Genomic DNA, 535,122 nt, shown 5'->3' on the forward strand with positions numbered 1-535,122 from the left:
AGTATAATCTATTGATAATATTTTTGTAGCTCAATGTCATTATCACCTACCAATACTTTTAACAACTATTCTTATTGTTCATTAATAATGTTATGCAAGACAATTAATCACTTGCTATTTTGCCATTTGGCTTTGAGCATTTGCTTCCCTGGTTAGTTCACCAAATAAAGAAATCACCAAGTCACCTCAATGCTCAAAGATTATTCATGTCTATAAGAGTTACAACTGAGTCATCACCCACAATTCTTGAAACAGTTTCTTCCAGCCACAGTTTGGCCAATTCTAAGATCAATTCAAGGCAGCCCTAATTAATTTTTGGCTAATTGAAGATGTTTGAGTCTAGCATGGTTAATTGAACGTGCAAGAAATTACTAATGTTGTGAATGTGATAAGCACAGATGTAATATGTTTGAGTATTCATGAACATGTCAGATTAGACTTTGTCAACTGAGACTACATAATATGTTGACTGGGGATAAAGTTAGAAACCTTAAATGAAGCATAAGTTTTTGTCTCATTAGCACTTCTTAGATCATGCTAATTATAAGGAATGAATTGAGTTCAACAGACAAAACTTTGCCGGCTATTTGCAGCAACTCCAGATATAAATCAATTATCTCACTCAAATAATGAATAAAAAAAAAGAAAAAGTTTAAGGTATGAAGAAGACAATGCAAAACTGTTTATGATCAGTTCATATTTGATGGTATGTGATGCACTTCCTAAATATCTATAAACTTATTTACGTAGGAAACATTCATTTGCTACCAAATTCAAAATTTTTTATAAATGTTTGTACTTTCAAAGAAGTGGCAAATAAGTTATGACTTTTTCATAATGTGGAGAATTATACCCCAACTGCAGGTTATCAACTATGAACTTGTTTCTAGCATTTCTTTCCACAAAGGCAACACAGAATCAATCAACGCATCAAACTTCAATCCAAAAAGAAAAATATAGGAAAGATACATAGAAGTCTTAAGTGAATTAAGACCTGTTCCCCGACAATATTAAAATAATGTAAGCCATGGATGAGGAAAACGGGGACTAGAAAATAGAAAATAGAAAATAACTAGTTGTAAGGGCACATGCCAGTAGTCACCAACTTCATTGAGAGGAAACAAGGACCAGTCAATTTGTTTTCCATCTATAAATAGACCTTTCTGCCATGCACGATTTCTCACCCCGCTCCCAAGTAGTAGCATACAGCTCCACAACGTAGGATAGATTTCCTTCCAGCGGAATTGTAATGAAAGGAGTTGAACTTTTCCTTGTAGCTTCTGCCTTCTTGGCCTTCGCTTGGTCATTAGCCTCAGCTTCTGACCCTGACCCTCTCCAAGACTTCTGTGTAGCCATCAATGACACCAAGGACGGCGGTATGTTATAGTATTACGTTTTGTCTCTCAGGACTTTCATGTTAATTATTATTTTATGTCAATGACTATAATTTCCATCCCCAGCAATATTTTTCTTCATAATTAACGAACATTACTTTCATTGATGCAGTGTTCGTAAATGGGAAGTTCTGCCAGGACCCAAAGCTTGCCAAGGCAGAAGACTTCTTCTATTCAGGGCTCAATATCCCCAGAAACACATCAAATCCAGTGGGATCAACTGTGACTCAGGTCAATGTTGCACAAATACTAGGACTTAACACTCTTGGCATATCTCTGGCTCGAATTGACTATGCGCCGTACGGAGGCCTAAACCCCCCTCACACTCATCCTCGTGCCTCTGAGATCCTAGTGGTTTTAGAGGGCACACTTTACGTTGGCTTTGTTACATCCAACCCGGAGAATCGTCTCATCACCAAAGTCTTGTACCCTGGAGATGTGTTTGTTTTCCCCGTTGGTCTCATCCACTTCCAGCTCAATATAGGGAAAACTAATGCAGTTGCCTTTGCTGGTCTCAGCAGCCAAAATCCAGGAGTAATCACTATTGCAAAGGCAGTCTTTGGCTCAAACCCTCCCATCAATCCTGATGTTCTCACCAAGGCCTTCCAGCTGGACAAGAATATTGTTACCTCTCTTCAGTCCCGGTTCTGGTGGGACAACAATTAATTTGAATAATGTGTCATGAATCCATAAGATATGGTAGTTTTTTATTTTGAATAATGTGTCATCCATCTTCCTTGCTGTTGTCATAAACCTAATAATAATGGATCAAGTGATTACATTTGTACCTCTCCTCTGCTGTGTTCAGCATTCTATATATTAAAATTTTTTAGGCCATAACACTGCATTCTATGTATTCTGTGCGCCTTTGAACATGTGGAGTGAAATTTATAATTAGTGGTTAACAGTGCAATGCTGTCAAGAGGGAGAAATGTACAATTGGTGAAGTTGATATTTGCAGACCTGATTAGAAAATTAACGGGGCAAGTTAATCAGTACAGTTAGGAAAAAAGACTATAAATTTGGCAAATAAAGAATGCAGGGCAGGTTAAATAAAATGTGTACAATTAACATCACACAACCTCTCCTCCTCTTTCCTCCCAAGGAAACCCTAAAGGAATAATAATTCTGATCCTTTCAGATGCATGCATGATAAGCAGGTTTCCTAAGTTTGCAGGTCAATTCTCCAAACAATAAGACCTTAAACGCATCCTAAGGAAAAAACATGATCTGGCGAGATGACAGCAATTATTGATATAAGTGATCACAGTGAAATGAGACCTATTAGTTACTAAGGCTTTTAATTGAGTGTGTGACCTGCAACATCGATCCTTGAATTTGGGCAAATGATGCCTGACCTCACACTCATCCTCGTGCCTCTGAGATCCTAGTGGTTTTAGAGGGCACACTTTACGTTGGCTTTGTTACATCCAACCCGGAGAATCGTCTCATCACCAAAGTCTTGTACCCTGGAGATGTGTTTGTTTTCCCCGTTGGTCTCATCCACTTCCAGCTCAATATAGGGAAAACTAATGCAGTTGCCTTTGCTGGTCTCAGCAGCCAAAATCCAGGAGTAATCACTATTGCAAAGGCAGTCTTTGGCTCAAACCCTCCCATCAATCCTGATGTTCTCACCAAGGCCTTCCAGCTGGACAAGAATATTGTTACCTCTCTTCAGTCCCGGTTCTGGTGGGACAACAATTAATTTGAATAATGTGTCATGAATCCATAAGATATGGTAGTTTTTTATTTTGAATAATGTGTCATCCATCTTCCTTGCTGTTGTCATAAACCTAATAATAATGGATCAAGTGATTACATTTGTACCTCTCCTCTGCTGTGTTCAGCATTCTATATATTAAAATTTTTTAGGCCATAACACTGCATTCTATGTATTCTGTGCGCCTTTGAACATGTGGAGTGAAATTTATAATTAGTGGTTAACAGTGCAATGCTGTCAAGAGGGAGAAATGTACAATTGGTGAAGTTGATATTTGCAGACCTGATTAGAAAATTAACGGGGCAAGTTAATCAGTACAGTTAGGAAAAAAGACTATAAATTTGGCAAATAAAGAATGCAGGGCAGGTTAAATAAAATGTGTACAATTAACATCACACAACCTCTCCTCCTCTTTCCTCCCAAGGAAACCCTAAAGGAATAATAATTCTGATCCTTTCAGATGCATGCATGATAAGCAGGTTTCCTAAGTTTGCAGGTCAATTCTCCAAACAATAAGACCTTAAACGCATCCTAAGGAAAAAACATGATCTGGCGAGATGACAGCAATTATTGATATAAGTGATCACAGTGAAATGAGACCTATTAGTTACTAAGGCTTTTAATTGAGTGTGTGACCTGCAACATCGATCCTTGAATTTGGGCAAATGATGCCTGACCTTACAAGAATTTAAGTGTAACTTATGTGTGCATGCCAAACTTTTATCAGACAATAATGTGAATAATGATTTAATAATAGGCCTAAGTCTCACCCAGCAAGGACAAAGTGTATTAAAGTAATAGCAATTTTCCAATACTTTCTCATCTAGATGTCTGAATGTTGCGAACACTGATGTTTGGATGTTGAAATCAGCTCAACTTAGTTTGCTTTTTATAGTTATCAGATATTATATAAGAAGATAAAAGGAACAAATACATTTACTTATTCTTCTTTCTAAAGCCATATGTTTATACTTAGTAAAACAAAGTTTAGAAGATTTTCCTGACAATTTATAACCTTTGTTTATGTTCAGGATTTCTGTGATCTTTTGCTAATTATATCTGTTCATCTTTGTAGTATTTAGCAAGTTAACTGACTAGTTTACCATTCTGCTTTTCTGCTTAAACAACAGTTCAAAAAAGAAAAGAAAAAATAATAAAGAGAAAAACATAGCCTAATTGGTTCACTTTAGCCTATTCAGGCCTGGGCTTAGTATGCACTTCAGAAGGGCCTATATCTTGATTGTAGCTCACATCTATACTTCTCGAACTGTTGCTTCAGTGATTAGTTCAAAGTACTGCATTCTTCAAGAAGTGGTCAAATTTTGCAATTTGCCAATTCAAGCAAGGTTAATCTTGCAAGAATCCTTGCTTTTTTAGTCAAAGGGGCCATATGTTTTATTGTCCACGAACATGTCACATTAGACTTTGTCAACTGAGACAAAAACTTTACAGAGTCTCTCTGCCTTACAGGTTTGTTACGTCCTTTTTGCTACATTCAATTTTTGGCAATAGTACTACTTCAGTCACACTATTGGTTTGAGTACCTTTTTCTTTCTGAATACAGAACATTATTTTTTATCTGAGCTGCTCTCCAAATATGATTTATTGAATCATAAATTTGTAGCCCGAATTTCCGTTGAAGTGCAATGGACTACTTACATGTGTCATCTGCCACAGCTGCAAATGCAAGCATGTCTAATTTAAATATTATGAAAAGGAAGAAGTACCTGTAAGGGAAACTGTCAACTTTTGAATTGCAAGATCAATTAGCTGAAGTGCCGGCATCCTGCAGCAATTATCAATTTGTGCTAAAGTCAAGGAACTAGGTCAGTTTAAATTGAGTACCAATGTTCACAAACAAGGAAAGGAAGGAAACTTTTGATATGTACAACAAGACCACTTCCATGTCTAAATGCTGTGATGTAAGCATTGGAAGTGGGCATTCGAAGAGGATATAGATGCATGGTTGCTGAGGAATTATTCGTCCACAAATTTAAAGGAAAAAAAAAAAAAAACCAAGTCACTGCTGACTTGGTAAGTCCTTGATGAGAAAGATCAAATACTTGTTCAAAGACTCCAACCTATAAATAGGCATGCTTTCAAAAGGTTTACTCACCCAAAGCAAGAAAACTTGGAAGACTTGAATCTAGTAACCTGCCAAGCTACAATGAAAGGTGTTTATTTCCTGGCATCTTTTCTCTTTTTGGCTCTGGCTTCCTCATTTGCCTCTGCCTCTGACCCTAGCCCTCTTCAAGACTTTTGTGTAGCCCTCAATGACACTAAAAATGCAGGTATGTTTTCCCTTAATTTCTCTGTTTTCATTTGAATTTACCGGGGTATGCATAAACTAAAGACATTCAGCAAGGATGCAATAATGCTTCTATTCTCCAGAACAATAATAACTAAAATGAATCTTTTCTTTCTTGCGTGCTTGGTATCAACAAACACTTTTCTCTTTCATGCAGTATTTGTGAATGGGAAGTTCTGCAAGGACCCAATGCTTGCCAAAGCAGAAGACTTCTTCTTTTCAGGGCTCAACGTGCCAGGAAACACATCAAATCAACTGGGGTCAAAAGTCACTCCTGTTAATGTGGAACAAATTCCAGGACTTAACACTCTTGGCGTATCTCTGGCAAGAGTTGACTTTGCACCTTATGGTGGGCTAAACCCCCCTCACACTCACCCTCGTGCCACAGAGATCCTAGTTGTCCTAGAAGGCACACTCTATGTCGGCTTTGTCACATCCAACCCGGATAACCGTCTCATCACCAAAGTCCTCTACCCTGGCGATGTTTTTGTCTTTCCGGTTGGTCTCATCCACTTCCAGCTCAATATAGGGAAAACTAATGCAGTTGCCTTTGCTGCTTTCGGCAGCCAAAATCCAGGAGTTATCACTATTGCAAAGGCAGTCTTTGGCTCAAACCCTCCCATCAATCCTGATGTTCTCACCAAGGCCTTCCAGCTGGACAAGAACGTAGTGAAATATCTTCAGTCACAATTCTGGTGGGATAACAATTAGACCAATATTCAACATCCATGAAGCAGTAGATAGTTTGGAGCAATATCTTACATGTTTCCATCATTATTTAAGTAATTCTTGTTGAAGTCAAATAAAGAGGTTGCTTATGTATCTCCACTGATGTAATTCTCCCTGTATGTTGGTTTTGGATTTATTATGTTATTACGGTTTACTCCAAATTAGTACCAAATCTCAACTTTTATCTAGATCTCATTGGAAGCACCCTTTCTGAGAATACTTTAATTAAGGTCTTGGAATCTGACATGGGAAGATTTATGCAAAACATCAGAGGATTTCCAGAATTGGGCTAACTTTATGTTTCTTGCGGACGAACTATTTAGGAAAGTTGCAATCTTTTTTTTGAAGATTAAAGAGGGTCATTTCATTATATGGAAATATTACTTACAAAAACAGACAATTATCAACTGGTGTTCCTCCAGTTAAACTGTCCTAGGATGGCTTACAAAAAAACAGCCATGACAGCAACCTGTTAAACTATACAGAGAACAAGAGTCCACCACCCTGCTATCAGACTCCCAACAATCAACAAGACAATAATCAACAGGTAACCTTCTCAGAACAGCAACATAAATCACAGCAAGGCAAACAATAAACTCAAAACAGTAAACCACAAACACCACCGCAAAAGAACAAGTAAGGCTAAGAAACATGTCTTGAGTCCTGTTTCTTGTTCTTACTTCTCCTGGGACCGTTCAAGGGGCAGAATTCCTCTTGACCTCTCATTTCTTGTCACCATGGTGCCAAGAAGTTAAGGAAAGTTGCAATCTTATTTGCCAGAATCCAGAACACTCTAAATTTTGTTAAGAAGAAGTCAAAGAACTAGTGCTACTGAGAAGGTTCTACAAAGAATGCATGTTAGGACTAGTTGTCAATCAATTTGTCTTCATAGGACCTGAAAATATTGTGGACCTTAACCCTTCATGAGAATGTCTTGGCATCGCGCAAGCAAATATTTTCCCATTGGTAACCATCTAGTCTAAGCTTCAAGTTCAGGGCCTTCCTTCAAGTCAATGGATTAGTTTTAACAATTGCGACTGGATTGTCACCATATAAATTGCAAACGATATGCAACTATTTCGATGAGAAAGAGCAATCTTTAAGAAAGGACTATTTTTTTAACAAGCTTTTCTAAATATATCGGTTTCACTAGATTTCTATCAGACAACTGATAAGATCTTTTTCAAATTTTTATAATGCATTCTGCTCTAAACAATAATCTGATCAAATTCTATCCATCTTGATAATCTCTAACAAGAAATATTGTTACATGAAGACACGAGCGTTATGTGTGTTAACCTTCCTTGAATTTGACTTCTTAATTTCGATTTTGGTGAATACTTCTGTTAATTATGATTACCAATTATAATTTGTGAATCTAAATATGAAAAGTTTTCTAATTGGATGTAAACTTTGACATATTATCATCGAAGATCGTTTCAAGATTTAATTTTTAAATTTAAGTTAATATCTACCATACCATCTCGAATTTGACGATATATTAACATAATTATAATAATTGTAGAAATTATAAGTTAAATTAAGATGATTGTGTTAAATTACAATATCATTTTCATACTGTTAACTTATTCTTTTTTGAATTATTAAAAATTTCTTACAAATGTATACCTTTAAATCATTAAAAATCCCTTACAAATGTATGCATTATTAAACGTTTTGTGAAGGCACAATCAAGAATACAATATTTCTCTTTGAATTATAGATATAGAAAATGCCAATTTTTTTACTCAAAATTAGGACCTTCATTTTAAATTCTATTTTACTTGTAAAATAGAACTACAAAATATAACCAATAAGAACCTTATGAAATAGAAACTGCCATAACTAATTGAAAATTTATTTCATACGATACCTAATACATATCAAAAACCAATTCTTTTGCAAAACAATAACCAGTGATCATGTCTTGAAACAAAAACTATCATAATTGTAAGAATAACCAAGGACTACTCAGAATGATTTGGGTTTATTTTAATGAGAAGTTTGGAATATTCAGTCGACTATGGACATTAGTATTGGATGTTGCAATCTGTTCAACATTATGCTCTATTATATGTTTCCTGAGTGGCTTATGGTTAGATATGTCATCATCACCTACCAATTTTTTAACTACTCTTCTTTATTTTCTCTTCAACAAGTTAGCCGGTGTTGCGATTTTAAGAACTTTAGGAATGAACAAGTAAGAAATAGGAAGAGCAAAAAGCTCTGAGATAGGATTTTATCTTCATAGACCAGAAAATATAATTCTCCCTTATAAAGATCGGTGGAACTGAAGTATCAAATCCTGAAGTAGCCATTGAGTATAAACGAAAATCAAAGGATGATTTGAAAGCAAAGGAAACGTTGAGGAATTAATGAAAACGGTCCCTTAATATCAAGCAAAATGCTCTGATATCATGTTAAAAAAATAGCAATTTTCTAAAATAAATATATGAACAAATATAGAAGAAAGAAATCGAGAGAGATGTGAGAGAACAAAAAAAAACTATTAGACACTAAATGACAAAAAGCTCCAACTCACTATTAAATCATATGCCTTTTGTTTATATACATAGAGGAGAGAGAGAGTAAATGACAGCTCACAAGAAAACAAACACCTGGCTATACCAAGACTACCAAAACAATTTTGCGTTGGAGACTGCAAAATATTTCTTTTTGACAGCTCACAAAAACAGAGGAACAAAAAACAAAATGGTAGGACAATTTTGCTACTTTGAAGAAACATCTAGAAATATAAAAAATGACACTAGTAATAAACTAAATGACATAGCATTTAATCAAGGCATATGTAAATCACGTGCTTTTCTTCTTCTTTCGTGAACCTCAACCACAAAACCAGTTGTCACGCCCCTGACCAGATACATGACAGACGCCGCATACCTATAAGGTATAATCCTACAGACATGCAAGGCTCCAAAATATATATCTTAAACCATTACTAAAAGAGATTGATATACCTGAAGAATTTAGTGATTTATAAACTATATCTGTCGATAGAATTTTCAAAGATCATAATTCGACAATATTCAAAATTAAATCTCCAAAATCATAAATCTACTAAGTCAAGATAAAAGTCTGAATACTAATTAAGATAGCTCGATGTTCATAATATTTAAATAAATCCTAAATAATTTAAGTGCTACTAGATTAAACATCACTCCCCGAAATTCTCGCGTGGTTGATCAAATCACAACCTGAAAAAAATTTGAAGGAAGGAGTGAGTCCAACTACTCAGTAAGTAACTAACATCACTTCAGCCGGATTAAGCATGCTTAAAACATTTAGGCCAAAATATATCATTTACAAATGCCGAGACAAAATATTGGGTAATCTTATTCATAATCATATACTTCAAAATTTGCACATTCAAATAACAAAACAATTATATTCATAATATTTAACTTTTAATGGTCTCCCGTAACATGCTACGACCACACTTAACCCCTGTGGCATAGGTTAGAAATAAAACCACAATTAACCTCGGTGGTGCGGGTCAGAAGAAGCAACCATTTGCTGCATTGAACAGATATCACAGATACCACTATTCTGTAACCAGTGGTGCGGTTGGGAGATCGCTCTCTAATCACAGAATACATGTCGACATGGCCAACATTTAACCCCCATTGGCAGGGTCAGAGCATAGCCATACTATGAGACAAAACATAAATATATATTTTTAAATTACCCAAAGTTCATAAAACAATATATCAAATTTCTCAAGCATATCTCATACACCTCAAAACCATATTCGTTTCAGACTAAATATTTATGTTTATATTCATGAAAACATATATGCAAACATTATACAAAGTCATATATAAATTTCGAAATCAGATATCATGCTTTGCATAAGCAACATTCTAAATCCAACATACAAACTCATATACATATACATTTTGCATGTTGAACCCGATTTTAATAAATCATAGGACAAAATATTATATCTCATGTACAAATTCAAATTGAGGCTAATTTTTAAGGTGTGAAAACACCGAAGGGATATCAGTCACTTACCTGATCTCGTTAATTTCACTTTCAAGTAGCAAATCTGAAAATCCTCTTAGTAGCCTAACATTTCGAGAAACACATACATACAAAAATCATAACTGAGTTTGCAAACAAATCCTACAAGGTGACTTTCCGTGGACCATCCTAAGCGCTTAGGGTGTGTAGCGACTTCTATTACAATTTAGAAATATTTTTGCTTAATAAGATAATATTTTATATTTTATATATTTTTGAATTAAACAAAATTTCCAATAAGGTTGAGAATTAAACTTAAATTATAAAATCAATAAGGATTTTAAATTCAAAGAGAGAAATAAAACTAATTTCACTTGTAAAAATCATATTTATAATTTTTCATAAATTTTTGATATTTTAATAAAATTTACTAACTTAAGAAATAAATTTATAAAATGTAAATATATATACTTTTAGATATAAAAATATAATAGAAATCACATATCCAGTATTTTTGAAGTTTACAACAGAATTTATCATATATTAATTAAAATTGAATTTAAAAAAATTAAAAAGATTAAAAGAATTTTTTTTCTGGAATTTTCAGAATCGAGATGGCCATTTGGGCTACTTTATGAACTTGTAACTTTTAACTCGAAACTTTTCCAGTGATGAAATCAATACCAATATGAAGTATTCATATCATACTACAACACCAAAATTTTTTTCGATTAAAAAGAACACAAAATTCTCAAGTTTCGAAAGCCAAATTTTTCAAAATCGTCATAAAAATACCCAACTTTCTGGGTTTCCAGTATCAACGAGCCTACTTTGAGGCTTCAATTCTCTTAATACAGGAAGCTTCTAACTGAGACATTGACTCCAAATTAAACATCTAATTTCATACTACAAAATCCCTCAAAGAAACGACCAAAAACGTTGCCGAAATATGGAGTTCCGGTGCCCAAAGTCGGGCTGTCAAAACTGTTGAAAATCAGATTTCTAATTAACTTCAAAAATTCATATCTTCCTAACCATAAGGCCAAATAAGATGCTACAAAAACCTTTGGAAAGATCTTTTCAAGACCTTTCCATTGGTACCTATCATGCCACCGGAAAGTCATCGGAAAGTGTTGGACTTGAATAAAAGGTAAGGGAATACAAATAATTCAGGGCCTTTTGTGCCCAAACTATGAAAATATAATCCCAAACACCTTAATCAGTAATCTCTTTCCCTTTTCTCTGTCTTTCTTCTTCCCTGATATCAAGCTCTTCTGACTACCTGTTGTTTGAGTCTGATGAACAAACAGACGTGTGTTTCTGTCTATTCTTAAACTAACTTATCCACTAACTTAAACGTGAAATAAACTGACCATTAATCCCACTAACTTAAACGTGAGAAATAAACTGACTTTAATTAAACTTCTTTATTTACTAAAAAACCCTTTCTTTTATTTCCTAATTATTAAAGCACCAAAGGTCATAACTGTAAATAAATAAAATACTAAAATAATATCTACTTATTATTTTTATAAAACTATAGCTTAATAAATTTAAATGTTTTATATTAAATACTTTGTGAGGGGTATTACATCCTCCCCTCCTTAAAAGGAGTTTAGTCCCTTAAACTCTTACCTTGGTCCTCAAAAAGGTGGGGATACTTCTCTTTGATATTTTCTTCCAACTCCCAAGTCGCTTCTTGTTCTGTATGATTACTCCATTGGACCTTAACATAGGGAATAGTCCACCTTCTTAGAATTTGCTCCTTTCTATCCACAATATGTATAGGACGCTCATCATACGACAAATCTTCTCTGAGTCTCAAATGAGCTAACTCTACAACATGACCGGGATCCGAAATATACTTTCTCAACAAAGAAACATGAAACACGTTATGCACTCCTGATAAAACAGGTGGAAGTGCCAACCTATAAGCCACATCAGCAACCTTATCCAAAATCTCAAACGGACCCACATAACGAGGACTAAGTTTTCCTCGAATTCCAAATCACATTACTCCTCTAGTAGGTGAAACTCGCAAGAAGACATGATCTCCAACCTCAAATTCTAACCTCCTTCTTCTATTGTTCGCATAACTTTTTTGTCTACTTTGAGCCGCACGAAGATGTTCTCTGATTAATTGAACATTCTCAACTGCTTGTTGAATAAGATCTGGACCCAATAACTATCTTTCACCCACATCATCCCAACAAAGAGGTGATCTACACTTCCTACCATACAAAGCTTCAAATGGAGCCATTTGGATACTAGATTGATAGCTATTATTATAAGCAAATTTCGCCCACAACAAGTGTCGATCCCAAGAACCCCCAAAATCCATGACACAAGCTCTCAACATGTCCTCAAGAATTTGATTAATTTTCTCAGACTGACCATCTGTTTGGAGATGATAAGCAGTACTAAAATTAAGTCTGGTACCCAAAGCTTTATGCAGACTCTCCCAAAATTTTACCACAAATCGAGAATCTCGATCAGATACAATGGACACTAGTACCCCATGTAGTTTCACAATCTGCTCCACATACAACTCTGCTAACTTTTCCAACGACATTCTCGTATGAATAGCCAAGAAGTGAGCAGACTTTGTTAATCTATCCACAATCACCCAGATGCCATCATTACCTTTTGGGGTTCTTGGTAAACCAGATATAAAGTCCATAATAATTCGTTCCCATTTCCATTCTGGAATAGGGAGGGGTTGCAACAATCCTGCTGGCCTCTGATGTTCAGCCTTGACTTGTTGACATGTCAAATATTTGGCTACAAACTGTGCAATCTCCTTCTTCATATTGCTCCACCAAAAATTGTTCTTCAAATATTTATACATCTTGGTACCTCTAAGATGGATTGTATAATTACTATAATGAGCTTCCTCCAAAATTTCTCTCTTCAATTCTGCATCAACAGGGACACAAATCCTATCACCAACCTCAAAGAGCCATCATCATGAATTTTAAAGTCTGGTTTCAAACCAGATTCAACCCCAAGTTTAATGTGCTGAAGTCGAGGATCATTTACTTGGGTTGTCTTAATTCGGTGGATTAAAGTTGGTTGTACTCGTATGTTAGCCAATAATGCACCAGAACCATGCATACGTACACCAATATCCATCCTCCGCAAGTCCTCCAAAATCTATTTTTGGGAAGTAATCATTGCAGCCATATTCCCAGAAGTCTTCCTACTTAAAGCATCAACAACTTTATTCGCCTTACCTGAATGGTAATTGATGGTCAAGTCATAATCCTTCAACAATTCTAATCATCTTCTCTGTCGCATATTCATTTCCTTCTACTTGAAAAGATACTTCAAACTTTTATGATCTGTAAAGACCTCACAAGAATCACCATACAGATAATGTCGTCAAATCTTTTAGGCGAAAACCATTGCAGCCAACTCCAAATCATGAGTAGGATAATTTTTCTCATAAGGTTTCAACTACCTAGAAGCATAAGTAATCACCTTATCATCTTGCATAAGAACACACCCAAGTTCCTTTTTGGAAGCGTCACTGTAAACAACAAATCCCTTACCACTAGTAGGTATGGTAAGTATAAGAGCGGATACTAATCTTTTCTTTAACTCCCCAAAGCTCCTTTCACAGTCATTTGTCCACTCGAAGCGAACCCCTTTCCGTACCAATGGGTCAAAGGCAAAGCCCAGAAAACTGTGAATCTTTGAAACATTATTTGGTCGCTTCCAAGTCACCACTACTTCAACTTTCTTTAAATCCACCGAAATCCCATCCTTTGACACCACATGCCCAAGGAAAGCAACACTAGAAAGCCAGAAATCACATTTCTTCAATTTAGTAAACAATTGCTTCTGCCTCAAAGTCTCCAAAACAACCCTTAAATGCTTTTCATGATCTGTTGAGCTAGGGGAATACACTAGAATATCATCAATAAAAACAACCACAAACTTATCAAAATAAGGTTTGAAAACCTTATTCATCAAGTCCATAAAAGCAGTTGGAGCATTTGTCAACCCAAAAGGCATAACAAGGAACTCATAATGCCCATATCGGGTACGAAAAGCAGTTTTAGGGACATCTTCAATTCTCACCTTCAACTGATGGTAACCAGACCGAAAATCAATTTTGGAGAACACCTGAGCGCCTTTTAATTGATCAAACAAATCATCTATCCGAGGTAAATGATACCTATTCTTCACAGTTGCCTTGTTTAATTCTCGATAATCAATGCACAACCTCATACTCCCATCCTTTTTCTTTACAAATAACACTGGAACTCCTCAAGGAGATACACTAGGTCTAATAAAGCCATTATCAAGAAGTTCTTGTAACTACTCTTTCAACTCCTTCAATTCTGCAGGAGCCATTCTATAAGGAGCTTTAGAAATAGGACCAGTTCCTGGAACCAAATCAATAGAGAAATCAATCTCCCTATCAAGAGGTAAATTAGGTGGATCTTCAAGAAAAACATCAGGAAATTCCCTCACAATAGGAATCTCTTCAATCCTCAACTCCTTCATTCTAGTGTCTGTAACAGTTGCCAAAAATCCTTTGCAACCACAAGCAAGCAATCGCCTAGCTTTCAAAGCAGATATGATTCACAAATGAGTGTAAGTACCACTACCATAAAAACAAAAAGGTGTTTCCCCAAGGATCTTAAAGTCCACCATTTTCCCTCGACAGTCAACTTTGGTAAAGTTTGCAACTAACCAATCCATCCCCAAAATTACATCAAAATCGTGCATATTTAAAACATGAAGATCCGCAAGCAATTCTCTATCATCAATCCTTACCACACACATCTTACAAATCTAATCTAACATAATTTCACCTCTAACTAGAGTGTCTACGCATAATTCATAATCCAGAAGCATACAAGGCAAAGCACACTTTCGAACAAATGCAACAGATACAAAAGAATGAGATGCACCGGTATCAAACAACACATGAGCAAAAGCTGAGGCAACTAGCAGTGTACTTGAGACAACGGTGTTGGATGCCTCTACATCTGACTGAGTGATAGCATAACCACGCCCTTGAGTGCGAGGTCTTCCCACTTTTTGATGTCTAGAAGAAGGTGTTTGCGTAGTCTGAACAACATGAGTGGGCTGAGTCCTTTGCGCTGTAGTTTCAAAGGTTCGAGAGTTTTGTGGCTTCTGCACAGATTGACATTCTGGGAGGACTAAAGGACAATAAGCAATACGATGGCTCAATTGGCCACATCTAAAACAAGCACTAGTAACATGCCTATATTCAGTAGCTTGATGTCCTCCACCACACACTGAACACCTAAGCCCTTGTTGAGATGTCTTGCCATGGTACGATTGAGTTCCCTAAGGAGGAAGTCTATCCTTAAAAGTAGCAAAAGCTCGAGACTTTTCAGTAGTTTGAAATTTGGAAGGACTACTAAAAGCTCTCTTACCTCGAAAGTCTGAATCTTTGCCCTTTTTTTTCTGAAAATCTTTCCTTGCCTCCTAAGTCTCTCTCCATACAGCATCTAAGGATTTTGCCCTACTAACCACTTCATTGTAGCTGATCAAGTGCAATGGAGCTAAGCCTCTGCAGATGTGAGCATTCAAACCATTTTTGAACCTCCTGGCCCTACTCTCATCGTCAGAAACTAGAGCAGTAATAAACTTGGACAACCGATCAAACTCAACCTCATAGTCATCCACTGTCATACTGCCCTTAACCAGATTAAGGAACTCTCTCTCCAACTGTAACAGCTTGCTTCGAGGGAAATACTTGGCATAAAAAGTAGTGCGAAAATTCTCCCAATTGAAGAACTCAGTGTCATTGTCATGAGTGCGCGTTACTCCTTTCCACCAATTATGTGCACTTCCTTGTAATAGATAGACTGCGAATCTAACTTTGTCTTGATCACTGGAACGCATGGCAACAAAAGCTTTCTCCATCTCCTCAATCCATAATTCTGCATCATCCGGGTTTATGGAACCCTTAAAAGGAGGAGGGGCTATCTTTAAACTCACCTAAGGCCTTCCAGTCAGAAGAAATGTCAACCTGTTGGACCGGTTGTAGGCATTGTCGTTCTCCCTAACCAAACCAGCTACCTCTTGTATCAAGTTCAACACTCTATCATCATGTCCAGCCACAACACCTTGTGTCCCCTCAATCGGGTTTGTAAGAGGTCCGTCAATTTCAACGGCCATCTGAGCATATGATGTTTCAACATCATCTTGATTTTGGCTTAGAGGATTTAGAATTCTCTCATAACGAGACCTCCTAGCACCAACTACTCTAGCACTAGCCACAAGTTCAGCGAGATTAGGCTCGCGGTCTCGATGATGAGGCATACTGATTTTTTATAACAAGGAAAATTAACATTAACATTTTTTTTTACACTAACACAAAGCAACCATAAAAGTATAACAAACATGAATTGAGGGAAAACGTCCCAATCCTTTTTTTTTTTTACCCATCTCTCGAACCTCGCACAAGTGTTACGTAACTACATAATTATGCCTAACCTGGCTCTGATATCACAAAATCTATCACGCCCCTGATCCGAGACATGACAGATGCCACATACCTGCAAGGTATAATCCTACAAACATGCAAGGCTCTAAAATATATAACTTAAACCATTACTAAAAGAGACTGATATACTTGAAGAATTTAGTGATTTATAAACTATATCTGTCGATAGAATTTTCAAAGATCATAATTCGACAATATTCAAAATTAAATCTCCAAAACCATAAAGCTACTAAGCCAAGATAAAAGTCTGAATACTAATAAAGATAGTTCGATGTTCATAATATTTAAATAAATCCTAAACAATTTAAGTGCTACTAGATTAAACATCACTTCTCGAAATTCTCGCGTGGTTGATCAAATCACAACCTGAAAAAAATTTAAAGGAAGGAATGAGTCCAATTACTCAGCAAATAACTAACATCACTTCAGCCAGATTAAGCATGCTTAAAACATTTAAGCCAAAATATATCATTTACAAATGTCGAGACAAAATATTGGATAATCTTATTCAAAATCATATACTTCAAAATTTACGCATTCAAATAACAGAACAATTATATTCACAATATTTAACTTTTAATGGTCTCCCGTAACATGCTACGACCACACATAACCCCTGTGGCATAGGTCAGAAATAAAACCACAATTAACCCCGGTGATACAGGTCAGAAGAAGCAACCATTGGCTACACTGAACAGATATCACAGATACCACTATTCTCTAACCGGTGGTGCGGTTGGGAGATCACTCTCTAATCACAGAATACATGTCGACATGGCCAACATTTAACCCCCATTGGCAGGGTCAGAGCATAGCCATACTAGGAGACAAAACATAAATATATATTTTTAGATTACCCAAAGTTCATAAAACAATATATCCAATTTCTCAAGCATATCTCATACACCTCAAAACCATATTCGTTTCAGACTAAATATTTATGTTTATATTCATGAAAACATATATGCAAACATTATACAAAGTCATATATAAATTTCGAAATCAGATATCATGCTTTGCATAAGCAACATTCTAAATCCAACATACAAACTCATATACATATACATTTTGCATGCTGAACCCGATTTTAATAAATCATAGGACAAAATATTATATCTCATGTACAAATTCAAATTGAGGCTAATTTTTAAGGTGTGAAAACACCGAAGGGATATCAGTCACTTACCTGATCTCGTTAATTTCACTTTCAAGTAGCAAATCTGAAAATTCTCTTAGTAGCCTAACATTTCGAGAAACACATACATACAAAAATCATAACTGAGTGTGCAAACAGATCCTACAAGGTGACTTTCCGTGGACCATCCTAAGCGCTTAGGGTGTGTAGCGACTTCTATTACAATTTAGAAATATTTTTGCTTAATAAGATAATATTTTATAATATATATATTTTTGAATTAAACAAAATTTCCAATAAGGTTGAGAATTAAACTTAAATTATAAAATCAATAAGGATTTTAATTTCAGAGAGAGAAATAACACTAATTTCACTTGTAAAAATCATATTTATAATTTTTCATAAATTTTTGATATTTTAATAAAATTTACTAATTTAAGAAATAAATTTATAAAATGTAAATATATATACTTTTAGATATAAAAATATAATAGAAATCACATATCCAGTATTTTTGAAGTTTACAACAGAATTTATCATATATTAATTAAAATCGAATTTTAAAAAAATTAAAAAAATTAAAAGAATTTTTTTTTCTGAAATTTTCAGAATCCAAATGGCCATTTGGGCTATTTTATGAACTTGTAACTTTTAACTCGAAAATTTTTCAGTGATGAAATCAATACCAATATGAAGTATTCATATCATACCACAACACCAAAATTTTTTTCGATTAAAAAGAACACAAAATTCTCAAGTTTCGAAAGCCAAATTTCTCAAAATCGTCACAAAAATACCCAGCTTTCTGGATTTTCAGTATCAATGAGCCTATTTTGAGGCTTCAATTCTCTTAACACAGGAAGCTTCTAACTGAGCCATTGACTCCAAATTAAACATCTAATTTCATACTACAAAAGCCCTCAAAGAAACGACCAAAAACGTTGCCGAAATATGGAGTTCCGGTGACCCAAAGTCAGGCTGTCAAAACTGTTGAAAACTAGATTTCTAATTAACTTCAAAAATTCATATCTTCCTAATCACAAGGCCAAACAAAATGCTACAAAAACCATTGGAAAGATCTTTTAAAGACCTTTCCATTGGTACCCATCATACCACCGGAAAGTCATCGAAAAAGTGCCGGACTTGAATAAAAGTTAGGGGATACAAATAATTCAAGGTCTTTTGTGCCCAAACTATGAAAATATAATCCCAAACATACCTTAATCAGTAATCTCTTTCCCTTTTCTCTGTCTTTCTTCTTCCATGATATCAAGCTCTTCTGACTGCTTGTTGTTTGAGTCTAATGAACAAACAGATGTGAGTTTCTGTCTATTCTTAAACTAGCCTATCCACTAACTTAAACGTGAAATAAATTGACCCTTAATCCCACTAACTTAAATGTGAGAAACAAACTGACTTTAATTAAACTTTTTTATTTACTAAAAGACCCCTTCTTTCATTTCCTAATTATTAAAGCACCAAAGGTCATAACTGTAAATAAATAAAATACTAAAATAATATCTACTTATTATTTTTATAAAACTATAGCTTAATAAATTTAAATGTTTTATAATAAATACTTTGTGAGGGGTATTACACCAGTGAAGTACTTTCCTTCCAGAAAAAAAAGCCAATATTTCAACAAATCCACTTCCAGTTCAATATAGGGAAAACTAAGGTTGTCGCCTTTGCTGGTCTCAACAGCCAAAATGCAAGGGTTATAACTAGAAAAAATTGTGAGAAATAACCTTCTTCATAAGACAAATTCAAAAATATCATTTTTTATAATTTTAACTATTTTGGTCAATTTTTGGCATAACTTGACAATAATACCCCTTAAACAATTTCAGACAAATTAAAATAATTTCAGTTTTCTCTCTCCTGCCATCTGGATAAAAATTTCAAAATTAAATCTCGATTTCTCTCTTTACTCAAATATGTCTATCTCACCATCCAATTTGTAGAGATGACATCAAGCTCTTTCTTATTTTATTTTATTTTTTTAGATAGTGGATCTTGGGTTTCTTAAGGGCAATGAACAACGATTTTGCTCTTTGCAGATAGCGATTTTGCTTAGGGAGAAAAAACAGCTAAAGTATGTTTGATGGGTTTTATAGTGGTTCACGGTTTTGTTCTGTTTGGGATTGAGATGATTGTTAAGCATGTTTGCTAGAGATTTTAATTTTTTTTATGAGATTTTGAGTTGAAACTATTCAGGGAATATTTTGTAAATAGGGTATATTTTGTTTTTGTATAAAGGAAGTGAGCAAGGCCTCCAAATAGGGATATATTTTCTCTTGCTTTGGAGAGTTATGGAGTTTTGTAACCTATCCTTTATGAAATACACAATTTCATAGCTTAGTAAAAAAAAAGTATGTGTTTTAGATTTTTGAGTTTATTGGTTTATTCATAGAACCCTAAAATTGAGAAGTTGAAATTGATTAGATTGGTTTTTAAGTATTGTGAGATTAGTTTTTAGGTATTGCGTGACTTAATCACTGTGTGACTAGTTTTTAGGCATTACGTGATTGGTTTTAAGTATTACGTGATCGGATTTTAAACATTGCGTGAATGATTTTTAAACAATGCCTAAGTTACACAATGTCTTACTAACTAGTCACGCAATGCCTTACTAACAAGTCACGCAATACCTATCAACTAGTCATGCAATGCCTTATCAGAAGCTAGTCATGCAATGCCTTATCAAAAACTAGTCACGCAATACCCAAAGTTAGTCATGCAATGCCTATCAACTAGTCACGCAATGCCTATCAACTAGTCATGCAATGCCTTATCAGAAACTAGTCACGCAATGCTTTATCAAAAACTAGTCACAAAATGCCCAAAGTCAGTCACGTAATGCCCAAAGTCAGTCACGTAATGCCCAAAGTCAGTCACATAATGCCTATCAACTAGTCACGCAATGCCTTATCAGAAACTGGTTACGCAATGCCTTATCAAAAACTAGTCACGCAATGCCCAAAATCAGTCACACAATATCTAAAGTTAGTCACGCAATGCCTAAAAAACTAGTCACGTAATTCTCAAAAATTACCAAAACTACTAAATTCCATTAACAAGATCAACAACTTCAAACGATCCACTATATTCCATTTAACAATATAATTAATGAATATGAATGCTCAAAATGTTCAAAAGTTTTTTTTCATATATCAAAAATCACTCTAAAATGCTTAAAAATGCTCAAAACGATCACAGGTTTTCTTCGTGTATCAAAAACTACTTCAAAATGCTCAAAATGCTTAGATATTTTTCTTTCTGATAAGGAATACTCCAGAGATAAATAGTCTGATGAAGAAAGCTCAAAAAATATGAATCAGTTTAAGGCGCAAACCTAAACATACTCGACTCGTTAATAGGTTTTGTGTTGAGACGCGAAGTCAAATAAACGGATCGATTTCATTAAGGGTAATTTTGTCTGAATTTTAATTCTCTTGTTTAAAAATAGTTAAAATTATAAAGAGATCTATTGTTAAAAACACATTATGCATAGGGCCCATTTAAAAAAAGAACCCTTTGCTAAGGCCGTCTTTGGCTCACACCCACCAATCAATCCGGATGTTCTCACAAAGGCCTTCAAGTTGGACAAGAGTGTGGTTACATATCTTCAGTCCCGGTTCTAGTCAGATTAAAAACTAATTTAAGAGCCAAATCAAAACCCAGAAGTTTGTTACTTGTTTTGAATAATGTTGCCATTAATTTTCTACATGAAAGTCATATGGTTCTACTTACTGTAATACAATAAACAGGCTAGTTGATGACGTACCTCTCTAGTCTCCTCTATCCTTGTGATCATTCTGGGTATAAAAATCAGAATATATAGGCCAATTTGCAATCTCTCTCTCATGCTCACATGTGTATGCAAGGTAAAAAGTTGATAGGATTTTACAAAAACAAATCAAGTAACTTTGAAGCAATAAACTTTGTATTCTTTTGCAAGTGTCAAAATATAGTGCAAAAATAAGAGGTTGATTACCCAATGGTCTAAGTTGTGCATAAGTAATGGTAAACATTGTCTGATGAAGAGGCTGAGATATGAACGACTTCAATATAACATTATAATCAGAGAAATCAGATTAGGGTGAAAATTAAACAGCAGATTAATTTGCTGACTCTTGGGGTTGAATCAATTACATATTCAACACCCCAAACCCTGCCTTCCCTTGCAAGGTACACTACATATAAAATAATTCGGAAGGTGGAATTTTACAAAACCAAATGCCTTACCTGTTAGATAAGTTGGTACGTTCAACTTCGATCCAATTAATTGTGTCCAAAATATCACTAAGAAGACAAGACATGTCCCTCACTTTGTAGAGTACCTTGGTAGATATTAGGTGGAAAAAAAAAAACAGAGTTGTTGAGGTGCACATTGTTCTCTCATCATGCTGGTGAGACTAACTAAGGTTTTTTATTTTTATTTTCTTTAATGGCTAGACTAGTTGATGAGTTGTTAGACAATCTAGAATTCGAATATATCCATGAGGATACTAAAGAGTTAAATCTGTAATGAATTGATTTTATGACTCGGTGAAGTCAGTTGCTAATTGCTGTAATTAGATCTTGAACAATGTTGTATAAGCCTAAAACGAAGCTGTCAGTTTGTCTAATATATTAAAGTGCAAATGCCTTGTCCTTGCTGCTACATCTTGCCATAGCTATCTACTTCATCTGTTAACTTAGGGCCTTGCACACAATCAACATGTTGGTTACTTGCTCCTTTACTCCTTTTTCAGTAATTCAGTTGTTTTAACAATTGAATGATCTTACAAGAACTCATGAGTCATGACAAATATGAAAGACAAGTCCCTATAAATGTCAAGAGAAATGCTTCTGTTCTTAATTTCTTGTGGCTTCTAATTAACTGCGTATGCTTCTCTGCCTAATATTAATCTGATGACAGGTAAAAGCTGCCATGAAAATATCAAACTCTTCTCAGAACACATCATAAGATAATATGCCATTTCCAAATGAAGATTAATTACAAAGGATACATATATAATGTCAGCAACAAATTTGTATTAAATAATAACGTGTGATCACTCATATAAATATGATTCAAAGTCTTTGAAGTTATAGAAGTATTCAAGTTTACTTTTTTTCTTTTTTTTTTTTTTCACATCTGGAAGACTGACTAGGCAAATTTGAGTCAATACACGTTACACAGTCACAATTGGAAGTTGCGATCCATTGAACAGGATCTGCATAGTATAATCTATTGATAATTTTTTTGTAGCTCAATGTCATTATCACCTACCAATACTTTTAACAACTATTCTTATTGTTCATTAATAATGTTATGCAAGATAATTAATCACTTGCTATTTTGCCATTTGGCTTTGAGCATTTGCTTCCCTGGTTAGTCCACCAAATAAAGAAATCACCAAGTCACCTCAATGCTCAAAGATTATTCATGTCTATAAGAGTTACAACTGAGTCATCACCCACAATTCTTGAAACAGTTTCTTCCAGCCACAGTTTGGCCAATTCTAAGATCAATTCAAGGCAGCCCTAATTAATTTTTGGCTAATTGAAGATGTTTGAGTCTAGCATGGTTAATTGAACGTGCAAGAAATTACTAATGTTGTGAATGCGATAAGCACAGATGTAATATGTTTGAGTATTCATGAACATGTCAGATTAGACTTTGTCAACTGAGACTACATAATATGTTGATTGGGGATAAAGTTAGAAACCTTAAATGTAGCATAAGTTTTTGTCTCATTAGCACTTCTTAGATCATGCTAATTACAAGGAATGAATTGAGTTCAACAGACAAAACTTTGCCGGCTATTTGCAGCAACTCTAGATATAAATGAAATTATCTCACTCAAATAATGAATAAAAAAAAGAAAAAGTTTAAGGTATGAAGAAGACTATGCAAAACTGTTTATGATCAGTTCATATTTGATGGTATGTGATGCACTTCCTAAATATCTATAAACTTATTTACGTAGGAAACATTCATTTGCTACCTAATTCAAAATTTTTTATAAATGTTTGTACTTTCAAAGAAGTGGCAAATAAGTTATGACTTTTTCATAATGTGGAGAATTATACCCCAACTGCAGGTTATCAAATATGAACTTGTTTCTAGCATTTCTTTCCACAAAGGCAACACAGAATCAATCAACGCATCAAACTTCAATCCAAAAAGAAAAATATAGGAAAGATACATAGAAGTCTTAAGTGAATTATGACCTGTTCCCCGACAATATTAAAATGATGGAAGCCATGGATGAGGAAAACGGGGACTAGAAAATAGAAAATAGAAAATAACTAGTTGTAAAGGCACATGCCAGTAGTCACCAACTTCATTGAGAGGAAACAAGGACCAGTTCATTTGTTTTCCATCTATAAATAGACCTTTCTGCCATGCACGATTTCTCACCCCGCTCCCAAGTAGTAGCATACAGCTCCACAACGTAGGATAGATTTCCTTCCAGCGGAATTGTAATGAAAGGAGTTCAACTTTTCCTTGTAGCTTCTGCCTTCTTGGCCTTCGCTTGGTCATTAGCCTCAGCTTCTGACCCTGACCCTCTCCAAGACTTCTGTGTAGCCATCAATGACACCAAGGACGGTGGTATGTTATAGTATTACGTTTTGTCTCTCAGGACTTTCATGTTAATTATTATTTTATGTCAATGACTATAATTTCCATTCCCAGCAATAGTTTTCTTCATAATTAACGAACATTACTTTCATTGATGCAGTGTTCGTAAATGGGAAGTTCTGCAAGGACCCAAAGCTTGCCAAGGCAGAAGACTTCTTCTATTCAGGGCTCAATATCCCCAGAAACACATCAAATCCAGTGGGATCAACTGTGACTCAGGTCAATGTTGCACAAATACTAGGACTTAACACTCTTGGCATATCTCTGGCTCGAATTGACTATGCTCCGTACGGAGGCCTAAACCCCCCTCACACTCATCCTCGTGCCTCTGAGATCCTAGTGGTTTTAGAGGGCACACTTTACGTTGGCTTTGTTACATCCAACCCGGAGAATCGTCTCATCACAAAAGTCTTGTACCCTGGAGATGTGTTTGTTTTCCCAGTTGGTCTCATCCACTTCCAGCTCAATATAGGGAAAACTAATGCAGTTGCCTTTGCTGGTCTCAGCAGCCAAAATCCAGGAGTAATCACTATTGCAAAGGCAGTCTTTGGCTCAAACCCTCCCATCAATCCTGATGTTCTCACCAAGGCCTTCCAGCTGGACAAGAATATTGTTACCTCTCTTCAGTCCCGGTTCTGGTGGGACAACAATTAATTTGAATAATGTGTCATGAATCCATAAGATATGGTAGTTTTTTATTTTGAATAATGTGTCATCCATCTTCCTTGCTGTTGTCACAAACCTAATAATAATGGATCAAGTGATTACATTTGTACCTCTCCTTTGCTGTGTTCAGCATTCTATATATTAAAATATTTTAGGCCATAACACTGCATTCTATGTATTCTGTGCGCCTTTGAACATGTGGAGTGAAATTTATAATTAGTGGTTAATAGTGCAATGCTGTCAAGAGGGAGAAATGTACAATTGGTGAAGTTGATATCTGCAGACCTCATTAGAAAATTAACGGGGCAAGTTAATCAGTATAGTTTTAACAAAAAAGACTATAAATTTGGCAAATAAAGAATGCAGGGCAGGTTATATAAAATGTGTACAATTAACATCACACAACCTCTCCTCCTCTTTCCTCCCAAGGAAACCCTAAAGGAATAATAATTCTGATCCTTTCAGATGCATGCATGATAATCAGGTTTCCTAAGTTTGCAGGTCAATTCTCCAAACAATAAGACCTTAAATGCATCCTAAGGAAAAACCATGATCTGGTGAGATGACAGCAATTATTGATATAAGTGATCACAGTGAAATGAGACCTATTAGTTACTAAGGCTTTTAATTGAGTGTGTGACCTGCAACATCGATCCTTGAATTTGGGCAAATGATGCCTGACCTTACAAGAATTTAAGTGTAACTTATGTGTGCATGCCAAACTTTTATCAGACAATAATGTGAATAATGATTTAATAATAGGCCTAAGTCTCACCCAGCAAGGACAAAGTGTATTAAAGTAATAGCAATTTTCCAATACTTTCTCATCTAGATGTCTGAATGTTGCGAACACTGATGTTTGGATGTTGAAATCAGCTCAACTTAGTTTGCTTTTTATAGTTATCAGATATTATAAAAGAAGATAAAAGGAACAAATATATTTACTTATTCTTCTTTCTAAAACCATATGTTTATACTTAGTAAAACAAAGTTTAGAAGATTTTCCTGACAACTTATAATTTTTGTTTATGTTCAGGATTTCTGTGATCTTTCGATAATTATTATTATATGTTTATCTTTGTAGTATTTAGCAAGTTAACTGACTGATTCACCATTTTGCCTTTCTGCTTAAACAACAGTTCAAAAAAGAAACGAAAAAATAATAAAAGGAAAAACATAGCCTAATCGATCCACTTTAGCCTACTCAGGCCAGGGTTTAATATGCACTTCAGAAGTTAACTAACTGATTTACCATTTTGCTTTTCTGCTTTTCTTCATTGTTGCTCACATCTAAAGTTCTCAAACTGTTGCGTTAGTGATTAGTTCAAATTTCTCCGCTCTTCAAGAAGTGGTCAAATTTTGCAATTTGCCAATTCAAGCTAGGTTAATCTTGCAAGAAACCTTGCTTTTTTAGTCAAGTGGCCATATGTTTTATTGTCCAGGAACATGTCACATTAGACTTTGTCAACTGAGACAAAAACTTTACAGAGTCTCTCTGCCTTACAGGTTTGGTACGTCCTTTTTGCTACATTCAATTTTTGGCAATAGTACTACTTCAGTCACACTATTGGTTTGAGTACCTTTTTCTTTCTGAATACAGAACATTATTTTTTTATCTGAGCTGCTCTCCAAATATGATTTATTGAATCATAAATTTGTAGCCCGAATTTCCGTTGAAGTGCAATGGACTACTTACATGTGTCATCTGCCACAGCTGCAAATGCAAGCATGTCTAATTTAAATATTATGAAAAGGAAGAAGTACCTGTAAGGGAAACTGTCAACTTTTGAATTGCAAGATCAATTAGCTGAAGTGCCGGCATCCTGCAGCAATTATCAATTTGTGCTAAAGTCAAGGAACTAGGTCAGTTTAAATTCAGTACCAATGTTCACAAACAAGGAAAGGAAGGAAACTTTTGATATGTACAACAAGACCACTTCCATGTCTAAATGCTGTGATGTAAGCATTGGAAGTGGGCATTCGAAGAGGATATAGATGCATGGTTGCTGAGGAATTATTCGTCCACAAATTTAAAGGAAAAAAAAAAAAAAACCAAGTCACTGCTGACTTGGTAAGTCCTTGATGAGAAAGATCAAATACTTGTTCAAAGACTCCAACCTATAAACAGGCATGCTTTCAAAAGGTTTACTCACCCAAAGCAAGAAAACTTGGAAGACTTGAATCTAGTAACCTGCCAAGCTACAATGAAAGGTGTTTATTTCCTGGCATCTTTTCTCTTTTTGGCTCTGGCTTCCTCATTTGCCTCTGCCTCTGACCCTAGCCCTCTTCAAGACTTTTGTGTAGCCCTCAATGACACTAAAAATGCAGGTATGTTTTCCCTTAATTTCTCTGTTTTCATTTGAATTTACCGGGGTATGCATAAACTAAAGACATTCAGCAAGGATGCAATAATGCTTCTATTCTCCAGAACAATAATAACTAAAATGAATCTTTTCTTTCTTGCGTGCTTGGTATCAACAAACACTTTTCTCTTTCATGCAGTATTTGTGAATGGGAAGTTCTGCAAGGACCCAATGCTTGCCAAAGCAGAAGACTTCTTCTTTTCAGGGCTCAACGTGCCAGGAAACACATCAAATCAACTGGGGTCAAAAGTCACTCCTGTTAATGTGGAACAAATTCCAGGACTTAACACTCTTGGCGTATCTCTGGCAAGAGTTGACTTTGCACCTTATGGTGGGCTAAACCCCCCTCACACTCACCCTCGTGCCACAGAGATCCTAGTTGTCCTAGAAGGCACACTCTATGTCGGCTTTGTCACATCCAACCCGGATAACCGTCTCATCACCAAAGTCCTCTACCCTGGCGATGTTTTTGTCTTTCCGGTTGGTCTCATCCACTTCCAGCTCAATATAGGGAAAACTAATGCAGTTGCCTTTGCTGCTTTCGGCAGCCAAAATCCAGGAGTTATCACTATTGCAAAGGCAGTCTTTGGCTCAAACCCTCCCATCAATCCTGATGTTCTCACCAAGGCCTTCCAGCTGGACAAGAACGTAGTGAAATATCTTCAGTCACAATTCTGGTGGGATAACAATTAGACCAATATTCAACATCCATGAAGCAGTAGATAGTTTGGAGCAATATCTTACATGTTTCCATCATTATTTAAGTAATTCTTGTTGAAGTCAAATAAAGAGGTTGCTTATGTATCTCCACTGATGTAATTCTCCCTGTATGTTGGTTTTGGATTTATTATGTTATTACGGTTTGCTCCAAATTAGTACCAAATCTCAACTTTTATCTAGATCTCATTAGAAGCACTCTTTCTGAGAATTCTTTAATTAAGGTCTTGGAATCTGATATGTGAAGATTTATGCAAAACATCAGAGGATTTCCAGAATTGGGCTAACTCAATGTTTCTTGCGGACGAACTATTTAGGAATGTTGCAACTTTATTTGCCAGAATCTAGAACACACTAAATTTTGTTAAGAAGAAGTCGAAGACCTAGTGCTAGTACATTCTACAAAGAATGCATGGGAAACATATATAGTTAGGAGTCAATCAACTTGTCTTCGCAAGACCTGAAAACATGGTGGACCTTATGTCAAAGACACGATATATTACTATAACACAAAGCAGAGAGAAGTTTGAGGGAACTAGACAGCTAATGAGCAGAAACAGGGTATTCATATTCAGTGCAGGATGATCACACTGTGAGCATATATATTACAAGATAATTGAGATTACAACAGCTGTAACAACAGCTTAACAGGTGTACAAGAAAGGTAAAGACAACACAACGTGTATAGTAAATGCTGTCTTAATATCAAAAGTCTTAATCAGCGAGTAAGCTTACTAAGCACTAAGCATATTGGCAAAATACTTGACGTGTCCATGCAAGTGTTATTCTCTAATAGACCCTTCATGGGAATGTCTTGGCATTGCAGAAGCAAGTATTTTGTCATTGCTAACCATCTAGTCTAGCTTCGAGTTTAGGGCCCTCCTTGAAGTCAATGGATTAGTTATAACAATTGCTACAGGTATTGTCACCTTATAAATTGCAAATGATAGGCAACCATTTTAAAGAGAAACAACAATCTTGAAGAAATAACTTTTTTTAATACAAGTTTTCCTAAATATATCGGTTCCACTAGATTTCTATCATACAACTAATAGGACCTTTTTCAAATCTTTATGGTACATTTTACTCTAAACAATCATCTGATCAAAGTTCTATCCATCATAATAATCTCTAGCAAAAAATATTGCTATGATGAAAAAGCGAGCATCACATCTATTAATATATTTATAGTAATTTTGAATTCATGATTTTGATTTGTTGATTCTGATTTTAGTTTTTTTTCTGTTAATTCTTATTATAGAATTAAAATTTTCGATGTTTTTAGGTTAATTGCAATTAATTTAACTAGAAACAATTACAATTTGTAGATTCAAGTACAAAAAGATTTTTGATTGGACTCAAATATTGACATACTGTCATTATTGAGGATGGTGTTTAACTACAAGTTGGTTCAAATTCAAATCATATCTGTCATATGATCTTGGGATGTTAATATAATTATAAAATTGTATAGATTATAAATTAAATCAATGTGATTTATTAAATTACCATACAATCATTGTACTGTTACCTTGATTTTTTCTTAAATCATTGAAAATCCTTTATCTATGTATATCTTATTACATATGTCATCTGCCATTTTTTTTTTGAAAGTTATGTCATCTGCTACTCGGAAATAAATATCAGCAATCTTGAATCTTCTTAAAATTTTCAGTGTACTTCTTAAGCCATGTTATTTATTTCCAAGTGAAGTTTACCGGCCTGTTGCTAGAACTCTGGATATCAATTGTTTGCCGCCCTGTTTCACCATTAAAAGATTGAATCGGAAAAAAAAAAAAAGAAACCAAAAAAAACTTGTTCCATGAAAAGCAGCTAACATATTTTTCAATCCTGTAGTGTTTGTTAATGGGAAGTTCTGCAAGGACCCTAAGCTTGCCAAGCAGAAGATTTCTTCTTTTCAGGCCTCAACATGCCAGGAAACACATCAAATCGAGTTGGATCAAATGTCATCACTGTCAATGTTGGCAAAATGCCAGGACTGAACACTCTTGGCGTATCTCTGGTTCAAATTGACTATGCACCTTATGGTGGCCTGAACCCCCCTCACACTCACCCTCGTGCCACAGAAATCCTAGTCGTCATGGAGGGCACACTCTATGTTGGTTTTGTTACATCCAACCCGGAGAACCGTCTCATCAGCAAAGTCCTCAACCCCGGAGATGGTTTTGTTTTCCCAGTTGGTCTCATTCACTTCCAATTCAATGTGGGGAAAACCAATGCTGTTGCCTTTGCTGCTTTGAGTAGCTAAAACCCCGGTGTCATTACAACAGCAAACGCAGTCTTTGGATCAAATCCAGCAACTAACCCTGATGTTCTTGTCAAGGCCTTCCAGCTGGACATCAATGTGGTCAAACATCTTCAGTAACAATTCTAATGGGATAGCAATTAGAGCATTATTTTAATACACATTAAGTTGTTGCTTAATGAGGATATTGTTTGACATGTTTCCCTAATTATTTAACAATTCTTGTTGAAATTTACAAATAAATGGAATATTGCTTATGTAAGCCTCTCTGTATGTTTATGCTTCATTATAATAATATTGAATTTGGTTTCAAAACTTGGACCAACATGTCAAGGTGTGTCTCAATCTCAGTGACCAGTGCAACAATGAAAGCAGCTATTATAAAATACTTTATTTGAGATCTGAAATGTGTTAATATTTGGACAAATGCAAAATTAGCTAAACAAAGTTATAGCAGCATCAAAGAATTTACATAAGAGATGCTTCTTTCATATGAACAATACAGTAGACACTCCAATCTCGTTTTCCAAGACAGAGTAAGTAATGAAATTGCTAAAATATTATCACTGTTTCAATGGTCTGGAGAAGACATAACGAGAGGACTTGTTCCGGTTGAGATTCGAAATCTGCCAATGAAAACGAGTAACACCGGCAGAGGTAGTGTTCAAAACATACATAGCGAGTAAACCCAGCAAAGATAGTACTCATAACATACATGAGAATGTGATTTTCAGAGTCAATTAACTGACTGCATAGAAACCTGAAAACAGACCATTCTTTTTCGTGTTCCAATTGTGAGCTACACAAATGACTAACCAACAAGTCATAAACCCTCGCATTTACTCATGAAGATGGAGTTCTGCAATCCCATATGCTATAATTGGCAGCTATGTTTCATGGACTCTACACTTTATCCTAATATGATCATGCCCAGTCCTTTTTGGACAGTTTCAATCATCATGGACACAATACTTAGATACTCAAACCTAACGAAAAAAATTGCCAAAAATATGACATAAGTATGTCAGATCAGTACCCATGTTTGACCCAGGAGCCTCAAACCATGTTAAATAAGTTGGTATCTGTAGTATTGGCCCAATTCAATTTTGCATCATTGCATGTATATCACCAGGAACTATTAGTCCTTTTATGCCTTAGCTTTAAATCCGTTCAACACTATCTGTTGATATTGGGATTAACTGTTGGGGTTTAGCCTAGTGGAAAAGGGGATCATCAAGTAGATTCGGTAAATTTGCAAACTATTTGGGGATTGGGATCGATTTCCTATCCTAGTGGCTAGAACTTACGTTGTATCTGTGTTTGGTGGTGTGCTGCAAGTCAGTTGAGGTTTACCAATAAGGTTGTTGCTCATCAGCATCTAAAAAAAATTAGAAGAAAAAGGAGATTTTGTTAAGCAGCTGAACGTTCTCTGCTAACTTACAGATTTGTTAGACAATCTGGATTGAAATATTTGCAAGGATTTTCCGGAAGTGTGAATTTTCTGCAATGACTGGATATGAATTGGTAAAGTCAATTTCTTCTTATATAAGGACCTAAAAATTTGGAGTTTGGACAATGTTGCATTAACCTACTGCGAACACTAATTCTTTTACATGAAAGATGCCTTGCTGTTGCTGCAGCAGGTATTATATCAAATAATTTACTCAAAGCAGTTAGTTCGAGACCTTCCTCGCGGTCAAAGTTATAGCTACTTGAACCTTTTCTTTTTTTAATTTACAGTTGAATTGGCTTACCAGAACTCATTTGTCATAACTCATGACAAATACAACCTTTGAAACCATTTTTTTCATTTTTTTTTATCTAAGAAAACAATTTCTTTGTCAAGAAAAATGCTTCTGTTCTCACTTCTTTTGGCATATAATAATTAAACCAGATTCCTTTCCCCCTACCTGTTCACAGCTCTATCCAAAGAATTGAGCCTGAAAAATATGAAACTCTTCTTTGAAAAGCCAAAAAAGAAACTGTGTAAAGTAGAAACTGCCACATTGGAATGAAGATTGATTTGATACCAGAAACTTAATGTCAGTACAAACCTTGTCTTAAACAATTACTGGTGAACATTTAAACAAAGAGGGGAACGAGTCTCAGAAGTAGTTTACTTTCTTGCCAGACTAGCTACGCAACAATTGGGTCATTGGACACAAAAGTTTCTGAAAATTAAGTAGGCTGTGAACATCAGTCTTAGATGTTGCAGTCCCTTTGACATGAGATTGGTTGTGCTTTACCTATCAATATTTTACCAACTCTTCTTTATTCTTCCTTGATCAAGTTGCGCCAAGAAATCTGGCTATATTCATTGCCCCTCTTTGAGCAATGTGCTTTTGTGATTAGCTCAATAAACATATATAGAAACCACCAAAGCCTCTTCAACGTTCATAGAGCAAGGATCTGTGTATAATATTCAATACCCAAGTTATTTTCAATTCATATGAGTTCCGACTGATTCATCCACAATTCTCATACCAACTAAGTGGCCAAAATGATAAAACAAAGATGTATCGGTAAAGCAAGGTTAATTAATCTTGCAAGAAATTGATGTTTTCCATGCAATAAGCGTAGGTGTCATAGGTTAAGTATCTATGAACATGTCAGAATAGACTTTTCAACCTGAGATATCTTCAGCCAAAAAGACCAGAAGCTCTAAGTCTTAACGTAAATTTATTGCAATTGTGCTCCATGAATCATGCTATTAATTTCTATATCAATTTATTGAGTTCTATTTAAAATCTGTTGGCCTGTTGCACCAACATAATAAATAATAAATTCACATTTAGTACCTTAATTGAATTAAGGAGAAAAAATAGGCCACCAAGAAAAAGAAATAGTCTTGCTATCATTAATTAGTACTGTTTTAGGAAATTAGCATGAGAAGAAAATCATATGCAATTTCTAGATCTTGTACTGGTAAATAAGTAACATTCAACATGGATGGTGAAATGTCAGGAAAGTGATAGATAGTATAGAGGCATACCATTGGATAAGAGCCCATACAGTTTAAGAGTAGATATAGAATTCTAAAGTCAAACGAGAGATTGGTTGCCTGACTTTCAGATGCAACCTACACTCTGAAAACATCATAGACAGAAATATGACAACTTCCAAGACCAATTTTTCAATAATGTAAGCATAAGGATGAGTAAAATAAACCCGCATAATGAATAAATGATTGAAACTTTTTTGGAGATTAATTAATGATTCTTCTTGAAAAGTCTTTACCTGCTAGTTAATGGAAATATTGACCTGGTCATTGGCTGGCATCTATTTTCTTTTCTTTTGAAAACCCATTGGCTTCTATCTTAGGGATGTCGATGGGTACCAATTGGGTTCGGGTAGGTTTCGAGTATCACTCTTTGAGTACCCGTGACCCGAACCCGATTATTTGTTGCTTTATTGCTGATGTGATTCAAATCCAAATAAGGAAGGAAAACACCTAAAGCTTGTACCATCTTGACAAATAATTTTTTTTTAAATGTTGACAAATATATTAAAAATATAGTTAGCTAAATTATTAATGTGATGACATTAATATATATAAATAAAAAATTATTAGATTATTAATTATGTTTAAATAATATGAATATCATATAATATTACAAAAGAATATAATTACTATTATATACATTTTTAATATAAATGTATTTACTTTTTATTTTGTGTTAAGATTAAAAAAATTATAACTTATAAGATATATACTTAAAGAGAGTCTTTGAGTTTAGAATAGTTTTGGAATCTAACTTTTTTTTTAATTTCATGTAATTAAAGACAAACTCATATAGTTAATTAAATTAATTCATTAAACTATGATTATTAATTAACTTGGAATGTTTTTAAATATATATACATTATATATATTGAGTTCAGTTTTAAGAAATATAATTACTATATTATATATATATACTAATACTTTTATATATATATATACTTTAAATATAATATATTTATTTTTTATTTTATGTTAACATTATAAAAATTATAACTTATAAAATTACTAATTGTAATATATATATATATATATACATTTATAGTATATAACTTGTATTGTCTTTTAACACATACACTTTATATTATATATTATGTTCATTTATAAAGAATATAATTACTATTATATAAATTAATTACTAAATAATATATATACCTTTGTTTATATAAATCTATAACATATAAACTTAATTATCTAAAAAAAAGTTGTGAGATTAGAATAGTTTTGAAACTTAGCTATTTTTTTAAATTCCATGTAACTAAGGACAAATTCATATAATTAATTAAATTATTTAATGAAATTATGATTATTAATTAAATTGTAATATCTTTTAATAGCTATACTGTATATACATTGAGTTCATTTATAAAGAATATGATTACTATTTTGTCTATATACTATAATACTTTTAGTACATATACTTTAAATATAAGTATATTTATTTTTTATTTTGTGTTAACATTATAAAAATTATAACTAATAAAAATTATAATTTTTGTTATTTAAGTTTATGTTTTTTGTTTGGATCTTTGTGTTTAGTTATTTAAGTTTATATTGTTATTTGGATATTTATGTATAGTTATTTAAGTTTATATCGTTGTATGGATATTTATTTTTAGTTATTTAAGTTTATGTTTAAGATCTTTGTTTTTGATTATTTAAATTTAAATTCTTTTATTTTTTTTATTAATTTAATTAGTAGTTAATTTTATAAAATACATAGAGAAATATTACTATATATGTAAACGGGTTTAGGTAATTGGAAACCTATGAAAAAGATTCTAATAATTTTTTAATCTAATTGGGTTTTTAAACGGGTTACAATAATTATAGGGTAGTAAAAATGTAATAGGGTTAGGGTTAGGGTAGTAATTTTTAAAATTATTCGGATAGTTAATAGGGTTAAGGTAGTTATTTTTTATAGGGTTAGGGTTCGGGTATCTCAAAATTAACAAGTACCCTACTCGTTGACATCTTTATCCATTTATAAATAGCACTATTTGCCATACAAAAATTCTCACTCTTCTCCAAAGCCAATAGCATACAACTAGCTAACGCAAAGTAAGTAAAGCTTAGCTAGTATATCATAATGAAAGGAATGCACTGCTTCCTTGTTGCTTTTACCCTCTTGGCTTTCGCTAACTCATTAGCATCAGCCTTTGACCCTAGTCCTCTCTAGGACTTTTGTGTGGCTATCAACGACACCAAGAATGGCGATAGGCATTTAGTTTAATTATGTTTTTAGGACTTTATGTTATATTCATGATGCCAATGCCTAAGCTGAAGGACTTTTCGCTTATGAGCAATTTTTTTAATAATATAATAACATTGCTAAAAGGTACTATACTTTTGCATGGGATGATATACATATATCAACTAACTTGCCTTTCCTGCAGTGTTTGTAAATGGGAAGTTTTGCAACAACACAAAGCTCGCAGTAGCAGATGACTTCTTCTCTTCAAGCCTTAACATGCCAAGAAACACATTAAATCCAGTTGGATCAAAAGTCACTATTGTCAATGTTGACCAAATACCAGGACTTAACATCTTTGGCATATCTCTAGTTCGAATTGACTATGCACTTTATGGTGGTCTAAACCCCCCTCACACCCACCCTCGTGGCATTAAAATCTTAGTGGTCATGGAGGGCACACTCTATGTTGGTTTTGTTACATCTAACCCGGAGAACCGTTTCGTCACTAAAGTCCTAAATCCTGGAGATGTTTTTGTTTTCCCAATTGGTTTGATCCACTTCCAGTTCAATAAAGGGAAACTAAGGCTGTCACCTTTGCTATTCTCAACAGCCAAAATGTTAGGGTTATAACTATTGCTAAGGCAGTATTTGGCTCAAACCCACCAATCAATCCAGATGTTCTCACAAAGGCCTTCTGTTGTGTTTTGTCAAAATTATGAATAGTGTGAAAGCAGAGGAAGTGAAAAAGAGTTTATTGGAATAACAGAAGCTAGATTTTCTGATATTCATTGACTTAGTTTTTAATACATAGTAAACTTAACTAGTAAACTTAGATTAGTACAAGGCACAAGAATACATACCAATCATTACATAAGTCATTCACTAGATGCATAGCTATCATAATATGATAGAAATCTAGTTGTCTTAATACAAAATGGTCACATATGACCCTAAGGTTAATAGCATGCACTGATATGGTTTTCAATGCAAGTTCTATTTCAACAAGCCTCCTTATAACTTGCTTTGCAAACCCCTACCATAAATCTAAGGTCTTCAAACGTCTTCTTTGGTAGTGTCTTGGTGAAGATGTTTGTTACTTGCTTATTTGAGTTGCAGTAGTTGAACTACACTTCATTTAAATTTTTAGCTTCTCGAATGGCGTGAAACTTCACATTGATGTGCTTGGTTTTGCCATGGTTTACAAGGTTCTTGGCAATGGTGATTGCTGATTTACTGTCCAAGAATAGTTTTGTAACTTCCTTTTGTTCAAATTTCAAGTCCAAACACAACTTTCTAAGCCACATAGCTTAGTTCACAGCAGCTGCAGCAACGATATATTCTACTTCAGCTGTTGATTGAGCCACTACCTCTTATTTTTTTGAGTTCCAACTAAAGGCTGCTCCTCCCAAATAAAACACATACCCTGATGTGCTTTTGAAATCTGTTGGATCTCCAGCAAAATCACTATCACTGTATCCAATCAGTTTGACTTCATTTAAGTATTTGAAGTGCAAGCCAAGATCAAGAGTGCCCTGTAGATACCTAAAAATCCTTTTAGCAGCTGAGAGATGCTGAATAAAAGGACTTTGCATAAATCTTGAGAGATAACTCACTGAAAACATGATGTCAAGCCTTGATCCACATGCATAAAGTAGACTGCCAATTGAGCTTCTGTAGATAAAACAATCAATGAGTTTGGGAGAGTTAGCATCATCGAATTTATCATTTACAACCATTGAAGTTGCAATTGATTTGCATTTCTCCATGTTAAACTTTTCCAAGACTGCAACAATATAAGTTTTCTAACATAGGAAAATACCCTAGTCAAACTGATCAATCTGAAATACCAAGTAGTACCTCATTTTTTCTAGATCAGTCATGTCAAACTCAGTCTTCATCGTTGCCTTGAACCGAGTTATCAGTTTGCTACTAGAACTTGTGATAAATAGATCATCAACATATAAAGAAACCATCAACATTACTTGATCTTGGACCTTTAAACCACAAAGTGTAGGTTCATTTACACTCTTGCAGAACCCTTTTGACTCAGATAGTTGTCCATCCTACTGTACCAAGACCTAGGGGCTTGTTTGAGACCATACAAGGCTTTATGCAACTTGTAAACCTTGTTGACTCCGTCATTGACTTTCAACCCTTCAGGTATTTTAACATAGATATCTTCCTGTAGGACTCCATTCAAGAATGCTGATTTGATATCAAGGTGATGAACCTCCTAACCAAGACCACTAGCTATAGCAAGTAAAAGTTTAACTGTTTCAAATATAGCCATTGGTGCAAATGTATCAGTGAAATCAATTCCTGGTCGTTGAACATAACCTTTTACAACCAGCCTAGCTTTATGCTTGTTGATTGAGCCATTAGCATTAAACTTGGTTCTAAAAATCCATTTAGTGCCAATGATGTTCATAGAATCTGTTCCGTTAACTAAGGACCAAGTTTTGTTTTTGTCAATCACCCTTAGCTCTTCTTTCATGACAGCCTGTTAGTGAGCTAATTCTTTAGCTTCTGAGTAACTTGTAGGACTTGTAATGGCCATATTGCATATATCATATATGCTTTCTAAAGTCCTAGTGCTCCTGACAGCAAATTCCTCATCATTAGGATCTTCAAGAGGTTCTTAAACCAATTCTAGTAATGTCCCTAGACCAGGTAACCTGTCATTTGAATCCTCAATCACTTCTGACTTTCAGTTCTAGTAGGCTTGCTCATCAAATCTAATATCCTTTGCTACTTGAACCTTTTTGGAGCTTAAATTGAACACCTTATAACCTTTGGATTACAAACTGTAGCCAAGAAAGACTCATAGCTTAGCTCTTGGTTCCAGCTTGGTTCTTTTGGCCTTTAGAACATGCACATAACAAATGCATCCAAAGACTTTGAGATGGTCAATAACGGGTTTCACATTATACCATGCTTCATAGGGTGTTAACTTCTCCAAGGCTTTTGTTGGTAGAATATTTGTAAATAAACAGTATTAATTGCTGCCTCTGCTCAGAATTCCTTAAGTAATGATTTTTCAAACAGCAAGCACCTAGCCATATTCAATATAGTTCTATTCTTTCATTCACAGACCCTATTGTGTTGAAGTGAGTATGGAACAGTGAATTGATGCTTAATATTAGCAGCAGATAAAAGGGCTTCAAATTCATCTGAAGTGAACTCCCTTCCATTGTCAGTTCTCAAACATTTCACCTTGCACCCTAATTCAAGCTCAACAGAAGCTTTGCACTTCTTAAATATAGAAAACACATCAGATTTATACTTAATGAAATAAATCCAAGTCATATTGGCATAGTCATCAATGAATAACATAAAATACTTGCTACCATTGAGTCATTCAACACTCATTGGACCACAAACATTAGAATGGATCAGTTCATGCTTCTCATAGGCTCTCTTAGTTCTCTTCAAAGGAAATGGTAGCCTTGTTTGCTTTCCTAGTTGGCAGACTTCACAAATATCAATGTGTTCATGTATAAAAGGTAATTCTGTCACTAAATCGTTAGATTTCAGCAACTTCATTGTAGAATAGTTGCAATGCCCAAATCTCCTATGCCATAACTCAGACGCATCATAACCATCCTTCTCAACAGCTTTTAGACTCATGTGATGCCAATCTAGAGGGAAACATCTATTTCTCATCTTAACAGACATTAAAACATTGCCTGAAAGTTCAATAATAGTGCACTCTTTGTTTTTAAACATCAAGGTATAGTCATTGTTGTTGGCCCCAAGTAAATGTGCTAGAGGGGGGGTGAATAGCACTTTTTGGCTCTTATAAGAATTAACTTCTAATTGAGGACAAAAGCAAGATAAAAGAATATTTAAAAATGAATGAAAAATAAAACCAGAGTAGACAATCACACCAGAATTTATAGTGGTTCAATCCAAGACCTACATCCACTACCTTAATTATTCAACCAAGGATTTTCGAAATCAAATCACTAAAAAAGGTGAAATTCCTAAACTCCCACCAAACTTTATAATGGCTTTTAGCAGGCTTAGCCACAACCTTTTACAATAGTTTTTCCCGAGATCAACCAAAACCCAAACTAACTTTTCTGGGCTAAGTTAGAACCTATACACCTAATCAAGCAATCCAAGCTGGAATAAATTCCCTTAAAGTGTCTCGCACACTCTTAAGTATATAAAGAGAAGAGAAATAAAGGTGTACCTATGATCACTGACTTGATCTAAGTGGTATAAAGTGAAGCGCTTGAATCTTTTACAATAATAGGAGTGGAGTGCAGAAAATATGCCGAAGGTTTTTACAATTTTTTAGCTCTCTTTGGATTTGGAAGCCTTAATTACATTTCTAGCCGTTGGAAGTCCTTTTTATACTTGGAAAATCAGCTCTGAAGTGTGTTAAACAATTTTTGACCATTGGAAACAGTTTTGTTACAATTCTAGCCATTAATCTGTCTTCTAGTGCACAATTCAAATTTTTTTGACAGAATGCTCTTAGTCGACTTAGTTGTCTATGTTTTCTGTTTTCAATTTCTAGCATTGAGCACTTAGTCAACTAACTTATTTCTTGGTCGACTAAGTTGGTTTTGTCTTGAAGTTCATATTTTTGACAGTAGCTTCTTAGTCGACTAACCCGTTCCTTGGTCGACTAATTCTTTTTTATCTCTCAATACTCTTCAGCCCGCCAACTTCTGGTTTGAATTTTAGCTGATTAACTCTTCATTAATCGACTAAGGTGCTTCTGTCTTGTTGATCAATTATGACTTTCTTATTCCTATGCTCTTTGATATGTGCATTTGAATTATTGATTAATTATTTGCATACAATTTTTATCCTGCACACTCAAGTAGAGATATTAGACACAAAATTAATAAGAATCTTTTATTATCATCAAAAACTAATGGAGCCAACAATCTCTCCCTTTTTGATGATGACAAAACATTCCTTGGTTAACAGCACAATGTCCTTTTATTCTTTTTAGTTCTGCACAAAATGGAGGTTTTCCTCCCCCTAAGTGTGTGCTCCCCCTTAGTGTGTGCATAGTTTTATTGTTCATCTCAGCATGTTTCTATTCTTGTCATATAGAAAATGACAAGTAAGAGTTCAAATTTTTGACAGAATAATTTATACAGGCTTATGGAATAATGAGCAGTATGTGACGAGATGACAGCACATTATTACTGTTTCAGCTTGTTGTCTGTCATATTGTTTCTAGACTTAATTCATTTCAAAGCTAAATGCCATAAATCATCCAGTCAAAAAAATCAGCATTCACATTTATTTTCATCCAAATTTTGCTCATAGTATTATATTAGTAATTAATTGTCAGTATAACAGCTCAATATCAACACCAAAGCAGAAGTAAAAACTCAATAGCAAATACTTCAATAACAGATTTAAATATTCAATCATCAACTTGTAAACATAAACAGCAATAAACCACAATGTCTTTCAGCATTCAAAAACATCTAACAGCAATGTTAAATTTAATTGTTCAACTGTCAAGGCAAAAACAACAGGAAAATAAAAAATAAAAGTCAATATTCCTAAATTACCCCTAGTTCTCCCTTAAACTCTATACCCCAATTTTCCCAACTTTCTATCTCTTAATTCTCCCTCTTTTTGTCATCATCAAATCTGAAGGGGGTTTCAATCCTCTGAAGAAGCTGAAGAAGTAGATTCATCAGTGCCACAAAAACATTTAGAGGTTCGGGAGAAGGTTTTAGTGGTGATTGTTTAGGGGATAATTTGTTAGAAATTTCCAAGGAGTGTTGAGGAGAGGAAATGGTTGTTGGTCTAGCCTTTTCAGCAATTTTGAAGGATTTTCTTCTTGTGAGGAATTTGTTCTTGGTGGCCATTGTTTTTATGCCTTTGCCATATGGTTTTAATTTGGCTTGTGGAGCTGCAGCAGCTTTTTTTTTCCCCTTAGCAGCTTTTTCTTTCTCCTTACCCGATTATTCTTCTGTTGTGTGAGCTGGTTCAGTGGATGCAGACTTCTGAACTTGTGCTTTGGCTACTTCTTTTTCTACTAGTTTTTCCTTAACCATCTAATGGAAGACATCCATAATCAACACTTCCTCTGAATTGGGAGGAGAAGGTTGCTCTTTCTCAAGCTCTGGATAAGATAGGGGATTTCCATCAAGTGAGCCAATCACCTCAATCCCTTGTTTTGACTCAGCTTCCTTTTGAGGCTCAAATGAGGGTGTTTTCTTTGGTTGATCTCCATCAAGTTCATGACCCTCGGCTTGGAAAGTAGAACCTTCAGCACCTTGTCCTTTTGTAAGACTTGGAGTTGCAGAGGTATCTGCAACTACAGGTTTAGAAGGCATTTTTCCTTTTTCTTTCACCATATTTTCAAGCTCTGCCAATTTCTCTTCAATTTTTAGCATCTTTACTCCTTGGTCAGTCAACTTTTTCATCAATCCTCATGAGTAGGTTAAAAAGCATCTCATTAGAGAACTAAGATGAGGATGTTTCAAGATATGTGGGTAGAGAAGTTTCTTTTTCGGTAGCAACCTTGGGGGTTTTAACAAAGGTTTCTCAATCTAGCTTATACCCCATTTAGGCAATCTAGCTTGGTCTCTGCTTTTTACTTTATTTGCTTCATACCTAGAGGTCCAAATACCTTTTTTTTGCACCAAAGATGTGATGATATTTCCATAAGGCAAATTTATTTTCTCTAGTCTAGTGCTCCTCTCATTCTCTCAATCAAAAATCTGTCCAAGTTCAGTGAAACACCACTAAATGCATGCTCTATTAGCCATAGATCTTGGAGTCTAATATAGCCAAAACTTCCACTCCTGCCATGAATGTTCGTAGCAAGAAAGCAATGCAAAATTCTAATTTGAGGACTTGTAATAAGGTCGATATTACTTTTAGAGGGGTACTTTTCTTTCTTCTCGGTGATAATTTCCCACAGGGATGAGGGGTCATAATTTTCTGGGAACTCAAACTCACCTTCCTCACATTCGATTTTGAGTGGGTTCCCTAAATTTGCAGTAGTAATAGTAAATTCCTTTCCATTCAAAAAGACATTCAGACTATCCTCAATATAATCATCAAGCTCCTCTAGTTCATCCTTGTCTAGTACTGTAATTGTATAAAATTCTTTAACTAAACTAGCACTGTAGGATCAATTCTTAAATGTACTGAACTCCTTCAACTTTAATTCCTCAAAATAATCTGATAAGCTTGTTTGAATTTCTGTAATTTCATTAAAACTATCCCAGTCAATGAATTTACCACAAGTGGTAAGGGCATTCTCTAATTTTTTTGTATCTATCTTCATGGGCTTTATTCCTAAACTTGGAAAATGAGATGTTACCTTTCTTAGATGATTTTCCCTTCTCTTTCTTCTTCTCTACTTTCTATTCCTTTTCTTTCTGCGATTTTTTAAATTTTCACTCATAAATGTAGACACAATTTTCATTTTCTTTTTTTGCATTTTCGCTTGCATGCCTTCTTCTAGTGGTCGTTTACCTTTCTTCTTCTCAACAATATCTTTCGTTAGAGAGGATTTTCCCATTTTCTTTTGAGAGATTTCTGGCCGAGGGTTTCGAGAATTTGAATGGGAAGGGCTTTAGTTTCAGGTGGGTTGGTTTCAAAGGAGAGAAAATGTAGAGGAAATGAGTTAATGGCAGTTTAATCTCTCCAAAAACCGTTTGTCTCCCCTTTAAATATTGTCACTTTTTCTCCTATTCAAAATTTGAAAATTGTTTCTCATTTTTATTTTTCAGTTGGGCGGTATTTTGTGCCAATTTCCTTCACCAGGTATATTATTTCTTTTTACTATTTTATTCATTCTCTTCTAACTGACTGAGTCTTATTATTTAAAGTGACAAAATGCTCTTAGTTGACTAAGTGCTTCTTTTAGTCGACTAAGTGCGTACTGTCTTTTGAGAAAATTTCAAAATTTTTTCTAAAGCTCCTGCATACTAACAATTCTTAAATATCTTCTAATTTCACAGAATTTATCCTTATTTAAGGGTTTTGTGAAGATGTTAGCTAATTGATGTAAAGTATTTACAAACTCAATTTTAATGTCACCTTTCACTGTGATCTCTAACAAAATGGTGTTTAATCTCAATATGCTTAGTCTTAGAATGCTGCACAGGATTTTTTGAAATGTTGATTACACTTGTATTGTCACAATATATTGGTATGTTATGCATTGAAATTCCATAATCTTTTAGTTGTTGTTTAATCCACAATATTTGGCACAACAACTACTTAGAGATACATATTCGGCTTCAACTGTAAAGAGAGAAACTAAATTTTGCTTTTTGCTTGACCATGACACAAGCATACTTCCTAGAAACTGGCAGGTTCCACTAGTGCTCTTTCTATCTATTTTGCTGCCATCAATATCTGCATCAGAATATCCAACTAAACTAAAGGATGATTCCCTAGGATACCATATTCCTAAAGTCTGTGTATCTAAGAGGTATCTAAAAATTCTTTTAATAGTAGTCAAATGTGATTCCTTGGGTTGAGATTGAAAACGAGCACACAAACACATAGAAAATTGAATATTAGGCCTTTTGGCTGTTAAATAGAGTAGTGATATGATCATACCTCTATAAAGCTTTTGATTAACATCCTTTTGTTTTTCATTTACATCAAGTCTGGTGGATGACTCATTGGTGTGCAAATTGAATTCAGCTTCAACATATCAAATCTTTTGAGGATGTCTTGAATGTATCTTTCTTGGTTGATGAAGATTCTTTTTTCACTTTATTTGATTTGGAGGCCAAGAAAATACTTCAGCTCACCCATCATGCTCATCTCAAATTCCCCCTACATCTCTTTAGCAAAATTCTTGCATAAGCCTCATTAGTTGCACCAAACACAATGTCACCCATATAAATTTGAACAACAATTAAATCATTTAAGTATCTTTTGATAAATAATATTGTATCAATGCTACCTCTAACATAACTCTTTTCAACCAGAAATTTTGAAAGCCTCTCATACCAAGCTCTAAGAGCTTGTTTCAATCCATACAAGGCTTTATATGAAAACATGATATGGTTTTTCAAAGTTCTCAAAACCGAGGGGTTGCTCAACATAAACTTCTTCGTGGATGAAACCATTTAAGAATGCACTCTTTACATCCATTTGAAATAACTTAAAGTTCATAAAGCAAGCAAATACAAGTAGTAATCTTATAGCTTCTATCCTAGCAAACGGTGCAAAGGTTTCATAATAATCTATTCCTTCCTCTTGGTTATATCCTTGGGCTACCAATCTAGCTTTATTTCTAACTACATTCCCTTACTCATCTACCTTATTTCTAAACACCCATTTTGTTCCAACAATAGGGTGGTTTATAGGCCTCAAGACTAATGACCATACATGATTTTTTTTGAATTGATCAAGTTCCTCTTGCATGGCCAATATCCAGCTTTCCTTTTTTTTGCTTCCTCAAATGTCTTAGGCTCAATTTGAGATATGAAAGCTGAAAACTCATGAGTCTCTCTTATTGCTCTCCTAATTTTAACACCTTGTGAAATATCACATATGATTAGTTCTTGTCGGTGGTCTTTTGCATATCTCTAACTCCTTGAAAGATCATTATGCTGATTTTCAGTTCTTTGCAAGGTTTCTATGGGTGGAGGTTCTATTTCTCTACCTAGGGTATTTTTTTCACTATTTTTCTTATTATCTAAACTCATCTTTTCCATTTGTTTTTCAAGATCATCCGAATCATGTTCATCATCAGCAATTTCCTTTTGCAAGGTATTGGATTCAGCAAAAACTACATGATGGATTCTTCAACCATTAAAGATTTTTTGTTGAAGACTTTATAGGTGTTTGAGTTTAATGCATACCCTAAAAATATAGCTTCATCACTCTTTGCATCAAACTTTCCTAAAGGTTGTTTACCATTGTTCAATACAAAACACTTACAACCAAAGCTCCTAAGGTGAGAGATATTTGGCTTTCTACCCTTGTAAAGTTCATATGGAGTTTTTGATATCATGGTTCTAATTGAGACTCTATTGAGGATATAAGCTACTACGTTAACAACTTCAGCCTAAAAGTATTTAAGTAGTTTATTCTCACATAGCATAGTTTGATCCATTTCTTTCAAGGTTTGATTTTTTCTCTCTACAACTCCATTTTGCTGGGGTGTTCTAAGTGCAAGAAAATTATGATCCAACTTCTTTTCATTACAAAAATTCTCAAATTCATCTATTTCAAACTCTCCTTCATGATCACTCCTAAAACTAACTATAACTAGTCCTTTTTCATTTTCAACCTTCCTACAATGACTTATGTGTGCTAGTAGAGCATCATTTTTATGAGCAAGGAAATATACCCAAGTATACCTAGAGTAGTCATCAACTATTACAAAGCCATAAGATTTTCCTTCTAGACTAGTTGTACTTATTGGACCAAATAGATCAATGTGCAGCAATTCAAGAGGTCTAGATGTGAAGACAACTTTCTCGGTCTTAAAGGATGTTCTAACTTATTTTTCTAATTGGCAAGCATTACATATCTTATCATTCTCAAACTTAAGATCTGGCAGTCCAACAACTAAATTTTTTCTAATCAATTTTGACATGGGATGCATGCTCACATGTCTTAATCTCCTATGCCATAACCAACTATCATTTTCAGCATTTGCTACAAGACATATTTCACAATCCATTTCAAGATCTCAAAGAAATACAATATACATATTCTTTAATCTTTTTCCTATAAATGAGACTTTATTAGTGCTTATGTCTATCACTTCACATTTGGTTGAGTTAAAACATACCTTAAATCCTTTATCACACAGTTGACTAATACTCAATAAATTATGTTTCAAACCTTTAACCAACAACACATGACTAATTTGAGTTTGAGAGTTCTTATCAATCATTCTTATGCCATGAATTCTACCTTTTGAATCATCACCAAAGGATACAAATCCTCCCTTTTTCTTATCTAACTGTGAAAATAGCATTTCATTACCTGCATGTACCTTGAGCAGTCACTGTCCATATACCAAGGCTTCTTCTTTTTAAGTTGAGCTCTTGAACATGTATCTTTTAAGTGTAGCTAAACCTACAAACCAAATATTTAGTTTTTCTTTATAGGTACCTATACCTTGATGGGTCCTTGATTGTTGCAGCAACATAGGATCCTTTTGGAACCCATATTTTTCTTATTTTTTGCACATTTCTTTTTCTACTACAATCATAGGATAAATGGCCAATTTTATCATAATTATAACATCTAGATGATGCATTAGCAGAATTTTTCTTATGGTAAGCTTTTATTTTTGAAGTTTCATTTTTCATACTTTTGAGTGCAGCATTTTCTTCACTTACCTTTTGTAAAGCTTTTATTTTTCTTTCCAATTCTAATTTTAGAGTTTCAAAATCTATTTTTGAATGTTCCAATTCAATTAGCAGATAATTTCTATGTTCAAAAATAGAGTCAAAGTCAAGTTTAATCCTTTCCAAATCTAATTCTAAAGATGCAGATTTTTTTTGAAATCTTTTATTTCAAACAAGTTTATCAAATTCATCATATAAACATTCATATTCTTCCTGAAGTTCATCAACAGAAATATTACAAAGGGATGAAAATACCTCAGATTCATTATCCTGTGCCATCAAACACAGATTTGCTCTTTTTTCAGCTTTTTCTTCCTCAGCTTTAGAACTTGAAGTATCACTATCTGACTAAGTAGCTACCACCATTGCCTTCTTTGATTTCTTGTTTCTCTTTCAAGTTTCTTCTTTTAGCAAAGGGCATTTGGACTTGAAATGTCCAGCCTTCTTGCATTCGAAGCATGTAAGCTCTTCATTTTTGTTGGAGTAGTTTTTGTTTTTGGTTCTCCATGAAAAACCTTGGTCTTTACCAAAACCTTTTCTAGCTAGTCTTCAGTTTCTTTTGCCCATCAGTTTTTTGAATCTCCTGGCAATCAGTGCTAGTTCTTCATCATCATCACAAGATAGCTCGTCCAGTTCTTTTTCAAGAATGTTGGCTTTGAGGGCGATGCTTTTCTTTTTTTTTTTGGCTTTCCTCCTATCTTCTTCTTCCTCTTCCTTGAGTGCTAGCTCATAAGCAATGAGAGAATCATAAATTTCATCCAAAGTTATAACATTTAAGTCCTTGGCTTCTAGGATGCATGTCACCTTAAGCTTTCAATTTTTGGGTAGGCTTCTAAGAAGTTTTTTAACAATTTCATGCTCTGGGATTGGTTTGCCTAGCTTACTAAGTTTGTTTGTGATGTTTGTGAATCTATTTAACATGCTAGTGATATCCTTACCAGGCTCCATCTTAAACATTTTATAATAATGAGTCAAGAGGGCTATCTTAGACTCTTTGACTTGAGAAGTCCTTTCATGGATAATCCTAAGTTTATCTCACACTTGTTTTGCTATGGTACAACTTGATACTTGATTGCATTCGGTGGGAGTTAGAGCACAATGCAATGTATTGGTTGCTTTGAAATTGGTTTGGACCTTTTAGTTTCAACCTCGGTCCATTCAGACCTTGGCTTAGGTATCGTCTCATTGGTCACTAGATTTAAGGTTGGGGGAATGAATGGTCCATCAGTTATGACATCCCACATCTCATAATCAATTGCTCTAATATATATTAACATCATAGTACTCCAATAAGGATAGTTAGAGCCATCAAATAGAGGTTGTCTATTTATTGATTGTCCCTCAGCAACTACCAACTTTTGTAGAGCCATTTGGATCTTTTCAAGGGTGTTAGACCTTAATAACAAGAGTTAGGCTCTGATATCATTTGTTGGTCCTAAGTAAATGTGCTAGAGGGGGGTGAATAGCACTTTTTGGCTTTTACAAGAATTAACTTCTAATTGGGGACAAATGCAAGATAAAAAAAAAATTTAAAGATGAATAAAAAACTAAAAACAGAGTAGACAATCACACTAGAATTTATACTAGTTCAGTCCAAAACCTACATCCACGACCTTGATTGTTCAACCAAATATTTTCGATATCAAATCACTAAAAATGGTGGAATTTCCAAGTTCCCACCAAGCTTTACAATGGATTTTAGTAGGCTCAGCCACAATCTTTTACAATGGTTTTTTCCAGGATCAACCAAAGCCCAAATTAACTTTTATAGGCTAAGTTAGAACCTATACACCCAATCAAGCAATCCAAGCTTGAATAAATTCCCTTAGAGTGTCTCGCACACTCTTAAGTATACAATCAAAAGAGAAATAAAAGTATACTTATGATCACTAACTTGATCTAAGTGGTACAAAGTGAAGTGCTTGAATCTTTTACAAGAATAAGATTAGAGTGTAGAAAATATGTTGAAAGGTTTTTGCAATTTTTGAGCTCTTTTTAGACTTGGAAGCCTTAATTACATTTCTAGCCGTTGGAAGTCCTTTTTATACTTGGAAAATCAGCTCTGAAGTGTGTTAGACAATTTCTGATTGTTGGAAATAGTTTTGTTGCAGTTATGGCTGTTAATCTGTCTTCTAGTGCATAATTCAAATTTTTTTGCAAAATGCTCTTAGTCGACTAACTTATGTCTTAGTTGACTAAGTTGTCTCTGTTTTCTGTTTCCAGTTTCTGGCAGTTTGCACTTAGTCAACTAACTTATTTCTTGGTCGACTAAGTTGGTTTTGTCTTGAAGTCCAGATTTCTGACAGTAGCTTCTTAATCGACTAACCTATTCCTTGGTCGACTAAGTCTTTTTTATCTCTCAATACTCTTCAGCTCGCCAACTTATAGTTTGAATTTTAGCTGACTAACTCTTCATTAATTGACTAGGGGGCTTCTGTCTGATTGATCAATTGTGACTTTCTTATTCCTATGCTCTTTGATATGTTCATTTGAATGATTGATTAATTGTTTGCATACAATTTTTGTCCTGCACACTCAAGTAGAGATATTAGACACAATTGAATGAGAATGTTTTATTATTATTAAAAACTAATAGAGCCAACAATTGTCTACCATTTGACCAACACTCAATAAGTTTTGTCATGCTTGAGGCACTAAAAGAACATTTGAGACATACCTAGTTCCATTTGATGTTGGTACAACAACTGTTCCTCTGCCAATGGCATCCAAAAACTCTCTATTCCTAATTTCTATCTTTGCACATTGATTCTAATCAATTCTAGTGAACAAGGATGCATTTGGTGATATGTGACTTGAACAAGCACTATTAATTAGCCAGGTTTGATCTGTTTTTCCCTTTTTACCCTTTGTTGCGATAAATAATAACTCTTTTGTTGTCTCGGCTTCCTTTGGATACTTTAGCTAGCTGGTTTTGTTGAGCAGTTTTGTTTTTGCATACCATTTCCACATGACCAAGTTGATTACACTTCCTAAACTTAATGTTTGACCTAAACCAACAATACTTTTCAGCATGGTTAGTCTTTTTGTAGTAAGAGCACACTGCATTTCTAGTTTCTTACTCTGTTGCCTCTGATTTGAAATTGCTGCCTTCTTTTTGTTCCTCGTATCATTTTGGAACTTTTTGTTGCCATCATGACAGACATTCTTGTCCTTAAACTTTGTTTGCAAAGCTGTTTCAATATGCTCATCAAGCCTGATTTGTCTTTTTGTTTCAGCAACTTGAAGGGCATTTACCAACCCGTACACTATCATTAAGGTGAGGTCCTTGGATTCCTCAAGAGCTGCTATCTTTGACTCAAATCTCTCAAGAATACTCACCAGCACCTTCTCCACTATTCTTGCATCCGAAAGCTCAGCTCCCAAGAGCCTAACTTGGTTGACTATCTTCATAAGCTTATCCACATAATCTTTCACAAACTCATTCTCTTTCATCTTCAGCACTTCAAATTGCCTCATCAGATTCAGAACCTACATCTTCTTGGTTCTGTTTGACCTTTGAAACTCCTCCTTAAGCTTATCCCATGCTTCCTTGGCTGTTTCACAAGCCATAATTCTTGCAAATATAGGTTCTGTTACAACAGCATGAATATGGGACAGTGCCTTGTACTTTAGGCTATTTCTTCACTATGCTGTCTTATTTGGTTTATAGTGTAATTGGCTTTGAGCTCAAGGGTTTCTCCTCCATGTTCAACAACTTCCCAGAAGTCAAATGCTCTGAGAAAAGCCTTCATTTTGATAGTCCATGATGCATAACCCTCACCATTGAAGATTGGTGCAGAAAGACTTGTTGTACTGCCACTGGATGCCATACCTTTTGAAAGGAGGTTGTTTTTGTGCTATGAAGGTTTTTTAAGCTTACTAACAGGCCTCTAAGATCATTAGAGCTCTAATACCATGTTGTGTTTTGTCAAAATTATGAAGAGTATGAAAGCAGAGCAAGTAAAAAAGAGTTTATTGTAATAACAGAAGTTGGATTTTCTAATATTCATTGACTTAGTTTTTAATACATAGTAAACTTAACTAATAAGTATAGATCAGTACAAGGCACAAGAATACATACTAATCATTACATAACTTAACTAATAAGCATAGATCAGTACAAGGCACAAGAATACATACTAATCATTACATAAGTCATTCACTAGATGCATAGCTATCATAATATGATAGGAATCTAGTCGTCTTAATACAAAATGGTCACATATGACCCTAAGGTTAATAGCATGCACTGATGTGGTTTTTAATGCAAGTTCCATTTCAACACCTTCCAGTTGGACAAGAGTGTGGTTACCTATCTTCAGTCCCGGTTCTGGTCAGATTAAAAACTAATTTAAGAGCCAAATCAAAACCCAGAAGTTTGTTTCCTGCTTTGAATAATGTTGCCATTAATTTTCTACATGAAAGTTGTATTATTCTTCTTACTGTAATACAATAAACCGGCCGGTTGATGTACCTCTCTAGTCTCCTCTGTCCTTGTGATCATTCTGGGTATAAAAATCATAATATATACGTCACTTTGTGATCTCTCTCTCATGCCCATATGTGTCTACAAGGTAAAAAGCAGACAGAATTTTACAGAAACAAGTTAAGTAACGTTGAAGCAATATACTTTGTATTCTTTTGCAAGTGCCAAAAATAGTGCAGAAATAAGAGGTTGATTACCCAATGGTCTGAGGTGTGCACAAGTAGATTAGGGTGTACAAAAATAAACATTGTCTGATGAAGAGGTTGAGACATGAACAACTTCAACATAACATTATAATAAGAGAAATTAGATTAGGGTGAAAATTAAACAGCAGATTAATTTGGTGACTCTTCGGGTTGAATCAATTACATATTCAACACCCCAAACCCTGCCTTCCCCTGCAAGGACACTGCATATAAAATAATTCTGAAGGTGGAATTCTACAAAACCAAATGCCTTACTTGTTAGATAAGTTGGTACGTTCAACTTCGATCCGATTAATTGTGTCCAAAATATCACTAAGAAGACAAGACATGTCCCTCACTTTGTAGAGGACCTTGGTAAATATCAAGTGGGAAAAAAAAAAAAAGAACAGAGTTGTTGAGGTGCACAATGTTCTCTCATCATGCTGGTGAGACTAACGAAGGTTTTTTATTTTTATTTTCTTTAATGGCTAGACTAGTTGATGAGTTGTTAGACTATCTAGAATTGGAATATATCCATAAGGATACTAAAGAGTTAAATCTGTAATGAATTGATTTTATGACTTGGTGAAGTCAGTTGCTTATTGATGTAATTAGATCTTGAACAATGTTGTATAAGCCTAAAACGAAGCTGTCAGTTTGTCTAATATATTAAAGTGCAAATGCCTTATCCTTGCTGCTACATCTTGCCAAAGCTATCCACTTCATCTGTTAGCTCAGGGCCTTGCACACAATCAACACGTTGGTTACTTGCTTTTTTACTCCTTTTTCAGTAATTCAGTTGTTTTAACAATTGAATGATCTTACAAGAACTCATGAGTCATGACAAATATGAAAGACAAGTCCCTATAAATGTCAAGAGAAATGCTTTTGTTCTTAATTTCTTGTGGCATCTAATTAACTGCGTATGCTTCTCTGCCTAATATTAATATGATGACAGGTAAAAGCTGCCATGAAAATATGCAACTCTTCTCATCATAAGATAATATGCCATTTCCAAATGAAGATTAATTACAAAGGATACATAGATAATGTCAGCAACAAATTTGTATTAAATAATAACGTTATTTAACAGGATCTGCATAGTATAATCTGTTGATAATTTTTTTGTAACTCAATGCAATTATCACCTACCAATACGTTTAACAACTACTCTTATTGTTCATTAATAATGTTATGCAAGATAATTAATCACTTGCTGTTTTGCCATTTGGCTTTGAGCATTTGCTTCCCTAGTTAGTTCACCAAATAAAGAAATCACCAAGTCACCTCAATGCTCAAAGATTATTCATGACTATAAGAGTTACAACTAAATCATCACACACAATTCTTGAAACAGTTTCTTCCAGCCACAGTTTGGCCAATTCTAATATCAATTCAAAGCAGCACTAATTAATTTTTGGCTAATTGAAGATGTTTGAGTCTAGCATGGTTAATTGAACGTGCAAGAAATTCCTAATGTTGTGAATGTGATAAGCACAGATGTAATATGTTTGAGTATTCATGAACATGTCAGATTAGACTTTGTCAACTGAGACTATATAATATGTTGATTGGGGATAAAGTTAAAAACCTTAAATGTAGCATAAGTTTTTGTCTCATTAGCACTTCTTAGATCATGCTAATTACAAGGAATGAATTGAGTTCAACAGAAAAACTTTACCGGCTGTTTGCAGCAACTCCAGATATAAATGAAATTATCTCACACAAATAATGAATAAAAAAAAGACAAAGTTTAAGGTATGAAGAAGAGTATGTAAAACTGTTTATGATCAGTTCATATTTGATGGTATGTGATGCACTTCCTAAATTTCTATAAACTTATTTACTTAGGAAACATTCATTTGCTACCTAATCCAAAATCTTTTATAAATGTTTGTAATTTCAAAGAAGTCACATATAAGTTATGACTTTTTCATAATGTGGAGAATTATACCCCAACTGCAGGTTATGAAATTTGAACTTATTAATTTCTAACATTTCTTTCCACAAAGGCAACACAGAATCAATCAACGCATAAAACTTCAATCCAAAACGAAAAATATAGGAAAGATACATAAAAGTCTTGAGTGAATTAAGACCTGCTCCACGACAATATTAGAATGATGTAACACATGGATGAGGAAAACGAGACTAGAAAGTGTAGTTGTTGAAGAATGATTCATCTTCCAAATAGAAAATAACTTGTTATAAAGGCACATGGCCAGTAGTCACCAACTTCATTGAGAGGAAACAAGGACCAATTCATTTGTTTTCCATCTATAAATAGAACTTTTTGCCATGCACGATTTCTCACCCCTCTCCCAAGTAGTAGCATACAGTTCCACAACGTAGGATAGATTTCCTGCCAGCGGAATTCTAATGATTGTATTAAATTACAATATCATTTTCATACTGTTAACTTATTCTTTTTTGAATCATTAAAAATTTCTTACAAATGTATACCTTTAAATCATTAAAAATCCCTTACAAATGTATGCATTATTAAACGTTTTGTGAAGGCACAATCAAGAATACAATATTTCTCTTTGAATCATAGATACAGAAAATGCCAATTTTTTTACTCAAAATATAGAACCTTCATTTTAAATTATATTTTACTTGTAAAATAGAACTACAAAATATAACCAATAAGAACCTTATGAAATAGAAACTGCCATAACTGATTGAAAATTTATTTCATAGGATACCTAATACATATCAAAAACCAATTCTTTTGCAAAACAATAACCAATGATCATGTCCTGAAACAAAAACTATCATAATTGTAAGAATAACCAAACACTACTCAGAATAATTTGGGTTTATTTTAATGAGAAGTTTGGAATATTCAGTCGGCTATGGACTTTAGTATTGGATGTTGCAATCTGTTCAACATTATGCTCTATTATATATTTCCTGAGTGGTTTATGGCTAGATATGTCATCATCACCTACCAATTTTTTAACTGCTCTTCTTTATTTTCTCTTCAACAAGTTAGCCGTTGTTGCGATTTTAAGAACTTTAGGAATGAACAAGTAAGAAATAGGAAGAGCAAAAAGCTCTAAGATAGGATTTCATCTTCATAGACCAGAAAATATAATTCTCCCTTATAAAGATCGGTGGAGCTGAAGTATTAAATCCTAAAGTAGCCATTGAGTATAAACGAAAATCAAAGGATGATTTGAAAGCAAAGGAAACGTTGAGGAATCAATGAAAACGGTCCCTTAATATCAAGCAAAATGTTCTAATATCATATCAAAAAAATAGCAATTTTCTAAAAAAAATAGATGAACAAATACAGAAGAAAGAAATCGAGAGAGATGTGAGAGAACAAAAAAAAACTATTAGACACTAAATGACAAAAAGCTCCAACTCACTATTAAATCATATGCCTTTTGTTTATATACATAGAGGAGAGAGAGAGTAAATGACAGCTCACAAGAAAATAAACACCTGGCTATACCAAGACCACCAAAAAAATTTTGCGTTGGAGACTGCAAAATATTTCTTTCTGACAGCTCACGAAAACAGAGGAACAAAAAACAAAATGATAGGACAATTTTGCTACTTTGAAGAAACATCTAGAAATATAAAAAACGACACTAGTAATAAACTAAACGACATAGCATTGAATCAAGACATATGTAAATCACGTGCTTTTCTTCTTCTTCCGTGAACCTCGACCACAAAACCAGTGAAGTACTTTCCTTCCAGAAACAAAAGCCAATTATTCAATAGATCCACTTCCAGTTCAATATAGGGAAAACTAAGGTTGTCGCCTTTGCTGGTCTCAGCAACCAAAATGCAAGGGTTATGACTAGAAAAAATTGTGAGAAATAACCTTCTTCATAAGATCAATTCAAAAATATGATTTTTTATAATTTTAACTATTTTGGTCAATTTTTGGCATAACTTGACAATAATACCCCTTAAATAATTTCAAACAAATTAAAATAGTTTTAGTTTTCTCTCTCCCGCCATTTGGATAAAAATTTCAAAATTAAATCTCGATTTCTCTCTTTACTCAAATATATCTATCTCGCCATCCGATTCGTAGAGATGACATCAAGCTCTTTCTTATTTTGTTTTATTTTTTAGATAGTGGATCTTGGGGTTCTTAAGGATGATGAACAGCGACTTTGCTCTTTACAGACAGCGATTTTGCTTAGGGAGAAAACAGCTAAAGCATGTTTGATGGGTTTTATGGTGGTTCACGGTTTTGTTCTGTCTGGGATTGAGATGATTGTTAAGCATGTTTGCTTGGGATTTTGATTTTTTTATGGGATTTTGAGTTGAAACTATTTAGGGAATATTTTGTAAATAGGGTATATTTTGTTTTTGTATAAGGGAAGTGAGCAAGGCCTCCAAATAAGGATATATTTTCTCTTGCTTTGGAGAGTTATGGAGTTTTGTAACCTATCTTTTATGAAATGCACAATTTCATGGCTTAGCAAAAAAAAAAAGTATGTGTTTTAGGTTCTTGAGTTTATTGGTTTATTCATAGAACCCTAAAATTGAGAAGTTGAAATTGATTAGATTGGTTTTTAAGTATTGTGAGATTAGTTTTCAGGTATTGCGTGACTTAATCACTGTGTGACTAGTTTTTAGGCATTACGTGATTGGTTTTAGGTATTACATGATCGGATTTTAAACATTGCGTGAATGATTTTTAAACAATGCCTAAGTTACACAATGCCTTACTAACTAGTCACACAATGTCTTACTAACAAATCACGCAATACCTATCAACTAGTCATGTAATGCCTTATCAAAAACTAGTCACGCAATACCCAAAGTTAGTCATGCAATGCATATCAACTAGTCACACAATATCTATCAATTAGTCACGCAATGCCTTATCAGAAACTAGTCACGCAATACTTTATCAAAAACTAGTCACGAAATAACCAAAGTCAGTCACGTAATGCCTATCAATTAGTCACGCAATCCCTAAAAACTAGTCAAGTAATTCTCAAAAATCACCAAAACTACTGAATTCCATTAACAAGATCAACAACTTCAAACGATCCATTCTATTCCATTTAACAACATAATTAACGAATATAAATGCTCAAAACGTTCAAAAGTTTTTCTTCATATATCAAAAATCACTCTAAAATGCTTAAAAATGCTCAAAACGCTCACAGGTTTTCTTCGTGTATCAAAAACTACTCCAAAATGCTCAAAATGCTTAACTGTTTTTCTTTCTGATAAGGAATACTCCAGAGATGAATAGTCTGATGAAGAAAGCTTAAAAAATATGAGTCAGTTTAAGGCGCAAACCTAAACATACATGACTCATTAATAGGTTTCGTGTTGAGATGCGAAGTCAAATAAACGAGTCGATTTCATTAAGGGTAATTTTGTCTGAATTTTAATTCTTTTGGTTAAAAATAGTTAAAATTATTAAAAGGTCTATTGTTAAAAAACACATTATGCATAGGGCCCATTTAAAAAAAAAACCCTTTGCTAAGGTCGTCTTTGGCTCACACCCACCAATCAATCCGGATGTTCTCATAAAGGCCTTCCAGTTGGACAAGAGTGTGGTTACCTATCTTCAGTCCCGGTTCTAGTCAGATTAAAAACTAATTTAAGAGCCAAATCAAAACCCAGAAGTTTGTTACTTGTTTTGAATAATGTTGCCATTAATTTTCTACATGAAAGTCATATCGTTCTACTTACTGTAATACAATAAACAGGCTGGTTGATGATGTACCTTTCTAGTCTCCTCTGTCATTGTGATCATTCTGGGTATAAAAATCAGAATATAGTGACAAAATATACTTTGAAGCAATAAACTTTGTATTCTTTTGCAAGTGTCAAAATATAGTGCAAAAATAAGAGGTTGATTACCCAATGGTCTAAGTTGTGCATAAGTAATGGTAAACATTGTCTGATGAAGAGGCTGAGATATGAACGACTTCAATATAACATTATAATCAGAGAAATCAGATTAGGGTGAAAATTAAACAGCAGATTAATTTGCTGACTCTTGGGGTTGAATCAATTACATATTCAACACCCCAAACCCTGCCTTCCCTTGCAAGGTACACTGCATATAAAATAATTCTGAAGGTGGAATTTTACAAAACCAAATGCCTTACCTGTTAGATAAGTTGGTACGTTCAACTTCGATCCAATTAATTGTGTCCAAAATATCACTAAGAAGACAAGACATGTCCCTCACTTTGTAGAGTACCTTGGTCGATATTAGGTGGAAAAAAAAAAAAAACAGAGTTGTTGAGGTGCACAATGTTCTCTCATCATGCTGGTGAGACTAACTAAGGTTTTTTATTTTTATTTTCTTTAATGGCTAGACTAGTTGATGAGTTGTTAGACAATCTAGAATTGGAATATATCCATAAGGATACTAAAGAGTTAAATCTGTAATGAATTGATTTTATGACCCAGTGAAGTCATTTGCTTATTGATGTAATTGGATCTTGAACAATGTTGTATAAGCCTAAAACGAAGCTGTCAGTTTGTCTAATATATTAAAGTGCGAATGCCTTGTCCTTGCTGCTACATCTTGCCATAGCTATCTACTTCATCTGTTAGCTCAGGGCTTTGCACACAATCAACATGTTGGTTACTTGCTCCTTTACTCCTTTTTCAGTAATTCAGTTGTTTTAACAATTGAATGATCTTACAAGAACTCATGAGTCATGACAAATATGAATGACAAGTCCCTATAAATGTCAAGAGAAATGCTTCTGTTCTTAATTTCTTGTGGCATCTAATTAACTGCGTATGCTTCTCTGCCTAACATTAATCTGATGACAGGTAAAAGCTGCCATGAAAATATCAAACTCTTCTCAGAACACATCATAAGATAATATGCCATTTCAAAATGAAGATTAATTACAAAGGATACATATATAATGTCAGCAACAAATTTGTATTAAATAATAACGTGTGATCGCTCATATAAATATGATTCAAAGTCTTTGAAGTTATAGAAGTATTCAAGTTTACTTTTTTTCCTTTTTTTTTTCACATCTGGAAGACTGACTAGGCAAATTTGAGTCAATACACGTTACACAGTCACAATTGGAAGTTGCGATCCATTGAACAGGATCTGCATAGTATAATCTATTGATAATTTTTTTGTAGCTCAATGTCATTATCACCTACCAATACTTTTAACAACTATTCTTATTGTTCATTAATAATGTTATGCAAGATAATTAATCACTTGCTATTTTGCCATTTGGCTTTGAGCATTTGCTTCCCTGGTTAGTTCACCAAATAAAGAAATCACCAAGTCACCTCAATGCTCAAAGATTATTCATGTCTATAAGAGTTACAACTGAGTCATCACCCACAATTCTTGAAACAGTTTCTTCCAGCCACAGTTTGGCCAATTCTAAGATCAATTCAAGGCAGCCCTAATTAATTTTTGGCTAATTGAAGATGTTTGAGTCTAGCATGGTTAATTGAACGTGCAAGAAATTACTAATGTTGTGAATGTGATAAGCACAGATGTAATATGTTTGAGTATTCATGAACATGTCAGATTAGACTTTGCCAACTGAGACTACATAATATGTTGACTGGGGATAAAGTTAGAAACCTTAAATGAAGCATAAGTTTTTGTCTCATTAGCACTTCTTAGATCATGCTAATTATAAGGAATGAATTGAGTTCAACAGACAAAACTTTGCCGGCTATTTGCAGCAACTCCAGATATAAATCAATTATCTCACTCAAATAATGAATAAAAAAAAAGAAAAAGTTTAAGGTATGAAGAAGACAATGCAAAACTGTTTATGATCAGTTCATATTTGATGGTATGTGATGCACTTCCTAAATATCTATAAACTTATCATTAAGATGATTGTGTTAAATTACAATATCATTTTCATACTGTTAACTTATTCTTTTTTGAATTATTAAAAATTTCTGTTAACTTATTAAATATCTCATTAAGATGATTGTGTTAAATTACAATATCATTTTCATACTGTTAACTTATTCTTTTTTGAATTATTAAAAATTTCTTACAAATGTATACCTTTAAATCATTAAAAATCCCTTACAAATGTATGCATTATTAAACGTTTTGTGAAGGCACAATCAAGAATACAATATTTCTCTTTGAATTATAGATATAGAAAATGCCAATTTTTTTACTCAAAATTAGGACCTTCATTTTAAATTCTATTTTACTTGTAAAATAGAACTACAAAATATAACCAATAAGAACCTTATGAAATAGAAACTGCCATAACTAATTGAAAATTTATTTCATACGATACCTAATACATATCAAAAACCAATTCTTTTGCAAAACAATAACCAGTGATCATGTCTTGAAACAAAAACTATCATAATTGTAAGAATAACCAAGGACTACTCAGAATGATTTGGGTTTATTTTAATGAGAAGTTTGGAATATTCAGTCGACTATGGACATTAGTATTGGATGTTGCAATCTGTTCAACATTATGCTCTATTATATGTTTCCTGAGTGGCTTATGGTTAGATATGTCATCATCACCTACCAATTTTTTAACTACTCTTCTTTATTTTCTCTTCAACAAGTTAGCCGGTGTTGCGATTTTAAGAACTTTAGGAATGAACAAGTAAGAAATAGGAAGAGCAAAAAGCTCTGAGATAGGATTTTATCTTCATAGACCAGAAAATATAATTCTCCCTTATAAAGATCGGTGGAACTGAAGTATCAAATCCTGAAGTAGCCATTGAGTATAAACGAAAATCAAAGGATGATTTGAAAGCAAAGGAAACGTTGAGGAATTAATGAAAACGGTCCCTTAATATCAAGCAAAATGCTCTGATATCATGTTAAAAAAATAGCAATTTTCTAAAATAAATATATGAACAAATATAGAAGAAAGAAATCGAGAGAGATGTGAGAGAACAAAAAAAAACTATTAGACACTAAATGACAAAAAGCTCCAACTCACTATTAAATCATATGCCTTTTGTTTATATACATAGAGGAGAGAGAGAGTAAATGACAGCTCACAAGAAAACAAACACCTGGCTATACCAAGACTACCAAAACAATTTTGCGTTGGAGACTGCAAAATATTTCTTTTTGACAGCTCACAAAAACAGAGGAACAAAAAACAAAATGGTAGGACAATTTTGCTACTTTGAAGAAACATCTAGAAATATAAAAAATGACACTAGTAATAAACTAAATGACATAGCATTTAATCAAGGCATATGTAAATCACGTGCTTTTCTTCTTCTTTCGTGAACCTCAACCACAAAACCAGTTGTCACGCCCCTGACCAGATACATGACAGACGCCGCATACCTATAAGGTATAATCCTACAGACATGCAAGGCTCCAAAATATATATCTTAAACCATTACTAAAAGAGATTGATATACCTGAAGAATTTAGTGATTTATAAACTATATCTGTCGATAGAATTTTCAAAGATCATAATTCGACAATATTCAAAATTAAATCTCCAAAATCATAAATCTACTAAGTCAAGATAAAAGTCTGAATACTAATTAAGATAGCTCGATGTTCATAATATTTAAATAAATCCTAAATAATTTAAGTGCTACTAGATTAAACATCACTCCCCGAAATTCTCGCGTGGTTGATCAAATCACAACCTGAAAAAAATTTGAAGGAAGGAGTGAGTCCAACTACTCAGTAAGTAACTAACATCACTTCAGCCGGATTAAGCATGCTTAAAACATTTAGGCCAAAATATATCATTTACAAATGCCGAGACAAAATATTGGGTAATCTTATTCATAATCATATACTTCAAAATTTGCACATTCAAATAACAAAACAATTATATTCATAATATTTAACTTTTAATGGTCTCCCGTAACATGCTACGACCACACTTAACCCCTGTGGCATAGGTCAGAAATAAAACCACAATTAACCTCGGTGGTGCGGGTCAGAAGAAGCAACCATTTGCTGCATTGAACAGATATCACAGATACCACTATTCTGTAACCAGTGGTGCGGTTGGGAGATCGCTCTCTAATCACAGAATACATGTCGACATGGCCAACATTTAACCCCCATTGGCAGGGTCAGAGCATAGCCATACTATGAGACAAAACATAAATATATATTTTTAAATTACCCAAAGTTCATAAAACAATATATCAAATTTCTCAAGCATATCTCATACACCTCAAAACCATATTCGTTTCAGACTAAATATTTATGTTTATATTCATGAAAACATATATGCAAACATTATACAAAGTCATATATAAATTTCGAAATCAGATATCATGCTTTGCATAAGCAACATTCTAAATCCAACATACAAACTCATATACATATACATTTTGCATGTTGAACTCGATTTTAATAAATCATAGGACAAAATATTATATCTCATGTACAAATTCAAATTGAGGCTAATTTTTAAGGTGTGAAAACACCGAAGGGATATCAGTCACTTACCTGATCTCGTTAATTTCACTTTCAAGTAGCAAATCTGAAAATCCTCTTAGTAGCCTAACATTTCGAGAAACACATACATACAAAAATCATAACTGAGTTTGCAAACAAATCCTACAAGGTGACTTTCCGTGGACCATCCTAAGCGCTTAGGGTGTGTAGCGACTTCTATTACAATTTAGAAATATTTTTGCTTAATAAGATAATATTTTATATTTTATATATTTTTGAATTAAACAAAATTTCCAATAAGGTTGAGAATTAAACTTAAATTATAAAATCAATAAGGATTTTAAATTCAAAGAGAGAAATAAAACTAATTTCACTTGTAAAAATCATATTTATAATTTTTCATAAATTTTTGATATTTTAATAAAATTTACTAACTTAAGAAATAAATTTATAAAATGTAAATATATATACTTTTAGATATAAAAATATAATAGAAATCACATATCCAGTATTTTTGAAGTTTACAACAGAATTTATCATATATTAATTAAAATTGAATTTAAAAAAAATTAAAAAGATTAAAAGAATTTTTTTTCTGGAATTTTCACAATCGAGATGGCCATTTGGGCTACTTTATGAACTTGTAACTTTTAACTCGAAACTTTTCCAGTGATGAAATCAATACCAATATGAAGTATTCATATCATACTACAACACCAAAATTTTTTTCGATTAAAAAGAACACAAAATTCTCAAGTTTCGAAAGCCAAATTTCTCAAAATCGTCATAAAAATACCCAACTTTCTGGGTTTCCAGTATCAACGAGCCTACTTTGAGGCTTCAATTCTCTTAATACAGGAAGCTTCTAACTGAGACATTGACTCCAAATTAAACATCTAATTTCATACTACAAAAGCCCTCAAAGAAACGACCAAAAACGTTGCCGAAATATGGAGTTCCGGTGACCCAAAGTCGGGCTGTCAAAACTGTTGAAAATCAGATTTCTAATTAACTTCAAAAATTCATATCTTCCTAACCATAAGGCCAAATAAGATGCTACAAAAACCTTTGGAAAGATCTTTTCAAGACCTTTCCATTGGTACCTATCATGCCACCGGAAAGTCATCGGAAAGTGTTGGACTTGAATAAAAGGTAAGGGAATACAAATAATTCAGGGCCTTTTGTGCTCAAACTATGAAAATATAATCCCAAACATGCCTTAATCAGTAATCTCTTTCCTTTTTCTCTGTCTTTCTTCTTCCCTGATATCAAGCTCTTCTGACTACCTGTTGTTTGAGTCTGATGAACAAACAGACGTGTGTTTCTGTCTATTCTTAAACTAACTTATCCACTAACTTAAACGTGAAATAAACTGACCCTTAATCCCACTAACTTAAACGTGAGAAATAAACTGACTTTAATTAAACTTCTTTATTTACTAAAAAACCCTTTCTTTTATTTCCTAATTATTAAAGCACCAAAGGTCATAACTGTAAATAAATAAAATACTAAAATAATATCTACTTATTATTTTTATAAAACTATAGCTTAATAAATTTAAATGTTTTATATTAAATACTTTGTGAGGGGTATTACATCCTCCCCTCCTTAAAAGGAGTTTAGTCCCTTAAACTCTTACCTTGGTCCTCAAAAAGGTGGGGATACTTCTATTTGATATTTTCTTCCAACTCCCAAGTCGCTTCTCGTTCTGTATGATTACTCCATTGGACCTTAACATAGGGAATAGTCCACCTTCTTAGAATTTGCTCATTTCTATCCACAATATGTATAGGACGCTCATCATACGACAAATCTTCTCTAAGTCTCAAATGAGCTAACTCTACAACATGACCGGGATCCGAAATATACTTTCTCAACAAAGAAACATGAAACACGTTATGCACTCCTGATAAAACAGGTGGAAGTGCCAACCTATAAGCCACATCAGCAACCTTATCCAAAATCTCAAACGGACCCACATAACGAGGACTAAGTTTTCCTCGAATTCCAAATCGCATTACTCCTCTAGTAGGTGAAACTCGCAAGAAGACATGATCTCCAACCTCAAATTCTAACCTCCTTCTTCTATTGTTCGCATAACTTTTTTGTCTACTTTGAGCCGCACGAAGATGTTCTCTGATTAATTGAACATTCTCAACTGCTTGTTGAATAAGATCTGGACCCAATAACTATCTTTCACCCACATCATCCCAACAAAGAGGTGATCTACACTTCCTACCATACAAAGCTTCAAATGGAGCCATTTGGATACTAGATTGATAGCTATTATTATAAGCAAATTTCGCCCACAACAAGTGTCGATCCCAAGAACCCCCAAAATCCATGACACAAGCTCTCAACATGTCCTCAAGAATTTGATTAATTTTCTCAGACTGACCATCTGTTTGGAGATGATAAGCAGTACTAAAATTAAGTCTGGTACCCAAAGCTTTATGCAGACTCTCCCAAAATTTTACCACAAATCGAGAATCTCGATCAGATACAATGGACACTAGTACCCCATGTAGTCTCACAATCTGCTCCACATACAACTCTGCTAACTTTTCCAACGACATTCTCGTATGAATAGCCAAGAAGTGAGCAGACTTTGTTAATCTATCCACAATCACCCAGATGCCATCATTACCTTTTAGGGTTCTTGGTAAACCAGATATAAAGTCCATAATAATTCGTTCCCATTTCCATTCTGGAATAGGGAGGGGTTGCAACAATCCTGCTGGCCTCTGATGTTCAGCCTTGACTTGTTGACATGTCAAATATTTGGCTACAAACTGTGCAATCTCCTTCTTCATATTGCTCCACCAAAAAATGTTCTTCAAATATTTATACATCTTGGTACCTCTAAGATGGATTGTATAATTACTATAATGAGCTTCCTCCAAAATTTCTCTCTTCAATTCTGCATCAACAGGGACACAAATCCTATCACCAACCTCAAAGAGCCATCATCATGAATTTTAAAGTCTGGTTTCAAACCAGATTCAACCCCAAGTTTAATGTGCTGAAGTCGAGGATCATTTACTTGGGCTGTCTTAATTCGGTGGATTAAAGTTGGCTGTACTCGTATGTTAGCCAATAATGCACTAGAACCATGCATACGTACACCAATATCCATCCTCCGCAAGTCCTCCAAAATCTATTTTTGGGAAGTAATCATTGCAGCCATATTCCCAGAAGTATTCCTACTTAAAGCATCAACAACTTTATTCGCCTTACCTGAATGGTAATTGATGGTCAAGTCATAATCCTTCAACAATTCTAATCATCTTCTCTGTCGCATATTCATTTCCTTCTACTTGAAAAGATACTTCAAACTTTTATGATCTGTAAAGACCTCACAAGAATCACCATACAGATAATGTCGTCAAATCTTTTAGGCGAAAACCATTGCAGCCAACTCCAAATCATGAGTAGGATAATTTTTCTCATAAGGTTTCAACTACCTAGAAGCATAAGTAATCACCTTATCATCTTGCATAAGAACACACCCAAGTTCCTTTTTGGAAGCATCACTGTAAACAACAAATCCCTTACCACTAGTAGGTATGGTAAGTATAAGAGCGGATACTAATCTTTTCTTTAACTCCCCAAAGCTCCTTTCACAGTCATTTGTCCACTCGAAGCGAACCCCTTTCCGTACCAATGGGTCAAAGGCAAAGCCCAGAAAACTGTGAATCTTTGAAACATTATTTGGTCGCTTCCAAGTCACCACTACTTCAACTTTCTTTAAATCCACCGAAATCCCATCCTTTGACACCACATGCCCAAGGAAAGCAACACTAGAAAGCCAGAAATCACATTTCTTCAATTTAGTAAACAATTGCTTCTGCCTCAAAGTCTCCAAAACAACCCTTAAATGCTTTTTATGATCTGTTGAGCTAGAGGAATACACTAGAATATCATCAATAAAAACAACCACAAACTTATCAAAATAAGGTTTGAAAACCTTATTCATCAAGTCCATAAAAGCAGTTGGAGCATTTGTCAACCCAAAAGGCATAACAAGGAACTCATAATGCCCATATCGGGTACGAAAAGCAGTTTTAGGGACATCTTCAATTCTCACCTTCAACTGATGGTAACCAGACCGAAAATCAATTTTGGAGAACACCTGAGCGCCTTTTAATTGATCAAACAAATCATCTATCCGAGGTAAATGATACCTATTCTTCACAGTTGCCTTGTTTAACTCTCGATAATCAATGCACAACCTCATACTCCCATCCTTTTTCTTTACAAATAACACTGGAGCTCCCCAAGGAGATACACTAGGTCTAATAAAGCCATTATCAAGAAGTTCTTGTAACTACTCTTTCAACTCCTTCAATTCTGCAGGAGCCATTCTATAAGGAGCTTTAGAAATAGGACCAGTTCCTGGAACCAAATCAATAGAGAAATCAATCTCCCTATCAAGAGGTAAATTAGGTGGATCTTCAAGAAAAACATCAGGAAATTCCCTCACAATAGGAATCTCTTCAATCCTCAACTCCTTCATTCTAGTGTCTGTAACAGTTGCCAAAAATCCTTTGCAACCACAAGCAAGCAATCGCCTAGCTTTCAAAGCAGAGATGATTCGCAAATGAGTGTAAGTACCACTACCATAAAAACAAAAAGGTGTTTCCCCAAGGATCTTAAAGTCCACCATTTTCCCTCGACAGTCAACTTTGGTAAAGTTTGCAACTAACCAATCCATCCCCAAAATTACATCAAAATCTTGCATATTTAAAACATGAAGATCCGCAAGCAATTCTCTATCATCAATCCTTACCACACACATCTTACAAATCTAATCTAACATAATTTCACCTCTAACTAGAGTGTCTACGCATAATTCATAATCCAGAAGCAGACAAGGCAAAGCACACTTTCGAACAAATGCAACAGATACAAAAGAATGAGATGCACCGGTATCAAACAACACATGAGCAAAAGCTGAGGCAACTAGCAGTGTACTTGAGACAACGGTGTTGGATGCCTCTACATCTGACTGAGTGATAGCATAACCACGCCCTTGAGTGCGAGGTCTTCCCACTTTTTGATGTCTAGAAGAAGGTGCTTGCGTAGTCTGAACAACATGAGTGGGCTGAGTCCTTTGCGCTATAGTTTCAAAGGTTCGAGAGTTTTGTGGCTTCTGCACAGATTGACATTCTGGGAGGACTAAAGGACAATAAGCAATACGATGGCTCAATTGGCCACATCTAAAACAAGCACTAGTAACATGCCTATATTCAGTAGCTTGATGTCCTCCACCACACACTGAACACCTAAGCCCTTGTTGAGATGTCTTGCCATGGTACGATTGAGTTCCCCAAGGAGGAAGTCTATCCTTAAAAGTAGCAAAAGCTCGAGACTTTTCAGTAGTTTGAAATTTGGAAGGACTACTAAAAGCTCTCTTACCTCGAAAGTCTGAATCTTTGCCCTTTTTTTTCTGAAAATCTTTCCTTGCCTCCTAAGTCTCTCTTCATACAGCATCTAAGGATTTTGCCCTACTAACCACTTCATTGTAGCTGATCAAGTGCAATGGAGCTAAGCCTCTGCAGATGTGAGCATTCAAACCATTTTTGAACCTCCTGGCCCTACTCTCATCGTCAGAAACTAGAGCAGTGATAAACTTGGACAACCGATCAAACTCAACCTCATAGTCATCCACTGTCATACTGCCCTTAACCAGATTAAGGAACTCTCTCTCCAACTGTAACAGCTTGCTTCGAGGGAAATACTTGGCATAAAAAGTAGTGCGAAAATTCTCCCAATTGAAGAACTCAGGGTCATTGTCATGAGTGCGCGTTACTCCTTTCCACCAATTATGTGCACTTCCTTGTAATAGATAGACTGCGAATCTAACTTTGTCTTGATCACTAGAACGCATGGCAACAAAAGCTTTCTCCATCTCCTCAATCCATAATTCTGCATCATCCGGGTTTATGGAACCCTTGAAAGGAGGAGGGGCTATCTTTAAACTCACCTAAGGCCTTCCAGTCAGAAGAAATGTCAACCTGTTGGACCGGTTGTAGGCATTGTCGTTTTCCCTAACCAAACCAGCTACCTCTTGTATCAAGTTCAACACTCTATCATCATGTCCAGCCACAACACCTTGTGTCCCCTCAATCGGGTTTGTAAGAGGTCCGTCAATTTCAACGGCCATCTGAGCATATGATGTTTCAACATCATCTTGATTTTGGCTTAGAGGATTTAGAATTCTCTCATAACAAGACCTCCTAGCACCAACTACTCTAGCACTAGCCACAAGTTCAGCGAGATTAGGCTCGCGGTCTCGATGATGAGGCATACTGATTTTTTATAACAAGGAAAATTAACATTAACATTTTTTTTTACACTAACACAAAGCAACCATAAAAGTATAACAAACATGAATTGAGGGAAAACGTCCCAATCCTTTTTTTTTTTTACCCATCTCTCGAACCTCGCACAAGTGTTACGTAACTACATAATTATGCCTAACCTGGCTCTGATATCACTAAATCTATCACGCCCCTGATCCGAGACATGACAGATGCCACATACCTGCAAGGTATAATCCTACAAACATGCAAGGCTCTAAAATATATAACTTAAACCATTACTAAAAGGGACTGATATACTTGAAGAATTTAGTGATTTATAAACTATATCTGTCGATAGAATTTTCAAAGATCATAATTCGACAATATTCAAAATTAAATCTCCAAAACCATAAAGCTACTAAGCCAAGATAAAAGTCTGAATACTAATAAAGATAGTTCGATGTTCATAATATTTAAATAAATCCTAAACAATTTAAGTGCTACTAGATTAAACATCACTTCTCGAAATTCTCGCGTGGTTGATCAAATCACAACCTGAAAAAAATTTGAAGGAAGGAATGAGTCCAATTACTCAGCAAATAACTAACATCTCTTCAGCCAGATTAAGCATGCTTAAAACATTTAAGCCAAAATATATCATTTACAAATGTCGAGACAAAATATTGGATAATCTTATTCAAAATCATATACTTCAAAATTTACGCATTCAAATAACAGAACAATTATATTCACAATATTTAACTTTTAATGGTCTCCCGTAACATGCTACGACCACACATAACCCCTGTGGCATAGGTCAGAAATAAAACCACAATTAACCCCGCTGATACAGGTCAGAAGAAGCAACCATTGGCTATACTGAATAGATATCACAGATACCACTATTCTCTAACCGGTGGTGCGGTTGGGAGATCACTCTCTAATCACAGAATACATGTCGACATGGCCAACATTTAACCCCCATTGGCAGGGTCAGAGCATAGCCATACTAGGAGACAAAACATAAATATATATTTTTAGATTACCCAAAGTTCATAAAACAATATATCAAATTTCTCAAGCATATCTCATACACCTCAAAACCATATTCGTTTCAGACTAAATATTTATGTTTATATTCATGAAAACAATATGCAAACATTATACAAAGTCATATATAAATTTCGAAATCAGATATCATGCTTTGCATAAGCAACATTCTAAATCCAACATACAAACTCATATACATATACATTTTGCATGCTGAACCCGATTTTAATAAATCATAGGACAAAATATTATATCTCATGTACAAATTCAAATTGAGGCTAATTTTTAAGGTGTGAAAACACCGAAGGGATATCAGTCACTTACCTGATCTCGTTAATTTCACTTTCAAGTAGCAAATCTGAAAATCCTCTTAGTAGCCTAACATTTCGAGAAACACATACATACAAAAATCATAACTGAGTTTGCAAACAGATCCTACAAGGTGACTTTCCGCTGACCATCCTAAGCGCTTAGGATGTGTAGCGACTTCTATTACAATTTAGAAATATTTTTGCTTAATAAGATAATATTTTATAATATATATATTTTTGAATTAAACAAAATTTCCAATAAGGTTGAGAATTAAACTTAAATTATAAAATCAATAAGGATTTTAATTTCAGAGAGAGAAATAACACTAATTTCACTTGTAAAAATCATATTTATAATTTTTCATAAATTTTTGATATTTTAATAAAATTTACTAATTTAAGAAATAAATTTATAAAATGTAAATATATACACTTTTAGATATAAAAATATAATAGAAATCACATATCCAGTATTTTTGAAGTTTACAACAGAATTTATCATATATTAATTAAAATCAAATTTAAAAAAAATTAAAAAAATTAAAAGAATTTTTTTTTCTGAAATTTTCAGATTCCAAATGGCCATTTGGGCTATTTTATGAACTTTTAACTTTTAACTCGAAAATTTTCCAGTGATGAAATCAATACCAATATGAAGTATTCATATCATACTACAACACCAAAATTTTTTTCGATTAAAAAGAACACAAAATTCTCAAGTTTCGAAAGCCAAATTTCTCAAAATCGTCACAAAAATACCCAGCTTTCTGGATTTTCAGTATCAATGAGCCTATTTTGAGGCTTCAATTCTCTTAACACAAGAAGCTTCTAACTGAGCCATTGACTCCAAATTAAACATCTAATTTCATACTACAAAAGCCCTCAAAGAAACGACCAAAAACGTTACCGAAATATGGAGTTCCGGTGACCCAAAGTCAGGCTGTCAAAACTGTTGAAAACTAGATTTCTAATTAACTTCAAAAATTCATATCTTCCTAACCACAAGGCCAAACAAAATGCTACAAAAACCATTGGAAAGATCTTTTAAAGACCTTTCCATTGGTACCCATCATACCACCGGAAAGTCATCGAAAAAGTGCCGGACTTGAATAAAAGTTAAGGGGATACAAATAATTCAAGGTCTTTTGTGCCCAAACTATGAAAATATAATCCCAAACATACCTTAATCAGTAATCTCTTTCCCTTTTCTCTGTCTTTCTTCTTCCATGATATCAAGCTCTTCTGACTGCTTGTTGTTTGAGTCTAATGAACAAACAGACGTGAGTTTCTGTCTATTCTTAAACTAGCCTATCCACTAACTTAAACGTGAAATAAATTGACCCTTAATCCCACTAACTTAAATGTGAGAAACAAACTGACTTTAATTAAACTTTTTTATTTACTAAAAGACCCCTTCTTTCATTTCCTAATTATTAAAGCACCAAAGGTCATAACTGTAAATAAATAAAATACTAAAATAATATCTACTTATTATTTTTATAAAACTATAGCTTAATAAATTTAAATGTTTTATAATAAATACTTTGTGAGGGGTATTACACCAGTGAAGTACTTTCCTTCCAGAAAAAAAAGCCAATATTTCAACAAATCCACTTCCAGTTCAATATAGGGAAAACTAAGGTTGTCACCTTTGCTGGTCTCAACAGCCAAAATGCAAGGGTTATAACTAGAAAAAATTGTGAGAAATAACCTTCTTCATAAGACAAATTCAAAAATATCATTTTTTATAATTTTAACTATTTTGGTCAATTTTTGGCATAACTTGACAATAATACCCCTTAAACAATTTCAGACAAATTAAAATAATTTCAGTTTTCTCTCTCCTGCCATCTGGATAAAAATTTCAAAATTAAATCTCGATTTCTCTCTTTACTCAAATATGTCTATCTCACCATCCAATTTGTAGAGATGACATCAAGCTCTTTCTTATTTTATTTTATTTTTTTAGATAGTGGATCTTGGGTTTCTTAAGGGCAATGAACAGCGATTTTGCTCTTTGCAGATAGCGATTTTGCTTAGGGAGAAAAAACAGCTAAAGTATGTTTGATGGGTTTTATAGTGGTTCACGGTTTTGTTCTGTTTGGGATTGAGATGATTGTTAAGCATGTTTGCTAGAGATTTTAATTTTTTTTATGAGATTTTGAGTTGAAACTATTCAGGGAATATTTTGTAAATAGGGTATATTTTGTTTTTGTATAAAGGAAGTGAGCAAGGCCTCCAAATAGGGATATATTTTCTCTTGCTTTGGAGAGTTATGGAGTTTTGTAACCTATCCTTTATGAAATACACAATTTCATAGCTTAGTAAAAAAAAAGTATGTGTTTTAGATTTTTGAGTTTATTGGTTTATTCATAGAACCCTAAAATTGAGAAGTTGAAATTGATTAGATTGGTTTTTAAGTATTGTGAGATTAGTTTTTAGGTATTGCGTGACTTAATCACTGTGTGACTAGTTTTTAGGCATTACGTAATTGGTTTTAAGTATTACGTGATCGGATTTTAAACATTGCGTGAATGATTTTTAAACAATGCCTAAGTTACACAATGTCTTACTAACTAGTCACGCAATGCCTTACTAACAAGTCACGCAATACCTATCAACTAGTCACGCAATGCCTTATCAGAAGCTAGTCATGCAATGCCTGATCAAAAACTAGTCACGCAATACCCAAAGTTAGTCATGCAATGCCTATCAACTAGTCACGCAATGCCTATCAACTAGTCATGCAATGCCTTATCAGAAACTAGTCACGCAATGCTTTATCAAAAACTACTCACAAAATGCCCAAAGTCAGTCACGTAATGCCCAAAGTCAGTCACGTAATGCCCAAAGTCTAGTCACGCAATGCCTTATCAGAAACTGGTTACGCAATGCCTTATCAAAAACTAGTCACGCAATGCCCAAAATCAGTCACACAATATCTAAAGTTAGTCACGCAATGCCTAAAAAACTAGTCACGTAATTCTCAAAAATTACCAAAACTACTGAATTCCATTAACAAGATCAACAACTTCAAACGATCCACTATATTCCATTTAACAATATAATTAATGAATATGAATGCTCAAAATGTTCAAAAGTTTTTTTTCATATATCAAAAATCACTCTAAAATGCTTAAAAATGCTCAAAACGCTCACAGGTTTTCTTCGTGTATCAAAAACTACTCCAAAATGCTCAAAATGCTTAGATATTTTTCTTTCTGATAAGGAATACTCCAGAGATAAATAGTCTGATGAAGAAAGCTCAAAAAATATGAATCAGTTTAAGGCGCAAACCTAAACATACTCGACTCGTTAATAGGTTTTGTGTTGAGACGCGAAGTCAAATAAACGGATCGATTTCATTAAGGGTAATTTTGTCTGAATTTTAATTCTCTTGTTTAAAAATAGTTAAAATTATAAAGAGATCTATTGTTAAAAACACATTATGCATAGGGCCCATTTAATAAAAGAACCCTTTGCTAAGGCCGTCTTTGGCTCACACCCACCAATCAATCCGGATGTTCTCACAAAGGCCTTCAAGTTGGACAAGAGTGTGGTTACATATCTTCAGTCCCGGTTCTAGTCAGATTAAAAACTAATTTAAGAGCCAAATCAAAACCCAGAAGTTTGTTACTTGTTTTGAATAATGTTGCCATTAATTTTCTACATGAAAGTCATATCGTTCTACTTACTGCAATACAATAAACAGGCTAGTTGATGACGTACCTCTCTAGTCTCCTCTATCCTTGTGATCATTCTGGGTATAAAAATCAGAATATATAGGCCAATTTGCAATCTCTCTCTCATGCTCACATGTGTATGCAAGGTAAAAAGTTGATAGGATTTTACAAAAACAAATCAAGTAACTTTGAAGCAATAAACTTTGTATTCTTTTGCAAGTGTCAAAATATAGTGCAAAAATAAGAGGTTGATTACCCAATGGTCTAAGTTGTGCATAAGTAATGGTAAACATTGTCTGATGAAGAGGCTGAGATATGAACGACTTCAATATAACATTATAATCAGAGAAATCAGATTAGGGTGAAAATTAAACAGCAGATTAATTTGCTGACTCTTGGGGTTGAATCAATTACATATTCAACACCCCAAACCCTGCCTTCCCTTGCAAGGTACACTGCATATAAAATAATTCGGAAGGTGGAATTTTACAAAACCAAATGCCTTACCTGTTAGATAAGTTGGTACGTTCAACTTCGATCCAATTAATTGTGTCCAAAATATCACTAAGAAGACAAGACATGTCCCTCACTTTGTAGAGTACCTTGGTAGATATTAGGTGGAAAAAAAAAACAGAGTTGTTGAGGTGCACATTGTTCTCTCATCATGCTGGTGAGACTAACTAAGGTTTTTTATTTTTATTTTCTTTAATGGCTAGACTAGTTGATGAGTTGTTAGACAATCTAGAATTCGAATATATCCATGAGGATACTAAAGAGTTAAATCTGTAATGAATTGATTTTATGACTCGGTGAAGTCAGTTGCTAATTGCTGTAATTAGATCTTGAACAATGTTGTATAAGCCTAAAACGAAGCTGTCAGTTTGTCTAATATATTAAAGTGCAAATGCCTTGTCCTTGCTGCTACATCTTGCCATAGCTATCTACTTCATCTGTTAACTTAGGGCCTTGCACACAATCAACATGTTGGTTACTTGCTCCTTTACTCCTTTTTCAGTAATTCAGTTGTTTTAACAATTGAATGATCTTACAAGAACTCATGAGTCATGACAAATATGAAAGACAAGTCCCTATAAATGTCAAGAGAAATGCTTCTGTTCTTAATTTCTTGTGGCTTCTAATTAACTGCGTATGCTTCTCTGCCTAATATTAATCTGATGACAGGTAAAAGCTGCCATGAAAATATCAAACTCTTCTCAGAACACATCATAAGATAATATGCCATTTCCAAATGAAGATTAATTACAAAGGATACATATATAATGTCAGCAACAAATTTGTATTAAATAATAACGTGTGATCACTCATATAAATATGATTCAAAGTCTTTGAAGTTATAGAAGTATTCAAGTTTACTTTTTTTCTTCTTTTTTTTTTTCACATCTGGAAGACTGACTAGGCAAATTTGAGTCAATACACGTTACACAGTCACAATTGGAAGTTGCGATCCATTGAACAGGATCTGCATAGTATAATCTATTGATAATTTTTTTGTAGCTCAATGTCATTATCACCTACCAATACTTTTAACAACTATTCTTATTGTTCATTAATAATGTTATGCAAGATAATTAATCACTTGCTATTTTGCCATTTGGCTTTGAGCATTTGCTTCCCTGGTTAGTCCACCAAATAAAGAAATCACCAAGTCACCTCAATGCTCAAAGATTATTCATGTCTATAAGAGTTACAACTGAGTCATCACCCACAATTCTTGAAACAGTTTCTTCCAGCCACAGTTTGGCCAATTCTAAGATCAATTCAAGGCAGCCCTAATTAATTTTTGGCTAATTGAAGATGTTTGAGTCTAGCATGGTTAATTGAACGTGCAAGAAATTACTAATGTTGTGAATGCGATAAGCACAGATGTAATATGTTTGAGTATTCATGAACATGTCAGATTAGACTTTGTCAACTGAGACTACATAATATGTTGATTGGGGATAAAGTTAGAAACCTTAAATGTAGCATAAGTTTTTGTCTCATTAGCACTTCTTAGATCATGCTAATTACAAGGAATGAATTGAGTTCAACAGACAAAACTTTGCCGGCTATTTGCAGCAACTCTAGATATAAATGAAATTATCTCACTCAAATAATGAATAAAAAAAAGAAAAAGTTTAAGGTATGAAGAAGACTATGCAAAACTGTTTATGATCAGTTCATATTTGATGGTATGTGATGCACTTCCTAAATATCTATAAACTTATTTACGTAGGAAACATTCATTTGCTACCTAATTCAAAATTTTTTATAAATGTTTGTACTTTCAAAGAAGTGGCAAATAAGTTATGACTTTTTCATAATGTGGAGAATTATACCCCAACTGCAGGTTATCAAATATGAACTTGTTTCTAGCATTTCTTTCCACAAAGGCAACACAGAATCAATCAACGCATCAAACTTCAATCCAAAAAGAAAAATATAGGAAAGATACATAGAAGTCTTAAGTGAATTATGACCTGTTCCCCGACAATATTAAAATGATGGAAGCCATGGATGAGGAAAACGGGGACTAGAAAATAGAAAATAGAAAATAACTAGTTGTAAAGGCACATGCCAGTAGTCACCAACTTCATTGAGAGGAAACAAGGACCAGTTCATTTGTTTTCCATCTATAAATAGACCTTTCTGCCATGCACGATTTCTCACCCCGCTCCCAAGTAGTAGCATACAGCTCCACAACGTAGGATAGATTTCCTTCCAGCGGAATTGTAATGAAAGGAGTTCAACTTTTCCTTGTAGCTTCTGCCTTCTTGGCCTTCGCTTGGTCATTAGCCTCAGCTTCTGACCCTGACCCTCTCCAAGACTTCTGTGTAGCCATCAATGACACCAAGGACGGTGGTATGTTATAGTATTACGTTTTGTCTCTCAGGACTTTCATGTTAATTATTATTTTATGTCAATGACTATAATTTCCATTCCCAGCAATAGTTTTCTTCATAATTAACGAACATTACTTTCATTGATGCAGTGTTCGTAAATGGGAAGTTCTGCAAGGACCCAAAGCTTGCCAAGGCAGAAGACTTCTTCTATTCAGGGCTCAATATCCCCAGAAACACATCAAATCCAGTGGGATCAACTGTGACTCAGGTCAATGTTGCACAAATACTAGGACTTAACACTCTTGGCATATCTCTGGCTCGAATTGACTATGCTCCGTACGGAGGCCTAAACCCCCCTCACACTCATCCTCGTGCCTCTGAGATCCTAGTGGTTTTAGAGGGCACACTTTACGTTGGCTTTGTTACATCCAACCCGGAGAATCGTCTCATCACAAAAGTCTTGTACCCTGGAGATGTGTTTGTTTTCCCAGTTGGTCTCATCCACTTCCAGCTCAATATAGGGAAAACTAATGCAGTTGCCTTTGCTGGTCTCAGCAGCCAAAATCCAGGAGTAATCACTATTGCAAAGGCAGTCTTTGGCTCAAACCCTCCCATCAATCCTGATGTTCTCACCAAGGCCTTCCAGCTGGACAAGAATATTGTTACCTCTCTTCAGTCCCGGTTCTGGTGGGACAACAATTAATTTGAATAATATGTCATGAATCCATAAGATATGGTAGTTTTTTATTTTGAATAATGTGTCATCCATCTTCCTTGCTGTTGTCACAAACCTAATAATAATGGATCAAGTGATTACATTTGTACCTCTCCTTTGCTGTGTTCAGCATTCTATATATTAAAATATTTTAGGCCATAACACTGCATTCTATGTATTCTGTGCGCCTTTGAACATGTGGAGTGAAATTTATAATTAGTGGTTAATAGTGCAATGCTGTCAAGAGGGAGAAATGTACAATTGGTGAAGTTGATATCTGCAGACCTCATTAGAAAATTAACGGGGCAAGTTAATCAGTATAGTTTTAACAAAAAAGACTATAAATTTGGCAAATAAAGAATGCAGGGCAGGTTATATAAAATGTGTACAATTAACATCACACAACCTCTCCTCCTCTTTCCTCCCAAGGAAACCCTAAAGGAATAATAATTCTGATCCTTTCAGATGCATGCATGATAATCAGGTTTCCTAAGTTTGCAGGTCAATTCTCCAAACAATAAGACCTTAAATGCATCCTAAGGAAAAACCATGATCTGGTGAGATGACAGCAATTATTGATATAAGTGATCACAGTGAAATGAGACCTATTAGTTACTAAGGCTTTTAATTGAGTGTGTGACCTGCAACATCGATCCTTGAATTTGGGCAAATGATGCCTAACCTTACAAGAATTTAAGTGTAACTTATGTGTGCATGCCAAACTTTTATCAGACAATAATGTGAATAATGATTTAATAATAGGCCTAAGTCTCACCCAGCAAGGACAAAGTGTATTAAAGTAATAGCAATTTTCCAATACTTTCTCATCTAGATGTCTGAATGTTGCGAACACTGATTATTTTTATATTAGTTGTATTAAACAAGGAAGAGGTAATGATGATTTCAAGGACCTGAAATTCAAAAGGAACAAGAAGATGTCAGATTCAATTTACTTGTTTGTTCTTTATTGTTTATTTTATATTAGTTGAAAAGTCAAAATTTAGCTACTTGAATTAATTGGTAGTGTATGAGTCATTGTGCCAAGGAATCTTTCAATCTAGCACCCTCGGTTTTTGTAATGCCAGATGGCTTCATCTGGTTTGCTATTTCTTTTTACATGTTCTCTCTCTTTGAATAGCATATATATTTGTTGTTAAAATGAAACGCGGTGGAGAAGCCATTTTTAAGGAAATAGCATTTTTCTCTCCCTTCTCTCTCGACTATTCTCTCCCCAGTTCATCATCTTCATCCTATGAATATTGAAAGGTTTTAACAATCATTTAATAATAAGAGTAAGTCTCACCCAGCAAGGACAAAGTGAATTAAAGTAATAGCAATTTTCCAATACTTTCTCATCTAAATGTTTGAATGTTGTGAACACTCATGTTTGGATGTTGAATCAGCTCAACTTAGTTTGCCTTTTATAGTTATCAGATATTATAAAAGAAGATAAAAGGAACAAATATATTTACTTATTCTTCTTTCTAAAACCATATGTTTATACTTAGTAAAACAAAGTTTAGAAGATTTTCCTGACAACTTATAATTTTTGTTTATGTTCAGGATTTCTGTGATCTTTCGATAATTATTATTATATGTTTATCTTTGTAGTATTTAGCAAGTTAACTGACTGATTCACCATTTTGCCTTTCTGCTTAAACAACAGTTCAAAAAAGAAACGAAAAAATAATAAAAGGAAAAACATAGCCTAATCGATCCACTTTAGCCTACTCAGGCCAGGGTTTAATATGCACTTCAGAAGTTAACTAACTGATTTACCATTTTGCTTTTCTGCTTTTCTTCATTGTTGCTCACATCTAAAGTTCTCAAACTGTTGCGTTAGTGATTAGTTCAAATTTCTCCGCTCTTCAAGAAGTGGTCAAATTTTGCAATTTGCCAATTCAAGCTAGGTTAATCTTGCAAGAAACCTTGCTTTTTTAGTCAAGTGGCCATATGTTTTATTGTCCAGGAACATGTCACATTAGACTTTGTCAACTGAGACAAAAACTTTACAGAGTCTCTCTGCCTTACAGGTTTGGTACGTCCTTTTTGCTACATTCAATTTTTGGCAATAGTACTACTTCAGTCACACTATTGGTTTGAGTACCTTTTTCTTTCTGAATACAGAACATTATTTTTTTATCTGAGCTGCTCTCCAAATATGATTTATTGAATCATAAATTTGTAGCCCGAATTTCCGTTGAAGTGCAATGGACTACTTACATGTGTCATCTGCCACAGCTGCAAATGCAAGCATGTCTAATTTAAATATTATGAAAAGGAAGAAGTACCTGTAAGGGAAACTGTCAACTTTTGAATTGCAAGATCAATTAGCTGAAGTGCCGGCATCCTGCAGCAATTATCAATTTGTGCTAAAGTCAAGGAACTAGGTCAGTTTAAATTCAGTACCAATGTTCACAAACAAGGAAAGGAAGGAAACTTTTGATATGTACAACAAGACCACTTCCATGTCTAAATGCTGTGATGTAAGCATTGGAAGTGGGCATTCGAAGAGGATATAGATGCATGGTTGCTGAGGAATTATTCGTCCACAAATTTAAAGGAAAAAAAAAAAAAAACCAAGTCACTGCTGACTTGGTAAGTCCTTGATGAGAAAGATCAAATACTTGTTCAAAGACTCCAACCTATAAACAGGCATGCTTTCAAAAGGTTTACTCACCCAAAGCAAGAAAACTTGGAAGACTTGAATCTAGTAACCTGCCAAGCTACAATGAAAGGTGTTTATTTCCTGGCATCTTTTCTCTTTTTGGCTCTGGCTTCCTCATTTGCCTCTGCCTCTGACCCTAGCCCTCTTCAAGACTTTTGTGTAGCCCTCAATGACACTAAAAATGCAGGTATGTTTTCCCTTAATTTCTCTGTTTTCATTTGAATTTACCGGGGTATGCATAAACTAAAGACATTCAGCAAGGATGCAATAATGCTTCTATTCTCCAGAACAATAATAACTACAATGAATCTTTTCTTTCTTGCGTGCTTGGTATCAACAAACACTTTTCTCTTTCATGCAGTATTTGTGAATGGGAAGTTCTGCAAGGACCCAATGCTTGCCAAAGCAGAAGACTTCTTCTTTTCAGGGCTCAACGTGCCAGGAAACACATCAAATCAACTGGGGTCAAAAGTCACTCCTGTTAATGTGGAACAAATTCCAGGACTTAACACTCTTGGCGTGTCTCTGGCAAGAGTTGACTTTGCACCTTATGGTGGGCTAAACCCCCCTCACACTCACCCTCGTGCCACAGAGATCCTAGTTGTCCTAGAAGGCACACTCTATGTCGGCTTTGTCACATCCAACCCGGATAACCGTCTCATCACCAAAGTCCTCTACCCTGGCGATGTTTTTGTCTTTCCGGTTGGTCTCATCCACTTCCAGCTCAATATAGGGAAAACTAATGCAGTTGCCTTCGCTGCTTTCGGCAGCCAAAATCCAGGAGTTATCACTATTGCAAAGGCAGTCTTTGGCTCAAACCCTCCCATCAATCCTGATGTTCTCACCAAGGCCTTCCAGCTGGACAAGAACGTAGTGAAATATCTTCAGTCACAATTCTGGTGGGATAACAATTAGACCAATATTCAACATCCATGAAGCAGTAGACAGTTTGGAGCAATATCTTACATGTTTCCATCATTATTTAAGTAATTCTTGTTGAAGTCAAATAAAGAGGTTGCTTATGTATCTCCACTGATGTAATTCTCCCTGTATGTTGGTTTTGGATTTATTATGTTATTACAGTTTGCTCCAAATTAGCACCAAATCTCAACTTTTATCTAGATTTCATTGGAAGCCCCACTTTTGAGAATACTTTAATTAAGGTCTTGGAATCTGGCACGTGAAGATTACACAAAACATCAAAGGATTTTCAGAATTGGGCTAACTTTATGTTTCATGCCGATGAACTATTTAGGAAAGTTGGGATCTTATTTGCCAGAATCCAGAACACACTAAATTTTGTTAAGAAGTTAGAGATCTAGTGCTACTGCATTCTATAAAGAATGCATGGGAAATATATATAGTTAGGAGTCAATCAACTAGTCTTCGTTTGACCTGAAAACATTGTGGACCTTAACCCTTCATGAGAATGTCTTGGCATTGCAGAAGCAAGTGTTTTGTCATTGCTAACCATCTAGTCTAGCTTCGAGTTTAGGGCCTTCCTTGAAGTCAATGGATTAGTTATAACAATTGCTACAGGGATTGTCACCTTATAAATTGCAAATGATAGGCAACCATTTCAACGAGAAACGGCAGTCTTTTAAGAAATAACTGTTTTTTATACAAGTTTTTCTAAGTATATCGGTTTCACTAGATTTCTATCATATAACTGATAAGACCTTTTTCAAACCTTTATTGTACATTTTACTCTAAACAATCATTTGATCAAAGTTCTATCCATCATGATAATCTTTGACAAGAAATATTGCTATGATGAAAAAGTGAGCATCACACTTGTTAACATATTTATAGTAATTTTGAATTTATGATTTTGACTTGCTGATACTAATTTTAGTTTTTTTATTAGTTCTTATTATAAAATTAAAATTTTCGGCATTTTTAGGTTAATTGCAATTAATTTAACAAGAAACAATTACAATTTGTAGATTCAAGTACAAAAAGATTTTTTATTGGACTTAAATTTTGACATCTTGTCATTATTGTGGATGGTGTTCAACTACAAGTCGGTTTTAAGAATTAGTTTTTAAATTCAAATTACATCTATCATATCATCTTGTGAAGTTAATACAATTATAAAACTATATAGATTATAAATTAAATCAACGTGATTTATTAGATTGCCATACAATTATTGTATTGTTACCTTGATTCTTTCATAAATAATTGAAAATCCTTTATATATGTATATCTTATTACATATGTCATCTGTTATTTTTTTTTTTTTAAAGTTATGTCATCTGCTACTCGGAGATAAAATATGTCATGCCCCAATACCTAGTCATGACAGGGCCATATTATCGTGAGATTAGGTCCCAAAGTAATACAAAACCTTTCCTTTCATCATACTTATAATAGTCCAAAATTGAAGTCATAATAATAGTTCTGTTCCAACATATTCGCATAATTAATTATTAAGATCCGACTAACGTCTTCAAGAAAAATAAATAAATATTTAGAAACTTTAAATATCCATTACACATAGTATGCGTTCCAAAGTAGTTAACAATGTCTTGACACTAGGACAAACTTCTCAATTTATTCTCTTAGCTCACATGATCTTAAGGTTCATATCTTTAGTCATCTGCAAAATATAATAAAGAAATAAGCAAACCACGGCTCAGCAAGTATAGCCACACACACACACCCTACCGAATCAAGCATTGTTTTCAATATAACATGTTGATCATTCAAAAGCATTTCAATAAATCATGCTTCCAAATAGTTAAAGAATCATTATATACAAAAAGGGATAACATAGTGAGTTCTTAAATCATTGATCGTCATATATCATTTTTAAAATATCATTCTAGCAAATCATAGATTCAATCTTTTAAACTCATAAAATTTCATCATCTTAGCTACTGTCACTATTATATCCCGTGACAAGGGCCGTATCGACTAATCATTTTCATGATCATTACTCACTATTATATCCCCTTAGCACGGCCGTTTGCTAACTATTTTATCCTGTTAGCATGGCTGCAGAACTAGTTCTAGTGTCGATTATCCCACTTCCCAAGGATTATTTCGTAGCTCTTAAAACATTCTTTAAAGATGATCAAGGTTTCCTTTCATTCATAAATTGATATTCATCACATAAATCAATCAAAGCATTCATAGAATAATGTTCGTCATATGTATAACTCAAATAATTTGAAAATCCAATTTGTCATTACATGAGTAATATTCATCATATTACTAAGCTCAAAAAAGAAAATAATCATATGCTTGACCCTATTTTCAATAAACTAAAATAATGAAATAAGACATTTAATTCATTTAAGAAATATGCATATACGATAATTTCGAAACAAGTAAAGCGTGTGAAGATATATTTACTGCCCTTTGTTCTAACAAACTCGCTTCCTCCCAAAGTAATCAAAAGCTTAATAATAATCATTTAAACATACTAGCAACCATCTAACTCTCTAAAATTTATTTATCATCTAAAACTATACAAAATAATCCAAACTCTCCTAAATCAAAAATCTGGACAGCTTGCACATCATTCACTAAAATAACCATATCTTAAGCTATGAAACTCAAAAACAAGATTCGTTTAGTGTGTTGGAAACTAGACTTGATAAGCTTTCTATCCATATAAATCTCAAAACTTATTTCACTGTAGGAAAAGTGCAGAAAATTTTTGAAATTGCCCCTGGAGTTGCTGCCAGGCAGTTTGCACTGTTTTTACAAAAAAAAATTCATATCTTTGCATAGGAAATTTGGAATCCGCTTCCATTTGATTCCTTAGAAAATAGACTCATGTAGCTTTCCAACCGTTTATAACTCAACTAGTGAAACTCCATAAATCATTTCATAATCAGACTCAAATTGACTGGACAGTACATGATACTTGATGCTACAAATAGATTTTCCTTTTCAATTTCAATCCAAATTCTTGTAAATCAATCACATGTTTTCTTTTTATTTAAAATAGGGTTTTACTCACCTTGTAATGATCAATCCAGAAATAGCCTTCAAATGCTTATTCTTTAAGTTGTTCTTGAAAATCCCCAAATCCTACACCAAAATATATAGTTTTAGGGTTTTTCATTAAGATGACTGTCTATATTTAAATAATATATTTATATTAACCCTAATGGTATTTTAATAACTTCAATATAAAAAAGTAATTTAGGCCCAATTAATTGTAAAGGCTTATCTATTACTTTTTTTTTTTTTGTAAATACTTCAGTCCAAATATTATTTAGGTTGGGGTATTAAAAAAACCAGCAGTCTTGAATCTTCTCAAAATTTTTGTTTGCATCAGTATACTTCTTAAGCCATGCTATTTATTTCCCAGTGAAGTTTGCCGGCCTGTTGCTAGAACTCTGGGTATCAATTGTTTGCCGCCCTGTTTCACCATTAAAAGATTGAATCAGAAAAAAAATAAGAAACCAAAAAAACTTTTTCCATGAAAAGGAATGCATTGTTGATTAATAGTTCCTGTTCTGTACATGAGCAGTTTCACAGGCCATGAAATGAATACTGTTCTTACTGGGTGGCAGTGACAGATATAGTACAAAATGCCAGCAATAACCGGCAAACTTTTACCTGAGCAGATTACATAGCCCAGGAAATCCATTATTTCTAACAAGTAAAGCCACGCAAACATGGTAATACATTAACCAAAGAATGTGCAAGACCGTCTTATGTGAATCGATAGCGGCATGAGCTACCTGCCGCTCCTCAATGGCAGTATTTGTGAACAAGGACCATTCTTAACTTCATTTAATTACAAGTTAAATTTTATGGAGCGTCGGCAGCCCCACCAACATTAGAAATATGCTGAAGTCAATGAATTTGTCTCAATTTAAATTCAGTAAAAATATTTAAGAAATACATGATATGTCAGGAATGAGGTAATGACAAAGAGGGAATTAATTTATTGAAGATGTATATACATGACATGAATGGCTGCCAAAGAAGGATTCATTAAGAATTTTTTTTATTAACAAAAAAACACTGTAGACGTGGTAAGCCATTTTCCTGGAAAAATAAAATGAAAAGGCATTGAGTTGTTCAAAGACTCCATAAATCTATAAATAGGCAAGTTCTCAGGAAAGATTCATCATCATCCCTCCAAAGCAATTAAACTTGCAAGAATTTAAGCTAGAAAGCCGCCTTACCAAGATGAAAGGTGTTCATTTCCTATTAGTAGCATTTTCTCTCTTGGCTCTGGCTTCCTCATTTGCCTCTACCTCTGACCCTAGCCCTCTTCAGGACTTCTATGTAGCAATCAATGGCCCCAAGGATGGAGGTATGTCCACTCTTTCTTTGAACTTGTATTGAATATATTTATGTCAATGACTAAACTAAAGGAACTCAGCTCAGAAAAGAGGCAACAGTTCTGCACAAAAATACTACTACAAATTAGAAAGAATTTCTTTCTCTTTTTTTTCTTTTTTGTATAGCATGGTAGCAGCTAACATATTTTTCAATCCTGTAGGGTTTGTTAATGGGAAGTTCTGCAAGGACCCTAAGCTTACCAAAGCAGAAGATTTCTTATTGTCAGGCCCCAACATGCCAAGAAACACATCAAATCGAGTTGGATCAAATGTCATCACTGTCAATGTTGACAAAATACCAGGACTGAACACTCTTGGCGGATCTCTGGTTTGAATTGACTATGCACCTTATGGTGGCCTAAACCCCCCTCACACTCACCCCCGTGCCACAGAAATCCTAGTCGTCATGGAGGGCACACTCTATGTTGGTTTTGTTACATCCAACCCGGAGAACCATCTCATCACCAAGTCCTCAACTCCGGAGATGTTTTTGTTTTCCCAGTTGGTCTCATTCACTTCCAATTCAATGTGGGGAAAACCAATGCTATTGCCTTTGCTGCTTTGAGTAGCCAAAACCCGGTGTCATTACAATAGCAAATGCAGTCTTTGGATCAAATCCAGCAATTAACTCTGATGTTCTTGTTAAGGCCTTCCAGCTGGACATCAATGTGGTCAAATATCTTCAGTCACAATTCTAATGGGATAGCAATTAGAGCATTATTTTAATACACATTAAGTTGTTGCTTAATGAGGATATTGTTTGACATGTTTCCCTGATTATTTAACAATTCTTGTTGAAATTTACAAATAAATGGAATATTGCTTATGTAACCTCTCTGTATGTTTAAACTTCATTATAATAATATTGAATTTGGTTTCAAAACTTGGACCAACATGTCAAGGTGTGTGTCAATCTCAAAGGCCAGTGCAACAATGAAAGCAGCTATTATAAAATACTGTAGAAGATTTTAAGCTAAATTAATTCTGGAGAAATTTGAAGAAAGCTTGAAGAATAAAGAGGAAAACAAAAACAGGGATGAAGATATCAAATCGGAGAATCACAAGCCACACACAAAACAGTTACTTTATAAGTATTTATGAACACCTAAAACCGTTCAATCCTTTGATTCAACCTTAGAAGACTTAATCTGAGAGGATGTTTCTAGATACAAACGTGTCTTTGTTTTCAGTGTTGTGGTAACTGTAACTAAACCACCCACTACACTACCCAGTAAAACGTGGCTGTTAAGCCTACAACAAAAGACTCAAATGACACATACATCCTATTTTACTATATTAATTACAAGAGTTTAAAAATGACAAGACTCGTTTTTGTTTAGTAAATCAGTAGCAAACTAAAAACGACCCCGTGCTGAGAATCTTCTACAATCTTCAATTTCCAACTAGACTTAGCCACATATTTAACCAGATTGGGAATCAATACTTCAACACAGCCCGATGATTCATAATCTGGTGAACTCCAAGACACGATCTGAGATGCTCAAACCTTTCTCTTCCCAAGCTCTTGGAAAAAATGTCAGCCAACTGGTTCTCTGTCTTGCAATGTTTCAACTCAAGTTCATTCTCTTTTACAGCTTCTCTCAAGGCATGATAGTTAACCTTGATATGTTTAGTTCTCCCATATTGAACTGGATTTTTAGCAATTGAAACAGCAGATAAATTGTCAACACATATCAGAGTGCCTTGACTTTGCTCAAATCCTAAATCCAGCAACACTTTGCTCAGCCATAATGCATGATTTGTAGCTGCAGCACAAGCAATGTATTCTGCTTTAGCCGTGGACTGAACTACAACCTGTTGCTTCTTAGAATTCTAGGCAAAAATAGCACTCCCAAAAGAAAAACAAATTCTTCTTGTACTTTTAGAATCATCTAATGACCCCACCCAATCACTATCACAATAGCCTATAAGATTACCACTGTCTTGTTTAACATAAGTCAAGCCAAAGTTTAGAGTTCCTTTGACATACCTTAGAGTCCGTTTGGCAATTGTGAAGTGTATTAGTGAAGGTTCTTGCATAAACCTTGACAACAAACAGGTTGCAAACATTATGTCTGGCCTGGTAGCAGACAAGTATAGGAGAGATCCAATTATGCTTCTATAAATCTATCCATTGGCCTTGGTAGAACCATTTTCTTTGCTAAACTTAGCTCCAGTACTGAGAAAAGTGCTTACCTCCTTACACAAGCTCATATTGAACCTTTTCAGTAGGTCTTTAGCATACTTAGCTTGATGCAAGAAAATCTGTCCTGTAGATTGTTGTACTTCCATCCCCAAAAAATTGCTCATCTCCCCCAAGTCAATCATTTCAAATTCCTTCATCAATTAAATTTTAAAATCAGTTAGGCAACTGCTTTCAGGACCAGTAAATAGTAAGTCACCTACGTAAAGAGCCACAACAAATAAGACTTTCCCATCTGATTTCTTCACATATAAAGTGGACTCATTGATACTTTTTTGAAGTCCTTGGGCTTTGAAATACTTGTCCACCCTGTCATACTAGGCTTTAGGAGCCTGTTTTAGGCCATATAGGGCTTTTATCAATTTACAAACCTTACATTCAGAGTTCTACTGTTCATATCCCTCGGGTTGATCTACATAAATGTCTTTAGTCAAATAGCCATTTAGAAAAGCTGATTTAACATCTAGATGAAATAGCTTCCATTCTTCTCTGGCTGACAGTGCCACCAACATTCTTATTATGTCGTGTCTGGCCACAAGAGAATAAGTTTCCAAGTAATCAGCGCCATACACTTGAACATACCCTTTAACCATTAGTCTGGCTTTATACTTTTTTATAGAACCATCAGGATTTAATTTGATCTTATAAATTTACTTAACTCTAATCACATTTTTGTCAGCTTGTTTATCAACTAATGTCCAAGTACCATTCTTGATGATCATTGACATTTTAGCATCCACAACAGCCTTCCACTTACTATCTGAAATAGCTTCTTAGAAACTTATTGGTTCTAAAATAGCTACATTGCATCTGTTGTAGATATCTTCAAGACTCCTAACTCCTCTTACTGCTTTTGATTCATCTTCAATGTCTGACTCATCACCAAAACTAACTTATGTTGATTCTTCATCTGGAGTGATCATTTTCTTTAGGCTGTCAGATGTTCCTTTTTCCTCATTTCAATACTGTCTTTCATCAACTCTAACATTTTTACTGATCTCAATCTTTTTAGCTTCAATATTGTAGATTCTATACCCCTTTGAAACTTCACTATAGCCAACTAATATAGCCACATTAGCCTTGGAGTCAAACTTGGATCTTTTCTCATCAAGTATCTTTAAGTAACACAAGCAACCAAATGTCTTCATGTGTGAAACAAATGGCTTGTATCCAAACCACATTTCAAATGGGGTTTTATGCTCCAATACCCTTGTGTATGACCTGTTCAAGATGTAATTGGACGTATTTACTACCTTAGCCCAAAACTTTTTAGGTAAATGCACTTGGTAGAGTAAGCATCTGCCCATTTCTGCAAGTGTTCTCTTCTTTCTTTCAACTTTCCCACATTTGAAGCCATAACTGTCAGTGAATTATAATTGACATGACCCAATCTGTTGTGCCGTATTTCAAACAAATCATATTCATTATACAAGGCTATGTAGGAGTATTTAGCCAAGTTCACAAGATAACAGTTATTTTTATCTCAACAGTGAACATTTCATCTCCACAAGGATCAAGCACTGTACAGTGGTTATTTTTTAACAATAAAGCATACTTATCTCTTGCTAACTGTCCAACACTAAGCAAGTTGTGATTTGCTTCAGGAACATAATGCACATTGTGAATGAGTTTTAAACTAGATTTAGTCTCTACAGTTATTGTCCCTACTCCAAGTATTTTCATAAATTCACCATTTTCTATTTTCACTTTAGAATTGTAACTGGTATCTAACTGGGAGAATAAATTTTTGTTACCTATCAAGCGATGAGAGCAAGCACTATTCAATAACAAGATGCTTGATTTGGTAGAATCTTCACCCATTTTAGCCATGAACAAAACCTCTTCAGTCTCCTCGATCTACTCAGCTACATCAGTTTGATCTTCTGTTATTGACTTCTTGGCCTTGCACACTTTTTCTACATGAGCCATTTGTTGACAGGCCCTGCACTTGACATTTGGCATATACCAACCGTATTTTGTTGTGTAATTTCTCTTTTTACGATTAGGACAAGGAAGGTACTTGTTAGTTGCTTTACCCTTCTTTCCCTCTTCAGCTTTGCTACCTTTTCCATCATTTTTTTTTTAAGTTGTTTCCCTTGACTTTCAAGCCCTTTATTCTTGCCACTAAGGCACTCTCAACAAAGTTTTCACCACTAAGAGCTCTTCTCTACTCCTGCGCTAATAAAGCATTGATGAGCTCATTAACAGAAATCCTAGTCAAGTCCTTTAAGTCTTCAAGGGAGGAGATTTTTGCTTCAAATCTCTCAAGAATGCTGATCAGGATTTTGTTAACAATTCTTTTGTCACTGACTTCCTCTCCCAACCGTCTGAGTTGATTCACAAGCTTTAAAGGCTTGTCAGTATAGTCTTGAATGCTTTCATCTTCCTTCATTTTCAGCAGCTCAAACTGTCTTGAGATATTCAACACCTGCATAGATCTTGTTCTATCACCCCCTTGATACTCTTCCTTCAAATCCTCATAGTTCATTATTTTTGCAAAAATTACTTTTGAAACAGCTGATTGAAGGCAGATAAGGGCTTTATACCTCTTACCCACTTTTTCACTGCATTGCTTGATTTGGGCTAAAGTAGGATTGGCATGCCTTTGTACTGGTATTTAACCAGACTCTACCACATCCCATAAGTCAAAAGCCTTAAGATAGGAGCGCATTTTGATCACCTAAAAAGGATAATTATCACTAGAGAAGATCGGAGGAGCAGCTGCACTGAAACCAATTGTAGCCATGGGGTTGAATCAAGAAAATCAATTGAAAACTTTGTAGAAAATTTTGATCACAAGTCCTTTGAGAAATGTTGCTCTAATACCATGTAGAAGATTTTAAGCTAAACTAATTCTGGACAAATTATAGGGTTAAATAGGCTTCAACAAACAGGCTTTCCAATGGAATTTTCCGTTGGAAATTTGAAATTTTGCCCATTTTTTTTAGAAATCCGTTGGAAAAGGCAATTCCAATGGAAAATTCTGTTGGAAAGCCTATTTTCAACAAAAAAAAATGGTTGGAACAATTCCCGTTAGAAAGCTTATTTCCAACGAAAAAATCTGTTGGCATTTCCAACAGAATTTTTCATTGGAAATATTTTGACCTATTATTTTTATAATAAATTTTCAGTAAAACTTACTAGTTTTCATTCCGATACTAAATTTAATTCCACATTCGAACTGTAAAATATATAAAAGAAAAACACATTACAAAATTTCCATTCAAGTCCTAATATCTAATTAGAAATTATCCTTAACAAACAATATATAAAATAGTTTGATACATATGAATATTAAACATAACTAAATTAAAACGTTTAGGCTTGTAACCCTAAATCAAATAGTTAAAACACAATAACATCATTAAAAATACCTAGGTCGCATCAATTGATAAACAAGTATTGATAAAATCAAATAAACAAGATATACAAAATTAACCCCTAGGGCTAGGGATGTCAACGGGTCGGGTACCCTATAATTTCGAGGTACCCTAACCCTAACCCTATAAAAAATCAACTACTCTAACTCTATTAACTATCCGTATAATTTTAAAATTACTACCCTAACCCTAACCCTATTACATTTTTACTACCCTATAATTACCCTAAGCCGTTTAAAAACCCGATTCTATTAAAAAATTATTAAAATCTTCTTCATAAAATTTCTCAACGTATACCGAAATCCGTATACATATACAATAATATTTCTCTACGTATTTCATAAAATTAATAAAAATAAAAATAATAAAATTTAAATTTAAATAATCAAAAACAAAAATCTTAAACATAAACTTAAATAACTAAAAACAAATATCTGGGGAACCAGAAAACAGCATTCTCACCAAAAGTCAAGTTTGAAAGTACTAATTGCAATCTGGGGTAATGGAAAACTCTCGAGTAAACTAATGACAACATCGACATTGGCATGTTCCATTAATTCCTAGGGTATCATTTTTCAATAACAGACAGTACTAATATCATTAAGATATTAATAGACAACAATAGCAACACATCAACTCTAAAAACTGTTTGAAACAGTCAATAAACTAGTATCAATTTTCAATTACAGACAGCACTAATTGAAGCAGAAAATCTTGTTTGCATAACAATTATTAAGAATGAACCTAGTTTAACAAAATCCTATGCCAAAATCTCAGCTGGGGAAGAACAAAGGCATGGGGCTTGAGGCGACACCGAGGCAGCCGACAGGGCGTGGTTGTGGCTGGACGGCTTGGGAGAAAACAAAGATGAACCGATGAAAGAACCGAGCGTGGCGTGGTAGGCCGACAGCTAGGGAAGAACAAGGGCGTGGGGCTTGAGGCAACATCGAGGCAGCCGGCAAGGCGTGGCTGTGGCTGGGCGGTTGGAGAGAAAAGAAAAATGAATCGATGAAGGAGTCGAGCTTGGCGTGGTAGGTCGGTAGCTGACGAGCGTTGCGTGGTAGGCCGGCAGATGGGGTTGAGGAAGAACAACAGAAGAAGGACTCGACTAAGGGAGGCAAGGAGCGACTACCGATTAGAAGAGAAGAAAGAAAGAAAAAAGAAGGGTAAGGGGTGGCTAGGGTTTTTATTTTTTATTCATTTTCTCTTTTTTTTAACATCAATTACTATTACATAAACATTTCACATTTGGATTAATGTGCAAAAAACACATTTTGTTATATAAATTTTATAAGTTTATAAATTATCATTTTTATAATATTAATATAAAATAAAAAAATAAATATATATTAAAAGTATTATAGTGTATATACAAAATAGTAATTATATTTTTTAAAATAAATCAAATTTATATAAAACATAGTTATTAAAAGACCTTATAATTTAATTAATAATCATAATTTTATTGATTATATGAATTTGTCCTTAGTTACATGAAATTTAAAAAAATAGCTAAGTTTCAAAACTATTCTAATCTCACAACTTCTTTTTAAATAATTAAGTTTATATATTATAAATTTATATAAACAAAAGTATATATATTATTTAGTAATTAATTTATACAATAGTAATTATATTTTTTATAAATAAACATAATATATAATATAAAGTGTATGTGTTAAAAGACATTACAAGTTTTATATTATAAAGTATATATATTAAAAGTATTATAGTGTATATACAAAATAGTAATTATATTCTTTTTAAATTAACCCAATGTATATAAAGTATAGATATTAAAAGATATTACAATTTAATTAATAGTTATAATTTTATTAATTATATGAATTTGCCCTTAGTTACATGAAATTTAAAAAAAATAGTTAAGTTTCAAAACTATTCTAATCTCACAACTTATTTTTAGACAATTAACTTAATATATTATTTAGTAATTAATTTATACAATAGTAATTATATTCTTTATAAATAAACATAATATATAATATAAAGTACGTGTTAAAAGACATTACAAGTTATATACTATAAAAGTGTATATATATATATATTGCAATTAATAATTTTGTAAGTTAGAATATTTATAATATTAACACAAAATAAAATATAAATATATTTATATTTAAAGTATGTATATTAAAAGTATTATAGTGTATATACAAAATAGTAATTTTATTCTTTATAAATGAACCCAATGTATATAAAGACAGTATGGATATTAAAAGACATTACAATTTAATTAATAATCATAATTTTATTAATTAATTTAATTAATTATAATTATTTGCCCTTAGTTACATGAAATTTAAAAAAAAATAATTAAATTTCAAAACTATTCTAATCTCACAACTTCTTTTTAGATAATTAACTTCATATATTGTAAATTTATATAAACAAATGTATATATATTATTTAATAATTCATTTATATAATAGTAATTATATTCTTTATAAATAAACATAATATATAATAGAAAGTGTATGTGTTAAAAGACATTACAAGTTATAGTAACTATAAAGTGTGTGTATATATATATATGTATGATTTGGATCCTATTACATTAATAATTATAATCATCTAAATGAAATTTATTATAATCTTACATAAATTATATATTAATATATATATGTAGACCCTTATTTAATATATCTCATATATATATATATATATATATATATATATATATATATATATTCAGTTATAAAGTTATATCAATTAAAAAATATAACTTGTACTTTAATTTTAATACAATTATATATTGATTTTTTTCTTAAACCATACTTGTTTATATATATATATATATAAAAATTTATATATATTTTCTATAGCTCTAGGTCAGATTTGCATGAATACATAGATATAATAAAATGATATTTTTTAAGCAAAAATATTAATAAGTTTAATATAAAACTTCAATCTTAATTTATATATATTAGCTAATTACAATTAAAACGTAAATAAAGTAATACATATTTTTATATGATTTTTATATCTTATCATGGTTTTTTATAAAATATAAAATTTTACATAGTTATTTTTTTCAATTTTGGAATAATATAACATTACCCTAATATGGTATTATTAATCAATATTGTATGATTCATTAAAGTTAAAAAAATTATACAAAATTACTCAAAAGAAAACATATTTAAACTTTAAAAAAATTTTACTTCAATAACTATGTATTTGCTTTTAGTAATATCTAATTTTTAAAAAATAATTAATAAAATTTATAAAAATTTTAAATTTTATAATTGGAAAAATTATGACTATTCCTAACGGAAAATTTCATTAGAAAGTTTAAAAAGTCATAAACGCTTTGATGCATTAAAAAGTTACTTTCCAATGAAAAATTTCGTTGGAAATTTCATTGGAAAGTTACTTTTTTCAATGCATCATTGACTCTTTAACTTTTCCAACGAAATTTTCTGTTGGAAAAGTTAAAGATTACATAGGAAATGTTTAGGAAAAATTTTCGTTGGAACTCCGTTGAAAATAATTAACAGTAAAACGTGTGTTCTGAAAATGAAATTTTCAACGGATTTTCAATGAAAAATTTCATTGGAAACTATCAAGATTACACCCGTTTTTTTTTTTTTTTAAGTTTAAAGCTCCAACGGATTTTCAACGGAATTTTCCGTTGAAAATATTAAACAGTAATATGTGTGTGTTGTACAAGTCAAATTTCCAACGAAAATTTTCGTTGAAAAATTTTCAACAGAAATTCGTTAGAAATCCGTCGGACAAGTATTTAAAAATTTTAATTAAATTCCGTTATAAATCCGTTATAAATCCGTTGAAAATTTTGAACGGAATTTTTTTCGTTGGAAATACAATGATTTTTTGTAGTGTGCATAGAAACCTGAAAACAAACCATTATTTTTCTTGTTCCAATTGTGAGCTACACAAATGACTAACCAACAAGTCATAAGCCGTCCCATTTACTCATGAAGATGGAGTTCTGCAATCCCATATGTTATAGTTGGCAGCTATGTTTCATGGACTTTACACTTTACCCTAATATGATCATGCCCAGTACTTTTTGGACAACTTCAATCAACATAGACACAATACTTAGATACTCAAACCTAATGAAAAAAATTGCCAAAAACATGACATAATCATGTCAGATTAGTACCCATGTTTGAACCAGGAACCTCAAACCATGTTAAATAAGTTGGTATCTGTAGTATTGGCCCAATTCAATTTTGCATCATTGCATGTATATCACCAAGAACTATTAGTCCTTTTATGCCTTAGCTTTAAACCCGTTCAACACTCTCTGTTGATATTGGGATTAACTGTTGGGGTTTAGCCTAGTGGAAAAGGGGCTCATCAAGTACATTCTGTAAATTTGCAAACTATTTGGGGATTGGGATCAATTTCCTATCCTAGTGGCTAGAACTTAAGTTGTATCTGTGTTTGGAGGTGTGCTGCAAGTCAGTTGAGGTTTAACAATAAGGTTGTTGCTCATCAGCATATAAAAAAATTTAGAAAAAAAAAAAAAAAAGAGATTTTGTTAAGCAGCTGAACCTTCTCTGCTAACTTACAGAGTTGTTAGACAATCTAGATTGAAATGTTTGCATGGATTTTCCAGAAGTGTGAATTTTCTGCAATGATTGGATATGACTTGGTAAAGTCAATTTCTTCTTATATAAGGACCTCAAAATTTGGAGTTTGGACAATGTTGCATTAACCTACTGCGAACACTAAGTCTTTTACATGAAAGATGCCTTGCTGTTGCTGCAGCAGGTATTATATCAAATAATTTACTCAAAGCAGTTAGTTCGAGACCTTCCTCGCGGTCAAAGTTATAGCTACTTGAACCTTTTCTTTTTTTAATTTACAGTTGAATTGGCTTACCAGAACTCATTTGTCATAACTCATGACAAAGACAACCTTTCAATCCATTTTTTTCATGTTTTTTTATCTAAGAAAACAATTTCTGTGTCAAGAAAAATGCTTCTGTTCTCACTTCTTTTGGCATATAATAATTAAACCAGATTCTTTTGCCCCTACTTGTCCACAGCTCTATCCAAAGAATTGAGCCTGAAAATATGAAACTCTTCTTTGAAAAGCAAAAAAAAAAAAAGAAACTGTGTAAAGTAGAAACTGCCACATTGGAATGAAGATTGATTTGATACCAGAAACCTAATGTCAGTACCAACCTTGTCTTGAACAATTACTGGTGAACATTTAAACAAAGAGGGGAACGAGTCCCAGAAGTAGTTTACTTTCTTGCCAGACTAGCTACGCAACAATTGGGTCATTAGACACAAAATTTTCTGAAAATTAAGTAGGCTGTGAACATCAGTCTTAGATGTTGCAGTCCCCTTGACATGAGATTGGTTGTGCTTTACCTACCAATATATTCGTCGCCCCTCTTTGAGCAATGTGCTTTGCTGATTAGTTAATAAACATATATAGAAACCACCAAAGCCTCCTCAACGTTCATAGAGCAAGTATCTGTGTATAATATTCAATACTCAAGTTATGTTCAATTCATATCAGTTTCGACTGATTCATCGACAATTCTCATACTATTTCTTGCAGCATCAGTTCTACACCAGTCCAGTCATGCTAACTAAGTGGTCAAAATGATAAAACAAAGACAGTAGCGGTAAAGCAAGGTTAATTAATCTTACAAGAAATTGATGTTTTCAATGTAATTGTAACACCCCGTACCCTCGTATAATAGTTAACATAACAGTCTCGGTAAGACGAAGGAATAATTGATGCGAGTTTATATGCTAAAGAGTGATAAAGGAGTAAAGGAATGCTCCAAAATAAAATATTTCGTACACGTGAAAATAATAATTAAATAATAATATCTTCGTCGAAAATAAATTAATGCGTTAAAAGGTGATTTGAAAGTGAAACGGGACATAATAATATGTTTCGAGACGAGAGGAAAAAATTTTTTTTAATAAAATAATATTTTATTTAATAAAATAATATTAAAATATTATTAATAATAATAACAATAAATGAATAAATAAATAAAATGAAATGAATAAAGAAAAGATGAATAATGAAATGGTAGGACGGGTGGAAAATGAAGCATGGCTTTTTTACTTTACTTTGACCACATGGGAGAAAAAAAATGGAACAAAGGTGGAGTGGGCAGCCGCCCATGTGGCAAATAAATAAGTTAAAAATATATATATTTTTTTTAAGTGATGAATTGAGTTAGTAGGGGCCGGAAGAAATGATGGTGCGAGGTCAGCCAAGTAAAACTAAATAAACAAATAAATAAATAAGTAAATATAGTTGACAAGCACAAAACGAATAAGGATGGTTGGGAAGAATAACAAGAAAAAGGGAGAAAGGCTGAACTCTGAGGAGACAAAACGGGAAAGAGAGAGAGAGAGAGCTGGTGAGAAAGAAAAATTTATTTTCTCATGTTGCTGCCGACAGCCACTTATGGAGCAAAAAAAAAAAAAAAGGGGAAAGGAGCTGATTTTGAGAGAGGAAAGGGGGCTGATTTGCTGCCGGTTTAAGGAGGAAAAAGGAGGCTGTGTGCTGTCGATTTTTGAGAGGAAAAAGGGGCTTTGTGCTACTGGATTTTGAGGAAGGAAAAGAGAGAAAGCTGGGTTTTTGGGGTGCTGTCGACCGTGAGAGAGAAAGGACGAAACTGTGGCTGGCGTTGAGAGTGAAGGAGGTATGATGGTGGCTGCAAATATGGTAAAAAAAAAAAAAAGAGCAGAAGAGAGAGAGAAAGAAACGGGAAAAGAAAGAAAGAAAAAAAATTGTAAGTTAATATTATATTAAGGTTTATAGGTGGTTTAATATTGTGTATATTTTGGATGAAAAATATGCAATTTGGTTAAGGAATTTTTATTAAGCTGCTTTTCAACAAGTGTGTGATTAAGTATATTGAGTTTAAATTATTATTAAGAAAGTTTATCGTGGAAGCATGTCGGATGAAGTACGTGACTGACAAATAGGAATAATTATACACGCGTACGAATCAATACCGACGTAGTAATTTCGTTATTGTGAGGTGAGTAGAAGGTGTTAATTTTAAAATTTTCGTAAATATATATCTATGCGTATAATTTATTTTAAACGTGAAAATTGTAGATAGCATGTGCTGGTAGCAATCTTAGGAAATTGTAGTTGCAAATTATGTTTAGAAATCATTTTGAATATATATATATATATATATATATATATATGTATAAATTATATGTAAAGTGTTTTGAAAATGAAGAAACAAGTCCTTTCACACTGTTTTACATCAAAATCTGTGTCTTATATTTATGCAGTGTGCATTTATGATTATATTGGTTATTCATCATGCGAATTATTGTTTTGAAATTCATGCATAAATATATTTTGAGAAAATGATAGATTTTATCATATGTTATGTTGAATGCTTTGGAAATAATTTTGAAACGAGATTTCGAGGATATAACAAAATTTTTAAAATGGATTTATAAACAAGAGACTCGAGAGTAGGTCGGCTGTCACTTCAGTTAAGTGTGACCCTCGTGCACGAGTGAGCTCTAGTTAGAGAACCTTCGAGTCGTCGACGAGCGGTTAGGCATGGCGGGGCTATGGCCTGTGATATATGTATACGTGGCTAGGCCATCAGTGATACGCGGTTGCGACCGCTTGATTCTCCGATGTCGGCCAACATCGTTGAGATTGCCATGGCACATGGGAATCCGGTGGAAGCGATGCTCCCGGATGTTATTACGTGGTAGCGGGACCACGGGTTTATTTTCATTCCCTACTCGAGAGTGGCATCTCTGGATTTCAAACTCATATCTCTTTGCATGGTGAAAACGAAATTTAACAGTTTTTCCGCAGCTCCTCTTTTTTTTACGATGAAATGAATTTTAACTCCTCGCATACAAGGTGATTTGTGATTTATGTATAAGTTTAAATAACATTCGATTTCATGGGAGCTTGCCCGAATTTATTAAATTGATTTGAGTAAAATGTCAATTGATTTCGACGGTAAAAATCCTTTTATGTACAATTGTTTTAAAATAATATTTCAAATGATTGTCTTGAAAAAGGTTATTGATTTGTTTCTGAGGGGAAACTTTTATCTACTTGGTTGATTTACCACTTGAAATTATTGCAATACATAAGAAATTCTTTGTTTTTCATATAAGGCACAAACGTCCATTTGAAATAAATTGTTTTTATAATCCTGCATTTTTAATATCAACTGATCTGCTGTTTGTTTGTTTCTCATCTACGCCCTACTCACGGAGTCAATGATCACTAAGTCTGTGAGACTCACACCCCTCTTTTTCCCCTTTTGCATACAAAGATCAGCCTAGCGTATAATCATCAGCACGTTCGGTTCACCACAAATAGGTAAAGTTATCTCATAGCATTTTATCCTGAGTCGCTCTGCTGTTAGAGGTTGAGTTATAGTACTTTGGTTTTACTATGTAAACGAATATTAGTTTTGATATAAACGAAAATTTGGGATTTTTGAACCCAATGTATTTAATTGTGATGTCACGACTTAAAAGTCAAAATTCAATAGCTATGCTTGTTGTTGAATTTATGTTATAAATATATATGGTTCAAACATTAATACGGTTTAGTAAAAGTGTACAGTGAGTTATTGAGAAATTTTTTTCAGACTTGTTCGGGACTTGACGGAATCTCCGGAGTTCTCGTACGCCGGTAGCGACCGAGGAGGGGTCGTTACAGTAATAAGCATACATGTCATAGGTTAAGTATCTATGAACATGTCAGAATAGACTTTTCAACCTGAGATATCTTCAGCCAAAAAACCAGAAGCTCTAAGTCTTATCGTAAATTTATCGCAATTGTGCTCCATGAATCATGCTATTAATTTGTATATCAATTTATTGAGCTCTACGTAAAATCTGTTGGCCTGTTGCACCAGCATAATAAATAATAAATTCACATTTAGTACCTTAATTGAATTAAGGAGAAAAAATAAGCCACCAAAAGGAAGAAATAGTCTTGCTATCATTAATTAGTACTGTTTTAGGAAATTAGCATGAGAAGATGGAAAATCATATGCAATTTCTAGATCTTGTACTGGTAAATAAGTAACATTCAACATGGATGGTGAAATGTCAGGAAAGTGATAGATAGTATAGAGGCATACCATTGGATAAGAGCCCATACAGTTTAAGAATAGATATAGAATTCTAAAGTCAAACGAGAGATTGGTTGCCTGACTTTCGGATCCAACCTACACTCTGAAAACATCATAGACAGAAACATGACAACTTCCAAGGCCAATTTTTCAATAATGTAAGCATAAGGTTGAGTAAAAAAAACCAGCATAATGAATAAATGAGTGAAACTTTTTTGGAGATTAATTAATGATTCTTCTTGAAAAGTCTTTACCTGCTAGTTAATGAAAATATTGACCTGGTCATTGGCTTCCATCTATTTTTTTTTCTTTTGAAAAGCCATTGGTATCCATCTATAAATAGCACTGCCTGCCATACAAAGTTTCTCACTCTTCTCCAAAACCAATAGCATACAACTAGCTAACTCAAAGTAAGCAAAGCTTAGCTGGTATATCATAACGAAAGGAATTCACTGCTTCCTTGTTGCTTTTACCCTCTTGGCTTTTGCTAACTCATTAGCATCAGCCTTCGACCCTAGTCCTCTCCAGGACTTTTGTGTGGCTATCAACGACACCAAGAATGGCGGTAGGCATTTAGTCTAATTATGTTTTCAGGACTTTATGTTATATTCATGATGCCAATGCCTGAGCTGAAGGACTTTTAGCTTAGGAGGAATATTTTTTTAATAATATAATAGCATTGCTAAAAGGTACTATGCTTTTGCATGGGATGATATACGTATATCAACTAACCTGTCTTTCCTGCAGTGTTTGTAAATGGGAAGTTCTGCAAGGACCCCAAGCTCGCAGTAGCAGATGACTTCTTCTATTCAGGCCTCAACATGCCAGGAAACACATCAAATCCAGTTGGATCAAATGTCACTACTGTCAATGTTGACCAAATACCAGGACTTTAACACCCTTGGCATATCTCTGGTTCGAATTGACTATGCACCTTATGGTGGCCTAAACCCCCCTCACACTCACCCCCGTGGCACTGAAATCCTAGTGGTCGTGGAGGGCACACTCTATGTTGGTTTTGTTACATCCAACCTGGAGAACCGTCTCTTCACTAAAGTCCTAAATCCTGGAGATGTTTTTGTTTTCCCAATTGGTTTGATCCACTTCCAGTTCAATATAGGGAAAACTAAGGCTGTCGCCTTTGCTGGTCTCAGCAGCCAAAATGCAGTGGTTATAACTATTGCTAAGGCAGTCTTTGGCTCAAACCCACCAATCAATCCAGATGTTCTCACAAAGGCCTTCCAGTTGGACAAGACTGTGGTTAGCTATCTTCAGTCCCGGTTCTGGTCAGATTAAAAACTAATTTAAGAGCCAAATCAAAACCCAGAAGTTTGTTGCTTGTTTTGAATAATGTTGCCATTAATTTTCTACATGAAAATCATATTATTCTACTTACTGTAATACAAAAAACAGGCTGGTTGATGATGTACCTCTCTAGTCTCCTCTGTCCTTGTGATCATTCTGGGTATAAAAATCATAATATATACGTCAATTTGCAATCTCTCTCTCATGCTCGTATGTGTATACAAGGTAAAAAGCAGATAGAATTTTACAGAAACAAGTCAAGTAACTTTGAAGCAATATACTTTGTATTCTTTTGCAAGTGTCAAAATATAGTGCAAAAATAAGAGGTTGATTACCCAATGGTCTGAGGTGTGCACTAGTAATGATAAACATTGTCTGATGAAGAGGTTGAGATATGAACAACTTCAACATAACATTATAATCAGAGAAATCAGATTAGGGTGAAAATTAAACAGGATATTAATTTGCTGACTCTTGGGGTTGAATCAATTACATATTCAACACCCCAAACCCTGCCTTCCCCTGCGAGGTACACTGCATATAAAATAATTCTGAAGGTGGAATTCTACAGAACCAAATGCTTTACCTGTTAGATAAGTTGGTACGTTCAACTTCGATCCAATTAATTGTGTCCAAAATATCACTAAGAAGACAAGGCATGTCCCTCACTTTGTAGAGTAACCTGGTAGATATTAGGTGGAAAAAATAAAAAAAGAACAGAGTTGTTGAGGTGCAGAACGTTCTCTTAGTATGCTTGTGAGACTAACTAAGGTTTTTTATTTTTATTTTCTTTAATGGCCAGACGAGTTGATGAGTTGTTAGACAATCTAGAATTGGAATATATCCATAAGGATACTAAAGAGTTAAATCTGTAATGAATTGATTTTATGACTCGGTGAAGTCAGTTGCTTATTGATGTAATTAGATCTTGAATACTGGTGTATAAGCCTAAACCGAAGCTGTCAGTTTGTCGATATATTAAAGTACAAATGCCTTGCCCTTGCTGCTACATCTTGCCATAGCTATCTACTTCATCTGCTAGCTCAGGGCCTTGCACAATCAACATGTTCGTTACTTGCTCCTTTACTCCCTTTTCTGTTTCTGCCTTTTTCAGTAATTCAGTTGTTTTAAAAATTGAGTGATCTTACAAGAACTCATGAGTCATGACAAATTTGAAAGACAAGTCCCTATAAATGTCAAGAGAAATGCTTCTGTTCTTCATTTCTTGTGGCATCTAATTAACTGCGTATGCTTCTTTGCCTAATATTAATCTGATGACAGGTAGAAGCTGCCATGAAAATATGAAACTCTTCTCAGAACACATCATAAGATAAACTGATTAATTACAAAGGATACATATATAATGTCAGCAACAAATTTGTATTAAATAATAACATGTGATCTCTCACATAAATATGATTCAAAGTCTTTGAAGTTACAGAAGTCTTCAAGCTTACCTTTTTTTTTTCACGTCTGGAAGACTGACTAGGCAAATTTGAGTCATTACACGTTACACGGTCACAATTGCAAGTTGCAATCCATTGAACAGGATCTGCATAGTATAATCTGTTGATAATTTTTTTGTACCTCAATGTCATTATCACCTACCAATACTTTTAACAACTATTCTTATTGTTCATTAATAATGTTATGCAAGATAATTAATCACTTGCTATTTTGCCATTTGGCTTTGAGCAGTTGCTTCCCTGGTTAGTTCACCAAATAAAGAAATCACCAAGTGACCTCAATGCTCAATGATTATTCATGTCTGTGAGAGTCACAACTGAGTCATCACCCACAATTCTTGAAACAGTTTCTTCCAGCCACAGTTTTGCCAATTCTAAGATCAATTCAAAGCCGCCCTAATTAATTTTTGGCTAATTGAAGATGTTTGAGTCTAGCATGATTAATTGAACTTGCAAGAAATTACTAATGTTGTGAATGTGATAAGCACAGATGTAATATGTTTGAGTATTCATGAACATGTCAGATTAGACTTTGTCAATTGAGACTACATAATATGTTGATTAGTTAGAAACCTTGAATGTAGCATAAGTTTTTGTCTCATTAGCACTTCTTAGATCATGCTAATTATAAGGAAGGAATTGAGTTCAACAGACAAAACTTTGCCGGCTATTTGCAGCAACTCCAGATATAAATGAAATTATCTCACTCAAATAATGAATAAAAAAAGGGACAAAGTTTAAGGTATGAAGAAGACTATGTAAAACTGTTTATGATCAGTTCATATTTGATGGTATGTGATGCACTTCCTAAATATCTATAAACTTATTTACTTAGGAAACATTCATTTGCTACCTAATCCAAATTTTTTATAAATGTTTGTAATTTCAAAGAAGTCGCAAATAAGTTATGACTGTTTCATAATGTGGAGAATTATAGCCCAACTGCAGGTGATCAAATATGAACTTGTTTCTAGCATTCCTTTCCACAAAGGCAACACAGAATAAATCAACGTATAAAACTTCAATCCAAAAAGAAAAATATAGGAAAGATACATAGAAGTCTTAAGTGAATTAAGACCTGTTCCACGACAATATCCATGCCATGGATGAGGAAAACGGGACTAGAAAGTGTAGTTGTTGAAGAATGATTCATCCCCGAAATAGAAAATAACTAGTTGCAAAGGCACATGGCCAGTAGTCACCAACTTCATTGAGAGGAAACAAGGACCCGTTCATTTGTTTTCCATCTATAAATAGACCTTTCTGCCATGCAGGATTTTCATCCCTCTCCCAAGTAGTAGCATACAGCTCCACAAGGTAGGATAGATTTCCTGCAATCGGAATTGTAATGAAAGGAGTTCAACTTTTCCTTGTAGCTTCTGCCTTCTTGGCCTTCGCTTGGTCATTAGCCTCAGCTTCTGACCCTAGCCCTCTCCAAGACTTCTGTGTAGCCATCAATGACACCAAGGATGGCGGTATGTTATAGTATTACGTTTTGTCTTTCAGCATTTTCATGTTAATTATTATTTTATGTCAATGACTATAATTTCCATTCCGAGCCATATTTTTCTTCATAATTAACGAACATTACTTTCATTGATGCAGTGTTCGTAAATGGGAAGTTCTGCCAGGACCCAAAGCTTGCCAAGGCCGAAGACTTCTTCTATTCAGGGCTCAATATCCCCAGAAACACATCAAATCCATTGGGATCAACTGTGACTCAGGTCAATGTTGCACAAATACTAGGACTTAACACTCTTGGCATATCTCTGGCTCGAATTGACTATGCTCCGTACGGAGGCCTAAACCCCCCTCACACTCATCCTCGTGCCTCTGAGATCCTAGTAGTTTTAGAGGGCACACTTTATGTTGGCTTTGTTACATCCAACCCGGAGAATCGTCTCATCACCAAAGTCTTGTACCCTGGAGATGTGTTTGTTTTCCCAGTTGGTCTCATCCACTTCCAGCTCAATATAGGGAAAACTAATGCAGTTGCCTTTGCTGGTCTCAGCAGCCAAAATCCAGGAGTTATCACTATTGCAAAGGCAGTCTTTGGCTCAAACCCTCCCATCAATCCTGATGTTCTCACCAAGGCCTTCCAGCTGGACAAGAATATTGTTACCTCTCTTCAGTCCCGGTTCTGGTGGGACAACAATTAATTTGAATAATGTGTCATGAATCCATAAGATATGGTAGCTTTTTATTTTGAATAATGTGTCATCCATCTTCCTTGCTGTTGTCCATCTTCCTTGCTGTTGTCATAAACCTAATAATAATGGATCAAGTGATTACATTTGTACCTCTCCTTTGCTGTGTTCAGCATTCTATATATTAAAATATTTTAGGCCATAACACTGCATTCTATGTATTCTGTGCGCCTTTGAACATGTGCAGTGAAATTTATAATTAGTGGTTAATAGTGCAATGCTGTCAAGAAGGAGAAATGTACAATTGGTGAAGTTGATATTTGCAGACCTCATTAGAAAATTAACGGGGCAAGTTAATCAGTATAGTTAGCAAAAAAGACTATAAATTTGGCAAATAAAGAATGCAGGGCAGGTTAAATAAAATGTGTACAATTAACATCACACAACCTCTCCTCCTCTTTCCTCCCAAGGAAACCCTAAAGGAATAATAATTTTGATCCTTTCAGATGCATGTTGATAAGCAGGTTTCCTAAGTTTGCAGGTCAATTCTCCAAACAATAAGACCTTAAATGCATCCTAAGGAAAAAACATGATCTGGTGAGATGACAGCAATTATTGATATAAGTGATCACAGTGAAATGAGACCTATTAGTTACTAAAGCTTTTAATTGAGTGTGTGACCTGCAACATCGATCCTTGAATTTGGGCAAATGATGCCTGACCTTACAAGAATTTAAGTGTAACTTATGTGTGCATGCCAAACTTTTATCAGACAATAATGTGAATAATGATTTAATAATAGGACTAAGTCTCACCCGGCAAGGACAAAGGAAATCTTATATTCCAATACTTTCTCATCTAGATGTTTGAATGTTGCGAACACTGATGTTTGGATGTTGAAATCAGCTCAACTTAGTTTGCTTTTTATAGTTATCAGATATTATATAAGAAGATAAAAGGAACAAATATATTTATTTATTCTTCTTTCTAAAGACATATGTTTATACTTTTTTTTTTTTTAAGATTAAAAGTATTTCCATTAAATCAGGGTGAAATCCCCTATGTGCATAAAAAGGAAGGGACTAGGAGAGACTTGGTCCAGGTGCCCTTCCTGAAGCTTGGCATACAAAAAGGCCAGCTGAAAACAAAATACTATACAACTACAAAATATGATATTAGCAAGACTCAAAGAAGTTACAGCCACCCTTAACAGCCAGAAAGGGCGAAGGGAGAGCAAGAGTGAGAAACATGGCCATTTTGGATGTTTCTCCCTCTTGCAAATCCATACTCAAGCAAAACAACCCAAAAAGCTTTTGGCCTTATCATGCAAAAAGCGATCTTCACCAGCAACATAGCAGTAAACACAGTCAAAAGCATGCCCAATCACTCAAGCAGTTATAGAAACACACATAGCAGATCATGGGCTCTATCAATCCCAGACTTGGCAAGGTTACCAGCTACCGTATTACCTGACCTTGGAGTGTGTTTTATCTTCCAGCCAGCAACTTTGTCTTTAAGGGAAACAGTCTGAAGGATGAGTTGCCGTAGCTTCCATGGGGTTTTCTCAGGGTGTGTCATCCACAAGACCACATTCTTGGAGTCAGATTCAATGATAATACCAGTAGAGTTCGCCCATGAGGAGGCAGAAAACAAAATCATAGCCTCTCTCACTGCAAGGATTTCGGCAAGGTTAGCATCTCCTCAACCTGCTTTCTTCAAAAAGGTCATCTTGACAGCCCCTTTGTTATCGCGTAAAACTCCTCCAATTCCAAGATGGCCTGGACATCCTCTAGCAGCCCCATCAGTATTAAATTTGAGCCAACCTGCAGGTGGACATTCCCAAGAGACCATGCTCTTAACCTTTCTCTTTGAGGTTGGAGCAGAAGCCAAGAAAGGAGTGGTAGCAATATCAAAAATGGCGTTGTCACCAGGCCATTGGGACTTGACCTACCACGCCACTCTCAATTTGACAATATCCAACACTTTCAACAAATCCCACATTTTCCCATCAAAAATCATTTCATTTCTATAAAGCCAGATGGACCAAATAATGGTGAAGAAGGACATCCTCCACACTTTTCTCTTGACCAATTCCACATAATGAGAATTCCAAGCCTTAAAAAACGAAATAGAAACCATTGGCATACAAGTAGTGATTTTCCATTCATGACACCACAAGCACCACAGCCTCCAAGATTCAATGCAAGAGAAGAAAAGATGGCTGACTGATTCCATTTCGTTGTTACATAACACACAATTAGCCGCCTCAGAGTGAAGGAGATTTCTCTTAACAAGTTCTTCTTTAATGGCTACTCTGCCCCTTAGCACTTGCCATACGAGGATTTCGACCTTTGGTGGAGCCAAACCAGCCCACACATTCTTCCAAAGGTCCATGTCAGTGTCACCGTTATTAAGAACTGACTTATAAAAAGAATTGGAAGAGTTCTTCTCGCTTGGCGTATGCTTCTAGATAAGTTTGTCTTTGGACTCAAGGTCAAGATGGACATCCCTCAAAAGGCCCATGAATTGTTCCCAAGTCTTTGCCTCCCAATCAAAGACACTTCTACGAAGTTGAACATGCCACTGCCACTTTCTATTATCCCAAGACCCGAACTCATGCACTTTGCCAGTTTTGTTAACAGCAAGGGCAAAGATACGTGGAAAGGCCACTTTAAGGATAAAGCCCTCGATCCATTCATCTTCCCAGAAGTAGATATTAACACCATTCCCAATTGACTAACCGAAACCTACACGTAAGAAAAAAGAGAAACTCCTCGAAGGGGTGAGAGGGTTAGTAATACTTTTCCAGATGTTAGACAAGTGTCTACCACCTGGGTCGAAAGGTAAAAGACTCATATTATCCCCCCCGTACTTCCCAATGATGGTCTTACACCACAAACTCTCTCTATTACCATTATATTTCCAAATCCATTTATTTAAGAGTGCTCGATTCTTAAGCCGAAGATCGATGATTCCAAGACCCCCTTGGTCTCTCAAGGTGCATACCGAATCCCAACTCACCCAATGGATACGTTTCCTCTCCTCATAACCTCCCCACAAAAACCTTCACTATATTCTGTCGAGTTCCTGTTTAACCCCAATTGGAAGCTCAAAAAGAGACATGTAGTAGATAGGAAGGCTAGCAAGAACAGATTTAATTAAGGTTAACCTTCCTTCAATCGAAAGCATATTGGATTTCCATCCAACAAGTCTGGCCTCAAATTTGTCGATCATCGGTAGCCAAATACTTACAGAGTGGTGTCTTGTACCCAACGAGAGGCCTAAATAAATGGAAGGCAATGATCCAACTAAGCAGGGGATTCTACTTGCCCAAGACTCTAACCTGTTCCTCAGATTGATCCCATAAAGGCTACTTTTTTGGAAGTTAATCTTGAGGCCTGAGATAACTTGAAAGCACCTTAAAACTGTTCAACACACTTTCAAGCTCCGATTTACTCCAAATCATGGTATCATCAGCGTATTGAAGGTGAGAAATAAGGAGGCCACTACTACCAACTTCCACACCTTTACATAGCTAATAGCAATAGCTTTATGCATGAGGGCACTGAAGGCTTCCACCACAATATTAAAGAGGAATGGTGAGAGCGGGCCACCTTGACGTAAACCTCGTTTCATTTTGACATTCCTAGAAAGAGATCCATTAACAAGCGCTGAAACAGTAGCCGAAGTAATACAAGACATAATAAATTTCCTCCACCGATCACCAAACCCCATTTGCCCCATGACAAACTCAAGGAAGGACCAATCCACACTATCAAAAGCTTTCTCAATGTCCACTTTGAAGAAAATCCACCCTCTCTACTTTTTTGGAGGCAGTCGACAAGCTTATTAGCAATGAGAGAGCAATCTGTGATTTGCCTACCTTTGATAAAGGCAAATTGGTTAGGACCAATAATCTCCTCAATGACCACTTTGAGTCTATTAGCCAAGACCTTTGCCACAACTTTATAAACATTTCCTATCAAGCTGCTAGGCTTGTATTCTGTAAGTGCCGTAAAGTTATTGCATTTAGGAACAAGAGTAACAAATGATGTGTTCATTCGTTCATCTAACTTACTAGTGTTGTAGAAGTTTTCCATGAAAGCCATAACCTCTTCTTTGAATATTGCCCATTGTGACTTCAAGAAACCAAAATTAAAACCATCTGGGTCTGGTGCTTTGCTCCCATCACAACTAAAGATAGCATCTCTAACTTCTTCCTCGGAGAATTGGTTCTCTAGCAGATGAGATGATTGAAGAGTGAGTTTCCCTATATCCACATTCCAACCACTGAGTTTTGTAACTGATTTAAGCTCATAAAGATTCTCAAAGTGTCGTGCCACCTCTTCTTTAATGCTTGGGGGGTCCACAATCTCAACGTCATTTACTCTTAGCCTATCAATGTGATTCCTTATCTTTCTTGCGAAAGCCACAGCATGAAAGTATCTAGTGTTTTTGTCCCCCTCAAGGAACCATTTCACCCTTGACTTTTAATGCCAAGATCTTTTTTCGACTCTATAAGCGGACTAGAGGACAGTTTTAAGTTTTATAATTTCCACCCTATTCGCCCTTTCAGAAGTGTCGGCTTGCCATTCCTGCATTTTCTTTTGGATCTCATTTTCTAAGGCTTTAATTTTAATATGACAATTGTTCCATTTTGAAGCTTGCCATTCCTTTATTTCAGATTTGGTAAAGCGCAATCTCAGCCACAGGTCTCCTTTTGTTTTATACTTTCCTCTGCTTTCTTCCCAAGCCTTGGCAAAAGTCTCCTTAAAACCCTCTTCATTGAGCTAGTGATTAAAAAAATGAAAAGGCTTTGGTCCCCAATCAACATTAATCTCACTTAGTGTAACCGGATTATGATCAGAAAGTGAAGAGGGCAAGCAAACCTGTCTCAAGTTTTAAAGTCTCTCGAGGGCATCCACATTAATTAGAATTCTGTCTAACCTGCTAAAAATCACCTCCTCCCTATTGTTGCACCAAGTAAATTTACTACCACTTAAAGGGACGTCAATAAAGTTTGCCTCATTAACAAATTGTCTAAATGCCTTCATTTCTCTTACATTGGTTGTTGCCCCTAACCTTTCTTCCTCTCATAAAACAACATTGAAGCCTCCTCCAATGAACCATGGCATTGTCATCTCACTTAATTTACCCACTATCTCTGCCCATAACTCTTCCTTCAACCTGTCATTGGCCAAAGCATAGATATTTCCGAAGCCACATTCCCAGTCCCCTTTTTTTATTCTGCCTCTAAGAAGAATAAAGTTTCTGCCAACATAGTTATTCTCAATGTCAATAAAGTTATCTTGCCACAAGGAGATGAGCTCCCTCCGAATCAACCGCAAGGCCTTTATACATTCCTCTTCTGCTTAAAGTGTTGAAGGTTCTATTATTGGCCTTTATAAATTTGGTTTCCTGGAGCATCACCACATTTGGTTTCTCACTATTAATTAATCTTTTGACAACTCTACATTTCTTATTCCTGTTAAGACCCCTGACATTCCATGCGAGCAGCTTCATAAAAGGAGAGGGAAACCCAAAGAAAACTTACCAGGTCATTTGCCTCAATTGGCGTTTGCCCTTTACATCTCTTTCTCTAATTTTGCAAACTCTGTCACCAAAGTCTCTTTGCTGTCAACGAAGAGCAATCCCAGTTTCTCAGCAACCTTCTGCGTGGCCTCTGCCTCTCTTTGAATTGAGAGTTTCCTGTTACTAATATTACTATCAATGACTGAAGTATCAGGCATCTCATCATATTCCTTGTCAATCTGTACTGCTCTGGTCAGTTTTCTTAATTTGGTTTTTGCTGTAGTTGCTTCCCTTGACTTGACAATGTTGTCTGTAACCCTCAGTTTATTTTTCACCATCTCACAATTTCGAGAACCTCAATCGGAATAGTGACTAGCTGCTTTAAGTTTAACCCACTTCTGTTCAGTCCAATAGTGGCATTTCCTAAGCTAATTAGGTCGCCACTAGTTGAGTGACAATCCTCTTGATACTGCTTCAATCCTATTGCAAACCTTGAGAGCAAGCTAGTAGAGTACATGCAAGTCCCAGACCCGAGACATGACAAACACCGCATACCTGTAAAGTATAATCCTACAGACATTCAAGGCTCTAAAATATATATCTTAAACCATTACTAAAAGAGACTGATATACCTGAAGAATTTAGTGATTTAGAAACTATATATGTTGACAGAATTTCCAAATATCATAATTCGACAATATTCAAAATTAAATCTCCAAAACCATAAAGCTACTAAGTCAAGATAAAAGTCTGAATACTAATTAAGATAATTCGATGTTCATAATATTTAAATAAATCCTAGATAATTTAAGTGTTACTAAATTAAACATCACTCCCCAAAATTCTCGCGTGGTTGACCAAATCACAACTTGAAAAAAAATTTGAAGGAAGGGGTGAGTCCAACTACTCAGCAAGTAACTAACATCCCTTCAGCCGGATTAAGCATGCTTAAAACATTTAGGGCAAAATATCATTTACAAATAACAGAATCACAAAATATTGGGTAATCTTCTTTGGAATCACATACTTCAAAATTTACGCATTCAAATAACAGAACAAATATATTCACAATATTTAACTTTTAATGGTCTCCTGTAACATGCTACGACCACACTTAACCCCTGTGGCATAGGTCAAAAATAGAACCACAATTAACCCCGGTGGCACGGGTCAGAAGCATATCAAAGCAACCATTGGCTGCACTGAACAGATATCACAAATACTACTATTCTGTAACCGGTAGTGCGGTTGGGAGATCGATCTCTAATCACATAATACATGTCGACATAGCCAACATTTAACCCCCATTGGCAGGGTCAGAGCATAGCCATACTAGGAGACAAAACAGAAATATATATTTTTAAATTACCCAAAATCCAGAAAACAGTATATCAAATTTCTCAAGCGTATCTCATACACCACAAAAGTATATTTGTTTCAAACTAAATATTTGTGTTTATATTTGCGAAATCATATATGCATACATTATACATAGTCATGAACAAATTTCAAAATCAGAAATCACATTTTGCATAAACCACATTCTAAATCCAACATATACTCTCATATACATATACATTTTGCATGCTTAACTCGATTTTAATAAATCATAGGACAAAATATTATATCTCATGCACAAATTCAGATTGAAGCTAATTTTTAAGGTGTGAAAACACCGAAGGGATATCAGTCACTTACATGATCTCGTTAATTTTACTTTCAAGTAGCAAATCCGAAAATCCTCTTAGTAGCCTAGTATTTCGAGAAACACAAAAATCAGAACTAAATTTGCAAACAGATCCTACAATGTGACTTTTCGTTGACCATCCTAAGCACTTAGGGTGTGTAGCGACTTCTATTACAATTTATGAACTTTTTTTTTTGTTAATAAGGTAATATATTATTATTATTATTTATATTTTTGAATTAAACAAAATTTCAATAAGGTTGAGAATTAAACTTAAATCATAAAATCAGTAAGGATTTTAAATTTCAGATAGAGAAATAATATTAATTTCACTTGTAAAAATCATATTTGTAATTAATTTCATAAATTTTGATATTTTAATAAAATCTACTAATTTAAGAAATAAATTTATAAAATATAAAGATACATACTTCTTGACATAAAAAGACAGTAGAAATCACATATCCAATATTTATGAAATTTACAATAGAATTTATCACATAATAATTAAAATCAAATTTTAAAACAAATTTTAAAAAAAGAAATTCTGTTTTCTGGAATTTCCAGAATCTGGATGGCCATTTGGCTTACTTCAAGCTCTCATAACTTTTAACCCGAATTATTTCCAGTGATGAAATCAACACCAATTTAAAGTATACATATCATACTACAAGACCAAAATTTGTTTCGATTAAAAAGACCACAAGATTCCTAAGTTTCGAAAGCCAAAATTCAAGAAATCATCACAGAAATACCCAGATTTCTGGGTTTTCAGTATCAATGAGCCTACTTTGAGGCTTTAATTCTCTTAACACAGGAAGCTTCTAACCAAGACATTGACGCCAAATTAAACATCTAATTTCATACTTCAAAAGCCCTCAAAGAACGACCAAAAACGTCACCGAAATATGGAGTTCTGGTGACCCAAATTCGGGCTGTCAAAACTGTTGAAAATCAGATTTCTAATTAACTTCAAAAATTCATATATTCCTAACCATAAGGCCAAACAAGATGCTACAAAAACCATTGGAAAGATCTTTTCAAGACCTTTCCATTGGTACCAATCATGCTACCGGAAAGTCATCAGAAAAGTGCCAGATTTAAATAAAAGATAAGAAAATATATCTAATTTAGGGTTTTTGTACCCAAATTATGAAAATATAATCCCAAACATACCTTAATCAGCAATCTCTTTCCCTCTCCTCTGTCTTTCTTCTTCCCTAATATTAAGATTTTCTAACTGTCTGTTGTTTGAATCTGATGAATGAACTAACGTAAGTTATTGTCTGTTCTTTTAAAACTTATAAACTACCTAACCCCACTAACTTAAATGAGATAAATAAACTGACCCTTAATCTCACTAACTTAAACGTGATAATAAAACTGACTTAATTAAACTTTTTCTTTTACTTAAAGACCCTTTCTTTTATTTTCTAATTATTAAGACACTCAATGTCATAATTGTAAATAAATAAAATACTAAAATAATATCTACTTATTATCTTTATAAAATTATAGCTTAATAATTTTAATTTAATTTTTTTTTTATAATAAATACTTTGTGAGGGGTATTACAGTACATGAGGTCGGGTCTGGATGCAGTCAAGTACAGTAGACTGCCAATAAGACTCCTATAATATGTAGCATCAACAGAGTCAGAATCATCATACCTGGACAATTTCAAGTTAGCTTGCAATGATGTAGCAGTAGCTTTGCAATGCTCCATTTTAAATTTCTTGAGCAACCCAGCAGCATATTTTCTTTGATGAATAAGGATTTTATCATCCTTTTGAATAATCTCCAAACCAAGAAAATAAGACATCAAACCCAAGTCAGTCATTTCAAATTCCTTCATAATTTCTAGCTTGAATTCATTTAACAAGGACTTACTTGGACCAATAAGTAATAAATCATCAACATAAATGGAGATGACAATTTGGGACTCGGTTCCAGGATTTTTAACATAAAGGGTTGCTTCATTTTCACTTTGAACAAACCCTTTACCACACAAGTAAGCATCAATCCTTCCATACCATGCACAGGGGGCTTGTTTAAGCCCATATGGTGCCTTCTTTAATTTGCACACTTTGTCCTCCATACCAGGCACTATGAATCCCCCAAGTTGCTCCACAAAAATATCCTCCTCCAGTAAGCCATTAAGGAAGGCAGATTTAACATCCAAATACCACAATTGCCATCCTTCTCTAGCTGCCAATGCTGCTAACATCCTCACAATATCATGTCTTGCCACGAGAGTGAAAGTCTCGGTATAGTCAATACCGTAGATTTGAGCAAACCCTTTTACCACTAATCGTGCCTTCAATTTATTGACAGAACCATCAGGATTTAATTTGGTTCTGTATACCCATTTGACTCCTATTACTCTTTGCTTTGCAGGCCTTGGTACAAGCTCCCATGTATTATTTTTCCTGATCATTTCTACTTCTTCTAACATAGCTTGCTTCCAGCTCTTAGAGTTAACAGCTTCATCAAACGTTGCTGGCTCTGTCACAGCAATAATGCATCTATTATAAACATCTTGCAAGCTCCTAGTTCTTCTTATTGGAGCATCATCAACATCATCAACTTCAATTTCAACAGGTTCTTTGTCAAAACATATTTGAGTATTTTCAAAGGCTTCAACTACCTTTTTTGTCCAATTCTATCTTTTATTTTCTTCAAACTCCACATCTCTACTAACAAAGACTTTGTTACTCAACACATCAAGTAGTTTGTAGCCTTTGCTCACATCACTGCATCCCAAGTAAAATGGTTACTCTTGACTTCTCATCTAGCTTGGTTCTTTTTGCTTCTGAATATTAGCAAAAGCAATACAACCAAAAACTTTTAAATGTGAAACTGAAGGTTTAGAACCGTACCAGACTTCATAAGGAGTTTTACTTTCAAGATTTTTGGTTGGAGCAATATTCAGCAAGTTGTTGGCTGTATTGACAGCCTCAGCCCAAAAACCTTTGGGTAATTTCTTTTTGAACAGCAGACAACGAGCCATTTCCATCAACGTTCTATTTTTCCTTTCCGAAACACCGTTCTGTTATGGGCAATAAGACACAGTGAGTTGGTGCTTAATGCCCAATTCAGCCAGGTATCTCTCAAACTCGAGAGCAGTATATTCGGTACCATTATCACTCCTAAGCATCTTGATTGACAAGCTTGCTTGATTTTCTACCATGGCTCTAAATTTGACAAAGCTGCTAAAGGCCTCAGATTTTTGCTTAAGAAAGTAAACCCAACTATACCTGGACAAATCATCAATAAACAAGAGATAAAATCTGCTTTCATTGAGTGAAGGTGTTCTCATAGGTCCTCCAATATCTGTATGCACAAGCTCCAGCTTTTGTGTGGCTCTCCACTTTGCTTGTTTAGGGAATGGCTTCCTTCTTTGCTTTCCAAATTGGTAGGTGTCACACAATTCATCAGGTTGAGTTAAGTTTGGGAGACCTTCAACTAAATTAGATGCTACCATATGTTTTAAAGAGCCATAATTGATATGCCCAAGTCTCTTGTGCCACAGTTTAGTTTCACCAGATAGACAATGATAAGCTTGATTTTTCAAATTCTTCCAATTTAATGGAAAACATTTATTTTTCATAGCAACACTAAGCAATTTCTTTCCTGATGAATCATGAATTGAGCACTGCCTATCTTTAAACAAAAGAGTATAGTCTTGTTCTAGCAGTTGACCCACACTCAACAAATTATAAACTAACTTCAGGTGAAAAATGAACATCAGATAAAGTTTTAATACCTGAATGAGTTTTAATGCCAACTGTCCCAATGCCAACAATCTTTAAGAAAACTCCATTACCAATCTCCACCTGTGATCTGAAGTCTCTATTTAACTCCAGGAAAAGATTGTCGTCTCCCGTGATGTGGTTCGAACAACCACTATCTATATACCAAGTGTCCTTCTTATTGAAATATCTAGATTTTTGGCCATGAACAAGACTTCATTTTCATCCTCCTTACGCTCCATAATTCTAGCTTTCTCATCAATTGGATTTATCTTGGCCTTACATACTTTTTCAACGTGGCCAAGTTGGTTACAAGACCGGCATTTCACGATTGGTCTAAACTAGCAGAACCGTTCAGAGTGGTTCCTTTTTTTGCAATGTGGATAAGGAGGAAACTGTTAAGGAGTAATACTTGCATTTTGGCTTCACGTGGATGCTGTTTTGATAACATATTTTCCTTACTTTGTTCAGTTTGTTTCATTGTGCTGATGGTTAGCATTAATGTAGTGTTTGAGCTGTCCTTTGATGTGTTAGTGTGCATGTACACTAACACTGACACTTGTTAATCATATTTACAGGTGTCTTTTATGTAGATAAGGCATATAAGTCTTGTTTTTGTATTAATGAAACAAAAATCCTGATCATTATCTTCTTCATATACTCTGTTTTTTTCTCTTCATTACATTAACATGGTATCAGAGCTCTTTTAGGATCTTGTTGGACCTACGGTTATCAAGAATCCTTTCTTTTCTTTGTTGATTCATCTCTTGACATTTCCAGCATGTCTTCAACTTCAGCTTCTCACATATCTCCACCTATATTTGATGGCAAAAACTATCAAGTTTGGGCTGTCAAGATGGAGACATTTCTCAGAGCTTATGACCTCTGGACAGCCATTGAAACTGAGGAAGAACCTGCTGCTTTGAGAGACAATGCAACCATAAATCAGATCAAGCAACACTCTGAAAAAGTAGCAAAGCGATACAGAGCTTTGTCCTTCATTCAAGCTGCTGTGTCAGAGAAGATCTTTAGCAGGATCATGAGTTGCAAGACAGCAAAGAAAACATGGACCAAACTTGAGGAAGATTATCTTGGTACAGCAAAAACCAAGCAAATGCAAGCTCATAACCTTAGAAGAGAATTTGAGCTGATTAGGATGAAAGAGTCACAGATTGTAGAAGATTATATAGATCATCTCAGTCATTTGTTCAAAAGATTCTCATCAGCTTACCTGATAGATTTGAAGCAACAGTTACATCCATAGAGCAAGTTAAAGACCTGTCACAACTCACAATGTCAGAGCTGGTCAGTGCACTTCTAGCCACTGAGCAAAGAAAAACATCTCGACTAGAAGCCAATGTGGAAAATGCTCTGTTTGCTTCAAGTAAAGGGAAAGCTACTGCAGAAACTCAAGGTAAGAAGGTGACAAAAGACAAGCTGTAGAAGAAATCTTCTCATGCAGGTCAATCTTCAACTAAAAAAAGTAAGTTTAAAGTGTGTACTTACTGCAAGAAAAGGAAGCATTCAGAAGATCGTTGCTGGTTCAGATCAGATGCAAAGTGTCAAGCTTGTAATGAAATGGGCCATGTTGAGAAAGTATGCAAAAAGAAGACCTCTGCTTCTGATAAAGTTCTTCAGTCTGTTGAAGCTACTGCTAGTACAGAAGAAAATCTGTTCATGGCCTTGGAAATGTCAGAAAATGAAATTGATAATCAAGAATGGTTACTGGATAGTGGGAGTTCAAATCATGTCACTCCAACTGAAGCTGTTTTCATCAGCTTAGACAAAAGTTACCATTCAAGGGTCAAAATAGGAAATGGAATTTATCTTCCTGCTATTGGGAAAGGTACTGTTCGAGTTCATACTTCCACAGGTCCCAGGTATATTTCTGAAGTCCTATTAGTTCCTACACTTACTTCTAATTTATTAAGTGTTGGACAGTTAGTTGAAAACAACTATGCCCTGCTATTCAAAAATAATGCCTGTGTTATATTTGATGCCTCTGGTTCTTATTTGATGACCATACCTATGCATAAGAGGTGTTTCACTGTAACTACTAATCAACTATGTCTGCAAGCAAGAAATTCATATTCAAATCTGACCAATATGTGGCACAAACGACTTGGACATTTCAACTTCAAAGGACTCAAACATGTCAGTGTTTCTGGTTCATTGAGAAACTTACCTAAATTGACTGATGAAGGCTCAGTTTGCAATGCATGTCAATATGGCAAGATGTCAATGAAGCCTTTTCCATCTGCCAGCAGCAGTAGAGCCAAATTCAAACTTGATTTGATTCATTCTGATGTAGCAGGACCAATGAAAGTAGAGTCATTGAATGCTAGCAGATATTACTTGATTTTCATAGATGACAGAACTAGATGGTGCTGGATATACTTCATGAAAGCCAAATCTGAAGTATTTGAGTTATTCCAAAAATTTAAAGCCTCGGTGGAAGTGGATACTGGCTTCAAAATTAAAACTCTAAGAACTGACAATGGAGGAGAATATGTTTCTAAACAATTTACTGATTTCCTTGCAGCAGCAGGTATTTGTCATCAGTTTTCAGCGCCTTATTCTCCTCAACAAAATGGTGTCAGTGAAAGGAAGAATAGGACTATACTTGATATGGCAAGAACTCTATTGTTTGAGAAGAATCTCCCCACCAAACTTTGGGCTGAAGCTTGCAACACTGCAATATATTTACAGAATATACTTCCTACTCAAGCACTTGGTGGCAAATCACCATATGAAGTCTGGTTTGATCAAAGACCTTCAATAGAGCATTTAAGAGTCTTTGGTTGCATTTGTTATGTTCATATACCAGAAGCTATGAGGGATAAGTTGCAGCACAGAGCTCAAAAAGCCATTTTTATTGGCTATAGTTCTAAGTCCAAGGCTTACAGAGCCTACTTGCCTAATTCTGGTAGAGTTGTTATCAGCAGAAATTTGTCTTTTGATGAAGCAGCAAGTTGGAATTGGGATATGCCAAATCTTGTGGAGTCTCAAAATCCAAGTTCAATACAATCTCTTCCAGAGATTGATGCTGATGTTGATCAGAATATTGATGATGAGCCTGTGAGGGGTACTAGATCACTCAGTGATGTCTATCACAGAAGCTATGCAGCAATTGAAGAACCTACTTCTTATGCAGATGCTGCTAAACAACCAGAATGGTTAAATGCTATGAAGGAAGAACTCTATATGATCAACAAGAATGGCACATGGTCATTAGTTGATCGACCTCCAAACAAAAATATAATTGGAGTCAAATGGATTTATAAGAAGAAGCTAAATCCAGATGGATCTCTCAACAGATACAAAGCTCGACTGGTAGTCAAAGGATATAGTCAACAGCCTGGTGTTGATTACTGGGAAACATTTGCCCCAGTGGCAAGGTTTGATACAATTCGACTATTGTTAGCTTTGTCAGCTGCCTTTGGATGGAATGTGCATCATCTTGATGTGAAATCTGCCTTCCTTAATGGAATTCTTGAAGAAGAAATTTATGTCCAGCAGCTAGAGGGATTTGAAGTTGCTGATGAACTAAACAAAGTCTATAAGCTTCATAAAGCTTTGTATGGTTTGAAGCAAGCCCCACGGTCTTGGTATAGCAGAATTGATGCTTATTTGATCTCCAAAGGTTTTACAAAGAGCAGCAATGAAGCTACATTGTATGTGTTCAAGTGTGAAAATCAATCTCCATTGATTGTCTCACTATATGTGGATGACTTAATGATTGCTGGAGGAAATGAGACTACTTTGCAATTGTTCAAGAAGCAAATGCAAAATGAATTTGAGATGTCTGACTTGGGACTAATGACTTTCTTCCTTGGTCTGGAGATTAAACAATTTGCTGCAGGGGTATTTCTGTCTCAACAAAAATATGTCACTGAGGTTCTAAGAAGGTTTCATATGCTCCAGTGCAAACCTACAGCTACACCATTAGCTGTAAATGAGAAATTCTCAATGCATAATGGTAGCAAGCTAAAGGATCCATCTCAATTCAGAAGCTTGATTGGTAGTCTTCTGTTCATATGCTCTTCGAGACCAGATATTATGTTTTCTGTGAGCTTGCTGTCAAGATTTATGAAGGAGCCTACACATCTCCATTTTGCTGCTGGAAAACGTGTGTTAAAGTATTTGAAGGGCACTTTAGACTTTGGAATCTGTTATACCAGAAATCCAAACTTATTGCTTACTGCTTACTCTGACAGTGATTGGGCAGGAAATAGAGATGATTCCAAGAGCACTTCAGGCTATGTTTTTACTCTTGGAAATGGAGCCTTCTGCTGGAGCTCACATAAACAGCCCATTGTAGCTCAATCTACAGCTGAAGCAGAGTATATATCAGCTGCTGCAACTTCCAACCAAGCTATTTGGTTGAGAAAAATGCTTACTGATATGCAGTTTCCTCAAAAATTTCCTACTGCATTATTGATGGATAACAAATCAGCTATTGCTATCACCAAGAACCTTGTTTTTCATGGCAAGACTAAGCATATTCAAGTCAAGTTTCATGCCATTAGAGATGCTGAGAGGTTAGGTGAAATAAATGTTCAGTATTGTTGTTCAGAACTGCAGATAGCTGATATCATGACTAAGGCTTTAGGAAAACAAAGATTCGAGTACTTGAGAAGCAAAATGAATGTGCAAGCTGCAAGTATTATGGAGGAGTGTTAAGGAGTAATACTTGCATTTTGGCTTCACGTGGATGCTGTTTTGATAACATATTTTCCTTACTTTGTTCAGTTTGTTTCATTGTGCTGATGGTTAGCATTAATGTAGTGTTTGAGCTGTCCTTTGATGTGTTAGTGTGCATGTACACTAACACTGACACTTGTTAATCATATTTACAGGTGTCTTTTATGTAGATAAGGCATATAAGTCTTGTTTTTGTATTAATGAAACAAAAATCCTGATCATTATCTTCTTCATATACTCTGTTTTTTTCTCTTCATTACATTAACAGAAACTTGGCTTTTTGTCGTTTGCCATCACCAGATTTTTTGTCTCTTTCCTTTTTCTCCACTTCTGTTTTCTTTGTTCCTGAGCCAGCACCTCCTTTATGCCTCGCCACTAGAGCACTATCACTCCTCATATCACTGCTTACCTCACTTCTAATGGCTCTTCTTTGCTCTAAGGCCTGGAGAGCATTAACAAGCTCTTGTAAAGACATAGCAGTGAGGTCTTTTGATTCCTCGAGAGCTAAGATTTTTGATTCAAATCTCTCAGGAATACTTACCAACACCTTTTCCACAATCCTTGCATCAGAGAGCTCAGCTCCTAGAAGTCTAACTTGATTGACTATCTTCATTAGCTTGTCAACATAGTCTTTCATAACTTCATCTTCTTTCATTTTCAACACTTCAAACTCTCTCATTAAGTTCAAAACTTGCATCTTCCTAGTTCTGTCTGACCCTTAGAACTCCTCTTTAAGCTTGTCCCAAGCTTCCTTAGCTGTTTCACAAGGCATGATTCTTATGAATATTATATCTGTCACAGCATTGTGAATGTATGACAAAGCCTTGTATCTTTTGGCCACTTCTTCACTATGCTATCTCATTTGATTTATGGTGGGGTTGGCTCTCAACTCAGGAGGCTCTCCTCCTTGTTCCACCACCTCCCAAAGGTCAAATGCTCTAAGGAAGGCTTTCATTTTAGTAGCCCAAATAGCATAATTTTCACCATTGAAGATTGGTGGTGAGAGAGATGAAATGCTGCCACTTCAAGCCATTTTTGTGGTGAGGGAAGGTTATTTTGTTTTTTTTTTTTTTGTGACTTAGGAGTAGGGAGAGAAGGCGTAGCTGATCCCTTAAGAACTTAGAGAAGCTTTGATACCATGTAGAGTTTTTATAAAACTTGAGAGTTATACAGAGAGTGTTTTTAGGCAAGGGAAAGGAACGAAACAGGGGTAACACCCAGGTTTTCATTCTCATTTTTCATATATATTAAAACTTGGTTCTTACATACATAGAACAAAAGATGTACCAACGCATGTTTTCAGTCAATCACAGCTCACAAGGCTAGGTCGGCTTGATAAGTCAATACAAAAACAGAAGAAAGGACAGTCTAGTACTGTCAAAAAGCATGACTGCTCCTTGAGCCTTGTTCTTCAAGTGCTGTCATTCACAACAAAATGATGGCAAAAGTTTCTTCAATTTGATCTCAAAATCCTAACATTCCTGACTGGTTTATGGTTAGATATGTCATCATCACCTACCAATTTTTTAACTGCTCTTCTTTATTTTCTCTTCTACAAGTTAGCCGGCTAGTTTTGCCACATCTTTAGCGATTTGCTTTTCTACTTTAGTTCATTAAATATTGGATGCACCGACTGAGACTGACCCCAATTTGTATGCGGATTGAGTGCTCATCTAGTTATGAGAGAGGATCCATTCCAAAATACGAGAAAAAATCTGTTGCTTCTAGCACAAGTTCATACATGAATCAAGTGACCAATTTTAAAGGCAAACCATTCCTTTTAGTTTGAAAGCAAGAGGGTCTGATGTTCTAAATACTTCTGCAAAGCTTAAATTTGATTGGAAGGAAACACTAGTTGCACCCCAGCATTTAACTGATTAGTTTATACATAATCAATAACAGGGTTTGAATCTCTTTCCTCCAATTCCAAAAAAAAAAAAGTTACGGCACTAGTTCAACAGGACTTTGATGTATACAATTTTATTATCAAAGAACAGAGTAACTATTAAACCTTTCACAGTTTCATTCCTGCTTTTCTAATGAGATTGAGGTATATTTGGGAACTACCATTGCAAATAATAACCATTATTGTCTAAGCGAAGGAAAGAATCCCAAGTTGAGAACTAAATTCTAAAGCAAGTTGTGATTATCATTAAAGAAAAAGAAATCTTCATTGATAAACAAAGTTCAAAACTGGCTCAAGTGTCTCTGGAGACAGTGAACTAGTAATTTTGTGTTTCCAAGCCAACTTATGAAGTTGCAAGAGAAAGCATTAGGTTCCACATTGTGGTAAACAATGTTGTACTTGTACCTACACATCACATCCCATTGCCCTAAGAAAATGATTAAGAAAAATAATTTTGCATTTTATAATTTGTACTTGAGTAACATTATATTGAAAATGAAGTTTTTCCAATACAATAGCTAATTATAACTTGAACAAAAAAAAAAGATTCCAGCATGATGTCCCATTCATCATAATAATCCATGGAAAACCAATTTTGGACATTATATATATGAAACGTCCACACCTTACAAGCTAGAACTATAGAGAAGTTTAGAGAACTTAAATGTGATATGAATAATGAACTGCATCAATTTAAAGGATAATCAGTTAAACTATATGAATAGAATAAAACTAGGGGCCTTTGTCTTACTTTCTATTGAACAGATGGAGAGTGCCTGCAATCTCTGACAAATTTTTAGAAAAAAAACAAAAAAGAAGTATTCTATTGCTATTTTAGTTAAGCTGTCAACATTCTTGTTAATGGTAAACAATTACTTTTGATTTGTTAATTGGATATAAAGATTATGTTTATTAGTCAGATAACAACAGGGATGGCATAAAAGGATCATCCTCTTTTGTACTTGTGATTACAGGAGATGATAAAACAATTCTAGATTACCCTTGCAATCTTAAACTCAAGGGTGACAGAATTATAAGTCACCTAGCCATTCATCAATTAATCACTCTTCTTCATCATGACAACTTATTGGGCATTTTGTAATGACTTCAATCGAAATTTAACTCAATGACTCCAAAAGCAATTTCAATTAACTTTTTTACATCATTCTCTTTAAATAGTATCAGAATTGACTTTGATCCATTACCATAAAATGATGAATGAAATGTTCTGTTCTTCGTTCTTTTATCAGCTTAATCCTAACAAGCTGAAATGGTTATTCTAGTGATCAATCATCCCAAAAACATTGAACTAGTTTTGCTTAAAGTTAAAACGTTACTTGGCAGGAAAATTTTATCTGGTATTATCCAGGGACTTGCTTGGTTGTATAAATTTATCACACCTTGGAAGAAATAAATCAAACAAGTCAGGTTAGGTGCTCCCAAGATGAAGCTTTTCTGTTCCACTGCCTTCCTGCTGAAATCAGAGCCAAGTTCATTTACGAATCAAGATTCAAAAGTTGTTGATAAGCCTCTAATTAATTCAGGTTCTTTGTCAGAACCTGAGCCTAAGTTGTGGCATGTTCTGTCATTAATTCTCTTGCTTTTTTTCTGTAGCCATGGTTTGTCCATTTTGATGGTCTTTTCTTTTGCTGGTTGGGGTTTTGTCTTTTGGGATTACTTGTTGTTGTTTGTCTTCTGCTGACCTACTGCTTTCTATTGATACAAATTTTCATGCTTTTCCTGTTTTGTTTTGGATAAATGAAATTTTATTTATCCAATTCAAGAACGACCATGCACCTACCTTGAAATATTCTAGTGATATGCTAGGATTAAGAAAATAAAGAGGCAGAAAAAAAAAAAGCGGTTGTTGAGGAATATATTCATCCTGAAAATATAAAATCAATAGCCAATGAGGCATAGCAAGTCTTCACCTGCTTTAAGTAGATAAATGAGGACCACTTCACTGGTTTTCCATCTATAAATAGACCTGCTTGCCATGCAAAGTTTCTCACCCCTCTCTCAATCATTGGCAAAGAAGAAATAGAAGTAGATACAACCAGAGTGATCCTTATGAAGGGAGTTCAAAATTTCCTTGTAGTTTTTGCCCTATTGACATTGGCTTTCTCATTAGCCTCAGCCTCAGATCCTAGCTCTCTGCAGGACTTCTGTGTAGCCCTCAATGATACCAAGCACGCCAGTATGCATTTAGTTCTTTTTTTTTTTAGGACTTTATGTTATTTTCTTATAACGCCAATGCTTGCACCTTAGCTTAGGAGTAATATTTCAAGATAATAAGGACATCATTTTTTGCATGGATTGATATCAACTAACACCAATTTCTTTCATGCAGTATTTGTAAATGGGAAGTTCTGCAAGGATCCAAAACTTGCCACTGCAGATGACTTCTTCTTTTCAGGGCTTGACAAAGCAGGAAACACATCAAATGCAGTGGGATCAAGAGTTACTCCAGTCAATGTTGACCAAATTCCAGGACTTAACACTCTTGGCATATCATTGGCTCGAATTGACTATGCACCTTATGGTGGCCTCAACCCTCCTCACACTCACCCCCGTGCCACGGAAATCCTAGCTGTAAAAAAGGGTACACTCTACGTTGGCTTTGTTACATCAAACCCGGATAATAAATTCTTCACCAAAATCCTGAAGACAGGAGATGTGTTTGTTTTCCCTGTTGGTCTCATTCACTTCCAGTTCAATATTGGGAAAACTAATGCCATTGCCTTTGCCGGTCTCAGCAGCCAAAATCCAGGAGTTATCACTATTGCCAATGCTGTCTTTGGTTCCAACCCACCTATCAATCCTGATGTACTTGCTAAGGCCTTCAAACTTGATAAGAAAGTGGTGGAATTTCTTCAAACTCAGTTCTGATAGGGAAAACAACTGATCGACAACACCAATATGGATTCACTCTTTTGCTGCTTTGCTTTGAATATTTTCCCGTGCATCCTCCTTATTTCAATCTTGTACCTCTCACCTTTTCTTTGTATGTTTGGTAGTTCAATGCACAATTCCATAATGTAGTGTGCCATTCTGTCTATGTTTATCATTCTCCAATGCACACGTAGAGTTCAGAAATCTAGGCCGCAAACTCTCCAAGGATTTTTACATTGAAAAAGAAGTTTCCAGGGTATTGACCAGGAAACGTAACTATAATCATAATTATTTCAAGTCCATACAGGGTCAAAGATAACTCCCCAAAGTTCAAATTCTGAAGCCATATTTTCTTTTTCTTTTGCAATCAAAACAGATTCTAGCCGCGGCTGTCTGATGTCCCATTCTTCGTAGTAACATATCATTACAAAGGGAAGTATTCAGTTGTTATTTTGTTAGGCTGTCAAAATTCTTGTCAATGGTTCAAACTATTATTTTATTGTTGCAATGGATGGTTGGATATAGTGGCCTTGTTTATAAGTTAAATAACAACAGAAATGTAATTGAAGAATCATACTCTTTGGCTTTATACTGTTATTGATGGTACTGATTAAGCCATTTTACTAATACTCTTAGCATATTGCAATTCAGGGATTTACAGAATTTGAAGTCACTTTCACCCAATAATTCTTTAATTTAACCACTATTCTATGCTTCTTTCTTGCACGATTCGATTCCCTTGTGTCTCCCAGCTTCATTTTGGGTTCTTCTTCTTGTTAATGGCTTTTTATTTGACATTTTATTAATGTCATTATGTGATATTTGTTGAATGATGAATTTGTCTCGCCTTGCAAAAAATGATACTATGATCGATCTAAATTTATTAGCATATGGTAATATATGAATTTATCAATAATCTCCAAAAGCATGAATTACTGTTTTCCCTCTTAAATACTTAAAATTGTTTTTATTACACAAATTCTTCCGTTCACTCGTAAAGAGATTTATTTTGATCTGAATCTATCTCAATTTTAATATCATTCATGAGAGTGATATATCAGTAAAAAATTAGATAAGTTTGATATCATTTGTTATGATTCATATTATTAATCCAAAAAAACATGTATATCAAGTAAAAATAACCATTATTTATAAATTGAAGACTCATTCCAATTTTTATTAATATAAGATATATGACATAAAGAATCAGATTGGAATTTTCCATTCTGATCAGCTCATTAAAGTTAGACCCATTTCTCAAATGGGTTTGGCTCAGTTCAAGGCCCAATGATCCAAAGTGCATATTTTTTCTCTGCTTTTGCGAAAAAACTAGCCGGCTTCTCACTCTCTCTGGCTCTGCAATCTCCATCTCCGGCAGCAAAAAGGTGTGACTTTTCTTCCATTCTCTGTTACCATTTCCTTCTTTACTCTTTTATCTTCCAATTTCCAAGCTTGTAACTTAAATGGGTTGTTCAAAGTCCCTCCCTTGAAATCTCTCTTCTATGTTCGTTAAGATTTTCAACCTCTTCTTTGTTTTCCGAAGTTACAAATATGGGCTAAAGCGATGAATTTATTAATGGGTATTAGCTTTTGATGAATGAAATAAGTGCTTTACCTGGAAAATGTCATTTCATGTATTGAAATTTGAAGCTTTGCTTTTTCCGAACTGGGTTCTGTTATTTTAAACTGTATCCAATGCTTAAACTATGTTTGCGATGTGATGACATTCTGTGTTGTATGTTATTTGGTTTCTTTTCTTCTTTTTCAATCCCTTTACCTATTGTGCCTTGTTGTTGAAAACTTGGAAATATGCTCAATTTCAATGAACATTAGAGTGGAATAAGAAATGTACACATTGGAGTCACCATACAATATTGGAGGTAAAATATGTTGTTAATATAGGATGTTTTTTCAGGAATGCCATTTTCTGAAGCTGAGTGCACATTTATATGTTTTTCTGTTTGGTGTGGGGGAATTAGATGCTGGGAACAATGGTTCTCAATCTTATCTTTGTTTAGACTCCTGATTCTATGATAGACCAAGCTAATCTGCACCCGTAGCTTGAATTCCTTCTTAAAATTCTCTTCTCCTAGAGGGCTAGGTTTTAAGCAGCTAAAATTGCAAAACCATGGATCCATACAAGTGAACTTAAAATGGTCATGTTTTTCTCTGCTCTTATATGTTATTGAGCTATGACAGTAATCTGCTTCACCATTGATTTGGATCACCTTAACTTGCATCCTCTTTTTTCCTACATATGTTGGGTATTTGTTTATTCCTTCTTTCTTATATTAACAAATTATTTCAAATTGCAGATTTTTTGTTTTTGCTTTGATCAATTGCTGGCATCAAGGGCAAAATGGATGTTCCTCTATTGTAATTTCTATCCCAAATGCTCCATTCTGTGAAGCTCCTCCTCAGATATGGAAAACAATCGCAGAATATTCTCTGTTCCCTCACAACCCTAACCTCTGCAAATTCCCTTCAAATTGCTTCTGTTTCCACAACTGCTGTCTCAAAAGATGACTATTTTGCAGCTATCCACCACATTTCCAACACCGTTCGTCGTGAAGTGCATCCAGAGCGCACTCTCAACCGCATGAACATTTCAGTAAATTCTGAACTTGTCTTCCGTGTGCTTCGTTCCTGCTCCAACTCGCCTACAGAATCTCTTCGCTTCTTCTCCTGGGCCCGTTCCCACTACGTCCCCACCTCTGTTGAATTTGAGGAGCTAGTCAAGATCCTCATTCGCCATAGAAAGTATGAATCCATGTGGAAAACCATTCAACAAATGCAAAAGCAGAACCTTAGCCTTTCTTGTGATACTCTTTCTTTTATTATTGAAGAGTATGGGAAGAACGGCCTCGTGGATCAGGCTGTGGAGGTTTTCAACAAAAGCACTAGTTTGGGCTGCAAACAAACTGTTAGTGTGTACAATTCATTGCTCTTTGCACTTTGTGAGGTGAAGATGTTCCATGGGGCATATGCACTAATTAGGAGGATGATCAGGAAAGGTGAGGTACCGGATAAGAGGACATATGCAATTCTGGTGAACGGATGGTGTTCTGGTGGGAAGATGAGGGAGGCACAAGAGTTCTTGGAGGAGATGAGTAAGATGGGGTTCAATCCTCCCGTTCGAGGTCGAGATTTGTTAGTTGAAGGTTTGTTGAATGCAGGGTATCTTGAATCAGCCAAGGAAATGGTAAGGAGAATGACTAAGGAGGGTTTTGTGCCTGACATTGGAACATTTAATTCTTTGGTGGAAACAATTTGTAGCTCTGGGGAGGTTGATTTTTGTATTAATATGTATCATAGTGTCTGTAAATTGGGGCTTTGTCCAGATATAAATACTTACAAAATTTTGATACCTGCAGCTTCAAAGGTGGGTAGGATTGATGAGGCCTTTAGACTTTTAAATAATTCAGTTGAGGATGGCTATAGGCCATTTCCTAGTCTGTATGCACCTATAATCAAAGCAATGTGTAGGAAAGGGCAGTTTGATGATGCATTTAGCTTTTTTGGGGAGATGAAGGTCAAGGGTCATTCTCCAAATAGGCCAGTCTATACAATGTTGATAACAATGTGTGGCCGTGGAGGCAGGTTTGTGGAGGCAGCAAATTATTTGGTGGAGATGACTGAGTTGGGGCTGGCACCAATTTCAAGATGCTTTGATATGGTTACTGATGGTTTAAAGAATTGTGGGAAGCATGATTTGGCTAAGCGGATAGAGCAGTTGGAGGTTTCCCTTCGAGGTGTTTGAGGCTGCCATTGAAAATGAAGATTATACCATATTATGTTGTCACAATGCTGGACAGCTCAATGTTGCCACTAACCTCTGAAAGGTGGGTTCCTGCTTCAGAATTCATTTTCGCCTACTTTAGTTTAAGTAATTCTTAATTCAGAATTATTAGGTATTCACATTCTAGTTATACATTTTCAGTTTTACCACACAGCTCTCACTCAGAATTAGTTCCCTTTAATTGAATTTCTCATATTCCACTCTTTTAAGCTTCAGTCAGTTATATAAGTTTATATCCTTGCTTAACGAGGTCTGTTCCTTAGAAGAAAATTTTTGTCAATTCATTGTTGCATGATAATTCATAGGAGTTTAGAGCAATTTCTAGCTCAATTATCGCCATCATTAATGTGGGATTACCAGTTTGGTGAATGATAATCAGTGAGTATTTTCATGCAATATGTGCTAGTGGAATTAAGAGTTTGTTATTTTGATTTTTACCAGTAGTGATGCTCAAGAAACTAAACCGCTAGACCTGCAGATGCTTAATAATAATTTATATTGTTGTTACTGTTCTCAAACTATGCTCACCACTGCCGGGCTGAGGAAATTGTGTAACAGTGTGTTTTAATAAAACTTCAGTTTTTAAAGGCAAATTGTTTTGCAAGGATTAAACAATATCACAGTAGTGCTCCAAAGCTCCCTTGCATTCTTGCCTTCCTCAATGTGTGGTTCATGTCCTATCATTCTTCTACTGCTCTACTTAATAATATGACATAGTTACTAAAACACTCCAACCTTCCATGGTATCCAGCTTGTTCTTGATCTCGACTTTGGTAGTGATGTTTGCATGCATATCCTTGCTGTCTTTCAGCTGTATACTTCCTGATTTCAAGTTGCTTATAACTCACTGTTGTGCTTGTATATTGCACTTTCTTGTGAAGTTTGTTGAGATCTATGCTTGTGCAGATTTTACCAAAGGAATAGTGAAGAATTTGATGAGCGAATCGGAATTATGCATCCCTTTGCAAAGAGGAGTAAAGTTTTGAAACCACTTTGTTCTGTACATTATAATAGAGCTCACATCCCATTGACATTCGGAAGTAATATCTTCTCTTTTTTCTCTTCGTCCCCTTTTTACCTATCGCTTTTTCCCCTAGAACTTTGCTTCCTCAAGAGGCAAGAAGATGGGCAACAAGAGTGACTATATCTCTTATAAACATGGGAGATTTTCCAAGAATCAAAGACAAGGAGTTTCATATCACTAATAACCAGTTCAACCATACAATCTGAGATGTTCGCTATAAATCCTACGGATTGGTCTAAGACAGATCAAATGGGCAGACAGAAAGTAACAGAAGTAGGTCTTCACGACGCATAAATTTGGGTAAATACACCTTGTGCCCTGCCTAAGCTTGGTATTTATCTCAATCCATCAATACTTGATTTCCATTGCTTCAGGTTCTGGTTTTCTGTTTCTCCAAAATGCTTTAACTCCTCGTACTCACCCTTACGAAGTCTCGCTTGTCGCTCCTTGAATCGGATAAGGCGGGAAAAAGACATTTGCTGCAGTCATGGATAGATATTGATTGCGGGGAACCTTGGAAGCCAGCAAGAATGGCCATTCCAGCTGATCAAATGCCTTTCTCCATGACTAGCATAAGCGCCATCATTGCATGGATGATTTCTTTAACCACAATTTTATTGCTTTAGATTACTCTGCCCGAGACAAATGTTGATTGCAGCCCAGATAGAGCTCCAAGGGTTCGCGGGAAACTATGAAATCACTTTAACTATGGAGGAAGCACTAAGTTACCGTCGATTCAATTTTCTGGGACTGGATTGATGCTGTCCACAAGCCTTAGGTTGGTTCATTCTTGGTTCAGGACAATATCTATCCGATTGTTTTCCACTATTTTTGATTAAGCGACTCATCAAATTAGATTTGGCCACTAGACTGTTTTCTTGACTTATCCAGAACATTATAGGCCTGCAATTTTTATGAGATTTAGACTTCTAGGGGACATCCGCTTTACCATTTACTGGAAGACAACTGGATCCACCCAAAGTTTGATTCCATTCAACAGAGAGAGAGAGAGAGAGAGAGAGAGAGAGACCTTCATTATTGTATTGGTTCGGTGCGGTGAGATGTCAAAGCCTATCCCATCCAAAAGCTTGGTCAATGTCTTTATGAATTTTAGCCTGGTGCCATCATGCCTCGATTCATTGAATTGAACCCACGTCCCGGGTAAAGCAACTTATTCTGGGCTGAAGAAAAATCGGGAAAAGACACAAAATCATACGCAAAAATATTTGTTGGCCGCCATTTCTGACCTGTCTCCATCAGCAACCACAACTTTAAATCTCTATTCAAGAAACATTAAAAGATTAGGTGGATAAGAACTTGTAGTAATTTCATTTCTTCTACCAGCAAGTCTTTGCCGCTTGGTCTGAATAAAGGGCAATACAAGAGATTTTGATGCATCTGGCATAAAAAATATCAGAAACACATCTCAACTCCATTTTGAATAAACTCTAAAACAATCTTTTTCCTAAATAGGTTTTTTCTTCTTCTTTTTTTCTACTATATCCTCTTGCTTCTTATTTACAATCCCGTTTGTTCCTCTATCTATCTATCATAAGGGAAATCATAGTCATTCTCAGTGACCTTGAAGTGCTGGGGCTGCTGCCCTGAGCAATAGAGATTCCACATTTTGAAGTATGACCTTTCCAGATTCCGCACCTGCCATGGTTTACATGTAAATGTTTTAAGCACTTATCATACCCCGTAATGCAATATATATATATATATATATGAACATAGACTTTTAACTAAAGCTTACCCAGCGTGCTGTGTCAAACAGAGGGCAAGTTAAACGAGCTGCCTTGAGTTTATTGGTAAGAGCCTGGAGCTTTGGTCTATTTAATGCCAAAGACACGGCCCTTTCTTCATATTCCTTCATACTGTAAAGCAGGAAGAAATGAAAATAACATAAATGTTACTTAATGGCATATCATATCGCGAATTATATATGCCCAACCTGACTGCTAAAGCTAACGACCATCAAACTTAATATGTCCACGTACAAATCCATATGCTCCAAACACGTACCTGCTCACAATCATCTCCTCCCCAAAACCAGTAGCTAGACAAAGTGATCCAGCAACCCTTGTGGCCATCTTCTCAAGGGGCAGAGTCACCATAGGTAAACCAGCCCATAATATATCCGTGCCAGTTGTATGTGCATTGCATAAAGGTCTACAAAGAAGAATAATGCAAGCATCATTACTGAAATGCAGATCGAAATAATGCTGTCAATGAAAGAGAGAAGGGAAGAAAATAGTTACGTGTCAAGAAATAGATCCGCTAAAGCACTACGCCTGATATGTTCATGTTTCATGGCAACATCTGTGAAAATAATTTGCTCTGGCTGTAATCCTTGTGCCACAGCATCTGAAACAAAAGCCACATCACCAATAAAGACGCCCACATTATGACTGTTACATTTTTATAAGAAAATAAGATATGGTAGAACCTACATGCTCGCAGTCTCATTTCTCCAGCAGCAGGGAATCTGAGAAGCCAAAGTGCACTATTGGGTACACGCTTAAGAATGTTACACCTGAATGATCAAAGAAGAATATAAGTGAAATGACAAAATGTGGATATTAGATGTGTTAACTTGGGATCATCCTCATATTACCAAGTATTAAAGATTTCAGGATCCATTTTATACAATTGGTTGAAGCACGCAAAAATAAATTTATCTTCTGGAAGACCATAGTCTGATCGCTTGTGCGGACAAGCTGGTTCCAACACATCACGATTTTTCTGCAAACATTGATAGTCATAGAATTAGGTCTTTGTTGTCTAAATGAAGATCAAAGCACATCATAAGAGTTCAGTAACTCACCTGCTTATAATCATTCACAAAATAGCAATGCGGGAGATGAACAAGCTTCTCAGAATAAATATGTGAATAGCGCAAAGGTGAAACAAACTGAAAGCAAACAAATAGCAAGTTAAACAAAGAACATATGAATCATTGAAGGTTTATGTGAAGCACTGATTCCTACCTCATCAGTCACCAAGTAATCAATGTAATTTGCCCCAGTAGTCCCCGGAAATCCCATATATGAAACCTGTATAGGTGCAGGCTGCATGGCAAAAATTTCATTCCTCGCCCCCTGTATTATTGAGCAGGGAAATCATTCCATATTAAAATTTCATATTCATAAAGTTGAAAATTCGGAAATGTAAATAGAGCAGACTTCTCGGCACCATATATTACATAAAATAGGCACCACAAAAAACAAAATATGAAGAGAAAGGAACTTAGATTGATTTTTTCATTATAATAATATCACTTTAGCAAAGCTCTGAGAATAAGATTAGATTCCTCAAAGGATGAAAAAATTTAAATATAATATACCTTTGTATAACCATTCAGGTTGATAAGGATCTGTATTCCATCCTTGTTAATCAATTTGGCAATAACATCTGATGACATGGCAGAGACATCTATAAAATGCTCAGCTTCAGACTGGACGCGCTGTCTCCATTCAGTGCCATCATTTTGACTCAAGGCATAGCAAAATACCTGCAAACACCATGTTTGTGTCTATGTTTAACCATGAAAGAAAGGATGCAGAAAAGCCAGAGAGTTCTAATACAATGAGATTAAACACCCCCCCCCCCCCCCCCGGCCCCCAAAACAAAAAAACACCAACCTCAACATTTTCTCTGTTGTGCATGCCAAATACCGATCCCATGAGGTGTGACAAGGGGTGATTGCCGAAGTCACTGCTCACGTAACCCACCTTAAGCCTCTCATTTCCACCATTACTCTTAATAGGAATTGGAGCAGGATGGTTGAAAGGAGGAAGAGCAAAACGAGATGCAATCAAGGAGCAATGAGCAGCATATTTACGGCTGCAAGAGAAGGGAAGAAATATTAATGTAAAACTCTAGTTCACTGCAGTAAAATTACAGATGGTGCCATGAAAAGTAATTTATACCTTATATCAAGTGCAAGCATTGGATCAATGGGATATGCTATAGCATGGAAGGGTTGCACACTAGGAAGAACTGACATCTGAGATAAAGAAATTATAGCGGTTAAGTGCATTAAAAACAGGAAATACTATTGAAGTAGTTGCCAGTCTTAAAAATAGATAACATAACATAAATCACAAGGAAGAAGAAAAAAATGAATGCATATCAATACTCACATTAATCTGTCTTCGAATAATGCTTTCAACTTCAGCAAACAATTTATCACGATCCTCCCAGCTGCAAACACACTGCAAATACAAATTAAATTACATGAGTTGATCCCAATTCGATATGTTTCTCTACATAAAGCCAGTTCATCCACAGAGTTACTTTGAAGTACGGTCAGTTCCAAGGAAGTAATCCCAAAAGATAACCAATGAAGCAAACTACATAAATCTTAGCCTTAGTTCAATCAATCAATCATTACTCTTAGAATTACTAGGAGTATACACTCGGAACATGATCACCTAGAAAAGGTTGAATGCCTTGAAAGAAAGCGACATGTACAACGAGTGCTTTCTGCTACTACATAAAGTGACATCTAATGCATGTAAATGTAGGTTTTACCTAGAGATAGCAATGTTACTTTTTGAGCTAGCTTAAACCAATTCCATAGTGCATTGAAACTCAGGCCATGATCAATACCTGTAACGTATGTAGGAGGTTACATGTAGCTTCAGGGAAATCAGGTCGTAGAAGCAATGCCTGCTTATAGCTTTTGACGGCAGCCTCCGCATGTCCACTGAATTACAAGTAAAGCCAACTCAAATCACCAAATGTTAAATGTAAAAAAGCACTTTCCTCACCCCAATAGAACAAATCTTACAAGATTTTATAAATAGCATTTAAGTTGAATGCATTGAATTTGTTTTTCCTCATTTTGGATGAAAAATCAACCACAATGGTTTTTTTTTTTTTTTTTTTTTGAGCTACAAAGGTTACTTAGAAAAACAAGATGGGAAACAAAGAAAAATACCTATCCTTATAAGCAGAAGCCAGATTTGCATGGGCTTCAGCCATGTTTGGCCGGATATTAATAGCACGAATGTAATCTTGAATTGCTTCACTCACTCTACCAATCTCTTTGTAAGTGTTACCCCTATTTACGAGCCCATCAGCTGCCAAGGGATCAATCCGCAAAACCTCATTGTAACAAGATATAGCTTCTGCGTAATTTCCCTACAGTAGAAATAGGATACTCATTAAATACTAGAGGCAAAGAAAGAAGGGGACTCTCTAACATCCATTTTGCATCAACGCAAAAACAGAAAATCAAACACCTAAGAACAACCTGTTGCTTATAGATTACAGCAAGGTTGTTGAATGGAGCAGACAACCCAGTTGTGACGACCAATGTAGCCTTATAGTAAGAAGCAGCAGCAGCAACCATGTTCCTGCAAATTCCAAGACATCTATCCCATTCAATAAAAACTCATCAAGCACTGAACAATTTGATCATTTAGACATCAAGAAATTGATGATAGCGTACCATTCCATATATATGTTCCCAAGGTTGGTAAGTGCTTGAGGGTGATTAGGTTGCAACGTGAGACATTGCTTCACCCAATAATGAAAAAAGTTAAGTTAAAAGATCAATAACAGTAAATGAGAGACAATAAAACTTATATGTCCAAGTAAAGAACCTACATTATAGCATTGAATCGCCTCATCAACACGACCCACATCTTTCAATGCATTTCCCTTCAAGTCATTGATTAAAAGCAAATTCAGTTAGCAACTACTTTAAAAGCAAGGCATAGAAACTACCAATAATATTTAAATCTGATGATACAAATAAAGAAAACCAACCAAATTATTGTAAGCCTCCAAAAATCTTTGATCACAGGCAATAGCTTGCTTATAATTAAGGATTGCCATATCCAGTTGACCTCGCTCATAGTACATACTAGCCAGATTCCCTGCACCATATGGTCATATAACTTCTTACTTCAATAACATAATTAACATGACTATCCTTACAATATTATAAAAATCCATATAGCTCTAAGAATAAAAATATTCAGCCAAGTAACAGATCATAACAAGGTCTATAAATCACACTTTATCATGTCAGCAAGAACCCAACCTTCCATACGTGTAAACGACAAATTTAGTGACTTTGGGGTTAACATATAAGAAAGAAAATAAGCTATTAAAAGAGAGAAGGAAAGCTACTGCACCAAAAAAAAAAAAATAGTGTCGAAGAAAATACCTAACAGGCCTTGCTGCCTTTGCCTAAACACAACAATGGAAATTAAAAAAAAAAAAATCCATAGAACATCTCATACTTTCAAATTTTCATCAAGGACAAGATTAAGCATATATAATGGGGTCCATGAGATGTAGTAGCACTAACCCAAAGCTATTGGATTGTTTGGCCGGGTCTGAACAGCACGTTGATAACAAACAATAGCCTCCTGAGGCATTCCCAAAGCCTGGAAAAAAGTAGAAGAGATATCTTGTTTTTCTCCAATACAAGTAGACAGGTCCAGGCACTTGCAGCAAGCCAACATTATGAGCATAAGGCAAGATGGCTTACCTTATAAATATTCCCAAGATTTAAATAGGCATCCGGAAATGTGGGTTTGAGTTTAACAGCTTCCTGAAATTTGAAATTTACAAATGTAAATCAGTATAACCGCATGACAAGAGTTCTCAAAACTAAAACTGGGGGGAAGGGGGAGAAAATGGTAGTTTATATCTCACAGAAAATGATTAAAAACAACTAGCACACGAAAAATTTGTCATATCATATCTTTTGCAAATAGGACAATGGAAAATTACAGCATGTTTTAAAAACAACAAAAGAAACAATGATGGAAACATGATTATGCATACCTTGTAATACTGAAGGGCTCGATTTAAGTCACCCGAATCCATGAAAAGACCCGCAAGATTTGACCATGCAATGGCAAAAGTTGGCTGTATCCGTAGAGCCTCAAGGTAGCAACTGTATGCCTGCACAAAACGTTAGATTCTGACAATTTCGAGTCTTTGCAGATGGAAGTTACAACAAGAGCAACCATCAACTGAGCCCTGGCCGTAGATAACAACTTGATATCTGTATTGAACTGTGATATCGAGACACAGTTCCACACATGAATTACTTCCATCAGTACTTACCGGATAAAGAGAGACACTACGAAAATCTAAATATGGGAAGGGTGTTTTCCTCTCACATTTTGTTTGGGCAGTATGGTAAGAGTCTAGGCCAGGTTAACCCAGTAATGAGCATACACACTCACAGTGGGCAAAAGATTAGACCACTTCCTCCACAACATGAATAGAATGAGGTCTAACCAAATCCTAATTGCATATGTTCAACATGGTAGTTGCCAAGGGCAAGAATTATATCATTTACCAGAATTCCATAGCCCAAGAATTGACATTCCAGGCTACTACTTAGATGGGCTATCAAACACTATAAACATGTCATTTCTTGACACTTACCTCTTGCACCAACCCTTGTGCCTTCATCAGATTTCCAAGGTTACTGTGAGCATCAACCTGTTGAGCAATTAATAAGCATAGGTCAGAAAATCTTACGGAAACCTTAAAAGCTGAATTTCACTTAGTTGTTAAAGAACCAAGGAACAAAAATCAATAGAAACTCCAGTTTGATTAGAAGTTTAGAATATTTAACCGGATTATAATAATATACAACCAGATAAAAATAATACCAAAAGTGGATTCAATTGAAGCGCCTGACGGCAACACTGTGCAGCCTCATTAAATCTCCCTTTTCGCATGTAAGCACTAGCTAAATTCGACCATGCATCAGCAAAGTTAGGTCGGAGCTGCAGCAATGGAAGTTCAAACAAAGATCAATAAACTAACAAAAGATTTCGTTAGCTAAGGAGGAAGATAAAACTTAACTAACAAAAGAGAAGTTGTATAAACAAATACAAACCTCAATAGCAATCATATAGTACCGAATAGCTACATCAATATCGCCTTTTTCCTACATATAATGGAAAACATTCGCCTCCATCAGTACTTCAAAGACCCATTTTTTTTAAGATTCATTGCTGATTTAGCTTCAAAAGATTGATATAAAGATTAACAAGTACCTTCCACGCATTTGCCATGTTTCCATAACACTCAGCAAAACGAGGCTCAATTCGAAGCGCTTCTTCATTTTTAGCAATGCACATATCATAATCATGCAACTGCAAACATACACAAAAAGATTATAAAACTACACAACTAGATGATCCCATATAAAAGAAGACAAAAAAAAAATCTCTTTAACCTGATAATAAATAGCACCCAAAAGAAGCAGATTATCAGTACGAAGCGGGTTCTGCTCATAAACAGAATTGCTATGATCCAATGCCTGTTTATAGTTTCCAGATTTATACATTTGATGAGCTAGAGCCAAGTGCATATCTTCATCAACTGCATCAAAGTCAAAGCACCCGCCATGTCAGCAATTGGAAGAAAAACCATTACATTGTCAATTTTGAATTTAACAATGGAAATTATAGTAAAAATATATAAATTCTCCAAAAAGGCTTAAATTTTTGAATTTATCAATTTTCAAAATTAATAAAAATAATGATAATACATTAGTTCATTAAAAGAAAGGATTAAAAGTCTAAATTTATGTATCAAAAAAATAATATTAAAAAAAAGCAGATCTAACTGAAAATATATTTTTAAAAATCAAAAAAGAAGTTTTTATAATCAAACTTCCTTTAAAAAAGTTAAAGAAAAAAGAGGGAAATCAATTAATCTAATATTTTCACGCTTCAAAATCTTTTTTTTTTTTGGGAAAAATTGAAAATTGACGCTCCAAAAAACTAAGAAATAACAATAATTTAGAAAGAATATTGATATCTGAAAACAATGAAGAATCTAACCTTCATGTGAATCATGTCCTTTATGAGGCACAATACCAAACGAAGAGGCCGGCTCCGGCTTCACAGCATAAGCGGAGGCCTTTCCGGCAGCCGCCGCCGCCGCCGCAGAGGCGGTGGTTTCATCAGCTCGATCGATGACTCCAAAGCCGTACGGAGCTGCTCTAGAGATCCCTACTCCGTTTTGCAACGACAACATCTCCAATCTCCCTCAACAAAATCCAATCATCAAACAGCAAAAAGAAATGGGAAAAATGTTTCGAAAATGTATCAGATCAATCAATCAGATCAAACGGCTGAGTATGAACCGCGACCCAAGAAGAAGTGCACTCGATTAAACGCCCCCGTCTTGTAATCAAGCTTTCTTCTTTTTTTCTTTTCTTTTCCTTTTTTTTCTTTTATTTTGTTCAGCTAGTTTTCCTCCATTTTCTGCGAACTGCTGTCGGAGAGTTTATATAGAGAAGGGAGATGAAATCTGAGCCGTTAATATGTACGTGTACGGAGGAGAATTAGAAGCTAGGTGGTACGGGGAAAACAAAAAAAAAGAAGATTCGGTTTGTTACTGACACGTATGTTGTTTGAAGATCAGTTCCGTAGATTTTCTACTTATACTTTTGCTCTCTTAAATAGGTAAAATTTTTAGGTAAATTTAGAAGTAAAAGAAACTTTCAAATTTTAATAATTAATTTTTTCTATTTATTGTCATGGATAAAAATAGGAAAAATTCGAGAAACTTCTATGTGATTTCTAAGATACATTGAGCATAATATGGGCCTAAATTTTTGGATTTAATACAAATCATTCTCAAAAAAATATGACATTCACATGTGCTTTAAGAAAATTTTCAAAATTATTTTAATAAAATTTAAGTGGATATGAAATTCTAAATAATATGTTATATTGTAATTTATTAAACTTATGATTAATTTGGTTAAAAGAGTTTATATAATAATTTCTCTAATTTTTTTATAAAGAATTTTTATAGATTAAAGAATTAGAAAATAATATTTTATGTTAATTAGCTTTGCACATAAATTTTGAAGTATATAAATAAATATAACTATTTTGATCGAGAATCTCATACATTCCATCTTGTCTATCTCAAAATTTAAATATAAAACTTTCAAGTTAAATTTCTAGATTGCTAAAATTTTTTTTAAAAAAATAAATGACATAATAATTGAAAAGACCTCTAACCTATTTAAAAAATTTTAAATAAATTTTTATTTTCTATTGCATTTTATAAAGCTTTTATATTTTATTTTAAATCAAATAAACTCTTATGATTAATAATAAATTAATTATATAAATCAAAACATTAATCACGTGAATTGAGAGATATTATATCCCGTCATCATCATTATAATATATCAATATATTACGTCAGTGTCACATGTCATATAATGACAAAAAGTATTTTAACTAACAACAATTAGTCCACCATGAGTCAAAAGAATTTTTTTAACTCAGAATAAAAATAAAAAAATTCAATTAAACATAATAAAAAAATAAAAACTTGAATTCTTTTAAATAATTCAGAGACGTTTTTGGATAATATGACAAAAAAATGAGATTATCGTGTTTTATCTCGGAGATTAATCATTAGTTGTGCATAAAAATGGCAAGTATTTTTGTTTTGAATCCATGTATAATCAAGTTCAAATAATTTAATTGGAAATTTGGAATCAAATGATTGAGGGACTTAAAGCTTATCTTTGGCCCCAAAATAATACTAAACCTTTGATAATGCTACTTATTCACTTATTTTTGGATTTCCATCTTAATTAAAAAGCCAAAGAAAAAATAGAGCTCTCACATCTCATGGAATATGACATATTGGAATAAAAACAAATATATTAATAGTAATTCAAATTAATAATTTTTGGTTTGGGTATTTTTTTTCATTAACTAATGTGGCCTAATTTATACTATGATTTCTAATCAAAATTTTGGCAATTCCCCATAACAAATTGGAAGTTTAATATCTTTCATTATTTCCTTTTTTGGGCCGAGCTAAGTGACACTTTAGGCCCTCTCCTTTTCAACCCAAATCTTTAATATTATTTTTCTTTTAAATATTATTGGCAAAATTTGTTGAAGGAAAAAAAAAACTATTCATGCACATGAATTCTGTGTTTTTTTTTCTCAATTAAATATTATATAGATTTTTTTTTCTCAATAAACACTCTATAAATAATTTTTCTTCTCATAAGGATTAGATTGTTAATTTTATTTAAAAAATTATGAAAATACTGTAAGTGTAAACAAATAAATTAACTTTGAATTGAGTGTATTTTGATAAATTTATTAAATAAAATAAATTATATAAACAATAGTAATTGAAAAAAAAACCCACGGAATATTATATGAAATTTACCTTCTCCATATTTGTACTTGCAGACGTGAGAAGATTATGATTCTAAACCCGAAAGGGTGAGATGTTATATGATGCATGAGTGTTACAATTAGTTTGGAAGGTATGAAAGTCCGTAGCAGACAGTGCTACACTATATTTGGAGTTTGAAAGAGAAAACAGAGGAGAGAGTGTGGATGTGATCTTGGTGGCATATGCCTGCCATGTGGTGATCCAACTATTTGTGGCTATAAAGAGTAAAGGTGCTGATTTGCTTACATAAAAGTATGATTTGAAGCCTGCCATAGGTTGCTTTCTTTTGCTGCTCAGTGCTTATCAACTCCCAAATTGGATGGTACGTGGTGGGTTGGTGAAGGTGGCATTTGGCCTTATCAGATGGTCAGTTCACCTCCTTAAGTATCCATTTTCTTCGTTCCTTTCTGTTAACTTTATATACAGTCTAATTGGAGGATAGATCAACTTCATAATTTGAGGTTCTGACATATGAGTAAACAGGGAGAAAGGGATAGGTCACATGGAGAATGTTACTTCTTAATCCCTGGTAGGCAAGGTGATCACATTCCCATGCATACGATAGGCAAAGAGCAAGACTGTAATAAGAGTGAGCATGATGTTCTATGTATGAGGGAATATACGAAGAGAGTCTGCTATTTTCTACAAGTACAACTGTAAACAAAAAATAAAAATCATCCTGGTTAATCAAAATTATTATACCTACAATATATCAGGGTTCATCCAAGTCAATCAGTGTCATGACTAGGTGAGGTATCGAAGTGGCTTTCGCGCCTGTTGGACTCGATGAGCATCAAAACAACTTCCCGCATTGTTGGTCTTTCAAAAGGAGACATACTTGTGCATATCAAAGCAATTTTCAGGACAATTATCATATGAGAGATGGTACTCTCATCTTGTTGATTCAACCGAGCATCAAGTATTGCTGGTGACAATGAATGATCTCTGATGTAATTTCTCACCCATGTTACCAGATCACCGCCTTGGTCTAGAGGTTGAACCGGTGTTCTGCCCGTCAGCAACTCCAATAGGACAACTCCATAGCTATAGATGTCACATTTCTCTGTGACTTTCATGGTGTATGCATATTCTGCATTTAAAGAACCATGCTTAACAGTTAAAATCTCTTAAATGATTGCAACGTTCTGATGGAGTACAATGTGATGGCAGAGTATGGAAGCTATAAATGCCAATATTTCGAACAAGAATTTCATATATTCACTATCCTTTTGTAACAGATTTGAAGCATCTAAACATGGAACTCATCAACTTGGATATGTACAACAGTAACAATAGCACCGCTGATGGATATATTCACTAGTTTAAGCATGATGTTACTTCTGAAATGTATATTGACAGCATGATATGGCCAAAAAGAAACAGAATTCCCTCTTTAAACAGAATTTTTAAACTTCAAACGAATAAATTGCAAATGAAAGCGTTACAAGAGATTGCTTACCTGGAGCAATGTAGCCATAAGAACCTGCAATTGCAGACATTGACTTGGATTGAGGCATGTCAATCACTTTTGCCAATCCAAAGTCGCCAACATGAGCTTCAAACTTGTCATCAAGCAAAATGTTATTGGACTTTATATCACGGTGAAAAATTCTAGGCTTGCAATCATGATGCAAATAAGCGAGACCTTGAGCAGCCCCCAAGGCAATCAGGAATCTGGTCCTCCAATCAAGATTGCAAGATGCCCCATGAAGCAGCTCTCCCAAACTGCCCCGTGACATGTATTCATAAAGAAGCAGATTGGAACCTTGGTGGTAGCAGAAACCATAAAGCTTCACAATATTTCGGTGCCTGATATTCCCCAAGGTTAGAATTTCAGCGCGGAAGCTGTTGTCCACGTTATTGTTGCCCTCCCTGTTGGATGCAAGCTTCTTAACAGCAATCACATGACCCCTCGGTAAGACGGCTTTATATACAGTTCCACAAGCTCCCCTACCAACAACAAAGCGCTCATCAAAATTGTCAGTGGCTGCAAGCAAGTCCTGGAAAGTGAATCCTTCCTTTGGGGAAAAGTAAATGTCTGAAACTCGAGCAGCAGAAGGTTTTTCTTGCAAAGGAGCAACTATTTCAACAGGGCGTCTCATGAAATATATAATAACTACTATTAAAATAAGAGAAACTCCACCAACAGCTGCTGCAACTATAGCCACAACTTTACCTAAACGGGTACCTTTATTTTTTGTATCTGGAAGAAGAGAGAATGAAGATTGTGGTGGATTACAACCACAAAGAGGTCCACCGCAGAGACCTTTGTTCTCAAAAAAGCTGCTGATAGACATGTTTTGGAGGCGCGGTAGAGAAGGTATGGGCCCTGTTAAGTCATTATAGGAAAAGTTGGATCCGAGTAAGCTTGATAGATTCCCAAAAGAACCTGGGATTTCACCAGTCAAATGGTTGTTATTGAGCAGAAGGTTTTCCAGTAAAACAAGATTCCCAAGCTCAGGAGGGATTACTCCAGAGAGATTGTTATAGCTGAGATTCAGTGCAATTTGCAAGCTGGAGAGGGCACCTAATTCAGCTGGTATATTACCAGAAAATGAGTTGCCCCCCATTTGTAACTCAGTTAAACGAATGAGATTTCCTAGTGCTGGAGTTATTGTCCCTGACAGATTATTGTCTGAAAGCTTGAGAAGCTCCAACTGTGATAGTGTTCCCACCTCCCCAGGTAAACTGCCCGTAAATCTATTCCGGCTGAGATCAAGTCGTTGAAGCATTTTGCAATTAAAAGTTTCTGGTGGTATGGTTCCAGTGAGAGAGTTGGATGAGACGTTAAAGGTCACCAACTGGGACAGATTACCAATCTCTCTTGGCAACTTTGATGTAAAGTAGTTATATGAAAGGTGTAGCCTTTGCAAGGTTTTGCAGTTTCCAATCTCCGAAGGAATTGGTCCACTGAACTTGTTCTGGCCCAGTTCAACCGCAGACAGGTTTACCAATTTGCACAGACTGGATGGAAAACTTCCTGTGAGGCTGTTTCCAACTAAAAGAAGTTGAACTAGTTTTTTGCAGTTGGTAACACCAGATGGGATGTTTCCAGTAAGCTTGTTTGACCCCAGGTTCAGAAAGATCAGGTTAGAGTTTCTGCAAAGATGAGGAGGAATCCTTCCTTCTAGTTGATTGTCTGATAAATCAACTACCCAAAGTGAGCTAGAAACCCCAAGTTTTTGAGGAATGCTACCACTCAATGAATTGTCAAAGAGCTGCAACATGATCAATTCTGTCAGATATTGGAATCCCATAGGAATAGGACCAGAGAGAGAATTTATGGAGAGATCAAGCCTTGTCAAATTCTTCAAAGTGGTAAGCTCAACAGGAATAAGACCTGTAATCTGGTTCTCAAAAAGATAAAGTAAACGCAACCCCTTTATCTTGCTGAACTCAACTGGTATCTCTCCAGTTAACATATTCTCCGAGAAATCAATTTCTTCTGCAAAAGAAAGATTCCCAATCTCCCTTGGAATTGTTCCATTCAATTGGTTTCTGTAGAGGTATAACCACTTGAGATTCATAAGGTTCCCAAGCTCCTTGGGTACCATTCCAAAAAGCTTGTTGTCATAGAGAGCAAGAATGCTCAAATTTGTACAATTTCCAAGCTCCTGTGGAATGGACCCTGAGAGCTGATTATCCCAAAGGATTAACTCTTTCAAGTTCTTAAGCATTCCAATTTCTTTTGGTATTTCGCCGGTCAATGCGTTTTGTGCAAGACCAAGATACTGCAAGCTCTCACATGAACCTATTTCTGAAGGTAAACTACCCGTCAACAAATTCTCCCCTGCTCGAAAACTTTTCAGTCTCTTAAGGTTCCCAAGAGAACTCGGCAATGATCCACTAAAGTTGTTGCTGTATGCAACCAACTGTGTCAAAGAAGAAAGATTTCCAATCTCGTCAGGTAAAGGCCCTGATAATCTATTGTTGAATATATTTAGAGTCGTCAAACTAGAAAGGCTGCCTAGTTCTTTGGGAATATGAGCTTCAAATTTGTTGTTATTTAGATTGAGAACCTCCAAACTTGAACAATTTCCAATCTCTTCAGGAATGTTACGAGACAACCCATTGGAAGAAAGATCAAGGGAAGTCAACTGAACCAATCCACCAATGCTTGGGGACAAAAAACCAGAAAGGTTCATTGAACTCAAATTAAGAGACTGGACTACTGGATTGTAATAATCAATGGTGGTGCAATTCACACCTTCCCATCCACAAGGAGTTGGATCATTGGGGTTCCAATTACCCAGATAATTGAACTTGTCAACAAGCTTACTCTTAATATCAAGAAGATATTGACCCTCAGAGTTGAGCCCTATGGATTGATGAACCAAAAGGACATGAATAAGAATAAAAACAGTGAACAGTCTACATGATAATGATCTCTCCATATCCAAAGGTGCATTCACATGAAGAATAGAAATATTAAGGCTGAAAGGACTCAAACCAAATCCCAGAAACATGAACTATCCAGATACATATAAATCTACTCCCATGACATGATCATCAGGTTCCCACAAACCCAGCCTGAAGTTAAAAGGAGAGTTTCAAACCATCAATATACATACATAAGTTATAAGATGAATGGAATTAAAGCATGGGATAAACAGTAAACAACACTATACAACTTAAACAATAGAACAACAAAAAGAAAGTCTTTGACATACCTCTATAGAGTTCATGAAGAACCCTTCCAAGGAAAACAACTACTGCAGGAAAAGTTTTCTGAGTTTCCCAGAAAATATTTATACAAGGAAACCTCAGAGTCTCAAACTTTGATTGCAAATATGAACTGGGGTTGCATTAAATATGAACTGTTTTTTCTATGCAGTTTCTCATTGGTCTTTTGTGATATGGACTCAAAGTTCAATAAACTAACAGCTTTCTTTTTCTAGGATTAAGTTAAAAGCAACTTAGAAAGGCCAAGTGTTTTCAATTTGTCTATGTACAGAATGATTTGAAGAAAATCTTTCTTTTGCTTGGTGGAGATGTGAAGGATATGTAGGAAAGAGATGGCCGACAAAGCATGACCGTGCTCTTTTTTCTCTTCGCTCTCACTCCATCTCTTTGCATTTTATTTTAGTGCTTCAAAAAAGTTATCTGGAACTCTGTATTTTTTTTAAACTCTTTCTTTCAGGGTTTTATACCTTTATTCCTCTTTTTCTCAGTCTTTTCCACAACTGAAAAGGCTTCTGTTATGGATTTCAGTGCACTCCCATGGCTTACAGCCAACCAATTTTAATCTAGGTTAGGTGCATAGGCTGGTTTAAAGTCCAGAAATTGATGAATTTTTAAGCCATCAACTTGCTTACAATAGAAACAAGGTTACCATGTACTAAACCAATGACTTAAGTTGTTAGTACTCTTCCTTATTTTAATACATGAGTAGGTTTCTACACTATCACATCTAGTGGAATTGAAGTTAAAATATAAATCCAACTTTTGTTTAATTTGAGGTAACTCTGCAAAATTTACATGCCAATTTAAACTCTTCCACTCCTTATACATGAACCTAAACTCTAAAGAGGTTCTTGGCCAAAAAAAGAAGTGTAAAATGATTAAAATAATCAATTATATAATTCAAGTTGTGAGTTGCTAGACTCTATAGATTCTTTCAATATTAATAAACTATGACTTGAAAACTTCTTGGAATAAAAGCAACATGATTTTGTTCTCCTAGCTAGAGAAGCTGCTAGGGATGGTTCATGGGTTGCCTTAGCTCTCTCCCTCCTCCCCTGCACATTGGGAAGCTGGCTATCTCTTTGTTCCCTCCCCACTCATGTAAAAAAATTAATGATATTTCTCCATCTTGTCTCCCCCCTATATTATCATTATATGTATAAAATCAATGCTCAAGTCAACTTCTAATTCTGAATTACTTAGAATTTGGTTATGGAAATGAATGGGTTTTCTTCTATATCTAGATTTACCCAAGTACTCTTCTTGTAGACAACATAACTTTTTACCACCATAAATTATTGTTTCATCCCATCCAGGTCAAATTTTTCATCTTAGTTAGGATCTGGATAATAGATCCAAAGAAGTAAAACAGATGGCCAATCAGATGTGTTATGCTAAGGGAAAGTCCAAACAAGTGTGTTGCACAAAATTTTATTTTCTTCATCCATAATCATTATATAGTAAACTTTAGGAGCTGGTCAAATTTGCATTTTCACCTAGCTAGGCAAGTCCTTTTCCATTTTCATTCATTCCTTACCGTCCTTAATGCAAATGGGCAAAACCCCATTGGTCTTTCTCAAAATGATAACTTTGAATAAACCTTCATTCCCCTTCCAACCCCTAGTCAATGATGAAATGATGATGCCATTTCTGATATAGTAAAAGTTATCCCCATTTTACACCTATGATTTCCACTTCTATAACACCATAAATTTTTAATTTTTTTTTTCTTTAGTTTTTCCACATTACATATGCTTTGTCATTGCTGACGGTTTCCCTCAAACATCACATAGTTTTGTTTTAAAATAACATTAAAATTGTCCTAGTAATCACATATGTATAGTACTATCTACTCTTTTTATATGTGTGAGGATGTTACAATACAGAGATGGTGGGCAAAAGCCAAATGAAAAGAATGTTTAAATTATTTCTTTTAACATATTTTGCATATAGGCTACTGGGGTCCTCTCCATCTCCCAGGTGTGGTTGTCAAGATTTCCAGCCTCCACCTTGCAAAGTTTCTTATCAAATTAGATACTTCTTTTGCTGTTGTGCATATCATTATATTTTGGGATATCTCTTCTATTGTTGGTGGACCTTTTTTTTTATATAAAAAATATTTAACCTGATTTAATCACATTAGGATAGATTTGGGTATTGGGTTTTAGGGTTACTTATATTTGTCCATGAAATTTTCTCTTCAAAATAGTTGATTAATTAGTTGTTGTTATGTATGTAACAAGCTCCTATATGATAAGTCTATCTCTATTTAAATAATTATATGGATTTAGGCAAATATTAATACATTTATAAGATAAACCATGACTCAAACTTTTATTCTCTCCAAAACAGTTGAGATAGCTAGCTAAGATATTGATGATAGTTGTTGTTAATTTATTTAACAAGTTACTATTTGATCAAGTCCATATCCCCCATTTGAGAGGCTGGTATGGCTATTATACTGCTAATATTATTTTCTCCCCCAACCCAAAAAAGAAAAAATGATAAATAAAATAAGAATATTCCTGCCATGTTTAATGAGTCGATTGGAACAGTTGATTGAATGGGGTGAATTATGAGACTTTTGACATTACAATGGATGAGTCAAAGCAAGCAAACCACCAAGTTTGCTCTTATGGGGCCACTGTCTCTTTTTTTTTTTTCTTCTTCTTCTGTGTGATACATTTAACCCAAAGTGGCTTTATATGCTTTGATGTTGAAACATTGGACTTTCTCTGGCCTTAGTTAGGTTTGCACCGGCCTCATTTTGTAGCCTTTGAATAAGCTTTTTGCATTTTCCCCCTATTATTGTCCTTTGCAAAATTCTAAGGTTTTTGCTTGCAAGCTACTTTTAGCTCAATAGTTTGGCATCAATTATTGTGGCTTTTTGAAATTATTATTTTTGTTGTTCTCCCTAATCCAATCTAAAGTTGCCAAGAAGAAATAATGGGAAGATTATTGCATTTTGTATAGCTGGCTATTAACCTATCTAAACACAATTCTTTTGGTATTTTATATTGTTCTTGTTCACCAGAGTGGCAAGAAATCAAGAACAAATAATAGCGATATGATATATCCATTGTTGAATGCTAACAATCTTTTTCCTTTAAAAAAAAGAAAGAAAGAGAATTGTTTAATTATTATTATTTTTTTTTGTCTAAAGATGCCAAATTAGCACCGCCCATGAAGGCATGAAGGACAGGTACTTTTGATCATATAATCAACATGGCAAGATATGGCAATTGAAGCACATAACAACCAATCATGTCTACTTATTATAAATTAATTAAATTATCTAAATTTATGTTATCTCCATCTATGAAAGAATTCTATAATACACTTTGTGAGCTTGAAATTTTCCTTCCTGAGTTGGTCAGTCTAATTTTGTTCCCAAAAGAAATTGTTGTTGGTGGGCAGATTTTATAATCCCCTTTCACCTCTTTTCTTTAGTACACTTTTTCATTTGTTTTGTTTTTTTGTATGGTGCATTGACCCTTTTCTTTAGGTACACTCTGCATTTTCTTTTTATGGTACACTGAATCCTTCTGCTCCCCTCTTTCTTGGGTTCAAATACCTCTCTCTCATCTTCCATGTTATCAGAGGTTCCCTGGACAGCTTGATTGACATGGCAAGAACAAGTAATTCAATGTTTATCAGTAGACCTATGAACCATTTGACAAATTTCAGACATGGAGACAGAATGCGGGGAAAGTCATGGAAATTGTGAAAGCTATTAAGCACTTTGGCTGTTTGCTTAGAGCTTCTTTATACTAAACAACATAGCAATGGCCTAACCACTGCAATGGCAGAAGAAGAATGAATTTTGCTTGCATGCTACGCATCCACTTACAAAATTTAATTAGAATTAATTAATCATTCCATATGTTGATGACGAGTGTTTATACATGAGCTCATTGATTTTTTTTTTTCACATCGACCATCTGCGTGGGATATATATACATTTTGTTCCACCCAAGTATATAACAACTTCAGAAAACTTTAAATAGCTACATATTATATGACGAGAAGGCAGATAAACTCATTCAGGTACCCTTCTGGGGTAGGGTTTCAAATGCAGAAACGGTATTCTCGAACTTAATCCGATGCAGAGGCGCACCACTTTGCTTGATAGCGCAAGCTGTTTTGTCTTCGAGAGGGCAACGTGCTTTCAGCATTGAAAATACATGATTGTTCAACCTTCTTGCTTTCTTCATTGCTTCTAACAGGGTATCCCATCCCTTTTCAAAATATTAATGCAGTCAGGAATAGACCATATACAAAGTGACAAGCAAACTGGAGGAAAATCACTATGATTTCTAATTCAATTTTATAACTTCATGAACTTTTTGGTGGCAAAAATCTAGTCTATGTCGACATTGGCAACAGCTCATATGAAGAACTGAGACACATGCAAGAAAGCAATTTCTGGTTATTTCGGCAACACAAGCCTCATAATATTATGCAACTCAAAACTACACCACCATAATAATAGTGATAGGTAATAGACGCATTCTGAGTTAGCTCGGTCTTAGAGCCCCAAAACCTCAAATCAAACTTCATTCTAGGAAGAATGGGTAATGAGCAGAAGGGGAGAAAATAATGAAGCCGGTTTTCCATATACATTGACAGATAACCATTTTTTCAAAAAAAATGCAGATTTAAATGTTGAACTTTGTACCTGGCCAAAATGAGGACTCCTATGTGTTTGTGTGATTGATACAGCTTCAACTTCTGCAACATTTAGGATTTGATATGAAAAATCAAATAGCTCAAAATGCAGCTGTTGCCCCAGCAAGTATATTATGGTACAACCACCCCAAGCAACTGAGTCACCCAGCATATCGTGATTGTTTGGCTGTAATTGAATAGACTGTTCCAGATATCCCTATGGCTCAAGAAGCAAAAAAAGATCAGTGGTAGCAAAGGATATTAGAAATAATACATTTCAGGGTGAACAAGATGTAAAGTTAAAGAGTTCATGCAACTCTGTGAGGATAGGTGAACCATTCTGATATAGCACTTCACAAGTTTTAGTCAAGCTGTTATATGGCTACTTAAATAGAAATAAGACAGCTTCCAAACTAGAAGTTGAAGCTCACAGCTTAAACTGCTGGAATAAATAGCAAAGTTGTATAATCATAAACATACTCTTATCCAAACATGGAAGCATTGATAATGTGATCCATCATTACAGAATTATATCGGACGAAAAGATGTGTCATAAAATCTAGAATTGGGAGCCAATCCAGCCAGAAGATATACTAAAGCAGTATGTTTATGCTTAGAGATCAAATCACTGCTATCGGAACAACATTTTGCTATTAAAGAAATATATTAAAGAGGTTGTGTTCAATGATCCTTTTGGAAAAATCAATTTAATAAAAAAGTGACAAGATGCATGTAATTTATATATGCTCTACAGTTTCAGGCAAAATTCAACAACTTCTGGAGTTATAATTGTTACTAGTTCATGAAAGGGTAACATCAGATGCATCTTATTATAACAAATATTATGAGATTTTTTGCTGCCTATTTTTCTCTAACAGGTTGAGCTACAGCAAGATAAAGCAGCAAACTTTCCTCTTTTCTTCCAACTAAATGTAACTCAAGCGGGGAAAAAAATAATTACCAACCAACATACATCCCTCTTAAAAAGTTTCAGACATTGCAAGATTATGAAATTTATATGTCAAGATCCATCATCATGAAAGATATGGATATTTTCATGTTAAGGGTAATTAAAGATTGTTCCTTACAATTTGGAGGCCACTATATATACGATAGAAATCCTTTGAAGTTGTGATGTCAATGAACCCAGTCTTGGGAGCAGCACTCCATTTACTGCAATATTTATCTAATGCTGCACTTGTAAATGCAAGGGCGTATTCCAACACACTTCCAGTATTCAAGTTAGCCTTGTACAAAAGATCTGCAGCACAAGGAAGACACAGCAACCGTTAGAACAGAGAAGCACAAAGAAAAGTACACAAACCTGGAATATGGCATAAACTTCTACAGGCAACATAGAGATAGTGACTGCTTATTCAAGAGTGGGATATTAATGATTACCTAAACACTTATTGCATCATGCTAATGTAACCATTTGACCACCCATTCCACCATGGTTGCTCTCAACAGTTAACCATTTTCCTTGAAAAGTTTAAGGTCTGTATTGGTTTAAAAACATTTTTCTTGATTTACATTAACCTAAATGTCAAAGATTTTGCATGCTTTCCTATTTCTAAGAGACAAGGGCAGAAAGTGTTCCTTAGATTCAAAGTGACATTTGTGGATTGTTCAACTTGATAATTGACAAATTTCTGCTGTTTAGGGAATGGTAAGTAGCCTTGATGAATCATACAGAATCAGCGATACTAAAGTACATGCAATTACAGACCTGCAGCTTCTGCCTGCTTTGACATTGTGTAAAACGAGGTTGGATTTGGGCACCTAGGATTTGACACAATTGTAGCAGTAGCAGATTTGAAGAGGTTGACAACAGGGCTATCTCCACCATTTTGTGATTGCAATGTTTGCCCATCTGCACCAGGAAGCAAGCCCAACCAAGGTGCTGTTTGCATGAAATGTGTGGTATCTAACTCTCTCTGTAAAGCAATCTTGCAACAATTAGAAGCAGAAACAACACGGATACAATCAACTCAGAAACTGATGCAATGAGTTAATGATTAGAATTGTCATGCAACATCATATAAGGTTACACATAATAAGGTATAAAATATCAATGTGTCCATCAGGTTTGTGATGGGATGCAAGGGATAAGAGAGGGAAAAGGACATCACAACCCCCTTAAGTATACTCAAACATCCATGATTGTACTCATTTATTAATTTGCTTTCTTATCGATTCTAGGAAGGGCAGGAACTGTTGATTATTTTGTGCCACCTATATTTTCTCAAATAAATGTTTCATACTTGACATACACAATAGGAAATGAAGACAGGATTATCATGAAGCAAGAAAACTGCAAGTACATTTACAAATAACTTGCACAGATATATAATCATGTGCTTTGTTGTAATATTATATTAATTTAAGTTTAAAAGATTGCGGCCTTATATTCAGATTGCTCTTTTGCACCTATTGCCAATATATTTTAAGCTAGATGCATAACCGTATTATTTTTAGTAGCAGCCTCACATGCCAAAGAGTTAGCTATATCTTTCAGACATTTCCAAATCATATGTGTTCCCCTGCAAGTAGTTGAAGTAGCACTCACAACATGGAGAATTTTTTATACTAACCAAAACAATATCAAGGAGCCCCATCCAATACAATACGCTTCCAATCTCCTTTATTCCACAAAGAACTTCTGCTTTTAGCTCTGATTTTGTTCCCCAACTGAGTTGCTCTTTAACGAGCCTCATACATCCTGTATATAGAGAATTCAGTATACAAGTGAAAAGATAAGATGCAGATACTGCCTACACCCTTCTTTCCACCCAAGAACAGAAAGGATGAAAGAAAAAAATCCTGAGGATAATGATTATTCATATATGAATGTAGTACCAAAGAAAGGATATGATTAGATTTCAACCCTCAAATTTTCATTTGCAACCTATCTGGTCCAAGAGTAGCTAGCAGTGCAAAGTATGCCATTCACAGTGATCATATGTCATTGGGTTGTGAACCTAGTTGAAAGTCAACAACTTTTATAAAGCAAATTCACTTCTAACATGCATTGAGTTTGTTCCATTAAGAATTTTACACACCAAAAATTTCCCACTTGTATTCTGGCTTAGCACTGAAGTCCAGAAAAATAAATAAAGGAAAGTCTGCTAAATCATTCTGTGGAACTCAGTCAAGGCCACCACAATAACTTTGTTTATCTTCTCTGTAAATGATAAAAACTCCTAGAATTTGCACTTTAAAAATTAATGGCGATGCACCTTCTTGGAAAGTTCTGTGCTTGGCATCAACAACCGTTTCGGAAAATCACATTCATAAATTGCTTTGACTTCCTAAAAATGTTCTATAGAAATGTCACATGTCTCTATGTTTGTAATTGAATGAACATATACAATATAGCATTTCTTAAATTCCAAACACAGCACTCTTACACCCATAACTTCACTGCAATCAGATGAAAGACTATAATATTTATATCAACTGATGTTTTGCATTTTGATACTACATAAAAGGAGGATCCTATGCTATTGCAAGGGGAAAAAGGCAATAAAAATGAGTATTACATCTTTCAATACTATTTGTGTACAACCAATGTATTTAGGAAGGAACAGTAAGTAAACTCAAAGTAAAAATCACATATGCCAGCTTTTACCTGTCACACCCCCATCGAAAGGAAGAAGTCCAATAGATTTCGGTAGTGCTTCTTGCAAGCCTGTAATCATAGGCTCGAGTGCAGCAATCTGTAACATACAATGACCCATAGGTTAGATTGAACTTCCACTAACTGAGCAGCGTGGATATGATCTTACTTCTTAGGTTGAATATTTGGCAACTAAAGCTCAAGATTATCGTGATGCAAGGACTGTGGTAATTATCATGACAGCATCTTGAGAATCAATAATGCTTTGAATTTGAAGAACAAAAATTCAGATTAAAGAATGGGTATGCACCTGTCATGCAAGTCAAGTAAATTGTCTAAACATTAATTGTTTAGCAAATTTGCATCCTAATTGGAATAACAGAGGAATAACTTGAGTCAATAATGCATGCATACCTTGTTTGATATATGATCCAGTAGTGCTCGGATAAGCCATGGCAATGACCTAGATCCTAGAAGTTTAACAACGGAAATCATGTGTGGGATCCCAAAAAATCCACTATGCAAACGGGCATAACTTTGATGTGCAGAATTTAAATCCTGCAATGACAGTAAAAGGAAATGGTACATGTAAGCAAAAATTTTTAGCACCCTATTTGTTGATATCAGTTGACAAGCCCACCTAAAGAAAAAAGAATCACCAAAGAGTAATTGCTTTTGCAACAATCATCACAAAGATTGCAATTGTAGAACCAAAAAACCAATGAACAACCATAGCTTCTTACTTGAGTACCACAATAGAAGTTTGGCTTGGCATGTGGAACTGATGGCTTTTGGACAGGAGCAAGAGGAACCTTTGAAGATCGGATGAAACGCTGAGTAGTATTGCAAAGGATAAAGTTTGGCAAGAAATCACTTTGCATCTCAGACCAAATCTAACAAACAAAAGTGAAAACCAAGCATTCAGTTATCAATGTACCAGAAGCTGTAAGCTATAGTTACATAAAAAGGTGACTAAATTTGTTGAACCTGAGACGCCAGTCGGCTAGAAAATGACACAAGAGAAATGTTCTCCTGCATCTCATTCAACATGAGACTGAATGAGTCTATTGAAAGATCTTTTGAAAGCAATTCATGGGAATGCTTTAATATGTCTAGCAGCTTTTCTAATTCCTGCAACAAGAGATCATATTTGTCATTGAATTTTGAAATACAAATAAAAAACCAAGGGAAAAAAATGTAACTACTTACCACTATGGCACATAGATCCTGAGACTCAAAACGGTCAAAAAGAAACTCAAGATTCTCTCTGAAGACTTTGTTCATCCTTTCAGCAATCAAACTTCTTAAATCAATGGTCCTCCCAAGAAACTATACATCACAAAAATTGACATCAATGGAGAGTATTAATCTAACATACAAACCACACAAGCATATCTTTCCATAGAAACAAGAAAAAGAAGCAAAATACATGCAACCTACAATAAAACCCAAAATAATAACACAAGGAACCAGCAAAATTTAGGGTGCAATATATGCTTAAGATATCATACAATGAATATCTTCCAAGTTACAATGATCATAAAAGATGAGGAACAGAAAGAAATGCTCAGAGACATTCAAGAAAGTAGGATGGAAGGATGATCTCCAAAATGATGGGAGAAGTTCAAAGCATATAAATCCAATCAATCTTGGTGGTACTAATGGTGAATTAGTGAGGAAATGCCATCATAAACCTAGATTACATAACATATTATGACAATGTTATGTTGATGATAAAAAAGAACAAACGATCCAGTCCCGCAATATACGAATGCATAAGATGCTAACCAAAGACATTAAATATACTGGTCATTAGAATAACACTTGATCCATAAAAGTAGAATTTCACACCCACAATATGACCCTAGACTAATCAACAGGAATATAGTTTGAATATGGAGTATAAATATGAAATCTGAAAGAAGATACTAAAAGACCTGAGAAATAAGTTTGCATATGAATGAATACACATCATTCCCAGCAACTACTAAGTAGTTGGGAGATGTCAAGATAAAAACATACAAGCCACTGCAATTAGGCAAACTACAAGTTTTTGATGGTATGGCATCTATTACTAATCAATGTAAATTACAGTCACCTTCACTCTAGTCATCTTTAGAAGTGAAGTGAACCGCATAGGCTGGATAGAATACTTTTCTCCATTGTCTAAGGCAAAGAGGAATGATGGATCAAGCAGCTCACTACAGCATGCGGAAACAACACCAGGTTAGCTTTAGTTCCAAACTTCATTATCATGGGCATATGTATCACAGACAAAGAACATACCTAGCAGACCAGCTCTTGTAATATGTGAAAATAGCTTCACAGAGTTTTGCAACAAGTATATCAAAACAATGGTCCACCTATAAGAATAAGAAAAGATCCCAAAGGATTGTTGAGTTGACCTTTATTTATTTCGATAGATAAAGTTGAAATCTGCAGAAAGATGTAAACATTCATGTTTGCAAAGGATAGCCCAGAAGTTGTTTTTACCTCAGCCTCAATTTCATCATAGAGGAAGCGCTGTTTCAGATAAACCAGTGCATGCTGTGCCGAATCATTATAAATGTCAAATGGCATCAGCACACTTTCAAGAAGGCCAGCACTTTGGGACTCGAGCACATGATCCACCAGCATCCAGGGAAGGGAGCATTCTATTGGAAACTGAAAATTGATAACAAGTTGCCATTAAAAAGAACAATCATAGAAATAACAACTATAAAGTATAGGAAAAACATGAAGTTAAGACTCTATAATAAAGACATAATTCATGTGAATCTCTCACAAGCCTTAAAAATCCTAATAGGCAAACAACAAGTGTGCATACCTAAAGGGTGTTAATAACACAGTAGAGATGGCGGCAGTAAATTGTCACTCTCACAATTTTTTAAGAAAATTTTAAATTTCCCATTAATAAATACAGCAACATTCCAGCCAATACAAAAAAGGCACCATGGTAGGGCACTAATGCTGTGTGATCACAGCAGCTGTGGAATAGAAAACTTGAAATGGAATATTGTACTCAGTAATCAATACATTTGCCAAATGCTTTATAGCCTCCCCACAGCAGAAATTAAAGTCATGTTTATCCAAGGTCTCATATCATTTGATTTTTTTCTAAATGTCGAATGCTCGGGGCCCCATAAGAATAACTAGAACCAATTATTAGTCATCTTTATGCCATGTTTAACCCTTAATTACCAAAGGGTTTCAAAACTAAATGTAGGGATAACCAACGCACCAACCCCCCCAATCCAAAGCAATAAAGCTGATCCCAGTAGAAAGAGGAAATATATTGCATTGGGTTTTTAATTTAGTCTCAAATTGAAAATATATATACTCATCCTTCTAGGAAAATGTTAGTATGAGCCCTACAAACCAATCTGTGAGATATTTGCAACTAGCATGTAGGTGCTTGCCATGAGAAAGTGATTTCACTTAACATCACCTACTATGAGAAGTGCATTTGGTACCTCATTCAAGTGTCTGTGTAATACTTCTAATGTGTCAGTTGTCTAACTACTCCCTAAACTTAAGACACCAGGCTATCTTGTATGTGGAGTACTATGCTTTGATTTCATCCTTACGGGTACCTAACCAAGGATGCCAAAACAGAATGTTTTTGGATACAGTATGAAACATATGAAAACAAATGAGTAATCAAGATAAAAATCATCACCTCAAGTGATTCAAGGGAAAATATATTATTAGTTCTTGGTTGACATTAGATTAATCAAATTCTTGGTCAAGGTGATTAGGAGATTATGAAATGAGTTTCATAAGTCTCCTTAAAGCTAATTATCTAACTACAGGAACAAATATGAAGGTCAATAAAAGTAGGCACTGCATCAAGCTCTTATCATCTCCGAGAAATGTGATAGGGGAATGAATTACACTGATAAACTATACACTGAATGGTTATCAAAGAATTCTTTGACTCTTCTAACAATTGGGTGGCTATGATGCATTGCTAGATGCCAATCTTGGTCTATGGAATTGAATTAGTTAATTTAAAATTGAATATGATTCATTTAAATTAACTACTTAATAAAATTATAATTCAATTCCATTGGCAACATGGTGTAAACTTAATGGGTCACAAACAAAAATTGAAATTTGGATTAAATTAAGAATATGATAATTTAAGTTAGACGTAAATCAAATTCTACGTTTTAACTATTACGGACCTAATTAAAAGAGTTTAATTAAGCATTAGTTAAATATTATAATTGATACATATATATAATATTAAGGATTTATTTTGTAAATTTATTTTGTTTCAATTTTTGTTAATCCGCTGCATTCATACTCTAATCATGCCATTCCTAACAGTGGTATCAGAGCCTCCCTTCATTTTAATGCAAAGGTATATTTTGTTATTATTTAATTTCAATTCTAATTGGACGTGAAGCATTTGGAAAAGATCAAAAAAGCTTTAAATTTTGATTTTATTTTAAATTAGTTTATCGCAGATTCGATTTTTTATTTTTAATACTTATTTGTTTTAACAACTAATCTTGTTAAAGTGTCTCAATTTTGTAGAACAATATATTCATGAGATGCACAGAAGAGTTTGATAAGAAAAGATTTGAATTCATGGGAAACAAGATGCGGTTTGGTGACAAAATTCGATTCTGTCTAGATTTGCATATAGTTCGATTTTTAGTTTTTAATAGAGGTCTAAAAGCCTCTAAAAACTTCTGAAAAAATTTAAAAGTAATCTACATTGAAAGCGTTTCAATATGATTGCTTACCAGCCACAAATGGTGAAGGACAGGCCACGAAATCGTAGCTGAAACCACTACCGCCAGCAGTAGTTTCAAGTCATGGTTTTGGCTGAGAAAGGCATCTGCAAAGAGTCCTAAAATTGTGCAATTATTGCAACCTTTTTGGATAAATTTTAAAGTTTGAATATGTTCAAAACATGCCCGAAAAGATTATTAAAATTAAGAGATTTAATCCCTTGATTTATGCCACTGTAATGCCACATATGCAACTCAAAAACTACACCTATGTACAGAATACATAGGTTACAGCTTTTTGGGGTTTTGGCCAGTTAAATCAAGTTTAAAAATTATAAAATTTTAATATGAAAAGGTTCCATATGTTAGCTGACCATGGTTAAAATTTAGGAATTAAATTTCCTGATTTGGTGCCGCATGAAGCCAAACCGTTCACGGTTTTGGGATAAATTGGTGCCTATATTTTATAGTTTTTGAGATTTTAATGTCAAACCTCATGAAGCCGTGCATATATTGTTCTACAATGCTACCAGAATTTTGAAAAGTCATAGTTTTTGAGATTTTAATATCTATATTTGCAGCCTAAATTGGTGCAATTAAAAATACTAATTTGCTAAACAATATCTTATAGAAAAGTTCCAAAAAGCTAAATTTTGATATATTTAAATTAGAGAATTTGATTCCTTAAAATAAAGATATTAGAATTCAATTAATCACATTCATAAATTTAGGAATTTGATTCCTACAAATATAAAAGTGTGATAAATATGCACAAGATAAATATCATGAATTAATTTTCTTTTTTTAAGAAAGAAAATTCGAATAGGACGCTTAAATATAATTAAAGATAATGTTGATTTAAATATTGCATTTTAAATTATCTAATGAGATTAGATAATTGAAGTCATAATTTTTAATTTAAAAAAAATTAGTAAAAGTTACTTAAAACGTGTAAGGATTACGAATTAAAAATTTTTTAATTTGTAATAATATTTTAATTCTAATCCTGATAAGATAATGAATGGATAATATTCCTAATATTGATTAGTAAAGACTTTAAATATATGGATACATATAATTAAAAATGAACTCGAAATTAGTTGTGTACTAATTTCGGATACTTCATATGATTAACAATTGGAACAAGACATGATTTAATTTTATGTTCATGTGGATGGATGAATGTGGATGATTATGGATTAGATCCAATATGATTGTGGATGTATGATTAAATTTTATCCTGGTATTTATTTATTAAATAGGGTCAACGCACCCTGCCTTTCTCGTAATTTTTAGGGATTGTAAAATTCTCTTCTCACCTAATTCCCCTTGATGTACCACAAGGTTTCTTTACTAAAATGTAGTTAGTTACATATAAGTGTAGAATTAAGATTAGTTTAGGAGTTGCTTTACAATTCGAAGATAAAGACTTAAAGACGCCACGAAGATACAAGGAGGAAGATTACAATATGTTGTATGTAAATCCCCTAAGTTTGACCAAGTTAATTTCCTTTGATGGCTCAAGGAAATTAGTATAGATAAAGTCAATAATCATATGAAGTAGAATGCATGAGATAGATTTATTTTATGCGATTAATTAATATTATGCATGCAAAGATAAGACCTTAACTAAATAAAAAATAAGAAAAGTTTTTCGATAAATATTGAGTCACATGCCACACATGATTCAGTTACCTTCCACTATATAGTAAGATAACTTGATTGCTCTTTTAATCAGAGACTTGTTGAGCACACTCAAGGTCACACTTTTAGACGAGTATGTTTGAGCTATTGGTGGGTCTTACTCAACTAGTTTCATAAAATCTTGATGCTTGGAAACTTTATTATTATAAAAACTGGAGGCAATGGCTAGGCGAAACATATATGATATGTTTAGGTAATGTGTTGTCACCTAGCTTATCTAGGAGTTGTATAGAAATACAATTGGTAAGCTCAATTACCAACTTAATCCACCTATCATGGTTTGTTGAGCACACTCAAAGTTATGATTAAAATGGATAAAAATCCTAACCCACTAAAAGAATCCTTGTAGAGATCTCTAAAGGTTATATGGAAGGTTATCATCTTGAAGAAAATAGTGAGAGCAATCAATTTAAAATTTACTATCTCATTTTAATTTATTATAATAAATGATTACTCATAAACGTTCTTTAAATGTTTAGGTTGTTAGAATGTGAATACACATTACTTGGCACAGCATACTTGATGTCATCATGAAATCTGGACCGAAATGCTTGGACTAGTATATCAAGTTGAAAAATGCACTCAAATATCTATTAAGAATAGATGTCATTATGGAAGATATCCTTGCCTTCTTGACAAGGTCAAACAATGAGAAACTTGTAGAAGTTTCACCTTTGACCATATATATGATTGAAGTAAATTTGTTTACTATTGATCCGTCATCATAGGTATTAGATATTGGATGTGGGTCACACTTATGTAATGACATGAAGATGTTGGAAATGAGTAAAAATTAACGAAGGAAGAGGTAGTCCTAAGAGTAAGAAATGAAGCAAAGGTTGCTGCATCGGTTGTAGGGACAATTACCACACCTTTATCTTATGGGTTAATCTTGGAATTAAGGGATTGCTACTATGTTCCTTTCATATCTTGAAATATCATATCTGTCATACTTGGTATTATATGATGATTTTGAATTTTGCATTAAGGGCAATTGTTGTTCTTTCTCAAAGGGAGAGATGCATTATGGTGCAAGGGCAAATTCAAACGGTCTCTGTATTCTTGATCCTAAAAAACCTATACTCAATACAAAGGTGAAGAAAGCAAAGAAAGATGATCCAAAACTATCCTACATCTAGCACTGTAGGCTTAGACACATCAATGAGACTCACTTAACCAAGTTACACAAACAAGGTTATATTGATCCATTTAATTATGAATCTTATGGAACGTGTGAGTGTTGTCTCATTGGTAAGATGACCAAGTCGCCTTTTACCAAGAAAGGTGAACGTGCTAGGGTGTTACCAGGACTTGTACATCTGGATGTATGTGGTCCTATGAATACTAGTGCTAGAGGAGGATACTCCTACTTCATCACCTTTACAGATAACCATTCTCGTTATGGTTATGTATATTTGGTGAAATATAAATCTAAATCCTTTGACAAGTTCAAAGAATACAGAGCAGAGGCTGAGAAACAAATTGGGAAGAGTATTCTCACTCTTAGATCTGATCGAGGAAGAGAATATCTTAACCAAGAGTTTCAGGATTATTTGAAAGAGAATAGGATTCTCACACAATGGACACCTCTAGGGACTCCATAGCACACTAAGGCTTCTAAAAGAAGAAATCAAACGTTATTGGACATGGTTCAATCCATGATGAGTCGTGCAGATCTTCCTATATCTTTTTAAGGATATCCCTCAGAAACTGCTACTCGCATATTGAGCCAAGTTCTTACCAAATCAATTGATAAGACATCATATGAGATATGGAGTGGGAAAAAGCCCAACTTGTCTTATGCCAAGATTTGAGGATGTACTGCTTATGTGAAGCGTACAATATTTGATAAGCTAGAAGAGAGATCAAACAAATGTAAATTTGTGAGATATCCTAAAGAAACACATGAATATTATTTCTATAATCACACTAAGCAAATGGTGTTTGTCTCAAGGCATGCCACTTGCCTTCAGAAAAGAATTCTTAATTGAAAGGTTTAGTCGAAGCAAAGTTGTACTTGAAGAAGTTCGAGACCCACAAATTGACATTCCATTGGAACTTGAGCTTAAGATTGTGGCATCTGATGTACAACCATAATCTCAAGAGGCACAACCACTCAAAAGGTCTAGTAGGATACGTCAAGCTCCAAAGAGACATGGATTTCTCTTGGAAAAGGATGCATTGCCCTTAAATGATGAGCCTACAACTTATGAGGAGTCGGTGTTGGACATCGATTATGAGAAATGGCTAGAAGCCATGAAATCTGAAATGGATGTCATGGATACCAAGTATGGCCTTTAGTGGATCCACCTAAAGGGATAAAACCCATCGGATGCAAGTAGGTTTTTAAGAGAAAGACCGATGTAGAAGGCCAAGTCCAAACCTTTAAAGCTAGACTGGTAGCAAAAGGTTACAAAGAAAGACAAGGAATTGACTCTGAAGAAACCTTTCACCAGTTATTATGCTTAAATCCATTAGGATTTTGCTTGCAATTGCTACATACGACGACTTTGAAATATGGCAAATGGATGTGATGATGGCGTTTCTTAATGGAAATTTGCGAGAGGAAGTGTACATGACACAACCTGAAGGTTTTATATCCAATGCCAATGCTAATAAGATGTGCAAGCTTCAAAAGTCTATTTATGGACTTAAGCAAGGTTCTCGAAGTAGGAACATCCGTTTTGATGAAGCTGTAAAAAGATTTGACTTCATCTTAAATGAGGATGAATTGTCTTTAAAAAGCCTAATGGAAGTGCCATAATTTTCCTAGTGCTTTATGTTGATGACATATTGTTCATAGGAAATGATATACCATTGCTATTATCTACGAAGATTTGGCTGTCCAAACAATTCTCCATGAAGGATTTGAGAGAAACAACCTACATTCTGAGAATAATGATCTATAGAGATAGATTTAAAAAGTTGCTAGGTCTCTCCCAATCTATATACATAAACAAGGTGCTAAAGAGATTTAGCATGATGGAGTCCAAGAGGGGACCCTTGCCTATGTCGCAAAACATCTATCTCTCCAAGAACGTGTCCAAAGAATCAAAAGGAGAGAGATCGCATGGATAAGATCCCATATACTTTAGCAATAAGATCTATCATGTATGCGATGCTTTACACTAGATCAGATGTATCTTATGCTCTAAGTGTCACGAGCAGATACCCAACTAATCCTTGTGAAGGTCACTGTAGCTATAAAAAACATCCTAAAGTACTTAAAAAGAACTAAGGATGAACTTCTTATGTATAGAGGAGGCTAACTCCAAGTTAGGGGTCATGCAGATGCAAGCTTTCAAACTGACAAAGATGATAGCAAGTCGCAAAGTGGATATATGTTTACACTCAATGGAGGTGCAGTGAGTTGGAAGATTTCCAAACAAGAAACAATTGCGGATTCTACAACCGATACTGAATACATCTGTGCATTTAAGCCAGCAAAAGAGGCAGTTTGGATTAAGTTCATTACTGAAATAAATATGGTTTCTAGCATTGTTGTTCCAATACCTTTGTTTTGTGATAACAATGAAGCCATTGCACAAGCAAAGGAACCAAAGTCTTATAAAAAATCCAAACGTGTATTATGACGTTACCATGTGATCAGAGTAATCATTGGAAAAGGAGACATTTGCATAGTGTATACCTACCGAACATAATATTGCTGATTCTCTCACTAAAGCATTGTTCTAACAGAAGCATAATCGTCATGTTGAGAACATTGGTATTAGATACATAGGTGATTGGCTTTAGTGCTAGTGGGAGCTTGTCAGTATGAACCCTACACGCCAATCTGTAGTTGTATGGGAATTGCATTTTGAGATAATAATGTATAACATTTTGTTACTCATAATAACATTGAAGTAGTTCTTTATCCATAAGTTTGTGATTTTATCACTTTTTATACTTATATAGATAAAGCCCATGGAACTATATATGCCTCACAAAGAAATTGTATTGGGATACAATTATGAGATCCTTATGCATCAAAACATTGTTTTTAAAAGTTTCTGATCATTGTATTATTGAGACAGGCATCAATAATGCCCAAAGATCGGCACATGCTATGTTCCTTACTTGTGAAGTAAATAACCGCTCTCATAGGTTGAAGTATAAAGATACTTGCAACCATAATGTGAATACTTGTCATGGGAGAGCAAGTTCACTGAATATGACCCGTCATGAGAAATGTGTTTAGTACCTCACTCAAGTGTCTATGCAATACTTCACATGTCAGATGTATAACTACTCCCTAGATTTGAGACACCAAGTTGTCTTGTATGTGAAGTACTATGCTTTAATTTCATCCCTAAGGGTGTCTACCCAAAGATACCAAAACAAGATTTTTTTGTATAGTATGAAGCATATGAAAGCAAATGAGTAGTCAAAATAAGAATCATCACCCCAAGTGATTCAAGAGAGAATATCTAATTAGTTCTTAATAGACATTAGTTTAATCAAATCCTTGATCAAGGTGATTAAGAAATTATGAAATTAGTTTCATAAATCTCCATAAAGCTAATAATTAATTGCAAAAACAAATATAGAGGTAAATAAAAGTAAGCACTGCACCAAGTTTTTATCATCTTTGGAATATATAATAAAATAATGAATTACACTAATAAACTGTACACTAAAAGATTGTCAAAAAATCCTTTGATTCTCCTAACCATTGGGTTGCAATGATGCATTAGATGCTAATATTTGTCTATGAAATTAAATTAGTCAATTTAAAATTGAATATGATTGATTTAAATTAATTAATTAATTAAATTATAATTCAATTCCATTATCAACATATTAGGAACCTCATGGGTCACACACAAAGATTGCAATTTGGATCAAATTGAGAATGATATGATTTATGTTAAACTTAAATCAAATTCTAAGTTTTAACTATTAAAGACCTATTTAAAAGAATTTAATTAGATATTAGTTAACTAATATAATTATTATAATATTAAGAATTTATTTTGTAAATTTTAATAAGTCTAATAATAAAATTAAACCTAGATATAAATATCACATTATAGCCACTCTTTTTGAGGCAACAAAACAAAATAATAGTTTTTCTTTTGAGCGCCGCCACTCTTGAGAGAAAACTTATGTATTGAATTGTTGGAAATCAAAGAAAAAATGACCAATCGTTGTCCACTTGCTAACACAAGCTCATGGCATAAAGCTCTCTCCTTGAGAAGGATCCGTTGCAATTGTGTGTGCAACATTAGAGCCAAGCGATTGAGTGCTTGAGATTCTTTTACACTAGAAAGTGTTCACATTTTTCAACACCAAAAAGAATCCATTTGATTACAATATCATTTAGAAGGTAAAAACCTTTTTTCTAATTTTCTATAGTGTTTAACTTTGCATTAAACAACCAAGGCAATCCAAAGGTAGGAGGTATGGTTTTTATTTTGTTTCAATTTTTTGTTAATCCACTGTGTTGATGCTCTAATCATGTCGTTCTTAGCAGAAAAGACTTCAGATGACAAAATAATTAGCAGAAGAGCATCTTGACAAGATAGACTGCTCCTCTCTGCTTAAGCAAGAGCTTCATATAATAGAATAAATTCAGGAAGAAATTGGACAGATTAATAATAAGAATTGGGTTATTATCTTTCTTACCTGAATAACACGAGAAGACTCCAAATAAAATTCTCTAAACCATAAGAAACCAAGATCTGTCAAAGTTGCAATAGTCGCTGCAGAAAAACCATTACACCAGGATTAAAATTAACCATTTCATGCTTTGTAAGATCTTTTATACAAACACCATTTTCCTTTTTGGTTAGAGTTATGGAATACAACAAGAGTAGCACAAGATTTTATAAGGATCTATAAGAAATAGCAACATCAGCTATATATACATGGCTATCAAATGTGTCAAGATAAAAGTTCCAACTTGATATGGTGCGATGCTATCAAAAGAATTCATTCACATGACTTCAAGGAAACAAGGTTAAATACCAACTTAATTGGGGTTTGCTACATGAATCCATTTCCTCCATTTTACAAACCATACTTAATCTAGTGTAAGATAATATTTCAATCCAGGTGCACAATTAACTTCTCTAGGTTAATGCTATGGATTTATCTTTCCATAAGGACAAGGACAGCTGACCACAGTTTTTTCTCTGATGATGCCATCCATATTTATGGACGTAGGCAAGAGATCACAGCGGAAAGGAATGTCCAGAAACTTGTATCAAGGAAAGTGCAACATAGCTGAGTTTAGAATTAAAATGGATGTTATACCAATGCTCAACTACGCCAAACATCACCAAATTTCTGTCCCTGAAATTCTCTGGCATCAAATGAACCTGGACACAAACTACCTTCAAAGTAGTTGCTGGTGGATTGGTTATTAACCTACTATTCTTCCCTCAACTAAACCAGTTTCCAAAACTGTAAAATGCATGCTAGAATGATATATACAAATATGTCTGCATGCCTATATGTGCATATGCGAGTGTCACTTCAAGAGAAGTCTACAACTAAGACGTGAGTATGAATGCAGTTAAAAATCCTCCCCCCTAACCACTTACAATCATCCATAGTCCAGTTTGCACTTAAAAGTGAAGCAATTATCACCAAACTGATAAAAGCCAGTTATCCAATTTTCTTTTTTTTTTTTTTTGAAAGGCCAGTTATCTAATACTTGAAAGTATTCGCTTTTTCTACTACTAGAAATAAAGATAGAAAGGAGACACTCCTAGGTAAAATAATGAATGGAGATAAGGTAAGAAGATAACCTGAATAATCCAATATGTGCAGGAAGAAGCTTAGCTTGTAAAAGAAGGTTTCCAACTGCTTTAAGTCATTAACAGGAATCTCAGACCCACTGTTACCAAATAGTCCCCCAGGCTTCCTAAGATTACCACCAGAGACCACTTCATATATTAGAAACTGCAAGCAATGAACCTGAAATGGGGAAAAAGATAGTCACTTACTAGGAGTGGTTTGTGAGTTATGACAGTATATGCATTTGCTATGTTATATTGCCAAAATGACAGAATTCGAATCATACGTTAAAACTTTTACAAAGTTGAAACCAAACCATTTATATAACATGCTGCAAGATATATCCTTAATTTATTTCCAAAAGCCACTTCCATAGAAGAAAAATGAATGTATGATTGACTAGAAGAAAAATGAATGTATGATTGACTTGAACCAAGAAAAAAGAGCAATATAAAAGCTTTGGATACTGAAGTACGTATTCACACAGAGCCATTCACTTTCTATAGCATTACTGCTACTGTTATGTCATTAGGTGGAAACTTGTCAAGAGGAAGAAGATTACCCCACAAAGGACTAAAGAAAATGAAAAGAGGATGCAAATATGAATTGACGATACATACGACTCTTCTGGTTACTCTAACATACCCATGCTGACACTTGTTGGCACTCTGAATTTTGATGGGCATGAGATACCTTTGTTATTTATACAAGGAAATTAAGTGTGTTTCCCTCCATTGGCATGGTGCAAATATATACACTAAGAAGTATAAATGCTTTCAAACAGTCAGAAGCAGAGAACTCGCAAAGCAAAAAATCACGGCATGCATGAAATAGCTTGTACAGGGGAGAAACCTGGGTTGCTGTCGGTGCCACTGGTCTAGGATAAAAGAAGTTTCCTCTACTTTCGTCACCTCCATGTTGTAAAGACTGATATTCAGATTCAGGCTTGCTTGAGTTTGCCATCCAGTCTGCTGAAAGGGTCCGCATATCAGAAAGAATCCTGGAAAATTAGCAATTGAATAAATTACATAAGCAATTGCGAAGATCTTATTGGAAAATATACACTAGTTGATACGCAGATTTATCTTAATGAACAAATTCACCGTTTCCACATGAATGCTCTGACAGAACACACTTCTGAAAAACATTGATAGATCTTGCTCTTGTCGAGATTATTGTTCCCATAGCAGTGTAACATAGTACTCTTCCTCAATTTGAGAAGGCAAATAGTTTAAATTTAATATTACAAACATGATGTAAACATATGTTAGTCGAGAGCAAACAAAAAATAGTTTTGTTCCATATGAAATTTACAAATGTAGTACATTTTCTCCAGTGATAAAGATGACATAAGAATATGAATGGTACAGTGATAAAAGTAAGGATACATTTGGGCCAGCATATTTTTTTTAAAAAAAAATCACATAAAGGTGTTGAGATTCAAACCATGAATTCATTTATCATGATACTAATTTAAATACACACCTTGACAGATCTTTTTTCTTTCTAAATGTAGTCCGCAACATGGTAGCTAATGTATTTTGAACAAAATCTTGCACCTCTGCGTGTATTGTTTCCCATAAAGCATCAGCTACCAACGTATCAGACCGCTGCATCATTGATCCAACACTCTTTATGTAGCTAACAACTTCAACAAGTGCTTTCCTTTCCTCTGCACTATAATTATATCGTACAACCTACAAGATAATTAAAGTTTTATAAAAACCCTATCAAGCAAAATATTGACAGTACAGGAACTAGCAGGCAACTCAGCCATAGAACCTATTCAATTTAGTTCCAGTTCAAAAGGCTTCTCCTTCAAATCAACTTCAAAGATACAATCTCAAGAGAGCACAGCTGCACTGAGCTCCAGTATGTCAAAACACATTGCCAGACAAGCATAGATGTTACTATTAAAGCAACAATTTTAAAGAGTTTGTGACTCAAACAGAATAACTGAGAGGCAATGGATGAAAACAAAACTTTATTAAAAGGTTAGGGACTAGTGGTGCATGCCAAGTAGCATTTTACCCAAATAAAATACCTTTTCATAGTCAGAATAGGATGCCAATAACTCTTGTGACTCTGAAGGACCAGCATCCTTGCATGGGCGAGAAAATTTCCAGGCACATTGTTCCCAAACACGTGCAGTCCATCTACTCAATAGCTGGAAACCTTCAACAACCATATCATACATGTTTCCTTTAACTTCTTTGCACCACTCAACATCTGCACCATCAGTAGATTTCAACAGCAAAAGCTGTACAAACAATTTTGAAAAAAGAGTAACAATGGTTTAGAAATTTATATAGCAGCGATAGAAATGTGTCTGCATATGATGAAATGAAACTGTGGAACTCAGATTGGAGAAGCACCTGATTTATTGATGAAGCAAATCGGATAGCAAAATCATCATGCTCAGCACGGATGGCTCCAATATGATTGACAATTAGATAATGCCTCTGATAAGTAATTATGTCAAGGTTGTACTAAGGCAAGAGCTAAAATTTTTGCACTGAACAAGTTGATGGATATGCCACAAGACATATCAAAAAGGTTTTAAATAATAGACATGGAAGAAAAATTAAGTGATAATTTTAGGACCACATTAATAACAAAAATTCAAAGTTTAGGTTTAACATCATTATCTTATTCTTGGACCTAAGCCACGAATGCTGCATGCTGTCAGCTATAATAATTACTTGATATGCATCTTAAAGCAGAGATCATCACAAGCATATTTTATTAGTTCCATATATGGTACAAAGACCCAAAAAAAGGTTCACTAGATCAAAAGACAACAAATATTAATTGCAATGAGTTTTACGCAAAACATAACTTAATAATATTTCACACAGGATATTCTTGTGCTTCCCGGGGTGGAAGTTCATGAGGTGATGGAAGAGTGAGAAGACGAGTTTGGCTGGAGAATTTTTGGAAGTACATTGACAATTCTTTCAAAATTGCAGCAGGAGAAAGATGAAGATCAGGGAATGCAGGAATTACTGGATCATTCTACACCAAGAAAAAGAAAGCTATTAATTCAATTATGCCAACTTGTTATCAAAAAATGCAAGGGAGAAAATATGTAATGAACAATTTTGATTCCTATATGGAATTGTAGATCAGCACTGTTGCACAATACCTTAAATATACTGATCAGTCTATTGATTTTCACCCTCTTGTACAGTGACTCGCTATCTTTCTCTGATGATGTTGCCATGACAACAAGAACAGGCAACACTCGGAGAAGCATGTGCCGCTCAGGAAACAGAAGGGCAAAATCCAATTCCAAGGACTCAACAGCAAAGACTATAAGAACTTGAAGGATGTCTTCTACACTATATTCAGTCAAGGTCCTCAATAATCATTAAAAAGAATCGTCCAAAAAATAAATTAAAAAGAATGTAGCATGGACTCCACATGAGGGTTTGATAGAAAAGGCATACTATTTTCCTCATAACCTGGCAACACAACAAACATTCATCAAACAAGGTTTAACCTAAATACCAAATAGTATAATTGTTCTTTTAAGGTATCATGCAGGGGATGCAAGCACTGCATTCACCACAAACACATATGAGACAGGATACTTGTTTACACGGAACATCTCCACATGCAAGTTCAATAAGATAGCCCACCTTGAGCTCAAGAAAATCTGTAACAGAAAACAGTAAAACAATATTAGTTATCACGAATTCAAGTGAAAGGAAACCAATGTTTAATGTTTCTAAACCATTATCCTAAAGAACCACAAAGGCACACCTGTAAATCATCCAATTCCTCCCTCATAGAGTCAGTATCTGGCCACTGAACACTGACCTGTGTGAATGTCCTGTCAAAGAGGGAATAGGTCAAAAAGAGAATGACATTAAACTTCACTAAGCATCTATGCGGAGGAGATTGCCCAAGTTTAAACTCAATTCTACTGATTTCTAGAACACCAACAATAAAACATAAATTTTAAAACCATAAAATAGTGAATTGAACTTTGATGATCAACTAGTAAGTTTAAACTTTCAAAATTCTCAGACCTCATAAATAAACATACCCTAGAGAATTATATCCAATAAGCTAGATGAGTTTTCTTGAAAGCAAATGTAGCAAATGTTTGAGTGAATGGTATTTCCGACTCAACCAGGCAAGGCTCCTATCATGGCTTAATTACTGGTTTTCAGCTTGTTTTCTAGCTTTTTGTTTCTCCAGCTTTTGATTCAACGCTTATTGTTTTTCACTCATGTATACATCTGAAGCACATTGATTACCATTTGGGATTTTTTGTTTTCATATATCTTTAGCTGCATTCCTGCAACAGTCTCTCTATATCTAAGTATTTCTTTGTTTGCAACAGATATCAATCAGCTGAAACCAATTTAATCTGCAACAGAGAGTGAGTGAGACAATTTAAGCAACCTAAGTCCTCATCTCTAGATCTTCTCTGTTTATTGTCATCATCCACTTTTTGGTACCTTTAAAGACAAATTTAATCTGCCGTTTAAACCAAACCACTCCCCAAAATCCGATTGATGATAAACATTCAGCACCAATCCTGATACTATATTGCTGCATTTATAAAGATTCTACGCAAATTATACAGCCTACAACCAAATCCAAGTCTATTTTGCAATCTAAGAGAGAAACAAGCAATATGCAATAACTAAAAATCATTCTTACCGCTTGTACCAGGAGAAGTCATTAGGTATGCTTGCTTTAGCATTTTTGAGATGATCAAGTTGCACTAAAACATCGAGTAACTTCAACATGGACCTAGATATGAGAAAAAAATAATAAAGTAAGCATAAGTAAGGTATCTTACGAGAAGAGCTTATTCTAACATCAACATTTAAATGTTAATTAGAAGGTTGCATATTTACATATTCAGCAGTCCAATAGGTAATTACAGCAAAAGAAAACAAGATGAGATTCTCAAAAATAAAATAAAAAACATATCAAGTCAAATAAAACAAGGGAATTGTCACAACATACCAGAGGTGAGTTATTGTAGGGCCATTAATGCATCGCTCAGGCCTAGAAAAGCGTTGCATGTCAGCTGCTAGCTGTGTTACAAAATTAACAGTTATCAGTAAATGACAACACGCAACCTTAAGAAAAAACAGAATATTAAAAAGGAGTAACCAGATAGGTACTTTAGATGCAGCTGATGCTTGCCATCGCTGTATTTCACGCAACCGACTCATCTCCAAGTCCAGAACTTGATATGTTTCTAGATATAAGTCAGCTTGACTATGCTTCATAGAATCAGGAAGCTGCCACATCATGCACAATAAGTAACGCACTTGCACAAGAGAACCAAAATTGCAAATGTGATGAGGTTTCTTATTAAAGGGAAATGATCAAAGGAACATTTCTCCATATGATGCTAATTGGTATCATGATGGTCATGATGATATACTCAAAGCAATTTTTTTTTTCCTTTTGAGTCCTTAACTATGCCAAGGTACCTGAGGAAGTGCTTTGACACAACTGCGGTATGTGTAAAGCACTGATGCCATCTCCTTCCCTTCCAGGATGAGTGTGTTCTGCCATGCCATCAAAATATTAAATCAGAGACAAAAAGAAAACATAGAAATGATCAAAATTTTGCAATAACTCTTGACTCTGGAAAGTTCAAGTGAAAATGGAGTATTTATGCAGAGAAGCAAAAAGTAGTGAACAATATCAACATACAAGCTGATTGAGCGCTTTGGTGTCCTCAGAAAGAGACAAACGGTAGGCAGAAACATCGCTATACTCTGAAAAACAGAAAATTTGTTCATTAGCTATATATAAACAAGAGGCCATTAATACAATGGATCTATTCCCAGGTTCTGCAGTCATCCTCCTCTTCACTACTCCCAAAAGAGACTCACAAATGCATATTTCGTACAAATTAAATTTCCAAAACTTTAAGATTCAAGCTCTGCAATGATTCAAATGAACATGAAGTTTCATTCTTCAAACTTAAATCTACTCGTTAAAAAAAAGAAAAAACTGAAATATAAAGAGAGAGAGAGAGAGAGAGAGAGAGGGAAGTACCAATGGGACTATTAGTTGCTCCTCTTTCAGTTGACACCAAAACTGCTGGTCCTTGTACTTCCGGTTGCTCATCCTAACAAAAATAAATTTAAACCAAAAAAATCGAAAGAAAATTTTTAAAAAAAATTAAATGCATTTTTTTCATTAATTTGATGGCAAAGAAGTTAAATTCGATTTCTACAAATTTGCTTCCTTTTTGTTTTCAAAAAGCTATAATGTAAAGCATACAATGCAATGCATTGTAATTTTGCGAAAAATAAAACAACTCATTTAGGAAACAAATCTACAGAAATTAAATTGTAACTTCTTTGGAAGCAAATTAATGAAAGCAAAGCTAAAATAGGAAAACATAAAAGTTACTTTCTAAGTAATTAATTACCTCTAGGGAGAATGTGGATAAAGCTGCAATGGCTTCTTCAACTGGAACTGCTGCCATTTTTGAAAGAAATTGCTTGAAATTTTTTTTTCAAAAATCAATTTAAGTATTTAAGCTCTTTTTTTCCTTTTCAAAATTATAACATTCTTTGAGGTAAACTTTTGCTTTTTTACTTTTATTTTCTTTTTTGGGTAACAAAAATAGAATCGTTCGTTTTTCGATCCTGAGCGACTCGGAACGGGAAAAGGCTGTCGGAAAGTGAGTTGATGGCTCGAGTCTTCAACATTTAGTAGAGCTGGAACTGTAGGTTGTTTTTACTAGATTGGACATGATGTGCTTGTTAAATTACGTCAATGCCATCGAGAATTTAGAAATTACATGTAAGAAATTTTTTTATATATTTTAAAATTTTTCTCCATATGATTAATAAAATTAATCTAAAATTTTATTTTTTTATAACATTCAATTAATTTTTTCTATATTTATTTTTAAATTAAGAGTATTATTTTTATATTATATAATACTGATATAATATAATAATAATGATGTGACATGTTATCATAATCTCATCTTTTAATATAATTAGATAACAAATCACATAATGTGACATAAAATCTATAAATATTATTTTAATTAATGTTAATTAATCAATTGTTAATAAAAATTTTATTTAAATTAAAATAAAAAATATTAATTTAATTAAACATGATAAAAAATAAAAATTTATTATATTTATTTAAATTGTTTAAAACAAATTAAGAGAATTATAGCTTAGAAAAAAAAACCTAGTAGAGGTGAAGAGGACAAAAAAGACATGCTATTGTAGGAGTGAGGGCCCAAAGTGGTTAAGATTTGTTAGGATTCGTTGAAATGTATAAGAATAATGCTTCACACTTTCTTTCCTACCTTTTTGGGTTATACTTTCGAAACAATTTTATATGATCTTAGCTAGCTTTGAGGTCAAGCATGGATCAGATTTCGTTTCCATTAAGGAAAAATTGGGCTGCCACTAATTGAGTAGATGTGTGATTCAAGCAAAAAACAAGGAAACAGAATAATTAGAGCATGCTTGTATTCTTTTTATTGGATTAAGTCTAACAAACAGCCTGGTTGACTTCAGAGTTAGCTGAGGCCACGATTTAAATGTAAGAGTTTACAAAGAAATGGTGGCAATATGCACAGGGTATTCACCTTCAACATGGCTGCACGTATATTTGCTTAGATTGGCAGGTGAAATTAGTGGGAAGAATACAGTTATGAACAAAATATTGAAATAATTTACAGTTACAATATGCTCTGAATTTTGCAGCAATGGAAATGTTAGCTGGCTGCAAATCCAAATAAGGAATGCTTGATTATGATGCTAGTTAGAACTATACAACATGAGAATTGGATTATACACCTGCTGCTATGATGATGATGATGTTGTTGAGGATGATGATGATGATGTTGTTGAGGATGACGATGATGATGACACATCACCACCAGCAGTGTCAACTGTCTGTCTGGCAGAAATAACCCGGTCAAGGGTTTGGTCAGGGACTGCAATTCCAGCAGTCTCCAGGTCTGCAACAATTGCAATGGCTGCGTCTAGTTCTCCAAGGTCAACGCATATCGAGATTACTTCATCATAGAGGGGACTGCATACAAGAAACAAAATTAGATGGAAAGCTAATCTAAATGAAACCAACCATGTAATACAGTCTCATGAAAGTGATTTGAAAAATCTGGTAGAGCTCTGAGTCAGACTTTTGTGCACAGCCTAAGTAGTACCATCCAGTTTCATTTCTAGATTCTTCAATTATACAAGTTTGAAAGACAATTAAAGAACTCAATAGCTTATTCCCAGCACTTGTGCCGATCACCCTCAGCCCCCCTTTAGAAGAGGGAAAAAAAATGAAGCCTAATATGTAAGCCGTCACCTTAATTAATCAGATATTGGACCATGACATACCTCCCAAAGACAAAACCAAGACTGTGTGCCGTCTGCAAGATCTTCAAGAAGGCTGAAGGCATAGGAGCCTTTATAGCTGCACGCAGTATCATAGCACAATCCCCAACAGTGGGTGTTCCACCCAATTCTATAACCTGAAAAATTATATATATATTAAATTTCATCAGTTAATGTGAGCACATACAGATGCCAACACTTGGGGGCATGATAATTATCCAGCATGGGAAAAAAATTGCAACATGTCAATGCAATTTCATGTGCTGCCTGATCTAAAAGAAGCAGGAAATTTTAACCAATGCAGAAGTGAATATATTATTAGGCTGCCATGAAACAGGAGAAAAACTTTATGATGTGATAGAACATGTCCATCAAAGCAGAATTTTTGTTTACAAAATTGAGATAGATGTAGATGAACAGAGAAATGAGTACAAACAAGGAGAAGAAACTACAAGATACGACTATTGAGGACCTAACTAAGCAGGAAATAAGAACAAACCTTCTGCATTACTTGAATAGCCAACTCAACTTCCCATTCCTGTGACCATTTTCGAGGAGGTTTATTTTTCAGTTCTTTCTCCCACGTCCAACCCCAAGCATCGGCTATTGTGTACATGTCTTCTACATCAAACACCTTCCTCTCTCTGAGCTCCTGAAATGCTTCAAAAATATCCTCAGGAAACCAATCGTCATCATCATCATCCTGCATCCACAAGCAAAAAGAGATGCATCTCTAGCAGCAAGCATAAATATATATAGGAGATGAATGTCTCAAGAATTCTTTGATAAAAAAAGGCAAATTTTGACTGTCACCACACATCAGTTTATGCAGTAGGCAACAGATGGATTTTCTTGAAATATATTGCATTTGCAACATCCTGGGCACTAAGACAAGTCATAAGAAATCATAGCAACATTATATTTCCCACCTCTACTGAAACTCGAGAAGACCTTCTTCGTGATTTTTTGGATCTAGTGGTTGTTTGGTCAGAGTCTTTCAACAATTGAACCCCAATCATCTGAAGAGGCTTCTTAGCTTCAACTTCCTTATCCTTAATCCTGTCTCCTTCTTGGCTTTCAGCTTGTTCTCCTTCCTCCTCTTCATCAGCTTCATCATCTTCAATATCCTTTGCAGCGTCTTCTACAACATCGCCATCATCCAGCTCATCATCTGCAGGTTCTGATTCACCCTCATCGATAGGCTTCACATGATCAACATTCAAGTGTTCTCCAAGAAAGCGGCGTTTCCAGAACTCTGTATTTCCTTCTTCCAACTTGATCCGTGAAATTAGCTCATCTACCTCCTCATCAACCTGCAAGAGATATGCAATTGAAAAAAAAATATTGAATGCATAAATTAAAATGCTAGAATGAAAAATTCAATATGCAAACGATATGGTTTTGTGGATACAAAATATATTAATAAATTACAACCTCTTCCTCTTCCTCCTCCACAGGAGGAACCCAAAGAGGCCGACCACGTGAGCGGTTTATTCTCCTCGCTTTTTGCACACGCTGGTAAAGAACATTTCTTGTTCCGTCAATTGGTAGACCTTGTGCCTCAAGCTCTTCCTTTAGCTCAGATACTATCATCTTACTAGCGGCCTTGGGTTTTAAAACATTCTGGTCAGGACCTTTTATTATTTTCTTTAACCTCTCCGAGACTCTCACATAGTCCGATTCAGATGCACCACCAAGAGCTGCAAGTCCTTCATTCTGCAAGGTTTTCAAAAGCTTCCGGTGGTGCAACTTCCAGTCCTCAAGACATCTTTGCTTGAAGGAGGTTTCCATAGGGTTTGAATATATAAATCCAGCAGCATCAGGATCTAGAGGAGTTTTTCCCCTCCGAGGCACCCATCGCTTGCGCTCACCAGTAAGCCCACCCTCTTCAATGTACCTGGTTTCAAAGACAGTAAGTATTAAGAAAATCACCAAATCATCAATCATCGATTTATTGACAGTCTGAATTGTAAAGCATTATAGAAAATTTTCAGGCAATTAAGGTATGCCACAATGTATTAAGTGAATGATACATAGGAGTCGATTAATTTTGAAATTGAACAGAAGCAAAACGGTTCAATAAAACCATGCTTGAAAATTTGACTATTCTGAGGATGATGAAGGTAGCATTCTATGCATTATCCAGCATGAAGTGAGATTTAAACTTCATTATGTAACTATTACAGTAAAAGCTACATTTCAGTTAAACAATCAATATAAACCAAGCACATAATGTCAAATTCTCTTCATAGCCATTTACGAATAAAGATGGTCAAGCATTAAAGACAACTTCAAATTTAACGTTTAGAAATCTTCCAGTAAGGCACATAAGGCATGAATGGGAAACTATAAATAGATTGTTAAGTTATTGCAGCTGACTTGACTGTTGATAAAAAGGCACACCTAGCAATGTAATCAATCTCATATCCAAGTTCAGCTTCTTCTTGTAGAGGTTCAATCCATGAGCTAACTAGTGTACGGTATTTTCTGCTTAGAATCATAGCTCTTGGAGGAATAGGTTGGTTATCTTTGGCCATAGCTTGCAAAGCCTCTAGCAATTCAACAATTCTTCCTGATCCAAGCATGAGTACAAGGTAATAAACATTAAATCTACAGCCAAGAAAGATTAACTTTATTTGACCATATAGATAACAAAAATACCTAGATACCTTCTCGACATAATGCTCGAAGATACAAAGAAAGTGGATCATCAAAGTTTCCTTCATTTTGCAACACTCTTGTCCCCCCTTCAAACTTCTTTAGAGCACGAAAGTGCCGAATAGCTTCCTTTACAACACAGTACTTCGTAAAGCACTCCACTAACAGCCTGAACATGTGAGCATGACATCATCTATCATGGACAAAAATGAAAATAGTAGAAAAAAAGAAAAGGGAGGCAGTACACTATGAAAGTTGCAATTGATCAAGACTGTAAAAAGTGAATGTAAAAGCATCTAGTTGAAGCACATTGCATTAATGAAATTTACTAGAGAAGACAAATAAAGGCTGCTTTCACCTAGAAAAGTATTTTCTAAATTAATCAAGTAAATCAATATTTGAATCTCAGAAGCAACCAAGGAATCACTTTCAAGTAAGGCAGATAATGCATTGTTTCCATGTAAGAACAACAGACCAGTCGTATATCAATCTATATGAAGGGTAATCATGTGTGAACCCCATAATTTAAAGCAAACTTATGTGTAGGAATTTTTCTGGCAGCAAGGGTATCCTTCCTAAGTTGAAATCAAAAGAAACAACACAACTTATTAACAAAATGCAACAAGAGATAACTTTTGACAATCAATGCATTCAACACTACAGCAAACAGGATCAAGAACAAAAACAACAGAAAGGAAATCTTCAGACAAGTTTGGTCCATCAACCTTCTGCAGCTTACATAATAAGGCTGTGCAACACCTAGAGCAACTCCATAATATTTTTGGGGCAAATTTTATCTGGAGTTGAAAAAAAGAGGTGACAAATGCGTAGCTAAATCACTTAAAAATGGGTTGACAAATCAATTAAATCAAAAGGGAAAGCAGAAAAAGCTAAACAGGCAAAATCTCACAAATGAAACTTATGAGAAGTGTTTAAACAAGCAGCATAAACAATTTTATGCAGTTTCATGGTCATGATCACCTACTTCTTAGGAGCATCCTGAGTTAGCTGAATACTAAGTAATTGGAATTTATGGATAAAATATGACTGATGGTTTGTTCCAAAGTATCTCACACTTTCCACCATGGCAAGGAAAAGGGGGTGAGAAGGGGAAGGGGGAATGCCTCTAATAGGACCAAATCTCACCTTGCTTGAGTGATCAAAGGGTTGTAAGAAATAGAGAGAAATTATTCATGCCACCAAGAAGCAAGGGTTTTTCCATTCTAAACAGCTTAAAATTTGATCAATGACTACACCAAGTTTTCCTGCATGTGAGGAACAAGTTGGGTTGCCATCTACAAACCAAAGATTTAGAGGAATGGCAACAGCAGAAGCTTACACTATGGCTAAATAAACCAGGTTAACAGATGACAAGAGTAAACAAGTAAAACAATCCAATTCCTTTGGACTATTACTCACAATAATTTGCAAGATAAAATGGCACCAAAGGTTACTTTTCTAACTTTTACACAGAAAATAAAGACAATAAGGCATATGCGCCAAGAAAAATGCTTCAAATATTTACCAATAATAGGAAAAAAAGACTTTTGCTTACGCATAGGTTTTCACATTAGGCTGCACACGCTTGTGGTCTTCAACCATCATCCCAAGTAACTCAGCCACATCTTGCACCCTGCAATTCATATCAAAATTCAAAATATTTAGTGATGTAAGGGACTCTATAGCATATACCATTAAGTTATAAGCAACTTAAGAACCACTCAGCATCCCACCAGAAATGGAACTAAAAAGCCATAACTGGATAATTTGGTAAATTTGATTTATGGACTCAACTTAGTAAAGGTTCCTTAATTATGAGTTTAATAACCAATTTCTATGCTATTCAAATTTCCATATGAAAATTATCATTAAATTCTTATACTAAACAAGATGACTGTCAAATAAATAGACTGAAAGCTTTCATGTCTACCAGCAGAAACATTGCCCCAAATAAAGAAAGTGGCATCGCAAGTGATTTGCTAGATAAATTACCTGTCATAAGATTCAGCTCTAGTATATGCTTGAATCACCCAATTATATGTCTCTGTGTCAGGTTTCATATATTCTGTTATCCAAAGACAATAATGTATGTTAGACAAACCTTGAACAATTGAAGCATTTCATGTCCTCAAATGTTGTCAAAGCAACAAAAAGAAGTAACTAAAATAAATGAGAACCTTCTCCATATTCCATGTTCTCAAATGTTGCAAAAGCTATTTCAGGTATCCCACAAGTGGCCTAAATAAAGGAAACAGATGGAAATCAGTATAAACTAGCAGATATCTAACAAAGAGTGGGGAAAGGATTCCAACAAACAGCGACTAATGGAAACCATCAAATACTTAAAGATGCTTTCTTATTGCGCTATCACAATTCCATTCTTTGAAGGATAAAAGTCACTATATGAAAAAGCCATCATCACATTTCCATATAGTTAGCTGGCTCCAAACAAACATTGTAAATTACATACATCAACCAAAACACACACAGTCCCAAAAGTTTGAATGAACGTAAACTACAAAAAAAATCAAATGCAAATAGCTTTTACTCATTATTAGAGCACTGAATTGCAAAACTCAAACTCCATTTGAAGGGTTAACAAAGAAGGTCAAAACACCAAACACACAATCAGAAAACTCACTTGCACACTAAGAAGGCAATTGAAATGAAAAGTTGTTGCCATCCGTCCAGCAGCCTCCATTTCATAGGCAATTTCTAATGCATTAGAATGATCCCCGACTTTACAATCCTCCTCAATCATTAAATCGTACAGCTCATTTGTAGCTCTCAGCCCACCTTTGGCACCCTTCAAAAACACATTGTTGGCATCTTCCATATATTTGTTCCTAACAAGCTCCTCTGTGGAGGGAAACTTCAACAACTAAGAATAAAATTATCGAATATCCAGATAATAACACACATAAAAACACAGTTCATGGTGTTTGTTAAACATTGTACCAACAAGAATAATCCAAGCTTGACGAATATCGTAGTTTAACTTTTCCATTGCTGCAAGGACTTCCAAGCCTTTGGTTGCAAGGCCTTTAGACCCAAATAGACGAATCATTGAAACAAGCGTTTCATGGAGAGGACGAACACCCACACCCAATTCCCTCCTCAATGCTTGCATCTACATTCCAAATTACCAAAAGTTTGTTCAAAATATTAACCAAAACAAAAACCTGTTTGAGTTAACATTTGCATTCAAATAAATAATTGATTTTTTTATCAAAGAAGAAAATTTTATCAATTCCCACTAAAAAACAAATTTTTTTTAAATCAAAGAATCCAAATTCATGCATTTCTGCCCAAAAAAAGAAAAAAAAAAAGCCATTTGAGTTTTCAATGCAAAAAGCCAAAAGTCATTCATTTCCACTCAACAAAAAAAAGCATATTTATTGCCGAATTATACCATACCGCGCCTTCAACATCACCATTTAGTACGTGAGCAACGACAAGCCCATGGAACGACCTGGGGCCGGGAGTGAGGCCGGCGGCGATCATGTCGTAAATGACATCGGAGACGCCGGCGACGTCTCGGGACCTGGCTTTCTGCATAAGCTCTTCCATGAAGGTGAGACGGAGCGATTTCTCGAGGGCCGAAACGGCAGCGTTTGAGGAAGAGAGAGTGGCATTGTCGTCGTCTTTCTTCTGTTGGGATTGGCGCTTCTTCCTTCTGGGTGATGGCTTTCGCTTTGGGGCGGATACAGCAGCGTAAACGACGGCGTTTCGGTGGCGGGAGAGAGGGGGAGTCGAAGGGAGGACAGTGTGAGAGAGAAAGAGGGACATTTCTTTTGGGAGGGAATGGATAAGACAGAGAGGGGGAGAGGTTTAAGGAAAAAAATGGGGGGTTTTTCGATTCGAACGTTGGACAGAGAAAGCAGCACTATTGGTTTTTTTTTTTTTTTCCCATCGCACTATTTCTTTTTCTATTTTAGATTTTAAACAAGTTTTTTCATAAATTTCGTTTTATATTTTTCTTAGATTAAAATTATTTATTTATTTATTTGGATAATTTTTTTATTATGAAGAAAAATTATTTACGAGTTGAATTTATGAAATTTATGTAAATACCCTTACCTTGCCTTTTTTTATAGTTAAAGAATTCGTCTCTGTTTATATAATAACAAAATCGAAAAATCAAGTGTAATTTTTGAATTAGGTGAAGTTTAATTTTAAGAAAATGATGGTTAAAGGCTGATGAGTGATGATAATTCAAGTAGATATCTTGAAAAAAAAAAATTAAAGAGGATTGCAAGGGGATCGTTTGCTATTATTGCTTTTAGTTTATTATTTTTATCTCATTCTTGTTTGAATAATATATGACAAATAATCATGAAATTTTGTTTAATAGTTAGTATAATTTACAGATTTCAAGCTATTATTATATCAATTAAAATGATGAATTTTTCTTACTAAAATAAAAGGTAAAGAAAAAAAATGCATAAAGACAGATAAATTGCAACTTAGCATTTTGAATCATTTGAGAAACGATATTGAAATTAACTATTAAAATAAAAGACATAAATGTATCCGTTAATTTATTTAAGAAAAATAAAAATTCTTCATAAACTAGTAACCAAAGGCCAAAAGCAAATTTACACATATTTAATATTATCTATAACTATATATTAAAGAAAGCTCCTGCAAAGTTCCTAAAGGTCGACAAGTGGTTGCCTACTTGTTTGACACGTGGGTTTCTCAGAAGGTTTCCCTACCTCGGGTTTGGTGATGGGTTTTAGGTTAGGGCCAGCTTGGGCGGAGTGTGTGCTTGCATGATTTTTAGTTAAAGGCCACGTGACCATTTCATTGATTCTCCTCGCCTTTTTCCACTTTCTTCTCTTTCTTCCTTCTTTTCCAATTCTTCCTTCACACGTGTGGTGCATGTGTTTCTTCATCAAATTTTGTGCCCAACTTTTATCCGGAATAGACGCATGTGTGGCCTTAATAAGATGGCATGCTCAGCTTGCTTTTCATGCTTTCATTTCATGTCTGCTGACTTACTTTTCAAATTTGGCAGAGGAGTTTTTCGTTTTTTTTTTTTTTGTTTGGCTACTCCAAAACTTTCCTTTCTTCTCTTTGGGTCTGCATTCTTCATTCTTCGGTTTCTATATTCCTTGTCATTAATTCCTATAATATATCATATATATTAGAACTATTAATAAAGAGTAGGATATTATATATCAAGTAGTGTAAAATAAATCATTATATGATTTATATTTGAAGTGGAAGCATTTTTAAGTTTCTTTTCTTTAATGGATTTAAGAAAATCCTTGCAGTTACACTTCTAATGTCCCAATTTGCCACAATAATGGCATGTTCCTTTGTCATTGTCATTATCCTTGTTTACTCCACCACTAAGTTTCATACTTATCAAAATTGATGCCTTATCATTCTTATTTTTCTTAAAAAATTTCCTTTTCTTGTTTTTACTTTTCTTATAAAAGATAAGATGTACAAAGGGTTTTTCCTTTGCAATGATTTTCTTAACTTGTGTGAGCATATTCAATAAACCTGAAAGAGTCACTTTAATCTTGTTCATATTAAAATTCAACACAAATTGTGAATAGCTCTTTGACAATAAAAAAAGTACAAGGTCTATGCTCAAATTATAATCTATGGTTCAACCCAACTGCTCAAATCGAGTGATATATCCTATCATCTTTAGCACATAAGGTCTTACTAGACTTCCTCCAGACATTTTACATCTGAATAATTCCTTTGAGATGTCAAATCTCTCTGTGCAATATTCCTTGGTGAGCAATTCTCTAAAATTTAGGATAATATTCAGGGCATTTATAGCTTCATGTTACTTTTGAAGATCTGGAGCCATACTAGCCAACATCAAACATGTGGCTTGTTCGAGATCATCCATATGAATTCTATAAACCTCATTTTCCTCATATGTAACATCATCGCTAGGGTTTTCAAGAATAGAATCATGTAAAACATATGCCTTTTCTCTTGTTTCAAAATAATCTTAAGGTTGCAAAACCAAACAATGGAATTCAAGCTTGTCAACTTGTTTGCATCAAATATGTTTTTGAGTGACAAATTATTCGCCATAATTGATTTATATCCTCTATAAACCAACATATAAAAGTCATTAACGCAAATGATGTAATCACAAAGATAAGTTTGTACAATTTTATGATTATTCTCACTATTTTATCAAAATAATAACATTCCACTAATATTTTGAAAAATTCCACTTTTAAACTTCTTAGTGAGCTAGGATCCCTTTCATCTCACCATGATCTTGAGTGACTAAACAAGTCATAATGAAACTAATTAAGTAGGTAACTTCACTTACCAATAATATCTCATACAAATAATATCTCATACAACTCATAGGTTAGTTAGATGACAATTCTTTATCTAAATGTATCATGTACATTTTGCCTAACTTTGCCTCCAATATGATGTGATCAAGTGTGACACATCTGAACAACATAGTACTAATTGTGTAAGATCCACTAATAATTCAAAAGTACTCATGTAAAGGTTTGGCCTTAAATGGCTCAACAAGCCTCCGATTAAAAGAGCAACCCAATTATTTTGTTATATGATAGAAGGCAACTTTATCATACTTAGCACGTGACTCAATATATAAATGAAGGATTTAGTTTATCAATTGATTAATTAAGGTCTCATTGAATTTCCATGACGCCTTTGGATCTCTATCTTTAAGTTACCAAATTTTTTTTTTATCTAACCATAGTTTTACATCTTGATTTAACTAATTATATTTACTTTTGTAATCAAGAAATCTTAAGTTACATTCGATGGGAGTATGATGACAAAAGAATTTTACAACCCAAAAAATAGAAATAAGGGTTCATAAACCTTATTTTAAAAATAAATACTATGAGAAATAAATTTAACCATCCATGGCCTAATCATCTGAGGTCTAAATCTATAACCACCCTCATGCTTTATAATCACAATTAAAAGCACAAAAATAAATGCAAGCTCAATATCACTTTACTATCATGTGTATTATTTGAGAAAAAATCAATTAACTTACTTAAAATGCTTGACTCAAATTATTTGGTATAGTTTTATTTCAATTTAATATTTAAGAAATTCTTATTTTCAAAACACTTAAAAGTAAACATTTTACTCCTATTCCTTAAATAGATATCCATTGAAACAAATTTTCTATTTTAAAACTTTCCATTTCAATTCCTTCCATAGTTAAAACTTATTTTAATTTTGAAAACCTCTTTATTTTAGGTAAGCTTCCTAAAATGTATTTAAGACAATATCTTAATTTCTAACATTTAGAACATGGATTAGTTTTCTAAATTGTATTTTGTTTAAGTTACCTAAATGGTGACTTATCAAATTTTGAAAATTTTTAATAAAATCAAAATTTTTAAGAAAAGTTCAATGATATCACATAATTTTAGCAATCCACTTTAACAATATTGGAAACAATTTCCTTTTCTTTATAAATCACCTAAAATTAAAATAGATGGCATCTAATGCCACTAAATTAGCTACCTGCCCTAGGGAAATTTTAGGCAACAATTGCCACTCCATTAATAGGTTTAAGTGCACTTAAAACTCCATAAATAATTAGTTAAACTCATGAACAAGGATGTTGAAAACTTTCAGCAACTGTGTTTAACAATTAAATATAAAATTCATGAAAAATTAAGCCACCAAAAACCGATCATAGTTGCCCAAAATTTTGCATTGAAACTTTATTGTTTTGGAACCCAAAAACATAATTTTTTTTTATGAACCTTTTCATAACAAATTAAGGGTGGCCGAAATATGCAATAATTTAATTTGATAAAAATAATTTTTAACAATTAAAAAATGCTCATAACATTTACCCACTATTAGCAAAAATAATCGACATACTAGTCTTCAAAACATCTCAAAAATATTCTGTTTTAACCTAACTTCATAAGCCTTTTAGTCCTTTCATTAATGCTTCAATTAAATATGATTTGAAACCTTTTAAAACATGTTTTAATAAATTAATTACATGTTGTCCAAACTTAAATTAAAACTGAAAAACAAAATTTTAAAGAAACTCTTCAAAACCAATACATACCAAATCAATGCACAAATCAATTCTATTAATTATCACCAAGAATCATGCATGCAAATTACATGAAAAACATCAAACAAAGGCTTTGATACCACTATTGGGATTCAGCCCCATACTCAAATAGAAAATTGCTTAAAAAATTAAAAGCATAACGCAGCGAAAATAAAAACATATACTTAATATAAAGAAATGGCCAAATGCCTTAGGATTAATTGTTTGTGTCTTTCATGCAATATTTTAAGATTAATTATGAACACTCATAATTTCAAGTATCATATACCTAAGAGTCAATTAATTCTAAGATTGCTTGTGATGAAGCAAGAAACCAAAAGCGCTAAATGGGCTTGTCGCAAAAGACAGTTTGAAACCGTTTAGTCGAAATCTTTGTTTATTAACTTTTGAGATTTGTCAAATTTTCAATTATTCAAGTGTTTAGCTTTTAACAGTAATCTACATAATGATAAAATAAGACCTTCTCAAGGTAGATTTTTTTTTTTTTTACTTGTGCTAGTAAGTTATATTTTTAACAAAAGACCAAAACAAAGTCTAGTTGAACACTAAATTTTTGTCAGACCAAGAAAACTATTTTTTTTTCTTTCTCTTATGTTTCAGCTAAGAAATGTGGCTTTAGACTTAGTATTTTTATTGGCTAATATAACATATTTATACAGTCAAACTTAGTTGTAATTTTATACACAGCATTTATATTTTTATTCAATTAAGTCCCTATGAACTTAATTAATTTTTCACTTTTTTTGGTTTATTTTAATTAAGTTCAACTTAATTGATTATTCTTATTTAATCTCAATCATATCACTTAATCTATGTCACCTATTTGGCTTCTAACATATTGGTAATAAATATAAATCATAATCATATATCAATTCAATAATTGATTTATATTTATAAATTATGAGTAGTATCTAACAACTCATCATGACCACCAAAATGTTAAAAAGTCAATTAAAGAATTTGATAAAATCCTTCAGTGATAAATCTCTCAATGCAACATGGTCTTTTCATCATATATCCCAGATATGTCATTAAGCATGGTTTAGTGTCTACTTATGACATTCCGTATTAGTTCTTATAATTTATTATTAACCTTATGAATTTAGGAAACCAACTTTCCTCAAACTTATATGCTTTGACCAAATAGTTTATATAAGTTAATCTTAAATTAAGAACAAATGAAATATATCCCCTTTTATCATTTAAGGTAATGAATCCTCTAGTTGACCACTCATTCAATTTCGCACACTTCTTGCCATATTCAAAAGCACACTGGTTAGACATCCGGTCTCCTTCAAACCCATAAAGGTAAAATTAAAGTATGTCACTCCTCATACAAGATGACTTGGTGTCTCAAGTTTGAGAACTAGTTGCACGATTATCACACGAGAACATATGTCATTGACACTTGAGTGGAATACCAAATGAAATCCTCACAGCGGGTCATGTTCAGTGAACTTATTCTTTAAGAAACACCTACTCACTTAACTCATTTTCTCATGGGAATTGCGTGACTGAGTTTCTACTGAACTAGCTATTTGAATGTCTAAATAGTTTAAAAACCTTTTGCTCTACACTTTTGAGCTCAAAAAGAAAAAAAAAATGCTCTAAGGTTGATTAAAAAACATCTCTTCTGCATTTGTCTTTATCACCTCAGCTCCCATTAATCATGTTATTATTTCAATTTGTTATAACTCAAGCCTTTATTTACTAAATTTGTTTCTCACGTAATGATATCTTACTATCACTGTGGCAAATTTTATCAATCGTACTTTTGATAATGATCATAATTTCTCACATGTAAAGTACAATCATATATGTTTCCCCTTATAACTATTTTCTAATCAATTAAAACACAAGCCATTTTAAGACCTTAAATAACCACATGCACATGGCTATCTAATATATGAATTTTCTTTATTTTTGCATTGCAGTTTGCTTTCTCTTTTAGTATTTTTTACCTAATCTTATTATCTATCTCAACTTCAATCCTTTGATGATAAACTCTTTACTGAGCCTAGGTTTTTATTTCCTTTTTCCTCATGTAGAGGATCTTCTAGAACAACCCAGTGATGAAAGAACGGCTTCACTGAAGACTTTTTGCCCACTTGCTGGTACCAACGAATTGTGGAATTTCAATAACAATTTTCCTCCGCACTACCTTGTATTTTTTGTCTACAGACAATATGATCAATTGAACATTGTAATCTTAATTTTTGTATAGGACCACAACCTATGCCATTGAAAAGATCTGCAAAAACAAGCATCATATATATCAAAATGCACCAACAGATCACTTCTGCAACTCTACCACAAAATGATACTAATTTTGTTCATAAGCATTAATGAATGTATGGGATTATAAACAACTATGAAACGGTCTTCCCCTTTGTAGTCAAAACTATAACAACTTTTGTGCATAGATACTTCTATAAACACTTCCTTCGGTACCAACAACTCTTAAGTCATTATGCAGTCTTTTATTTGACCCGAACGTAACACATGGGGACACTTCTAGTGTATATGGTCAAATATCTTCAACCAAACTCATCAATTCTTCTTGTTAAGCTCTTGGAGAATAAAACTGATCTTATCAGCAGTCAATGGTTTCTCAAAGCAAAAGTCCAAACCTGCCTCCATGAATGCTTGCGTCTCATACTGCGAGTCACGAGAAGTAACCCCCACGATCAAGCTATTCACCCCCATAGCTCTCAACTCTTTGGTTGCCTGTAACATGTAAAACATATACAAATTAACACATCCATAAATAAGTTTTAAGTTTCAAATCTTCATTCCTCTTATTATAATTTTTCGATATATTTAAGTCTTTCATATCTTTTAATTTGATTGACCAATGTTACAATTAGAAGAGTTTATTACATGTTTTTACAATTAGTATATACCTCAACACCATCCATGATAGGCATTTCCTTGTCCATTAGAATGAGATTGAAAGTAGCTCCAAAATGGCAAAGATCAACAGCCCTTTTTCCATTTTCAACCACCTGAGCACTTAGTCCAAACTTTTTAAGATGCATATCATGGAGTTTCCTAATGACAGGATCATCATCAACAACTAGCACAGTGAAATCGTTGCAATTACTAACCATGTCTTCAGCTCCATCAACCATTTTTCTGCTCAGTGAACTTGATGCACCTTTCCCAAGTACCATTGTGTTACAACCTTGAGCTTCTTCAAACACATTGAAACTGTTAGCAACAAGTCATGACAACTTTACACAACTACAAAGTATCAGGTCAAAAATTGATATACATGGCGTTGATTACCTTACTAGCTACTTGATAAATGAATTCTTCAATTGCTAATGCATGTGTCTTTAAGTAGCTAGATTTATATAGGCAATGGAAAGTGATACTTTTTGTCTTGTGTTCAAGACACATGATATACATGAAGGGTTAGAGGGCTTGCAGCCAGATATGCAGTTTGTCACTTAGCCTTAAACCAGTGGTATTTTCTTTTTAAAAAGTTGAAAGGGAAAAAGATTGTAAGCACTTAAGATGTAATCTAGTAGCTCGGATTCTTCTTCCCTTTCAAAATATATTTTGAGATGTGAAAAATCCAAAAATCTTATTTTTCTTTTTAGTATTCTGACACAATTATCTTCTTTATAAGATCTATGCAATTAAGAATGAAAGATATTTTTTACATAAATACGATTTTATTACAAATTGGGTCATTTCTCTTAAGAGTTTCCTTTACGAATACCATGGGTATTTGTTTGCACTCGCCCACCATTTTAAAAATCAAGGATCAGGGATCGAACACATGCTTGTGCCTGTGTTTATTTTTTGACCTGATCCCCTCACTCATATATATGTGTATGAATACATGCATATAAAATATATGAAATTGAATTATAAAAAAAAAAACACTTAATAGTTAACAAAAATGATAAATTTCAAGATTTGAAAATTGGACATATCTATAATTATACAAAAATGGAAGCCTCAAAGGTCTCCCACGCTTAGGTCATGACTTTTTGGTTTTTTCCTTGTGCCATTCTTCTAGATTTTTCTTTTCCCTTTGGGTTCCTCTTCCCTCTCTCCTTTTACTTTCTCCATTGTTTAGCTTCTAGATTTTTCCATTCTCCCTAAATTTCTCCATGTTTCTCTTTTTTACTTTCTCCATTTTTTCATCTTAATGTCTTCTTTTTTCATTGCTCTTTTCGGTTTTTATTTTTTTCTTAACTTTGTTTAGTCTTTTGATTTGTTTACCCATTGTTCTTTTTGGTTTCTTTAGTTATTTTTATTTTGATTTGCAATTTTGTATTTTTTCTCTTTTCTACATTTCGGTTTCATTACTGTATGAATCTATCTATCTTTGTATTCTTCATTTCTTTCTTCTTTCTTGCCTTTAAGTTCTTAACTTTTGTGATTCATTTTGTGACTTTCAGATTTCGACCACTAACTCAGAGGCTTTATTATATACTTGCCAGAAGAAATCAGGTTGTCCATGGGGAAACATCAATGACTGGGTTTGTTTGTTGAGGGTAACTTTCAAAGGATTTATCAAATAAAAAACTCTTTTTTGCAGTCTACTATGCAAGTTTAGTTCTGTCTCCCCTGCTCTGTTAGACTTTTTTTTAACCCTTTCTGTTATTACTTTTATTTTTCCCAAACTTTGGTGGGATTTTGACGCATTCCTTAACCTATTTCTTAAGTATACTTTCTCTTTGGGGTTGTCTATATACTTTATATTTTTTGTTTCAATAAGTTGTTGAAATTTATTTTCTGTCATTGCTTGACATGGATGTGAGATACTAAGTCTCTGCTTCTCATGGATTTTTCTTTGATCAGTTTCTGGAATTTGAATTTTTGTAATCTGTTGTAAGGCTCTCATGTGATGAAAACACATATGCTCCTATGTGTGTCTGTTTTTGCTGGCAATAAAAAATTCTAATTGGCATAATTCTGGAGTGCTTAAAATTTCCCTATGATGATATTATTATTTTTTCCTTGGACATTGTTAATTGGGATAATTAGGGATTTCATATGAAAATTTTGTATATTCATGTTATTTGAGTTTTTCTTTTTTTACTAATTAGTGATTTTGAATGTAAAAGTTTTGTTTGATTGGTTTAGAATTAAAATGATAAACCCATTTTGGTTCTTAATGGAGAAGAATGAGAAAAAATTACTAATTTCAATAAAATGTATATTTATATAAGTGTGTTATTTATTATGTTAATATTATTTAATAGTAGTTGAATAGTTTGATTGTTTAAAGAACTTTTATTTTTTCATAAATTGATTTCAAAGAAACGTAAATATATGTATAAATAATATTTTTATTTTTTTTATAAAAAATATTAAATTATTCGACAATCAAATGGTTTTGGTATTTGTAAAAAATAATTTTTCTTGATTTCATTATTTATTATTCACATACCATTTTTCAATGTTAAATATAACTAATGCAAAATGGTGCAAATCAATTGACCAAAGATAAGGTTTTGAAGGAGATTGAACTAATACATATCCTACCATAAGCTTAGAGATTTTATTTAAGGTTTTGTTCTATCGCGAGGCTATTTATAATTGTGTTTTTGTGTTGTGGTGGCAGTCTTATCTCTTAGTTGCTGTGGAGAATGAGCCTTCGTTTTGTAAGAGGCTAAGGTATTTTACTATGTTTTAGCATAACAACATCAAGCTAAACTCTGCAATGGGGATTCCCCTTGCATGCTATTGAAGTAATTTTTTTTTTTTAAAAAAAAAACCAAGCTAAGGCAACATGAGGAATCTCTCTTGAATTTTTTTTTCAAGCATTTTTATTAGATGTGATTATCAGTAAAATGTCAAATTCCATATTAAAGATTAAGATTACTTCCATTTGAGTTTCATGTCTTGGGTAAAATTTCAATTTCATAATTTACAGATTTTCAGCTTAGTTGAGAAAACAAGTGATATTAAATGGTGTATTACTCATTTACTTTTATCAAATTATTTCTTGCAACCAGTGAGCCATATCTTCGCGTATATTTATTAATTGGAGTTCATTGAAACAGGTAGATTTAAAGTACTCTGGCATAATTAATGCTATGATATGCATAACAAATTCCTCTCAATTTGTGAATTTATATTGGAGTGATTTTTACTATTTTTAATCTTTTTTTCACTATTTTAGGTGTACCATGGATTTTATACTACTTGCCACAATACAATTATATGCCCAAGAATTCTGAATGCTATTAAAAAAGCAAAAGAATTTTAGGGAGACCTTATCATCGCAGGCCATTCAATTGGAGGTGCTATGGTTTCTTTTTGTGCACTTGATCTAACAGTGATGTATTTTTGTAAGAAAATGCTCTGTACAGTTGAAACATTCACCAACAACTCTATATGATGATGTATTTAACATTCCAGATCTATTCTACCAACTTCTCAACAATCAAATAAAGACAAATATGGACTGCCCCGAGTGCAGTGCCTGGGCAACGCTCTAGTGAAAAGATAAAATTAACATTGGATGGAATGATTAAACATTCAAGGGTCCTACATAGATGGATGACAGCTACATCTGTATATGTTAATTAAAATCAATTTTCATAAATGGGTTGGGCCTTAGCAAGCTCTAGTTAGGCCCATTTGATATTGGGCCTTGAAGAGGTGGCCTTAGGCTTGATCATTATGGCCCACGCTGGATCAAACTTGCCTGCTTAAGTCCAATCACCATGTTAGTAACTGATATTTCCTTGGTAAACTCTTGAATCAAGAACTTGGAATTCAGTCTGGCTTTTACCAGTCTTGTTCCTGTTGGATGAATGAGGATTAAAGGGAAAGAAGCTGTTTTCCCATCAAACCAAGCAAAAAGTAGATAAAGACTAAAGGCATTAATTGCCTAATTACTCATCATTTCATTAAAAATGGAAGCCCAACATTACAATCCAATATTGAACTCCATTACAAATATTCAAGACAAAGCAAACAAGCTGGATATAACATTTATGACAGTGAAGGAACAGATTATTGCAGACAGAACAGCGAAAAGGGTGAAAAAAGGTAGATGTCAGATCCTGGAATCCAAGGCCATTATGGTGGTGAGATTCATGGGGTTCATGTACTCAGTAGAGCCGGTCATTATCTGTTGCACAATCAATCTGTTAGCCTTCTCTGATGGATGGAATGGATCCCAGAATGCATAGAGAGCTCTATTTGGACATAAATTTGACAGTCGAGTGCACAGACCGAGTCCATTGTAAGGTCCTTGCCCACAACAGGCTATCTGTGATGTTGTAAATCCTGTTCCAACCATGACAAAGGTTCAAGTTAGAAAAGACAAGTTCTAATCACATGTTTGAAACAGGATTTTGTTAATAATTAAGTAGCGTCGAAATTGGGAAGCTAGGGAAGTACCAAAGGCTCGAGGGTCACTGACAAAATCATTGTGCATTTTTTGAGTATTTGCACTAACGAATACATCTCTGCCAATATTCTTGTTGAGTCCATTTAACATCTGAGCCAGTTGTGGGTTGTACAAAGATGCAGCTCGTTGTAGTTCTTCTGAGCATCCCCCATTGGTGCCCCTCATAGCCAGTTCTGCTGGAACACAACCCATTGGCCCAGTGCCTGTCACTAGAACCCTGCGTGCTCCTAGCTTGTATAGCCTCTGCAGTAACAATGATGAAGAAAATGGGGTTGATAAACTCATTGGTACTTGTTTGTATCTTGAGTTCTTGCATCGTCTTGCAAAATAACTGATATAGCTTAAGTCCAAACTGTGTTTTGATAGAGAACTATTAAACCGAGTAAAGAACCAAAACGGGCTAATAACAAATTTGAAGCAGAAACTGAGTGCTGTTTGCTTGCTTGAAAAAGCCAAGCATGAAACATGTGCTTGGTTGCATGCTAGATTTTGTTCCTCCTTCACATGTTTACGAACTAATGTCCACTAACTTTCCAGTGTTGCCAACTTTCTTGTGACTGCCAGTGCATCGCATACATGCAGTCATGCAGATCAAGGGAAGAAAAATTGTCAAATAAAATAATTAAAGGAAATTACCATCAAGAGTCTTCGATATTCGGAAATGAGAAACTTGACATAATCTGGCAATTTATATTGGCGAGATCTTGCAGAGTAGGGCACCAAGTAGTAGTTATTCACAAAATCATTGCCACCAACAGTGATGAGGACAAGTGCTTGGCTTACAAGTTGATGAGCTTGCTTTGATCCAACGAGAGCAGTCAGTCTTCGCTTGTATTCCTTAAAGTACTCCAGCTGTCCAGACATTCTTATTATATTTACCTGTAATTGCAACATTGGCTTCTATCAGCTTTTCTTGTTCAAAGATGATATCTATTCAAACAAGCATTAGCAACTAGTTTACAAGTTGGCATGGCAATGATGGCACAAAATTCTTTTTCTTGTAATACAAACTTCTATCCAGGAGAGAAGATCAGCTGCTAACTTACAAATTGGACTCCAGTGTCATTAAGGATTCCCACCCCAGCTGAAGCAAAGTTAGCACCAACAAGCATCTTTTGCCCATTAAACTCCGGGCTCAAGTATGGCAATGGGGATTCTGATAAGCCAATTTGCTCACCTGGAAAGCATTGAATTGACATTAAACATATTTATGCTGTCTGTAGACAAGATAACAACATTAAAAAGAATAAGGACAAAAACATGACAGTAACTATTATTAGAAACTTAACCAATCAAGTCTGGGATGTTAAGGCCATTAGAGAAACGCCCGGTGGGTCTTCGACTTGGGTAATCAATTCCATAAGGGGGTGCATCTGCACGGGCAGTTGTTGCAAGGTAGTTGTTGTTGCCACTATCGACAAGTGAATCACCAAAAACAAAGAATGCTCGAGCCTCAGCTAAGGGAGCAATACTCTCCAAGGCCAATAGGAAAACCAAAACCATCGACAAACCAAAAAATGTTGATGAAGAAGCCATTAGCATTATCACAAGAGACCAAAGGCGACTTCTTCTTCTGAGGGTATAGGAAAATAAAGGGGTTGCTTTATAGAGCTGGGATTTCAGCCATCATTGAATTAAAGAGAAGCTACAAAGCATAAAGCAAGCTGTTTTGGTAGTTGTATACTTGTACCAACTTTTGCTATTCCTTTTTAATCACCGTCAAGAGATGTGAAGATGGAATTGCACCTTTTCAGGAAAATTTATTGCTAGTGTTGTATTTTTCATGATATCATCTGTCTGTCATGGCAACTGGTTCCCAGTCACAGTGGGCTAGGGAAGATAAGAATTTATATGATACTTCAGTCTTTTTGTTTAGATCAATTATAGAAGTTAAGCATGGCATTGGTGTGTTAAGCACACCATTGAAAGTCATCATTTTAACCAGTGGTACATACACATATACAAATTTGGCAAATTTTCTGGATGAAAGAATTTGGGAGAATCATGGCTTGAAACAAGCCATATTCTTTCATCCAACTTGACTCTACTTTTCTTGTTTTTTACTTTTAAATCTTTTTGGTAGCATTTAGAAATGAAGCTTTCTCTAAAAACCACCGAGATAACTTTCAAAATTTTTTTCCCTTCTCAAATGAAGGCTAGAATGCCTGAGTGGCTCTGCTGGCAGTAGTTTTATCAGAATATTTATCTCCTGTATTCTTAGGACTATCAGTACGAGATGGATGATGGAAGTAGATTGCAACGTTATTTTCTACTCAGAATTAGGGTTTTGTCATATTGTCAAGGCATGCACTTTAGCTCTTTATTTGATCTTGTGCAGGAAGAGCATCAATGTAATTGAGGAAATGGTTGGCTTGACATTGTTCTGTAATGATTGGAAACAAAAGGAAACACTTAGAAGGAAACATAGTTGTTTGAAGTACATAAATGATCTTCTCAAGAGATCATTTCTTGACCAGACATAGCCTTGACAACATTGTCTTTAATTAAGGAAAGGAAACATGGTTGTGTTTAAGTACATGAAAGATCTTCTCAAGATTTAATTTCTGAATTTGGAAGTAATTCTCTGATTATTATCCTCTTAATTTTGTGGATACTTGGCTCTTGTCCTAATCCTGTACATTAGCTTTCCTGCTCTAGCCTCTTAGTTGAAGTCTTAGAAATTTGGAGTGAAATGCCTCTCAATTTCAGTTATTTGTTTTATGAAATGTCTGTCTTGACACTGCTTACTCTTCAAAAAAAAAAAAAATACAGATAAATTTTAACTTTCCATTGAAATTTCAAGACCAAATAGAAATTGACAAACAAACTAAATAAAATTCATTGCAATAGAGATTGGAAAGTTGTCAAGGAAACGTGTCTATCAGGACATGGAATCTAAGGCTATAATGGTGCTGAGGTTCATTGGATGCATGCACTTGGTAGAGCCTGTCATGATGCGTTGCATAATCTACTTGCTTGCCTTCTCTGAGGGATGGAATGGATACCAGAATGCATAAATCTCTCTGTTTGGACACAAATTGAAGAACGTTGTGCATAGACCGATCCCATTGTAAGGTCCTTGCCCACAACATGCTATCTGTGATGTAGTAAATCCTGGCAGACCATAACATATGCAAAGTCAAATTCCAGAATGCACATATTGTTATAATTCAAAATCATTCCTGTAAAGTTTTAACCATTTTATGACATAAAGCTATATGTGCCTGTTTGTATAGTGGCCTGGAATGGTAGGAATGAGGGCGCACCATATGCTTGAGGGTCACTAACAAAATCACTGTGCATTTGTTGTGTATTTGAAGCAATGAAAACATCTCTGCCAATTTTTCTGTTCAGTCCATTTACCATCCGATCTAGTTGTGGGATATACAAAGAAGCAGCTCGTTGAAGTTCAGCTGTACATCCTCCATTTGTTCCCCAAATGGCTAATTCTGCTGGAACATAACCTAATCATCCAATGCCTGACACAAGAACTCGGCGTGCTCCCAGTCGATAGAGCATCTGCGGTGAGTTAAATGTAGAAACAAGAGTAATTACGCTAAGCTCACTTGATGCTATGCTGAGTCAAGTACTTTACTATCTCAATTATATTGTTGTGCTCTGTCATGCCTTTTGGAGACCGGTTAAGTTCTCTGCGTAAATGTATGACATTGGGAACTTAATTTACATGTAAATAGGACAGAAGTAGTTAAAATTATCAAAAATATATATATATATGGACCTCCCACCCCCAAATCAAAGTTTTTTCGTATGTCTTGTGAAAGCTCATTTGCCGCCTTCACATTCACATGGACTCATTTCCATCCTTAAAAATGGTGCTAACTTTAATGTGACATTGCACTGTTTGCATATCAGGACAAAAACTGTTGGAAAGTAAAGATAGGGAATGGATTTACTACCAAAAGTTTCTGGTACTCTGAGATGAGAAACTTCACGTAATCTGGCAAGTTATATTGAAGAGACCTTGCCGAGTAGGGAATTAAGTAGTAATTATTCACAAAATCATTGCCACCAACTGTGATGAGGACAAGCGCTTGGTTTACAAGTCTGCGTGTCTGCTCAGCTCCAATGAGGGCGCTCAATCTGTGCTGGTATTGTTCAAAGTAATCAAATCGTCTGAACATTCTTATTATACTTGCCTACAAAATGGAAAATTGTATGTTATAGTTAAAGTTTCAATTTAGAATATAAGTTTCTATTATACAGTAGTTCATATAGTTAAAGTTGTATCCAGCATCACAGGGAAATGCATATAAGTAAAGGAACAGTCAAAGTGAGTCAGAAAGGTGATAAGCCAAAGGCAATTTGAATAGGAATTGGATATATGCTGATGAATCTTATTGCTTCTTATAGGAATATGCATGCAGAGGTTGGAGAAAAAGTACCAAAGATTCGTCCTGTATATAGGCTGTGGCAAATAGAGAATTCAGTAACAAGGGTGGCAAACTTACAAATTGAATTCCAGTGTCATTGAGAATTACAACCCCTGCTGAAGCAAAGTTGGCACCATTAAACAGCTTCTGTCCTCTGAGCTCTGGACTCAAGGATGGCAATGGGGGTTCTGATAAACCAATTTGCTGACCTGACAAGCACAGAAATGACTTAAATGTGTCTACATGTTGAGCAACAACCAAACACCATTAGAAAGTTAAAAACTCAATGTGGAACCTAACTGATGAGGTCTGGGATGATAAGGCCATTAGAGAAACGGCCTGTTCGTCTGCCAGTTGGGTAATCAACTCCATAAGGGGGAAGAATCTGCACGAGCAGTTGTCACAAGGTAGTTGTTGTTTCCACTATCAACAAGTGAATCACCAAATACAAAGAATGCTCGAGCTTCAGCATGGATAAAAACAGCTTCTAAAGCCAATAGAAGGCCTAAAACTATCCAAGAACTGACCACAAACGAAATAGCCATTAAAAGGATTCTGCCTAACCCTCTGACAGGCTCTTAAACTCTTAGCTTCGATTGGAAGAGATTTTCTTGGATGCAGACTGGAATAAATGGAAGCTCTTAAATAGCTTTGAGGCTTCTGCAATCACCATGAAAAGGAACCCCAAAACAAAGGCAAGAAAATTTCTACTTCGTTAAGCTATGATGAAATACCATCGAAAAGTTAAAATTTTCATGACAGATTATTGTGTGGTAAGATTGTTCCTAGAAGAGATATTGATATCTTACAACCATACCAAAATATGGTGATCAAAACTTGCCACCATGCTAGATCAATCTGGGATGCGCAATTCAATATTAATGTTATTGAATAGCAAAGAAAAACTTGTGCAACTGATGAGATCAGTATGTGTATTATCATATTAAGAAAGTTATCTTACAGCTGATAGAATTTTTTTTTTCTTTTCTTTTCTATCACCTTTTTGTGATTGCTTTTGCAGGTGGAAATTGCCTGTTCCACCATCAAGCATTCTGGTGACAGTAAATTTCCCCTGTAAATCATTTATGACTCCAAATAATATAGCATAACATCAAAGAATTGAAGAATACATTTCTGTCTGTTGACATCATGCAATCATCAAAACCAGAAAACTTTTGTTTTCAAACTTTTCTTTGAAGAATCAAATGGTTCTATTTAAACCAGTTTAGCCTAGCGAAAGAGGTTGACTGGAGATGTAAGTTAACCAATACATTGGAGTAGGTAACCAAGGTGCATGCACTAATGTTTAGAGATTCCTCGTCATAAGAAACGAAATCATACTGTTCTAATCCGTAAATTACATCTTCTGCTTGAAGGTTGCTTCAAATGCATCAACTTACTTGTTTGTATCAGAGCTCACACATGTTTATCTAGAAAAGGAGAGTGTTTGTTAATAGCCACCACTGACTCTCCTAGTAAGTGTAAAGTCTCTGCGGCACAATGAAATTCCAGCAACAGATTACTTAAAAAGTCCGTGCTCTGTTTTTGCTTGTGATACTTTTAGTCAAACAATGTTGTCCTGGTGCATAATTAGGAAGTCTTGCTCGTGCTTGAAATGGAAAGTAGACCAATAAACACACTTCATGACATTTTTTGGTTGTTCAAAGTATTCCAACATCACTTTTATAGTTAGGATCATGACAAAAGGAAATGAATCTTCATTTGGTTCCATTAATTTAGCTTCCTCGTATGGACAATCCTCATTCAATACACAAGGTAAAGGTAAGCCGCTTTTTAGCTAGCTTCCATGTGATCAGTGTAAACAACTTTGCGAGGTGGACATTGAACGTTAGACCCCAAACCCCCAAAAGAATTACTTCCATGCACCGCCCATAGTCACTGCAAGGATTCATAATGCAATAAATTACATCCAACCAATCAATATTCAGTAGACATCTTGTATTTTACCAGGCAATTAACTAATTGCACATGTTTAGAACTAAGAGCAGGTGATAGCTGATGTTCTTAAACCATGGACAAATCCATTTAATAAAATTGCATGTTAAACCTCAACCTGTGGCATTATCTTCTGTGGACATCTGATAGTATTTCCAAGCCTATGCACCGAAGGATGAGGTGGGAAGTACTTCCTACTATAGGCTAAGTAAATAAAGGTTCATTTAGTGTTAAAGATTAAGAACTCATTATTGAGCCTGCACCTAAAATAATAATTGAAGTGGCTCTTCAAGAAGGATTTAAGAATATAAGTGAAGTGGTGATTTAAGAGGTAATTCATTTAGTGTCAACTTTTAGTTTTCCAAGATATTTTCTGCGGAAGGATTGGACTCTAAGGCCTAGTCCTAAGTCATGAGCTGGATTTGGGTGAGTTAAAATGGGGGGTCTCCCCCCTCTCCATTTTTTTTTTCTTTGCTAATAAATGAAAAAGGGTCTTCTTGTGGGAATCATTAATTCCCTGAAGTTTTCAGTCTGTTGCTCCTACATCCAAAGCATCAATGGTGCTTGCCATGACTAGACCCTCAATTTCAAACCCCACAGCGTTAAACTTAAGGGTGCAAGGTGTTCCTACCATCATCCCATCCCTCCATGGGGGAGCTATCTCCTCACATCCATTTCACACACACAAAACCCAAAAGCTTAATGGTCTGATGTTTGCAGTTTTTGCCTTTCTGGTGAGCTAGTAAATTCTCACAAGATACTTGCACTAAACAAATGGTACCTTCAAATTCCAAATTTAATGCAAAAATTTGATGCATTGACAACATCACTCTTTCATTTCACTTGGTATCTTATATCTACCAACCACCAAAGTCCTTACCAGAAATAAGTAAAAAACCAACAACCAACTTCACTAGCCTTTAAAGTTCTTTTCCCCGCTTCAGTAGTATTCAATCAAATCATCCAAGTTTGTACTGTACTTCTACAGCTTCTCTCGGATCATTTAATGCGACAAGTTCCATTGGATGGACGGTCTTGATTTATGAGGTAAATATTTCATGCATGCATATATATTAGCATCCTAGATATCATATTCTTTTGCATTTTTGACTTTTCTTTTTCTAAATTGTACTTTGATTCTTTTCTTCCTTTTTGTTGTATATAGAAAGTACAAAGAGAGTTCAATGGAAGGGAACAACAACTCAACTTGATATGAACACATACCACATACTTGAATTTTATCTTACATAACGAAGAAGATGGCAAGTAATTTTAATAGTTTTTCCAATTGTAAGAATCCAAATTTTACATTTGTTAATATTTAGGTCTAAAAAGTCATCCATTTGAATGACAGATTACTCATCCATTAGTCTTAAACTTGATAATCGATCCATTAGTCTTATAAAGGGTTATGCAAAATTTGATGAACCCTTTATCGTTTTATATATAATAAAGTACATGAAATTATCAAAGTTTGACCCCATTAACAGACCTGTTAGTAGGAAAGTAGAGGAGAAACTAAAGAGAACAAAAAGCAGAGATGGAGGTAGATGGCAAGAATTTAATTACAAGGAGCCAAGATCCCTCGATTAGGCCCCTTGTGGCTTCACTGAGACAGCATATATAAGAAAGGCAGTCCCCCCCCATTCCTTTATTTATCATGTGTTTTGAGACATTTAAGGGAATTGATCTTGAAAAGTCATTCACGACACCAAAAAGATTAAATATGAAATGCTATTCACATCATACGGACTAAGTCTATGTTCATCCTTGATGCGGTAACCAAAGTAATGTGGCGCCGAATTGGTCGATAAGGTTGTTCTTGTTTTGTTTTTCCTTGTAATAAGTTGAAGTTATTGAATTAATGTTGATTGTTTTGTTAACTTCATCTAACTCTCTCTCTCTCTCTCTCTTCCCCATGGATATTGCCATTGTGTTTATCGTTGCCTTTCTGGCCACAGGAAGATCACTCCATGACATTTAATACTATGCTATCTCTCTCCAGCTAGGCTAGGCTCTTCTTAATGCCCATCCCTACCAAGCAAACTCATCTACCTACCATTTGAAATGCAGTTCCATGATCAATCCATCTCCTCTTTTTGGTCCATTCAACAATCTTAAGTTTGTTTTCCAGCTTGCAATAATGATTGGTGGATGAACATAAAGGGCCATATAAGTTTTGATTCATTCATTCTTGACAACATTTATCTACTTATGTAGTGTGCTTAGTTAGCATCCACGTGATCTTTTACGTCCACCACACTTCGTATATAGAAATTTGTAAATAACATATATAATTTATATCTTATATACAATACTAATATGCATCATCATAAGTCCATAATTATAAAATACGTAAAAATTTTACTTACAATTATGTCATTGGAAGCAACTAAAAGAATTATGGCAAGAGATTTGTGTTTTATTACATCTCAATGTGCTCATGCCATATACAAGTTTATGAGCCGAGATGAGATGAGCACCGTTAACATCTTTAGATTCAAATTCAACTAATTAAATTAAATTACGTTATTAAAAATATTTTAAAATTAAAATTAAATAAAAAATCAATAAAATCAATAAACGAAGTAATGGAAAAGTTTCTCTTTCATCCATGTTCCTCAACTAAATTATTAATGCCTAGTCCATTCAATAGAACGTGCTTAGTTTGAAATTATGGGTGTGATGATAAGGACATAAATACTATAGTACCAAATGTAATATCTAAATTAATTAATGTTGATAGGCATATATATATATCCAATCATGAAACAAAGTTTTCAGAGCAAATCTAGACTTGGGAAAATCGAAAAATTAAATCAAATAAAACTTGAAAATGATAAGCTAGATTGGTACCTAAAATAATTTGGATATTGACTCCTTAAGCTTAGCTTATAATTGTTAAGACAATTGACAAGTCATTTGCGACCATTTTTTATGTAATAAATGCTAAATAGCAAGTTATTATATATATATATATATATATATATATATATATATATATATATATATATCCTATCTTATCCTATTTTATTCCCAATGAGGTTGTTGCGTGTAAGTGACATTCAAAGTGTTAAAAAAAATCATTTATATATATATTCTTTGTTAAATTATTATAAGGCAGTAAACTCTTTTAAATATTAATTATTATTTCGAACGAAAATCATAAATAAGATATTTGTGTTCGATAGAAATAACAGCAGTAAATAAACAAAATGAGAATCAACATTGCTCAAAAAAGACAGGAAGATGATGGAAAATAAATCAGCAACTATTTATTTACTCATAAAATAGTTTTGAAACATTACATTACAGTTCATCAAGAAATTAATTCCACCCATAGGGAGCAACGTACATAATCAAATGCACGCATGCCAAGCAAACAACAATGCTATAACACAAGGTTGTTTTTATCCTTATTAAAATGCAACTACCTAAGTCCTGGTCTTGTAGTCCAAAGCCAAGAGGGTGCTGAGGTTCATGGGGCTTACGTGATCTGTAGAACCCCTCAAGATCGTGTCAACGATGATCCTATTAGCCCTTTCTGATGGATGGAAAGGATCCCAGAAAACATACTGGTTCCTGTTGGGACACAAGTTTGATAACAAAGTGCATAGTCCCAGACCATTGAAGGGTCCTTGGCCACAGCATGCTACCTTTGATGTAGCAAATCCTGCAAACAAAGTATAGTCTTCATGAATATTTGTTGAGAGTTAAATTCCGACCTAAGATGGGTATCAAAGATAAAAGGATTCAGAAAGGGTCTGTGTAAAGAGAAATAGGTGTCAAGTCATGGCCTGCTCCAACCTCATTGATGGCATTAAAAGAAAAGGGCAGTGATGGGTACAATGAATTACTATTGAGATGAAATTTTTCATCTACCAGTTGCCCTTTTCGAGGGGGGAAATTTTGGGGGCGCAAAATCCAAAATCTCTGGTAGCTTTCACCATAATCTCTGAGGAGATTCTACGTGGGGGTTTGGTTGCTCTCATAAATAAAATTTGGGTACTTTTTTTAATAGGTCAACAAAATGTCACACCTTTTGTTGTTCCCCTTGGCCCCCATTTTGCAGCATCTCTCTCTCTCTGCCTTTTATCAATTGTCTCCAATCTTGGCTAATCAATGCCTCTTTCATTACTCTTAATGTTGGCGTTCTTTTTGATGTGACAAAATATATCGATTTGTTCAAATAAGAAAAAGTGGTCAAATACTGAATTATGGAGATACTTACCATAGGCTCTAGGGTTACTAATGAAATCATTGGTTTGTTGCTGTGTGTTAGCAGCAATGAAAACCTTTGCACCGATCTCGCTATTGAGTCCATTGATCATTTGAACTAGTTGTGGATTATACAAGGCTGCAGCTCGTTGCAGATCAGGGGCACACTGCCCACTTAAGCTCCTCATGGCCAATTCCGCCGGAACACAGCCCAAAGGTCCCGTCCCGGTCACCAGAACCCTACGAGCTCCAAGATCATATAGTTTCTGCAATATGATATGTCAGTCAAATGAAGACAATGTAAGCTACAAGTTTAACGAGTGACAGTTTTGAAGAACATGTTTTTATGTTACCAAAGGGAAGAAAATTTACCCTTAAAAGTTTTCTGTACTCTGAGATGAGATATCTAACATAGTCTGGAAGACTGAATTGGCGAGATCTTGCAGAGAAGGGCACCAAGTAGTAGTTGTTCACAAAATCATTGCCACCGACAGTGATGAGGACTAGAGAATCGCTTACAATCCTCTGTGCTTCATTATATCCGACCAGGTCAGCCAACCGGCTCTGGTACTCTTGAAAGTATAGTAATTGCCTGAACATTCTTATGATGTTTATCTGTCAATGTATCATTTGAGAAAAGAACACTGTCACATTGCCATGTTAATTACTATAACTGATAAGGAAAAGAAAGGGACTGAATTTTCTTTCTTCTTCTCTCCATCTCAAGCAGAAGATTGAGAAAGAAACTTCTGAACTTACAAATTGGATGCCGGTGTCATTGAGGATTCCAATACCAGCAGAAGCAAAGTTGGCGCCAACAAGTAGCTTATCTCCCCTGAGTTCTGGACTCAAGTATGGCAACACTGGCTCCGAGCCAAGTGCATCACCTGATAAATATGAACACATTAAGTCAATTCAATTAACATGACACAAGACAAAATTTGAAAATACAAGGAGGAAAAAACAACAGAGAAATCCCAACTGATAAAATCAGGAATGTTTTTGCCATTTGAGAAGCGGCCTGTGGGGCGACGACTAGGAGTGTCAATGCCATAAGGAGGTGAATCTGCTCGAGCAGTTGTTGCTAGGTAATTGTTGTTGCCATTGTCGACCAGGGAATCACCAAATACAAAAAATGCCCTGGCGGCCTCAACTTTAGTAGTTGAAGTTGCCATGACAAGACCTAAAACAATCCATGAAGCAACAACCACTAAGCTTGCCATTGGAAGCAGGAGGAGTATACACTAAGAAGAGAAGACTTTGTCTTTGCATGCTGAATCAAAGAACAGGCACTGCTTATATATAGGTAGGGGTTCTTGTCAAAGGAGGAAAAACATGGCCTACACAAGCAAAAGCAATGTGGTACAGGTAGTTGTGTCTGGCAATGTAATGAGGTCATCCCAGACCACCTCTCCCCGATCCCCATTTCCAATTGAATCATCTACTTTTCATGCTCTGAAATTAATGAATTTATATAAATAATTCAATGTTTCAAGCCTTGCAAATGCTCTTCGGTTAGCTTTGCCATAAATTTTTCAATGTGGTAGCTTTTTCTGCTGAAATCTCTATCATTCACAATAGCTGATACACATGAAAATGCTGTACAAGATTACAGAATAGTAAACGCAGTAGGTATACTATTTTGGGTTTCATGTGCTTATCTTTTACAATCCCTGAAACTTTGCTTTCCCAAAAAACTTGATCTGTCACTTTCAATTACCTCATATTTGTTCATCTATTGACATGGAATAATCGAAATGGTTTTTAATGAGGCAGTCATTCCCTAGCTGCTGCAATGGCACCAACTGAGCAATTCCCTACCCGTTCATGTTCCCTTCTCTTAGCACATTTGAGAAAGTTAAAAGGGTATTCAAACAAACTGCTACTTGGAACTTTCACCTGCAGCCATTTTCTTTTCTGGTTATTTCTTTACAGGTTTCACCTAGCAATAAACAAGTTTCCATCTAAAATGAGATTAAAAGAAGAGGAACAGTTCTGAATTTGTAGGAATTTTTTTTATCCAAAATCTAGGTCCCTACCTGGATCAGCTAAGTTCATAGTGACAAAGACATTTTGACCAAGACTGGAGAATTTCTTTGAGGGATAGATCTTCATCGATATTCACCCACAAGTACATCGAACTAAAAATCAAAACAGGACCGCCAGTGTCGGTTTTTATTGTAGTGGACCTCTTTTTTCTTTTGTTGGGGTCTTTACAATGGTGAGGCTCCTCTAACAAATATAATACAATGCATAACAATTATTGGCATATATCTAGCTAGATTTAATTCAACTTTTGTTTCATTTGGTAGTCAAAGAGGGCCAAGGAGATTATTTTTGTATAAAGGGTCAAATTTAACATTGTATTACATTGGGAGCGTACTTCTTTTTTTGTGTGCTAATTTTACCACTCTACTACATTTATTTTGGTGCAATTTCATGCTAACATGGAAAATATTTGTATTTTTAATTTATAAAAAATGCCACCTGAGATAGTATAAATATGGAAAAACAATAAATAGGATAAATTGATTTTTGATAAAAAAATTGTTTGAACTTATAATTTTTTTTTTTAAAAAAATAAATAGAATATTCTATTTCCATCTATAGGTGACTAGAATTGCAAAAAAAAAAATTGTAATGTGGTGAAATTACACACACAAAAAAAAAAAGTAAAGTGGTAAATATGAAATTCTCAATTTAGTAGAATGATAAATTTGACCATTTTCTCATTATTTTTCTTTATGCTCTTCTTTGATTTAAAGGTTATTCATGTGAGCAATATAATTTGAAACACACTAGAAATAGGAATGTCAACGGGTACCCTATTATAGGGTACTCGTGGATACCTGACCTGGTTATGCCGGGTTAAGGTATTTCATAAACGGGTTTGGGGCAGGTTTGGGTAGTGATTTCACTACCCGAATCGAATTCGGGTAGGGTTCGAGTACTACCCCTTGGGTACCCGTTACCAAAACCCGATTACTATTTATAAATATTTTTTATTATTTTAATAATTAAATTAAATATTTGCAATTTTTACCAACTTTACAACTAATTTTTTTTGTTAAAAACTAACAAATATATGAAAAGTATGGTTACTCTAATTATTAATATGATGACATTAATATATTTAAATTGAAAAATTATTAGATTGTTAATTATGTTTAAATAATTTGAATATTATATCATATTATAAAGGAATATAATTACTATTATATATATATATATTTTTAATATAAATATATTTACTTTCTATTTTGTGTTAACATTATAAAAATTATGACTTATAAAATTATTAATTATAATATATATACCATTATTTATATAATCTTATAATATATATATATATACTTAAAGAAAGCTTTTAAGATTAGAATAGTTTTGGAACCTAAATGTTTTTTTTTTAATTTCATGAAATTAAGAACAAATCCTTATAATTAATTAAATTAATTCATAAAACTATTATTATTAATTAACTTGTAATGTCTTTTAATATATATATATATAGTTTATATATTGTGTTAATTTGTAAGAAATATAATTACTATTTTATATATAAAAATTTTTTTTATGTATGCGTGTGTGTATATATAAATATAAATATATATTAACATTACAAATATACATACCTTTTATAACCTATAACTTTAAATATAAATATATATACCTTTTATTTTGTATTAACATTACAAAAGTTATAACTCATAAAATTATTAATTATAGTATATATATATATATATATATATATATATTTGTTTATATAAACTTATAACATATAAATCTAAAAAGAAGTTATGAGATTAGTAAAGTTAATTGGGTAATTGGGTACCCATGAAGAAGATTTTAATAATTTTTTTATTTAATCGAGTATTTAAACGGGCTGAGGTAATTATAGAGTAGCGAGAATGTATTAGGGTTAGGGTTAGGGTAGTAATTTTTAAATTATTCGAGTAGTTAATAGGATTAGAGTATTTGATTTTTAATAAGGTTAGGATTCGGGTACCTTGAAATTAACAGATACTCTACCCATTGACATCCTTAATTGAAAATTTAAAGAGTTTGTGGGTTAATTACAACAAGTTTTCAATTATTATTTCTAAATTGAACATAAAAAATTAATAAAATATTTTAGGAGAAAATTATTAAAAAAATGGAATCGAGATCAATTGTCTTAATCAAACAAATCATGATACAAAGAATGTCTAGAAGAAGACAAGGCTTCTTAATTTTTTAAAAAATTAATTATCATTAATTTTAGGTTGTGACTTATGGTGTACAATAATCATATTCATTGAAAATTATAAAGTATTAAATACAATATCATAAAATTTCATATTTTTTTTATCTTTTTATAAGATACAATTGAGAATTTATATTTTATACATCATCGGTAAATCATAACGTCAATCTTTTCGGAATCAAATATCTATAAAAAAGAATAAAGCATGAATATGATTTATCAATTCTTTCATCAACAAACAGATTCGAAGATAGCATCAAAGGCTTATCAACTCAAAAGCATTGATTAATTAAAATTACATTTGATAGATCTTCTATATCCCAATATAGCATAAAGGGACATTAGGTTAAAAAAAAAGGGTATTTGGACCACTAAAATGAAATGTGCCTAACAAAATATAAAAATTGATAGGTTTATTATTTAAAAAAATCTTAAGATAATGTGCTTACATTAATGCTTGAAAGGGAACATCAAAAAAATATAATTCTAATAAAGATTATTAGATGTAAAATGAAATGTACTAAAAGCGGCATATATATAGATAAATTATAAAGCTTTAAACATACCAACTACTCACTCAAATTAAGAGCCAAAAAAAAAAAAAAACCCAACTACTTCATAGAAACAGCGTCCCTTCATGTATGTATATGTATATGCAAAAGCTTACTTAGCTGGAAAAATAGGTCAACTAACCACTTTCACCAAAGTTTTCATACTAATTTAACAACAATTACTCCTCAACCTGCTTTTCAGGCTCTTAAATTCCTAGATAAGCATGGGTATGCAAATCTTGTCCCTACTCTTCGATTGAACCATTTTGACACTCCTACAACCACAATTATTATTTCTTTCTCTGCATATCATGCAAAAGCTTTTCCATCAGGTATAAGTTCTAGCCCAATTCACTTTCAATGCCTTTGTTTTTCTATTTATCAATGCATATATACACACATACACACGTATACTCGTTCATGTACACAAAAAATAATTTCATTTTTTGTTGCATACAACTTTGGGGGGGAAAGCATCTCCTTAAGCTTAGGTTTCAAGACCCAAAAATGCTATAGCTCTTAGGATGATCCCCTGTTTGTAGAGGGAGAAAAATATATATGTAAATTGTTGTGTTAGAATATAGTAAGGAATTAATTTGCTTGTATGTACGATTGCATAACTTGTTATATGATTGAAATTTTAATTCTTACATCAATTAATTAATAGACTCAAAGTTATTACACAAAATACAATTTAAGATCTGTACGAAAACTTTTTTTAGTATATTCGAAGAATGAATAGTCAGAAGAATATAAATAATTAATAGCATTTCCTGAGGTGAAATGTCAATTTAATTAGTTCTGTTTGATTTGTATAGAGAGTGATTAAGTAGAGTTGGTAATTTTAATTTCTTATTTTTATTGTTAACTTATATATAATTAGAGGTGAACTAAAAGTGACAATGATGTCATCTCTCAATTTTTAATTTTTGTTTTGAATTGAATCATTAATCCGATCCATGATTTTATATGATTACTCTTTAATCGCTTTTCATATAAAATCTTGAATCCATTACTAATATAGTTGCAAAGGATTTGGTTTTCGAAGTTGTTAAAATTTGTTGACATCCTTTGAAAAAAAAAACCCTAAATGAAAACTAAATAAAATGAAAAAGTGTTTTAAGAGAAAGCTAAGTAGGAAAGAAACAATAATAATTTATATGCATTTAAGGAATTCTGATTGGCCTTTAAAACCTTGACTTAAGATCAATGTTAGAGGTTATCTCAAGCAGGAGAAGGCTGCTTTTTTCTCTAAGTGGGGTATTTCTTTAATTGTTTTTAGTGCATGTCCTACCTGTTGCCTGCTTGCAGCCTCTTTTCTAGTTCAATTTTGCAGCCTCTCCTTTTTTATTTAGTTTAATAAAAATTAAAAAAATTACTAAAGTCTCATCATATATGAATTTAATTCAATTTTATGTTGATTTAATTAAAAATTATTATTTATAATTGAAAATTTTACTTCATAACCTCGTAAAAAAATTTTACCTGATTTATGGTAAAAAAAAAAAAAAAGTGGTGCTTTACAATGATTAAATTGAAGACATACAAGGTCAACATGCACTTCATTAATTAATTAGCTACAAATAATGATACAACAAAATTGGGGGCTACATTACTTATATTTGATGAGGTGGACTTGCATCACTTCATAATTAAATTTGTCAACAATATATTCAACTGCAGAATGCCCATTCTACCAATGAAATGTTATAGGCTTTCAATTTTTACTATTGTGTGGACACTTTTTCTTTTTAATTTCTTTGGAAATCAATAGTCCTAATGTTATAACCTCTCTTTTTCTTATTCCAACAGGTGAACTAACCATATCTTCCCTTCGAAAATTACAATCAGTGTATGATTTTAATTGGGTAGCAAATCAAAGATTTTATGAATTGGTGAGTAAATTGTGTTATTAGTTTATGATGTATCCGTGACATGTTTCAGCCTCATTCACCATTCCAAAAACTCGACTTTTTCATATACGACTTCTTTGAATCTATCTCAAATCTATCAATTAATTTGTTGTGAAAACACGGATGCAATTTGTAATATTTATATCTACTTAAACATCACACATCATATTTCAAAAATTTATAAATTAAAAAAATTGAGTTTTCTAAAATTACAATAAAAAGTTACGGATTAATTACATAATTTACACGTGAATTGGCATATAAAGTTTTGACTTAATGTGACATGTGGTGGACATGATTGTGAGTTGGAATGGACTATGCTATTATTAAGTATAACGTATAAAGGACTTATCTGGAGCCTAGAGGTGTCAATATAGGCTGGCTGGGCCCAACCCAAGCCCTTGTGAGTTGAAGAAATATAAGATGAGCTTAATTAGTCTATTTTTTACATAGATCATCAAAACTTCAACTTAGTCCTCTTGCTAATCCATGGATTAGGTTGGATTAGCCCATTTCTCTTTTCTTAAAAAAAATCATTTTTATAATTCTACTTAAAAAATTTTTTATCAATAAAATTGTTTAGAATTTAATTCATAAATTGAATAATAAAAATATGATACAAACAAATAAATTACACCAAATATAAATAAACAAATAAATTACATAAATAAAGTTTAAATATTTAACACAAACTACCATCCCATAAACATAAGTATATAACCAAATAATAAAACTTCAAGATTCATTTATATCCTCCTCAATCCTCATCCTCATCCTCAAATAAAACATTTAAATATTGTTTAGACAACAATAATGTCTTAAGGTCTGAATCATTATCAATTTATCATATAATATTTATTGTCATAAAAGAAAAAGAGATAATAAGTTTTAATCTAAATTAAATTATTAATTTGATAAATAAAGATTAAAGACATTGAAATATATAAAATAAACAATATCATTGATAACTAAATTATTAATTTTATATAATTAAATATATAAATTTATTAATTTTTTTTAGCTCACAGGGCTAACTCATCCTAGCCAACCCATCTCACTGATTTGATGGGTTAGCTCATTTAGATTCAGTTCTAATATGGGCTTAAATTTTCAAACCTAACACATCCTATATTCAATAAAAATAGACCGACCTAATGAGCCAAGTCCATTTTGACAGATCTAGACTTATTAATTAAAAAGCGTTGAGTCAATTAAAGTTTGGTTTTGAAGATCATCTAAGTCAAATTTTATGCATTGAAACCTTCTCCATACGGGCTATGTGAAATATGACCATCCAACTTTCTCAAATTGATTAGAAGTTAATCTCTTTTTATATTTTTAATATGAAGAATTAAATTCTTCTTTAAATTCCAAAAAAATAAGTATTCTATAATGTAGGCCCATCTAACATTTTACGTTTTTGAGCCATCAAATTAAACTATTAATCTGTGATTAATCTAAAATTCACATCAAATTTACATTTTATAAAAATTGAACTGTTATATATTATAAAAATAGAGCAATTCAATTTTTATAAGACGTAAGCAGCTCAATATCTATAAAACATAAACTTGGTGTGAGTTTTAGATTATCACATAGTTTTTGAAATGGGTAGAAACTAAAAAAAGCAGCTCAAGGTAAATTTTTTCCAAATTTTAGTGTGTGTGTGTGTATATATATATATATATGAATGATAGGTTCATGAAAATGGAGGGTTGAAAATATGGGCTGGTCCCATGGAAAATGGGCTCATCTCACTCTAACAAATGAGGGCTCTGGGCCCCCAAAACAATCAATGGCTAAAGGGTGGGAGGGCTCCCCCTCTATACAGACAGCATTCAGCAACACAGCATGAAATTGTCACTCAGTACCAATTCAATGTTTTAGTCTATGAAAAAGTCATTAGCAATCAGATTAATTTAACTTTGGAGATTTGAATTTATAATCAGATACTAAATTAGTGGATGTCTCTATATTTTACCGACGAGGGGTAGGAGAAGGTAGAGACTGACAGGGAGGCTGGGGATAACTGTTTTGTGAGGGAATGAAAAATGTCTTATGCTGGTGATTAATGAGTGTTTTACTTGTTGACTCTAAAACATTTTACTTATAGAATATATTTTCTGTCTTTCAAACAAGTTTAACGACTGAAAATCCTTTTTGAAAAAATTCTTACTCCGATCCAAATGGATCCTAGATGTATGCAAGAGTCGGATGTTTTGCCTATGCCTATTACTTTGTTTTAGCAGCCATAAATTCAATGTTGAAATCATTTATCACCCTTTCACTTGCCCTTTCTATCCAATACAGAAGATGGGTTAAGAAATCTAAGACAAATACACATCTATGCACAGGAAAGATCTTCTTTATGTAGCAATTCTTTTTCCTTTTCAAGGGTTGAATATCCATGCAAATTGGGGTTAATTACCTAAGTTGTCCCAATAATGAAATGCCATTCAAGTTCAGATTCCTTCAGATATGACCTTTAACTTGAGAGAAATTCAGCTTGTATGTTTTGAATATGATAACACTTCATTATCAGCACAATGCCCACATTTTAGCCCCGTCTTGGCACCATTTTATTGGATAAATTCATTTTACCTAGCATTTTATTCACTCCCCCAATCATCATCTTCCATAAATATCAGAACCATAATTTGTTTCAGTAAGGCCAAATGACATTTCCTTAAAGTTTGTTGAATGCTGCTTTTCTCTTCCAAAAGATTCCAGTCAGGTTAACAGTGGGCAATCACCCCATTGTCTCCTTTGGGGCAAAACTGAGTTGACAAGTTATCTAATCCCATGTGTTAGAGAGAGGCTTTCCTGTTCGGCTTGTTCCCCTTGGCCACAACACACTTCTTCCAAGGCACTCCCACATTAATTACTAGGGTGGCTCCTTTTCATTTTGGTACTACTTGTGACAAGAAATTATTACACTAGTTGTGAACAACTGGATATTTCCAAGCTATCATTCAAGAAGAATCTGACCTTTTACCAATGCTTGCCCGTTACATAATGCATACTATTTGAAGCATATCACAAATAACAATTTCCTCTTGTGACATGACACTTAAATAATTAAGTAAAGACAATCTCTCAACCACGCATATAACTAAACTAAAACTTGACTTGTAGGAAAAATAAATAGGAGTATAAGATAGCTAGACCCTGGAATCTAACTCCATGATGGTGCTAAGGTTCATTGGGTTCATGTACTTGGTGGAACCAGTCGCGATCTGTCGCACAATCAGCCTGTTAGCCCTCTCTGATGGATGGAATGGATCCCAGAACGCGTAGATGTCTCGGTTAGGGCACAGGTTTGACGCCATTGTGCAGAGTCCGATTCCATTGTAAGGTCCTTGCCCGCAGCAGGCTACCTTTGATGTAACAAAACCTATCAAAACAGATCATTAGTACGCGGCAGTAACAAGGTTGACTTCATTTCATGTCCAAATCATTATATTCAAATTTACATAAAAGATTTTATATGAAATTTAATGTGACTAAAACATGATTAAGGATAATCACATCTTACACCGAAATAAAAAATTTCAAACTTAAATCTCTTTTCCATTATTTCAAACATTTGCTGTTTGAAATATTGAGAATCAAACAAATGTTTTAAAGCATTGAAAATGTTTGTATAATTAGTGTGGAAATCTGTACTTAACAGCAAGGTTTATGACCTAGAAGAACAATTAAACATGGACAGATAGAGAGAATCCCCTGGCTTCTCAAGTTGCATATGGCCATTGCCGTTCATAGCTTTACTAATAAATTTTATCCACGGTCTGCGGGGACCAAACCACAGCCTTAACTCTCAATTCTATTATGGCATTTACTTCAAATCGGACCCATCGTTTTCTCTGTCATTCAACAACTTTTCTCCCTTGTTTATCACTTCTCAACAAACATGCTACACATCTTTGTATCCACCACATTTTGAATCAATGCTCTCCATTACTGAATAACACTTTTAGGGTTTTGCAGTTTGATAAAATAATTATTGAGATTTTTGCAATGTTAGCATTAAATGTTGTGTACTAAGGCGAAGGGGAGTACCATATGCTTGAGGGTTACTGATCCAATCCATGTGCATGTCATATGCATTTGCAGCAATGAAAATATCTGATCCAAGCTCACGGTTGAGTCCGTTTAGCATTTGAACAAGCTGCGGGTTGAACAAGGCTGCCGCTCGTTGCAGCTCAACCGCGCATTCACCTGCTCTGCTGTGCTGAGCTAGTTCCGCCGGTACGCAACCCAATGGTCCAGTTCCTGTCACCAAAACCCTCCTTGCCCCCAGCCCATGTAGCCTCTGCAAAATTCAAGTAGTAATCCATAATCACATTGGGAACATGATTATTGCTATTCTAGTTCCCTGAATTAGGGACAAGACAACTATTTGGAATTTATGTGGACAAGTGGGTGTTTCACCTGCCTTCATTAGTGAAAACATTAATTGGAAAGTTAATGTATCATATATACAAACATCAAAATGCAATGTGGCTTTAAATAGCAACTGAAAGAAACATCACATTGCAAGTTGGCCTCACCAACCAAACCAAACTTGATGTATAACAATAAATCAGCCTCTTTTCCATAAAAACTGGAGCAAGGATACACTTATCCCCAAATAGTATAACTAAGTCTACGTTCCCGCTCCTTTAATTGGAGATCATATTGTGGCCTTTTCACTAGCTGGACCAATGTCCAATGCCCTGTTAGATATGGTAGTTGTGCGCAATAAATTCTGCAATAAAGATGGACGGTGTGCATGTATGTTAAGGGTAATGGCGATTTTACCACTAGAATTTTCCGGTACTCGGAAATTATATAGACAACGTAATCTGGTAGGGAGAATTGGCGAGATCTTGCAGAGAAGGGCACCAGGTAGTAGTTGTTAACAAAGTCATTGCCACCAAGGGTCATGAGAATGAGTGCTTGATTCACTAGGCGTTGAGTTTGTTCAGGTCCAATAAGTGCACTCACACGCTGCTGATATTGCTGGAAGTACTCTAGTTGCTTGGAAATTCGGATTATATTGACCTACAGATGTAGCAGTTTTAAGACATTTTGATAACTAATAGAGAGGCATAGCTTAATTAAGAAAGGAATTGCACTTGGAAATTGGACTTACAAATTGAAATCCAGTGTCATTGAGGATTCCAATTCCTGCAGAAGCAAAGTTGGCACCAACAAGAAGCTTCTGTCCTGTGAGCTCCGGGCTCAGATATGGCAATGTTGGTTCGGAACCAATTTGCTCGCCTGTATAACACATTTAAACATTGACATAATCCATAAAAAAACGTGTAGCAAAGCAAATTGAACAAACTTCACTTCAGAAAAAACAAAAGAAAGAACTTACTGATAAGATCTGGGATGTTAAGGCCATTAGAGAACCTGCCGGTGGCTCTATGAGTCGGATAGTCAATGCCATAGGGGTATGCATCCGCTCTGGCTGTAGTAGCTAGATAGTTGTTGTTACCATTATCGACTAGTGAATCTCCAAACACGAAAAAAGCCCTTGCAGCCTCAGCTTGAGGAGCTACATTTCCTAATGTAAGTAGCAGACCAAGAATCATCCATGAAATGAAGATGGATGAATTATCCATTGAAATGGCTCTAAGATACCCTACCAAATACAGTTTCTTCTAAGTTTACCAACCTCCCCTTGACTGTGAAATGTAGATAGCTCCCTGGCTATATATAAGGTCTTTCTTCTTCCTTTTTTTTTTTTTAATGCTGAATCCATTGGATCAAATATTAATGCATTGTGCTACCACCTGTGGAGTTAGCTAGATAAGGGCTGCCATAACACAATTGCTGGTACGAGTAGTTCCAGTATGTAAATGAAGGGTTATTTTTAACAAAGATCTTTATTATCCTAGGTGACAATCAAAGTATAGCTGGCAATAGATAGAGCCTGGACACTATCATATGAATTAAACTTAGGTAATTTCAAAAGATTTAGACCACTAATTAATAAAGCTATGAGGAGATAATGGTCAAGTAGCTACATATATTAACCATGAAATTTGTCAGGTTAGAGTTAAGTTCTGTGAAATGATTATTTCTTTTTCAAAAAATGTAGGCTAGGCATATTCTAGGTTATAGCAACACATCTCTTTTGATCAAATTTCCCTCTCAAATTGATTACTACTTCTAAGATAATCACAATCTAACTGGCACATAAATGCACCGATTCATTGTGGTTATTCAGCAAACTGTAACACACACCAATGCAGTGCTGAAAGCAATTTTGACCATACACCTGGCACACACTTTACAAGAAATTTTGTTATTATCAAATGGTTAATCCCAGGCTTCTAAGGTGAAAATTCGTCCCTCTCATGACAAGACCTCTATGCATAAAGGGGAGTATCCAATGCTCTCATGCATCGACTATAGATCAATCAAGCCCATTCAAGATAGCAAATATTCAATTTATGCCTTAAAGAGATGCTATAGTTTTATCATTTAAGAGGGAAACAAAAACAAAAACAATTAAGTGACCATGTGATCAACATTATAAACTAAGTGAGTGAGGGTCTAGATCGGGTGCCTAGTTGAGTAACTATTTTTAAGCTCTCCCAGCTCCTTCACATTTGCTTACAACTGCATTTACATTTTGCTCATCTCCATATCAGCAGCCTTAAAGTGAACATAATAGTGGTACAAAAGTATAGTGACACACTTCAAATATAAAGAATAACATCAGAAAAAACAGACATAGATATATCCAAGTTGAATGTGTACCCCTGTCTTAAACCTGTTCTGATAAATATGGGTGTATGTTTTTCTCAAATGACAATTGCTTTAAGCTAACTGCTGCAATTATATCTTTGCTACATTTGGTAAAGCATTTTTTGTATATCTTTTTGCTTTTCAGTATTACTATTAATCAGAAACATTGAACCAAAATAATCTTAAATTTGAAGCATATCCTAAGTTCCTCTTTGTAGACTAATCAAGCCTGTCTAAGAAGTAGTCTTTATTAAAACTTACTAGTAATAACTGGTGGGATTTTGTCTTGCTTTATCATTATCTCACACCTTTGCTTCTGCACTTGCATTAAGCTCGCAGATAAAAGCTGTTACCTGTAGCTTTCAACCCTATCACTTCAATATATATAGTCAAGCAGAAAATGATGTCTCTGGGTTCAGCATCGAATGGATGCTCAATACAGGATGGCAAACAGATGGATGAGTGGTTAAGGAGCCATGTGATCAAAATAAATATGGTGTGAGGGGTGTGGGCTTTTAACTATGTCCAAATATTTATATACTGGTCCACTCTATACTGTCTTTCATATCAAATGTTTAATAATCTTGCATATAGTGCTTATAATTTAAAATCAAGGAAGTGTACAAAATCTTTTGTTGTTAGGAGTAGTTAAAGCAGGAAGGAGGAAAAAAAAAAGACAAAAGATAAGGAAGAAAGATCAGATTATTCTGGCTTAATTGGCTACTTTTTCAATGCAAATGAATTGATTATTTGTAAGCTTTTTCTTTATATTTGGAGAGTTGCATTATGAGGAATATTTATAATGTCCATTTCAAGGTATACAATATTTGATTTCACACTAGTATTCTAGCAAGTAAAGTCTACACATTTCAATTCCTTTACATGGCAGTAAATTTCCAGCAGAAGTTTCAAGCTAGCCAACCCACAAATTGGGTGATGCCAATGAAAATTTTTAAAGCAAATGTATTCTTAATAACTATCAACAGGAAAAAAAAGAAAATGAACCCACAATTTTTTTGTGGAAAGTGAGGTTGGCATTGCATGTCAACTCAGCTGTAGTTTTCCTCAATGAATGCACTACCACGTACAGTCCCCCACCCCCCCCTCTCTCTCTCTCTCTCTCTCTCTCTCTCAGAAGAAAAACAGTAAAAAGAAAAAGAGAAAAAGGAACTGTAAAATCTTGTGGATGAAATTGATGAATACCATGAAAGACAGAAGAACCATACATTTAAATTTTGGCAAGTTAATCTCAAGATTTAAAACACCTTCTGCAATGCTGCACATTAATTCAAATCAAGCCACATATTTCCAACAAGATTGACATAGCTAGAGAAATTAATTGAAGGTAATATTGCATGCAGGATGCAGCTGAGTATGATTAGTCAAGAAATGAACCAGGAAAAAAATGCTGCAGAAGATCTAAACCTTAGTTTGCTAATAGTTCATTGTAGCCTGGACCACATTGCTAACCAAATTGAAGCTGCTTGCAATTCTGAACTGAAAATCTACCATGACTGCAACTAAATCCCCATATCTCAAATTGCTTGAAAATTAACTATAACCCAAATGGAAAAGTGCCAATCTCCAGATTATATTGTATCCAAAAGGTAATCAAATTAAATTTTGCATTCACCAGGGTTTATAATTAAGGAGAGAATACATGCTTCTCGTTTATAGTATTTTAATTTTGGATACTTGATTTTTTTTCTTGTAAGGTTAAAAAAAATAAAAAGAAAAAAGAAGATAAAATGTTTTCAAGGCAAAACCACCCTCTTTCCTTCTCCTTATTAGTGTTACTTCCTTGGTTTTTTAAGAGCTACACATAACAGACAAAGCTTTAAATAAAAGATTATTCACTGGATTCATTCATGGGTGGAGGTAGCTGGATTCATTCATTCATTTTTTTACTTTTGCTACTTTAAGCACACAGTCAATAACCTCTACATTGCCACAATCCCAAAAATCAAAATCCCAATCTGTGGCTACAAAGTCTAGAACTATAGGAATGAGGGGACTGAAATGGGATCCTAAATAAAGCAGTAGTAACCCAAATTCCATAGTTTCCTTTGCTTTTAGGGGAAATGAAATCCCACCATAGAACAAACAATTTACATGCAAAAGTCAAAAAACCTGGTTGAGTTGTATTGTGAATTATTTAATTAGGCCAACAACTCCCAACAACAAAACTTTAATGGTTGAATTAAAGTCAACCGTCCAACAAACAGGATCATTTCCCCCCAGCTGATACGTTTAACTGTTTATTAGAAGGCATATTTTCTTGATGAGGGGCCAAGATTTTCAGGCTCTTTATTTCTCACTTTCCTCAGTAGTTAATGGGAATGTACTGATTTGATTTGCTACATGTTCAGGCTCTTTATTTCTCACTTTCCTCAGTAGTAAATGGGAATGTACTGACTTGATTTGCTTGCTTCCAAGTAAAAGTTTCAGACCAGGACTTGTTCAGTCAGTCATTTTTTCCTAACTATATATCTGTTGCACAGGCAAAGGTACATATACGAGTTCGTTTTGCATTAAGTGAAAGTAAATTGATTGACAGAAAAGGTTTTTCTTTGAGGATTTTCAAGTGCTAAATCCTTAAAAGATTTGATGAATGACGAGTATAGATGTTTGACACAGCCAATTTGGATGAAGGGTATATGAAAAATCAATGAAACCTTAGCAGAAATATCAGGCACATACTAAATCATGTACTAAAATATAATTGAAGAATATTGGTTTTTAGAAGAAATTAATGAATTTTCTCGAGATTTACGAGTGAAATTTCTACATTATAAAAATTATGTATTTTAATATTATGAATAATTTATTTTTTGAAAACTCACTTTAATTATTAAAATTTAAAATTTTAATTCAAAAGTTTACAAATTTGAATTTTAGAATTTGTTTAGCCTAACTTTTTTTAACTTAAAAAATTATTATGATGAAGTTTTTATGAAAAATAATAACTTTTAAAATTAAATTAAAACTGTTTGACAAAATAAATTATATAAGCTCTAATTTTAGTTAAAATTATCATAAAATGTATTTATGCAATCTTTAATAACCTAATAAACCAAAGCGAAACAAATCTGCTTCGAGTTTATATATGATTTTTAGATGTTAAAATCAAAAAAATTTATAAAGAAATAGAATAACTTTATTGTATAGTAGTAATAGTATTAAATTTTTTGGTGAAGAAGAAATAAAACATTTAAATAGTACCTAAATGTAATTTTGAATTTTGGATCTTCTCTTAATTTTTATAAGAACAAAAAAACCTTAAATTTTGCTATTCTATTATTGGATCTTCTATGGTAAAGGAGAGGGAGATTGCATATTTTACGTTGCAAAAGGAGATTTACAAAGAAAAAAAGAGAAGAGGGAGATTAATTAAGAGAGAGGTAAAAAAGAGAAGGGAAATAACAGAGCATGTGATAATCACATGACTGTCACTTTACCAGAGGCTTTTAAAGTTTCGCGCCAAGTTGCAAATCAGCTTCCATCTTCAACACATCTATGGAAAGTTGATTTTGCAAATCTCCAGTTTCATTCTCAGTGTCTTAAACTTGTCTTTACTAAAGCTCCTGGTAAAGATGTTTGCTAATAGGTCATTGGTGTTGCAATACCTTACTTGACCTTTTGAATTCTTCACTGCACCTCTGATGGCATGGAATTTAACACGAATGTGCTTGGTTCTACCATGTTCAACAGGATTTTTTGCCGTAGCAATAGATGATTGATTATCAATCCATATAGTATTTGGAGCAGTTTCTTCGAACTTTAAATCAGTAAGTACCTTCCTTATCCGTAGAGCTTGATTGTTTTGCAGAAGTAGTTGAAGCATACTCTTGTCTTTGTTTGAAGGCTGAGCTATTATATTCTACTTCCTTGAGTTCCAGCTGAACACAACAGTATCAAATGAGAAACTGAATCCACTAGTGATTTTTGAGTCCTTTAAACGTTCTACCCAGTAACTATCAGAATATTCTTCCAGTCCTTTGCTTTTCAATTTTGTTGAACTTAAGATCAAAGCTTAATATCTTCTCTCTAGAGCTTTTCTTTAAGTTTTTTTTTTTTTTAATTATTTTTTAAATAAATTATTTTTTTAAGAGTTTCTCAAAAATCTTGTTTGGCCTTATTTTTGTTTTTAAAAGATAGATAAATTGAAAAAAAAATGAGACCAAACAAAGACTTAAAATATATATATATAAAAAAAGGTTTTAAACCTTATGACATAAAAAAAAAAAAACTATACTTTCTATTGCATGGCTGAAAATTAAATTTTACCTAAATAAATTATTTGTGAATTGATGATGGATTAATTTTTGCATATAACATAAAAGAAAAGGGTTTTAAAGTTTAACAACCCCCCAAATTAAGCTTCATAAAATTTTTGAAAGTGCTCTATACCAGATATCAACCTGTCACATATAGTGTCATTTTCTCTTAGATTTCAACTTTAAGTTTCTTGATTTTGGCTACCCAATGAAGAGCATAAATGAGATAATGAGAGCAAGTAGGTTCCCACAAAGATTAAAGACCTTGGTGATGTTAACTCCAAATAATACTTGCATTTTATTAGAAATGAAAAGAACCCTTTCAAAAATGTTTACATTAAAGCAGTTACAATTATGGTTCACATAAAGATTAAGATCCCTGTTGATGTTAACTACAAATAATGCTTAAAGGTTTATCAGAAATGAAAAGAGCCCTTTCTTTTAGTGAGGTATTATTGTGCTTTCAAGTGGTCAGATTTGCTTGTTTTGAACGTCATAGGGACAGCTACGTTGACATCAGATAAAGCTAGATGATCCACGTTCTGTTTGTATCAACCAGCATTTGCTTCCTTAACATGAAACTATAAACAAATGCATGTCAAAGCTGTTTTATTCATTGCCATTGCCCAAAGTTGCAGTTCTAGGTGTCACTATGATTTGCCCACACCCCTGATAGATCTATTTACTTAAAATTATAATTATTATTCCAATAAGAAAAATATGGACATTAAGCCTAGCAAATTGTTAGAACATTTGCATGATTGGAGTTATTACCAAAATATTGGGCTCTGGTCCAAAGATATATTGGGTTTGTAATAGGTGGACAAATGGCCTAATGGATGATTCTCTTTTCTCTTCTCTTTGAACCACAATCTTTAGTCTGACAGGGAAGGAGCCCAAAGAGACCCAGCCTGAGAATCTACTGATTTTGGGCCCCAATTCTTTGATCCATGACAGACTCACTCACCCAATCTGAATTATATTCTTCCATTGATCTGGAGGTTAGGGGTTTGGCATTACTGGCTGATTACCTTGCTCTATCCACAAGATAGAGATATTGTGCTCCCGTGGCATTATCTCATTGGCAGGATTACAATTTCCATTATTGATTGGTCCAAATAATTTTTCCTCAGAAAGAAAAACAGCAATCTCATTTCTTTCCAAGTTCCATGCCACTGGATACTTTTTTTATGACTGAGTTGATATCATTTACAGATTCATAGTCAGCAGGAACAAAAGCTAGTATTTGGTAATAATGGCTACATGTAACATTGCATGTGCAGCATCTGGGTTTGTGCTAAAATCCAGTTTGGCACCAAAACCAAGCTCAACTCCAAGGAATACTGTTGCCTTTTCTTCCAAGCATGGAAATAATATTTCAAGAAGGCTAGTGGTACGAGCAGCAGAGGAGGGACCGCCACCTCCACCACCACCACCACCAACACCGCCAGAGGCTTCTACTACCACCACCACCACTGCCCCCGCAGAAGGTGAAGCAAAGCCAGCTCCAAAGGCTGCCAAGCCACCTCCAATTGGACCCAAGAGGGGTGCTAAGGTATATATTGTTTTAGAACTACGATGCTCTTTCATTTTCTTTGGTTTGGTAGTGACTTGTGCTGTATAGTTTGTTAGCTAAAGCTTGCTAAAAAATATTTTTAAAAATTAAGAAACAGATAATCAATTCCGTTACGGGTTTGATTGATTGGTACTACTTTTTTGCCTTGAATTAGCAGACAACAAGAAAGAAAAAAAAAAAAAAACCTTTAATCATGCACTCCTAGGGAAAGCAGAGACAGAGGAAGCTTTTGTCCAATAAGTTCTTAGTGTTCTATATGATTATGTCCCATGTTATTAATGTCTGCAGACAGTGATGAATGCCAAAAAATTGATGCTAATATGTTGAAATCTTTGCTGTTGGCCTAAAGGTCAGCAATCCTTTTACCTTCCTTCCTATCCAGGAAATATGTCTATACATTCCTGAACCTGGAACATGGAGTCAGGTAGACCCAAAGCAATTTTTGATGACTATGATATGAAGGCCCTGGCAGTGAGGATGCAGAGCCAATCTCTATGAACGGATTAGCTAATTTTATGGCCCCAAGCCACCTCCCCTTTAAAACAGTACAAGTAGTGTCATAATTGCTGAAGTATCTGATTCTTTGGTTGAAGGTCGATTCTTCTTTCAAAAGTATTTTCACAATTGCTTCTTCTGCAATCGACAGCTTTTAGAAAAGGAAAAGATACACTACTCAAAGATTAGCAGTCTAACAAGAATCAGAACAAGTTCTTTACTGATATGGTAGAACAGCATAGATGAGTTATTGACTTAGATATAACATGTGCTATCATTTTCCATAAAGAAACATCAAAATATACATGAGGAAGACCACAGACAGTGTCTCATGTGACTATCTAGTTAATATTTGCTTGTTTTATCTTTCTGCCTTCCACAGGTGAAAATCCTAAGAAGAGAGTCTTACTGGTACAACACTGTTGGTTCAGTCGTGACAGTTGATCAGGTCTTTTTTTCCTCACTCTCATTAATTTCTCACTAACACGAAAATCACAAGAACATATGCAGATTAGCATAAAGGAATTTAATTTATGTATCCTCTTTGCAATGAACTAAACAATCTCAATGGAACAGGACCCAAAGACAAGGTATCCAGTTGTGGTTAGATTTAACAAAGTGAACTATGCCAATGTGTCAACCAACAACTATGCATTGGATGAGATTCAAGAGGTTGATTGAAAGAAAAATGAAGAACTTTCTACTGTACTATACATAACCTTTGTAATATCCTTTGCTCATGTTTATAGATGTTTTGTTCTGGTTCTTATAATTATGTTCACAACCAATTATGATAATAGTCATCACTGATGTTTGATCATTTCGACATGGGCACTCACTATGTAAAGTGATTTTTAATCTTCATTTCTGGGTTGTCTTCTTTTCTCTCTCTTTTTTTTTTGGTCAAACATGGTAAGCTCAATACCTTTCCATGGATCTTGAAACAAGGTCCAGATCATTATGTAGTACCCAATATATCTCAAAATATCATTCTCATCTGTCAATAGAAATCAAAATGAAAGAAACTGCTTGAACATGAATAGGCCTAATGCTAATGCCAGAACAGGGTTCACCAAAACTGTACCATCTTAACCAACTTTCCATTTGGGAAGAAAAAGGGTGCAATAACTTAAAAGTTTCAGTGCCATTGCAGAACCCAATAAAAAATTTACAGATGCTGCTACTATGACAAAAAGAAGAAATTGAAAAAAGAAACAAACCCTCAAAAACTTTTGCTACACAACATAAACATTCAACCTCTTTAGAAAAAGAAAATTATTAATTCCACCACTCTATGGATCTCTGAAGCCCTTAAACTGTGTAAGGAAACCTGAAAAATTTACACCTAAAAAATGCTTAAAAGAACCATTGACTCTGTATTCCAGCAATTTCATTTCCATTCCAATTACCCTTGAACTCTTGGCCCATCAAAACCTCAATGTCATTCATTTTCAAGAAATCATTCTCTAACGAAAACTCAGGCCAATAAAAGTCTTCCTCTCCATCGTTACCTAAAAAAACTGATCCCTTAAACCCTTCTGTACTTATTTTTCTTCTCACCAACCTCTCTTCACTTTGGATTGAACTCCCACTAGAACCTGAAGACTCCCCAACAGCAGGACTTCCCAGCATGCCAGTTTCTTTACATGAGTTAACAAGATTTCCAGGGAAAGAGGTGATAGATGGGAAGTCACGAGGCTGAGGCAGGTTGAGTTTAGCAGATGGACCATAGAGTTTTCTAGCTACTTCATCATAAGCAAGAACAGCATCAAGGGAAGTATTGAAAGTTCCAATCCAAAGCCTGTTGCCACGGTTTGGTTCACGTATCTCAGCGACCCATTTGCCCCATGTCCTTTGCCTTACACCTCGATACGTGCACATAGCATTTTCTGGACCACCTTTCCCTCTCTTGCACCCTTTCCTTGATTTACCCAAGGAAGAAGGTCTCTTACTTATTACTACTTTCTATGTACAATTTGCTTTGGCTTCAGCCTCCATTTTTGTACTACCAAAGAGCAAAAAAACTACAGCAGTATTATTTCTATCTTTGGACAAGAAACCTATGGCGCAATAGGGTTTTGAAAGGCAACTGAATGAGACTGATGGTCGCAGTTTCAGTTAAGTCTAGGGGAAGGGGGTTGTTGACACGTGTAAAGCAACTGCTTGGCTGTTGGCTTTGGATGAGATCTAATTATCCAGATAAGACTAGTGTCAAACTGTCAAACTGACAAATACACTTGTCTCGAATGTTGTAAACTCCTTCACCCTTAAGGAGCTAAATTAATTAGTTTTCCTTTTTTTTTTCTTTTTCTATAAAAGAAAAAGCAAATTTCCATGGATTTATATTCTGCATATGGATTGAGCTTTTAAGAGCAGTAAGCAGTGGGCTTCCATGCATGATTCAGGCACACGTCAGGGGACTGATGATGGAGGAAAAGCCACCTGTTAACTTTATGGAGAGTAGTGGGGTTTGCTTTGTTTCTTGGATGAAGAGAGAAGAGGGAGCATTAGGTCCGGTATCGAGGAAACATTGGTGATCTCTAGGCTCTAGCTTCGATTTCCAGACTTGATCTTCTTTTTCTTATTATTTATTACACATAATATTCATTGATATGGTTGAAAGCAGTTGCTTACCTCTTCGGTGACAGTGGGGGCATTGGTATCAGATGTCATGCCTTTATCCTTGCCACCACCCCCTCTCCTGCATGCTGTCCCAAATTAAACAGAAAAGCAGAAAACTCTTACTTCAGTACTTCGCTGTCAGCTAAATCAGTATGCATATTTTTCAATAATTAAAGTATAAACTTACATTATTTAATTTATTTTAAATTTTTTTATCAAAATTAGGTTAAGTTAATTTGATATATTAATAAAAAATCAATATTATAGTCTATAATATATAATATAATAAAACAGGTTAAAGTTCAACAATATTATATGTAATTTTAATGTCAGTCCGTGTAATCGAATCCCAGTGGTTAATTTGACCATAGCTGTTTTTGTTTTTTTATGTCTAAATTACCATTATGATAAATCATGGATTAAAATTAAATTAATTATACATAAAGTTTAATAAAATTAAGTATCAAAAAAATGCAGTAATAATGAAAAAAATTGAGAGACCTTGGTAACGAAATCTCCGCATGTAACAATACGTAATCATGATAATAATTAAATACAAATAATTAATTTTTGATTAGGTATTTCAAATATTTATTTCAAGATTTTTAGATAATCATACCTCAAAAATCTAAATGATAATTGTTGTTTCTTTTTTTTTCCTAAATATTTTTTTGGAAAAAACCTTGAAATTTGAATAATCAACAGATTGAATCAGATTGATTTATGAATTGAAATTCAGTTTATTTAAATTTCAATCCCAGAAAGAAAATATAAATCATGGGCCGGGTAACATATTTGGGCCAAAACCCATAAATAAGATCCAGAACCAGCAGTACAGAAAAGCAGCCCTTTTCCACCAATCAGAATTCAGAAAGACAATTCTACCGTTGCGGGCCCATTCGATATTTTCTTTCTCTTACTCTCTCTGTGCGCTCTGCCTAAAACCCTAACCAAAAACTCCACACTGAAAAAAAAAAATATCATCATTTCAATAGCCTGAAAGAACAAAAGGAAGCTTAAAAATCGTAAATTTTGGATCGGGAATCCGAATCCGGATCCATTCCAATAAGAAATGGCGGGTTCTTCTTCTCCGGTGGAATCTCTGGTCTCAATCGCCGGGTCGGTTTCTACTCCGTCAACTAAAGAACGGGTCCGGATCTTTCGTGATGAACTCCCTCCCATTATTACCAATTCAGGTCTGGTTCTCTTTCTACTTTAATAGTAATCATTATTAGTTAAATTTGTTTGTATGATTGATTCATTTGACTGTTGCAACTGTTTAAGTAAAATTTACACTGTGGAAATTCAATGCGGATTTATGAATGAGGTGAATATAGTTTATGTTTTGCTTGTGAATTGTAGCAAATGTGAGTGATTACATTTCAGCTCACTCGGTTTATTTATGAGTTCTAAGTTGTATTTCTTGAGTAATTACTGGATGAAGGGTTGCTGAAGTATGATCGATTAAAGTTTGTGAACAGTGTGGTGAAAGGAGTGTGAAAAAAGGCGCCTGTACTTGTTGAAGAGATAGTTCCTGTACTTCGTTGTCTGTCAATGTGAACTGGATTTAGAGTTATAATTAGAGGTTTTTCACTTATGATGCATGATTTCTAAGGTTTGCTGGTATCTGCACCACCTTTGGTTGTCTTATTGAAATTGGCTGCAAACTATGTAGGAAACTAGTAATATTCATGATTTATTAAGGCATCGAAGAATTTCTAATTTGCATCCAGAAAAGTAGGCATCCGCTTTCCTGTTGCATGAAGCAGTATATCATAAGCTTTCTGTAATTTGAAAATTAGTTGGCATTACTAATAAAAAAGGTGGAAAGATGTTTCTCTAAATTTGAAGGTTTTCTCAGAAATGAAGGAAAGATTTTGCTTTTGCCTTTTAAAGCACTACAATCTCAAGAAATTATGCATGTGTTGCGATGCATTCATATTATGAATAGACTGAAAATATGCCAGGTACCCAGTATGATCTATGATAGCTTACCTCTCATTCTTCTACCCACTAAATTGAATATACACATATGTTGGATATGTTTTTCATTTTAACCTTCACTTTTATGCAACACATCGCCCCCCTTCCCACTCCTTCTCTTACTCCCTCTCTCTCTGTCTGTCTCTCAATAATTGAATATTTGTGCACCCAGTGATAAGATGAGCTTATTTTGTACTTACATCAGTTCTTGAATCATTATTTATCTCGAACAGAGATGTCTCCTGAATTTACGTCACTTTTGGTGGATATAATATTTAAAACATTCCCAATATTTGATGATGGAGGGTCGAGAAAAGCTGTTAATGGTGTGATTGTGAAGGCTTTAGGCGAGGTTATATTTATGAAAAGTTTTGCAGCGGCACTTGTTCAGGCAATGGAGAAGCAATCAAAGTTCCAAACCCATGTAGGGTGCTATACTCTACTCAAGTGGTCGTGTCTCCTCTTAAGCAGAAGTCAGTTTGCCACAGTTTCGAGAAATGCATTGCGTAGAGTAGCTGCAGCTCAGGCATCTTTGCTTCATATTGTTATGAAAAGATCTTTTCGTGAGCGAAGGGCATGCATAAAATCATTTTTCCATTTATTTTCTCAGGTTTGCTATGACTAACCTTTTCTGGTTTTGAGGAAATTATCCTGCTGGTTATTGCAATATAAATTTCTTTGGTTTTATTGCTTTTGTTTTTACAGTCACCTGATGTCTACAATACATACATAGAAGAAATTAAGGATGCACGGATTCCATACAAAGATGCTCCTGAATTGCTATGTTTATTACTGGAATTTTCATCTGTAGTACCATCTAAGTTTGAACAAAGCAAGGTAGGAATTATTTGATTTCACCTTTGTTACTTATGGTGGAATTCCTTCTGACATTTGGAGTCTTCAAGGTTTTTTGGTTTAACATTTTCTTATATTCAGTAAGCTATACTGAAGATTTAACATGATTTTTTGCTTTGTACAGCCAATATTTCTTGACATCTATGTTAAAGCTGTTTTAAATGCCAGAGAAAAGCCAACCAAGGGGCTTAGTGAATCTTTTCATCCACTATTTGCACGTATGTCACATGAAGATCTCCAAAGTACTGTGATCCCATCGTTAGTGAAAATGTTAAAACGCAACCCTGAGATTGTGTTGGAGTCGGTTGGAATACTATTAAGTTTAGTCAATCTTGATTTAAGTAAGTATGCGATGGAAATTCTTTCTGTCGTATTACCACAGGCTCGACATGCAGAAGATGGAAGAAGGATTGGGGCATTGACTGTAGTACGCTGTTTAAGCCAAAAGTCTAGTAATCCTGATGCTTTTGAATCGATGTTCAATGCCATTAAAGCTGTCCTTGGAGGTTTGATCTTCTCCTCTTGGTCTGGCTTTTATAGGTTTTCTTATACTGTGCATGACACTTCAAGAATTAAGATCCTTAGTTTAGTTAAAAAAGAATTAAGATCTTTAGTCACTAATCTTTTCATGAGCTTTTACTTGACTTTTTCATTGCAAACAGGCTCAGAAGGAAGGCTAGCATTTCCTTACCAAAGAATTGGCATGATGAATGCACTGCAGGAATTGTCTAATGCTCCTGAAGGAAAATATCTCAACAACCTCTCTCGTACCGTCTGTGGCTTTCTTTTAACTTGTTACAAAGATGAAGGTAATTTGATTTGATGACTTATTTCTGCTGTTTATTTATAAAGATTTAACTTGTGCATTTTAGATGTTGAAAATCCTTTACAGATGATCTTTATGAATTATAATCTGTCCTTGCAGGAAATGAAGAGGTAAAGCTAGCAATACTATCAGCCATTGCTTCTTGGGCAGCCCGTTTTGTTGATGCACTTCAACCAGATTTAGTTTCTTTTTTTGCCTCTGGCCTCAAGGAGAAGGAGGCTTTAAGAAGGGGTCATCTTCGTTCTCTGCTAGCTATCTGCAAAAACTCTGATGCCCTTTTGCAGGTGAACAATCTTTAATATGTTTTTTTAATGTATGTTAAGTAATTAATTATTTTGTGGTCAACTATTTTGTTCCATTGATGTGAAGCTTTTTAAACATGAATTTTCAGATATCATCATTACTGGGGCCTCTTCTTCAACTTGTAAAAACTGGTTTCACTAAAGCTGTGCAGCGTCTAGATGGCATATATGCATTAAGTATTGTTGGGAAGATTGCCGCTGCTGATATCAAAGCAGGTGTTTGTCTTGTAGTAGTTGCAAATGATCGCAGTTTGGAATGCCTACCATCTGTTTCCATTCCATATTATATGCTAGTTTTAGAATTTCTTGTTGATTCTTTTCCTCTTTGCCTTTTCCCAGAGGAGACTGTGGCAAAGGAGAAAATTTGGTCTTTGATATCTCAAAATGAGCCCTCACTTGTTGCAATTTCAATGGTAGCTATTGCTAAATCTTTGGTTTTAGAATTTCTTTTAATTGCATTATTTTTATTTTTTTATAAAAATATATGTTTTTATTTAGGCCTCAAAATTGTCAATTGAAGATTGCATATCATGTGTAGATCTTCTTGAGGTGCTATTGGTGGAACACTCTCGCAGGTTTAAGTCGATTATAATGTGCAATATCCCCCAACATTTATTTGTTTATGTTTTGTTTATGATTAAACTTGGTTGAGTTGCCTTCCTTTATGCAGAGTGTTGGAAACTTTCTCAGCCAAATTACTATTACAGGTAGACCAGTGTGCATTGATCCCTTTATATTGTCTCACTGTTACTTGTTAAAAGAGAAACTTTGATCTTCTCTCTGTGTAAGGATTGATTCAATTTGTGATGATCGACTTTGATGCAGTTATTACTCTTTTTAATGTGCCATTCAAGTTGGGATGTTCGTAAAACAACTTATGATGCTACAAAGAAGATAGTTGCTGCTGCTCCGCAGTTATCAGAAATTCTTTTGGTTGAGTTCTCAGACTCTCTCTCTCTTGTTGGGGAGAAAATAAATGCTTTGAAGACAAGGTACAAATTGACGCAGTTCTTTAACTTAAGTGTTTTTAATACCTTGCAGTTATTGTTTATGTTGATTGTGTTGTTTTGGATTTTGATTTGTGGAGAAATTACTTTGGTAACATACATTTTATGTTATAGTTCTACAGCGTGGGTTTTTGTCATTGTTATTTCACTTTTTTATTGAGGCTTTACTTCTATATTCCATATTTATGTTTAGCCTTTTATCTAATCTAATGAGAGAAATCTAAATTTGTGCATAAGTAGTGATGCAGATAATTCTCCAGACACTCAGGTTCCTATCCTTCCATCTGTTGAGGTTTTAGTGAAGGCTTTAGCTGTTATATCGTCCACAGCTCTTGCTACAACTCCAAGTGCATCTACACGTGTTATAGTCTGCTCTCATCATCCATGCATAATTGGAACTGCTAAAAGAGATGCAGTTTGGCGGGTAGACTATTTTTTTTATTGTTCTAGTTTCTTGAAATTTTTCAATTTCAATAGCTTGTTTTGTTGTTGTTTTACATTCATCTTTCCATCCTCAGAGGCTCCATAAATGTTTGCGAGCACTTGGCTTTGATGTGATTGGCATTATTTCTGCTAATATTGCCAATATTTGCAAGGTAAAATCTATTTTGTTGGAAAGATGTCTTTTGTCAGTTTTTGTTGGTTGGAAATTAACCTTATTAGCATTGCCATACAATAACATGCTTCTATTATGGTCTGTATCTAATCTTTCGGTGGCTGTGTTTTGTAGGGTCTAGTGGGACCATTGGGGTTGATGAGCGCCAATCCACTTGAACAAAACGCAGCAATATACTCTCTATGCACTTTGATGTCAATAGCACCTGAAGATACTTATTCAGAGTTTGAGAAGGTGATGCTTGTACTTAGTCAAGGTCAGTCATCTCAATATTTCCTTGTTGCTGATTATTGATGTGAACTCCCTCCACTTTGCAGCACCTTATAAACCTTCCGGACCGTCATTCACATGATATGCTTTCGGAAAATGATATTCAGGTGCTGTTTTTATCCTTATCTACATCATTTCTGCTGGTTTTCTTATGTGTAATCATTTGCCATGGTACTGACTTTGGCAGGATTAAACCTAGATAATGATTATTGGGGCAGGGTTTGAATGAACCCTGGATAACAAACCTCAGGTGTTTATGTTTCTTTCAAATATGTATAGAATTTCTAGCAAGAATTTATATTAGCTATGAGAACTAAACTTTTGCCTCTTTAGGTGGGTGAAAACTTTTGTTGGAGAAACCCTTATGTATAGCAACCATGCAGACTGTTAATTGCCTTATTTCATGACAAGGATTTAACAACCTGCTTTCTGTCTTCCCTAGAGACTTGGTATAAGGCATTTAAATTGCTAGTACGAACAAATTTTAGTTGTTATTTTGATAATTTGTTTTATTAGATTTTTAGATTACATATATAGTGTTTCTTCTTGCTGCCCTTTTGTCAAAAAAATGTTTTTCTGGTACACAAGATTCTGTCAAAACTAGATTTCTAAGAGGGACTTGATGCACAACATTACGATTGTTGAGTTGGTGAACCTTTTTTTTTTTTGTGCACTTCCTTCTGTGTTGGCTGTTTTTGGGCCTTGAAGTGTCATTATGTGCTCTACAACTTTTAACCCCTGTTTTTTCTGCTGTTGCAATCTTGTTCTCTCAAGGTTTTTGGCTTCAATATGTTTTTATTCTATATTTCCCAATCAACAAATATATTTCTCCCATTATCTCCTAGCACACGTTCACTACAAAGATGGTACAAATTATTACGGATTTAATTCTTGTGAATAAGAATTATGGGAAAGTCTGATGGCTGAAGCTGCTTTTTTAACTTGTATGACATTGATGATGTGAAACTCAAAAACAGAAAACATGGATTATGATTTTTGGGTGTGAGGAGTACTATAAGATCATCTTTTTTTTTGCCTATTATGTTCTTATTTTATTTATTTATTCTATTTGTTTTCCTGTAAGACTTGATTCTATCTGTCATATGTTGTTTCAGATATTTCGGACTCCTGAAGGAATTCTTTCCAATGAGCAAGGTGTTTATGTTGCAGAATCTGTTACTTCTAAGAACACAAAACAACAGGTGTTTGTATTCCTCTTTAATCTGCTGTTTTGTTTTTCTTTTTCCATAGCTTTTCTTGATCAGCACTTTTCAGTCATTTATAGTTTATGTTATATTCGCAGGACCGTATCAATTCTAACCATTCTGGAAAGAGGGAGACCTCTAGTAGAGCAGCTGGTGGTGGTGGGAAAAAGGATATTGGAAAGTCAATGAAGAAGGCTGGCATGTCAACTTTGCAATCTGTCTACTGCTTCATAATTCCAATTGCTTAATTCATGTCATAAAGTTGTCTATATTATTTAATCTTTATAGATAAAGGAAAGACTGCAAAAGAGGAGGCTCGAGAGCAGCTTCTTAGAGAGGAGGCATCAATACGTGAGAAGGTTCGGGAAATACAGAAGAATCTGTCTTTGATGCTGAATGCTCTTGGGGACATGGCTGTTGCTAATCCTGTTTTTGCACATAGTCAATTACCTTCACTGGTTCGTGCCTTGCAAACTGCTCTGTTTTCTTTCTTTCTATATTTTCTGTAGGTGTATTTTATCAGCCCTTGATGAGTGTGTTGCATGGCAGTTTGTAATTTTCTAGCTGCAACCTCCTTGATGGGGTGAGGTAGGGCTACCATCAGGCTGCTATTTTAACCACCACTAGCACATATTGTGGGTACAATTTAGGTAAGGTTTCTTACATGCTTTTCCTCAGGTTCTCCAATAAAAATTAGCTAATTCAGTGGTGGGCCCCAAACCAAACTTCATTGCTGAGTTAGCAATTTAAAACATGTTATTTTCATTGGGGAACTTTAGGAACAGGAGATAAGGAACCTTACCTGTGGTTTTGCTGAATAGTATTATTTCATAATTATCGAGTATAAGAGTATAAGTTCTGATGTTGTCTCCATCTATAGCCAATTGGTTTTAGGTTGGATTCTTAATACGGTATTGACATTCAGGGTATTTGTTGCCTCCATTATGCTATATCTTTTTGTTGCCCCTTACTTGTTGTTCATGTGGTGGGCCCTTTTTGTCAATTCTTTTTCTTTGGGCCTACATGTGATGGGCAGTAGTAAGTAGTGTTGTCTCACATTGTTTAAGTTTAGAGTTTGTGGCCTTATATTCAAGTGGGCTTTCCACATTGTCAATTGTTTTATGTGGATGCGTAACAAGTTTGTCCACATATCATACCTTTTTCAGTTTTATAATGTGCAAAAAATGGGATTTTGAGTGATTTTAGTGATGTTTGCTATTGGATGCGATGCTCTGGAATCCTCATTGTGAGCTTAGTGAAAGACTGAGAGTTCTTTTTTCCTCTGACAAACTAGTCCAGTCTAGGCTTCATCTAATCATCCTAATTTTTTCTTGTCATTTTCTCCTTGTTTGCATCAGCAACTAAATTACCTTTGGTCTTAATTTCAATTGCCTTGGCAATTTGCTTTGACTCAATTTGCAGAGGAACATGGTTTTTGTTTTGTTACCTCCGATTGGCATTAGATGCTTGTAATAAACTAAGCTTTCCTTTACTGTTAATTTCATCTTGTTTACCACATTTATTGGGAATGAATTTTTCTTTTACATTTCTTCAGGTTAAGTTTGTCGATCCTCTATTTTTCAGGTTAAGTTTGTTGATCCTTTATTGCGGTCACCAATTGTTGGTGATGTAGCCTATGATACATCAGTGAAGCTCTCCAGATGTTTAGTGCATCCTCTATGTAATTGGGCCCTTGATATTGCTACTGCTTTACGTTTAATTGTGACTGATGAAGTTTGTCTGTGGGAACTGATTCCTCTTGTGGATGAAGAAGCTGATGAAAGACCATCTTTAGGTCTTTTTGAGAGAATAGTAAATGGATTGTCTGTGTCTTGTAAATCTGGACCTCTTCCAGTAGATTCCTTCACTTTTGTCTTTCCTGTAAGATATCCTACTTTGACATGTGACTGGATGCATTTAATGATGCTTCTGTTATTTATTTATCTGTTCTATATTTTTCATCAGATAATGGAGCAGATTTTATTATCATCCAAGAGAACAGGACTTCACGATGATGTTCTTCGGATTCTTTATTTGCACTTGGATCCCCTTCTGCCTCTTCCTAGGCTTCGCATGCTATCAGTTACACATTCATACTCTCAGTCTAACTGATGAATTTATGATTTTTAGTTTTTTTTTTTAATTTTTTAAATGGCTTGTTCTTGCTATGTCATCTGTTCTATGTGTTGCAGGCTCTCTATCATGTTCTAGGTGTTGTTCCAGCTTATCAAGCATCAATTGGGCCTGCATTGAATGAGTTGTGTCTTGGCCTGCAGCCTGAGGAAGTGGCATCTGTATGTCCTTAACATTATTCCTTATTTTCTGCTATATGCTCACACAAATATATGTTGTGCAATCTATTAATGTTCATTCTTACAGGCTTTGTATGGAGTGTATGCTAAAGATGTTCATGTAAGAATGACTTGCTTAAATGCTGTAAAATGCATTCCAGCTGTTTCCGGTCGGGCTCTTCCCCAAAATGTTGAAGTTGCAACAAACATTTGGATTGCTCTACATGATCCAGAAAAGGTTTGGCGTAGATCTGCTTTCTTAAATATTCAAAATTTTGATTGTTTTTGGCTACAATTTGATCAGTCATTCACTTCATTATCTCTATGCTTTCAGTCCATTGCAGAAGCTGCAGAAGATGTATGGGATCGCTATGGATATGACTTTGGTACTGACTACTCGGGGATTTTCAAGGCACTTTCTCATGTAAATTATAATGTGCGCGTGGCTGCGGCAGAGGCATTAGCTGCTGCTATGGACGAAATCCCAGATTCTATACAGGTTGGTTGGTGTTTACCTTCAATATTGCTCTCACATTGTTGTTTTCTAATTTTTTTTGGGTGACATTTTCAGGAATCTCTTTCTACTTTATTTTCTTTATATATCCGGGACTCTGCTTTTGGTGAGGAAAATCTTGATGCTGGTTGGCTAGGCCGACAAGGAATCGCGTTGGCATTGCATTCTGCAGCTGATGTATTAAGAACAAAAGACCTTCCTGTTGTTATGACATTCCTGATATCACGAGCACTGGTGTGTATTCTTTTCTGGTTTTGGTAATAATTATTGAAGTATGCTGTCTTTGCTACATAAAACTGTTGTCATAGACATTGTTGTAGTAGAAACATTGGCTGTTGCTTCTGTTAACCAGTCCATAATCTTCTAGGCAGTTAACTGAATTAGTCTAATCAGGAAACTGTTAGTATTGTGTTTTTTATGTAACCAAAGAAATATGGTATCTTTGAACTAGTCTAATGATGATTAATAAACTCATTACTTTTTTTTTTTTTGTGTGTAACCAAAGGGATTGGTAGAAGATACCTTTTTCCTGAGTATTGTACTTTACCTTTTTTTTTGCTGTTATTTGCTGTCAATTGTGGAGTAACATACATTTCTGCTGTGTTGTTGTGCACATTCCTAAACGAAAAGGCAGTTACATACAAACATATTCTTAAACCATTTTAACAACATTTTTTATACCTGATAAACAGTTGTGAATTGTTATAGCATTTTTGGTTTGTTCTGATATCATAGCTCACAGTAGAGGCTTGTAGAAAGGGCTTCTTTAATTGACAATTTCTAGTAAATTAACTTTTGAATGTTCTTCATATTTTTCTTCGTTTTTGAAATTAAAGTAGCTTCTTTTGCGTTAACATGCTTTTATGAATATTGAAAGAAAAGAAGAAGTGTTACTCGTGTTAACAATTTTGAAAATTATAATGTGTTTGATTCAGATCCTATAAGCTTGGAATGGTTCCTCTTGTGTACTAGTGTGTAGGACTGCACACTTTTTTTTAACGTTTAGTTATTTTTCCAATTGCAAAATAAGAATGCTTTACTAATTGGTTAATATTTGTAATTGCAGGCTGATCCTAATGCAGATGTTCGTGGGAGGATGATTAATGCTGGTATAATGATTATTGATAGGCATGGAAGAGAAAATGTTTCTTTGTTATTCCCAATTTTTGAAAATTACTTGAACAAGAAGGTTAGCCTTTCTTCCAAATTAGAAAATCCTTTGCTTCTATACATTTTCATTTTATTCCATCTTGCATAATGAAATTCTGGACTGCATTGTTTTTTTCTTCTTCGTGTAGTTGTCAGAACCCACTGCATGTTCGTGCATAATATTTCTCTTTGTGTAGGCATCGGATGAAGAAAAATATGATCTGGTTCGTGAAGGTGTCGTTATTTTTACGGGAGCTCTAGCAAAACATTTGGCAAAGGTGTTGGTTTTACAGCTTCCTCCTTTTTAATCATAAGGGGAACATGGCACCTTCCTAATTTTGCTCTAAGATCCATATTTTGTTAACAGGATGATCCTAAAGTTCATGCTGTTGTTGAGAAGCTGTTGGATGTGTTAAATACTCCTTCTGAAGCTGTTCAGCAAGCAGTCTCGACATGTCTATCTCCGTTGATGCAGTCAAAACAAGTATGTTTGCAACTGATGCTAAAAATGGGTTTTTAGGTTCAGACACTAAGAATTTGTGTGGTTTTTATTTTGTGCAATGATGCATGATAATTTTTTCTTGAATATGTATGATACTTCTGCACATTTGTCTCCTTCTAATCAGGGTGAGGGTTCAATTTAATGTTACTATTGCTTGCATAGGATGACGCAGCAGCACTTGTTTCTAGGCTGTTGGATCAGCTGATGAAGAATGACAAATATGGTGAACGTCGTGGAGCAGCTTTTGGTCTTGCAGGAGTGGTCAAGGGGTTTGGGTTATCATCTTTGAAGAAGTATGGGATTGTGGCTGTCTTACGAGAAGGTTTTGCTGATAGGTATGACCTTTCACGTGTCAGCTATTATCTCATGTATAGTGGAGGCTATTAAGTTTAGTTCAGATTGTGCTTGAATAAACTATTTCAAATTTTAATTGCTTTATCTTCTACATTGATTATATCTCACCCCCCATTTGATCTCTCTTTATCCATATGAATCAAGCATAGGTGATACTTGTTATGAACATTCGCAAGTCAAATTTTTAGTTACTCATCTAGTTTTGGCTCATTCTGTTTTTTTTTTTTCTTTATTTCTTTTCATTTTGAACTGCAGAAATTCTGCAAAATCTCGTGAAGGAGCTCTGCTGGCATTTGAGTGCCTTTGCGAATATTTGGGAAGATTGTTTGAGCCGTATGTCAACAATCATTAGGGCCTACTTTGTGTTCAATTTTCATTTCATATAGATCCATTCTTTTACAACATTTTATATTGGCTACATGTGATTTTGATCCAGGTATGTTATTCAAATGTTACCGTTGCTCTTGGTTTCTTTCTCTGATCAAGTAATTGCGGTTCGTGAGGCTGCTGAATGTGCAGCACGTGCTATGATGTCTCAACTGAGTGCACAAGGAGTAAAGCTTGTGCTTCCATCTCTATTGAAGGTGATATTTGTGTTTGTTTACCTCTTTTTCCCGTTTCTCTTCTAGTACAGATGTAATTTGCTTTATAGTAAATCTTATAGTTTCTATTCGTGGTTTTATTTTATTTAAATTATGCAAGAGGTGGTGGGCTGATTTTTCTTCATGTGTTATTTTTGTGCCTTAGTAGTTGTTCAGTTAACTTTGTCTCCCTATTTTTCAGTGACAGAGTGCTGTACAGTAATTGCATTATGCCCTGCTTACAGCCTTTGTTTAATATGATATCTCAAAACCTGGTTTTCTGATAGGATTTAAAAAATAGCATGATATTAGGGGCACTACTTTGCAAAGTACATGGGTTTGTTTGGTTGCTTCATCTGGTGTCATGAAAGACAACTTTGCAATGCTGTTGAAAATGCAAATACTTAAATTTCTTGTGCAAGTAGAAATGTAATTATTCAACTTTTGCAATTAAAGAAAATTCAAAACAGTAGATGGAAAAGATAAAAAAAAAGGGTACTGAATGCAAAATGATTGAAGTATTTGTTTAAAGGTGAATGCCAGTTAATAATGTTGAAAAAGTTTATATATAGACTGAAATAGTTGGAACTTGGAAGATATTCTGTTTAGATTGGTGCACTAGTAATTCATATATTCCTTCTTTAGGATCTAGTATATCAGTTGTGTTTGCAGGACATAAACTCTTAGGTATTATTATAAAAGCATGTTTGATGAGCCACAAGCAAGTTGTTTATACCTTTCCTGTTTTAGCTTCTGCTGGTCTTTATGGTGTCTAGCAGGAAATTCACATGTTGCTAAATTCTTTTTTGTGCATATCTAGGGTCTTGAAGATAAGGCCTGGAGAACGAAGCAAAGTAGTGTACAACTTCTTGGTGCCATGGCATACTGTGCTCCTCAGCAACTTTCTCAGTGTCTTCCTAGAATTGTGCCTAAATTAACAGAGGTCATTTCAATATAAACTTGAATTTTGTTATTTCAGGTTCTGACTGATTAAGTAGCCTTGTTTTGATACCTTTTTTTTTTCTTATACTTCTCTGTGAACTGCAGGTGTTAACAGATACACATCCCAAGGTGCAGTCAGCAGGACAACTGGCCCTTCAGCAGGTTATAGTTTGTCCTCTTTTCTTAGCTCTGACTTCTTTTTATATGACCAATGTTGGTTTAATATATATTATTCTTTTAGGTTGGGAGTGTAATAAAGAATCCAGAAATATCTTCACTTGTCCCTACGCTTCTTATGGGTCTTACAGATCCTAATGACTATACAAAATATTCCCTTGATATTCTCCTCCAAGTAAGATTTTTGAAACTGAAAATATCAATTTGATTGTTTTATCTTTTGTCTTTATAAACTTCTTCTGGTTTTTGCAGACTACTTTCATTAATTCAATTGATGCTCCTTCACTTGCGTTGTTAGTACCAATAGTACATAGAGGGTTAAGGGAGAGGAGTGCTGATACAAAAAAGAAAGCTGCTCAAATAGTTGGAAATATGTGTTCTTTAGTCACAGAGCCTAAGGATATGATTCCTTACATTGGGTTGCTCCTTCCTGAAGTGAAAAAGGTGCCGTTTTGACTGAAATTTTAGAATTTGCTGCTTTTTCTGTAATTCTTATTCATAGATGTTGAAAATATGAACAGGTCCTTGTTGATCCCATTCCAGAAGTTCGATCAGTTGCAGCTAGGGCCATTGGATCTCTTATAAGAGGAATGGGAGAAGAAAACTTCCCAGATCTTGTCCCATGGTTGTTCGATACACTTAAGTCAGACAATAGTAATGTTGAGCGCTCTGGTGCTGCTCAAGGCTTGAGTGAGGTTAGAATTTATTAGTTATTTAATTCTGACATATAAAAGTATGTTTCTGACAGAATCACTGAAAATTGCATCAAGTTAATTCTTTGCTTATTCTTCCAAGTTGCAAGAATATTTGAACCAATTTTTAGGTGTTTCCTATCTCTCTGTATTTTCCTCTTCCTGCCATGTTTGGTTATTCTTCATCATTTTTAGTGTTATTTAACATGGTAGAAACTAGAAAAGATTTACAGATAGGAATAAGGGGTATTACTTGGAGGCTGGTCCTGGTATGAAGCTTGAGGGATTTAGGGATGTGAGGGAGAGGAATGCTTAAGATAAAGCCAGGGATTTTGAGTAATTTATTTATTCTTATGACTTTTGTTCTCAATTCTCTAATTTCTTTTATCCCCTGTATTTTTGTGAAGTTTCATTGTAGTATAAGATGTTAGCCAATTGTTTGTTAAACTTGTTTTGGTGTGCTTGTCTACTGTTGTGTGTCAGGTTTGTGCCTAACTTGCTCTTTGTAAATTGTTTTATTACTTTTCAACAATCAAAAAAAAAAAAAAAAAGAAGTCATAGTTGAGTAAGCATGGGATATCTGCATCTATCTTCAGGTTTTAGCTGCGCTAGGTACCGAGTATTTTGAGGATATACTTCCTGATATTATTCGGAACTGTTCACATCAAAAGGCAGCTGTACGTGATGGATATTTGACACTTTTCAAGGTAATCTCGTTATACCTTCTGATATCTGATTTTCAGTTGCAGGGTTTCCTTTTTGTTGGATTTTTTTAACAGCTTCCTTTGAAATGTGTTTGTAGTATTTCCCAAGGTCATTAGGTGTTCAATTCCAGAACTACTTGCAGCTGGTTTTGCCTGCTATCTTAGATGGTAAATACTCTTACTTGTGATCTTTTGTATGCTTTAAATCCTTATTTAATCCTTCTCTGATCAAAATTATTGGTGCGATGCAAATTTTTTTTAATAAATCAAACTTTATGGCTGTTTATAATATTATAGGTCTTGCGGATGAGAACGAATCTGTGCGGGATGCAGCTCTATGTGCTGGGCATGTCCTAGTGGAGCATTATGCAACAACGTAAGGGCTCTTCTGGTTCTCTTTTGAAATTAATTATGTACTTTTTCTAATATATCATTAGGATTTGTTCTGGCATTCTCTGATTACTCTTGGGCATTTGCAATTTAAAGCGTTAAGACCATTTTTGAATAATAAAACTTTGATGGATGGAGACAGATAAATTGTATGTCTAGCTTCAATGCCTTCACCTATGGATGTAATGATGATCTTTTCTGTTTTCTTCTTTCATATTAGGTCGTTACCTCTTCTCCTTCCAGCCGTAGAAGATGGCATCTTTAATGATAATTGGCGAATCAGACAAAGCTCTGTGGAGCTATTAGGAGATCTCTTGTTTAAGGTATGCATCTTCATCTTTCAGTTCTCCTTCATGAAATTTTCTGGCAAATCAACAATTCTGATTTCCTTGATCCTTTGGAGATCCAAATCAAGTGATTGTTTCTTGCTGTCGTTGGACTCAGTTATTCCTTTGTCTGTTTCATATTTAGGTTGCTGGAACTTCTGGGAAAGCTTTACTCGAGGGTGGTAGTGATGATGAAGGTGCTAGTACTGAAGCACACGGACGTGCTATTATTGAGGTTCTAGGAAGGGATAAGCGCAATGAAGTTCTTGCTGCATTATATATGGTTAGAACTGATGTCAGCATAACTGTACGCCAGGTAATGTTCTTCATGTTTTAGTTAGTTGTGCAAGATTATGATTAAATGAACCAATGTTGTGAACATTTTAATCACAGTTTATTGTAAATAAACTTAAAATTTCCTTCTCCATTTGTCAGGCTGCATTACATGTTTGGAAAACTATTGTGGCTAATACTCCAAAGACTCTCAAGGAAATAATGCCAGTTTTAATGAATACTCTAATTACTTCTCTTGCTTCAGCATCCTCTGAAAGGCGGCAGGTTTGTACTAGAGTTGTTCTCCATTCTCGGTTACAATATTAAGGTTCAGAGATCACAAATGTCTGTTGGTTATATAGGTTGCTGGTAGAGCACTGGGAGAACTTGTGAGGAAGCTTGGGGAGAGAGTACTTCCTCTGATCATCCCAATTTTATCCCAGGGATTAAAGAACCCTGATGCTAGTAGAAGACAGGTAAATTTCTCTTCTTCTCATGATACTATCTTTTTCCTTGTATTCCCATGCCATTGAGTCAGATCACCCTTAGGTCTAAATACAGAAAGATGTGCTGATCTATATATTTTTACAACAATTCTGGATGAATTATGATGTAATTGTTTGGAATCTAGAGAATGCCACAGTTCTTTCTGTTATATTAAAAATTGTAGTTCTTACTGTTATATTAAAATTTGTAGAAAGCTTGAAATATTCGTGTATTACTTTGTTCTGATACCTTTATCTTATCTTTTCTTTTTCTGTGTCCCTAATGGATAACATATACTTTTAAGATCATTTTGTGAAACTTTTTGGTGTGGGAAGTCCGTTGAAAGGTATTGTTGTCTTCATCTAATTCCATTTCTGAAAATTATCATTTTGGTGTCTGTATAAAGACTAGTGGAATTTCTCTAAGGATTCCATATGAATTATACGATACAATTCAGGTCTCTGATGGTTTTGGTAAGCTTATTTTCTTCTAGCTGCACATGAAGTTTCTATAGAGGGTATGAAGTCGTAAAGGGTGGGTTGGATTGGGCTGGCTAGGTTTCTCTAATGAAGGTTTCTCAAAATTTTATTTTGTGACTTCGGTGCTTTGCCACTGGGTAATTGTTTTTGTTAGGAAGCTGCAATTTTAATTTCTCTCTCTCTGTCTGTCTGTCTGTCTGTCTTTCTCTCTCTCTCTCTCTCTCTATATATATATATATATATATATATGTCTTCCTCTTTGTGTGTGTATGAGTATATATATATATATATATATATATATATATATATGTCTTTCTCTTTGTGTGTGTATGAGTGTGTTGATCTATGATACTTTTAGTTTTTAATGACTCTAAAATTTCACATGGTTGACAGGGTGTATGTATTGGTTTGAGTGAAGTGATGGCAAGTGCTGGTAAGAGTCAGTTATTGAGTTTCATGGATGAGCTTATCCCTACCATTCGTACAGCCCTTTGTGATAGGTTTGTTGGGATCTTTTGTCTGCTAGTGCTTGTTCTGTATCTTCATTTGTATAAGAAATTATCATGTCTTACGATTTTTGCTAACAGTGCTCCTGAGGTTCGTGAGTCAGCAGGCTTAGCATTCAGTACTCTCTACAAGGTACTTTTTCGGTCTTTGGTTTTATTGAGGCTTGCTTATATAGGTATGTTCAGATAGAATGAACCGTAAAATGTCATGATTTAGAGTGCCGGTATGCAAGCAATCGACGAAATTGTTCCAACACTGCTGCATGCTTTGGAGGATGATGAAACTTCTGATACTGCCCTAGATGGTCTCAAACAAATCTTAAGGTTATATTTCTGATCTCTGTAGTCTATGATTTGCTATTGTTGGGCGTAGTTACATATACTTGCCTGTCCTAAATTGCTATCTCTCATCAATTTTAGTGTCAGAACTACTGCCGTTTTGCCTCATATTTTGCCTAAGCTGGTTCATTGCCCCCTTTCGTAAGTGCTCACTCTTTTTATCTTGTTGATATTTTTCTTTAAAGAAAAAAGTTTGCTTGAATGACACTGCTTGGTTACTGATTCTTTTGGAATTCTATCCAGCGCCTTCAATGCGCATGCTCTTGGAGCTTTGGCTGAGGTTGCAGGCCCTGGCCTTAACTATCACCTTGGTACCATCTTGCCTGCTTTACTTTCTGCAATGGGTGGTGATGATGTGGTATACATATCTTTTTCCTTCCTCTTTTGTAGTACAATTTATGCGAACTGAATTTTTTTTTTTCCACATTCAATTGGTATTAAGCATATAAGCCATGTAGTTCAATTTCATCTTAGTGCTTGCTCAATTGCGGATGTTATAGGATGTGCAACCTCTAGCTAAGGAAGCTGCAGAAACAGTAGTCTTGGTCATTGATGAGGAAGGCATTGAATCATTAATATCAGAGCTTCTTAGAGGAGTTGGTGATAGTGAGGTTTGTCTGATATTGTTCTCTAACGCTTTCTTTTGACTGACACACACTCGCTTCTTACTTTTTGCATCTTTCTTTGGTTTCAGGCATCAATCAGAAGAAGTTCATCATATTTAATAGGATACTTCTTCAAAAACAGCAAACTCTATCTAGTTGATGAAACTCTAAACATGATATCTACCTTGATTGTTTTGCTTAGCGATTCAGATTCTGCTACTGTTGTGGTATGATATGAGTTATTTATTGTCTATTGTTGTTTGTCTATATAGTATTTTGCATCTTATGTTGGGTTTGACAGGTTGCTTGGGAAGCTTTATCAAGGGTTGTCAGCTCAGTACCAAAAGAGGTACTTCCTTCATGTATAAAGTTAGTACGTGATGCTGTATCTACTGCAAGAGATAAGGAGCGTAGAAAGAAGAAGGTGAGTGATTGCTATTCTCTACTATGGGTGACAATTATTAGTTGTGAATGGTCTGAGGAAAACTAAGAAATCTGAACATCTTTTGTTTTGTTTAATTCACATGCAGGGAGGCCCTGTTGTAATTCCTGGATTCTGTCTTCCAAAAGCTCTTCAGCCACTGCTTCCAATATTTCTTCAGGTATTTCTTCTTTTCTTTTCTCTCCTAAGTGTCTTCCATTACCACACCTTTCCCCCATGTTGATATCCCAAAATATCAGAGTTTCCTTAAACATAATTTGTTAATTTAGTGCAGCTGAAAATAGAATACTTGATCATCTCTACGCTGCTGCTTTAAGCTCATTTCTTTCTTTGTTCATGTATAATATAGAAAAACAAAAGCAATATTGACATAATGATTTCTATACCAGTTACCATCATAAATGCCACTTTCAATGGATATGGAAAAATTTTCTATTGCCATTTCTATTTTGCAATCAGACTACAATTTTTAGTTGAAATGTTATTCTTGCATGTCGAGAATCTTTATTTGTTGGGGTGCTGCTGGGAATGCAATGCAATTGCCAGTTTGTGTACTCTTTTCTGTTAAGCTCACATTTGTTTATGTATTGAATACAAGTGATGGAATTCAGTTGTCTGTTTGTAACTTTTTTATTCATCAAATATATGTTTGTTATTCTAGCCTTTTACTTGATTTCTGTATCACTCTGACCAGTTAATATGGTATTAATTTTTTATTTCTGATTGCATTTGCAGGGTCTGATTAGTGGGTCAGCTGAATTAAGAGAACAGGCAGCCTTAGGTCTTGGGGAACTTATTGAAGTGACTAGCGAACAATCACTGAAGGAGTTTGTCATCCCAATAACTGGGTATGTGCTCTAGGAAATTTGCTGGTGTAGATTGCAATAAGACACAGGTCACCTAGAAAGGCTTGAATAAATTAACTATAAAAACCACAATGCTTAAAGCACTGTCCTTAGCTGACTGTTCAGCCTGGCTTGGTTTCCCTATGATGCCCAAGCCTTGTTTTGATGTTGTCTCAAAACTTGGAGGTGGTCCCCAGGGAGTCCATTTAATTTTCTTTTGTGTGACTATACTTCTTCCACTGGACTAGGTGCTTTATTTCTCTATTGGCTAGAAAAAGGGATTAATATGATTTATATTTGATCCATTGTTGGATATAATTTATACCTTGGTGATGATCAAAACGCAGCTTCTAATTTTGATAAGTTACACATTAGGGCTCATTTTGATGCACTTCAGAAGTGGAAACTATAAATGAAATCCAGAACAGAGGCTAAACTGGTGTAAATCTGAAGTTAAGAGCAGCAGGGTTTAGGGTTCTAGAACCATTAACAAGTAATTTCCAAGTATATTATGGCTGCTTAAAATGTCTAGAAGACTATTATACTAGTGTTACAGCAGCTTTTATCCTAGCCCTTGGATGCAAAGAGGCCCTTCTAATCCTGGCCATCCAAACTCTTTAAAAGGTCACATGCTAGTTAGATGACCACTTAATAATATAAAAACATAATTACTGCCATAAACTAAAGTAAAATATCAAGCACAAAAGAATATGTCAAGGCTAAATGCTCATTTTAGTAGAGTTTAGGATGTTCCTGCATCACATTCCATATAAACTCTCACAAATATCATACACACTCAATATTCATGCCTATTATTTTTGCATCTTGTGGTGAAATCCTAGGTTTGTTTCTGAACTTTTTCTTTCGTGGTTGTGTTGAGTTTTTATTGTCTTCGTCAGGCTGTCAATAACATCTATGCTTTATGTTTGTATTTTGTTTACATTATCATGTTCATTCATGGTTACGTTGTTTGGAAATTGAGTGTTAAATGGATTTTTGTAGTAACATAGCTTAATGAGTTTGTTGCAATGTCCTGTGAAAGAAAAAACAATTTCTAGCTTCAACCACTAAATCTCGATGCATGTTACATAAGTGTAGGTGAATATTTTGCATAATTATAGGTTATTTGTTATCAACGATCTGTGAAGTTCTTAAATTGTTATACCCTTTCTTTCCCCTAAGATAAATTTATTACTATATTCAGTGTTTTTTGAAGCCTGATTTCTTTTTTCCATTTTTTCTTTCTTAACTGCAGGCCTCTTATTCGAATCATAGGTGATCGTTTTCCCTGGCAGGTCAAGAGTGCGATTTTATCTACATTGAGCATCATGATCCGAAAGGGTGGGATTGCACTGAAACCTTTTCTTCCTCAGCTGCAAACAACATTTATCAAGTGCCTACAAGATAATACAAGGTCCTTTTAAATCTGGAGTTGCTGTCTCAACTTAAAAGCTGTACTGTTTACCTTATAGGCTATGTTTACTCTGTTCAGCCATTTCTGTCTTGAATGTCATAATTTCAGTTCCTTTCCTTCTATGTGCTTTATGCATTTTGTGTGACATTACTTACATATGAGTGCCATATATATTGTTTTGTTTTGCGTACTTGCTTCTTACATTTTGGATTTATAAGTGTTTGAATGCAGGACTGTCCGCTCAAGTGCTGCCCTTGCACTGGGTAAGCTTAGTGCACTAAGTACCAGGGTTGATCCATTAGTCAGTGACCTCCTATCTAGTTTGCAGGTGATTCTTAATATTTTTCCTCCATGTGGGTCATTTATCTTAAAATTGGATGACAGGTTACTAATATTTGACTGTTCAGGCATCGGATTCTGGAGTAAGGGAGGCCATATTGACTGCTTTAAAAGGTGTGGTAAAGCATGCTGGTAAGAGTGTGAGCCCAGCTACGAGAACTCGTGTCTACGCTCTCCTCAAGGATTTAATTCATCATGATGATGACCAAGTTCGAATGTTTGCTTCGAGCATATTGGGTGTTATATCACAGGTACCTTATAAATATTCTTAAGACGCTTTATTCAAGTACCAGCCTTTTGCTTTTGCTAATGTTTATTATGAGGAACCACCCTGGACCATGGTATTATTTGCATATTTTGGCTTGCTCTTGGCCAATCTTTGGTGATGAATTCGTGACTGGTATTGGGGTGACTACTGTCACCAGTGAATTGATGGGTACAATATGTGCCCTTCTAAGTCTGCTTCTGAATCCATTTTAATTTGTTATGATTTTGTCTTTTGACTTTTCTGCCAATGGTACTGCAGTATATGGATGAATCTCAGCTGTCCGACCTACTTCAGGAACTTCTAGATCTGTCCTCTTCTTCAAACTGGGCTGATCGCCATGGCTCAGTTCTTACATTCTCCTCCTTGCTCAGGCATAATCCTTCCACAGTTTTTATGTCTCCAGAGTCCGCATCTATTTTAATCTGTCTCAAAAGCTCCTTGAAAGATGAGAAGGTATTGCAATTCTAACTGATTTACTCCATTTTCATTTTGTTTTTCCCAATTTCTGACCCTTTCTTGTGAATAGTTCCCACTTCGTGAAACATCAACCAAGGCATTGGGGAGGCTTTTACTCTGTCAAGTACAAAGCGATCCCTCTAACTCCACTTCACTTGTGGATATCCTTTCATCCGTACTGTCAGCAATGCAAGATGACTCTAGTGAAGTAAGAAGAAGGGCATTATCTGCTATAAAAGCTGCTGCCAAAGTAAGTACATGAGCTTTAGCTCTTTATGTTTAAAGTATAACTGGTATGTTGTGTGTTGTTTCCATGAAGATATTTGGCACCTGTTGATGCAAATTTTATTGTAGGCAAATCCTTCAGTTATCACAACTCATCTTTCATTACTCGGCCCTGCGCTTGCTGAATGTTTGAAGGACAGCAGCACCCCAGTTAGACTTGCTGCAGAAAGATGTGCTCTTCACACCTTCCAGTTGACAAAGGGTACTTTTACCTATATAATTCCATGGTTTTGAACTGATTGCTTAAATTAAATGCTAAACTTTCGTCTTTCCTGTTCTTCCCCTCCATTAGCGAGTTGGTAGAAGCAAGAATACTTTGTTGTACTAACTGGTTTGTATTTTCTAGGTACTGAGAATGTTCAAGCTTCTCAAAAATATATTACAGGCTTGGATGCTAGGCGCATATCAAAATTTCCTGAACACAGGTTAGTCCAAACTTCTTTAGCAATGTCATTTTTAACTCTAATTTCTTGAGCATAATAATAACATGTACATCCTTCATTCTTGCTGATGCAAAGGTGTCCATGTTTGCTTTTACATTGTTAAGTATTGTTTCAAACAATCGGTATCTTAAGCTGTTTGCTGAATATGAAAACGCAGCGATGATAGTGAAGAAAGTGAAGATGACTCAGCAAGCAGCTGAAAGTCTGTTCCATTGATCTAAATATTGTATTCTTCATCAAGATTCAAGGTTCAAGAGTGGAAGTAACTGGAACTTCGAATTATTGGACGGTCTCCAGCCAAATTTTTTCCACGCCAGCGTTTGTTCATAGGAAACACAGATACATACAGAGAAAGAGCCCAATTTTTTTTTCACATATGGGTATTTATAATATCAACGTAATTGGCAATCTTCTAGTTATGATATAGAAAAACCACAGGCCTCTCATGGCTGCCTTCAAGTTTTTGCACTGGCTTTTCTTGTCCATAACCGAGTGAGAAACCAAGTCCTGCTTAAGAGCTCTCTCATGTATCACTTGTCAAATTGTCACATTCAAAATAAGGTTTTTCTTCTAATCCGAATTTTCTGTATTCACTTGCAAGATCATAAGCCCTAAAGGGTTTCCTTTTGATGTGATCACAATTGTATTTACTTTGATAATCATTGATATATATATAGTAGTATAAATCACTTTTGCTGGTTGAATTATGAAATCAGGATTTATACTTGATACGTTGTCAGGAAATTATATGTTTGTCATATCGCCAATGAATAAATTTATTAAATATGTAACTCAGAAATTATAAATATTTTTTAATTATAAAAATGTAATTCTATATTTTTATTCAACCTCTCTACCTAAACCTAGTTGTAGCTGTATCCTCCTTGAATTCTTGCAACTTCACAAACAACCAGATGCCAAATCGTTTCGAGCTTCCACCCCACCAAAATTTCCTTTATGCTTTCATCCCACAATTTAATAGGATATTTAGTGTTGGATAAGTTAGTATATTTCTTGAAAAATGTTTTTTTCCATTCAAAATGAAAGATTTTCGGGGGTTGAATTGATTTGTTGTCTCAATTTTTTTGTTTCTTTTGTATGAAAGACCTGAGATCTCTCAATGTGGAAGAGAGAAGTTGGAGAAAAATTTCTAATAATTATGTTGTAAATGGCTAGAGAGAGAAACATGGAAAGAAAATAAAAAGATTTTGATTTTTTAGTCCATTAAATATTAAAAATTTTGCATATCTATTTCTAAGCTGAAGATGATCTTTGATGACTTAACAGTATATAGAAGATATACACAGTCAACTTATCAAATGTAATCCCTAACTTTTATTAGGATCATTATCATAACAAATTGACATTTTTATTTGACCCTAATAAAAACAAAATCTATTTTTTTTTGGTTGGAGATGCAAATCCTTAGTATTTTTTTTTATATATATTATGGAATTATATGAACCCATTTCTCTGCTTCATTTATCAGCAGCAAATTGATACAATTATGATTTGATGATTCAATTTGCTACCCTTGATTTCTTTAAACATGCCTGTGTGCAAGAAATTCATGGTATTTTGCTTTTGTACTGCTATATATAGATTTGCATATCTCTTGGAGTTATACAAACCAATCTCTTTTAGCTAATCAGAAAAACAATCAAACAAACAAATTGGTTTCTTTCTTTCTTCTATGACATATCAACAACAATTAACACTTTTAAATCCTTTCTGACATTTTAATTCTTCAAATATGTCTATTTATAAGAAAATCATTCTCTTTGGCTTATGTGTGCAAGGAGCTGGGTGTGCTTAAATCCTGCCATCGGAAGGAGCTTTCCTCCTTCATGCTCAGGAGAACCACCTCTATGGTAATCCACCACCAGCCATCGAGTTGCTCAGGCCTGGAATACTACTTTTGCTCAAATGTTCTTTAACAGGATTTCCTTTGCTAATAGATATACAATCTTAATCTTGACCAAGGATATATATAAAATAATTGAATGTTTAAGTTCATTAAGTCTCTCTCGCTTTGTCTTTAATTTAGAAAAAGGAGATGGGGAATTTCAAAAAGAAAATTACCAAGGGAAATACCTAAACTAAATAACTAAAAGGAAAAAAATTAAGAAATATCTATTTTGTGATTGCATATGAAATTTATATATATATATATATGAAAATTTAAAATATATATATGTGTGTGTGCACGCGCGTTAAAAGATTAATACTCTTCAAAAATTAGCTTATATAGAGGGAGCATGGTTAACATATTAAGATGGGAAACAGTAAAGAAAGAGGGGAAGGAGATTAAAAGGTGGAAAGTGAAAGATAATGGGGGAAGAATTAATGACTACTTTTTGGAACTGTCATTTTTGTTGGCACTTAATAAAAGTGAAAAGAAAGCATATTTAAATAACTCAATTGATCTAAGCTTCAAGTTTTTATTAAATTGATACACGAGCATTTGGTTCAGTATCTAGTGCATAATCTACTTCTTGGAATCATCCTTTTCCTATATTAAAAAAAAAAAGTAATTTGGTCAATTAACTTTTATTAACTTTCTGTTTAAGTTAACTAATTTTAAAAAATCATGTTCTGATTATAAATGATTTATAAAATTTAATGTTTTGATTATTTAACCGTCATAAATTGATCGTTAACGTGGCTATTTTATATCAAACGACCTTAGTCACGTGCCATTATTCATAAACTGATATTGAGATTTCACTTCGTCAAAATCATTTGACATGAGAAAACCACTCCAAATGATTATTAGAAATTAATGACCAAATGATCAAAATATATATTAATTTTTGTAAACAATGATAACCAAAATGTCAATTTTCAAAATTAAGTAATTAAATAATTTTTTTTGAAAAGTTAAGTAACCAAATGGGTAATTAATCACCCAAAAATATGCTAATTAAGTATAACACAAATTTAATGCCATGAATGCGTAATTAATTACTTCAAATCAGCAATAATTTTCTATTTCAACATGATAATTGTCCCTACATTTTCAACATAGTTAGCACTCAGAAATCATCAGATAAGTCCTTTATTTAGGATCCAACCATCTACAGAATTAATTTCTCTTGTCTAATTCAGTCAATGAACACAAAGTTAATTAAATTAAAGTGGCATGAAATTATAACATTTTATTTCTTATTCAATGTGCAAAGTTGTAGTAATTTTAATGCAACAAAATAACCAAAAATATATAATATTAAATTGCATTAAAGGGATCACTTCACACATGCACCCATAAAAGATGAGTACCAAAACTTTATTTAATAGAGTAATTAAAAGGCTGACTTTTCTTGGGTAATTGTTGAAATTCATGAAAGGATTTTCTTTTTCCTCGTTATTAATTGATGAAGATTGAATTGGCCATGTATTATAGAGAACTAACTTAATAAATATTCTCTATGGTAAGCCATCCCTTTCACACAGGCTTTAATTACCTACGAAGCATGGCTATCAATGCATGGATGGCCGCACCAAAGTTGTAATATCATAATATCCAACGACAAAGCAATAATGCTAAAAAAAATGAAAAATATCAACAAAAGAAAATACCGGTTATAATCGATTCTACTGCTTGATTATTGAGATAACAGACTTAAATCGATATTTATGTAACCATTATCGATTTATAAGTACAAACTATACTTTTCAATAAAATTCAAATTCTAAACTATTAAAAATAAAATCTTTGAGTTATAAATAAAGGTGACAATCTTATCTAAATTGAGACGAAGGTCAATTAGTATTATATATATATTTCAACATGGTTAGCAAGTAGAGGGAAAAATGTTATTATATAAACCTGGGGCAAATAGGTATATTCATCATAATCTTATTTTGCAGTCAAAACCAGAGTTCCAGGTTGGTAGAGTAAAGGAGGCTGACAAAACAAAATTTTCTCTTCAGAGAAGAATTCAATCTTAGTCCCATTTAATTTAATCAACCTCCCACTATTAAATAGATTAGTGTTCTTCATTAAATAGATTAAATATCATTGTTTTCCTTCATAGATTTAATGTTTTCTATGATGCATTCCCACATGGAGATGAGTGCTTTGTACCACACTTCAAGGGGATGGATTGCTTCCATTTCACAATACCAAAATAGGAAAAGAAAGAAAATTACAAGCGTAAGCGTAGGAGCCTCCCCAATATGTTGAAATTTCAACAAACAAGAAGACTCTCTTTTGTCTTCCTTGGGGTTTCCATCACCACACCTCAAATTCCAAACTCGAGATACTTTCTCAAATTATTATATTAATAAAATTTAAACAAATTAATTAATTAAGAAGCTGTTCATCATTTGAAACTTCTATTTTATCTTATTTGTATGCATCTCTTCCCCAACATATTGTCCTATATGCACTGCCCGAGTTGAAAATAAGCATGAAAAAGTGCAAACTTGTGCTGAAAATGGTAACATATATGGTCCATTTTGTCTTATAAAGTATACTTGATATCCAAAACCAAGACCCCAAACTTGCTAAGTTAATTGTTTATCAGTATCAGAATACGTATATATGAAAGTAACCAAGGAAGGTTTATGTTGTTATGTGAGGGAATGCCGAAAAAGAGAGAAATTTGTACTAGATAATTAAATTTTGAGAGTAGGGTGAAGAGGGTAATATTTCATATTCAAAATTCGGATGCAGATGCCTAAAACAGTTAGGTGTGAGAGGCACTGCCATGTGGCGGCTACGAAGGATGGAAAGGAGATATATACCAATTGAGTGCTACTTGGAGTTCAAAAAAAGGTAAAAACAAAGGAAATGGAAGAGACTGAGAAGTAAAGAAAAGCCAAAGAACAACCACAAGAAAGAACAACCACAAGGTTGGATGTGTGTATGTATGAATTTAAGTAAGAAAAGTTTCAAAGCAAAGTAGAAAACAGAACCCATAAAAATAAATAAATGAAAACTGAAAAGAAAGTATTAATGGCAAAGTATATAGTGGCAGATGCAAACATTGAAGGAGTACTGCAATAAAAGAAGGGGACCTGTTTAGTTGGGTAGGTCTGGGTTTTATTAGTGCCTTCAAGTCTCTTGCTCTCTCCTGTTTCTTTGCTTGTGGTGCAAATTATAAACAACACACAAAAGTATATATAAATATATATAAAAAATAAAAAATAAAAAATGGGTTCTATTTAAAATATGAAAATTTTTGCTCATTATATGAATCCAATGCAGGCAATCATGATTTTGATGGTGAAAGAGTAAGGTGGGCTGGCCTGTGTTCACTGTTGCAGGGTTAATTAACCTTCACCCACCTCCCTTCTCTCCCCATTAAAGATAAGAGAGAAGGAGCAGAAGAAAAAGAGTCCTTTTCTTCCTTTCTTTTCTTGTTTTTGTAGTTGTTTGGTCCTAGCAGAGATCAAGCAATAAAGTCGTATTTGTTTTTAGCCATTGTTTTTTCTAGTAATGGTTTGCTAGCTTCCCTTCACGTTTTTTTTCCTTGGCACTGAATGTGATAATGGCTTGTGACATCGTTGCCAAGAAGAGAGGAGTTTCATCTCTCCTTCCTCATCACCATCTTCCTCTTCCTCTTCTTCTTCTTCTTCTTCTTTCTTTCCTTTTCGTCGCGAAATTTACCCTCGTTTCGGGCCTAAATTACACAAAGTATAGGCAAGTAAGTAGCTTGAGGCTTGAAAGAATTCAAAAACACTTGGCAAAGATTAACAAGCCTGCTGTCATGACCATCGAGGTATGTCCTTCTTTCTCACTAGTAACAAACAAAAACAAATGCATGCCACAACCCCTTGTTTTCTCTCACATCTCTCATGGAGTTTCTTGCTTTTGGTGTTCCTCTTTTGACGCTTTCAGAGCCCAGATGGAGATATCATAGATTGTGTCCATAAAAGAAAACAACCAGCTTTAGATCATCCTCTTTTAAAGAACCACAAGATTCAGGTACAAAAAAAAAAAAAAGCAAAATCTAAAAGGACATCTCATTCTTCCTCTCCTTTTTGTTCTTGCTAAACATGGCTTAAACTTATGCCTTATTTCAATGGAAATCAACATGGGTTAACTTTATGTTGGATGCAACAGAGAGTTCCATCGGAGATGCCTAAAGTGAAAACGTTGAAGCAAGATGAGGCAAGAGAGTCAATGGGTAATGTGGGAGCCGTAAAGGGTGCATGGCAAATGTGGCACGGGAATGGGACAAGATGTCCCAAAGGAACAGTTCCCATACGGCGGAGCAGTCTGCATGATGTCTTGAGAGCCAAGTCTTTGTTTGACTTTGGCAAGAAACAACGTCGTTTCACCCCTACTCGCCGCACCGATGCCCCTGATGTCGTTAGCGGCAACGGACACGAAGTACGTACTCCTCTCTTCCTCCTTGCCCTAAAAATTAATGTACTTTGTCAATAAAAAAGTCAAAAAGTAATCAGAATGGACGGTGATTTCATGGATATTGCACATTTTCTCAGCATGCGATTGCGTATACCGGAACATCCCAAGAGGTTTTCGGAGCAAAAGCAACTATAAACGTGTGGGACCCTTCAATCCAAGTAGTCAACGAGTTCAGCCTATCACAGATTTGGGTTCTTTCCGGATCATTCGACGGCTCTGATCTCAACAGCATCGAAGCTGGATGGCAGGTACTCCTTCCATTTCCTGTCCCTGCATACCTATTATCCCACACTCCACCCCACTTTTTCTTCTTTAATTGTTCTCTTCTTCCAATTTTATAAATAAATAAAATAATAATTATTGTTTATTCACTTCAAGATTCTGCTTTGAATGTGGATATTGTTATTTAATTAAATTTAAAAATTTTAAATATTCGGATCGAGAGCAAGGCAGGTGTGTAGAATAATAATTAATATTTTATGTTATTTGGAATTAGAGGTTTTTGAAGTTTTGATTATTCTACTAGTCAGGTCAGTCCGGAGCTTTATGGTGACAGCAGGCCAAGATTGTTCACTTACTGGACGGTGAGTTTTCTATAATTATAGCTTACTTGATTAAAGCTTATGACCCTAATCATATTTTTTATTTTATGGCTCCATTGGTCACATAGTTAATAATTACTATATCATACCAATGACTGTATATGAGAACGATATGGATTTTATTCATGCGGATGCAGCCATGTGCATGTTCATAATACTAAAGTCAACTTGATTTAGGGTTTTTATTTTGTTATTAATACAAATCTTAAAGTAAAGAATTCTCTGAATTTGTGCTCGAAATTTTATATGATTTATAAATAATTGTTTTGATGCATTTTATAATACGTATTACTTTTCTTGGTCTTTTTGAAGAAAAAAAAAAAGAAAAAGATTGAAGATTGAAGATGCAAATCAGAAATGTGTTTGAATCATTAACATCTTGCATTTGTCTTGGATTTAGGGTTTTTACTTTGATTTGAAATTTAAACTTGAAATTTTTTATGATTTATAATGAATTACTTTTAGTTAAATTTCAAGATTTTTGGATTGAAATCTCTATGTGAATAGTTACACAGTCATGAATTTTTTTAATTAATGTTACGTGAGCATATTATATAGGCGTTATTTTCTTCGGCTTTTCCAAGAGAAAGAAAAAAGAAGGAGATGAAAAGAAATGTGTTTGAATCATTAGCATCTTGCATTAATTGATTTGGGTTGTTTGCAGCTCAACCAATTTGCTTAGAATGTGAATGAAAAAGTGCTTTGGAATGGAAAAAGTTGATCTTCTAACACACCAATTACTTAATTGTAAAGTAGTTAACCATTCTTTCAAGCTAATATTCAATAAAAACCAAATCAAAAGAAGCCATGCAATAATTAAATGAAACCCCAACCAACAAAAGCCTCCATTATTGTTGCGGAATCTTTAAATTAACTTTTGTTGTGGCCTGGACATTCATTCTGCCCATACATTTTTTTACTTTAAATCTTTGTACAAGAATGTAAAAAGGTTGTTGGGGTTTAAAGGTAGATGGAAAAAGAACATTTATCAAAGGCAAAACGAACTGTTTACCTTTGACTACTGTTCGTGGCTAGCTTGAGAGTAAATGTTGATTGCTTGATTTATGCTTCTCAACAAACCTTTTAACATGTCTACGACTTAAAGGCAACTCATTCATTTGAGTGGAATTTAGCATTTATTTGCTGTGGAGATTAAGTGGAAATTAATGTCATGGAATGAAGTGAACATTAATTATTTAATTAGTTAATATTTTTGTTTGTTTTCTTAAGCATTTATATATGGTAAGAAGATAGGAATTTCATAAAATGAAATGAATATTAATTAATGTTGTTATTGATTATGATGGGTGCTTTTTTATACAGGCTGATTCCTATCAAGCAACTGGATGCTACAACCTTCTATGTGCAGGCTTTGTCCAAACAAATAGTAGAATTGCCATTGGGGCTGCCATTTCTCCTATCTCTCTGTATGCTGCAAATCAATATGACATTACCATCCTCATTTGGAAGGTAAAATAATTACATAGCTTTATTGCATTAATGAAATTTATATGTTTCTATATAATTAATTAATTACTTGAAAATTGTTTCTCTCTTTCCAATTTTATTAGGATCCTAAGCTAGGGAATTGGTGGATGGGTTTTGGTGACAATACCCTAGTAGGTTATTGGCCAGCAGAGCTATTTACTCACCTAGCAGACCATGCCACCATGGTGGAATGGGGTGGAGAAGTGGTGAACTCAAGGGCCAACGGCCAGCACACGTCAACGCAGATGGGTTCCGGCCACTTCGCCGAGGAAGGGTTTGGAAAATCAAGCTATTTCCGGAACCTCGAGATTGTTGACGCTGATAACAGCTTGAGTTCTGTCCATGACATATCAACCCTAGCTGAGAATACAAATTGTTACAACATCAAGAGCTCCTACAACAATGAATGGGGCACATATTTCTACTATGGAGGGCCAGGGAACAATCCACGGTGCCCTTGATCAACTATCCCAGGAAGATATAATTAATTCTAAGATCCCACGTAAAAAAAAAAAATTCCTAGTGTCGAAAATTCTTTAAATCTGTAATTATTGAATTATGCTATTTCCACTCTTGTTTTTGCTGATTTTTACATTTTTGTTTGTCTTAATTTGTGGCGACAAGGAATGTGTATCATTACTTAAAATAAGACAAAAGGCAATTTGCATAAACAGGCATGGAAATAGCAATATTTTGGAGTAGGTACGGCTTAATGGGAAATTTTTCCTTGATTATAACTTGTGTAATACTACCTCATAAAGCTAAAGTTCATGTTCTGTTTTAGTGAAACTACTTCTCAAATGTTTTTTTTTTTACTAGAAACAAAAATGGTCTACCCTCTCTTTGTTCTCCTTTTTCGGCCTCATATAAAATTTTATCATATGTCTACTTGATGTTTGTAGTGTAAATAAATATTATATTATCTTTATATCTAAATAAAAAATAAAATTAAATATTCGAATATTTGATTTATTATTTAATATATGATTTTTCTTCTAAATAGAAGGCAGATGATTTTGGTACAGCATCCTCATTGTATTTAAGATTTTGAAGTTAAAGTTTTGACAGAACATTAGAGTTAGGCCACCATTGAAAACCCAATTAAAGAAAAAAAGCAAAAAAATTATAAAGCCAATTTGCAGGAAGGACCATTAGCTCCTAACAAAATAAAAAAAGCAGGCAGCATATTAATTGGTGTAGCTAGAAACAGAAGAACCTTATGGGCCAGTCAAAAAGAAGGAAATAAAGGCAGTTGAGTGAAGCATCCTATTCAATGTCATTCAATGTAGATGTTGGAAATGGAGCCTTTTCCCTCCCTCCCCCCTACTTGGTTTTCTTCTTTCTTTTTTTCTTAAAAAAAAAAAACAGAAAATTTGTTTATTGTTCCATGGCTAGATGAAACTTGTAGATGGTACAAGATCTTTTGGGCTGCAGGCAATTTATTGTACAATTTGACTAAATTATTTCAATATCATTTATGTTTCATTGTACAATTTGACCACATTATTTCAATATCATTTATGTAAAAACAAAAACACATGTGAAAATACGATCATCTTGTTGTAGAGGAAAAACTCTTGACCTTGTGTGACTCAATTGTAAACCATAAAAGAAAAATATATTGAACCATGTGATCTTAAGTTTAGATGGGGATGCAGCAAAATTGATTCAATTGGAATGAAAATTTGATCTTTTATTCCTACTTGAGGAGCTTAGAGGATGTGTTATGGGCCTTATGAGGGCTTACATTATTGAAATTTAGTCAGGGCTTGGCTTGGAGCTCACTAAATTTTTGGGTCCTAAAGGCTTAATCCTTAGCTTCTTTCCCAGGGGAAAGGGGAAGATCCCCATTTTCTTTTACCAGTCTCCCTGCAAAATTGGCAGTGTCACTACCCAGGAAACTTCAAGCCCATCTCAGTCTTGTTGTTATTACTATCACGAACCTTTTCTTGACCTCTCACAGCCTTCACTTTCCGGACTGTGTTCAATGCATTGGATTTCTTGTCTCCTTTTTCTTTCCTTGGATAGTATCACTGCAAGCCTCCTCTCGCCTGTTGCGGTGGTGGTGGTGCTTGCAGTTGCAGTAAAGTTTTAGTTTTAGGGCAGGGGGCAGATTTTTGGGTTTTAGTTTTAAGGCGTTAAAAATCAAGCCGCGGGAGCGAGTGTCACTTCCCAATTGAGATCCGAAATATTCAGCCTTTGGCAGTAATTCTTCTGAAGTTGAAGCTGGGAGTGCCCGCATTCCCTCTGCCTTTGTTTAGTCTTCATCTGAAGTTTTGCAGTGAAGAATAAGGGCGATGATGAGGGGCTGGAAAAGCACGTCCCTTCAACTTGGTAACTCCAAATCCCTCACTTCCCTTACTTACTTGTACCTTTCTCTTTCTCCTCCTGTTTTCTTTTATTCTTTCCAAACCCAGTTTTTCTCTACCTCTTTTTCCCGTTCCAAGAAATCCAAGTACTTGTTTGGCAAAATAGATGATGCCTTGGCTTTCTTCAATCACATGCTTCGTACCCGTCCCCGCCCTTCTATTGTTGAATTTAATCAATTTGTAGGTGCGGTTGTTAGAATGCAGCATTATGAAACTGCTATTTCTCTGTTGAGACAAATGGAATTAAGGGGAATCAGACATGATGTTTATACTCTCAACATCTTGCTTAATTGTTATTGCCGCTTGCATCGTTCGGATATTGGGTTTTCGTTTTTGGGAAAAATGTTGAAGCTGGGTAATAAACCTGATACTACTACATTTAACACCCTCGTCAATGGGTTGTGTGTTGAATCTAATATAGGCGAAGCAGTGATCTTGTTTGATGAGATTGTCAGGAATGGTTACCAACCTGATTTGATTACTTATAATACCATAATAAATGGTCTTTGTAAAATAGGCAATACCAGTGGGGCTATTAGATTGTTTAGGAACATGGAACAAAGTGGCTATCTACCTGACACTGTTACATACAACACAATTATTGATAGTCTTTGCAAGGACCAGCTTGTAACTGAGGCTTTAAACCTCTTCTCTGAAATGACAGCTAAAGACATTCTGCCAAATGTTGTGACTTATAGCTCTTTAATTCATGCCATGTGTGATTCAGGCCAGTGGAAGGAAGTTATGAGATTACTGACTGAAATGGTTGTTAAAAATTGCAAACTAGATGTTGTCTCCTATGGTATATTGGTTGATGCATTTTGTAAAGAAGGGAGGGTTTCAGAAGCTCATGACATTGTTGAAATAATGATTCGACAAGGTGTTGATCCCAATACCATTACCTATACTACTTTGATGGATGGATATTGCTTGCAAGGCAAAATGGATGAGGCTAGAAAAGTTCTTAATTTGATGATTATTAAGGGTTGTGTACCTAATATTTATGGTTGCAACATCTTGGTCAATGGATATTGTAAATTGCAAAAGATAGATGAGGCCATGGAAGTCTTTCACGAAATGTCTCGAAATGGATTATTCCCTAACACTGTTACTTACACTACTCTTATGAATGGCATGTGCCAAGTAGGGAGGCTTTCGGCAGCACGAGAACTTTTCAAGGAAATGAGTGCTCGCGGCCTTGTTCCAAACACAATCACTTACTCTACTTTGTTACATGGCTTATGCAAACATGGTCATGTTCACGAGGCAGTGGAACTTTTTCATTTTATGCAGAACAGTGGGATAGAAGCTAACATCGTCCACTATAGTATCTTAATTGATGGCTTATGTCAAGTTGGGCAACTTCATGTTGCAAGGAAATTATTTTATGCACTACCAGTCAAAGGGTTACGCCCTAATGTTTACACTTGTAATATCATGATCAAACGACTTTGTGAAGAAAGGTTACCAAATGAAGCATTTGAATTGTTTAGGAAAATGGGAGTGCATGGCTTCTTGGAAGATAGCTGTTCTTACAATACAATGATCAAGGGATTTTTGCTAAACGATGATGTGTCAAGGGCAATGCCAATTTTACATGAGATGGTTGATAAAGGATTTTCTGCAGACTCTTCAACAGCAACAATGCTAGTGGATCTATTGTGTAGAAATGGAGGAGATCGATCTATTTTTGAGCTACATCGTAAAAACTGTGAAGATGATCAAAATGTCAGCATGTAATGACTTGTTATCCATCAATCTTTGTTTATTAAATTCTATTCTAAAAGTTCTTGTATGCTGCAAAGAAAAGCATACGAGGAAGAAGGCAATGTTTTTCATTTTTGTCAGCTTTATTTTCAAGATATATTTATAAAATTTTCTAATTTAAAATAATTTGTATATTTTTTATTTTTATTATCATTTTAATATGGTATGAATTTTTAAAATTGAAATTTTGAAATTAAATAAAAAGTTACAAATAAATAATTAATTTGAAGCCTGTTTTAGCACTAAATATTTTACATGGTTTGATTTGGCTAAAACGTTAATTGAAGCTCAGGAAAACAAATATTGGACTCGGAAACAAAGAATATATGCTTGTGATGAACTGACCCTTCAAGGATTAGAGTAATTTTGTTCCAGAAAAGAAGAGAGATATATCGATCCGTGAAAGGCTGAAGGAGGTTGATGAATTGATGGCTCTTTTGATGAACTAGTAAAAAAGATTGAACAGCGAACAGAGGATAGAGCTGAGAGAGAAATGCTGCTGACAGACACTGTCTTGCTCAATTTCATAAGGAGACGTAGTCTAATTGCCATGAAAGACAGGGAAACCTGAAGGCATCACCGTTTGAAGAATTATATAGAAACCATGAAGGCTTCTAAGCCGGTGTATGTTATACAAAAGAGATTGACTGGTTCTGATTTGGATGAGGCTCAGTGCCGTTTGTCAATACCAGAAGGTCAAATCAATGCTGATCAGTTCCTTACCAAACAAGAAAGGAAAAGGGTCGGTTAAGGTAAAGCCCTGCCGTTTAAATTGGTAGTGATCCTGTCGTGGAAACCAGTCTGAGGTTGAAAATGTGGAATGAAGTTGAGCGAAGGTATGAAGAGACATTCAATGGTGCTCATGGGGTTCATGCTGTCATTCAGTTATGGTCATTCCGACATGACTCAAGGCTATATTTTGCACTCAATGTAGTGAAAGAAGAAGCTAAAAGTGGGGTTGCTACTACTGATGGAAGCAATGGACATGGTGCAAGTAGCAACCTCGGATGAAATCGAAGAGGTAGGATAGAATATATGTCCGCCTCAAGGATTTTAAGCTTGCCTTGGCACCAGAATTGATGATAGTTCATCTTTTGATCCGTTTTTGTGCTGTTAATGGAGACGTAGAGTTGACTGAATTTAGCTTGTCCCATATGAATAACACTGCAACTCAGCTGACTCCTACGAATAACATCGTTTCTTCTCAAGGCCCGTGAATTTCATTGAATCTGTTAGTGAACTTCTCCAATTTAAGATCGGACATAACTGAGCATCGAGACATAGCAAACATTATAGCCTGACCATGATTCATGACCTGGAACTGGTCTTTCACCTACTTTCCGCTAGATCCGAATGGCAATTCAGGATACAAAGTATCCTGCTTCTCTCTCGGTAGTGTTCTGAGGTATTCGGACAGTGTTGGAATATCCCAAACTCAAGGTGCTCAATTCCAAAATCAAGGCCAACTTAACGAAAAAAGATACAATATTTGTACTAGAGTTGAATCCATTGTGTCATTTACTCCATGGAAACCCTCAACAATTGCATAGGCGTTAGACCAATCAATTCTATCTGTGAGCCCCTCAACTTCTTACGGGAATAGGTTACTTTCTCTAAAACGCTTACATTGGAAAATTTGGAAGGATAATGTTGACAAATGGGCAAACTTGCCTTCCTTGCTCCTCACTTGTACTCCTCATATGCAAAAAGGACTTTGAACTTGTAGAAATTGAATTTAAACCTGATTGCCCCTGGTCCTGATTACCAGTAATAGAGCAAATTTAACAACATAGGTCTAAGTACAACAGTTTCCATTCTAGATTTAACATTCCGTGACCATTTGAACCTTTATTCTTCGACTATTCTAGAAGCCAAAGTGCAGGAAAGGGGGTAGGTTCGAATCATATCTATCAAGTCTCAGTCCTCCATTTGGATAATTCCGACGTCAAAATCATTCCAGAATCTGAAATGTATACATGACTCTATCTGGTTTACCAGTTATAGTTCAACTCCCTTGTCCCCTTCCCCCAACCCCCCCCCCCTCCCCCCCCCCCCCCCCCACCACTTTCCTTCACCTTGCCAAGACAAAGGGCCAGTTCATTAAAATACAAATTTAGAGTTGGTACAAGACAATATTTGAACTAAAGACGTTTGATGATGTTCAAAGTACACAAGGGAGCAAAGGAACCAAAGTATTATTTCCTTTCGGAAGTGACAGCTACAATCAATGCAATGTCTTTTAAAACTATCACACGTGCATGTCCAGCTTTTTCTGTCTTTTAAATATGCTAATTTCTAGTGCTCACATTCATTTCTATTCCTTTAAAAAACTCCAATCATCCAAACACACTGAATCAAATCCATAATTTACAAGCAGCAAAATCATGTGCTTCAATGTATTTCTTCTGTTTGTTTTTCTTTGTTTATTTTTCTCCACCGCAGGGGGATATTAAACCAACTCTCTCTCTTTCATGCTGCAGTGCTTGCAGCCAAAAAGTAAGCCATCAAATTGGACTGCATCAAAGGTCATAAGTCTTAGTAAACTGGGGTTAAAAAATGGTGTATGGGGAAAAAGGCAAAAGCCAATTAGCTGAGGACAACTGTCTCAAATGACCAGGTCATCTGGTCAACCCTTTTTCACTAGATAATTTAGATATCTAACCAAAAAAGAAAAGAAAACAAAAGAGCTTATAGCACATGCCTGTGTTTTGTATGTGCTGATAATTTTCTGCAGTAAATAACGAGTTCCTTTTCACTTAAAGATTCCTTTCCTCCCCCTGGCAGCTAAGCCAATACGTTAGTTTTTTTATATAAAGGCAGGCCAGCTACCAGATGTTAATCCTGTACTAACCAGCTCTTACCTCTTTCTTCATCCTCCTCCTTTAGTTTCTTTTCTGCTTTGGTTTCATGGCAACAACGTCATCAACACCAGGTTCATCTTCAGATTTAAGTATTACAGTCGAAAGCAAACCTTCCGAATCGCGATTATCTGAATTGGGTATTAAATCATGGCCTAAGTAAGTATTCAAAAATGTATGCTAAACCATGTCTCTACCTGTTCTAAATTGTTTTCCTGTTCATGATTTTGTTTTTCCCCTCCTTGTGTTTTGGTAGATGGGGTTGTCCTCCAGGGAAGTATTTGCTGAAATTTGATGCTGAAGAGATGTGCTATTTGCTTAAAGGCAAGGTGAAGGTGTATCCAAAAGGGTCATCTGAATTTGTAGAATTTGGTGCAGGTGATCTTGTGACAATCCCCCAAGGACTTAGTTGCACTTGGGATGTATCAGCTCCAATTGATAAACACTACAAATTTGCCTCCTCATCATCTTCATAATTCTACCATCTTTTTAGCCATCTTTCTCTCTTCTTTTTTCTTCTTCTTCTCTTTTTCTCCCATTAATAGCAAGTTATTCTGTTATTCAACAAGTTCTTATACCAAAAGTATAACTTTCGATTTTGGAAATTAATCGAACTCTTTTAATTGAAAAAAATATTCAGTTATCATCAAACGAAAACATTTAACGACAAAAGATAAATATCTTATTGAACCGACAGTTTAATAATCATATCTAGTAATTTTTAATATCTTTAATTTAAAATGATCTAAAACTTTACTTAATTTAGATAGAATCAAATATCTAAAAGTTTTAATGTATGACAACTGATGCAACCTTGTGCAAGCAACAAGTTAAATCTTATCTCTTGTTCTACCTTCCGACCAAATCCAACAACAAACCCACGTTTCTAAAGGGTGACATTAGCCATGATGGTGACTAATGTGCTAAACGTGGATGTATGGCTTGGATTGATGAAGTGATCAAATATCTTGCTCTGGCATGTATATGGATTGGAAAGAATATACCCAAACCCACTGTGATTGCAGTGAAGTCCTTCTCGGTTACGCTACTTTTCAGATAAAAAAGTGATTCCATCCTGTACTTGTCTTCTTTTATTGAGTTTGGTTGGGTTCAGAGGGGGCCTGGGATTTTCACTTGTAGCAGCTGCAGGATTGGGGAGAATACCCTTCAATTGGATATGTATTGAGATTGCCAATGGGGAAATTGGAATACCTTCCAACATTATTTTTGAATTGAACCCTGTTGTGGAACTAAAGAACGGAATGACTTGCTGAGTCAAGTTGTTCCAAATCTACTTTTATATTTATATTGGTTTGATGGTCATAGGTAAATTTAATGGATATTCTTGAATTCGAACTTTGAATTTTAGAGTAATTATTATTAAATCGTGTCTGAATTATTATTTAATTTATAATTATTTTATAAAATTTTAAATATATTTAAGATTTATATCAAATACAATATTTTATAAAAATGTTTGAATTCGATTACTTTATATTTTTAAGATAATTTTCACATATGTTCTCGAGAATATGTCAAGAAATATTGTTTGATATATCAAATCGTGCAATTTTTTTTCTCAAAATGAGTAAATTAAAAAATTTAACTTAAATTCTAAATAATCAAGATAAAAAATAATCAATTTGAAACCATCCAAGTACCTAAACTCAAACTTGTATGTCACACCCTATCCAATTACCTTTTCAATGCATAAGACATACTTTATTTTAAATTTACAGCTTATAAACAAGGTTTACATATAGTTTTAACCTTAACATTGTTATTATTAGCTATTTAGGTCATATATCTGTATCTATATATAATAAAATAAAATAAAACTTTATATTATATATTTCAATAAAGAAAAATTGTTGAGAAATAATGACTTAATTAAGTAATGATTAATGGCCTTTTTCAACAAAAAAAGAGAAAATCTAATTAGTTATTAGGGGAATTAGACAAAAGGCAAATAAGAAGTAAAGGAGCGGCCTTCGCTGGAGCTGGACCAAGAAAGAACCAGCAAAACCAGAGCTTCCGCTGCTCATTGCCTCCAAAGGGTAGAAAAAGAGCACAAAGAAAAAATGGAAGAAGCAGAGATGGTAACGCCAGGAGAGATGCTGGGAAGAGCCACAGAGCTCAAAGCAGGGAAAGGAGCTTACGTGGTACAGCATAACAAGAACATCTACGCTTCCCTCACTGGTTTCCGCCGCATCCAATCCCCGCCTCCGGATTCTCCTGACCAGGTTTTCTTTGCTTTTTCCATCTGGGTTTTTTTGTTTTTTTTACCTTACATGAATTTAACGCACAAAGTTCTTTTCTTTTTTTTTTTAATATTTTTATTCATTCATCATTATAAACTCTGGGGTTTTAGCTTCAGGGGAGGGGGTTAAGCTTAGATTAATTTTTCAAAATTTTTTTTTCTTGTTTGGTTCTGTGTTAATTCTCAACATAAATTGTGGGTTTTTGGCTTAGATAAATTTGAACCTATTTTTTATTTCTATGTTATGTTTACAAATAAAGTCTTGGTTTTTAGCGTAGATAAATCTTTTTATTTGGGTGGATTGCGTTGTATGTTTAGGTTGGTATAAACTATTGTATATAATGATTTTCTTTTTGAATCATAGTTTTTGTTGAATTACTGCTTGGATAATTAAAATTCATTTTGTAAAAATGTGTTCCTATTTTGGCATTGTAATTGATGATGGTGATCATAATCATATATAGAGACCAACTGTGGAAGTAACTGGTCACAAAGCTCATGGTCCTGTGCCGGAGCCCGGTTCTGTTGTCATTGCCCGGGTAAGTTTGCATTTATCTTTTTCTTTTAAAAAAGTTGTGGAAGCCGATATATTTGTCATCAACTATTAATTATCTTAAGCAATATTTAGTTTCTGATATCAAAATCTGATGTTTATTTGAATAATAGGTTACAAAGGTGATGGCTAGGATAGCATCAGCCGATATTATGTGTGTTGGTCCAAAGTCTGTGAGAGAAAAATTCAGTGGTATAATTAGGTACCTAATCTTCTTTTTCTTTCTATCAGAAGTGGGGGTGCATCTACCATGTGCATGTTGAGTTTTCTTATTTAAAAATGATATTTTCCGTCTGCTTTGAGTTATCTGTCAGTTACTTGGTATTGGTTTCCTGAAAGCATTGTTGGAAGGTAACTATCCTTCATGTGTGTGTGGCCCCAAAACTATATATACCTTCTTGCCTTGCATTCTAACATAGAATTGTGTTTTTCCTTTCTGAGCTGCATGCTTTACTTTTTGTTGATAGAGTTCTATAATCTGGAGGCTGTATACCCATTGTTCAGAAGATGTTTGTCATTTCCTTGTAGCCCATGATTCATGTAATAAATGCCATGGTTTACAGCTAGCTATTCCGTACAACAAAGTATGCAGACTAAAATTGGTTGATTAAATTATCCTCTCTCAGTGTTTAGGATATTTTCTCTCCATCTTTCTTTGATATGATTATATTGGGCAGTTTATAGTGCATACAGTCTATTATACGCTTAAACATGCCATTTGTCCATCACTTATAAGTTGCATAGAGGCCATGAGAATTTCTAATGTTTGATGACGTTATGTATTTCTGGCTAGATTTTGCAAGAGGTATGTATTAACTCAAAGACGGTTTATTTTAACAGGCAACAGGATGTTAGAGCAACTGAAATTGACAAAGTGGATATGCACTTGTCATTTCGTCCTGGTGACATTGTCAGAGCTGTAGTTGTATCCTTTATGATGTAGTGTTGTCTTATTTTTAAAATCTTAACCTTTTATCCACGTTGGTTGGAAATTAGATAACTGTGTTGACATTTATATTGTTCTGTTATGCAAGTAGTTTTCCTTAACAAAGTGCATTATTTAAGCTGTCTCTTGGAGATGCACGGGCTTATTATCTATCAACTGCTAAGAATGAGCTGGGTGTAGTCTCTGCAGAGAGCTCAGCAGGTAAAGATTGATTTCAGTACTTTGGCAGTTCTTATAAATTGGTCTGAAACACAGACCTCTAATGTTTCTTGGCGGTCCTATCAACTAGTGTATTCATCCACTATTATGTGTTTGACAACGCCTCAGCTTCTCTGATTTTTGTTGTCTATTATCCACCATTATGTGTTTGACAACGCCTCAGCTTCTCAAATTTTTGTTGTCTATTATAGGTGCAGCAATGGTTCCAATAAGTTGGACGGAAATGCAGTGCCCGTTGACTGGCCAAATTGAGCAAAGGAAGGTTGCCAAGGTTGAAAGTTAAATAATTGGTACCAAGCGAAGCTAGGAGCAGTCTCATATGTGCCAGTTTCCTGAGTTTTGCCTTTGAGAAATTGTATTAAGGAAACATGATCATAGGCAATTATGTATCACAGGCCCTCACGACTTTTCTCAAATTCTGACAGTTTTAGGAAGAAAAGGGGCAATTTCACAGGCTTCTTTAGTTGAATCATTCTTTGAAAGCTTTAACTTTCTTATTCCATGATGTAAACTACATACAGGTGGAGAATTTGAAATATGAATTGTTTTATGTTTCACTTATTTATTCAACCAAAATCTGGGCATCTTTGATTAGAATTCACCATTTCAATGAGATTTTTGAGAGGAAATTTTACAAGAACAGCAAGACTTGTCACATTCACTAATGCTTTTTTTTAATCTAAGTGTTAAGTAGGAAATAAGATTCAAGAAAAGAAGATTATACATTATGTATTTCAAATTAGTGAATTATTAAAAGAAGAAAAAATTAGAGAAAAGCAATATATGGATAATCTTTGAACTGCAGATTATCCAAAAATATCAGTTGTGGGTCCTCAATCGTCCTTAAGGCCCAGCCTATATCCACACGAAAACTTAAAAAAAGAAATGAACAAAAACAAAAACTATAAATTAAAGTCCAAGAAGCTTAACTTCCAAAACTACCGAAAATCCCAACAGCATCTGGCACTGAACACTTTGAAACATGCCTTCTTCTTCTTCTCCTCTGCTTCACCTTCAACCTCTCACCTTTCCCTCAACTCCATCCCACTCTCCTACCCTTCTGTTTCACCAAAATCTCAACTATTTCCCTTCCAAAACTTCTCTAAGAAAACCCTTTAACTCCAAAAAGCTCCAACTCTCAAAGCCTCAAACTATCCCATTTGCTCTCACGGAATCAGACTCTCCCAAGTCCCTTGAACCTAACCCTCAAACTCTTCTCCAAGAAGTTGCTGTAAGCACTAAATTCATAGTTTTTTTCATCAAATTTGGTTCCTTGCATTTTTTTTAATGTTAACTGTTAACTTACTTTTTGTTTTTGTGGTTCGCAGGACAGTTTTGATCTTCCATCAGATTACTTTTCCCAGTTACCGGGAGACCTTCGTTTAGATGTAAGATGAATTTGGTGACTCTTTCGGATATAATTAACTATCATTTTAAAGGATTCCAATGATTGGTTTTTTGGGGTGTTATAAATGTGTGCGCAGTTAAATGATGCAGCTTTTGATCTTTCAAATGGACCTGTGATTGATGAGGTTAGTTATCTGTATTTATTGCTTGATTGCTTAATTTCTTGAATCGTTAGCCTGGTCTTTGAAATTTTGTGAGGTAATATGAAAAGAATGAATTGTAAAGTTAAGTCATATATCTTTTGCTAGGAAGAATTCTGGAACTCTGATCCTAGAAATGGGTGATGCTTGGTTTCCTTGTTCAGTCTCACTTTTTATGACTTCACTCCTAAATTGTATGAGCCAGTTCATGTACCTGTATTCTCTAACTATAATATGATTTTAATCTCTCCATCTCTAGGATCTGCAATCGATTAATTTAAAGGTCCTACTAATTTACACAATGTCTGAATTGATTGAGATATGTAAATACACCATTGAGCATTAGAAGTGAATGTGCCGAAGAGGGATCGACTCTGAGGTCAGGGGACAGTTGTAAGTTATTGGGCTTACTCAGTCAGCTTCTGCTCAGTCTGGCACTGCAATAATTCTACTGCTCATTAATGCCTTTCTAAAATGTTAGAACTGAAATAGGGTATGAAAATTTAAGGATAAAACAGAATGCAAAAGCAGAGATATATAAATATTAATTGGTGGCAGATTGAAAATTAATGACATGCTAAAATTGAAATTCAACAATTACAGTCCATGTTCTAGAGCAAAGCAGCTTGCTGATGGAAGCTATAGAATTCAATTATTCAAATATCTTGTATTAAATTATCCGTGAATGCAAATAATAAGATCCTAGCTTCTGTTTTTGTTCATGATTCTCTTCATGTACAGATATCTACTGAAAACTAAATGTAAAATTCAGATAATTGGATGCTTGACTTATTTGGGAATGCCCCTTATTGTCTACCATGCTTTTGGAATTGAACCAACCATATGATACAATTGACAATAGGCATGTTATGTAACAATTGGCTATAGTTTTGATATCCTTTTGGATTATTCTATGTTGTTGATAACCATTGTGTTACTGACAAGAATAAATTACTGATTATAAACTTAGCTCTCTGAACTATATTTTTCAGTGTGGTCTAGAGTTGGGAGAAACATTATTAAATATCTCTAGAGCTTGGGAGCTAGCTGATACGTCAACTTCCAGCACATTAGCAAGCAAGCTCCCTTTGTTGGGGAGCTCTTTGACTGACAATGCAAAATCAGGCAAGAAAAAAGCTTATGCAAATGATACTTAGATACATTCTAAAGAATTTTTGTTCTGAAGCTTGTTTCCATCCATTTGCTGCTTTAGCATTTGGAAGGCGTTTAGTAACTGCTGGAAGGAGGTTCCAGGCAATGGGACAGTATGGTCAAGGGGAACTACAAAAGGTAACTCAAGTGACCTAGAAATGAATGCTTTTGCTTAATGTAGTCTGTTATATGAACATTCAAACTTTTTCCTAGAGATTGGAGAAGTACTGAAATGTATTGTAGTTCCTGACCAAGAAGCAAAGAAATAGTGCAAAGACCTCATCCTCATCTCGGATTACTGCCATGTCAAAAAGTATTGTTGAGATTTTTTTCCCCAAGGAAACATTTATATTATATCATAAAATATGAAAAACTTCACATTGAACCATTGTAGATTGCGAAAGCAATGACTGCAGCTGGAAAACTTCTGTCTGCAATTTCAGTATCTGCAACAAGTGATGAACAACCAAAAATGGAAACTAGGATGCTGAAGGTAGATAGCATCCCTCCACCTGTTCTAGGATGTATCTTCAATCAAATGCACCTGAAATAATTACCAAACGCAAGTTTTTTCCAATTGCAGTTTGGAGACCTTCAGGTTGAGGTAACATCTGAGAAAGCCAACATTGGAGCTGCAATAGGTTTTGTTTTCGGGTAAATATCTCATTTACACTGAGTTCTCTTTTCTGCTTTTATTTATGACAACAAATCCTATAATAATGTATATAACAGCTCTTAATCTTTAAAATTTAGGATTCTTTCATGGCAAATAGCTCAGGGAATCCAAAGTATTCCAGAGAGTTCATTGGAATATGCAAATGACAATGCCCTGCTTCTAGCTAAGGTGCTTAAAAATGGTGTCTCTGATTCCATTGGAACTTGTTCTCTTGCAAAACCTGTGCCCATTGCTGGATACTAAAACTTGAAACTTTTTGATGCAGTCTTTAAGGGGAGCACTGCTTGCACTTTTCTATTCATCCACATTCTTGTCCGGTTTCACCACAATAGGCCTTGTCTTGCTTGGAAGACAATTAAAGGCTGAGGAAAAGTGACCTTCTTGGAGCTATCTTCCCTCAATTTGCTTGAAAAATGGCAAGATTAAATTCTATTTAGACATCTATAACCTGCAGCTTTGATAATCAAAAATCAAGAATAGTATGGAAGTAAGGCTGCTATTTGTCTGTGACTTCAGAAAATACAAAAATTTTGTAATTATGAAGATGTAGTTATGTCATTTAGTTAGCAGATCCCAACTTTGTTCGGATTAAGGCTTAGCTGAGTTGAGCTCAGTTGTCATCTGGTTCTCTCTTTTGGTTATTTGGAACAAGAGAAGATTGATAATTCATCTAAATGGAAGATTATTTCTTATGTTTCCTTCCCTTTTTTTTTTCCATGGAGAAACCAATCAGCTGACTTGTTGTAAATGAACAAGACAAATTGACACTGATGATGTACAATTTATACACTTCCAAGTTTGGAGAAGAGGTGTGAATGGTGCCAGAGTTGATTTTGAGATGGTGGATTTTCTGCATATTTAAAGAAAACCTTCTCTCCTTTAAAGTCTCACGCTTACATTTCTATAAAGGACTTTCAAGTGGAGTTTTGCTGCCTATCTTTATATGCTGGTTCGTGTGGGTTGAAAGCACAGGCAACCAGGAGCCTATCTGCAACGAATCATATGGCGTATCATGAAACTGCTACTTCAACTACAAAAAAGAGGTTTAATTCATAAAATCTCAATGGAAAGGTGATACACAAACTGCACAACAATGGGGAATATCCTTTCCGAGCCAACAACTTAAGTCACCACAAATCATTAGGTGGCTTAAGACATGTTTGGATGAAATAAACTTGACGTTGATGGAAGCTTCAAGAATAATTTCAATATGTTATGTTGCAGGTGGAGGAGTAGTGCGAGACCACACATGTAAACTCATCTTCGGTTTTACAGGGAATTTTGATCCCAACAATTCTCTTGAAGCTAAACTTCTTGCTCTTAAAAGAAGATTATTGCTATGCCGAGAATATAACTTTTCCAAAATCTGGATTCAAATGAATGCCTTGGTGGTAGTGAACATGATACAGCAAAGCAGTCCAGGTTCTTATAATATCAGGTATACTCTTAGCTTCTACACGGATTTATTTAAAATATTTTTTCTATAAAATCTCTCACATTCATCATGAAGAAAGGTTATTGGTGTGAAGGAATCAGGGTATTTCAAAATATTGATGGTGAATTAAGAGAAATTTTAAAATTAGATAGGATTAATTTACCTTATGTTGGATTTAAATAAATATAAAAGAGTAGGACTCCTTATTTATTATTTGTGTTAAGTTCTGTGTAAAAGAATAGTATTACTTTTATGCATAAAATATATGAAAGGAAAGTAGTATCTCTATTAGGACTTCTTTATCAACTCTTATATATAATTATGGATGGAAGGTTTATGTCCCTCCCTATTGTTCCTATATTTCTTATTTTTTAATAAAACTTTAATAGAGAGCTGGTCTTGAGATTTCTTGTAGCTTAAAAAAGATCTAATTAAATATTTATTTAAAATTAATCGATAATTATACAAAATTAAAGTATAAAACCATTATTAGATCTCCAAATCCAGCATTATTCCTATAGGCATAAAGAAACTAGTTAGGTATACATATATAACAACGAAATGCTAATTTTTTTTTTTATAATTAAGGAAGGGGAGATTTTAATCTTATTCTTTAGACAAGGAGATCATGCACCAATCAATGAGTCAAATATTCGAGTGTAACAACGAAATACTAATTTTATAGTTGTAAATTTATTGGACACGTTGCGGCTGTCTACGGTTAATTGAAATCAGGATAGGTACTGCCCTGGAATTTAAAAATGAATCCCAGAGTCCTCGTATATAGGTGTTGCTGTTCTGTTTTAAGTTATTTTATTTATCCTCCACGCTAAAATTAAGCTGCCAAAAGGAGGGGGGAGGGGGGGGTTGTGAGTAGCGTGTCTTGTGCTGCTGGTAGATTTACACGCGTTCGGGTGAATGGGTTGCGCAAAATGCTAGTGGCCGCTTTGCATCTTTTAGTTCGGACAGCAGCTGTAATTTTACGTTTGCTCTTCTCAGCTTATGTAATGTAATTAGGATGGGTCACGAATACGCTTAGTGTTTCCAGCAAGTTTGAACTTTGGTTTTCTTAGGTTTATGTCTTGCAACTCCCACATTTTTTGTTCAACACTTTTAGTTTTTTTCTTAAGGAGTCTTGAGGGTTCTTTTATTTTAGCTATTCAAAAAATTCGATTGTGAAAATTTAAAAAAAAAAAAGAAAAAAATTGTAATCATTTATTATCACATTTCAATATTATCAAATACAAATTAACAAGTGATAGTAATAATTAATCAATTATTAATTATAAAATTAAAAAATCTATAATAGAAAATTTTTAAAAATATTTTTAAATAATTTATAATTTTTTTTAAAGTAATTTACCTTGTATTTGTTAAATTTTTAAATAATTCATAAAAAGTCTATAATACGGAGATTTTAGAGTAAAGAAATCTCATTTTCCAAGCTTGCTACAAAAAGGAATAACACAATTTGTCCACTGTCTATATAATCACCCCTTAGCGGCCCACTTTCTTTCCATCCCCTCGTACTGTTTTATTTTTCCACCATGGCTTCCCTCACTTGTACAGCCTCCGACCTCGTCCCCCTCCTTTCCTCCTCCTCCTCCGCCAATGCAACCGCCCTTGCCTCCTTCCTCTGCACGCGTTTTTCCACCATCTCCGACCAGCTCTCAGATGCCACTCACGCCATTGACAACACTTACCTCCTCTTCTCTGCCTACCTAGTCTTCGCCATGCAACTCGGCTTTGCCATGCTCTGCGCCGGCTCAGTCAGAGCTAAGAACATCATGAACATCATGTTGACGAACGTCCTTGACGCAGCTGCTGGTGCACTGTCTTATTACCTCTTTGGTTTTGCCTTTGCCTTTGGTTCACCTTCTAATGGTTTCATAGGACGCCACTTCTTTGGACTTAAAGCTTACCCTTCTCCTTCGGGTGATTATAGTTTCTTTCTTTATCAATGGGCTTTTGCTATAGCCGCTGCCGGGATTACCAGCGGGTCCATAGCTGAAAGAACCCAATTCGTAGCTTATCTTATGTACTCTTCCTTTTTAACCGGCTTCGTTTACCCCATAGTTTCACATTGGTTTTGGTCGGGTGACGGGTGGGCCAGTGCGACCCGATCAGAAAACCTTTTGTTCGGTTCGGGTGTGATTGACTTTGCGGGTTCGGGTGTGGTTCACATGGTTGGTGGCATTGCTGGCTTATGGGGTGCGTTGATTGAGGGTCCGAGGCTTGGCAGGTTCGATCGGGCTGGTCGCTCCGTGGCGTTACGCGGGCATAGTGCCTCGCTAGTAGTTCTGGGGACGTTCCTTTTGTGGTTCGGGTGGTACGGGTTTAACCCGGGTTCGTTTTTGACCATCGCGAAAGGGTATGGTGGGGGTGGGGGTTATTATGGGCAAAGGAGTGCTATAGGGAGGACAGCTGTCACGACGACAATGGCTGGGTGCACAGCTGGCCTTACAACCTTGTTTAGTAAAAGGTTATTAGTTGGTAATTGGAGTGTAATCGATGTTTGCAATGGTTTGCTAGGGGGCTTTGCTGCAATTACCTCAGGGTGTTCAGTAGTAGAACCATGGGCTGCAATCATATGTGGCTTTGTGGCCGCATGGGTTCTAATTGGATTCAACATTCTTGCATACAAATGGAAGTATGACGACCCACTAGAGGCAGCCCAATTACATGGGGGGTGTGGCGCGTGGGGTTTACTCTTCACCGGATTGTTTGCAACAGAGGCATACGTCAACGAGGTGTATCCGGGCCGGCCGGGCCGCCCGTACGGATTGTTCATGGGTGGTGGAGGGAAGCTGCTAGGGGCACAAATCATTCAAATTTTGGTCATAGCAGGGTGGGTCACGGCCACAATGGGGCCACTCTTTTATGTGCTACACAAAATGAAGTTGTTAAGGATTTCCGAGAATGATGAAACTGCTGGGATGGACTTGACTAGGCATGGGGGATTTGCTTATGCATACCATGATGCGGAGGATCTTTCCCTGACGCCAGGGTTCATGATGACCAAAATTGAACCTACTAATAGAAGTCCTTCAGGGTCAAACAACACCCTCCAATGTATGAATCAAATTTAGCGGTTCGTCCCTTGAAATTGTATACCTTAATTAATGTCTGTTATATACAAATTACATAAGATAATGGATAGAATACATAACTTTTTAAATTTTTGATTATAATAATATGCGAGTCTATTAATTTTTTCAAAATAAATATTATTTTTTAAATATGTAAATAGTATTAATATTTCAATATAAAATATTTAAAATATTTTTTTTTATTTTTTTTATTCTTTCTTTTTCTCTCAAGCCGGTTGGTGGCACTCCCTTATACCAGTATTCCATGGTTAGATCCGATCGGATCTCTTTGGGCTTTCTTCAACAGTATTGTGTAGTTGGATGGGATGGAAAGAATATTTTTTTTGAAAAAGAAAAGAGCTTAAAATAAAAAATTATAATATATATAATGATAATTTTTAAAATTAATGAGAGGTAAAATTATCATAAAAATATTATCATTTCGTCAAATTAATAAAAATATTAACGATTAACTAATGGTAAGATTTATGTGGATTAAAAATTAATGAACTCGTTTGTAATTATGATAAAAAAAGAAAAGGGTAGACGCATCCTTCTTCTTTGAAAAGGAAATTATCATAATCTTTGATTAACTTGTTTTCTAGAAACCAGATCAGTTAGGTTCCACCAACATGTGTTAAAGTTGGAATATGGTTTTGTCTAGACACATTTGCACAATTATAAACTGGAGACGAATTTACCTCTGGGAAAGAGACTGGTTTCATGCTTTCCTTTTTGAGTTCCAGAGAAAATACTACTGGGAACTTGGACAAGGAAAGGAACCAAAAATGACCATACAAAAAGAAAGCAAAGAACATCACAAGACAGTCAATATTATAGATTTGGATTATGAAGTTCCTTACACAGCAATGGCAAAAATTTTAAGAAAAAAAAGAAGTTTCTTAGACAGCCTGTCTAACTGAAAAGGAAAGATAAATGGAAGGCCATCAGTCCATTCTGTTCATCAGAAGGAACTGTTCATCCGGTAGATGGCATCCCTCCACCTGTTCTAGGATGTATCTTCAATCAAATGCACCTGAAGTGATTACCAAACACAAGTTTTTTCCAATTGCAGTTTGGAGACCTTCAGCTTGGGGTAACATCTGAGAAAGCCAACATATGAGCTGCAATAGGTTTAGTTTTCGGGTAAATATCTCATTTACACTGTGATTTCTCTTTTCTACTTTTATTTATGACAACAAATCATATAATAATGTATATAACAGCTCTTAATCTTTAAAATATAGAATTCTTAGACAACTACAACCTGCAGCTTTGATAATCAAGAACAGTATGGAAGTAAGGCTGCTGTCCGTCTGTGACTTCAGAAAGTACAAAAATTTTGTGATTATGAAAATGTAGTTATGTCTTTTACTTAGCAGATCCCAACTTGTTTCAGATTAAGGCTTAGCTGAGTTGAGCTCAGCTGTCATCTGGTTCTCTCTTTTGGTTCTTTGGAACAAGAGAAGATTGATAATTCATCTGACTGCAAGCTTATTCTTATGTTTCCTTCCTTCTTTTCTTTTTTTTTTTTTGTTTTTCCATGGAGAAACCAATCAGCTGACTTCTTGTAAATAAATAAGACAAATTGACACTGCTGATGTACAATTTATACACTTCCAAGTTTGGGGAAAAGCTCCACCTTGAATGACATAAAGAGATGAAGTGAACTGCTGGAATCTACATATGAATAGGTATTGGTATCTAAGCTGTCTATGGTTTTCAGAGTTGATATTGAGATGTTAGAAGTTCTGCAAATTTAAAGAAAACCGTGTCTCTTTTTAAGTCTCACTCTCACATTTCTATGAAGGACTTTCAAGTAGAAAACATGCTTGTCTCAGTTGAGGATTTCACAATTATCAAATGTTCTGAAAGAAATTAGGAGATTTAAAATATCTCAACTCTCAATTTGCCATGGCTTTCTCATAACTTATGATGGTTGGTATGTGCTTTGAAAGATTTCATTTTAGATATATATAAGGTGATTAGAGGAACTATCATGTTGTGCATAGAAGCCTAGTGCTTTAGGAGTCAATCTATGTTTTCCACTCTCTTGCACTTAAGGTTGTTGCATTCACTGGTTAAATGGTTTAAATCAGCCAAAACAAGGTTTGCACAAAGGGAGGCAAATGGATCTTTCTTGCAGGTGCCTTCAAGCTATAGTTGACCTCTTCTCTAGTCACAGGTACACCATCTGCTTCCAAAAGGCAAAGACGAGTGCATCAGAGATTCTAAAGCAGACTTTTCCCTGGCACAAGCAAGCAGTATTGATAGTTGACTCTGCATAGCATAATTGAATGATTAATTCTGCTTCCTGTTACTCAAAACATATTTTGCTTACTGTGTCAATGTTGACAGGAAAATGACATGCCGCGGCGACTTGGTTATAAAGCAATGTTTTTGACATTACCTTCATCTCAATTATTCAGAAAGTTAAGATTCTTCAACTCATGAATTGTGATGAAGTCATTCATATCAAGGTAATTGCCAATAATGCTCTTATCACTCTTGGTTTTAGGTAACTTATATTGAATAATTGAAGCTTTGGTTGTCAGTTTCCTATTGCTGGTGCAAATCTGTTGCATAGTCACACTCTGTGGCAACTTGTCGATGCATGGAAATCTGTGGCGTGATGCAATCTGTTTTGAGTTATAAAATTTTAGATTCTTCAGCTTGTGAAGAGGCCATCCGACTCTAACAGTGAAGCCAAAGGACCAAAAATGCTGTCACGATCTGGTGAGGCATAACCATGGTTTTATGCACACCTTCTTGCTTAATTAATTGAGGTTATGACATCAATGATCACATAATTATGGTTAAGAAAACACTAATCACAACATTAACTTATTGGTTTGAGACTTTTGAGGCATGGAGTGACTGCAAGTTCACCGAGAAGCCATGCCCTTCGCTTGCTTCTGGTGCTCACCGGGATTAAATTAATCACTAAAGGTTGCATCTAACATATCACTTTCACTGTTTGTGTTTTTTATAAATGAATCTTTCTTCAATTATGGTGGCTCCCTATGAAGAACCTTTGATTGAAAACTTTTGTTTTCTTGAAATGTATGGTGAAGTGTTGCCAAATAAAATATAGAGTTTTAATTGCCACATGCAACCTCAATGATTTGCTGCCTCACAAATTGAATAATGATATTAGAGGGTCAATTACTGACAAACAAATAGATTAAACATATATTCATCCAATACAATTTTCATACTTAAGTCAGCAGCTTAAAAAACTAATTGAAGTACATCTGAAAAGGGAGCAGGGATCTTCAAATCCAATCAATTTTGATGCAATACCCTAAGATTAAATAATCATGGGATCCATTTTGCACTTTTGATTAAAAGCTAGTGACTGTGGTTGGTAATGGATTCCTCCAATGGCACGTGTGCTGATGGTACAATTGAAGGGTTTTTTTTATTCAGATTTGGAATCAAAACCACAGATTCTTTGTATCTTGGACAGAACTAAATCATGGATGAACAACTTTGCTTTGTATTATAATTGCAGTTAGGGTGCAAAATCACTTTCACAAGCTACATGATCTAAATAATATAATTTAGAAAAGAAAAACCATAATAAAAAATTGCCCTTTTCCACTCAAATCTCAATTTTTATTAAAATTTTTGAATCTGCTCTGTATTGATTCTGCCATATGAAAAAAGTCCATACTAGTATTAATGCATCAGATTGGACGAGAATAAGGTAATCTTTTGAGTTAAAATAAAATTTTAATATGTTTATATTTATTTATATAGAATATTGGAAATATAACAAGGATGTCAACGATGTTACCTTGGCTTTGACAAATAAACCAAGAGTTGAATTCTACTGCCATTAATTGCTTTTTTGGCCTCAGACCTATGGTTATCTAATTCTACTATACAATATTAAATCAACAGGGATGGATTTTTGCTTTTTCTCTATTAACAAATAGACTCTTAATAATTAATAAGGAAATACACAAGCATTTCATGTTTATTACGAGGTATTCTTATGGAGATTTAGATTTCTAATTACTCTAATTAGGTAAGGGTTTTCTTTTTTCTTCGAGAAAAATTAAAGGCAAGACCTAGCTTTTAATTTTTGTTAGCCTAATTAACTGGCTTTTAAAATGCTTTAATAATAATAATTGGACTTTTCCAGATATTTTGCCTAGTTGAATAATATATTGTTTTCCTTGGTTGGACTTTTAGATTAATGGCCCTGAAATTAAAAAATGTTCACAAAACCTTTACATTGTACGATATGAATCTTAAACCAATCAAAATAAATAAATTAAGCTAACAACATTGACTTACTAATTTTGCATATATATAAAAAAGAAAGTTTTGACCCAAATGGTTACAGATATAGCCATCCATCTCCATCATATGCGTCATATAAAGTTACTTGTAAACAATTGTTTCCATTGTTTAATTAAATAAAAGATTAATTAATTTCTTAATTATTGGTGACAGAAACAAAGCACGCCATTTACCCCAAAACTGATTACTCTGGGTTAATTAACTCCGAGTTCGGGAATCGAGATTAATTAATTCGAGTGGACCAAATTTGCTTTTAATCTGGAGTTCCTTTACATGTAATGGTAATTAGGTACAAAATTTAAACTTGATTTTTCTCATAATAGTTATATATGGTCTTAAATCAAAATTTTTGAACACTTGTGGTTCTGATATGAATCTTTAAGAACATTATAACTTAATTATGGATAAAAAGAATTGCTGTCACGAGAGGGTGAGGGGATAGCAGCTCCTCCCACTTGGGGGCGGTCTCTGTTTTCTTTACCTCTTTATTATTCTCTTAAAAACTGGTTGCTGTACAAATTGGCACCACTTGATTCTCATTTTATCTCTTTCACACATACACCTGTTCATTCTTTTAACTTCCTTTCACTGTCTATATAATCCCCCCTTGGCGGCCCTCTCTCTTTCCATCCCCTCTTCCTCTTTCATTTTTCCACCATGGCTTCCCTCACTTGTACAGCCTCTGACCTCGTCCCCCTCCTCTCCTCTTCCTCCTCCACCAATGCAACCGCCCTCGCCTCCTTCCTTTGCACCCGTTTTTCCACCATCTCCGACCAGCTCTCAGACGCCACTCACGCCATTGACAACACTTACCTCCTCTTCTCCGCCTACCTAGTCTTCGCCATGCAACTCGGCTTTGCCATGCTCTGCGCTGGCTCAGTCAGAGCTAAGAACACCATGAACATCATGTTGACGAACGTCCTTGACGCAGCTGCTGGTGCACTGTCTTATTACCTCTTTGGTTTTGCCTTTGCCTTCGGTTCACCTTCTAATGGTTTCATAGGACGCCACTTCTTTGGACTTAAATCTTACCCTTCTCCTTCGGGTGATTATAGTTTCTTTCTTTATCAATGGGCTTTTGCTATAGCTGCTGCCGGGATTACCAGCGGGTCCATAGCTGAAAGAACCCAATTCGTAGCTTACCTTATTTACTCTTCCTTTTTAACCGGCTTCGTTTACCCCATAGTTTCACATTGGTTTTGGTCGGGTGATGGGTGGGCCAGTGCGACCCGATCAGAAAACCTTTTGTTCGGTTCGGGTGTGATTGACTTTGCGGGTTCGGGTGTGGTTCACATGGTTGGTGGCATTGCTGGCTTATGGGGTGCGTTAATTGAGGGTCCGAGGCTTGGCAGGTTCGATCGGGCTAGTCGCTCCGTGGCGTTACGCGGGCATAGTGCCTCATTAGTAGTGCTGGGGACGTTCCTTTTGTGGTTCGGGTGGTACGGGTTTAACCCGGGTTCGTTTTTGACCATCGCGAAAGGGTATGGTGGGGGTGGGGGCTATTATGGGCAATGGAGTGCTATAGGGAGGACAGCTGTCACGACGACAATGGCTGGGTGCACAGCTGCCCTTACAACCTTGTTTAGTAAAAGGCTATTAGTTGGTCATTGGAATGTAATCGATGTTTGCAATGGTTTGCTAGGGGGCTTTGCTGCAATTACCTCAGGGTGTTCAGTAGTAGAACCATGGGCTGCAATCATATGTGGCTTTGTGGCAGCATGGGTTCTAATTGGATTCAACATTCTTGCATCCAAATTGAAATATGACGACCCACTAGAGGCAGCCCAATTACATGGGGGGTGCGGCGCGTGGGGTTTACTCTTCACCGGATTGTTTGCAACGGAGGCATATGTTAACGAGGTGTATCCGGGGCGGCCGGGCCGCCCATACGGGTTGTTCATGGGTGGTGGAGGGAAGCTGCTAGGGGCACAACTGATTCAAATTTTGGTCATAGCAGGGTGGGTCACGGCCACAATGGGGCCACTCTTTTATGTGCTTCACAAAATGAAGCTGTTAAGGATTTCGGAGAATGATGAAACTGCTGGGATGGACTTGACTAGGCATGGGGGATTTGCTTATGCGTATCATGATGAAGAGGATCTTTCCCTGACGCCAGGGTTCATGATGACCAAAATTGAACCTACTAATGGAAGTCCATCAGAGGGTCAAACATCACCCTCCAATGTATGAATCAAATTTAGTGGTTTGCCCCTTGTAATTGTAACCCTTAATTAATGTGTGTTATATACAAAGTATATAAAATAATCACTCAACTTTAGACACATCGCTTTTTCTTGGAAAGGAAATGATCATAATCTTTGATATTTAACTTGTTTTCTAGATAACCAGATCAGTTAGGTTCCGCCAACATGTGTTAAAAGTTGGAATATGGTTTTGTCAAAGACCTAAATTACTGAACTTTAGACACATTTGCACAATTATAAACTGGACATGAATATACCTCTGGGAAAGAGAATAGTTTCATGCTCTTCTTTTTGAGTTCCAGAGAAAATATTACTGGGAACTTGGACAAGGAAAGGAACCAAAAATGACCATACAAACAGAAAGCAAAGAACATCACAAGACAGCCAATATTATAGATTTGGATCATGAAGTTCCTTAAGCAGCAATGGCAAAAATTTTAAGAAAAAAAAGTTTCATAGACAGCCTGTCTAACAGAAAAGGTAAGATAAATGTAAGCCCATCAGTCCATTCTGTTCATCAGAAGGAACTGATTCCACAAATATAGACCGTAGGGAGAATCAATGCTTGATTTGGGCAACTTGTATGTTTATGAGACCTAGTGACCAAAAGGTTTAAATAGCCATATAAGCAAGTTGGAGGGAGGTGATTTGAATGTATCCATTGAAAGTACTGATATACAAACTTTCCAAGAAGGAAGGAAATAAATGGCTAAAGTCTTTGAACTATGTATACATACATTAACTTTGATCCATGAAATCCAAGTTGTACTAATAATTAACCCCTACTTCAAATCTTTTTTGCCAGTTTCCTTTGATCTTTATAGTCAAAAGTCCAATGGTATATAGTTGATTTAATGCGCCTATTCTCTGCTCTCAATCACTAGCTTTCTCCATCCAACATTTTCTTTTCGGCTCACAGGATTCTGCTAGCCTCCCCCAAATAAAGAGGCCCATCTGTGGCATTCAAGTTACTAACCTATGCCCATGATGCCAACTATATATCCATTGTGTTCCCCTAAGAGATCATTGCTTGTCAAAGAATTTATTCCCATGCCAATAAAATTGATGGTGCCAAATTTCTTGCTTTATATTATCTCAGTAAAAACATTTTTCTCCAAGTTTCTCCCCCTTGATATTTTTAAGATAGTTAATGCCTTCATTTCATTGTTGTTTCCTTTTGTTTTGCATATTTTCTTGGTCTGCTAAGCCATGTTGATGGAAAGTGGTCGGAAGGTTTCCTCTTAGTTAGAAAAAGAAATAGAGCACTTCATACTTAAAACCAATGGAAACAGACAGATACCTAGTAACCAAATTGGGGTTTCAGAGAATGATTGCTTTAAAACTATGTTATTTTAAGTAGGATTGCCAACTCCATGTTACTTTAATTAGCTTGCCAAGAAGAATTTTGCCCCTTCTTATACTGGAGTCCTAACTGACCGTATAGACAACATGACATATCCTGCCAAAGAACTAGTTGTGTCCCCAAATGTAAATGCCCTAAACCCCCTTCCAACCCTATTGGAAAATCCTTTTTTAATCTTGAAAATGGACCAAAGAAGACCCATAGTTTGTCACTGTTAACTGGTCAGAAGCTAGAGCATGACTGTATTGATCATCAGCTAGCTCCTCAGTGATAGGATTTATGAGGTTATAAATAGTTTCACTAAGATCCTCGTATTTGAGTTTGTCCCCACAAAAAAATTGTCCTCACAAAATGCTTCCATTGACTGAAGCATAGGAGAATTATTTGTGTCTCCATGTTTGTTTGTTTGTTTTTTTCCATTGTCCAGCCGAGATTAGCAGGCCTTTTACAACTCCCAGAGTTGAGTGGCCCAAAGTGCTTGAAAATGCAATTTGTGACCCTATCTTTCTTTTCTTTGTTCTGGTTTTTTTTTTTTTTTTTTTTTTTTTTTTTTTTTTTTGTGGCAGAAGAAAGCTTTGTGTGATTATTAGCCTTTGTCTCTATGGTCATTGCAGAATTTGTTATGAACCAGCAATCAATGTTGTCACATCTAGCTTGTGCCAATTGCAAGAACAATTTTTCTTTATGTTTGAGATTTTTTATCTTTACTACATTGTCAGTTTGCCCTGTTGTGAGAACATTAATGGTCAAAGCTTTGATCTATCAATCAACCTGTCACTGAAACATCCAATATGTTGTTATTTGGAATTTGAAGCCACCTATCATGATCTTAACTTAAATGGTAAAAGATGACCATATATAACTTCAAAGGCACACTATTGTCTGTGAAATAACTTTTTTATTAATGGAAAGCTTTTTGTACAATAAGATAACAATGAGTTATTTACCCGTCTTACATAGGAGAGAAATTATCATGTATAAATATTATCGCGTAACATAAAAATCATAATAATTCATATTTTACATAATGTATTAAATTCTGTTAATTTATCGATTAAATAATGTCTTCTTTTAAAATGTACACTAGTGATAAATTTCGATAATCACTTTTACATATATTAATATGATTTATTATGTGAATCATGTTACGAAAAGCAAGAGAGTATTTATAAAATAAATATAAGAATATAATTTCCATTTAAGATTCATGTTTCTACAACACCAAATTAAGGCTTGAGACGTGAAACAGTTTATCAGACGAGCTAGGTGGCAAGAAATCCTTTGTATTAGTTTGTATGAAATCGACACATGTTCTATGATTGTTCCCTTACTCTCCCAATTTCTTTGGCACATAAACCGTTCCTCTTTTACTTTTACCACAATTATCAACCATCCAAGTTCCAACATTGTTTCAATGGAAATTCTCACAGAAATCTTCTAATTTGTTTACCATTTGTCAGTGTTTTCTCCTCTGGAAAGATCAGTTGCCATATTGATCACACATGATGGAACATTTCAATTTCTATACAACTTTTCTCCATCACCCTCTACTCCAACTCTTATATGCATTATTATTCATTTTGTCAAGCATCCCAGTCTCCTTGTCTGAGATCAAGAACACTTGGGTTTTCGATGATTACCGATCTATGATCTTATTTGAGAGCTTCGGATTTAGCAAAAATGGCCATGTAGAAATCTCAGTAAGGAATGTTTCATGGACATCGAGGCATCAAAAAACCCAACCCAACCCTTCCTCCATGGGATTTTTCATTGCTAACATCCATTCATTGCGAAGCATTTGGAATGAATCAGAGTCCAGTGAAGGCTTTTGTGTATTATCGAGAAGGTATGGCAAAGTCATATTCAAGTTCGAAAACCTTACTGCTGATTCAACTTATAGCGGTTCTATAGATATCGATGATCCTGATAAATATAGTTTGGTATTCGGAAACTGTCAGCCAGAATTCAGAGTGTCAATGCATGTCCATACTGAAATGTATAACCTGAAAGAAGGTGAAAAGGATTTCCTGCCTGCAGGCCAAACCCCATTGCCAAAACTCTTTTTTTTCTTCTTTTTGATATACGCAGCATTTCTCCTTATTTGGGTTTTTGCCTGTATCAATCAGAAGCCTAGAGTTGAGAAGATTCATTTAATAATGGCCGCATTGCTTCTATTCAAGTGCCTTAAAATGATTTGTGCCTCTGAGGACAAAATGTATGTCAGGAAAACGGGCACTCCCCACGGATGGGATGTGGCATTTTACATTTTCGGATTCTTCAAAGGAATCATGTTATTCACTGTGATAATCCTGATAGGAACAGGCTGGTCATTCCTGAAACCTTACCTTCAGGAACGCGAAAAACAGGTTTTGATGGCAGTAATCCCTTTACAGGTTCTTGAAAACATAACTTATGTGGTTATCAGTGAAACCGGGCCTGCAACAAGGGATTGGATGACTTGGAACCAACTCTTCTTGTTGATCGACATTGCTTGTTGCTGTGTAGTGTTTTTTCCAATCATTTGGTCAATAAAAAGCTTGAGGGAAGCATCCAAGACAGATGGAAAAGCCGGTAAAAACCTGGAAAAGTTAACACTTTTCAAGCAGTTTTACATAGTTGTGATGGGATATTTGTACTTCACAAGAATCATGGTTTCAGCAGTCGGGGCATTCCTGAATTACAGATTGGAGTGGATGATGACTGTTTTGGAAGAGGGTGCAAGCTTGGCTTTCTATGTGTTTATTTTCTATAATTTTCAGCCGATGGAAAACAACCCATATTTAGTGATTAATGATGAGGAAGAGAATGCAGCAGCTCAAATGTTGGAAGAAGATGACTCATTTGAACTATAGGGCTTCTTTTCACCTTTGAGAATCCACAGTTCAGCATGGGTTTGTAATGTTATGTACAATTTTTCTTCTTCCTCAAAAGAAAATCTTAAACTTTATATATGATTTCATTATTCCTCTTTTGAAATTTAAAAATAAATTTATTATATAACTTGAACAAAAATTTAAGTTTTCATATACTTTAAAAGTATTATCATAAGAAAATAATTTATATAATTTTACTATTATGTTACAGAAAATGACAAATGACAAGTAATGATTTAATTAATGATAATTATAATTAAAAATTAATTATAAAAATTTATTTGATTTAAAATAAAATAAATATATTTAATAAAAAAATTTAGACAATAACATATAAAAAGAAATTAAGAAATGAATTATCCAAACCAATGGGGACTCAGCTTATCCCCTTCCTTAAACTTGCAGCTCCACCTTTCACTTCACTCCCTCTTCTCAACCTTAACAAAACCTTAAACACCACCAGGTCTGCGAACACCAACATCGTACGCTGCAGTTCCACTGGGTCCAGCCAGACAGGTGGACAGTTCAGATTCGATTCTCAGAACTCCGATGACGTTGATGATGAGTTCGAGTTCAGCAGCAGCCGGAAGCAGAGGATCTGGTGGTCTGATTTCGATGATTACGATGATGTCTGGGACCTTGATGAGGATGATGAGTTCTGGGTTTTTAAGGTAGCTAAAAGTTATGTGTAAAATGAAGTTCTTTTATTTATTTTTTTAGTGATTGAACTTTGTTGGGTCATTGAGAAAATTGATTGAATTTTAGTTGAGGATTGAAATTAGTAGTAAACGTAAGTAAAGGGGTAAGTTTTTATGATTGGGTTAATTCTTTTGGTGTTGAGAAATGATGTGAATTTGGGGGGGAGAAGGCCTAAGGTGTTAAACATCTGATTGAGAGATAAAAAATGAAGGTTTAGCCTTGAAAGCTACTTGTGGTAGTAATGAGGAAAGTAGCTATCATGAAGGAGGAAAGGGTATCCTCCTTTAAACTCTTTTTCTCTCTGTTTCTCATTTTATTGATTTTCTGTTGGACATGTTGAGTTTTCTGTAACTTTTGATTCAAGAATAATTGAAAGTTGTTTCACAATAAGGCTGCAAAGAAAGGGGATCTGGGGATATTCTAGCAGAGTGCAATCTTTCTCTGGCTGTTACAAATACATACAGAAAAAGATTGCTATATGTAAAGTTGATAGGAAGGAGCAAGCTTACTGGCTGAAGTCTTTCTTAGCATCATCAGCAGTATCATAACGGGGTCATCTAATGAGTAGTAGTAAATTTTAAATGCCTCAACTAATATAAAGACGTATTCAAATTTGCTACTATAATTTCCATCTTTCTTTGCAAATGTGTAAATTGTTTTTTCAGGGAAAAAGGTAATATTCTTGTCGTTTATACATTTTTGGTAGGACATCATAGCTTATCTGGTTGTATGAATGATTTATCTTTCAGTTACTTTTCTAATTTCTGACATATTTGGAGTAGTTAAAATCTTAAAATTAGTTGTAATATGTATATTCTTTAATTCATCATAAACTAGCAGGCTTCATATGTTTACATATCACAACTTCTTCATGATACTTATAATGTTGACTTCATGCTTCTTGATGATGGCAATTACTTACCTTAAAGATGTTACATGCAGGTATTTAGAGCTTTTGGTTGGATGCTACCAGCCATTGCCATATCGTTGTTGCTGGGATCAGGCCCGAATGCTTTTATCATGGCATTAGCAGTTCCACTAGGGCAGTCAGCGCTTTCCCTTGTGTTTGATAAGGTTTCAAGAAGGACGAGTAAGAGATGGAAATCCACATCCAGCCCCAAGGCCAAGAAGAAACATTCTACAAGGGCTCCTAAAAGTGTGAGAACAAACAAGAGAAAACAAGAAGCAAATAGGAATGGTGGAGAGAAGGCAACTTATAGCTCCTGGTTGAATATGGATGGTGATTTACATGATAAGGGTGCCAAGAGAGGCCCCAAGTTTGGTGGATGGGATCAACTGGATGATCAAGTGGAGACCCAAAAGAGGGCACCAAGTCAAAAGGGAAATGGACTACCAAAGCAACAAAAGAAGGGTAAATTTGGTAGGATAGGGAGAGTCAGAGATACACCCTTGCTGCTGAGGGTGTTGATTGCCGTTTTTCCATTCTTGGGCTCTTGGACTAGGTTCCTATTTTGATTTTCTGCCCACTAGAAATTACACGGTCCCGTTAGATGGAAAGAAGAAGCATGAACTTTTCATGTCTATGTTGCTGCTGCTTAGACGCATTAAGTGCTGATTTGATGCTGCAAGTAACTTTGGAAAGCAAAGTAAGATAAGTCAGTAATGTCTTCCAGTAACATTTTCATGCACATATCTTGCTTCGTATCCTTTTATGGGCCATGTCCAAACTTGTTCTCCATCTCCTAGCTAGAAGATGAAACCTTATAACCATATATCGGCAGTATAATACACTTTCATTTGTCTTCCTCCCCTCCCTTCGTTTTGGTGAGAAGAGTGGGGAACCCTGGGCGGGGATAGGAGGTCTTCAAACGTAATCATTGGCTTCAATAGCCATTGACCCATTCCTGCCTGAATGTACAAGAGCAGGAGCTTCTTGTACATGTATTGACACTGAGTGGGCTCCTTCAAATTTTCATATTGAAGTGCATCTTCCTCTTCTAAACAGAGTCCTCTCTCCAGTCCACTGATCTTTGGGCGCAGAATCCATATAAACTTGTTTAAAATCAGGTTGAGCAAACAACACTGCAAAAGGATTATGTTCTTGGGCTTCTTTACATCTATGGGTTCTGTCCTAGCTGATGATTCATGAATCATGATTGTATATATGGGTTTGAGAAAATAGAAAGAAGTGATGAAAATGAAGTCCAAAGTCCAAACAAGAGCCCACAAATAAAAACTTCAATTCAACTTGCTTTATGTTTTTTCCCTCAAAAAGAGGTTTTTATTTGTTTCAAAGGCATAATAACATTGGATGTGTAAGTAAATCAAATTAACATTAATACTCTAATTTAGTTGCTTGCAAGATTAATAGGGCTTTCCAATAATTCTTAAATGCAAAAAACAAAACAAAAAAGAGTAAGAAAATGTTACATTTTTTGTCCATCATTTTATTTTTGAATAGATATAGAAAAATAATTATTTTCGATATCGAAGTTTTATTACTCTATACATTAAAATAAGTGTCGGACAATAAATATCATCAAATTTAATTGTACTAAAAGAAAAAGAAAAGAAAATAATAAAACTAACCCAAAAATGTAAAGCCAAATAAAAAGTAAATAAGTGTGTAAATAAGGAATAAAAGAAATGTAGTACTAAAAAACAAAAAGAAAGAAACAATGTTCAGAAATTAGGGAGTAGAATTCACTGAATATATAACTATATAAATACCTTCCCTCCCTTTTCACAACCTCTCCTCCCTCCTCATTACCAACAAAAGCAACTGCCAACGCACTCTGTCGCTCTCTCGCTCGCTCGCTCTCTCTCTCTCTCTATCTGTCTTTTTCTGTCTTTGATGCGCTTACTCTTCTCTTCCTCTCCAAACCCAATCAAAACCCTCTTCCACCTCGCCCGATCCCACCACCGAGTGTACTCATCGCCACCTCCGCCACCTCGGAGATCGTCAAATCCAATGGCGATCCCTTCAAAGTCCGCCGTAGCCACCGGTTTCCCCAGCGAAGAAGGTCTAGCGAGAAAGTTCTGGTTGGAGTTTCGAAGAGAGTCCTTGCTCTCTCTTTACTCTCCTTTTGCTCTGTGTTTAGCTTCTGGGACTCTCAAGATCGACACTTTTCGTCATTATATTGCCCAAGATGTTCATTTTCTCAAAGCCTTTGCTCAAGCGTGAGTCCTTTTTCTTTCTTCTTATTTCTTTTGTTCCTTTTCATGGAATTTTCAGTCTGGGTTTTGGTCTCTTTCTAATACTTCTTTCTATTTGTTCATTTCTTTTGGAGAAATAGAATCTTGGGGTTTCTTTATTATTATTCTAGTTGCTAAAGTAGTGTACTTTAGGGGTGGAGGGTTGTTTAGGTGCATTTTACTTTTTTGTTTGATTTGTTTGCTTATTTGGTATTACTGGATAGTTTCTTTGAGGGTGTGGAGAAGAGGAAAGGGAATTGAAATCTCAATCTTGGATTTTGCCCTTGGAGGCTGATATTTCCTTTCAATGGTTAATTGCTTGAGTATCTTTAGGTTGCATACACAGTTTAGTTAGAAGAAAATGAAAATGGATCTTTTGAATCATGAAGATCTTTTATTTTTTATTTTGTAAAAAAAGAAACATCTAAAATATTTATGAATTGGTTAATTTGCTATATTGATACGAATTAACTTGCTTTTGAAATGTTTAGAATTCTGATTTTGACTTTTTACTCTTATCTTTCTGAAGGTTTATGTAGGAAAGGTTTGATAAATTTGCCCATTGAGGATCTGTTTAGTTGTATTTAATTCAAGATTGAATGAAAATTGAAGATTTTGCATATAGTTTTCAACTCATTGGTAATGTAGAATTGGTGCATTTGTCTGCATTCTTGCTGATATTCTTGTTAAGGGATAGCATCATGAATTTTTCACCATTTTGTTTGGTTGTGCAAAGTGAGCATTTGGGATTGTAGACAGGGATCTTCTTTTCTGTGCAACGCTGCTGATGTTTGAGCATTGAATTTCTGTTTTAGGATTGATATAGCTATTTTTCAACCCCTTCTAGTTATTGGTTGCTGAGAAAGTGTAGGAAAAGAAGATGAATGAAGTTTTAATTTCTAAGCGCCATGTGGTTGCTTAAGTAATTATTCAGATGTTTCTTTTCTTTTCTTTTTGTCAGCTTTCTCAGTAACCAATTGGAGGGTTATATTGTTATTATTTGGGGAAAAAGTAATTACGTTACTTGAGGTGAGTTTCAGTTTCCAGAATTTAAATTGACATGTAGTGGTAGATTAAAAAGGCATATCTATATTCCTTAGCTAGTTTTAATTTGAATTGGCTTGTGCTGTTTATATGTAGGTCCTTAATGGTTTTGTGTTTCTTTCAATCTGGATTTCAGTTATGAATTGGCGGAAGACTGTGCAGATGATGATGATGCAAAGTTAGCAATCTCGAAGTTAAGGAAGAGTGTCTTGGATGAGCTAAAAATGCATGATTCTTTTGTAAAGGTATGATAAAAGGATTCTTCTTTTTTGTTGCTTAGTACATGCTCAATTGTTAGAAAAGCTAGATCAAAAAATAAAATTGAATTTTTCTTTGGTATTGCTATTGCTTGTAGATTTATAAAATACTGTGTAGCCAAATAGTTAAAACAGGACTTATTAGGAAAATATTGGTGTCTAGAAGATGTTAGCTTGGGTCAACTGGCATATGATATCATCATCTAAAATAGAGATTTAGTCGAGACATTTTTACCAAGCAGTTTAGGTCATGTCAGGCACTGAACATCTATTTTCTTATTCAATTTATTAATGACATGAAAAGTCCATTGCTTTGATTTCAGTTTCATTTACTGATGATATAGAAGGCTAGCAATGAAATATTTGGGCCTTTAGGTAGGTAGCAAGTTGCAAGTGAAGCAGGTTGGACGTTGATATGATTAGGCCCATAAATCATCACTCAGAGAAGTCTTGTAAAGAGATTTGAGGAAATAATCAGACTTGTTTGAATAGTTACTATCTGCCTTGTTATCCCTTTTACAATACTATGAAGCCTTATACTCTCTAAAATAGTTACTTAATAATTCATATTTTATCTATTTCTCCTTAGTTCTTGTCTTGTAAGGGTGTCCTCATGGTTTGAATGCTGGAGTTCTACAGGAGTGGAGTTCCGACATTGTTAAAGAAAGCACTGTCAATTCTGCGACTGTAAAGTACACAGAATTCTTGCTGGCAACAGCTTCTGGGAAGGTTGAAGGGCTAAAAGCTGCGGGAAAACTCGCCACCCCATTTGAGAAAACAAAAATTGCAGCTTACACTCTAGGGGCCATGACACCTTGCATGGCGCTGTATGCCTATCTGGGTAAGGAGTTTAAGGCACTTCTAGGACCCAATGAGCGAGATCACCCATACAAAAAGTGGATTGAGAATTATTCTTCTGAAGGTTTTCAGGTATAGCATTGATTGCATTAATTGTTTCCAGGGGTCAACTTGATTTTACTATACTTATTACAGTCTTGGAGGAAAAAATCACTACATAAAAAGGCCTTTTAACTCCCTCGGCTTAACTGTTGCACTCTTTGAATTTAGGCATCATCTCTGCAAACCGAAGACTTGCTGGATAAACTTAGTGTCTCATTGACAGGCGAGGAACTAGACATCATTGAGAAGCTTTATCACCAAGCCATGAAACTTGAAATAGAGTTCTTCTATGCTCAACCGCTTACTCAGCCCACTGTTGCTCCTCTGACTAGGGAGCATGACCCTGCACAAGATCGTCTTATGATATTTTCTGACTTCGATCTTACTTGCACAGTTGTTGATTCATCTGCCATTTTGGCGGAGATAGCAATACTAAGAGCCCCAAAATCTGATCAGAACCAACCGGAAAGTCAAATTGCTAGGATGTCGTCGCCTGAGCTGAGGAGCACATGGAGTCTACTTTCTGGTCAATACACAGAAGAGTATGAACAATGCATAGAAAGCATTTTACCGTCTGAGAAAGGTAGAGCAATATACAAGAATGACATTTTAAAGTTTTAACATTATATGTTTAATCTTCGAAAAGATGTCATTAACATATCAACTAGTTCCTTTGACATTGTTTTTTACTTCCTGTGGTTTTACAGTGGAGTTCAACTATGAAGCTCTGCATAAAGCTCTTGAGCAACTCTCAGACTTTGAGAAAAAGGCGAATTCTAGGGTGATTGAGTCAGGTGTACTTAAGGGTCTAAATCTTGAAGACATTAAACGAGCTGGTGAACTTCTGATTCTTCAAAGTGGTTGCATTGATTTCTTTCAGAAAATCATAAAGAATGAAAATCTTAATGCCAATATCCATGTGCTTTCTTATTGTTGGTGTGCTGATCTCATCAGGGCTGCATTTGCTTCAGGTATGGTCTTTCCCTCCTAGCATTACATAATAAGTATGTGAATAGCTTTCCTTCCATCATCTTCTACTTCTAACTTATCAGTTGCTTTGAGTGCACTCTTGAGTGTTGTGTGATTTAATGATTTCATGTCTGTGGAGAAACTGAATGTCTGAATACATCCCCATTCCTCAACCCCCCACCCTCTTTTTTTTTTTTTTTGTTTCTGCAATCTTTTCTGTAGCTTTTTCTCTATGTTCAAGTACTGACTGCTAATACTGATAGAAAGTCTATTAATAAGTGAAATGATTTTCTTTACTTATTCATTTTAAGCAGGGGGTGTAGATGATCTAACCATACATGCAAATGAGTTCAGTTTTGAAGAATCAGTATCCACGGGTGAAATTGTTAGGAAGGTGGAGTCTCCTATCGACAAGATTCAAGCTTTCAATGATATCTTACAAGACTGTGGCAATGACAGAAAGAACTTGACTGTTTACATTGGAGATTCAGTAGGTGATTTGCTTTGTCTGCTGAAAGCAGATATAGGTATTGTGATTGGGGGGTCTAGTACAAGCCTAAGGAGAGTGGCGAGACGGTATGGTATTTCTTTTGTCCCATTGTACCCTGCCTTGGTTAAGAAACAGAAGGAATATGCTGAAGGAAGCCCTTGTATTTGGAAGGGGCAATCAGGAATTCTTTACACTGCCTCTAGCTGGGATGACATTCATGCCTTCGTTTTGGGGTGGTAGAATCTTGTATTTTTTTTTTCCCCTTTTTTTGGGTTGGCACCTATCAGCCATCATCATCTTCTTGTTAGTTTAGGACAGATGAAGGAACCGTTTATACAGAGAATTTTACAATGGGGCCAGTGGTGGCAGCAATCCCCAAAAAAACTTTTTGATAGTATTGGGCAGCTGCCTCCACTGAATTCCTAAAAGAACTTTTTTGACAATGTCATGTAACTACCACAAGTTTTAAGTAAAGTTTTCATTTTGCCCCCACACCATTTCTAGTACTATGTCACTTTAAATTTTCAAGCATTTGACATATGTGAATATGTGACTAATCAAAGATTTAGGACTTGGGAGCCACTGGTAAGAGATTTAGGACTTAATGCAATAATGAAAACCTGATTTTGTGGATCAGATAGACTTTGTAATGTTTTGATCAAAATGGTACTTGGCATCCATCGATTGGGCTTGACAGAATCATGGGTCTATTAGAAAGTTCTTGTTGGGGGTTTTGGTTTTAATTAAAGTGTAACATCAATGTTCAAAACTCTAATGATGATAACATCTCATTGAAATCCCTTTCCTAATTTTGGGTCATCATAGTTTTGCTCATATGGTACATGCACTTCAACTGCATTTCCATAATGAAAGCAGTAAGCACATCAAAGTTAGTATGTTGACCATCACTCCCTTTCTGTCATTTTGTGTTTTTTATGTGAGCCCACGTAAAATGCATTTTCATGAAATATTATTTTTCTAAATAGTGGGTTTTGTTAACTTTATATATCATTGCTTAGCTGTGCCAAATGGGAAAAAAATAATTCAAAAAAAATAAAAATAAAAAGTTAGGTGTCAAGAAAAATCTTGTTTGGTGGAAACCATGATCTGGTGGGCACCAATGTCTACTTGTACGAGAATCATGGTTTTTAATTAATAAAAGAGTTAATTGAGTGGGATTAACTATTATCACTAATCCTTTTGATGTGATTACTATTGAGTTTTCAATCATTATTTGCACTAACCTTCCTTTTCATGGAGTTTGATTTTAACAAAGCTTGGTTACTTGTCCATCAATGATTGGTTCACATTACAATTTTTTTAAATTTTTTTTGTTAATGACAAAATATAATATATATATATATATATAATACATGTATATGAAAAATTAGAAATTAAAAATTAAGAAGCACAAAAGCATGAATTTATATAGAATTAAGTATTCTTTAAGATTACTTAATCTAAATTGTTTATACATGGTATTTGTTAACATAATTATGATAAATATACAAGTTATAAATTAATAACATTATAATCGCATCGTAATCTAACAAAAAACTAGTAAGGAAAAAGAAATCTTATACTGAAATTATTTTTCTTAAATGAAAATAATCTAATGTTGCTGATCAAGCAATTGAAGGTTGATTTTCTTGAAATAAAATTATGGGTTGGGACATCGTGGATGACCCTAAGCAACTAATGGACAGTATAGACTAAAGGCTTAATAGTTGGATAAGCACTTGGAATCGGACCCAAATTAAAAAAAGTTCCACAATTAAATAGTTAATCCAATCAGCTTAATTGACTTTTAAACTTGGATTTGAGACTATCCTATATGAACCATTAGACCTTCTCCACTGTCTATTCTAATGAAGAATTTTTAATGTTGGATCATCACCATTTTTGTACCTCAAAATATTTTTTTCTTTTTTTCTTTTTTTAAATTTGTTAAAGGACAAAGTGTTTTGCCATAAAAAAAAAAAAAATTGGGGTTTGTCTGATAACTGTTACTATAATATATGAGACCCACCATCTTCTCTTTTCCTTCTTGCTTTTCTCTTCCCTTTTATTATTTTTTGTTTGATGATTGACTCAATTCTTTATGTTTTTTCTTGTCATGAAACAACAAAATATGAATATATATATATATATATATATATATATATAATGGTTGCCTTTTCAGGAAATTAACCTTTTTTCTGGAGAATCATAAATTAAAAAAAAATCAATGTTTTTTCAACTAAAAAAAAAACATTATCTACATGCAGGAAGTGTGAATATGCTGCAAAAAATTATAGGATATATAGTTGGAGATGATAAAAATTTAAATACATTAACATAATGATACATGAGTTTGTATCTCATAACAAATTAAAAATTCTATTGCCCACAAAAAGAGAAAATGTAAGATTTAAAGCAATATATATTAAAGTTAGTGACCAACTAAACAAGTATGCCTATAAAGTATATATAGGCCATTAAGTTTTTACATTACAAAAGCACACAAATAATCATTACAACAACTATTGCCTTGAAAAGCAATATATAGGAGCCCTACCCTCTAAAACACTATAACAATACATGAATCTTGCATTTCATATATTATACAATGAACAAATTATATAGATATGTAACAAAAAAAAAAAACATTTTTAATTAATTAAATTAAAGAAAACAACCAAAACCCATCCACCTATTATGAATCTAAATCTCATGCAAGTTCTTGGAAGCATGTAACATCCTCTCAAATATGTAAACTAGCCCTTTTGTGTTAGACTAGTTCCCTTTTTTTTTATTAAATTTATTGCAAAATTTTCAGCCACTTGACCAATATAAAACAAGAATAATGGAAAAGAAAAAAAAACCCAAAATTTTATAATGTAAAGTGTACGCAAATTTTAATTTTTATATTGGTCTTAGTTGCAACATCCCTCCACATGTCTAATTATTGAGTTCACTTTTCTTCTTCCTTCTTCTCTGCTTTTCTTGCTTTTCCTTTCCTTTATTTTTTTTTATTTCCCAAATTTTATTTTAATTATTTAATTTGGAATTAATGGACCCTACAATTAGATGGTTCACCTTAGATCCCCACTCTAAAATTATAAAGGGAACTTCTTTAACTTAATTTTTATTTATTTTTTGCTTATTATAATTTTTTATTTTAATATAACAGATAAAAACATGTGAAGTAGGCCCTCACTTGTACGTGGACCTTTGTGTTTATATTTTATTGCATTAGTTTATTGTTTGGCTCTTGTTTCATCCGTCCAACATACCAAGAAAGAAGTAGGCAGAATAATCATCCCCCAATTATATATTAATCATCTTTCACTCTTGAATATTCTCACCCTCTCTTCTCTCTACCTAGCCTCTCTCTTCTTCTTCTTACTCTTTTTCCTCTTTTCTTTTCTTTTTTTTGTGGGGTTTTAATTGTTACATGTTGGATCAAGGATGATGACCATGGAATTACTTGCAGAGTTGAAAGGAAGATATCAAGGCCAAGTTTTGTTCATGTTCATTGGTATTCTTATACTGTTCAAAAATGGCTGTACATTTGAGCCATGGCCTAAATAATTGGAGCAAACAAGATTTGCTAGTGATGACTTCGAGGAAAATATTAACCTCTAGGCAAGTCTAATGCTTGGCTTATCCTCCTTTTTAATTTTGTTCTTCCTTTGTTTCCCTTTCTTTTTAACTTCCCTTTCTGTTTATCATGTTTGGTTGCTGAGAAAATGGAGGATATTATATGAATAAGATTTGGAATCTTGGCTTCATGTAAGATTCCAAGGCTTCTCTTCTTTGAGGATCACTGTGTCTTTTAGGCAACCAAACAAGTTTTCTCTCCCCTTTTTCTTAACTTCGAGTTGTTGTCTGCTCAAACTCTGTACGAGAAAACACATCTTTGTGAATTCAGAAAGACAGTTTTTTGTTTCATGTCCATCCAATTTACATTCATCAAACAATATGCATAGCAGAATTGCATCAAACCTGTCTAGATAATATTATCATCCAATCACTATACTTTTTCCTGAATATCTTAGAAACTCCAAGTCTTGAGTTAGTTTTAGTTTGAAAAACCTGGCAGCATCATAATTCATGGGCATTTGAAAAGTTTTAAGGAAGTTTGGTTGGTGAATGACTATTCCAGGGCATATAATAGTATCCTGGATTCATTCCAGGGAAAAACCTGACAAATTTGATTAGCTGGTTTTGAGTGTTGACCTTTAATATTTGACAGATATATATGGAAGCTTTTAGCATTACTCAAATGATTCAAGAAGAACAACCACTGGTATGGAATTCCATAGTGAACCAGTGCAGGAAAAATGCTGGTTAGGTATATGGGTTCCAGGAGTTCTGTTAATCTATCAGGTTATGGAACATGTTTGGAAACATGAAAGCTGACCTTCTTTCACTTCAAGGGATCTCCATATTTCTTACATGCAAAGTAACTGCTGTTTGACATCACATTTGTAGATAAAAATTTCTTGTTGTAATCCAAAGCATTATGGCCTGTAATCCTGCTGAGTAGGCACCTGTATATTTTACATACATCAACCCTAAAGTAAAGAGATTTTTGAAATCTTGCTCTTGAAGTAAAGGTAGGGTTTATATTGCTGTGAATTGAGATGACTCTTCAGATAGTGAACATTCTAAGGCTATCCCAAATGGCCTGAGACGTAAAAAACAAAAAACCCAAACCAGATAACCTTTGATGAGGTTCAAGGGGCCTCCAGCCTTTTGGGATTTTAGAGGACACTGAGAACCTGTCCTCAATTATAACATCATTTGGGACCCCAATATAGAAGCTGCAATTTTTTTATAAGAAAAAGGTGTAAATTTCTCTCAACACATGTGCCATGTGTCTGTTAATTTTATATTTTCCTATATGATAATACACATTAATCTTCAACCCCAACTCCCTAAAATCTTATAATTAGGTTGGTCAAATATACTAATATGTTAATTTAGAACATAAGATGCCCATGTCCCTCCCTCAGGACTATGGAATCTTTCTTTCCTTAATTCTTTTTTTCCTTCCAACTTTCTCTTGCTAGAGAAAAAGGCAGAATGCAATGAGCAAGGATTTTGTAGCTTTGTGCTACCTTTTATGCAAAACTAACAAAAATAGTTGTCATCAACATCAACTTTTACTTTAGGATAAGGATGATGATTCATCTAAAGTCCACTTTTTCATCATTAGCCGCCACTTGTCTTGATTAATGGACATGACACACAACTAAAAAGGGCATAAGGAAAATTAATTAATCCCATTAATTAAGAATTTTCTATTGGTTAATGACTCATCAGAGACTCAGAGACAAAGTTATAACAATGGTGGATTAGTTCAAATGACAGCTCATTAAAACTTAAAACAAGATTCACATCTCTCATACAAGCTAAATTACCCTCTTTTTTTATAATATTAATTATTCCCACTTTATGGAGTTAACTTTTTTTTTTTTTTTTTACTTAGGAATTGCTTGTTTTCTTTGGTGGGTTTTGTCCTGTTGTCATGTTCTTGCCATCAAAAAAGTTATTAGCATTTACTTGAAAAGATTTTTGTACCCTTTGAATAAATTGGGATTTTGTGAAAAGATTTTAGAATGGCCAAAAAGTAGGACTCATTCATGAACCTTTTTGTTATCTTATATTTATATTTGCATGAACGTTCGCAATTCGGATTTAGGGTTTATAATAGTCTTAGTTGGTTGGACTAACATGGAAAAAATGTACAAATATGAAACAAGGAAAGGGTTGTGATTTTCAGACAATAATTATTGACAATCAAATTAGTTAGTTGAATGTGTTTGATATTATGTTAAGATAGAATTATTCAATTTAAAATAATTGACAAAGAGACAAATTACGAAGCAGGAAGGAGAGAGCATGAAAGATCCTGATCCATAGACAAGTTGTGTCCCATCCAACACCCTATCCACCAGCTAAGATAGGTAAATTTTTTTTAAAAATATATATATAATGCAAATTAATTAACTTAAATAGAATAATTTTTTTTTTGTTTTTACGTAGGGATAATACATTATAGATAAATTGTTTTCTACAAACTTTTATACTTAGAAAGCATTTTCGTTAGCGATATTGTTGAAGTTTTTTATGAGGTAACAGAAAAGAAGATAAAATGAAGCAAACACAATAACAGAGTGAAGGCTCAAAACAAGGAAACTTCATTCTACATAAGCACATGATACATAAAAGACTTATAACCAGGAATATCATATGAGGATTTTTTTAATTTTTCACAAGCCAATCTTAAATAAACTAGTACTGAAGCTGCAAGACTATTACACAAAAGAAGCAATATATCATAATACTAGGTTTGCTATAGGTATAGCTACAAGTTTTTCATGTCTGTCACTTGCTTTTCACTTTACAAAAAATAAGCCAAAAGGATAAAAGATCCCAAAAGGAAAATCTTCAACTTGATCTTCAAGTTTCAACACTCCTCCTAAAGATTAATTTTGAAGATACCTAATTCTAATCGCATTGCCAAGAACTTGTCTGTTGGAAGACCTTTGGTCATGATATCTGCTAGTGGTTCATGTGAACTGTAGTGCTTAACATTGACTTCTCCATTTTTGACAACCTCTCAAATCATATGAAACTTGACTCTGATATGTTTTGTTCTCCAATGCTGCACAGGATTCTTGGCCATGGCTACTGCTGATTGGTTGTCAACCTATACATCAGTAGGTCTTTCTTGAACAAAACCAAAATCAAGTAACATTTTTCTTAACCAAATTGCATGATTAATTGCCATTGCAGTTGATATGTATTCAGCTTCTGCTGATGACTAAGCAACAACTTTCTGTTTTTTGGAGTTTCATGAAAAAACTCCACTACCAAAAGAGAAAAAAAAACCAGAGGTGCTTTTGGAGTCATCAAAACTCCCAGCCTAATCACTATCTACATATCTACAGAGATGATAACTGCAAGTGTTGCTATATTTGATTCCATAGTTTGCATTTCCTTTCACATATCTTAGGACTTTCTTTGTTGCTGTCAGGTGAGCCATTGATGGATTCTGCATGAATCTTGACAGTAGGCTAGTGCTAAACATGATGTCTGGCCTTAAAGATGATAGATACAACGAACTTCCTATGATACTTCTAAAGAATGATGGATCTGCAGGGTCTTCATTAGCTGATGAAGACAATTTCAAGTTTGCAGCTATTGGATTATTAACAAACTTGCAGTTTTCCATTTTAAATCTCCTTAGTAGCTCAAGAATAAGCTTCCTTTGGTGGAGCATAATATAATCATTAGTTTGGATAAATTTCAAACCAAGAAAATATGTCATCAACTCGAGATTTGTCATCTCAAACTCCCTCATCATATTTTCCTTAAATTCTACCATTAAGTTGTTCATTGGACCAGTGACTAGAATGTCATCAACATAAATCGAAACTCTGAGTTCTTCATCATCAACTTTGGTTTTTGTATAGAAAGTTGGTTCACTCTCACTCTTATGAAATCTATGGCTACACAAATATGCATCAATCCTTCCATATCATGCTTGAGGAGCTTACTTAAGCCCATATAGTGCCTTTTTAAGTTTGCACACCTTATTTTCCATACCTCACTTCACAAAACCTTTAAGTTGTTCGATAAATATCTCATCTTTCAACAAACCATTGAGAAAGGCTGATTTTACATCGAGATGCCAAAGCTTCCAATTTTTCTTAGCTACAATTGGTACAAAAAATCTGATTGTATCAAGCCTAGCAACAGGTGCAAAAGTTTTTAAGTAGTCAACACCATATGTTTGCACATATACTTTGACTACCAAATGAGCCTTGAGCTTATTAATGCTGCCATCACTATTAGGTTTCCAAGTTGTAGCTTTCGTGCGACTCTCCACTTAGCTTGCTTGGGAAATGGCCTTTTTTCTTGCTTTCCAAATTTGTAGGTGTGTACACACATAGTTTACAATGGCAATTTTAGGTATGTCTTCAACTAAATTAGCATCATGCATATGCTTAAAGGATGCAAAGTTCGAATGCCCCATTCTTTTATGCCATGTAATGATGTCATGTGAAACACAAGAGTAAGCATGGTGATTAAACTTTTTCCAGCTAAGAGGAAAACATTTATTCTTCATCTCAACCGTCATGAGTTCTTTACCAAAGGGTTCAAACACTTTGCAAGATTTTTCTTTGAACAACAAGGCATAACCATGTGCAACTAATTGACCAACACTCAAAAGATTTTGATTGATGGAAGAAACATAAAAGACATCACAAATTTGTCTTGTACTAGATGCGGTTTCCACTTCTACAATGCCTTTTCCATCAACCCTTAGAAAATCTCCATTTCCAATTTCTACGCTTAACTTGTATCTCTGATCTAGATTAACAAAGAGTGTTTTGTCACATGTCATATGGTTAGAATGTGCGCTGTCTAGGAGCCAAATATCTCTTTTTCACTTCTTTGGTTTGCAAATGGTCATAAAAATCACTTCATCATTATGCTCAACTTCCTCTGCTACTGTAGCCTTTTGATCACTGGAGTTAGCTTTATTTTTGCACATTTTCTCGATGTGCCCAAACTGGTTGCAAGCTCGACATTTAGCGTTAGGTTAAAACCAACAAAACTTCTCCAAGGGATTTTTTTTTTTCAAAATTGACATGGAGGAAATTTAGTTCTTTGTTTCCTACCATCACCTGGTCTTTTTTCTTTCTCTTTCTCTTTTATTTTATTTTATTCTGTTTTCTTTTGGTTATAAAAGGTTCCTCCTTTCTACCTTGCTACTAGAGCACTTTCACTGCGATCCTCTACGGATTGCTCTCTTTTATTCTGATGCTTGCAAGGCATTTACCAACTCCACAATTATATAGCTTGAAAGGTCTTTAGAGTCTTCTAAGGATTAGATCTTGGCTTCAAATTATTCTAGTAAATAAACTAGAATTTTGTTGACTACGCTCTTCTCTGGCACGTCTTCTTCCAAGAGCCTAAGCTGATTAACCACTTTCATGACTTTATCAGTATAATCTTTCAAGCTTGCTTCTTCTTTCATCCTTAGTGTCTCAAATTCTCTCCAGAGATTTAGAGCTTGGATTTTCTTGGCTCGAACACTACCCTGTACATCATCCTTTAATTTGTCCCAAGCTTTTTTGGTTGATTTACACATCATGATATGTGTAAAAATAATATCAGATACTACCTAATGGATGTAAGAGAGGGAATTAAACCACCTTGCAACTTCCTCACTATGCTGCTTCAATTGCTCTATGGTAAGATTTTATCTTTGTTCAGGTGGATTTCCACCAACTTTCATCACTTCTCACAAGTCAAATGCTCGCAAGTAAGCTTCCATTTTCACTGACCATATTGCATAGTTTTCTCCTAAGAAAACAAGAAGTGCTGGTACATTGTAATTAGTTGAGGTTATTCAGTTTTGATTTCTGAGAGTTTTTGTGAGGTAAGTTGAAGATTCTTTTTTTTATAATCTTCAATCACTAGAAGAAAGTTTGTAGGTCCCTTAAGAACTCTTAAAGTGCTTTGATACCATGTTGGAGTTTTTTGTGAGATAACAGAAGAGAAGATAGAATGAAGCAAACACAATAACAGAGTGAAGGCACAAAACAAGGAAACCTCATTCTATATAAGCACATAACACATAAAAAACTTATAACCAGGAATATCACATGAAAATTTTTTTAGTTTTTCACAAGCCAATCATCTTAAATAAACTAGTACTAAAGCTGCAAGGTTATTATACAAAAGAAGTAATATATCACAATACTAAGTCTATTATAGGTACAGCTACAAGTCTTTCATGTCTGTCACTTGCTTTTCACTTTACAAAAAAAAAGTGAAAAGGACAAAAGGTGCCAGAAGGAAAATCTCCAATTTGATCTTCAAGTTTCAACAGATATAAGAAATTATATATTTCTTAATAAATCTAATCAAGTAATCATCTAATCTAAACTATAATGATTCTAATATATAAGGTATTAAAGTCATTTTCCATATTCTAATAATATGAGTTTTTTTTCGTATTTTGCTATCTAGAGTATCTTATATAAAGCATATTTGAGATCTTTTAAGTTTTAAAAAAATGAGAAATTTGACAAAATGAACATTGATGAAATTTTTTAAACTTATAATTTGTAACGAAAATCCATTTAAACAAAATAAAAAAAAACTCTCTAAGAAGTCAAAACAACAACAAAAAAAAATCAATTAGCATTATTAATCCAAATAGAAGTTACAAATCACCAATAACATAAATCAATTAAAAAAACCCCAAAAAAAAGCAAACACAAAAGTAAATGAAAATAAAAAACAAAAAGCAATTTTAAGGTTTAGGGTCCAAAAGCAATGGCTTGGACAAGATAAGACATGAAATTGATACTATTATTATTATTTTAATCTATCCTCAAAACAAGGGTAATGGAGATAATTAATTAACCATTTACACCTACCAACTACACCAAAATCTTGAAACCCATGAAATTGATTCTAAAGGGGAAAAACAAAACCACTCAAGCAACCGTTTTCTTTCTTTAATTAAGAATCATTAATAAATACATCTAGGCTACTACTATTCTAACCCTCATTGACTTGATATGATGCTATTAGCTATTAGACTTTCTTTAAAGAAGAAGAAGAAGAAGAATAAGAGAAAAAAATTAAAATAAATAATCTTATATAACTATTTATTATATAAGATTTATACACTTTCTTGAAAAAAACGGACACTTTAATTATAATCACAATTCTTACATTAATTTGAATAATGTAAGATAAGAGAAATATATTATAATTCTTAATTAATTCTTGAATGGTATTAATCAATTGAATTAATATTTTGTCTGTAAAATTTAATTTTTTTTCCTGCTCCATCCGTAAATATATGTACTAAGTACAATGTACAACCAAACACATCAAATAAATATGAAACCTAAATTAAGGATAGTTTTAAGTATTCCACTGCACATGAACTGAAGGAAAAAAAAAAGAGAAAGAGTTGTAGCATTAAAATTAAAACCAAATCAACCAGAAAATAACTTTTAAAAGAATTTGATCATTTTCCAAAAAATATTCAAGAAAATAACTTTTAAAGTAGTAAATTTAAAAAATTATCTTGTAGTTGTAGGATTCGGGTATCTCATTTATTAATAAGGTTCAAGTAGGTCAAATACTTCAAAAGTAACAGATACCCTATCCGTTGACATCCTTAGTTATCTCTCCCCTTCATTAGGCACAATCTTGTTTGTCCAAGTATGCGGGGAATTGTGATTTACATGTTTTATATATAGCTTTTACATGTTTTATTTATAGTTTTGTCTCTTCAAGAAAATTTTTATATAGTCGGTTAAAGAAAATAAAATAACTACATCATTCTAAGTCATAAAACCCCTTATCTTTTGAAACTTTAATGATACATTTATCAATAAATTAATTAATTATAAAACCCTATTTTATTTACGTTTACATATTAAAACCCTAATAATTTGTATAAGTCACTTTTTATTTTAATTATATCTCTATTCTTCCTGATATTTATAATAATATTTTTTTGGTCAATTTCAATGGGGATAAAGTAATAAAGAGTTAAAAATATTGACTATTTTTTATCCTATAATAAAATGAAAATTGGAATTTCAATGAGAGCAATCGCCCCCACGATGGTCTGTGGATCCTTCTTGAACCCGGCACAACAGGTTCTAGAGGCAAACTGTCATGAGAGAATATCACTTAATAGATATATAAACAAAAAGTAATGTACCCAACTACGAGCCACAAACCCCTATTTCCTCCTCCGTTAGCAGCCATCTACAGATATGGGATTGATCATGTCATGCATCAACACGCACTGGAGGGGCTGCCTTCTTTCACCATCAATGAGAGAGTGATGAAATAAGACAGTGACTCAGCCGACGAATCAGTTTCCCTGTTTTCTTTCAATTCGTCCCATGCCACTCAAACAACTCCCCCTGCCCTCTGCCCCCTCACACCTTGAACCCCACCAGAAAAAGCAGTGATTTTTTGTCCTTTCTCTTTTCTACTTTGTTGACTTTTGGGTACGTATTTCAGTTGTTGTATTTGGAATATTGATAATCCTGGCTTGTCAGTTGAGCTTTACAGAAACATATCTAATCCCAGATAATGAGAGATTAAGGCTGCAAAGTCTGTCTTTTGCTAACCAAATTCACCCTTTATGCCATCACAAATTTTCTACAAATGATTGGCACCTGGTTTGAATATGATCACATGGATGGCCTACATGGGAAAATTAATTTTTGTGGTTTCAAATGAATGTAATCTTCCATGCATTTTGTCAAAGATAAAAGAGATAAACTTTGCTTTCTTTTCATGAGATATATTTTACAGTTTTTTCCATGAGATGGTATTCTTTCCTAAAACTAAAAGAACAATGTTACAAAGAAAACAACAAATAAACATCTAATAGAGAAAATTGCATTTCTAATTTGACAAAATTTTCTGCAATATTTTACAAATAATGTTGGATCGAATACAAAATCAATTGGGGAAAAATTCAGTGCTGGTAGGTAACATGAGAATTAAGACTTCTATCAACATAAGAATCATGCACTCATTGATCGTGTGGTGTCCCGGTCTTCAAGACCTTTCAAGAACGACCTAATTGCGAGATGCTCTGAAGCATATGTCATGAAAGATGCCAATATAAGCCCTCCAACAACCATCAGACCCAACCTGGTGAGCAAATGTCATGGACCATGAAAATGATATAAGACCAGTTCAAGAACATCATCAAGGGTTTTTTTCAAACATTAGATTTAAGGTTTTAATTCGTCCAAAAGAAAAAAGATTTAAGGTTTTAATTCCTAAATCAATGATGACAAAAATGTATGAAGAAACAGAGCTAGCAATCTGCAACAACATAGTCTTTCTTTGCCTTTTTCTACCAATGGTTTTGCAAAAGCTGTTATCTTTCAAAATCACAGAGGAGAAAACAAGAATATCCCAATAGAAATGCTTGCTGAAAGGAAATTACCTCACAAACAGAGCGGTGATCCCAAAAATACATGGTAAGGATGGGGCAGCAATGGCCAAAAAGGCCATCCCCAACCCATAATACCAAGTAACAATATCACAAGATGATGCTTGCCGTTGATGACCTGAGATGAGCATACAAGAATTGTTAACCACTATAAAATTAATACAGAAAGGGAACTAACACCATATTTATCATGACCATGCACAATAACAGATGTCTATGTTCCAAGTGAGTAAACCTTTTGTAGAATCAAAATCAAAAGAATCCGTACGAGAGGAAAAGGATCCCAATTGAGTTGCTGTTCTCCTTCCCCACTGATGAGTCAAATGAAGAAAAGCTCCGAACAAAAGAAAGAAGATTGTAAATGTCCACTCATACATCAAGAGTAAACCAGTCCATGGCATCACTTGCCGAGGTACAATTGAAAGAGCAATTCCAAGGGACACGACAGCAGCCACAAAACATACAAAAACTGAAATTCCACCCAGGTAGGCAGGCACAGGGAACTATGTAATACCAAATAATAGAAGTGAGAAATTAATAAGTTTACATCAACTTTTAGTAGACAAAGAGGACAATAGGTTTTATGAAGCCAGAAAGAATCCAGCGTAAAAGATGAAGATAGGAAACTAACTTGATGGTTAGAATTAATGGTAGGAGATGAAGAAACTCCTGTGTAAGCAACTGTTCCACTTGACCTAATTATGTAGTAAAAGTGTCTGATCTGATTGACTAATGAAGTTCTACAAAGCAAACCCCCTCCCTGCACCAAAAAATAATGTGGTTTGAGAACCGGACAACAATGACCAAGACATTAATTTCAGAAAAGCAAAATAATATATAGCCACTAACCTGAAGGAAAGAACGATAGTAATAGAAAAGTAGTGCACAAAAAGGTATCAGGAAAAGGAATTTGACCAGAAGCTCTTCATTAGGATTTTTGCCCCCTCCAGTTCCAGGAAGGGATTCTTCAAGCTGTTCCCTAACATTCTGCAGCCTCAGCAAACAAATTATATTTGACATTTGTCCTATTGACAGAGCAGATGGAAATATATCACAGCTTTGCATATAATTGCAAATGAGTCAGCTTTTACCTGCCAGACATCAACAGGTTTTAAGAGCCAAGATGTCCACCAATCCCAAGGTTTAAGGGGGCCAAGTGTATAGTGAATAACACGAAGTTCACTCTCATCTACCATCCACTGCACAAACAATGCATAGAGAAATGAGGATACCTAACCAGAAAATAAAAATAGCTTAAGCAAAAGCAGAATTTTGTTTCCTTTTTGAATTTTGAACATAAATACTATATTATTCGAATAAATAAATATTATAGTGAAAATTCAAAATTTACTAAATTCACTTTTTGGTTTGCATAGGTTTCATAGTTGAATATTTTAAAAAAGAAAGTCCTGACACCCAAAGCAAGGAACTGAAACAAATCATCATGATCTAAAAACAAAAGAAAGTCTACAAGAGTCTGTCATCAGAATGCATAAAGTGAGAATTCAAGTAAATGAAAAGCAAATTGTCCAAAGGAATTTAAAATCATTCTTAATCAACATATTGTAAATCTCAACTGCTTGATTACAAGACAAAGATAGACAGACAGGGAAGAGCAACCTACTTGATCATGCTCATCATCGTGGTTAAAAGTACATTTTCTTATCTTCAATTAAAATAATAGGCTGATTGAATCTTGTGATTGGTCTCAAAACCAACTCAAGCTTCTCTACAAACTCTGATTACATAAAGACTGAATATATACTATTTTTTTTACTCGTTCCTTTAAATCTTTTTAGAGTATTTATCCTAACCTTTTCACTAATGAAACTATATTCTTTTTTAATTTTAGTAACATAACCATGTAGCATGTGAAACAAGACTAATAATGATAAAGCAGCATGACGTAAAACATGTTAATGTCAATATATGTACTACCTTGTTGGCAAGCATGTAAAGACCAACATCTGCATTGTATAGAGTAGAGAGTCGCTCCATCTTAGGAACAGGTCGGGATTTCAACCCCTCCAGTGGTATATTAGGGTCAAAAACATGGGCATTTGGGAAATCAGAGTAATAAGAATTCAGAAAACCCTGATCTCCTCCGGTATAAGAAGGCAACGTATTCACTTTGCCCATCATGTCATTGAAAACAGCTTCAGATGGCTCAACTACCATGACTCCTGAATTCAGCCTCTCAGAATGCTTTAGATTGGCACAAAATTTCTCACATTTAAAGAGATCTTCAATGCTTTTCACTACTATAGTATCGGCATCCAGGTACACAACTACACAAGCAAATTTTCAATCATGAAACAATGCAACTCAGCAGAACAAGCATTGAGATTATAATAATAAATTAAGACGAATATTGTACTAAATACACTACAAGAACTAGAGGTAGGAGAAGTGTTAACAAAACTTAAGTACAAAATATTCAACCTCTTGGGTGTTCTAGCCAACTTATAAAAGATGCAAGAAAAATCAATTACTTTTACTAAATTGAGCTTTGATTCTTGGGAAACTGATAGAAAACATATTTACCAGTTCTAGTTTTTACTCTGGAACATTTTAATATAGGAAATGAGGTATCCATTATACAATATATAGGTATGTAAATTACAGGCTTCCACCTTTAAATTTGCTCTCACATGTAAGAACTTATGCACTAAGAATACATCATACATAAGCTACAACCTCTACTATATTCATCCTTAATTTTACCTATACATTTTCTTTAAACAATAAAAATGAAACATAAAGAAACCATGAAAAAAGACTTTACCTTTCTTGTAGTTAGTCATATTAAAAATTTTCAATTTCGTGTAGACACCCCAAAACCTCTTTGGCCGAACTTGATTCGGATTTGCCAATAAACTTATCTTCTCCACTATCCATCCATCAGCCTGGCGAATCCCCCAGCAAAAAGAAAAAAAAGTAAAAAATGCAAAAATTAAAACTTCAAATTCTGATGAAAAAATTTTCCCAAATTTTCTAAGCAGACTAACAGACCAATAATTACAAAGCTCATAACTTTCCACAAATAGAATGGAAAGAACAAAGTAATTTTCAGTTGTTCTTTCAGAAAAGCACAAAGTAATTTTCTGGGTAAACAAACAGAAGAGTAAATAGGTCGCCAAATTTTACCTTAAGAAGCCTCTTCGCATAATCAGAGACGCCATCGGAGACCAAAACAACCATGTCTTTAGTTGATCCAGTGTCCCGTATCGATTTCCCCAAAACCCTAACTCCCAAAAGAAACTCATCTCCATAAAGCAGCGTCACGTAAGCATTTGTCGATGAAGACTGAACTTTAGTCCCCAACACCGCCTTGGATTGGATCGTAATCAAAACAACCAAAATCAGGATCGAGGGTTTTGGGAATTTCATTTTATTCGATTTTCTCGAAAAAAAAGTTTTAATTTTTTTTCTATTCTCAATGGGAATAGCGAGAATTTAAAAGTTGAAGGACGTGGGCGTTTGGCAGTAGAAGAAGAAGCTTTTTCGTTGTGTTCATGTTTGTGGTGTGCTTTTGACTTTGTACTTGTTTTTTTTGTTTCGTTTTAGTTGCCAACTTTGGTTTGAAAATAGAGGAATATTCTACCCTTAAAAGAAAAATATTAAACTTCTATTTTATTCAAAATTATTTTATTTATTTTTCTATTTTTTAAGTTCTACAACTTTGTTAATTCGAATTTAATTTCCTCTAATAATTTAAATAATTTTAAAATAATTTTATAATATTCTATATACATTTATATATTCTTAGCAACAATATAAATCAATTTAATAATTTTACCAAGTAACGTGTTCCACTGTTTTTGAATATATAGTATTTCACAACTCACAAGCTGTCCGTGTTATGTATGAAATGCAAATGTCATGTAAAAGCATATAAATGAAATTTTCATGTAAAAGTAGAAAATACAATAATTGCTTACTAATTTTCTTATTTGACCAAATAAAAAAAAAAAGCAAAGAAAAATATTTGCTCTCAAAGCCCAATGACTTGGCCTAATATTTTCCCAAATAGGCCTTACACAAAGGCTGGTGCAAGGCGAGGTTGGCCACACAACCCAATCCCTCCCTCAAGTTCAGCTTCACATCACCTCAGGGACCATATCCACCAAGCTTAGCTCTGTCCAAAACACACCCAGGCCGAGCCTCCTTAATAAACTATATCCTTTGCAGTATCTTCCCTCTGATGGTGAAATGATTGGGGAAAGTGGTGATGTGGGGGCATAAACCAAGAAACTCTAAATTTCATGTAGGCATTGATCTTGCAATTTTCTGTGAACAACAAATAGACTGCAAAACAAGAATTGTGGAATATATAGGGAAAAAGATAAGGAGTATCCATGGGAATTCCTTTATCCCAAGACCTAGCAGCTTGTACTTCATAAAAGGCCTCAAAAGTAGAGTAGCTAGAGAGGAAAAAGGATTTAGTAAGAACATTCAACCAAACATTAATATTTTTAAAATACCATAATATTTAACACACCATAGGCAATGGCATCAATCTTCCTTCATCTCAAATATTAATGGGTACAAACAATAAAATTTAATAATTTTTAAATCACATCATGAAAATAAATGAATACATTTCGAAATTTATATAAACCGTCCATAAGTAAATTCAAACAAAAATTAAACATCTTATACATAAATTTTCTTATATATACATACAGAATTCAATATCTTTTTTCTTCTTGCCATCAGGAACAGTTCCTTAATTTCTTTCACCACTAAGGTCGCCTCTGTGTTGACATCCCTACAAAAGATTTGGGCTAACTATCATGAAATGGAGTTATACAATACCAGCAAACTTAACTTCATGGAGGACACCATAAAAGCAAGACCTTTAAATGTACCTGTTTTCTTGCTTCTTTCAACAAGCAGTCTCCTCACTACTTCCTGCAAAGTTTGGCACGTCCCCAGCATATCAATACAAATAAACATAAAAATTTTTTTTTTGGTGCTTTGAAGAAAGTGTTAAGTAAGGACATATTTGAGAGATTTTGCTGAAAATGTTAGTTCTGGAGCTCATCATATTGGAAAATCCTAGCTACAAACTTGTATACTAGTGCCGAGCAAAATCTTTATTTTTTTCTCAAATTTTTGATAATCTATATTTTATATAAATGCTTTCCTCACCCGAGATTACAGTTTTTAAACGCCCGAGCTGCCCTGACTGCAACGGCACTATAATGGTCCTGAATATCCAATCCTCCTGGTTGTCAACGATTTCTACAGACAAGTTGGATGGTGGGTTTAAGGCTTGAACTACCTTGTCTTCCTTTATACCCGGAGAGATGCTTATATACATTTGCTTGAGATGTATCTTGTTGTGAAGCTTGGCTCTCTTAGCCTCATCCCCATCTATTGCATCTCCTTCCATTTCAACATAAATTTTTCCAGCAAGGAGGTCCAAGTGTTGTAGATCTCCAATGCTGAGTTCTTCAGCATCATTACGATCTGCTCTCACTATGATTCTATTTAATCTCATGAGAGAAGTTAATTTACCGATCCCTTTTGGGTAGTAAGTCACACTACGACAACGCTCAATAGAAAGATACCTCAAGTTAATCAAATTCCCGATTCCAACGGGAAGTTTCTTAAGAAGAGGGCAAAACCGAATAATCAAGGATCGTAAGTTACGCAATTCACACAATGCTTCAGGTAAATATTTTATATCAGTGCAATCAATCAAGCAAAGGTACCTCAAGTGAATCAACTTTCCTATTTCACAGCAAATTCCTTCCGCGCCTTGCAAAAGCAAGCGAAGCTCCAATAATCTCAGACGCTTGGATTGACTAAACAAGTTCTGTAAGGCTTCATTAGTTATACCATTATCTGGTAGAGAAACTACCACTAGGCTTCGCAATTTTTCAGTGCTGTTAATGGACATGGGAAAACCTTTCGGGCCTGCAACCAACCTCAAATGACGAGGTTTTTTGTATGATAAGTCCAAAGTTAAATGTACATCCTTCTCTGTGACAAACTCGTATTTTGTCAAAAATTGGACAAACTCATGTACCATGTCATGCATCTTACAAGAACGAATGTTGCCATCAGCATCGTTGTCAAAATCTTGGAAAAATGAACGAGCTGCTAAAAATTTAAAGTAACCTTCACCTTCTAATTCTCTCCCAAAATTGTCAGCAGAAGTCAAATAGCCTTGCGCCATCCAACGTTGGATCAATTCATCTTTACGAATCCGGTAGTCCTTCTGAAAGATCGCACAATACAATAAGCATCGTCTTATTGTTGAGGGCAAATCATAATAACTCAACAATAAAGGTTGAAAAATATCTTGTGCAAAATCTGATTTCCATATCTCACTACTCAAAACATTTTGCCACTCTTCTCTTCTTTGTTTATCTCGCAGGAGATCTCCTAAAGTTTTTGCGGCAAGCGGCAAACCTTTACACTTCTTTGCAATTTCCCTTCCAATGTCCTCTAAATTTCCACGCCTGTCACTGTTTTCTCCAGTAAATGCTATTTGAGCAATTATCGACCAACACATCTCATCAGGTAATTGTTTTAGAGGAAAGACATGAGACAAGTCCATTTGCCTTGCAACAGATTCCTTTCGAGTAGTTACTAAAATCCAACTTCCTGGCATGCCATACTGAAAAGCAGCTTTTAAGGGTTCCCAATCTTGATCACGATCTGACCACACATCATCCAAAACAAAAAAGAATTTTTTTCCTTCAATCTTTTCACGAATTTCATTTAGAAGACTCTCTAATGAAATTGGATTTTGAAGGTTGGTTGAACCAGAGTTGAGACCTCCAAGAATTTCTCTAGCAATTTGTCTTTGATCAAAGGGGTCTGAGACACACACCCAAATTTTGTTCTCAAAATGAGTCTGAATTCTATGATCATTATAAATCAATTGGGAAAGAGCTGTTTTTCCCATTCCTCCCATGCCTACAACAGTGATGGTAGGAATATTATTGCAACCCCCTTCTTCACTAGGTCCAGACAGCAATTTACTTATTATTTTTTCTTTGATCTCATCTCGACCAAGTATCTGTGACACATGCACAAAAGAAGTGCTTTCTGACCGCTTAGGTTGCTTAATTTCACTTTTTACCAAGTCAGTCCTAACTCTGTCTTTAGCAATCTTGTCTAGCTCTTCATTGATATCTTTTGTTCTGGTAGCAATGTCATGACGCCTAGCAACTTGTGAGCCAAAGGAAAAGCAGGAAACGAAGGGACATACCTTCCTCTTTGGAACAGAAGAGGTTTCAGCTCCATCTGTTTGCAACTTGTCGAGTGCAGTCTTCCAGTCGTCCAATACGTCTTCCATGTCATAAGCAACTTGTTTGAACCTATCTAACCAATGTTGGACACGTTTGTTGATAAATTGTTTTTCCTCCGCATCTTCAAGCTCGCACTGGATTGCCTCGAGATTGCTTTTAAGCCTTTCGACTTCTTTATCGACGCCCGTCACCAGTCTCCACTCTTCCCGTGCATTTTCAATTGCTATGGCGGCCAGCTCCAGTAAGATCGCGGAAACAATAGCTTCGGCCATAGGATACTTGAAAGTAGAGAAACCAGAAGCGATGAAGTCAACTCTAAAAACTCAGTGGGTAATTTGGAAAGGAGAGGAACAAGTAGTGGAGAGAAGAGATCCACTGCTTCTATACCCAATTATTATGATATCTTTTTTTTTTCTTTTTCTATAGAACACAATGAAAATAGTGTACCAGAGCCATCAACAATATTTAAAGATGGAAGATTTTCAATTGTTTTTTTCTACCACCTCGGTCATCCGTGGTGGCTCAACATTGTGGTTAGGTGAAGAAAATGTCAAGGAAATCTTCTTTATGGCCTTTCCTGAGAGACATCCTACTTAACCAAGGATTTTACGGTGCCACATGATCTAAAAAAATACATAAGGAACAAACTGAAAAGGGGAAAAACAAGCCTTAAACTTTGAAATGAGGCTAGATTTTGAAGGTTCCTTGAACCAGGGTCATGGCCTCCAATAATTGCTCTAGCATTTTGAATTTGATCAAATAGGGGTGAGACACGCGCCCAGACTGTGTGGTTGAAATGAGTCTGAATTCTAGGATCATTATATTATAAATCAACTGAGCAACAGATGGTTTTGCTATTCCTACCATTCCTACTGTGGTGATGGTAGGAATAGTACTGCAACTCTTTTTTTCACTAGTTACAGACAGCAATGTACTTATTATTTTTTCTTTGACCCCATCTCGACCAATGAACTGTGACACATTCACAAACGAAGTGCTTTCTGACCGATTACTTTGGTTACTTTTACTTTTGACCAATTCAAACGTAAGTCTGTCTCCAGCAATCTTGTCTAGCCTGTCATCGATTTCTCTTATTCTGGTAACAATTTCTTTACCACTAGCAAACGCAAAGAACCAAGGGAAGAGACGTACCATCCACTTTGAAAAATCTGGTTCCAAATGGAGTGCAGTTTTCCAGTCGTCTAATACGTCTTCCATGTCATAAGAAACTTCTTTGAACCTATGTAACCAATGTTTGACAGGTAGGTCCATGAATTGTTTTTCCTCTGCATAATCAAGCTTGCACTGGATTGCCTTCAGATTACCTTCAAGCCTTTCGACTTCTTTCCCAACACCCATAACCGTTCCCCACTCGTTCCGTGCAACTTCAATTATTCCTGAGTTCATCAGCAGCTTCAAGATCACGGTAACAAAAGCTTCGGCCATAGGTAACTTGAAAGTAGAGAAAAAATAATTGATGAAGTCAACTCTGAAAAGCTACAGTGTAATTTGAACAAGAGAGCAACAAGTCTTATGTGAACAACTCTGAAAAGAAATGATCCATTCTTCACTACTTATGTGGAGTTAATTAGTAACCCTTGGGATTCTTTCTAGGAAAAAGATATCATCATTCTCTTCTTGGAACTCTGGAATGTAAAACACCTGCTGCAATTAATTTAGCAGCTCTTCATTTTAATGTTGAAGCTGCACATTGCTGGGGTCCCCAATTTTGCCTTTGAAACTGGAAGGTCTTTCTGGAGAAACGTCTTAATTAATAAATGATCATTTTAGTACCTAAGTACCACAAAGAGAAATAAACAAGCCTTAAACAGAGAGTTAACTCATTCATTCTATTTTCTCCAAATCACCCTGAATTTTTTTTTCAACATTTTTATTGGATTTATGAAGGGAAAGCCGGTTTGAAGGGAAAACTGAAAATGATGACAACCATGCATCAATAACGCCATGACATCTAGAATTCTACACAATCTCAAACTTAAACTCCTAGTACCTTCTTCCCAATCTTGCATGCAGCATAAGCATCCGTTGTTACACATCCAATCTGGTCTTTATCTGAGATCTTTTGCCATCCTATCAACTGGAACCCTGCTAGAAGACCTGGTCTTAAACTGCACTAAGAGATTACTGTCCCATCTAATACAAGGATTTACCAGGACATAACGACTAAAAAATTACAACAATTGTACGTTAGACTGCTAAAGAAATTAAAAATCTCACAAAACTATTATAGATGAGACTAATTTTTATTAGTCAATCTACCTTATTGTTATCGCATTCTATTTAAATTTAATTGACCTTAACAAGTGTTTATAGGCACCTTAACTGAATTTTATATATAAAACTCCATTTTTAATTGAATGAGCTAAAACAACAAGACTTAAATAATTATATTTACACATCCGATGATTCGACATAATGATTAGTATATACTTCCTCTTACTTGAAATATTAAGTTAGAATATTTTTTTCTTCAATATCAAAATAATTAATTATACATAAATCGAAATTGGTTATGTTTCTAGACTGTTAATTATGTCACGTTTGAGTATTTAGAGAGCAAAATGATACAATTGACTTGGGAATTGGGATTATTATTATTATTATTAACTTATTATTAGCTAGAAAATGGAGGTTGACATCAGAGTACTGCCTAATCCCCAAAAAGGAAACTTATATTTCTGTTTCATACGAGTAATTGTATACAATCTTAGAACTTGTAGTTTTCAACCCTGGAAAGTTTCAGGAACAAAGAAATTCTTTGCATTAATGTAAACAGTTGCTTCAGCAGTTAATTTAACTGAGAAATTTTCAATTCTAAATTCCAGACAAGAAATGAAAATGAGCATATTACATAACTTCGTATGTAAACAGATGAATCATCTATCAGGTTTGGACAAATTATCCATCAGCCATGAATTGATGTTTAAGAGACTAATGGGTAGTGACATATGTATGATCTAACCATATCTCAGACTCAATCTCCCAAGCTTCTTCCCAATCTTGTATGCAGCATGGGCTTCAGTTGATGCACATTCAATCAGCTTTTGGGGGACATCTCCTGTCTTGGAATTATCAATCCGTATCATGCTGGGGGGCCTTGCCTTAAATGGCACCAAAAGAAGTTGATGTGCCAAGCTTCTCACACCAAATGCACGAAGGCGAGGCTGATGGAGTACATCAGCTGCTAATTCACTTAGATCAACTACATTTCTAATTTCGAGCCTGTGTTTCTCCCACAGCTTTTTGACATCTCCCTGTAAATGTACACCAGCAACAATTATGTCCTTGTGAGAGAGGAACTGCCCGGGTTTTGAAATAAAGTTGGGGCGGCCAGTGCCTAGCGTTATCAGAAGACAGCCAAACTGATTGCACAATGTGAGTAAACTATCATTGCTATGTTGAGAAAGCCATTCTATGTCAAACCCAAGAACCATGTTCCCATTTTCACACATTTTCTGTAGTAAGATGTCAAGGCAATGGCCTCTCCTCTCTCTTTCAGTAATCAATTCAGTCACTGCAAAGGTACCATCCAACATCAGAACCTCAGATCCCCTTAACGTTCTTATAATAAAATGCGAACTGATAGAGGAAGAGAATTTTGGATTTGCACTGAGGCAGGACTATTTAATTTTCCAGAGAAACTGAAGAAATGATCCATTTCTTTCACTATTTATATGGGGTTAGTAACCTTTGGGATTCTTTCTAGGAACAAAATAGCAGCATCCTCTTCTTGGAACTCTGGAATTTAAAACACCCGCAGCAATTAATTAAGCAGCTCTTCAGTTTAATGTTGGAGGTGTACATTGCTTTGGGACCCCAATTTTTTCTCTGGAACTGGAAGGTCTTTCTTGAGAAACGTCCTAATTAATGAATGATTTTTTGGTGCTGCATAATCTAAAAAACACAAAAAAAAAAAAAAAACCCAAACAGAAAAGGGGAAAAACAAAAGCCTTAAACAGAGAAGCCTGGTCAAATTAGATCTGTAACACTATCAACCAAAACGCAACAGAATTAATGCATTCATTCAATTTTCTCTAAATCACCTTGAATTTTTTTTTCAACATTTTTATTGGCTTTTTAAAAGAAACTGGGTTGATGGGAAAGCTGGTTTGAAGGGAAATTTGAAAATGATGACTAGCTCAATTAATAAGCATTGGGCACAGAAGCCATATCTATCAGACAACCATGCATCCTTAGTGCCATTAACTCTAGAATTCTATACAAATCTCAAACTTAAAACTCCTAGTAACTTCTTCCCAATCTTGCATGCAGTATAAGCATCAGTTGTAGTTTTGCTCAAAGAACAAGTGACTCGAAAATCATAATCAAAATGTAGTTTAAGGAAAAAGAAAATGCAAATTAAATATGCTTATAAAAAGAAATTTTGCCCTTGACAAAATGACTAAATATCTTTACCTCTGACAAAATTAATAACAAGATTTTCTGCTTTTGTTTTATGAATGCAACATTGTGCTAAAATAAGATTGAGTTATAACAGTAGGGAGCATGATTTTATTGAGTTGGGTATATATTCTCAACATGAAAGGGCCAATAATAGTACTCAAAATTCATGTTAGTAACTCCAGAGTAATCATTATGTAAGAGATTTTGGGATCATCTTCCAATATACAAATTGCAAATGTTAATGTACCTTTTGCATTAACTAGAAATCTCAAATCTGATTCCAAACAGAAAGTGGAAATGAAGTTTATGATGAAAAAGAAGGACCAAAATTCTCTCAGATAATCACCCTTTAACCCCAAATTTTCACAATAGAAAAGGTTATTTAAAATCTATATTCTCTTAATTACATGGTACTTTTTCTAACTTCTTCACAATCTTGTGTGCAGCATAAGCATTACAGGATCAATATATCTGCTCCTCCAATGAGACCCTGTTGCCAACAAAATTAGACCATGACATGCCAGGGGACCTCAGCTTAAATGGCCCCTCAGACCTTCATATACCAAGCCTCTGCCCTTGCATGCGCCAAGGTGAGCTTGATGTCACCCTAAGCCTTTCATGCTCTTTATTTATTTTCCAACTAAATAAAGTAAAGAAAAGAAAGAAGGAGCGAGAGGTCGAAGGATGCGGTTTTCACAAATAAAGCAAGGAAGAGGATCAAGTAAATTAAGAAAACAAGGGCTACCCCACCAATTTCTTTTGCAGAGAAAGCAGGCAAGCATCAACTCCACTGCCCAATAGCCTTATCCCAACTTTGTAAGTAGCATAAGCATCAGTAGCTGCAGGCTCAACCAGCTCAAGACTAGGAAAACTGTCAGACCTAATCGTCCAAATGTCAATCATAAAAGCATATAAATGAAACTTTCATGTAAAAGAAGAAAATACAAGAATTGCTTTCTAATTTTCTTATTTGACCAAATAAAAAAAAAGTAAAGAAAAATATTTCCTCCCAAAGCCCAATTACTCGTCCTAATATTTTTAAAATATTAGGATTTAGTAAGAACATTCAACCAAACATTAATATTTTTAAAATACCATAATATTTAACACACCACAGGCAATGGCATCAGTCTTCCTTCATCTCAAATATTAATGAGTCCAAACAATAAAATTTAATAATTTTTAAATCACATCATGAAGATAAATGAACACATTTTGAAATTTATATAAACCGTTCGCAAGTAAATTTAAACAGAAATTAAATATCTTACACGGAAAATTTTTTATATATAAATACAGAATTCAATATCTTTTTTCTTCTTGCCAACAGGAACAGTTCCTTAATTTCTTTCACCACTAAGGTCGCCTCTGTGTTGACATCCCTACAAAAGATTTGGGCTAACTATCATGAAATGGAGTTATGCAATACTAGTAAACTTAAATTCATGGAGGACACCATAAAAGCAAGACCTTTAAATGTACCTGTTTTCTTACTTCCTTCAACAAGTAGTCTCCTCACTACTTCCTGCAAAACTTGGCAAGTCAACAGCATATCAATACAAATAAACGTAAAATATTTTTGGTGCTTTGAAGAAACTGTTAAGTAAGGACATATTTGAGAGATTTTGCTGAAAGTGTTTGTTCTGGAGCTCATCATATTGGAAAATCCTAGCTAGAAACTTTCATACTAGTGCCGAGCAAAATCTTTATTTTTTTTCTCAAATTTTTGATAATCTATATTATATATAAATGCTTTCCTCACCCGAGATTACAGTTTTTAAACAGCAGAGCTGCCCTGAGTGCTTGGGCATGAGCTAAAATGGTCCTTTTTATCCGATCCTGCTCGTAGTCAACGATTTCTACAGACAAGTTGGATGGTGGGTTTAAGGCTTGAACTACCTCCTCTTTCTTTACATCCGGAGAGATCCTTACATGCATTTGCTTGAGATGTATCTTGTTGTGAAGCTTGGCTCTCTTAGCCTCATCCCCATCTATTGCATCTCCTACCAGGTCAACATTAATATTTCCAGCAAGGAGGTCCAAGTGTTGTAGATCTCCAATGCTGAGTTCTTCAGCATCATTACGATCTGCTCTCACTATGATTCTATCTAATCTCATGAGAGAAGTTAATTTACCGATCCCTTTTGGGTAGTAAGTCAGACCATCACAGAACCGATCGATAGAAAGATACCTCAAGTTAATCAAATTCCCGATTCCAACGGGAAGTTTCTTAAGACGAGGGCAGCACCGAATAATCAAGGATTGTAAGTTACGCAATTCACACACTGCTTCAGGTAAATATTCTATATCATAGCAATCAATCAAGCTAAGGTACCTCAAGTGAATCAACTTACCTATTTCACAGCAAATTCCTTTCGCGCCTAGATAAAGCAAGTCAAGCTCCAATAATCTCAGACGCCTGGATTCACTGAACAAGTTCTGCAAGGCTTCATTAGTTACACCATTAATGTCTCGAGAAACTGCTACTAGGCTTCGCAATTTTTCAGTGCCGTTAACGGACATAGGAAAACCTTTCCCGCCTTCAACCAACCTCAAATGACGAGGTTTTTTGGATGATAAGTCCAACGTCAAATCTACATCCTCCTCTACAGCAAACTCGTATTTTGTCAAAAATTGGACAAAGTCGTGTATCATGTCATGCATCTTACAGGATCGAATGCTGCCGTCAACATCTTCTTCAAACTCTTGGTAAAAAGAACGAGCTGCTAAACATGTAAAGTAATCGTCACCTTGTAATTCTCTCCCAAAATTGTCATCAGAGTTCAAATAACCTTGTGCCATCCAATGCTGGATCAGTTCATCTTTACGAAATTCATAGTCCTTGGGAAAGAATGCACAGTACAATAAGCATCGTCTTATCGTTGAGGGCAAATCATAATAACTCAATAGTAAAGGTGAAAAGATATCTTGTGCAAACTTTGATTTCCATATCTCACTATTCAAAATATTTTGCCACTCTTCTCTTCGTACTTTATCTCGCAGGAGACATCCTAAAGTTTTTGCAGCAAGCGGCAAACCTTTACACTTTTTTGCAATTTTCCTTCCAATATCCTCAAAATATTTACGCCTATCCCTGCTTCCTTCGGTAAATGCTATTTGAGCAATTATCGACCAACAAATCTCCTCAGATAATTGTTCTAGACGAAAGACATGAGACATGTCCATTTGCCTTGCAACTGATTCCTTTCGAGTAGTTGCTAAAATCCAACTTCCCGACATGCCATACTGAAAAGTAGCTTTAAACGGCTCCCAATCTTGATCACGATCCGTCCACACATCATCTAAAACAAGAAAGAATTTCTTTTCTTTAATCCTTTCACGAATGTCATTTAAAAGAATTTCCAGTGAAACTGGATTTTGAAGGTTCGTTGAACCAGGGTGGAGGCCTCCAAGAATTGCTCTAGCAATTTGTGTTTGATCAAAGGGGTCTGAGACACACACCCAAATTTTGTTTTCAAAATGAGTCTTAATTCTATGATCATTATAAATTAACTGGGCAAGAGCTGTTTTTCCCATTCCTCCCATCCCTACTATGGTGATGGTAGGAATATTCTTGCAACTCCCTTCTTCACTAGTTCCAAAGAGCAAAGTACTTATTATGTCTTCTTTGACCCCATCTCGACCAACTATCTGTGACACATCTACAAAAGAAGTGCTTTCTGACCGCTTAGGTTGCTTAATTTCACTTTTTACCAATTCAGTCCTAACTCTGTCTTTAGCAATCTCGTCTACCTCTTCATTGATTTCTTTTATTCTGGTAGCGATGTCATGACGCCTAGCAATTTGTGAGCCAAAGGAAAAGCAGGAAACGAAGGGACATACCTTCCTCTTTGGAACAGAAGAGGTTTCAACTCCATCTGTTTGCAACTTGTCGAGTGCAATCTTCCAGTCGTCCAATACGTCTTCCATGTCATAAGAAACTTGTTTGAACCTATCTAACCAATGTTGGACACGTTTGTTGATGAATTGTTTTTCCTCCGCATCTTCAAGCTCCAACTGGATTGCCTTGAGATTGTTTTCGAGCCTTTCGACTTCTTTCTCGACACCCGTCACCAGACTCCACTCTTCCCGTGCATTCTCAGTTGCTATTGCGGCCAGCTGTGGCAAGATCGCGGAAACAATAGCTTCGGCCATAGGATGCTTGAAGGTAGAGAAACCAGAATTGATGAAGTTTTAACTCTAAAAAGTCTCAGCAACTTTTTAGTAGTGGAGGTCTACTGTTTATTTTATCCAATTATTATGATACATATAATTTATTATTCTTTTTTAAAAAACACACACTGAAAAAATATACTCATCATTTACCTTTTATCCATATTCACTCTAAGTTTTTAATTTCTCTATTTTTTCTTAACTAATTTTCTTTTTATTTCATGAGCCATCAACAATAAACTTGCATTGAAATTAATGAAAAGATTCACTATTTTGTAATAAGCGATAAGGTTAAAATTGGGTTGAGACTTTGGAAGACTGAAAAGAGCAAAAGTGAGTGAGAAGAAATTTATTTAATTAAGACGCAGATCTAGAGACATGGCGTAAATATTTGTTTTCCACCAGCCACATCACCAGTTTCCATGTCATGTTGTAGATATTATTATATAAATGAGTTGTGTGAATTGTGAATGCTAACCAGCTACCACCTCGGTCACTGTTGTGGTCCAACTCCAAACGACCACATTGTTATTTAAAATAACCAACCACCATGTTTGGGCACCATAAGGATGGCCAAGAAACGCCATTCTTATTCCCTTAACGCATATTGTACCCTGCATGTAGCCTTTACACACAGCATACCCCTTCTACCCATGACACCTACAGAACTAAACCAAGGAAACTAAAACAACCAGCATCTTGCCAGGCCTCAAAAAGACATACATCTAGCCCAGACATGCTGTACCAATAACTTGCATCATATGGCTCCCAGTCAGACATACATATAGGCAGGGACTAAAACCATCAGCCACTAACCTTGGATATTAACTCCAGCATCAGAACACCAGGAGCATATCCTGCTCTCTTGGAATCCCAGCTTTTGCAGTGGAGTCTGTCAGTCCATTTGCTTCTATGGGAGAGTGGGTAATGCTCCAATCTGATATGCAGTATAACGTTCTCTTTTCTTTTTCAGTTTGAGTATCCTATTAAAACACAAGTACTATATATATATATTAATGAAAATTAAAATTCTTAAGTTACATGTTGTGAGAATTGAATGTCGGACTATTTTTAAAATTTTAGAAAACTTTAACCTCGATTTATTTTGTAATATGTGATGGTAACTTTAAATCACTTCATATTTAAACCATTCACTTTCTCATAACTTCAAGCTGATTTAGGTTAGATTTTGGACAAGTTGAAAAGTTTTCTTGTCGACGTCCATTTCGAAATTTACTAAATTCAAAATTAATCTATTTATTTATATTTAAAACTAGGTTTATATTTTTACTAGAAAAAAAGTAATAACCTAAATACTATAATATTCACAAGATGTTAATTAAAAGAAAATCACAGGGTGTCACAAAAAGTGTAATTATTATCTAGAGAATGGAAGTTGGCATGAGACTTAAAATCAAACCTTTTATTTCTGTTTCATGCGAGTAATATATGATCTTAAAACTTGTCATTTTGAACCCCTGGATTCCAAGTAGAGTTTCAGAAACAGAGAAATTCTTTGCATCGAAAACTAAAACCAACACAAGTCATTACTATGTAAAACTTAAGAACGCAGCATCTTGAATCTGAGTATAAACGAAACGTTGTTAAACAATCCGTCTCATCCATTCCTACAAACTGTACTGCAGCAGTTAATTTAACTTGAAATGAAGATGCATCTATATATCAGGTTTGGACGAATCGTTCATCAGCCATGAATTAATGCTTAAGAAACTAATGAGTAATGGCATATGATCTAACCATATCTCAGACTCAATCTCCCAATTGCTTCTTCCCAATCTTGTATGCAGCATGGGCATCAGCTGATGCACATTCAATCAGCTTTTGTGGGACATCTGCCCTGGAATAATGACCTGATATCATACTGGAGGGCCTTGCCTTAAATGGCACTCAAAGACGTTGTTGTGCTAAGCTTCTCACACCAAATGCACGAAGGCGAGGCTGATGGAGTACATCAGCTGCTAATTCACTCACATCAACTACATTTCTAATTTCAAGCCTGTACTTCTCCCACAGCTTTTTCACATCTCCCTGTAAATTTACACCAGCAAAAATTATGTCCTTGTGAGTGAGGACAAAATATCAGCATTCTCTTCTTGGAACTCTGGAATTTAAAACACCTGCTGCAGTTGATTTAGCAGCACTGCATTTTAATGTTGGTGAACAGAGCTTGGGACCCCAATTTCATCTTTGGAACTGGAAGGTCTTTCTTGAGAAAATTCCTAATTTATGAATGATTTTTTGGTGCTACATGATCTTAAACACAGAAAAGAACAAACAGAAAAGGGGAAAAAACACGAGCCTTAAAGAGAGAAGTCTGGTCAAATTAGATTTATCTTCTTTTTTTTTTTTTTTTTTGTTGAAGGTTAAGTTGGATTCATCATATCGAAGAAGGAAAATCCTTACATTTACAAAAGAGAGGTAGAACTCAGCTGGAAAGAAAGCAGCCGAGTTACTAACCTTAGAGTGGCCTACAAAAAACAGCCATCAGCAGAACCTGTGAAAGAAAACCGGATTCGCAAAATCTAACCTATTACCTCAAAATCTCACCATATCTACAAAGGTATAAAAGAATTATCTGTTGAAAAGCAGTTTTATTAGCACTAAGCCACTATGTCAGTGAAAGTCTCTAAGCTATTTGCCAAAGACTTCTAATGGCATTAAAGTGCATGGGTGAAGCTGTGCAATTTCACTAGGAAACCAGCAATCAAAAATTGTCTTAATCAGTTTCCTGTTTCCTTCCCTATATTGAGCTGGACTTTAAGATACAAAGCAAGCTCTCTACCCTTTTCCTAATTCCTGAGCAGTACAAAAACAAAATCTCAAAAAGATAATCAACACTACCCACTAACCCACAATCCCAGGCTCTGCATGACTAACTTACCTCCTACAATTCAGTCAAATTTTCTCTTGAAACACTTTGAATTTGGAAGAGTAAAATCAATTCATTAAACTTCTCCATTGTTTGCTTGTACTAACCAAACCAAGAAACTTCAAATTTCATGTAGGCATTGATCTTGCAATTTTCCGTGAACAACAAATAGACTGCAAAACAAGAATTGTGGAATATATGGGGGAAAAGATAAGGAGTATCCATAAGAATTCCTTTTATCCCAAAACCGAGCAGCTTGTATATAAAGTACTTCATAAAAGGCCTCAAAAGTAGAGTAGCTATAGGGAAAAAGGATTTAGTAAGAAGATTCAAGCAAACATTAATATTTTTAAAATGCCATAATATTTAACACACCACAGGCAATAGCATCAATCACCCTTCATCTCTAACATTAATAGGTCCAAACAATTAAAGTTAATAATTTTTAAATCACACCATAAGGATAAATGAACACACTTCAAAATTTATATAAACAATTCATTAGCAAATCCAAACAGAAATTAAAAACGTAACACATACACACAGTCTTGTAGATTTTGAATAATTACACAGAATTTTTTATATCCATATACATACAGAATTCAATATCTTTTTTCTTCTTGCCATCAAGAACAGTTCCTTTCTTTCACCACTAAGGTCGCCTCTGTGTTGACATCCCTACAAAAGATTTGGGCTAACTATCATGAAATGGAGTTATGCAATACTAGTAAACTTAAATTCATGGAGGACACCATAAAAGCAAGACCTTTAAATGTACCTGTTTTCTTACTTCCTTCAACAACTAGTCTCCTCACTACTTCCTGCAAAACTTGGCAAGTCAACAGCATATCAATACAAATAAACGTAAAATATTTTTGGTGCTTGGAAGAAAGTGTTAAGTGAGGCCTTATGTTTGAGTGTGGAGAAATACAAAGTTCAAAGAGTAGATTTTGCTGAAATCTTTGTTCTGGAGCACATCAAACTGAATTCTAGCTAGAAAAACTTTTACACTAGTGCAAAACAAAATCTTTTGTTTTTTTTTTCCTCAAATTTGTTAATCTATATTATAAGAGAAGAAATTAAGTGTTTTCCTCACCAGAGCTGCTTTTTCCTTAGGCCAAGTTGCTTCGAGGCAACTGAGAAATTCAGTTGCCTACTATCTCGTAATTACTAGAAGCAAGTTGGATGGTGGGTTTAAGGCTTGAACTACCTTCTCTTTCTTTATACCCCGAGAGCGGATGATTACATACATTCCCTTGAGATGTATCTTGTTGCGAAGCTTGGCTCTCTTAGCCTCATCCCTATCTATTGCATTTCCTACCAGTTCAACACGAAGATATCCAGCAAGGAGGTCCAAGTGTTGTAGATCTCTGATGCTGAACTCTTCAGCATCATTACCATCTGTTCTCACTATGATGTTATGTAATGTCATGAGAGAAGTTAATTTATCGATCCCTTTTGGGTAGTAAGTCAGACCATGACAACCCACAATAGAAAGATACCTCAAGTTAATCAAATTCCCGATTCGAACTGGCAGTTTCTTAAGAAAAGAGCAGCCCCGAATAATCAAAGACTGTAAATTACGCAGTTCACACACTGCTTCAGGTAAATATTCCATTTCATTGCAGTCAATCAAACTAAGGTACCTCAAGTGAATCAAATGTCCTATTTCAGGGGAAATTCGGTTTGCGTCTTGAGAAAACGAGTCAAACTCCAATAATCTTAGACGCTTGGATTGACTAAACAAGTTCTGTAAGGCTTCACTAGTTGTATGAAAATAAAATCCACGAGAAACTGCCAAAAGGCTTCGCAATTTTTCACTGCCGTTAATGGCGATAGGATCGAAAACCGCTCGACTTGGGAATTACCAACCTCAAATGGCGGGGATTTTTGGAAGATAAGTCCAGCCTCAAATCTTTGACATCCTCCTCTATGACAAATTCGTATTTTGTCAAAAATGGGACAAAGTCATGTACCATGTCTTGCATCTTACAGGAACGAATGTTGCCATCACCATCTCTTTTAAAATCTTTTAAAAAAGAACGAGCTTCTAAGCACTTAAAGTAATCTTCACCTTGTAATTCTCTCCCAAAATTGTCATCAGACTTCAAATAAGCTAGCGCCGTCCAATGCTGGATCAAATCATCTTTAAGAAAGTCATAGTCCTTTGGAAACATTGCACAGTACAATAAGCATGGTCTTACTGTTGAGGGCAAATCATAATAACTCAACAATAAAGTTGAAAAGATATCTTCTTCAAAATCCAATTTCCATATCTCACTATTCAAAACATTTTGCCACTCTTCTCTTCCTACTTTATCTCGTAGGAGACATCCCAAGGTTTTTGCAGCAAGCAGCAAACCTTTACACTTGTTTGCAATTTTCCTTCCAATGTCCTTTACATTTTTGCACCTATCCCCATTTCCTCTAGAAAATGCTTTTTGAGCAAGTATCCACCAACACCCCTCCTCAGATAATTGTTCTAGATGAAAGACATGAGACAAGTCCATTTGCCTTGCAACTGATTCATTTCGAGTGGTTACTAAAATCCAACTGCCCGATCTGCCATACTGAAAGGTAATCTTTAGCGGTTCCCAATCTTGATCACGATACGTCCACACATCATCTAAAACAAAAAAGAATTTCTTTCCTTTGATCTTTGCACGAATTTCATTTAAAAGAGTTTCTAGTGAAATTTGATTTTGAAAGTTCACTGAACCAGGGTCAAGGCCTCCAAGAATTGATCTAGCAATTTGTCTTTGATCAAAGGGGTCTGAGACACACACCCAAATTTTGTTTTCAAAATGAGTCTGGATTCTCTGATCATTATAAATCAATTGGGCAAGAGCTGTTTTTCCCATTCCTCCCATCCCTACTACAGTGATGGTAGGAACATTATTCCAACTCCCTTCTTCACTAGTTCCAGACAGCAATGTTCCTATTATGTCTTCTTTGACCCTGTCTCGACCAAGTATCTGTGACACATCCACAAAAGAAGTGCTTTCTGATCGTTTAGGTTGCTGAGTTTCACTTTTTATTAATTCAGTCCTAATTACTCTGTCTTTAGCAATCTCATCGAACTCTTCACTGATTTCTTTTATTCTGGTTGCGATGCCATGACGCCTAGCAACTTGTGAGCCAAAGGAAAAGCAGGAACCGAAGGGACATACCTTCCTCTTTGGAACAGAAGAGGTTTCAACTCCATCTGTTTGCAACTTGTCAAGTCCAGCCTTGCAGTCGTCTAATACGTCTTCCAGGTCATAAGAAACTTGTTTGAACCTATATAACCAATGTTGGACACGTTTGTTCATGAACTGTTTTTCCTCCGCATCTTCAAGCTCGCACTGGATCGCCTTGAGATTGCTTTCAAGCCTTTCCACTTCTTTCTCGAAACCCATCACCAGACTCCACTCTTCTCGTGCATTTTCATACGCTACTTTGGACAGCGGCTCCAAGATGTTGGAAACAATAGCTTGGGCCATAGGATACTTGAAAGTAGAGAAACCAGCACTGATAAAGTTAAGCGGGTAATTTGAACGGGACATTAAGGATCCTCTCCGTAACTTTATAGTGAGTGGAGAGAAAAGTAGAGACGACATCTACGTTTTCTTTATCCAATGATAATCACGATACATGCAACGTATCATGGAATTTGTTCTTCTTTATCTTCGGAATTCAGCAAGAGAATACAGTGATGTCTCCTTAACTCTATAGTAAGTGGAGAGAAAAGTAGAGACGACATCTACCTCCTATTTATCCAATTATAATTAAGATATATGCAATGTATCATGGAATTTGTCTTCTTGACCTTTCGCTTTTAGCAAGAGAATACAGTGATGTGCTCAAACTGTAATTTCAAATTGAAAATAAAGGAGATATCTATTATATTTGAAGTAACGCAGAAGTTTCTCTCCCAACATGAACACCTGTTAGAAGGCCAAAAGCGAGTCCACTAGGCAGCGAAAAGAGAAGATATTTTTTTACTTAAGATGCTCGTCTAGATTTTCTATGCTTTTCGCACCGTCCATATCGCCAGTTTCCATGATATATATACTAAAGTTTATTATAAATAAAAAATTTAGAATATTGATTATAAACCAAACAAAATTAAAAAGGGACGTCTAAGCAAAGAGAACTATCCATCATTTCATGTCCAAACCTTGGCAATTAGGCAGTTTTATATGATTCTCAATTTTGACCTTTAATTTGGATCCTTTTTGGTTTGGATTACTACGAATGTAGATTAATTTACATTTGAAGCTTAAGGTTTTGATGTCCATTTGGATTTAATATCAGAATAATTAATTTTGTGTACTTTAGAAAACTTTAATCTCTATTTGTTTTTGTACCGTGATAGTAACTAGATTCATATATATTTTGGTTCAAATCACTTAAAATTTAAACTATTCACCTTTTTATAACGGATCAGCGAGTCAAGTCTTTTGCCTTATTTTTATTTCAATGTTAACCAATTTATTCATATCTAAGAGTATTTTTATAATTTTACTAGATAAAATTAATAGTTTAATTTTTGTAGGAACAAAAATTATCTAAAGTATGTTAATTGGAAAAAAAACGATATCCACAAAGTACTAATTAAACAAAATCACAAGATGTCATATGAAAAAAAAGCTAAAGTTACAAGAAATATATGTGAAATTTGCCTAAAAATTAATTATATATATACAGATGTAGATCAATTCTGTTTCTCAACCATTGATTATGGCCCGTTGGATTAATTAAGGGCCAATCTGTGACCATTTTTACCAGAGCCCTTTTCTTCTTTTTCTTATTGAAAGTTGGACTGGTAACAATCTAGAGAGTAAAAAGGATTAGCGCCAATCTGCCTTAAATTAATGTTTAACAGAAATATAAGGATTTCAGTTTCGATGAGAAAAGAAAAACAACCAAAATTGATAATTAAATAATTATTGTAAAAAAAAAACTAGTTTTAGTAGTTTTAGGTATTATTACAAAAATAATAATTAATTTTGATAGCTTTCCAAGTATTATTACAATAATAATTATTTATAATACTATCAACCAAAACTCAACAGAATTAATTCATTCATTCATTCTATTTGCTTTAAATGACCTCGATTTTTTTTGTCAACATTTTTATTGGCTTTTGAAAGATGCTGGTATTCTTAACTCAACCAATAAGGAAATTTATTTCTTAAGTTGGCTCAGTTAATTCTTAAAATAACCTGGTGTGGTCGTGGCTTTTGAGTTAGTGGCTTTCATCATTGAGCCATGTCATTCCACTTTAGAAGCGAGGATAAAAAAGAATAAAAGGGTTTGGAAAAATAATGCTTACCAAGCATGCTAACCGAGGCGTAAACCAATTCACATACCCAAAAGAACATGTCAGTCACGAAACAGAGGAGCTTGAGGTTCGAGGAACTTACTGTCACTTGTTCCTGCCCACAAGGCGTCATGGAAGTCTCATATCAGGTTAAATTTCAAGATCCTAATTTAAAGCTACCAACACTTGTTTCAATCCAATTCTGTCTTTTCTTAGACAAGGTTGGTATAATATAAAAAGGATGAATCTTTGGGATAATTTTAGTGAATATATTAGCAATGTAAGGAATCTCAAATTGATTGATCAGTTCAATTGATTTTCGATAGCTTGATTAAGTCAGTTGGATTGGCCATTCCTATACATTCGCAGAATCCCAGTTGTTCCAATGCATATTACTAATTGTTAATGTAATTTTCTTTAACTTTAAGAAAACAAATCAAACTCCGAACTGAAAATGATGACAAGCTTTTTGGATAAGCATTGGATCACATGGGATAGAAACAGAAGCCATCTCTATCAGATAACCATGCATCCTTAATGCCACGAACTCTAGAATTCTATGTAAATCTCTAACTTAAAACTCCTATAGCATGCTTGGTTCACTGAAAAGAATAGAATAATAATAGAATAACATTTTGAATAATAATTATTATATAGATTGGTTCATGGAAATGAAATAAGATAGAAATTGTTATTATTACTTATTTCATTATTTGGTGGGTAGGAATAATTTTAAGAATAGTTAAGGAATAATAGATAAATGATAAAAATACCTTTTTATTAAAATTTAAAGATCTTGTTACTAAAAAACAAAAATACTATGATGAGAAAAAAAAATTCTCTATTAAAATTAAAAAATTTATTTTGTTAAAAGATAAAAATATTCTAAGCAATAAAATCAAAATAGCTTTTACTATAATTAAATAATATTTTCACCAAAATACAAATATATTTTTATTATAATTTAATAATTTTTTTATTAAAAGATAATTAAACCTTTTGTTATAGTTAAATAATATTTAATATTAAAAAATAAAATATATTCTTCATTAAATTTAAATAATAATAAATAATATTTTTTATTACATTTATTATATTCGAATAATAATATTAAATAACATTTCCTATTTAAAAATGAGAATGGGGAAAGAATGGTTATTCCATTCCCCCAACCAAGCATGCCGCTAGTAACTTCTTCCCAATCTTGTATGCAACATGAGATCATTTGTTACACATACAAGCTGGTCTTCCATGAGATCTTTTGCCATCCTATCAACCCCAACCATGCTTGAAGACCTTGTCTTATATTGCACCAAGAGAAACTCAGATGCCAGTATTCTCACACCAACTGCACGTAGACGTGGTTGGTGAAATACATCAGCTGCCAATTCACTAAGATCCACAGCATTTCTAATTTCTAGCCCGAATCTTGTATACAACATGAACTTGCAGATTCAATCTGCTCATGCTGTGAGAACATGTACTTCATAAAAGGCCTCAAGAGTAGAGTAGCTAGAGAGGAAAAAGAAATGGTAAGATGATTCAAGCAAAGCATATCTAATGGAATTAATATTTGCCAAATATCATAACATCTAGAACCCTCCCAGGCAATAGCATCAGTCACCCTTCATCTCAAACATAGATGGGTCCGAACAATAAAATATAGTAGCCTTTAAATCACACAATAAACAAAAGTGAACACCTTCGAAATATATAAACCATTCACAAAGAAATCTAAACAGAAGCTAACAATAGCAGCAGACACACAAAGTCCTACAATTTTTTTTTTTTACATATTTTAAGTACAAAATACCTAGAATTCAACATTTTGTTTTCTTGCTGCCATCAAGAACAGTTGCTTAATTTCTTTTATCACGAAGCTAGTCCCTTGAGAACCCTGCAAAAGATTCGGACTAACTATCATGGAATGGAGTTATAAAATACTAGTAAACTTAAATTCATGGAGGACATGATAAAAGCAAGACCCTTAAATGTACCTCTCTAATTCTTCGGATAACATGTCGTGAAATTTAATCTGCAAAATCGGGCATGTTTAAGTGTTAAAAATAAAATAAAATTTTTAGTACTTTGAAGAAAGTGTTAAGTGAGGACATGTTTGAGTGTGGAGAAATATAACGTTTAAAGTGTCCATTCTGCTGAAATTCTTTGTTCTGGAGCTCATCATATTGGATTCGAGCTAGAAAAACTTTTTATACTATCGCAAAGCAAAATCTTTATTTTTTTTTCCTCAAATTTGTTAATCTATATTATAAGAGAAGAAAATGCTTTTCTCACCAACTTGCTACCAAGAACTTACCATATATGCATTTTGCATAATGTGATTAGCAAAACGTACAATAAGTATTGGATGAGATTCTACAAAATTGAAAATGATGACGAGCTCTTTTAATAAGCATTGATACAGAAGCCATATCTATCAGACAACCATGCATCCTTAATGCCATTAACTCTAGAATTCTATACAAATCTCAAATGTTAATGCACCTTTTGCATTAACTAGAAATCTCAAATCTGATTCCAAACAGAAAGAGGAAATGAAGTTTATGATGAAAAAGAAGGACCAAAATTCTCTCAGATAATCACCCTTTAACCCCAAATTTTCACAATAGAAAAGATTATTTAAAATCTATATTCTCTTAATTACATGGTACTTTTTCTAACTTCTTCACAATCTTGTGTGCAGCATAAGCATTACAGGATCAATATATCCGCTCCTCCAGTGAGACCCCGTTGCCAACAAAATTAGACCATGACATGCCAGGGGACCTCAGCTTAAGTGGCCCCTCAGACCTTCATATGCCAAGCCTCTGCCCTTACATGCGCCAAGGCGAGCTTGATGTCACACTAAGCCTTGCATGCTCTTTATTTATTTTCCAACTAAATAAAGTAAAGAAAAGAAAGAACGAGCGAGAGGTAGGAGGTTGCGGTTTTCACAAATAAAGCAAGGAAGAGATCAAGTAAATCAAGAAAACAAGGGCTACCCCACCAATACCTTTTGCAGAGAAAGCAGGCAAGCATCAACTCCACTGCCCAATAGCCTTCTCCCAACTTTGTATGTAGCATAAGCATCAGTAGCTGCAGGCTCAACCAGCTCAAGACTAGGAAAACTGTCAGACCTAATCGTCCAAATGTCAATCATAAAAGCATATAAATGAAATTTTCATGTAAAAGAAGAAAATACAAGATTTGCTTACTAATTTTCTTATTTGACCAAATAAAAAAAAGTAAAGAAAAATATTTGCTCTCAAAGCCCAATTACTTGGCCTAATATTTTCCCAAATAGGCCTTACACAAAGGCTGGTGCAAGGGGAGGTTGGCCACACAACCCAATCCCTCCCTCAAGTTCAGCTTCACATTACCTCAGGGACCATATCCACAAAGCTTAGCTTAGTCCAAAACTCATCCAGGCCGAGCCTACTTAATAAACTATATCCTTCACGGTATCTTCCCCCTCATGATGAAATGATTGGGAGAAGTGGCGATGTGGGGGCATAAACCAAGAAACTCTAAATTTCATATAGGCAATGATCTTGCAATTTCTGTGAACAACAAATAGACTGCAAAACAAGAATTGTGGAATATATAGGGAAAAAGATGAGGAGTATCCATGGGAATTCTCTGATCCCAAGACCCAGCAGCTTGTACTTCATAAAAGGCCTCAAAAGTAGAGTAGCTAGAGAGGAAAAAGGATTTAGTAAGAACATTCAACCAAACATTAATATTTTTAAAATACCATAATATTTAACACACCACAAGCAATGGCATCAGTCTTCCTTCATCTCAAATATTAATGAGTCCAAACAATAAAATTTAATAATTTTAAAATCACATCATGAAGAAAAATGAATACACTTCGAAATTTATATAAAACGTTCATAAGTAAATTCAAATAGAAATTAAACATCTTACACAGAAATTTTTTTATATATACATACAGAATTCAATATCTTTTTTCTTCTTGCCATCAGGAACAGTTCCTTAATTTCTTTCACCACTAAGGTCATCTCTGTGTTGACATCCCTACAAAAGATTTGGGCTTACTATCATGAAATGGAGTTATGAAATACTAGTAAACTTAAATTCATGGAGGACACCATAAAAGCAAGACCTTTAAATGTACCTGTTTTCTTACTTCCTTCAACAACTAGTCTCCTCACTACTTCCTGCAAAAGTTGGCAAGTCAACAGCATATAAATACAAATAAACATAATTTTTTTTTTTTGTGCTTTGAAGAAAGTGTTAAGTAAGGACATATTTGAGAGATTTTGCTCAAAGTGTTCGTTCTGGAGCTCATCATATTGTAGACACTAAAATTATAAACACAAAAATGAATCAAAAATATATATATACATATAATAAAAATAATTTTAAAAAAAAATAAAAAATGAAAAAAGAAGGGAGAGAGGTACGACTGGCAGGGTGCGGTGCCTCCCTCACCCTGCCAGACGTGAAAAATTCGCGTCTGGCAGGGTAGTGGAGCGTGCCCCCTCCAGAGCCCAGGAATCGGGTATAAAGGGGAGGGGGCACTGTAGCATCCGGGAGGAGGATCTTGGCAACAAATGAAAACCAAAAAAACAAACAACAAAAAAACCTTAGACTCTAGCAGCCAAAAACCACAATCCACCATCAAAAGAAATATACTAGAAAGAATCAGAAAAATAAAAAAAGGATAGAAAAATCACAATGAGATAAAGCAGGCGGCTGTGTCTCTTTTTGGGAATTTTTTTTTTTTTTTGGTTTGTTTTTTTAGAGAGATTTAGGGGAATTTCATGCTACTGTTTGGAGAAATCTTGGGCTTTTGGGTGAGAGAGGAGAAGGAGGAAGCCAGCGCCGGTAGGAGATAGAGAGATAGAGGCATCGACGGTAGAGAGAGAGTGAGAGTTAAGGTTCTTTTTTGGGTCCGATTTTATTGCCGCCGGTCAAAGTAAGATAGCTTTGGGCTTTTACACCGCCGGTAGGCCGAAGTTTGGTTGGAGCTGACGGAAAAGGGGGAGAGCTCGATCTGGGTAGTCGACGAGAAGAAAAAGGAGATAGAGAGAGAGAGAGAGAGAGAGAGAGAGAGAGAGAGGCGGAGCCGCGACACCAGATCTGGTAACGGTGCAATGCTAGCGACAGTGAAGATCGGGTGAGAGGGCGGAAAGAAGAGGAATGGTAAGTGAAGAGAGGGAGATCTTGGGTAAGAGAGAGCAAAAAAAAAATAGAAGTTTAGAGAGATTGAGTAGCCGGCCATTAGAGAGAGAAAATAGAGGAAAAGTGAAGAAGAAAGGAGGTTCCAAAGGTTAAAAATGGCACCGTTTTGACTTACCCAAAACCCCCTTTCGACTACAAAGCGACATCGTCTCGGTGCTGGAGGGAGTGGCTGTTCCTAGCAAGGTAAATTCTTCATTTTTTATTATTATTATAGATATATTGTCCTGATTTTGTGGTGCTAAGTTTGACTTAAAATTTATATAAAAAAAAAAGCTAATTAGTTTCATTAGAGCATTAATTTAGTTAAAATACATACGATATTTAGCAGATTGTTTGTTTAAAAAATATATATAAATGTGGGAAAAGATGAAATGTGGAACATAGTTACGAGATACATAGTCATGAAAATTTATGTAGAGATAATAAGAGTGAAAATAAATTAGGAAGAACTAGAATTAAAATACGATGAAACAAAATATGGAAAAATCAAATTAGGTGAAAAAGGTAGTTCTATATAAATGGAGAGAGAATAAAAATAGAATAAGATAAAGAACTATTTAATATAGATAAGATAACTGCTCAATTTGATGCCGATGATAGGATGATCGGTCGGGACGCGAAAAGTCACAATCTCGGGCTTATATTCCTTAGGTTCGGAATCCGAATCAAGGCTCCACCAGTACGATGGGAGGGCCTCGATTTCAAGATTCCGAAATTCTTAATAAATAAAGAGTTTGATTATACAAAAAAAAATTACTTGATAAAAATAATAAATAAATAATAAAAAATGATAAAATAATAACAATTCAGACATATAATAAATAATTAATTTGTGAAAATACAATATACATGACATTAAATAAATAAAAATTAAATAAATCATAGTAAAAAAATAATAATAAATTTAAAATTAAGCATTGAGTATTGAGTGGCATAAACTATAAAAAAAAATATAAAGATAAAGATAAAAAAAATAATAAATATATATGTATGAAATAAGATCTTAGGCATTAGGTTTGAATAAAGGATTGCTTATGAAAAATATAATAATAATAAAAAGTAAAAATATATAAAAATAAAAAATAGTATATAAAAAATAATATAAAAGTTTTGTTCACTAAAATAATATAGAATTATAAACAATTTGTCTAACTATAAGTGAAAAACATAAAAACTTAGAACAAAAAATGTAAAGATAAAGATAAAAAAAAATAATAATAAGAAATAAGAATAGAAAATATGATAATAAAATATATAATAAAATAAAAATAATTAATAATAACAAAAATATAGATAATTGCATTAGCATAGCATATATGTATTGCATCATACATATCATTGCATATAAATATTTCTGTTTTCGAGTTTAAGCCCCGATGACGGAATCTTCCGAGGATCCTGCGAAGGCGGGTATTTCTCGAAAAGTTTCTTAGGTGAAAGATGTCCTCGGGTCCCACCAGTATGATGGGAGGGCTCGAGAACCATCTTTAATAAAAGGCTTTTACCCGAATTAGGTTCATTATGCACAAAAATATTATTTTAAAAAGAAAACGGACGATGACCCCGATGACGAAAATTATTCGTCGAATTTGCGAAGGTGAGTTTCTCGGATAATTTCCTAGGTGAGAGAATATCCCGAGTCCCACCAGTATGATGGGCGGATTCGGGAAAATATCCTCGATAGAAGGTTATATGTCCGGCATTTTTATCTCACGCCATGCATTTCATCTCGCCACCCATTTACATTCCATTTTATGTTAAATAGGAGATAAAAATAAAAGAATAATAATTAAAGAAATGTAATGAAATTAAAAATTAAAGCCCAAAAGGATAATCTAAAAATGGTACCGTTCATGGAACGGGCGTCCGAGGGGTGCTAATCCTTCCCCGGGCGTAATCGTACTCCCAAACCTAGATCTAGAAAATCGTAGACCGATTTAGGATTCTTTTCGGTGGGTTTAAAATTAATTTAAGTCTTCATCGATTAGAATCGAGTCAATAGGTGACCAATCGCACCTAGTAAAAAAAAAAAATTGGTAGCGACTCCTAATTTAAATTTTTTTTTAGTGAGTTTTTCATGTTTGCGTCTGGCGGTCGGGTTCCCGGACCTGCACGTTACGACACATATTGGAAAATCCTAGCTAGAAACTTGTATACTAGTGCCGAGCAAAATCTTTATTTTTTTCTCAAATTTTTCATAGTCTATATTATATATAAATGCTTTCCTCACCCGAGATTAGAGTTTAAAGCCCCGAGCTTCCGCGAGAGAAGCGGCAAAAACTGCCATGGCCATTTCTTCCAGATCCAGCTTGCTGTCAACGATTACTATAGACAAGTTGGATGGTGGGTTTAAGGCTTGGACTACCTCGTCTTCCTTTATACCCGGAGAGATCCTTACATACATTTGCTTGAGATGTATCTTGTTGTGAAGCTTGGCTCTCTTAGCCTCATCCCCATCTATTGCATCTCCTTCCAGTTCAACTTTAATATTTCCAGCAAGGAGGTCCAAGTGTTGTAGATCTCCAATGCTGAGTTCTTCAGCATCATTACGATCTGCTCTCACTATGATTCTATTTAAGCTCATGAGAGAAGTTAATTTACCTATCCCTTTTGGGTAGTAAGTCAGACCATAACAGGACTCAATAGAAAGATACCTCAAGTTAATCAAATTCCCGATTCCAATTGGCAATTTCTTAAGACGAAAGCAGTGCCGAATAATCAAGGATTGTAAGTTACGCAATTCACACACTGCTTCAGGTAAATATTCTATATTATAGCAACCATTCAACCTAAGGTACCTCAAGTGAATCAACTTCCCCATTTCACAGCAAATTCCTTTCGCGCCTAGATAAAGCAAGTCAAGCTCCAATAATCTCAGACGGTTGGATTCACTAAACAAGTTCTGCAAGGCTTCATTAGTTGCACCATTACTGTCTCGAGAAACTGCTACTAGGCTTCGCAATTTTTCAGCGCCGTTAATGGACATGGGAAAACCTTTCCGGCCTGCAACCAACCTCAAATGACGAGGTTTTTTGGATGATAAGTCCAATGTCAAATCTACATCCTCCTCTATGGCAAACTCGTATTTTGTCAAAAATCGGACAAAGTCATGTATCATGTCATGCATCTTACAGGATAGAATGCTGCCATCAACTTCTTTTTTAAAATCTTGGTAAAAAGAACGAGCTGCTAAGCATGTAAAGTAATCTTCACCTTGTAATTCTCTCCCAAAATTGACATCAGAGTTCAAATAACCTTGCGCCGTCCAATGCTGGATCAATTCATCTTTACGAATTACATAGTCCTTGGGAAAGAATGCACAGTACAATAAGCATCGTCTTATCGTTGGGGGCAAATCATAATAACTCAATAGTAAAGGTGAAAAGATATCTTGTGCGAAATTTGATTTCCATATCTCACTATTCAAAATATTTTGCCACTCTTCTCTTCGTACTTTATCTCGCAGGAGACATCCTAAAGTTTTTGCAGCAAGCGGCAAACCTTTACACTTTTTTGCAATTTTCCTTCCAATATCCTCAAAATATTTACGCCTATCCCTGTTTCCTTCGGTAAATGCTATTTGAGCAATCATCGACCAACAAACCTCCTCAGATAATTGTTCCAGACGAAAGACATGAGACAAGTCCATTTGCTTTGCAACTGATTCCTTTCGAGTAGTTGCTAAAATCCAACTTCCCGACATGCCATACTGAAAAGTAGCTTTAAACGGCTCCCAATCTTGATCACGATCCGTCCACACATCATCTAAAACAAGAAAGAATTTCTTTCCTTTAATCCTTTCACGAATGTCTTTTAAAAGAATTTCCAGTGAAACTGGATTTTGAAGGTTCGTTGAACCAGGGTGGAGGCCTCCAAGAATTGCTCTAGCAATTTGTGTTTGATCAAAGGGGTCTGAGACACACACCCAAATTTTGTTTTCAAAATGAGACTGAATTCTATGATCATTATAAATTAATTGGGCAAGAGCTGTTTTTCCCATTCCTCCCATCCCTACTATAGTGATGGTACGAATATTCTTGCAACTCCCTTCTTCACTAGTTCCAAAGAGCAATGTACTTATTATGTCTTCTTTGACTCTATCTCGACCAACTATCTGTGACACATCCACAAAAGAAGTGCTTTCGGACCGATTAGGTTGCTTAATTTCACTTTTTATCAATTCAATCCTAACTCTGTCTTTAGCAATCTCGTCTAACTCTTCATTGATTTCTTTTATTCTTGTAGCGATGTCATGACGCCTAGCAACTTGTGTGCCAAAGGAAAAGTACGAAGATAAGGGCCATACCTTCCTCCTTTTAACAGAAGAGGTTTCAACTCCATCTGTTTGCAACTTGTGGAGTGCAGTCTTCCAGTCGTCCAATACGTCTTCAATGTCGTAAGAAACTTTTTTGAACCTATCTAACCAATATTGGACACGTTTGTTGACGAATTGTTTTTCCTCCGCATCTTCAAGCTCGCACTGGATCGCCTTGAGATTGCTTTTAAGCCTTTCGACTTCTTTATCGACGCCCGTCACCAGTCTCCACTCTTCCCGTGCATTTTGAATTGCTATTGCGGCCAGCTCCGGTAAGATCACGGAAACAATAGCTTCGGCCATAGGATACTTGAAAGTAGAGAAACCAGAAGCGATGAAGTCAACTCTAAAAACTCAGTGGGTAATTTGGAAGGGAGAGGAAAAAGTAGTGGAGAGAAGAGATCCACTGCTTCTATACCCAATTATTACAATACATATATCGTTAAGAATAATACTTGCATGACTCGGTGTTCGTGTATGTGCAGTTACTGATTATTTAAATAAAGACATGCAGTTATTTGTAATAAATTATTTTTAATTTTTTTTTAACACTTGTAATTCATGCCTTAATACTTAAATTCATGTCTTGACAAGTGTTATGCATGTAATTATTTTTTTTGTGTATAAATAAGGATGTTTAATTTGAATAAAGTGTGCCTTTATCAGAATAATTTTTGTTCTTCTTTAAAATTTCTTCTCTAATTTATTGCTTCAGACAACAACTTTAGTTCCGTCCATACTTTATCTTCATATATAATCTTTTTCTTTTCTTTTTCTATAGAACACAATGGAAATAGTATACCGGAGCCATCAACAATATTTAAAGATGGAAGATTTTCAAGTAATTGGGATTGTTTTTTTCCACAATGTTTTGCTTTTAAAAAGAGCAGAAAACAATGTTGTAAAATCATGACGTTAGATTGGAACTCATAGAGATAGATATCCACCAACGGATGGGATCTTCTCAAGGTCTGAACACTGATTAAACTTTCCAAAAGTGGGTGCGCTAGGCGGCGGGGGAAGAATAAATTTTCTATGTAACACCTCGCTCATCCGTGGTGGGTCAACATTGTCGTTAGGTGAAAGAAATGTCAAGGAAACTTCTCTATAGGGACATCATACATTCATACTTGACCAATGATTTTACGGTGCCACATGATCTTAAAAAAATTCAAAAACAAGCCTTAAACAGAGAACACGGTTCAAATTTGGTTTGAAACATTATCAACCAAAACTCAGCAATCTCCCTGGTATTCTTAACTCAACCGGCAAGGAAATTTATGTGGCAAAAGTGTCAAGTTGATTCAGCTAAAAAACCTGCTGTAGCCTGGCTTTTGAGTTATTGAAAAGAATAAAGTGAGGAAAAGTGGTTGATTTGTAACGCTATCAACCAAGACCCAACAGAATTAATTCATTCATTCAAATTTCTCTAAATCACCTTGAATTTTTTTTTTCAACATTTTTATTGGCTTTTAAAAGAAACTGGGTTGAAGGGAAAGCTGGTTTGAAGGGAAAATAGAAAATGATGACTAGCCCTTTTAATAAGCTTTGGATACAGAAGCCATATCTATCAGACAACCGTGCATCCTTAATGCCATTAACTCTAGAATTCTATACAAATCTCAAACCTATACTCCTAGTAACTTCTTCCCAATCTTGCATGCAGTATAAGCATCAGTTGTAGTTTCGCTCAAAGAACAACTGACAATCAAAATGTAGTTTAAGGAAAAAGAAAATGCAAAATTATACATGCTTATAAAAAGAAATTTTGCCTTTGACAAAGTGACTAAAATTCTTAACCTCTGACAAAATTAATAACAAGATTTTCTGCATTTGTTTCATGAATGCAACATTGTGCTAAAATAAGATTGAGTTATGACAGTAGGGGGCATGATTTTATTGAGTTGGGTATATATTCTCAACATGAAAGGGCTAATAATAGTACGCAAAATTCAGGTTAGTCACTCAAGAATAATCATTATGTAAGAGATTTTGGGATCATCTTCCAATATACAAATTGCAAATGTTAAAAGCACCTTCTGCTTTAACTAGAAATCTCAAATCTGATTCCAAACAGAAAGAGGAAATAAAGTTTATGATGAAAAAAGAGGACCAAAATTCTCTCAGATAATCACCCTTTAACCCCAAATTTTTACAATAGAAAAGGTTATTTAAAATCTTTATTCTCTTAATTACATGGTACTTTTTCTAAGTTCTTCCCAATCTTGTGCGCAGCAAAGCATCACAGGATCAGCATATCTGCTCCTCCAGTGAGAACCTGTTGCCAACAGAATTAGACCGTGACATGCCAAGGTACCTCAGCTTAAATGGCACCCTCAGACCTTCATCTGCCAAGCCTCTGCCCTAGCATGCGCCAAGGTGAGCCTGATATCACCCTAAGCCTAGCGTGTTCTTCATTTATTTTCCTACTAAATAAAGTAAAGAAAAGAAAAGGAGCGAGAGGTAGAAGGATGCGGTTTTCACAAATAAAACAAGGAGGAGATCAAGTAAATCAAGAAAACAAGGGCTACCCCATCTATTCCTTTTGCAGAGGAAGCAGGAAAGCATCAACTCCACTGCCCGATAGCCTTCTCCCAACTTTGTATGTAGCATAAGCATTAGTAGCTGCAGACTCAACCTGCTCAAGACTAGGAAAACTATCAGACCTAATCGTCCACATCGACAGTAAAGACCTTGGCAAAATGTCAATGGACAGAACTTTACTAGCCAATTCCCTTCCGCCGTAGGCACTAAGCTCAGGCTGACCAAGAACTTTAGCAGACACTTCACTGAGATCCACCGCGTTCCGAATTATTATCCCATATTCCTCTCTCAGGTTCTGAAGGTCTTCTTTCATTCGAACCCCAACAAACATGATATCTTTAACAGCAAAAAATCGTTTTAGAGAGTCAGAAGCAGAAGCAGAGTTTTCAAGCCTAATAAGCACGCAACCAAATGCTGAGCGCAGCTTCAGTAGGCCAACGCAGGGTCTGTATTCAGTTCTGAAAACTCCAAGTTTGATCTCTTTCATGCACCATTCTGTGTCAAGCCCGATAACCATATCCCCACTTTCAACCGCATACTCCAATAGTTGATAAATATAAAGGTGTGAATCCTCACCAGGTACCAGCTCAGTCACCAATGGGGTGCCATCGCTCATTGGTAAAACCAGTGACATTTTTGGTGGGCACGACATAGTTGAGAAAGAGATATTACCAAGGAAGCGGATAAAGAAATGATCAAGAGGGATTAGCTAAAAGCAATACTAAATAAATTAAAAAGCTTGCCACGTTGATTCTAATTAAATGGTTTCTTATGCAACAATGAATGTCCACAGTTGCACCAGGCCGTGAGCGGTGGGAACTAATAACTCCGTTCTGCTTTGTGTTTCAAGGCTTAATCTGATGGAAGAATATACGAGATTTGGCTGCAATTCCACGCAAGGCTTTCCTTTGTGATAGTGAAGTCAGGGAAAGAGGTTCAGATTGGAATCAGTGGTTCTTATTGTCTGCCATTATATTAACTAGTAACACAGTTAATTTTGTATCTCTTAAACTTTTGTGATCAAGAAGAAACAAATGCAAAGATTATATTCCTTAAACACACCACATTTGTTGGAACCTGCAGACAGTTTTGAGGGTTGAAGGTTTATTGGAGTTTCTCGACCTTGGAAGCGTAAGGGTTGGTCTTCCATCTTCTCTTGGTCTGACAAAGTTTTAGACTCAAATCGCCTTCTACCTCTTAATCATGTTCACCTCTTCTTCAGAAAATCTGATAGCAACTAGGGACGTAGTAATTACATCTGTATAAAAAATATTGGAAGAAACATCCTCAGAAATTTTGACACTATTAAAGAATCAAATTTCAAACCAGCATCAGGCAATGTTGTTTACAAGCACATCCTTCAGATGCTTTCTGGTAGCCTTGCGACCTAATTTCGTAACCCTGTGACTAACGCAGATATTACCTTTAAACTTCAAAAAAAAATTCTAAACAAACTTTTTTTTGGAAACGCTTTTATTCCTTATTCATCAACAGAGGTTTTCAACATATCACAAAAATAATACATGAATAAACAAAAGAAGCATGCATTGAACAAGCTACTGAACCATCTTAGTTTTTTAGTGTTAGTTATCCCACCTACGTTTAGGGCCACAAGAACCCACTAAAGAGAAAAGAAAATTGTCCCTTTACCAGCTATCTTCAAGTACAAACCATTTCCAATCTTGATTTGAGCTGTAAAACTCTTGTCAATATCAAGAAACAACTTTTCATATGCTATGAGATGATTATAACAACCACTATCCAGCAACCATACACTGTCTTTACCAGAGTCATTCCTCAATTTGGCCATGAGCAACACCTCATCAGCTTCTTTTGTCTGCTCAGCCACTACAGCCTTGTTCTCCTCACTTTTCTTTTTATTCTTGCAGACCTTTTCAACATGACCAATCTCATCACAGGGTCTACATCTTGCATTAGTCCTGTACCAGCAATATTTAGGAGTATGATTACACTTTTTACAGTGTGGACATGGAGGATACTTATCCTTTGATTTTCCTGACTTATCATCACTACTTTTACTCCCTTTATACTTTTTAAAGCTCTCACCCTTAGCCCTCAAGCCTTTGGTTTTGGCAACCAAAGCATTTCCTACAAGACTATCACTTTTAAAGGCTCTTCTCTGCTTCTAATTAGCTTATTTGCAGAGATCTTGGTCAGATCTTTTCAATCTTCCATAGAGGAGAATTTAGCCTCAAACCTCTCTGGAATACTGACTAGTATTTTATTGACTATTTTCTTCTCAGACACCTTCTCTTCCAACATTCTAACGTAAGTCACAAGCCTCAACAACTTATCAGTGTAATCCTGTATGTTTTCTTCCTCTCTCATTCTTAACAATTCAAATTGTCTAGAGAGATTTAGTACCTGCATTACTTTGGTGCGATCACTTCCTTGATACTCTTCCTTTAGGCTATCCCAAACCTGCTTTGGATCTTCAAAGTTCATGATCTTGGCAAATATAGCCCTAGATACTACTAACTACAAGCATATAAGTGCTTTGTAATGCTTTGCTACTTCTTCAGAATGTTGTTTGGTTTTGAGCCAACGTAGATCCCAAAGGTCAAATGCCTTCAAGTATGATTTCATCTTTACAACCCAAATTTGATAGTTAACTCTATTAAAACCAGGTGGAGTTGAAGCACTAAAGCCTACAGTTGCCATGATTGAACTGTAAAGAATTCACAGGTCCTTCAAAACTAACTGCTCTGATACCATGCTAGTTTTCTCAAATAATAAAAAAAAAAAACAGAGTTATTTGAAATTTGGAGAAAATAGTAAATGAAAGAGTCTACTCATTCTCATTTCATTTCAGCTTTTTATACAACAATTTGAAAATTCAGATTACAAGTCTAGATCTGACCTCGTGAACCAAAAACTAACAAAGAAATCGGATCACATGAACTCAATCACTACATTGACTTCTATGCAAGCATAACAACTAACAACAGAATTTGCTAAGCTTGGAGAAGAACAGAAACGACATCCTTACAAGGCGTATAGTCACAACACTATTAAAAGACTTGATAAACGACACTAGCTTAGGCGTTTAAGTAATAATAACAAATTTACTAAACAAAAACGACATGAAATAAAACATTTTATAGCCCTAAAATTTGGGAAAAGAAGAACGACTGTGTTTTGCTTCATCAGCTACCTTCTTCAATTTTAAATTGACTGTTGTTTCCCTCCAGTCTGACTCTTCCTTCTTTAGCCGCACTCAGCCGCTTCCACTTTAACTTCACACCATAGTACTGATTATTTCAACAAAGATGCTAAACATAAAAGAAAATTGGAAGAAGAAAGAAAGTAAACAAACTTAAATAGTAAAATCTGCCCTTTCTTATTTTGCACTCATAATGCAAGCAAAACTCAAGTAACTCTTTAGCCATTATAACGATCAAACTTATCATAGTACAAGTTTGTTAGCTTGAATTTAATTTCCTCCAATAATTCAAAAATATATAATTTCAAAAAAAATTATAATATTTTATATATTTTTATTTATTCCTATCAACTATATAAACCATTTTAATAATTTTATCAAGTATTCCACTTATTTTGAATATATAGTATAAGTTTATAGCATATTTCACAACTCATAAGTTGTCCATGTTCTAAATGAAAATGTCATGTAAAAGCATTAAATGAAATTTTCATGAAAAAGTAGAAAATACAATTATTGCTTACTAATTTTCTTATTTGACCAAATAAATAAAAGTAAAGAAAAATATCCGCTCTCAAAGCCCAATTACTTGGCCTAATATTTTCCCAAATAGGCCAAGTACAATGGCTGGTACAAGGCGAGGTTGGCCAGACAACCCAATCCCTCCCTCAACGTCAGCTTCAGTGCTTCCCATTCCCTAGGGCCATTTCCACTAAGCTTAGCTTAGTCCAAAACTCATTCAGGCCAAGCCTACTTAATAAACTATAGCCTTCACGGTATCTTCCCTCTGATGATGAAATGATTGAGGAAAGTAATGGCGTCGGCATGAAGCCATGTGGGGGGCGCCTAATCTTTGAACCCCAAATTGGTTTATCAAAATGTAAACAAATATTCGTCAAAAAGATGTACAAAAAAACATCTAAGCACTTTCCATGCATGCCAATGTGAGAATGTCGCTACAAAATAATGGGGATTTTGAGTACATTTTTTTTTCTAAGGAAACTGCCCTTTGCATTATTACCTTTTCATATATTAAAGAAAAGGAAAAAAAGAGAGAAAGGTAGAAGGATGCGGTGTTCCACAAATAAAGCTAAGTCAAAAACTATGCCGAGGCCTTAGGATGAGATCAAGTAAATCAAGAAAACAAGGGCTACCCCATCTATTCCTTTTTCAGGAAAGCATCAACTCTCAGTGCCTAACAGCCTTCTCCCAACTTTGTATGTAGCATAAGCATCAGTAGCTGCAGATTCAACCTGCTCAATACTAGGAAAACTATCAGACCCAATCGCCCATATTGACAGTAAAGACCTTGGTGGCAGAATGTCAATGGACAGAACCTTACTAGCCAATTCCCTTACACCGTAGGCACTAAGCTGAGGCTGACCAAGAACTTTAGCAGACAATTCACTGAGATCGACCGCGTTCCGAATTATTATCCCATATTCCTCTCTCAGGTTTTGTAGGTCTTCTTTCATTCGAATCCCAACAAACATAACATCCTTAACAGCAAAAAATCGTTTTAGAGAGTCAGACGCAGAAGCAGAGTTTTCAAGCCTAATGAGCACGCAGCCGAATGCTGAGCACAGCTTCAGTAGGCCAACGCGGGGTCTGTATTCAGATCTGAAAACTCCAAGTTTGATCTCTTTCATGCACCATTCTGTGTCAAGCCCGATAACCATATCCCCATTTTCAACCGCATGCTCCAATAGTTGATAAACATAAGGGAGTGAATCCTCACCAGGTACCAGCTCAGTCACCACTGGGGTGCCATCGCTCATTGGGAAAACCAGTGACATTTTTGGTGGGCACGGGCACGACATAGTTGAGGAAGAGATATCGCCAAGAAAGAGGATAAAGAAATGATCGAGAGGGATTAGCTAAAAGCAATACTAAATAAATTAAAAAGCTTTCCAAATTGATCCTAGCTAAATGGTTTGTTGTGCAACAATGAATGTACACAACTGCACTAGGCCGTGAGGGGTCGGAACTAATAACCTCGTCCTGCTAAGTGTTCAAGTCTTAATCTGATGTCAGAATATACGAGATTTGGCTGCAATCCCACGCAAGGCTTTCTTTTTTGATAGTGAAGTTAGGGGCCCCGTCCTGCTTAGTGTTCAAGTCTTAGTCCGATGTGAGAATATACGAGATTTGGCTGCAATCCTACGCAAGGCTTTCCTTCTTGATGGTAAAGCTAGGGGAACGAGGTTCAAATTATAAATTTTATCCCGTTTTATTTTTATATGATTTATTATTAATTATAAATTTTATATCATATAAAAATATTTCTTATATTTTTAAAAATTTACTTTTAATAAATAAAAAAATAAAATTAATTTTTTTTTCATTGTGAATGAAAGAATTTGTAATTAACAAAAAGTTATTTATTAAATATCTATGATAAATTTAATAAAAATTAGAACTTATATAAATTGTTTTGCTAAATAGTTCACCTATAAAAAAGAGCTTATAAAAATAAATTTATCAAACAAATTTAACTTAATTTTAAAAATTATTATTTTTTATAAAAATTTTATAATAATTTTTAAATTAAAAAAAATTAAATCAAACAGGCTTTTATTAATATGTATCAAAAGTTTAAAGGTTTGATGGTGCAGCATGCAGTGGGTTTCGTTTAGTATTTTTGGGGCTTTAGCTCTGCTTGTGTTTTTTATTTTGATTTTCTAGTTCAACACTGCTTGTTGTATAGCTATTGGAAAAGGGTTTTTGGGTTCTTGTTTCCACCATGCTAGCTCTTTGTATTTTTTTCAGCTTTCCAAAAAAAAAAAGTTTTAAATTTTTTTATCAAATATTGAATTTTATTAAGTATCAAATTAAGATAAAATACTATATTCACAAATCTCATTTTAAAATTTTATTAGATTTGAAGTTTTTTTGCTTTTTTGTTAAATATTAAATTTTATTAAGTTTAGAAGGAAATATGAATTGATTTTTTTAAGTAAGTATTTATATCATAAAATATTTATATAGTATTGGATATAATTTTTTTTAAATGTTTTAAAACAAGAGGGATCAAAACATTTTTAGAAATGTTTTGAAGAGTTTTTTGGATTTTACTCATAATTTGACGAAATCGATCTATCTATGTATTATTAAATAAAATACTTAAAATATATATTAATAATTTTAAATATATTTTATAATATAATAATATCACAAATCTAATTGGAAAAATCTTATCTAAAACTCGATTTGAGTAGGTTAAGCCCATGAGCTACCCAATCATTCACAAGTAATTGATCAAATTCAAATTTATAAATATTAGACAGATTTCTTAGTGTCCTTTGGCCTAACTTATTTTTAATTTATCTACTACTTAAAAGTGAAAGTTGGGCCAAATAGGATTTCGTGAAAAGCTCTTAAAAAAAATAACTTTTTTTCTAAAGAATAAAATCTACAAAAAAAAGAGTTTAAAAAAAATTCCAATTAGGAGTTTTATCTTTTCTTATTATGAAAGTTATTTTTTTCCAAAAAAATCCTCTCTCAAAAAATACTCCCTCCCGCTCTCTCTATCGATCTCTGTCTTCTCTCTCCTTTTTGTAAATTATCATTCTTGGGTTTTTTTTTGTTCTTACAAAAATTAAGAAAAAAGAAGATCCAAAATTCAAAACTGCATTCAGGTATTATTTTTTTTTCTTTCTATTTTGTTTTTCATTTTATTTTCAATCGTTTTTTTTAGACTTTGAAAACTCTTTTTATTAGTTGATATTTCTCAGTTTATTATTTGATATGATAATGATATGATGTTATTTATTCTTAACTTCTTTATGATGTATATAATATTTGATAATTATGATTGAAATAATTAATCAAATAGATCAATAATTGTTGAGATAAATTATATGAAAATTGAGATAATATTTGTTGATTATGGTTGTTGAGATAATATTGTTTATGAAGGTGAACTTTATTAGTAAGGACATCAATAGCTAATTATAAACTTTATGATATATAAAAATCTTTTTTTATATTTTCAAATTTTATTTTAAATAGATAAAAAAATAAAGTTAATATTTTTTATTTTAAATAAAGAAATTCTTGATTAATAAAAAGTTATTTATTAAATACATTTTATGATAATTTTAACTAAAATTAGAGTTTATATGAATTATTTTGCCAAACAGTTTATTTATTAAAAAAAGCTTATAAAAAATAAATTTATCAAACAATTTTAACTTAATTTTAAAAGTTATTATAAAAAGCTATTATGTTTCTTAAGAGTTTTATAATAGCTTTTAAGGTAAAAAAAAAAAATCAAGCCAAACATGCTCTTATTTTAAATTTAAATTTTTTTTCTTAAAAATGTTAAATTGCAGTTTACAAGAAAATAATGATAAATTCTAACACTAATCAAATCATGCTCATACAAATAAAAGAAAATCTTTAGACTAAATTTGTGTGATATCAAGTCAAAGTAATATATATATAAATTAAAACATAAATAAATGTTAAATATATTACAATATTCTTCTTGAACAAGAATAATATAACTCATATTTTGAGATAATAATCCAATTTTTAATTTATTCGTACAATCATCTTAATAATATTTTATTAATTATCTTAATTTTTATATATTTTTAATATAATTAATTATATTATAATTATTATAAAATTATATGACGTTCTCAATTTGGAGCCTAAAGCCCTTATACTTTACCCAAAGACTAGCCCTGATTTTGCAATCCTCTGCAAAACATAAGTATGTATAAAACTTATCACATTATTCTCAACTCCTACAAGTTTTTAAACTCTAATTTAATTACCTCCAATAATTCAAAAAATATATATAATTTCAAGAGGATTTTATAATATTATGTTTACAGTTATATATTCTTATCAATGATATTAATGGTATAAACCAATTTAATACTGTTACCAAGTAATGTGTTTCACTCCTTTTAAATATATAGCATAAGTTCATGGCATATTTCAGGACTCACAAGTTGTGCATGTCACGTAAGAAATGAAAAATGTCATGTAAAAGCATATAAATGAAATTTTCATGTAAAAGTAGAAAATACAATTATAGCATACTAATTTTCTTATTTGACCAAATAAAAAATAAAGAAAATCTTTGCTCTCAAAGCCCAATTACTTGGCCTAATGTTTTCCCAAATAGGCCTACTACAAAGGATGCTGCAAGGGGAGGTTGGCGAAACAACCCAATCCCTCCCTCAAGAGCCACATCCACCAAGCTTATAATAGTCCAAAACTCATCCAGGCCAAGTCTACTTAATAAACTATACCCTGCACAGTTTCTTCCCTCTAATGATGAAATGATTGAGGAAAGTGGTGGCTGAGGCATAAAGCCATGTGGGAGCACATAAAGCCATGTGGGAGCACCTAATCTTTGAAGCCCAAATTGGTTTATCAAAATGTAAACAAATATTCATCAAAAAGATATATATAAAAAAAAAAAAACATGTAAGCACTTTCCATGCATGCCAATGTGAGAATGTCCCTACAAAATAATGGGGATTTTGAGTACATTTTTTTTTATTAAGGAAACTGCCCTTTGCACATGGCCTCCAGCCCTCTCCACCTTCACTTATGGCTTGCATTATTACCCTTTCATATATTAACTCAAATTATTAATAATTTTCCCTTTCATATTGGATTCTTATCTTCTTTGTTTTAAAAAAATTATAATGATTGCTAGAAGCCAGATGGGTGCATGTGCATATCAAAAAATGGGCTATAAATTTTTTTTTTTTCTTTGAGAAAGGAATGGTGTTTGGTGAACAAAGACAATGGTTGTTTAGGTCATCAATGGGAGAACATTTCACTATTGGGACCCACCACCTTCCTCTTTCTCTCTCTGTCTCTCATAGAAAGTTCCAAGTTGTCTATTGTTTTCTTCATTTTTTTTTTCTTTTTTAGAAAATTATCAACTCTATAACATGAAGAGATGCTTTTCTGCTAAATCAGCCATGTTTTGATGCAAGAACAAAAACTCTAAATTTTCTTTTTAAATTTGATTTTGCACATATACAGATGTCTGTTCGTGCACAAGAAGACGACAACAATGTCAATCAGACAACTCCTCATAACAGTTCACCTTATACACCAAAAGAGACTCAATGTGCTTAATATTTGTCAAGTTTTGGCAACATGTATCTCAAAAAGAAATCAGTTATAAGGTTGATAGCTTTTCAGGAGCCCATTGGCAAATGGGACACCTCAGTTAAAAAATATTCCCTAGCCTGTAAGGGAAAAAGAATTTGTTATGTCCTTTGGATTGATTATTATACTGTTATAATTATGGTATAATGATGATAATGATTGTTGGATTTGCCTAGAGCATTTTTTTTATAGCATTGGTATGAGGCCAAGCAGCTAAAAGAGAGAAACTCAACCAGGTAAATATACCATGCAGCAAACAGTATATAGTTAATTACAATAATTTCTTCAATATTCAATCAGTTCTATGCTTTTAATTTCCCTGCCAGAAGATTAAGATGTCATAGAATTTGTCAGAAAAAGAAAAAGTAAGTTGGGTTGCTGGTTTAAATGACTATTTGTATGAATCTTTTTGTCTGGTATATGACAGTAAAGTGAGTAATTTTATAAGGTATATAACAAGAAGAGTGAGGTGATCAAACTTGTTCCTTGCATTCAAACACAAAAATTACTTGGTGTTGCAGTTTGAGGAGTTTTAGATTTCCATCTTGAAATAAGAAAGAATTTCAGAGGAAAGAAAGACAGAATTACTAGTTTATCACCCACTTGGGTTGACTATGATAAATAATTTAAGAAGAAATCATAATCAACAATCACTGGAAACACATTCCCACCATGTTTTAGTGTCTAGGAGATTTGTAATAAGTCCAAAGCTTTACAGTCATTAACTGCAGATAATTAGCTGGTGTCAATCCCAAGAACCCACGAACTGATATTAAATTAATCAAACCCTCACTAATTGATTATTACTAGCTAACAAGCTTTAATTATTCTCTTTATGATCTCTTATATATTAACCTTCTTGGTCACCCTCTAGCTCCTTTGTTCCACCATAGCCAAAAATGTTTTACTTTTAGGAGGAACAAACTCTTAGAAGAGAAGCAAAATGAAATCCCACTTGCTGTTCTTCTACTGTTACATTGGTCTCTCCCTTGTTTTTGCTAAGGGAGCTAAGATAATGCCAGTGCCAAATGATGAAGCATCTACCTTACTGTTGATGAAAGGTAGTTTTGTTGATGCATCGGATATGCTCAAAGATTGGAAAATGCCAAGCAATGTGGTTGAAACCAGATCAGCTCATTGTAACTGGACAGGAATTTGGTGCAACTCCAGAGGCTTTGTAGAGAAACTTGATCTTTCCAATATGAATCTCAGCGGCATTGTATCAGACCATGTTCAAGGTTTGCGCAGCCTCTCTGTCCTCAATCTCTGCAATAACGGGTTCGATACATCATTGCCAAAATCGCTTGCCAATCTCACTTCATTGAAGAGCATTGATGTAAGCCAAAACAACTTCATCGGCAGCTTCCGAAAAGGTCTTGGAATGGCCTCGGGATTGACTTATGTCAATGCATCAAGCAACAATTTGTCAGGCTATCTCCCAGAGGATCTTGGCTATGCAACTTCACTTGAAAGCTTAGATCTCAGAGGGAGTTTCTTCGAGGGTACGATTCCTACCTCTTTCAAGAATCTGCAGAAACTGAAGTATCTTGGCCTTTCAGGCAACAATCTGACAGGAAAACTTCCAAGAGAGCTCGGACAGCTTTCTTCTTTAGAAACCATCATTCTTGGTTACAATGAGTTCGAAGGAGAAATACCAGAGGAATTTGGCAATCTCACCAATCTTCAGTACCTTGATTTGGCAGTTGGCACTCTCAGTGGTCAGATTCCACCTTCACTGGGTAGGCTAAAACAACTAACTACAGTTTATTTATATAAAAATAATTTCACAGGAAGGATTCCAGCGGAGCTTGGCAACATTACTTCACTAGTGTTCTTGGATCTTTCTGACAACCAGATTTCAGGAGAGATACCAGCAGAGCTAGCAGAGTTGAAGAATTTGCAGCTGTTGAATTTGATGCGCAATCAGTTGAATGGTCCAGTTCCGATTAAGCTTGGAGAATTGACCAAACTAGAGGTACTTGAGCTATGGAAAAATTCTTTGACAGGTTCTCTGCCAATGAATCTTGGACGAAACTCACCCTTACAGTGGTTAGATGTGTCATCAAATTCATTATCTGGTGAGATTCCACCAGGTTTATGTGATTCAGGGAATCTCACTAAGCTACTCCTCTTCAACAACTCCTTTTCTGGTCCAATCCCAGCAGGTCTCTCAACATGTAAGTCACTGGTTCGTGCTCGAGTCCAAAACAATCTGATTTCTGGGACTATTCCTATTGGTTTCGGAAGTCTCCCCATACTTCAACGTCTGGAATTGGCAAAAAACAATCTCACAGGCCAAATTCCAGACGATATAGCTTTGTCAACATCTCTTTCTTTCATCGATGTTTCTTGGAACCACCTTGAATCAACCCTCCCTTCCAGCATCATTTCCCTTCCTAATCTCCAAACATTCATCGTCTCCCACAACAACTTGGCAGGGAAATTTCCCGATCAGTTTCTAGACTGTCCATCATTATCTGTGCTTGATCTCTCAAGCAACCATTTCTCTGGAGAAATTCCAGAGAGTATAGCTTCTTGTGAAAAGCTGGTCAATCTAAACCTTAGAAACAACCAGTTCACCGAAAAAATCCCAAAAGCACTTGCAACAATGCCCACATTAGCCATGCTTGACTTGTCAAATAATTCTCTGGTTGGCTTGATACCAGAGAATTTTGGAACCTCACCGGCCCTGGAAATGCTTAACTTGTCATACAATAAGCTTGAAGGTCCAGTCCCATCTAATGGTTTGTTAATGACCATTAATCCTAATGACCTGGCTGGCAATGCTGGTCTTTGTGGTGGCGTACTACCTCCATGCTCTCAGAGTCCCATACAAACACCACGGCGGCCAAGCAACATGCACGTCAAACACGTCGCTACTGGATTTATCATCGGAGCTTTGGTAATATTATCTGTTGCCATAGCATTTTTTACTGGAAGATGGCTATATCAAAAATGGTACTTATATAACAGCTTCTTCGGTGATAAGTTCAAAGAGAGTAACAAAGAATGGCCCTGGAGACTGGTTGCATTTCAAAGGCTCAGTTTTACAAGTAGTGACATACTCTCCTGCATAAAGGAATCAAACATCATTGGCATGGGAGGAACTGGTATAGTTTACAAGGCTGAAGTCAATCGTCCACGAGCAGTTGTGGCAGTTAAGAAGCTGTGGAGATCAGAGACCGACATTGAGAGCAGTGATGATCTATTTGGAGAAGTGAATCTCCTGGGAAGACTTAGGCACAGAAACATTGTAAGGTTATTGGGATATGTTCACAATGAAACCGATGTGTTGATGGTATATGAGTACATGCCGAATGGGAATCTTGGGACAGCTGTGCACGGTAAACAAGCAGGGAAGCTGTTGGTTGACTGGGTTTCGAGGTATAACATAGCAGTTGGTGTTGCACAAGGGCTGAATTATCTCCACCACGACTGCTATCCCCCAGTCATCCACCGGGATATTAAGTCTAACAACATTCTGCTTGATGCAAATCTTGAGGCCAGAATTGCAGATTTTGGGCTGGCAAGAATGATGATTCATAAGAATGAAACCGTTTCAATGGTAGCTGGATCATATGGATATATTGCACCTGGTCTGTTTGATATCTATGATTTTTTTGATCAAAGGTTTTTCTTTCCATTTTTTGCCATAGCAAGAAACTATTTTCTAATATGTTAGTCAACTGTTTCCTCTGACAGAATACGGGTACACTCTGAAGGTTGATGAGAAGACTGACATCTATAGCTTTGGTGTAGTTCTTCTAGAGCTTCTAACTGGGAAAATGCCATTAGATCCTTCTTTTGGAGAATCCATCGATATAGTTGAGTGGACTCGAATGAAGGTTAAGAAAAGCAGAGGATTAGAAGAAGTACTAGATACGACCATAGCCGGCCAGTGCAAGCATGTCCAAGAAGAGATGCAACTTGTCCTCAGGATTGCACTTCTTTGTACTGCAAAACTCCCCAAGGACAGACCATCCATGAGAGACATCATTACAATGCTTGGAGAGGCAAAGCCACGAAGGAAAAGTGTTTGTCACGACAATTCTAGCAAAGAGAGGCCTATCTTTTGCACCTCACCAGTTATAGGTCTTCTATAGTTTTTTTTTTCCCTTTCAGGCTAATGTTTTCTCTAATTTCTTGTTTATGTAAATTTTCTTGAGTAGCCTGCTGTTTCGCAGGTTCGGTTGCAACCATGCAGGTAACAAGGAGATAAATGTTCATATAAAATCACATATCCCAAAGAATAAAAGCATCTTTAATCTTTCACACACTACATATGAACTTAATACCAGATAATATTTCAATCCCTCTGCCTCCCAAGACCGCAAACAGATTGCATCACGTTTATAAGTAATCGTATATAAAGGTAAACTGTAGTCGATGAGATCTAATAATAAGACTTCCAATTGATACTTACATGATATATAAGTACTAAAGCTGCAGGTGTCACATTTGATATCTATCTTCGAGTATCTTGGGTCCTGCCATTAGTTAATAAACCAACAGCAACGAGTGAAAATTTTGGGAAACAAAGAAAAGAATGAGGAACAGGAGGTTAACACAGCATTCTAGTGCTTGTCCCAGACACAATAAACATACATCTGCAATCATCAGACCTTCAGCCATAAAAACTGAAAAACACTATCTTTCAGAGATTTGAAGTTCCTTGAGTGATTCCCTTGTGAACAAAGGATTGAAGATTTACTCCTTTGCTATCATATCCAAGAAGATGACCTTTGAGAGTTGAAAACTGCATAATTAGTGTAGACACAACTATATGTGAAGCACAACATATTCCTTAAATATGTTTCATCTTATTGACAAGAGTGTTTTGGAAACAAATAACTGAATGATTACCAACCTTAAATAACAGTAAAACAGAAAAACAGTTGAGAAGGAAAAATATGGCACCTCTTCTCAACCCAACGAAAAATTACCCCCTGTACAACTACTTGCATATCCTATGCTCAAAAGGATGAATATTTGCACTTTTCACCTTTCAAGGTATGAATCCAAGAGCTGTAAATTCTTTTAATCCTATGCGGCAACATCTAAAAATGTAGTTTCTGATGCACTCCCTTCATCAAGAAAGCTGCTAGACAATGGCTGGAAAATATAACAGAGAAAGAGTCAGTCCTTAACCAATATAACCCACTTAATCAAGAAAAACTATTTGTATTTGGCATCAATAGCATTCCAATCAGAAAGCTGCAGAAAGTTTCAATCGCAAATTCTACTAAACAAAAACATTATACCAACATAATACTACATGAAATTTTCAAAAAAAAAAACATAATACTACATGAAAAAATGTTTAGTTATACCTCTCTATAATCAACTTGTGATAAGAAAAAAGGCTCTTTCTCTCGAAGCCCCCCATTTCCATGAAGGATTCTCTCCAAATCCTACAAAAACAATGGAGAGTTGATCATGACACTAACAGCAGTAGACTTCATTTGCATTTTCTGGAAAATGTAATGACACAATAAAAGTCAATCACAATGGTTGGTGCAACTCTTTAAGATATTCTAGACTTTCACTAGAGTGAGTTGAAGAAACCCACCAAGCAAAAAGTTTGCATCATGGTATTCAGTGCAGGGGTACCATATTGTTTATTTCAAAACATTTGCAAGCCAACATAGAAGAGGGGTAACAGAAAACCCCACAATTTCAATTGTCAACTGCTTGGCTATTCTAAATTCTCAAACTCTGACATGGCAACATATTTGACCGGGTGGCACTTCAACAGAGCACGTAATCTAATCGTTGTAACATTCCCTTACATTTCAAAGTTCATTATAAGTTTATAAATGTGTAATTATAAGTGGAGACCAACCAAATTCAGAAGAATTCTAGGATAATTAACTCATTTTAAATAATTTAAACTAACAAGCTTTACCTTTCCAGTCAAGATTTCGAACTCAAGCAACTCTTCCACAATCTTTTCAAGAACTCGTCGATTTTTCTTAAGCATTTCCTTTGCCTTTTGATACGCTAAATCATAAATCTACAAAAATAACAAGCAACTGTTATAGAGATTCAGTAGCCAATGTCATAGTAACTATAGTAATTTGACCTCTGAAAGTTCTATCAAGAATCATACACTCAAATGAATTAAATATATACTGTATCAACTTTGTGACATACCTTTTCGACTTTAGTTGCCATCTCAAACTCATGATTGTTCCCCATGCTCAAAGCTGTGACCTATAGCAATGAAGGAAAATTCCAACATGAACAATCTATTCTGGCCAAAAAAAGAATATATATTACTAAAGCAACCAGAACAGCAAGCTCATAATCAGTTGATACTAATAAAGTGGAACTCTTTAAGCTTTAAATGAGTTAACATGCAGTAAGAATTAACAATATGGACAAAAATTCAAATGCTATCAGAAAGCAACACAGCCACTGTACATATGTACATTGATGATCTCTGAGGTATTTTAGCATGTATCAACATAAAATATTAGTCCAGAATTTCAATATGATCCAGGTGAGATTGTTTCAATATTTTGATTAATAAAGAAAAGAAAGTACCGCATTACTACTATAGTAAATCGCAGGACTGTCGTCAGGCCCCCATCCATACTGAATCACCATCCTTGTAGCTATCTGTTGCAAGTTTCACATAAGTAACCCAGCAACAAAGAGTTAAATGAAAATGATTTCAAGTTCTCCTAAGCCTTAACAAAGTTTATACACTAGTATATGAAACAGTAAGAATATATCAACCTCCTGAGCCTGCTTTAGTTCTGATGCAGAAAGAAAATTTTCTTCTCCAAAAGGAAGTAGCAGTTGGGCCGCAATATGTGACCCAAAGCAGAATACAAGCTTCTTTTCAAGGTAAGACCTTGATTCTGCATTGGCATACATGGACCCTTCATTGCTTGCCTTAGTAATCTTTGTACATCCAATTCCCTGAAGAATGGGAAACAGTGAATTAGGTCTCCTATATTCATCCTTCTCTAAAACAGGTTGACTACTGACTTTTGCTGGCGTTAAAATATGGAAGAGTTATAAATTCACATATTTTGCATACTAAAAGCACTACAACTGCAATAAATACTAAAGAGTTCAAAGGAAAAGATAAGCTGACAAATCATTGCAACCAACAACAAACAATATAAAGTAACTAGCCATGCCTCATACAGCCTTCTTGTGATTCACTGATTCCTAACCCATCTTTATTGCACTGAATCATCTTACACATGCAGAATAAATAACCATTATAAAAATGGCCTTAACAATAGCATTTCAATCATCTGATGGCGTCACCGTCTTACTTTCGAGGAAGAATGATGCTTTGTTTATCATGTGTGATTCAATTTGGCCACGTCACATACAGCTTATAAACAAATTAGCACTTGGATTCTCCCTGTGACCATTTTCTGTCATCGACCTATATAATGAAAACCCATACAACAGATGCAAAACTAAAACAACACAGAGGCAGGGAATATGGTTTGACACCAATATTACACATTTAGCAAACTACATTAGGATGTATAGTCATTGTTATAACATAATGCTGATATAGATTTTACAAAAATGACAGGGAAGAACATTTTTCATCGCAGCTAGATAACAAGAATTAACAAACTAAAAAACAAGCAAAAACCAACGTGATAAAAGTACCAGCATCATTAGCTTACTCCTAATACCAAAATAAAGCAGTTACAGCCCACCTGCAGGTTTCAGGTTTGGATTAAGCATCAAAGCGCAAAAGTAACACCATAGCCCCAGACTCCTTAAAGATAAATAACACTAAATATACTTCAGGAATGTAATCCAAAGATATGAAAATTGCTAACCTCCCATGAGCAAGGCTCAAGCCACAGATTATCCACAACATCAAAATTTGGTAGAAGTAGTGCAATGAGACCACGACCAGCAGCCCAAACAGCATGGGGGAACTTAGTCTCCCTTGTCCACTGCAAATCATCAGACTGACAATTATCAAACTTTTTTTTTGGGTACAAGCGTTGATCAAACTTTTCTCATGGTTAGAAGCAAGCCAATAATTTCTACATCATTCTGAGCAGAGCAATACAAAAGATTAATAGAAGATTCATCACTTAAAACTATCAATCATACCATTCATATAAGGCATCAATATATGATTACAAGCTATGTCATACACATTTGTCAGCACATAGAAAATTAACAGTAACTAAAGCCTTGCACTTCAATTAATCATCACGTTTCATTCATTAAGCACTTTATTAGGATTTATAATTTGAGATCCTCAGAATAGCACCTACAAATATCTTTCAAGACAAAAAAGAAACTAACAGCAAACTATTAAGAAGACATGATATATAGCGATGGAGTTGAATGTTTAAAATGACAAGCAAGATAGTTACTGACATCAAGGGGAGGATTTAGGAATTCTATTCCATTGCTTATCTGACCATATGGCTCCATCAGATCAACCACATTCTGCAGATCCTCTTGGGTCAATGTTAGTCCAAGATGATTCACCAGCATTTTACTAACTTGCTTGACAATTTTGGTACTCCGCACCCATTTTGGGACCATGCCACTGAAAGTCTGCAAAAGCAGTAAGATTTAAACCTATATCATTTGGTTCAAATCATTTAAAAAAAAAAAAAAGCAGTATTTACCACCATTTAATATAGATTAGTTATAAAATTCAAATGGGAAACTGGTAAACTATCAAGGAAGAAAAAATGATACTTCGAATTTCAGGAAGAATAATACAGGTCCATTTATGAGATTATAATGGATCTGGCAAAGCCCTAACATCCATGTCTAATGCCCAACATAAATGGCTGTGGTCCTTGTAAGAGAATTATTGTAGAGGCTGAATTTCTAAATGATACCCAGTGACCATAAAATCATTATTTGAGTCATTTCTTACCGCAAACCAACTACAGTAGCTCATAAGTTCATCCGTATCAAGAAACTTGCTCCTAAATGCACTACCTTCCAAGGCCACAGGAACAAGTTTAAGTTCTATAGGCCGCAAAAGAGCGGTCTTCTCAGCAACCTAATGAAATAGAAGGATCATGAATTAAAAGTATAATGGTAGATAGTCAAAACTTAAATGCAAAATAAAAACCTATTAACAAGAACAAAAATTCAGCAAGCAAACAAATGCAGACACGAGAGAAAGATAGGAGATCAGTAAGCAATGAAGGTTAAAAAATTCATCTTAAAAAAGATAGTAGCGATTGGCCAATTGAGTAGCAATAGGTACCATGCAGTATTATAAGAATATAAGATAAAACATGTGCATCTGCTCGCAAATAGATCTTAAGAGAAGAAGGTTAAAATGACCTTTTTCCAGTCTACCAGATCTATAAGCTCCTCATCCATGGTTTCTTTTGCAGCAATCCGTAGTATCTTCTCCCTTTCTGCTTGAGTTGGCCTTTGAAGATGAAATACTCTATCCATACGACCAGGCCGTCGTAAGGCCTCATCAATTTGCTTGATATTTCTAGTGGTAGCCATCAAAACAACCCCATCTTGTTTCTCAAACCTGCAAAAAGGTCAAAGGTCATTAGCAAAATAAAAAGATAACAACCTTTTCACTGGTGTTAATAATGGTCAATGACTCTACATGATAGTAAAATTACATAAACAAGAAAAACTTAAAAAAAAATAAAAAAATCAGTTCCAAAAGGCAAGGACACATGATTATAAAAGCAGGCAGCTGGGCCAATTATTTCAAAGCTTCCAACAGAAGTAAAGAACTTTAGTAAACGCAGGCAACCAGGCCCTTTAAGTTATGCATTGTTGTCTATCTTTTGGAAGGCACTGGTAGGCTACTGGAATCCCCAGTCAGTTATCGTGAGCAAGTCATATACCTCATGAAGAAATCTTAATCAATGCATATAGAGGAATTTCAGAGCCTTTGAACCACATGAATAAAAGCGAAACTTAGAATTACCCATCAAGTTCCACAAGAAGTTGATTGATGAAGGCCTCATGGTCCTGCTTTTTTGTGTGAATAAACTTCCCACGAACACCAGCAAAGAGGTCAAAATCCTCTACAAATATAATTACGGGTGCCTAGAGAAGGCCTTCCACAAATCAGCAAATATTGGACAATATACAATTAAAAAATTTGTGAAGTCCTTTAAAGGATAATAAATTATAAACACTACAACTAAAAAGTTAGTCTAAAAGAAAAAAAATGTTTTGTCAAGAACCAACAGTCTATTAGTAAGACAACTACTATGGTGATAGATTAAGGATGCAAAAGAATGTTTCTTTACATCTTTAAGACATTAATTAAAATGGTATAAAACTAGAAAGCTAAAAAATTTATAGAAAACAAAATTATATCGATTTCAAATACATAAGTAAATGGTTTGGTCATGACCAACAAGGCCCGATGAATAACAAGGTGCAAAAAAATTGCATAACTAAAGTAGCAGGGAAAATTTTGAATGTAAAAGCATGAGCTCAAATTAAGTGGAATAAAGCACAACATAGCGTTGAGCAAGTTCATCCAACTTTAGCAAAGAAACAGATGCAGACCCAAGGAAGAAAGGAACAAAACAAACTATGAAAAGCGGAGCATCCTATCATATTTATAACTTACAAGTTCTCAATAGAGAAAAAATATAGAAGAATGTAGAACAGCATAATTATATGACTTTTGTATATTACACCCACATTTCAACCTGGATGGTTGGAACTAGAACCTGAGCTGTATTGTACTTTCCAATACAAAATTATTTAATTTCAAGCAATTAAAAGAGCAAAATCTGAAATCAACAGTGAGGCTCAAAGAGGACTACCAAATCCCTCGCTGTCTGAAAAAGTTCCCTAACATTTGATGCACTTTGGCCAACCCACAGCCCGGCCTCCAATTGTTGCGCTTCAACATTGACAACTGGCACCCTAGCCTCGGCAGCTATGGCTAGTGCTAGAGATGTCTTTCCTGTTCCTCTCTCTCCAACTATAAGAACTCCCTGCAATATAACAACAAATTAGCCCTCATCTTGGCTATGCCACATGAGATGTAGATATCAATTTCCTATACTTAAAGATCTGTTAAAGTGCACAGCTTAATTTTACTTTCTAACCTTAACAAGCATTACCGTTCAAATGCAACCTTTTGACAGTTGAATAATACAAACTGTTTCAAATCTCATTATCAGCCTCAGCAAAACTATATAGTATAGGACAGATATCAGCTTCATGCCATGCATCACAGGGAATTCTTGCTGTCTAATTGATACTCTTTCATAAAATGCAAGAGAATGCTGAAACCATTAACTACAAACAGACACAGCAAATGACAGTGCGATCAGCACTGCTGCACAAAAGCCCACCATTACAAAACTTTACAACACGAGAATAAAGCGATATTACACAGTTTATTGGTTGTAACAATCTCATGAAACCCAAAGAACCCTGCAAAGCAGGACTGAACCACAATAACATCATCATCATCCTCCCCTTCCTGTGGAGAGGAGATAGGATGATGCCACTGGGCAACAAGCCCAGTGGAAATCAAGATCATGGTTCTCATTGCAATATTCATCATTCCTCTCCTATTTGCTCTTCCATATATTAAAAGCATAATTTCATTTTTAAGCATCAAACACAAGAGTAAAAAAGGTAAACATATGTCCAAACTCCAAAATGATACATAAAATTCAGAGGTAATAAGATTAAATATAGCATCATATGTATCTTTTTCAGAATAACATACCCTAGGTGCACGGGCACCCATTTCTTGGAATGCACCAGGATTCTGTAAAAAGGCAACTACTTCATTGATTTCCTCTCTCATGGACTCAATGCTAGCAAAATCCTTCAAGGGGATTGGAGGATTTTTTACCCTCTGCATGCCAACGCCAAATCTTTAAAATAATATCATAGAAAACTTCAATTGTTAAATACAAAAAACCTTTTCAGTGTCAGGTACAAACCTTCATTCCATCAAAAGCAGTTCTTATGGGATCAATGCCAGCCTTTTTCTTACGTTTGATCTTCCTCAACCTATAATTAAAATAGCCTTTCTGCAAGGTAGAATACAAGACAATTTTGTACCCAGTCAGCTGCACCTCAAAATTGAAATGTAGAGAAGGTCTATGCCTAAACAAAGCCACAAGAAAACCTATTGCAAAACCATTATATGTAACTTACACTCTTAAGAAGCTACAGATATAACAATAAAAAATACGGAAGTCTAGAAAACCAAAATTTAAAAAATTAAAGAGGGAAGAAAATAATACCACTCTTCGCAATTTTCTTATGTTTGGATCTTTTCGTATGGGTCCATAACCAAGAACTCTTGGCACTTTTCTTCTGAGGAAGCGGAACACATGAAATAAAATAAATCCGTATATAGTGCTTCTAATGAGAAACCAAAGAAACCATTTTAAGTCATCTGTCTTTCTGGACTTGAAATTCATTTCTGCTTCAGACTGCCATTTTAGGTACCATGTGGAGGCAACAGTTTGACCTATTTCCTCTGGCCATGCCATCCCCAACTGCATTCTCACCTGTGACCATGGCAACCATAAAACTTGTTTAGAAACAGAAGCAATAAACAAATAACTGGCATCTGGAACAGCACGAATGCACGAACAGAATTCATACCGGGTAAGGAATGATAGATTCAATGAGTGGAAACACAATCACCATCATTATGTCATCATTTATATTTCTAATTTTCTGATAAACCCAATCTTTTCCATATGATACAAATTTTGTCTTCCATAACCCAGTTAAGCATTGATGAGCCATCCTTATTGTCAAGAGAAACTGCTGACGAAAATCCAACTCTGAGAAAGGGATATACATCAATTGAACAGCAGTTGGGATACCACAAGCAAGCATTTTCATGTATAGCCCATCAAACCCTCCAAAATTCTCATATAGCATGTCAAATTCCTGGAGTCAAAAGAAGAGGAAAAAAGAAACCCTTAAATAAGAAGCATACCAACGCAGCTCATGTAGTCAATAGAAAGGATTTTATACTCATGTAACCTTGATGTCAACAAAATATTCCTTGTCATCCCCTTTCAATGCAATATACATCATAGCCCAGTCATGCCTAATTCGAGCATGCTCTACTAACTTCTTAGACACCGCATAAGGAACAGCCATGGAATCCATTTCCCACCTGCTTCTCTCTTCATTGTACCAAGTCTTTGCAACCACTCTATCTCGATCCAAGAGAATGCGATCCTGCAATAAACTTTTTCTATATTAGTAACAATATAAACCACCAGATAGAAGCTTTATGAATAGAGCCATGTAAATATCTTGTGGTTAACCATATTAACCAACTAATAGCTGTTCTTAATCAATAAGAAAATGGTCTCATGAAAATAGGTCTTTTTCTTTTGGATAAGTGAAATATAAGTCTAATGATATCTGAAGATTAATTATACACCTTCCACATCAATGGCCTTTAGGATCTGAAGGAAGGATGAAATAATAAAATGCTATAATAGTAAGAGATGCATCCTCCCCATATGAGTTTCTGTAATGTGTAAAATTAAAAAATATCTCCATAAAAAGAGCTTCCTGTCAAGGAAAATGCTACCTGTCTTTGAGCTACATAATGTTTGCCAAAATCGGCATCTTCCAACAAGTGTCTTCTTAGGTCTACTTTAGCTTCTTCACGCCACTTCTTCCATCCATGGTACAAATGGAGACTAATAGCTTTAGGAACAACAACCTCCTTATCTCCAAACATCCACTTCAATTCAGCTTCTGGAAATCCTTTCACAACTTCATCCTCAGGAGTTTTTACAACAAAACGCTTTTCGCTGCCAAATTTTTTCATCCTTCTTCTTATCCGAGATTCCAGGTTCCTCTGCATCTCCCAAGAATCTTTAAGACATTGTCTTATACGTAAAGCAAAGTCCACAGAATCTTCATTAAAGAATGGTCCAAGATCTTCAACCTCCACAACACTAGGCAAAATCATGTGTTCAAAGTGTTTTCTTTGTGCTGCTTCCAGTTCATCTTGAATTTCAGACCTCGAAAGATTTGTAATAGAGCCTCTCAGGGTGCTGCACCCACAAACCCCAATGCTTCAACAAGGAGATGAAGTTTCATCGAACAAAAACATTTTCAAAAATGAAAATTACATTTCAAAAATAAGGGGGAAAATCTCTAGGGGAAACTCATATACTCATGTAAGATTATGCAACCGGCTAGGAAGACTAAACCTTCCAACCAGTCCATCTATTTAAGTCAGCATCAAGACCAAGAATGTCAAAAATGTTGAAAGTTAAAATTAGAAATTTTCTACATCATCAAAGTCAAAATTGTTTGCCGCTATCAATATCGCATCTCAGATATTAGAAGTGAATTTACACATTTAAGAAAAACAAATGAAAGCAAGGCAGAAAGTAACTTCTTTAACAAGCAAGTCAAACTAAAAAATAAATAGAATAACAACAACGCAATTTGCTCTTTGCCAGAGAAAGAAAAGACACAGTTAGAGAACCAAATATTGCACATAGACTAGGTAATGGGATAATTTGAAGAATGCAAAGTCTAGTCCACAAAAAGAAGAATGAAGAAGGGGAGAATAAAAGAAACAAGGTGATAAACCATAGAAACAGATAATGTCATAGCATGCCATAAATATGGATTACTGGACACCAAATTTCTAAAAAATTTACTCAAGCAAATTCAATTCAAATCAAACTCCAATAAACCAAAATCCAAACATATAAAGATAAACTAACATCATATAAAGTTTTACCTCTGAAAATGCTCCTTCCGCCTCATTTCGCTATTAAATCTTTGCACCAACTCCTCACACTCCCTCTCAATAAAACAAAGCTCCCTCACACCAATGCTCAATGCGGTGGTCTCTCTCCTCAAAATCTCATCCTCAATCTCTCCAATTCTCTCCCATATCCCACTATACTCCTCCTCCATTCTCTCCATCCCCTCTTCCAACTTCTCCACTACATCCTTCCCCTTTCCTTTCCCCCCTCTCCCACCGACCACCTTCCCCTTCTCTCTCCCCACTTTCACCGCTTTATCCACAATCTCCTCAGCCCTTTTCTCTAACTCCTCTTTCTCCCTCTTCAGCTCCCTTAATTCCACATACAAGCCCCTCATTATCTCCCCTTGCAACTCCTCCTTCTTCACTCTCACAGCTTTTAACACTTCTCCAACTTCGTTAACATCACCATTTCCATTTCTAACCTCCTCTACCTTCCTCAACAACCCAGAAACTGCCTCCAATAACTTTCTCGTATAATCCGAAAACTCATGCTCATCTTTCCTGAAAGTCCCTTCCTTTTCTTCTTCTTTCCCCTTCACTGCCACTTTTTCTACTATTGCAGCCATTGCCACACCTTTAAACTCCCCATTTGGACTCAAATTTGATAACCCAATTGCAAAACAAAGCAAAGTAAAAGCTAAATTCTTAACTAAGGATTGAAATGAAAAATAACCAGACGAGATTTTGGCTTCTTTTTCCAGATTCTCCCTTCTGGGTAGTATCAAATTCTGATGTTTTACAGGTTTGGAGCTTTGGGGAGTTCCTCGGAAGGCAAACGCATTAAACTTGAGCTTAATGGGGAGGGTTTTGAGGGGTTTTTTGGTAAATTTATGGGTTCTGATAAGGTGCCTTGTTCTGAAATTGGGTGGAGAGATTTGAGAGAGGCATGGTGAAGTGAATATGGAGTCCATTGGGAGGGTGAAGATTGATGAAGCTACGGAGAGGGTGTAATTGATAAGATGGTGGAAATATTGGGGTTCATTTTGAAATGTTGGGAAAAGCTTGAGATTAGTTTTCTAAAACAATAAAAAGTAGAAGCCTGCAGCAATGAGGGAGAAGAAGAGAATTTCAGAGACAGAGGTTTATGGAGGGATTGAAGAGGGAGATGGAAGGAGAACCGGATAAACCATTCTGGTTTTCTTATTTGTTCGGTTTGGACTGAACCGGGTTTGTGATTAGCCCTATTTGACGTGGTTTTTTAAATGTGGGCTTTGGGCCATGGCCCAGATCCAGCTACATTAAAAAATAATAAAAATTTTCGTTTAGATTACGAATATAACAAATTGATAATTTGTTTGTTATTTTATATTATTTATAATATAATATATCAATTTATGTCTATCTATAAGTTCGGATGCATTTATAATTTTTAATAAGTGAAAAAAGGTATTTTTTCATCATATTTACAATTTAAATTATCATTATTGATTATATTTTCAATTATAATTATAAATTAATAAAAATTATTAAATCACTTTTTCATTAAAAAATAATTTATTTAGTTCATAAGATTTTATTTATCGTATTATTTTGAGTTGTAGCCATTAAAAAATAACTAGAGGTGAATACAAATATTATTGCATGTAGGTAGGTAGTAGGCACATGCATATTTTTTCATGACATAAATATTGTGTTACAGTACACACAAACTTATAAAATATTTTCGTTATGGTCTAATTAATTCTCATAATTTTGTCTTATGAAATTTTACTTTAAGATTAAAATATTCTCCCTTACTTTGATACAGGTTTATTATCTTTAGTGGCACATTATTAATATTATTATAACTGATTTTAATATCAACTATTACGATCTATTGATTTATAAAGTATCGTCAACATAAACTCTATTAAGATTCATAATTTTATTTCACAAAAGTAATATCACAAGTTAAATATGATATGAATACTTAAATATTCAATTTCATTTTAATATATAGCTAATGTGAGATTCATGATTTCCTTCTAACATTGTGACACATTACATGTGGTTTTATTTTTTTACATTTTGATTATAAGATTGACAAAATTTTGTTAGATCCTTAATATATAGTAGTGACAATAAATATAAACAAATAATTTAATAATTTATTTTCAAATAAAAGCAATTCAATAGAAGCTAAATTTTTTTATCTATATATCAAAAATTTTATCGATTAATTTATAATTATAGTTTAAAATTATAATCAACAAATATTATTTAAATTAATTATTTAAAAATAAAATAAATAAATATTTCCTTTTTCTCCATCAATTAAAACTTTTACTTATATTCATGTTTTTAAATGTATTAGAGCTATAGATTTATTGTCACTGTTATGTAACCAGCATCAAATAATTTTTTTTTCTATATTATAATTAAAATTAAAAAACTAAAAAAAAGTCATTAACGTGCTAGTTTAATTCAAATTAAATTAAATGCTTCCTTAAATGAGAAGGCTTGGTGGGTCGAGATAAAAGCTTACCTTTTATAGGTTTCAACCGGCCAGCCGGGGCATGGTCCATTGACATCTCTACACGTAATAAAAAATTTTATTTTCCATAATTATATAACTTAATTTATTATATCAAAATATAAAAAATATATATTATGACAAATAACAAAAAAATGTATAATACTTAAGAAAAAGTTGTAACAAATAACAAAAAAATTGTAAAATGCAACAAAAACTGGTAACAAAATAAATAATTTGTAAATATAACATATAAAATTTTTTTAATATTTTTTTAAAAATTTGTTCACATTGAATTTAACTTGATCATATGATAGGTCATAAATTTAATACGAAATTAATTAAAGTGTCAAGTTAAGTAAATATATGAATTTATTAGTGGCAGTTCTTACTTATTTTTACAATTGAAAGTAAATTTATTTGTAATTGGGATTTTTAATTAAAATCTTATATTTTGTTTGGTATTTTACTTTTAATGAAGTAAGTAAATATGTGAATATTGTTTGTTTACTTTTATGATTATTTTATTAAATTTTCCTTTTTAAGTTTACAAAATTCTCCTTCCCAAATTCCAGAATCACCAAATTGCCACCCTTAACAAAAAATTTAACAAATATTTAAAAGCCCAGCTCAAGTTAAGTGTTTTCTAATTTTTCTTTACGTCTAAAAAAAACCACAAATATCAAACGTTTCCCTCCTCCTCTAGAAATCTGAGTCTGATTTCCGCTTCCACCGTGCGTCCTCTTGTCCTATGGTGAGTCAACTCGTTCTCTGTAATCTGCGATTTCTTATTCACTAGCCCTTCAGGCACCGAGTCGAAGTTAAATAGTGCTTGAACTTCGAATCGCATGGCCGTTTTTTCGATGATTTCTAGCCATAGTTTTTTCATTTCTATCAGTTTTTAAGTGATTAGGCATGTTAATGGCGTTGTTGTGTTGGAGGTTTAAGGGAGTTTTTAGATAAAAATGAGAAAATTTTGGAAATGTGAGTTTTTTAAGAGTTTATTTTATTGCTTACAGAGACGGAAATTGTGTTATAATTATGTTACTTGACTTTTTCTTTGTTTTATTAAGAAATTGCTTAGTTCAACATGCTAAATGAATGAGTATTAGTTAGTTGCGGCCACACATTGGTGTTAGTGTTTATCTAGTCATTGATATTTTGCTTTGTTTATTTTGTAATTTTCTTTTACTTTGGTTTTTCAAGAATTAATGAGGTTGATGCAGTCATTATTAGAGGGTTTATGAGTGTGTTATAGTTAGTAATGAGTCAATTTTGAAAAACATGGGTGTTTTCAAAGTGCTTACGTTGATTTTGAACTTGAAATTTTGATTAGAAAGTATAGTTTTAGTTAAAAAATTGCTAAAGTTAGACTTAGTTGTGGAGCTGTTTTGTGTGCATTGGTGCCATTAATGTCCAAAGGGGCAATTAGTTATGATTTTGATTTCTGTGTTGAATGGTTGTTCCTAGGACTTATGCAGTTATATTTGTTACACTGTGTTAAGAAGAATTTTATTTTGGAAGTTGTTGATTTCCATGAATACATTCACCAAAAACTACTGCTCAACCTCATATTACAGTTGCTTTTCTTTTTCCCTCCTTTCTAGTGGCCTTTTGTGGGAATATGATAAAAGTAGATTCATATTTGAGTTTTATAATGGATTTGAGATGTGCTTGTCCATCAACTTAAGATGGTTTCACTTCTTCCTAATATAACAGTACTAATACTTGAATGTTTACCAACTTGGTTACATATATCATGGAGTACTTTAAGTTCAATGTCTGGTTTTGCGAACAACTTTAATGTAACATCAAGAATAAAAAAGCTAGCATACTTTTTGTGAATTATTTATTTGCGATATGTATGTTGATAGCTATTTGTATTGCATATTCAATTAAGTGTTTTCCAAATTTACTTTTGAAGTTATTGAGTTGAATGTGTAATTGTATGAATCTTTTCACTTAAATGAGATATTTATCTAGTAATTTTTTGTGTTGGGTAGGGTTCTTTAACAGGAACTGCCTTAATGATTTGTCATACTAGTTAGATGAGCTACAAAGATGGAGCATGCTAAAAGTTTTGCTATGTGTAAAAACATTATCTTATTAAGCTGAAAATGAGAGTAGATCAAATGATTATGTTGAGGTGGATGCCTGGTAAACCAGGACAGGAAAATATAAATGCTAAAGCTCTTTGCAAAAGGATAGAGGTGGCACCAATTAGGGCTGAGGTGAGATAAGGGCGACTTAGATGGTTTGGTCTTGGGGCAGTGAATGCCTAAGGATGCTCTGGTGCCAAGGGCATTTGAGCCAAGTAGGAGGGAAGAAAAGTCATTAAAAAGGATTTGGAATGGTCCCATTATATGTTTCAGAGGATATAGCTCGACTAAGTGGAATGAGGCAAATGGATTCACGTAGCTGACCTCAACTAGCTTGTGATCAAGGGTTAGTTGAGTTGAGAATATCAATGTATTTACCCTTGATTTCCGTTAAATTGTTACTGTCATTCATAGGACAACCTTCAAGTGGAAGAACCAAAGGCAAAGGCAAATGTTCTAAGACAAATTAGCACAATACAATTGGTGGAAAACACAGAAGAATGCTTTTTTATTTACTGTAGTCGTAATTAATTAAATTATCATCGAATTAAAGAATGTTTCTGGTCCATTAAATGCTTACTTCTGCTGCAATAGGGTTGAGCAAAATGGATCCGACCTGAACAAACTGATCGAACCAAATTGAGTTTGGTCAATTCAGTCAACGTTTAATTCTGTTATTAAAGGTTGGTTAGTTTGGTTTGATTGGTCGGTTCTTGGTGTCTAGATTTTCCAATTGAACTGACTGAAGAATCAAACTTAAATAATATATTATTAAATTATTATATAAATATATTATTTTTAATAATAATTATTTATTCCTCATAATCAATCATATATATTGTTCATTCCTCGAGAATGTTTATTGAATGTTTGCTGAAATTTATTTTCTTTATGTTGGTTTTTATTATATGTTTTATTCAGATGTTAGAATTTATTTGTATATATTGTGTTAGATGCTATTTATATGTTGTTAGATGTTATTTATATTGTGTTCGATGTTATTTATATGTTAGATGTTAGATGTTATTTATAATTTCAATGTTTCAATTTTATAAATTATAAAATGATATTAAAATTTTTATTTTGAGGGGTAACTGACCGAACTTGTTCGATTTTTGGTTTGTACAGATATCCCTAAATTTCAGTCAGTTTTTGGGTGCAATTCAGTTTGTTCGGTTTTTGGCCTTTTCAGGTTGAACAGATCATTTGCACAGTGCTAGCTACAACAAGACAAAGATTGATTTTATTTAGGTTTGCACTACTCCTCTTGATGTCACCAAAATGAGAAGAAAGTTAAGTAGAGAATTTGATTGAGGATCCCTTAAAACATGAATTTTGGTTCCATAGTTCTGTCTCTTTGCGCTAGAGAAGTCTTCTCTTCTTATGTTCAAAACTACCCATGAAAACCAGCTAGGTAGCTTTTCAGGTGAGACATTGCCTTTTAACCTTACACCAACCTTTGGTGCCTCTATCACACAGTGAAGTATCATCTAGTGAACAGCATCTGAGCTTTTGCTGTCATAGGAAAGCACAATGAATGTAAGTGGTTGACCAATTTCACAACTATTTGGCTCTTTCTATTTTCTTTTTGTATATGATCTCAATTTGGAAGAGATGGCATATTGATTGATATCACTGAAGGAAACCCACCTTCAATAGATGGGATAAAAAACATAGTTTATGTGCTTGATGGCAATGCCTGAAATGATTGAGTAAGAATACTATGGTATACAGAAGTCCTATTTGCATGTAGAGCTGATTCTCAGGCTTTCGCTTTGGTTCTAGAAGGGGGTCTAAGATTGGAGTCAGCCATTAATAATATGGATAACTAAGACCTGTTCTGTACATTCCAATTAGGTATTTACAAAAGCCTATTGCGTTATGCCTTAATTTTTTATTCTTCGAATTAAACATGATACATAAGCAATGCCATTAAAGTGGCTACATGTGTAAGGCTTGATTTGTTATAACCCCCTGCCGGTAAAAGAAAAAAAATAATAACAGGATGTTTTTCAAAGTAATTTGTTATTCATATTAATTGCTGTATCTTGTATGAGAGATTTGTTTCTTAAAGGATAAGTACTATTTCTTGCTAATATGGCTAGACAGAGTTGGTTTGAAATGGCTGGTTCCCCTTCACTAGGAAGGACACTAATCGAGAGTGAGAAGTCAAAAAAGGACAAAACCCACAATAAAATTGCAACATGGCTCTGCCTCATATTGGTTGTGATTGGTATCGCCTTTTTCTATGATAAAACCCTTCTATTTTTACTGCTTCTGCATTGCCAATTTCTGTCACTGCCTACTTTCCAGATCCTGTTTTTAGCTGGTGAGTTTCTGAATGACATTTCTAAATGAACACAGCACTTCTTTCCTTTGTTAAATAGTGATTCAATTTCCCATAAAGATACTTGGATCTGTTTTTTTTGCCTTCTTGTGAATTCTTTGTGCACATGCTTTTCCTTTCATTCAATCTCATATTTGAGATCTCATAGAACCAATGGTTTTAATCAACTTACTTTTGTGCTTTATTTTCTGCAATGTGATGAAGTTGAAAGCGATAAAATGTGTTCCGTTTGTTGATTGTGCATGCATGTTTCTGCAGCTTCATCATTTGGAAGGCAATTTATCTTTATATTAGAGCCGTTCATACTATATTTAATTTTCTCATTTCCATTCGGCTTGAAACAGCTGCTATATAAAGTTAAATTTACTTTTTCTTTTTGGAATCCTATGCCCTTGCAAAGTTAACTCTTGAAGACCTCATAGTACCCATCTGATAGCTTATTCAAAGTAGACGACTTGAATTAGTTGTGATTATCTGATTCTGTTGGCCAGCAATTTTTATTGAGCTCTCTGACCGCTATAACTTAGTGCTGAACTAGGTAGTTTAGATGGATTTTACTAGTCAAGGATGATAAATATTAGTTTGTCCTTGTGGCGATGCTTTAAATGTCCCACCATTTAATGCTAGGGATTTTGTGTAGCTTACCTCTCTTTAGATGTTGTAATTTTTGAGTTAGAATCTTAGGAATTGATTCCAAAAATCCAAACATAAAGGTAGAAGTTTTAGTTTTGGTTTCTTGTGACAACCTTTGTTCTCACAAAAGGTAGTATTTTTTTTTAGGCATTTTTTAACATAACAGGGATGCCATAGGTGGAAATCACTTACATGTAATTTTGTGGCTAGGTTTTGAAAATTAAGGTTTAGAGCTGCAGTGGCTTAATGGACCCCCAATTATTGGACCAAAAATACTAATAACGAGCCCTGCTTTTGTAATTTTGGTACACTTGAGAAGTCTTTCCCTATGTATTTCTTTTGTGTGAGGCTGCTTTCCTGATTGTATTTTTCATAGCATCAAAGATATTTCCTAGAAAACTAAAGGTTATGGTGCAACTGATGGTGCCGTCCTTTGAACATTTGAAAGATTTTCTCCTTGATTATCATTTCGAATACACCAAATGAGGTACATATTTAGGGATGTCAACTAGGGTACCCGCGGGTACCCTACCCATTTACACCGGGTTAGGGTACTCCATAAAAGGATTTGGGTAGGGTTCGGGTACCACCCTTTGGGTACCCGTTACCCTAACTCGATTAATATTTATAAATATTTTATTATTATTTTAATAATTAAATTAAAAATTTACAATTTCTATCAACTTTACAAGTAATTTTTTTTGTTAAAAACTAACAAATATATGAAAAGTATGGTTACTCTAATTATTAATATGATGACATTAATATATTTAAATTAAAAAATTATTGGATTGTTAATTATGTATAAATAATTTGAATATTATATCATATTATAAAGGAATATAATTACTATTATATATGTACTTTTAATATACATATATTTACTTTTTATTTTGTGTTAACATTACAAAAATTATGACTTATAAAATTATTAATTATAATATATATACCATTATTTATATAATCTTATAATATATATACTTAAAGAAAGCTTTTGAGATTAGAATAGTTTTAGAACTTAAATGTTTTTTTTTTTAATTTCATGGAATTAAGAACAAATCCTTGTAATTAATTAAATTAATTTATGAAACTATTATTATTAATTAACTTGTAATGTCTTTTAATATATATATACTATATATTGTGTTAATTTATAAGAAATATAATTACTATTTTATATATTAAAATATTTTTTATGTATGAGTGTGTGTATATATATATATATATATATATATATATATATATATATATATATATGTACTTTAAATAAAAATATATTTACTTTTTATTTTGTATTAACAATGCAAAAGTTATAACTCATAAAATTATTAATTACAGTATATATACCTTTGTTTATATAAACTTATAACATATAAATCTAAAGAGAAGTTATGAGATTAGAAAAGTTAATGAGGTAATTGGGTACCCATGAAGAAGATTTTAATAATTTTTTTGTTTAATCGGCTATTTAAACAGGTTAGGGTAATTATAGGGTAGTAGGAATGCATTAGGGTTAGGGTTAGGGTAGTAATTTTTAAATTATTCGGGTAGTTAATTTTTAATAAAGTTAGGGTTCGGGTACCTCGAAATTGTAGGGTACCCGACCGTTGGCATCCCTATACATATTTTCCTTTTTCTGTTTAAACCAAATTCTGAGTAAGTGATGATATCTTTTACGTGTTGCAGGAGTGGCTTGGAATGAGTTGTATTATATGGTTGTGAACAGTTTTTTGTGCAAAATTATATGTTATCGATATTTTATATGATCATTTAAGCCTCTTTCTAGGACCATTTACATATGGAGAATTAAAGCTCAATTGCACTAGCTGTTTTTAACTTAGCTGGTTGTTTTTGATTTTGACTCATTTTTGGGTGCTTTCTATTGTTCTTGTTGCTAATGTGATAAATGTTATTCTATTATATGTGACGGCTCTCATGCAACTGGCTTAGGGTAATGGTAAAGTTGAGAGGAAGTTTGTGTTAAGACTTGGGTAATTTGGAAATGAGAATGATGTCTGTAACTTGGTGCATTTACACTGGTATTTTTCCTTTTGTTCCTATCATTTAATGATGAATTCTTGCTTTCTCTGCTTCCTTTTTGTTGCATACTGAGAAACAATGCATCTTTAGGTTGCTTCATTTGCTGATATGTTTAATTGTCATCTTCTTAGGTTTTGCTTTGGAAGGTTATTGTCTTTCTTAATGCAACTTGAATAAAAGATGAAGGAAAAACATGAGGAAGTTGAAGATGTTGCGAGTGCCTCTAGTGATTCTTTTATACTTGATTCAGATGGTGATGAACCGTCAACATCTGGACAAGATGATGGATTGCATTTGGAGGCAAGTTAATTTTGATGTTTCCTTTCATTATGATTAGTGTTATCTTTTTGATAGATTGTAAGACCTTCACCCCCATCCTTACTATTGCTTATTTTAGTGTCTTCTCCGTGTTTCTATGCTTGAAACTTTTATGCACTTTTTTACACTTTCCATTTTCCGTTTATTTCTGCAGGAGTCTTTGACTGAGCAGGAAATAGAAGAGTTGATTTCTGAGTTTTTGGAGGTTGAGAGCAAGGTATCATGTTTCTTCACTAAACTTTGATGTTTTCGTTGTCTTTGGGTAAACTCCACCTATACCCATGGTGGTTTCAACTTTTCCCACATAGCATCTAATGATTTTTTTTGTCAATTAACATCCTGTAGATAAGTTCTGTTTCCATAGGGGGTTACGTTGTGAATGTTACCTAGAAAAATTATGAAAGTACCCTTAAGTGTGAACAAAAGGAAAACTTTTGAATTGAGGATATTTTTGTAATTTTACTGGATGAAATTTATAGGGTAATTCCCTATGAGAACAGAATTTAATCACAGGGTGTTAATTGGGAAAAAACAAATCACATGGTGCTATGTGGAAAAAGGTGGATCAGGGGATGTTGGTCATATTTATCCTTCTCTTTATCATGTTGGAATGTTTTCTCATACTCATTTCAGGCTGCAGAGGCTCAAGAAACACTTGAAAAGGAGTCTCTTGCTAAAGTGGAGACTGAAGTGAGAGAGGAGCTGGCACAAACTCTTCAGGGGGATGATGTTAGTTAACGATCTTTTTTCCCTCTCATCGATATTTTGTTGCCCTTTCCTATCTCTGATGCTTTTTACTTTGTTCATAGTTGGATACAGCTGTTGCAGATGAAATGGCTACTTTTATAGAGCAATGGGAAGGTGTGCTAGATGAGCTTGAGACTGAGAGTGCGCAATTGTTGGTCTGCTTCTTTCTTCTGTCTTGATAAGAAGCGTTGATTCTTAATACATATATTTTTGTGTGTATAAGTATTTTTATATATAAAATTAATTTCTGTAGCAAGACAACATTTGAATGTCAGCTCACATTTTCTTCTCTAAATTGTACTTTATGGACCAGCCTTGACTTTCTTTTGCTTCTTTGGGAGATGAAAATTAAACTGGTATATGATGTCTCAGCTCACCTTTTCTTCTTTACATGCAACCTAGAGACCAATCTTGACTTTCTTTTCCTCTGTTTGAAATAAAAAATAAATTGTTGAATGATGTTTGGGGCATGAATGGATTTGTTTGCTCCTACCCCTTCTCGTTCCTGCTTTCTGGCTGCCCTAAAAAGGGAATAAAATGTTATCCTAAGAAGCCTTGAGTTTGCTTGGCTGCAATTTTCTCTTTGCACCTATTTCTTTCTTTCTACATTTTCCTCTCGATTACTTGCATTGTGGTATATCATTATTCATTTTTTTTTTTTAGCTTTTGTAGTTATGTGATTGTTCTATCGAGGTTTCTAGTTCCTGACCTGTTGCTTGTTGAGTGTCAATTGCAGTTTCTTATGCTTTCTGTTTTTTCTGTCTAGAAATCACGTTTATTCATTCTTGACGTTGCTCTTTTGAACAGGAACAACTCGATGGGGCTGGTATTGAATTACCCAGCCTTTATAAGTGGATTGAGAGTCAAGTTCCCAATGGTTGCTCTACTGAAGCTTGGAAAAGAAGAGCTCACTGGGTAGGATCTCAGGTGACTAGTGAAATTGTCGAGTCTGTAGCTGATGCAGAGAAGCATCTTCAAACCCAGAGGCCTGTAAGGAGGTATGATTCTGCCCTGTGGATTCTGATTTATTCAGTGAGTAGTAATATGCTAGTTGAATTTGGCAAGCACCTTTGAGAGAGCACTGCTAAAAGGTACATATAATCTAGATAAATATTATCTGTTTGTGACATTATGATGTAGCCTGAAGGTTTAGGGCAATTAGAACTCAACAATTAGGGTTTGAATAGGGTTGATTGTGTTTGGAACAATAGAAAGATAATTGGGTTTTAAAGAAACTTTTTGAATAAAAATTCAAAATAAACAAAAGAATAATAATAATAAGTCCCTTATCTAGGATCACCTATTTATACTAGCTAGGACAAGTCCTAATCAAATAGAAAGATTAGAATCCGCTTGCATCATGCCCCTTGGGTCAGAAAAAGACTCAGCTCTGATGAGTAGGCCTTGGCATACTCGTCGTAGATGTCTGGATCCACTTGTTTTAATTCCACTTTAGCAACCCAAGTGCTTTCATTATCAGGTTTACCAAGCCATTTCACCAAAAATTGTCTATATAGGTTCCCTCGTCTAGATTGAACCTTTTTCACATCTAGCACTTATTCAATAACTTCAGCCTCAGCAATTGGAAGTTGCTGAACTTGAGTGTCTATAGTAGATGCAGTCCCATCAAATTCATCAAATGGATACAAGTCCAAAACATTGAAAATAGGACTTATTTGTTACTTAGGTGGCGGCTTAATTATGTAGGCATTTGAACTGATTTTCTTTAGCACCTTACAAGGTCCAAATTTTCTAGACTTGAGCTTGTGATAAGTAGCCTTGGGAAATCTTTTTTGCCTTAAGTGCACAAGTACTTGATCACCTTCTTCAAATTCCTGCTTACAACGTTGTTGATTGGCAGCCAAAGATTATGCTGAATTGCTGGCTTTTAAGGCAGCTTTTACCTCTTCATAATCTTCCGAAAGTGATCAGCAAATAACATCACCAACCATTCGAATAATCCATCCGATGTTTTGAAGGCTGTTGCCATTCATCTCTACTCATTCTAATTTGATGATATATGCTCTCTAAATTGATCTTGGAAAGCACCCTGGAACCAACTAGTTGATCAAGCATCTCATCCAATTGAGAAATAGGAAAACGATACTTGACTATAATCTTGTTTATGGCACTGCTGTCCACATATATCCTGCATGAACCATCTTTGTAAGGGGCTAACAAAGCTGGGTAAGTACAAGGATTTTTACTTTCATGCACTAGACCTTTATCCAACAGCTTCACGACTTGTCTTCGTGCCTCGGCTCGCGGTGTAGGGGGCAGTCTATATGTTGGCAAGTTTAGTAATGATGCTCCTGGTACCAAATCAATTGCATGTTGGATGCTCTTTATAGGTGGTAGATTTTTTGGCAAATCCTCATTAACCAACTCTCTAAATTCCTTCAATAGCTGCTGAATTTCAGTTGGATATTGAGGCGTTTTACCCATCTGATCCCTCTTCGAAAACTTAGTTACCAAAGCATACATAATTCCCATCTCACTACTTTCAACTTCAAAATTTTCAGCGGATAAATACCTAGTGATTTTACTGATTTTGCTGTTTGTAGGGCTTGAAGTTACTGATTTCTTAGCTTTCTTCTTTAAGAGGATATAAAGTATACCTCTTGTTGTCCTTGTAGAAGGAATAGGTATTTGGCTTCATCTTATGATCCATATCATGATCATACAACCAAGGTCCACTAGTAAGAATATGACCAACAACCATTGGCACAACATCACATAAAAGCCTCATTCAAGTTACTTCTCATAGTGAATTTCACCAAACATTGAGTAGTTATTAGTACCTCGAGTCCTTTCTTTAGCCACCCAATCTTGTAAGGATGAGGATGTTTGCTTGTAGGAAGCTTCAATTTGTCTACTATCTATTTTGAAATAATATTTTCCATGCTTCCTCCATCAATGACAATATAACACACTTTTTCTTCACAAACAACTGGTGTGTGAAAAATACTTCGCCTCCTCCAATCTTCTGCTTCCTCATTGATAGTTGTTGTCATAACTCTTTGTACCACCAAGGACTCATCTAATGCAAGATAAACATTGATTTCCTTTATCTCCTCATCATATTCATCATAAACTGGTTCTAACTCTTCTCCTAATTTCGCTAAGTTCGCCGTTCGTTGTGGGCAAGCAAAAGAAGTGTGTTCCTTCTCCCCACAAGTAAAATATCGAATTTGGGAATTACTGCCTCCTTTATTTGTAGAAAAACTAGAACTGTTTTGTCTACCATATGACATTATACTCTTGCCTTTATCGTTCTTTTCGACATTGGTTGCACCTTTATTAGTTTTATTGGTTGTGGTAGCTCCTTGATAATTTTGATGGGGATGTTTGATAACCTCGTCTTGCTTTAGAATTGCTTTGCCAATTGGTGCCTTATAAGGGCTTTCTAGCACCATAGCATAAAACTCGTTTCTCTGCTGCTAAAGCATATTGATGAGCATCTTCAATGTTGTATAAACGAACTACTCTCATTTTGTCTCTAATGGAATGATTCAAACTAGCTGATAACAAGAAGTAATTTGTTCGTCACCCGAATTGCTAGGTTATTGAATTTCGATGTATACTCCTCAACGATCATGTTATTTTGCTTCAAGCAATGAAACTTTTCATATAATTTCATAGTATAATCAGCAGGTAAAATTTGCTTTCGTAACTTTCTTTTCATGAGCTCCAAGTGTTGACTTTAAGTTTCCCTTGTCGTGCATGTTGCTCTTCAACTCTCTTCGATCATTGAAGTGCAGTATCCTTCAATTTCAGCTTTACAAATAACACGTTTCAATTTTTGCCGTGGGCTTCCATCAAAGTAGTTTTCCAAATTGGCTTCCCAATCCAAATAATCCTTCGCATGAAACTTCCCAAGAAATTTAGCTCCTTCAATCTTGATTCCTCCACCATTTAAATTAAGGGCGCGTTGTAACTGGCCTTTCAATTCAACTCTTGCTGCTTGATATGCGAGTCCATCTTTATGAAAGGGTTTCTCAATCTCAAATTCATCATCATCCTCAAGTCATCACCATTCGGGCTCCGAGTGGTTCCTAATGCTGCATTGGGTCAAGTCATCAATCATTCTCCGCATCTTAACCAACTCAGTTTGTTGAGGCTGGGTTGCATCCAACTCGACCTCGACCTTGGCCAACCATAATCTCCTAGCTAAAAATCCTTGTAGGATAGTAGGATTGTTTGCTCTGATACCACTTAATGTAGCCGGAAGGTTTAGGGCAATTAGGACTTGAATAGGGTTGATTATGTTTAGAACAATAGAAAGATAATTGGGTTTTAAAAAAACCTCTTGAATAAAAATTTGGAATAAACAAAAGAATAATAATAAGTCCTCTATCTAGGATCATATATTTATGCTAGCTAGGATAAGTCCTAATCAAATAGAAAGTTGAGAATCCTACTCTAATGAATAAAAACTTAATTTACTAAAATCCTAATAAAAATAAAAAAAATCCCAAACTAAATAAACTAACAAAAATAAAATCCTAAACCAACTAAAATACTAAATAAAATAGAATTCTAGATGCTCCTGCATCACATTGTTATCTTTGATCCTTAATTTATATGTTGTGTTCTTCTTGATTGTTGAATTATTGAGAAATATCTGTTAGTGCTAGTTAATTAGCCACCTGCAACTTTACTGCCATGAGCAGGTCTTTAATGAAACACATTATGTTTGGCTGAGCTAAAAAAAAATTAGCCACCTAGTGTGCAACGTTGCCTATGTAGTTTATGGTTAGTTTTGGGTGCTAGAGGTGCAAAGGGCAGCACTACTGCTCTACCTTAAGGCATTTACCCAAACACAGGGTCCTAGGTTTCAGATTGTGTACTTTCCATGACATGTCTAATTCTAGGACTAAAACAAAGTATTTGTGCTGTGAAATTTCATCCACTGCATCCGGGTTTTGTCGGTAGATGGGGTACCCTAGTTCTACTCTGTAAAGCTTAAAGTTGATTTTTATGGATCTATATTTTTGATTCAGGAAACATGGTAGATTATTGGAGGAGGGTGCTAGTGGATTTCTTCAAAAGAAGCTTTCCAGTGATGCTAGCCAGGAGGCAGTAACAGAAAACTCAGACATAGACTGGAGCTCGTTCATGAAAATATGTTCTGATGGTTTAACTAAGGATGGCACCTGTTTTGGCAGCAAGAATTGGGCTTCTGTTTACTTGGCCAGCACGCCGCAGCAAGCTGCATTAATGGGACTTAAATTTCCTGGAGTCAATGAGGTGATAAAATATGGTTTTTACTTAATTTGTTAATATCTATGTATTTGACGCTTTAATCTAGCATCTAAATTCTTATCCTTTTTATTTTTATGAAACTTGCTGGAACCTAGTCTGCATGGATTCAGTTGTTCTTTGGATAAAGTTTCTGGAAATTTTTTTTGGCCAGGTGGAGGAGATTGAAGATATTGATGGGAGTACAGCTAATCCACTGGTTGCAGATGCCATAGAAAATGAAGGAGATCTGATTCTTTCTGACGAGCAAAGGAAAAATTTTAGGAAGGTTAGTTAGTGTTGTTTGATATAATTATTCTTCGTTTCCAGAATTTTTACAAAGGGAAATGTATGTTTAGTTTCTTACTACAGCTATCTATTGATATTCAATGTTTTTTAATTAATTTTACCAAGTAATTCCTCTCTTCAATAGGTGAGTGATATTTTAGCACCTGGCACCTGGGCCTAATGTAAATAGCAGCTCTCTGCATGGATCGCCTTGAGATGGATCAATGTTTCCAGGGATTCTTTGTCTAGTTTCTAAATGTTACTTTTTTCTTGAATCTCTTTCTCTCCAGTTGATTATCTGGTCGTGTGGGATATATCTCGGATATTATTCACTTGTGTAGTGACTACTGATAGAATTTGTTAAGATACATGAGCATTCCGTATTGTGATATTTAATGATTTGTTGTCTTCTATAATAACTAATGGTTATTTTGCTTGTAAATACCTGTTTGGATAATTTTTTAATTCCTACAGCTCATACATTCATGCATTAACAACTAGGTTATTGACAGGTGAATGAGGAAGATGATGCAAATATTGACCGGAAGTTTCATTTGCATTTGAAACGGAGGAGACATCAAAGGAGATCTAAACAGGTTCTCTGTTTAATTACGTTTTATTCTTTTTTTGTTTGCATTTGCCCTAGATCAGTTGAAGAATATTACTTCAGATATTTTTTGTATATCTGGTCCATATTTTCATTGACTTGAAAGTAATGAAACTCTCATGTAATAGGGCTGAAAATTGATGAAAATTTTAAGTTTCCTTTCATATGGTTACCTTACAAGTGTGAGAGCAAAGAATATAGAGCTTATTGTTGTAGCAACAAACAAGGTTGTTCAATGAATTGAGTTGCCCTAATATAGGACAGATCTGATAAACCATCTGGCTTTTGTGGGTTTGGGCTCAAGAAATTTCAGGTTTTGATGTTCACAGAACAGTAGGAAGGATTTAAAGGTCAATTGGGGTTTGATCTAATTATTCTTGAAGGAAAAATTAGTGGCTTGAAAGAGATTATAGTGCTACTGTTTCCTGTTAGCACGAAAAGATGGATTTATTGTGAGAAGATCAATTGCTAAGAATTGGTGGGAAACTTTGCAGAAGGTTTAGGAGTTTGATAGTACAAGCAGAAGACTTGAGTGCATTAGGGAGGAAGAAATTAGGTTAAGGGGTGCTCCTATTGTGCTGTGAATAGTTATTTCTGTAGAAAACCAAACTCTTAGTTTCATTGTTAGAAATGTATTAGAATATGAAGAATGTACAGGTACTTGCCAGAGACTTTTTGACTAGTCCTTATATTCCAAAGACTAGGGCTCTTGAACAGGAGACTATCTAAAAGCCCTTTCTCTAGGAAACTGCTTAACAGTAAAATCCAATTATACAAAACAAGAAAGCTTCTAAATATAATTTATCACCTAAGCTAGTTGATCAAATGGCAACCATATGACATGTCGAAGGACACAGTTGAATCCTTGTTATCAGATGTTTAGCAGTTTTCCCCTTTCTTATGATTTATTTTTTAATTTGAAATTCTGTGGAATGCAACAGATTATTCTAACTGGGTTCCATTGATTCAGTAGACTGAATGTATTGGAGTTTATGTAGTTACTATTATTATTCTTCCCGAACCCTTTTCATAATGGGACTCAATACTTTTTTGAGTTGAGTCCATAGAATTTAATATAATGCTCAAAAATTATACCTTTTAAGTAATAATATTGTTGGGTCATCTTAGTATTCTTTTCATGCTACTTAGGCAGTTAAAAGTAGATAGTGCAATAGATTTGGAGATCCAAATATTTAAGGGACAGGGCTGTGCAATGTGCGTTAGGAGCATGTGTCTGTCTTTAAGTTGAAGGCTGACCAGTTTTCTTGGTGACTTTAAGAATTTTGTCAGTGTATGCAATTTCTTCTGATTTCTATGCTAGCATATATCTATCTTTCCCAAAAAAAAAAAAGCTAGCATATATCTATGGCCCATTATGTAACATGCTCCTTATGCTGTACAATATTTTAGACTATTGTGCAAGATGCTTTAGGGCCTTTGATGAAACTAATAAGATATGCCTATGCATGCAAGGACTTAACATTCTTTCTCTTTTTATATTATAAAACCTGGTCTCCCTCAGAAAATTTTGCTCTTTGGTTCAGGTGATGGAAAGCAACTTAGATCGATCCAAGCCTTTAGAAGATGATTCTAACTCAATTTCAAACAAGGAAAATCAAAAAGATAGGGAGGGTGTGCCTAATAGTGAGAATGGGGTAACTTGTCAGAATTTGAAGACTGATGTGCCTGAAAGTTTTGAATCTTGTAAGTTGGACAGGACATGGTCTATTTCTGATGGCATGTCCTTAGGGCATGTTGAGTCAGACATGTCTGATTCTGGTAAACCCAGAGGGTCCAAGCGTTCAAATGAAGATAAGGAGGGTAATGGTGACAATAAGAAGGCTCGAACTTTTATCATAGCTAGTGATGATGAAGCTGATACTACAATGAAGGATGAATTGGTTTCCTCCAAATTGGAGGATCGGTCTACTTTGCTAGAAAAAAGTGATGATGCTGTTGGGGTTGAATCTAATTCTTCAGAGCGTCTGACTGAGAAGTTTAGTTGCACTGCTTGTCATAAACTGGCTACTGAAGTGCTGCAACATCCCCTTCTTAAAGTAATTATTTGCATGGATTGCAAATGCTTGCTGGAAGAGAAGATGCATACGAAGGTATTGATTGTGCAAATTAATTGCATTTTCCACAATAATTTGGTGAAAAATGATTAAACACTATCATTACCCACCCCAATACATAATTTGTTACAGCAGGTGCTTCTGTTAAAATTAATTAGGACTTTCTCCATTGTGGCAGGACGCTGATTGCTCAGAGGGTTATTGTGGATGGTGTGGACAAGGCAATGACTTAATAAGTTGCAAGTCATGCAAAACATTATTTTGTACCAAGTGTATAAGGAGGAATATTGGTGAAGAATGTTTGCTTGAGGCCCAGGCCTCTGGTTGGCAATGTTGTTTCTGCTTGCCAAGTCTTCTGCAAAAATTAACATCAGAATTAGAAAGGGCCATGGGATGTCGAGACACAATGGTTTCTAGCTCTGATAGTGAGTCAGAGAATTCAGATGCTGACATTAATACTGCCATCAGGTAATGTTTTCCTCTGAGGTCTGAAAATTTTAGACAATCTGCAGTCTCTTCTTTTTTTTATTTTACATCTTTCCCTTTGTTCCTCTTATGTGATTTAAAGAGTTTATATATGCTTGCCTTCACCCAGTTTGTATTAATAGTCTTGTGGTGCATCTAATTGGAGTAAAGAATGCTCTTTAATGAGTGTTACTTGTAGGACAATTAGCATTTAACAGTGCCAAATATGTGAAGGCTTGTTTCTCTGAGTTGATATCCAATTTGTTTCTATGATAGCTCTAAGAGAAAGCGAAAAAAGAAAATTCGAAGGATTCTTGATGATGCAGAATTAGGAGAAGAGACAAAGAGGAAAATTGCAATAGAAAAGGTATCTTATGTTGAGTTGCTTCTTTTTCAATTGAACTGGTTTCTGATATTGAATTTTGCATTGTGCTCCAAAATATTGTAGGAACGTCAAGAGCGCTTAAAGTCAATGCAGTTTTCAGCCAAATATAACATGATAAACTCTCCAAGCTGCAATAGGAACTTATCAGATGAAGCTAGTGTAGAGGTGCTTGGTGATGCCATTACCGGTTATATAGTGAATGTTAGGAGGGAGGATGGTGAAGAAGCTGTAAGGATTCCTCAGAGTATATCAGCCAAATTGAAAGTCCATCAGGTTTCTCTTTGATAATTTCAGAAGTTATTGATATCAACTTGCAGTTGGTCTTTGTTGTTTACCTGGATTATTTATCATTTGCTTTCAGTATTCTATTATTGAAGTTAATTTAATATGCTTGATTTGCAATATCCTAGTATGCTGAAAATTGTCTTCCAGTTGCAGTTACTTCTTCTTATTCTTTTTTTTTTCTTGTAATACTATGATCAAGCTTTCTATGAGAAATCAAGTTTGCTTCTGACACAGTAATCTGGATTTTGTGAGCATTCTTATAGAAAATATCAGGACTCAGGATTGGGTCTTGGAATTTGGTTGAATTTCTTTATTGATGCTGATGCTTGTAAGCTCGAACTTTGGTGAATGTCTTTTGGTTGATTTGTTATTGCAGATAGCAGGGATCCGATTTTTGTGGGAAAATATCATACAGTCAATCACAAAAGTGAGGTCTGGGGATAGAGGTCTTGGTTGTATTCTAGCTCACACAATGGGCCTTGGTAAAACTTTTCAGGTATTCTTCTTTGTATCTCTCTATCTCCCTCATTCTGCCCCTTCTTTTCTTTTGGTGCGTCTATACAGGCATGCTTGCAAGTGTGTGTTCTGATGTCATAGTTCTGACCTTGTATTGCTTTCATTGCTAATGATCTCTTTGTGTTCCTGGCAGTCCAAGTCTTTGGGTTGTTACAGCTTGCCTGACATGTCTAGTTGTACTTGCAGGTTATAGCTTTTCTGTACACTGCAATGAGAGGTGTTGATCTTGGATTGAAAACTGCACTCATCGTAACTCCTGTAAATGTGCTGCATAACTGGCGGCAGGAGTTCATGAAGTGGAGACCTTCAGAAGTAAAGCCCCTCCGTGTCTTCATGTTAGAAGATGTGCCAAGGTTAAGTTAATTTTTTTTTTGGAAAATATCTAATTAAAAGTGTATCCAATTTTGCTGTGTTTTGCTAGAGTTATAAACTTATTGATGGGTGTTATCATGTGCATAAATCGTGGCATACCCAAATTTTATGCCTCCATAAGTGTCGGTGTAAAAGAAAGATTTGTTCTTCTTTGGCTAGAGTACAGTTGATCAGTGAAGCAGGTGCTCTTGGAAAACTGAAACTTGTTAGCATAAAATAGGTCTTGCCTTTTTGGAGTGGTAGAAGCCAAGTTCATTAAAACATGTGTTGCTACAGGAAGCAACTATGCGGAACAAGATTAGGTTTATCAGCTTCAAAATAGGATAAGGAGGAAGGTTTTGCATGTTCATGAGGAATGAATACTAGATAAAACTCTTGGAAGGGTATGAGCTGTTATGGGAAGCATAAGCATGGGGGTAATACACATTATCTTATAAATGATTGTAAATTTCTGCAATCAAGTCTGAGTGAAAAAGGAAAATAATGAAATCATCTTGTGCTGCCTATTAAGAGGCCAATTGACTTTTATGACTCCCCTTTCCTATTCTCTTCTATTTTGTGGAAATTGCTAGTATTTAGGTGAAAGGAAAAAGAAAAGTTAATTATCAATTGTCTGAAATGCCTGTTGCAATCATTACTTTTTGTCAGGGAGAGACGAGCAGAATTGTTTGCCAGGTGGAAAGCTAAAGGTGGAGTTTTTTTGATTGGCTATAGTGCTTTTCGGAACTTGTCTCTTGGAAAGCATGTGAAGGATCGCCACATGGCTAGAGAAATATGTCTTGCCTTGCAGGTGATTGCCATTATCTTCAGCAACAGGCCATGGCATTTTTAATGACTATATTTTGTACCGTAAATTTGACTTGTGGGGAATAGTGAGTTAAATAAATGCTTAGCAATAACTGAGTGGTTTAGAAATTGCTACTTTACAGCAAAATGGATTGATTCTAATTAATCACTAGTTGCATTCTGTCGAAACCATGTGCCATGAGCATTCTTGCAAATAAAGTAGTTCATATTTGCGTATGCATTGGTACTTAATTTTGACGTGAACTGCATTGCTTTTCCTGTGTGGTTATTGAAGCACTGACTTTGTTTTTAATTGAAAAATGGACATGGTCATTGTAAGGTTTGAGGTGATTTGACTGTAGCATAGGTCAGTAATTGATGATTTGATATATGTTTATCTTTATTTTGTATCACTTCTGGACAAACCTTCTTTTTGTCACATCTTTTTTTATGGTTTTGCTGCCGTTGAATTGAACTTTATTTCCAACTCTAGGATGGACCTGATATACTAGTTTGTGATGAAGCTCATACTATTAAGAATACCAAGGCTGATACAACCCAGGCCTTGAAACAAGTGAAGTGCCAGAGGAGAATTGCATTAACTGGATCACCACTTCAGAACAATCTCATGGAGTACTACTGTGTGAGCTATCGTTTTTAGCAAATTATATATTTTCTTTTCCTATTTACTATACAGTTCTTATCAGGTTTCCTTTGGAACAGATGGTTGATTTCGTACGAGAAGGTTTTCTTGGCAGCAGCCATGAATTTCGGAACCGGCAAGGCTCTGACACTTTTATTATCTTCATTGTTCCCTTCTCTTTTTTTGTCATTTTGATGTAATCTTGGTTTTCTGTATATGCAGCTTCCAGAATCCAATAGAAAATGGTCAGCACACAAATTCAACACATGAAGATGTGAAAATAATGAATCAAAGGTCTCATATCCTTTATGAACAATTAAAAGGATTTGTTCAGAGAATGGATATGAGTGTGGTGAAAAAAGACTTGCCTCCTAAAACTGTCTTTGTTATTGCTGTAAAGCTTTCTCCACTACAGCGGAAGCTTTACAAGAGATTCCTTGATGTACATGGTTTTACAAACGACAGCTCTTCTAATGAAAAAATTAGGAAAAGTTTCTTCGCTGGGTATCAAGCCTTGGCTCAGGTATAATCTTATACAACTTGTTCTTTAAGTTTATAAAGCTGCTTTATCACATGGATGCATGCATCCATGTCCATACAACCTCTGCAGGTGTTAAGGGAATGAGCCTTAAATTATGGATGGAAACAACTCCCTGATGACTTGGGATCAGCATTGCCAAAATTTTGGTTTGGTTTGTTTGTCTATTTATGAATAAAGGAAAAAAACATTGAGGCACATTCAGTTAACCAAGTCCAATATGTGGAGATGTATGGAAAGCTTCAAACTTAGCTCAAACCACTGAGGTTCCACCTTGTCCTGCTATTCTCACAAAGAGTTGTCCAAGATTCTTCACAGGCAACATCCTTGAGCATTAATGGGTGTAATTATAAGCCATACGCTCATCCCCTTTGTTCAAGGATCTTCAAGCCTAATGTGATGAAAGCTAATATTGTCTAAAAATTTTTATGAAATGCTTTGATAAATTACAAGATGTGTGCACCTGAGATTTACCAGATTGCCAAAGTAGATCCATGATATTATAAAGAGCTGGACAAACCTTTCTTTCTTAATTTAATGGAGATGCACTTCAACTTGTTTAGAAAATAATATGCTCCACTTTTTTGGGTATTTTATATGCACCCTAGTTTGAGTGATGCGGATTTCTTCCATTCTTTTTTTTTTTTCAAATATTTTAGTGCATTATTCCTTAGGTGACATTGGTAGGGCATCATTTGAAGAAGTGAAGGAAAAGAGACACATTATGTGGAAGTGATTGGTTTCAGCAAATTCTCGGCTTATAGATATTTGCAGCTTGAGAAATGAGAATCATGAATAAACCTAGATACTTTCCTAAATGCTATGTTCCAAGATGTTTTTAGGCTTTTTTTAACTTGAAATAAAATATTTGAGCTTAAGTGGAGTTGTTATTCTCGAATCTGTGTTGTAATGGTAGAAAGATTCATGTGCATTTTGTTCTTCTATTTATCTCTCTACTGTTTTTCTGTAAACAAAAAAATTATTTTGAATCCATGTTGTTTTGACGGAACTATTTCTTTTCCTGAGTAGATATGGAACCATCCTGGGATCTTGCAATTCAAAGAAGATAGAGGCTATATTACTCGTGAAGATGCGGCTGAAGCAGATGACAGCTCTAGTGATGAAAATATAGATTATAATGTGACTGTTGGAGGTATTCCCTGTTTTTCTTTGTTGTTTCCTGTCCTTGTCGTTTTTGGTGTGTTGACATGTCATATGTGCATGCTGAATATGTTGGCTTTAAATATGGCTCCACTAGACTAGGTTGGTCTTTTTTCTGAATGCAGTGAACTGATGTTCCTTGTTCTTAGACTTGTATGCTTGCTTGTTCTATGGAATATGGAGGGTACTAGTTTTGTATTGAAATCCTAGTGCTTGCTTTAAAGATATCTTTTGAAGTTTGGATAGAATAATATAGCTTATTATTAATTCTATAAATTTGGAGTAAGTCTCAAGTCTACTGATAGGATGACTGTTACATGCATGTTGATTTTAAGTATCAGTTTTTTTTTTTTCCACATGAAAAGAGGGAGGAGAAGGGGGAAGATCAGACTATTATTTTGTCTTGACATACTCTGTGCCTTCTTAGGGTGTGAAATTGCAGATCTAATATTAGCCATAGTGGGCGAGCTGGTGGGTTTCCAGGTCTGGTCTGCTTTGGTCTTACTGCTTTGCATGTTTGATTTCTGCTTCATGTTGGGAAGGATAGGATGAATGACTTGTTACTTGTTGCCTCTTTTGATTTTTTCAAGAAGGAGAAAAGAAAGAAAACATCACTAGCCAGGCCAGGATTGCTTCCTGATCATGTCAGTAAATTAGGCAGTATATTTATGAAGACAAACTTTGACTAATTTGTAATTAATGAGCATTAAAATTTTGCAGTTTCTTCTTCCATTTCAAGTCATTGAGACATGTTGATAGTTTATAGAATCATTGCATAACTTTCTCGAGTCAATTTTTAGGTTTTTATGTGTTTAAATGGTTTTGCATTATGTGTTACAGAGAAAACAAGGAATTTGAATGATTCGCTGCATGAGAAAAGTGATTATGGGTTTATTCAAAAGGTATGCGATTGAATATCTATTTGGTTTTATCTGTTGTTTTTATGTGCCTTGGGTGGAACTTAATTAGACAATAGCATTTTTGTCTATATTAATTTTACTTTCTTATCTTGCTGATGTTAGAATATTTCTCCTTACTAGGGTTGGTGGAAAGATCTTCTTCATGAAAATAATTATAAAGAGCTTGATTACAGTGGCAAAATGGTTTTGCTGCTCGACATCATAACCATGTGTTCAGATGTGGGTGACAAGGCACTGGTTTTTAGTCAGAGCATTCCAACTTTAGATCTGATAGAACTATATCTTTCAAGATTAACTAGACGCGGAAAAAATGGGAAGTGCTGGAAAAAGGGAAAAGACTGGTATAGGTGCGTGTATATCAGTGGAAATTGTTTAGAATTTGATAAATTTGTTTAATGTCATCCCCTTTTGACACATTAGCTTTCTGTTAATCCACTTGTTTGTGGCGAATGTGCGTTTGAATATGACTGCTTTTTCATAAAATAGTTAGTGCATAAGCATTTCTGAATTTTTTGTAAACTTCTCCAAAAGTGTATCTGATTTTGCTGAGAAGCTGGTTTATGTTTAATATCTAGCACATTGCATTCTAAGTTCATTTAAGTATAGATGCCATTAGAACTTCTGAAAATAAAGATGTCTCAAGCTCTCTTTTCTTTGCAATGTGCCATACAGGCTGGATGGAAGGACAGAAAGTTCTGAACGGCAAAAGTTGGTTGAGAAGTTTAATGCACCAATGAATAAAAGAGTCAAGTGTACTTTGATCTCTACCAGAGCTGGATCTCTTGGGATTAATCTCTATGCTGCAAACCGTGTAATTATTGTTGACGGTTCTTGGAACCCTACATATGATCTTCAAGCTATATATCGGGCTTGGAGGTGGGTTTAACCCATTTATTTCTGTTAATTACAAGTCAATTTTGATTTCCACATATTTTAATTGCATACTATGTTTTCCATTATTATAGGTATGGCCAGACAAAGCCGGTGTTTGCTTATCGATTGATGGCACATGGGACTATGGAAGAAAAGATTTATAAGCGTCAAGTAAGGGAAACTTTTTGTCCTTTATTGGTGTTTGTTTCTTGAATAACATTTTGACTAGAAAAATGGTACAAATAGGTGACGAAAGAAGGGCTTGCAGCAAGGGTGGTAGATAGACAACAAGTACATAGGACTATCTCAAAGGAAGAGATGTTACATCTGTTTGAATTTGGTGACGATGAGAACTTTGATACTTTGATGGAACTTAGTGAAGAGAATGGAAACCAAAATTTGACTTGTGAAGTTGGAAAGTCACTGAAGCAGAAGATGCCTCTCTCTCATGGAAGCTGTTCCTCTGATAAGTTAATGGAAAGTTTACTTGGCAAGCATCATCCAAGGTATTCTCAGTCTCTTTCCATTTGTTTGTGTCTTGGTTTCAGCTTTCATTAGCAAGGAATAAGTATACTCCATTCTTTAGGTTTTCATGTGCTTTTTCCCTTTCTTTAAAAAATAAAAAATAAAATTATGCTTCTTTATCTGATTCTGCTGTTTGAGTGCTACGTAATCGGACTTAAAAGTAAATTCCTTTTGTTATAATCAAATAAGTTTGACATGAGTCCCTTTCTATAATCTGAGTAACTTGTTTAATATTGATGTTTTTAGGTGGATTGCTAATTATCATGAACATGAGACCCTATTGCAAGAGAATGAAGATGAAAAGCTCTCGAAGGAGGAGCAAGATATGGCTTGGGAAGTCTATCGGAAAACCATAGAATGGGAGGAAGTGCAGCGAGTATCCGTTGATGAATCGGCAGCAGAGCGCAAACCTGCTGTTTCAGATGTGTCCCCTCCTAAACCCGAGCCAGAACCCATTCACCTTACGCAACCCAGGGGTATTTTCAGGAGTCGGATTGTCCAACGGAAATGCACCAATCTTGCACACCTGCTCACTCTTAGAAGCCAGGGCACAAAAATGGGTTGTAGCACTGTATGCGGGGAGTGTGGCCAGGAGATAAGCTGGGAGGACTTAAACAGGGACGGCAAGACAGCAAGGTAACAAGGAGAGGTGAAAATATTTTGTTCATATATGGTCTATCAAATGGTAATTTGTTGTGATTGTAAATGCCTGCTGATACGATGTCAGTTCAATCTCCTTTTGAACACAACACATTCTTTTGTGGGCCCCTTTATTGTTGCCCATTCACATAGGGATCTTTTTGTTTCTATTGCCTTGGGGGTTTGGGATGGTTTGCTAGTCTGTTTTGTAGAACTAGATAAAGGTTAGCTATCTTCAATTTAAGAAGGGGTACAGGTGGGAGGCAGTGTAAATTGGAACTGGCAGGAATTTGCCCTCTGTAAATCTGAATTTTACGGTCCAATTTAATGAAATGAGTCATGAAAATTTATCTGCTTCTGCAGCAAATAAAGCTCTGCCTTGCTTGAGTCTTGGTCCATCCTTAAGGGTTATACTGTACATGGTATCAATATGTCAGATTTTAGAGCTTATAACCATTTGTGATTATATTATGTAATTTTAAAAGGTAACTAAACAGCACAGCCATCTTATGCATTACCTTTATTGGTGAATAAGACATGGAAAATAACAGGGACAATCACAAGAATTGACCAAACACGACAGATTTCTTGAGAGCTTTAGCTTTTCTTTTTGCCCTTTTTTCAAATTCAAATTTGCACATCAAATTCATAGATTTCCATGGCATATCTGCAAGTCACTTACAAGCAAAAGCACTATCACAGAAGCTACAAGCATAACACCATATTTAAGAATCACTAGAATGAATGGCAAATGCAGAATTTTTATGTGACTTATGACTTCTTTATCATCGTGATGCGAGCGCTCCAGTTGCATCAGAAGCTACATTCTATGCACCTCGACGAATTTGTATGTAGTAAGAGAAGCATGCTGCATTGACGCATAGAACCTCTGAAATTGACACATGAATGTGATGTTCTGAAATTGACACATGAATGTCAATGGTGTTGTCCCCAAACCAAATTATGACAGGAGCATGAGTGCATCCTTTGTTTTCAAAGAAGAAATATAATCACCGTTTCTGCCAACTTTACACGGTAAAGCAATCTGCTTAATCCGGCTTTTGCAGGTCCATGAATACACCAAAACCATGCCAGTATGACTGTTCACTCGAAAGCAGGGACGGTCGTGAAAAGGTATATAAGCTGAAACTTCAGCTACCATCTTTCATCTCCTACCCAGTTATCCTTCTCCTTTGGTCCAGTTGGCCCTTCCTCCCCATAAAGCTCAGTCGGAAACAGGTCAAAGATGTTCTCCACTGAAAATCGAACAAACAATGGCAGCAGATTAATTATCTTATCTAGTTCAGATCTTGAATCATATACTATGGTAGGACCCCACTCTCTCATGTAATCCAACCAACATGGTTCTGTAACTACTCCATCCCCGAGATACTCAGCTGCAATAATCTGATACCTAGTGCTTGAATCCACATAGTATTTGCTTCGGGCAGCATCATTCCTAATTCCTATTCCAAGTTTAACTGACCCTTGCAGGTAAGTCCCGGGATGTGGAAAACTAGCATGCCCATGTTTGGATGAGTAAACAATTGGCTTATTACCTTCAATAAATTCCAAGTTGAAAGCGTCAACCCACTCACCACCGCTATGCTGTGAGAAGTATCCTTGCCACAGTTCTCCAGTGAAGTTGCTTATCCGGAGAGTGAAGTGTTCCCAGTCACTCACATGTTCCCCAATTTTGTTCATTTGTATGCTCATTAACCCAATCTTAAGGTTGGCTGGTCCATTGAAGGGGCAAAATATCCACATCACAATGTCAGTAAATGTTCCTCCTAACGCTGGTTTTACGTGAACATAGAGCTCTGCACTCTCTAAATTTCCTTTCTTTACATAATTTCTTGCATAATCATCTGCAGGCAAATCTATCCAAAATGTGCCATCATTTGTCCCTCCACTGGGCAAGTTAGAACCCCAACAATCAATAGGTTCACCTTTAGGGTTACCATATTCATATAGAAGTGCTCCATTTTTGAAAAACCATTGAACTGATGACGGCATACAATCTTCATCAGAATGAAAGAAAACTGTTGCACCATAGTGTTTGATGAGTGCATGAATCTGGTTTAGATTTGGCATCGCGTGTAGTGTGGGGTCTAGATTCTTCAAGCATGAGATCTCTAACTCTTCTTCTTCAGAAACAAAGTAGGTGCTGCAGAAGAATGTCCCAACAGAAACACCTTTGCAAAACATTCCTCTTCTGCATGGTCTCGTGTTCCAAACCTGAAATGGGTTTGAAGCACTGGCAAGTATGGTATCACTAATTTCACAAGTCTCCGTAAGGTCATCTCGAACACATCTAACTTCTTCCACATTAGGCTCCTCTGGCGTGTCGGTAACCAAAATTCCCATGGCTTTATAACCCACTGGTGGGTTTGGCAGCCAGAAGAAACCACAACCATTACCATGTGCATCTGTGCTCCAAATCAATGAATAGTTAACAGGCTTTGTGAGCGCTGGAAGGTCTGAATCTGAGTCATAGTCACAATAAACTTCTGTACTGGAAGCTACCCTTTCACAAGCGACAAGAACATACCCTCTCAGTGGCTGGTCATTTGGTTGACAGTAATGACCAAGACAGAAAAATCCATCCGGAATCCCCACAGGTTTATAAAATGTGACACCTTTCGATTTACCACGCAACAAATTGCAGCTCCAAACACTCTCAAACTTAGTAATTTGAACCACTTCTAATTCTCCTAGGTTTATTTTTCCCGTAGCAAATCCTTGACCTGAGAACATGGTAGTACATCATTATCAAAAGTGAGTCAACATACAGAGTCATGATGTTTGAAAGCAGAACTACCATAAAATGATTAAATGAAGTAGGTAAGCTTATCAATTGCTTGAATAAAAAAGTTATAGGAATATTACTTTGCTTGTTTTTAGCTATCAATTATCAACAAATTGGCAGCTAAACAACCAAGCTTAGCCTAGCAAGTATTACCCTTTCTAAGGGGAAATATGGTGATTTTAAAAGCAAGCATCAAGCTTTTACTTTCTTTAAAGCAAAGGGAAAAGGACACCTACACCTCCAAGCTTAGACAAATTAACAACCAAAAAATTCAATATATAAATATATGTAAAAGGTAGAATTATATGCTAATCTCTTTCAGAAAAGAGAATTCTGTCAAGCATAACAAACTTATAGCTTTCAAAATTTTGAACTGCCAAATCCTGTGCAAACTTCCACCTTTCAAGCTGTCTCGAATATTTTTGACAATAAAAATGTTGACCAACTTCATGTACAAGTCGCTTAAGATATTGCTTTAATAATTCACCAAAATATAACATATTATAATAACAACAACAACAACACTATTGTGGACTTGACCTATTAAATTTCATGCTCTCTAGAAACAAGAAATAACCCTTTTTTAAAAAGAAAAAAAAAGGAAGAAAAATAGTGCCAGCAATATTGGGAGTAAAAATATGCATCGAAAAACACCAAAAACATTCATGTGGCTTCTCTTTTAATTAATATTGGGGTATCACAATAATAGAAGAAAATGGAATTAAATAATTCCCTCAACAATGGAAAAAAAGTTGGAAAATAAGAAAATTTCAAGGCATTAGAATTGATCAAAAGTTTAAAGGAGGTTTAGAGGGGAAAAAATCTATCCAAAGTTCCAATGCATGAATGGCCCATTAATTTTAACAATCCAAAGCAGATATTGGGACCCCCTCAATAAAATACATTTATGCAATGTAAGAGAGAGAAACCCAAAGCCCAGAGGCATATGAGGTAGCGTATTCTGGTAGTGTTTACATTTTTATATTTATTTATAATATGATGTATACTATAGGATAAATATATTATAAAATTCTTTTCTTTTTCCATTTTTTAGATAACTGAAATTCCTTTTTTTTTTCCCCTTTAAAACTGCCCGCAATTATCCCAATAAATAGCTAAAAATTTTCACATTCCATAGTACCTAATTAAAAGAGGAACCAACAAAAAGGAGGGAAAAGGGAAAAAAACCCATATCTCCAGTGATCATAATATTTTCAAAGGAAGCCAAGAAGAAGATAAAAGCAAGGAAATTAACCCACAAAAAAAGAATTAAAGATTTTTTGTTTTGTTTCTTTTGGCTTCCATAGAAAAAGCAAAGGATACCTGGAGGCCATTCTGGAATTGGAGAAGGCAAAGAGAAAGGCTGAGGCCGAGGCAAAGGTAACTCTTCACCACCTCCTCTGTGCCAACAAAAACATTCACACCCCAGCATCTTAACCATGCAAAACTTTAACAATCTCAAAAACCCACCAAAACCCCACAAATTATCTTCACTAAGATCACCCTTTTCGACCCTCTTCAACTTTCTTTTCATACATAAGGAAGAACAACTCCGAGAGAAACAGAGAAGAGGGAAGGAAGAAGAGACAGTTTCTAACAATCCCTCTCTCTTTCTCTCTCTCTCTCTCTCTCTCTCTCTCTTGAAGGAATAAATTAAGACAGGTCTTTCCCGGAGGACAAAAATGATTGGAGGACGGGTTCAACTTGTGTTTTAAAGAGAGGAGAGAAGTTCTAGTTTTGATGATGATGATGATGATGATGGATGTATGTAAGGTTATGTATGTTTTGATATTACTTTTGGCTTTGGAGGTGGTGGGGGTTTGCTTGACTTGTTGGGTTAGTTTGGTTTGCTTCATCCATTCATTCTAGGAAACCTCCCACCTTTATTTTCCAACTTGTAATATTTGAGATCAAAACAATCCTACTCTCAGTTTTGAAAAGTGTGTACTCCACTCTCTCTCTCTCTCTCTCTCTCTCTCCTTTTTTAAATCATTATGATATTGTCTTTTGCCTTGTTACTTACTTTTCCCCTATGGTCCACATTTTATCTAGTGTTGTCCTCTTCATGTTGAACCCTTTTATCTTATAATTGTTCTCTTATTACCATTAATCTATCTTTTCAAGATATGACTTAAGTAATAGTTGATTGAGTTGATAAAAACTACTAATTGATGAAAATTTATCAAAAGTGTATTATCAAAATTAATGAATTTAGAATATAAGTTTCCTTAATGTTTTAAGATACATTCATTTTAAATGTACCATGAAAATTATTAAGAGATTAAAGATGAAAAAAATAAAATGGATTAGTTGAAAATATTGTCTTCCATGATTGATTTTTTTACTTTAACACTTTTGTCCTTGAAATTAAGTTGGATAGTTTTAAATTTGATCTTTTTCAAACTTTATATATATATATATATATATATATAATCAAACTGGCACATGCATGAATTTAAAGGTTACAATTATTTAAAAATTTACCTTTTCCTGTTGTCTTCAATCCTTTTCTTTTATTTTATTTTAGCATGTCATAGTCAAAAAATGTGAAACATGTGGAAGTTTTGAAGTTAACTGAACAATTTGACATATTTTAACATTGGCAATTTTGGGGTTTTTTTTTCTTTTTCTTTTTTTTTTCCATCCTTTGTTTGGTTTTCTTGAATTTCATTAGAAGAAGAAAATTATGAGATCAGTTTTGGTAATTTTTTCAGTTGAAAAAATAAGATTAAAATAGATAATAAAATTGTGTTTCACGCGCCTCGAGACGCGTAGAGGGTAGTGTTAACTCTTTTTCAAAGCCTAGAGTGCCGTTAGCTAAAGCTCTCCTTAAAAAGATAAAAGAAAAATATCTGTGTTTTCAACCATATGGTACACCAATTCTATGCACTTCTATTTTTTATCCTAAACTTAAATTCTCTGTATTTTCAATCATTTTCGTTTTTCACGTTAATATTACGTAACATAAAAAATAAATAAATAATTTAATAAATAATAATTAATTAATTATTAATAATAAAATTTTATTTAATTTGTAATAAAATATAAAAATTTAATTAAATATAATAAAAATAATATTTTATTTATTTTTTTAATAATTTAAGATTTTTTTTTTTAAATAGTATGCTTATTCATTCAAAAAAAAAATAGTATGCTTATTATTTTTTTAACTTGAATTGAGTTGCTTATTTGTTTTTTCTTCTTCTTTTATAGAATCATTCAGTTACTTATTTTAGAGCAATTAATCATTTTTAATTTTTCCTTTCTAACTTCATCCATAATTCATAGGTTTAGTGGATGGTCTATTTCTTATATTGAGTGCTTGTCACCGTCTCATTAAAAGATTATTATTAAATTTCAAAGTAGAGTATGATTTATAATTACATATTCATAATGTAGCAGGACCACTAAATTAATAAAAGTATTTATGCATAACATGCCTAGCATATGCACATAAAAGACCATATAGACTTATAACTTTTTTTTTTGGGTTACATTTTGAAATAGAAATTATATTCACAATACCTTATTATATATGCAAAAATTAAGAAATTTCTTTTGCTTTAACAAGTATCTCCAAAAATTCTGAATTCGATTAGAATTAGAATTTTTATTTTATTTAAATACAAACCTATAAAATTTACGATATAAAAAGAAATTACGTTATTTCGTGAAATATAATTTAAAATTTTTGCTTAGTAAAAAATGAACAAAGGGTAGAAGAGAGAAAATATTCTAAAAATTTAGACTCTTTTTCCTTTTTTTTGGCAATTTTCTGACTCTTCATTTAATATGTAAACAAATTAGGTTGCTTTCTTGTTCACACAATTGAAGAACATTTTACTATTTTTATGACTTCTAAGCAACAAATACGACATGAATTAATATTAAGCAACTGTTTTACGTATCACAAATGAGCTTCACTTAGCTAAACCTAATTAAATTAGGGCTTCTTTTTTTATGGAAAGAATAAAATATGGCTTTGGATAAGTTTTTTTTTTTTTTGTTTTGGGATGAATTGATGTTATCATAAATAATGTCTTTATAACTAGAAAAATTTGAACTGCCTCCTCCAAAAAAAAAAAAAAGAAAGAAAATTATGAATTCCACTCAAAGGAACAACCATCCTTGCAAAGCAAAAGGTGGAGTAAAAGCAAAGAATGATATATAGTACACAAAGCAAATCATAACAATATTATATAAATCAGCACTCACCATATCATCAGATTATCCTCAATTTTTATCTTATTTTAATTTACTTTAATTAATTGTATCAAATTACATACACTTATTCTCTGATATTCTTTTAGTATTACGGTGGACTTACATGAAGATAATGCTAGAATTTTATATAATTAATAATACTGATGAATTCACTATTTTCTTTTGTAATTTTGTAAGAAGTGGAGTCAAAGGCTCTAAGTTAAAATAAATTTATTAAAAAGTAATTCATTTGTTAATATTTAAATAAAAAAATTTCTTTCTATAATTTTAAATTTTATTAAAAAAATCAAAACCTAAACTGCTCTTTCTAAAAATTTAAGTCTTATTCTTGATATCCATAGTGATGCTTCCTCTTCTTGATCCTTGGTTGCATTTTTTACTTTCTCAAGATAATTTATTTAGATTTCAATTGTAAGTAATTTTCAATTCAAATCAAGGTTTTAAATATTTCAAATCTAAATATTTTTTGAATAATTATAATACTATTCAAAAAAATTTCTAAATCCGTCCCTGACTTAATATGTCTTTATTTTTTTCTTCAATTGTATATATAGCTAAAGTGGCAACATGCACATTTTCATATCTAGATACATATATATACTAGTTGTAATTAAATAATCAAGCAATGTGCATTACAAATATTTCTTAATAAAAAATTAAAAGAAAAAAAAATACCCAAGATGCTTAATTGAATAAGAAAGATGCTTTGGATTTTTGCTTTTATGCTCTTTATCCTTGTCATGTTCCAATCAAATTGGATCCCAATCCCATAAATTTCTCACACGCCAGATTGGGTTGCAATCACTCACTATTGGATGCATGAATTTGATTTTTTTTGTCCTAATCTTTTTAATTGCAATGAGTCACCCAAAATGTCCTTCTCAATATGACTTTTTGTTTGCGGGGTTGGCTCAGAAAAATAAATTCCTTTTAGCCGCCCAATTAGAATTCAAAGTTCAACCCCCCTCTTTTAAATAAAAAAAAAAAAAAAACTCATGTCAAGACAATTATGTTCCACAAGCTGCACAGATGATTTGTAGACAAGCAGCCGGCTTAATTGGAGTTATGTAATAATTGGGAAGAACTGAAAGTTTGGGTCGGTCTCAAGATGTTAAGCATAAGAAAATGAAGGGAAATATACAAAGGAAACAAGTGTCCGAAGCACCAAGAAACAAACAACCACATGGATACATCTAGGGAGGATGAGTATTGAGTAGTAGTAATCAATTGTTGACTTACTTTTGTTTAATTTCTTTGATTTATTGGAGTTGTTTCTATTTGGTTGATGAGGTTAATGAAGTTGGGTTAATATGGTTTTCGTCAATTTTTTAATTTTTGTATTAAGTTTATGTTTGTTGTATACAAAAATTAATGTAGAAAGGCTTTAAGAATTTTTTTTTAATTTTTATTAGGTTAAATTATATAATTAGTCTTTAGATTTTATTAAAAAAAGAGTAAATTTAACTAATTTTTATGTAATAATTTTTATAAATTGAGTTCTTTTATTTTTCTAATCTATAATTTTCATCTAAATTTTAACATTGTAAAATTTTCACTATTAAATATGTCGATTTAAATAAAAAAAGATATGTTGACTTAACCCTATAATCTATTGATTGAGATATGTAATATTTTTTTACTAATATGATTTTAATTATGTGATGACATGACGTTAACTAGATTGATAACAAGTTTATGTTGACGTGGCATTTGTTGACTTAACGAGAAATGAGCAAATGACAATTGCTAACATGACTATCAATGGACAAAACACTCCAAATTTTAACTTAGCAAAATCAATAAAGAAATTCATACACAGTATGATTGTCTTATTAATTCAGAATTTTTGTGTGAAAATCGTGTGTATAAGTAATATATATTTATCTTTGATAAATGTTTCAAAAGTGTGAAACATATCTTCAACTTTTTCTTCTCGTTCCACTTAAAAAGAGAACAAATACGTAACCAAACGTGGAGTTTTTTTGACCTCCATTTCATATATAGGTAATAGATTATGAAGGCTTAAACTTTAGATTTTTGGACCACTTTGGTGAGTTATGTTTCCAAAAATACATAGGCCCTGTGATGCACAAGTTGGGCCTAAAGTTTCAATTGGACTGGCATTTGAATTTCAGTTTTTGTGGACGGATGATCCAGTTTGGCTTTGCTAAAGTGGGCTTACAGTTACAATCTGTGTTTTTTGTTTAAAATATTTTTAAAAAATATTCTATCTATGACAAAATTGATAAAATATGACTAAAATATAAGAATAATTTAAATGAAAGGAAGATGGGAGTTGATTGAAAAAGAAGGAAAGAGAATGATTAGACATGTGAAAGCCCATTGAAACTAAAAATTTTAATTAAAAGTCTCTTAAATTCCTATTTGTTAAAGCATTTTAGGTAACATTTTTAAATGTTTTTAGTTGAAAATATAATTCAATTACTAAAAATTATAACATTTTCTTTTAATTAAAGTTCAAATCTCTTCCTCTCATAGTATATATGCACTGCTTTAATTTTATTTTACTAATTATATCTTAAATGATTGCACCTATGTTTTATGTAAAGACAACCAAAGATTACAAACAAATTACACATGGAGAAGTAAACAAGCAAACCAAACACTAGAAATTTATTGACTTTAACACAAACCATGAGAAAAACTACATTAAAGTAAAAAAGGTTAAAAAAGAAAAAAAGGCATTCCATAACTCTTTTAACTAGCCAAAACCTAGAACAACCAACCATGGCCAACACACAAGGAGACCTTATTTCTCATTACCATTTGCATTTATACATATTGACTAATTTTTAGGTTTCTTAATCCTCTCGTTCATCTCTTCATTTTCGGTCTGTTTTTGCTCGTTGTTCATTTCAAAAGGTCGCGGATGAAAACGAAACCAATTGACTTGTTCGTTTTCGATAAACGTAAGGCTAATCTTTTTTGTTGCCTCTTTGCGATGAAAATTCCTATGACAACCACAAGCTTCGCAATCAAGATTGCCATTTCTCGTCTCCGATGTCCTCCCTTTGGGAGTAAATTCACCGCAACCATCGACAACGTTGACGCCGAGTTGAGGTGCATGGTTACGCATGCAGTCTTTGTATTTGATGTTGATTGTTTTGGTTTTCCTCTCTATGATCTCAAAGGGAGGCTTAAAGGGCTTTCGTTCTAAGAAATTGTTAGCCATGAAAAGGGAAAAGGTGGTGGAAAAAGAGAAAGTATAGAGAGAAACAAAGGCTAAGTTTTGGTTGCCTTTGTCTAAATGTTTAGGCAAGCGTTTTGCTTTATAGTTGTAAGCTTCTACCTGCCTCATTGTCTCTATTCGTTGCATGGCTGACACAGAAGACAAGTGTGATGATTAAGCGTTAAGGTGAGAGTAAGCGTTAGAAAATACATGTCTCAAAAGTTTAAAGATTCCTTTTCCTTCCATGGAGTAATTTTTTTTCCAAAAATTTTGAGAATTTATTTCTTTTACTATTTTATAAGCATTCAATGTTTTTCATATGATCTTTCCGTTTTTTGTTTAAGAGAAGAAAGGCAAAAAATTATTTTATGTGATTTGTCAATTTATATTTGTGTGTCGATTTAATTATATCGTGTAAATATAATTTATTAAAAATTATGAATAAATATAAATACAACACGATTAATTAAATATGTCAATAAAAATGATTATGGATACGTTATTTTTATTTGAAGCAATTAAATCATCAACCTATCATTCGATGAAGCAAGATCTGGAAATTAAAAAAAGAGAAAATCGGTTGGCGAGCGTTAGAGAAATTAAGAAAGGGTGAAGGTTTTGGTTGGAAGTGGAGCAAAAAAAGAGAATAAATAAAAAGAAAAGGAAATGAGAGAGAAAAATATTGCCGACGAAGAAGCTAAGCAAAGAGTCACCATCGAGAAAGAAGATTTTTGGGTTTAATTTTTATTTTTTAGCGTAAATAGTTAAATAAAGGTTAATTATTTTTTTCATAAGTAAGTGCAATATATCTTTCATTTCTTTATCTAATGCCACATCATCAAAATTTTCCACATAATCGTATTTGCCACGTCATTAAATTTCGCTTCCATGAAAAATGCCACGCGGATAAGTTAACTGAGAATCTTTACCTAAAACCCATTCCTTTAAACTAGTTATAACAAATTAATATTTCAGAACCAATAGAAAATTTTCAAAATAATAATAATAATAATAGAAAAGAAATACCATGTCAAAGGTTTTGCAGATATATAAGGTTTTAGGTGACATAATATATTTATTATGCCTTTTTTTTTCCTAAAATTTTCATTTTTCCCCATTTTCTCTCTCAAACCTTTTTTTCCATTACCTCCTTCTAAAAAATAACAATTGTGTAAAATCATGCAACCTTATAGAAAAATCTCATATATATATATATATATATAGTGACGGAATCAAAATAGTAACAACTTTAATTTTTTTTATTATTATATGTATAAATTTTGAAATATATAAATTCATCATTTTTTTATATTACTTTTTAATTATTTTTCATATAAAATTCTGAATCTCCGATATAAATATATATATCAAAATAAAAAACTTTATGCAAAATGGTGGATTGCCACTGTATGTATCAAAATCGAAATGAAAGATTTAACATGAGTACAAGAGGTGCAAATACAAATTCTGTTATCCCTTGCAACTAACTCCATGTTTTATATTTGCAAGAAAAAGAAAGAGAAAAGGGAAAAAAGAAGCTCTCTCTTGTTCCATACCTGAATTAAATCTTTCAAAAAGATTCAAACGAAAGATTGGCTATAATTATCATCCACAGAGCTTAAATGACAAATTTTATTGTTGCCATTGCCATGCTTCTTCTTACTTCCACCACAAGTAATCGAAATTTCACATCCAAAAGCATTCCCAAAACATGAGAACAACTTTGCGTCGTCACCCCTATTCCCCCTCGACCTCCTTCCTTTGCTCGATTTCGCTTTCTGCTTTCTGGCGGAGGCCGGTTGCGACATCTCCGACCGCCACTTCTCTAGCTTCTTGTCTAGGCTTTCTTCTCTCTTCCTGGTCCATTCCCTTATTAGTCCTGTTTCTTTTGTTTGAGCCTGATGTTGAATCGGTGGTTTGTACAAACCTTTAGCGATAGCTGCAGCTACAATCGAAGCTGAAGGCCCCACGTCCGAGCTACAAATAGAGCCACCGTTCACCATGCTACCATAGCCTTTAGCCTCGGAACCTGAACCATCATTGACAATCGAACCCATTTGAGGCCTTTTCTCCAAGTTATCTTCCATTGTAGAATCGGTTACGTCGCTCTGTGAACGGCTTATCTTAGCGTTTGGGCTTGACTTGTGACTTTCTAGCTCATTATTATTCTCGAAACTCTCCTCGTTTTTGCTGGTTGTTTTTGGTTTAGGGTCTCCTAGCTCAGGCACGCTAGGCGTGGTACTATCAAGAAGAATAACCTCCATGTTGAGGATCCCTTGGGGGCGGCCGGAGGGACGGCGGATTTGAAGCGTGACGGTTCTCGTGGCGGAGTAGTTAATCTTGGCGTCGGCTATGGACCGCAAGTGGAAAATATCCTTGATGAGGACGTTAACATATCCAATGAGGACATCTTTTACCCATGCAGCCGCGTAAATCTCCACAACAATTGCGGCATCCTCCGAGTTAAGAAACTTGTCATCGAGTCGGAACATGAACTTTTCATTCCAGGATGGATCGGTTCTGCCTGTTTGGTCTATCCCGGTGGCGAGCTTGTGGTCCGGCTGGACCCAAGCAACCGCGTAGGTCTTCATGTTTTTAGAGACAGGGGCTAGGTCTTCAGCGGAAATGAGGTTGATCTCTAGAATCCTGGAATGAGTAGGAGGAGGGGCCATATCGTAATTGGTGGAGACTCGGCGGATGATTAGGGTGGAGACACCTCTATCCGGCCAAGAGACTTGCCGACGACAATCCACGGAAGATGCATGTGCAAAGCAAAAACTCAAGGGAAGGGAAATAAATATGGGGAGGAGGCTTTGGGGCGAGATGGTAGGAAAGGTTGTTAGGTGCCATGGTTTTTAGACCATGACTTTTTTCTAACAGGTTTGTTAAGGTTTGTTTTCCTATGACTCTGACTCTAAAATTTCTATTTAAATCCTATAATTCTTATTACTTTATTCGAGCTTAAATCACTTAACAGCTCACAGTTCTTTGAATTCTGCAATTCTAAGTAAAACAATCTATAACGAGGACTAAGGAGGGTTTTTGATTAGTGCTCAAAATTCAATCATTTCATCAACTTGTCAAGGTTTTTGTAACTTGTAACTGTAAATAATTCAAACAACTATATATAGTCATGGATGAGTATGGAAGAACTTAAGTCTGGGCTGTGTTTCAGTCAGACAAATATATACTTGAGTGATCAGTCGCACGCATGTGTCACTATATAAAAAACCCACAATCACTTTGTAACTCAGGGCTGCCCCAGATTTTGAAGGAAATAATAATGAGATATAGAATGCAAAACTCTCATCAATCATTTGTCAGGTTGAAAGGTTTTGCTCAACAAATATCAGATGGTTAGAAACCAGAACTAGCCAATATTCCCAATGATTAGCATTTTATGTGTTGCTCTGATTAAACTGATTTTTGTACTAGAACTTCAATCTTTCCTTTGTTTTTTCTTGTATGTAATATTAGTGTAGGTCATCCTCTTGGTGCAGAAGCAAGCCAGGTTGTGGCTTGAGCCAGAGTCGAATGCAGTTGACAGGGCTGAAAGTTTGGAAGTCCTGCCTATTAAAATTGGATAAGACTTTTCCTTTTCACTGTACTTCCCCTGGTTGGTTATGTGATGGAAAGTACCTTTTTCTTATTTCTCTGTCTATTCTACCTTTTAATATTTCAGCACAAACAATGATTTTACCCTTCCTTGACAAAGGAGTTATCACTATCCTAAATTACTGGTTTTCTTCATAGATATGATTATTTAACTAGCAATTTGAGGTTCATCGAAACAAGAAAAGGCACAATGAGAAAATTATGTAATAGTAATCAACAAGTTTCCCACAGTTAGATAAAGGTAGGCAGGAAAAATCAAACCAAAATCCCAACTCCCTAAGTCACTTTCCAAAGCCATATCCAATCAGATGTTTTTCAAACAGTTGATTCGTTCTACTGTTGCTTTTAATCTCAAAACAGCAATTTAATGTTGTCTCAAACCCAACCAAAAAAAAAAGTACAAAACCAACTTGAACAACCAAATCTCCATCTGGAATTATGGGTTCAACGTTGAAACCAATGTCTCTTCTTCCACAAACACTCATCCTTGTAACCTTTTCCAAGATTATAATCCTCCTAAATGCAGAAACCATTTCAGATTATAGTACCTTAATATACAAAAACTGCACAAGCCAAACATTTGCAGATTCAACCAATTCTCACTCTGAATCTCTTTCCTCCTTTTTCCAAGAACTCATAACGAAATCCTCCCAAGAAAAGTTCCACAAGACTACCACAGGTGATGACAACACTGGAATTTCAGGCCTCTTTCAATGCAGAGGGGACCTAAGCAACAATGAATGCTACAAATGCATAACCTCACTTCCTGAAATGTGTAATACTTTGTGTAGCGAAGCTGTTTCTGCCCGGATTCAGCTACATGGCTGCTATGTTCACTATGAAGCTGATGTGTTCATGGAGGAAAGTTCCCAATACGAGCTGCTTCACAAGATTTGTGGCGCGAAAAAGGCTGAGGCTCTCGGGTTTGAAGAGGTGAGGGATGCAGCATTTGCAGCTGTGGAAAGTGGTGTGACAGATGGAGATGGATATTGTAAAGAAAATTACGAGTTACTGCAGGTCATTGCACAGTGTGAAGGGGATCTGAGACCTTGTGATTGCGGCAAATGTGTGAGTATTGCAACTCAGATTGCTCAAGAAGAGTGTGGCAGCTCACTTTCAGGCCATATTTATTTGGACAACTGCTTTGTTAGCTATGCTTACTACCCAGATGGAATACCAGACAACTTAAACCAAGGTAAACTCACTTCTTGTAAATAGTTGATTCAATAAGCCATTTCTGTATTTAACAAATACTGATAGCGATTTTGACAGGAAGAGAAGGTCGAAACAATACAGGCAAATTGTTAGCAATTGTGTTGGGAGGGGCAGCAGCATTGTTCATTGGCTACATATTCTTGTTGTCTCTCAAGAAATTAGGAAAGAAGGATGATGGTATGTATAAATCTTGACAAACTATCGTTAGGATTGCAAGCTTAATTACTTTCACCTTTCTCTTGTTCTCTAATAATTAATTGAGAAGATTAACTGTCATAATGTGGGATTAATTTGCTTGCAGATCACTGAAGAAGGGAAATTAATATGCCTTAAATTTTCCTTGTAGATGGTTGCTCCTTAGCATATCCTTCTTTTAGAATCTTTACTTTGAAAATAGATTAAGTTTTTGTGCTGGTGGTTACATTTGGTGGAGGTAGATTGGAGTTTTGTTGCAAAAAAAAATTCTGTATTAACTATACATATATATATATATATATATATATATATATATATATATACCTGAATTTTAATTCTGTAAATCTTATTCATTATTTTAATGTATATTTCTAAAGTGAAAGCAAATTATAATCTGATTGACTCTTCTTAATATATAGCCCTTGGATTTTGAACAAGCTCGTTTTCATGCATTTGTTTGAATTTATTTGGTTATATATATATAAAGAATTAACCCATGGGAGAAACCTAGCTATTGGTCCTCAAATCCATTTCAATGATTAAAGTGCATTAGCATTATATAAAAATGATAAAATTAAATTATCAATAAAAAAGGTTTTTTCATAGGAATAGACCAATATGAATGGATGCTGGATATAGAATTTTTTTATATTGGATGATTGCTTATTTTCCTTTTTTAGAAATTATACATTGGATCATTTAAATACCTTATTACTAGTATTTAAAATAAATCTTATAAGTATAAAATTTTACAGTTCAAAAAAAAAAATATTCATGAGTTTCTTGATGAGATTCCATCGAGTTTAAATAATACACATGAGCTTCTTTATAGGTACTTTAATAATTTTCTCTAATTTGAGATAAGAAAAACATAATAAAACATTATTTTAAAATTAAATATTTTACAAAAGAAAATTTTGAATATATAGCTTTGAGGATAATTTTTCAAAATTCCAATAAGACACAAGTTGGAACCAAAAGTTAAAGAGTAAACATTTTGATGATTTGGATTGAGTGTCCAAATTAGATACGGATAACAGATATTTCGTAGTTAAATTTTGTTATAACTTATGATTTAAAGCATGAAACGATATTGGAGCTTTGTGAGTTTTTAAGAGTCAATTATTTTAATATCTTTTATACTTAAAATATATTATAAAATAGTTAAAAGTTTTTTATATATAAGTCTTAACAAGTCAAAGCTAGTCAACTAATTCCTAATTAACAAAGAGGGACAATCTTTATCAAAAAAAAAAAAATCTCTAAAATTGCTACAATATTCATTTCAGTTACCGTAAACATTGAGATAATTACTGTTAAGATTGAGATAATACTAGATAATGGTGTTTGACGGGGTAAAGGCAAAAAGATTTTAACATTTGAGTATTTAGTTTATTAATTAATACATGATCTCCTATCTAATGAATATGGTTCGAATCTCTCAGTTTATTGATTAATTGATACATAATCTCTTACTTTAAGAGTAAAATTCGAATCCTCTTTATCATTTTATTTCAATCTTGTGTAATTTACTGTTGTATATATATATATATATATTTTCTATCTTTCCCATTTTTTCCATCTATTAACCTCTTTGTAAGGTTTTTTTTTATATTTTTTTTCTCAAATTCAACGATTCAAGCAAAAATTAGTATCAAGCAGACATTCACGACACCAAACAGCCGAAGGAGTGATCAAATCAATTAGTAGGACTCACAAAAAATCCAAAATCAAACATACACAACAGTCCTCAAAATCAGCAAGACCCAATCACAGAGCAGGAAACTCAGATCGAAAGAAGTCTGACCACCCGAGAGCCAGTAGAGCCCAGAAAGAAGCCAGGCATTCAAATAGGGATAACAAAAAAAATCCAAAAACCATTCTTCCAGCTCAGAATGGAATCTAGACAGAGTGAAATAACAAAACATCATGTTCCCTCCCCACCTCGCCTTAGCAAGCAAATCTGCCATGTTGTTTCCAGATCTATCAGTACGTTGAATTTGCCACTGTTGAAGTTTATTGGTCAGGGCAACAACACCACATGATTTCTCAACCTCCACAGAGCCATATCAGGACTGTAGGTCTACTTTATAACAGTGACAAAGAAGCAAGTTGAAAAAATTATTGTGCTATTTCAAAAGTTTAAACCAAAATATTAAAATGAAGTTTTTTTATTAAAATTAAGAAAAAAATTTTATTTTTATATTTGAAATATAAAATTTTTAATTAAATTTTTATAATCAAGTTTTTCTACTATTTCTTTTTCAATGAATAATATAGTCAATCTATTTTACTTTTCTTTAGATATTGTTGATTTCAAATAAGATTTTATTAATTTTAGTGTTAAAAAACTTCCTTATTCTGAAATAACACTTACTGAAATTGTTAAAATAATTTTAAAAGCAATATATGTGTCTTGAAAAGAATTGAGTTTCTTATGATTAAATCAAGTTTCTTATAATTTTAAAAGCAATATATTTGTTTTGAAATTTTTAATTTTGAAAATAAATCTAAACCATCAATATCATAATAGTTGTTATAAGTTAATGATTTTAACTTTTTACCGCTTGGTAGAAAAATAAAAAATACTTTTATATAACTTAAAATTTTCAAATATACTTTAGACTGAAAAAATTGCTTGATCTAATATATATAAGAAGTTGTAATCAATTCTAAATTATTTTTCAAGAGATCTTGTTATTTCTTTATCAACATGCTCATCAAATTGTTTTTTTTTTAAGAATAATACATATATCACGAAATTTAGATTCTATTAGCAAGTGATAAAAAATTGAGATTCATTAGGCACATAATTAAGGAAATGAGAGAATATGTTATTTTATTAATTATCTTTGAATTTATATATTTTTAATGAGAAATGAGATAAATAGTTGAGAATTAATAAAGATGTGAAAATGAGAGAAAATAGATATTTATTAGATAGAAGAGAATAGGTAAATATTTTATTAATTATTTTAATTTTTATATATGTTTAATATAATTAATTATATTATAATTTATTATAAAATTATAAGTCTTTTCCAAATTTGAGACCTAAAGTTCTTGGGTGACTTTACTGAAGGGCCGACCTTGATATAACCCAAAAAGTTTTAGTAAACGAATCTTCTCTTCCCGCTCGGATACATGATGACTTCACTTGTCACATGACTTAAACACGTAGATTCCTATTCTTTCAACAACAAAAAAAATCTCTTAATTCTCTAAAATTTCAATTTTAATTTCTTTTGTTGGATTTCTTGTTTTCTCTTTCTTCTTTGAGTGTAAGTCAGTCAGGCTTTTCTTCGATTGTTTTTGTTTTTCAATTAATAAATCCTTCAAATGTGGTTAGTTAACATGTTTAGTCTAGTTAAAAATTACAAGACATACAAGGTACATGGCATGATTACATTAACAGGATAGTGAAGCACAGGATAAGGAGGAGATTTCTGTTCCGCATAAATGTAACAAATATTATTTTTAATAAAAATTATTACTTATTGTATAAGTGAAATACGACGTGATATGTTAATTAGATATAATAAGAGTTGATGATATGAAATTTCTAGTAATGTGACATGCTACGTTAGTAGCCATAACAAGAATTAGAGACAGTTTGGTGTGTCATGTCTGTAATATTCATTGTATCTAACACATTATGTTAGATATTATCTATATATATATAAAAGGTGATAATTGTCAATAAAAATAATGTTCATTATATTTCATTACAAAATAAGATTTAATTGATTAGGATAAAAGAAAATGGACAAATTCAGTACAAATTAAATGTCAAGCCCGACTTTATAAAATATTAGCCATGTCATTCATGTGATTGACAAAATGTTTGCGTACTTGGAATGTCAAACCCTGTTCTGTAAAATAATTACGACGTCATTTACATGCTCAATAGAATGTTTGCATGTTTAGAAAATTCGAGGAATCGTTAAAAGACGATATTGCCCCTAATGGTACCATTAAGTCGATTAAGCCTCGAACTAGTTCAAATAGGAATTTTGAGGTGAAATTAAGAGTTTCACAATTCAGGGATGACTCAAAATGGTAATTCGGAGTTTGAGGATCAATTTGGAGTCAAACCAAAATTTTCACTATCTATGGGCAAAATGGTCATTTGCCACCTGAGGACAAAATGAGAATTTTGAGAAAAGATTTTTTTGGCCCCATTTAACTTATTGGAGTATGATTTGAGTATTGGAGTATAATTTGAGGGTTTGGCAGTGAAAAAGTTTAATTCCGGTGATTTCTGGAGTGTAGGGGTAAAATCGTAATTTTTCCACCCATGGATAAAATTTGAGATTTTGAGAGAATTTATATCACAGTTGAAAAATTGGAGAATGGTATGAGTACAAGGGATGAAAAATATGTCTATGGGTAATTTTTCAGTTTTTGAGACAAAAATGTAATTTTGCCACCCCGGGGGCAAAACGGTAATTTTGCACTCCTAGAGCATTTTTCCAGCACAAGGTCTTCACCCATCATCATTTTTGACCCTTGAATAATGTGTGGTGGAGAGAGAAAGCTTAATAGTTAAGAAATGACACGTGGACTAATAATAAGGTGACATGTGTCAAGTTTATATTCATTAATTATTTAACTTTAAAATAAACATAAAATCAGCCAATTCTCTTTCATATGGCCGGCCAAACAAAGAAAAAGGAAGAACAAAAGGAGGAAAGGAAAAAACAAGAAACCTATGTGGGAAAATTAAAGAAAAATTGGTGGATTTCAAAGAATCAAGCAATCAAAGGTAAATTTTTTTTATTTTGACTTGTGATCTACCTTTCCCATGCTTTTCTCCTTATTTTCCATGGTTAGATTTCATGTTTTCATGGTGAATTCATGGCTGCCCAAATGGGTATGGAGAGAGAATGAAGTTAGATTAATTTGATTTTAAGTTATGTTAATGTTTTAAGTTAGTTTGACATATTTAGAAACAAAACAACAAGAAAAGAATTCATTTTCCTCAATTACCATTATTGGCCAAATTTTCTAGGGGAATATTGGCTGGTAATCTTGATGTTTATTTGAGGAATTATGATGAATTATGAGCCTAAAAAAATAATGGGAATTTTCGGAGTAAAAATAAGAATTTTTACCCACTAAGGGTATTTTCGTAATTTGTTATCAAGACTGATAATTTGCACCACACTGAGTAACATTAAGTCAATTTGGGTGCAATTGAGGTATAGAAACTGAAAAAAATTAATTTGGAGTTTAAACGGACGCGTATATCGATTTATCGGGTAAAAGATCGAAATAGGCTAACACCGCGTTTAGGCAAAATTTAGACATTTTGCACTTCATATCATGTATTAGTAGTATAAATTAGTTTATTTTGTTTTAGTACCAAAGTAGTAAACCTCTTAATTGTGCAATTTGTCAAGGTGGCGAATCCTCTAGCAAGGGCAAAGAAATCGCACTCGAGGAGTAATAGTTGGAGTACCCGAATTTAGTTTTCAGAAACTGTGAGTAAACTTATTATCGTCTTAATTATCTATAGTAGTTTTATACAATTGTGTGATTTTATGAAAAATGGGTTTAAATGGTAAATTACTATGTTTTAAGAGAAATTGTGATTTTATAAAATGATTTTATAAATTTTCTAGAAAATCGAATACTGGTTTTGAAAATAGAGTAATTGGAAATTACCTGCTTGTGTTGTAAATTTATGGTTTTAAATTGAATGGCTTATGACAATATATGAGCATGAATGATGTAGACACCTCAAAAAATAAAAATATAAAAATATAAAATATAAAATAAAATAATTTAAAAAAAGAGAATAATTAAAAAAAAAAGAAAGCCCAGCCATCCCTTCCCCAACCACCATGAGTAATGGGGCTCTGGCTACCAACTCTTTAGTGCCAGAACCCCATTACCGGGTTGTCCAAATTTTTGGACAACCCCATTTTTAAAGAAGAGGAGAGAGCAAAGCAGAGGGAACCCGATTGATCTCCTACAAAAAAAGCCATAAAAAAAAACGAAAACAAAAAAAAAACACAACAATTAACCCCAAAAAAAAGCAAAAAACAAAGAAGAAGAGGAAGAGAAGAGAGGTGAGAGGTCGGCGTAGGGAAAGAAAGAGAGGCGCCGGCGGTGGAAGTGTTACGGGTGAGAAAGAGAGGAAGAAGGAGAAAAAAAGAAGAAGAAAAGCTTAAGGAGAAGATAGAGAGAGTGGCGGCAAGAGAGAGAAAGAGAGAGAGGAAGAAGGAGGAAGAAAAAAAAAAAAAGAAAAGCTTAAGGAGAAGATAGAGAGAGTGGCGGCAAGAGAGAGAAAGTGAGAGAGGAAAGTGAAGAGAGAGAAAAGAAAAGAAACTTTTATAGCTAGGTATAAAAGACCAAAACGACGTTGTTTTGAAGCATTTTTTGAAGCCAAAAACGGTGCACATTGAAAAGGATTAAGTGGGCTGTTGCAGCAGGCTTGATTTCCTCCTTGGGCTAAGGCATTATTGGATTATTCAAGCCCAAACCAAAAAACAAGTGTAGTAGGCCCTTTAGGCCCAGACCGAATTGGAGGAGACCTTTGAAGCCCAGTGGAGCTTGAACCCATTTGGAGCTGTGGGTTAGTTACAACCCAATAGGTATTGGACTTATTCATTAAATAATGGTTTGGGCTTGAGTTATTGAAAGTGATTATTTAATTTCTTGTTTAAGTGTTATAATAGTTTTTTTTTTTTTTTTTTGTGTTGTTTGAAATTTATGCATATGAAAAATAAAATATATGAAAGCTAAAAATGAAAATTTTTAATACAATAGATAGTAGATGTAGTAAATTAATAGATATGCATGTATAAATATATATATATATATATATATATATATATATATATATATATATAAACATATAACAAAAAATAGGAGTATGAACAAGGCAAAAAAAATGATTAATTAATTAAATGGAAGATTAGAAAGTACTTAGTTTTTTTTAATATGTATAAAATAAATAATAAATAATAGAAATGGGTCTAAAAAAATGAAAAGAAATAAAAAATGAGAATAAAGTATAATTAGTTGTAAAGGCAAGAAAAATAAAATGTTCTAGGTATTTATAAATATATATAATGTACAATATAATATTAAATTACAAGTATTAAAAAAATCAAGTGGTTAATTTGAGTTAATCCAATAATAGAATTCTGCTTAAAAAATGGGCAAAGAGTTGCCTTTTTCAGGTGAATGTTTTTCGGGTGCGAAGTTCAAGACGGATTTTCACCGAAGCGTCGGGATAAATCTGAACTCTAAACTTCAAAACCTGTTAAGCCAAATAATCGTTGTTAAAAAATGATATATATTAAAAAATAATAAACTTACATAATATTGTATTTGAACTTAAATTAGTTAATAAATATTACTAAATAAAGTTAATTTAATCGTTTAAAAATTAATTAATTATTTATTTGATAAGCTTTGTAATCAAGTAAAAAATTAACCAACAACGTTAAATAAAGGATATGGATTTAAATAGAAAACCAAAAAAAATAAAAATATATATAAAAAATAATAAATAATCTAAAAATATTTATTAAACATATAATTGGGTGAATTATAAATCACCTAAATCAATAAACGCGTGCATGTAGATATCATCATTTTATCCTGTCATAGCATGCCACATTTATCTTGCAAATGGTGCGGAAGTCCCGATGATGGGATTTCCCCGAGGAGCTTGTAGAGACGAGTTCTTCCGGGCATATCTCTAGGTGAGGAGAATTTCGAGACTTCACCAAAGCGTTGGGATGGTCTTCGAATAATTTTTCAATAAAAGATTACCGACTCCATCATTTAAAATAAACAAGTCATGACATCATTTTACGCTTGCATCATGTGCATACGTAAAACTAAAAAAGGAACTTAGTCGGAAAATTTAATAAAAATTTAATTAATAAGTAAGGATTAAATTAAAAGTAGGCTATATTAAGATAACTTAAGATTAAATGGTATCGTTCGTGGAACGGGCGTCACGGAGGTGCTAACACTTCTCCGTGCGTAATCGCACTCCCGAACCCATCTCTAAAAACGTGGACCAGTTCTCGTTCTTTCGACGGACCTAAAGTTAATTTAGAACTTCGTCGATTAGAATCAGGTTAATAGGTGACCAATCACACCTAGATAAAAAAGATTGGTGGCGACTCCTAAACAGATTTATTTTCGCCCGCGTCTGGCGGACGGGTTCCCGAACCCTCACGTTACGACAAATGGCTAAACTAATTTTTGTGTTAAAATTATTTGTACTGTGTATTTAGCCTTGAGAGGCTTGGTTGAGATAAATTGCCATGTCATGCAGAAAAAAGATTTTATAAATCAGGTGGTAGATAAAAGATTAGCTACTGCACTGGTGGGGGGTTCCGTGGGCCAGCCTATTAGAGGGGCACGGTAAACTCCTTTATATTCTCACCTTGGTCGTAGAGGCGCGTAGGGTATCTCTTAAGGTGGGCTTTTTGAGTGCACTTCACGTGGACCACCGCGTGAGAGTGAGATTCAGCCAACGCCAAGGAACGACTATGTTTCAAAATAAAAATATAATTTATGCGAAATATGAATTTTTAATAGCCTTGACCGACTCGGTTGGATACCCCTGGTCCATTTACTCGCCTTTAGATAGTTTAGATGGTGTCTGTTTACTCATTGGGATTTTATAATCTCACCACCCTCAATTCCCCACATTTCAGGTTCAAGATAGCCTGTAGATAGCTGATTGCATCAAGGACTTCAGTTAGCCTTGCATTATCAAAATTATAAGTTCACAGTCTCGCATCTTATTGGTTAGTTTAGTTCCCACGTGTCATTGTAAAAGTAATTTTATACTTTAGTTATCTGATTTAAAATATGTATGAACATATTTAGCTTTTACACCATGTTTTTGGCGAGTTTCGGTATTATCGAAAAAAATGACGAAAATACCCCCGTGAGCTAAAAAATAATATTTTATTATTTTGATTTGAAAACGACTTATGATTTCTTGAAATGCAAGATTTAATAACTATCGCTCACTGGGGAGATGCGGAAGCTGATGCTAAGCCTTGCGAGGTTCCAATCGGCATTCGGGGTAATGAGTACTTATCGGGACGTCGCGGCGGTTGTCACGGGCCCGATGGGAGTTTCGGGTCGTGACATGGAAAGCCTCAAAAAATCGTTAAAGGACGACAATATACCAAATGGTACAATTAAGTTGAATTAAATCTCGAACTAGTCCACATAGAGATTTTAAGATGAAATTGAGAATTTTAAATTCTCATAATGACTTAAAATGGTGATTCGGAGTTCGAAAACTGATTTGGAGTCAAATTGAAATTTTTATGACCTAGGGGCAAAATAATCATTTTGCCACCCGAGGTTAAAATTGGAATGTTGGAAGAAGTTTTTGATCAAGATTGACTATTTAGAATATAATTTGAGTTTGAGAGGTGAAAAATTTTAATTCCGACATTTTTTTGAAACATTGGGGTAAAATAGTCATTTTACCGTTCAGGGGTAAAATTGTAATTTTACACCACCCAACACTTATCTAGCCCATGGATTTTACCCAATATTATCATGGATAATTGAGAAAATTTAAGTGATGGAGAGAGATTGCATAATGGGTAAGTATGACACATGGATCAATGGAATGGTGACATGTGTCAAATTCTCATCCATTTATTATTTTCCTTATAAATTAGCACAAAATCAGCCCATTTCTCTTCATATGGCAGGCCAAAGAAAGACCAAAGGAAGAACAAATGAAGAAAAGGAGAACAAGAACCCTAGGGTGAAAATTCAAGAGAAAAATTGGTGGATTTTAAGTAATCAAGCAATCAAAGGTAAAATTTCTTGATTTTGACTTGTGATTTACCTTTCCCATGCATTCTTTTTCATTTTTCATGGTTGAGAATCAAGTTTTCATGATGAATCCCTTGCTGGCCAAACACCTAGGAGAGAGAATTTGATGATGATTTGGTTAGATTTTAATGTATTTTGGTGTTTTTAGTTAGTTAGTAATGTGTAGCATGAGAAGCTAACAAGAAAAATTCATTTTCTCCCAGTACCTATCATTGGCCGAATTTTCCTTGTAGAATGTGGATGGTGGATTTGATTTTATTTCAAGTAAATTGATTAGGAAATGATGAATTATGGTGAGAAAATCAAGTAGGAAAAATCATGGTGTTGATGCACCCACCATGGCCGAAATTCTCAAGAAAAAACGTGGAGATGATTTTGCTAAATTTTATGCTATTTAACTTGTGTTTGAGGATTTGGAGAATTGGAAGAAAAATAAGTTAATTGGTGTTGAATTGGACATATTGGCCAATTAATCGAATGATAGATAGAATTAGGCCAATACCGTATTATTTTGGTACACAATTGAAATTATGTAAAACACTGTGTTTAGACGATAATCTAAACAATTTGCATTCCATTTCATACATTAGTAAAGAGCTTGAAATAGATTTAAAATGGTATGACACAATATATTGAATTGTGTGTCGTGTATTGTATATAGGTGGTGAGCTCTCTAACAAGGGTAAAGACATTGTGTCAGAGGATTGAGAATAAGAGTATTTCAAACTCTTGATATAGTGAGTAACCTTACTATCGTCTTAATTATCTAAAGTGAATTTTTATCCGATTTTGTGATTTTATGGAAAATGAGGTTAAATGATAAATTTTTGGTTTTATAAACAAAATGTGATTAAATGAAATGATTTTGTAAATTGTTTTGAAATTTAATGATGGCTTTGAAAATAGAATAATTGGAGACCACTTGATGTGTTGTAAATTTATGGTTCTAATTGAATGGCTTATGATAATATTGGCATGAATGGTTGAATTAGCAAATGTGTTGAAAATGTATGAATTGTTGATTTACCTTGAGAGGCTGTAAAATAAAATAATTGTCATGTCATGCTATTGCAAATTTTATTGAATTGGTAGATTATATATTAATTAGTCACTGCAGTAGAGGGTTTCTGTAGATCAGCCTTTTAGAGGGGTACGGTAAACCCCATCATATTCTTACCTCAATTGGAGAGGCGCGTAGGATATCTCCTGGGGTAAAGTTTAGGGTTCACTTCACGTTAAACCACCACGTGAGGGAAAACTCAACCAACGCCAAGGAACGACTATGTTTTCTAAATAAAAACATGATTATGCGTACATAACTTTTTAACAGCCTTGGTGGACTCAATTGGATGCTTGGCGCAAGGTATCACCGAGTATGAGTTTTAGCACGAGTCAAAGTTTTAAGAAATTCATAAGTCATGTTGATTACTCGATTTATATGAATTGATTTTATTTGGTTGAAACAAGTTGAAAGGTGATGAATTACAATATGTTAAACTATTTTATCTGTCTCTATTTATTCGGCTTTAGATATTTTAGATGGTATTTGTTTACTCACTGAGATTATATAATCTCACCACCCTCATTTTCACCCATTTTAGGCTGAGGATAGTCGGTAGATAGCTCATTTCATCGAGAACTACCATTGGACTTGCATCTTCAAAAACTGTAGGTTTACCGCTTTTAATACTCTTGGTCGTTCGTGGGCCCACATGACACTGTAAATTAAATCTTATGCTTTGGCTATCTGTATTACAGTATGTATGAATTTATTTAGCTTTTACGCTACAAAAATTATTTACCGGTAACTATATAAATATTATTTTATAAAAAAATAGAATATTTTATTGAATATTTTTATTATATTCAAATAGGTATAGTTTCACTTTAAATGAATGTTTTAAACATCTAAACTTATTTTTGATTATGAATTATATGTTTTGTACTCGCCTATTACATTTTTAGTTGGTTTCGAGATTTTTGAGAAAAAATGATCAAAATGCCCATGTGAGAAAAAAATTATTTTTCTATTGTTTTGATTTGAAAATAATTCATAATCTTTCAAAATATGATACTTAACAACTATTGCTCACAAGAGAGGTGCGAAAACTGATATTAAAGTCTTGTGAGGTTTCAGTTGACATTTCGGACAGTAAATGTTATCGGGACGTCGCGACGGTTGTCACGGGCTCGAGGGGAGTACCGGGTCGTGACATAAATAAAACTTAAAATATAATTTAAGAGTTTTTTTTTGTTAATTTAATATAGAAGTTCTTGAAATTTGTTCTTATTATAAAAAGAAAAAAAAAAAGTAAGGGTACAAAAAAAACAAATGGTCTCCTTCACACATGATAATTCCCCAAGGAAAAAAACAAAACGTCCTTTTCTATGTTGATTCTGCTTTGAACACCCTATAGCATCTAAATGTTCCCTTCACTGTGTTTGAAAAAAAAAGCCCGATTTTGGAAGGAGGCTCTTTCTCTGCTTTGAGCCACGCTTCTTCTTCTTCTTTCCCTTCCTACTCTTTATCCGTACGTCCAATGCCTTCTTCTAATTCTTTTAACAATCTGTCATCCTTATTACTATCAAAAGTTTTACTAAAGGTTTTGTTTTGTTTTAAAGGGTTTATAGAAAAACATGGACTGTAAAGTCTAAAGCTGCAATATTTTTTTTTCTGCATTTTCTCGGAAACCAAGCAGAAAATTTCTGCTCATTTGAGCGTTATTTATGTTATTCCTGTTTTGGGTTTTTGCTTGTTATGTGAATGTTGTTGTTAGCAAAGTTATTTAGCCAAAAAATAAAAACCAAGAACAAGAAGATTGTTTATTTCCTTCTCTTGATGTTTTATTCAGGTTGACATACTTGTTTGCTTAGAAACAGAGGCCAAGAAAAGACTTTTTTTCTCTTTGTTTTTTTGTTAGAATTTTTGGGGGTATTATGCTATTTTTTTTGTAAATTGACAGGAACTTGAGCAAACTTTACTTGAGTGAGGGTTCTGGTTTCTTATTTACTAAGTAACGAACCATCAAAGACCTGGAAATATTTTGTTTGCAAGGTTTTGCTCGATAGCAAGAAAAGTGGGAATTAAAGATGAAAATTTTCAATCTAATGATTGAGTTTATAACTAATTTATAGCATAATTGTTTGATTAAAAACTTTTTCATATTCCTTTTCATGCAAAGTTGAGTGAGTGAACACAGGAAAGACCTGTGTTGGCTCATATGGAAGCTGAAACGAAACTGGTTGTTTTTTTCTCTTATTTGGATCTTTTGAAATTATTGAAACATTTGGGAATTTGGTGAGGTTTCCATTTGTGTCTCTGTTCTTTACAATTTCACAGTTTGATTGAAATGATTTTCTTATGAAACAGATGACAGTAGTGCTTCTTACTGCTTGGAAAGGTTTAATAGATATTGTGCTTTTGGTTTTTGACTGACAATCATTAGGATCCCTTTTCTTTTTATTCTAGGATTTTCCAAGTGCACTATCTTAAACTGCACATTATCACTCTATGATTGCATGTTACTTTAGCTCATGTTTGGAAGTGCATATATAGGACCTTTGAACTGCTATATATAGGTACCAAAGTGAAATTAGGGGATATAGGTGTGTGCCAGAGTTCTACAGGATGTGATGTTCAGTATGGTTCATTGCCAAGCAATGAGAGTAATAGGGAGAAAAATTCAGTTTGTTTACTTATTGCACAGTTCTTTGTTCCCAAAATAGGGTGTTCAACCTCATTTAAGCCAAATGGTTCTGCTAGATTTAAGTGCAGTAGGTCGTTGTTTTTCAGTTTGCAAATTATCAGCCACTTATGGATTCCAAATGGTCTAAGTTTGGTTGATATAAGGGTTCTTTTGCGTTCACCTCTTGATGTGTGTTAATACAGTATACAGCTGTGTCTACTGATACTATTCTGAGTAACATGGTTCTGTATTAACAAAATAAGTAGATGTCCGTGTGGATATTAATTTCCTTTTCTGGAATTTCTATTGATTGTATGTATCTTTTTGTCCACATTGATAATATTCATGTATCTTTACAGGGTTGGTTTTGCTTTGTTTTCTTTACCTTTTGTATTGCTGTGCCATCTAGATTTTGGAGATAATTCGTTTCCATATCATCTCCTCAAATATCTACTTATTTATTAATATTCATCAGTGAAAGGGCGCTTGTGCAAATTGCGTGTATGTCGTGATCCTTATCTGTTGTGACCATATATTTATTGGATATCCTTTTGCAATTCTATCACTATTGGATTTTATAACTGCAATAACTAATCTGAAAACCTCAACTGCTGCAGGCTACAATATATAAGAGTACAAAGGAGAAGGACGTGGGTGGTTGCTGAGTAGAAAATTAGATTTCCATTAAGTTTAGTCTTTGCTGATGGCTACAAATGAAAGAGTTCGCAGGGCCATCAATGCAACAGGAGCTTTAGGTATTCCTGAGCAAGAGGTGAAACCAGTGCTGGAGCACCTCCTGAGACTGTTTGATGAGAACTGGGAACTAATAGAGTCAGAAGACTACCGGGCACTGATAGATGCATATTTTGAGCTCAAGGAAGATAAAGTAATTTGTTGTGTTATTCTTTTTTTAATGCACCGTTGTATTTCATTCCTTAGCTCTTTATCCTTGGACCAATATTTTCCTTTTCCTGTGTCATGTTTATCTTATTCTCTTTGTAGCTTTCATTGCTTTAATCATTGTTATTATCCCTATTTGTCAGTCAGGCAATGACATGACTGTCGATGATGGTCGCTTTTACTGATCTGTTACTTGTGATGGCTGTTGTTCCAAATTATTTGTAAGAACCTTCGTTTTTCTTTGAACTTAAATGGATAGTTAATTTTTCTTTACAGGGAGTACAAGATAAGGAAAATGTTGTTGTGGAGCATGGTGGGTCTAGCAGATTGTCTAAACGATTGCGCTCGCAAGAGCCGGAAGATCAGGCTTCATCTACAAAGGGCAACTCAAGCCAAATATTATCTCCTGAAGAGAATCAAAAGCCTATGGTAAACCTTCGAGAGGGAGTTACATTTTTGAAGAAGAAGGATTCAATTTCTTCTGGGTGTTCAAATTCATGTAACAAAGTTCAGCAGCAATCTGTTACTTGTGAAAGGAAAAGGCCCTTCCGTATCATCAGTGACATAACGAAAGGCACAGAAAATGTGAAAATTTCATTGGTAGATGAAATTGGCCACCAGGACCTCCCAAAGTTTACTTACATGCCTGGTAATGTAATATATCAAGATGCTTATGTGCATATCTCGTTGGCTAGGATTGCAGATGAGCATTGCTGTTCAGGCTGTTCAGGAGACTGTCTTTCATTGCCAATACCATGTGCTTGTGCTCATGAAACTGGTGGAGAGTTTGCTTACACACCAGAAGGTAAACTAAGAGAAGAATTTCTGCAAGCCTGTATGTCTATGAAGCAGGAGCCTCAGGAGCACCACTTTGTTTATTGTCAGGATTGTCCTTTAGAGAGGTCTAAAAATGAGCATAAGCCTGATAAATGCAATGGCCATTTGGTCAGGAAATTCATTAAAGAATGTTGGAGAAAATGTGGATGTCACATCCGGTGTGGAAATCGAGTGGTACAGAGAGGTATTGCATGCAAATTGCAGGTAAAATTCTCCAGGCTCCAGTTACAGTTTGTCAAGGAGCTATCTGCTTCTCCACCAATGGAGATGATTTGTATATTCATTTATCTTTTCTATTGCAACTGTTCAAGTGTGACTTTGCAAACTGGCTTCAATTTAATTCTCAGCACACATTCCCACTCTTGTCCTTTAGCTGAGGGAAGTTACCTGCTTTTTAGAGTTGATAACTTCCTTTTTTAGATTTCAATAGGCACAATTGAATGGTAGGGGTTGCTACTATGGACAGTTCTCTAGCAGCTTAGTTTGTTGAAGCTGCCCTTTATATACAATTTAAGGTCATACATCAGCATTAAATTATGGCACATTTTTTTTTTTTGAAACGCAAAGTCTTATTGCTGCATTTGTCTCAAAAAGAGACTTACAGAAGCAGAGTCGATTAAAAATGTCCCCTTGAGGTGGACAGGCAAACATCAGATAAAAGGAACCTGATGTGCCACAGGCAATAGAGAAAAGACAAACATTTCAATTCAAGCCTACAGCTAAAAGCTATTCTTGTAAATTATGGCTCATTAAGGTTGCCAGAGAATGTATTGCCTGATTTCCCTTTTATTGCTAGAATATATGTGATTTTAAATGAGATTGTGCAAATATGGTACTAGAGGTTTTCTGCTAAATCTGCTTATCGTACCATTATTAACTTGGAGTTGCTTCATCTTTTACAAAATGTATGCATGGTCTACTTTTTTTTTTGGGTGATAAGATAGGATTCTGTATTATTGCTTAATGTTTTATTGGCATTGAGTGTGCTTTTATTCTTTAGGTATTCTTGACTGGTGAAGGAAAAGGTTGGGGTGTTAAGACTCTCCAGGACTTGCCTAAAGGAACCTTTGTTTGTGAATATATTGGGGAGATCTTGACCAACACTGAGTTAGATGAGCGGAATATGAAGAGCAGTGGCAGAGAGAGACATACTTATCCAGTTACACTGGATGCAGACTGGGGCTCAGAGAGAATTCTAAAGGATGAAGAGGCACTTTGTTTGGATGCAACCTTTTGTGGAAATGTTGCTAGGTTTATTAATCATAGGTGATTTTCTTGAGCCCAAATAAATATACGTTGTTAAGCATTCAATGGCGATCATGGCCTGGTTTTGTTCCTTCTGGTCTGTCAGGTGCCTTGTAACAGGCAAAACCTCTGGTAATACAATCTTGTAATATCATAAATGTTAATGACCAGTAAGAGCACCTAAATATATTAGTATCTGTCATTACAAACAATAGAAGAAAAGGGAAGGAGAATAATCATTGGAGAAGTATTAAATGCCTAAGAAAGCTTCTTTTGTATTGAATAACTGATGAAAAGAACATGTTTATTACTTTGTGTTAGTATGATCATGGAATTAATCATTTGGAAGGGTTAAATTGTTACTTGAGTTGCAAACATTTAAAAGAAATAGAATTTTGCTCACTTGTATGTTCTGTAGCAATAGCCTCAGAAGTTGCTAAGTGAGAAACATTGCCAAGGACCTTCAAAAGTTTTCTTTATTAGATAGCTAGGACAGTTTAAATAAATATTGACCTGAAGAACTTAATTATTTACCCTTGACAGTAATTTACACTATATCGGTTCTGTTGAAACATTTATGGAACATATTTTTATCATGAACACCAATGCTTAATGTCATTGTTTCTTGTACTTAAATTTTCTATTTTTTGCAGAATAATCCGTTGATTTTTTTAACCATCTTTCATGATTTATAATAGCCTCTTAATGCCTAGTGCACTAAATCTACCCCTTCCCCTCTACTGTTTATTTTTGAAATTATTTTTTACTTCTCTGGCATTTTGGTTTATCGATATGATTTTTATTTTTAACGTTTCAGATGCTTTGATGCAAACTTGATTGACATTCCAGTTGAAGTAGAGACCCCTGATCGCCATTATTATCATGTATGAATCTGAGTGGCTTTATTGTTAATATTCTCATAAATAACTAACTTTTGTGTTTGGTGGGGGCTGGGAGTGGGGAGTAGCAGCAAAACAGAATGATTGGGGTTTACCTGCATTGGACTGCATTTGAAGAGCTAATTTATTTATTTATTTGTTTTCATATGCAGCTTGCTCTTTTTACTACTAGAGATGTGAGAGCATCAGAAGAGCTAACATGGGTAAGTAGGCGCTAGCAAACAAATTATTTATTTATTTTACTTATTTTTAACTGTTTATTATGTTGCTATTTGCTGCACTCAAAGTTATCATCTGTTGTTGTGTGATGTTTAATTACTCATAAGCATGCAACGCTGAGAGACATTTGCCTGCTTGACATTGAGAGCTCAATATCTCCAGCATTTGATTAGAAGTTATAAACTACATTTATAAATAGAAGAGTTTAATGCACTAAGCTGGCTAGATTGTTATATCCATTAGCCATTTTCCAAAGAAACACATTTTTTTTTTTTAATTTGTGCTTGTTATAAGTTTAGAACATTGGTAAAGATATGTTATTTCTTTACTATTATAATAAAGCCATGCTCGACATTGTACTGCAGGACTACGGGATTGACTTTGATGACCATGAGCACCCAATAAAGGCATTCCAATGCCATTGTGGAAGTGCATTTTGCCGAGATGTTAAGCAAAAACGTCAGTGTATATTCTCCTATTACTTCTTGATTGTACCCTTATTTCATTTGTAAGCTCTGTTTATTCAAATGGCAAATGAACTCTTACAAGCTAATGGCTTAGTATATTACATGAAGAGATGTCATGCCTGGAAAATCCAGACCAGCTCTGATAAAACCCCTTCATGTTTCCTCCTAGCTGAAACATTTTACCATTCCTATGTGAAATAGAGATATGTGAAGGCAAAAACTATTTCAAAGAACAGATGTAGGCATGAAGCTAGGGATGTTTCCTTTTGCTCATACCACTATCTTCAGATCACATAGTTATCTTTGACAGTGAACTGTAGAGGGATGAGAGGAATATGAAAAAGTTTTTGCTGGCCTTCAGTAAAAAGTATCATATACATTTATGTGTCAAATGCCAAGGCTACAATGTTAATAGCCAAGAAGAATTCTGCATATAATCTTCAGTTTTTGTAAAATAACATACTCTGCTTTGCATTTAATTTGCTTCTGTATTCAACTTGGTCACTTTATTTCATCATCTATCTTCTGAAGCCTAACTACCAATATTCTCATGCAGGAACGAGATTGGCAATGCATCGATGAACTGTTGATCAATGGATGAATGAAACAGTACAGTTCTTTTCTTTTATTCTTTTTGCTCTGAGAGAGATTAAAAGTTCAGACTTCATGATTTCAGTGATTAAAGGCATGGAATTCATTCAAAGAGCTCGACAGTCGACAAAGTATCATACTGTTGCATGGACTTGCTGCCTTCACCTTTGCAATAAGTAACAGCTATCATTTTCCAAAAACTGTACAGCTAAATAAGAACTACAGCATAGCAAATAACTAAAATGTTTTTAAGGATGTTTAATGCCAGGGCATTTTTATGGAAGCTTGTTGTAAAGCAGGGTTATCCTTGCCTTAATTGGAGATACTAGTTAGTATTTACTTGTGTTGTTTCAGACGCTTTTGTAGATTTTAACTTCGATAATCCATTTATACAAGGTTTCCTTTTAATATTTAGTAATATATATCAAATACTCTTAAAAGCTCATTTGTTTTTATTTTTACTTTTTCTAATCCTAAGATTAAGAATTAATATTGGTATATAAACAAGAAAAATTCATAATACACAAATCTTGAACCAAGATATTTAATCAGTTAACATCCCAAAGAGTAAGTCTCTTTGTCTAGAAGATCAAACTATCATAGGCTTGCTTAAATTGTAAAGGACTCAAGAAAATGCTTGGGGCCTTGAATTGCAGGAGGAAGGCAATCAAGTAGTCCTATGTATGAACTCCCAAAGTTTAGCAGTTGAGCTGTGCTTAAAAAAAAAAAAAAATCTCCTTGTTGGATAAGATTCATGCACTTTGTAACAGCTCTACAGAACTTAGAAGCATCTTATTTGAGTGAGGCAGTAATTTAGGGATAATTAGGTCCTCGAATAGAATATAATGCTTTTCCCTTCATTGAAGTGATCAGCAATCTATAGATTAACATCCATCCACACCAGACGGATTCACCTTTATGCGAAGCATTTGTCAAGAAAGGACTCTGTGCCTCACTTGATGGAAAAGCAATGCTGTTTCTTGATGACTAAGCTAATAATCTAAAGTTAGCTTTAAATAACAATCTAAAAGCAAGTCCTGTGCATTTCTTTTCTATCACTCACTTTTTAAATAGGATTTTCAAATGAATTTACGTTCTCTAGAGTTCAAGTTTCTGTTCTCAGTATAATTAGAATGTATTTGGTTTATTTTATTTTTAAGCTTTTTTTTTTAAATTATTTCTCTTATACCCCTTAATTATGTTATTATCAAGTTCTAACTGGGTTTACTAAGGATTCAACAATTTTACAAATTAGAAATTACTACATTAGACAGTTAGCCCTTTATCTTGTTGATGTAAGGAATGACAATTGTCAATATATATAATTAAAATTTAGTTAATATTATAGTATATTTTCATTTCTTGTGCATTATATTGGTCTAAAACATTTATTATGTTTTTTTTGTTCTCTTATCGTAAATTAGTATATATGTAAAGTAAAATTAGATATGCAATGTTGGGTGAGAAGTATGTGTCATGGGACAGAGCTTAAGCCCAAGTCCGTGTGATTTTAAATATGTAATGCTGGGTGAGAAGTGTATGTTACGAGCTAGAACTTAAGCTAAGTTTGTATAATTTTAAATTTTAAAAATAAAATTTAAGTAAATTTATAAATAACATGCCACCATTCTCACTCTAAAAAAAAAAAACATGATTGCTGATGGAAGACTCATATTTATATATTTGAGATTCATCTCGTATTTTACTGATGTAGGATCCGTAACTGTGTATATATTATCTGATCAAAAACAAAAGGGTGTGAGTTCAATTAATTTAATGGCCGTATGCTAAATTCTAAAGTTGGAAAAGTGGTTAATTCTATATTTTTTAAATAGAGATGACGATAAGAAAATATTGAAGATTCAAATATATATACGGGTATTTTCCCATCTCAAAATTGAAAGACTTGCTCATGTGATCATCAATCTCACAAAACCAAAGTAGCATCCAGTAACTGATAATTAAATTTTGTTTTCTTCCTTTCCTTTTCCGAGATGATGTCCAATTGTTCCAGTCGAGCACATAACTTTTGCTATCATGGTTTTTGCTTTCCAGATGATGATAAATGGTGTGATGGTTGCAAAGCGCAAATTGATGGCCCGGCTTATATTTGTGAAAGGTGCGGGTTTTGGCTGGACGAGTCATGCCTGGCAAAGGAGTTGCCTCCATGATCATACATCCTCGTCACACGCAGCAAGATCTAAGATTCTTCAAAGTCGTCGACGATGGTTTTTCTGATTTCATTTGTGATATCTGTTTTCATATATCTCGAGGCCCTAGATACAATTGCAGAATTGTTAAGTTCAACGTTGATTTGGCATGTGCTTCTTCTGTTAGTCATCATCAACCACTTGAAGAGCACGAGCCTCCGCAGAAGAAAAGAATTACGCATTTCAGCCACTCTCATCCCCTGGACTCCTTCAAATATAGGAGGATAAGAAAATGACTATAGATGCTATTGGTGTAATAAGCCTCTATCACCATCAGGAACATCATACGGCTGTTTAGCTTGCCACTTCTTCCTTCATGAATTTTGTAGTGTTGATTATATGCCCAGAAGATTGGAACATCCTTTCCATCCCTCTCATCCCCTTTACTTGCGCTATACTTACTATTTGAACTTGTGCAATGCCTGTAATAAATTTGCATTCCCCTCAAGTGGCCCATACTATTGTTGTGGTGTTTGTGACTTTGTTCTTCATTGTCACTCTGCTCATCTCTTACCCACCCTAAAGCATGAGTGCCACGGTCACTATCTTACTTATTTTGAGAAGAAAATATGTAGACGCATGTGTTTCACATGCAATGCTTGTGGTTTTGAATGTGTTACTGAAAGCAAGGATGGCGCGTTCTACCGCTGTGTGCAATGTGATTTCAACATCCATCTCGAATGCATTCCAATTCCACCTATAGCCAGATATAGATATCACGGGCATCCTCTTGTTCTCAAGGATTTGGTTGTTGAAGACGATACTGGGGAGTATTACCGTGATATTTGTGAAGAGAAAAGAAACCCAGAACATCATGTTTATTATTGTGAGCAGTGCACATACATTGCCCATATCAAATGTGTCCTAATTATCGAGGTAAGCTTGGCCTCACAGAGTTCTTCTCTGAATCCCTTGCAAAATAAAATTCAGTGATCATTCTGGGTTTGAATAACGGTAACTACTACTTTTATCAGGAAGAAACTTCATCAGCAGAAGACATTTCACACTTGGTTTGTAAGTCTGGAGAGTCCTGCGGAAACATGGATAGCAAAGCCTTGCTAGAAAACATAACAGAGCAAAAGGCAGAGCAACAGAGTGAATTTCCTGCCCCTCAGGTACAACCATACGAAATTCCTCAAAATTTTTTCTGTAATCAAATTCTATCATAAAGTCAAAACTAGTAACTGCCTTCGTTGAGCTGCAGATTCGACATTTCAGCCGTCAGCATCCCTTGAGCTTCAACTTTCAAAAAAAAAGAAGACATCCCTTGAGCTTCTATGGGGTAAACAAGAATCCTGAAAGCCTTTACTGTAATGCTTGCCATCTGGAACTTTCAAGCCCAGCCTATATCTGTAAAATTTGCAATTATTACCTACACAAAGCTTGTGCTGAATTACCCCCAGATATGGAACATCCTCTTCATCTAAAGCATCCTCTCACCCTCTTTCCTAAGTTTCAACGTAGAAGTGAGCTTTTTTTGTGTGATGAATGCGGAGACTTTTCCTCTGCCTTTGTTTTCCTTTGCCTTGTTTGCAACTTCAAGCTTGACATGAAATGTGCTACTGCTCTAATTGCTCCAAGAAATGAAGACCAAAGAGTAGTAGAAGACATGTAGAAAAAATCCAAATTACTCTATTTCCACGATAACCACAAGATGGTCCTTGGCAATTGTGGGAATATTTTTAAGAAATTTAGATGCAATGGTTGCGGCCTATCAATCGTAGGTCCGGCCTATAGTTGCGTTGATTGTGATTTTATTCTCCATGAATCTTGTTTTGGATTACCAAAAGAGATACAATGTCCATTTCATCCGTTACACTAATTGGAGGCTTCACAAAGCAGAGATTTCCCTGTTCAATGCCATCTTTGTCGTTGTGTTTTTCGCCCAAGTGACGTTGGCTATAGTTGTAAGTTTCATTCTGACTTCTACTTCCATCATCAATGCGCTATATCCCCAAGAAGGCCCTTCAAATCGAGTTCCCACAAGCATGATCTTTACTATTGTGGGAAAGATGGCAGCCGTATGATGTCTAGGGAATGGTTTTATTGCAGACGTTGTATGGAAAGTCTTTCATCATTTCCAGGACCCTTCTTCGGTTGTTTGCAGTGTGATACTAAGTTTCACTTGAAATGTGTTCCAGTACCACAAATTTTTAAATCTAAACATCATATTCATCATTTATTTCTTAAAGATTCATTTGTAGAAGATGATTAAGGAGAATATTATTGTGACATATGTGAAAAAGAAAGAAATGGTAAAGATCACGTCAACCGCTGCGAGAAATGCTGTGGCCTATTTGTTGCTCATATTGAATGTGTGCTTTAGAAGGTGAGTCCAAAATACATCCATAAGCTTCTAAAATTAATCTTCTTGTTCAGTGATTTTGTCCTGCTTTACAACGTGTAGTCTCTTGCTCTCTAGTCTATCTATCATTGCATTTTGTGGCGCTTTACTCTGTTGGTGTACTTTTCTAGGTAACGTCTTCACTTTGCTGTTTAATTATATGCATTTTACAGAATGTTTGGAAGCTATTCATAGAAAAATGAATTAATCTAACCATTAGTACATATGGTTTATTTAGCTATAGAAGTCGGTATATAGCAGTGATAGGGTAACTTTAATCTCAGATGTCCTATGCTTAACCATCATAAACTGACCATCTTTTATTTTTTTTTTTGAAAGGCAGGAATTTTATTGCTTTGGGAGTCTCTGTAAGGAAGACAAACTTACGGGGTGCAGACTCAGTGAAGGCTTGCGTGAGGACAAAAGTTACAAAGTGGCAGAAGCATAGAGGGACCAGACCATAAGTCCTCTCACGAAACAAAAGAACAACATTCCTTAGCCTTATTATTACAAGATGTCTTATATGTAATCAAAAGATTAGATTAGCACACTGGAGGGGCGAGAAATAACAGAATAACGAGGGAGAAGTTCAGTGAAGTTCTTCCCTGTTGTGGTTTTAGAAGTAGCTTTGAAGTTGGAGACCCTCTACACTCCAGCCTTATAGCTAGTCCATCTGCTGTTGTGTTGGCTTCCCACATAATGTTGATTGGAAGAAATCCTTGCATGGTTGCGCATGCAAACCTCAATGGCATTAGACAGGTTCGTCATTGGTTTGAAAGATTCTATTTTTGTGCAAGTGATACAATTAATCTAATGTGATAAAAATTTTAGATCATATGTAGTGAAAATTAAAAAAAAAAAATAACGATATGCACCAATCTCTAATTTTCTAGAACATCTTTATTTTAAGTTACATATTTGTTATAAAATTCAAATGTTGTCATTTACAGTAAAATCTTTGAGAAGTTTATAAGAATCAATGCATATTTTCTTGGAACACAAGATTGAAAATACAAAAAAAAAAAAAAGAAGAGAGAGAATGGCTTCAACACGTGTGTCAGTGCCATTGTATTTGAGGTTTTATTCATCCTCATTGTTGGTGTGCAAAAAAGTTATAGACCATAAACTCTTAGATAATAAAACTCAATGTTATTCAAAAAAAAAAAAAACTTAGTTATTAATTGCGTTATAGATTGATACAAATCAATTCACCGAGTACTTATCGACCTATGACAAAATTATCAAACTGCTATATGAGTTTTCTACAACAAAACAGTATGAAAGTAATTTAAGAAGTATTTGGAGAAGGATGAGTGGTTGATTAAAAATTATTTCTATATATTTTCAAAAAACTAAAATCTTGTTTAGACAAAAATTTATCTAAATGTATAAATATAACTTTTTGAATAAATATAATTATTTAATGAACATAACTATTTGAATAAACATACGTGATCAAATTTCAAAAGGGTTTTTTTAAATCTCAAGTGGATTACCTTTACCTATTTGGGCTTGGATTTACATTGCTTTGATAAGTGGATTCAATTTTTTTTTTAATTTTATTTGTTTGCAATTGAGATGAAATACATTCAAATATAAAATTTTATTCAAACTGTAATTCCTTAACCCAAATGACAATTGCACCAGTGTATTTATAAGATTTCAAAGTGTGACAAATAGAATCTTTTTGAATTACTTTATAAATAATTAGATCTATATTAAAAAATATTTCTTTATGTTAAGGGTTTAGAGAATAAATTAGGGGTAGTTTAGATAGTTTACTTAACACTTAGCAACCATTTTTATTTTTGATGGGAAAACCCTACAGACAGGGTGAAAATTAAGAAAAATTTCCTTCAATTGAAAGATTAAGGTAAGATACTTTAATTTTGTGAAATTTTTGTATTTTGCATAGTTTCACATAAAAACTCTATGAAATTCAATTGGGCTCTGGTAAAGGGGTGGTCCAACCTATTGCCTGTAATAAATATTGTTGAAGGGATCCTACAGGGGAGATTGGGCAAAGGGGTTCTCTATTTTCAATGATATGAATTTTTTTAATTGATAAAACGGTTATATTTGTTTATTTTATTTTTAATTATTTTTATTATAAATATTATTAAGATTTACCTAATTTGTAAATATATAATAATTTTGATTATATTAAATAATTTCTATTATAAATATTAATAATAAGATTTGTCCAATTTGTAATTAAATAAAAATTTTATTGAATGAATTTTATTAAAATTATGTATATTTTTAATTCCAATATTATTGAATAAATTATAGATTAATATTATAAAAATTTCATTATATGTAATTGAAACATTAATTCTCTTTTATATAGTTATATTTCCATTATAATTTTCTTTTATTTATAAAAAAATAACTTTACATTTTGAAAACATTTATACTGTTTATATAACTCTGATTTAAAAGTGAATAAAAAAACAAATATTTGAATGCAATGCAGATAATCAGAAACACTAACGCATCCTAAAAGAAGTAAAAAGCTAAGATTAAGCTGTCTAACTTTCTTTTACAATAAAGGAGAAGATAATTGCAACTGATATTGACAGTGGGTCCCTCACGAAACCTTTTATTATTTGGGACCAAGACAATGGCCAAACTTGCAACAGAACCAAGGATTTTATCAATTTTTTTATGCAAGTCCTTCTGTCATATAAAATCTTGCTGAAATCAGCTTTGAACTGTGTAATTAATGGTAGAATCCTGGGTAAAAGTTTGTAAACGAGGAATTTAGATAGAAGTTTTTGACTCCATCTGTTTGATATCAAGGGGTGAACATTCATTTGCTCAATTGTATAGCTACTGGGGACAATCATTTTTGGCTTTATGGTCATCCCCTGACCTCTTTATCTTTCTCTCCAAGAACTTCTCTCTCATTCTTTCCAATGGAGACCGAACCTTTCCTTCATAAACACTTCCTCTGCTATGATCTTTACAAAAAACAAGAGGCATGTTGTTATAAATGCAGTCAGCAAATTGATGGTCGCGCCTATTCTTGTGAAAACTGCAAGTTTTGGTTGCACAAATCATGTGCAGAACAAGAGCTGCCTCCTCAGCTTTCACACCCTCTCCACCCCCAACACCATCTTTCTCTATTCTGTGATGATTCTGAGAAATTCGTTTGTGATCAATGTTTCTACATTTCTGGAGGCTATAGGTACAGTTGTAAAGGTTGCTCCTTCAACCTTGATTTGAACTGTGCTTCTTCAACTAAGGGTCAGCTCCACCAGGAAGATTATGGCCAGGGGTCTAAAATTAGGCAGAGAAAAAGAATTCACCATTTCAGCCATGAGCATCCTCTAGACCTTTTCAACTATAGGAAGATTGGGAAAACTGAGATCCGTTGCTCTTGGTGTGAAAAGACTCTATCTGCAGGTTCAGGTATGTCATGGGGTTGTCTTGAACTGTGCAAGAATGCTACCTTTTTCCACCAATCTTGTTTTAGTAAGATACCCAAAAGAGTGCAACACCCTTTCCATCCATCACACTCACTTGGCTTGCAATATAAGAATTATTCTTCCACTTGCAATGCTTGTAAAGGTGAACTCGAGGATTATCGTTGTCAAAACTATTATTGCAACAAGTGCAACTTCTGGCTTCATGTTTTTTGCATTAGACTCCTACCTACTCTGAAACATAACTGCCATGAGCATGACCTTACATATTTTATAGTGAAAGATAAGGAAGATTTCAAGTGTAATCTCTGTGATGGGAATTGCAATGCCGCAGCCGAATGGAGTATTCTGAACCCCTTTAGTTGGTTTTATGGGAAAAGTGATTGTGCTTTCTACCGCTGTGTGCAATGTGATTTGAACTTCCATCTCAATTGTATTCCAATACCAAGAACCACTAAACATCGATATCATACACATTCTCTTATCCTTAAGGATTCATTTAAAGAAGATGATTCTGGAGAGTCTTACTGTGATATCTGCGAAGAAGAAAGAAATTCAGAAAATCATGTATATTATTGTGAAAATTGCGCATATATTGCTCATATTGAATGTGCTATAAATGAGGTAAGGCCAAGTTCTTTATTCTCTTTCAACATATGTTTTGCTATTAGGGGAGAGTCGTGTAACCAGCCCTTTATTAAATGTTTGCCTCAGGAAAATTCAAAAGAACTGTTGCCCCCAAGGCATCAGTTTATAGATATGAAACTTGATCTTGGGAAGACCTCTGGCATGGCTGTGGAACAGGAAGAGATGGAACAAGTTGAAACTAGGCAAAGCCATGTTGAATATCCTGCCCTTTCTGAGCCAACTGAAACAAATGGTAGCATCCATAATGGCCAATTTAAGGTGCAATCATCATGGGCATGGGCAATTTTTTATAGCTATTGAAGCAATTTGATTCTCAACATATATCTCATGATAAGTTTGTTCATTCGCTCTTTCTTTTTGTTCCTTTCAGAGGCAAATTCAACATTTCACCCACCATCATCCTCTAAGCTTTCTTGAGATAATTGAAAAGCATGCTTGTTGTGATGCTTGCAAGATGGGAATTCTAGGTCCAGCCTATGTCTGTGAGTCTGACGAATATTACCTGCACCAAACATGTGCTGAATTGTTCCAGGACGTGCAACACCCTCTTCACTCCCAGCATCCTCTCAAGCTTCTTACTACATGTCCTACTGATCAGGGAAGATTTATATGTGATGAATGTGGAGACATTTCAAAAGGCTTTGTTTACTTCTGTTGGGAGTGTGAATTCAAGCTTGACCTAAAATGTGCTGCTCCGACTACCTCTCAAAACGAGGGCCAAAGGCTAAAACAGACAAAAAGAGACTCCAAGAAGTCTCATTTCAGCCATGAGCATATGCTGGTCTTTACAAATTGCAGGCCGTACTTTAAAAAGTTCCAATGCAATGGCTGCAACCTACCTATCGTAGGTGCAGCCTTTTGCTGCCTTGCTTGTTCTTATATTCTTCATGAATCTTGTCTTGCATTACCAAAGCAGATGAAATTTCAATTTCATCCGGAACACCCTTTGGTTGCCAAATTAACCCAGTTCTTTGAGATTTTTAATCGTTGTCATGCCTGCGGAACAGGATTCAGGTGGACTAACATCAGGTATAGTTGCTCTGAATGTTCCCTAGACCTCCATTTTTCATGTGCTAATTCCTTGAAGCGGCCCCTAAAACACAAGTCCCACATACATAATCTTTACTATTTTGGGACAGAAAGTCAGAAGCTCTTTGAAAATGAGAACATTAGCTTTTCATGTAATACATGCAGCAAAACCTGTGTAGGGCCTTCCTACCGTTGTTTGGAGTGTGCTATCAATTTTCATTTGGAATGTATACCAATACCTCAACGTGTTAAATCTGATTGTCATATCCATCCCTTCACTCTTGTGGATTCATTTGTAGAAGATGACTTAGGAGAATATTATTGTGACGTTTGTGAAGAAGAAAGGCATTCGAAGGATCATATATATTTCTGTGAAGAATGTAATGGATTATTTGTTGCTCACATTGAATGCGCGCTTGCTAAGGTAAATGTACATCTATAATCTCCTACCTAGAATTTGACTATGCTCTTTGTTTAAGGAAAATAGATATGTAGATGGTTTTTGTTGCCTGTTTAAGCTAATTCTGAAATTTGTGTTGAGGGTTTTTGGATCAATTACTAATTTATTTCCCTCTAGAAATAGTTCAATAAATGAGAAAATAAGTTGAGAAAATTTGATTTTAAATTACTAAACTTCGCAATTCCTTTCATTATTTTAGAAAACCTAACAACATTTTTTGCTTTGTAAGGTGGAGGAACCCGCACCAGAAATAGAGGTCTGTTCAACTATGGAACCAGACCTGAAGAAGACCTCTATCCAGGTAGAGAGCAAGACATCCCTAGGGAGAGAAACAGAGGAAATGGAATCTAGAGAAGAACAAAGGTAGACAGGGCTGCTGGATAAATTTTACGTCTATCTTCCATGGAGGAACTATCAACACTGAAGAAAAAAGATTGCATAATTTCAAGCTAACATAAATGGTCATTTTCCATCTGATTTTAGTTCATATCTTAATCAAACAACATAGTTACCCTTTCCTTCTCTCTGTTTAAGAAATCCAAAGGGATCCTTATCCTCTCCTCCCACCTCTTTTTCTCTCTTTCAATTTCTTTTTCTTCCTTTCCTCCATACATACATAGTTAACAAACATAGGGTAAGGGAATAGTCAAATTTTCTCTTTATCTCTTTATCTCGGCAAGCTGGACGTGCTGTGATCATCAAGGCCTCCCAACACAGATCACTGAATTGTTTAACGTTTCTAAAAGATTGGCAAAATCATTAAAGCAGTATTAATGATTGAATAACTTTATGCTTTCTTAGGCAAAACCAACGATGTTTCTTGATTACTCAACGAATTAAGGACAATATATGATACTCTAAAGTCTAAACATTTCCTTCCTTTATCCTTCTTCTTTTCCTTTCTTTAATTAATTAACATACTTTCTTGAGGAGCCAGGTATTTAGTTACCTTCATTTTCTCACAATGGTTAATGTAACATGCTTTAATTATGGAAAAAGCAAAGCAGCACCGATATATTAATCTAACATTGTTGCCTTTGCATATGTTTTATCTATAACGTATGGCAATGGGAAGCAAATGTATACCTGTCGTGTTTCTAACGTTAAAGAAATTGTGTTGTTCCTTTTTAATACATAATAATATGAGAAGTAAGAGAGCCAAGATTCGAATTTTGGATCTCAATCTTTTCAGAAAGAGCCTATCCTAAGTTGTTAAGAATTTGTTTTATATGTAATATTACTTTATTTTGAGTGCAAGTTTACTTTTGTTAATACTTATACAATAATATTTGCATACCTGCCTTGCCCTCCATGCACCCCTTAATATTTATCGAAAATATGGTCAATTTTTAAAAAATTAGTATGTATTTACATGTTTTTTTTTCAACCAATTGCACTGAATTAGTTTTATATTCTATTTCCTTCAATAAAAATGCTCTTATTGCTAATTCGGGAGGGAAGATTCGAACCTACTCTTTAAGCAGGGATCATGCACTAACCAATGAGTCAAATACTCAAATACATTTATATCTCTTAATTAAACTACAATTAACTATCAATCTCTTTGTATATTATATCTTTGTTCTATCTTTCTATCAATTTCCTTGTTTATCCGTTTGCATTAATTGTCCATTTTCTATCTACTTTGAGATTGATATTAGACTTTCCTGCAGTCATGAACCTTCCTCTTAATGAATGTCAGAAAAGCTGTAGAGGAGCACCCCTTTATCGTTATCCACAATGTGCCATCAATTTTCATTTGGAATGTATTCTCATATCTCAAGTTGTTAAATCCAAATGTTATATTCATCTTTTAATTATGAAGGATTCATTTGTTGAAGATAATTCATGACAATATTACTGTAATATCTATGAAAAATGCATATTATTGTAAAAAATGTACCGATCTTTTTTATCGTATATATAGAATGCATAGTTGTTAAGGTAAGTTTATATCTATAATTTTTTAAATTAAAAGATGTAATACTTTTTTACTCCAAGAGACATCTAAACTGATTTGGGGACCTTGGAATCAAATGACCAATTTCTATGCATATGAAGGTTTCAATTAGCAACAAATACAACAAAAATTATACATATAATAAAGAAAAAATGACACAAGTTTCTGGTAGATTGGCGGCCGAGAAATCAAACGAAAATAAGAAGGCATTCCACCTGCGACCGAACACAGTGTAGAGATATTAAAAGATTTGAGTAGGGACGTACCTTGGATTAATCTAGCAAGAAATGGTGGTGTGCTATGGCTCTCCTCCAGTTTCTTTTACTTGACTGTCTGTTTCCGGATCCGTAACCAGATCCGGGAGTCCGAAACCATTGTGTCCATCTCTTTAGGGAGCGTTAATCTTTATTTGCACTGGCCTGAGTTTTCTTGATGGGCCAGCTTGTTGGATTTCCAGTTTTTCTGGGCATAGGTTCTTCTTGTCCTCCAATTGGAGTCGGGCCTAACTTACTGGATCCAAATACGATGGATCTGGAATTCCAATGGGCCTGATTCCAATTTTTAAAATTAGAAAATTCTTAATTTCAAAATTTTCAAAAATATAAATTTAAAAAATTTTTAATTTTTTATAATAAAAATAAAGATAAAGATATTATACTTGGCAGCCTTCCAAGTTCAAGACCACATGTTTAGCAGTTAGATTGTCTTCACTTAGATTCAGTGTGTGTATATAATTAATTTATTAATTCATAACGTCATGAATTAATTACAACCGTTGCAATTGAATCCTCAAGAGAGAACGTGGGATTTGAAAAAAATACATAAAAAATCTTCAAAAGAGGATCAACTTCCTCTGAATTGGAGGAATTACACAGAAGACCTTCCAAAAAGCCATAAGCTTGAGGAGCTCAAATGATAAATAAGTGAGAGGCTCATGCTTAGAGAAAAAAAAAAGGAGACACAATGTATGTGAGAATTGTTAAATTTTTAGCACGAAAATTCAACCTAATACCAATTGATAATAATGAATGAGACCCTTATTATATTTATATGCTTAGAATATCTATGATTTGACTAATGAGAAATTGTTTATGTCATAATTTCAATACTCCCTCTCATGTATAGAGACAAAAGATTTACCATGTGACATGAACTTTACGTGTAAAAATGATGTGCCTATCATGCAACATGCACTTCCCAATAGATATTTATTGTGATATAATAAATGGATGATGTTACTTTTTTAGTTCTAAAGTTGATGAGATGCATACTAATTCTAGGATTTATTTGGGGGGAGATGGAAGTAATTATTTTTTTTATTTTATTTAGAGAAAAGAAATTTAAATCCAAATGAAACTAACCTCCTGTCTCCATACATGTTGCCTTAATCATGAATGTGGACCTAAATTTACTACCATATATAATGTATTATTGATGATTAAATGCAAGTAAAAGTTTGGACATCCATATTGTAATTTGCCATCTAACGAAACGAAGAACTTGTTTCCTCTTATGCAGTTCTAATCTTTCCAATATATATGTATTTTTCTTTATATTTATTTATTTTTAATATTTTTATACATATTGTTATTTCCATTATAAATAACTTGACATTAAAATGTGTTCTATGATTGATATGATAATTGTACGAGTATTAACATTTACTTAAATAGAAGTTCAAAAATTCAATTTTGAGAGTTATATATATATATATATATATATATATATATTTATTTATTTATATATGTATATATATGTACACTTTTAAAGTAAATCGTAAATTTTAAATTGTTGATAATTTATGAATTGGGTCAAAATTATAGTCTTTAAAGAGCTAATGATTGTTTCAAAATCATAGAATTAAGATTTAATATCAATTATTTTTTATATCAGCATTTAGCTCATTGATTAATGCATGACTTCTATTTAAAAAAAAATAAAAAATCAAATCCTCCTTCTCTAAAAATAAAAAAAATTAAAACCAATAACATGAATACAAAAAGAAAAAGAACTGAAGTCGATAATATTTATTAACTAGCTTCAAAATTTTAATATTTCAAAAACTAAATAAGAATCTGAATAATTTATTTTTAAAAATAAATTATAAAAATATAAATATTCATTTTTACTTGTTGACTCATCCAATTAACTAACCAAATATACTTAACGTGTTTGCCTCACACAAGAAAGTAATATTATTTTATTTTGGTTACCTTTTGGGAAGTATGCATATATTCCCTGGCTGCTTCATACACACATGAATGATGAAACTTCTTTATTTATGTATACACTGCTAGGTTGTATAATTAATTAATAGTTAATTACCTCCCCTTTTGCACATTGCCCCATAAAAGCAATGAATGATATTGCTTTCTTAGTTCTAGAGTTGATGAGTTGATGGGATGAATACTAATTCTAGGATTTGTTTGGGGAGATGGAAGTAATTATTTTTTTTATTTTATTTGAGAAGGAGAAATTTAAATCCAACTTAAACTAACCTCCTGTCTCCCATACATGTTGCCTTAATTAATCATGAATGTGGACCTAAATGTACTACCATATATACTGTGTTATTGATGATTAAATGCAAGTAATAGTTTGGACAACCATATTGTAATTTGCCATCTAATAAAACAAAGAATTTGTTTCCATCCTTTTATGTTGTTCTAATCCTTCCAATACTTTTCTTTATATGTATTTATTTTTAATATTTTTATACATATTATTATTTTCTATTATAAGTAACTTGACATTAAAATGTGTTCTATCATTGATATGATAATTGTATGAGTATTAAACATTATTTAAATAAAAGTTCAAAAATTCAATTTTGAGAGTTATATATATATGTATACCTTTTAAAGGAAAGTATTAATTTTAAATTGTTGATAATTTATGAATTGGGTTAAATTATAGTCTTTAAAGAGCTAATGATTGTTTCAAAATCATAGAATTAGAATTTAATATCAATTATTTTTTTTTATCATATATAGAACTAATATTGAAGCCAATAATATAAATTAAAAGAAAAAAGGAATTGCAGTCGATAATATTTATTAATTAACTTCAAATTTTTAATATTTCAAAAACTAAATAAATATAATTTTGCTTGGTGACTCACCCAATTAACTAACCTAATATATACCCAACGTGTTCGCTTCACACAAGAAAGTAATAGTATTTTATTTTGGTTACCTTTTGGGAAGCATATATATATATTCCCTGGCTGCTTTTTACACACAAGAAAGTAATATTATTTATGTACACACTGCAACATTGTAGAGTTGATTACTAGTTAATTACCTCCCCTTTTGCACATCGCCCCATATAATTCTGTTGCCAGCCACTTGTCCTCATTGCCCTCTCTGTTCTATCTTTCTATTGATTTGTGCATCTTTTTATTGTACCTCTGTTTGAGATGGAGATCAAACTTGCCAGTCATGAACATTCCATGCACTATTATTGTTTTCATGAGACTGATGATAAACAGTGCCATAAATGCAGGGAGGAAATCTGTGGCGCAGCCTATGCTTGCCTGAGGTGCCAACTTTGGCTGCACGAATCATGCGCCGAAGCCCTGGAACATCTGCCTCGTGAGATTACACATCCTCTCCACTCGCAGCACCATCTTATACTGGATTGGTCTGGTGTATTTACTAGGGAATTTATCTGTGATATATGTTTGAAAATTTCTTCTGGCACCAATTACACTTGCAGCCGTTGTAATTTCGAGCTTGATTTAGTATGCGCCTTTTCAACTAATGATGATCAGCAAGCTGTGAAGAAGGAGAGATCTAGTGCAGACAGGGATAAACAGATAATTCAGCATTACTGCCATAGAGATCCGCTGGTCCTCTACAAACATAGCAGCAAAGAAGAACATGATTATAATTGTAGTTGGTGTGACAAACCTCTAACAGGTATTTTCTATGGTTGTAAAGGATGTCGGTTCTTCCTTCATGAGTTTTGTACCAATAAGATACCAAAAACATTGAACCATCCTTTTCATCCATCGCACCCTCTTCGCTTGCACTTTGTGGATAGCAACACTAATTGCAATGCTTGTACACAACTTATTCGACAAAGAACAGCTTCCACCTACAGCTATTGTTGCCAAGAATGCAACTTCAACCTTGATTTTGACTGTGCAAAACTCTTTCCCACCCTTAAACATGAGTGCCACGACCACTATCTCACTTATTTTGGTCTCAATAATTTCAAGGATAAAATTATCAAGTACTACTTGGAATGCAATACCTGTCATGAGCTTTGTTTGGATAGTCTTTATCGATGTGTACAATGTGATCTAAATCTCCATCTCAAATGTGTTCCAATACCACCTTCAGCTGAACATAGATACCATATACATCTGCTTGTTCTTGAAAATTCAATTAAAGAGGATGATTTTGGAGAATATTACTGTGATATTTGTGAGAAAGAACGAGATCCAACACATGAAGTTTATTATTGTAGGAAGTGTACATATATTGCTCATATTCAGTGTGTGCTCAATGAGGTAAAATCCTTAATTAATGAAAAGAATTATTTCTCACAAACTTTTTCCCATGTTATGCTAGTGATGAAAACGTTTGTTTCTTAATTAGGATGAAACATCAGCAGGAAAGGTTTCATCCTCAGCTCCCGAATCCATGGATAGCGAAGCTTTTGTAGAGAAGGAAATGGAGCAATTTGAAACAATTTATGACGATCTTCAACAAACTCTGGTGGGAAACTATCATGGAAAATATTAATTAATTTTCATTCATTTTATTTATTACTTTTAAATCATCGCTATCAGTAAAGGTCGCTAGCAGTACTCCAGCATCTAATTAATGTTTCTCATTCAATTTTCCTTTTTCCTTTTGCCTTTGGCATTTTAATTCCTATGGAATGGTATGCTTTTCGCATAAATGTTTTATTTATAAAGTAAATGCTATATTCGGTAAAGGACAAATGTGCCTTTCTTTCTCCGATTAAGGATTACCATCATAAAATTAATCATCAACTAGTAATAACAGCTACTCACTTTTATTCATAATTTCAATATTGATTTTTGTGTTTATATTAAATGGTTACATGACAATTAATACATCGTCTTGTTTTACATATGGAGATGTTTTAAAATGCAGGTTCGACCTCTCATCCATGAACACCTGTTGAAATTCTGCGAGGCAACTGAAAAGTTTGAACCCCAATATTGCACAGCTTGCCGTTTAATACTTAGCGGTCCTGGCTACATCTGTGAAGAATGCCCTCTCTACATTCAGGGTTATTATCTACATGAAAAATGCTCTCAATTACCTAATGAGATACAACACCCTCTTCACTCCCACCACGTTCTCAACCTCTATACCAGACATCCTTCTATGGGAGATTTCATTACATGTGATGAGTGTGGAGACTTTTTCCTTGGCTTCTTTTATCTTTGTGAGGAGTGTGATTTCGTGCTTGATCTGAAGTGTGCCATGCAAGCAGGTCCTAAGCGAGGACTCTCTACATTGAAAGAGGCAGAGAGGGAAACCGAGTTATTCCATTTCAGCCACAGGCATAAGCTAGTCTTTGGCAATTTTAGGGACCCTACATATGAAAGACAATGCAATTTCTGTCGATTGCAAATCTTTGGTCCAACTTACTACTGCTTTGTCTGTGGTTGGATTCTTCATGAATCTTGTCTTAGATTACCACAAGTGATGCAAGTCCCACTTCATCCGCAGCACATGTCAATTTTGAGTTACACGAGATATGGCTGTTGTCTTGCTTGTGCACTAAAGCTTTTATCAGCTTGCTATAGCTATATCTGCGAAGAGTGTCACCTCAGCTTTCATATTACATGTGCTGATTCCCTAAGACGGCCTCTGAAACGTAAGTCTCACATGCACGATCTTTACTATTTTGGAACGGAGTTTGATCGGTTCTTCGCCATGTACTCTACCTCCATTGATTTCTACGCTGCATATTTTTGTAGTCATTGTGGCGAAGTTTGTAGTGGACAACCCTTCTACCGCTGTCTAGAGTGTTACATCAATTTTCATATAGAATGTGTGCCCATTCCTCAAATTGTCAAATCTAAAAGTCATATCCATCCTTTCACTCTTAAAGACTCATTTATCGAAGATGATTTAGGAGAATATTATTGTGATGTCTGCGAAAAAGAGAGACATCTAAGTGATGGTATATATTACTGTGAAGAATGTCAAGGACAATTTGTTGCTCATATAGAATGTGTGCTTCTTGAGGTAAATCTCTAACTCTAAGCTTTTATTTTTTATTAACGGAAAACTAGATTTAGAGTTTTGATGATATATATTACTTAATTTTTGAAATGAAAAGATCATGTCATGCAATTAATATGCATCACCAATTATTTTTTTAGCCCCTTGAAATTAATTTATTGCATTTAGATAGGATCTATCTATTGATGTTTGGATATATTTATCTAATCATTTTAATTACTATAATTTTTCCAGATATTTACCTTATCACTAAGAACATTGCATGTTGCATACATACATATGACTGTTGGTACAAGCATCAATGATTATATAAGTAATTCTTTGATCATACCCACGCATGTGCATAAATGCATGCATATATGCCCATCTTTGGTGTATAAATGCTTTTGTTTTTGTTTTTTTTAAATATAGCTCTTTAATTCTAAATAGTATTTAAAGAAGAATACAGCAAATTTGATTTAAAAACCTGTAGTATATATGCATGTTGATTCTTAATCTTATAATCCATCTTAATGCTTTGCCTATTTTAGAAACTTATTGTAGTATATTTGGCTTGCATTTTCAGGAAGAAGAAGTACTGTCTTACTTGGTTCCAAGGGAGAGCGAGAGGGAGAGGAAGAAGAGAACGAGGAAGGCATACTTGGCTAGGAGGAGGCAAATTTCAGATCTTCAGAAAGCAATTGATCATGAGGAATAATTGCAAGGCATTTGATTAATTACCATTGATTGAAACTCTAATAGGAAACGTCTGTAATGATACTACAACTATATATATATATATATATATATATATATATATATATATATGGATGATATTGTATTTTTTTAAAGTTAAATCTGATTTGTAACATATCAGCTGTCAAAACTCAACTCTACTATATAGCAAGGGTTAAAGACTTATTGCAGCGTTCCTATGGCTGAGGTTGAAGCAATTTCTTGACCAATTCAATTAGTTATTGAAGCAGAAAAGCAAGAATTCAGCTTTTTTTTTTTACTTGATTATGAAAATTAATAATCCTTACCAGTTTATCAAAAGAGATCATTAGTGGCTGCAATCATTACTAGTTTGTTCAAATGCTTGATAAAGCTTTCTTCTTTTGTTTTTGGCTCATTGTGGCCCTTTTTATATATACGTTCTCCCAGAATTAATCTTTTGTAATGTCCATGATGGTATTCAAATGTTTCAAACATTGCAATTGATCTTGTTTCTCTCTTTTTATTTATTTATTTATTTTATAGCATATAGACATGAATGATTAATAGTTTTTTAGCCCTTTTCTTTTTGTGAAAGGAGAAAGGAAAACATATACAGTACTCAAAATAAAAAGGATAAATGCTAAATTGTTTAGGGCCCCAACGATTAGCTAACTCGTTAAAGCAATATAGTTGTTTTCATACTTTCATAATAAGTAAAGAACTTTATGCTCCAATATTAAATTTAAAGCAGGGTTGCTTCTTGGTGAATCACCAAATTAATTAACCTAAAGTTGTTACCTTTAATTATTTCACAGCAACAAGCATATACATGTCTTGCATGTTTCCATCACACAATTAAAATAATTTTTATATAATATTATTTAATTTGGAGTGCACCTTTTATTTTTAGAAAAGCTAGTTTAATGAATTAATTTATTTTTTCTTGTACAACATTTAAATAATATTCCTTTCTTCTTTAATTCCCATCCAATAATTACCGAAATGATAATAATTTTGTGGGTCTCTGATCAAATAGGTTTGTGGGCCGTAAATTAAACATAGCAATTACCAGTTAAATTATTTTGTCAATCCAAAGAAACACCACTTCCAAATTTCATCAATCCATAGCTTTCACTTTTGAGGCAGATTGGCAGTCCTTCCTCTCTTACACACCCTTCCTTCATTATTATCCAATATCTTCTTAAACCCAAGTCTTAGCATTTGTTTCTCTTGGCACCTTCCATGAAATTCGTATCTTTCGCATAAGTAATTACTATTTCTTTTTTGTATGGGGAATTCTCCAGCAAGGGAGAAACGATCTTTCGATTCTCATGAGCACACCTTGTTCCATTCTTATGTGGAAAAGGGGACTACTAAGCAACGATGTGATGTTTGCCGCAAGGAGATCTATGGTTTGGTTTATGCCTGTGAAACATGCAAGTTTTCACGGCACAGATGGTGTGCCGAAAGACGGATGCCCTCAGAGATTACTCACCCTTCCCACTCAATGCACAAGCTAAAACTACAGGATGAGTCTTCGGATTTCTTATGTGAAAGGTGTTTTCACAATTCTCGAGGCCCTAGATACCACTGCTACAGTTGCGATATCGATGTTGATTTAGCTTGTGCTTCTTCAACTAAGGATCAACTCACTCGAGAAGATCAGGGTCTGATACCTGCAGGCAGGGCGAGAAACAGAATCAAGCATTTCAGCCATGGGGAACCATTGGCTCTCTTCAAGTATAGGAAGACAACAAAATATTATGAACTTGATTGTAGTTGGTGTGACAAGCGTTTATCAGGCATGTCCTATGGTTGTTTCAAAAGTGGACCTTATGGTTGCAGGTTCTTCCTCCATGAGTCCTGTATGTCTAAGATACCCACAAGACTTCAGCATCCTTTTCATCGACAACACTATCTTTACGTGCAGTACTACAATCCCTTTTATCAATTCTCTTGCAATGCCTGTAACTGTCCACTTTTACTCAGTTTAACAGCATACTATGCCTGTCATGAGTGTAATTTCTACCTTCATATTTCCTGTGCTAGGCTGCTACCTACACTTAACCATAAGTGCCATAAGCATAGTCTTACTTACTTTTCGAGAAGTACTGAAAAACGTTTCAATTGCAATGCCTGTGGCGGTGACTGTGATTCCAAAAAAAGTAAAGAAGGTGGTTTCTACCGTTGTGTGCAATGTAATTTCAACATCCATTTCAGATGTCTTCCAATATCACCTATAGCTAAACACAGATATCACAGGCATTTTCTCATCCTTCATGATGGGATTATTGAAGATGATATAAGAGAGTATTATTGTGATATTTGTGAAGAAGAAAGAAATCCAAAGCATCATATTTATTATTGCAAGAAGTGTACGTATATTGGTCATGTCGAATGTGTTGTCAAAGAGGTAATAAGCACACATTTGGTCATTTACAATCTCTTAGGGAAATTTTCTATGAACAGCAAGTAGTCTCAATGTATCTCTTAGTGATAAAGATAATTTTTTTAACCTTGTTGTATGTGCTCAGCTAAACAAGAACATGATTTATTGAAAATCAACTATGAATATGATATCTGACTTTTTGGTTTTGGCCATAGGTTTCTGACTCTGAAGTGAGGAAAATGATGGATTTAACGAAAAGAGTTCAATTGAGTGATGGAAAAATTCCAAAGCTCAAAGAAACAGCTGGTAACTATATGGACAAGAATCAATTGTTTGAGGTACAATCGTAATTCTTTTTCTCTGTCATGTTTTTAACAAACTTTTGTTTAAGAAAGTGTGGTTTGAGCCCATTTGAATCATTGTTGACCTAAACCTATATAGTCATACTACCTTTATTGCACATGCACGCCAACACTTGCCCTCATCCATATGATTTGGAGTTGCTTAATGGAAATGCTTTCTCTTCTAAACTCCTTTTCGGTCTGTTTGGATCATTTTAGCTTCAAATATAAATTTGACAAGCCCTTGAAAAGGATCGAGTTCATATATATACCTTTACAATTAGAGCTTCTAAATAAAATTGCAAGGAAAAATAAACATTCTTAATTTATTTTACTCTACCAACAATTTTGTTTTTTTTTTAAATATTATTTCAGTAACATTTTCTATTCTACCTTAAAAGCAATGCATGAATGCAATGACAACAAAAACAACGCATGGATAAGATGATATGTAACAGTGCCATTTTGGGCAGATGCAAGAAGTGCACCTTTTGTTGAAGGACCTTCAACAAGAGGAAAAGGAAAAGAAGAAGGAGAAAAAAGAGCTACGTGAGAAGGATGAAGATGAAGAAAGTAGTAGTGACGATGAAGAGGATGAAGAGACTGATGATATTGATGATGAATGGACTAGTGAAGAAGAAGAGGACGGCGACAAAGAGGAAATGAATGAAGAAGAGGAAGAAGATGAAGAGAAAGAAGGGAAGGATGAGCAAAAGATGGAAGAAGAAGAGCGATTAGAGGAGAACGAGGAAAGTAGTGATGAAGAAAAAGAAGAAGAGGATGACAAGTTAAAGGAAACGAGCGAGGAAGAGAAAAAAGAGTTCAAACATAAAGAGGAAAAATATGAGGAAAAAGATGAAGAGAAAGAAGGGGAAAATGAGGAACATATGGAAGAAGAAGAGGGATTAGAGGAGAACGAGGAAAGCAGTGATGAAGAAAAAGAAGAGGAGGATGACAAATTAAAGGAAATGAGTGAAGAAGAGAAAAAAGAGTTCAAGAATAAAGAGGAAAAACATGAGGTAGAAGATGAAGAGAAAGAAGGGAAAAATGAGGAACATATGGAAGAAGACGAGGAAGGGGAATTAGAGGAGAATGAGGAAAGCAGTGATGAAGAAGACGATGAGAGTGAGAATGGGAATGAAGAAACAAATGAGAAAAATGAAGCCAATCAAGGAAAGGCATCGACATCCATCAATGGCACCAAAAAGATGAGTCCTCATCCTTTGAAGCCCTCGAAGACACCTGCACTCGAGGTTTACTTTCCTCAACTCTTCTTATAATTTTTGGTATATATTAAAACAAATTTGTTCACTTTCTGTCTCTCTTTTGTCCTTTGAGGTGCAGATTGAACATTTCAGCCATTGGCATCCCTTGAGCCTTTTCCATCTAACTAAAAAGTATGAGTATGAAAATTGCAAAGCTTGTAGGCAAGAGCTTAATGGTACAGTCTACATCTGCAAAACCTGTGAATTTCCTTTATTTTATTATGGATTACATAAAGCGTGCGCTGAGTTACCCTATGAGCTGATACACCCTTTTCACTCCCTACATTATCTCACTCTCTTACCTCAATTCCCTTATTCAGAAAGTAGATGCTTTTTATGTGATGAATGTGGAGAATTTTCTGGTGGTTTTGTTTACCTCTGCATGGATTGTCAGTTCAAGATCGATGTAAAATGTGCAATGTTAGTTGCTTCTAAAGTTGGTTGCCAAAAGCCAAAACATAGGGAGAAAGAAACCGAGTTACTCCATTTTAGTCATCAGCATATGTTGGTTCTTGGCAATCTTGGAAATAAATCAGCAGCATGTTGTGGTTGCAATTTACCAATCTTAGGTCTAGCCTATTGTTGCCTTGATTGCCTTCACTTTATTCATGAATCTTGCCTTAGAACATTACCACAAGAGATACAACACCCATTTCATCCATTACATCCTTTGGTTGCCTTCCATGATCCTAATGATAGGAAGTGTCATGCTTGCAAATTGGAGTTCCGATTGGGCGATTTCATTAGATATGGATGTTGGCAGTGTAAACTTGACCTCCACTTAGTGTGTGCCAATTCCCTTAGGAGGGTCTTAAAATCTAGTTCCCACAAGCATAATCTTTACTACTTTGGAATAGATAACCAAATGTTCTTAGACCGATTTAGAGAACCCCATGAATTTAGCTTCTTGTGTAGTACATGCAGTGAAATGTGCAATGGACCTTTTTATCGTTGCGTGAAGTGTTCTGTCAATTTCCATTTGAAATGTGTTCCTGTCCCGCATACAATTAAATCTACCTGTCACATCCATCCTTTTATCCTTAAAGATTCTTTCGTTGAAGATGACTCGGGAGAGTACTATTGTGATATTTGTGAAGAAAAAAGGCATTCAAAAGATCATATTTATTATTGTGAGGAATGTCAAGGCCACGTCGTTGCTCACATTGAATGTGTGCTTCCAATGGTAAGTCCATGTAAATCTATGATCTCTATTAAAAATAATCTGTCAATGTCATTACTGATATTTCAAAAGAACAACAAATGCAAATTTGTATGCACATAAAATTCCATTCATGGTTTAGACAAGAAAAATTTATAAATCTAACCACTTTACTTTGTTATATTGAAATTTGATTGATTTAATCAGAATTATGTACTAATGTTGAAAATATTATGAATCACTCTGGTTTTTTTTTTTTTTTTTTGCTAGAAGCAGGATATTATGTCTTTGCCAGTAACGCATAGGCTTCATGTTGCATAATTTACAGACCGACCTATACATCTTTTTTTTCCCTTAAGAATAATTTGCCAATTATAATCATAAATGAAACAAATGAAATGTGTATATGACAAAAAAAAATCTCTATTAAATTTACTAAACTTTACAATTTATTTTCTTGAATATAATTTTAGCAAAGTTTTCAGTTTCAAAAACGAACAACATCTATCATTTGTCAGGTGGAAGAATCTTCATCAGTAATAAGAGCAATTCCGAATTTGGAGTCAGAATTTGAGAAGAGCTCTATCCAGGTTGAGAGCTAATCTTTCACAAGGGAAGAAACAGAGCAAATGGAATCGAGAGGAGTATATCCCAGAGTGATAGATCCATGGAAGAACTGTCGACACCCTAGGAAAATATGTGATATGTCCAGTTAATACTATTTAGTGTATTGGGAGACAAGATTTGAAGAATATTGTTTTTTATTTTAAGTTGGGATTTTATTAATAAAAAAGCTAGAATGTGTCTTAAACCTTAGTAAGAGACTCTTTTTTAACATAAAAGCTAGTTTTGGACAAAGCCAAATCAATTTTGTCACATCCCAGACCTGAGGCACAACAGACGTTACATATCTGTAAAATATAATCCTATAGACATGCAAGACTCAAATTCATATACCTTATACAATTAACTAATAGAGGCTAATATGACTAAAGGATATAATGATTCATTAAAACTAAATCCGTCAAATGATTCAAAATGTCATAATTCGACAATGTTTAAAATTAAGTCTCTAATACTATGAAACTAACATGTCGAAAATAAGGCTTGAATGCTAATTTAAATAGTCTGAAGTTCATAACATTTAAACAATCCTAAAATAATTTGTATTCATATACAGATTACAAAACGTCACTCGCCAAAATTCTCGCACGGTTGACCAGATCACAACTTGAAAAAAATGTGAAAAAGGGAGTGAGTATAACAACTCAGTAAGTAACTAACATTTCTTCAGTCAAATTAAACATGCACAAAATATTTAGGCCAAAATTACATATTCTCTCATAAGTATCAAAAATAGAATTTAGGATAATCTAATTTCAAATAACAAAGCTATCTAATTCTAAAATTTCAAATAACAGAACAAAAATATAAATTTCACAAAAATTACAGATTTTAATGGTCTTTTATATAGGGGTGAGCGGCGGTCGGTTGTAACCGGGCAACCGACCGTAACTGTAGGTTGCAACCAGGCAACCAACTGCAATCGTCGGTCGATCCGATCGGCCTCGTCCGCCTATCGGCTCAGCCCTCGAGGAGGACTCCTTCCCCCCCGAACCGACCGAATAACCAGCCGATGATATGTTTTTGTTTTTTTTAAAAAAAAGCAACCTTAGACCCTTAGATCGAAGCTGAGTCAAATATCGGAGTCATCATCACTGCCAAAGATGCAAATATGGTATGAGGCAAGCTACTGCTTAGAGTCTGAGGGGCAACCCTAAAAGGGGAACCGCTGACTCGGTGGATAAAGTCAGGTTCGTTGGTGGAGAAAATGTTGGAGATGAAGGAGCCACGATTCGAGGAAAGGAACCGGATGGTGAGGAGTAGAATGATGGGCAAGAGAAGAAGATCGACCGGACTCAACAGCTCGGTAATGGCTTCCGTTATAGCGTCACCTTGGTCACCCAACAAGAACAGAGCTAACACCACGATGCCTAACACCACTGCTAGTATCACTCCATGGGTGCACCACCTTACCTCTTTGGTAACATTGTGCTTGTACGGTTTGATCTTAAAACCGACCGAAACGGACCAAACTGACCTCTTTTAAAATCGACCGACACCGATTTTACTCACTATGCAGTTCGATCGGTTAAAATGTTTCAATTTTTTGATCGGTTTTAAGAAAAATCGAACCAAAAACTGAGTGAACCGAAAAATACACACCCTTACTTTTATAATACGTTATGACCACACTTAACCCTTATGGCATAGGTTGAAAATAAAACTACAATTAACCCTAGTGGCACAAATCAAAATCAAAACCACAATTAACTCCAATGGCATGAGTTGAAAATATATCACAAGCAACCATTGGCTTCACTGAACAGATATTACAAATACTACTATTATATAACTGATGATACAGTTGGGAGATCAATCTCTAATTACAAAATACATGTGGACATGGTCAACATTTAACCTTATTGGTAGGGTCAAAGAATAGTCATATTAGGAGAAAAAACAAAACTTATATTTTTAGATTGCCTAGTTTGACAAAATTTGTAGTGGACAATCCTTCTATCGTTGTCTAAAGTGTCACATCAATTTCCATCTGGAATGTGTGCCCCTTCATCAAATTGTGAAATATAAATGTCATGTTTATCCTTTCACTTTTAAAGATTCATTTATCGAAGATAATTTAGGAGAATTTAATTATGATGTTTGCAATAAAAAAGGATACCCAACTGATCATGTATGTTACTGTGAAAAATGTCAAGGACTATTTGTCGCTCATATAGAATATATGCTTTTCAAGGTAAATCTCTAATTATAAGCTTTTAAAATTAAAGAATTTATACTTTATTGTTACTCTGCTATCTGAAAACAGGATTTAAAATTTTGATGATATATATTACTTAATTTTTTAAAGGAAAAGATTATGTCATGCAATTAATTTGCATCACCAATAATTAATTTAGCCCCTTCGAAGTTGATTTATTGAATTTGGATAGGATCTATCTATTGATGTTTGGTTATATTCATCTAATCGTTTCAACTACTATAATTTTTTGAGATATTTTCCTTTTAATTAAGAACATTGCATGTTGCATACATAAATATGACTATTATTACAAGCATCAATGATTATATAAGTAATTCTTTGATCATACCCAAACATCATGCATATATACCCATCTTTGTTGTATAAATGTTTTCTTTTTTAATATAGCCATATTAATCTAAATATTATTTAAAGAATAATACAGCAAATTTGATTTTAAAATCTGCAGTACATATGCATGTTGATTTCTAATCTTATAATCCATCTTAATGCTTTGGCTATTTTAGAAACTTATTGTAGTATATTTGGCTTGCATATTTAGGAAGAAGAAGTACTGTCTTACTGTTGAAAACACAGAAAGAAAACAAAGGAAAACCGAATAGAAAGAAGAAGAATCAAGTTGAACACACAAAGAAAACTAACTGTCACACTCTATTTCCAGCTCTGTTAGAGCTTGTATATTTGATTACAACAGCTAATCATCTGAACCCACAAAGATCGGGCTCTGTCAAGAAACAAACAACAGAATAATAACAAGAACTCCCAGCTACCAGTGCTAATAACGGCTATTGCAACAGACATTGGTGAAGTAACAAAACGACATGAGACTTTGAGTTTAACTAGTACACTAAAACGACTCACAACAAAGCGTTTAGTCAAAACTAATAAGACCAAAACGACACAACTGCTTGTGTTTTAATGGCAACCAAAAACTCCAAAATTTCACCGAGTCTTCATTCCTCTGAGAGTAGTTAGCACTAAGGTTTCAATCATTCTTCAACATACCCCGATGATTGAACACCTGGTAAACACCAAGATTCATTCTCATAAGTTCAAACTTTTCTTTTGGCAATCCTTGTGTGAAGATATCATCAAGTTGCATCTCAATAGGACAGTAAACCAATTGAATTTCACCTTCTTTGACAGATTCTCTAATGGCTTATATGATTTGTCCTCCCATGTTGTACTGGATTTCTAACAATAGCTATGGTTAACTGATTGTCTCCATTTATCTGAGTTGCTTTCTCCTGCTTGAAACCCATATCAGTTAACAATTTCCTCAACTATATAGCATGATTAGTTGCAGCTGTTATAGCTATATACTCAGCTTCAGTAGAAGACTGAGCCACAGCATATTGCTTCTTGGTATTCCAACAGAAAACAGCACTGCCAAATGAAAAACAAAAATGACCAGCGTTTTTTGAGTCATCAATAGATCCTGCTCAATCACTGTCACTAAAACCTATTAACTCACAACTTTCGTCCTTCATGTACTTCAAACCCAAGTTCATTGTACCTTTAATATACCTAGGGACCCTTTTTGCAGTAGTGAAATGACAAACAGATGGACTTTGCATGAATCTGGAAAACATGTTTGTAGCAAACATAATGTCAGGTTTAATAGCTGACAAGTACAAAAGAGAGCCTACCATGCTTCTGTACAGCATTCCGTCAGCTTTCCCTCATTCATCCTCTTTGATCAGCTTGTTTCCAGTAGTAAATCGTAGGTCTATAGCTTTGCAGGAGTCCATATCAAATTTCTTCAACAGGTCCTTGGCATATTTTTTTTGATGCAGGATTATTTGATCAGGCAATTGCAACACCTCCATGCCTAAAAAATAGGACATAAGTCCCATGTCTGTCATATCAAAGACATTCATCATTTGTGTCTTGAAATCTTCCAAATAAGCTTTGTCTGGCCTTGTTATCAACATATCATCAACATAAAGGTCAACAATCAACACAATTAACTCATTTGACTTCTTGACATATAAAGTATGCTCATTCACACTCTTAACAAAGCCTTGGTTCTTAAAGTGCTCATCTATCCTCTCATACCAAGCTCTAGGAGCCTGTTGCAAGCCATACAATGCCTTTCTCAGCTTGTAAATTTTGCCTTCATTACCTTCCTTCACATACCCTTCAGGCTGTTCTATGTAAATATCTTCAGATAACACACCATTCAAAAAAGCAGATTTCATGTCTAAGTGAAAAATTTTCCAACCTTCCCTAGCTGATAATACAGTGAGCAATCTAGTAGTGAAAAATTTTCCAACCTTCAGCCATCCATATTTTATTTTTTTTTTAAAATTTTTGTTTCTTTTTATTTTCTTTTTAAACAAATAAAGGTGTAAATTGTACTAATAATCTTAACAGAACCGTAAGATTTTATTTTCATTCGTGCTTTTTCAAATTCATTCGTCTAGGAATTGCTTATAGAATATAGATAGAATGTTCTATCCAAGTGCCACATACACGTTTACTTATGTGATTTTAGTCACATGGGCATACATATAGCTCCAAGGTGACAAATTCCTTCTCAAATTTTAAAGTTGCGTTCATTGATGGATGAATTTAAAATAAATTCAAAGAATCAGAAAATAAAACATAATGACAAGGGTACAAATTAGTGGTACACTTTACTCAACAAATAGAGAAAGATTAATAAGTTTCTTCACTCAGCCAAGTTTTTCATGCAGATTGAATATTTTGATCATCCACATCCCCTGAGCTTTAATGAGGCTATTGAACAGAATCGAAATCTTCTCTGCAATGCTTACAGTTTGGAAATTTCTACCCAAGCCTGTGCTTGTAAAAATTGCAAATACTACTTACACAAAACATGCACCACATTGCCTTATGAGGTGCCACACCTTTCGCACCCCAGCATCCTCTCAAGCTCTTCACGGATGGATGTAAGTCATTCACATGTGATGAATGCAGAGACCATTCTTATGGGTTTGTTTACAAGTGCAATCCATGTGATTTCAATCTTGACATGAAATGTGCTACCACTCCAATTGTAGCACCTAAAAATGAGGGCCAAAGGCTAAAAGAGATGGAGAGATTATCCAAGTTGTTGTGCCCTTTCAATGAAGATCATAAGCTAGAGTTTTTCAATCGTAGACCCAATCTCAAAGAAGATTTAAAATGCCATGCTTGCTGCTACCAATCGTGGGTCCATCCTATAGAGTGGTGATTGTCTTTGGGTGGTCCTTCATGAATCTTCTCTTGCACTTATGAGGGAGATGCGACACCCATTTCATCCACTACACCCCCTTCACCTGCAAGTCACCCGTTGTCATGAATGTTGTTCTGTCTGCAGATATGGAATTCAGAAAAATCAGCTATAGTTGTCATCAGTGTGATTTCCACCTTGATCTTGATTGTGCTAATTTCCTGAGGCCGGCTTTAAATTTTAAGTCTCACATGCATAATTTTTATTATTTTTGACCAGATACTCGAAATTCCTTCCACATATGTCTCAGAAGCAAACAACCTTTCAGCGGTGCCCCTTTTTATTTTTGCGTGGAGTATGTTATTGTATTTGCACTTGAAATGTGTTCCAATACCACACCCAATCAAATTCAAATGTCACATTTATCGTTTGACTCTTGAAGATAATTTTGTGATAGATAATTTAAGAAAATACTATTGTGACATTTGCGAAGAAAAAAGGAACTAAAGAAATCATGTTTATCCCTGTGAAGAGTGTGATAGATTATTTGTTGCCCACATCGAGTGCATGCTTCCTGTGGTAAGTTTACCACTATGATATTCTAAGTAGAATTTGTCTACACTACATTACTGATTGGAAAATACGAATATAAATTAAACATATACTTCACCAAATTATATACACCACCTCTTATACTGATTGGCATTTATTACTCCAGCTAATTTTATCAATTTCAATCTAATAAGCCTGATTTGAATTTTATTTTTTTTGTTAGAAGTAAAATGGAATTTTTGTGTGTGCTTGGTAAAACTTATTATTGAAAATTTTTTGTTGGATAATTTGTGAACAAACTATACATGTATAGACTAAAGATGCTAAACATTGCAATTTATTTATTTCTTGGAATAGTTAATATTTTCGAGGTCTACATTTTTAAAATCTAACAAAATCTATGGTTTCAGCATGAAGAAACTGAACCAGCACTAGAGGCTTCCTCAAATTCGGAATTAGACTATGACAACACTTCTATCCAGGCTGATAGCGAAATGAATCAACAGAAAAACAGCAGAATGATCCGAGGAGGAGCAGTAGAGGGAAAAGTAAAATTAGTCCTGCCCTTGCTTGGCTAGATGAAGAGTTTAACTTCATGGAAGAACTGTTACGTTAACATTACTATGTATATCCGGAGAACTTTGAACGTTTCCCGATTAATAGGCATCAAAACTTTGACTCCTGTGGTGCAACAAAGCGACTGAATTTCGGACCCTTCATGACCTTTAGCCACCCAGCTTAATCTTATATCTCTCTCTTCCATTCTGAATAACTTTCAATTCTGGCATTTTATTTGCTCCTTTAACACTTGTACAAGCAATAAGTACTCCCTCCCTCTTACTATCTCTTTCTCAAACTTGTTGATCAGATAATGACACAGTTCAGCTTACCAGAATATTGATGCAAAATCTTACTGTCTTTGCCTGGCAATTTGGATGCACAAAGATCAGCAAGACTGATGAGAAGGCAGAAACCCACGACTGCAATTAAATAAAAGGAAAAAGGTAATGTATGCACTTGAATGATCTATTTTGCCCTTTGATAATCTAAAATACAACCACAAAATGGCTTTAAAGAATCATCCTCCTTTTCCATGGTAGTGAAAATAATGTCTATTAATTATCCTTGCAAATGCTCCTAATTAAATCATAACTCTATCATACATGACACAAGATTAATTAGGAATAAAGGTTTTTTAACATTCACATATAAAGGTTTTTTCAAGGACTTACACCCCCTTGTTTGGGTAATTTGACTTCTCTGAGAAAGCTGTACTTGGATTCCAGCAAATTGCATTCAATAATACACTTCAAAGCCTAAAAGATATGTTGGAAGTAGACTTGTCTTCAAATTATCTTAATGGTTTGCTTCCACTAGATATTGGCAATTTGAAGGTTCTAACATATTTGAATTTGTCAAGGAATCTATTATCAAGTGATATTCCAATGAAAATTGAAATTCCCAATGGTCTACAATTTTATCTCTATTTAGCAATAAACTACAAGGTCTTATTCCTCAATCATTGGGTGACATGATTAGTTTGGAAAGCTTAGATTTGTCTGAAAACAATTTGTTTGGAATCATTCCCAAGTCTTTTGGAAAAACTTTCGTATCTCATATACTTTAATGTGGTTTTCAATAGATTGGAATGAGAAATCCCCACGGATAGATGCTTTCAGAACCTCACAGCTAAATCATTTATAAAGAATTATACATTTTGTGATTCACCTCGACTACAAGTCCCTCCTTGCAAAAATAACACTCATTAACTATTGAAGACAACCTCAATGCATGTGTTGAAGTATGTTTTACCAATAATTGCTTCGATAATATTGATACTTACCTTCATTATCGTCTTAAAAAAATTACAAAATCCAAGTACAAATCTTTCAATGAATGAAAGTTTGAATTTGGAAATAAAGAGCAAAAACTTGTATAATAAACTTCTGCAAGCAACTGATAGATTCAATGAAGGTAACTTGTTTGGTTTTGAGAGTTGAACTCTACATTTTCCAACTCTGATTTAGAAGCTAATTTTGATCTTTCCAAATCAATGAAGAATTGAGGAATCTACCAAACTCCCTCTTATGAACTACACAATCTACAAGAAATCTGATTTAGGGGTAATATGTTAAAACAAATTGTATAATAATAATAATAATAATGATCTCTTTCGGTCTTTTCTAACCTGTTTGCTTGCATGGCATAATAGTGAGAGTATGGGCTTAATAGAGCAAGCCAAGGCAAAGAAACCGAGATAATACGCACAATGAACTCCAAACGTCACATTCATACTCTTTAATTTTGCATATGAAAGATCTTAGATTCCATCTTCAATAAATTACATTTACTAGTTCAGCTACAGATTCAATGGCAGAAATCCCACCTCTTTCAAGGAGAGATAAAGCCAGCTCATATTCATGCCATCCTATCAATCCCTTGGCTAGTTTTCGCAATGTCTCTAGCTTCACTTGTTGAATCCATGCCGGAGCACAGTTCACTATTAAACCAACCAAACAAGAGACATAAGCCCTCCAAGTGGCCGGGTCGCAACCAAGCAATATGTGTCCCTCCAAAACCCTTGCCAAGAAGTCCATGTGGACCCCAACCACACATGCTCGTTTAGAGATTGCCCATGATGGTGCTTTCGCTCCAACACACCATGCAAGTGACCCTGACATCATCAACAAATATGCCATTGCATAACCTTCCACTATACAGGCAACAGAACTCACGTTACCAAGTTTTTCTCCTCTAGATGAAAGCAACCAGGTCAATATAGTTTCTTGATACAGTTCTTGGACCAGTTGAAACCCACCTGACACACATAAAAGGCTAGCACCAAGCATTGCCACCTCCCTTGCACTGTCAACAGCAAACGACAATGATGAATTGCTAGACCGCAAGTTGCGGGTGTCTTTGCATGTCCATCTTGCAGCTGATTCCCTAGCATACTCAGCCACCAATTTTACAATCACATCATTCACATACTGCACATCTTGTATTGTCCTACAAGACCGAAGATATAGAAACCCAGGAGCTATGGAAGGACAAACACCAGCTGTTGCAATAATGCTACCTAGTAAACCATTCACACCACTTTGATTGGTTGACAATGTTGAATTGTTAGATCCCAAAAATGAAGTAAAACAACTTCTCAAGAGCTGTTCAATTGCTTCTTTGTTTTGCCTGAAAATTGAGCGAGAACATGATACAACAATGAAGTTGTGCCAACGGTGAATTTTTTGAGCCCAAAGAGAACCAATTATAGTAATGCTAGGCCAGGGGCAACTTGATGCACAGTTCTCTAGTGCTGGACCAACAACGGCGTGGATGTACTCCAAGCTCTTGTTAAGTTTGAAAGTAATAGTTAAACTAACAAGAGCTGCAATTGGCAGTGGAAGCATTACAGAAGTTCCTGCATAACCACTCTGAATGAGTATAACTACACACCACAAAAGAATGAGACTTTTATCATTTATTTCAAGCAATTCGCCTTTGTTTTTTTTAATCATAGTATGTAAATGGCCTGTAATGGCCACACTGCATGCCTAGTGGAGGTTTTGGAAAATAAGGTATTCTCACACGAACATAAACCTCACCTTTTTCATACTAATTAAATTACCAATCAGGAGATAGCCCAGTAATCAGATAAAGAAGAAGATATTTACTCAAATTCATGAAAAAACTTGCTACTATAATGATTTAATATATAAATATGTAACGCTTGAGCATCTAGCTTAGTAATTGGTGCATGTTCGAATCCTATGAAAATCATAAATTATTTTGTTGATGGTAATTAAATATATGTTGAAATCTGTATGTGTACTTAAATAATGATATATTTCAGAGTAAAATCATATTACAACTTAGAAAGGTGTGTACAGCTCAGAGTAGACAAAAAAAAAAATTGTTGGTACCTACCCAAGGAATAGCTTGGAACATGAACACCAGCAGTAGCAAGTATTTCTTTCATTTGAGACTCAACCAATGGAAGATAAGCTGCTGGACTAGGCCAATCTGTTCCATTCATTGGAACTGGTTTCCATATACCACGAGTAACTTCAGCACAGAAATAGCTAATAATAACAGCAACAGATGCGGGCAAGAAATCAACAAGGTCCCTCAGGCCTGCAGAAGTCCAAAATCAAATTAGCTGTATAACGATCAACAAATGGAAGGTATGATGTAAATTTTAGTTAGTGTGCCATATTAGGAAGAGAATGATGGATTAAACAAATAGTCATGCTAAGCAAGAAATCCGAAAATAAAATAAGGCCAAAATCTAAAACTAGCTTTTATTACCTGTTGTGACGTCTCGAGATGAAAGCCTTTCATAGGCACAGGCAGTTAAAATTGCCTCGAGAACAAAAGGAGTGGCTTCCAACACATCCCATGCAGAAAGCATAGGTATCTGATAAACATCTTCCCTGGAACTTGCAACGGAACCACAAATGCTGCTACTTGATGGCATTGCAGAATCACCTTGTGAGGCCCCACTTTCGGCCATTTTTCGATAAATCATACTTAAAATCTTATTAGCAACTTCATGAACAGGGTTTCCACTACAAAGCCCAGAAAGCGTTGAAGCAATACATGATCTGTTTTGACAATACCAAGCTCGTAACTTTGGAAAATAATCAATGTATATGGGCTTGTTTGATGCAAATTCTAACTGCTCCGAGTTGCTATCCATTTCATCATGAGTAGCAAAATTTTGTGAGGCAATGCGGCTATTTCGCAATAACAAGAGATACTCCAAAGTAAGCTCACCACCCATTACTCCTCCAGTCGTGCATAGCTCAAGAGGAGGTTTGTAGAATTTCCACAAACGAAGGAGAAAGAGAAATGCCGCTGAGAAAACCATGTAAATTGAAGGCTCATCACCTGTACTTGATTTGCTACATGGTGTAGGTACGAGCGATCCAAATGTCTCACAAAGTGGCATGAGAGAAGCTGCAACTTCAGGTATCTGTTGGTATCAGAACTTTAAATATATCAGATTGAGTGATTCCTAGCTTGCAACAATCTACTAACATCAACAGAACGACAAAAGATCCAAAGGGAAAACAAGAAACTGAATAAAAAAGTTTGTCCACAACTGCAAAGCAATAGAGTGGCTCAAGGGCTAACCATCCAATTGATGCAGATTGAGTATATATTCACACCTATTATTTAAATCTGAGCTTTGTCTGATTGGTCCTTAAGTTTAACCACTCATGATTGTCCCAGCTACAATTTTGAAACAATGAGCTTTATTTTTTTTGTCTTTCCTTTTCAAGATTTTTTATCACTTCTCAAAATTTTCAAGTTTGTTTTTTCTCTTTCTTTTTTTATCAATAAAAATTTTATGTGGATACAATGATTTCTAGTTGCACAGCAAATTTGTCGTCAGGTGTGCAATGCTCTCTCTTAAGGATAGGGAGAAGAAAGCACAAACTGAGAGTGATCCAAAACAAGTTTTTTTTTTCTTTTTTAATTAAATGTTGAGGTCCAATTTCTACTTTATTTTTAATTAAATGATCCTATCAAGTTTATTATAAATGTGTTTTAATTTAGCTATACACTGCATGCAACATTTATGCTACACGTCAACTGTTGTTGATATTAATTTTATGTGTCAACATGCACTCACTTCTGTAATATATTTTTCCATATTTATCCTACACAGGTTCTTAAGGCTTTACAATTGAGGTTAAAAATTGCTTCATAGATTTCCCAAGAGAGCATATCAGCTGCAAAATTTTTATAATATTATTCTCTATTAATTAAAAGTGCTTACATTCTTATATATAGATTATAATAATAAAAAAAAGACCTAAAACATGTCTGAAACCATAAATGCAAAAAAAATAATAAAGAAAACTTTAAATAAACCTTTGACCCAAATTCTTAGATTTCTAGCAAAATAAAGAATTAACAGAAGCCATACCCAAGAAAATAAAAGTCACATACAACTTTGTTTTTTTCGTTTCACTAGTTAGCAGTTCTTAGATAAAACTTGCAACGATTAACTTAAGGAAAGATAAAATAAGACTTAATCATAGCCTCTGTAGTTTTAATAATGTCCTAACTCAGTCTGAATAAAATAAAGATTATGCCTTTGGAATTAATACTTTGTTGTCTAAAACATGGTGTTTGAACAATCACTTTATCATGAGAAAAATTGGCTCATAAACAAGCAAATAGAATGAAGTCCCATCAGTATGTTGCTTGTATGTTAGCCAACAACAACCAGGTTGTCATGAACAATCTTATTAAGGAAATGAAGTTGATATGACTACTATATCTTAGAGATCCAAAAAACTACAAAAGGTTTCACAGTACATCACTTACCACTCCATGTAAAGAGAGAATATGGACAGTGTCAATAGAGGAAGCTCCAAACAGAACAGCACACAGCATTGGCATATGGTCAATCAAGTGATTCCTTGGTCCAACATAACCAGGAGGCACAGGAGGAGAAAGAAGTTTGACAACAAAGTGTACCACATGTTCCTGCCAAAGACAAGTAAATTTTCCCTTTGAATAAAAAGTAGGCAGCAAAAAGCGCAAAAAGGGTGAAATAAAGTGCTATAAGCTCTGATCTCCTCATGCTTCAAGTATGAAATAGAATAAATGTGGGGCTTCTAGTGACAAACAAATTCTAATTGATGCCCATTTCAGATAAAACAATAAAACTGAAAAGACAAGAAGTGGCTTTTCTTTGGTGACCATTTGCAACTCATCAACAAATTCAAGAAAGAAAATTAGATTTCTGAATAACCATAGCAGGTAAATTCATGAGAAACATTTTAGGTCACAATAAGCAGATAAGAAAACTTTTGAAACTGCCAACTTTAACTGTTTTAAAACAATATGTACTATGGACAAGGTACCTGAACATTCCATCCCTGGCTAAGGGATGCACCACATAGAATCTTTGCAGCTGCCGACTTCTCCTCGACTGACCCATGCAATGCAATGTGATATAGTTTCTCTATCTCCGCTAAACTTAAATATGAGAGCCATGAAGAAAATCAAATTAATGAATTTTCCAACCAAGAGCTAACTATAAAATTCTCACTATACCTTGAAGCAGGAGTTGTTAAAAGAGAATTTACTAGATGACCACTAAGTGGAGCTCCTTCCATAAAAGTAGTCCAAGGAGATTTCTTAATTGGTGATAATTCAGACGAGACCATTGAAGAAGAGACATAACCAAGCCAAAAATATGCTGATGAGTCAATCAAATTTCTCGCAATGCAAGCTTCCACAATGAGGTGCCTCATGTTGCCACCTAAACGTAAAGCACAAAATAAGTACAAAAAGCACCAAGGAAATAAAAGCAACTAGACAATAGAATAAGCCCTAGATGTCTCTAGTCATAATCAGCTGTGGGAGTAAAATTACATATACACATTCAAACTACCTGCATTTAAGCAAGTTTCAATAGGACTACCACTATTTCTACCATCCCTGCGGTTCTTTAAAATGAAGCTGGAAACTTTTGCAGCAGCAGCATTAGCTGCAGCCGTGATGGATGCTGGAGGGCTTAGAAGCCCGGAAAAGTTTCCAAGCAGCTGGAGAGCAGAAATCAATCCCGATTTTGTTGCATCACAGCCCTTTTCACCCATTCCATCCTCATACCTAGATTCCTGAGAAGAAGAGGATTGCAATTTCGCCTCATCCTCAAAGACATTAGCAATTGCCAAGGGCACAATAGACAGAAGGATGCAAAGACGAGCCTCAAGATGTGGAATAGGGCCTTCTAGGGGATCACGCTCCTGCAATGAAGAAAATGGCAAAAAATGAAATTAAAATTTGCACATGTTTTTCTTTGTAAAAGTGATTATTGTAATGGCTAATCTGAACTCGTTGCACAAGTCGAAGGGCCGAAAGCCAAAGTGCTAGGAAGGTCTCTTTCCAGCTTGCTCTATTAAATACTCGGAGTGTATAAATTGTTTCTGCAAATACAGCACCAAATCAAACCCTTGCAAATGCAGAACACATTACCTTCCTTTATTCAATATATGGAAAAAGAAAAAATTTAACAAGAAAACACAAATATACAGATTGATACTTACAAAACATGTGCATATGCATGTTGTGCATACATTAAATATATATATAAAAAATTAAGCACAAATAATACTGAAACTTCAAGTGGATACCTCTGAGAATAACAATAGCTGATTTGACAGAGAGTTGCTTCCCATCCATAGCATTCTCCATGTAAATATCAAAAGGCACCCAACAAGCAGACTGTCCAGAACCAAAATTGCAGCAAGAAACTGGCTTGCATGATCCTTTACCCACCAGCATTCCAATGAGCCGATGTTTCTTTAACTGGTACTCAAAACTTGGAATTCTCTTGACGTTGGCCAATAGTCTAGCCAAAATTTGGTTCGCAGATGTTAGACTCGGGCATGCTGACTTATTTGCTTCAAGAAAGTGCAACCTTTGCAGGAGGTCATTGAATTTTTCTGGCCTATCAATAAGGACATAAAACAAGACATGAGAATGATAGCTCAATTAGATATATAAAACGCTTCAATGTTAAACCCTAAAACTTCAACAAAAATGTTTGAAAACAACCATCATTGCCACAAAACAGGAAAATAATAGTAAGGTAATTGAGAGAAAGGATTATGACATTGAAGGCATAGTAAATGAAGAATGATCATGCATACATGTTGAGATACACAAGCCTAAGTAGAACCATAGCTCTTAGACTCTCTGTTAGTTGTCCTAAGACCTCTATAGCCAAAAAAGAATTCTTCCATCTCATCTGTTCAAGTTGTTTGTCTCTTTCAATATGATAAACTCCTCCAGTGTCTGTGTCAATTGGATGATGATCCATGCTTCCAGTCCCAACTGCTCCATTTTGGGCATCTAAAGAAGTCATTCGTAATCCCCAATCATCCAATATGCAGTCAATCAAGGCAGTGACAATAGTTGAAAAGAAGAAGACAAAAGCATGGCCAAGCTCCACAACATGGACTCCATAATTCTGAGAAAGTTGGAGGGTAACATCAACAGAATCTACAATCCTGTGAAACAACAGATGAAGAGTTACCAAAGGTAGTGGGTGAGAATTTGGCCGTGATCCCATATTAATTTAGCAAGCATGTAATGGAATTTTGGGCAATGCAGAGAACAGAAATTACAATCATAATTTTTCAAGAGAAAATTGCCAATTTTTACAAATTCATTTAAAACTTAAAACATTAAATTTACCACAAATTAGTCCAGAAGTTACTCACTGTTGTTTACAAGTATCAGGAACAGATGGGTCAAATGATAATGCATACTGGCGGAGAAGCTCAACATAAAGCCTATATGCCTCTGGTTGAGAGTGTCGGAAAGGAATGACTCTGGGTAAAGAACAATCATTTCAGGCAAAGCTTTGAGACTAAGCAATGATTTTTCTTCGTTTACATAAATTATCTTTTAACATGAAAATGAAAAAGCAAAAACCTGCAGGTGAGTAAGGAGAGGACATGGAGGGGAGAAAGGAGGCGGGAAGAGAACGCATGCTGTAGAAACTTCCAGAGTGATGGTTGATTGGTACGGAAGCAGAGATGGGAGACGAGCACCTGCCCTAACTCAACACTGGGCAGTCCCAATCCATGGGAGACTATGCATTTCGCCATCTCCGCCACCCAAACCAGCGGCGTGGTGTCCTCCTGCTCTTTCCACCGTGCGATCCTCTGCTCTATTTCTTTTTCTATTTCCATCTCCAAACTTTCAACTTTCAACTCTCAGGCTCAGCTCCAGGCTATGCTGTTCGCCATTTTCGATGAATTGGTGTCCTTCGACAAGTCAAAGTCATATAAAAATAAGGTATTTCTACTCTACCATACAAAGGCAATTGTGGAAGAATAATTAAAACAAAAATAGGTCTCCTTATCTTCAAACCAAGCCACAAACAAATGTGTGCACATAAGTGATTATTAAATCAACACTACTATAATTGTTTCCCATTAACATGATCTATTTATTATTGCCATCTGCTTAATAGAGAGTAGTGATTGACCTATTGGAAGAAAGGCCCTTGTGGACGGGTTCCAAAGGAAAGGTTGTCAAAGTTGAGATAATATAACTGACTTTTTTTTTTTTTTGAAAAGCATAATGTAGCTGAATTAAATGACATATTAGGCTAGCTTTCAATTTTCGATGGAAACTTGCAAAAAGCAACTCTTTTAGTGTCAGCATCCAAACTAAAATAACATGACATCCTAAATGGGATAACTGTTAAAGAAGCAAAAGGGCTATGACCCCACGATATTGATATTTAATTTCCACAACAAGATCAATGTCTAGAATATGTTTGAATAGCATCACAAACTTCAAAAGAAGGGGGACACAACCTTCAATGGACAAAATGTCCTATCTCTAGTAAAATCATACTCCACTTTGTCTTCATTGTGGACAGCAGAAACGCTAATATATGTAACTTGAAATGATAATATGCAACAACTAAAGTTTTGCCATGTAAAGGAAAATGAATGATGTGTTTATGCAGCTATTCACAAACCTTGATGACAACTATATGAGCAGGCAGATTAACACCCCAGGCCAAAGTAGCTGTGCAAAACAGGTACCTAAATAGGAAGGACCAACCTCAAACTGAAAGTTGAATCAGCTTTACCCTAAACCCTAAACCCTAAAACCCATATAACTAAGAACTTAAGCTTGAAACATTATATAAACTGAAAGTTGAATCAGCTTTACCCTAAACCCTAAACCCTAAAACCCATATAACTAAGAACTTAAGCTTGAAACATTATATAAACTGAAAGTTGAATCAGCTCTACCCTAAACCCTAAACCCTAAAACCCATATAACTAAGAACTTAAGCTTGAAACATTATATAAACTGAAAGTTGAATCAGCTTTACCCTAAACCCTAAACCCTAAAACCCATATAACTAAGAACTTAAGCTTGAAACATTATATGCACCCAAGCATTTGGCTTATTGGTTGATGCATTATCCCCCTGCCTAAAGAGCAGGGCTTGAATCCCGCCTCCCCCAATTATAAAAAAAAAAAAAAAACTTGAAACATTATATACAAATAAAATAGGAAAGCAAAAAAATTTCTGGGAGTCCTTTGACAAGTAGTAATCACATAAATGTAGCCAACAAATTCAAACATTTACAATATTTCCATAAAAGGGTGCAAATATTAAAAAACTAAATCAGGAAAGGGGGAAATCAGTTGTTAAAAAACTAATTGCTTTCAATAAAGGCAATAAGCAAAATTTCCAACCAGATATTAGCTAGATACCTATTCATCACACGTGTGGATAGAACGTGCAAAATGGATAAGGATATACCTTCTTAAGACAGCTGCAATCAATTCAAAACCTTAAAACCTCCAAAATGGCGAACCCCAGTTCACGATTGAACCCAAAAACCTCTGATTTTCTGAACAAGACGAGATTCCTTTGTCTAGTAGCGTAATAACCTTGAAAAGAACAGAAGAATCTAGAAGAAGACAGAAAACATAGACGAAAAGGAGAGAAAAGAAAAGGGGAAAATTACTTCAACAAAATCAATGTGAAATATTAACTAAAATTACCATGTCGATCACTGATGTTTTAAAGGAACAAGAACCAATATTAAATGGAGTCAGAGAAGGGATCAAGGGAAGCAAAATCGATTCAAAGGGTAACGAAGGCATATTAACATCTTATGCTCTTCAAAACCCCTAATTTTCTACAAGTAAACACCTATTTTGTTCTTTTCTTTAATGAATCAAGTTTTGGAAGAATAAAAAAAATCCTAAAAAAAAAGATTAGGCAGAAAAAGATGAAGTAAATGAGATCAGTGGAAGAGAAGAAAAGGGAAGGGAAATGTTGTAGTCACTAATTAAAAAAAACCCTATTCTGTTCTTTTCAATGCATTTTTTTTGTTGGGTAAGGATTTTTCACTATTTTTAAAAAATGGGTATTTAATGTACATTGAAGTTAATTTATAATTAAAATTTTGATGGCTTTAAATTTAGTTAAGATGTATGAAAATTGATTAATAAAAATATTGATTAAAAAAATATTGATTTTAAATTTATTTAAAAGCACGTGTTAATTAGTCTAAGATGAAAGTACATTCCTTAGTTATATATTTGCACATGTGTTAGTCTAAGATGAAAGTCATAGATAACCATGGCCCATGGTTGCATATAAAGATTTAATATATATATTTGCACTAAAGTTTATGCTTAACACCATATATTAATTAATATTAACAAATAATTTATATCATTTAAAATATATAATTACATGAAATTTCATATTAATTAATACAAATTTAGATAAATATGTATGTTTTATCAATTTTAAATATTTATAAAAACTTAAATATATACTATACACAAAAACTAAAATATAATATTTATATTTTATCCAAATTAAAGTACTCTTTTTTTTTTTTTTTTTTGTGATTTGGATAGGTGCTTGTTTTCTCTACAAGGCTTTTCTATTAAGCAAAGCACAGCTGTCCATGTTTGGTATGATACTTACTGGTTCCTTTTTTTTTTTCCGCACGGGAGGATGATTTTAAAGGTGCTAAGATGAGTGATTTTCCCTATAAGAAATCAGATTAAAGTCTAGTTTTTTTTTTTTTTTTTTTTGAAAAGCAGATTTAAGTCTAGTTTATTAGAGCATGGAATACATGTCAATATAACAGATTTTAAGCTCAACTTGGAGCTGATATTATATGCTAGGCCTATGAAGCTCATTCAAGCATCTCTAATCAGAATATAATTGACAAAAACTAGCTTCAGAGGTGTACATGCAGATAACAGAGGCTTATGACAGCAAGCAGGAACTCATTGACAAGTATAGCAATTGTAGACATACCAAAAGTGGCAGATTTCTGAGATCATCCTCAGGCTAGATTATTTGTTAAGCCTCACAGGCTAGGTCAGATATTTCCAAAATAACAGATACGAAATTTAAACAACCAAGCTAGCCCCAACAAATTCATTAACAGAAAATCAGAATATGATAGAGCTTACCATGAAGCTATCTCACATAATAGTCACCTGGGCTTTGCCAAATATAATAGGCCTCAAAACCAAGAGAATAACAAAATAATCAGACTTGCTCGGTGCTAAAGCTTACCGGGGGAAGGGATATCATGCTATTATAGCCGTTAGATGGAATATTCATCACACAGACTTATCCAGTATTATAGCCGTTAGATGGAATATTCATCACACAGACGCATCCGGTGTTTTAGCCTTCGGACAGAGTAACTGATCTCATTGGATCATAACAGACTCATCCGGAATCATATTCATCGGACGGAAATATATAATCAGCTCTATGTGAGCTATTTTGCCAAAATGCAGGGTATACCCATGTTCCGGAATTTAACTCCATTTAAATAATGGCTAGTTCAATAAACCATGTTCAGTTGCAAAAAATACCAGACCACAACAGGTTTTGGGATTCTATTCCCACATGGATATCAACCGTATAATTGCCATTAAGTGGAGCATGCATCAGAACAAAACAACAGAATACTATTGAAGTTTAAATCACTTAAAAGTAGCTATATATATATATATATATATATATATATATATAACTCTAAAATAAAAATGGGAAACAAGCTATATACACATACATACACCAATTTTTCAGAAAATTCAGAATCAGAAATTTAGTCCCAAAATCAAGAAATGACCTAACAAATATTCTGCTAGCCTAGCAAATCACAGACGTGCTATTCATGCTCTGTTTATATATATATATCTCAGAATAATTTCATCTCAAAAACTAACACCCACTCACCTTGACTAAAAGTTCTTCAACAGCTAGCAATTTTCCAAACCTTGCTCACCAACACTTATTTGAGCCTCCCGTACCACCTAAACAGAATAAAATCTCAGAAACCCTGTTTTCAGAAAGTTCCAGGATTTCTAAGCATAACTCAGTTTCATTTCTTCACTAACAACTTCCAAACTAAAATCCCAGAATTTCCAATCATCAAAATACCTCAAACTCTTACCTTAGTGGCCAACCCATAGAATCCTAACTTCAAATTGCTTCAGCTTGAGCCTATTGTGACTTGGCTGTAATATAGACAGAGTTTAAGCTTTAAACCGATTAAACCCATGCTCAATCCACAAGGGAGTTAAATCTTACCTTTGGTGTGTGTTTCTAAGCCTCAGAGTGCTGCTACAAAGCCTGAAGATCCAAGGGGTAACTTGGGAGCTCACTGGTAAAAGACGAGAGCTCAAGCTCTAAGAACAAGGGAGTTTTTTTTTCTTTTTTGTAAGGTTTCAGTCTTATTTTAGCTTAAGGATCCCGTCCTATTTTAATTTAATTGGGCCAATCTAAACCCAGCAGCAGAATTTAACTTTAGCCCATTTCTTAACATTTCTCTTGGGCTTTGTTTTCCATTCATCCATTTTCCACACCTACTTTGGTTTCTTAATTTTATTATTATTATTATATTTATTTTATTGCATTTATTTATTATTATTTTCATAAATTCTCTTTCCCTCAAATGTTTACTTAATCAATTTAGATTAAACCTCTATACGCTAAGCTTAAAATTAATTCCTCAATATATTATTTTTTAGTAAGCATATTACTGCATAATGCATATGTATGGAGAATTGGAATGTTACAGGAATGATAAATTCCAAAGATATTGTCGAAGAGGTTTCTGGCATTCTGTTCCAAAATAGAAAAGAGGATGCTGGTGAGACTTGGATCCTATGGCTTGCCACAAGGAATTAGCACATGAAAGATGCAAGTTGATGAATACACATTGCTCACAATTATAGATGATGCGATACTGAAATGGACCAAAGCAGGCAAGACACCATGCACAAGGGTCTTTATTGACAAATGGGTGTTCCGGATGAAACGGGGGTGTCATTTCCCATGGAAATCCAAGACAAGATTCGTGAAGAAGATAACCACAACGAAAGCATGCATGACGTAAACCTAAAAGTGGTAGGAAGCAAATGCCGCAGCTATAGTTATGTTTGACTTTGTGCCTAACATTGAAGAAGAAAAGCTTGTGCTCTTGTTCGAAAGGGCACACTTTTGACTCCTTGGCCATCTCTTTCAACTTTTGCCCTTCGTTTTTAAGGTCTGTTAAAGTAACACATTTCACATCAAGCTTGAAATTGCACAAGCAATAGACGTAGCTAAACCCAACCCAAAAGTCTCCACATTCATTACATAGAGATGGTTGATCACTATCATCAATGTGATAGAGAGGATGTTGGGGGTAGGGGTGAATAAATATAAATCGAATCAAACAATCAAACCGAATCGAAATGAGTTTAATTTTTTTTGTTGAATTAGTTCGATTTTTCGATTAGTTCGGTTTGTAAAATTATTTCAATTTGGTTTCGGTTAGAAAAATTTTTAACCGAACTAACCGAACCTAAATAAAGGTATAATGGAGATTTTATATGAAAAAAAAATCATAAACCTAAATTATTTATTATTGGTTATATCATATGAATTATATGAGTATTTATTTTATTTATTATAATTTTTTAGGGTCATTTTTTAATATTTTTATAATATTGATTTATTTAAAAAATACAACATAAATAAATATATACAAATAAAAAAAATAAAAAATTTGTTAAGTTTGATTTTTGGAAACCGAACCAAACTAACTGAATTAGTTCAGTTTCGTTTAGTTCGGTTAGTTATATAATTCAGTTCGGTTTCGATTATTTAAAAAAAAATTTCGGTTAGTTTGGTTATTGGATATCCTAAACCGAACTAATCGAACTAACCGTTTGCACCCCTACTTGCGGGTGAAGAGGATGTAACACTTCGTAGGGCAATTTGGCGCATTGATTGTGTAAGTAGTATTTGCAACATTTACAGCCATAAGCTTGGACATAAATTTCCAAATTGCAAGCCTTGCAGAGAACATCTTCATTCTTTTCAATTACATCATAGTAGCTTAAGGGATATAGATGATTGAAATGTTCAATTTCCCTTTGAAAAGAAGAAGAAAGGAAAAATTATTTTTATTTTCACTACTATTAAGTACTAATCTTGTAATTAAGTATTTATAAATGGAAGGAAAAATAAACAAAAATAAGAGAACAACAACAACAAAAAAAAAGACTATTAAGAAGTTATTAGTATTGTTAACCAAACTTTTTTTTGAAAAGCATAATTTTATTCATCCATTACCAGTATGCCATATCGAGTCTTTAACCTGTTTGGTAAAAGACTTTACTTGGCATGAAAGACCTGGCATGGGAAATCATCAGTGCACTTTAAAATCTCGACACTACACAACAAAAGATTACCAGCAAGCATCTTCACAAAATCCTAATCTTGCACCTAAAAACACTTAAGAAATTAACCCAAAAGTAGTGTTACATGTATCAACACTACATGACTCAAAGTACAAAATCCATTCGTAAGGATTGGCCATTCAAAGCATCAAAATTCAAGCCAAAACATGCTTAGAACAAAACCAAAGACAAATCAACTGAGAAAGTAAAAACCACAAAAGAACCACAAAGACTAGACAACAAACGGAATTTGTCCCCCATCACACGTCATTATAACGAGCTCACAAAAGTCCCTTTTATCAGAATGCCTCCAAATGCAACAACCACCACCAAAGAAAGAGATCGCCAAGTGGTAAAAAGCAGCTCCAAGAGAAAACCAAGCCCACAACCACAAAGGAGGTCTTGTTTATAGTCAGGATCATCATAAAAGCAACCAAAGAAAAACCAGAAACCAAACAAGCCATCCACATAGCTTGACCATCCATTCAATCAAAAACATAAATCATCCCCCCATCTGCGTCTGCCGCTTCAAGCTCCATGATCTTTTGATGACCTTCTCCTTATCTCTTAGAATATGCAATCCTAGTTTTTTGCTCATCTCCCAAATCTCCTCTGCTTCCTTCTTGAAAACTGGATCCCTCCTTCGAATGTCCTCGTCCGAGATTGAACTTTTGTCCTTGCCCTTTCTCTCACTGCTATTTAGGCACTTTTGCTCTTCTTTCTTTTTTCTGCCATAGTCGTTTTGTCTGTTGCAAGAACTTTGTCCTAGTGTCACATTATCACAGTTGTTCTTCCCACTCCCCTTCAAAATTCGACCCCTCCCTTTGCCTTTACTTCCTTGTCCACACATGGCCTTAAGAGAGTATTTCTTCAAAAAAATTCTCCCCTTTTGCTCCTTTTCAATCCTCTATTATCCCATTTTTCTTCAATTTTCCTACCCATTTTTTTATTTCCCTCTTCTTCATCAAAATCCCAATTGCTAAATTCCTTATCTTCACTTATATCTATTCTCTCTTTTTCGACCTTCTTAGAATCTTTTTTGCCTTTTACTATTTCATTGCCAATCCTTTTTTCTTGCTTTCTTTCTTTTTCTGTCATGCCGACTTCCTTCTGAACTCCACTCCATATTCTTTCCGCCATTTCATCTCCCACTTTGGGTTTTTGCCTTATTTTCTCTGCACTGCACCTAACATTTTTCCTAGGTCCCATGGGTTGTATCTTTTTTAATTTTGCCCATTCTTTCAACTAGCCCATTGCTATTCGTATTTATATTTTTTCCAATTGGATTTTCTTCACTATGCCGTCAAAAAAATCTAGGCTTAGCGTTACTCTCATAACTAAGCCCAGTTTCCTTAGGCTCTTTGCTTTTCTGCCCAATTCACTTTCCAGGCTTGACTCTCTACTCTTTTGATCCTTTGACTTTTTCATATGCCTTATTCCCACTTTTTCAACTTCATCGTCTCTATCTCTTATTTCTTTGCCGACTCTAGGCTCCTTTATCTCCTTCCCATTTTCTTTATATTTGATTTTCTAAATTTGTTTATACATATTATTATTAACTATCATAAGTAACTTGATGAGGATTGTAGATACTAGATTTTGGTTAATACTGTTACTCTAAAGAATTATGTTACAACATAATATTATATAGAGAACAACCAGAACAAGTGAAGTGTTACTTCACGCAGAATAACTAGAACAAGTGAAGCGTTACTTCACGCAGAACAAGTGAAGCGCTACTTCACGCAGAACAAGTGAAGCGCTACTTCAAGTATTACTTAAAGCAGAACAATTAGAAAAAGTAAAGTATTACTCCATATAGAATAACTAATACAAGTAGAACAACCACTTTGAATAGAATAACCGTTTCACTTGGATGACAGTGAAAGTAACTCAGAATAAGTGACAGGGTTCATGGGTTACTTTCATCTTGGGATGTTTCAGAGAATTTGGCTTGGTGGTTGAGATATGGAGGTAGTTAAGAGGTCTTCCTCTTAACCCTTTCCTGAAGTACAAGTGTTTCACCCTCTTATCTTGTTCTCGTATACTTATTCATGTACAGCTTATTCTCTTGTACCTATTCTCATACAGCTTCTTCTCTCGTACCTATTCTTGTACACCTATTTTCTATTACCTTTACTTGAGAACAAGTCTTACTACATTCAATTACAGTAACGGTTACTTACATTAATATTCTTCATAATAATGTCATTCATTAGGCGCATTAAATCCTATTCTTATGTAACCGTCACTTTTAACACTATATATAGAGCCTCACAATTCATTTGAAATGAGTCTTCTTTCCCTCTCCAAGCTAACACATTCTCAACTTGAGAGCTTCTCTCTCTAAATTCTCTCTCTAATTATCTTGTACTCTCTAAGTCTCTTTAATTCTTTTCTTATTGTCTTCCACCTGTCACAGCACTTAGTACTTCAGGAACTGCTTCAATCTTCCTCTCTGCCTCCTCTGGCACATCCTTTTACTTGTTTGCAACACTTCCTCTCCCTATCACAAGAACCCCCTTTACAAGGATTTATTTGTGTTTAAGTAGCTACATTATTTTTGTCGCTCAGCTCTAACTAGCTTTTTTGGGAAAAGGATTGAGAGCTTGTTCATTCATGTGACTTAATCATGTTAGAGATGAGAAGCGGCATTTATAGAGCAGCAATGTTATTTGTAAATGTACACGTTCTATGTTACACAGGTCAAATGTTTATATGCCAATAGAAGTTTTAATTTAATGGTTAGTATAGAGAGTTTTGATGGTATAATGGTTTTTGTGCTAATAGAATTGCTTTTTTTTAAAAAAAAAAAAAAAACCTTGACATTAAAATGTGTTGTATCATTGATACGATAATTATATGAGTACTAAACATTTACTTCAAAAAAGTTCAAAAAATTCAATTTTAATGAGAGTTATATATGTGTATACTTTTTAAAGTAAAGTATTAATTGTAAATTGTTGATGATTTATGAATTGGGTTAAATTATAGTCTTTAAAGAGCAAATGATTGTTTCAAAATCATAGAATTAGGATTTTATATCAATTATTTTTTTTTATCATTTATAGAACTAATATTCAAGCCAATAACATAAATAAAAAAAAGAATTGAAATCGATATTATTTATTAATTAGCTTCAAATTTTTAATATTTCAAAAACTAAATAAAAATCTATATAATTTATTTTTAAAAATATATTATAAAAATGTAAATATTCGTTTTTACTTTGTGACTCATCCAATTAACTAACCTCATATATACCCAACGTGTTCGCTTCACACAAGAAAGTAATATTATTTTATTTTGTTTTCCTTTTGGTAAGCATATAAATATTCCCTGGCTTCTTCTTACACACAAGAAAGTACTTTATTTATGTACACAATGCAACGTTGTATAGTTAATTACCTCCCCTTTTGCACACTGCCCCCTATAATTCTGTTGCCATTCGCTTGTCCTCATTGCCCTCTCTGTTCTTTCTATTGATTTGTGCATCTTTTAATTGTACCTTTGTTCGAGATGGAGATCAAACTTGCTAGTCATGAACATTCCATTCAGTATCATTGTTTTCGTGAGACTGATGATATACTGTGTGATAAATGCAGCAAGAAAATCTGTGGCGCAGCCTATGCTTGCCTGAGTTGCCAACTTTGGCTGCACGAATCATGCGCCAAAGCCCTGGAACATCTGCCTCGTGAGATTACACATCCTCTCCACTCGCAGCACCATCTTATATTGGATTGGTCTGGTATTACTAATGAATTCATCTGTGATATATGCTTGAAAATATCTTCTGGCACCAATTATGCTTGCTGTCGTTGCGATTTCGAGCTTGATTTAGTATGCGCCTTTTCGGCTCATGATGATCAGCAAGCTATGAAGAAGAAGGAGAGATCTAGTGCAGACAGGGATAAACAGATAATTCAGCATTACTGCCATAGGGATCCGCTGGTCCTCTACAAGCATAGCAGCAAAGAAGGAAATGATTCTAATTGTAGTTGGTGTGACAAGCCTCTAACAGGTATTTTCTATGGTTGTAAAGGATGTCGGTTCTTCCTTCATGAGTTTTGTACCAATAAGATACCAAAAACATTGAACCATCCTTTTCATCCATCGCACCCTCTTCGCTTGCACTTTGTGGATAGCAACACTAATTGCAATGCTTGTACACAACTTATTCGACAAAGAACAGCTTCCACCTACAGCTATTGTTGCCAAGAATGCAACTTCAACCTTGATTTTGACTGTGCAAAACTCTTTCCCACCCTTAAACATGAGTGCCACGACCACTATCTCACTTATTTTGGTCTCAATAATTTCAAGGATAAAATTATCAAGTACTACTTGGAATGCAATACCTGTCATGAGCTTTGTTTGGATAGTCTTTATCGATGTGTACAATGTGATCTAAATCTCCATCTCAAATGTGTTCCAATACCACCTATAGCTGAACATGGATACCACACCTATCATCAGCTTGTTCTTGAAAATTCAATTAAAGAAGATGATTGTGAAGAATATTACTGTGATATTTGTGAGGAAAAACGAGATCCAACACATCAAGTTTATTATTGCAAAAAGTGTACATATATTACTCATATTCAGTGTGTGCTCAATAAGGTAAGATCCTGAATCAATTAAATGAATTATTTCACAAAAAATTCACCCTTCCATTTAACGATTTATTTAATTTTTTCCTATATTATGCTAGTGATGAAAACGTTTGATTCTTAATTAGGATAAAACTTCAGCAGGAAAGGTCTCATCCTCAGCTCCCGAATCCATGGATAGCGAAGCTTTTGTAGAGAAGGAAATGGAAGAATTTGGAACAATTGATGACCATCTTCAACAAACTCTGGTGGGAAACTATCATGGAAAATAGTAATTAATTTTCATTCATTTTATTTATTACTTAAATGCTATATTTGGTAAAGTACATATATACCTTTCTTTCTCAAATTAAGGATTACTACCATGAAATTAATCATCAACAAGTAATAACAGCTACTAACTTTTATTCATAACTTCAATGCTGGTTTTTGTGTTTAAATTAAATGGGTAGATGACAACTAATTAATACATCCTCTTTTTTTACACATGAGGATGTTTTAAAATGCAGGTTCGACCTCTTATCCATGAACACCCATTGAAATTCTGCGAGGCGACTGAAAAGTTTGAACACCAATATTGCAGAGCTTGCCGTTTGACACTTAGTGGTCCAGGCTACATCTGTGAAGAATGCCCTCTCTACATTCATGGTTATTATCTACATGATAAATGCTCTCATTTACCCAGTGAGATACAACACCCTCTTCACTCCCACCATGGTCTCAACCTCTATACCAGACCTCCTCATATGGTAGATTTCATTATATGTGATGAGTGCGGAGACATTTCCCCTGGCTTCATTTATCTTTGTGAGGAGTGTGATTTCAAGCTTGATGTGAAGTGTGCGATGCGAGCAGTTCCTAGAAGTGAACTCTCTACATTGAAAGAGGCAGAGAGGGAAACCGAGTTATTCCATTTCAGCCACAAGCATAAGCTACTCTTTTGCAATTTTAGGGACCCTACATATAAAAGACAGTGCAGTTTCTGTCGACTGCAAATCTTTGGTCCAACTTACTACTGCTTTCGCTGTGGTTGGGTTCTTCATGAATCTTGTCTTAAATTACCACAAGTGATGCAAGTCCCAATTCATCCTCAGCACATATTGGCTTTGAGCTACGCGAGATATGGATTTTGTCATGCTTGTGCACTAAAGCTTTTATCAGCTGGCTATAGCTATAGCTGCGAAGAGTGTTACCTTAGCTTTCATATTACATGTGCTGATTCCCTAAGACGGGCTCTGAAACGTGACTCTCACATGCACGATCTTTACTATTTTGGAACAGAGTTTCAACGGTTCTTCGCCATGTACTCTGACTTCATTGATATCTTCGCTGGATATTTTTGTAGTCATTGTGGCGAAATTTGTAGTGGACAAGCCTTCTACCGCTGTCTAGAGTGTCACATCAATTTTCATCTAGAATGTGTGACCCTTCCTCAAATTGTGAAATCTAAAAACCATGTTCATCCTTTAATTTTCAAAAACTCATTCATCGAAGATGATTTGGGAGAATATTATTGTGATATTTGCGAAAAAGAAAGACATTCCAATGATCATATATATTACTGCGAAGAATGTCAAGGACTATTTGTGACTCATATAGAATGTGTGCTTCTCAAGGTAAATCTCTAATTATAAGCTTTTAAAATTAAAGAATTTATACTTTTTTGTTACTCTGCTATCTGAAAACTAGATTTAACACTGTGATGATATATATTACTTAATTTTTTGAAGGAAAAGATCATGTCATGCAATTAATTTGCATCACCAATTATTAGTTTAGCCCCTTTTAAGTTGCTTTATTACATTTGGATAGGATCTATCTATTGATGTTTGTGTATATTTATCTAATTATTTTAATTAGAATAAGTTTTTGAGATATTTGCCTTGTTATTAAGAACATTGCTTGTTGCATACCTAAATGCATGCATATATACCCATCTTTGGTGTATAAATGTTTTTGTTTTTTTAAGTATAGCTATACTAATCTAAATATTATTTAAAGAGTAATACGGCAAATTTGATTTAAAAATCTGTAGTCTAAATGAATGTTCATTCTTAATCTTATAACCACCTTAATGCTTTGGTTATTTTAGAAAATCCAAGGGTAGTAAATTAAGCACGTGCATATTTGGCTTGTATTTTCAGGAAGAAGAAGTACTGTCTTACTTGGTTCCAAGGGAGAGGAAGAAGAGAACGAGGAAGCCATACTTGGCTTGGCGGAGGTAAATTGCAGATCTTCAGAAAGCAATTGATCATGAGGAATAATTACAGGGCATATGATTAATTACCATTAATTGAAACTCTAATAAGAAATGTCCGTAATGATACTACTATTATATATACAAGGATGATATTGCATTTCCTTTTCAAAGTTAAAACTGATTTTCAACATATCAGCTGTCAAAACTCGACTCTACTATATAGCAAGGGTAATTGCAGCATTCCTATGGCTGATGTTGAAGCAATTTCTTGACCAATTCAACTAGTTAAAGCAGAAAAGTAAGATATCAGCTTTTTTTACTTGATTAAGAAAATTAATAATCCTTACTATTTTATCAAAAGAAATCATTAGTGGCTGCAATCATTGCCTTGTTTATTCAGATGCTTGACAAAGCTTTCTTCTTTTGTTTTGGCCCTGTTTATATATACTTTCTCCCAGAATTAATCTTTTGTGATGTCCATGATGGTATTCAAATGTTTCAAACATTGCAATTCTTGTTTCTTTCTTCTTTTTATTTATTTTTTAGTATACATACATGAATGATTAATAGCCTTTTAGCCCTTTTCTTTTTGTGAAAGGAGAAAGGAAAACATATTTAGTACACAAAATAAAAAGGATAAATGCTAAATTGTTTAAAGCAATATAGTTGCTTTCATACTTTCACAATAAGTAAAGAATTTTATTGTCTAATAATTAAATTTAAAGCAGGGTTGCTTCTTGATGAATCACCAAATTAATTAACCTAAAGTTGTTACCTTTAATTATTTCACAGCAACAAGCATATACATGTCTTGCATGTTTCCATCACACAATTAAAATAATTGTTATATAATATTATTTAATTTAGAGTGCACCTTTTATTTTTAGAAAAGCTAGTTTAATGAATTAATTTATTTTTTCTTGTACAACATTCAAATAATATTCCTTTCTTCTCTAATTCCCATCCAATAATTACCGAAATGATAATAATTTTGTGGGTCTCTGATCAAATAGGTTTGTGGGCCCTAAATTAAACATAGCAATTACCAGTTAAATTATTTTGTCAATCCAGAGAGACACCACTTCCAAATTACATATCAATCTATAGCTTTCAGTTTAGGGACAGATTGGCAGTCCTTCCTCCCGTACACACCCTTCCTTCATTACTATCCAATGCCCTCTTGAACCCAAACAGCAGAACCCAAGCCATAGCATTTGCCTCTCTTGGCACCTTCCATGAATCTAGTATCATTCATATAAGTAATCACTACATTTTTTTTGTTTTTCATATTTTTCTTGACCATGGGGAATTCGCCACAAAAGGAGAAGGGATCTATCAGTCATGGTTCTCATGAGCATACCTTGTCCCATGGTTTTGTGGAAAAGGGGACTACCGAGGAAGAATGTGATGTTTGCGACAAGGAGATCTATGGTTTGGTTTATGCCTGTGAAACATGCAAGTTTTCGCGGCACAGCTTGTGTGCCAAAAAACAAATGCCATCAGAGATTACCCACCCTTCCCACTCAGCACGAGCTAAGACTTAAAGGTATGTCTTCGGATTTCTTATGTGAAAGATGTTTCCGGAATTCTCGAGGCCCTAGATACCACTGCGACAGTTGCGATATCGATGTTGATTTAGCATGAGCTTCTTCAACTAAGGATCAAATCACTCGAGAAGATCAGGGTCAGATAACTGCAGGCAGGGCGAGAAAGAGAATCAATCATTTCAGCCATGGCGAACCATTGGCTCTCTTCAAGTACAGGAAGACAACAAAATATTATGAACTTGATTGTAGTTGGTGTGACAAGCGTTTATCAGGCATGTCCTATGGTTGTTTTCATACTGGAATGTTTGCTTGCAGGTTCTTTCTCCATGAATCCTGTATTTCTAAGATACCCAAAAAATTGCAGCATCCTTTTCATCCAGCACACTATCTTTACGTGCAATACAACCATGGCGACTATGATTTCTCTTGCTGTAAACCTGAATGTATACCGTATTTACAAACATGTTATGCCTGTCATGAGTGTAAATTCTACCTACATATTCACTGTGCTAGGCTGCTATCCACACTCAAACATAAATGCCATAAGCATAGTCTCACCTATTTTTTGAGAGATTCTGGAATGCGTTACGCTTTCAATTGCAATGGCTGTGGCCGTGACTGTTATGCCAAAAACAATAAAGAAGGTGCTTTCTACCGTTGTGTGCAATGTAATTTCAACATTCATTTAAGATGTATCCCAATACCACCTATAGCTAAACATAGATATCATAGGCATTTTCTGACCCTTCGTCGTGGGATTATTGAAGATGATTCTGGAGATTTTTATTGTGATATATGTGAAGAAGAAAGAAATCCGAAGCATCATGTTTATTATTGTAAGAAGTGCAGATATAGTGCTCATGTCGAATGTGTTGTCAAAGAGGTAATAAGCCCACATTTGATCATTTACAATCTCTTTGGGAAATTTTCTATGAACTGCATGCAGTCTCAATGTATCTATTAGTAATTAAAGATAATTCTTTTACCTTGTTCTATTTGCTCAGCTAAATATGAACATGTTTTATTGAAAACCAACCATGACCAGGATATCTGATTTTTTTGTTTTGGCCATAGGTTTCTGACTCCGAAGTGATGAAGTTAATGGACTTAATGAAAAGAGTTCAACAGAGAAATGGAAAATTTCCAGAGCTCAAAGAAACAGTTGGTAACAATACCAACAGGATTCACTTGTTTGAGGTACAACCATATTTCTTTTTCTTTGTCATGTTTTTAACAAACTTTTGTTTAGGAAAGTGTGGTTTACTCTTCAAAAAGGTTATTTCAATCCTGAACAAGTATATATGTACATGTACCTTTACAATTAAAGCTTTTAAAGAAAATAGCAAGGAAGAATAAACATTCTTAATTCATTTTAATGTACTAGTAATTTTTTTTCAAAAATATTTTTCCAATAACATTTTTCACTGTAGTTCTAGGGGGCCAAACAAGCTCTTGCAACATGAAGTGAAGTGCATATGCAACTAAAACTTTAACTCATGTTTAGAAGTTCATCAAATTGATTTCCTTAAAAGCATTTATATAGGCACAAAGTGAATAAAACATTTTAGAAATGGAGAAAATTTGAAAGAAATGTATGAATGCAATGACAACAAAAGCAATGAATGGATAAGGTGATATGTAACAGTGACTTTCTGGTCAGATGCAGAAAGTACACCTTTTGTTAGAGGACCTTAAACAAGAGGAAAAGAAAAGGAAGAAAGAGAAGAAAGAGCTCGGAGAGAAGGAAGCAGATGAAGAAAGTAGAAGTGAGGATGATGAGGATGAAGAGAGTGATGACATCAATGAGGAATGGACTAGTGAAGAAAAAAAGCAGAACATAAAAGAGGAAATAAGCGAAGAAAGGAAAGAGGAGGAAAATTATGAGGAAGAATATGAAGAGGAATGGACTAGTGAAGAAGAAGAGATGAACAACAAAGAGCAAATGAGTGAAGAAGAGAAAGAGGAGGAAAATTATGAGGAAGAATATGAAGAGAAAGAAGGGAAGGAAGAGCAGAAGATGGAAGAAGAAGAGGAATTACAGGAGAACGAGGAAAGCAACGATGAAGAAAAAGATAAGGAGGATGACAAAGAGGAAACGAGTGAAGAAGGGAAAGAAGGGAAGGATGAGGAAAAGATGGAAGAAGAAGAAGATTTAGAGGAGAATGAGGAAAGCAGTAGTGAAGAAAAAGAAGAGGATGATGACAAAGAGGAAACAAGTGAAGAAGAGAAAGAAGGGGAGCTCAAAGATACAGAGGAGAAACATGAGGAAGAAGACAAAGAGAAATTAGAGAATGGGGAAAGCAGTGATGAAGATGATGAGGATGAGAGCGAGAATGAGAATGTAGAAAGAGAAGAGAAAAATGAAGCCAATCAAGGAGAGACGTCGACGTCCATCATTGGCTCCAAAACGATGAGCCCTTATCCTTTGAAGCCCTCGGAAAAATCTGCACTCGAGGTACTTTCCTCAACTTTACTTAAAATTGTTAGTATATAATAAAACAAATTTATTCACTTTCTATCTCTCTTTTGTCCTTTGAGATGCAGATTCGACATTTTAGCCATAGTGATCCCTTGAACCTTTTCCATCTAACTAAAAGGTATGAAAATGGTAACTGCCGCGCTTGTTGGCAAGAGCTTAATGGTGCAGTCTACATCTGTAAATGTTGTGAGCATTATGGATTACATAAAGCATGCGCTGAGTTACCCTATGAGCTGCAGCACCCTCTTCACTCCCCACATTCTCTCATCCTTTCATCGAAATTCCCTCATTCAAAAACCACATGCTTTTTATGTGATGAATGCAGAGAATTTTCTGTTGGTTTTGTTTACCTCTGCATGGATTGTCAGTTCAAGCTCGATGTGAAATGCGCAGCGTTAGCTGCTCCTAGGATTGGGAGCCAAGAGCCAAAACATGGCGAAAAAGAAACCAAGTTACTCCATTTCAGTCATGAGCATATGCTGGTCCTTGGCAATCTTGTACGTATATCATTACCATGTTGTGGCTGCAATTTACCAATCTTAGGTCCAGCCTATTTTTGCCTTGATTGCCTTTATATTATTCACAAATCTTGCGTTAGAACATTACCGCAAGAGATAAAACACCCATTTCATTCGTTACATCCTTTAGTTGCCTTCCAGGATCCTAATTACAAAAAGTGTCATGCCTGCAAATTGGGGTTCAAATCGAGGTCTTCCCAGCAGGATTTCATTGGATATGGATGTTTGCAGTGTGAACTTGACTTCCACTTAGTGTGTGCTAATTCCCTTAGGAGAGTCTTAAAATCTGGTTCCCACAAGCACAATCTGTACTACTTCGGAGCAGATAGCCAAATGTTCTTTGACCACAATGTGCCCGACTTCGGATTTTATAGTGAATTATTACACGATGTAGGTAACATTTTGGAAGAAGACAATAAAGTTAGATTCTTGTGTAGTACATGCAATGAAATGTGCAATGGACCCTTCTATCGTTGCGTGGAGTGTGCTATCAATTTCCATTTGAAATGTGTTCCTATACCACAAACGATTGAATCTATCCATCACATTCATCCTTTTACTCTTAAAGACTCTTTTGTTGAAGATGATTCAGGAGAGTACCGTTGTGATATTTGTGAAGAAGAAAGACAACCAAAAGATCATATCTATTATTGTGAGGAATGTCAAGGCCTCTTCGTTGCTCACATTGAATGTGTGCTTTCACCTGTAAGTCCATGTAAATCTATGATCTCTGCTAGGAATAATCTGTCTCTACCATTACTAATATTTCAAAAGAACACCATCTGCAAATTTGTATGCACATAAAATTTCATTCGTAGCTTGGACTGGAAGATTTATAAATCTAACCAATTTGCTCTGTCATATTGAAATTTGATTGGATTTAATCAGAATTTTGTACTAATGCTGAAAATATTATGAATCATTCTGTCTTTTTCTGTTTTAGTTTGAAGCACGCTACTCTGTCTTGGCTGGTGAAGCATAGACTTTGTGTTGCATAATATCTACACGGCCCTGTACATTTTTTTTTCCCTCGACAATAATTTGCCAATTATCTCCATAAATTTTTTTTAAAAAAATTAAGAATCATTCATTCCAGAGAGGGAGTCCACAAACAAACAAAGGAGAGTAGAAGACTGATGGGCAGTCAGTCTTGAATTATCGCCATAAATGAAACATATGAAATGTGCAGATGACAAAAAAAAAATTGTCTATTAAATTAGTGAACTATGCAATTTATTTTCTTACTTGAATACAATGTTAGTAATGTTTTCAGTTTCAGAAACTAACAACATCTTTCCTTTGTCAGGTGGAAGAATCTTCACCAGAAGGGATGGAGCAGGAATGTTGGTTAATGTAGGTTCTTTCCAACGCCACATATTTTGGATGCGAAGCAACTAAGCCTCAGGAGGTGGACTACGAAGGGACAAGTTTTCTGTTCAGTCAATGGTTGGGTCTCCTCAGGAGCTGTTTTCATCTCTGGTTTTTTTGTCTTCTTGTCTGCTAAATGGTAAGAGTATCTGGCTCGAGCTGGGTTGTTGGGTGCTTTATCTGCTGAGTACGAGCATTTAAGTGGTGGAGCTGCTGTTGTTATTGGTGGTCTTCTGAAAGTTGGGGAGAGGGTTTCGTTTTGAGAGATAGCTGGGTCTGTAATTCTGTGGTTTGTAAATTCTGAATTCTGCCTTGTGTGTTATTCTTGTTCACGTTATGGTTGTCTTCAAGAGGTTAGGCTAGCTTCTTTCATTTTGAAGAGTCTCTTGGACAAACCAGGACAGGATAAGCCTCTGCCAAAGTCTTTTGAGCAGATTGAACTGTAAATGTTCTAATTCTTCTGAAGCTCAGGTTAGGTTGATGCCAACAATAGTCTTAAACCAAAAGATTTGAGACTATGGATGGCACACTAATGCTGTTGCTAATATATCTGCCTTTCAAAAAAAAAATCTTCACCAGCAACAAGAGCAATCTTGAATTTGGAGTCAGAATCTAGATCCAGGCTGAGAGCTAATCTTTCACAAGGGAAAAACAGAGATAATGAAATCAAGAGGACCATATAGCAGAGTGATAAAGAAAGCAGCCCTACCCTTTCAAGGCTAGATGAAGCATAGATCCATGGAACAACTATCAACACTTAAAAAGGAAAATATTTGAAATGTCATGTTAATACTGTTTAGTGTATTGGGAGATTGAAGAATATTGTTATAGAAGAACAAGATCCCCCTTATCTTATAAATTTCAATAATGCTTACTGTATATGCTAGAAGAAGCAAGCAAATAATGTGATAATGCTAGAAAAAGGAAAAAGAACCTGTAGTTTTCTCCTGCTAATAATTGTGATAATGCTAGTTTGTTTTATGTATTAATAATTCTATTTAAATACTATAAAACCCACAAAGTGGACCGATTACAATCAGCTTTAATTCCCTTTCCTTTATGCAGTACTAGAAATGAAATTTCAGGACTGAAATCTCAGGAGTAAAAGAAAAATCATTCCAGTAATTAGAAAATATATAATTCTTTTATATGACAAAATTGATAATTCTACTTTTGTGTATAGACTAATTATTTAATAATTATGCTATAATCACAAGAGTTCCACACCAATTCTAACATTCATACGATGAGGTTGAAGCAATTGTATGGTAGGGGGTGATCTATTTTCATTTATAAAGTTACATGACTGATTTACATTAAAATGTAAAATGTGCGTAGAAATAAGATCAAGTCATTCTCATAAACTTATCACTTAGTCAAAATATAGAATTACCCCTGTTGCCTCTAAATGTCATAAATAAATCCCCCGTATAAGAAATAACTATGCTTACGAAGGTTAATTATTTGAGTTAACATTCCCTAAAATTTATCCCAAATTTGGTTTATTCCCTTACTGGATTAATACGCTTTTGAATTTTTCAAAAAAAAAGAATTACCCCGAAATTTATGTTAAAATTTCTAGGTTTAAGCCGAATGTTCGAAGTTTTAATATTTAAACGGATTAAGAGTATTTCAGAAATCTATGGGTTTACTTTGAGGTAATAACTTCTCGTATGAAAAAAGAAAAAGAAGATTTTATTGTTGTTTTTCGAAACCAATTAACTGTTAAAACCACACAAAAAAAAAAAAAAAAAAAACAATGATAGAAAGTCAAAATATAATGGCTTTGCCTTTCTCCTAAATGACTTGATCAATTGTACCGAATCCCCAATGCAATTGCAGAAAATAAAAATTCATGAGCATTTGTTTTCTACATATTATTGATAATCCCCATGGCTTGGGACATATAATAAAACATAGCACCCATTAATTAATCACTTAACAATAAGAAGAGAAATGCATGTATGATATTCTTTGCTCCTCTTTACACTCTGGAAAAGAAGATAATATTTCAAGAAAGCAGTACATGCTTCATCCTTTTACTCTCATGAAAGCAATTCTAATTCATTATAATATAAGGAAGAAACTAGAGATAACACATTTTCTTTTCTTCAGAAGTTTCCCCAAGGAAGATTAGAATAAAGTAATAAAGTAACCTCAAATATTCTCTTCCCTTGTCAATTATTTAGAATAATATATTCACAAAATCCTTCCAAATGGTCCTAACTAGTTCAGTTGGACAAGCAAATGGCAATCTCTTAAATGCTAGCTCTTCCTTTTGTTTTATTTTTTCCATAATTAATCATTCTTTTCTTCCAACATTCCTAAAGTATTAAAGTAGGCAGGCAACTCCGTTTTTAAATTGATTGAAAAACAATCCATGCATTCAAATTTCCTCTTCCTTTTGGTTTGTTGAAATAAATTTTTATATGGTACTGACGATAAAGCTAGGAAGATTATTCTGGAGGAAAACAGAGTAAAAAATACTGATTTAATTCCATTATACAAAGATGATTGTAATGGGGTCATTTTAAAACATATTAACAAACAAACTATTATACCATTTCTCCTCTCTTTCTCTCTCTCTCACTCTCCCTGATCTCCATCAACCCCATATTTGTCTGTTTTGAGAATTAAGATGGACATCAAACCTTTCCTTCATAAACACTACTTGTTGTATGATTGCTACGGTCATTACGATAATATTGAGGAGGCGAGTTGTGATAAATGCAATCAGCAAATTGATGGGTGGGCTTATAGTTGTGAAAGCTGCCGGAAGTTCTGGTTGCATTCATACTGTGCAGAAGAGCAACTGCCACCTCGGATTTCACACCCTCTCCATACCCAGCACCTCCTTACTCTCTTCAAGGGCTACGATGTTGACGATTTCATTTGCGATAAATGCTTCACTCTTTCTCGAGGCCACAGATACCATTGCAGTGGTTGTAATTTCAAAGTTGATGTCTCGTGCGCTGCTTCCACCAATGATGCAGCACTGGTGAAATTAGAGAGCAAAAGATCTGACGAGGGATTGAGAAAAATTCAACATTTCGTCCACACAAATCGCTTGACGGGTATCTTCAACTATAGAAAAGTAGCAAAGAAACACTACAATTGTGGTTGGTGTGAGAAGCATCTGTCAGGAATGACTTACGGTTGCTTTGAAAGTTACGAAAAGTTCTACATCCATGAATCTTGCTTGATCAAGATACCCACCAAAATCTTAGGACATCCTTTTCATTCATCACACCCTCTTTATTTACAGCCAACGACAATGGTCAACAACTCCGAGCCACGTTGCAATGCCTGTAAAGATGCAATCCTTGGGAAAGCCTATCGTTGTCAAAAGTGTGAATTCCACCTGCATGTTCTTTGCTCGAGACTCCAGCCCTGCCTAAAACAAGAGATTCATGAGCACAGTCTTACTTCTTTTCAAAAGAATCTTTCTGAGGTTACTTACCAATGTAACATTTGCTATTGGAATATCGGCGCAGAATATTGGGAGTACTGGGTGAAAAATTTTTATCGTTGCGTGCAATGCGATATTAATTTTCATTTCAGTTGTCTTAAGATTCCACCATATATCACACATGAATATCATATACATGATCTTATGCTCGTCACTCCATTCGAAGAAGATGATTCTGGAGAATATTATTGTGATATATGTGAGGAAGAAAGAAATGCAAAGCATCATATATATTATTGTAAGGAATGCACATTTATTACTCATATTCAATGCGCACTAAAAAAGGTAAAGACACATATACTCTCTTTCAAGGGTAAATTTTTACTTTTCTGTTTTTGTTTTGGTAATATACATAGGATATAAATGTTTGCCTTGAGCTGTTTTTGTAGAAAAGTTTTATACGTAGAAAATATTGACCATGATTCGACCTCTGGCTAGGTGGACAGCGAAGCTTTGATACCAAAACTGATGGAGCAAGAGGAAACAGAGAAGGGCAATGCAGAATCTCAAAGTCAAGATCTTGAGGTATGTGAAAGAACTAACAAAATCAAATCACTTGAAGCTACAAACAAAAATGAAAAAAATTCTTTAACAGGTGGCAAAGTCCACTCCCTTATTCTCTAAATTTCCTTCATTTTGTTTCCTTACTATAAAATGATTGAATAAAATAACACATGCTAAGTGTAGACTAGAAAGGTTAAGATCTGAATTTTGTTATTTTTATTTTTTGGTTCACTTTAACTCTTCTATGCAAGAGAACTTTTCCTTTACATTAAAAAAAAAAATTATGTTCACTCTGTCCTTTCTTCTTGTTTTCAGAGGGAAATCGAACATTTTACTCATCGACATTCCCTAAGCTACTATGAGGTAATTGAAAAGAATGAAGATGTTTTCTGCAAGGCCTGCGATTTCGAAATTTACGGCCAAGCCTATGGCTGTGAAAGTTGCGAATACTACTTACACATTCGATGCGCCAAATTGTCCTATGAAGTGCTGCATCCTCTTCACCCCAAGCATCCTCTCCGGCTCTTTAATGATAGTCAACCAGTTTTCTGTAATGAATGTGGAGACTTTTCGTTTGGGTTTAGCTACGTCTGCTACTTCTGTGATTTCAAGCTTGATGTGAAATGCGTTACTTCAACCGAGCCTAACAACGAGGGTCAAAGGCTAAAAGAAATGGCAAGAGAGTCAAAGTTGTGCCCTCTCGAGCAAGATCACGAGCTTTCTTTCTTCAATTTTAGGCACAAAGTCCAACGAGGCTATTTGTGCAGCATTTGCTTCCTACCACTTTCAGGTTTAACTTATCACTGCTTTGCTTGTTCTTATGTTGTTCATGAATCTTGTCTTGGATTTCCACTGGAGATAACACTCCCAACTCTTTCGGAACACCCCCTGCACCCAACTCTCAATAAAGGCCGTTACACATGCTGTCTTGCCTGTCGTTGTCCATTCAGTTGGGAAGACATCGTCTACAAATGTGAGCAATTTAGACACATCAGCCTCCATATTTTATGTGCCAATTCCATGAGGCAAGCCATACGATCCAAGTCTCACCAGCATCCTCTTTTCTATTTTGGAACAGAATGCCAAAACCTCTTTGCCAGTATGCTCAACTACGAATTTTTTAGACAACATTTTCTTTTCAAATGTAATAAATGCTACAAATCTTTTGGTGGTGTTCCTTTCTATCGCTGTGTGTTGTGTTGCATCAATTTTCATTTGGAATGTGTTCCTATCCCACATTTCATTAAATCCAAATGTCATATCCACCCCTTCACCCTTAGACATTGTTTCCTAGAAGATGATTCAGAAAAATATTTTTGTGATCTTTGTGAAGAAGAAAGGCATCCAAAAAATCACATCTACGTTTGTGAAGAATGTCAAGGATTATTTGTTGCACATATCGAATGCGTGCTTGACAATATGGTATGTTTTGTCCATGATCTCCTATATATAATTTGCCTGTTTCATAAGCATATAAAGACTTGCATGGACATATCACATAACTACATGCTTGTAATCTCTGGACAACCATACATTTTTACTTCTTGAGCAGATGTATACTTTAGATGAGTATAGTCACTAAACTTTGCGATTTCTTTACTTACAAAATTATAACAATAAAATTAATGAAGTCTGACAGCAATTTCATGCTTTATCAGGTGGAAGAAATTGCACCAGCAGAAGATCCATCCTCAAATTTGGTACCAGACCTTGAGAACACCTTTGTTCAGGCTGAGAGGGAAGTGCCCACAGATGAATCAAAAGAAGAGCAACAAAGCAACAACGTAAGCCCAGCAATGAAGGAAAGAGCAGCAGAGTGATTAAGAAAATTAGTTCTGCCTTTGCTTTGCCAGATGAAGCATATAATTCCATCAAGGATGCTATTATAAAATAAGTTCTTATACAATCTACTTTAATTTACAAAAATTTGCATATTATTTTCTTGCAAAAGTTTATCAAGAATGTACTATGCATTGTCGGAACGTGTCATTATATGTTTGCTTTATTGGTTAGAAGAAACTATGCTAGCAATAGAAGCAAACTCCCTTACATTTTGAGTTGGATCTTGAGGAGAACAAATGCAAGGCAGAGAACGAAGCATCAACAGGGAAATGGAATGGAAGAACAGCAAAAAAACTAAGATAGGTGTAGATACTTGATTTGGGTTAATACCTATTTTCTTAAAAATTATTTTACAACATAATATTTTACAAAGAACAATCAAAACATGTGAAGCACTACTTCACACATAACAACTAAAACAAGTGAAACGCTATTTCACGCAGAATAACTAAAATAAGTGGAGCACTACTTTATATAGAACAACCAATACACGTTAAACAGCTACTTCGCACAGAATAACCACTCCACACGGATGACAGTGAAAGCAATTCGGAATAAGTGGCTAGGTTTATAGATTACTTTCATCTTGAGATGTTTTGGAGAGTTTGGTTTAGTGACTCAGATATGAAAGTAGTTAAGAGGTCTTCCTCTTAACCTTTTCCTAAAGTACAAGTGTTTCACCTTCATACCTTGTTCTCGTATAGCTATTCACATACACCTTCTTCTTTTATACCTATTCATGTACAACTTTTTCTTTTGTAACTGTTCACGTACAGCTTCTTTTCTTGTACCTTTTCATGTATACCTCTTATCTATTACCTTTTACTCGAGAACAAGTATTATTACACCTAATTACAGAAACGGTTATTCACATTAAAACTCTTCATAATAATACCATTCATTAAGCACATTAAAGTCTATTATGGAGTAATTGTCATTTTTAGCACTATATATAGAGCCTTACAATTCATTTATAGGGGCTTTTCCCCCCAAGCTAATAGAGGATCCTCTAGAGCTTCTTTCTCTACATTCTCTCTCAAATTTTCTTCCACTTCTTAATTCTCTTCTTATTGTCTTCCACCTACCACGATGCTCTGTATTTCAGGAACTACTCCAATCTTCCTATTTGCCACCTCCAGTGCTTTTTATTTCTTTGCAACGCTTCCTTTCCCTATCACAAGAACCCCTTTCACATTTTGGTGACTCCACTGGGGAGGAGTGATTGCATTAGGGAAAAGCTAACTAAAAAAAAAAAAATCATCTTACCAGAAGAGATGGACAGTTCCACTATCACTTCTTGCATGTAGAGGCTTGCATAGAATATTCCACAAGAAGATGCAAACAAGAGAATTACTGATTGAGAACAACAAGGTCCACATTAACCTGCTTCCTGCTCATGTGTGATATTTCTATGACTTTGACTCTTCATTACTTTATGAATTGCAATTTGACATTTAAAAATAAAAAATCATATTTAGCTGCTAGCTTTATCGCTTATATTTTGATTGTGATTATATTGTACTATTGGTCGTAAGCTTTATCGCTCATTCTTTAACCATAGTTCATCACTCTTACTTCAACTGAAAGCTTTATAACTTATATTTTGGTTGCAAGGATTTTTTTCATTGGTAGCAAGCTTTATCGCTTATTCTTTGACCATAAATTATCATTCATATTCCACTCGCTAGTTTTATTGGTTATAATTTGGTTGTAAAAATGTTATGCTATTGGCCGCAAGCTTTATCACTCTTTTCTTGGCCTTAGCTTATTACTCACAAATTGATTGTAACTTTTACACTTACTTATTTAAAGGGTTGAATTAATCTCCTTCACGTCAAGTTAGAGTTAACATCTTTAATGTAAAGTTGAAAGTTCCCTTTAGCCTTATACAATGTGAAATATGAATTAGTACGCAACAAGCGTATAACATTATTATTATTATTGCAAAAAAGAAAAAGAGATATGATATAGCCATAGAAAAGTACTAGCTCAAATGAGTTTTCAAAAGACTAGCCAATTACATATTCCGTAGAGAAAAGCTACTATTGACAAAGATATCTAATTGTTCTTGTACTCCAACTTCACACTGTCTCAGTGAAGATATCTTTATTGCAATGTCTGCTAACTCTTTTTTTAAGGAAGGCTTGTTGAGAAAAGCTTTGCCTTTAGATCTATAATCGTTGAGGCATTCAAGTTTAAATCTAATATTGCAAGCGTCGTCAAAATTCTGTAACATCAGTTCTAATTTCTTTGGTGAAGTATTCATTAATAGAGCACGGGAATCATTAAAGCTCTACCCAACTCATTAACAGAGCATGAGAATCATTAAAGCTCTACCCAACACCTCCATCATTAAACAAATGACATCCATGTTCTTTAAAAAAGAGTTACACTAAAATTTCCCTTCTATATTGAAAATATGCTCAAAGTATTCCACATCCTCTAATGAAATTTGGAAACCATCAAAGTCGACTTTCTTACCACTCTGTTCAGTATGTGTTACTTGAGTGCCAAAAACACTATTGGCATATTGATGTGCTGGCACTGGGGAAGAAGAAGCATAAGAATTAATCGGAGTAACTCTAGCATCATCAGTAATAGCTCCAACATCATAAACAACCTCAATATAAGGAGTAGCTCTAATATTATCGATGACAACATCAAGAATAACTCCAGCATCAACTCCAACATCAAGAATAATCTCAACAACAAGAATAGCTTCATTGTCAAGAACAGCCGCATTTTGAGTAGCTTGAGGAACAACCTCATCTTGAGTAGCCTATGGAGCAAGAATAATCTTAGTTCCCAAAAAAAAAAATGAAACAACATCAATTGGAGTAACATTTTAATATTGTTTCTACCTGGTATATATTGGAACTCTAAATATAAAAGGGGAATAGAGCTTCCAAATAAGTGGAATCACCAAAGGGATCTGTCAATACATATGGTATTCTAAAAGAAGTAGCAACACCCTCAACTTTAGTCTCAACAACGTAAACAGACTTGTCATTTATTGCATCACTACATTTAGAGTAACATGATTTTTCCTCAATCTCAGTTTCAAAAGTCTCTTCTTTTTCGACTGAGTTAAGTTTTACTCTTGCAATTGTTTCTCTTTAAAAATAATAATAATGAGGAAATTAATTTAAAAAAAAAAGTAGAAGAAGAAGCAAATGATGAACTTACTTTTCAATGTGCATGATTTGTTCAATGAGCAAGAGCATGAGGAACATTATTTTCTTCTTCATTTACATTTTCTTCTTTTTAAGAGAAATTAAGCACAAGGATACATCGGTATTACTTATAAAAGAAGTGTAAAGACAAGCTTTGAGATTAGTTAAAGGCACAATAAAAGATCTTCATTCTTTAAAACATTCCTTCCAATAAGCAAACCTTCTAGAAATGTGGATACCAACTCTATAGAGAACAACCAAAATATGTGAAATACTACTTCAGATAAAACAACTAGAACAAGTAAAGTGCTACTTTACGTAGAACAACTACAATAAGTGAAATGCTATTTCATACAGAACAACTAGAATAAGTGGAGCATTATTTCATATGGAACAATTAATACAAGTAGAACAGTTACTTCACACAAAATAACCACTTCACATAGATAACAGTGAAAACAACTCGGAATAAGTGGCAAGGTTTATAGGTTACTTTCATGTTAGGATGTTTCAAAGATTTATATCTTAGGATGCTCAGATATGGAGGTAGTTAAGAAGTCTTCCTCTTAACCTTTTCTTCTAGTACAAGTGTTTCACCCTTCTGCCTTGCTCTTGTATACATGTTCACATACATCTTCTTCTATTGTACTTGTTTACGTATACCTTCTTCTCTTGTACCTTTTTATATATAACTCTTCTTTATTACTATTTACTCGAAAACAAGTTTTATTACAGCCAATTACAATAACGATTACATTAAAGCTCTTCATAACAATGTCATTCATTAGACGCATTAAAGTTTATTCTTGAGTAACTGCCACTTTTAGCACTATATATAGAGCCTCACAATTCAGTTAGAAGGCTCTTCCCTCAAAGCTAATAGAGAATTCTCTGAAGCTTCTCTCTATAAATTCTCTCTCTAATTCTCTTCTACTCCCTAATTATCTTCTTATTGTCTTCTACTGGTCATGATACTCAATACTTTAGAAATTGTTTCAATCTTCCTCTTTATCGCCTCCGACGCACCTTTTTACTTGTTTGTAATGCTTTTTTTTTCCTATCACAAGAACCTTTTTAGAGCTTGTTTGGCTTGACTTTTTTTCTAACTTAAAAGCTATTTGAAGCTCTTATGAAAAATAATTGCTTTTAAAATTAAGCTAAAGTTATTTGGTAAATTTCTTTTTATAAGTTCTTTTTTATAAGTTATAATTTTTGTTAAAATTATTATAAAATGTATTTTTTTGTGAGAGAATAATATTGTAATTATTTTTAACAGATGAGGATATTTTTGAAATAAAAATAAAAATTCTCTTGAATTGTTAAAAGAAGAGAAGAAAAAGCTCCTCATAGGAGCTTTTCCTGAAGCTTTTTTTTTTTTAATTTTATTCTTTAAAAAAAAGTTACTTTTCTTTTAAGAGCTTCTCAAAATTTGTATTTAGTTTGGCTATTGCTTTTAATAGGTAGATAAACTGAAAAAAAAAATCAAATCAAACAAGCACTTACAATAGGAAATTGATCCTACCCCTACTGAACTGAATAACTCGTAATAAGTCTCTAGGGACTAAGAAGAAACTAGTGCTCAAGGGAAACTTAAGACCAATATACTGCTAAAAAGAATCTTGGAAACTGGAAAACAGATTAACACAACTCTACTCCACCACTAATAGGTCTCGGACAAAAGTCTGTAAAGACTTTCCTTTAATAAATCAATACTTTGATTGAGCAAAAATTAAACAACAAAAAATAGTGGAAATTCTTGTCATAGAATGTTGCCAAGGAATGACTTAATAGTTACACTTTTCCCTTAAAAATAACAAATGATCTGGATCTCAAGTCCCCTATCTCCAAACCAATTAACTGTTAAAGCAAAAAAAAAAAATGATAGAAAAGCAAAATATAATGGCTTTGTATTTTCCCTAATTAAATGACCTGATCAATTGAATCGAATCCCCAAAGTCATTGTAAGAAATAAAAGTCCATGAGCATTTTTGGCTATATATTACTGACAATATATAGAAAACAAATGATAGTTATTCAATAATAATTTTTATTTAATAAATTAATATCGATATTTCAAAAAATAAAAATAAAAGATAGTTATCCAATTAGACCGTAATATTATATATCATTAAAAACTATTAAAGTGATAAAAGAGTATTCTTATCTTCACAAAAGTTTCATAGCCCTCAATAATAAGGACATGAAAGATAATAACCTTTTATATCATCCATTGAAATTTCTAATATTAAAATAAAATATAAGGCCCATTTATCACTTAATAATAAGAAGAGAAATGCATGTATCATATTCTTTGCTCTTCTTTACACTTTGTAAAAGAAGATATTTCAACAAAGCAATATATGGTCCCTACTTTTACTCTAATGAAAGCAATTCTAATTCGTTATATTACCAAAAGGAAAACAGAATATGAAGAAGAAGTGAAAGAGCTATCATTCACAGTCCTTTAATAATTCTTTGACCTATAAAAGAATTATGACCTTAACTTTTCCTTGTAATTACGTCTTTCTTTCTTCAGCAGTATCCCCAAGGAAGAATAAAGTGATACAGTAACCTCAAATATTCTCTACCATTAGTAATTATTCTTTTACATTAACTAAATTTGTTTTCTCCTTTTTTGTGAAATAAATGTTAATTTAAGTCATTTGTAGAATGTCTTTTGTAATGTGTTAAAGTTAATTACTATTCCTTTTTATTCACTCAGATTCTTTTCCTCTTCCTTGAGCAATTAGACTCGGTTTTAGCTGCTTCTTTTTTTGGATATTACACACTTCCCTTGCAGGGCTCTATCTATTTCCCCTCTCTCTCTCTCTCTCTCTCTGATCTCCATCAACCCCATATTTGTCTGTTTCGAGAACTGAGATGAACATCAAACCTTTCCTTCATGAACACTACTTGTTGTTTGATTGTTACCACAATGAAGAGGCGAGATGTGATCAATGCAATCAGCAAATTGATGGGTGGGCTTATAGTTGCGAAAGTTGCCCTAAGTTCTGGTTGCATTCATCTTGTGCAGAAGAGCAACTGCCTTCTCAGATTTCACACCCCTTCCATACCCAACACCTCCTTACTCTTTCCACCGACGACTTCGATGGTGTCGATTTCATTTGCCACAAATGTTTCTCTCTTTCTCGAGGCCACAGGTATCGTCGCACTAATTGTAATCTCAAAGTTGATGTCTCATGCGCTGCTTCCGCCAATGATGCGACACTGGAGAAATTAGAGAGCAAAAGATCTGATGACAGTTCTTTTGAATTTCCAAATTTCGTCCACGAACATCGCTTGACGGGCATCTTCAACTATAGAAAAGTAGGAAAAAAACACTACAATTGTAGTTGGTGTGAGAAGCATCTGTCAGGAATGACTTACGGTTGTTTATTATTTTTATGTTCCAAACAGTTCTACATCCATGAATCCTGCTTCATTAAGATACCCACCAAAATCTGAGGACATCCTTTTCATTTGTCACACCCTCTTTATATACAGCCAACGAAAAAGGTCAACAACTCCAAGTCACGTTGCTACGCTTGTAAATATGAAATCTATGGGGTCTTTTCACTTGCCTATTGTTGTAAAAGTGCCAATTCAGCCTTCATGTTCTTTGTTCTAGACTCCAACCCAGGCTAAACCATGAGATCCATGAACACAATCTTACTTATTTTCGAATAAACAATTACCCTGGTGTTACTGACCAATGTAACATTTGTCATATGAATATTGAGGCTAAACACAAACGAGTAGAGCTTTTATCGTTGCGTGCAAACGGATTTAAATTTCCATTTCGGATGTCTTGAAATTCCATCATTTATCAAGCATGAATATCATAGACACAATCTTATACTAGTCACTCCATTTGACGAAGATGATTCTGAAAAATATTATTATGATATATGCGAGGAAGAAAGAAATGTAGAACATCCTATATATTGTTGTAAGAAATGCACATTCATTTCTCATATTCAATGCACACTAAATAAGGTAATAAGGACATATTTAATCTCTTTCAAGAGTAAATTTATTGTAGGATATAAATGTTTGCCTCAAGCTGTTTTTGCATAAAAGTTCTATACATAGAAAAGATTGACCATGATTGGACCTTTGGCTAGGTGAGCAGCGAAGCTTTGATACCAAAACTGAGGGAGCAGGAGGACACAGGGAAGGGCAATGCAGAATCTCAAAGTCAAGATCTTGAAGTCTGTGAAACAAGTAACAAATCAAATCACTTGGAGCACTAAACACAAAAATGATAAAATTCTTTATCAGGTGGCAAAGTCCACTCCCTTATTCTCTAAATTTCCTTAATTTTTGTTTCCTTATTATAAAATGATTTAACAAAATAACACATGTTTAGATCTGAATTTTGTTATTATTATTTTTTGGTTCACCTTAAGTACTTTTCTATGCACAATACTTTTCCTTTAAATAGTACAATTGCTTAAGTTTGGCTAACAAAGTAATATATAATGCTTAAACAAAATAAGACATGAATCATAGCTACTCATAATTTTCAACAGTCCTCCTTTTTTGTCATTTTTCTCTTATTTTTATTACTTTTTCCTGCCATTTGTGAATACTTAATTACAAAAGTTATTACTTAGCGGTATCGAAAATAAAAATAATTATGTTCACTTTATCCTTTCTTTATTGTTTTCAGAGGCAAATTGAACATTTTACTCGTGGACATCCCCTAAGCCACTATGAGATAATTGAAGATGTTCTCTGCAAGGCTTGCAATTTGGAGATTTATGGGCAAGCCTATGGCTGTGAAAGTTGCAAATACTACTTGCACAATCAATGCGCCAAATTGTCCTATGAAGTGTTTCATCCTCTTCACCCCCACCATCCTCTCCATCTCTATAACGGTGGGGATTTTTATTGTGGTGAATGTGGAGATATGTCCGCTGGGTTTGGCTACGTCTGCTATTTGTGCCGTTTCATGCTTGATTTGAAATGTTTTACTTTAAAAGAGCCCAAGGTTCAAAGGCTAAAAGAGATGGCCAGAGAATCAAAGACAAAGTTGTGCCTTTTCCAACAAGATCACGAGCTTTTTTTCGCCAATTTTAGCCAAGACTTTGAAAACTATCCGTGCAGTATTTGCTTCTTACCAATTTCAGGTAGAAATTATGCATGCTTTCGTTGTGGTTATGCCCTTCATGAATCCTGTCTTGGATTTCCATGGGAGATGGCACTCCCATTTCATCCGGAACACCCCCCTGCACCTAATTTTAAATCACTTCTTTGACGTATTCTGTCTTGCCTGCCGTGGTCCAACCCGTACTGATTCCATCGTCTATAATTGTCAGCAATGTAGACGCATCAGCCTCCATTTTTTATGTGCAAATTCCTTGTGGCGACCCCTAGAATCCAGGTCTCACCCGCATCCTCTTTTCTATTTTGGAACCGAATGCCAAAAACTCTTCAAACTGTTCGACGAATTCTCTGAACGAGGTTTCCCTTTCCAATGTTATAAATGCTACAAACTTTGTATTGGTGTGCCTTTCTATCGTTGCGTGTTGTGTCAAATAAATTTTCATTTGAAATGTGTCCCTATCCCATATTTCATTAAATCTAAATGTCATATCCACCCTTTCACCCTTAGAGACTGTTTCGTAGAAGATGATTCAGAAAAATATTTTTGTGATGTTTGCAAAGAAGAAAGACATCCAAAAGATCACACCTACTTCTGTGAAGAATGTCAAGGATTATTTGTCGCTCACATTGAATGTGTGCTCCACAATATGGTATGTTTAGTCCATGATCGCCTCTATATAATTTGTCTGTTTCATAAACAAATAAAAACTTGCATGTAATCTCTAGACTACCATACATTTTAGTTTTTGAATGGACATATGCTTTAGATGAGTGTCGTCACTACACTCTGTGATTTATTTTCTTAGAAAAAGTACAACAATAAAATTAATCAAGTCTGACAGCAAATTCATGCTTTATCAGGTGGAAGAAATAGCACCAGCAGAAGAGCCATCCTCAAATTTGGTATTAGACTTTGAGAACATCTCTCCCAGGCTGAGAGTGAAATTGTCCACAGATGAATTAACAGAAGAGCAGCAAAGCGACGAAGAAAATCCAGCAATGAAGGAATGAATTGAAGAGCAGCAGAGTGATTAAGAAAAATTAGTTATGTATTTGCTTTGCTAGATGAAGCATATAATTTTATCAAGGAAACTATTATCACTTGAAGGAAAGTGCATGTATATTGTTTGTTGCATACTTGAAGGAAAATATTGTTTGATAATAGCAATTGAAACTTCTTTCTCCTTCTTCTCAGTAGAGAAATTGAATCCTTTGTCCAACAAAGAGTAACAGAGTTAGATACATTGTAAAGGGTCCTATTCTCTAGAAGTCTAGCCACAAGACCCTCCAGTAATAATAAATGAAACCATAATAGTTAAAGCAAGCTATAAAGATATCAAGTTCAGACTCCAAATAAGTTCTTAGAGAATCTACTTTAAATTATAACTCCCTCAATGAAAGCTTAGAAGGCACCATGCAAGCATATTTGCTGAATAAATTCTCCATCTTTGCTGGAATGCATCTCCAAGTAACTAAGATAAGTAGGTCCACAATGAACAATAGATTAATGGAACTGATCTAAATCTTAACTGGAACATCTTGAAAGGTCATGTTGTCAGCTTTACTATCAAGGGGACTATATCAATAAACAAAGATAAGCATACCTAGCCACTTTTAGAGCAAGTTTCACATGGAACAAACTTGGTAAGCATTGGCATTTATGATGCTGATTGTGACCATGATTACAAATAAAACCGCTTTCTTTTCTTTTTTTTTTTTGCTAAGCTAAAAATAAAACTGTTAAGAAATCTATATAGCGAAAGAGAACAAAAAATGACATTGCCTTTCTCCTAAACTGCTTAATCCATTGAATCATATCTGGAAATCGAGGACAAGAGATACCATGAATATTAACTTTCCCCTAGCTAGAATCAGATGATCAGCATGAGATCCTTTCCTTCTCAAAGTAGCCATTTGATGAGAAAGTAAACAATTCATAAAAGCTTCAATCTTACCCATCTATACATTTTTTTTTTGTTGTTATCAAAAACAATAGAAGGTTAATCAGGGGCGGATGGCCACTCAAAATTTTTAACATTTTTTTTATATTGTATAAAATCTTTAATATATTCTTTTAATGGCCCCTTCAATACTTTTTTCAGTACATAATTTTTAATTAATGAATTTGAATTCAAAAAATATAATTGAACACAACTTTCCCAAAAAACTATCGTAAGTTTTTCTTTTATCGATTTACATGTTATATAAAATTATTTTCTATTAACAATCTTTTGATTATTGATTAAATTTAAAATATATTAATTTTTAAAATTTTTAGCCTTTATTCGTCTGTCTCCGATCCTCCAATAAAAGTTAACTAGTTTCGTCCCTAAGGGTAATGGAACATGAAATTAAGCTATATTATTACAATAATCAACAAAAACAAACAAAAAGAGAAGTTAATTTATCACAAAGAGAAAAAGAAGATAAAACTCTAAAAGAAATCTTGGAAGATTACATGGTTTTGGAAGCTTAATTTCAAGGTCACATGCTGTCTTAGCTACTGTTGCCATGCATGCAATCCTTTCATGACTCTTTTCCCATATCTTTGCAAAGAGGGTTTGCTCTTCCACAAGAGAAAGTTGCCGTGGGAAAAGCAAAACACTTGAGTTTTTGTATTCACTGCATGGAGTGTTGATTGTTAAATACTATATACAGAGGAGATTATAAGGTAAGGGGCGAGAGAGAGAGAGCAAAACGAACACCAACGACAGGGTAGCTTCCCGCATGACATGAACTACGGTCGATGAAAAATTGCAAGTTGGCCAAGTTTGCTTTCCATGCGAAGTGTGACAGTTATATCGCAATTGTTAAAACTTCTTTGGCAAGCAGTAACGAGTTGACCAAAATCCAGATAAACTAAAGGGAAAGAGTATCCCATAAAAAAAAGGCAACCACTAATATGAGGTTCCCAACTATTCATTCTTTCTTTAGCAGCCTTTCATAGTCGCCCACAGTCCCACCCCACCAAGCCAAATTCTTCCCCTCAAATCATCGCCCTCCATTAGCATTTGTTTATATAATTAAGAGAAAGTGAATTCCAATTTTACTTTAATAAATAAATTAAGTGTTGGAGTATAATAATTTCTCATCTTTTCAAAAAGTAAAACATGATAAACTCTACTTTGATTATACCTCTTATAATTTTGGCATTTTTACAAATAAAACCTAATGATTTCATTATAAGGTTACAATTTAACCTAATGAAATTATACGATTTATGGGTTGAAATTAACACAGCACTTGGAAGGAAATTTCATGGTTTGAATTTTCAAAAGAATTATTATAAGAGATTATCTGTGAAAACGAGAAACCGTAGGGGTAGAAGTATTGTTTACCGAAAGAGAAAAAGACAAATAAAGACATGTACGTTTCCTACTTGTAGTAGAATTCGTGTCTTTTATTGAAACCGAGAAGACAAAAAAAAAAAGCGCCACCAGGTGTGTTAATCAAGAACGAATATTTCATTCCTATGCTGTTTTCTTCCCTGTTTTGGTACTCTGGTTTTTTCGTCTCCAAAACATCAGCTTTTCTATCCAATCACCAACTTCTCAGGGGTTCATTCATTCTTGATTTCAACACCATTCCGAGTAAGATTCTTTGATACCCTTTGTCGGATATGTTTAATTTTTTTTAAAAAAGTTTTACTTTAATATATATTGACCATAATTTAGATTCACCTTTGATACCCGATTCCTAAAAAAGCTTCTTTTGTTGAATTTGGATTGTTTTTTGGTTAGTTGTGGTTAGTTATGAAATGGGTCGTTTCTCTTTTTGGTTAATAATAGGCTGATTGTTGGCTTTTTTTTGTTGTTGAGTTGGTCTGGTTTGCTTGTTGGGAAGCTTTGTGTTATTGGTTATCTGTTTTTTGAGATTTTGTATGAGAATTTTATTGATTAGAATTTTTCTCTGGGATGGTGGAGAAAGTGGTCACTTTTTTTTGTGTAATTATGTTTTGGATAAGTAAAAGGTGGTAATTTCATGTGATTCTACTTGCGGTTTTCTTGTTGTTACTTTTTTAAACTTTGCAGAGTGCTAAATGATTCTAATGGTGATTAAACTCATGTTCCTGCTTAGTTTGCTGTAAATAAATAGTCTCCCTGATTGTGACTTTCATAGACTTTGTAATTTTTTTATTCCTTCTTACAGTGAATAGATTTTTATGTGATTTTTGTTGGACTTGAAGCTGAAATGGATTTAAATGAGCATTGGGTTTTGGTTGATTTGCTAATACTTCTGCATTCTTTTAACTGTCCAAAGTCAATTTCTTTGCTTGTTCCCGGTGATTCTGCTTCCATTTTTAGAGATATCTACTTGTTGGTCTAGAAATTGTGACTCTTTTATTTTGCTTTGGACATGAACATGAAATGGATTTAGCTGGACACTGGGTTCTGGTTGATCCGCATCCTGCTAATGCTTCCGCAGAAATTGTGACTCTTTTTATGTGATTTTTCTTTGGTCATGAACATGAAATGAATGTAGCTGGACTGTGGATTCTATTTGATCCTTATTCTGTTAATACTTCTGCACTTTCCATTTATTTAAAAACCTTGCTTGTTTACGGTGATTTTGCTTCCATTTTTAGAGATATCAACTCGTTGGACCAGATATTGGGACTCTTTAGGTCAAAATCGCTTCAGTTGTTTTCTTGTTGGTTCTTTATTTATTTTTTTTATGACAAAAGTAAAATGGATTTTATTTCTTCCCCGCCTCCCTCCCTAAATGGTTTCCTTTTGTGGCTTTGACTGATTGGTATGGAATTAATGGAGTGGTTGTATATACTAAAAAGATTCAAATTTTGATGAAAAACCGATGTGATGGTTTCTTTTTCGGTTAGGGTGAAGTGAAACTGCTGTGATACTTACATGATGCTTTTACTCATCTATTTTTTAAGTACTAGATATCATTTTAATGGTTATGTCATCATTATTTGTAGTTCATGGATCATGATCAGCAGACAAAAATGGTTATACTTTTATTTGAGTTTTATCAGACAAATATATAGAGTCATGTGTTTGTCCTGCTTCCTATGTTATCAAGTGAATACTTGTCTCTCGTGAACTAAGAAATGTAAAATCTGTGGGAAATTGTATGAAATAAATACCATATGGACAAATTTTCCATAACATGGTTTACATGTCAATCAGATGCTGAGTCTGTTAAATTTCTGGTGATGTTGTGGCTCCACTGTCTTCTTCTCTGTCTAATTGCATTTCTTTGGACTTTCTTCTTTTAGGATACCAATCTCACCACTTCTCGGCTGGTGAATTTAATGCATAAGGAGTCAAAAATAAAGCTCAAAGCACTTAGAAAGGTATTAGCTTTAGGAGAAGTCTCATTCATTTTTCCTTCCTTTAAATTATAGCCAAGAATTTATTTGATGAATATACGCACAAAGCAAGTTTAGAGCAAGTGAATGAGTTTCTTGATATATGAATTAACAAGCATCTTGCTGTTTATTCAGGTTGTTGATATTTAGGTACGAAACAGCTAAGAATCAGGGACTCAGATCTCTGCCGCTATGTCCTCATCTTTTCCAGCTCTTCCTACTCCTTTCAAAGAGAAATATCCCAAATTGCCTGATTCTTTTCAGGTTTCCTCAGAGAGGAAAGTGATGAAGAACTCCATATCGCCTCAAGAATCTTCATTAGCTCCCAGCAACAGAACCCTTGGGAATTCGTTTTCATCCCCTTCCATAGCGAACAATGATATGTGTGCCTCAGCTCTAGCACATGATCGACATTCTCAAAGTCCTGCATTTATTTCTCAGCGTTCAAGGGATTTAGCATCTTTGCCATCAATTGATTCTTCGTATTCAGATCAGTCCACAGCTTTGTTTAATCATCCACAGGAAAAGAAGGATGTTTCTTGGTGTATAGATCGGCTTCAAGACTTTCTTGATCTGCCTGAAAATGTTCCTGATCCAAATGGGCTGTTGGAAAGCAGCACTGGTGTCATGGCATCTAAGGACCACAGTAAGAGAACTGATTGGCAAGAGTGGGCAGATCAGTTGATCTCTGTTGATGATCCTCTGGACACAGACTGGAGGGAGTTTCTGGATGATACCAATGCCTCAGATCCCAAAGTGAAGGTTTGTTCCTATATTTTATTAGATAGGGTTGGTGCTGAAACATCTTAAGCAACTTTTGAGGTTCATTCTTTAATTTCTTTGGCAGAGGCTCACTTTATTCCTTATTATTAAGTGGTTTTATTATTCTTGAGGTAATATAATTTTGCCACTGCTGCTATAACTTTGATTTAATTTGTTACTGTTGAAACTTTTCATCTGGAGAAACTATATAACATATGATTCTCTTCGGAACAGTTAAACTACAAAAAATCAACTAAACTGATGAATTTTTATAAAATTTTCTAATTTGATACCAAGGACATTTTGCCTTGGAGCAAAAAGACTTGTTTGTGTATGAAAACCCCATTATGTTAGCCTTTGGCTTCCAAAGAGGATAAGTTCTATCTAGCCAAGTTATTGATGTGGCATCAGAAGCTTTGTTTGATAATATTTCGTATTAGACTATCATAATAATTAATTCAGTGATCCATGTACTTTATTTTGTGTTTTTCATTTCTTTTGGTTTTGAGAAAACTAAAAAATGTATCAGGTGCTGAATTCTTCTGGTGATATCTCAAAGCAACAGCCTCAGTTTCATCAGAATCAACCTGCACCACATGGAGAATTTTCTAGTGATGCTTACCCATTGTCCCCTGCTCCTCCAACAAAGCCCCGTATGCGTTGGACACCAGAGCTTCATGAGGCTTTTGTGGACGCTGTTAATCTACTGGGTGGCAGTGAACGTGAGTAGTCCTCCTATTCATGTTGTATATTTTCATCTCATTAGCATTTAGGAAATTATTTATGTAAATCATTTACTAATTTTGGATAATAATTTAAACTTATAGGAGCTACTCCAAAAGGCATCTTAAAGCTCATGAAAGTTGAAGGCTTGACAATCTATCATGTTAAAAGTCATTTGCAGGTCTGTATGTAATGTCGTCTTATTTATCCTTTTAACAACTTTCTCAAAGAATCTTAGAAATTTACTGGAATATTTTTCCTGTTCTAAATCCAGAAATATAGAACTGCCAGATACAAGCCAGAATCATCAGAAGGTAAGACAACTTGAACACTTTCAACTAGAAATTCACTGGCATCTTAAAGCTCATGATTATTTATTGTCTTGTAATTGTCCGCATAGGATACCATTCTGTTGTTTCCTTGTATCTCTTTCCATTTCCAATGTGCAAGCAGTAGCGCATACCCTTATAGGAACTCAATGCAGTAAGACAATTGGTTAAAATATATTGTTGTCTTCTCATTGCAGGAACATTGGAGAATAAAATGGCTTCAATTGGAGAAATGAAATCCTTAGACTTGAAGGCGTAAGTAACTTTGTCTTTTTTGGTATCTTGAAATAGAGTTTTTCTACCCTTTTGCTTATGAATTTTGTTCTAGGGAAGTGCTATTTATCTGTCTTATGCTTTGAGCAACAATTAAAAATTTGAGTCTTTGAATATGTTGTTCTAATCTCATGGAGTGTTATTATTAAGAGCTAAATTTGACCCATCAACCTTTTGATTGGTGGGTTGGTTGGCTCTTTTCAGTTTTGTAATATATGACGTTTAGAATGGAAGTCTAAGTAGAATTGGAAAAGATAATTTTAGCACTGTGAGATTTGGCACTACTTGGAAAAAGGTTGGAGAATATCTATGGTGTAGCTTACTGTTTTTCAAGTTCTGCCTCAATATAAATCATATGTTTTTCTTGAAGGAAATCTATTCTTGATCAATGAAATCTACATTTTGCACATCAGGCTATCTGCTTCCTATTCTGTGTAACAAATCAGGTATTGCAAGTATTGATATTCATTCATCCCTGGATTCTAGGAAGCTTGACTGTATTATCTATATGTTATCCCACTGTCAAGGGCTAACTTCCAAAATTAGATGTCTTTGTGGTCGCTCAATCCAACTATAGCTACTAGAGTTGTTTCATTACTGTGTCAAAATCCTGAATAAATAAACTGATTTTGGACTTGAAATTTTTTATAACAGGGGTATGGGAATCACTGAAGCATTGCGATTGCAGATGGAAGTTCAGAAGCAGCTCCATGAACAACTTGAGGTATGCTACTCGTAGCTAGCAATAAGCTTCAATTTGTTTGACTTTCAGTTGCAGAGGATGCATACAGGTGAACACAATGCATGGATATGTCTTCTTCTTATATCTTAACTTCTTTCTCAAGTTCACTACCTTATTGTTTGGAGTTTTTTGAATAAGCTACTTCTTGATGTCAACAATTTTACTTGAACTCTTCAAATTTTCAAGCATACCCATTTGGGAACTGGGTCTGGGAAGCATGTGATGGGGAAGAAATGGGTTTAGATTGTTGTTTAAGAAATCCTGGTTTACCCTTTGTGATGAAGTTGATACTAGCATTACATATTATTCGTGGACGGGAATTTACACCTATGCATGCTTCAAAAGCACAGCTGCATGCACATATGTAAATGCAGGCATATTTTCTGATGCCTGGTTCATTGTTCCTCCAGATTCAGAGAAATTTGCAGTTGCGAATTGAAGAACAGGGAAGGTATCTGCAGATGATGTTTGAGAAACAAAAAAGGATGGAGGATGAAAGGAGTGGGGCCCCCTCCTTCAACCTAGATGATGCTTCTGCTTCATTACCAGGCTTAACGTGCCCATCTTGTGCGAATGATAAATCAGAAGCCTTAGAGCAGGTTCACACAAAAACTGGAATTGACACAAGAAATGCTAGCACTACTGAGGACAAAAGTTCCCAGGATGTAAGCAGGAAGCAGAAGGCATTGGAAACAAATACTGCTGACCATATAGAGACAAATGACAATGAGTCTGGCTCCCCACTCTCAAAACGAGCAAGAACAGAGAAATAGCAGCATTGTTGGCTTTGCATCTGATAAATAATCTTTCTATAGGCCCGCATAGCACTGCTCCTGGAGAAGTTGTCAGACAGATAATTATGCTGACAGAAACCAGGAGTTTTTGAAACATTAGATCTTACATTGATCTTTATGTGAATACTCCTTAGATGACTAGATGTGATGTACTCTTCATTTGGAAAGAATCATGGCTCTGCTTCTGATTGTTTCCATCAGTCCTCTTGACCTTCCTAATCTATAGTATTTGCATTGAGACCTGAAATTACAAGAGGACTCATTGGCTTTCTCTTGCTTGTGCAACACCGTGTGCTTGTGCTTTGTAATTAACTAATGTTGTAAGTGATTAGGATTACATTGGTATTTTACAGTTATATCGAGAAAAACAAACTTGGGTGAGCTCCATGCAGTGGATTTGTTCATTTGAGATGTAGTACTGCGGATCCCGCCGTGCACATCAGAGAACGGCCAGTATCAAAGCCCCTGAAGGTAAAAAAACAAACTCAGTGAGGAGAAATTGTCAGTTAATTCACTTGTTGAGTTTTGTCCAAGCCATTGCATTTGGATTGAGAAATGGCACTGGAATGGCAGTTCCACTGCAAATGCATTGGAAAATCCTATATGCAGCAAAGCCTTGTAATGACTAATTTGGAAACAACACGTGCTGTTTGTAAAGCTGTGATGCTCCTTCAAAGTTGAGATTTAATTCTCACTTGGATGTTTTTATATGTTGAATCTTTGCTAATTTCCTTGTACATGAAATCATTAGTCATTAATCAGAAGGCTAGATTTGTAGATCTTGTGGAGTTCTATGGAATATTACACACAGATTCATTTCGTCCATATTTTTATTTTTAAGAAAATGATGTAACCCAGCAATATTCACCACATATTCAACATCACTTGCATGAAGTCCAAGAGATTCGGTACTTGGTGGAAATTAGACATTGTTAAGGAAACAAACAGTCAAAAGGTCAATGGGATGGACCAAAATATAAGAATTTTTCCTATTCTTATTTGAATGTTGTAACCAATTCCAATATATTAAAATTAAGAAAACAAAAGGGCAAATGTTCTTATCCTCCATTTGTTTTCTTTTTTCCAACAGTCAGAAACTGGCACTGGTAACTAGTAACCCCCTCTAACCGGCTAACCCAGACCTTGAAACTCGAGAAGTTTGTCCTCAGCAAACAACTGCACCAAAAGAGGAAGAAACTAATCTTCTTCAAACAAACCCAAAATTATATTCATAAAAGAATCTGCGTAGACCCAAATCAAGAAAAATCAAAGCGGGAAAGTTTTACAAGAAGAGAAAGCAGCAGCAGCAGAAGAAGAAGAAGATGCTGTTTCAAGTGGGAGGACAAGGGGCTCGTCCCACCTTCTTTGAAATGGCTGCTGCTCAGCAACTCCCCGCTAGTCTCCGTGGAGCCCTCACTTACTCAATTGGGGTAAGCCTCCACCTATCTGTCTTTACATACCAAAAAAGGAAAACAATTTTTTTTGTATATCCATGAGATACCCATTATAGTTTTCCTTTCTCAAAATTGCTCAGTTTTTGTAAAGATTTTGCCTCTTCAATGAGTGGGTCAATCTTGGTTTTTGTAAATATCCTTGTTTCTGTGGTTTTTTTTTTCACTGTTTTCTTTTTCTGAAATTTTTAGAGTAAATATATTGATTGCTTTTGTTAAGTACCAGGAAAACAGGCTTCACTTGAAAGTACCTTTTTTTTTTCTTATTGTTTAATGGAAGTTCGTTAACTGATTGTTTTGCCATTCGAAGCATTACTTGCTGTGGAACTATTTTGCTCGACTTGGTACAATAACTAAAAGATTTTTCATGACTGCAATTAGTGTTGTTATAGGTACATGAGATTAAATATTTTAAGGTTTATGTGTGAATTGATAGGTATTGGCATTGAGAAGACCTTTTCTTCATAAGGTGTTAGACTATGAAGATGAATTCTTTGCTTTGCTGATGTTGGTTCTTGAGACTCATAGCTTACGAACTACAGGTTTCCTTCTTTAATTTTTTTAGCTTCTGGTTTCTACTACTACTTGATTGCTTTTCAAGGTATTTTTGCATCGCATATATTTGCGCTTCCTCATCACCACTTTTTTACATAGTGTTTTATGTATCTGATTTTAGTTTACTTCCAATGAATTTGTTTTCTTCTCTTAAAGTTTAATAGTCATTCTGATTTCACCCCATATTTATGAACATTGCCTTTGTCATACCTATGGCAATATTAGTTATCTTCTCGTGTGTGTCTCTGTGACTATGAATCTGTTTTTGTTGCTTCCCTGTGAAATGTAATGTAATCTATGATGGTAGAGAATGAGTTAAAAATTGCTCAATGTAATTGTCCCTTCCCTGCACCTAATGAAGTTTATTCCCTTCTATATGGAGATGTTGAATGTCAAGGTTGTGGGTGTATAGGAGATAAAAGGAGACATTTTTGGAATCTTGTGGTGATGTTCATTCTGATTGTTAGAATTTGAAATCTGGACCTATTTCAATTTGAAGGCGAAGTTACATGATCTGGCACACGCCATCTATTGGTCATAATATATAAAATGAATTTTCCTTGGTTGCTTATATCAACATTAATGAACCTTTAGCCTGAACCAACCAGCTTCTTGGTGGGAAGAAGTGGCAGTACATGATCATTTAATGTATATGCAAAACTATCATTTTTAGCTCCTAGAGGATAACATCTTGTTAACGAGTTTCTTATTTTGGAAGCTTATAATAATGCCCACTACGTGTTGGTTGCAGTGTTTGGTTGCAAATTTTACTCTGAATTTTCTTATAATTTGCAGTTTGAAGATGCATCTTTGACTCCATTCTTGAGACTCACTTTTCTAATATACATTTTATACAGATGCTTCTTTTTCTGAGTCTCTATATGGTTTGCGGAGGAGAGCAGCAAAAATAAGAACAAAACAGGCTGACATCCGATCAAAGTCTAGCGATGGAATCCAACACTCTGGTTTAGAAAGGCGTCAAAGAGTTCTTTCAGTTGTATTTTTGGTAGAATTCTGTTTCTTTGTTTCTTATGTTTTAAGATTCTCAGAACAAATTAATCTACAAAAACTCTTGTGTTAGAGTGATTGTGTTTTTGTTGGAGAGAATTACTGCGTGTATTGATAATTTTAACTCATTTCCATGCTCTTATTACCAGTTTCCCTCCAACAACCTCTTCTGGATGCAATAGTAATTTTTGGTTTTGATGTATCTGTCTAGGTTGTGTTGCCGTACTTTAAGTCAAAATTGCATTCAATTTATAACAAAGAAAGGGAAGCCAGGCTTCAAGCAAGTTTATGGGGTCCTGGTGATGGAAGATTTGAAGATGTTGACTATTTTGACGAAGGAGAGGCTTCTATTGCATCAAGAACATCAACAGAAACAGAAGGATCAATGAGAACACGGTTGGCAAAGAATATTCAGAAAATTATAGGCGCATGCTATCCATGGGTTCATGCTACCACTGAAGGTGTGTGCAGATTTAAGTTATCATTTTTTATCCCCATTTGCAAGAATGCTGGTAATTTATTAATCCAATCATGGTTCATGGACTACCAGAACCTAAAGTGGAACTTGTGATTGACAAAGTTAGGAGTGAGCAATGATAGGTTATGGTGACCAACTAATAATTTAATAGCTAAATGGTGGTTGCTGGCCATGCAATTCTCTTTCATGTTTCTACAAGCTTATCTAGTAAAAGTCTCCATGTCAGTAGTGTAGGTTTTGTGATAGTGTGCAAGCATGGTTATATTTGTTATATTTTCTGGGAGGAGCTATTTTTATTAGCTGTTTTGAGCAAGCTTTGCTTGAATGTTCAGTAACATGCTTAATTCTAATATTGAGTTTGATGGTGCAGGACTAACATTTAGTTATCAGCTTTTATATCTGCTGGATGCTACTGGCTTCTATTCTGTTGGATTACATGCACTTGGGATTCATGTGTGTCGAGCAACAGGGCAAGAATTGGTATTATATTCAACTATAATTTCTATCATATATCTCCATCTTTAATTATATTAATTTCCATGTAGCAGTCCTTCTTTATTTCATACTTTTTCCATGTCCTATTCATGTGCACACACATGGACACTTGGTTGCAGAAGACTTAAAAATGTCAATAGTAACTTATTTGTTTGGAATTCAGTTCTTATATGTAATATATATACACACATATACTCAATGTACATATTTGATGTCAAGATAGATGGATACTTCTTCTAGAATTTCCAAAATTCGAAGTCGTGAACGTGAGAGGCTTCGGGGTCCTCCATGGTTAAAGGTATGTTTTATAAATATTTTAATTAGGACCATAAAGATTGTTTACCAAAGTTGTTTATCTAACTTTACCTAATCATGTTATGTTAAAGTTTAGCATATTGATTAGACATATGATTTCTGCAGGCAGTACAAGGAACATTGCTTAAATGTGCATATGCAGTGCTAGACTATGCACAAACTGGTTTAATTGCTGCAGTATTCATCTTTAAAGTGAGTGTAGTTTACTGGTTATAAAATTTACTGTCCTTTGTGGTTTTACGGATGCTATATACTAACTATATCTGGAAAACACAAAATATGCAAAAATTTATAGATATTACATTCTCAAAGGGAAAATCTTTAATAACTGGACCAAACCAAACTAAATCGATCAGTTTCCATGCTAAATTAATCAGTTTCTCAAGTTTTTAGTGAAAACACAGGGCACTACCATTATGTAAATACCATGGTGGACTCCTAACATTCTTTCATAGATACATTTTATCGATACTTCTGCAGTTGTGCTTCAACCTTCATTCACTTTCCTGGACTTTAGTTCGACTAACCCTCCAAAATATAATAGTAATGAAATAAGACTGGATGGCATCACTGAGGTTATGATAGGCATCTCTGAGGTTATGATGGATATCAATTAAATCTGAGACTTCTTAAAGTTGGCTTCCTCTCCAAACTTAATATTCATGTGTTAACTATTCTTTGTTTCTTGAAACCTGTTGACGTCTTGTCATATGATGTTCAACTGTTTTTTGGGAAACAGTAATCGAAATAGCTATGATTTCCTTTTCAATATAGATCATCTTAGTTTGTGTGAAATAATTATAGATGATGGAATGGTGGTATCAATCTGCTGAGGAGAGAATGTCAGCTCCAACTGTGTATCCCCCACCTCCACCTCCGCCACCCCCAAAGGTGAGGACCCACCTCTCTCTATCTCTCACACATGGGCATGCATGCACACGCGCACAGAACCAGTCCTCAGTATTTGGTGGATAATATTTCCCTTAGTAAAATGGAGAATTATGTATGAGCATTTATATACATATGTTTCAATGTATCTGTTGATGGATATTAAATCTGGGATGTGTCACCAAGGATGTGAAGGCATTGTTTTTTTTTTATATTGCATTTATGCTTTGTCATAAACTATGTGATTGTTTGAGGATTTTGGCAGCACTTTCTGTTTATCAAATATCAATCAGAAAATAGAAGAAATAAGAAAAGACAAGCTTTTGTTGCTATGTTGCTGAAAAAAAACAAAAAATTTGATTTATCATTTATGCAGGTTGCCAAAGATGGAATCCCCTTGCCGCCTGATAGAACAATCTGCCCATTGTGCTCACAGAAGCGTGCAAATCCATCAGTAGTTACAGTTTCGGGATTTGTCTTCTGTTATGCTTGCATACACAAGTATGTTTCTCAGGTAAGGCCTTCAAACCCTATTTTTTGAACCAAATGAACCGTTTCACAATGTGCATCTGATGATATGTAGGGAAACTTGCCAAAAGGGCTTGATATAATGTATGAATTCCTTTAGGATACCTTTAATTGTATCATAAAATTGGTGTCATATTTTCTTTCAGCTATCCATTCTCAAGTGAAACTTCGCTAGACTCCCTTTGAAGTAATAAGGAGTAAGCATTAATAGAGTAGTCTAATAAAATAGGAGGTATTATCTTCTTAAGCGACCTTTTATCTTCGGCTTCTTTAAGCAAATATAGAACTATGTTTTATGTAGTTCGTAATGAGAAGCAATTTCTTGCTGTTCCAACTTCTATGGAAATTCAAGGAAGCCCACCTCTTAAACCAAAGGTTCCATATACTGCCATGAAACATCTAAAGGTTTATTTTGTGCATTTTACAGTTTTAGTTGTTTTTACTAGTTCACAAAGTCGATTTGGGATAAACTAAAGAAGATAAAGAACTAAGTATGCATACTTGTAGATTGTTTGTGTTGATCTTCATCTTTAGTTTTATTCTATTTTGAGTAGATTTTTTACCCCGAAGCACTTACTTGATTTGTGCTGTATTTCATTGCCACAGTATAAGCGCTGCCCAGTCACATTAATGCCAGCAGATGTTGACCAGATAAGGCGGCTCTTTCATGATGTGTAAAATTCTTGCTGGGTATTAGGGTGTAAATTAATTAATTTCATAGGAAGTATTCAACAGTCAAATCATTGTGAAATTAAAGATGCCAAAGGGCAACAAGGCCACGACAAGCACACAAAATAATGTAGGGAATTTCTTGTTTTTGTGCTATTCTGTTGCCATTGTTTTTGGCGTTTTCAAAAGTTCTGTTATGAAACATTTAGATCATTTTGAAACTACAGATATCCAACCATGGTCATTGTTCCCCATGGAAACACCATTTGTACACATCGAAAACTCCATGTATAAAAGTCATTGTTTTATTATTCTAATTCTGTAGTTCCCATACATGATGCAACCTATTAGATGGTGGTTTCTATTTATCAGAATAACATTTGGTTTGACTACTTGCAAACTGTATGAAACTATTTCCCAAAATGTAATGGCTTGGTTTGATTTGATTGTTGTATATATCCCCAACTTGTAAGCCATTTCTGTACATTGTGAATTTATCATTTTGCCTCGTGCTTGTGGATGCTACTAGCTCTTGCTCTACTGGAAACTTATGGATTGATATGTGATTATGATCAACGATTAGTAACACAACTTTTGTGCTAATCTATGATTCAAACAACGCTAGAACTGTAAACAGCTTTGACTACCATCACAATGTTCTTAGAAGCTCGAATATAATGCCGTGATCCAACCGTTTGACCATCAGACTTTATTCGAACAAGAAATCATTTACAGAGAAGTTCAGGAAGATACAATACAAGAAGCAGTTAGATTCACTAAAGGAAATAAGCAACAGGCAAACATATAAACAAACAAAAGCATTCATAGGAATGCTGCAAAAAAGAGAACATTACATCTACCAGAACGTCTCATAATTGCAGAGACATGTTATACCCCTTTAATCTCTCTCTTCAAATCTCTCTCCAACCTCGCCTCAAATGGTATTGCATTCCACTTCAGTCTCTCATCCTGCACAACCAAAATTATAAATCAGTTCCAACATATGTAAAATGCATATGGATACCAGGAAAGCTCACTTCCTATACCAGCATGTTTCTGCTCCTTGTTCTCGGTGTTCCTTTGCTAGGAAAGCTTGAATCAGAATTTATTGTCTGGCCAGTATGACTCCAGTAGCTCCCAACAGTCCCTATAATAGGTGTTTCATCTGGACTCTGGCTCCTGCGCTTTCTTGGGGATGTAGATGCAGAATGTTGTTTGAGCTCTTCCATTGTCAATGCTCCTAAAATAGGTCTATCTTCATGACTTCTTGGTGAATTTGTTTTCTTGGATGCTGAATTCCCAACTGAATTAGTACTAGCCTTAGAATTCGGTGTGTTTTCAGGTTCCACTAACCAGCTGGAAAGACTTGTGTCAACAGCAGTTTCTTGGCCTACCGGCTTGTTGTCTTTGGAACAGAGTTTTGAACTGAAAGTTGTAAACTTAAAACTAGGCTCCGGACTAACTGGTATATGAAATTCTTGCTCTAGAGTGAAGTTCTCCTTTTCGTGCTGCTTCAATGGCATGCCTGCTTTTGATTTGACTTCTTTCCACTGAGCAAGATTTTCCACTGGATTCAAAACTGATTGAACGTACTGAGCACCCTTATCTTTCCCATTTCGATTTAATCCAGTTGGCTTGACTTCCTCAATAGGTGATTTATCAACTGGCATTGGACTTGTAACTTCCTTCTCTTCTGATTCAACTTCACAAACTTGTTTCCTAGACTCTATTGACAAAGAAAATAGTGACTCAGATGACTCTTCTATGACCAATTGTGGCTCATTTTCAGCCTTTCCATCCTCATTATCATCATCTAAATCACTAACTTCTAAATCCACATCTTCCAATTCATCCTCACTTTCAGCACTGTTCTGATATCTATCATTTTGAGACTTACAAATTTCATTTGAAGTAGTCAAATAAAGAACAGGAGATCTGCTTCCTTCAGCCGTTTCTTTACTCTCCTCATCCTCATGATTTTTCAACAATTTGTCAGAAGACACAGCAGGCAATTCCTCATCATGAGTCCTCACATTCAAATCAAATGTCACCTTCTTTTTACCACTGTAGTTCAACAGCTCCCCGAGCTTCTCTCTACATAAATTGATATGAAACAAGCAAATTAACACGCGCATGCAACATAAACAAGCAAATAAATGCATAAGGCTTGCTACACCCTAACTTACTTCTTCACTGCAATAGGGTCAAAGGGTATCTTAAAATCTTCTTCCTTAGTGGATTGAATAGCTTCAATAGCTTCACCTTTCTGCATGGAACAAATTTCAAGAAAGTATAAAATACCCAAAAAAGAAAAAGAACCCCAGAAATCATAAAGCCAGGAAAGTGAAGAAAAAACTAACCTGATGATCATTAGAGAAAGTCCCATCCACCAAATGCTGGTGTTTTTTATTCTTGGAAGCAGAAAAACAAGCAAAAAAGCAACCCATTATTAGCCTTATTGACTTGCTTATAAAAGTTCCCTTTAATATTTCTTTTTCAACTCACAGAAAAGGACCCCCAGGACTAGATAACAGTCTTCATGGAGATTGAAAGAGAAATGAAGGAGAAAGAGAAGTGGTTGAAGGAATTTGAAGAAGGTAAGACATGAAAGAATATGACCGTTGGTGTGGGGAGGGCTTTGTTTAAAATTTGTATGGGCTTCATTTAAAGTGAAGGCAGATTTGTGGCACTGAGTTTAAGGACTGAAACTGAAAAGCTTCTTTTTTACTTCGGGCTTTAAAGTTGGGGGGACCAAAAGGATCTGGGCTTTTTTTGTTTTTTTTGTTTCTTTCATTTGTAATCAAATTCGATTATAAATAATAATTATTAAATTTAATTTTTATAAACAATATATGAATTCAAAATTATTTGGTGAGTTATTATTACTAGATTTGTGGCACCCCATTAGGTTGATGGTATATATATTGTCACTTTATAGATTTCATATAATATTAATGAATAAAATATTATCACTTCATTGAGTAAATCAAATTTAAAAGTTAAAAATCTTAAAAGATAAATATCCATAATTTTAAAAATATTTATTTTAAAAAAAATTAAATTTTTAGTTTTACATGTTTATAAAATTAAACCATTGTGAAAATGCATCAAATATAAACCTCATTAATTAAATAATTTAATTAATTTAGGGGCATCAATTGATATATAGATTAGTGTAGAGAGGTGATGGCCACCCTAATGAAAGCCTAACTTACACTCAAAACTTGGGTTCTACCCCACTTTCCATTAGCTTTCCATTAGATTAGCATTTAGGGTTTAGAGTTTAGAGTAAAGAGGGGCTACCATTTTGAGGTGTGAAAGATTTCAAGATGTACATACAGCAGTTATAATCTGAAATTTAGGAATTTTTATTGAAATATTTACTTATCAATATTTAAAAAAAAAAACAAATAATATCTTAACTAAAAAATATATATTTTCCCCCATAAATATCACCTTAATAATAAATACTTAAATGGATGAATCCCAACAGACGGCCGGCCACCTCGGAGAATGCTGGAGTCTCATCTGACTCTTGTGGGCCCCACATGTTTGGACTTGACTTTTTGGGATTAAACATTATCAACGGCTCTGGTTAGAGGATAACGAGATTACTCCAACCACACATGATTGCATAGCTTAAGGCTTAAGATGCAGGATTACCAATCTAAAGTGTTACGCAATATACCATCTCCTGGGCTTCTCCATGAATTAAAGAGGGTTATAGCAATAATTGAAGCAGTGCAATTAGTTTATTCAAGCTTACCTATGAATATGTGAGCATTGAAGATAATCATAACCCATACCCTCTTATGATATAACAACCCAAGTTTTCTTAATTTAATGATAAGATATTAAGGGTAAGTATCGCATTATTTAAAAGTGGTTTTGTCAACTACTGCCCATAGCTTGAATTTTCCTTGTAAATTCACCAAACCTTTTCACCTCCAACTCAAAAAGGTTGCAGTCTTCAACATTGCCCCAGCCACTAGCCATATCTTTTATTGGTCCTGGCCACTTCGAATGAGCTGTGATCATGTTTGATAATGAAACAACGGCGGGAGTTGGGGGGACCCCCCACTCTTTGAGACGTGGGACCACTTTGTTCGGGCATGCTGAATAGATTCTCACCTGCTCCAGAATGACACAGTTTGCTTAGTTTGGGTGTCAGTGTTGCATTTCTTTCTTAGACGGAAGAGGCTGACAATGAAACTTGTTAGAAAAGAGGAAAAGAAATCTTAATTGTGTACCGCTAAAACTTCTCACTGTGCATGTTATGGAAAGAGATATATACGTGAGGTTATTTATAATCTAATACTATAAGATATTGTAATTTAATTAAGCAACACTGTTGTACTATAACTCCAACTCCCTTCTATTGTTATCTTCACAAAACTCATAGGTAATATTTGATATTTTATAATATAATATGATTACAAGTAATATGATTATAAATAATATAATTATAAGTAATGTGATTGTAGGAAAAATAACATTACAGTATTTAGTATATAATTAAAATATAAAGAAGATAATATTATAGCGTTTGATTTATAAATATTTTGTTGAGAATGTAATATTAATTTTTTAAATTATTTTTATTTATTAAAATATTTTTTTAATATATTTATATTTTTTATTATTAATTTTTATATAATATCATCTCTTAAATATATTTTTAATATCATATATTTTATTTTTATTTTTATTATAATATTATATTTTTATTTTTTTAATAAAATTTGTTATATTGTATATTTATTTTAATTTTTTTTACTTATATTATAAATTTTAATTTTTAATATTGTATTTTATTTCAATTTTTATATTTTATTTTAAAATATTTTTAACCAAATAATAAATTTAAAAAATAAAAATATTTTTAATAATATTATAAAATGTAATGTAACATGATTGTATTAATTTTGAATTAAAATTTCGTTACTTTTCTTAATTGTAATATGATTATATTATAATTTTATATTATAATAATATATTATAAAATAAATATTATAATATAATTTAATTAATTACATTTAAAAAAAACGTGCTTTCACTTTGTTCATAGTAAACGCCACCATAATTCTATCCAAAAAAATGAATGCGTGCAGTTTACCCTGCGAACAGTCAGAGTGTGTGATCATTTATGTGACATGTCTGTTTCTGTGTTTTGTTCTTTGAGAAAACTGAAACATGGTTAGTTTCCCAAGGTGTTTCCTTTTTCTCCAATTTTGGCTTTTTCTTCCTGAGTTTGGTTGAGGTTTGTACCCTTTCCTTTTTTTTCTGAAGATATAATTAAAAAATGATAGTGGTGACCACACATTTTATTGTGTTCTTCTTTTGTGGGGTGTTTCGAGTAAAATGCTTTAGTAGGATTCTTATCTTGGGTCCTTTTGTTTTCTAGTATTCTTTTTGTGGCATCTGTCTTTTTGCATGTTATCTCTTGTATGTATCTTCAAAGGCTCTTGAATGCAAGGTTTCTCTGTATCATTTTCCTGTTACTGCAAAATATCCTACCATTTTTAAACTTCAATTTGAGGTTATCACTTTCTTCTTCTTCTTCTTCTTTTTGACTGTTTTTTCTGGGGTTTATCTCTTTTACTGTTCTGCAATCCTCTGTTGTTGAATTTCACCTTGTAAGACCTTTGTATGGTTTTTCCAGGTTATTATGGCCTTGGATTATTTATTTTCTTCCTTCTGGTGTCAATTCTGATGAAAAATTTTCAATTTATGTTGCAGCTGTAACGAAAAGATAGGAGTGGACCACCAGGCTAAGGAGTTATTAAAGGTGAAGTGAATGGTTGAGAATTTGAGAGTGACAATTAAGTGAATGTGTTTTTTTTTTCTTTGCTTTGATTGGTTGGACGTGAACCAACTTCCAGGCATCATCTGTTTCCAGATGAAATATCAACGAAGTTAAAACTATCATATGTTTTCATGTGATTATAGTTGAATGTTGGTTGGCATGCCATGACATTCTAGACAAAAGAAAGCAGTTAATGAAGGGTTTTCTTTCTTCCTGGAAGTTGTGATACGCTTTGAAAAAAAGGGAAAAAGGTAAGTAAGGGAAGAACATGGAGCCAACAAACCAGAAGTTTTTGGAGAGAGTGGTTTCCCAAAGAGCTTTGCAAATGGGCAGTTCATTTCCATGCCAAATTTGTGTGGTGGGTTTCCTCTGTGGAGTTTGTCTGACGTCTTTGTTCCTGGCTGCTCTTACTTCACTTGGTACTTATGGGTTTGGTGGGATTTCATTTTCATCCATATCAATGGGAATTTCTCCATTGAATTCAAGTTCAGAGATAATCAGTAAGTTAAATTTCCTCTCTGTTATATTTCTTCATATGTTAGTTCCAACATAGACTGTATCTTTAAAATTTATCTGCTATGTGCATTTTTTCCCTCATCTTCTGGTTAGATTAGACCAAAATATTTAAGGAAAATTCTTATGAAAGAGATGGAGCTATCTATACTCACAGTATTAATGGGATTTTTTTGGTAAATAATGGAGAAGATACTTGGCTGGAAGTTTGAAGATTCAGTTAATAGGTGCAGAATTGAGTTTTTATTATTTCCTGATAATGAAATAACGTTTCATCAAATACGGAAATTCCTGGTGAATTTCAGTCAAAATTTGACAGATTAATGCAGGGAATGATGAAGATGATCTTAGGGTGTACTTGAAGCAACCAAAAGTTGGAATGACTTGTTGCACACATTTGTTGTTTACTTCTTTAGTTGATGATTTTGGACTTAAGTCTCTAGATAATCATAATTAGTAGATTAATGTGGTTCACTTAAAATACTTTAGCTAGAAGTCAGCATCCCAACTTTGGGACTTGTGAATGTTCAGTGGCAAGCAAGCAATGTTGGGAGTTTCAAGATATTTGTTCATGGATCTTGCTTTCATCCCTTTTTCTTTCATTCTTTTTTCCAAGCCACTAGTGAAAAGGAACAGCCAGCACCACTAAGAATTTCGGTGGTCCTTAAAATCCGTCATCCTTGAATCAGTGACAATCATGGACTTGCAATAGATTTGCGTTTGAGAATTTCTTGATTGTGAATTTGTTTTAACATCAATGCATTTTCCTCTATTGAATTGTAGATGTTGGTACTAGTATAGACTGCAAATTTAAACTAAAAGAAACAGAGAAATGGGTGGTTTCCCAGCAAAGGAAAACAGAGAGTGATGATGAGAGAGTTTCTTTACTGACTGAAGCTTGGGGTGCTTTACTAACTGATAAGGCGGATGAAGAAAGCGAGTTCTTGCAAAGGTTTGGACTCAGTAAATCCAGTATACCAAATGCCCCTCATTTAGATAACTGCAAATTAAGTGCTCGGGTGAAGAAGCGTCTTGACACACGTGCTGGAGCTGAGAGATTTCCTCCATGGACAACTTGGAAGGGTTCATTAGACATGTTTCCAGCAACTGCAGCTAATGAGCAAATTAGGCACTTCAGGCATCAAGCCATATCTGAAGGTGCTTATCCTCCATGGGTATGTTCCTAAGCTACATAATCCCTGGACACATGCAAGACATAATCATACAACTTGAAATTATGGTGCATATTTGCATTTAATTTAAAATTTTGTAATTTAGGCATACGAAGAGACTTTACGAATAGAGTCAACTCATGATTAATTGTTGGAACTAACTGTAGGAACCCTCCAACAAATACTTTGTTTCATTATACTCAGCCACCAAATGTTGGAATTATTGTCCATTTCTTCTTTCCATTTTGTAGCTAGGATCGAGCCTTTTATGCGGCTGCCTAGATACCAAGTATAACCAGTGAGATTAAGTTTCTGTCTACGTTGTGATGATTCTACCTTGTTCCCTCTGCCACATTTTAGTTAACCTGTCTGTATGATAAAGACTATTCAGAGCATGATGCTAATGTCAATTCATGTTCAATGCTATATGAATACTGTCATGTTCTTTCCTGGAATTAAGAAACCATTCGTTCTTCTATAAAATGATATATGCTTTGCTTCTTAAACATTTTAAAATTTGGGACCTTTCTCAGATTGTGGGATCAGATGAAGAAAACTATCCTCTTACCAGGAAAGTGCAGCGTGACATTTGGATCCATCAGCATCCAGTAAACTGCCGTGATCCTACTGTAAAATTTCTTGTGGCTGACTGGGAAACATTACCTGGCTTTGGCATTGGGGCGCAGTTTGCTGGCATGTGTGGGCTTCTTGCTATCGCAATCAATGAGAAAAGGGTGCTTGTTACCAACTACTACAATCGTGCTGACCACGATGGTTGTAAAGGTATGAACCGTATGAACTTATTGCTTGCTACATGACATTTTGTGGGAATTAATCGTATGAGAACTGGAAGAATGACCTTGCTATTTGTATTGTCATGATGTTTGTACTTTAGGATCATCACGCTCTAGTTGGTCTTGCTACTTCTTCCCAGAGACATCCCAGGAATGCCGAGACCGTGCATTTGAGCTTATGCAAACCAAAGAGGCCTGGGAAAAGGGAATTATAAAAGGAAAAGAAAATTACAATTCGAAGGAAATATGGACAGGGAGGATTCCAAGGTAAGCATTTGCAATTTGCATGTACGAATTTTGTATTTGACTTGCACTTGGAAATCATATCTTAAGTCAGTGAATGCACTATTTGATACAGGGTATGGGGTGATCCTTGGAGTTATTTGCAGCCTACAACAGAGATAAATGGGACTTTAATTGCTTTTCACCGTAAAATGGATCGAAGGTGGTGGAGAGCACAGGTACAACTCAAGATTTTTTACATATATGGCTGCCATCTGTTTTCCTTTCCAACATTTAAGTCTTTGAAGTATTGATTTGGAGCATGTATGCATACATAGACACGCCTTGTTTCATATGAGAATGCCATGCTGTAACGATGGACTCATCAGAATACCATTCATCATTGACAGGCTGTTCGCTACCTAATGAGATTTCAAACAGAGTACACCTGTGGCTTATTGAACATTGCTCGCCATGCTGCATTTGGGAAGGAAGCTGCAAAAATGGTTCTTGCAACTATTGACAGAGAGTGGCCAAAGGTTTGTTCATCTTAGCCAGAATCTTCCAGTCTCCAGGTTGATAGTCTCTCCGTTGGTGCTTGCTTGTCTAATGGACATGAGGGTACTTACTTGACAAATAGAATGAACAGGAGAGATGAGCTGATGTTCATCCATACTCATATGTGATGGAAGCTAACTAGAAAGAACTAGTATCATGCATGCTAAACTCATTATTGTTTAAATTTCACTTGAGACTATTGCTAATTAGAGCTCTCATCGCAGGTGATTACGAACAAGCCAAAGACAGATATTGAAGAATTTGTGTGGTCAAATCACAAACCTTGGGTCCCCAGGCCATTGCTAAGTTTGCATGTAAGAATGGGAGATAAGGCATGTGAAATGAAAGTGGTTGAATTTGAAGGATACATGGAACTTGCTGACCATATCCGAAAGCGATTTCCACATCTCAACAACATTTGGCTCTCCACAGAAATGCAGGTTAGCATTCGGAAATTGAAAAATAAATAAGAACAAGAATGAATGAATGTGTTGCTGTTATGCATGTATCTAATATCACGAATGATCTAAACTTAATCTCAGGAAGTGATCGATAAAACAAAATCATACCCTCATTGGAACTTCTACTACACAAACGTGACACGCCAAGTGAGAAACATAGCAATGGCTACATATGAGGCAAGTCTTGGAAGGAAAACCAGCACAAACTATCCTCTGGTTAATTTCTTGATGGCAGCGGAATCAGACTTTTTTATTGGAGCATTGGGATCCACATGGTGCTTTCTCATAGATGGCATGAGGAACACTGGAGGAAAAGTAATGGCCGGATATTTAAGCGTCAATAAGGATAGGTTCTGGTAGGGAAATCTGAGAACCAGAGATTAGATAGGCATGTAGATCAGATCCATCTACAGCAATTATTTTTGTTTGTACATACCCATATGTATATACATATTACCAATGCAATATGTAGATATAGTGGCTATCATTTCCGGTAAAATTTTGGTACTAAGTTCCATGCATTGGGTCTTCTTGGGAAGAAGTATTTACTTCTACTCCCCCAAGGTTAAATTTTTAGTGAAGCCTTTGAGAACAAAGAGGTCAAAAACGACTTCCACCAAAACCAGGAAAATGATAGGTTGAAAATTTGACCCAGCTTTAAACGAAAGTTCCCATGGCTGTTGCCTAGACGACAGATGGGGGAAAAAGAGCAAGAAAAATGAAGGATTCAACAGCTACAATGACTTAGAATGACAGGAAAAGGAATACCAATCACAAAAAATGAAAATTGGATGACCATGGGCTTAGATACAAAGATTGATGTCCAAGAAAAATTAGAATTGAAACAAACTATTAAAGAAACGAGGAGATTTTGTCCCTCTCCAATTTCACATCACATAACAATACAACAACAGAAGAAGACAAGGCTCTTCTTAATCAAAGTGATCCCCTATCATTCTGCAAATCAACTGCCCCATAATGCAAAGTGGGAATTAGAAAAATGTCAGATGGGTACAGGGAGGAGCCTTACCTCCTCTTTCTCTTCCAGGTGCCACTGAAGGGGGTAAAGTAATTATTCTTCCACCTCTTCATTCACCTGACGGGCTCCATCCCCACCTTTGGCTGCTGCCTGCCTTTTGTGCTTCTTGCTTTTGGCTTTCTTGGCTTTCATGCGACGTTTTTTCTCATTGGCATCAACCCAGGTATAATCGGATGGTATGTGGAAAGGATCAACCTCATCCTTATACCGGTGACTATCGCTATCACTTGACTGGCCACCACGACTCCCCCTCATCCATGAAATCCATGATGTTGAACCCTCTGATTCCTTTGACTTGGCATCCTGAAAATGAGCTGGACTGGAAAGAGGTGTCGAGAACTCCTCCATGGGCTGAAGCTCTTCAAATTTCGTAAAAGTGACAAGAACTCGAATTGTTGGGACAATAGGGATGGCAACCTGGAAAGGGGAGAATGAGACATCAACGTGCATTCATTGAAAGCTCATCGAATTTCATAAAAGTGATGACTCAAATATATAAAAATTCTTACATTACTAATGGTATTGTTTTGGTCATTAGCACCACTTTCTATGTTCTTGCATAACAATTTCCACAGATTACCAATTAAAATGAAGATCTTGTACATTAGGGCCATTTTCAAAAGTCACTCATGATTGAAGAGTGTTAAAGAAAACAGACAATAGAAACTGTCAATAACAAATTGGGAAGTATTTTGCCTCAGTATAATGCACAAAGCAATAGGCTAAACTAAAAATGCAAATGTAGACATGTAAATAGTACCCAAAACCCCACACTTGTCATGTCTGATGATATACATATTTTACTGTAGAGGTTCTGCACAGATTCCAGAAATCTTGCAAACCTAAATATAAATGTAAAAAGTGGCTTCTCCTTCAGACCGTGACAGTTCCAACATAACTTTAACGTCCAAACCTTAAAAAATATCCTCCTCCACAATCAAGGATACTTTTATAGTTTCAAGAATCCAGTCATTTTGAAACATTAAATGCCAAGACACTCTCTTAAAACCTATATTACACACAAGCTTCACCTAAAGACTTGAGCTTGGGTCCACAAGCATCAGCACTAATCCATTATGATAGTTGAGGGAATATTGTAGATCCAACAGAAAGAAAGATGTTACACAGCATATTCCCCTCACAAATATTTATTCATTTTAATTTCTCCACCACCCATGCACAAAAACTACCTCAGCATTCTATCATCAGACACAAACGCCAATAACATGGATTCAGATTACAAGATTAGTATGAGCAATGGGCAAACAACTCCGAAAACTTTCAACTGGAAACAATATATTAAACCATTAGTAATATAAGAATGAGATCTGGTACGTACATATCTCAAGTTTTTCATTACCATTACTTAAGTATTATTCTCAAATAACAATGAGCTCACATCTACTGTACCTCAACTCACAAGTTATCACATAACAGCCCCCCACTTCTGCACTTTTCCAATTTACTAGCCAATCTTCATTAACCGATGTGATTGGATATTAAAACACCATAGCACCAAGGATACCACTAATAGACTCATTTCTTATGTTTTATAGCATTCAATATGAAGTAAGTGAGGTTATTAGTTCGCAGGAGACAAGCAAATAAAACTATGGCCGGCAAACTGTTCTTCATTTTGAGTATTTGCTCTAACCTAGGTCCTAAGATAATTTTTCTTGCCTACAGATATAGATTCTTATCTATATATATATATATATATAGACATCGTGACTACCTCTTTTAGTCAACTGTAAAACCTCAATTCCACTTCAGTGATTCTTATCAACACTTCTTCCCTTCCAACCACCAAAATAAATAAATAAATAAATAAAATAACCAAAATTGCATTGACATTAAAAATAAAGCGTGATTTATGCATACAATTTAAAACTAAACTGGATTTTTATCATAAGATTAGATAATTTTTCGAGCATATATCCTAAAATTACCTTGACAGGAAATGTGCCCAAAGGCAGTTTAGTTGTCAAAAGCTCCCTTAGTCTCCTTATAGCCTTGACCTTGTTGGCTAATATGTCAAGTAAAGGCATGAGTTCCTCCGTCTTTAAAGGAAAATCCGGTGTTAACCACAAAACAGGTCTCAAACCCTTTTTGTACTCACTCTCATGTTTAGCATCAGTAATGCCCCCTTTCTTCTTCTTCTTCTTGCTGCCTTTATCTTTACCCTTCTTCCCATCCACTGTATCTTCCTTTGTAAATTCAGAAGATGATTTCTGACTATCAACTTGTTTCTGATTGCTACCTTCAGGGGCCAACTTTGAGAACTTCTTTAAAATCTTTGAATCCTCAGGATCATCACTATTCTTTGAGACTTTTTTATTCCAGCCAAACCAGCTCTTCTTCTCCTTAGCAACACCATTTGATTCACAATTTTCATAGCAACCTCCTGAACCATTTTCTTGGCAGTCAAGGACTCCATGCTCATCATCATCACCAAAGCCATCTGAATTTCCCATACGAAGCGCTGAATCCAACTGCATCCTTTCCTCAGCTGTCAACACATCATCATACTCATCATTCTCACCACCATTTGCCAACCTTTCTTCATCATCCACAGAAAAAAGTTCTTCATCAGTCATTGCACCAGGAACCCTCCTTGACTTCACACTGACTGTCACATGAAGCATATCATAAACTTTAGCCTTCCAGTTTCCAACCATCTCACTTCTCTCTTGGCGCCTCCAATTCAAATGGGGAACAAGCTCAGCCTGAGTGACATCAATGCCAGGCCTATACATATTAGTTTGAGACATCAATGCTACTTCATGAGCAACCTCTGATTCTGTTGGTTGTGCACCAGCCCCCTCCAGAGCATTTGTAACTTCTTTCTCCTTATGGGCAAGAACAATCAAAGAGCCTGGAGGAAGAGAAAGATTACCATCCTCAGAAGTGTAGCCCTCCCCTAAAAAGAGAAATGTTTGGTCTGATCTTTGAATGCGAAACCCATCAAATCCAGCAAGTGTCATATCAGCACGGAGATTTGAGCCTCGCTTCCAAATACGGTAAGTATCTGATGGTGCAATGCGACCAATAAATGGAATGACTGAACTTTCAAAATGAAAAGTTATCTCCATGTAAAAATCACGGATACGAGCCGCTGAGGCAACAATCCTGGGAAGTCTACGACACCATTTTGCCCAGGCAAGTGGCTGGTAGTGTCGTGCAATAATCATAGCAATCGCCTCTTCCCTTGAGCATACCGCTTCTTGCAAAGCACTCCATCCATGCTCATTCTGAAGACTCCAATCTGCTCCAGCTCCCATCAAAATCTCTGCTGAGATTGGATCTCGCAACCGGACTGCTAAATGCAATGGAGTCTCCCTACCTGGGACATCACGACGATCTATGACAGTTGAGACAGCATCGGCCTGGAGCTCACTCTCAAGAGATTCAGCTTCAGTATTAACCTCACCAGCCTTGGCAAGCCGAGGGAGTGTCGAGATAATGCGCCTAAGCCCAGCATAGTCACGACGGGCAACAGCTAAATGGGCAGGACTGTGGGAATACTTGGAAAGATCCTCCATTACACTTAACTCACACTTTAGATTTTTATCCCTAGGCTATGATTTCCTCCATCTCCAATACCCCTAACACTAAAACATAAAAATTAACAAACACCCACTTACACCTTTGTCTCAAATTCTCCAAAACAACAACCTTGAGATAAAATATTCTAATTTTTCAAAGGTTCCACAACTGACAAGATTAGGGCTTTTAGTAAACTCACTCTTCCAAAATGAAATTGAAGTTACAAAAAACCTCGGCAATGCTGTAACTTCTTCACCATTGTTCAAATGCCTTCCACTTTTTCATCCTCAGTTCCATTTACAACGAAGTTAAAGCTTCCACAGAGGTCAAATCTGCAATGTAAGCCCCCAAAAAACGTCGAAACAAAACTATGAGCTCAAATAAATAAATTTTCCATATTACCATAAAAAAATTTGCTCGCTCTTTTAACACGAATACATAAATTATTAAACTTCCTTGTTAAAAAATCCAGACACCTACATTTTCGCTATCGTAAACTAAATTAAATTTCACATATTTTTTAAAAAAACAACACCAAAAATTGTCATTCATTCTCCTTTCCTCTTCATTTATTTTCCTTCATTTCCTAAGCAACCAAACAAAAAAAAAAGAAAATAATAATAATAAAAAAAAAAGACAAACCTGAGGAAGCAGAAGCAACATCTAATTAAAGATCCGAAACCCGACCCGATCGATTAGGTTTTTCTTTCCCTTTCAATTCGGCTTTAGAATAGATTGTAACTTTAAAGAGAGAGAGAGAGATGGAGAGAGAGAGAGGGGTTAAATCGGACGGTTAACGTCAATTTCAAGATACAGGATCCGACTGGTCACAATCTTAATCTTTGAAACAGTGCTCCCCTACACAACCCGAGTCGACTCAATCCTCCACCCAACTCGTTGCTTGACTCAGATCTCTTGCTCTCTCTCTCTCTCTCACTGAAAAATCTTTTTTTTTTTGCTATTGAAGTTTCTCTCTCTACAAATGTATCTATTTTGATTTTCTATCCACCCATTTCTTTTTCCCTCTGCATATTTCCAGGTCGCGTCTCTTCACTTTTTCGCTACTCTCTCTCTTTTCCTCTTGCGGTTCTGAAACGCTAAATGCCCCTCGTTTTGGTGCGAAATTACCCTTTCTGCCATTCACAGCAGTTATTTTGCCGGGACAGATTCACTGTAACTGAAAAACCCTCCTCCATTTGAAATATAATTCCAGAATTATTTTTTTAAAAATAAATTAATTTTTTCTAAAATAAAACACTTGTTTTTATTAAATTATTACGTTTCTTTCATTTCCCAATTATTTATTCAATGCACAATTTTTGTACATGGATAACTAGTACTTCAACAAATTCATTTAATTAACTTCAGAATTCAATTTTATGAGATATTTTTTTTCCTCTTTTGTGGAAAGAAAAATAATTACTTTCACTTCCCTGCTGTCATTTTTTTCCATGTTCGGTCTCGTCGTCACAGGAAACTTTAGCACCCGTACAATTTAATTTGCCCCTCGGTCTTGACAAAATTTACCCTCGTTGCCATTTCAGTTGGCTTCTTTCCCGTTCTTAAAAGATCTTGAAATTTAGTTGAAAGTTCAAAGGGTTGTCCGATGCTGACTCGGAATTCAGCACCGGCAAAATCAAAGGAAGTACTGTTCAAACAAGGCCTCCTAAATTAATTTCGCAATTTTTTCAAAACCCTATTATATAAAAAAAACATGCGGATCGATATTATATTTTTAACTCATTTTTATTAGATAGTACATTTAATCTCGGATTAAATAATTTAAAATGTGTTATTAGTTTCTTAAACTATTAAGATAATTAAACAAAAAAAAAACTCGAAACAATTTTGTTAAATTAATTCCTCTCAGATTGAAAAAATCAAGTAAGTTAAATCATTTTTAACTAAACTTGGTGAAGAATATATTAACTAAAAATAAAATTAGATGTGAAAAATCTAATATAAAAGTGTAAAATATTTGGGGTGGCAAATCGGAGTATGGTAAGAGTTAGAGAAAAATCCTCCACTAATTTATAAAATTAATTATTAAATAATTTCAAAAAGAAAGACAATTTGTGATTGTATTCTCATAAAAAGTTAATTAATATTATATTACGAATACCCATAATTTAGTCAAAAGATCGAAAAAAGGTATAAGTCGTATTCGACTTCAAATATTATACTAAAATAAATTTAATTAAATAAATTAAAAATGAAAGGAACAATAATTATAGAGAAGGTCTGAAAATGGAAGCAGTGGATTTGCATCACCCAATCTCTTTGGAACCACCTAAGCTTCACGTGAAATCTGATTGCCCTTCTGTACTTTTCCAAAGGGCATTTAAAACTAGTATATTTTTTTCTTAATTTGCCATTACTATGACTTGTTCCTACTCCCAAATTACTATCATTTTTTGTTCTTCTTGAAAAAAGCCCACATAGAGAAAATGCACCATTGATTTATTATATATATATATATTTTTTTTTTCTATTTTTAGGTTGGTCATAGTCCAAATTGATTGATTTCTTGGGCAATTTTTATCACAAATTTTAAGATGAAATGTTCATTTTAATTCTTTTATCTCAATTTTGATCAATTAATTTTTATATTCTTTAAAACGGATCATATCGAGAATAATTATTTAATTTGTTGTGTTGGCGTGATTATTAGG

The 535,122-nt window shown here is 34.5% G+C and overlaps 62 protein-coding genes, 1 long non-coding RNA gene and 8 pseudogenes across 118 annotated transcripts; 41 read left to right on the forward strand and 30 right to left on the reverse strand.

The window, feature by feature from the left end:
- Nucleotides 1-1,202: 1,202 nt before the first annotated feature.
- Nucleotides 1,203-2,181, forward strand: LOC108661884 (germin-like protein subfamily 1 member 13). The gene is made up of 2 exons (XM_018120791.2): nt 1,203-1,376; nt 1,507-2,181. The coding sequence occupies exons 1-2, from the start codon at nt 1,250-1,252 to the stop codon at nt 2,058-2,060; spliced, it is 681 nt and encodes a 226-aa protein (XP_017976280.2). The 5' UTR covers nt 1,203-1,249; the 3' UTR covers nt 2,061-2,181.
- Nucleotides 2,182-5,212: 3,031 nt separating this feature from the next.
- Nucleotides 5,213-6,312, forward strand: LOC18599994 (germin-like protein subfamily 1 member 13). The gene is made up of 2 exons (XM_018120737.2): nt 5,213-5,405; nt 5,580-6,312. The coding sequence occupies exons 1-2, from the start codon at nt 5,282-5,284 to the stop codon at nt 6,131-6,133; spliced, it is 678 nt and encodes a 225-aa protein (XP_017976226.1). The 5' UTR covers nt 5,213-5,281; the 3' UTR covers nt 6,134-6,312.
- An 8,626-nt stretch (nt 6,313-14,938) lies between these two features.
- LOC108662034 (uncharacterized) lies at nt 14,939-16,441 on the reverse strand. Its single transcript, XM_088806683.1, has 3 exons — nt 16,199-16,441; nt 15,620-16,117; nt 14,939-15,460 (listed from the first exon to the last, which is right to left on the reverse strand). The coding sequence occupies exons 1-3, from the start codon at nt 16,439-16,441 to the stop codon at nt 14,939-14,941; spliced, it is 1,263 nt and encodes a 420-aa protein (XP_088662809.1).
- Nucleotides 16,442-24,158: 7,717 nt separating this feature from the next.
- LOC108660477 (germin-like protein subfamily 1 member 13) lies at nt 24,159-25,229 on the forward strand. Its single transcript, XM_018120784.2, has 2 exons — nt 24,159-24,364; nt 24,495-25,229. Exons 1-2 carry the CDS (start codon nt 24,238-24,240, stop codon nt 25,046-25,048), a joined length of 681 nt encoding a protein of 226 aa, XP_017976273.2. The 5' UTR covers nt 24,159-24,237; the 3' UTR covers nt 25,049-25,229.
- A 1,968-nt stretch (nt 25,230-27,197) lies between these two features.
- LOC148762973 (germin-like protein subfamily 1 member 13) lies at nt 27,198-28,295 on the forward strand. The gene is made up of 2 exons (XM_088806576.1): nt 27,198-27,388; nt 27,563-28,295. The coding sequence occupies exons 1-2, from the start codon at nt 27,265-27,267 to the stop codon at nt 28,114-28,116; spliced, it is 678 nt and encodes a 225-aa protein (XP_088662702.1). The 5' UTR covers nt 27,198-27,264; the 3' UTR covers nt 28,117-28,295.
- A 313-nt stretch (nt 28,296-28,608) lies between these two features.
- LOC108662031 (germin-like protein subfamily 1 member 14 pseudogene) lies at nt 28,609-30,526 on the forward strand (annotated as a pseudogene).
- A 4,970-nt stretch (nt 30,527-35,496) lies between these two features.
- LOC148762974 (germin-like protein subfamily 1 member 17) lies at nt 35,497-51,298 on the forward strand (annotated as a pseudogene).
- Nucleotides 51,299-66,769: 15,471 nt separating this feature from the next.
- On the reverse strand, nt 66,770-68,272 carry LOC108662033 (uncharacterized). The gene is made up of 3 exons (XM_088806684.1): nt 68,030-68,272; nt 67,451-67,948; nt 66,770-67,309 (listed from the first exon to the last, which is right to left on the reverse strand). Exons 1-3 carry the CDS (start codon nt 68,270-68,272, stop codon nt 66,770-66,772), a joined length of 1,281 nt encoding a protein of 426 aa, XP_088662810.1.
- Nucleotides 68,273-75,967: 7,695 nt separating this feature from the next.
- LOC18599996 (germin-like protein subfamily 1 member 13) lies at nt 75,968-77,038 on the forward strand. The gene is made up of 2 exons (XM_007030218.3): nt 75,968-76,173; nt 76,304-77,038. Exons 1-2 carry the CDS (start codon nt 76,047-76,049, stop codon nt 76,855-76,857), a joined length of 681 nt encoding a protein of 226 aa, XP_007030280.1. The 5' UTR covers nt 75,968-76,046; the 3' UTR covers nt 76,858-77,038.
- A 2,494-nt stretch (nt 77,039-79,532) lies between these two features.
- LOC18599997 (germin-like protein subfamily 1 member 13) lies at nt 79,533-80,642 on the forward strand. Its single transcript, XM_007030220.3, has 2 exons — nt 79,533-79,724; nt 79,899-80,642. Exons 1-2 carry the CDS (start codon nt 79,601-79,603, stop codon nt 80,450-80,452), a joined length of 678 nt encoding a protein of 225 aa, XP_007030282.3. The 5' UTR covers nt 79,533-79,600; the 3' UTR covers nt 80,453-80,642.
- A 3,937-nt stretch (nt 80,643-84,579) lies between these two features.
- On the forward strand, nt 84,580-85,682 carry LOC108662075 (germin-like protein subfamily 1 member 7; annotated as a pseudogene). Its single transcript, XR_016026340.1, has 2 exons — nt 84,580-84,821; nt 85,011-85,682. The product of XR_016026340.1 is annotated as a germin-like protein subfamily 1 member 7 (transcript).
- Nucleotides 85,683-86,286: 604 nt separating this feature from the next.
- Nucleotides 86,287-88,359, reverse strand: LOC148762975 (uncharacterized). The gene is made up of 4 exons (XM_088806685.1): nt 88,039-88,359; nt 87,046-87,186; nt 86,840-86,929; nt 86,287-86,682 (listed from the first exon to the last, which is right to left on the reverse strand). The coding sequence occupies exons 1-4, from the start codon at nt 88,357-88,359 to the stop codon at nt 86,287-86,289; spliced, it is 948 nt and encodes a 315-aa protein (XP_088662811.1).
- Nucleotides 88,360-89,219: 860 nt separating this feature from the next.
- On the reverse strand, nt 89,220-89,540 carry LOC148762976 (uncharacterized). The gene has a single exon (XM_088806686.1). It carries the CDS (start codon nt 89,538-89,540, stop codon nt 89,220-89,222), a length of 321 nt encoding a protein of 106 aa, XP_088662812.1.
- Nucleotides 89,541-99,506: 9,966 nt separating this feature from the next.
- Nucleotides 99,507-101,043, forward strand: LOC18599998 (germin-like protein subfamily 1 member 14 pseudogene; annotated as a pseudogene). The gene is made up of 3 exons (XR_016026379.1): nt 99,507-99,513; nt 99,960-100,109; nt 100,292-101,043. The product of XR_016026379.1 is annotated as a germin-like protein subfamily 1 member 14 pseudogene (transcript).
- A 2,535-nt stretch (nt 101,044-103,578) lies between these two features.
- LOC18599999 (germin-like protein subfamily 1 member 13) lies at nt 103,579-104,620 on the forward strand. The gene is made up of 2 exons (XM_007030222.3): nt 103,579-103,790; nt 103,921-104,620. The coding sequence occupies exons 1-2, from the start codon at nt 103,664-103,666 to the stop codon at nt 104,472-104,474; spliced, it is 681 nt and encodes a 226-aa protein (XP_007030284.3). The 5' UTR covers nt 103,579-103,663; the 3' UTR covers nt 104,475-104,620.
- A 15,773-nt stretch (nt 104,621-120,393) lies between these two features.
- On the reverse strand, nt 120,394-121,432 carry LOC148762977 (uncharacterized; annotated as a pseudogene).
- Nucleotides 121,433-124,037: 2,605 nt separating this feature from the next.
- Nucleotides 124,038-125,092, forward strand: LOC18600004 (germin-like protein subfamily 1 member 13). The gene is made up of 2 exons (XM_007030227.3): nt 124,038-124,240; nt 124,394-125,092. Exons 1-2 carry the CDS (start codon nt 124,114-124,116, stop codon nt 124,930-124,932), a joined length of 666 nt encoding a protein of 221 aa, XP_007030289.1. The 5' UTR covers nt 124,038-124,113; the 3' UTR covers nt 124,933-125,092.
- Nucleotides 125,093-126,206: 1,114 nt separating this feature from the next.
- On the forward strand, nt 126,207-130,724 carry LOC18600005 (Pentatricopeptide repeat (PPR) superfamily protein). 2 transcript variants are annotated; one of them, XR_001928063.2, is made up of 3 exons: nt 126,207-126,320; nt 127,251-128,777; nt 129,641-130,724. XR_001928063.2 is itself a non-coding variant. In XM_018121447.2 (2 exons), exon 2 carries the CDS (start codon nt 127,328-127,330, stop codon nt 128,693-128,695), a length of 1,368 nt encoding a protein of 455 aa, XP_017976936.1. In that variant the 5' UTR covers nt 126,207-126,320; nt 127,251-127,327; the 3' UTR covers nt 128,696-129,125. The 2 variants fall into 2 exon arrangements, 1 of the variants encoding a protein (XP_017976936.1); XM_018121447.2 differs by lacking the exon at nt 129,641-130,724 and having other exon boundaries at nt 127,251-129,125.
- A 335-nt stretch (nt 130,725-131,059) lies between these two features.
- Nucleotides 131,060-139,024, reverse strand: SEC (Tetratricopeptide repeat (TPR)-like superfamily protein). Its single transcript, XM_018121446.2, has 27 exons — nt 138,590-139,024; nt 137,980-138,125; nt 137,798-137,896; nt 137,638-137,688; nt 137,408-137,524; nt 137,178-137,234; nt 136,566-136,685; nt 136,267-136,329; nt 136,084-136,162; nt 135,537-135,646; nt 135,375-135,428; nt 135,217-135,284; nt 135,019-135,121; nt 134,704-134,906; nt 134,373-134,469; nt 133,904-133,975; nt 133,691-133,767; nt 133,403-133,604; nt 133,105-133,272; nt 132,749-132,859; nt 132,586-132,672; nt 132,376-132,503; nt 132,212-132,294; nt 132,020-132,125; nt 131,784-131,930; nt 131,515-131,635; nt 131,060-131,414 (listed from the first exon to the last, which is right to left on the reverse strand). Exons 1-27 carry the CDS (start codon nt 138,783-138,785, stop codon nt 131,301-131,303), a joined length of 2,979 nt encoding a protein of 992 aa, XP_017976935.2. The 5' UTR covers nt 138,786-139,024; the 3' UTR covers nt 131,060-131,300.
- A 2,527-nt stretch (nt 139,025-141,551) lies between these two features.
- Nucleotides 141,552-146,204, reverse strand: LOC18600007 (uncharacterized). Of its 2 annotated transcripts, XM_088806514.1 has the most exons (4): nt 145,643-146,204; nt 143,161-145,502; nt 142,432-143,037; nt 141,552-142,062 (listed from the first exon to the last, which is right to left on the reverse strand). In XM_088806514.1, the coding sequence occupies exons 2-4, from the start codon at nt 145,436-145,438 to the stop codon at nt 141,701-141,703; spliced, it is 3,246 nt and encodes a 1,081-aa protein (XP_088662640.1). In that variant the 5' UTR covers nt 145,439-145,502; nt 145,643-146,204; the 3' UTR covers nt 141,552-141,700. The 2 variants fall into 2 exon arrangements, with proteins under 2 accessions (XP_088662640.1, XP_017977581.2); XM_018122092.2 differs by having other exon boundaries at nt 142,432-145,502.
- Nucleotides 146,205-149,501: 3,297 nt separating this feature from the next.
- PIR121 (transcription activator) lies at nt 149,502-173,831 on the reverse strand. Of its 2 annotated transcripts, XM_018121923.2 has the most exons (31): nt 173,548-173,831; nt 173,169-173,241; nt 172,821-172,885; nt 172,595-172,672; nt 172,280-172,399; nt 172,119-172,189; nt 171,807-171,899; nt 170,898-170,967; nt 170,726-170,790; nt 170,278-170,473; nt 169,996-170,147; nt 169,508-169,601; nt 169,177-169,392; nt 168,618-168,829; nt 168,236-168,340; nt 167,985-168,132; nt 167,144-167,312; nt 166,017-166,093; nt 156,436-156,606; nt 156,229-156,305; nt 156,041-156,143; nt 155,152-155,271; nt 154,930-155,073; nt 154,686-154,835; nt 154,357-154,500; nt 153,955-154,042; nt 152,918-153,045; nt 152,053-152,260; nt 151,412-151,584; nt 150,334-150,540; nt 149,502-149,893 (listed from the first exon to the last, which is right to left on the reverse strand). In XM_018121923.2, exons 1-31 carry the CDS (start codon nt 173,602-173,604, stop codon nt 149,699-149,701), a joined length of 3,969 nt encoding a protein of 1,322 aa, XP_017977412.2. In that variant the 5' UTR covers nt 173,605-173,831; the 3' UTR covers nt 149,502-149,698. The 2 variants fall into 2 exon arrangements, with proteins under 2 accessions (XP_017977412.2, XP_017977413.2); XM_018121924.2 differs by lacking the exon at nt 168,236-168,340 and having other exon boundaries at nt 173,548-173,830.
- Nucleotides 173,832-174,730: 899 nt separating this feature from the next.
- Nucleotides 174,731-182,055, reverse strand: PTAC3 (plastid transcriptionally active 3). Of its 3 annotated transcripts, none has more exons than XM_088806977.1 (13): nt 181,571-182,055; nt 181,112-181,283; nt 180,795-181,012; nt 180,331-180,391; nt 180,146-180,218; nt 179,709-179,786; nt 178,165-178,322; nt 177,899-178,067; nt 176,930-177,392; nt 176,425-176,808; nt 175,995-176,147; nt 175,499-175,632; nt 174,731-175,184 (listed from the first exon to the last, which is right to left on the reverse strand). In XM_088806977.1, exons 1-13 carry the CDS (start codon nt 181,940-181,942, stop codon nt 174,953-174,955), a joined length of 2,667 nt encoding a protein of 888 aa, XP_088663103.1. In that variant the 5' UTR covers nt 181,943-182,055; the 3' UTR covers nt 174,731-174,952. The 3 variants fall into 3 exon arrangements, with proteins under 3 accessions (XP_088663103.1, XP_007030296.3, XP_088663104.1); XM_007030234.3 differs by having other exon boundaries at nt 175,995-176,198; XM_088806978.1 differs by lacking the exon at nt 181,571-182,055 and having other exon boundaries at nt 175,995-176,198; nt 181,116-181,188.
- Nucleotides 182,056-188,780: 6,725 nt separating this feature from the next.
- RR22 (response regulator 22) lies at nt 188,781-189,403 on the reverse strand. The gene is made up of 2 exons (XM_007030236.3): nt 189,134-189,403; nt 188,781-188,957 (listed from the first exon to the last, which is right to left on the reverse strand). Exons 1-2 carry the CDS (start codon nt 189,401-189,403, stop codon nt 188,781-188,783), a joined length of 447 nt encoding a protein of 148 aa, XP_007030298.3.
- Nucleotides 189,404-190,172: 769 nt separating this feature from the next.
- LOC18600011 (uncharacterized) lies at nt 190,173-192,617 on the forward strand. 2 transcript variants are annotated; one of them, XR_016026240.1, is made up of 2 exons: nt 190,173-192,256; nt 192,376-192,617. It is a non-coding gene; the product is annotated as an uncharacterized LOC18600011 (long non-coding RNA). The 2 variants fall into 2 exon arrangements; XR_016026241.1 differs by having other exon boundaries at nt 190,173-191,867.
- Nucleotides 192,618-193,066: 449 nt separating this feature from the next.
- LOC18600012 (GDSL esterase/lipase At5g18430-like) lies at nt 193,067-195,156 on the reverse strand. Its single transcript, XM_007030239.3, has 5 exons — nt 194,904-195,156; nt 194,661-194,791; nt 194,251-194,493; nt 193,605-193,857; nt 193,067-193,490 (listed from the first exon to the last, which is right to left on the reverse strand). The coding sequence occupies exons 1-5, from the start codon at nt 195,154-195,156 to the stop codon at nt 193,258-193,260; spliced, it is 1,113 nt and encodes a 370-aa protein (XP_007030301.3). The 3' UTR covers nt 193,067-193,257.
- Nucleotides 195,157-196,495: 1,339 nt separating this feature from the next.
- LOC18600013 (GDSL esterase/lipase At5g18430-like) lies at nt 196,496-198,550 on the reverse strand (annotated as a pseudogene).
- A 4,661-nt stretch (nt 198,551-203,211) lies between these two features.
- LOC18600014 (GDSL esterase/lipase At5g33370-like) lies at nt 203,212-205,459 on the reverse strand. Its single transcript, XM_018122410.2, has 5 exons — nt 205,162-205,459; nt 204,939-205,066; nt 204,552-204,794; nt 204,193-204,445; nt 203,212-203,634 (listed from the first exon to the last, which is right to left on the reverse strand). The coding sequence occupies exons 1-5, from the start codon at nt 205,400-205,402 to the stop codon at nt 203,396-203,398; spliced, it is 1,104 nt and encodes a 367-aa protein (XP_017977899.2). The 5' UTR covers nt 205,403-205,459; the 3' UTR covers nt 203,212-203,395.
- Nucleotides 205,460-213,826: 8,367 nt separating this feature from the next.
- Nucleotides 213,827-216,565, reverse strand: LOC18600015 (GDSL esterase/lipase LTL1-like). Its single transcript, XM_007030243.3, has 5 exons — nt 216,252-216,565; nt 216,024-216,151; nt 215,690-215,932; nt 214,949-215,201; nt 213,827-214,280 (listed from the first exon to the last, which is right to left on the reverse strand). The coding sequence occupies exons 1-5, from the start codon at nt 216,496-216,498 to the stop codon at nt 214,048-214,050; spliced, it is 1,104 nt and encodes a 367-aa protein (XP_007030305.3). The 5' UTR covers nt 216,499-216,565; the 3' UTR covers nt 213,827-214,047.
- Nucleotides 216,566-223,055: 6,490 nt separating this feature from the next.
- On the forward strand, nt 223,056-224,798 carry LOC18600016 (photosystem I reaction center subunit IV A, chloroplastic-like). Its single transcript, XM_018120491.2, has 3 exons — nt 223,056-223,462; nt 224,361-224,426; nt 224,555-224,798. The coding sequence occupies exons 1-3, from the start codon at nt 223,163-223,165 to the stop codon at nt 224,657-224,659; spliced, it is 471 nt and encodes a 156-aa protein (XP_017975980.2). The 5' UTR covers nt 223,056-223,162; the 3' UTR covers nt 224,660-224,798.
- Nucleotides 224,799-225,180: 382 nt separating this feature from the next.
- LOC18600017 (uncharacterized) lies at nt 225,181-226,651 on the reverse strand. The gene is made up of 2 exons (XM_007030245.3): nt 226,613-226,651; nt 225,181-225,943 (listed from the first exon to the last, which is right to left on the reverse strand). Exons 1-2 carry the CDS (start codon nt 226,649-226,651, stop codon nt 225,335-225,337), a joined length of 648 nt encoding a protein of 215 aa, XP_007030307.3. The 3' UTR covers nt 225,181-225,334.
- A 779-nt stretch (nt 226,652-227,430) lies between these two features.
- Nucleotides 227,431-250,170, forward strand: ILA (putative protein kinase regulator ILITHYIA). Of its 3 annotated transcripts, XM_018121599.2 has the most exons (60): nt 227,431-227,796; nt 228,817-229,193; nt 229,289-229,420; nt 229,563-229,944; nt 230,101-230,247; nt 230,364-230,548; nt 230,656-230,782; nt 230,906-230,979; nt 231,065-231,141; nt 231,237-231,273; nt 231,392-231,558; nt 231,814-231,997; nt 232,092-232,169; nt 232,304-232,423; nt 232,507-232,566; nt 233,575-233,661; nt 233,763-233,862; nt 233,953-234,122; nt 235,249-235,545; nt 235,630-235,746; nt 235,857-235,958; nt 236,044-236,193; nt 236,290-236,454; nt 236,527-236,703; nt 237,536-237,658; nt 237,816-237,896; nt 237,986-238,102; nt 238,283-238,455; nt 238,730-238,807; nt 238,911-239,058; nt 239,876-239,998; nt 240,103-240,159; nt 240,239-240,349; nt 240,427-240,618; nt 240,696-240,869; nt 241,463-241,573; nt 241,669-241,738; nt 241,868-241,946; nt 242,181-242,283; nt 242,432-242,602; nt 242,722-242,844; nt 242,922-243,035; nt 243,918-244,024; nt 244,112-244,163; nt 244,248-244,354; nt 244,451-244,510; nt 244,613-244,727; nt 244,870-244,980; nt 245,064-245,201; nt 245,276-245,398; nt 245,505-245,576; nt 246,152-246,264; nt 247,517-247,675; nt 247,907-248,003; nt 248,083-248,265; nt 248,541-248,735; nt 248,809-248,988; nt 249,093-249,225; nt 249,370-249,448; nt 249,624-250,170. In XM_018121599.2, exons 1-60 carry the CDS (start codon nt 227,673-227,675, stop codon nt 249,664-249,666), a joined length of 7,851 nt encoding a protein of 2,616 aa, XP_017977088.2. In that variant the 5' UTR covers nt 227,431-227,672; the 3' UTR covers nt 249,667-250,170. The 3 variants fall into 3 exon arrangements, with proteins under 3 accessions (XP_017977088.2, XP_017977087.2, XP_017977089.2); XM_018121598.2 differs by having other exon boundaries at nt 236,044-236,454; XM_018121600.2 differs by having other exon boundaries at nt 228,961-229,193; nt 236,044-236,454.
- Nucleotides 250,171-254,656: 4,486 nt separating this feature from the next.
- Nucleotides 254,657-258,603, forward strand: LOC18600019 (carboxyl-terminal peptidase (DUF239)). Its single transcript, XM_007030250.3, has 7 exons — nt 254,657-255,192; nt 255,312-255,398; nt 255,537-255,806; nt 255,920-256,090; nt 256,373-256,426; nt 257,768-257,914; nt 258,016-258,603. The coding sequence occupies exons 1-7, from the start codon at nt 254,962-254,964 to the stop codon at nt 258,391-258,393; spliced, it is 1,338 nt and encodes a 445-aa protein (XP_007030312.3). The 5' UTR covers nt 254,657-254,961; the 3' UTR covers nt 258,394-258,603.
- A 1,153-nt stretch (nt 258,604-259,756) lies between these two features.
- Nucleotides 259,757-262,166, forward strand: LOC18600020 (uncharacterized). The gene has a single exon (XM_018122106.2). It carries the CDS (start codon nt 260,230-260,232, stop codon nt 262,039-262,041), a length of 1,812 nt encoding a protein of 603 aa, XP_017977595.2. The 5' UTR covers nt 259,757-260,229; the 3' UTR covers nt 262,042-262,166.
- Nucleotides 262,167-264,835: 2,669 nt separating this feature from the next.
- Nucleotides 264,836-265,422, forward strand: LOC18600021 (uncharacterized). Its single transcript, XM_007030253.3, has 2 exons — nt 264,836-265,085; nt 265,183-265,422. The coding sequence occupies exons 1-2, from the start codon at nt 264,976-264,978 to the stop codon at nt 265,400-265,402; spliced, it is 330 nt and encodes a 109-aa protein (XP_007030315.1). The 5' UTR covers nt 264,836-264,975; the 3' UTR covers nt 265,403-265,422.
- Nucleotides 265,423-266,876: 1,454 nt separating this feature from the next.
- On the forward strand, nt 266,877-269,480 carry LOC148762978 (Nucleic acid-binding, OB-fold-like protein). The gene is made up of 6 exons (XM_088806339.1): nt 266,877-267,169; nt 267,651-267,725; nt 267,853-267,941; nt 268,580-268,664; nt 268,805-268,886; nt 269,096-269,480. Exons 1-6 carry the CDS (start codon nt 267,008-267,010, stop codon nt 269,185-269,187), a joined length of 585 nt encoding a protein of 194 aa, XP_088662465.1. The 5' UTR covers nt 266,877-267,007; the 3' UTR covers nt 269,188-269,480.
- A 329-nt stretch (nt 269,481-269,809) lies between these two features.
- LOC18600023 (LOW protein: ammonium transporter 1-like protein) lies at nt 269,810-272,971 on the forward strand. The gene is made up of 9 exons (XM_088806338.1): nt 269,810-270,135; nt 270,233-270,292; nt 270,389-270,436; nt 271,444-271,576; nt 271,665-271,741; nt 271,998-272,096; nt 272,187-272,257; nt 272,357-272,447; nt 272,545-272,971. Exons 1-9 carry the CDS (start codon nt 269,887-269,889, stop codon nt 272,653-272,655), a joined length of 939 nt encoding a protein of 312 aa, XP_088662464.1. The 5' UTR covers nt 269,810-269,886; the 3' UTR covers nt 272,656-272,971.
- Nucleotides 272,972-275,229: 2,258 nt separating this feature from the next.
- On the forward strand, nt 275,230-276,792 carry LOC148762979 (ammonium transporter 1 member 2-like). Its single transcript, XM_088806337.1, is given in 2 exon segments — nt 275,230-276,763; nt 276,765-276,792. Coding segments are annotated over 2 exon segments (1,530 nt in total). The 5' UTR covers nt 275,230-275,261.
- Nucleotides 276,793-281,721: 4,929 nt separating this feature from the next.
- LOC18600025 (ammonium transporter 1 member 2-like) lies at nt 281,722-283,396 on the forward strand. The gene has a single exon (XM_007030262.3). The coding sequence runs from the start codon at nt 281,772-281,774 to the stop codon at nt 283,302-283,304; it is 1,533 nt and encodes a 510-aa protein (XP_007030324.3). The 5' UTR covers nt 281,722-281,771; the 3' UTR covers nt 283,305-283,396.
- A 2,790-nt stretch (nt 283,397-286,186) lies between these two features.
- Nucleotides 286,187-287,533, forward strand: LOC18600026 (protein CANDIDATE G PROTEIN-COUPLED RECEPTOR 7). Its single transcript, XM_088806687.1, has 2 exons — nt 286,187-287,407; nt 287,441-287,533. Exons 1-2 carry the CDS (start codon nt 286,187-286,189, stop codon nt 287,531-287,533), a joined length of 1,314 nt encoding a protein of 437 aa, XP_088662813.1.
- A 353-nt stretch (nt 287,534-287,886) lies between these two features.
- LOC18600027 (uncharacterized) lies at nt 287,887-290,433 on the forward strand. Its single transcript, XM_007030264.3, has 2 exons — nt 287,887-288,225; nt 289,196-290,433. Exons 1-2 carry the CDS (start codon nt 287,923-287,925, stop codon nt 289,727-289,729), a joined length of 837 nt encoding a protein of 278 aa, XP_007030326.3. The 5' UTR covers nt 287,887-287,922; the 3' UTR covers nt 289,730-290,433.
- A 360-nt stretch (nt 290,434-290,793) lies between these two features.
- LOC18600028 (bifunctional TH2 protein, mitochondrial-like) lies at nt 290,794-295,561 on the forward strand. The gene is made up of 6 exons (XM_007030265.3): nt 290,794-291,394; nt 292,590-292,698; nt 293,350-293,640; nt 293,779-294,193; nt 294,318-294,581; nt 294,894-295,561. Exons 1-6 carry the CDS (start codon nt 291,069-291,071, stop codon nt 295,307-295,309), a joined length of 1,821 nt encoding a protein of 606 aa, XP_007030327.3. The 5' UTR covers nt 290,794-291,068; the 3' UTR covers nt 295,310-295,561.
- An 11,933-nt stretch (nt 295,562-307,494) lies between these two features.
- On the reverse strand, nt 307,495-311,626 carry PGSIP6 (plant glycogenin-like starch initiation protein 6). 2 transcript variants are annotated; one of them, XM_007030269.3, is made up of 9 exons: nt 311,229-311,626; nt 310,867-310,987; nt 310,020-310,369; nt 309,173-309,280; nt 308,931-309,068; nt 308,713-308,841; nt 308,350-308,584; nt 308,076-308,199; nt 307,495-307,774 (listed from the first exon to the last, which is right to left on the reverse strand). In XM_007030269.3, exons 1-9 carry the CDS (start codon nt 311,469-311,471, stop codon nt 307,645-307,647), a joined length of 1,578 nt encoding a protein of 525 aa, XP_007030331.2. In that variant the 5' UTR covers nt 311,472-311,626; the 3' UTR covers nt 307,495-307,644. The 2 variants fall into 2 exon arrangements, with proteins under 2 accessions (XP_007030331.2, XP_007030330.2); XM_007030268.3 differs by having other exon boundaries at nt 308,317-308,584.
- A 946-nt stretch (nt 311,627-312,572) lies between these two features.
- On the reverse strand, nt 312,573-316,047 carry LOC18600031 (putative disease resistance protein RGA1). 4 transcript variants are annotated; one of them, XM_088806448.1, is made up of 4 exons: nt 315,310-316,047; nt 313,236-314,310; nt 312,953-312,995; nt 312,573-312,852 (listed from the first exon to the last, which is right to left on the reverse strand). In XM_088806448.1, the coding sequence occupies exons 1-3, from the start codon at nt 315,619-315,621 to the stop codon at nt 312,970-312,972; spliced, it is 1,413 nt and encodes a 470-aa protein (XP_088662574.1). In that variant the 5' UTR covers nt 315,622-316,047; the 3' UTR covers nt 312,573-312,852; nt 312,953-312,969. The 4 variants fall into 4 exon arrangements, with proteins under 4 accessions (XP_088662574.1, XP_007030334.3, XP_017977531.2 ...); XM_007030272.3 differs by lacking the exon at nt 315,310-316,047 and having other exon boundaries at nt 313,236-315,303; XM_018122042.2 differs by lacking the exon at nt 315,310-316,047 and having other exon boundaries at nt 312,573-312,868; nt 313,236-315,303.
- On the reverse strand, nt 316,037-316,795 carry LOC148762980 (putative disease resistance protein RGA1). Its single transcript, XM_088806688.1, has one exon. It carries the CDS (start codon nt 316,793-316,795, stop codon nt 316,037-316,039), a length of 759 nt encoding a protein of 252 aa, XP_088662814.1.
- Nucleotides 316,796-318,327: 1,532 nt separating this feature from the next.
- Nucleotides 318,328-318,822, reverse strand: LOC148762981 (protein RISC-INTERACTING CLEARING 3'-5' EXORIBONUCLEASE 1-like). Its single transcript, XM_088806689.1, has one exon. It carries the CDS (start codon nt 318,820-318,822, stop codon nt 318,328-318,330), a length of 495 nt encoding a protein of 164 aa, XP_088662815.1.
- A 2,054-nt stretch (nt 318,823-320,876) lies between these two features.
- LOC148762982 (putative disease resistance protein RGA4) lies at nt 320,877-323,965 on the reverse strand. Its single transcript, XM_088806723.1, has 3 exons — nt 321,537-323,965; nt 321,257-321,299; nt 320,877-321,156 (listed from the first exon to the last, which is right to left on the reverse strand). The coding sequence occupies exons 1-2, from the start codon at nt 323,927-323,929 to the stop codon at nt 321,293-321,295; spliced, it is 2,400 nt and encodes a 799-aa protein (XP_088662849.1). The 5' UTR covers nt 323,930-323,965; the 3' UTR covers nt 320,877-321,156; nt 321,257-321,292.
- Nucleotides 323,966-327,943: 3,978 nt separating this feature from the next.
- Nucleotides 327,944-330,319, reverse strand: LOC108662035 (putative disease resistance protein RGA3; annotated as a pseudogene).
- Nucleotides 330,320-335,996: 5,677 nt separating this feature from the next.
- LOC108660463 (putative disease resistance protein RGA1) lies at nt 335,997-342,061 on the reverse strand. The gene is made up of 3 exons (XM_018121070.2): nt 339,584-342,061; nt 336,284-336,326; nt 335,997-336,183 (listed from the first exon to the last, which is right to left on the reverse strand). The coding sequence occupies exon 1, from the start codon at nt 341,969-341,971 to the stop codon at nt 339,590-339,592; it is 2,382 nt and encodes a 793-aa protein (XP_017976559.2). The 5' UTR covers nt 341,972-342,061; the 3' UTR covers nt 335,997-336,183; nt 336,284-336,326; nt 339,584-339,589.
- A 1,710-nt stretch (nt 342,062-343,771) lies between these two features.
- Nucleotides 343,772-345,092, reverse strand: LOC18600032 (protein RISC-INTERACTING CLEARING 3'-5' EXORIBONUCLEASE 1-like). Its single transcript, XM_018121071.2, has 2 exons — nt 344,200-345,092; nt 343,772-344,097 (listed from the first exon to the last, which is right to left on the reverse strand). Exon 1 carries the CDS (start codon nt 344,862-344,864, stop codon nt 344,205-344,207), a length of 660 nt encoding a protein of 219 aa, XP_017976560.2. The 5' UTR covers nt 344,865-345,092; the 3' UTR covers nt 343,772-344,097; nt 344,200-344,204.
- Nucleotides 345,093-347,736: 2,644 nt separating this feature from the next.
- On the reverse strand, nt 347,737-349,398 carry LOC18600033 (protein RISC-INTERACTING CLEARING 3'-5' EXORIBONUCLEASE 1-like). The gene has a single exon (XM_007030274.3). The coding sequence runs from the start codon at nt 349,214-349,216 to the stop codon at nt 348,578-348,580; it is 639 nt and encodes a 212-aa protein (XP_007030336.3). The 5' UTR covers nt 349,217-349,398; the 3' UTR covers nt 347,737-348,577.
- Nucleotides 349,399-354,235: 4,837 nt separating this feature from the next.
- Nucleotides 354,236-357,778, forward strand: LOC18600034 (Leucine-rich receptor-like protein kinase family protein). Its single transcript, XM_007030275.3, has 2 exons — nt 354,236-357,136; nt 357,243-357,778. The coding sequence occupies exons 1-2, from the start codon at nt 354,484-354,486 to the stop codon at nt 357,641-357,643; spliced, it is 3,054 nt and encodes a 1,017-aa protein (XP_007030337.3). The 5' UTR covers nt 354,236-354,483; the 3' UTR covers nt 357,644-357,778.
- Nucleotides 357,746-369,440, reverse strand: EMB2458 (FtsH extracellular protease family). 7 transcript variants are annotated; one of them, XR_001928159.2, is made up of 21 exons: nt 368,257-369,439; nt 367,084-367,555; nt 366,522-366,722; nt 366,132-366,425; nt 365,765-366,034; nt 365,459-365,548; nt 365,239-365,370; nt 364,319-364,492; nt 363,463-363,584; nt 362,850-363,051; nt 362,431-362,559; nt 361,917-362,099; nt 361,361-361,480; nt 360,282-360,467; nt 360,087-360,161; nt 359,694-359,753; nt 359,446-359,553; nt 358,871-358,951; nt 358,408-358,652; nt 358,146-358,296; nt 357,746-358,027 (listed from the first exon to the last, which is right to left on the reverse strand). XR_001928159.2 is itself a non-coding variant. In XM_007030281.3 (19 exons), exons 1-19 carry the CDS (start codon nt 369,195-369,197, stop codon nt 358,584-358,586), a joined length of 3,909 nt encoding a protein of 1,302 aa, XP_007030343.3. In that variant the 5' UTR covers nt 369,198-369,439; the 3' UTR covers nt 358,341-358,583. The 7 variants fall into 7 exon arrangements, 1 of the variants encoding a protein (XP_007030343.3); XR_001928163.2 differs by having other exon boundaries at nt 357,746-358,280; nt 358,458-358,652; XR_001928161.2 differs by having other exon boundaries at nt 357,746-358,296; nt 358,458-358,652.
- Nucleotides 369,441-371,386: 1,946 nt separating this feature from the next.
- Nucleotides 371,387-395,628, forward strand: ATRX (P-loop containing nucleoside triphosphate hydrolases superfamily protein). 5 transcript variants are annotated; one of them, XM_018121444.2, is made up of 27 exons: nt 371,387-371,492; nt 374,030-374,376; nt 377,989-378,157; nt 378,330-378,392; nt 378,809-378,904; nt 378,985-379,077; nt 379,730-379,920; nt 383,926-384,172; nt 384,339-384,452; nt 384,964-385,047; nt 386,603-387,169; nt 387,312-387,601; nt 387,875-387,965; nt 388,047-388,256; nt 388,645-388,764; nt 388,971-389,137; nt 389,805-389,946; nt 390,436-390,585; nt 390,666-390,721; nt 390,808-391,108; nt 392,153-392,276; nt 393,125-393,186; nt 393,325-393,551; nt 393,877-394,080; nt 394,170-394,248; nt 394,324-394,583; nt 394,849-395,628. In XM_018121444.2, the coding sequence occupies exons 3-27, from the start codon at nt 378,038-378,040 to the stop codon at nt 395,240-395,242; spliced, it is 4,452 nt and encodes a 1,483-aa protein (XP_017976933.2). In that variant the 5' UTR covers nt 371,387-371,492; nt 374,030-374,376; nt 377,989-378,037; the 3' UTR covers nt 395,243-395,628. The 5 variants fall into 5 exon arrangements, with proteins under 5 accessions (XP_017976933.2, XP_088662704.1, XP_017976931.2 ...); XM_088806578.1 differs by having other exon boundaries at nt 374,030-374,088; XM_018121442.2 differs by having other exon boundaries at nt 371,389-371,492; nt 373,966-374,376.
- A 197-nt stretch (nt 395,629-395,825) lies between these two features.
- On the reverse strand, nt 395,826-399,736 carry LOC18600037 (vacuolar sorting-associated protein (DUF946)). Its single transcript, XM_007030287.3, has 2 exons — nt 399,374-399,736; nt 395,826-397,988 (listed from the first exon to the last, which is right to left on the reverse strand). The coding sequence occupies exons 1-2, from the start codon at nt 399,582-399,584 to the stop codon at nt 396,397-396,399; spliced, it is 1,803 nt and encodes a 600-aa protein (XP_007030349.3). The 5' UTR covers nt 399,585-399,736; the 3' UTR covers nt 395,826-396,396.
- A 7,249-nt stretch (nt 399,737-406,985) lies between these two features.
- On the reverse strand, nt 406,986-408,264 carry LOC18600039 (Calcium-dependent lipid-binding (CaLB domain) family protein). Its single transcript, XM_007030289.3, has one exon. It carries the CDS (start codon nt 408,134-408,136, stop codon nt 407,045-407,047), a length of 1,092 nt encoding a protein of 363 aa, XP_007030351.2. The 5' UTR covers nt 408,137-408,264; the 3' UTR covers nt 406,986-407,044.
- Nucleotides 408,265-409,472: 1,208 nt separating this feature from the next.
- PDLP4 (plasmodesmata-located protein 4) lies at nt 409,473-410,866 on the forward strand. The gene is made up of 3 exons (XM_018121283.2): nt 409,473-410,274; nt 410,352-410,471; nt 410,596-410,866. The coding sequence occupies exons 1-3, from the start codon at nt 409,518-409,520 to the stop codon at nt 410,601-410,603; spliced, it is 885 nt and encodes a 294-aa protein (XP_017976772.1). The 5' UTR covers nt 409,473-409,517; the 3' UTR covers nt 410,604-410,866.
- Nucleotides 410,867-415,118: 4,252 nt separating this feature from the next.
- Nucleotides 415,119-429,550, forward strand: SUVR4 (SET-domain containing protein lysine methyltransferase family protein). Of its 5 annotated transcripts, XM_088806193.1 has the most exons (11): nt 415,119-415,254; nt 415,892-415,972; nt 420,200-420,307; nt 420,988-421,063; nt 424,630-424,898; nt 425,189-425,953; nt 426,750-427,015; nt 427,812-427,878; nt 428,046-428,096; nt 428,478-428,571; nt 429,136-429,550. In XM_088806193.1, the coding sequence occupies exons 5-11, from the start codon at nt 424,716-424,718 to the stop codon at nt 429,159-429,161; spliced, it is 1,452 nt and encodes a 483-aa protein (XP_088662319.1). In that variant the 5' UTR covers nt 415,119-415,254; nt 415,892-415,972; nt 420,200-420,307; nt 420,988-421,063; nt 424,630-424,715; the 3' UTR covers nt 429,162-429,550. The 5 variants fall into 5 exon arrangements, with proteins under 5 accessions (XP_088662319.1, XP_088662320.1, XP_088662321.1 ...); XM_088806194.1 differs by lacking the exon at nt 415,892-415,972; XM_088806195.1 differs by lacking the exons at nt 420,200-420,307; nt 420,988-421,063.
- A 1,489-nt stretch (nt 429,551-431,039) lies between these two features.
- Nucleotides 431,040-433,200, forward strand: LOC18600042 (uncharacterized). Its single transcript, XM_088806745.1, has 3 exons — nt 431,040-432,256; nt 432,355-432,495; nt 432,585-433,200. Exons 1-3 carry the CDS (start codon nt 431,720-431,722, stop codon nt 432,993-432,995), a joined length of 1,089 nt encoding a protein of 362 aa, XP_088662871.1. The 5' UTR covers nt 431,040-431,719; the 3' UTR covers nt 432,996-433,200.
- A 3,217-nt stretch (nt 433,201-436,417) lies between these two features.
- On the forward strand, nt 436,418-439,857 carry LOC18600044 (uncharacterized). The gene is made up of 4 exons (XM_007030294.3): nt 436,418-437,776; nt 437,867-438,058; nt 438,171-439,253; nt 439,519-439,857. The coding sequence occupies exons 1-4, from the start codon at nt 436,643-436,645 to the stop codon at nt 439,654-439,656; spliced, it is 2,547 nt and encodes an 848-aa protein (XP_007030356.3). The 5' UTR covers nt 436,418-436,642; the 3' UTR covers nt 439,657-439,857.
- A 4,738-nt stretch (nt 439,858-444,595) lies between these two features.
- Nucleotides 444,596-448,236, forward strand: LOC18600045 (uncharacterized). The gene is made up of 4 exons (XM_007030295.3): nt 444,596-445,765; nt 445,854-445,973; nt 446,379-447,485; nt 448,048-448,236. The coding sequence occupies exons 1-4, from the start codon at nt 444,668-444,670 to the stop codon at nt 448,177-448,179; spliced, it is 2,457 nt and encodes an 818-aa protein (XP_007030357.3). The 5' UTR covers nt 444,596-444,667; the 3' UTR covers nt 448,180-448,236.
- A 1,027-nt stretch (nt 448,237-449,263) lies between these two features.
- Nucleotides 449,264-454,112, forward strand: LOC148762983 (uncharacterized). Of its 3 annotated transcripts, none has more exons than XM_088806223.1 (5): nt 449,264-450,591; nt 450,783-450,905; nt 451,382-452,161; nt 452,253-452,349; nt 453,851-454,112. In XM_088806223.1, exons 1-5 carry the CDS (start codon nt 449,467-449,469, stop codon nt 453,904-453,906), a joined length of 2,181 nt encoding a protein of 726 aa, XP_088662349.1. In that variant the 5' UTR covers nt 449,264-449,466; the 3' UTR covers nt 453,907-454,112. The 3 variants fall into 3 exon arrangements, with proteins under 3 accessions (XP_088662349.1, XP_088662350.1, XP_088662351.1); XM_088806225.1 differs by having other exon boundaries at nt 449,265-450,102; XM_088806224.1 differs by lacking the exon at nt 452,253-452,349.
- An 8,065-nt stretch (nt 454,113-462,177) lies between these two features.
- Nucleotides 462,178-474,183, reverse strand: LOC18600050 (mediator of RNA polymerase II transcription subunit 33A-like). 18 transcript variants are annotated; one of them, XM_088806344.1, is made up of 16 exons: nt 474,044-474,183; nt 473,907-473,970; nt 473,690-473,766; nt 471,227-471,317; nt 469,367-469,672; nt 469,153-469,263; nt 468,580-468,939; nt 468,061-468,377; nt 467,762-467,853; nt 467,319-467,673; nt 466,979-467,186; nt 466,786-466,900; nt 466,244-466,405; nt 464,213-464,879; nt 463,832-464,038; nt 462,178-463,325 (listed from the first exon to the last, which is right to left on the reverse strand). In XM_088806344.1, the coding sequence occupies exons 5-16, from the start codon at nt 469,624-469,626 to the stop codon at nt 462,241-462,243; spliced, it is 3,939 nt and encodes a 1,312-aa protein (XP_088662470.1). In that variant the 5' UTR covers nt 469,627-469,672; nt 471,227-471,317; nt 473,690-473,766; nt 473,907-473,970; nt 474,044-474,183; the 3' UTR covers nt 462,178-462,240. The 18 variants fall into 18 exon arrangements, with proteins under 18 accessions (XP_088662470.1, XP_088662468.1, XP_088662471.1 ...); XM_088806342.1 differs by having other exon boundaries at nt 469,367-469,701; XM_088806345.1 differs by having other exon boundaries at nt 469,367-469,667; nt 471,227-471,357.
- Nucleotides 474,184-479,563: 5,380 nt separating this feature from the next.
- LOC18600053 (uncharacterized) lies at nt 479,564-483,418 on the forward strand. The gene is made up of 4 exons (XM_007030305.3): nt 479,564-480,801; nt 480,920-481,039; nt 481,301-482,407; nt 482,936-483,418. The coding sequence occupies exons 1-4, from the start codon at nt 479,701-479,703 to the stop codon at nt 483,014-483,016; spliced, it is 2,409 nt and encodes an 802-aa protein (XP_007030367.3). The 5' UTR covers nt 479,564-479,700; the 3' UTR covers nt 483,017-483,418.
- A 687-nt stretch (nt 483,419-484,105) lies between these two features.
- On the forward strand, nt 484,106-489,741 carry LOC18600055 (uncharacterized). Its single transcript, XM_088806722.1, has 5 exons — nt 484,106-485,421; nt 485,613-485,735; nt 486,199-486,993; nt 487,083-488,240; nt 488,842-489,741. The coding sequence occupies exons 1-5, from the start codon at nt 484,813-484,815 to the stop codon at nt 488,890-488,892; spliced, it is 2,736 nt and encodes a 911-aa protein (XP_088662848.1). The 5' UTR covers nt 484,106-484,812; the 3' UTR covers nt 488,893-489,741.
- Nucleotides 489,742-492,051: 2,310 nt separating this feature from the next.
- LOC18600056 (uncharacterized) lies at nt 492,052-494,857 on the forward strand. Its single transcript, XM_088806810.1, has 4 exons — nt 492,052-492,657; nt 492,811-492,897; nt 493,192-494,298; nt 494,535-494,857. Exons 1-4 carry the CDS (start codon nt 492,178-492,180, stop codon nt 494,694-494,696), a joined length of 1,836 nt encoding a protein of 611 aa, XP_088662936.1. The 5' UTR covers nt 492,052-492,177; the 3' UTR covers nt 494,697-494,857.
- Nucleotides 494,858-500,771: 5,914 nt separating this feature from the next.
- On the forward strand, nt 500,772-504,140 carry LOC18600058 (uncharacterized; annotated as a pseudogene). Its single transcript, XR_016026380.1, has 5 exons — nt 500,772-501,218; nt 501,309-501,407; nt 502,016-502,102; nt 502,564-503,650; nt 503,862-504,140. The product of XR_016026380.1 is annotated as an uncharacterized LOC18600058 (transcript).
- Nucleotides 504,141-506,395: 2,255 nt separating this feature from the next.
- On the forward strand, nt 506,396-512,331 carry LOC18600059 (Homeodomain-like superfamily protein). Of its 3 annotated transcripts, XM_018121556.2 has the most exons (10): nt 506,396-506,590; nt 508,237-508,314; nt 508,465-508,479; nt 508,594-509,091; nt 509,621-509,813; nt 509,919-509,995; nt 510,089-510,128; nt 510,341-510,398; nt 511,071-511,140; nt 511,569-512,331. In XM_018121556.2, exons 4-10 carry the CDS (start codon nt 508,615-508,617, stop codon nt 511,929-511,931), a joined length of 1,278 nt encoding a protein of 425 aa, XP_017977045.2. In that variant the 5' UTR covers nt 506,396-506,590; nt 508,237-508,314; nt 508,465-508,479; nt 508,594-508,614; the 3' UTR covers nt 511,932-512,331. The 3 variants fall into 3 exon arrangements, with proteins under 3 accessions (XP_017977045.2, XP_007030374.3, XP_017977044.2); XM_007030312.3 differs by having other exon boundaries at nt 508,465-509,091; XM_018121555.2 differs by lacking the exon at nt 508,237-508,314 and having other exon boundaries at nt 508,465-509,091.
- Nucleotides 512,332-512,959: 628 nt separating this feature from the next.
- PEX12 (peroxin-12) lies at nt 512,960-518,656 on the forward strand. Its single transcript, XM_007030315.3, has 10 exons — nt 512,960-513,382; nt 513,840-513,945; nt 514,816-514,964; nt 515,178-515,427; nt 515,815-515,924; nt 516,163-516,237; nt 516,360-516,446; nt 517,059-517,145; nt 517,519-517,656; nt 518,277-518,656. Exons 1-10 carry the CDS (start codon nt 513,275-513,277, stop codon nt 518,346-518,348), a joined length of 1,182 nt encoding a protein of 393 aa, XP_007030377.3. The 5' UTR covers nt 512,960-513,274; the 3' UTR covers nt 518,349-518,656.
- Nucleotides 518,657-518,949: 293 nt separating this feature from the next.
- On the reverse strand, nt 518,950-520,964 carry LOC18600061 (uncharacterized). Its single transcript, XM_007030316.3, has 4 exons — nt 520,700-520,964; nt 520,526-520,605; nt 519,386-520,433; nt 518,950-519,308 (listed from the first exon to the last, which is right to left on the reverse strand). The coding sequence occupies exons 1-4, from the start codon at nt 520,784-520,786 to the stop codon at nt 519,228-519,230; spliced, it is 1,296 nt and encodes a 431-aa protein (XP_007030378.1). The 5' UTR covers nt 520,787-520,964; the 3' UTR covers nt 518,950-519,227.
- A 2,537-nt stretch (nt 520,965-523,501) lies between these two features.
- LOC18600062 (uncharacterized) lies at nt 523,502-528,364 on the forward strand. 5 transcript variants are annotated; one of them, XM_088806076.1, is made up of 10 exons: nt 523,744-523,878; nt 524,079-524,127; nt 524,289-524,645; nt 525,442-525,833; nt 526,364-526,613; nt 526,726-526,891; nt 526,983-527,085; nt 527,257-527,385; nt 527,629-527,844; nt 527,947-528,364. In XM_088806076.1, the coding sequence occupies exons 3-10, from the start codon at nt 524,414-524,416 to the stop codon at nt 528,223-528,225; spliced, it is 1,767 nt and encodes a 588-aa protein (XP_088662202.1). In that variant the 5' UTR covers nt 523,744-523,878; nt 524,079-524,127; nt 524,289-524,413; the 3' UTR covers nt 528,226-528,364. The 5 variants fall into 5 exon arrangements, with proteins under 5 accessions (XP_017976985.2, XP_088662202.1, XP_007030384.3 ...); XM_088806077.1 differs by having other exon boundaries at nt 523,852-523,975; XM_018121496.2 differs by lacking the exon at nt 523,744-523,878 and adding an exon at nt 523,502-523,599 and having other exon boundaries at nt 524,079-524,645.
- Nucleotides 528,365-528,630: 266 nt separating this feature from the next.
- On the reverse strand, nt 528,631-533,555 carry LOC18600063 (Ankyrin repeat family protein). Of its 2 annotated transcripts, XM_007030325.3 has the most exons (4): nt 533,093-533,555; nt 532,650-532,782; nt 530,854-532,515; nt 528,631-529,321 (listed from the first exon to the last, which is right to left on the reverse strand). In XM_007030325.3, exons 3-4 carry the CDS (start codon nt 532,444-532,446, stop codon nt 528,938-528,940), a joined length of 1,977 nt encoding a protein of 658 aa, XP_007030387.3. In that variant the 5' UTR covers nt 532,447-532,515; nt 532,650-532,782; nt 533,093-533,555; the 3' UTR covers nt 528,631-528,937. The 2 variants fall into 2 exon arrangements, with proteins under 2 accessions (XP_007030387.3, XP_007030388.3); XM_007030326.3 differs by having other exon boundaries at nt 530,854-532,782.
- Nucleotides 533,556-535,122: the final 1,567 nt, after the last annotated feature.

The sequence above is a fragment of the Theobroma cacao genome, chromosome 5 (assembly GCF_053813885.1).
Source record: "Theobroma cacao isolate CCN51 chromosome 5, ASM5381388v1, whole genome shotgun sequence".
NCBI classification, from domain to species: domain Eukaryota; kingdom Viridiplantae; phylum Streptophyta; class Magnoliopsida; order Malvales; family Malvaceae; genus Theobroma; species Theobroma cacao.

What these genes read in the sequence shown, in the direction of transcription:
- LOC108661884 (XM_018120791.2), top strand. Translation starts at nt 1,250, where the DNA reads ATGAAAGGAGTTGAACTTTTCCTTGTAGCTTCTGCCTTCTTGGCCTTC. An exon ending in CAATGACACCAAGGACGGCG is followed by an intron (nt 1,377 to 1,506) that starts GTATGTTATAGT and finishes TCATTGATGCAG; the next exon opens with TGTTCGTAAATGGGAAGTTC.
- LOC18599994 (XM_018120737.2), top strand. Translation starts at nt 5,282, where the DNA reads ATGAAAGGTGTTTATTTCCTGGCATCTTTTCTCTTTTTGGCTCTGGCT. An exon ending in CAATGACACTAAAAATGCAG is followed by an intron (nt 5,406 to 5,579) that starts GTATGTTTTCCC and finishes TCTTTCATGCAG; the next exon opens with TATTTGTGAATGGGAAGTTC.
- LOC108662034 (XM_088806683.1), bottom strand. Translation starts at nt 16,441, where the DNA reads ATGCCTCATCATCGAGACCGCGAGCCTAATCTCGCTGAACTTGTGGCT. An exon ending in TGTTGAACTTGATACAAGAG is followed by an intron (nt 16,118 to 16,198) that starts GTAGCTGGTTTG and finishes GGAAGGCCTTAG; the next exon opens with GTGAGTTTAAAGATAGCCCC. An exon ending in GGGCAAAATCCTTAGATGCT is followed by an intron (nt 15,461 to 15,619) that starts GTATGGAGAGAG and finishes CTTCCTCCTTAG; the next exon opens with GGAACTCAATCGTACCATGG.
- LOC108660477 (XM_018120784.2), top strand. Translation starts at nt 24,238, where the DNA reads ATGAAAGGAGTTCAACTTTTCCTTGTAGCTTCTGCCTTCTTGGCCTTC. An exon ending in CAATGACACCAAGGACGGTG is followed by an intron (nt 24,365 to 24,494) that starts GTATGTTATAGT and finishes TCATTGATGCAG; the next exon opens with TGTTCGTAAATGGGAAGTTC.
- LOC148762973 (XM_088806576.1), top strand. Translation starts at nt 27,265, where the DNA reads ATGAAAGGTGTTTATTTCCTGGCATCTTTTCTCTTTTTGGCTCTGGCT. An exon ending in CAATGACACTAAAAATGCAG is followed by an intron (nt 27,389 to 27,562) that starts GTATGTTTTCCC and finishes TCTTTCATGCAG; the next exon opens with TATTTGTGAATGGGAAGTTC.
- LOC108662033 (XM_088806684.1), bottom strand. Translation starts at nt 68,272, where the DNA reads ATGCCTCATCATCGAGACCGCGAGCCTAATCTCGCTGAACTTGTGGCT. An exon ending in TGTTGAACTTGATACAAGAG is followed by an intron (nt 67,949 to 68,029) that starts GTAGCTGGTTTG and finishes GGAAGGCCTTAG; the next exon opens with GTGAGTTTAAAGATAGCCCC. An exon ending in GGGCAAAATCCTTAGATGCT is followed by an intron (nt 67,310 to 67,450) that starts GTATGAAGAGAG and finishes GCTACTTTTAAG; the next exon opens with GATAGACTTCCTCCTTGGGG.
- LOC18599996 (XM_007030218.3), top strand. Translation starts at nt 76,047, where the DNA reads ATGAAAGGAGTTCAACTTTTCCTTGTAGCTTCTGCCTTCTTGGCCTTC. An exon ending in CAATGACACCAAGGACGGTG is followed by an intron (nt 76,174 to 76,303) that starts GTATGTTATAGT and finishes TCATTGATGCAG; the next exon opens with TGTTCGTAAATGGGAAGTTC.
- LOC18599997 (XM_007030220.3), top strand. Translation starts at nt 79,601, where the DNA reads ATGAAAGGTGTTTATTTCCTGGCATCTTTTCTCTTTTTGGCTCTGGCT. An exon ending in CAATGACACTAAAAATGCAG is followed by an intron (nt 79,725 to 79,898) that starts GTATGTTTTCCC and finishes TCTTTCATGCAG; the next exon opens with TATTTGTGAATGGGAAGTTC.
- LOC148762975 (XM_088806685.1), bottom strand. Translation starts at nt 88,359, where the DNA reads ATGGGCAGATGCTTACTCTACCAAGTGCATTTACCTAAAAAGTTTTGG. An exon ending in ATATGAGCTTGTGTAAGGAG is followed by an intron (nt 86,930 to 87,045) that starts GTAAGCACTTTT and finishes GTCTGCTACCAG; the next exon opens with GCCAGACATAATGTTTGCAA. An exon ending in ATTGCCAAACGGACTCTAAG is followed by an intron (nt 86,683 to 86,839) that starts GTATGTCAAAGG and finishes ATTTTTGCCTAG; the next exon opens with AATTCTAAGAAGCAACAGGT.
- LOC148762976 (XM_088806686.1), bottom strand. Translation starts at nt 89,540, where the DNA reads ATGAACTATGAGGATTTGAAGGAAGAGTATCAAGGGGGTGATAGAACA.
- LOC18599999 (XM_007030222.3), top strand. Translation starts at nt 103,664, where the DNA reads ATGAAAGGAGTTCAACTTTTCCTTGTAGCTTCTGCCTTCTTGGCCTTC. An exon ending in CAATGACACCAAGGATGGCG is followed by an intron (nt 103,791 to 103,920) that starts GTATGTTATAGT and finishes TCATTGATGCAG; the next exon opens with TGTTCGTAAATGGGAAGTTC.
- LOC18600004 (XM_007030227.3), top strand. Translation starts at nt 124,114, where the DNA reads ATGAAGGGAGTTCAAAATTTCCTTGTAGTTTTTGCCCTATTGACATTG. An exon ending in CAATGATACCAAGCACGCCA is followed by an intron (nt 124,241 to 124,393) that starts GTATGCATTTAG and finishes TCTTTCATGCAG; the next exon opens with TATTTGTAAATGGGAAGTTC.
- LOC18600005 (XM_018121447.2), top strand. Translation starts at nt 127,328, where the DNA reads ATGCTCCATTCTGTGAAGCTCCTCCTCAGATATGGAAAACAATCGCAG.
- SEC (XM_018121446.2), bottom strand. Translation starts at nt 138,785, where the DNA reads ATGTTGTCGTTGCAAAACGGAGTAGGGATCTCTAGAGCAGCTCCGTAC. An exon ending in ACTATATGATTGCTATTGAG is followed by an intron (nt 137,525 to 137,637) that starts GTTTGTATTTGT and finishes CCATTGCTGCAG; the next exon opens with CTCCGACCTAACTTTGCTGA. An exon ending in GCTTCTGCTTATAAGGATAG is followed by an intron (nt 134,470 to 134,703) that starts GTATTTTTCTTT and finishes CTTGTAATTCAG; the next exon opens with TGGACATGCGGAGGCTGCCG.
- LOC18600007 (XM_018122092.2), bottom strand. Translation starts at nt 145,438, where the DNA reads ATGTTTCTGGGATTTGGTTTGAGTCCTTTCAGCCTTAATATTTCTATT. An exon ending in TTATGGCTACATTGCTCCAG is followed by an intron (nt 142,063 to 142,431) that starts GTAAGCAATCTC and finishes CTTTAAATGCAG; the next exon opens with AATATGCATACACCATGAAA.
- PIR121 (XM_018121923.2), bottom strand. Translation starts at nt 173,604, where the DNA reads ATGGCAGCAGTTCCAGTTGAAGAAGCCATTGCAGCTTTATCCACATTC. An exon ending in GACTTCTCCTGGTACAAGCG is followed by an intron (nt 170,968 to 171,806) that starts GTAAGAATGATT and finishes CCTCTTTGACAG; the next exon opens with GACATTCACACAGGTCAGTG. An exon ending in AAAGCAGGCAGAAGCTGCAG is followed by an intron (nt 151,585 to 152,052) that starts GTCTGTAATTGC and finishes CTTGTGCTGCAG; the next exon opens with ATCTTTTGTACAAGGCTAAC.
- PTAC3 (XM_007030234.3), bottom strand. Translation starts at nt 181,942, where the DNA reads ATGTCCCTCTTTCTCTCTCACACTGTCCTCCCTTCGACTCCCCCTCTC. An exon ending in ATTGCCTTCTTAGTGTGCAA is followed by an intron (nt 180,392 to 180,794) that starts GTGAGTTTTCTG and finishes TCCTTTATTTAG; the next exon opens with GCCACTTGTGGGATACCTGA. An exon ending in GAGATTGATTACATTGCTAG is followed by an intron (nt 177,393 to 177,898) that starts GTGTGCCTTTTT and finishes CTTTGAAACCAG; the next exon opens with GTACATTGAAGAGGGTGGGC.
- RR22 (XM_007030236.3), bottom strand. Translation starts at nt 189,403, where the DNA reads ATGGTACTTGGGAAAGGTGCATCAAGTTCACTGAGCAGAAAAATGGTT. An exon ending in CTATCATGGATGGTGTTGAG is followed by an intron (nt 188,958 to 189,133) that starts GTATATACTAAT and finishes TACATGTTACAG; the next exon opens with GCAACCAAAGAGTTGAGAGC.
- LOC18600012 (XM_007030239.3), bottom strand. Translation starts at nt 195,156, where the DNA reads ATGCTAATGGCTTCTTCATCAACATTTTTTGGTTTGTCGATGGTTTTG. An exon ending in AATATCGAAGACTCTTGATG is followed by an intron (nt 193,858 to 194,250) that starts GTAATTTCCTTT and finishes TTGTTACTGCAG; the next exon opens with AGGCTATACAAGCTAGGAGC. An exon ending in CAGTGACCCTCGAGCCTTTG is followed by an intron (nt 193,491 to 193,604) that starts GTACTTCCCTAG and finishes TGGTTGGAACAG; the next exon opens with GATTTACAACATCACAGATA.
- LOC18600014 (XM_018122410.2), bottom strand. Translation starts at nt 205,402, where the DNA reads ATGGCAAGCTTAGTGGTTGTTGCTTCATGGATTGTTTTAGGTCTTGTC. An exon ending in ATGACACCGGCATCCAATTT is followed by an intron (nt 204,795 to 204,938) that starts GTAAGTTCAGAA and finishes ATACATTGACAG; the next exon opens with ATAAACATCATAAGAATGTT. An exon ending in AGTACAGAAAACTTTTAAGG is followed by an intron (nt 204,446 to 204,551) that starts GTAAATTTTCTT and finishes ATCATATTGCAG; the next exon opens with AAACTATATGATCTTGGAGC.
- LOC18600015 (XM_007030243.3), bottom strand. Translation starts at nt 216,498, where the DNA reads ATGGATAATTCATCCATCTTCATTTCATGGATGATTCTTGGTCTGCTA. An exon ending in ATGACACTGGATTTCAATTT is followed by an intron (nt 215,933 to 216,023) that starts GTAAGTCCAATT and finishes CTACATCTGTAG; the next exon opens with GTCAATATAATCCGAATTTC. An exon ending in AGTACCGGAAAATTCTAGTG is followed by an intron (nt 215,202 to 215,689) that starts GTAAAATCGCCA and finishes TGAATTTTGCAG; the next exon opens with AGGCTACATGGGCTGGGGGC.
- LOC18600016 (XM_018120491.2), top strand. Translation starts at nt 223,163, where the DNA reads ATGGCTACATGTAACATTGCATGTGCAGCATCTGGGTTTGTGCTAAAA. An exon ending in GACCCAAGAGGGGTGCTAAG is followed by an intron (nt 223,463 to 224,360) that starts GTATATATTGTT and finishes TGCCTTCCACAG; the next exon opens with GTGAAAATCCTAAGAAGAGA. An exon ending in CAGTCGTGACAGTTGATCAG is followed by an intron (nt 224,427 to 224,554) that starts GTCTTTTTTTCC and finishes TCAATGGAACAG; the next exon opens with GACCCAAAGACAAGGTATCC.
- LOC18600017 (XM_007030245.3), bottom strand. Translation starts at nt 226,651, where the DNA reads ATGACATCTGATACCAATGCCCCCACTGTCACCGAAGAG. An exon ending in CCCCCACTGTCACCGAAGAG is followed by an intron (nt 225,944 to 226,612) that starts GTAAGCAACTGC and finishes AATTGTACATAG; the next exon opens with AAAGTAGTAATAAGTAAGAG.
- ILA (XM_018121598.2), top strand. Translation starts at nt 227,673, where the DNA reads ATGGCGGGTTCTTCTTCTCCGGTGGAATCTCTGGTCTCAATCGCCGGG. An exon ending in ATAGTCAATTACCTTCACTG is followed by an intron (nt 234,123 to 235,248) that starts GTTCGTGCCTTG and finishes TCTATTTTTCAG; the next exon opens with GTTAAGTTTGTTGATCCTTT. An exon ending in CTATAAAAGCTGCTGCCAAA is followed by an intron (nt 248,989 to 249,092) that starts GTAAGTACATGA and finishes ATTTTATTGTAG; the next exon opens with GCAAATCCTTCAGTTATCAC.
- LOC18600019 (XM_007030250.3), top strand. Translation starts at nt 254,962, where the DNA reads ATGGCTTGTGACATCGTTGCCAAGAAGAGAGGAGTTTCATCTCTCCTT. An exon ending in CTGCTGTCATGACCATCGAG is followed by an intron (nt 255,193 to 255,311) that starts GTATGTCCTTCT and finishes TGACGCTTTCAG; the next exon opens with AGCCCAGATGGAGATATCAT. An exon ending in GATTGTTCACTTACTGGACG is followed by an intron (nt 256,427 to 257,767) that starts GTGAGTTTTCTA and finishes TTTTTTATACAG; the next exon opens with GCTGATTCCTATCAAGCAAC.
- LOC18600020 (XM_018122106.2), top strand. Translation starts at nt 260,230, where the DNA reads ATGATGAGGGGCTGGAAAAGCACGTCCCTTCAACTTGGTAACTCCAAA.
- LOC18600021 (XM_007030253.3), top strand. Translation starts at nt 264,976, where the DNA reads ATGGCAACAACGTCATCAACACCAGGTTCATCTTCAGATTTAAGTATT. An exon ending in GGTATTAAATCATGGCCTAA is followed by an intron (nt 265,086 to 265,182) that starts GTAAGTATTCAA and finishes GTGTTTTGGTAG; the next exon opens with ATGGGGTTGTCCTCCAGGGA.
- LOC148762978 (XM_088806339.1), top strand. Translation starts at nt 267,008, where the DNA reads ATGGAAGAAGCAGAGATGGTAACGCCAGGAGAGATGCTGGGAAGAGCC. An exon ending in CTCCGGATTCTCCTGACCAG is followed by an intron (nt 267,170 to 267,650) that starts GTTTTCTTTGCT and finishes AATCATATATAG; the next exon opens with AGACCAACTGTGGAAGTAAC. An exon ending in ACATTGTCAGAGCTGTAGTT is followed by an intron (nt 268,665 to 268,804) that starts GTATCCTTTATG and finishes GCATTATTTAAG; the next exon opens with CTGTCTCTTGGAGATGCACG.
- LOC18600023 (XM_088806338.1), top strand. Translation starts at nt 269,887, where the DNA reads ATGCCTTCTTCTTCTTCTCCTCTGCTTCACCTTCAACCTCTCACCTTT. An exon ending in TGGAAACTAGGATGCTGAAG is followed by an intron (nt 272,097 to 272,186) that starts GTAGATAGCATC and finishes TTCCAATTGCAG; the next exon opens with TTTGGAGACCTTCAGGTTGA. An exon ending in ATGCCCTGCTTCTAGCTAAG is followed by an intron (nt 272,448 to 272,544) that starts GTGCTTAAAAAT and finishes TTTTTGATGCAG; the next exon opens with TCTTTAAGGGGAGCACTGCT.
- LOC18600025 (XM_007030262.3), top strand. Translation starts at nt 281,772, where the DNA reads ATGGCTTCCCTCACTTGTACAGCCTCTGACCTCGTCCCCCTCCTCTCC.
- LOC18600026 (XM_088806687.1), top strand. Translation starts at nt 286,187, where the DNA reads ATGGAACATTTCAATTTCTATACAACTTTTCTCCATCACCCTCTACTC. An exon ending in TGGAAGAGGGTGCAAGCTTG is followed by an intron (nt 287,408 to 287,440) that starts GCTTTCTATGTG and finishes TATAATTTTCAG; the next exon opens with CCGATGGAAAACAACCCATA.
- LOC18600027 (XM_007030264.3), top strand. Translation starts at nt 287,923, where the DNA reads ATGGGGACTCAGCTTATCCCCTTCCTTAAACTTGCAGCTCCACCTTTC. An exon ending in ATGAGTTCTGGGTTTTTAAG is followed by an intron (nt 288,226 to 289,195) that starts GTAGCTAAAAGT and finishes TGTTACATGCAG; the next exon opens with GTATTTAGAGCTTTTGGTTG.
- LOC18600028 (XM_007030265.3), top strand. Translation starts at nt 291,069, where the DNA reads ATGCGCTTACTCTTCTCTTCCTCTCCAAACCCAATCAAAACCCTCTTC. An exon ending in CTCAAAGCCTTTGCTCAAGC is followed by an intron (nt 291,395 to 292,589) that starts GTGAGTCCTTTT and finishes TCTGGATTTCAG; the next exon opens with TTATGAATTGGCGGAAGACT. An exon ending in CAGGGCTGCATTTGCTTCAG is followed by an intron (nt 294,582 to 294,893) that starts GTATGGTCTTTC and finishes CATTTTAAGCAG; the next exon opens with GGGGTGTAGATGATCTAACC.
- PGSIP6 (XM_007030268.3), bottom strand. Translation starts at nt 311,471, where the DNA reads ATGAAATTCCCAAAACCCTCGATCCTGATTTTGGTTGTTTTGATTACG. An exon ending in TTTACATGCTTGCCAACAAG is followed by an intron (nt 309,281 to 310,019) that starts GTAGTACATATA and finishes TTGTTTGTGCAG; the next exon opens with TGGATGGTAGATGAGAGTGA. An exon ending in CCATTAATTCTAACCATCAA is followed by an intron (nt 308,585 to 308,712) that starts GTTAGTTTCCTA and finishes GGTATTACATAG; the next exon opens with TTCCCTGTGCCTGCCTACCT.
- LOC18600031 (XM_007030272.3), bottom strand. Translation starts at nt 315,012, where the DNA reads ATGGGAGGAATGGGAAAAACAGCTCTTTCCCAATTGATTTATAATGAT. An exon ending in TTTAAAAACTGTAATCTCGG is followed by an intron (nt 312,996 to 313,235) that starts GTGAGGAAAGCA and finishes CAAACTTTGCAG; the next exon opens with GAAGTAGTGAGGAGACTGCT.
- LOC148762980 (XM_088806688.1), bottom strand. Translation starts at nt 316,795, where the DNA reads ATGGCCGAAGCTTTTGTTACCGTGATCTTGAAGCTGCTGATGAACTCA.
- LOC148762981 (XM_088806689.1), bottom strand. Translation starts at nt 318,822, where the DNA reads ATGTGTGAAAATGGGAACATGGTTCTTGGGTTTGACATAGAATGGCTT.
- LOC148762982 (XM_088806723.1), bottom strand. Translation starts at nt 323,929, where the DNA reads ATGGCCGAAGCTATTGTTTCCGCGATCTTGCCACAGCTGGCCGCAATA.
- LOC108660463 (XM_018121070.2), bottom strand. Translation starts at nt 341,971, where the DNA reads ATGGCCGAAGCTATTGTTTCCGTGATCTTACCGGAGCTGGCCGCAATA.
- LOC18600032 (XM_018121071.2), bottom strand. Translation starts at nt 344,864, where the DNA reads ATGTCGTGCCCACCAAAAATGTCACTGGTTTTACCAATGAGCGATGGC.
- LOC18600033 (XM_007030274.3), bottom strand. Translation starts at nt 349,216, where the DNA reads ATGTCGTGCCCGTGCCCACCAAAAATGTCACTGGTTTTCCCAATGAGC.
- LOC18600034 (XM_007030275.3), top strand. Translation starts at nt 354,484, where the DNA reads ATGAAATCCCACTTGCTGTTCTTCTACTGTTACATTGGTCTCTCCCTT. An exon ending in ATATGGATATATTGCACCTG is followed by an intron (nt 357,137 to 357,242) that starts GTCTGTTTGATA and finishes TTCCTCTGACAG; the next exon opens with AATACGGGTACACTCTGAAG.
- EMB2458 (XM_007030281.3), bottom strand. Translation starts at nt 369,197, where the DNA reads ATGGACTCCATATTCACTTCACCATGCCTCTCTCAAATCTCTCCACCC. An exon ending in TGGGTGCCCGTGCACCTAGG is followed by an intron (nt 364,493 to 365,238) that starts GTATGTTATTCT and finishes GTTATATTGCAG; the next exon opens with GGAGTTCTTATAGTTGGAGA. An exon ending in TTGAGCCTTGCTCATGGGAG is followed by an intron (nt 360,468 to 361,360) that starts GTTAGCAATTTT and finishes CCCATTCTTCAG; the next exon opens with GGAATTGGATGTACAAAGAT.
- ATRX (XM_018121444.2), top strand. Translation starts at nt 378,038, where the DNA reads ATGAAGGAAAAACATGAGGAAGTTGAAGATGTTGCGAGTGCCTCTAGT. An exon ending in ATGTTAGAAGATGTGCCAAG is followed by an intron (nt 389,138 to 389,804) that starts GTTAAGTTAATT and finishes ACTTTTTGTCAG; the next exon opens with GGAGAGACGAGCAGAATTGT. An exon ending in AAAAGATTTATAAGCGTCAA is followed by an intron (nt 394,249 to 394,323) that starts GTAAGGGAAACT and finishes TGGTACAAATAG; the next exon opens with GTGACGAAAGAAGGGCTTGC.
- LOC18600037 (XM_007030287.3), bottom strand. Translation starts at nt 399,584, where the DNA reads ATGAAAAGAAAGTTGAAGAGGGTCGAAAAGGGTGATCTTAGTGAAGAT. An exon ending in AATTCCAGAATGGCCTCCAG is followed by an intron (nt 397,989 to 399,373) that starts GTATCCTTTGCT and finishes CCATGTTCTCAG; the next exon opens with GTCAAGGATTTGCTACGGGA.
- LOC18600039 (XM_007030289.3), bottom strand. Translation starts at nt 408,136, where the DNA reads ATGGCCCCTCCTCCTACTCATTCCAGGATTCTAGAGATCAACCTCATT.
- PDLP4 (XM_018121283.2), top strand. Translation starts at nt 409,518, where the DNA reads ATGGGTTCAACGTTGAAACCAATGTCTCTTCTTCCACAAACACTCATC. An exon ending in ACCAGACAACTTAAACCAAG is followed by an intron (nt 410,275 to 410,351) that starts GTAAACTCACTT and finishes CGATTTTGACAG; the next exon opens with GAAGAGAAGGTCGAAACAAT.
- SUVR4 (XM_088806193.1), top strand. Translation starts at nt 424,716, where the DNA reads ATGGCTACAAATGAAAGAGTTCGCAGGGCCATCAATGCAACAGGAGCT. An exon ending in CTGATCGCCATTATTATCAT is followed by an intron (nt 427,879 to 428,045) that starts GTATGAATCTGA and finishes TTTCATATGCAG; the next exon opens with CTTGCTCTTTTTACTACTAG. An exon ending in CCGAGATGTTAAGCAAAAAC is followed by an intron (nt 428,572 to 429,135) that starts GTCAGTGTATAT and finishes ATTCTCATGCAG; the next exon opens with GAACGAGATTGGCAATGCAT.
- LOC18600042 (XM_088806745.1), top strand. Translation starts at nt 431,720, where the DNA reads ATGCCCAGAAGATTGGAACATCCTTTCCATCCCTCTCATCCCCTTTAC. An exon ending in AATGTGTCCTAATTATCGAG is followed by an intron (nt 432,257 to 432,354) that starts GTAAGCTTGGCC and finishes TACTTTTATCAG; the next exon opens with GAAGAAACTTCATCAGCAGA. An exon ending in GTGAATTTCCTGCCCCTCAG is followed by an intron (nt 432,496 to 432,584) that starts GTACAACCATAC and finishes GTTGAGCTGCAG; the next exon opens with ATTCGACATTTCAGCCGTCA.
- LOC18600044 (XM_007030294.3), top strand. Translation starts at nt 436,643, where the DNA reads ATGGAGACCGAACCTTTCCTTCATAAACACTTCCTCTGCTATGATCTT. An exon ending in TCCATAATGGCCAATTTAAG is followed by an intron (nt 438,059 to 438,170) that starts GTGCAATCATCA and finishes TGTTCCTTTCAG; the next exon opens with AGGCAAATTCAACATTTCAC. An exon ending in TTGAATGCGCGCTTGCTAAG is followed by an intron (nt 439,254 to 439,518) that starts GTAAATGTACAT and finishes TTGCTTTGTAAG; the next exon opens with GTGGAGGAACCCGCACCAGA.
- LOC18600045 (XM_007030295.3), top strand. Translation starts at nt 444,668, where the DNA reads ATGGAGATCAAACTTGCCAGTCATGAACATTCCATGCACTATTATTGT. An exon ending in TTCAGTGTGTGCTCAATGAG is followed by an intron (nt 445,766 to 445,853) that starts GTAAAATCCTTA and finishes TTTCTTAATTAG; the next exon opens with GATGAAACATCAGCAGGAAA. An exon ending in TAGAATGTGTGCTTCTTGAG is followed by an intron (nt 447,486 to 448,047) that starts GTAAATCTCTAA and finishes TTGCATTTTCAG; the next exon opens with GAAGAAGAAGTACTGTCTTA.
- LOC148762983 (XM_088806223.1), top strand. Translation starts at nt 449,467, where the DNA reads ATGGGGAATTCTCCAGCAAGGGAGAAACGATCTTTCGATTCTCATGAG. An exon ending in TCGAATGTGTTGTCAAAGAG is followed by an intron (nt 450,592 to 450,782) that starts GTAATAAGCACA and finishes TTTTGGCCATAG; the next exon opens with GTTTCTGACTCTGAAGTGAG. An exon ending in ACAAGAATCAATTGTTTGAG is followed by an intron (nt 450,906 to 451,381) that starts GTACAATCGTAA and finishes CATTTTGGGCAG; the next exon opens with ATGCAAGAAGTGCACCTTTT.
- LOC18600050 (XM_088806346.1), bottom strand. Translation starts at nt 469,626, where the DNA reads ATGGAAATAGAAAAAGAAATAGAGCAGAGGATCGCACGGTGGAAAGAG. An exon ending in TGAAACTTGCTTAAATGCAG is followed by an intron (nt 467,187 to 467,318) that starts GTAGTTTGAATG and finishes CTTTACGTTTAG; the next exon opens with GTGGCAACATGAGGCACCTC. An exon ending in TGTTCCAAGCTATTCCTTGG is followed by an intron (nt 463,326 to 463,831) that starts GTAGGTACCAAC and finishes GTGGTTATGCAG; the next exon opens with GAACTTCTGTAATGCTTCCA.
- LOC18600053 (XM_007030305.3), top strand. Translation starts at nt 479,701, where the DNA reads ATGGAGATCAAACTTGCTAGTCATGAACATTCCATTCAGTATCATTGT. An exon ending in TTCAGTGTGTGCTCAATAAG is followed by an intron (nt 480,802 to 480,919) that starts GTAAGATCCTGA and finishes ATTCTTAATTAG; the next exon opens with GATAAAACTTCAGCAGGAAA. An exon ending in ACCATCTTCAACAAACTCTG is followed by an intron (nt 481,040 to 481,300) that starts GTGGGAAACTAT and finishes TTTAAAATGCAG; the next exon opens with GTTCGACCTCTTATCCATGA.
- LOC18600055 (XM_088806722.1), top strand. Translation starts at nt 484,813, where the DNA reads ATGTCCTATGGTTGTTTTCATACTGGAATGTTTGCTTGCAGGTTCTTT. An exon ending in TCGAATGTGTTGTCAAAGAG is followed by an intron (nt 485,422 to 485,612) that starts GTAATAAGCCCA and finishes TTTTGGCCATAG; the next exon opens with GTTTCTGACTCCGAAGTGAT. An exon ending in TTGAATGTGTGCTTTCACCT is followed by an intron (nt 488,241 to 488,841) that starts GTAAGTCCATGT and finishes TTCCTTTGTCAG; the next exon opens with GTGGAAGAATCTTCACCAGA.
- LOC18600056 (XM_088806810.1), top strand. Translation starts at nt 492,178, where the DNA reads ATGGTCAACAACTCCGAGCCACGTTGCAATGCCTGTAAAGATGCAATC. An exon ending in CTCAAAGTCAAGATCTTGAG is followed by an intron (nt 492,898 to 493,191) that starts GTATGTGAAAGA and finishes TCTTGTTTTCAG; the next exon opens with AGGGAAATCGAACATTTTAC. An exon ending in AATGCGTGCTTGACAATATG is followed by an intron (nt 494,299 to 494,534) that starts GTATGTTTTGTC and finishes ATGCTTTATCAG; the next exon opens with GTGGAAGAAATTGCACCAGC.
- LOC18600059 (XM_007030312.3), top strand. Translation starts at nt 508,522, where the DNA reads ATGTCCTCATCTTTTCCAGCTCTTCCTACTCCTTTCAAAGAGAAATAT. An exon ending in AAATCCTTAGACTTGAAGGC is followed by an intron (nt 510,399 to 511,070) that starts GTAAGTAACTTT and finishes TTTTTATAACAG; the next exon opens with GGGTATGGGAATCACTGAAG. An exon ending in AGCTCCATGAACAACTTGAG is followed by an intron (nt 511,141 to 511,568) that starts GTATGCTACTCG and finishes TTGTTCCTCCAG; the next exon opens with ATTCAGAGAAATTTGCAGTT.
- PEX12 (XM_007030315.3), top strand. Translation starts at nt 513,275, where the DNA reads ATGCTGTTTCAAGTGGGAGGACAAGGGGCTCGTCCCACCTTCTTTGAA. An exon ending in CACCTCCGCCACCCCCAAAG is followed by an intron (nt 517,146 to 517,518) that starts GTGAGGACCCAC and finishes TCATTTATGCAG; the next exon opens with GTTGCCAAAGATGGAATCCC. An exon ending in TACACAAGTATGTTTCTCAG is followed by an intron (nt 517,657 to 518,276) that starts GTAAGGCCTTCA and finishes TCATTGCCACAG; the next exon opens with TATAAGCGCTGCCCAGTCAC.
- LOC18600061 (XM_007030316.3), bottom strand. Translation starts at nt 520,786, where the DNA reads ATGGGTTGCTTTTTTGCTTGTTTTTCTGCTTCCAAGAATAAAAAACAC. An exon ending in GACCCTATTGCAGTGAAGAA is followed by an intron (nt 520,434 to 520,525) that starts GTAAGTTAGGGT and finishes CAATTTATGTAG; the next exon opens with AGAGAAGCTCGGGGAGCTGT. An exon ending in CAAGGAGCAGAAACATGCTG is followed by an intron (nt 519,309 to 519,385) that starts GTATAGGAAGTG and finishes TTGGTTGTGCAG; the next exon opens with GATGAGAGACTGAAGTGGAA.
- LOC18600062 (XM_018121496.2), top strand. Translation starts at nt 524,414, where the DNA reads ATGGAGCCAACAAACCAGAAGTTTTTGGAGAGAGTGGTTTCCCAAAGA. An exon ending in TGACCACGATGGTTGTAAAG is followed by an intron (nt 526,614 to 526,725) that starts GTATGAACCGTA and finishes TTTGTACTTTAG; the next exon opens with GATCATCACGCTCTAGTTGG. An exon ending in GGCTCTCCACAGAAATGCAG is followed by an intron (nt 527,845 to 527,946) that starts GTTAGCATTCGG and finishes ACTTAATCTCAG; the next exon opens with GAAGTGATCGATAAAACAAA.
- LOC18600063 (XM_007030325.3), bottom strand. Translation starts at nt 532,446, where the DNA reads ATGGAGGATCTTTCCAAGTATTCCCACAGTCCTGCCCATTTAGCTGTT. An exon ending in TGGGCACATTTCCTGTCAAG is followed by an intron (nt 529,322 to 530,853) that starts GTAATTTTAGGA and finishes TCCCCTTTCCAG; the next exon opens with GTTGCCATCCCTATTGTCCC.